This window comes from Ornithodoros turicata, chromosome 9, assembly GCF_037126465.1.
Source record: "Ornithodoros turicata isolate Travis chromosome 9, ASM3712646v1, whole genome shotgun sequence".
Lineage (NCBI taxonomy): Eukaryota > Metazoa > Arthropoda > Arachnida > Ixodida > Argasidae > Ornithodoros > Ornithodoros turicata.
This window is the reverse complement of record NC_088209.1, coordinates 18,066,943-18,493,962: the sequence shown is the minus strand read 5'-3', so window position 1 is coordinate 18,493,962 and position 427,020 is coordinate 18,066,943. Positions and strand designations below refer to the sequence as shown.

At 46.3% G+C, this 427,020-nt stretch overlaps 10 protein-coding genes, 1 long non-coding RNA gene and 1 pseudogene across 22 annotated transcripts; 8 read left to right on the top strand and 4 right to left on the bottom strand.

Moving 5' to 3' along the window:
• Positions 1 to 226: 226 nt before the first annotated feature.
• Positions 227 to 187,999, top strand: LOC135368270 (inactive dipeptidyl peptidase 10-like). Of its 5 annotated transcripts, none has more exons than XM_064601439.1 (16): positions 227 to 530; positions 163,667 to 163,781; positions 171,556 to 171,654; positions 172,474 to 172,568; positions 172,888 to 172,962; positions 173,032 to 173,084; positions 173,357 to 173,435; positions 173,854 to 174,254; positions 175,991 to 176,252; positions 176,309 to 176,388; positions 177,093 to 177,319; positions 177,386 to 177,484; positions 181,350 to 181,620; positions 182,280 to 182,590; positions 182,985 to 183,058; positions 183,111 to 187,999. In XM_064601439.1, the coding sequence occupies exons 1-16, from the start codon at positions 414 to 416 to the stop codon at positions 183,252 to 183,254; spliced, it is 2,502 nt and encodes an 833-aa protein (XP_064457509.1). In that variant the 5' UTR covers positions 227 to 413; the 3' UTR covers positions 183,255 to 187,999. The 5 variants fall into 5 exon arrangements, with proteins under 5 accessions (XP_064457509.1, XP_064457512.1, XP_064457514.1 ...); XM_064601442.1 differs by lacking the exon at positions 227 to 530 and adding an exon at positions 69,759 to 70,007; XM_064601444.1 differs by lacking the exon at positions 227 to 530 and adding an exon at positions 88,780 to 88,940.
• LOC135368271 (uncharacterized) lies at positions 100,863 to 106,810 on the bottom strand. The gene is made up of 2 exons (XR_010414733.1): positions 106,640 to 106,810; positions 100,863 to 101,674 (listed from the first exon to the last, which is right to left on the bottom strand). It is a non-coding gene; the product is annotated as an uncharacterized LOC135368271 (long non-coding RNA).
• A 7,490-nt stretch (positions 188,000 to 195,489) lies between the features above and the next one.
• LOC135368268 (pre-mRNA-processing factor 19-like) lies at positions 195,490 to 198,812 on the bottom strand. Its single transcript, XM_064601437.1, has 5 exons — positions 198,677 to 198,812; positions 197,985 to 198,230; positions 197,677 to 197,920; positions 196,990 to 197,303; positions 195,490 to 196,255 (listed from the first exon to the last, which is right to left on the bottom strand). The coding sequence occupies exons 2-5, from the start codon at positions 198,219 to 198,221 to the stop codon at positions 195,548 to 195,550; spliced, it is 1,503 nt and encodes a 500-aa protein (XP_064457507.1). The 5' UTR covers positions 198,222 to 198,230; positions 198,677 to 198,812; the 3' UTR covers positions 195,490 to 195,547.
• Positions 198,813 to 198,923: 111 nt separating this feature from the next.
• On the top strand, positions 198,924 to 203,282 carry LOC135368269 (uncharacterized). The gene is made up of 2 exons (XM_064601438.1): positions 198,924 to 200,056; positions 201,887 to 203,282. The coding sequence occupies exons 1-2, from the start codon at positions 199,242 to 199,244 to the stop codon at positions 201,990 to 201,992; spliced, it is 921 nt and encodes a 306-aa protein (XP_064457508.1). The 5' UTR covers positions 198,924 to 199,241; the 3' UTR covers positions 201,993 to 203,282.
• Positions 203,283 to 204,291: 1,009 nt separating this feature from the next.
• LOC135368267 (uncharacterized) lies at positions 204,292 to 230,570 on the top strand. The gene is made up of 18 exons (XM_064601436.1): positions 204,292 to 205,395; positions 205,558 to 205,631; positions 206,422 to 206,478; positions 206,536 to 206,614; positions 207,724 to 207,809; positions 209,348 to 209,440; positions 210,801 to 210,891; positions 210,955 to 211,095; positions 211,156 to 211,199; positions 211,299 to 211,396; positions 212,095 to 212,157; positions 212,252 to 212,346; positions 213,751 to 213,904; positions 219,491 to 219,724; positions 221,414 to 221,545; positions 222,135 to 222,228; positions 222,293 to 222,366; positions 225,082 to 230,570. The coding sequence occupies exons 1-18, from the start codon at positions 204,558 to 204,560 to the stop codon at positions 225,227 to 225,229; spliced, it is 2,595 nt and encodes an 864-aa protein (XP_064457506.1). The 5' UTR covers positions 204,292 to 204,557; the 3' UTR covers positions 225,230 to 230,570.
• A 4,922-nt stretch (positions 230,571 to 235,492) lies between these two features.
• LOC135368266 (uncharacterized) lies at positions 235,493 to 282,387 on the bottom strand. The gene is made up of 3 exons (XM_064601435.1): positions 281,989 to 282,387; positions 240,773 to 240,980; positions 235,493 to 237,534 (listed from the first exon to the last, which is right to left on the bottom strand). Exons 1-3 carry the CDS (start codon positions 282,194 to 282,196, stop codon positions 237,447 to 237,449), a joined length of 504 nt encoding a protein of 167 aa, XP_064457505.1. The 5' UTR covers positions 282,197 to 282,387; the 3' UTR covers positions 235,493 to 237,446.
• A 62,435-nt stretch (positions 282,388 to 344,822) lies between these two features.
• Positions 344,823 to 356,680, top strand: LOC135368265 (solute carrier family 22 member 6-B-like). Its single transcript, XM_064601434.1, has 9 exons — positions 344,823 to 345,257; positions 347,555 to 347,658; positions 347,762 to 347,916; positions 349,820 to 349,988; positions 353,153 to 353,386; positions 353,482 to 353,696; positions 354,058 to 354,239; positions 355,628 to 355,770; positions 356,448 to 356,680. Exons 1-9 carry the CDS (start codon positions 344,898 to 344,900, stop codon positions 356,521 to 356,523), a joined length of 1,638 nt encoding a protein of 545 aa, XP_064457504.1. The 5' UTR covers positions 344,823 to 344,897; the 3' UTR covers positions 356,524 to 356,680.
• A 4,394-nt stretch (positions 356,681 to 361,074) lies between these two features.
• Positions 361,075 to 365,955, bottom strand: LOC135369423 (NADH dehydrogenase [ubiquinone] iron-sulfur protein 3, mitochondrial-like; annotated as a pseudogene).
• An 814-nt stretch (positions 365,956 to 366,769) lies between these two features.
• LOC135368262 (solute carrier family 22 member 13-like) lies at positions 366,770 to 378,871 on the top strand. Of its 4 annotated transcripts, none has more exons than XM_064601426.1 (11): positions 366,770 to 366,842; positions 373,105 to 373,468; positions 375,192 to 375,295; positions 375,396 to 375,550; positions 376,273 to 376,441; positions 376,545 to 376,692; positions 376,782 to 376,867; positions 376,962 to 377,185; positions 378,010 to 378,191; positions 378,275 to 378,417; positions 378,720 to 378,871. In XM_064601426.1, exons 2-11 carry the CDS (start codon positions 373,130 to 373,132, stop codon positions 378,787 to 378,789), a joined length of 1,620 nt encoding a protein of 539 aa, XP_064457496.1. In that variant the 5' UTR covers positions 366,770 to 366,842; positions 373,105 to 373,129; the 3' UTR covers positions 378,790 to 378,871. The 4 variants fall into 4 exon arrangements, with proteins under 4 accessions (XP_064457496.1, XP_064457498.1, XP_064457495.1 ...); XM_064601428.1 differs by lacking the exon at positions 366,770 to 366,842 and adding an exon at positions 366,942 to 366,963; XM_064601425.1 differs by lacking the exon at positions 366,770 to 366,842 and adding an exon at positions 372,301 to 372,465.
• Positions 378,872 to 380,007: 1,136 nt separating this feature from the next.
• Positions 380,008 to 393,235, top strand: LOC135368264 (solute carrier family 22 member 13-like). Of its 4 annotated transcripts, none has more exons than XM_064601433.1 (12): positions 380,008 to 380,163; positions 380,499 to 380,709; positions 382,449 to 382,589; positions 383,996 to 384,099; positions 384,211 to 384,365; positions 387,264 to 387,432; positions 387,503 to 387,638; positions 387,776 to 387,870; positions 391,327 to 391,544; positions 392,015 to 392,196; positions 392,271 to 392,395; positions 393,072 to 393,235. In XM_064601433.1, the coding sequence occupies exons 2-12, from the start codon at positions 380,503 to 380,505 to the stop codon at positions 393,139 to 393,141; spliced, it is 1,602 nt and encodes a 533-aa protein (XP_064457503.1). In that variant the 5' UTR covers positions 380,008 to 380,163; positions 380,499 to 380,502; the 3' UTR covers positions 393,142 to 393,235. The 4 variants fall into 4 exon arrangements, with proteins under 4 accessions (XP_064457503.1, XP_064457501.1, XP_064457499.1 ...); XM_064601431.1 differs by having other exon boundaries at positions 380,013 to 380,163; positions 380,515 to 380,709; positions 392,271 to 392,407; XM_064601429.1 differs by having other exon boundaries at positions 380,015 to 380,163; positions 392,271 to 392,407.
• A 6,870-nt stretch (positions 393,236 to 400,105) lies between these two features.
• On the top strand, positions 400,106 to 411,900 carry LOC135368261 (xaa-Arg dipeptidase-like). The gene is made up of 7 exons (XM_064601424.1): positions 400,106 to 400,683; positions 400,772 to 401,041; positions 401,949 to 402,094; positions 403,561 to 403,710; positions 403,775 to 403,916; positions 409,293 to 409,535; positions 411,540 to 411,900. The coding sequence occupies exons 2-7, from the start codon at positions 400,798 to 400,800 to the stop codon at positions 411,881 to 411,883; spliced, it is 1,269 nt and encodes a 422-aa protein (XP_064457494.1). The 5' UTR covers positions 400,106 to 400,683; positions 400,772 to 400,797; the 3' UTR covers positions 411,884 to 411,900.
• A 4,192-nt stretch (positions 411,901 to 416,092) lies between these two features.
• LOC135368260 (serine/threonine-protein kinase Nek6-like) lies at positions 416,093 to 425,914 on the top strand. 2 transcript variants are annotated; one of them, XM_064601423.1, is made up of 8 exons: positions 416,093 to 417,404; positions 420,493 to 420,555; positions 420,679 to 420,789; positions 420,866 to 420,974; positions 421,370 to 421,477; positions 423,194 to 423,288; positions 425,383 to 425,496; positions 425,560 to 425,914. In XM_064601423.1, exons 2-8 carry the CDS (start codon positions 420,502 to 420,504, stop codon positions 425,677 to 425,679), a joined length of 711 nt encoding a protein of 236 aa, XP_064457493.1. In that variant the 5' UTR covers positions 416,093 to 417,404; positions 420,493 to 420,501; the 3' UTR covers positions 425,680 to 425,914. The 2 variants fall into 2 exon arrangements, with proteins under 2 accessions (XP_064457493.1, XP_064457492.1); XM_064601422.1 differs by lacking the exon at positions 416,093 to 417,404 and adding an exon at positions 417,412 to 420,425.
• Positions 425,915 to 427,020: the final 1,106 nt, after the last annotated feature.

The following is a 427,020-nucleotide window of genomic DNA, read 5'->3' as shown; positions in this document are numbered from 1 at the left end:
GCCGCTACAGCGTTGCGTCCCGGGGCCCACCGGCCGGTCGCCCGCCGGACGCCTGTCCATCCGTCCGTCTGTCCCGCCCGCCCCGGGTTCGGCGGGCGAGGAGGGCGGGCGTTTCTCTGCGGGGAGAAAAAAGACGCGCGTGCGCGATTGAACGCAGGATCTGGCAAGCGCGCAGCACTCGGCTCGCGAGCCTGTGGGCTACATCCAGTGCCTCCCCGGCCGCTTCAAAGTACATCTCGTTCTCTTTCCCGCCTCTTCCTGAAATCAAACCCCCCGCACCCCCTTCCCCTGGACAACCCCCACCACCGGATTATTGCCCAGCGCTGGAGTTGGTTTACGTCGGTGTGCAGTGTTGCTAACATGCCGTCCGTTTTGATTGACACCATAAGTGCTTGAACGCATGGCCCCGAGTCATGAATTACTCGGGTGGGACAAACGTGTCCGCAAAGTCGACGCAGGGCCTCGAGAGGAAGGGGACAGGAAGCAGAAAGTCATCGCCGCAGGAACAACCGACCGAACAACTCGACTCGGTGAGTAGTTGAAATGAAATACTGTCAAAGCGGATAGGCGATGCTGAAGAAAAGAATAGGCTCCCACACTGAGCAGAAATTACGGGCCTATAAGCTGCGTTAGTCAAAACGAGAATGTGAAAAAAAAAACAAAAAAAAAACGTTCTGCTGTCTGTATAGCTCTGTCTTCCAGCATTTATCAACCAGCAATGAAATGCACGCAATTTGCGGACATTCTGCAAAATATATATAAATATTTTGCCACGTTTCGAGTGCAAATATCGTGTTCTAGATAGCACATACACCTTTGCGGTGTAAGCTTCGTATTATACAGAAGTAACACATGCTTCCAAATGGTGTATTCTATGAAACGCACATTCAATCGAGAAAGGGGGTGTGTTCCATACAAAACACTCTGAAGTGGATGTTCTACAAACACTCTTTTTTAACGCTCTTATAACACTTTTCAGTTGAGCCTGTAGAATAAACGCGGGCGATTATTTAATTTAAATTAATCTTCGATGTAAATTAGGTATGCATCCTCCTTCATTACGCAGGCTCGACCGAAAGCGACTGAAATACACTGTGTGTAGTGCCCGTATATTCCATTTCATCAAGAGAGAGATATGCCACGCGATCACGACCTTTTGTTGCGTGCTCGAAGATCCACCGTAAACGTGCACGATATTATAAAACAGTGCAAGTAGCACAAGGTACTAAGTGCTAGTGATTATCAAGCTCCATCCAGCTTCGTCTGCAAGAGGTCGCATGACATGCTGTCGTGGACGTGATCGTTTATACGCACACATTCCGGCACTGGCTATACATGCTTGGGGCTCTTGGCGATGAAACGTCCCCGTCGAACCGGTAGTAAGTGTACGGCGTCCTGAATGAATGAAGAACGCTTGCCCGGCGGCACGCAGCGAAACCCACGTGGTCGGGATGCTCGCTCGATGCGGCAGCCGAGTACGTCGCCTCTGACGCTTTTTTGGCGCCTTGCAGACCCAAACGGCTGTACTACTGCGGCGAGAAATTAACTGTTGTGTGCCCGGGAGAAACGGTCGCTCAATCGTGCCTTACGTCTACGGCCCCGCTAGGATCGTTAAAGGGGGAAGCTTTGGACTTTGAGGAATAACGCTATTCATGGGTGAAGTCGTGTGTCGTATAGAAGATGAGCACACTTCGGGGATGTTTCCGAAATCTAAAATGACATTATGATGAGCGCATTTCACGCTGTATTATTATAGTTAGATTATTATTTTGCGTTTTCTACTGCATCTACATTCTAAAGATAGAACTTCACCAGATGCATTCTAGAAGCAGAACTTCACCGCATATCACGCCCTGCACCAACCGTTGCCACTAGTGATACACTCTTAGAAATGAACTTCACCGCATAGCAAGCTCCTAGCCAACCATCATCTCGAATGACATCGTTATCTGCCCTGATTTGTTAAAAACTGGAGGCGTGCACCTTGTTTTGTGACACTTATGCTGTTCATAATTGTCACAAAAAAAGGCGTACACCTCCCGTTTATCATTCCAGATCATTCGAGTACGGTATCATTCGAGATTATAGGGTTGGCTAGGAGCGTGCTATGCGGTGAAGTTCGTTTTTAAGAGTGTAGGGGTCATCTGATTCGAAGAGAGATGGGGCGTACGCGTTTTTGTGGCACTTATCATATATCCAAATTGACACAAAAACGCGTACGCCCCCCTCTCTCTCTTTGGATGAGAAGGGATAGACCTATCATTCGCCCCCTCCTATCTTTCTCACGCATACAGGACTTGACTCCCCTCTTCGTATACGCATCGCATACACGAAGACAAAAAACACTGACGACGATAGTACCATCAGGTGTGATCACACCTCATGAAGGACGGACTCCGTCCGAAAGCTTGTACCTTAATAAATCTATGATCGTCTTCAGTGTTCTTTGTATTTGTGTTCTTCAACTACACTCTTAAAAATGAACTTCACCGCATAGCACGCCCCTAGCCAACCATCATCCCGAATGACAACGTTCTCGCCCCCGATTTGTTGAAAACGACGCGAGGAGGAGCCTATTTTTGCCATTATGTACGACAGAAAATAGGCTCCGCCTCTCGTTTCACAGCAAATAACGATATCATCAAATCAGGGCAGATAACGATATCATTCGAGATGATGGCTGGCTATGAGCGTGCTATACGGTGAAGCTCATTTCTAAGAGTGTACGGTCTTGACTGTCCTTCTACGTCTTTGTGCTTCAAACATACACTCTAAGAACTGAATAATAAATAATAATAAGAAGAAGAAGAACAGAACTTCACCCCATAGCACGCTCTGCGCCAACCATTGCCACGAATGATAGGGTTGTCGCTTCTGATTCGAAGAGAGAGAGAGAGAGTGGGGACGTACGCCTTTTTGTGTCAATTTGGATACACGATGATCGACACAAAAAGGCGTACGCCTGCCTCTCTCCTCGAATCATTATAAGCGATAACCCTATCATGCGGGGCAATGGATGGCGCAGAACGTGCTATGCGGTGAAGTTCTGTTTTTAGAGTGTATATCCGTTCAGCCAGTTCTGTATAGAATGCGCAGATTCAATGAGGAGATTTTCCAGAAAACGGAGGGCCCGACGTTTTGCCGACACCGTAATGGTTCTAAGATTGTTTCATGAATAACATAACAAGTGATTCGTATCTCCTCCAATATCATTGGGGGTATAGCGTTTACGCCTTGACATGAATTACTGAAGTGACATACGCCAAAATGCCCAGTTTTGTACGGGTTCGTCTTCAGAAATGGAAACGAGACTTCGTTAAAAATCGTTGTAACGTCCTTCGGCAGGGAGAGGCAAAAAACAATAGGAAACCAATTCGAAAAGCAAGATGTACAAACTTTTTTATGATGTGCTGGGAGGGGGAGGAGGTAACGTTGGGTAGACGAGCGGTCTGCCTGCATAGACTGGAGACACGTTGCTACACTGTTAAAATAGAACTTCACCACATAGCACGCTCATAGCCAACCACCATTCCGAATGATATCATTCTGTGCCACGATTCGTTCAAAACAGGGGGAGGAGCCTATCTGGGACACGCATAATGTATCCCAGATAGGCGCCTCCTTCCATTTTCAGCAAATAAGGACACAGAACGATGTCATTCGGAATGATGGTTGGCGAAGGAGCGTGCTATGTGGTGAAGTTCTGTTTTAACAGTTTAGGGAGAGAGGGCAGTGCACTCTTAGAAATGATGGTGGTGGGCAAAGTCACGACTGACGCCCCGGGGGAATGTGCGTCCTGGGCCGACTTCTAAGGGAACTGTGCCGACATATGTCTGAAAGCGTCTGAGGAAAACCCAGGAAAAACCCCAGACAGCACAGCCGGCACCGGGGTTCGAACCCGGGTACCTCCCAGTCTCGACGTGACATGAACTTCGCCGCATAGCACACTCCTAACCAATCATCATGTCGAATGATATCGTTATCTGCACTGATTTGTCTAAAACGGGAGGTGTGCGCCTTTTTTTCGTGTGACAATTATGAACAGCGTAAGTGTCACAAAAAAGGCGTACGCCTTCCGTTTTCAACAAATCAGGGCAGATAACGATTTCATTCGAGATGGTGGTTGGCTAAGAGCGTGCTATGCGGTGAAGTTCATTTTTAAGAGCGTGGGATGAAGGAGAGGAGGAAGAAAGGAAGGTTTGTTACTTGTTTGCTGGTGCATGGTCTTATATAGGTCCTTGAAGGGTACGGCCTTGAACAAGTCCAGCCGATAAGCTAATCTAGAATTGCTGAAAGTTTTACGGCACAAGTATTAAACCCTATACGGATAAGTCTCAAATGAGATTGGGGCACAGGGGTGCCCTCCAATGTATCGCTCCATAGACGAAAGCGCCCTGGGCGAACGCAGTGCATTCTGGATAGGCCTATTCACACGTCACAGCAAACGTCAACGCCTACGTGACCTTAAAGATGGCCGCGCCCGCGATCGGGGGCCAAACCGTTTGTCAACAACGCGTTTGCCGTTTCTGTGAGCTGTTTTGGACGCCTTTCGACAATGGTAATTATTTTTATTGAATAATCTCGCAGTAAATCGCGCATTTTTGTTCATGAGGCCTCATACTGTTGACCACTTCCAAAGATGTGATGACGAGCCCGCGCTAAGACGCACTGAGCCGATGCGACGTACTTAAACTAAGCAGAAATGCACTATGGCATGTCGCGAAGAAGGACCAAGAAGCACCGTATAGTGTATGCTGGCAAAACACGTTCATCTTTTGGCTTTACATGCCCAAGAATTCGGGACAAAACGTAAAGCAGACTTCACCTGTTCATTTTGCCATAGAGCCCATGTAAACACATTCCGCTGACAGCGCTCTGCATTCGTTCGCTAGTGGCACGTTGTCTGCTGGCACGGCGAGGCTTCTAATGAGACTTCTTTGGGTGAATATTGGGATGTTCGAGGTACCATTGAGGTTCCAAATTTTCAACGTGTGAAGAAGGCTTCATTTGCTGCACTGAAGCACTGGGGAGAAGCCCACCAGTATCATATGTGCCATGCGTTCTAAACGCCTGGTTCCTGAAATGTTTGAGACCCTACGAGCAATCGGAATGTTGCGTTGTGTACGTGAAATAGACTATAAAATGGAAAATTTTGGAAAACTAAAGTGTACTCAAGTAACTGGCTATTTTCTCGTGGGTCTCGTAAAATGAGCGAAACGCGCCTACAACGTGCGAACTAATCCCTACAATTTATTTCATTCATTTTATTTAGTTTCTTTCCCATTGAGCATGCAATAGGGGTGGGGAGGGGGCGGAAACAGAGGCAGTTTTGCAAGCCCGCCGGGCCCGGCTGACATTACACTGAGGCAGCATGTACCAAAACAATTGTCACGGGTACAATGTTGAACACATAGGTATGTAGGATATGAACAATGGAAAAGCTAAGTGAATTATGACACATCATATTACCACACAACAACAAGAACAAATGGCACCACGAGGTCACATTAGAAACATTGACAAAACTGAAACGTGGCACAGCAGCAAATATAAAAAACGAGAGAGAAAAAGAGAGAGAAAAAACAAAAGAAGCCTACTAGAAAAGCCTTACAGTTCCACAAACTCCTTCAACCACCTTTACCATTCGGCAGTTATCTGCAGTTAGCGTGTAGAAGCAAGTAATTTTGCACTACAATACATCCATAGGTAATGCGAATGTTGACGCGGTTGTGCCCATCGCTTGGAAGAAAATCTCTGAATGCGCGGCGGTACAGGGAACAGATACGCTAGTAGACGCTATCAAGCTATACCATACACCAACATGCGTTGATGTTGAATTATGAAAAAGGTACACTTATTCCGATACTCGGATCATAATGTATTGCGGAATGAAACCTCGGACATTACGCTTCTTCACGCGCAAAATCCTCTTCAATGAACAGAGGATAATTTCGCTGTCCTTAACTCACGTTACCACTGTAGAAATGTGTCAGTCGTCGAAGAAGCTAGAGTCACTAAATAAGCTTCGCTTCAGAGTATCCACGCTGAGGTCGAAGGGAGAACAGGAGCGGCATCTTGTTTCCGCACCACCCCTGTACCATCCCCACACTCTTAAAAATGAACTTCACCGCATAGCACGCTCCTAGCCAACCATTATCTCGAATGATATCGTTATCTGCCCTGATTTGTTGAAAACACGGGGCGTACGCCTTTTCTGTGACAATTACGAACAGCATAAGTGTCACAGAAATGGCGTACGCCCCCTGTTTTCAACAAATCAGGGCAGATAACGATATCATTCGAGATAATGGTTGGCTATGAGCGTGCTATGAGGTGAAGTTCATTTTTAAGAGTGCAGTTGAAAATCAAAGATGGCAAACATAATGCTCACTGTGGGATAGAGAAGCGTGCAATGATTGTTGTGCGATAATAATAATAATAATAATAATAATAATAATAATAATAATAATAATAATAATAATAATAATAATAATAATAATTTATTTATCACTGAGTGAAGGGCGGGCGAGGAAAAATCCTTGTATTGTCCACCAGAGCGTCCCGAGGATGTCACGGTGAGCTCGAGGCCGTCAACCTTGATGAGCTGCTTTCAAGAGAAAGGAACATTTTACCCGCGCACGGTAGATGGCTTCGTGCGCGTGCGTGTGGCTACCGAGCTGCGGAAACAAGATGGCGCATGCTCACTCTTGGAACTCAGTGTCGATACTCTGAAGCGAAGCTTATTTAGTGACTCTAGAAGAAGCTACACTCTTAAAAATGAACTTCACCACATAGCACGCTCCTAGCCAACCATCACCCCGAATGACAACGTTCTCGCCTTAGATTTGTTGAAAACGGGAGGAGGAGCCTATTTTGTGCCGTGCATAATGGCACAAAATAGGCTCCTCCTCCCGTTTTCAGCAAATCAGGGGTGAGAACGTTGTCATTCGGGATGATGGTTGGCTAGGAGCGTGCTATGTGGTGAAGTTCATTTCTAAGAGTGTAGACAGCGGCGACATCTGAACCGCGCACCTCTCCTTTGCCGGTCAAGTGCAAGTGCCATTGTTAAGATCCCAGAGTATCACAGCCCAGTGCCGCGTTTTTCGGCAGCTTACTCATGGCTTTTCTCCTCGTTCAGCAACTCTAAACAAGCCAGAAAATTAGAAATAGTTGCTTCTCAGAACGGATGATATTGGGGTTACAAGCAGCACTTGCGGCGCTCGCAGCACTTTCAAACGAGTGTCAGCGCACATTCTTCTAAAAAAAATTAGGTAACATTTGCCAGACATCGGAATCCCTGGTACAATATGCTGATCACAAGAAAGTAATGCACTGGATCTCTGCCTACTATGCTAAGTGGAACAGTGGTAACCCAAGTTAAAAACAGCGAAAATTATCCTCTGCTCATTGACGACGATTTTGTGTTTGAATGAACATAATGTCCGAGGTTTCGTTGCCAAATACATAACATTTAGTGTCTCACTTTTTGGAGTTAAACCGTTAAACCCGATTCCGCCCGATTATTCGCCCTCGAATGAGTTTCGGATTAATTCGGGTTAAATCCGATTTCTCACGGGATTCTAATCCCGGATGGCTTTGCATCACGTATCAGGTAACACGACTTAGTAGTAACACGCGATTTAGTAGTAACACAGGATTTAGTAGTAACACAGAATTGTATGAATAGCACCCGACCTCACCTCGAATTTCCTATGGGACACTATTACCCGATTTTCCTCCCCCCCCCCTCTTCGAACTCGGGAAAGGCACATAAGCCGAAAAAGACACTAATTATATTCCAGTGTTACAAATGTCCTAATTAAGCAGCAAGGATTCGCGAGCGAAGCTATCTGCGACCCTATAAATCCCCATTCACAGCCACGACAATATTCAATCTATACGTATAGATGTATTGCGCTGCAAATTTGCTTGATTCTTCATGCTAATTAAAGGGGTTTGTTCGTATGTTGTAGGTGCCCTTGGCGCATTTTACGAGACTGCGCCTCCAGCAAGACAATTGGCAGTTACTTGAGTACACTTTAATTTTGCAAGCTTCTCCACGTTATAGACTATTTCACAAGCGCTACACAAATTTTCGATTGCTCGTAGGGGTCTCAAACTTTTCACGAACGATGCGTTTGGAATACATGGCACGTATGATGCTGGCGAGCTTCACCCCAATGCTTCAATGCAGCAAATGAAGCCTTCTTTAAGTGTTGAAAATTTGGAACCTAAATGAAACCTCGGAGATCCCAATATTCACCCAAAGAAATTGCATTAAAAGCTTCGTAACACAGGCAGAGTTCCTTTCGCGTACGAATGCAGAGCGCTGTCATGCGGAATGTGTTGCACGCTCTTTTATGATCCTAATACATGTCCTCAGTGGGAACATGACCAGGTGAAGCCTGCTTTACGTCTTGTCCCGAATTTCTTGGGCATGATGATGTCGGCAAGCGCTTAAACGACATGTCACATGACCTCAAAATGACGTTTTCTATGACGTGTGACCAGGGCAAGATGGCGATTTTGCGAAAAGCACTCGCTTCAGGGTAGTTACAAAAATGGGGGATATATGTCACTCCTGTGATTGGGGGGAGGGGGAGGGGGCTATCGTTTAGCTTGCATTTGCATTAGCTGTTTGAAACTTGGAAGCGAAGTTCAAACATGGCCCTCTAACATTAGCCGGTCTGTTGCACCATCCGTTAAGTCCAAGGATACGGTTTCGTTTCAGTAGCACCTTGTATAGTCCAATCAGCATGTACAGGTTGCGACAAAAGTTTACGGAAGACGCGAGTGGCGTACTTTTTCTTTTTTCTTCGGTGCGACGCCCTAGCGGCCGGCGGAAGCGGGTGAGTTCACTGCTTCGTAGGGGTGGGAGCGTGCGCAGTTAGCGACGCACAGTACTATAGTTCCGGTGTCGCTTGGGTGTGTCTGGGAAGTGGACGCTGCCTATATAAGCTGCCGCTGTATGTCGCTGAGAGCGCACCCTTCCAGCGAAACAGTGAACTTACCCGCTTCCGCCAGCCGCTAAACACTAAACTTTTTTACACCTTTTCCAGTGTAAAAATGGTGTTTGATAACTCACACCTATTTGGGTGTAAAGTCTGTAGAGTGTAAGCACTTACGCTCCCTAGAACGATGTACCTGGTTCGTCCCATTAATGACCGCCGGGAACGTACCTCCGGGCCTGATGACCTTCTCACGGATAGGTGTAAAAAGCAGGCAGAAGGGCGTAAACAGCAGGATACACCCACTTTACACTCAAATGGGTGTTAGACAGTTAAGTGCGGGGTGTAAACTGTGCAATACACCCTTTTAACACCTAAAGAGGTGTGAAATTTTTTAGTGTGTAGGGTGTCGCACCGAAGAAAAACTACGCCGCTCGCATGTTCCGTAAACTTTTGTCCCAACCTGTACTGCAATTGCTGAACAGGAAAACGTGGACTTCTCGTCACGTGCAGGCGACGTCTTGCATTGAAAATGGCAAACAGAAGAGGCACGTCCACCACCTCAAAGTGAAGAGAAACACGTACAGTCGGACCTCGTTTTATGAACCCTCGATATACGAATTCCCTCAACTTACGAACGGCTCCACAGGGAACCAAACTTTTTCGGTGTATTTTGACCTCGTTTTACGAACCCTCGATATCCTAACTATGAACGGATTATTAGGGAACGGACCCAAAGTAGCCAAGCCATTCTGACCTCGATATACGAACGGAGTTATGGACGTACAGGACAGGCCAATGGACCGGAGGATAATGAAAGTTCCTCAGTACATGCTGCCAAGGTCAAACATACAATGTCCCAACGTCACTACGTTCAACAAACATGATTCACCATATTTCCTGAAAGAATAATTCGGGCGTTTACAGCAGAACGGTTGTGAGTTTGGACCAGGTCTCCAAGATGGAAGCATCTTGCTGTTCCAAGAGAAGGATTTCAGTCCTGACAGCCGGTGACAAGCGTAATATTTGCCGTTGGAAACAGTCTCATCCGCGCGCGATACGGTATACTTTGAGGACCGGGTGGATGAGTCAAGTGTCAGACTTCTGTCATCTCCTCTAAACAGGATAGACCCTGCAGAAAGTATGGTGCAAAGTACAATTACGCAGTATTTTCAAAAATAAAACGCATTCAAATCAATTTCCCGTTGTTCTGTGAGCTATTTGTGCACTGCACACCTCGGACCTCGATTTACGAATACCTCGATTTACGAACGATTTTCTGAGAAACGAAGGGTGTTCGTAAAGCGAGGTTTGACTGTATAACAACCACGGAACACTGATAGAGAGTGAGCAATAAACAATTGCAGTGATTTGTTACCTTTCTACTTACGTCTCGCTCTACACGATGTCTTAAGCACTGTCGGCGATTGCTTAGTTGATATAGTTGCAATCCCGCGTGCAGGCAGGCATGTTTCGGACGAGGGGCGTTGATACAGCGTTACGATTGTTGCCAGACGATATTGCTATACGACCGAGTGATGCAGGCTCGTGGAAGCAGCCTGGCCTGGATCAACACGAAAGAAGCGAGTCTGGTTAGTTTATGGCCTAAATTAGACCAAAATTATGTTCGTGCATTTACCCAGGCGGTGCAGGCATCAGACTTTACGCTTTATTCCGGTGGTGGCGCTGAAGCAGTGAGGAGAGGGCGAAAAAGGGGATGCTGGTCTATGTTACCAGTGCTTGATGATTGATCTACAGCATTAAAAGATAATTTCGTAAGATTATGTAATTACGTTGTATAAATTGAAAAATGTGACACTTAGTAACAATAGTAAAGAGTAACAAATAGATTGATTGATTATGAAGAAGAACAAAATGTAACAAAAATAGTAACAATAATTAAATAGTAACAAAAAAATTGTAAACCCTTGTCATGAAGCTTCATGCATGGCAGTTCTGCAGTTTCTTCCTCATTTGTGTTTTCTAGAAGCCGCGAGACTGTCACTAATCTATATGCGTAATGCCTATAACCCAATGAAATTATACTGCACTCTAAAAACTGAACTTCACCTCATAGCACGCTCTGCGCCAACCATTGCCACAAATGATAGGTTTATCGCTTCTGATTCAAAGACAGAGGGGGGCGTACGCCTTTTTGTGCCAATTTGGATACATGGTAATTGACACAAAAAGGCGTACGCCTCCCTCTCTTCTCGAATCAGAAGTGATAAGCCTATCATTCTCGACAATGGTTGGCGCAGAGCGTGCTATGAGGTGAAGTTCAGTTTTTAGAGTGTGCTGCATGAAAGGTCATACTCACCGTCATAGTACGACATAAGAATTTCCTCATCAAAATAGCTTAAGTCGGTGCACATTCTTGGCTTCGTCGTATATCATAGGCGAAAAACCCGCACAATATCACTGCCATGTCAGCAGAAACCTACAACAACGTGGAATGCTAAATGATCCGAAAACCGTTATGGTACCGAGGGGTTCCTCGGGCACCTTTTACATCCGCCGAGGAATATTGGGAACCCCCGTACAGGCACCTTATCGTATAGCCTGCGCAGCCCACGTCATTTGTCATTCCCAGTTTAGGAGCCATCATCCTGTACTTTATTACTTATTACACATCTATAAACACATAATGAAGAAAAGCGTGCATAATTCAGGTGGGGCCAGTCAACACCCCTGGATGAATGAAGGTCTTTTGCTCGGAGCCATTACTTCGTTTCACGCGAAAGATTCATAAAGGGCCGTCGATTCTGAGAAACGGTATAATGGTGGCTGAACACGACCGTATATAACGACGAATTATTTAAAGAAACAAAAAAAAAAGCGTCCGCAAAAGTTCGCTTGCGTAAAATCGGACGTATGGGTTCATTACGGGCGATTTATTTATTTATTTATTTATTTTATTGGTAGCCCGTGCACACCGACAGTTGATGTCTACACAGTGACGCACGTCAAAAGAACGAACGCGCGTTACAAAATGTGCGAGATTCTCTGCACGAGAGGCGCCGATATTTCGAATAGACAGTTCTCCTTCAGAAGAACAGAAGAGGAACAGTCTCTGTTCGAAATATCGGCGATCTGAGACCCTTTCCATCCCTGAGACCTTCCTGTCCATGCATAGGTAAGGTTAGTTTTATAGGACACATCAAAAGGAAACGGAAAAGGCGGAAGGGAATATGTGAAAGAAGTACTCAGCAAACACGACCACATCGCGATAGCTAAAAAAATGATTATATGTACATCGCATACGAGCATCAGGACGAAAGGATGAATCTCAAAATAGGGGTGGAAGATTAAAGGAATTCTGTTGTGCCTGGGTGCCAGTAGCAGATGACAGGACAACAACAACAACAGCAACAACAAATAAGTGATGATGATGCAGTGGGATGTCTCGCCGCGGAGGCGGCACCCAGACCCAGCACAGCAGCTACATATACATGATGATGGTGATAAGGTGTTTCAACAGAAAAAACCCACCTATACAAAGCCAATTTTCTATAAAGGAACGTGACATCATGGAGGTTTCGTCGCCTACTTAAAGATGCCACATCCAACTTTACTAGGAATAATATTTACAGTGCCACATCTTATCAAAAAAGAAAAGAAAAGAACAGCCGTAGATTACTCTAACTAGACACCTTAGTGTATCTTAGCGGATGATCACACTGTGTCTGATATAAAAGCTGTGAGTTCTTGATGATGATGATGATGATGATGTGGTAGGAGAAAAAAATGGAGATGTGAGCCCGCTCATCGTGGCACAAGCTACTCCAGATCGAGTAGAGAAAAAAAAAAGAAAAAGACGTCTAAAAAGACGAGAGCTCTGCTATGCTCTTAACGAAGGTGATGAGTGAGCGCTGTGCACCCTGACGATGAATCGCGGGCAATTCGCCCAGCACTTTCGCGACGTCAAAGAGTCGGCTATCAATACGGTCGAGGGATCTCTCAAGTTCAAGTGGGCAGTGTGAAACCGCGCACGTTCGAGAAGAATATGTTCCGCATCCTCACGCACACCTCACATTGAACACAACGATGAAGGTTGAGCGCCTATATCTTGAACCGAAACACGTTGGTTAGTGGCACAATCAGTCGAAGTCTCTGAAGCAAAGTTTCGAGGGTCCGGGACATCCGCGGAGGGATTCGGTAAGACAGGTTCGGGTCAATTCAGCGCAGCAGTGACGTCGGCTCTGCGGAACTCAACCACTGGCTCCGAACTGAACCACGCTGGAGGACGCACAATATGCGTTTTGCATCCTCAGAAGTGAAATATATCTTATCTGTGAGTTCTTGTTATGAATCTCGAGGAAGAGAGTCGTGAGACGACGTCGTTATTCAAAGCTTTCATGATCTAATACACGAATTAAGGCGGACTCACGCGATCTAGTTATGCTCGCTTCCGGCGAGGGATGGCGGCACCGTCGGAAAATTGTTTTCTTTGTTTCGCTTTCCTCCCGCGATCTGAGGAAGTGACGTAATCGGCGCCAGCGTGCAGAACATGCTATAACAAACTACAAAACCATTATTTTCATACGCAGGGATTTGGAAAACTGCAGTACGTTTGTCAAATATCTTGTAATAAAGGGTGTAGGGAATGACACCATTTTGGCTCAGATATTGCGGCCGTGCGTGCAGAGAGAAGCGATTTTGTGGGCAAGCTTGCGCTTGTCCCATCCTATATACAGTTGGCAATACGACTCCCATGTATTGAAAATTTGGCAAACTTTAATTCGACAAAAATCAGTGGGTCGCTTCAGGCCTTCAAAAAATGTGTCATTCCCTAGATAAACTCGAGAGGAACACCCCTGTACCTGTTTGGCGTAGAAATTCAGCAAGGTTTACGAGAACCCTGTGAACGAAATTTCCACATAGAGTTTCTTAAGAAGTGAGTCCGCGTCAAGCCGTGCGTGTATAGAAAGGAAGAAACATATTTGTATCCTACTTCGGCATGAACATCCTCATGCCACTGCTTACAATAGGAATCTGCCTCAGTCTTTGACCAGTTAGTTCATTGATTAGTGTACATAATTATTACAGGGATTACGTTATGTCCTAGAAAAAATGCTGTTTCTTTCTTTTTCTTTTTTTTAGGGGGGGGGGCACGGGGCACATATTCGCAGCCACGAAATTTCGCAACTTCTGAGTGCCCAATATTAATTCTTGGCGTGATTGGCATACCTCTGAATAATTGGAGGTAACGTATTGGACAAAAGCGGCATTGCTCGTACTTGCGCTGCAAAGCAATTCAAATGGTTACCAGTAACCTGTCCAACTAACTTTGAAGATAGCAGAGCAGATATAGGGTGAGTCAAGTCCAAGATGGCTGTAGAACAGGTACAGAACGAAATGGTGAACTCACACAAGTACTTGTTTGAGTTCACCATTTCTTCCTGTACCTGATGAAGCGTGGTTCACCACGCGGCAGCTTGTACACACTAAGTACGTATTAGACTTGTTAACCTTCAGTGTCATTGTTTTGAGCATAGTTTTCGAAAGAAATGTCAAATTGTGAATGGTGCCCTTAAAGGGGCAGTGATACGCAAAAGTTTATCATCCAGGAATGAATGGCGCCGTTACTTTGACATGAACACAAAAGGAACTGGATCCTCTAAAAAATATGCCAGCTTTCCAGTTTTCGCGAAAGTTGCGATAATTCAAAAATCGCGCAGACTCGTGGAATTTACAGTTACAGGATCTGCCCTCTATGGGGCACTTTGTGTAATACACATGAGTTTCGGACAGCAACGCTCTCTTTTGGAGTACATTCACCGTTACAAAAAGGTACGCAAACGAAAAGTACTTCGGTTTAGGCGTGTTAGTACATGACCTCCTAAAAGAGAGAAGTGTGTGTGTGTGGGGGGGGGGGGTAATGGCAGCATCGGCTCGTCGTTGTCGGCCACACAGAAGTGGGCGTCGTCACGACTATAGCAAAAAAAAAAAAAAGACCGATGGAGGATGAAGGTTGTTGATGCGTAGAGGGTGCATGAGTTCGTTGGGGAGAGCAAAGTGTTAGAAGGGTCGTTGAGCAAGACCCGCCTCCTGCAAAAAGAGAACTTCACCACATAGCACGCAGCTAGCCTACCACCATTCCGAATGATATCGCACTTCCCCCGGTATGGTTGGAAACGGAAGGGGTACTTCTTTTGTGGCACTTATGCAGTTATGTTAATTGTCACAGAAAGGTGTACGCCCCGCGGTTTCGACTAATCAGGAGTGACAACGGTGTCATACTGTGCAGGGGTTGACCTTCAGCGTGCGTTTTCCGTGTACGGAGGCAGAGCAGCGCAATACACTCTAAAAACTGAACTTCGCCGCCAACCCATTCTGTGCCAACCATTGCCACGAATGATCGCGATGAATGCGTTATCGCTTCTGATTCGAAGAGAGCGGGTGGCGTACGCTTTTCTCTTTTTTCCAAAATAGACTCAAAAAGGCGTACGCCCCCCCCTCCCCCCTCTCTATTCCAATCAGATGCGATAAAGCTATCATACACTCTTAAAAATGAACTTCACCGCATAGCATGCTCCTAGCCAACCATCAACTCGAATGATATCGCTATGTGCCCTGATTTGTTCAAAACGGTAGGCGTACGCCTTTTTTGTGACACTTATGCTGTTCATAATTGTCACAAAAATGGCGTACGCCCCCCGTTTTCAGCAAATCAGGGCAGATAACGATATCATTCGAGATGATGGTTGGCTAGGAGCGTGCTATGCGGTGAAGTTCATTTTTAAGAGTGTACGTGGCAACGATTGGCACTGAGCGCGCTATGCGGCGAAGATCAGTTCTTAGATTGTAAAGCAACATGGACCGGAGGAAGGACAGGAAAAAAAAAAAAAAATGGCAAAGGCAACGCGTTCTTGCTCCCTGGTGCGATGTTCCGTGTCCAAGGGTGTCAAAATTCCGCTACTGCGTAACGTTATCGTGGCGAAGCAACATCAATACCACGCAGTTAAGAAAAAGACCATAGCCACGGTTCCTACATATATTGAAGGGAAATAAGAAATGGAACTTTCTGTCGACACACAATCCCTACGTTCCACAAAACGACGATGTTCCTACGCCTAAGTGGCCAAACACAAGACTCTCGCAACCGTCAACGTTTCCATTATGTCGGTAACAATATCTAACGGCGCAAAGTTTTCGATGACTCCCAAGAACTCTTTGATGCGGACCTGTATCGAGTTAAAGCGAGAGAGGTACACCAGCGGATCTTTCTCCCTGGACGGCATCCAAGGCCCTTCAGTATTTGCCCTAACACGTAACATGATCTGTCAAAGATAAAGCAACGATTCTTTCTGCTGGCTCGACATGCTCCACCCATGTCGAGAGTGCAGCGTTGTTCGGGGAGAAGACAGCCGCTCAGTGACGGGCAGGCACTGCATTATGTATGCGGGCCTTTATTCTCGCTTGCGCCTAAATTTGCTCGCTCGTATTCTTGGCCAAGGGAAGCACGTTCCCGTATGCTATTTCGAATTGGACGACAACGCCTTCTGCAAGGACGACATTATTTATATACGCCGGGAGATTGTTCTCAATTTGTGCGCAGGCACAAAGGCGGAAGAAATTGAGTGAAGCGCGCGCGCGCGGACAGTTACAGTTTTTTTTTCTTTTTTTGGCAATTGAAGTCGTCGATCGGAGTTGAAGTGAGGGTCAAGGCGATTTAACCGGATTTTACGCATTGAATTTCTGTTTCCTTTTTGATTTTTAAGGTATTAAAATGAGATGAAAAATGAAATGAAATGAATATGAAGCGTACACGCGATACTATAATGCGGGGCTTCGGTAAAAAAAAAAAAGTCCTGGAATAATTTGAATTGAATTGAATCCTTTATTTGCGCATCGTTAGAATGCTTACAGAGTTGTAGTCGTTACAATGGTTCGGTCACGCGTTATGTGCGCGCTGGAAGCGATGCGGTGCTATATTGCTGCATTAATGTGTGCATGAGTACGTTTATATCAGAGAATATTCTGGTTTGTGGATTTTAAAAAATCGTTCTGAAATCCGCGCGGGTAATATGCGGATAAAATCGCACGCCTCTGCGGAGCGCGTGGATATCCACATTTAATTATGTGCATATAATTACGTGCACGTAGTGAATCCAACATGGTGTCAAAGTGTGCCATCCCTTGCATTGCTATGTCTTCAAAGTGACCCTAGCCTCCAGAAACGTCTGTACGAAATACGTACCACAATGTTCGACTTTCTTAGACAGTCATTTTTGGCCAAACTTCTCTCTCGAAAAGTGCATAGATATGAAATAAACGAGTGTTCTAGGTTTTGCATTGCCTCCACAGCAGGGAAAGTTCCATCGACAAGGACACCACGGTGACGTATTTTTGTACGCCAATCAGAGGACTGCGCGCAGCCAACGTGCTTCGCAGACGATTATTTCCGAGTTCGTCTCCAGCCAGCACGCTCCTAGCCAACCATCATCTCGAATGATATCGTTATCTGTCCTGATTTGTTGAAAACGGGAGGCGTACGCCTTTTTTGTGACACTTATGCTGTTCATAATTGCCACAAAAAAGGCGTACGCCTATAGCATAAGTGTCAGAACAGCATAAGTGTCACAAAAAAAAGGCGTACGCCTCCCGTTTTCAACAAATCGGGACAGATAACGATATCATTCGAGATGACGGTTGGCTAGGAGCATGCTATGCGGTGAAGTTCATTTTTAAGAGTGTATAAGACTTTCGGTACCATGGTCACTGATCAACGAAGACTAAAATGTATAGTTTTGTATAATGTAAATTTTAAAATGTAAAATGTAAATTTTGTCAATGTGTGATGTAAATCTAAAATGTATAGTACCACTATAGTTTCGGAATCGCTCGGGTCGAAGGCGACCGTCCCTTTAAAGTCGTGGATGACGTAACGTTCTTGAGAAGGTTTGTACTCTGAAAAGTAAAAGCTTTCCAAACATAACAGTTTCGCCTCGTAGACTTCTTTCCTATACAAACGCAATGACCACGGATAGGTATATAGTAGTACTCAATGTCCGCGTAGATGCCGATGCACTACCCCTATTTCAACTAGTGCGGATGCGGTCGCGGATATTACATCCGCGGATGCCATGCGGTATACAGTCAATCTATTCCACGACCACCTCTCGCCATAAGCTTCGTTGGGGTTATAGAAGATGTAGTCGCCGACCCGCGAGGAAAACTCTTATGGAATCGAGACAGCATATGTGGCATCTGCCGTTCGATCCGGTCCAGCCAAAGTAAAAAGAAAGTATCTTCGTTGTCCCTTCGTTTCGTTCTCCTGGAATAACTTATTTTCGTTCGATCAGGCGCATTTGAAGAAACAAACAAAACGCAGCAAGAATTGATTTACGCTCGACGCAGAACAATATGGGTCAACAATATGCGTTAAATTACGTAAATGAGACGGGGGCGAAGTGGAATAATTCGGTATTTTGCGCTCAGATGCCAATACATGTGGGTATTTGCAGTTCTCACTCTCCGGTCATGAGTATGGTTCCGCATTTTCGGTTTTAATCGATAAACACCGAAAAACATACGTCGCGGGTAAATTTTGTCTCATTCGGTTTTAATCGAAAAACACCGAATACAGAGGGACATCATTACAGATATGATGACAGACATAAATATCTGCACATGCCCAGCAAGTTCTTGATACGGATCAGAAAACCATACAGGAATACGATGGTTGTGAAAAATGTCCGTTTGGGTTGGTTTGGTTTTAAGGAAAAAATAAAATGGAGATTTTGGCCTCACTAATGTGAGGCTCGCAACACTCCACATCACTTGCACTGGTCAGTTACTTTGGTGGAAAACTCCTTGAATGATGATGCCAATGAAGGTGAGCAGGAAGATGGTGATGATGATGCTGCTGATGATGGCTAGTGGTGGGGGTGGTGGTGATTGCGGCAGAAAGAAAGCACACACACTGAGATGTCCGTTTACTTTTTCGTTAGCCGTAAAACACCACCACAGCGAACAACGTCATGTTGTATTATTTTTAGTCCGTCCAACTCCAACGTCATGTTGAATGAGCGTCATGCGGAAATTATATTGTGATTTCTATTCGCCGATAACTGTCGGGTAAACCTTGTACACACCATGGAAAAAAAAAAACATCGAAAAATGCCGATTTCGTGAAAATCAATAAATACCGAAAAACATACGCCGTATCCACCGAAAAAATACATACCAAAAACGCGGAACCCTGCACTCTAAAAACAGAGCTTCACCGCATAGCACGCTGTGCGCCAACCATTGCCACGAATGATACACTCTTAAAAATGAGCTTCACCGCATAGCACGCTCCTAGCCAACCATAATCTCGAATGGTATCGTCATCTGCCCTGATTTGTTGAAAACAGGGGGCGTACGCCTTTTTTGTGACAATTATGAACAGCATAAGTGTCACAAAAAAGGCGTACGCCTCCCGATTTCAACAAATCAGGGCAGATAACGATATCATTCGAGATGATGGTTGGCTAGCAGCGTGCTATGCGGTGAAGTTCATTTTTAAGATTGTAGGGTTATCGCTTTTGATTCGAGGAGAGATGGAGGCGTACGCCTTTTTGTGGCAATTACCATGTATCCAAATTGCCACAAAAAGCGTACGCCCCTCTCTTTCCTCTAATGAAAAGCGATTACCCTAACATTCGTAGCAATGGTGGCGCACAGCGTGCTATGCGGTGAAGCTCTGTTTTTAGAGTGTGGTCCTGGTAGATACTTGTACACTGAAAAAAGAAAAAAGAAACGTAATTTTAAACAAGCGTGACTGCTAGCTGTGTTGCCGGCATATATGCCGTAAGGTAGTTATTGCGGAAATATTCGTTCGGCGTGCACACTGCACAGCTCCCATAAGCGAATTGGAAATGGGAATGAAAGAAAAAACATGGAAATAAGCGAAAAGAGATCCACTTACATTAAAGGTATATTAAACTGCGAAGGCCCAGTCCGTAACTGTGCTACATGCACACATATATTTGTGCATCATATAGAGTACGGCACATACATATATGCCGGCAACACAGTTCGCAGTCGCTTGTACAGTAAAATTACGCAAATTTTTCTTACAGTGCACAAATACTGGAATACAGGTGCGGATACTACCGGGAAATTGCGCGGTGCACTTAATCCTTCCAATGAAGTACTCCTATAAATAAGAGGAATTAATGCTTTGAAGCGAGTAGGCTAATCTAAACTAATGTACTGTAGAAGTGTACAGTGATGGGAACGTTTCTGGCTCCTTATAGAGGGGGAGCTCTAATAATTCAACGGTTCAATACATCTTTTTTTTATTTTTCAGGTGTTAAATGGTCTATACATAATAATATCATTATAATGGTAGTATAGCATTGTTCCAAGAGTGAAAATACTTCTGTTCAGAATAAATTTAATATACCTAGTACATTGATATGCCTCAAATATATAACTCTAATGAGCGCCAGATCTAATATGGCGTAACTATAACAGGAACACATAATTGTTCATAAAGATAACCCCGAGACTATAGGAACACGAAAAAGGTTTGTCCCTTATTGTCCTTCTTCGTGTTCCTACACTCTTAAAAACGAACTTCACCACATAGCACGCAACTAGCCAACCATCACCTCGAATGATACCGTTATCTGCCCTGATTTGTTGGAAACGGGAGGCGTACGCCTTTTCTGTGACACTTATGATGTTCATAATTGTCACAGAAAAGGCGTACGCCTCCCGTTTTCAACAAATCAGGGCAGATAACGATATCATTTGAGGTGATGGTTGGGTAGGAGCGTGCTATGCGGTGAAGTTCATTGAGTGTAGTCTCGGTGTTATCATCATACGTAAATATCACGAGCCCGCTTGCTTCTAAAACCATCCTTTCTCGTACTTGCATTGTGTACATTGCGCGTTGTCGACATCGGTTTGGCTCATCATCCCTTCATAGTTATAGCTTTGTTCAAATAGACTGCGCTTTTAAAACAGAACTTCACCGGCTAACGCGCTGAAGGCCACCCATTGCATATAATGATACCGTAATATATAAAGAAAATGTATTACATTAACCTGATGATATGTACAGTGTAAGCAGCGAATGCTCCTGAATACCGTAATTACTCCTGATCTGTGGAAAGCGCAACCAAATTAATTAACCAATTAACCAATCGAAGACGAAAACGATGTTTGTTTGTTTGTAAGGTGGAAAAAAGAGGAGAAATTGATCTCGTCTCCCGACGCGTTGTGCCACTCCCAACATAAATTCTCACCCCCCCCCCCCCCCCAAAAAAAAGAAAAATACTTATCAGGTGCTCTATACTCGCAAGTTCGCTATTCACTATTCAGATGTTCGCTATTCAGAAGCCCACTATTCACATGTTCACTAGAAGTCCACTATTTGCAGTTATCCACTATTCACAGTGATCCCAAGATCATGCACAGAGAATCCTAGAAGGTTGTATCCCTCCCACAGCTCTGAACAAATTTAGAAAGTGCCGCCAAGGCAGCATCCCTCGTGTTCGGTGCCCAAAGTCCCAACAACCTACACTATATCGAAGACCCTGCTGCCTGGTCGATCAAGTGTAGCTTGCAGTGTAGCTCTTTGTGATGTATGCTTAGTGCAGTGCGTTATAATATGCTCACTATCGTCCACCGTTGCACAAACCGAACAATTCGATGGCTCTTCCAACTTTATGAAGAAAACGACGGCCATAAGGTACATTCAACCGATACCGCGATGTTAAAGCGTCTGTACACAGCGCGGTAACGTAGACGGAACACAGAACCGATCTATGTGATCTAGTAGCGACGAACCACTCTGCAATTGTACCCATCGCCGTCTGCACAATACCAGCCGCAATGACCTTAATGAAGATGTAACATTCTGACCTCGAGTATATCACCGGATGTATTGTTGAAGATAGGTAGTAGTAGTAGGTTGTCCCTAGTAGTATGTGCTATAGTGCTATCCGTTCTGCAGACGAAAGCGATGTTTATTGCTATGAACCCGGTGAAGGTCTGTTATCAGCCACTGTAATCTGCGGACTGCAGTCGTGAGCATGGCTCTTGCAATGCATTGTCCCCCCGGAATCAGTATCGGGCGGACTCGGAAACCCGAATTCAAATTACAAGTTACGTTGCATCACGCTCACTATTCAGTAGTAATCTCAAATTATTTGAGTGGAACAATAAATTATCCTAAGCACATTTAATGTTACAGCGTGCAGTGCTTATGAACCTAATTCGCTTAGAATGCATGCTTGACATGCACCTCGACCTCGACATGCACCTTGAATGCATGCTTGATATGCACATGACATGTGCACCTCTATCCGCGGGATAAGAGAACAAGAAGAAATAACCTGATAACACCCGAATGTATCGATAGCACCCGGTTTGTCCCAGAATGGAGTAGAGTGCAACTTCATCTTGAAGGGTGTAAATTTCACTCTCATAAGGAATGGTCTTAAGCTACTTGCTTCCCGAAGGAGCTGCGAAGAAGTATTTCTTTCGGGAGTTCTGAAGTGCCCTTGATTTCCTCCACCGTTCAATACGCGTACCTAATAGCAATGCACCTGCAGAATATGTAACCACAATTTGAGTACCCTCCATGTATGGCACCATATCTGGAACGTACCGGATAACAATGTACCTTATCAGCTTACCTTTCACCATGGGTTAATTAACCCTTACCCTCTGAACCGTCTACGGGTTGTACCTTACACGGAGCGAGCGTCGCAAAGACCGTACCTCATACCGCAAAAGAATAAAAGAAAAATTAAATAAAATAAAGAAATAGAAAATACGATACAGGGCGCACTTTCGCAACAATGTGCCTCTTACAGAAGGAAGATACCGTCCTAAGATAAAGAATGCTTCTTTAAAATATACCGAGTTTAGAGTGCCAGAGTGCTTGCTCCTCTCCTGTAACCTTCCCCGGTCTTCCGAAAGGAGCAAGAAGGGGTCTCTATCCTATTACAAAGGCAAACACGGCACCCAATAACCGTCTCGCTTATTTATTTCTTCGCTACTTTAATTAAGCGACCCTGATTTTCTGCAGGATGACTCGGCAAACAAGATCAACTGTACCGCCGCCATGCTTAGCGGCGTCTTTGCCGCGTCACTCGACGAGGGGCCTCCAATAAAAAGCGGCATTTGCCCTGTAATGTATTTACGCAGACTCATCATTCTTCGAAGGCAATCGAAACCGCCATAAATTATGCATGCATGACGGCCATAAGGTGAAAACCTTTCAACCGCGAGAAACGGTTTGATTGAAAAATACGCAACACATTCGACGAAACTCGAAACCGCAGGTTGGTTACCGTATAGAGGTTGGGAGTGGGAGCGTTCTTGCACATTTTTTTATGACGACGATGATGATGATGATGATGATGATGATTGATTATGTATTGATTTTTAAATGGGATTTGTGTGGTCTCGTGAGCAATAATGAGTCTGGCTGTTATTGCTAGATGCGCGTTCGATGAATATCACCGGCATATCCTTTCGAACCTCTTGGTCCCGTTGAAGACGTCGGATGAGACTCCGATATATTGATTTTAATATTTATCGTTAATGAGTTAACGGTTTTAAGGAGTTACATGATGGAGGTTGAGCAAATGACGAAAGGCTATACATGAGAAGAAATAGAATATGACTACAAATACGGCGGTACAAATGCTACGTACAAGTTACTAGCACACGCCCCAACATAAAGGCAGAAATCTAGCTACAATTATAAGTCTGTATAAGAGAGATACAAACATAGGTCTCGCGCGCGAAAAAGACTCGAAAGGAGAGACTTTGTATACAAAAAGTTGAAAGAACGAATTGTCGCAGAAGTGTAAAGTTGACTTCCTTACGCGCAGAAATGCGATCAGGCAAAGCCAGCTTTCCCGGGCGCGCTCCTGAAATCTCTTTACGAGAAGAGCAAAATCGCACCGCGTAGGCATGCTGTCATTGCAGCATGGCTTCGCGAGATATGCTCTCGTCATACTTTCGTGTGCACGTATTTATTTCAGCAATATTTGAAATATCGGGGAGCGAGCTGAAGCAAAAAGAGAGGTTTCCTGACACGGTGACAGGAAAGTGGTGTCGGTAGGTATGTGTTCACGGCAATAGTTCTGTGTTGAGTGCCTTCCTGATCCACTTTGTGGTATAGGTGTGGTATACAGGGTGTCATCTGATGTCAATACACTTTCTTACAGGGTGTCTCAGTTAAATCCCCGGGCTAAATAATTCGCGAACCGGTGCACCAATCGAAAAACTTTCTGTTTTACAAGTATCTGTCCGATACCGCCTGCAACCTGCGCACCGTGTAAATAAGTGGGAGACGGTCCTTATTTAAATAAAAATTCAAATGAGTTTCGTGAAAAAAACGTAACTTCTAAAGCAGAGCGCCGCCGGCATCAAAATGGGTACTGCCCCTTTTGGGACCTTCATGGACACTTTCTACAGAAAAATCTGCCACCAAAGCGGGTCATTTTTTGCAGTAAGTGATTGGTTTCGGTTTACACGTTTTTGTCGCGGCTGGTAGCGGTGAAGCGCAAAAGGACGCTCTTCCACTCCCATGTCCACCAATGAATTACGTCCTTACACCAATGAACAGAGTTTATCCACTGACGTCATCCCTACAGAGGGCGCCAGCTTCGTAAAAGCGAAATCGGCACCATGACGTAGGTCCCTGGAAGCTGGGTTTCGCTTTCCTTTCGGCGCCATATGGCTATTTAGAGGTTTGTCACTGTTGAAAACATGAAAATTACTTGTATATGAACAGATAATATCGCACAGTGTAAATATTTTGAAACACCAAATGTACGGCGATTGCGATGTGCGTGAAGCGGGACGGTCAAAACCTACGGAGGGACCTACATTATGGCGGCAAATCTGCTAGCGACAGTGGCGCCCTGCTGCGGATGACGTCATGTGAATAAACCCTCCAATGAATTACGTCCTTTTGCACTTCGCCGCGACCAGCCGCGACAAAATTATGTAAACTAAACCAATTAATTACTGCAACAAATGACCCGCTTCGGTGGCAAATCCCTCTTTAAAAGGTGCCCACTGAAGGTCCCGAAAGGGGTTATACCCATTTTAATGCCGACGCCGCCCTGCCTTAGAAGTTACGCTTTTTTTCACGAAACTCATTTGAATTTTTGTTTAAATAATGAGCGGCTCGCACTCAATCACACGGTGCGCAGGTTGTAGGCGGTATCGGACAGATACTTGTAAAAAGGAAAGTCCTTCGATCGGTGCACCGGTTCGCGAATTATTTAGCCGGGGGATTTAACTGAGACACCCGGAAGATTAACCCTTCAAATCCGCGTATTACGCTGTGGAGGGAGGCAAAGGGGAGCCGGCCCTTCATATACTGGAGAAGAGCGCCTTGGTAACGCGGTCTGCCTCTGGGTGGGCCGTGTCTTTGAATGCGCGGCCCATAAAACGGTCGTCGGGGCAGCATCCTTTGCGGTGTTGTTTCCGGGAAGATTTTTTCCCTAAAACTACGTTGGATGCCATGGTGCCAAGTCAGTCTTGTCTTGCTGGCAGTAATACCATGATACGGAGATAGACTAGTGCAGCGTTTTCATCTTTGTAATTTCCGGGTTGTCTGATGCTGAACAACGATCCCGTAGATTTTTCGTACACGCCCTGAAGGATGAATCGCTGCCTGAAGTACATCCCATACAGCACCGCGACACGCCAGTAGTTGAGGTACTGGACGTCAACAACGAGAATTCGTTACTTGAATTCACGTTGGGGTGCTACATAATAGTAAAGCAGAGCCGTGTATGCCAAAGGGAGTCTGGCCATTAATGGCACATGCCTATACCTGGAGCTCCACCCACTTTTTGAGCTCTCTGGCCAATCACGAGCCAAAATACAGTTCGCTATTAACCCCAGGCTATCCAAGCTATACATTACCTGTATTAACTGGGTGCCGACATTTTCGGGAAACTGGATTGGATTAGATTGAATAGGATATTCCCTGACGACCTAGCAACATAATGGATTTTGCGTCCACTTTTAACGGCGCCGTCTGGATGGTGAGGGGCACGCCGGGAAGACGCAGAATAGCAGAAGGCAGAAGTAGCAGAAGCAGAAGTGCTTGCTAGCAGAACTGATTGGCCGGCAGAACCGCTAGTTGGAACAGACTGCCGGTATTATACGTATTTTAACTATGAAACATAACAAGACTGAACTAAGAACGGGCAAAGGTGTGTATATGAATAAAAGTATGTCATAAAATGAAAATTTTTGGCCATTTGTAGCGTTTTTCTCGCTATTTGCCTGTGATCGCTGTCGTTACTAGGCCTAACAAGGACGACGAAACATATTATTTTCAGGTAAACATCGACGCTGGAGCGTAATTTAAAGGTGATTTGCAAGATAATTGCAACAGAATGTACACTTACGGAATAAAATTGACGTAATTTGTGAAAAAAAATTGTCATGAAATCCTCGCTTCGCCGTTCCAAGCTACGCCGCCATTTTCGGGAAAATTTTGGTGTCATGGCGGTTCGCATAGAAAACAGCAGCCAATGAAAAACGCTCAATTTGATTGACAGGTCGAGCCCCTTTTTTAGGCTCCTCCTAATGGCCAGACTCCCTTTGGCATACACGGCACTGTAGTAAAGTCCCTGAGGGCGCCACCTAACGACTTTTTTTTGTTCAATCGAGTAGCAATCCGACCACGCGTTTGACAGGCCTACACTATAAAAAAGTGAGCTTCTCCGCATAGCACACTGTGCGCCAATCATTGCCGCGAACGATGGGGTTATCGCTTTTGATTCGAGGAGAGAGGGAGGCGTACGCCTTTTTACGACAATTACCATATACCCAAATTGACACAAAAAGGCGTACGCCCCCTTTTCTCCACGAATCCGATGCGATAACCCTATCATTCGTGGCAATGGTTGACGCACAGCGTGCTATGCGGTGAAGCTCTGTTTTTGGAGTGTATGGGCCCGGTTTCACCAACGTCGATCAGGGTTGTGGAAAGGGATCACCCATTCCATTCCAATTCCATTCCTTTCAGTTCCTCAGAATGATAAGGTATGGCCAATTCCCACTCCTGGATTGGCTTGGCAACCCCATTCTATTCCTTTAATTCCATCAAAAAAATAAAAAATAAAAAGGGACCGGTAACCGTGCTGGGTAGCCCAGCAGTGCTATAGAGGAGATTATCAATTACATTGCCCACCACGGAAAAAGCAAAAAGACAAGGTTATTTCGCCCTTGACCGTGTGGCACCCAGACCAGTCCATTCCAATTCCATTAAATAATATGGTACAATATTGGATAATATGGAAATGACGCTCTTTGTTTTTGTGCATTGAGATTTCGCTTTTGATGTTCTCATTTATTCTGTTTCCATTCCGTTGCAAAGTGTCGAGTTTTGTGTAATTTCCCTTTCTTTTCTTAATAACGCGTCCTGGAGTAGCCAGTCCCGAGTGGCTCGAGACTAACATCTCCATTTCTTTTCTTTTAAAAATCAAATCAATATGGAAATAATATAGAACTCAATTCCAATTCGAATTATCCATAAAGCGATAATTCGAATAAGGCGGTTTCGTTATAACGAGGATTTGCTGCATCTGAGTGAGCGGAAACGCGTGTCAGAACCCCATCACTACCACTAGGTTATGCACCCTCCTAAAATAATAATACTGATGATAATAATAATAATAATAATAATAATAATAATAATAATAATAATAATAATAATAATAATAATAAAAACTGCTCAGGTACCTGATCTCCGATGTCATCAAAAAAGAAAAAGGAAGGGAAAAACGTCCATTACCAGTCTCTTTTTTACATACATCCGAAGAGACCATTATAACAATCTCTCGATTGTTTCCCCCCTCCGGTGCCATATTAGCTTTCGCCTTCATAGTTCGCTGTGATGAATTACGTGGCTTCTTGTACGTTTAGCAGCGGCTAGTTTTAGTGGGCACTTGAAACATTTTGAGAATTTGTGAGTGTGAATCCTGAAGGGGGAGGGAAGAAAGTGCACGGAGATACGTTTACGGTCCCATAAAACGGGCTAATGATCCGCAAGGGCACTTAATGAGGTCAAAAGTGTTCTGTTGCCGTAATAAATCGCCCTCAGCGACCCAGTCTAGCGAAGCGGAGATGAAATTACTTCTTTCCCATTTAGACCGACTCCGTTGAGTGACCTTTCCTCCGTTTTGCTTTTTTCCCCCTATTTTTTTAGTATTAAAATTTGTAAAAGGAGAAAATTAGGGAATAAGAAAGGTGAACGCGCGCGCACTTTGTCTAATTTCTATTCGAATGACGCGTCTCGTCGATATAAACATATACGCCGTGCACATATATCAAGAAATGAGAAGTAACAAGTGAAAGGGGGGGAAGGAATACGCTTATTATATTGAAAAATGGGGGGAAAGGCTAGCCTGTGCTAAGCGATTTGCTATATCCAGGAAAGAAAGGAAAAATAGAAAAAGAAATACAAACAAAAAGGAAAACAAACACACAAACAAGGTAATAGGATGCGAACAGAACTATGAATTAGAAGTACACTCTTAAAAATGAACTTCACCGTATAGCACGCTCCTAGCCAACCATCATCTCGAATGATATCGTTATCAGCCCTGATTTGTTGAAAACGGGAGGCGTACGCCTTTTCTGTGACAATTATGAACAGCATAACTGTCACAAAACAGGCGTACACCTCCCATTTTCAACAAATCGGGGCATACAACGATATCATTGGAGATTATGGTTGGCAAGGAGCGTGCAATGCGGTGAAGTTCATTTCTAAGGGTGTTGGGTGAAACATAGCCGTGCCAGAAAAGAGCGTACGCCTCCCGAGAATCGTCATTCGCACTCTTAAAAATGAACTTCACCGCATAGCACGCTCCTAGCCAACCATAATCTCGAATTATATCGTTATCTGCCCCGATTTATTGAAAATAGGGGGCGTACGCCTTTTCTGTGACACTTATGCTGTTCATAATTGCCACAGAAAAGGCGTACGCCTCCTGTTTTCAACAAATCGAGGCAGATAACGATATCATTCGAGATGATGGTAGGCTAGGAGCGTGCTATGCGGTGAAGTTCATTTTTAAGAGTGTAGTTAAGTTCTGTTTTAAGAGTGCTGGTATTGAATATAAAATATTCGGGCGTTCACAGGATGTCTTTTGGAATGACAGTTCCAATAACTGGACTGACAATCATTCTTCTGCGATGATCAAACGCTGTTTTTAAACTAAAACTCTTGAAGTCTAGCTCGCGTTAGAGAAGCTCCTGGTAAAGGATCCGCTGGCTGACTGGTCTGGGCGGCGCAACTTTATAGCCTCCACGTTTCTTCGTCTCTTACTTGACATTACCTGGAACCGACGACATCTACTAGTTGCGCGCCGCACAATGCCTTGTATCTAGGAACGAAACAAGTCCGTAATGAATGACAGATCAAAGGTAGAATACAGTGCGTGCCAGTTTAATAATTCCAAACTACACTCTTAAAAATGAACTTCACCGCATAGCACGCTCCTAGCCAACCACTATCTCGAATGATATCGTTATCTGCCCTGATTTGTTGAAAACGGGAGGCGTACGCCTTTGCTGTGACAATTATGAACAGCATAAGTGTCACAAAAAAGGCGTACGCCTCCCGTTTTCAACAAATTAGGGCAGATAACGATATCATTCGAGATAATTGTTGGCTAGGAGCGTGCTATGCGGTGAAGTTCATTTTTAAGAGTGTAGACTATTAATTTCAAAGACGGCGCGGAGCCAATTTTTTGCAAGAGCGATCATGCGACACCATAAAAATGGCGTCCATATTTTTGCGCTTCTTCTTTTTCTTTTTTTGCTGTTATACGCCTCGCACTTGTCTTCTGACCTTCGTTGAGTGGCCATACAATGTGTGACGAGTGCGAAGATGTCGAGGTATCTTCCAACAGTGGCGTAGCCATAAGGGGGGCTCAACCTCCCCCCCCCCCACACACACACGAAACCGAACCTTTGGTAGTGCATTTGAGAGAGCGAAAGCGGGTTGAAATCCTCCTTCGTTTTGTAGAGTTCTCACCCCCAACCCCCCGCACCCCCCCCCCTCGAAAAAAAACAAGAAAAAAAAAACAATCTGGCTGCGCTACTGTCTTCGATATTGCCAGAACCAGTGGCAAAAGACACCGCTTTGATCCTGCTCAATAACTCAAAGAGTTAGCTCACCACTCAACGGGCTCTACACTGCTAAAGCAACGAAACGGACAACAACAACAACTTTATTTTGATATGATGAATGAGGATTATGATGAATGATGGTGATGATGAATGATTATGAGATGGGATGATGAATACTAAACAAAAGAAAAATATGTATGAAGTTTTCGTTCTTTACTTGCCGCCAGATCCTCTGCGAGTCGCTGCAAAACAATAAATTTAATAATAATAATAATAATAAATATTTAAATGGTAATTATTAAGCAAATAAAAACGAATTTATTACTTAAGAATTTATGAAAGTAAAATATAAAAGTACGTAATTGTTGTCCCTGTTTGGCGTCAACGCCGTATTCCAAATTAGGGATAAAGTAGCTATGGTCAATCGCACATCTACTGTTCGAGGAGATCGGAGGCTCTGTGCATCCCAACTCCGAAACTAACCGCCATCGTTTCCTAAATGACATTCTGAATTGTAAGTTGTTCTTAATAAACAGAGAGAGCTGATGAAGTGAAACATTTTATCAACGGAGGTGAGTTTTGTGAACAAGTCCACAGGCGGCTTATTTGAGCAGGCTTCGGTTGATCAGTATCTGTTACACGTTGAGTTTGAGGCCGTGGTACGGGCCGCAATTAAGAGTTTATTTTTCAACATTCCGTTGTACCCTCTCTGGGAGTTTTTCGCAATAAATAGATGAATAAGTGTCTACCCCGTTGGAACCAGAACACCGTTGGTCTTGATTCCAATAACCCCCGCCGAAATAGTCGACCTCTATATAGGAACACCAGATCGCTCTTTGCAGCTGTAAAAAAAAAAGAAAAAGAAATAAAAGAAAAAAGTAATAATAATAAAAGTGGAAGAAGAAAAAGTAGCTCCCGAAAGCAGGAAAGCAATTCGGCATCTCACCGTTAGAGCTGCAGCACGTGTCCGAAGCACGAAGTGCACGTGAGGTTATTTTGCTTTTGTAGCGAAATAAACCCTGTTTCATAGCGTTTTCTTTTCCTTTTATATAAGCCGAACTGTATAGCAAGATCGAACGAGTGTGTGAAGAGTAGCAAGCAAAGTATTGGCTGACCTCTCTTAACACACACACACACACACACACACACACACACACACACACACACACACACACGCAAAAGACCCTTCCCCAGCGATGATCGGGCAAATCCTCTGAGGAGACAACTAACAAGCCACTCCTTTTACCTTTGACAGATCTTTTGCACTTTAGTGTCCCTTTAAACTCCGCACTCGGTGCAATAACGCTTTCCCAAACGCGTCTGCAACCCCAATAGCTGACACCGAGCAGTCCAAGTTACATAAAAATCACTTTTAACCGACGACAAAAATCTCAAAACGGCTTGTCCGGTTTCCACTAGTATACGAGTTGAATTTATATGCGGTAGTCACCCGCGTGACCTTTTTCTTCCCGGCTCCCGAGAGGCGTGTTCATGGGCCATCAAGCGTTCTGTATGAGTAGCTCTACTCTACTGACTATCACTGTAAGACGGCCAGTGTATTGCACCCAACTGCATTTTCGTATGTTGCCTTCCCCGCGCACCCTTTACTGAGCGGGAAAGCCGATATGTCAGAGTGACCTCGGAGGAAGGGAGGAAATGATAGCTTGTGACTGGTGGTCCCTGTTCTGGTGCAAGTGAGGATACACGATTGCTCACCGCAGATGATAAATGGAGACCGTGCTGGCGACCCCGTGGCTCCCCACGTATGGGGGACGCCATAATCTTGGGTTGCGTTGCTGCCAAATAGGGTTGGAACGATGTCAATATTTGCGCCGATATTACCGATAAAATCAATGTTCTCGATGTTTGAAAAATGTTTTTTTGTTTTAAAACCTGCGTCTACTAACCGTTGCACACTCTTAAAAATGAACTTCACCACATTGCACGCTCCTAGCCAACCATCATCCCGAGTGACATCGTTTCCTCTCTTGATTTGTCAAAAACGGGAGGCGTACGCCTTTTTGTGACACTTATGCAGAAATGTTAATTGTCACAAAAAGGCGTACGCCTCCCGTTTTCAGCAAATCATGTGAGAGAACGATGTCGCTCGGGATGATGGTTGGCTTGGAGCATGCTATGTGGTGAAGTTCATTTTTAAGAGTGTAGTGCTGTAGTAAATAAGATCATCATCACTATCAGTTATCGTCTTTTCCAACGGCGAGATAAATATCGCTAAAATATCGAGATATATTTCTCGAACACTCAAAACAGAACTTCACCGCATTGCACGGTATGAGCCAACCATTGCCATGATTTTCACGAATAATTGTGGATATCTTTTTGATTCGAAAGTTGGGGGTTGTACGCCATTTCTGTATCGATTATGAATTTGTGATACACTCTCAGAACAGAACTTCACCGCACAGAACATTGTGCGCCGAGCACTGCCACGAATGAGGGTTTGATCGCTTTTGATTTGAAGAGAGAGAGAGAGAGGGGCGTACGTCTGTTTGTAGTAATTATCATATATCCAAATTGCTACAAAAAGGCGTACGCCCCCCTCGCACTTCGAATCAGAAGCGGTATCCCTATCATTCGTCACAACGGTTGGCGGACAACGTGCTGTGCGGTGAAGTTCTGTTCTGGGAGTGTATATCGAAGCTGACACAAAAAGGTGCCTCAAAACCTCAGTTGAGAGTCTGCAATAGTCCTGTCTACTTCTACCTATGTCCTTGTCTTCTTGCTGCTCTTCGCCATCATGAACCTATATCCACTATCCCGGATTGTTCCTGTTGTGCTGAAAGATATACTACCGCGCAGTCCTGACATGGCTTGGTTTAACGTTCCCATGCGCACATTTCGACCACAGCTACTCTTTTCAATAAAAACCTACCTGTAGTCCCATGCCAAAGCATCGATAATGCCACACACTTCCATCTACTTTTTTTTCTTTACACCTACACCGTGGAATGTCATGTACCTGCGTCTTGATACGACGGGAAAGAGGGCGAGTCAAGCTGTATGAGCTTCCTTCATTGGATCCTGATTGTTTCTCTACCCGCGGGGATCACGGTGTCGTTTGTCTCCTTCCTTTCACTCGCCTAGTATTGATCGCCTCTCGGCCCCCAAAATGCCACTCCTTTCTTGACGCCGCCTGCGTTGTCGTCGGCGTCATGATACGCGTGGCACCAAGGCGCCCGTATTATTCTATTTCATGCACCGCGAAGCAAATATGACGACACCTTCTTACAGCAGAATTGCACCGCATTGCACGCTCCAACGATCATCCCGACTGGGACATCACGGGAGGCGTACGCTTTTGTGTGACACTTGTGCATTTGCGTTATACTCTTAGAAATGAACTTCACCGCATAGCACGCTCCTAGCCAACCATCATCTCGAATGATATCGTTATCTGACTTGATTTGTTGAAAACAGGAGGCGTACGCCTTTTTTGTGACAATTATGAACAGCATAAGTGTCACAAAAAAGGCGTACGCCCCCCGTTTTCAACAAATCAGGGCAGATAACGATATCATTCGAGATGATGGTTGGCTAGGAGCGTGTTATGCGGTGAAGTTCATTTTTAAGAGTGTACTTGTCAGAAAAAGGGGTACGTTCCGGTGCCAAAACGCCGTCCGGAAAGGGGGTAATGGGGGTAATGGCAGGAGCGGCTAGCCGTTGTCGGCCACACAGAGGTGGGCGTCGTCAGGACTATAGCAAAAACAGAAAAAATAAGACGGATGGAGGATGAAGGGTGGAGATGCGTAGAGGGTGCGTGAGTTCATCGAGGAGTGCAAAGTGTTAGAAGGGTCGTTGAGCAAGACCCGCCTACTTACAGAAGGAGGCAACGACAGAAACGACATCCGGTTTATCAGCAGACACGCGCGGCGCCAACCACCGTGCCGACTGACACAGTTATCGCTTCTGATTTGAGGAGAGATAGAGAAAGCCGTATACACCTTTTTGTGGCAATTCAAACTGCCACAAAAGTCGTACGCTTCCCGTTTTAAACTAATCATGCAGAAAAGGGAAAGATAGAATTCTACATGGCGGCTGGTTCGCAGCGTCCTTGGTCCGGGAGGAACGGAAGTCTTCGTGGCACCGGACGTTGTGATGGGCGTTTGGACATGTTTACTCGAGAATGTCATGTGTGTCACGGGTGACAAGTCACATGACAATCAGGTAATCATTCTGCGCTGTTGTTGCCCTTCAGAGTGCTATGCTGTGAAATTCTGTTTTAAGAAGAGAGGACAACAGAAAGGAGTGGGAGGGTAGCATGCGTCCTGGGCAAACTTCTTGGGGAACTGCGCCATATCGGAAAGTCTACAGAGAAAGCCGGACAGCAAATTTCGGCAGGAAATTTCGCACAGCACAGGCGGTAGAAAGATTCGAACCTAAATTGCTAAATGTCGAAAAAAAATTGTGATGGTGGCAGAAATGACAAAAAAAAAAAGCTCTGAATCATGGGACATTATGCCAAAAGCGTTTTTATGCCGTAGCTTTATAGGGTCAGCAGCGCCTGTGTTGTGTGCCGCCTTCCTTGTCCCGTGTATTGGTGCGCGCGCTGTGATGTTTATATGGTCGTCACGTGACCATATCACATGACCAAGTCACGTTGCCCTGTGACATAGCCCTATGATGAGGCCACGGGCAGCCTTGCACTGAGGCTGATCCTATACTTGTAGCTCTCGCTTTAACAAAACGTTGAAGAAACTTTGAGACACGATCCTCTTCCTATACCCTGGACAACCAAGACGTGTTTCCAGGGCGTCGTTATGTCAGGATGGGTACATTGATCGGTAATCAGTCCCAGTTACCCATTATTAACCTCGACGTGTTCTAGATTTTGCACGACAGAGGTGTGAACATGTTAGAAGTATAGATCGAGTACGAAAGCACGAGAACCGGGAGTACTGGAAAAGTGCTTGTTCCCGGTCCTTCTTCGCCATCGCTCCCCGAGAAGCTTTGCGCAACGCCTGGTTCCTCGCGCCATTATTATCCCCCCCTCCCCTGAAAAAAAAAAGATATAAGTAATCGTTAGCGTCCGCATCGGGAGGGAAAGATACTCAAGCATGATGAAAAAAAAAAAGAAGAAGAAGTAGAAGAGGGCGATAATGTGCGAAGGGAAGGGGGTGCGTGTATGGCAGTGCGTGCTGCCGCATCATATTCGTTAACCGTAAGCTGCATGCGAGGCGGTTTTGTTGTTGAACTTCGCTGCTCGCGCAGGGTGTTGAGCAGGCACGTAAATTATCGCACGTTTGAATATCCATACGTAACGATATATCAAACGGAACCACCTAACAAAATGTCCCTTAAAAGATCGACAATCGACCTATATCGATATTCGCGTGAAAACCATCGATGTTATGTTAAGCAATGTCATAGATTTGGTCGCATTCATATGTACAGCTGCCTTTTGCATTCTATTTGTAAGCGCGTACGGGCAAATGGGAACGCGGTAGCATTCCCGCGCTTGTAACCTCAAACTTCACGACTCGTTATTTTATTCCCCACATTCCCACCAGCAATGGGGTAGAGTATCGCCTGTGGTGATGAACCTCCCCACTCTCCAAAGTCAAAAATAAAGTTGTTGTTGTTGCGCTTGTACGTACACTATGAACTCATAGAATATTGTAAATTTTACCCCAATCCAAATTATCGTACTCAGTCAGCCCAACGTCTCCAGCAGCGTCTCCAGCAGCGTCTCCAGCGGTGTACCGCGACCGGTATAGGAGCATGCTGCTCCTCGAGAAGGTGCCGCTGGTGGAAGTCCGACGAGTGCCATCGCGAAGCGTGTGGCGATGTGACGCGGAGTGTGCGACTATGGCGAAGTAAGCAGCGATGTGGGCGAACCATGGTCGGGCGTTGCGATGTAGTGTGTTGTGTTAGTCGCGGTGAATCGGCGTCGTCGACTAGCGATTCTTCGGCAGAACGACGCACCAGTGGTGCAGCACTTCAGTGATGGTTTCGAATGCGGTCTTCGGGAAATTTGTGCTGGTACTGAGCCGAATTACGCCGAATATGGTCTTCTTCATTCGGGTCACCAAATGTAGACGAGGTGGCCTCTACATGAGCCCTGACCGCCGCCGACGAAATGACCCAGCAGGCAGATGTTCGTGGCCTCACGCTAGGACGGTGCCGGTAGAACTGGCTGCATGGGAGGCGCGCGCCAGCAGAGGCACGTCTTGATCGTCGTCCTCGGGCCGCCACAAACTGGTTCTCCGGGTGAAATTTCGCGCCAAGCGTACTAGGGCGGCGTTTCTCGCACTGAGATACGCGCAATGCGGTTCCAGCTTCACATTAGTTCGGGCAGGCGCGTGACGTATAGACTAGCGATCGCGCCGCTGATCCGTCCCGAGTACCCGTTCCAGGCGGTCAACATGGACGTGGTGGAGCCATTCGAAACACCTTCAGTTAGGGGCCATAGGTATGCTCTTTGCGTCACCGATTTACACACGAGATTACCTGAGGTACTGTGTCTCACTGCACTTACTGCGAAGGAGGCCTGCGATGCTTATTAGAAATCTTGTCGCGCACGGGGGTAGCTGAAAATTTGTGTTGTGATCAGGCAACCAACTTTAAGTCGCAGTTAAGACGGGAATTCCCCAGTCGCATTGGCTGTTCGCCGAGGTACGCGACAGCCGCACATCACGCGAGCAGTGGCACGATTTACCTCAAACGCTTTCAGACATATGTCGGCACAGTTCCCCTAGAAGTCGGCCCAGGACGCACATTTCCTCAGGGCGTCAGTCTTGACGTTGCCCACATACGTGAGGCCGACAACGGCAAGCCCTTTCAACATCACCACCACCACCACCAGTTGCACGGTAGAACGATGAAATAGGATATTGCTATTCCACGTGGTGCAAAAGGAGCCACAAAACTGGGATAAGTTTGTGCCGTTTCTACTGGGAGTATATCTAGAGGTGCCCCCATGACACAACTGGCGTATCCCCATTGCAACTCTTGCACAGCAACTCCAGAGAGAGAAAGGGAAAGAGAGGCAAAAGGAAAAATACGGTACACTGCCAGGACTACACCCGGACGGAGAGTGCATATATGTTATACAAGAACAATATCGCCTTCATGAATGGCGAAAGCGAATTAAACGAAATTATTTTGGATACTGTGGTGAAAGTCACTCTTGAGCGATATGACACCCCTTTCATGAGCATTTTTGCCGCCAATTCAAGCGAAAAGCGCGGTTACTCTTCAGTGCTTTTGCTCTTTTCCTGACACCATTTGAAGCAAAAAAAGAAAAGAAAGACAGAGCGTACAGAACCCCCAGCTATACCGTCATTACACGTTCATACTCCCTTCCTCTTTTCTGTCCTTCTCTCTTACCTTCTAGTTCACTTTTTTGCTCTCCGAGAAGTCTTATCTTGGACGTTCCAACCAAAAAGCGGTGTTTAGATATCGTCGCGACCGCAGGGGGGTATTGAGACGGAGGAGCGAAGCAATATACAGTTACACACACGACCAACGAATCAAGGTAGCCAACGAGAAAGAGGTGTGCGAAAAAAAGAAAAGAACACTGAAGGCGATAGAATGCTTTATTGCTTTCGGATGTGCGCACCCGTCGAAAGAAGAAAAAAACACTGGAGAAGACCCGCTGTCTGAGGCCCTTATAACAAAACAGCAATGGCCTTTTTCTTCTTTCTTTCTTCCTTCTTTTTCACGAGGAAAGTTAAAAGCAAACGGAAAATGAACGTTTGAGACTCAGCGATAAGAATGCACATCGAGCTTCACCTGCGCTGATGTCCACGAAGAATGCGAATCGTAAAGGAAAATATCGCAGCTATATAGGATGTTTGTAAGTGTGTGTGTGGGTGTGTGTTTGACTTGACTTGTTGTTGTTTGTTCGGACCGGTCGATGCGGTGTGTGCAACTGTGTTTATGCCGCGCTGTATTGATTGCGTTGCCTGTCGTCGAGGTTGATCGCGTAAGCGAGATGTGTCGCCGCCGGAGTGTTTTCGTTTGTTTGTTTGTTTGTGTGGTTGGTTGGTTGGTTGGTTGTGTTCAGTGTCGGCTTTTGGTACCGTGCATCGATTTATTATTAGGGAGGGAGAGGCTAAAGTGTTTTCTGAGCTTTGTGGAAGATTGTTGTTGAGGTAGAAAAAAGAACAAAAGGAAACGTTTGCGCTTGCCCAGTTTTTCGCCCTCGACAAATTCTCAGAGGCGAGTCAAATATTTTTCTGTGAGGGAGGGGAATGCAGTCTACACTTTTAAAATACAACTTCATTGCATAACACCCTCTGGCCAATCGTTATCCCGACTGACATTGTCCTCCTCCCTGATTTGTTGAAAAGGGAGGTGTACGCCCATTCGTGACACCTATGCAGTCACCTCAATTTTCCATAAAAAGACGTACTCTCCGCGCTTTCCACAAATAAGGGTCGATGACGGTATCATTATATGCAGTGAATGGCCTTTAGCGTCTCATGTGGTGAACTTCTGCAGGACAGGTCGTCATCCCTCCGAGGGCCGCCATGCCCGTGCGACTTGCCACCCAGACTTTTACAGCTTCACGACCCTCAAAGGAGGGTGTCCGCACAATGGGAGAGCTTCTAATTGCTCGAGGGTCCTGCGCGTGCTCTAATCACCCTTTGTAAAACCCGGCTTTCTGTTTACCACAAATAGAAGGCCAAAAGTGAGTTCTGGGTAAGATGTCAGTTTGTGGGAAAAAACGCCTTGAGACTCGGACAGTCACAAGCCACACGGTCCGAGTCACGGGCGTCCATAGCAACCAGTCAGAATTGAGAAAGACATTTCAGTCTACCGTCTATCTTTTTTTTAACAATGGCTGCTCAAATTCAAAAGCACCACTATAGCAGAACCAGCAGAATGGCCGAGCTGGTTAGGGTGTCCCGCTGGTTGGCGGTATAGCCAAGGTCGTGCTGAGATGGTGGGTTCGAATCCGACTACCGGCTGCGGTGTCTGAGGCTCTGCCTGGATTTCCGAAGACTCTCCAGACGAATGTCAGCACAGTTCCACATCAAGTCGGCTCTGGACGAACACTAACCTCCTTGTCCCTCACTCCTTCCTGCTGTCCTCTTTAACTTAGACTCTTAACTCTCTTAGACTGTTCTTAGACTGTTCGGCCTTAACTGCTGTGGAATACATACGGAGACCAGTTGAAATTCTTCCGTATTCCGCTAGCGATGCGTGGACTTTCTGGCGCAGTAATCTTCACTGTGCTCTTTGCCTGTCTGCGCAGAGCTTTAGGTAGTATTTGAGGTCCGGTTTTGGGTCTGTGGGCTTGAAGTTATGTGCCTGGATGGTTGCTTCGAGCCATGTCAGTGTAGCACTATCAATGTCACCATCAGTCCTGCTTGTAAGGACCCTCAATGCGTCCCAGTCAACGACATTCGTGCTTTTATTGCTGGTCATGCCGTAGCATTGGACGGTAACGGTAGGATGGACAACGGTATGATATAAGTGCATGGAAGAACATTAACATATCGGCAAAATAATATGATATTTCTAGAAGAAAAACACGCATCAGTGAAAGGAATCGGCGAAAGCTTGCTGAATTCTGAATGCATGGTTAATACGGAACGGCAAAAATAGTCTCAGCTGTAATTTTTCTCTTCCTTTTGACCCTCCAAAAAGAATGCGTCGAAACGTCCGCACCGAAATGTCCTGCATCGAAATGTCCTCCGTTTTGTGTTCTTGTCGTATGCCAGGGGCGCGTGTGGTGACATAGTCCACCTGAGGTTGTGAGATACTTTCCCATTGACTGGACATCGCTCTTTCCTGGATGAGAGGTGCGGCTCTGACGAACCTATTATCTTCCCGTGCTGGTTCTGTGACGTCGTGTAGTTCTGTGACGGGTACCCGGGAAGTGCCTTCTGGGTATCCTCTTCCGGTCTAAACCCAACTTCCGGCTGTCCACTTCCTGTCTATACTTTACTTCCGGTATCCACTTCCGATCCGCCTCGACTTCCGGTTGTCCACCTCCGGTCTGTACTTGACTTCCGGTTCGACACTTTCAATTACTATATGTAGGTCCATTTAATTAACCTTGAATTGGCCTCAATTACTTTCAATTACCCTTTTATTACCGAAGGTAACCACATGTTACCTGAGGCAAGCTTGAATTTCACTGAATTCCCTTTAATTACGCTATTTACTCTTAATTTCCCTTTAGTATACGTTAATTAGCCTTAATTACATTTAATCTGTCTTTTAATTACACACCTTGCATTCATTACCTTTAAACTCAACTCACTTGCTTTAAGTGCCTTTAGGTACTCTTCCTTGATACCCTTAATTACCTTCAACTACTTCAATTCCAAATCGTTTGCCTCTATTTACATTTACCCTCTTATATTCCGTTTACACTTTACCTCTGCCTCGGTGAGGCTTCACCATTTCATATGCAGACACACCATACACACACACACACACACACACACATACATATAGCTTTTTCCATCTTGACACTCCTAATGCTAACGCGTGGGATAAACGGTTGGGGAAAGTTTAGGATGAGCACGCAATCTTCTGCGACTCATATCTCATAGGGTCAACAATACAAAATTATACGAAAGAAATAGAGCAACATCCATCTAAGATAACTGCGGAAGGTCGGAAAAGAATACATAGTTTCTGGTTAGGAGGCAAAAGGAAATTTGCAAAGAAATTTGTTCTTGTATTGTTGGCTCTGTGAGATGAGGCACAGAATCATTCTTATGGCAAGCGGCTCCAGTGAGGGACAAATTTTATCTGTGAGGGAAAAAACAGCAGAAGGGACTGCAAGCTTTGCGGTCAGATATAAACGTCGAGGCACTCAATCTTCGCGTGTAAGGTACCGGCATACCCGTGGTCTTTTGAAGAACTAGTGGGAATACATGTTGGGAAAGCAATAAAAATACAGCAGACATTTCACATGTTAGTAGCCGTTGAAATCACATATAAAATTTGGGTAAACGGGTGCAGAGTGGTGCATGGGGGTGACTGCTGGGGTAAAGAACGAATGAGAAATATAATCAGCTACTATACGTGCGAACTTGCCTTGGGAGGGAGCGAGGCTAAAGTTTGGAGCAAAAAATTTCGCAAAACAGTGGCAGTGTAAAGGGTTTAGGGTAGTGAAGAGTGCTATTAAATTAAATTTGCCAGATTAGTAAAATGAATTTAGAATATACTAAAGCCGCAAATGAGGGAGGGGATCTATCGGAAATTTGGGGGTGCGTTAAATGTAAGGCACACAAGTGTTGGAGTACACAACAACAACAACAACAATAATTGATGCTGACAGTGAGATGAGGTATTTCACACAATCGGCCGATAATCGTGCCTTCCGGTGTTGCTCCTCTTGTCTATTAAGTCCCCTTTCTTTCTTTCTTCTTCTTCTTCTTTCTTCGTTACCTTTATTTTTGTTTTTTCTTTAATTTTTTATTTTTTGTGTGACCTACCAGCCCCAATACCCGAAGGCATAAGGCTGCTGGCTCACGCGTGTATCCCTCGGAACGTATGCGGTCCAGTCTTACATGTGGTACACGTGGCGACCTTCGTACGTCTTCAGTGGAAGCGTCACTTGAGGGTTTCATAGTGAATGGAATTCGGGAAGAAATCGGGTTTCACCCGAATTGGTCGGATGCCAGTTCTGTGGGCGGAGGGGAGGGGGGGGGGGATAACCGGGCGAAATCGGGTTTAACCCCAAAAAGTCACCTCCTATGCGAGCGGTATAACGGTCCAACCTCCAGACCAACTCAGAAGTCAGAAAATCATACGTATCACTTAGTTTCTTCATAGAGCATCTACTCTAAGTTTCCTCTGAACATCGGCTATAAGTTTTTCACGTCGGTGCTAACCCGTCGAATACGTGACGTCTCGGCTACCATAGTTCACGAGGCACAAGGGTGTTCGGTTCCTGTTCGGGGCGTGTTCCCCATTCCGTCTTGCCTGCTCGACTTGCTCGGCTTTTCGAGCGGGGTCTTTGACCAGAGGAAGGCGTTCAATCGTGTGCTCCATTAATTCCTCTTTGCTGTCTTGTAGGTATGGGCTACCTGTCATACAGAATATCGACGCACTAACATCAGCAGATTGGTCTTTAGTCGATGGGTACTCCATTCAGAGCGGCACGCAGTGTTCATCAGGGATGTCACATGTCCCTCTTGCTCTTTGCATTCGCACTCGATTTGTTTTTCCTCCATGTCGTCGTTCATTCTGACATCTGGGGCCTCCCACTCATTTGAAGTGGATCATTTCTGCGTACGCGGCGGACGACGTGACCTTGCCGTTGCGTGACACGATGTCTCTTCGGTGGGGTGTGCGTGAATTTCGACGGGTATTCGACTCTGTCGTGCACGTTGCAGATCATGAGCTTGGGCTCGTTTCAATAGTAATAATAATAATAATAGCTCCAGGCTTTACGTCGGGAGACAACTGTGATTATGAGCGACGCCACAGTGGCCGAGTCCGTGGAATAATTTTGCCCACCTGAGGGTTCTTTAACGTGCGCCGAAATCGTGACACACGGCACACCACATTTGACGTCCTCCGCGGAAGACAGTCTGAAGAAGTCTGAGCAACTTGTACCCTTCCACCATCCTCGACCGGATTTGAACCCGCGATCTTGGGATCAGAAGGCGGGCACGCTACCGACTGAACCACCGAGGGCGGTGTGGGTCCGTTCCTGTTGGTGTTCCCTTTGCGGTCTATACTTCCGCACACATCTTGGGCATTGTCTTCGACAGGCACGGCATCCTGAGCGCCGCGAAGCAACTGTGGCTATGAGCAGGGTACAGCAGGAAGCAGTGGTGGACAGGGGGGTTAGTATGCGTCCTGGGCCGACTTCAGTGGGAACTGTGCCGACATTCGCCTGGAAAGTCTTCAGAATACCCAGGGTATACTTCAGGAATACTAGAATACTAGAATATTCAGGCAGTACAGCTGGTGGTAGGATTCTTCTTGCTTTTTTTCTGGCGTGGCAAGCAACCTGTTGTTAATCGTCCAACACGTTTCCCCTTCCTGTCTCTATGGAAGGTTGGAGCGTTCCAGATTTGTCTGTCGTGTGTCGACGTCGATGCTAAGGGTGTTGCGGGATACTGAGTGCTCCACACACTCCCTGGGAATCTACTTCGCGTCCACGCACTCATGCTTCCTTCTCGACTTCCTTCTGCTCACCGCTGGTGTGCGAGCTGAGCGTTCCATCCTCCTCTCATCGCCTTTGTTCGTGAGGCTCAGTCCCTATTGCGTGACCCTGACTTCTTGGAGGTGCCCCGCAGTCCGCGTCTCCGAGGGCGTTGCACCGGCAGAGCAGGGGGCACTTACTCGGTTGCGGCTCCCTTTTGGCAGTCGCATATTTAGTGTCCTTCCGCGACAGACGCGCAATTTAATGTGGGTGGCCTGGTGTACGAGTTCGTGTACACCTGCCGCCGAGGACGAAGCAGCTCGCGCTTGGATCGATTTTACGTGCCGCAAGAAATCACAAGCTATGTACTGAGGTGCGATGTATTTGAAGTTTCCCAAAATGGTAGGTATGTGTCAGATCGCCGAGCCGTCGTGATGACGTTACGTGTACCTCAAAGAGCACAGCGAATGCAGCGTCCTTGGAGGTTGTCTCAGTCTGCACCAGCTCCGGTGGCGCAGCGGTAACGCGTGCGCTTTGAGACTGGGAGGTCCGCGGTTCGAATCCGCGGGCCGGCTGTGCCGTCTGGGGTTTTTCCTGGGTTTCCCTCAGATGTGTAATAGGCGTATGTCGGCACAGTTCCCCTGAAGTGGGCCCATGGACGCAGCTATCCTCCCCCCGAGCGGATTCCGCTCGGTCTTCCACTTCACCCTTCCCTCTCCTCCTCTCCACCACCTTTCCCTTCCCGAGAAACATGCCGCCTAATCAGGCAGGCAGACCTCTCGGGTTCCTCCAAACGACACTCCTCCTCCTCCTCCTCCTCCTCGTCTCAGTCTGCCTTATGTGATGAAGATACCATAACGACAGTAGTAAACGAATTCTTGTCGGAAAGACTACTCGGAACAGAGGCGACATTCGACGGTTGGTCCAAGATCAAGAAAGATATCTGTGTCTTCTTCTTCGCTATGGGTCGATCGAAAGCTCGCAGGCGTACCAACCAACTAACTGTTCTGACAAAGAAGACGCGCATAGCTCGACGTTCCAGTGTTCTGTGCTCGAAAGCAGAGACATACCTTGACTCCCTAGAGGCAGAGCGAATGGCTCTCTTGAAGATTTGCACTATGGCGGTGCGACTACAATTTTTCCGGTCTCGGTCTTTTGCGGGGCCAGAGCCGTCCTGACGCTACCTACGTTCCTGACGATTTAACGACCCGGAAACAACTGCAGCTGCGGAATACATTGCTCAGTCAAGAACAGATCGCCAGGCATTTCAGCAGTTCTTTTTTTTTTCGACAGTTCTCCTCTGAGATTCCCGTCCAAGTACATGCAGTCCATGCGCACAATCTCAGACGAGTAATACTTCCTTTCGATATCCGCTCTGACAAAAGAGGAAATCGACAACGCAGTGAAGAAGCTGAAAATGGGATTTTCACGGGGTCCATGGGTTACAACAATGGGTTACAATGATGGGTTACAAAATGACTTTTACAAAATGCATTGACCTATACGCTCCGTAATTACTGTACCAATATCTTCAGTGGCTACTAAACACCACCACATGGAACCCGGAATTCATGGTCAGTTACGTTGTCATGATACGCAAAGAGAACAGCAATCCCAGTGACCCATCAACGTGGCGCCCGATTTCCTTGCTTATTAGTGACTATAAGATCGGCATGTCTGTTCTGACAGCAAGGCTAAGCAGTGTGATTGATAGCATTGTGCATCGAGCCCAGGCTTCGGTTTTTAAAGTCAAAGTGTACACAGCACTCTCCGGCATTCGGGACATGATGCAATACACCGAATTTCGTCGGTCAAGTAGAGCACTTTTGCCCCTGGAGCAGTCGAAGGCGTTTGACAGGGTAGCGCAGCCTTATCTGTTTTGCCTTCGTTGCGCGTATTCGCGGCGAGACCCCCACTAGGAACGCCACTGTGCCGCCTCTTGGTGGGGCTCTCCGTTTCGGTTTCGTTTTTGTTACTTACAGTAAAAACTGTCATATTGGAATGAAAATGCGATTTACTTGGAACACATATGTCGTTTTCGTCATGAATCACCAGGAAATATCAATGCTGGACAGCCTCTTACACGTGCAATGCCTTGATACGCAATGCAATGTGGCAATACTGCCCGGGAATATCCCCACGACACGGTTCGTTCAGTGAACACCAGGGGGCGACTCCCAAACTTCTCGGCGCGAATACAGTTCCGGCTGAGTTTTCCCGGTGGATCAAAACGGCATACAGCCACCGAGCCAGTACCACTGTTTTACTACAATACCATTTTAGCATATTCCATATAGAGCGCGGTGTTAGACAAGGCTGTCCACTATCACCACTGCTATCTGTTGTCATCTTGGACACGTTTCTTCGCAGTATCGTCTCATGTATCAGAGTGAATGGTTACCGCTCCCCGGTTCACGTGGAACGTGATTGCCTATGCTGACGACATCACACGTTTCTTACGCGGTCCGGACTGGTTCATGCACATGTTGGACCTCTTTGATCTTTGATCAGTACGCTTTGTATTCTGGCGCGAGCTTGCACAAACAGCTGTTGCTATGAAGTTGTTGCCTCAATCGACTGAATATCGCCGTGTGCACGCATATCGCATGTTAGGCGTTCTCTTTACAGGTACGCGATTATTGCGGTCAAACTGGACACGAGCCACCTTCTAAATGCCGAAAGAGATAGCAGCAGACAGCAGACTTTGAGGCACAGGTAAAAATATTGAGGAAAATTAACGTTCCGGCCACCACAATATTTTTAATCCTGTATTTTCAGCAGCACGCTTATATGATTTAGGCACAGTGTAACATATTGTACCGAAAGAACGTGTAACTACTCTCGTTAACAGCACGTGAAAACTGCGCAGTCTGACAACCTGTCCGTGACCATATGATTGTTGTCATACGGAGTACAAGAAACAGAGCAACGTTAATACGCAGCACGCATTTGTGACCCTTCATATTCTAATGGCGCGAAACAACAAGTCCGCCTCAACATTCGTCATACCATCCGAAGGCGTAGTGCACGCGGAAGACGCCTTTCACATCCAACCTCCTCCACAGCTGCGGAACTCTATGCCATCCTTTTCTTTCTACAACACGTCGCCGATTTTACACCGCAGGATTGGGCAGTCGTCACCAGGTCGCACCGGTACGACCTGGTGCGGCTTTCCATCCTCGATAAACTGCACTGGTGCGCACTGAACGTCCTCGATTAAAGGAGTGCACCCGTTCAGTGCAGCACTGAGTTGCCCCGAACCCACACCGAGAAAATCGGCCGAGCGCCAGAGTGCAATCCCAAGAAGCATCGCGATTGCCGGAAGCACGGAGGAAGGCAGAAGCGGCAAGTAGCCAGATGCAGCCGGGCAAGTAGCAGAAGACAGTCATCGTCAGCATGGCATTCGATCGGTGCCGCTCGCCAGGTGCCTCTCGCTACGAGTCGCGCAGCCTACGAGCCACAACGAGCACAGATCTCTAGGTAGCGCATGCTAGTATCCATCAGATCCACCAGTGCAGTGCAGTTTCATGTTCGATAATGCCTCCGCCCAGGAAAACCGCCAGTGTAGAGCGCCACGCACCACTGTGGTTGCGGGGCAATTCCGGAGCAAGTTTATTGAGGATGCTATGAGTTAAATAATATACCGCATGGGTTCTGCGAACTAATATTGTTTTATTCGAGTGCAGCACCACAGTGTAGCCGGCATGTTGTATGAACTTCGCTTCAAGTACGCCGGCAGGGACCTGGCAGGGCAAATGCGTTTTCAGTCCACACACTGGATGCATTCGACATTATTCGAAGGTAAATAGCAGCCCTCTAAGTTTCCGTTCAGTCTTACTGTTGAGTCCTACGAGAACAAAGTCCATTCACTTCCAAAGCTAAGGCCAGCGGCAGACGCTTTTTATCGTCGTCTGTGGTAGCTGCCACCTGCTCAGCCGCCCGTAGAGTTTGTGGTTATCTTATCTGTTTGTGAAAGATGTGCGCTGTCCGGAAACTTCTCCCGGGTACCGAGTACTGCCTATCAGAAAACGTACGCTGCCGATGTTGTGCATGCACGCTGATGATAATGACGATTGGAGTTTTAACGGCGAACGGACAGCCAAGATCATAGTGACAGGTCACATGGACTGGGCTCGGTAAGCTAATGTCGCTGCGGTGACTTCCGGCATCTAGCACATTATGGCTGCGTTCCAATACCCCGGTCAGTCGACTGCCTAGCGGTCTAACAGGAAGTGCCGCCATGTTAACTCTCGTTCCAAATCTCGCCAAGTCCGCTATTCAGTGGGCTACCGCCTAGTGCGCATCGATGCAGTCTAGTTATACGCCTGACCATCTCACAGCCGGGATGGAGACGCGCGTTGACGGTACCAGCGTGCCCGCTGTTTCTTCTGGCTTTAACTGTAAAGTTGCACATAGTGGTATGTTTTTAAAACTGCGTAGAGAGTTGCAACACATGTTTAGTTGTGAAGGTGACAGTTTATGCACGATGTCCTACAAACTTAGCGCATTAGAGTCCTGCTGCGCTTGCGCCGTACGCATTTCTTGCGTGAGGAACGAGATGGCGCCACAGGCGCCTCGGCTATGCAAGCCTGTTCCAATAGTGACAAGCAATCTCAGCAAGGGGTCTACTCAGCTGCCTAGTCATGCGGCTTCGCGGGCGCGAGGTATTGGAACGCAGCCTATGAATGAAGAAAGGAGGAAGTCACTGAAAAAGTTAGCCAGCTGTAGGACTCGAACCCATATCTTCTGGATTGCCGGTCAAGGGCTCTACCAATGGGTGGTTTTCAAGTTGAGAGGTGGCGCTAAGCATGCTGGGTTTTCGAACGTCCGGTCCGAAATTTCGCTCAATTGGAGCAAAGCAAAACTTTATAAACTCTGGCTAAAACGACAACCGAGCTGGGTTCGCATGGGAATGCCTTCCCCCTAAAGAAGGTACTTTAACAAATACTTCGCACGTACTTTTCTTATGAGAAAGACAAGATTTCGTGACACATCGTCCATATTTCGGTTTCGTTTGGCGCGCGCTTTGAAATCGCGATCTTTTGCTGTGCGAAATGTTCTGTTACAAAGCATTCAATTTGACGCTTCAGATAACAAAGATAACAACCAACATTTCAGATATGACACAACAAAATGTACACGCAGTATTTTACCCAGCAATCTTCTCCACTATGAGCATAGTACGCATGAAGTCGTTTCGTTTTATAGTTTGAAACGAAGCTGTCACATCAGTGATATTCTTTTCATATTATGGGTTGATAATGTTATCACAGCCGCACAATACAACACGATAAGTACACAACGCGGCATTTGGTGACAAGTGACTACACCGCTTACTTCAGTTTTCGTTTACGCTGATAATATTTTTCTAAAGGCGCAGGATCCAAGGGTACGAGATACGTTTTAGAGACTTTTAGTAGATCGGACGCTATCGCCTTTGCGTACGTAAGGGATAGCGTTGATCGTTCTGCGCATGTCCATAACAGAAAGAGCTTCGCGCAGTGCGCAGAACCACAAACGCTATATGTTACGTACGCTGTCGCCTTTGCGCACGATATACTAGAACTCTCTTTTATGTCTCCCCGGAATTAGTGCAGTTTAGCGCTGACCATCCGCTTATTTTTACGTTGAAAACACGCTGACGCCATACGCCATACTACTCCAACCGAAGTCCGGACCGGAAGCGTAAATACACGTGTCATCGCAACTTCCCTTACGTCATTTTGACAGGAAGTTGCAAACCGCCCCATGGAGCTAAGCTAACACGCCTCTATCCAATGACTTCCAAGGTTGCGTCATCTGAAAGGACAAGCCACATCCATCCACTCACTCACTCATTCCCCTTTCACTCTTGCATGTTTTCTCACTCACACACACATTCATACGACGGGGCGACGCAACCGGCATCTGTTGAACACGATGGAAATTGGTGTTCTGAGGCTGGAACACAGAAGAAAGGACAAACACACAAAGCCTCAAGTGCCTAAGAAAAACCCAGAAGATGTGGGTTCGAATCCTGCAGCTGGCTATCCTTTTCAGTGACTTCCTTCTTTCTACATTCATCGTTCTTAGACACTTGAGGTCTTGTGTGTTTGTCTGTTTGTCTTTTCTTCGGTGTTCCAGCCTCAGAACATCAATTTCCATCGTGTAGCACATTATGCTTCCATTGTCCGTAATAGCTGATTCACAAATAATCAGACTTACCCCACCGACGTCGCCCTAAAAGCACTCCTGTCTTTTCTGGTATAGAGCCCCAGGCCTCCTTTTGTGGACCTTTCCAGCAGCCCCTCAGCTTTTCCCTTTCCCCTTGTGCACTGAGAACAGTCTCATTGGATCGCTCTCAAAGCTTTTTTCTTTTTTGTTCGTTACAGATTTTTATTTAAAAAAATGATATCAGCAGGGATGCTGTTTTTGCAGTTGAGTTATACGGCCAGGCAGACGTCCTCCCGCAGATAATACGTAGCTTCTAGATGACTGATTGTCTAAGATTCACGAATTAACTCTTTAATGACGGGACTTCGTCGATGAAAGCCATTGCACCTTCTAAAAAACCTGAAGTAAGGCCGTGCGTTAAAATATCTACCGACGAACATTACCATGCAAATGAGGCGAAAACGAAGCTGTTCGCCTGAGAAGACGTGTGTGCCCTTGCCCCCGCAGCCTTATCTGGACCGCAAAGCGGTTGATCTCGCTATCAGATCAGCATCTGTTCCAATCCTCTCCATCGCTCCAAAGCACGTGGCCCTCTGACGTGAATTGAACCCTCTTTCCCCCGTGCATCTGGTTTGCGCGCTTTCGCCTCATTTGCATGGCAATGGATATTTCAACGTACGCGTTCGCTTGAGGGTTTTTAGAAAGTGGAAAGACTTTCATCGAGTATCGCCTATCTGACTGTGAAGGCCCGCTTTTGTCCTAACTACCCTAATTAATAATAATTGGGTGTTTACGCCGCGAGACACCTGAGACTACCCTAATTAAACGGTTAATTAGCGAATTTTAGGCAATTAGGCAATTAGTATTTACCTTCTGTCACATACTATACCTTGATGTGTAACTCAATTGCATAAACGGCATCACTGCCGATCATACTGTTTTTTTTTTATAAAAAAAACTTTAACGAATATAAAATAAAACCTACTGTATAGCACCGTAATAAATGCACGTGAGGTACACGTTAATTCATCTTTTTTCACTATGCCGTTGTGGCCCGTCTACGAATGCCCACTTATTGCTACCTCCTGAGTCGACGGACGCGTTGTCACGTACTTTCTCCAACATTTCGAGACGTGCTGTTCTAGCGTATACCGCTCATTACGCATTGACGCATACTTTCAAATGCGGAGTTGAACTTGGACTATATATGGCAGACCTTACGATAGAGCAAAATACTCGGTGAGAAAACCTCAGTTTCCTTTTGATCTAAACGGTGTGCCTATTGCTATCAAGTGGAACTACCTATGGAGAGAAGCAAGTCACTGAAAACGCTAGCCAGCTGTAGGACTCGAACTCACGTCTTCTGGATTACCGGTCCAGGGATCTACCAATTGAGCTAAGCTAACACACCTCCCCCAACGACTTCAGTTCTTATAGGCACTCGGGGCTTGTGTGTTGTGTTGTCCTTTCTTCCGTGTTCCAGCCTCAGAACATCAATTTCCATCGTTTGTTAGGTTTTGTGCACTGTCGGTGTGATCTTCGGATTGTTTCCGCTGTGGCGACTATCCTTCCTATTGTGCTGTCGTTGGTGTTGCGCACACTTTATCGCTCTGTATATAATTGTGGACCCGCGACTACGTTTTGGTGGGTGAGTATGTTACGACACGGGGGTTTCTGTTTTTTTCTCTCTCTCTCTCTCTCTTTTTGTCTTTTGATTTGCAGAATTTGTCGGGTGCCGAATTCAATTTATCCATATTTATTATTTACTTATCAAGTGATCGCTTGCAGCTAGAAAACATGTGCCGTCAGGCAGTCATGGCGTAGTTCGACGGGGAAATCACACTTTCTCACGGTCTCAGAGCCGGCGGCCGTCAAGTTAACGAGGGAGTAATGACAAACGCCGTTACAAGTTCTTGAAACGATACACGGGTGCCATCAATGCCGAAGGTCACCCGTACGCAGGCGGTGCTCCGCGGTGTCGCGTTTCATCCATTGTTTGCTCACCGCGTATTGTTTCCGACACAAGGGAAGGCCAGCATGGGTGACTGTGAGCGCAAGGGGAACAGACACGTCGGTTGAGAAGTTATAAATACGTTTAGCATTCTTTCAGTGCTGGCACGCGGTTTGCTTTGTGTGATCACTACTGGGAAGTCGCGGAGGTAGCTTTAGGACCTCTCAGCCCTCTGCGCTTCTGGCGTATTCTAATGATAGCACACCTGACTGACAATCAACCGTGGGTTCGATTCCCCCACCCCACCCTCCGGCACTCGCTGTCTCCTCCTCAGCTGCCGTCCTTGAGCCTTGGGCCATTTCGGCATCGAGACACTTCGCGAGGTGGTTGAGTTTTTTGGGGGTCACTTCGTGGGAATGAATCTTTTAGCTCCGCCTCACAGCTTTACAATGTCTCAGAAATGGCGCACTGGAGACTTATTAACGTAAAGTGCGCTGTTTAGGAGACTTTGGTGCTGTTGGAAGGGTGTCAGTGCACATCAGAAACCCTCCTCGGCTTGAAGTGTTCTTACGCAGCGAGCTCAACTTGACACTCGTGGTGAAAATTTCAAGTCGGCGCTCGGGCTACCTTAAACCCGACTTAGATGACGCTCCAGTACGGCAGCTTCGGGAAGCCACATGGCAGTCAGAATATTTGCCCTGTCTTGGCTTTACATGAGCTGACGCATCATCAGTTTGTTTACAGGGCCTGTGCACAAGTGGCGGTGCCAGACGACAGGTGTAGCATATCTTTATGGGTCCTCACGCTAATATCCCAAGAATTAAGTAACTCTTGTTCTGCATCGCACTTGAGGGCAAGGGAAAAGCACGTTTATGCGGCGTACCGACCGAAATGACCATCCGAATCTGCCGTTTTTCCACGACATTTCCACACGCTATGTTTGCCTCCAATCTTTTTTTTCTAGAAACGTCAATGGCGCACCGAGGGGAACGGATGTTTTCACCGTACAACTCCTATCTTTCATGTGGGCTGCACCATTGCTGAGGCCATTCGTGAGAACCTTAAAAATATGAGTAAGTAATTAAGAAGTTCATATTAGTCAAAATGTATCAGATCAAGGCCCCAAGAAGTCGGCATTTATTGTAGGTGAGAGAAAAAAAAACGTATTTCCCTAATTTATAAAAATCTGTCTATAATTAGGGCCTTTTAGTGATGTTTACGAATATATATATCTTCGCATGGGAATTGCAAACTCATTTTCTCTTGCGTCTGACCCTTCAAGCGACCTATAGATGTAAACATTGACTGCTGAATTCAATTGCGCGTCGGCGACCAAGAGGCTGTCAATCTGGCGCCACGCCCACTATGATCGAACATGTCTGCACGCACATCAACCGTTATCGTCACCCGGGAAAAGACAAACAAAGCAGTCTCGACGTTATCGCTGCATTGTGCTAACGCCTTTGTAATGGCATTAGCACAATGAGTGTAATCTAGTGTAACCCCTTCGGAGTGCTGCAGGCGTGCACTCCAAATTATTTTGAAGGTAACATAAAAGCAGTAGAGAGTCAGAAAATTCAAAATTGCCACCAATGTCGGGTTCTTATGTCACAGTTTTCGTCCCACTTGCACAAATAGTCTTTTTTTAATAGAAAATTTTAATAGGAAATTACGGGCAACACTCTGTCGAAATGTTCCCGAACTGAACTACACTTGCGATATGGGGTAGTTGGTAGCGGTGCATCATAAAAGCAGCACAAGAGACGAAAACAGGGGAGAAGTTCACAGGACAACTGCGCATCGCTCGTTACCCCGACTACAACCCACAGTTAAAGGTACCGTAAAGCAGAAGGCAAATTGTTAACGTTGGCAGCGGCTTAGTTACTTTACTATTTACTTATTATATATATATATATATATATTACATAGGTCAAAGAGGTAAATATATCAGACGGCTACGAAGTTGAATAAAAGTAAAATAATAAGACGTGGACGACAGATTACAGCAAAGTTAACAAAAAACTTATTTATTTAATGGGTAATTTGACACACATATTATAAAAGAACGGTCGACGTTTCTACAGTGGCACTGTCTTCGTCAGGACAAAATTTTGTCCTGACGTCCTGAATTTTTGTCCCGACAAAGACAGTGCCACTGTCGAAACGTCGACCGTTCTTTTATAATATGTGTGTTAAATTATCCACTAAATAAGTTAGTTTTTTGTTAACTTTCCTGTAATCTGTCGTCCACGTCTTATTATTTTACTTTTATACATTATATATATATATTTATATATCTATATATATATACATACTCATGGAACGATGCGACAGCACCAGAGGACACGTGTTTCGCCGTGTTTGCGGCTCCTCAGCTCTGGGTAGCTGCGATAGCTTTTTTTTCCTCATATATATATATATATATATATATATATATATATTCATTCATTCATTGCTTTCACTGGTGATGAAAGCCCAGTGCAATATGTACAGATAATATGTGTAATAAAAGTAATTCTGCGATAAAAATTGATGCGCCACCTGCATTACTAAATTTTCTGAAAGTAACTATAATTTGTAACTGTAACTAGTAAGTGTAACTTAACTAGTTACTATTTTCGCGATGTAACTGTAGCTATAACTTAACTACTTAACTTTTTGGCTCGGGTATTGGTAACTATAACTAGTTACTTTTCAAAGTAACTTTTCCCAAGACTGCTCTATACGCCCGTCCGTGTAATTCATCTCAGCGTGTGTACGCCCAGAACAACGTCATGCGCAGGGTTTGAAGTTAAAGCGGCACTCTAAACGAAGTGAAGTCAGTGAAAGACATTAACACCAATTTACCCCATAACTTTTATCCCCTCCCCCCTATATCTCCCGGGCGTAATTTTTGAAGAGTTCAGTTACACTCCTGGACGACAGCGTAACATTTACGCCTTCGAAAAAAGCAGTGAACGTTATACGCTACATAAGAGTGATCTCAGTGACAAAGGTTGTACACTGGCAAAAGGGGTGGGTGTACACTTTTTCTTCTTCTTCTTCTTCTTAAAGTATGTACTGTTGGGGACACGGTTGTTTAAAATCTCCAGCCCGTGGCAGAGCGATCCCCTGTCGGCGATGTCGCGCACGAAGGAACTACACCAATACCCTCCCCGAGGGGAGGCTGCGCTGAAGTGCTCTCCGTAGCAGACGACGCTGAGAATGCGATGGTACTCGCTACCGACAGGCGGCGCTGCGTGGCCTTACCTCGGAGACTGTAATGGTATAGTTCCTTCGTGCGCGACATCGCCGATAGGGGACTGCTCGGCCACGGGCTGGAGATTTTAGACAACCATGTCCCCAACAGTACAAGCGCATTGTGAAAAGATAAGCTTTCGCTCCTTCCGTGTCACGCACATAGTTATCTTCGGAAAATTATCTTGGAAAATGAGTTCACGTTACTGAAAAAAAAAAGTGTTCAAGTTAGAAAATTAAAATTAAATTACTGACCATTGAAAGTACTTGGAAGATACCGAGATACTTACAAAAATATTTAAGACAACTTAAATACTCTACTCAAGTTACCGTACAAGTCTGGAATGCAGCGCAGTAACAAAAAAATAACGTAGTTAAATATGGTTGAATAGCAGTCATCAGTATAATATCAACGATCATCAATTATCAGCATCAGTTATTATCACTAAAAGCATTAAGCAATATAATTAGAGAAAGGCATAAACTCTGAGGGTTCAAATAGAGAAGACACCCGGAAAATTGTCTCGTGTAGTTCGACATAGTCCACTCACGCTGGTTTATGTACGAGCGTCGTTGTAAAACCACTGGTTATTAACCCTACGTCTGCTTATCTGGTTATGGTCAACAACACAAAAATCTGGTTATGGTCTGGATGTAAGATAGAGTTTGTGTAAAAGAGGCTACCTCCATAGGTAGTTATCTTGCTTGATGACAATACACACTGATCCGAGCAGGTGGAAAATTCGATAGACGCGGATGATGGTTGTGAAAATTGGATCGAAATGCAGGAGAATACTGCGGGGAAAGAAGAAAATCAGCAGGAACTTCAGGAGGACAGTGCAGTCCTTCAGCATCAGAAGAAGCAGGATGTTGAGGATGATGAAAGCCAGGTTACGGAGGAGTCTGAGGATGTGGAATGATGTAGTATAGGGTGGACATAAAGAACGTTGATGTGGTCGAAAATCGCTCTAGTGATGACACAGGGATTATGTCAGATGCATCAACAACGGCTACGCTGTGTGCGTAGCCTGGGTCAAAAAACGAGTTGCCGGATAGTGGAGAGAGCGTTATACCTCTGTCAGACGGGCACACATACGACCTTTACGGCAACGGCATTAAGAAAAGGCCGTATCTGAAATATGGTCTTAAACCCTGGAGGCTGCCAGACGGTATCCGTGAAGGCGTTTTGCCGGTGATGTCCACACCAATAAACACATCTGCGAACGTTGAATGAAATGTAGTGAAATCACATTTGTTCTCTCTGTGAGTTCTTTGAAACAACGTTTAGTTCGCACATAGCCAATTTGACAAACGGCAAACGATATTTGTTTTGAAGCAATTTCGATGCTTTGTTGTGCGCGCACAATTTTGGATGCAGACGACACGGAGTGCAGTGGTTCGAGGGTATCCCTACAAACTGACGAGATACAATGAGAAGCCAAGTGCAAATATTCACAAGGAAAACTCAAGGCGTTGAGCACTAAAAAAGTTCGCTGAACATTACGTCTCAAAAGAGCATTTTATTTGTAATTGAAGGAAATCTGCGCCATCTTGTTCATGGCGTTTCGTAACGACACTTGGACAGTTTCGCGAGGACGCCGTGAACTGTCTAGCGGGAGCTCCGTTGCCCTTACACCTCAGTTTTGTCGCAAAGGCCGTATGAATGACCGTCTGGCAAGAATTTAATGACCGTATACACTTAAGACCGTAATCGTTATGGCCGTAAGTGCTCCCGTCTGACAGGGGTATTAGCTACTCTGGTATCCGAAGGGCGTGTGAGTGACAGTAGTGACAGGAATGGTAGAGACATGACTCTGAAACGGAGGAGGATATCGAAGATAAGGAATAGGGCGGGTAAATGCGCCTAAGGTGCGTGTCGACATGAGATTGCTGTTCTCGGGTGTGTTACGTTTTTCATGAAACCTTCCCCGACTCCGTCAATGAGTTTCAAATTAATAACGTTTAATGTAAGGGTATTTAAAAGTAGAGTCAAACAAAACGAAGTCATAGACTTAGCCAGGTTTTTAGGCGTGAATTATATATTAATTCAAGAATCGCACTGGCACAAACAGCCGGAGGCAAAAGAATTTGACAAGAGTTTTAACACACTGTCCTATTGGAGCTACGGAAGCCATAACTCAAGAGGGGTTGGCATTATCTTCTTGAAACCAAAAGGAGGTAAAAGTTATCAAGTTTGAGAAAGACCTGCACGGGAGAATAGTAACCGTAGACGTAGATAATGATGGAACGTTGTTTAGACTTATAAATATATATGGGCCCAATAAAGCAAATGAGTCGGGGGAGTTTTATAGAGACGAGCTTCCTTACTATTTCATTGGAGCTTACAATTTCATAGGGGGAGGTGACTTCAACTGTGCAATTAATGCAAAAGATACATCGTCGGGTGTACATAAAAACGTTTCCGGAGCTGCAGAGTTGCGGCAGGCCATACAAGGTTTTAGGTTGGCAGACGTTTGGGCATTGGCTAGAGGAGCAGGAAATGGGTTCACACGACTAAACAAATCGGGGGGAAGTAGACTAGATAGAGTTTATGTGTCAAGTCACTTGTTCTGTAATGTGGAAAATATTGAAACGATTGAGACCATTGACATCTCTGATCATAAGGCAGTCTTAGTTGAGTTAAGAAAAGGGGGTTTTCAAGTCTTCCGACACCCCTGGCGCATGAACACCAAATTACTGCAGTGTCCAGAAATTCATGCGGACATACGCACCTTAATTGAGAGAGCGGTGCGGGAGAGTGACGGTAAATTTGCTTGGTGGTTGAAACTCAAAGATGACGTCAGGAACTGTCTGAGAGCCTGGGGCCAGAAAAACGCCCATGAGAAGCGTGCGTTGACATGCAAACTTCAGGCACATCTGCGCCAACTTCAGCAAACCGGCACTGGGTTTCTTACCGGTGTGACATATTCTTCTGCCAACGATCACCTGGCACCCCTGAGGGAAGAGCGGTGGGAGGCAGTAAGGTACTTGGCTGCGAAACATAAAGTTGAGAAGGAAGCCTGGTGCTCCCGAAGCCTCCTCTCCAAACATCTTTCTTCGGCGCCGCCACCAATGGAGGGGGAGGGGGGGGATATGTTTAATGCAAAGTAAAAAAAAAGAAGGGAAAGGTTAGCCACGATGTGGGCTTGCTATTCCCTAAAGGCTCTAATGAAAAACGGCAGCAGAATCACTGGTCAGAAACAAATAGCCGAAATGGCCAGAGAGTTCTTCTCAGACTTGTACGGGAGAGATCCCACAGAGTCGGACCGTTTCAGTTCCGATTCCACCTGCAACACAACAGAGGTGTTGAACTGAACTGTAAGGAGGTTGTTCAGGCTGTTCGTAGCCTGAAGAACGGAAAAGCACCAGGGCCCGATGGGCTGCCCGCTGAGTTTTACAAGCAGTATTGGAACCTTCTCGGCCCCTCTCTGGTTAAGGCGTTTAACGGCTCTCTAAAACAGGGATCATTACCAGATGAGTTCATGGAGGGAACCGTTATTTTGTTGTGGAAGGACCCCCAGCGCATGGAGCATTTGGGAGCCTGGAGGCCGATAACACTTTTAAACGTAGATTACGAAATTCTAGCAAAGGTTCTAGTAAAGAGGCTCCAAAAGAACATGGAAAACTGGATATCGCCATTTCAGGGAGCAGCAGTCGGTGGTCGAAAAATACAGGATAAACTTTGGGAAATCAGGGATGTAATACAATGGTTAGCTGAGAGGGACGTACGGAGTATTTTGCTGGTCTTTGATCAAGAGAAGGCTTTTGATAGGCTGAAACATGCGTTTTTGAGGGAAACGCTAGAACAAGTCCAAGCAGAAAATGAAATAGTAAACACTTGGAGAAAACTTTTGGAGCGATGTATAGAGGATGCAAGAGCAGATTGCTCATCAACGGTTGCCTAGGGAGGGAATTTATGATAAGAAGAGGTGTAAGGCAGGGTTGCCCTCTTTCTCCTCTTTTGTACGAATTGGCATTTGATCGCCTCTTGAGAGAGCTCTATCTATGGTTAATCAATCAAGGGAGTGGGAATACCTGGCTCAGCACACACAAAGACAATAGTCGCCTACGCAGTCGACTTGTCCATGATTGTTCAGAGCGAAAAGGACGTGGAGAACACATTGCGGTTTTAGAAGAATATGGGGCAAGAAGTGGAGCGAAAATTAACAAAGAGAAATCGAAAATGTTGTACATCGGGGCCAGTACCCAAGCAAAGATCTAGGGCTTAGGATTGTTGATGAAGAAAAAAATTTAGGAATCCTATTTGACAAGCATGGAGCGTCTTGCAATAATTGGTCCTGCCTGAAGGCAGCAGTTGAAAAGGTTATGAAAGATCACGACGAGCCTTCAATGTCACTGATGGCTAGAGCACAAGTCATTAAATCTATCGTGGTGCCAAAGTACGCTTACTTGTGCTCTGTCATTCACCCATCTCGGGATGTATGCCGAGGAATAGAGAGACGTTGCTTTAGCTTCATTTGGAGTGGGAAGACTCAGTGGGTGGCATAAGAAGTGTCCGGAAGCATATTGCTCCAGTGTGTGTGTTACTCAAGCGCTATGTTGCAGAAAATCCGGACCTAGGAATCATTGAGCTCCGGTCAGCTGACGGCTCAATTCTGTCTGATCCCGGTGACATTCAGGAAGCAATGCGTGAGCATTGCGCGGTCTTTTATGAGGAGTCACCTTACGACGAGACTGTTGTCAGCCGAGAGTGCCCACTTCCGGCGAAAAATATGGACCATGTTGACTCAGGGCCGCTCACGCAAAACGAGGTTTATGCAGCTGTCTCCTCAATGACGCACGGAAAGTGCCCTGGCATTGATGGCATCCCAGTTGAGTTATACAAGTGCTTCTGGAATGTAATTGGTTCTTGCTTGGCTCGGGTTTTTAACATCTGCTTAACCCAAGGGTCGCTATGCCCCAGCATGCAGAATGGTGCTGTTGTCCTTCTGTGCAAAGACACGTCTCGAAAACTAAGCCCACATGCTTATCGTCAGATTACTTTGCTGACTAGCGGGTACAAGATCCTAGCTAAAACAATTCTGTTGCGAGTTTCGTCTCTGTTGGAGAAGGTGTTATGTCCTTGCCAAGCATATTCTGCTCCCGGCAGGTTTTAAGACCTTCACAGAATCGCACTTCGCGATGCCATCCACTGGATTAAGAGTGGCCATGCCCCCGCTGTGCCTGCATCCTTCGATCAATCCAAGGCATTTCATCGTGTGCGACACGCATATACCTGTTCTCTCGACTTAAGGCATACGGGTTCGCCATTACGTGAGTCAGCTATGTGAAAACGCTCTATAGGGGCGCAAGAAGTGTTGTCTCTGTCGCTGGCGGCTTGTTGCTGCCCTTTGTGGTGTGGCTTGTGGTGTCCGCTGGATGTTCTCTGTCTCCCGCCTTGTACGCCATCGCCATGAACCCTATGCTTGAGAGATTGGGAACGCTTCCTTGGCACTGCCCAATGAATGCCCTCCACCTGTTTTCGCATTCGCGGATGACGTCTCTGTGATCCTTTCACGCGAGTGTTCCCAAGGACCTGTTCTGAAGTCGTTTGAAGATTACGGAGCTGTTTCAGGGGCCAGACTGAACAGATCAAAAAGTGCAGCACTGTTTTTGAACCTCCGGCCTTCCTGCGAGGCTCCTTTCGGTGTTCCAGTGGGACCGGAGATCAAAATTCTTGGTGTGACTTTCGATTGCACTGGGATATCTAGTAGTATCTATATCTATCTGTATCAATAGTCTCTATCTATCTGGTAACTATATATCTAGTAAATTGGGCCCGTGTGTTTAATCGTAGTAGAGCTGTCCTCCGGCAGCTAGGTTCGTTGATTCGCCCATCACTTTTCGGGCTCACCTGCTAGTGGCCTGATACTACGGTCGCTTGTGGTTCCTAGGAGTCGTAGCCACGCCGCCACTATTGATCCCTACTGCCATCACTAGACACGCGTTCCGTTTTCTCTGGGGCGGTTCGGTGTAGTGGGTCGCAAGATCCCGCTTGCACCGTATACTTGACCGGGGCGGCTTAGCCGTGCCGGTGGTGCTCGACAAGTGCCTTGCACTTCAGTCGCGCGTTTATTTCGAGGCACTGCACACTCCCGATCACTCAGCGCGCGCATTAGTGCAGCACTCTGTCGGATGTGCCCCCCCCCCCGCCCCATCACGTTCATTCAGAGTCTCGCCACCAGGTTCATGGTTCACTGAAAGTCCCGCATTTCGGCATAGGTCCGAAGTCCTGCCTCATCAATACGCTGACTGCGTTGATGTTGTGAGGCGTTTGCGACTCCAGCTTCCTGACGCTGACATCCAGTTATGGGATGTCAGCGATTTTTATACGGCAATCAGGGAGTTGCAGTCCGATCCTGTAGTCCCTTCGGTGCCGACGAAGCTGTGGGAAACCTAAGTGATATAATCCCAAGACGGTAGCGGAGAAGGCTGTTTATTGTGTGGCCGTCAGAGCCAGACTGAATAGTCTCATGGCGGCCAAAACCGTGGAAGGATTTTTAAAGCTCGCGCCTTGCGATGTGCTGCTGGTGGCGCATCAACTTCATCTTCTGCTGTGTGTCGCTACAGGGCCCCCCCGCTGGAAACGACGAAGAGCGGTCGGCCCAGGTGACGCGCTTGGTGGAGCTGGTGGAAGGAGCATAGACAGGCGATGGGCCGGGGAGCGACGAGGCGATTAGGTTAAGATTCTCCAAAAAAGCTGGTTTCAGCCTATCGACGCTGACCGTATCCTGCCTGGCGTTGATGGCTATACGGAAGGTCTTGTCCGATCTCTGAAGTACAGGATAAGGGCCGGAGTAGGGGGGGGGGAAGAGATTTCTTGATGGCGTCGGAACGGAGGAAAACGTGGGTGGCGGTGGATAACTCCTGCGGAATGTAGGGCTGAGCTGAAGAGTTTGCACGCGTGGGGACTGGGCGGAGGTTGTCGAAGGCATGCCGCAAGCGATCGAGCAGCGCGGAAGGCTGGAGTTCTCGTTCTTGTGGGGTGAGGAAGTCAGCGGGAAGACGCAAGGGGCAGCCGTAGACGAGCTGGGCGGAGCTGCAGCTGAGGTCCGGTTTGTAGGTGGCACGGATGCCCAGAAGCACGAGTGGCAAAACGGCTGTCCAGTGAGAGCGGTGGTCATGGGCCACCAAGGCGGCTTTCAGATGACGGTGGAGCCTTTCGACCAGGCCATTCGAAGCAGGATGGTATGATGTTGTTCTGATGCGAGATGTGCCAAGCAGGTTCGTGAAAGCCGTGAATAGCCTGCTTTCGAACTGCGGGCCCCTGTCAGTAGATATACGAGACGGCACTCCAAAACGGGAAATCCAGGTGGAAAGGAAAGTGGAGGCAATGGTCTCAGCTGTGGTGTCCCTGATAGGTGTTGCCTCAGGCTATCGGGTATACCGATCAACGACGGTTAGCAGGTACCGGAACCCGTCGGATGGAGGCAGGGGGCCGACAATGTCCATATGAAGAGAGTCGAAACGGGCGTCTGGCAGGGCAAACTTGCTGAGCGGGATGATGGTATGCCGCTGTATTTTGCATCGCTGGCATGCGAGGCAGGCTCGGACCCATAAACGGATGTCTGCGTTCATTGAAGGCCAGACATAACGTTCCGCTATGAGCTTCTGAGACGCTCTGGCGCCAGGATGAGAGAGGGCGTGAAGGGCGGCAAAAACTGCGCGGCGGAGCTCTGATGGGACGAACGGTCTAGAACGGCCGGTAGAAGTGTCGCAGCAGAGGCTTAAACCCGTGCCTGGCAGAGGAAAATCTTCGAAGTGGGGAGAGGTTGAATGGTTGGTGCGGAGTAGAGGAAGTTCTTCGTCTGCATTCTGCGCGACAGCTAGAGCTTCGGGAGAAATGGATGTTGACGGAGCAGACAGGGGAGCGATGCGGCTGAGGGCATCTGCGGGGCAGTTCTTGCAACCGGGCACGTATTGTATATCTGTGCAGAAGTCTGATAGGAAAGATAGATGCCGAATCTCGCGGGGAGAATAACGGCTACTGGCCGACCGGAAAGCGTAGATGAGCGGTTTGTGATCCGTCATGATAGTGAAGTTGCGGCCTTCCAGGAAGTGTCGAAAGTGCCGGACTGCAAGATAGGCGGCTAACAGCTCCCGTCCGAAGGTGCTGTATTTCTGCTCAGCGGGCTTGAGAGCCTTGCTGAAGAAAGAGATTGGGTGCCAGACACCGTTGAGCTCCTGTTGCAGAGCTGCTCCAACCGCTTCGACAGACGCGTCTACCATAAGGGTAGTTGGAGCGCCATGTTTGGGATGGAAAAGGAGTGTCTGCGCAGAAAGGGCGGTCTTGATTTGGGAAAATGCAGCCTGCGCCTCTGCGTTCCAAGGAAGAGGGTTGGTGCGGGTCTCCCGCTGGCTTAGGAGCGATTCCAGGGGACGGTGGATGGTGGCACAATGCGGAATGAATCGCCGGTAGAAATTCACCAGGCCGAGAAACCTGCGCAGCTGCCGGATGGATTGGGGCTGGGGATAACTGTTAATGGCGGCAACCTTGTTGGCTAGAGGGGCGATTCCGGTGCGAGAGATCAGGTGGCCGAGGAATTCAGTTGACTCAACGCCAAACTCGCACTTCTGAATGTTTACGACAATGCCATGGGCGTCCAGGCGAGTGAAGAGTTGACGGAGATGGTCTGCGTGCTCCTCGGGGGTCGAGCTTGCGACAAGAATGTCGTCAATGTAAGCAAAGACGAAAGGAAGGCCTCTTGTGACTTAATCGATAAATCGCTGAAACGTCTGCGCCGCGTTGCGTAATCCGAAAGGCATCCTTTGGAATTCAAAAAGGCCGAATGGGGTGGTAATCGCTGTCTTTTTGACGTCTTCGGGTGCGACGGGAATTTGATGATAGGCCTTCATTAAGTCGATTTTGCTGAACAGGGTAGCGCCGTGTAGGTTGACCGTAAAATCCTGCAACCGTGGTAGAGGGTAGCGGTCGGGAACGGTGGCGATGTTAAGTGCCCGATAATCGCCGCATGGGCGCCAATCTCCGGTTTTCTTTGGCACCATGTGCAATGGAGATGACCAATCACTCGAAGAGGGCCGTGCGACACCGATGGCGAGCATGTGCTCAAACTCGGTGCGGGCGATTTGGAGTTTTTCGGGCGCTATAGCCGTCGTGGTCGTGCGAATACGGGTGGTCCAGTAGTGCAGATATGATGGACCACATCATGAGCGACAGGCCTTGACCAATTCGGCGGCTGAGTGAGGGAAGGGAACTCCCTCAGGATGGAGGCACAAGGCGATGTCATGGCAGGAAAGGTAGAAGTGGAGGTCACGACGGGAGACGACGGGGCGCTCTTGACAAAGAGGGAAAGGTTTGTTGTCAAGTCGAGAAGTCTCTTGTGTAGAACGTTGACCGTGGACCGAAGTGTTGCAAGAAATCTGCACCCAGAATCGCTTGACCGACGCCGGCAACTAAGAACAACCAAGAGAAGCTTCGGCGCAGTCCGAGATTGAGGCGGGGGATCTGCTGGCGGAAGACTGGAATGGTGGTGCTGTTGACAGCGGTGAGATGAAACAGGGCCGGGCGGCGCCTATCAGATGGGGAAGCGGGCAGCACACTGACCTCGGCACCGGTATCGACCAAGAAACGCATCTTGGTCACACGGTCAGTAACGTAGAACAGGCGACTGATGGGAGACGCCGGGAGACTGCTGGTCGCCGTCAGTGCTCCCCTGCCGGGTTTCCCGACCAGCCGCAAGGCAGAGTGCACTTCTCCGCACGAGCTCCGAAACGATGGTGGTACCAACACCAAGGAACTGAGGAATCTTCGGAGCGCGGAGAAGACGAGCGGCGGCGGGTGCGAGAGGTCCGTCCCCGGAAGCGGCGGCGGTGCGGGGAATCTTGACGGCGGGTTGTACGATCAGCAGAAAGAGCGTCGATGCACTCGCGGAGGTGGGAAATGTCGGCTGACAAGGAATCAAGGCGCGCGTGCACGGGGTCGTGGCGAGAACGGTCAGCATCGCAGCGGGGTTCCGAAGAGTCGGATGAGGGCTGGGAGAGTGACGCGACGCCTGGACCGATCACGTTCGGGTCACCAGTGTGGGAAACCTAAGTGATATAATCCCAAGACGGTAGCGGAGAAGGCTGTTTATTGTGTGGCCGTCAGAGCCATACTGAATAGTCTTATGGCGGCCAAAACCGTGGAAGGATTTTTAAAGCTCGCGCCTTGCGATGTGCTGCTGGTGGCGCATCAACTTCATCTTCTGCTGTGTGTCGCTACAAAGCTTTCGTGGCGTCAAATCACTGCGGCATGACTAGACGCCCGCCGCGCCGGTCTCCAGTGGAAGATTGCCCACAACGTTCTTTCTTTCCGCGAGCGATTACACCGGTTTCACATCTTTGGCTGTGACGGTACGTTGCCCGTCTTGCTGGACGTGTGAAACCGGAGAGCACTGTTTCAGGCGTTGTCACGTTCCTCTTTTGCTGTGGCGCAGATTAACGCAAATATTTCAGCTGTCGACTGTCGTCTGGGCCACCGTATTGTTCCTAGGGCCGTTGCCTCTTCCGCGCACTCAGCGTAAACAATTTGCTTAAGTAATTACGGAGATAAACTTTGAAATTCGGATCCCTCGTTGCCGGCTGGCTTTCAGTGGCCCAGACTTCGGAGACGCAGCTATATTTCAGGACTTTGTTTGAGTAGACTTATTCAGGACCCAATTTAGTAACTCTAGCATGCACCAGAGAGGAGGAGCGTTCGGCGGTGTGGTTTTGGGGTGAAAAGTGCGAAAAAGTGGTATCTGCCGCAGAATGTTGAAGTACGTAGTACGTAGACGCCTGTTTATCACTTGGACAGGTGTACGAGTGGTGCAAAGAGTTCCGAAATGGAGGGTCAAGCTTGACTGACGCACCCGGCTACTGCACCTGTGCACACTGACGGATCAGTGTCTCAAGGCGGATCTACTGCAGCCTTTTATATGCCACATGAAAACCTTGAAGTGGCGCACAAGCTCCCCTACGAAACGTCATCTATAGAGTCCGAGCTCTTCGCCATACTGACCGCGTTGAACCACATAGCGGCATCACCGCCTGGCGCTTGGGTTGTGTTCACGGACAGTAAGGTGGCGCTAGAAGTTCTAGCAAATTATTGTTCCAGAACAATCGGCAGCCTAGACACCATGATAGTCGCAATATACAACCGACTTCTATCCTTTGGTCATAGCCTGTGTTTCCAATGGGTACCCAGTCACACCGGCCTGCACGGAAACACCCGCGCAGACGCCTTAGTACGTCGGGCACATGGGGACGGCACCTCCAATAACTGTCTCCTACCACTTTCAGCCTCATCGTGTCGGTTACAGACACAGCGACTCCGTCATAACGGCACTCGGCAGTTTCAAGAGGGCGCTGTCCGACTGAACGACCATCTCCGGTCTATCGACCCGTCGATGGATTTCGTTGCCACACACCACTGCTCGCGTCAAGAAACGTTCATTCTACACCAACTACGCCTTAATGCCGCCAGGACACCTCTACTTCTCTGTAAAATGGGTCTTCTCCAGTCGCCCAAATGCCCCACTTGCGCTGTTGAAGCTGATGTGCCACACCTTATCCTCGACTGTCACAGATTCGACACCCCTCGAGCCACGCTGAGACGACGCCTACTCGAGCTGCGGTGCACGGACTTTTCTCTGGCCACTCTGCTCGGCCCAGTACGAGATCACACACAGCGGTCTGTGACCAAAGCAGTTCTGACTTTCTTGAGAGATTCAGGTCTGATGAACAGCCTGTGAACTCAGTCGTGCAATCTCATTCTTCTGTGCCCCACTCTCACCCTCAACGCATTAACCTCGTGCTTTCTTTTTAAAATCATCTTCTGTGATTCATCTCATCATTCTTTCACCGTTTGTTAGTTATCTTCTTTTGTCATCTTTGTCTTTGATCTACGTCATCCTTCTTTCATCATCTGTTAGTTTTTCGTTATTTCCTAATTCTTTTTCTTTTTCTTTATTTCTTATTTCTTAATTTTCTCTATTTATTTATTTCTTATCCCTTCCTATTTCTTTATTTCTTATCTTTTCTTTTTATTTATTTATTATTATTCCTTATTTCTGGAATAGCAAGTCGACGTCCCGTTTGGCTGACCTTTTTCCGTTTTTTTTTCCTTTTCATCTAATAAATATATCTCCCCCCCCCCCGCCACAGCACTCTTAAAAATGAACTTCACTTATGCTGTTCATAATTGTCACAAAAAAAAGGCGTACGCCCCCGTTTTGAACAAATCAGGGGGCTTAATCGCTTCATCGTCGTTAGGGTCGTTACAAGCTAACGAGTTTAAGTTTAGATTAAGTTAGGTTAGGTGTAGAAAGAAAAAAAAAAACGACGGAACGAGCGATTGATGCCAGGTCTTTGCGACGGACAGAAGACAAAAAGGCTTCCACAAAATTAATGCAGCTCTAGTCGCGGCCTTGTTGGCCACGCGCCACACAACGCTCAAGGCAGGGGAGCGTAAATTCGAGCGCGTTAACAATGTGCTGCAGTCGTGCTGGTTGCATGGCAAGGTTAAACGGTTCCCGGGGAATATTTTAGTTGCTTGCAAGTGGCAATCGACGCACGTTACAGGGTGTTAAATCCTGGCGTCAAGAAAATGACGTGGACGCTTCCACAAAGAGCGAATATGCAGTCCTATTGGCACTCCTCTGTGACCAATAAGGACCCTGATATTTCTTTACGTGATATTAAAAAGAAAAACGAAAGCGGGCTGGTGCATGTGCGTTACCAGGATTTTTTCCGGAGGGGAGACAATGTGCTTCCATGCAGTGTGGGAGGGGAGGGGGTTAGAACGTTCAATCCCCTCACCTGTTTACCTGGAGGTGTGGGGTGCAGACTGTGTGGGGTGCAGACTGTGGGGTGCTCGGGTGTCCACATTACCATGATATCTGAGAAAAATCATGACGACCTATATGAACAAGAATGCACAATCATGCGCATCTGAGATTTTGAACATTTGGGATTTTAAACGGTGGATTCTTAACGGTGGAATATCGGGGCATCCTCTTGAGGGGATTGTGGTTCAGGAGACAAAATACAATGACGTTCCAATGAAACGAAAGCTTTAGGAAAAATGCCGCCTTTGAGTCAAAGCATTCGTCGAAGGGCACATTAGACTCACATTAAGGCAGATACGAGGCTATAATGCCTGATCTGAGTGCAGAAATAGTGGAACTTATCAGCCCCTTGTCGTTTTATAGCTTCACACGATCGCATGACAGGCATTTCACTCTTGCTTTTCTCCCTATTATTTTTTTCTCCAACATCCAACATCACTCTTGCTATACATTCTCTTTTTATTTTATTTAGTCGGTTCGAATCTCAATTTCTCTCCTTCCTACATATACTTCAATCCCGAGCAGTCAGCTTTTAGCGCTGTAAGTAGACGGATCGGCAATTTCTAGAAGTACCATCTCTGTATTTTTCTTGAAGCATCCATCCATCAAGAATCTTAAAAGGAATATGAAAGCACCCTTACGATCATGTTCTCCACCGTTAAAACGTGAAGGCTTGAAAGCCACTTGGCATTTCAAGCGGTCTGTAACATTATTTTGACGTTCATATTGGCCTACAATTTTTTCTAGTTTTTTATCGTCCTCCACCTTGTTATGAAGTTATTTTGAGTTCTGCTTCGATTTTTAAGCGCTACATGCACCACCACCAGCGGCATGACCGAGCGGGTTAATGTGTCCCGCTCGTTGGTGTAGTTGCCAAGGTCGTTTGGAACACTGGGAGGTGGTGGGTTCGAAACGTGCCACGTCCCCCTGCCCCCCACTCCTTCCTGCTGTCCTCTCTCCATCTGCCCACATCTGTACACCGCTCACGGCCTCAGTTGCTTCGCGGCGCTAACACGGAACGTCGCGAAACGTTGCAAACACAAAACCCCACATGAACAAGGAAAAGTAAGCTTAGTATAATAAGGACACGTAGAAGAAGTAGGAGCATGAAGACATGAGCAGGACTGACTGGTACTTGTATGTAAACTGCTAAGCTAAGCTTGTATATGCCATTGACGCATTAAAATCAGTTCGAAATAATAATAAAAAAAGAGCTAAGCTAACACGCCTCTCCCGTGACTCCCAACCATAGATTGAGAAGTTACCCATCAAAAAGAACTCGTCACGAGTTAAGTTACCGCGTGAAAAATGTAACAAGTTAGTAACGAAGTTCTTCAGCCTGAAATGTAACTTGCAGTTACGGAGTTACTTTATAAAAAGAACGGGTTACTTCGGACACAAAATAGCACTACACAGGTGTAGCGCGCATGAGCAGTTGAGTTCGACCTTGAGTTCCCTGCAGAGGGGTGTAGCACGCTTAGATCGTTTTCGTTTATATCCAACACTTCGTACGCTTTGCATGTTACTCCCTGTGGGCTCAAAATGGTTCAGCTTCATTTCAGTGGCAGCGGTTCTCACTCCCTGAATAGAATACTGTCATTGACCGAATATCACGTTCTGCGTGGCATAAAATACTGCGTGACATAAAAATTAAAAGATGCCATGAAAGAACCGGAGAGAAAGCACGAAATGAGTAGACCATGAGTGAAAAGCGAATTAAAACTCAAAAGTAACTTGTAACTTAGCTTAAGTTACTTTGGCAAAGTTACCTGAAAAAGCAACGGGTTCCTGTGAAAGTTACCACGGCACAAAAGTACCGAGTTAAGTTACAAGTTACAAAAAAAAAAGGAACCTAGTTACAGTAACGAGTTACCTCGAACTCTGCTCCCAAGAGCGCGTCATTTGAAGGGACAAACACATACACTCACTCATTCACTCTAATATGTTTTCTCACTCGCGCACACATTCACACGACGGGGCGACGCAAGCGGCATCTGTTGAACATGACGGGAATTGATGTTCTCAGGCTGGAACACATAGAAAGGACAAATACATAGTACAAAGCCTCAAGTTCCTAAGAATTACGTTAACTGTCACAAAAAGACGTACGCGCAAGGCGCTTTCTCCAAGTCAGGACCGATAACGGCATCATTCTGTGCAGCGGTTGGCCTTCAACGTGTTGTGTGGTGGAGCTGTGTTTTTTTATGAGCGCACTGCGGAGACCGGGAGGCCCCTTGGAGGCGCCCCTGCCGAAAATAAGACAGCATAGGGTCGCGACCTGCTCCGCGCACATGGGATGCCTCACCGCCAAGCTGTCTCTCAATGGCCAAGTGACCCTGGCTGCAAAGTCGTCGTGCACTGCAACCACGTGGTGCTGCGTGCAACCCTGCGACCGATCGATCGATTGGCGCATGCGCCCTTGCCCGGGGGAAGATGGCCGACCAAGTGTGATGGCGCGGGCTCCGGCTGCCAAGCCTGCAAGCTCCTGCTACTATGGGCCCGACGGTCTCCCAGCTTTCCCGCAACGATGTGCCCTTGCATCACCGGTCGGCTATTTCCGCCTGTGATTCATCGTCGATCTGTATGTTGCTCCCGTGTTAAATTTGAAACGAAACTGTCTCCCGCAAGTGTGTGAAGACTTCTAAGAGCTCATGGCGGAGCCTTATCCAATTTACGACGAAGAGGTAATATTTTTCTTTATTTGCTTTCATAATGCGATGCCCGACAATGCTCTCGACTTTTTCTTCGAGCTTATAATAAAACGGCAGCAAGCTGTATGTGTATCTTAAACCGTACTAGAAGTCTCAAACGCCCGTGACGTAAATCAGTCCGACGTCGTGCGCATGCCGTCTGGAAATATTCGTCGCAAATTGTTCGTAAACAGAGATGTTATATTTTTCATGCTACGTTTGCGACGAGTGGCTATCTGTGCATTATTTCTTTCATAAAATTTACCGGTCGCGTGCTAGCATCGCTCATCAAATACTGTATGCTTTCTCAGAAACCGTGTCGGCACATGCCGAACGTCGGCACAGTAAAGACGTTCAACAAAAACGTCGAAGCAGAAGATGATGACATATAGACACTGTGTTAGCTTTTCTGCCTCCAAAGCTCGAGTTACTTTAATACAGAAACCGTTCACCAGCCCGTCTGCATCTACGCAATAATGAAAATTGCAAGATATCGTTTCGGATGCACACTTTCCTTGCTTTATTTCTGGTCTACTGTTGTCAAACCTAGCGGCACTGGGCCACGAACACGTACCTACATTAGGTCGTGGCCTTCCTGCGCTTCCCTCAGTTGTTCCTCTAATCCAATTTCGCCGCTCGCCGGCAAATTCAATGCACGTGTATCGCTATCCGGCACGGAATATGGCTGCAATATGAGCGTTGAGTTGGAATCCTGAAAGAAGCCCGTAAACGCAGACAATCTGTGCATGTTCAGTTGTACGACAAATGCTAATAGCGATGGAACAATTCAGAATATCACGTTGTGCGAGTTCGCTGTTCGTGTCATTGATAAAAGAGATACACTATGCGTTGCGTTTGTACTTTTGGTTTAATTGCTGCGCTTCGTTTCCATGAGTGGAAGCGGCAGTATACGAGGTAGGAAAAAGAAGACAATGCCCGCATTAATGGACCTTGGCAATGGCCAAGTAGGCAGAACAGCGCTATACTGCGGTGATTAATATGTGAGGTGCATTAGCGTTATCGCATTCGGCGAGGTGAATAACAAGAACGCACAGCGTCAAGCGCTGCCTCGGAAGTGGCCCATTAGCATTTGCGGCACGGTTTCTTTGTCCCACATTTTCCTCCGTTTTGTCGCATTTACTTTTGTATTTATATTCATTGTTTTTGCGTGTATGTGTTTTCTTTTCTTTTTTTTTTCCTTTTCCATTTCTCACGTCCGACTGCTGTTTTGACAAATGGCACCAGTGGCTATTGACGTTTTCCTATACCTTTTATTGTACCCTTCCGAGTGTGAAAATGCTTCGGCAGGTCATTAATCAAAGCGCATGTTCTCTATATCGAACGCATTCCGTTTTGAGAATGGCCGCCAGGTGGCGCGATTTGGACGTAACTGTTGTGTGCACCTTGCGGGTTTCGAACCCGTTCATTAGGATGCAGATGACGGCAGATGAGTGGTCTTGGTGAATGATGTACACCCATATGTATACGTGTTCGTGAACGGCACACGCATCACGACTGAATTAGGCCGCTTCGATGGAAACAAAACTGTTCAAAGCGTCTTTCGAAGCCTTATTAGTGTTATGAAATCCTGTAAGAAACAAAAATGGTAACAAGCGGGCTAAATGGTTAGGGAATGTTTAGGAAGATGAGTGCACACTCTTCTGTGGTTCATCTCATAGAGTCAACAGTACAAAAAGAAACAAAAAGAAAATAACCTATATAAAGAAAATTTATTACATTAACCTGATGATATGATATAGCCTGATAAAATAGCCTACTTGTCCGAAGGATGCGGTCCAAGTGTTTATCTTCTGGGTGCTTTTACCCCGACTTGTTTTAATTAGCTTTTTTCTCGCGGGAAGCTTAATTTCCGGAATAGAACTCGAAATTTTGATGAGTAAAGTGTTTTGAATTACTTTCGGAATTACTTGGAACGCTATCTGGGAAGGCCCAATGTTTAAAGCTTGGGTCAGTTCCACACCATTTTTTTTTCGGTGTGATTACCCAAAGACTCTATTCAGGTCGGTACATCCTTCGGTACAGATTTTTTACATTTGAATGTGGAAGGAGAAAAACCCTTTCGCCATGGGAAAAGGAGTACGAATTGTGGGTGTCGACCAGCACTTCAGAGTCGTTAGAGTGCTTGAAAGATCTTCCTTGTGTGCTCGAGGTGTTCATGAAGTGCAATGTTGAGCTGCCCAGCAGTGCACCAGTGGAGCATCTGTTTTCGGATGGTGGTCTTGCTATGACAAGGAGACGTGGCAGCCTTACAGACAAGAACCTTGAGAATACCTTACTCTTGAAAGCCAATGGACGTTACAAGCTGCACTCATGATCTGCACTTTGTTCACATACCTGTAGAAAGAAAGCCTTTTGACTGTGACGTTCCGTGTTACTTTAACGTGGCAAGAGGCTTGTCCTTGTGTAAGACTTCTCTAACTTGTTTTTCTACCACAACCACAACTATACCACCATCTTTCCGAACATGCGCAATAAATGTGTACATCACATCTTGCAGTTTGCACGTCGTTTGCCCGTTGCAGTCAACTTTGTGGATGTAATTCAGTGTAATGCCATTACTTTTTCAGTAATTGTAATCGTAATTGAATTATAATAGAAAAATTGTAATTATAACTATAATTTAATTACTTTTGTGAACATGTAATTGTAATTCAATTACTTTTGGGAACATGTAATTGTAATTCAATTAGTTTGGAAAAGTGATTTTTACAGGTCTGATTCAGCGGCAACGGCTAGTGCGACACTGAAAGGGGAGCCGAAGGGGTGGGCCAAGGGTCCATCTTCGTGATGCCGCGATGCGAGAGTGGTCGGCACTGCGTCCTGGGCCGACTTCTAAGGGAACTGTGCCGACATATGTCTGAAAGCGTCTGAGGAACTGTTAAAACGGAACTTCACCACATAGCACGCTCCTAGACGACCACTATTCCGAATGATACCCACTCTGTGTCCAGATTTGTTCAAAACAGGGGGAGGCGCCTATATGTGGGACATGCATAATGTGTTCCAGATAGGCGCCTCCTCCCATTTTCAACAAATCAGGACACAAAATGATAGTATTCGGAACGGTGGTTGGCCAGGAGCGTTCTATGCCGTGAAGTTCTGTTGTAATAGTCAGGGAACGTGTCTTTGAATAGTTTGGGGTATTTCCTGCACGGTGCTGCATATTTCTAAAAAGAAAAAGATAAACGAGAAGAAAAAAAAAAAACACGTTGCCTTTACGTTGCAAAATTTCCAGTTCAATTCTGAAAATTAAACTTCCCGTGCAGAAAAGCTAATTAAAACGGACGCAAGTTGTGGCAAGAGTTCCCAGAAGATAAATACATCGTCCACCGCACCTTTTTCGGACAAGCGTATCTTTCTACAAGAATTAATAACACGTCAGGCGAATCACACTGCATTGCGAGCACCTAGTGTCAAAAACCTGATTGATTGACTGATTGGAAAAAGACAAAAGTGAACGAAATCTGAAGCAAGCATGTGATGATTTTTTGTTGCTACTAAAATCCAAGCATATGCCACCTACGTTGAGATACACACAAAAACTAAAATCTTGCAGCGTGAAGAGAGGGGAGGGGGGTATCGTTTATCGAAAGAAAGAGAAAGGAGGGTGCAGAAAATTGGCGTTCCTGAATTTTCGCAATAAGACAAGAGAAGCAAAAACTGATTTTCATACACGCTATTTCTCTTTGCGGTTTGTTTCCTCTGTTCAGCCTTTCCTTTAAAAGAGCACGAAGTGCAAAAATTTTCTCCTCATGTAATGAAAGATCCCGTTACCTTGGCAGTATGGTGTAAATGGAACGGTATTCATCCGTAGCGTGATTCGTGAATATTTATGAGCGTGATAAACCGCAATTAAGGCATTCCCTCTCCCTCTCTTTCTCAATAAGGCCGACAATGTGGAGCGGCCTCTCATTGGTCTCTTCATACGACGTGTCCAATCACAACGCGAGGTCGTTTGAAGGGACCAATCCGAGATCTCTCCGCACTGTTGCACTACACTCTTAAAAATGAACTTCACCGCATAGCACGCTCCTAGCCAACCATCATCTTGAATGATATCGTTATCTGCCCTGATTTGTTGAAAACAGGAGGCGTACGCCATTTTTGTGACAATTATGCTGATCATAATTGTCACAGAAAAGGCGTACGCCCCCCGTTTTCGACAAATCAGGGCAGATAACGATATCACTCGACATTATGGTTTACTAGGAGCGTGCTACGAGGTGAAGTTCTTTTTTAAGAGTGTACTTGAGAAGGAGACAGAAAACTTCCATTGCTGTTTCTTTCGCTCATAAATCGCGAACGACGCACGCGATAAACCTCGTTCCTTTTATGTTGACCTCAAAGTAACAGCATCTTCCGTTCCGCGAATACAATTTTTCGCACCTTATCGCCTCTTTAATTTCGACAACCTACGCTGGAACACAACAACAACCGCTGGAAGCAGTACATGTATCTAGCTTTTCCCGTCTTATAATGTCATTCTGTTCATGCAGTAAATGTAGAGTCGTCGAAACTATATCCGTATTAAACCGCATGTGGGACCGACTACTTCTACCCCGTACAATAGCGAATAATTCCGCAGACGAATGAGCGGGCGAAAGTGCCTTTTTCTCCGCTTTGTACCCCGTTTTCCTTTCTCCCTCTGGTTTTAATTTAAAGCCCGGGCTGGATAAATTATAGTGTGCGGCCACTGCGCTATTGTTCCAGCACTGGTGAATTGCACCGAACATTCGTGTACAATTCTATGATACGTGAACATGCGTACGGTGTGCTAGCGAGATGTCCTCGAGGTAGTTAAGTTCCATTACGTGTCGCTAGGTCCAGTTCAAGTTCAATATTTAGATATTTAGAGATACACTCTTAAAAATGAACTTCACCGCATAGCACTCTCCTAGCCAACCATAATCTCGAATGATATCGTTATCTGTCCTGATTTGTTGAAAACGGGAGGCGTACGCCTTTTTTGTGACACTTATGCTGTTCATAATTGTCACAAAATAGGCGTACGCCTCCCGTTTTCAACAAATCAGGGCAGATAACGATATCATTCGAGATGATGGTTGGCTAGGAGCGTGCTATGCGGTGCAGTTCATTATTAAGAGTGTAGTTCATTTAATACGAACTTAGTCAACCGTTACACTCAACGTTCATATAACAAATCAATTAACATTCAATATAGTTATTTGAAGATCGATGCAATCAATATTCAGTGTTTTTCGTTCAATATCAACGGAATCAGTCAATCAGTATTCAACATAGCTGATTCTTTTTTTCTTTTTCTTTTTCATTCATTTCATTTCATTTTGTTTTCATTCACTTTTTCTCTATCACATGACATAATGTTATCTATGACATAACATAGTTGATTCAATATCAGCAACTATATCAATACAATCAATCAGTCAGTTAATATTCTTTTTTTTTTCTCGGAGTAGCGGAGAACTTGTCAGGTGACAAGTTCAACCTCTCCGTATTATTTTTAGTCAGTTCAACTCCAACTCCAATATAGTTCGCGCAGTTGATGATGTTGATGTTGGCAAAAAGATAAAACGGCGAGATCGAATTCATCACATGACAAATACGGCTACTCCATAAACAGACACCCCATCCCCCCCCCTCCAAAAAACAAAAAGAAGATTGGCACTGTGAACGACGGTGTCATTACGGGACGGTAGTGCCTCTGCCCATACACCGCTTTATTTTCTTTCAGTCTGCCCCCCGTGTGTGCGCGCAGGTTTTCGTTTGAGCCGCTGCCGCACAAGCGATGCAGGACCCATCGTTAAAGAACACGGAAGTTTGCGTTTGCGTTAGTCACAGCAACCACGTTTACTCCACATAAAGTCACCTTGTACGGGTAATTTCTCTGTTCATGTGACTTAATCTGCTGCTATATAGGCATAGTCTGCAACATCCCATCCGACATGCCTCTATCGCTCGCTAGCAACAAGAGCCAAACACTCTCAAACATAGACATTTTCTAGTTAATATCGACCTCAATACATCACCCAAACTGAACTTGGGACGTAACTAGCAACATCGTCCGGCGCACCTTCATCGTCGCTACCATAGTTCCAGGAAATTCCAAGTCAAATCGAACCCGTCCGACAGTGTCCGTCTGTCTGTGGTGCTCCTGTAAAGCGTGCTTTTACTGCGCTGGTGCTATGTACGCAGGGGAAGTAACCGAGCAGTATGTCTCTCCCAGACTCTCTTAGTGAGCAGACATTATAGGTCCCTGCTCCGCTGTGATGGAGTGTAATGATATTGAAGCAGGCTAGTGGGAGTTGCTTAGACCCACACTTCGGGAAGACGCTAATGCAGTGCAATTCAAAATGACGAAGCTAAAAGGATCAGGATGACAGAGACTACACTCTTAAAAATGAACTTCACCACATAGCACGCTCCTAGCCAACCACCATCCCGAATGACAACGTTCTCGCCCCTGATTTGTTGAAAACCGGAGGAGGAGCCTATTTTGTGCCGTGCATAATGGGCACAAAATAGGCTCCCCCTCTCGTTTTCAACTAATCTAGGGCGAGAACGTCGTCATTCGGGGTGATGGTTGGCTATGAGCGTGCTATGTGGCGAAGTTCATTTTTAAGAGTGTACGTAAATGGAGCGGCCAAGGTCCCGAGTCTGTGTACATCGCTTCACCCATTCGCTGCGTCGCCAGTTCAAACGTCACCGAAGCGCAGGAGACCGTACCGAGATGGTCCACTGACGGAAAAATCCATGATACCGAACGCCAACACTCTAAGAACACCTTATTCGCCTCTTACCTGAAATGTCAGACTGCACTCCACCTCAAATGAACTCCACCTCATAGCGCGCTCCCAGCCAACCATCATCTCGAGTGACACCGTTGTCTGCCCTGATTTGTTCAGAATGGGAGGCGTACGCCTTTTTTGTGTCACTTATGCTGTTCATAATTGTCACAAAAAGGCGTACGCCTCCCGTTTTTCAACAAGTCAGGGCAGATAACGCTACCATTCCACATGATGGTTGGATAGGAGCGTGCTATGCGGTGTGAAGTTAATTTTTAAGAGTGTGGGCCAGGTCGTACTGCGTGTCACTAAATGCGCTAAAAGAACAGAGAGGACGCCATGCACAAATAGCGGTAATTCTGAGCTCTATCTGTGTGTGTGTGTGTGTGTGTGTGTGTGTGTGTGTGTGTGTGTGTGTGTGTGTGTGTGTCATCTTTTGTGTTCTTTTAGCGCTGCTAGTGGCGTTCACCCCCTAATACTCTTAATTCGTGGAAAACGCGGGGCGTGCGCCCCTTCGTCACAATTAACATAATTACAATAGTGTCAAAAAAAGGCGTGCGCCTTCGGATTTCAACACGGAGCCATTCGGAATGATGGTTCGCTACACTCTTAAAAATGAACTTCACCACATACAGGGTGTCCCAGAAAACGTGTCATTGAATTATAATAAAAAAAACTACGCCACCTAGAATCATGCGGTCAACAGCATTTGTTCTTATTAAGTTTTTGCCACCTCCTAATGTGAATGTCATGTACTCAAAGTTTAATTATGTAAATATTTGCGAACTGAACTCGGAAATTTGCCAAGTAAAGGTCACTTTTTTACCCCACCAATATGAAGAGCGTGCCGAATTCACTCAAATTCATGGTAATTGACAGTGATATTCACGAGCTATCCCATCGGAAAAAATAGCCGAATATCATGCTTTTCGGGGCACCGGGCCATAACGCGCGATGACTTTTTGAGCGCAATCGCTCTCAGTGCGACGAAAGGAGGTTCCGAAGCCAGCCCACAGAGTGATAGTAGAAAAAGCAACCGTTCCTAAAATTTGGAGAGGGAAAGCATTATCCCAGCGAAAGTCGGACGTGATAAGCTGTGCCTGTTTTATCTCTTTCTGCGATGTCGGGGAGGGGTGGGTTTCCAACCTCCTATCGTCGGACTGACAAAGATTGCGCTGAAAAATTCATCGTGCGCTATTCTGTGCGACCTCCGTAGAGCATGATGTTCGGCTATTTTTTCCGATGGGATAGCTCCTGAATATCCCTGTCAATTATCATTCATTGGACTAAATTAGACACGCTCTTCACATTGGTGTGGTAAAAAAGTGACCTTTACTAGGCAAATTTCCGACTTCAGTTCACAAAAATTTACATAATTAAACTTACGTTAGCACGATCCTAAACAACCATCATTCCGCCATTCCGCGCCATATTTGTTGCATTATGCGGTTCATAATCGTCACGAAAACGGCGTATGCCCCCCCCCCTCCCCCCGCTTTCATCAAATGGAGAGAGCGTTGCCATTCGGGGTGGCGGTTGTCTAGGAGCGTGCGACGAGGTGAAGGTGTGTTTGTAGAGTGTAGTCCTGAGCGTGTTGTGCGATGAAGTCCTGCGCTAACAGTGCAGTTACGTTACTTGTCACAAAAAGGCATGACATCCGTGCCACACGGGCAAAAAAAAAAAAAGCACATTAGCGTGTAATGTCAGACGGGTCCCGAATGTCATTGCTTGCGATAGTCGTGCTACACGTCAGATTGGAATGACATTAAACGCGATGATGTCGAAGCAGGTTTTTGCGGTACTTGAAGAGCGTAAACCTGTTCAAAGAGATTGTGCATCCCACAAAATGAACATCCCACAAAATGAGAAAATGTGCCTTCGTTCATAATCGATGGTCTGTTCTATGTCGAGAAACTGTTGTCACCTTGCATGTCAGGTGGCAGTACACGCCAATCGCAAATATGCAAAAAAAAAAAAAAAAATTGTCGTGTAATTTATGAAATAATTGTGCGGTGCCCAGTACAGAGTGGCTTCTTTGGAAACTTTAAATTGTTCGTGTGCTCAGACAATGGGAGCGAGGGTACGCATTTTGTGGCCAAATGAGTTGTGGCGACCTCATTACGCAGAAACTGTCATTCAGGCAAATGCCAACCATAGCGCCTTCTGCTCAGTCGTTGGCCATGAGCGGGTTATGCGGTGAAGTTCTGTTTTAAAAGTGACCTTCGTCATCCGAGCAGAGAAAAGTTATCACGAGTATTTAAAAAATGAATAAACTAATTTAATTCTCCAAACACGGATAAGGTTGGTTTAACGTTTACAACTGGAGCAAACTGCAACTTAAGCACTGTGAGCGTCTGATATAATCTTCCAACGTAATTGTTTAGCTCCGATACACACTCTTTATAATTGAGTTGAGTTGATATTATTGAGTTCCGTCATATACGTCATATCTTCTCTTGGGGCGCTTTGTATGTGTGTGGATCGGATTGGCTAAAAAACTGAAACGGAGATTGTGGCCCCACAGTTCCTACTCCAGCTGCGCATATGTGCATATTTGTTTCGGACGTCACTTGCTGATTATTTCCGTCGTAATGTGTTTGAACTAAGACTGGGGTGGGCTTCCTAACAGGGCTGATGAAAAAGGCCACGATTTTTATTTAAAAATGAGGAGGTGAGACGAGATCAGAGGATGTTGCCCTCATCGAATTCGCACCAGCTTGCTTGCCTTCTTTTTCTTTGTTCCTGGAGGAGCGGATGTTTGCAAGTACGGAGCCACGCCAGCAACAGAAAGTCCTCGGTTTTTTTTTTCTTTAATTATTGAACGCCGCAGGAATAAAATAGCGATAGGAACATCAATAGACGACCCTCTATTTACAATCATGCGACGTCAGCAGATGACCGGTTCGAGGTTTTATTTTGCTATGGTGGGCATGAAGCGGGAAAAATGCGTCGGCTGATAGGCTGATAAAGCTGACAGTGCCCACACTCTTAAAAATGAACTTCACAGCATAGCACGCTCCTAACCAACCATAATGTCAAATGATATCGTTATCTGCCCTGATTTGTTGAAAACTGGAGGCGTACGGCTTTTCTGTGACAATTATGAACAGCATAAGTGCAAAAAAAAAAAAAGGCGTACGCCTCCCGTTTCCATCAAATCAGGGCAGATAACGATATCATTCGAGATGATGGTTGGCTAAGAGCGTGCTATACGGTGAAGTTCATTTTTAAGAGTGTAGCTTGGACCCATAATCGTATGACGTCCGCATCGTATGACATGTATTGCGTACGTCCCTTCCCAAGCAGCACAACATCTTGGCTGAAATTGGACCAATATTGTCAAAGCCGGTCCAATATTGGTCCAGTATTACCAATATTGGCCCAATATTGGACCATTATTCTCAAAGCCGGCCCAACATTGGTCCAGTATTACCAATATTGGCCCAATATTGGACCAAGATTGGACCAAGATGTTGTGCTGCTTGGGTTATGAGTTGTGAACTGGCTTATTGTTATCATTTAGGATAGAAGCGTTCCACGTTGTTTGTTTCCACATCTGCGTGCTAAAGGCCCCTGGACAGATTTCGTCTTCCAGAGGTACGGAAAATTTCGTTGGCTGAAGTGTGGGAACGGAGAATCAATGATGAAACCAAAATAACAAGAAAATGAGCAGTCTGGACCAGCCCGCTTCCCAAGCAGCACAATGTACTGGAAGTCGGGTGGAATAGGGGTGGACGGATAGGTGGAAGGCCTTGAACAGGGTCGTGAAACTAATGAAAATTGATAAGACACATACCGTCCACCCGTATTGCACTCGACTTTCAGTACATTGTGCTGCTTGGGTTTGTGAGGCGCTCTCCATGGTTATCGCTATCTCTAAATGAGACAGCAGCACTTTTCGCCTGCAAAGAAAATATTTAGGTCACCTGATCGAGGGGTAAAGAGTATTTTCTCGCCCCCTTATACAACCATCCCTTCTAACTATGGTCGTGGCGTGTACCGGTTGTATCGTTCGTGTGTTGTTGTGTTCAGTCGTAAGGTCATGGGGTAGAAAATGTAAGGTGGTTGAAAAATAACTTGCATACGAATTCGCGAAGATGGATAAGCTTCTTTGGGAAAGAAAACAAATACATTGTGTTCTGATAATGAGAGCATGTCATTCAATTGCAGCGTACTTTTCGACTTTAGCGAGCTTTTAGTACATCGAAAGTTATCGAATCCTAGCTTACCAATGTGATGCCACCTGTCGGAAGAAACGATTCAATTGGCTTATCGTACTCTCGGGACCGTTATCGTGGATTCCTTCCTACCTCCTGAATCTCGTTTTTGTCTCTCATCTTTATTGTAGATTTCTAATAATAACCCAACACCGGTGCTGATTTCCATGAACCCACGTTATGAACACCACAGGCTAACAGTTTCTAACAGCGATTCTCGTTGTGCAATAATAGCACGATTGCTGTAGTGTGTTCTTGGTTCAATGTAATGACTGTAAAGTAAACTCTTAAAAATGAACTTCACCGCATAGCACGCTCCTAGCCAACCATCATCTCGAATGATATCGTTGTCTGCCCTGATTTGTTGAAAACGGAGGCGTACGGCTTTTCTGTGAGAATTATGAACAGCATGAGTGTCACAAAAATGGCGTACGCCTCCCGTTTTCAACAAATCAGGGCAGATAGCGATATCATTCGAGACGATGGTTTGCTAGGAGCGTGCTATGCGGTGTAGTCCATTTTTAGGAATGTGTACGTGTGGGAGTGGAAGCATGACTGATACATAGGAATGACCCAATGTGCGACAGCTGCCTGTGCTGTTATCAAAAGACATCGATCACGAGTGGCAACGATGAAGTTGAGGAATGCAGACGGGAACATGCATACTGGTTCATATAGCGATACATCAATCTTACATAGTAGTTATATATAGCCCTGGTCAACCTCCCTACGTGATCCACGGCCATTTTTGTTGTGTGCGGAAGAAGAAGACGAAGAAAGTGGTGCAGAGCAAGAGGAATGCCCATATTTCCTCTGTCGTGCGTGCGTTGCCGAAGAAACACATGCATGTGGCAGATGGCACTGCACCACCCTTTCTGAGCGCAACAGATAAATGTAAAAATGGCTAGGATTAGATAAATGTGTTCATTTTTACCCGTCTGCGCTTTGTAGCTCATTTTGCGACATTCACGCAGCCTGCAGATACATCCTAGAGAGAGAGAAAAAAATACCGGTTCAACTGGTTGGTTACCGGCAGCCGCAAATATTAAAACTGCGAATCCCGGAACAGGAACCGCTTCCAGAGTTCTGACACTGAACCGTAACCGTAATCGAACCGATATTCGTTCCGGTTTCAGTTCCTGCTGCGTGGGGCTGGATTGTTTTCACAGACGGATTGTTTTCACAAAGACTGTTTACGTGTCGCATTGCAGCTCCAGATTACCTCAATTGAATGATGGCAGCTGGAGGCCTGTGTTGTGCAACGTTCCATTACCCCTGCGTCTTCTGCGGGCACCTATTGGGCGTTTTCGTCGTCTGGGGTGACGCAACCAAAGTGGCGAAGAGAAAAATGAAATCCGAATAGAAATCGAGACGGCCGCAAAACTCGTCTTTTCCGTGCAGAACGTTCCCGTGAGCAAAGTTGACACTGTGCTCTCTAGCCGTGCATGTACAGCAAAGTTGCGCAATTGGATCATCCATTCCATTCCATTCCATTCCAATTCCATTCCGAGGAATGAAAAGGTATGGCCAATTCTCACTGCTGGAATGGCTTGGCAACTCCATTCCAATCCTTTCATTCCATCAATTGGTGGAGCATTGGTTGGAGCTGGTTGGCAGCATTTCTTTGAGCCTGGGCCACATGTGCACATGATATGACCCAGGGAAATGTTACCCACAACCAGCCTGCATCAGCTTCCTTACATTTTGTTTCTTTGTTGGTTGCCAACTCCGAGAGGACGACCTCGAAAAAGGATCAGATTATATCTGCGACGAAATCGTCTCTCGATCGTCAGATCTATAGGCGATATCTCTTGATCAGTGGGGGAAGCACATAGCTAATCAATTGTTTATGCGCCCCCTGGAGACGCGCAGTGGAACGTGGAACTTTCCTGGCGCGTGCGGTTCGCCGTCTCGTGGCGTTGTCCCGAACTTGCGGCCGCGCAGGTGCGATCGTCGCCGTGAGGTGGCGCCAGCATCTTAGTCTCTTCTCTTGGTGAGCTCGGGCTCAGGCAGGCAGCAGGCGCGCCCAGTGTCGCGACGAACTGTGGTGCGGAGTAGGCTGGCCTCTCCCGTTGAGATTACCCTCGCTACGTCCATGTAATTTTTGACAATTATTGGGCAACTGTTGCAAATATCTAGCAGGTCTCAGCGTCGTTGGTGTCCAGAACAGCGGCACGGGAGGGATTCCATTCATTTATTAGGGTACCTTACATTAAATATGAAAATTAAGTCGACGATAGAAATAATTCGAATCGTCAGTGCGCGACGGAGTTCAGAAAGACAACCTATTCCTGTAGTGGTACTGGCCACGAATGCACGACTTTGTGAAACAATTTATCCCTTTTAGGGTCGATTCACACGATGCAACTTTGCTTCAACTCGGTTGTAGCTACAGTTGCAGGCAACCGAAGTTGCACCAAATAGGTCCCTTTCATACGACGAGCATCTCGGAACGTCGTAGTGGTCACCGAGCTCGCCAGATGGCGCGATAAAGCATCATTATCATCATTTTCGTCCGATCGTACTGCGACTTCCATAATTTCTACTGGTCAGTGATAATTTGATCGTCCCGCGCCGCAATAACTGACACATGGAAGTCGTCCTGATTGGACGCGCTTGCAAGGAGGATCCGTGCGATTGGCAGGTTGGACCTAGAGTTGCAGAAGAAATCGCTCGTGGAGCGATCGGTTGTGCAACTCCTGCAACTCGGGTTGCGCCACCGGAGCTTCCCCGTTCATACAGTGCAGCCTGGTGGCGCAACTGAAGTTGCATCGTGTGAATCGACTGCATCAGTTAGCGGAGAAAAAAGGAGAGAGAAAAAAACTCTTTCCCGGGGACGTTCACTGCTTGTCGCACCAAAGATTCCGTCGTCCGTTACGACATTTAGCAGCTAGTGCTTTTACGCAATGTTTTCCAAAATATTATGTATATATGTATGTCGCTGTTCCGCAACGATCCCATCTGAGCACGTTCGCGGAAAGCGCCACGAGTTACGTAAAAATGGAGATGAGAAAAGGGAACCCGTGCAAGAGAAAATGCTCTGGGGGCTGTACACTCTATCAATCAGATAACTTTGTCATCTGCGATATGTTTGCCCACTATGTTCTGGACTCTTTGAGAGTCACCTCCGAAGAACGACAGTTGTGATTGGTTGGTTCCTTGGTGGCGCCACTGTATTGACAACGTCGTTTCTTCAAGATCATCGATTTCAGCGTTTCGATCGATCGAAGCTTTCGGAGATCGAAGATAATTCAGTATTTCAAGAGCGGAAAAATAAACAAGTAGATGGGGCGAACTTCAAGCTCCACACGAGGAACTGAACCTGCCCTATAGAGGAAAATTACGAGTGCAGAAGACAACCATCTGCTTTTGCAGTCTGTCGGCGGCGACATATTGGTCCGAACGCAATCCGGCTGGTGACTTGAATGCGCAGTACTTTTGAAAAGGCTTTCGGGGCGTCATAGAGTACGTCTCTCTTCGGGGGGCGGGGGGGGGGGGGGTTATTTGACGAAAAGGAAAAAAAAAAACGGGGGAATGGTCAGCCAAACGGGACGTCGGCTTGCTATTTGGGAAATAAATAAATAAATAAATAAAATGAGAAATAAATAAATAGAAAAGTAAGAAATGAGAAGGAATAAGTAATAAATAAATAAAGAAAATTAAGAAATAAGAGGGAATAAGAAATGAATAAAGAAAGAAAATTAAGAAATAAGAAGGAATAATAAATAAAGAAAGAAAGAAAGTTAAGAAAGAAAAGAAAAGGAATTAGGGAATAAAGGATAAACTAACAAAGGATGAAAGAAGGATGAGGTAGACTAAAGACAAAGATGACAAAAACAAAAGATGACTAACAAACGGTGAAAGAATGATGAGATGTATCACAAAGGATTACTTTAAAAAGGAAAGCATGGAGGTTAATGCGATGAGGGTGAGAGTGCGGCACAGAAGAATGAGATTGCACGACGGTTTCACTGCGTAGGCTATAGAAGCAGGAAGCGGCGTAGCGCATAATATTCACTCCTAAATGGATACGTAAACATAAAAATGCACAAGAGAAGAAGTGCTGAGTGCTGTCCACACTCGTGAGCTCCGAAGTCATGGATGAACTGCATCAACACGCCGAAATCTCTTACGTTTAGAGGGAATATATGTTTTTATGAAAAAATAAATAAAAAAAGAAACGAGGAAAAGTTTCGCCCGCGCTACGGCAGCTTGCTATTCCCAGCTTTACCAACAAACGCGTTTTGGAGTAGCCAGTTCTGACTGGGTCGGGACTAACCTCTCCATATTTTTTCTTTCTTTTCCAATCCAATCCAATCCAGAGAAAAACAGAACTGGTCACAGTTCACCCAGAAGGCCACAGACCCGCAGGAACCGAAGAAGTGCCTTAGTCAGCCCATGCACTGTGCTGTGTGGGGCCTAGCAGCGTATAGCTATGGAAAAGCGTGAGATCCGGAGGCGAGCGCTGCGCGATCGCAGGACATACACGACGGTGTTCGCGGTAACGGGTGCAGTGGAGCAGCAGATGTGGAATGGTCTCTTTCAAAATGACAGTTAGGGCAGATGGTTGATGGTAGATGGTCCACCTTGAAGAGGAGTAGTGTAGTCCGCGCCGCGTTCAGTCGAAGCCAACGCAAGTCTCAAGGTGCTAAAAATGTGAAAGATTGAAATATGGCAGCCGTCGAAACAGCCAGGCGACGAATGACATGATGTCCCAGAAAACGTGTCATTGAATTATAATAAAAAAAAACTACAACTAGAGTCATGCGGTTTGTTCTTAATGGGTGTTTGCCACCTCCTGATGCGAATGTCGTGTAACGCAAGTTTAATTATGTAAATTTTTGCGAACTTAAGTCGGAAATTTCCCAAGTAAAGGTCACTTTTTTACCCCCCCCCCCCAATGTGAAGGAAGAGCGTGCCTAATTTACTCAAATTAGTGATAATTGACAGGGATATTCAGGAGCTATCCCATCTAAAAAAAATTGCCGAAACATCATGCTCTACGGAGCTCCGCAGGACAGCGCACGATCAATTTTTCGGCGCAATCTTTGTCAGTCCGACAAAAGGAGGTTGGAAACCCAGCCCACCCCGGCATTGCAAGCATGGCTTATCGCGTCCGACTTTCACTGGGACAAATTTTAGGAACTGCTACTTTTTCTACTATCACTCTGTGGGCTGGCTTTGGAACCTCCTTTCGTCGGACAGTGAGCGATTGCGCTCAAAAAGTCATCGCGCGTTATGGTCCGGTGCTCCGAAAAGCATGATATTCGGCTATTTTATCGACGGGATAGCTTATGAATATCACTGTCACTTATCATGAATTTGAGTGTATTCGGCACGCTCTTCGTATTGGTGGGGTAAAAAGTGACCTTCACTTAGCAAATTTCTGAGTTCAGTTCTCAAATATTTACATAATTAAACTTACGATACATGTCATTCACATCAGCAGAATCCTCATAAGAACAAATGCCGTTAACCGCATGTTTCTAGGTGGCGTAGTTTTTTTTAAATAATAATTCAATGACACGTTTTCTGTGACACCCTGTAGAACATCACATGATTGAAGAACTTCACTTGAACACCTCTTGATTGTAATGATATTGCCTAAATTTTCGTCATGGCGTGGCCTCCCATACCAAATTGTTTTTGGACGACAACCGGATGACAATGATGACACGCTTTTTCTTTTTTTTCTTCTTCACTACGTAATGGAAGATACAGAACGATTTGCAAAGATATCAACTTCCGATAAACACTTGTAACCGTCGCTTTATCTCAATCACGGATAAAAATTAACGCACGCCGGTTTTCCCGACCACTAGACAAACGTCGTCAAAGGTCGGTCTAAAGGAGCTATGAACTGTACCAAGCGAGCCCGCCGACTGTGTCGGCTCCAAACGGCGATTTCAACCTGTTGTCTGTGGCACCTTTTGTATAGATGAATTTGATAGATGCGTATCTCCAGCACATAGCACGCTCTTAGCCAATCATCTTCCCGAATGACAACGTTCTCGCCCGTGATTTGTTGATAACGAGAGGCGGAGACTATTATATATCTATTATGCACGACTACAAAATGGGCTGCGCCTCCCGTTTTCAACAAATCGGAGACGAGAAGGTTGTCATTCGGGATTATGGTTTACTAGGAGCGTACCCATGTAGTGAAGTTCATCTTGAAGAGGGTAAAGCAGAACGTTATGTGTACCTCCGCGTTGGCGTCTGATTGGGTGCTACAATTCTTCAGATGACGTAACGATGGATAGAGGTATCTGGACGGCGGTGCGTCGACTCGCCCGAATACGAAAGAGAGTGCGTTTTTGTATTAACGCTGCACAAGTTATGAAGGAGAAGAATTGAACAATAAATTGTAAATAGAATTGCGAAGCCTAGAAGAACACTATTACATCTATTAAACCCGTAACTAAATACATGCAGATAGGAGTTCTTTCCTCCTCTAAGAAGGGCTGACATAAGAAAGGGACTTCGTTGCAAGAGCAATTTAGCACGACTTTCTTTTCATTGTTGGTCCCCGCAGAGGCTATGGCACACGCGCTGTTCTCAGCCCACGTCATATTCTATCGAAGTGCCCCCTTAAAACAAAACCTCATCACACAGCGCGGTGAACGCCAACAATTACACAGAATGGTACTGGTATCACTCCTGATCTGTGGGAAGCGCGTAGTGTACGCCTTTTAGTGACAATCAACATAGCACATAGCTGCGTAAGTGTCAAAAAAGGCGTACGCCACCCGCTTCTAACCAACCAGAGTGGCAGAACAATGTCACTCGGGATGGTGGTTGGATAAGAGCGCGCTATGCGATGAAATTCTGTTTTTAGAGCGTAATGCCTGATAAAAAGCGCCACGGAAAACTCCCCTCTTTGTTTTGTCGCAGAGTAACGTTCACACTTAGAAGTGAACTTCACCGCATAGCACGCTCCTAGCCTACCATACTCTCGAATGATATCGTTACCTGCCCTGATTTGTTGAAAACGGGAAGCGTACGCCTTTTTTTGTGAGACTCATGCTGCTCATAATTGTCATTTACGCATCAACTCATCGGCTGGAAAGTGCACGATCCAATTGTAAGCATATGCTCAATGTGCAGCCACAGAGCTTCGGCTGTTTTTCCTTTGTATATATATATGTATATTCAAACTCAAACTCGTTCTTGCGTAAAACAAGGAAAAAGAGATACGATTCAACACCAGCAGCAGCACCGACATCCTCATCATCATCACATCATTGCCTTTTTTTTATGGGGGGGGGGGGGGGGGACCTCGCTCGAAAAACCGTCCCGAAAACGCGATGATGCGAAAACTGCGCTTTTCTTTTGAACCAAGTGGATGCCGTCACATTTCTGCAGGAATTGCAGCATCCCCTCCCCCCCCCCCTCCACGCACAAAGGCTTGTCTTTAAGCCCGAAATCCCAGTCAGATGCTAGTGTTACACCCCACGGAATTCCAACACCACCGTGGCAAGAAACTGCATGCTCAAATTCCCGCGTTGCCGAGCTTAGATTTGACAGCTTCCTTTGTTGTAGAGTATTCATTCGGGCAGCTCCCAAGCTGCTAAAACTCCACAGAAAAAAAATTGGACGACGGTATTTAGATACCGAGTTACTTGATGCCGCGAAGTGAGCATGTACACCATCCCACGCAGACACGTAGAGCAGTGACGCGCGATTGCCGGCGCGGAACCGCCTCTCTTGAAGCATCGCATCGCGCGCCAACATCTGTTTCCCCGTCATGTGACCTCAACGAAGCGGTTCTCGGCAACTTTACCCGTCAAGCAGCCGGTCTCGCCGCTGCCACGTAGCAGGGGGATTACCTGCTGCATACGGAAACCTTCGATCTGGAGAAGGCCGCAGAACTTGAGGGGCAGCGCAAGCCGCTCCTTGAGGAGGAGTTGCAGCTTGAAGACATGGTAGGAACACTTTTCATAACTAACAACCGTGCCGTTCAGTGTACATTCCGAGATTCGTCAGCTTAATTTTCGCCGAGTGCTACGACAGCAGAAAACAAAAGAGCACGTTTGTGGAACCAATGCGACTCCGAGGGGCGTCGGTGTCGTAAACAATCGTGGTTTCTGTATGGCAACAGCGGCACACGTGGTCGCCATGTGTGTTTACGTTGAAGCTGGGGGCAGACGTTGGCAGCGACAACACACTTTCTTTCTTGTGCGGTACTATAGCTGTTCGGTGCCAGGCGCAGTGTGTGAATAAGATGGCAATCCTCGTATTTGGCGAGCGTCGAATGAACATGAATGAACGACCGAGGAAGGAGGGCAATGCCACCGACGTCCGAGCGATATCGGATAATTCATTGCCGTTTGACAGTGACGTGCTGAGCTGGCGCCTTATTTCAATTCAAATTGACACAGTTGATTCAACGTGTGTTTGTATATTCAGTGAGTTATTGAGTAGAGGCAGTTTCGCACGCTGCTAAAGCATCGCAAGCAATAGTAGCTGACCGCCATATTCAGGAAAGTTGCGGGTCGTTTTCGTTCTCACGAAACAGGAGGTCCAGGTTGGGCAGCTGTATAAGGACCAAAACTGAAGTCAAAACATCGGAGTTGTTCGGCGGGTTATGTACTGTTGGGGACATGGTTAGCTAAAATCGTACTTCGCCGTCTCATAAGTATATTACCTCGGTAGCGCGTGGAAGTGTTGTGCCAATAATGTATTTGAAGGTGGACCATGTACTGCACGTGTTTATTACTCAAAAGAAATAGTCTTGCAACACCTGGATATTTGAGATGAGATAAACCACGAAGCGCTGATTTTAGACAACCGTATCCCCTACAGTACATTGGCGCGTTACGTTTATATGATTTCGAACTTGGTTTATTAAACTACCTACGAGGTAGAAAAACCGTATTCCTTTTAATAGCCATATTCTAACAACAACAAAAATAGCCATTTTGCGGAATAGATGGAAAAACGGAAAAAGAAAGGAAAGAAAGGAGGCGGGGCCTTATGTGAAGGTAAGGGGCTGCTAATGCTGGGGAGTAACGATGTGAGATAACTTATTTCAATCTGCCGAGTAATTACAGTGTAATTGCAATCTAGGCGCTAAAGCTGTAATGGCTTCTTTTTTGTTTGTTTTTCTTTCCTCCGTAGAGCGCAGATGTAGTTCTACGAAGTTTTTGGATTGTAGCTATCTGTCTTGCTTCATTATCTAACTCTAAGTAACACCTGGTTCTCGAATAATGGTTTGGTCCGCACAGCTTGGTGCAATAACTTGGTCTAGAGCAAAACGCAGACTATTGTAGTGTCTACGACGGGAGGTGTTCTGGACTACTCAAATGTACGCGACGTCGGTTCTATCTACCATGCTATAGGGTGCTGAAAAAATGCATACAGTGCGGTAAGATGCGTACGTCGTACGTAATCGACGTAATGAGTAGTATAGGCAACTACACCTATACCGACTAAACTACTTTTATTGTGTCTGGACGGTAATTATATGTAATTGGTGTTGTCACAAACATTCGTCACGTATTTTTTATTGCCCCCAGCGTACTAACGATTCGAGCAATAATATATTATGAAAATCCACCATCGCTCACTGGCAACAAGTGTATAGGCATTCTTAAACGTAGACATTTTATAGCTAATGGCGACATAAATGTATGACTAAAAACTGAACTTGGGACATTGTTCGGCGCAGCTTGATCGTCGTTGCGCCATTCAATTTCAAATCAAATCAACCAAAATCAAACGAATCGATAATATTATAATCGCCCTGTTTCAAGGCTGTATGATACAGCAACGAGCCCGAAATTCTGTTTGCCTTCTCCATTTCTCCATTTGCTTTCTTCACTTTTTCTGTAGATAATTCTTTTCGTTAGATAATAGTACACTTAAAAAAAAATAAGGTGTACTTTAACTCCTTTCCTTGCCACATATATAACACCCATTTGAAGAGTACAATTACGCTCAAAAGGGTGTCTCCTCACTCCCTCAAGGAAGTAGCATAAAACACCTTCTCCCTGCCGGGGAGTAATATTACTCTCCAGTAGGGAGAAAGGTGTTATGCTACTCCCTTGAGGGAGTGAGGAGACTCCCTTTTTGAGAGTAATTGTACTCTCCAAAAGGATGTGATATATGTGGCAAAAAAAGGAGTTAAAGTACACCCTTTTTTAAGAGTGTAGCGGCGATTGCAGATATGTTTTTTTTTTTTTTTTTGAATGGGCGAATATATCGACGTGGCATTTCGGAACCATCGCAGTAAATGTCTTGATTTACCGCAAGGTATTGTATCCGGACAACGGAATACGTGAAAAGAAATAGGAACAAAAAAAGAAAGAAGTTTCATTGTCCCGTGGTATCGGCTTATGCGTGGGCAGAACATTCGGCAGAAAATTCCACCACAATCAAAGCTTTTCCCTCACGATGCGCTCGGAAATTAGACAAGCGAAACGGCGAGCACAGTGTGCCTGAATGTCTCAAAGCGGAAACCAGGGAGCTAAGTTGGAATGGAATGATCTTCTATTCACTTCTGAATGCCTCACAATCTCGGAGGAAGTCGTACGGACCGGAAGATCGACTTGGTTGAAAGATTTTGTAGCTTCAGTTACGTATATATCCTGCATTGTGTTCGCGCTTGTTCTACGCTGTTTTTTTTTGTTTTTTTTTTGTTTGCTTTCCTATTCAGGCTTGGATCTCGTACAGGATGGAGTTTTATTTAGGCTTAGTAGGGCAGCGCACAGTTGACAGGCACGGATAGCAATGAGATATGCGTAAAGAATAATTATGCAGTCGCATAGGAACACTAAATGCGTATCAAGATTCTTGAACTTGACCCCTGAACCCGCTGTCGTTCAGGTCCCTGTAGCTATACATCTCAGATATAGAACTGCTGATTCTTGAGTTGAGTTGAGTTGATAAGAAAAGAAAAAAATTGAGAAATAGACATTCATTACGAGAGCCGGCTACTTCAGATGACTTAGGAAATTACAAATGGCTATCTATACAATAAAACCAATGAGTAACAAAGACTCTCAGTCAGTCACTCACACGCACTGTCCAGTGTCCACACACGCTGTCCACACAGACAGTTAGTCACACGTGTCCACCAACTTGGAGTCTGCGCAAAATTGCGCAAACGCTTGCATGGCGTGAAACTGATGGTCGGGTGTCCAAGGGCCCAGAACTTTAACGACATCAAATGGTCTGCCATCCAGCCGAGCTAAGGAAGCTTGTAGAGACTGTCTGTGCTGCTGATACCGTGGACAGGATAATAAGATACGTAATAAGATATGATTCTACTTTTCTTTCCTCTGTATACTGCTGCAGGTGAGACCTGTGCCTCCTTCGCCAGTTTATTTGACCATGAAACATACAGGTTAAACTAATCAAATACGTTAATGATCTTAGCCCTCCTTTTGAAGTACATTTATAATTAATCTTTCGCTAATACGGGAGATTCCCCTTCGGCAACGAAAATAGGTTAGACTGTTATATGGTAAGAAAGGGTGGTCAAATACATGTACAGGGTGCTGCAGATATGCATCTTGTACACTCTTAAAAATGAACTTCACCACATAGCACGCTCCTAGCCAACCATCATCCCGAATGACAACTTTCTAGCCCTAGATTTGTTGAAAACGGGAGGAGGAGCCTATTTTGTGGCCATTATGCACGGCACAGAATAGGCTCCGCCTCCCGTTTTCAACAAATCAGGGGCGAGAACGTTGTCATTCGGGATTATGGTTGGCTAGGATCGTGCTATATGGTGAAGTTCATTTCTAAGAGTGTATAGATGAAGTACATAAGTAAGGAGGTAAAGTAGTCCCACCTTTACGAACGTAACACTTATGCGATGCAGAAACCGCAATGAAGCCCTACATGGATGCTCATTTCTGTTCATTCTAATTCTGTTTCTGTACCGTTAGCGCCCCTGGTGGTGCCCGCACGAAGCTCTCCTGGGATGCCATGTTTGCATCGGCGTAGCTTACACGAGTCGCTTGAATGGCTATATTTTTTCTTACGCACAGCTTTAGTTGCCACTACTTTTGTGTGTGCCTGTGTTGGCTTTGATCCCATCAACGCGTCGTCGTGCGCAACCGGAAGTTCGAACGGTAAGCAGGGTTACGGTTACGTGCTTAAATGTAGGATACTTTACCTGCGCGCACCCTGTACACGCAAATTACCGTGCTTCCAAGCGCCGTGCTCCAAGGGCCTTGAAAGAACTGTCCATCAGTGGTGGACACAAGATGCCAAAGAAAAAAATTAGGCTGCGTGACGACCGCGATTGCCTGCAATCATGCTGTGCGAGCGACGTACAGGAACAATATATAGTTTAGAGAAGAAATAAGGTACAAAATGATTAAATATTGCTTATATTGCTAAATATTCTACTCCAAATATCGATTCAAATGCAATAGAAATGAAATGATGAAGCGGAAGAGTAATCGACGTACAGTATAGTCCCCCTCCCAGGGTTTCTATTTATTTTTATTTTTATTTTTTGCGGAATAGCAAGCCGACATCTCGTTTGGCTGACCTTTCTTCCCTTCTTTTTCTTTCTTCTTTCTAATAAATATATCCCCCCCCCCCCTCAGGGCATCATATGCGAAAGGACGTATTTTTCATAATTCCCGCAGGTTCTCACAACAGGTTGCGCTTATAAGTATTCCCAAGTCCTTAAAGGCCTCTGTCTAAGTCGTCTGTTTCCAGCAACCCTGTATGATTTTTTGTTAGATTCTTACTGCTTAGAGAGAGTATAGTTCGAATACATGGAAAATTGTAGAAAATTTTCATGTGATTTCCCTTCACGTGAAAAAATCCTTCCCAAATAGCTCCTGTCCGCACTACGCCAACAAATTTTTTTCACAAAACATTCCATTATTAATACAGATCTGCTGTTTGGTTTTCAAAAATCAGCGTCCCGAGAAGTGTCTCTTTTGTTATCAGAAAAAGTTCAGTATTTGCAATAAAGAAAGTTGAAAGTATATTTTGTATACTTTGAGAATTTACATCGATTTCGTTAAAGCTTTCATTTCTAGGGCTGCTACCCTAGCACTAGACTCACTCGGACGTAGGGTTCATGAACGGGATCCGTCAAAATTCACCTAAAAGAATGGAAATGTTCATTTTACAGTTCCCTTATACTTTCCGTACTGCATTAGTGTCTGTTACTTTTGGGCACAGCGCCTCAGGGTAGCATTAGTAGCATATTGGCTGTACAGAAGGAGGCCGTCTGAATTACAGCTACTGGCTTTGTTGCACAAGCTGCGTTTTAGAACCTAATAACCGATTCTTATATCTGTTTTCTACTAAAAACATAGTAGCGGCTTAGCAAAGCAATAAAGTGGCATTATCGTCGTTTCCATTAGAAAAACACATCGCACGGCGCATATACAACGGGAAGGGGGGGGGGGGGGGGAAGGATCTCTGAAAAAAAAAAAGATTATCTATCGTTATCTTATAGTCGTCGTAGCATGCTCAATGCCTATACTGATCACGTTGTGGATATAAATCGTATCGCTCCTTCTTCATTAGGAGCTTTACTCGTATTTGTCTAAGTGCGCTTACAAATTTCGTTCTGTTAATGATAAATTGATGACGATGGTACACTCTTAATAATGAAATTCCTCACTTAGTACACTCTTAAAAATGAACTTCACCGCATAGCACGCAACTGGCCAATCATCACCTCGAATGATATCGTTATCTGCCCTGATTTGTGGGAAACGAGAGGCGTACTCCTTTTCTGTGACACTTATGCTGTTCATAATTGTCACAGAAAAGGCGTATACGCCTCCCGTTTTCAGCAAATCAGGGCGGATAACGATATCATTCGAGATGATGGTTGGCTAGTTGCGTGCTGTGCGGTGAAGTTCATTTTTAAGAGTGTACACTCCTAAAAATGAACTTCACTGCATAGCACCCACCTAGCAAACCACCATCTATCAGCTATTGAATCGGTTCAAAGCCGAGCAGTCCGTTTTATTTTTATTGATTATTCTCCGCCCAGCAGAGCCTCCATTATGAGACGTAAAGCCGCGAGCTCCCTGTCCTGTCTCATTGTCGTACGATCTCATCCTTCACTCTTTTTCATAAAATATACCACAACACTGACTTACGTGCAGATTTATTGTCTACTGCCGATTATAGTTTGCCACGTCTCAACCATCCTTCCAAAGTAATGCGTCCATTGCGTAAACACGATTACTTTCATGAATCATTTTTACCGCGTGTAATTCGACGCTGGAGTGACCTTCCCCGTTACATAGCGGCAGTTGAAGATCCTCACTCGTTTAAGCAAGGAATAACTGATCTTCTGGGCACCTCCACCATATAGCGAATTCAAACCTCCCTTTTTTATTTATTCCACCAACCAACCAGCCAACCAACCAACCAACCAACCTGATCGTTTACCTGCCTCTTTTCTTTTTTTTTTTCGTGATAAATATATCCCCCCCCCCCCGATCGTTACGTACCACTTGTACGGTATACATGAAGAATTCATTTTATCGGTCAAGGAGTTGATTGCGTTCTGTCTGTCATGTTATATTTTTCGGTTGCTACTCATCCTCACACAAGTTATTATATTTTGACAACATATAGTTCACTTTATCGTTAAGGCATTGATTGTGCTTACTATGATTATTCATCTACTTTGCTAGTGTTCTGATAACCGTCTTGATAATATGTAGCTCTGTCATAATCCCCATCATGTAACTTGTCATTGTCCAGCAACTTATTATTCTTAAGTCTTCTTATCAAATTCTTATATAATGTATCATGTTCCGCTAACTGCTTTGATAACTTGTAGCATTGTTATTATCTCCAACTATTGGAACTCACCACTCCGTCATGTAATGCCCCTGTTCGGCTTCCGACGTACTCTAAACAAATAAATAAATATCTTGAATCACTCGAGAGCGTAGACGGCCTTGGACCTTTTCACAATGAAGCATCACAATGGGTTCTCTGAGCGCCCAGATATTTCCCATCCTGTTAACCTATGATCTTTTCGAAGCCAAGAAACTGGAGAAATTGGCTTGAAAAGGGAGTTGTAGACAGACAGTTGGAGGACGATTATTATATATAGACATATAAGTCGAGGGAAGTACAAAAGTCAAACGGCCACGAAGTTTTACAGTTGTGGAAGGAAAAAGACGCGGACAACAGATTTTAGGGAAGTTAGAAACACTAGATCATTTAATGGGCAGAAATTAAAAGTTGAATGAAAAACGGGGTCGACGTTTCGACAGTGGCACTGTCTTCGTCAGGACAAAAAGGGTCCTGACGAAGACAGTGCCGAAGACGTTTTTGTCCTGACGAAGACAGTGCCACTGTCGAAACGTCGACCCCGTTTCTCATTCAACTTTTAATTTCTGCCCATTAAATGAACTAGTGTTTCTAACTTCCCTAAAATCTGTTGTCCGCGTCTTTTTCCTTCCACAACTATATATATATATATATATTCCATAGAAGCCATATACATAGAAGCCATCTTAATCTGTAAGTTTGAGTTTCAAACACATCTAGCGTCATTTTTCTTATTTTTTAATGTCTTTTTTTCTCTCTTTATATATATATATATATATATATATATATATATATAGATATATATATAGATATATAAGTCCCAAACGTCGCCACACCAGCATTGGACATTTGGGACGTTTGGGACTTATAAACATATGTTCAACGTGCAGCCAAAGAGCGTATGCTATTCTTCTTCATTATATATATATATATATTGCACAAGCTAATTGAATGGCTATCTGTGAGATCGTCTGCCCCTGCTTAGTCGTCCATCATTGCAGAACACAAACACAGAGGAAAAATGGAGTCCTTTGCGCACAGTATAAGGTTCCATTAAGGACCAGCGGATGTAAAGTACGCACACTTCCTATTTTAATACCACTATATTGAGCAACGCCATCGGCGTGGCCGAGTGGGCTAGGGCGTCCGCTCGCTGGTGGTAATTAACCAAGGTCGTGCTGTAGACACTGGAGGTGGTACGTGGGTTCGAATCCTACCGCCGGCTGTGTGTCTGAGGTTTTCCCTGGGTTTTCCGAAGACTTTCCAGGCGAATGTCGGCCCAGTTCCCACTAAAGTCTGCCCAGGACGCATACTAATCCCCCTGTCCCCCACTTCTTCCTGCTGTCCTCTCTCCATCGGTCCACATCTGTACGCCGCTCATAGACACAGTTGCTTCGCGGCGCTAACACGCAATAATATATAACAGAGAGAGAGAGAGAGCAACGATTCGGTGGGACCTTGAGGCAGCATGGGGCACAAGTTATTTTCCTTATCTTTCGACCGATTTCCCATACTCAGGCATGGGGCGACGACATACCCCATGCGGGGAACTGAGAACACCTTTCATTTATTCACACCACGCACAAATTACGATCTCTTCACACTTGCTTGGTTTGGCTCTGATATTTGAAGCGGGTTCCCATTGAAAACAAGGCATAGTTCTAGTCTCTAATCAACCTGCCCCAACCGCACTCTCCGGGTCTCTTAATTAGCTGGACTCTCGCTCCCCCCCCCCCACTTCTTTCTCAAAATTGCTTTATCCCTGGCCCAAATCCAGCCCACCAACACTTTGCCCTCAGAGCTAGTTTCACCTTTTTTGGACACCATAGGACCCTGATCCTTATTGTGAAGGGGCTCATTATTCCATTCCCCACATCACCACCAGCAATGAGGTAGGTTTTGCCCCTGGCGATGAAACTCCCCATTCATCACCTCTCAACAAAGTTGTTGTTGTCATTCTAGTCTCTACTCATTTAAAAGAAATCTAAAACACTTTCCAACACAATGCACCTTTCCTAGTATGCATGTGCGCATGCGCAGCCACCTGCAGGTGGCCGCCATGTTAGATGGCGTGAAATAATATGCTTCGAGGCTATGGGACCATTTGAGGCCGAGATCTGACGATGATTTGTGCTCATAATTCAGTAATGCGCGCTTTCACTCTTTCTGCCTGTCTTCTGTTTGAAGTTTGCCAAACGGTCGCCACGATTCTTGGCATGAAAACACGACATTCGACATTCCGCCGCTAGGAGCGATGCGAGCGTGAAAATTGTCCATTGTTATAGGCGTATAAGTATCGCTGTGGTCTGTTCCTCGCTTTCTGTTTGTTTGTTTGTTCTATATTTATCATTTCTGTTCTTCTTCTTTTTTTTTTCGTTTTCAAAGTTTCAAACTTGATATGGATGTATTATTTGTTAAGGCTGTTTTACAGGTACGACCTAACATCCCCGCTCTGTATTTTGCCTTCATAGCTGTATGAAATACATCCCTTGAAATAAAAATAAAAACAAAATAAAATTGGCATACGACCACGGAAGGTGTTGCCGTTTACAGCGGCAGCTGTTAATAACTTTCGTCAGGCATTGCTTCTAAATGTCGCAACACTTTCACGTGACGGTCTACAAAGTCGTTTGTAAAATGTTTGTGATATGGTAGCAGAGAAAGGTTATTAATTGCTGTAAGGGGACTCCGAGACAAGGAAGAGACATACACAGGACAACAACGTCTCTTCGAGGCATGTCTTTCCCGTGTCTCGGCGTTCTGGCTGTGGCCTCAACCTCCCACCAAGCGCTTGCTGAAGTAAACATTATTACTATTACCATCACCTCTACTTCACCGCATTATGCGATCGTCCCAGACAACCATCATCCCGAACCACATCGTTGTCTCTCGTGATTTGTTGGAAACAAAAGACGTACGCCTCTTTCGTGGCAGTGACAGGTGTATTATATGTGAGGTTTCGCGCTTTTGGTTTTAGCCGAAAAGAACCGAAAACATACGCGGACATTTTTATCGTTCGATTTACTGAAAAACACCGAATACAAATGTCCGAGGAAAGCTTAAGGGGATTAATCGCTGCAATAAGCTTAAATGAGCACCGCTTTCACGATTTAGGTACCACCTCTTCGCTGTGGAGCAATAAAGTGTTTCCTTTGCGATGTCTCACAGGAGCAAGCTTTGTATTGACTTCTTGTTTTAAGGCTGTGCTGAGACGCACAGTTTTGAAATTACGGTGCGGTTTACATTCGCCAATAACTGCAGCGTAAACCATGTACACGCCAGAAAAATCATCAAAAAACGCCGATTTCATGGAAATAAATAAACACCGAAAAACATACGCCGAATCCTCCCTAAAATAAAAACCGAAAGTGCGTAAAACAGAAAAAAAAAAGACAAACGTAACCGGTTCATTTAGTCCCGGCACTCGCTGTGCCAAAGCGGCTCCTTAAGTTTCATGCCCTAACCGACTGCAGCAATACGCGCAGAGAACTGCAGCGCAAAACAGGATATCCGATTACCGGCAACTAATGACTGTTTCAAACACGAAGTGCCGATAGGATCACCATCTGGCGAATACAAGACTGAAGCGTATACCCTGGCTAAGGTTATATATATGCTCGTATCGCAGCAGCTGCGGCACCCACGGGGGCTTCAGAATACAGTTCTCGACTCTTAAATTTTTAAATGGGTTGGGACACGTTGATAGATGTAGTTCATTACATCATGGACGCACTGTATTGGATGCAAGAATACTGAGGGAAAAAAAAAGTATTTTTCTACGTGTCGTACTTAGCGAGATACAAGCCCTCGAACACACTCCCAAGCAAAGCGCAGACGTCACAGATCTCAGAGTTGCTTCCATTCTCATTGGCAGCGCTAAGCACGTGACTTCTCATGCGCTGCCTCGCTTATGGTGGGCTAGAAATACGGGTGCACAATCAGCAAGTTTTTCAGGTACCCAAAAATGAAGGATGCTCCAGGGACGCCGAAGTCCGCGACAGGGCCGCGCTGTGGCGGATTTTCCTAAGTCAAGTGATGTTCCACTACCCAAGCAGCACAATGTACCGAAAGTCGAGTGCAATAGGGGTGGACGGTATGTGTCTTATCAATGTTCCATAGCTTCAGGAGTCTGTTCAAGGCCTTCCACCTACCCGTCCACCCTTATTGCACTCGACTTTCAGTGCATTGTGCTGCTTGGGTACAGTTTGCCCAAGAGCGCCGGTGTGCGAATGTCAGTGCTTGGGAGGCGATACGGACAAACAAGGACACGAGTCATTCGTTATCAGTTGTTTTGTTGAACTTGGGAATCAAAGTATGTACACGCCCACGCGCTTTACTGATAAGGTGACGAACGAACATCCACAGCATAGCATGTGTTATCACATCGAGACGTTCAGGTGTGTGCCATTAGGCACACCCGTCTGCCGTTGTCACGTGACGACTTCGACGTACTGTCCCCTAATTGACAACCATAAATGCAAGCAGAAGGAACAGTTGCCGCTGAAGAAAGCTTCGACATCAAAAAAGTTTTATTGCTTACACGGAGACACAGGCGGAGACTTAGTTTTCCTTTGTAGTTCGTGGCGAATCCGCATGGTTCGCTGCGAGCGACGACTCGATCTATCCTTCATTTCAGGGACCCCCCCCCCCCCCCCTCCCTTCCCCATGCATTGGATAGGCCGATTGGCACAGCCGTATTTCTAGCCCACCATACCTCGCTGGCGGCGGTGAGGTCTGTGATGTCAGAACCGCATGAGTTTCGGTATTCGCGATGCCCATTTTTCTCAGCTTCTGTTATCTTCTTCGCTGTGGAACTCTCAATGCAGGTTCACGTCGATGCAGAGAACCGTCTTTTACGTTTATCTGAGATAACCTGGGATAACCTTAACAACGTAACCACTATTAAAGCTGTAATTACTTTACCTACTGTTTGTCTCCGGAGTGAACAGAATGGATGATCACTTTATGATTACAGACTTTATGGAATTCCGCCCCCTAAATCCCACTTGGGGTAGAACCCAACCAGTCTTTTGCCCAACCGCTGCACCGGAAGACACGGACAGAAGTGAAAAGCACAACTCTTTAATCAATCAACAGGGCAGCGTACACGGGGAAACATTCCTATGAACTTACATGGACTGTCTCCAAGTGAACCGGGCGGGAGCAATCCTTCGAGAACCGCGCTCCACTCAGCCAAAAGAGGCCTCCTGCCTATTCGGTCTCGAGTTAAATAATCTTCGCCGGGAGAGACAGCCAGTTTGCCCTCTCCCGGCGAGATAACGGCGCCGCCGTGTGGCCGCGTTATCCCACACCTTCCCCCACTAAGCGAAGGAGTCAAGTCACAAATCAAATGTCCGGTAGGTCCGGGAGATCAAGGAGATGATCTTGTGTGCGAGGAAGCTGCTGGGAAGGGGCCAAAAGTTCCGGCTGTAGACGACGAATAACAGCTAGAGCTGCCTGGAGGTCATGCAGGTTCACCGGATTAGACGGGGCTGGTGCTCCTTGGGTGCGGCCGAGGTGGAGGGACCCACGGCGATGGGTCTCGGTGTGAATTTGGGGCACCTGGCAGATGGGGCACAGTCTCAGCACTTCCTCCGGGCTGTAGAGTGCTGGTGGTTCGGAGGGGAACCGTTCCTCAAGGGTGAACCCCCTGAAGGGTTCTGGGATCGCAGATGGGGGGTCTCCCCGCAAGGGTCGAGCTTGGTCCCGCCAGCGTCGTCGGGAGACGTAGCTGATGCTGGCTTCTCCTAGGTCATCTAGCGTGGTCCAAGTGGCAACATGGTGGAGCGGCCGGGAGGCGGAGTGGACCAGAGCCGGTTGGGTGGGCCGACTGGACAGTGGAGGGTACCGACGGGGGGTTCGGGACCTCGGGCGGGGCCTGCGACCAAAAAAAAAGGGAAAACGTCACCTCGGTTGTTTACGTGGGCGAAGGTTATAGCGGGTAATCCCGGGAACCCCGCCCTGGGCAGTAGTCTCTTGGGGGGATGGTTGACCGGCCCTAGGGGGACTTGAGGGAGAGCGGGCTTGCGATGATAGATCGTGGTCCTCCTCCCACCTGCTGCTGTCCGAGATGCGCTGGCTGAAGGTCTTGAGGTCTTGCACGTGGACGGGGCCCGTTTCTTCGTTGTCGCTGCAACGCTCGAGCCTGTAAGTGACCGGAGTTAGCTGTGCGCTTACCCGATAAGGACCGTCCCATCGATCAGCGAGAGAGGCAGCAAAGCCTTTCGCTGCATCGCTAAGGGGATGTGTTCGCCTTAGTACCAGATCTCCAACGCGGTAAATGACCTGGCGCCGACCTTTATTGTACTGGAGAGACTGCTCCAGTCTTGCGACCTCAAGACTCTCTCGTGCCAAACGAATGGCAGTCGAAATCCTATCGCGAAGATCATTAGCATACTTCGCGTACGAACGACTAGGCTGTGCGTGCCGTGTTCGCAACGTGTTTTCGAGGGGGAACACAATTTCCCGTCCGAAATTCAAATAAGCCGGGGTAAATCCTGTCGACCTATTTTCCGTAGTACGAATGGCAAAGCCAAGCTCCGTAAGACGGGCGTCCCAATCTTTATGCCTTTCGGTAAAAGATACCAACATCATCTTGATGTTGCGATTAACCCGCTCGGTTATGTTCGCCTGAGGGTGATAAGGGGACGTCTTTACGTGACGTATGCTCAACGCAGAGCAACTATCGACAAACACCTTACTTGTAAAGTACGAGGCGTTATCCGTGATGAGCTGGTCCGGGAATCCAAACCGGGAAAAAACGTCCAGCAGTCTGTCCCAGATCCGAGCGGACACCAACTTCCGCAGCGGGTAAAGCTCAACCCACTTCGTGAAGTGATCTGTAACAACTAACAGATACTGGTTACCACGGGGACTTCTGGGATAAGGACCCATTACGTCACATGCGACTATCTGCCAAGGTTTCTGGCTAACAATCGGTTGCAGCAAGCCGGGAGGCTGCCCTCCACGCGGCTTAGACTTCTGACATATCGGACAGCTGCGTGTATACCGCAAAACATCCTGTCTCATGCCTGGCCAAGTCGCGATACGACACAACTTAGAATAAGTCTTGCTGCCGCTACCGTGACCCGACAATGCAGAATCATGGAAGTATTTGAGGAATGACTTACGTAGCTTCCTTGGAACTACGATCCGAAAGGGGCTATCACCAACCTCCTCGTCGTCCGCCTGGGGAATGTACCGGACCAGGAGACCATCCTCGCTCAGCTGGTAGGAGTCGTACCTCTCCTCAGCGTCTTCCGTGCCTTCCAGGTTTGCTGTTTCCAGCCACCTCGACACACGCTGACAAAGGCCGTCGGTCCTCTGCGCTTCCAGGATGTCGTTCCTGGTTACAATCTGTCCCCACGAGAGCTCCTCCTCCGTGACGGTCTGGTTAACCGCGGCCACAAGCTCCTGCGGAATAACGACGTCCTCAAGGGGCAACGGTGCTCGAGATAGCGCGTCTGCCACCTTATTTGAGGTTCCCTTCCGGTATTCCACCGAAAAGTCATATCGCTGCAACGTTAAACTCCAACGTGCGAGCCGTCCGGCTGGGTTTTTCAACCGCTTTAACCAGGACAGTGCCTGATGGTCAGTTTGGATAGTGAATTTCGCACCATCCAAATACATGTCGAACTTATGTAGTGCGACCATGATTGCTAGGCACTCCTTCTCCGTTACGCTATAATTGCGTTCGGGAGGCGTCAGCGTACGGCTTGCAAATGCCACGGGCTGGAGTTCACCGTGATGCTCTTGTAACAAGACTGCACCAAGGCCGTAATCGCTCGCATCTGTTTGAAGTACAAATGGGCGATTGAGGTCCGGGAGATACAAGCGGGTAGTTTCCGCAATCGCTTTAGCGAGAGAGGTAAACGCCTGTTCCTGCGCTTGTCCCCACGACCATCGTGCTCCCTTCCGCAAAACCCAAGTTAGCGGTTGCGTTAGGTCTGCGCATCGCGGTATAAACTGTCTATAAAAGCCAATCATACCAAGGAAGCGCTGCAAGCTTTTCACATCCGTCGGGCGGGGATACTCAAGGATAGCTTTTAGCTTGTCCTCGTTCGGCCTGACCGTGCCGGACTTCACCTTGAACCCGAGGAGATCGATGCTGTTGGAAGCCAACTGCATCTTCCGGGGATTGACAGTCAATCCTGCAGCCTGCATGCGTTCTAACACCACTTTCAAATGAGAAAGGTGTTCCTGGAATGTACGTGAAAAAATTACTACGTCATCCATGTACGCCATAGCGAAATTGTATTTCGCATCGCCAAGCACCTCGTCCATCACTCGCTGAAAACTAGCGGGGGAATTAGACAGTCCAAAGGGCAGTCGGACAAATTCAAATAATCCCCTGTGACAGGTAAATGCTGTTTTCTCAACATCACCCGGTGCTATCGGAATCTGCAGGAATCCTCTACTGCAGTCCAAAGTTGTAAACACGTGGGCGGATCCCAACGAATACATGATCGAGTCTATCGAGGGAAAAGGGTACGAATCTCTTACCGTCACCTCGTTCAGTCGGCGGTAATCCACGCACAACCTTGCGGTTCCATCCTTTTTCGGCGCAAGAACCACCGGAAAAGCCCAAGGGCTGTGAGAAGGTCTCACAGCACCGGTCTCGATCATTTCATCCAGCGCAGCATCGAGGAGCTTGCGCTTATGCACACTCAAAGGCCGAGGATTACATCGCCAGGGCCTTGCGTCGCCGGTTTCTATCCGGTGCTCCAATGCATGGGTTAGACCTGGTCTCTCTGTGAACATACAGGAGAATGGCCGCAATGCTTTAGCGAGCATGCGTCGCTGGTCTGGGCTTCCTGGAAATCGTTTCAGGACGTCCTCCAAAACAGCGGGTACGACCGTCGCTGTTAGGTGTTCTGCTCCGGAAAATAGCTCAACGGACGTAGATTGTCCAGCTCCGGGATCCTGGGTCTCCTCACCAGTCCGGTTCTGCTCCGTTTCCGGCGTAGTCCACTCCATGAAGGGGTAGAAGGTAGTACCGCTTGCATGCTGGTAGCCTCCGCGACGTAAGTCCAGGACGAGTCCCATCCGGATAATGAAGTCGCGTCCCAGGATCATCAGTCCCGCCAATCCAGGCAGGTAGATGAAGCGTTGTCTGACACGTTGTCCGTCGACGGTCAAAGTGAGACGTACTGCTCCTCCGGCTGGTACCACTGCATCTGATGCGAGCCGTAGGCAGGTCCTGGTCGTCCGTACGGAAATGTTCCGCTCCCGGCACCAATCGTGGATGGTGTCACCTATCAGGGATACAGCCGCTCCAGTGTCCACCAAAGCCGCAACGTCCTTACTCAGAACGCGCGCCACGATAAACGGTCCGATGTTGCATATGTCATCCTGCGCTCGACATGCGAGCGGGACCGAGGCCACTACGTTATCAGACAAGATAGCATGGTTAGAATTCGCTTGCTTCTTATCGACATTTTCAGCAGCCGACGACAGAACTGAGTCATTCCCAATTACCGCCGCCGGCGTCCCGGGTTTCCCTGCGGGGGTTGTCTGGGGGTGGTAGTGGTCTGCTGCGGGCAATTACGACGAAAATGACCGCGTTCACCGCAACCGTAACAACGGGGTTGTGTTCCTGCGTTATTACTTGCTCTAGAGTCGCGCCTGTCCTGCCGTGGTGCATGACGTGCATCACCGACTTCGCGCTCGCGCGGCTCTGCTCGTGCAGACCTCGCTCGGTTCCTTTGCTCATATGCAAAGGGATCCAAAGAACGGTAAACTGGCCCGGCGGACGAACCGCCGTGTGTTCCAACAGTCCCACGGGGGTTTAGTTCCGCGTCTAACGACTGTCTCGGCCCGTTCCATGCGCAGCTAGGCTCCAGCGTTTGTTCCGGCCTAGGCGGTGGGCGGTACTGCAATTCCGCCAACAAATCTGCTTGGATGACACGAGCTTCTTTAGCGAGGTCATCGAGCGAAGAAAAGCTTCGCCCCCGCAAATAAGGCTTAAAACGAGGGTGACATTGGCGAATAGCGCGGGCCACCTTCTCGCTTTCCGTCGCGAGCGGTTCAGCTCTGCGGTACAGCTCTTGGATTGCCCGGGTATATTCCAACAGGCTCTCCTCCGCGTGCTGCGTTCGAGTCATGAGTTCCTCGCGCATACGCATTGCATAATCCGGGGGCAAAAATTCCTCCCGAAACAGCCGCTGAAATTCGGTCATAGACGGAAATGCGGGTTGAGACCGGCGCCACACAGCAGCTGAGCTTACCAATGCAGCGGGTAGTATCCGGCGCAGGACGGCCTCGTCGGTTGCTCCAACGGCTGTCTGGTAAGCCTCCAGGTCCGCGAGAAAATCTTCGACGGACTTGGCGTCGCTGTAGCCCGAAAATGTCGGTATCGTCAAGTTCAGGCGTAGCGGGGGTTCCGAGGACGGCTGGGCGGCGGACGTGCTACTGGGGAGCTGCTGCGACAATAAAGCGCAGAGAGCTGTCATCTGCCGAAGCAGGTCCTCCGCTACTGGCGGGTCGTCCTCGTAAACGGGCTCGAGAGGGGGCCTCTTGGGCGGCATGGCCAGCAAATGCACGCTCCCGAACTACGAACAAAACAGCAAAAGCGACAGCGAGCGAAGGGCACGGGCGACAAATGCTACAAACTACACTGCAAAATACACTAGCTGTCAGTGCCTCCCGGGCGTGCGGCGAGACTGGTCGGGCCCCACGTTGGGCGCCACTTATGGAATTCCGCCCCCTAAATCCCACTTGGGGTAGAACCCAACCAGTCTTTTGCCCAACCGCTGCACCGGAAGACACGGACAGAAGTGAAAAGCACAACTCTTTAATCAATCAACAGGGCAGCGTACACGGGGAAACATTCCTATGAACTTACATGGACTGTCTCCAAGTGAACCGGGCGGGAGCAATCCTTCGAGAACCGCGCTCCACTCAGCCAAAAGAGGCCTCCTGCCTATTCGGTCTCGAGTTAAATAATCTTCGCCGGGAGAGACAGCCAGTTTGCCCTCTCCCGGCGAGATAACGGCGCCGCCGTGTGGCCGCGTTATCCCACAACTTTAACTGGAGAAGAGAAACATGGGCCAGTTCCGTCCAAACTGGCAGGAGCATCTCAATCGCATCCTTTTTATACCTTCCAATGTTGCCAGCAGCTCTTCCACCTTCTCTCGGCACAACAACTCGGGCCGAGCGATGATCATTTGCGTGACACCCATTATCAGTCCCAGCCAGTGCGAAACGGAATGCTCTTCATTGATTGATTAACTGAATGACCGAAAAATAAAATTAAAAAATATGGAGATGCGCTTCATCTTGAAATTTTGCACCCCCCCCCCTTATTTAGAAGAGGAACCTGCGAGGTCTCTCCGCGAGCAATAGAGGAGAGAGGGGGACTAGGGGGCTGCGGAGATAGCTTCTTTTAGGCGCGTCACATGCTTCATTGGGGCAAGCGGGAAGATTGAGGCCTCGCATGCCACATATACGATGTCTTCGCTCGGAGTGTCGGAGCACTTAGGAACGCACTGTCCTTCTTGAAAGAATACGCGCGTTATAATGTGCGGGTAATTTAATTATTCCTTATATCGTAGCGTCCCAGCCCCATTAACTGAGGCGACCCTACACAATGTTGCTTGACAGTGAGCAGTGCAAGGGGCTCTTGCATGTAGTCTTTATGAAGAAGGGACTGCAAATTGATAGGATAATTATTATGCACCAGGACGTTTGTACAGCGTTAGTTATGTCGGAACCACGCGCTAAGAGACGTTTTGCACACTCCAAAGACGGGGGGGGGATGCAGAAATAGCTTGCAGTTGTTGGCCGCGCACGAGTGGGCATCGTCACGACTATAGTAAAAAAAAAAAAAAAGAAGAAGATGAAGAAAGCTGAAGGGTTCAAAGTGACGTATAGGCAGGATGAACTATACTCGTGAGACTGAAGTGCACTGTGGATGAGAAGTGGTGGTGGTGGTGACAAAAACGGGCTTGCCGTTGTTGGCCTCACAGAGGTGGGCAACGTCACGACTGGCGCCCTGGGGGAATGTGCGTCCTGGGCCGACTTCTAAGGGAAATGTGCCGACATATGTCTGGCGTGGCCGACTCAAGCAGTTCCATCAGCACCACCACCACTGACCCGGGTTCGGGTCCGAGTGCTGGCTGTGCTGTCTGGGTGTTTTCCTTGGCTCTTCCTGAAACACATCGGACCAAAATGTCGACACAGGTCCCTGTGAAGTCGGCCCAGGACGCACGACCGCCCCTCCGATAGTCGTCCCGCTGCCCGCCTAAGCGGAAGCCGACTATATGGCAAGCAGTTCCTTCACCACCAGCACCACCACCGCCGCCGCCGCTTTTACAGAGCGGAAAGTGACTGAAAAGAGGCTCTCGTCAGTCTAATACCGTAGTCAGACGGCAAACCGAAGGCCGTTAGTGGAACGGCCGTTACTTGACCTGTAGTCCAACCATAATTTCGAATAACGCCTTTCTCTACTCTGAGTTGCTGAAAACAGGAGGCGTACGCTTTCTTTTCTTTTTTTTTTTTTTTTTGTGGCAATGATGAACTGCATAATTGTCACACAAAAAAGGTGTACGCCTCTCATTTTCAACAAACCAAGGCAGAGAACGATATCATTCGAAACGATGGTTGTATTACAGGTGAGGTAACGGCCGTTCCGCTAACGGCCTTAGTTTGCCGTGTGACTAGGTATAAGAGTAGTTCCAAATTCCCCCTTCATTGTTAAACACTGGAGTCATTAAATCGGACCATTAAGCAAAAGATGTAATACAATTGCGCAGCTGCGTTGCATCGCTCTTAGTGTTATTACTCATTAGTGAGCAACAGTCCAAAGTGAGCGATGAAAGAGAGGAAATCGTGCGATAAGAAAAGAGGACCCAGCCTCGCAAACCGTTCTATAAAAGTAGGCGGCGTCTGCAGCTCGCATGTCAGCTGTGTTGCTCCTCGTCGCAGGGTTTTCGTGCGGATATTGCGGTGATCGAACGATCGGCTTCGAGTGTCCTACTGAAGGGTTTTATTCTCGGTCGTTGTTTTTGAAATGGCTAACCACGACTACACGGTGAGTGACGTAAACTAACAAATATTCAATCCCGGCCGGACGAAGGTTAATCTTACACTGTTAAAGGAGCTATGAACTGTATACCAAGAGAGCCCGCCGAGTGTGTAGGCTCCAAACAGCGATTTCTACGTGTTGTCTGTGACACTTTTTGTATAGGTGAATTTGATAGGTGCGTATCTTCAGCACATAGCACGCTCCTAGCCAACCATCTTCCCGAATGACAACGTTCACGCCCATGATTTGTTGACAACGAGAGGCGGAGCCTATTATGTATCTGTTATGTACGGCTACAAAATGGGCTATACCTCCCGTTTTCAACAAATCGGAGACGAGAAGGTTGTCATTCGGGATGATGGTTGGCTAGGAGCGTGCCATGTAGTGAAGCTCATCTTGAAGAGGCCCTATCATCACCACCACCACCACCATCATCTTGAAGAGGGTAAACCAGAACGTTATGTGTACCTCCGCGTTGGCGTCTGATTGGGTGCTAAAATTCTTTAGATGACGTAACGATGGATATAGGTATCTGGACGGCGGTGCGTCTACTCGCCCGAATTCGAAAGAGAGTGCGTTTTTGTATTAACGCTGCACAAGTTATGAAGGAGAAGAATTGAACAATAAATTGTAAATAGAATTACGAAGCGTAGAAGAACAATATTACATCTATTAAACCCGTAACTAAATACATGCAGATAGGAGTTCTTATACTTCCTTTAAAACAGAAGTTCACCACATAGCACGCTCCTAGCCAACCATCATTCCGAATGATATCGTTCTGTGTCCTTATTTGCTGAAAATGGGAGGAGGCGCCTATCTGAGACACATTATGCTTGTCCCAGATGGGCTCCTCCCCCTGATTTGAACGCATCATGACACAGAACGATATCATTCGGAATGCCGGTTGGCTAGGAGCGTGCTATGTGGTGAACTTCTGTTTTAACAGTGTAACAGATGGGACAGTGCAACTGGAAAAACAGGGACAACAAGACAAGTACAAGTGTTACCCAGGCAGCACACCATCATTGGACCAATATCGATCCAACATAGGCGGCCAACATCGGTTATATATTGGTTCAACATTCGCAACACGGTGCGATATCGAGCCAATGAAAAGTATTGGGTTGCAAGCCTGTGGTGAGCCAACAAAAAAAATGGGAGGGACGATTTTCAGCGTCAGCTATACGCGTGAATCAATGCACAATGGTTCTCGTAATACAATGGTTTAAATGTTTTATCATCATATACGGTGTCTATTGGCCAATCCGGCCAATACGGTAGTGCCTTCGTAATATCACCCCTCGCACCATACACTCTCAAAATGGACCTTCGCCATATAGCACGCTCTGCGCCAACGTTTACCACGAATGATATGGTTATCACTGCTCATTCGAAAAGAGAGGGGGGCGTACGCCTTTATGTGTTAATTATCATATATCCAGACGGTGGTGGTGGAAGCGAAAGGGCTCGCCGTATCATCATATATCCAGAAAAAAAGTGTACGCCCCCTCTCTCTACACTCTTAAAAATGAACTTCACCGCATAGCACGCTCTTAGCCAACCATCATCTCGAATGATATCGTTATCTGCCCTGATTTGTTGAAAACGAGAGGCGTACACCTTTTTTTTTGTGACAATTATGAACTGCATAAGTGTCACAAAAAGGCGTACGCCTCCATTTCCGGTATCATGTTTTGACCGCGTTCCCGGTTCAACATACTCTTTCTCTAATTTTTCCACGTATTTTTCCAACTGCATCCAATTGTTGTCTTAATCCCCGTCAATACTAAACCTGACTCCGAGAATACTGGTATCTTCCGCAATGCTCAGACCCAGATTTTTCCGCGGTTTCTCTCCACCTAAATATACTAATTTTGATTTGTCTTTATTTATTTTCGCCCCACTGATTGACCCATATCATCCCATTACTTCTAGAGCTTTCAAAACTTCCCTTTCGCCTTGAACAACCATAGTGAGATCATCTGCATAAGACACTCTCGTTTCGCTTTGTACAGCCCCAGGTAATCCAACCCCTTCCACTGCCTCACATTTGTTCAGCTCTCGTAATTACCTATCAGAGGCTAACGCATACAGCAGGCGAGAGAGTTATCAATCCTCTCAGTTATCTCAAGAATATACGCATACTAATACCCTTGTCATACCCTACACTCTTAAAAATGAACTTCACCGCATAGCACGCTCCTAGCCAACCATTATCTTGAATGATATCGTTATCTGCCCTGATTTGTTGAAAACACGGGGCGTACGCCTTTTCTGTGACAATTATGAACAGCAAAAGTGTCACAAAAATGGCGTACGCCCCCCGTTTTCAACAACATGGTGGTTACTTCACATGTTGTCCAACCATCATTTTGAATGACATCGTTCTCTGTCCTGATTTGTCGAAAATGGGAGGCGTACACATTTTTTGTGTCTTCTTTTTTTTTCTTAGTCTTTCTTTTTTCTTTCTTTCTTTTTCTTCAGTCACCTTTTTTGTGACAGTTATGCAGTCTTCAATTGCCACAAAAAAGGCATACGCCTCCTGTTTTCAACAAATCAGGGGAGATAATGATGCCATTCGAAATTATGGTTGGACAACAGGTGAAGTAACCGCCTCAGATTTGCCGTCTGACTAAGGTATCAGACGGCAAACCTAAGGCCGTTAGCGGAACGGCCGTTACTTGACCTGTAGTCCAACTATCATTTCGAATGACACCCTTCTCTGCCCCGATTTGTTGAAAACGGGAGGCGTACCCCTTTTTTGTGGCAATGATGAACTGCTATAATTGTCACAAAAAGGTGTACGCCTCCCATCTTCAACAAATTAGGGCACAAGACGATGTCATCCAAAATGACGGTTGGACTACAGAGGAAGTAACGGCCGTTCCGCCAACGGCCTCAGTTTGCCGTTTGACTCGGGTATAACACTCTCTGGTCATGGCTTGAAAATGGAAGTTGCTGCGTGACTGATACGGGATTGAAACGTCATCGTCATCAGCTATTGTTATTGTTGCTTGTACTGAAGGGAAGAAGGATGGAAGTGCGGGGTAGTTGGTACATAGTCTCACAAAAAAATAAATAAATAAATAATAATAATAAAGCAACTAAAAGCCGAGGGCAAAAGGACTATACACCACAACTGCTAACTTACAAGTGAAGATTTATTATGTGACAAGACATATAGACGCCTGTACATTGGGCAGACGGGGATGTGCCTGAATACAAGGCTGAGGGAACACGTGGCATGCGTGTACGCAGGCACCCCATCTGGACACCTATCTATCTACTGTCGCGGGTGTGGATGTCAACCCAAACTTGATAAAACAACAATCAAAGCATCATATGAGTCAGAAGCATCCAGAATAATTTGGAAGGCCTTCCTGATTAGTGAAAATGAGTCATGCGTAAGCGCTCCTACGTGCAGGCTGACGGAGGGCGAGATTAGATAAATTTGAAACCCTAGGACGAACTGGTTACCACAACGTTCTTCTTTTTGCCACTATACATTCCTCTGGCGTGATAGCACCTTTGTTCCTTGTGTTCCATACTTAAACATGTCTTGTCACATAATAAATTTTCAATTGTAACTTAGCAGTTGTGGTGTATACTCCTTTCGTCTTCGTCTTTTGGCTGCTGATTTTTTTTTTTTTTTTAAGCTAAGCAGTATACCGGCTTAATATTGGCTGGATATCGGCATAACTGGCCCCAATGTTCAGCCAATATTGGGCCCTGAAAATGATGTACTGCTTTCGAGCTAACATGGACTGCGTTCGCACTTCAGACCGGAATGTGACCGGTTGACTTGAAAATTGAACGAACGCACGAAACGGATACCCAAGGAATATAATCGGATGACTGTGGAAACCCTGCACATGGCGTCAGCTTTCCGAGACATCCTGACTGACCGCCTCTAGAACAACGGACCATCCACAACATAGCAGCAGGAGGGAGCCCGCTCTGTTATAGGTCGGGGAGCCGTTCGTTATTTGAGTTGGTTTTTCTCTACAGCTGTTCAAAGCAGACGTTGTTTTGGGTTGCTCAGTCGACGCGCGGTCGTCAGGGCAACCTCAATTGTTCGCTCTTCTGCTTTGACGGTATGTGTTAGCGGGAAAAGCTCATCATGGACTACGCTATTGAGCAGGTAGGCACGTACTCCTTTCTAGAAGACGTCGCGATACATAAACTGCCAAAGGGTATAAACACAGGGTTAAAAATGCCCATCACTTCATTGTTGCGCGTATGGCAGTAATGGGCTTCAAAAATGCGCACTCTGGTGCTTCTAGCCCCTCGCTTAAAGTTCCGAATTCTCATTACGTTTCTGACATCGCAGTGTTGCGAGTTGCCGTCACAACGAACGATTTTCGAATGTATAACGCTTTCAACTTAATTGCATTTATTTTTTCTTTAGCCATGTCTAATGGACATCGCCTGTTAACTCACTGTGGCCAAAGCAGCATACCATCTCGGCCTTATTACTTGAATTTCGCAATACCAGTTCAATATTGGGCAAGTATTGAACGAATATGGCCAATATCCAGCGGATATTGGACATAGATGTTGTGCAGCTTGGGGAAGTTGCAAAAATGCTCTCTAAATCGCTAAAGCTGTGAGACCACAATAATCGCAACCGACTCTAATAAAATGCCCCTTAATTGGTACAGCTTTGAGGGAGTCGTGTTGTAGTACGTGCGTGTAAAGAATGTGGTTCAAGTGTAATTATGACATCTCAGCGTCGTTAAAATGAACGGAGTACTCTGTATGTAACAGCCTCAATGATGCGAAGTCGACCCATCTTCACTGAAAGATTGCTTGCTCACATCGGTTTTACGGTGCTTCCTCCCTCTCACAATCACTAAAGAAGACAGGCTCCGATGTTTACCTGAAAAACTGTAGGGCTGTTGCAGCGAAGTTTGCACAGCACCATTTTGGGCCCAAGTGGCCACGAATGGAACCGTAGGTAGTTTCATCAGCGTGTTCTGTATGGTGTTTCAACCGGTATGGCGCCAAGGAAAGCCACAAAGCCTGACCAGCTCCCGTGGCTCAGTGGTTAGCGTGCTAGCCATGTCACGTCGAGACTGGGAGGTACCCGGGTTCGAATCCCGGTGCCGGCTGTGCTGTCTGGGGTTTTTCCTGGGTTTTCCTCAGACGCTTTCAGACATATGTCGGCACAGTTCCCCTAGAAGTCGGCCCAGGACGCACATTTCCCCAGGGCGTCAGTCGTGGCGTTGCCCACACACGTGAGGCCGACAACGGCAAGCCCTTTCACCGTCACCACCACCACCACCACAAAGCCTGTAGGAAAAAAGCGATACGTGCATCTTGCCAAGCGCGAACAACTGGAGGCCATGTATTTGAAAGTGCCGCCGCCGTGTTCTAAACTATACCGCGCGTTGCATATTTTGGGCCGCTGACGTTGCTGCTCGATCACGCCACCTGGCCAGCAGAAACGGGTCTGTAAGTGCATGGATTATATCATACTCTCTGTTCTTTTACCGTTTAAATGTCATCTGCCACGTAGAACCTGCCTGTAACGGTGAGTTTGTTCACTAGCAGTAACTTGGCACAAAAGGTTACGGAACGCGCGAGCGGCGTATTTTCTCCTGGACGCGGCACCCTAGCGGCGAGCGCAAGCGGGCTCGTTCACTACTTACAGACTTCGATGGCAATTGATGTTCTGAGGCTTGCGACTTGTTCCATCCTCCAGGTAGCAATAAAATAATAATATTAATTAATTTAAGAACAAATTTAATGCTCGCACCAGACACTAAGCTGAGATTGAGGTGGAGGATAAAATTTAAGATTAGCGAGGTTGAAGGCTAACTACGACAACGGTACACTAGTGAGTTTTGGTGCATCGGAAGATATTTACGAAAACGATACGATAAAGAAAGTTATCAAATCCAAGCTAATGCGATATGTCACCCCCTCCAAATCAAGGAGGCGATTGGCTATCATGCTTTCGGAATCGTTATCGTGAACACATTCCAACCTACTAAAATTCACAACTGTCAAATCCAGGGGCAGCAGTGTGACGTTCGTCACTTCGTCGTTCGTCACTTCGTCGTTCGTCACTTCGCCGTTCGTCACTTCGCCATTCGTCGAACGCATGACGCGGTTGGTGACTGGCTTATGGTGTTTTCGGAACCGCTATCGTGGACACGCTCCGGACTGCACCCTATCATCGACTACACCCTATCATCGGCGCTGTTGAGCGGAGCGAAATGGGGTATGCCTCAATACTAGTCACCCTATATGGGGCGAAATGCAAACGGGTATCGCGATGGCCATGGGTCTGTTCGAGATGGCTGTGAATTTGACAATGGAGCACAAAGGGCATGTGTTTCTTTATTCCTTATTTTTCATATGGTGCACTCCTGGATACAACGAACCCTTTTTCTGTTCGATTATGGCGGTTTGTTGTATCGAGTTGCCACTGTATCTCAAAACGCGATCGATGGTGTTGACAGCTTCCTGTCTGCTACCGACCGGATATCTGCGTGTGTATACTGGCATCCGTGCTGCTACATGGCAGGAAGGCCAGCTGCCGCGGAATTGTTTCAGAGTGAATGTCAACTTTGTAGGACTCCGTGTTCCCGGTTCATCTGCACAAGGTTTGATCATTGTGATTGAAATCCAATGACAGGGGAGCTCACCAAGTCGTGAACTGAACGACTTTTAAACGGGGCTAGTGGGAATCTGCAGCAAAGTAATTGATTAAACTTATTCCATTGATTGATGACATGCGGCGAAATGCATTCCGAGAAAAAAAAAAGAGAGGTATTTTAGTCCTTTTAGTCCTTTTGATGCATCGCCACAAATATTAGTCCGTTTCGGGACGAAATGCTCTGTAGTTATGAACGAATGAATGAGTGAATGTACGAGTTTATTGTGCCCAAGAACGGCCGCAAGAAGCCTTGGTGTGAACCTTAGGGTCTGGTCGTTGGGCTAGCGGGTAAATTTCGGGGTCTTGGGGATAAAATGAGAAGTATAGTCGCAGAGTATAGTCGCAGTCTATAGGGAACTAGAAGTTGGAGTTACTCCCTTTTTTTTTATCGGAGTGTGCTTGATGCTTGCTTCACCTCTATGACGGGTTGCCTGCCTGGTGTCTCATCATCATCATCATCATCATCATGATAATTCTGTGAGTGAAGTTAAAGTTGGCAGAACCACTCAACGCGTATAGGTCCAGACTCTAAAACTAGAAATTCGTCCCACATCGCGCGCCTATACCCAACTGGTCACTGTCGTAGCCGTGGGGGGTGGGGGGTTGCGGGAGTTCAACCCCCTCCCCCCGAAATTGTACCTTTAGTAGTGCACTTGGGAGAGGGACACGAGGATGAAATCCTTCTTTCCCATCTAAAGAACCCGTAGACCCCCTCTCGAAATATTTTTCTGACTACGCCACTGTAAATGGTGACGCTCTCTGTTCAAAACACACTCTTAAAAATGAACTTCACCGCATAGCACGCTCCTAGCCAACCATAATCTCGAATGATATCGTTATCTGCCCTGATTTGTTGAAAACGGGAGGCGTACGCCTTTTTTGTGACACTTATGCTGTTCATAATTGTCACAAAAAAGGCGTACGCCTACCGTTTTCAACAAATCAGGGCAGATAATGATATCATTCGAGATTATGGTTGGCTAGGAGCGTGCTATGCGGCGAAGTTCATTTTTAAGAGTGCAGGCGGCAAGAAGGTCGCCAAGATGCCACACTCCTAAAAATGAACTTCACCGCATAGCACGCTCCTAGCCAACCATCATCTCGAATGATATCGTTATCTGCCCTGATTTGTTGAAAACGAGAGGCGTACGCCTTTTTGTGACACTTATGCTGTTCATAATTGTCACAAAAAAAGGCGTACTCCCCCCGTTTTCAGCAAATCAGGGCAGATAACGACATCATTCGAGACGATGGTTGGCTAGGAACGTGCTATGCGGTGAAGTTCATTTTTAAGAGTGCACTTTGACAGCTTGCTGGCTATCTGTTAACACCAATGTACCTCCCATTTGCACATTACGGCGTTTGCACACATAAACGGTCCGTGCTCGTGCAATGAGCGGCATCGCTCTGGCATCGATCTCCAGACGATGCCAGCAACGCGCCCATTTGCGTTTGCATCACTGTTACATACTTTTCCATTTTTTATTTTTTATTTTTTGCTTGTATTTCAGATAACTATCAGCATTTATATGTTGACCCTGATGCTGAGGGTTCGGATGTGTATTAAGTAAAGAATTTGCCTTCAAAAGAATAACGTAGCAGAGAGTCAGAAGCAAAACCGAACACACTATTGACTATTTGGAACACTATTTTCTGCGCACGCAACATAAATTATTAACCAAACTCGAGACAAGCTTGTTTGTACGGTTCGTAGTTATACCGCGGGTACCTGAAGCTATTTCCCTCATTCTCTTTTCGCCACTTGTGCCCTACAAAAAGGAACACCTGGGTTTACGTGTTAGTGCAAGAGCGTAGTGGGAATAGCGGAGACCGAAACTGTATACAGGGTGTATTCGTTCCTTCCACTCGGTAACGATCTTGGCTTGAAAGCGTTCAGAGGGACCAACATTCAGACATGAGCACGCTACAACGACTGAAGGTACGAGAAACTGTTCTGCTTTGTTGCCAGCAACACAGCTATACATTATCTACCTATACATGTTTTTTTTTTGTTTTTTTTTTGTAGGGAGGTCTGTGTGAAATGATTATGTGAGCTCCCCCGCCGATTCAGATCACTGTCACGAGCCAACGCTAATGTGCCCTGGGGCTTATTCAGACCCTGGGTTTGGGGAGGGGGCGGTTTCTTTGTTGCAGAGCGTTGTGGGGGAGGGGAGAGAGGGAAATCCCACGTATAAACTGACGTATTAAGGGGCGATCACCCGTCCCCCCCCCCCCCCCAACTTCTGAATGCGCCGCGGAATGTGCTGGGTACTTTGTGACCACAAAAGTCGTCAGTACGTCATAATCATGTCGGTCAGCCCATTCCTCCGCAGAAGAATGTGCAAACCCTATAGCGCCACCTAGCGGCCTACGGTTTTGGGGGCTTGCTCACCACTTATCGCGACGTAAATTTGACGCTGTTGCAGCGAATAGGAACAGGCGTAGGGTGGGACTTAAACTTGTCGTTTTTAGATTCGACACGACTCTATAAGCTCCACGACGGTAACACATCAATGAATAATAATAATTTTAGCATAAAACGACAGATTTCACTCACCTTCCTGGTCGATTTTTTTTTTGTGGTAAGCGCAGCCTAACGTCCGACAGCAAAGCTCCTCTTCTGGTTGGTTGATTGGATGTCGGCTTCTCATTGCCGAGCGCTCTACCTGGCGATATATTGATCGTGGAGCAGCCATGCCTCCTAGTCCGACTTCACAGGGTACGCTGCCAACATTTACCTTATAACGTCCGAAGAAATCCTGTGGACTCGAACCCGGATCACCTCCCAGTGTCATGTCGACAGAATCTAGCTGTTTCGCGCAAGCTCCGTCAGGTGCGGGTGACGCTTGTATAGAGCAGAGCCATTTATAGGGAGAGTTTGGCCATTCTCTGATCGTTTGCCGCCTCATGGGTGGAGCCTATTTTGACGTCAGAGTCGTTGCGCCGCCCAAAATGCCTGAATCCAAGCAGAATCCGCTTATCAGCCATCTGGTGCGCGCCATTTTGATGCTGTCCTCCAGCCGGTCGACAGCTTTGTTGTCGCACTGAATGTAAGCTACAGGAATCCAACCGGCTTATGACCCACAGCCACATCATCAATATGGCGTCGGCCAAACTCTCCCTACACTCTTAAAAATGAACTTCACCGCATAGCACGCTCCTAGCCAACCATTATCTCGAATGATATCGTTATCTGCCCTGATTTGTTGAAAACACGGGGCGTACGCATTTTCTGTGACAATTATGAACAGCATAAGTGTCACAGAAATGGCGTACGCCCCCCGTTTTCAACAAATCAGGGCAGATAACGATATCATTCGAGATAATGGTTGGCTAAGAGCGTGCTATGCGGTAAAGTTCATTTTTAAGAGTGTATGAACGGCTCTGGTATAGAGCATCAGCGGCAGAGCGCGGTTCCCACGGCACAACTCAGGTCTTACGCCGGTTGTATACGGGCAAGTTGCTCACAAAGTAAATCAAGAAGGCCAGATCCCGGGCCTAAGAACTCCGCAGGATATGCTTTACACTAAACTACGCGATATAGGGCAAGGTATATAGTTGGCCTGCTCCCTCGAGCCTGCGCTATCAAAGTGCGCTTCGCCGTTTATGGTCTTCCAAGTCGTAGACGCGGATGCGGCCATAAAATTTCTGGACTGAGGTAAAGTTGCGGGATGGTGTTTAAACGACTCTTGGATTAAATTATGAGCCTCTTTTTATTCGACGTTTTCGTGTAGCCCTTTTTTTTGTGTGTGCCCGAGGGAAAAAAGAATTTGGTCGGTGAATAGAGTGTATAGAATGGTGTGCGGGTATGGAAGTTTTCCTTTCTGTTTTGTTGTTGTTGTTGTTGTAACGTCTTTCACGGGGGCATGCTCTATATAGCGTGCGTGTTCCTGTAGCTATTACGTGAGGCTTTGTTATTTATCATTTTTTCTTCTTCTTCTTCTTCTCCTTCTTTTTGAGCCTTATCGGCGGCCTTTGTGCGAGGTGGAATGTACGAAATGCTGCAAAACTGCTCCGCGAAAAGGCATGTAATTTGTACCCTTCCCCTTAGTCTCGTCCCTTCTCCTTCTCATTTCTTTCTGAAGAATGCTTAATACAAGACTACGTCGGATAAAAAAAGCAGCATGAATAGTATGGGCCGTTCTCTCTGTTCCTCACTTCCCCTTAAATCTCTGCCACGGGGGGAGAGAGAGGGAGAGAGAGAAGAGAAAAGGAATGCGTACCCTTTCGATTAAAACATTGAGCCGGAATGATATGTGCAGTGCTCTATACGTGTGTTCTTGTGGAAGAGGTAAGCACGACTGCACTCTGGGGAAAAGAGGAATAAAGGGGAGGAGGGAGTTTTTGTGTGTCCGCTTCATTCACATTTACTCCCACTTTTGGTCCTATCACTTGCAAACATGGGTGGGGTAATACATTACTGGAAATGCATTATATTTTTGGGTAATGAGTAACGGTAATACGTTACAATTTGGGAACATATCGGTAATGCATTACATATTTTGACCGAATAACGCGTCATGGCATTACTTGGACTGCATGTTCTGGCACTGTCTAACTCTAAAGCGAACAGTTCAAAATTGAACCGCGCCGAGACACGAAAAATGCCTGTTCTTTTTTATCCTATCTTTCACAATTACCAGTAGAGGAACCAAGTGTTAGGTATTTTCCGTCAGGCCAAGACACGCCTAGGTCGTTTCGTTCCCCATTTTTCTCTTCTAACGCTTTTCTGACCTTAGCTGTCCGTGCGCCATTAAAAATCCCATCATCATCATCATCATTTAACGCTTTTCGGTCAAAGGAGGATGAACGCAAAAAGAAAAAATAGCCACTACACCTGTAACAAGTGACAAGTGATTGGCGGTTTTTGCCTCGTACCGAGCCCCAACTATCTCTGTGACATCTTTTGTGACAATTATGCAGGACCTAATTGCAACAGAAAAGGCGTACGCCTCCTGTTTTCAACATTTTGAAACATTGAAACATTGAAAACAGGGGAGAGAACGATGTAATTCGAGATGATGGTTGGTTAGGAGGTGAAGTTGTGTGACTGCACTTTTAAAAATGATCTTCACCGCATAGCGCGCTCCTAACCAACCATCATCTCGAATGATGTCGTTATCTGCCCTGATTTTTTGAAAACTGGAGGCATACGCCTTTTTTGTGTCACTTATGCTGTCCATAATTGTCACAAAAAAGGCGTACGCCTCTCGTTTTTAACGCAGATAACGATATCATTCGAGATGATGCTTGGCTATAGGAGCGTGCTATGCGGTCAAGTTCATTTCTAAGAGTGTAGGGAGTGTATTGTAGACAAGGTAACTGCACTTTTCATTCCGTGAGGACAAATCATTGCACTGCAGTGCCCCTTTAAAGAATATAACTATTCTGCGTACACGGGGATAAAGCCTTCTTTAAAAAAAAGATAAAGACAGATACATCTGACCTGCAAATACACACCGTAAGCCTCATTCCATTTTCGTTTACTGTAAAAGCAGAAATTTTCGCGAGGACTTAATTTTCGCGACTTCCGCGATCGAACTTTTTTCGCGAAATTAAGGTTCCGCGAAATATAGGTAATGGGAATGAAAAAGTATGGGCACTGGAATTCGCGACGATATGAGCTCCACAAAGACAAATCGACTTACGACCTTTATTCTCACACTTTGTTCTGTCAAACATTTCTATAATGAAAACGTCACCTCAACATCAGTACATATCCGCATAATGTATCACTCGGCTTTGCAAATACCTGTTTTCACAAAACTAGCACGTATGTCATTGTTACGGGATTTGAGTTCACGGTAAGCCTCTATAAGTCAGCCAGCATGTAGAGGCCATCTAATTCTCGTTGTTTACTCTCGGCAGTGCCATAACCCCCCGATCTCCCCGAACCCGCGATTTCCGCTTCCACACGAATTCGCGAAATTAAAGTCCCGCGAAATATTCCCGAAACACGCTTCCACACGAATTCGCGAATTATTAAGACCGCGAAATTCACCACTTTTACTCATTCATTCAATTTCATTCATTTTCAGTTTTTTCGAACAGCAAGCCGGCTTTTTGCCTGGCTAACCTTCCCCCCCCCCTCTCTCTCTCTCTCTCTCTCTCTCTCTTTTTCTTAAAAAAACATATACCCCCCTCGTTCAAAGCGTCATTTCGAGGGTCATTCATGTATCCATGTCCTGCAGTTACTTATACCCTCGTTATATAGAAAATGCCGTCGAACACTCCGTTAACCTCCCCCTCCCCCTAAACACGGCCGTACCGCCAAAGCTCTTGAGAGGACGAAGAATGCCAAGAGAAATCGTAAGCGTGTGGTGGCTCGAGCCTTTGTGCAACGTAAAATTCAATGCACCCCTCGCAGAAAGAAAAACGAAGCTTTCTCACCGTGGAGGTACTTTACACGAAAACGCGTAGAGTAAAAAGGCACGCGTATAAGTGTACAGGTGCTGATGGAAGCCCGTAATAAGAATAGCCGTGCAGTGGATTGGGGCATGCAGCTGTGACCCGGATTTTGCTGGAATGAGCGCGCGCTCCTCTGCGCGAGAACCGCCCCGTAATTTCGTTAGAGTATTTGCGAGGGCGCATACGTACCCTGGTGATCAGTCTTGCATTCCTGCGAGTCCAAGCGTCTGTTGAAAGCAGGGCGATCGTCAACGAAAGTTCCGGTTCATCGATTCGTAGGCTCTATGTCACCTGTAGTTACTTTTTTATGCTTTCTTTTACGTACACGCTGTATGCAGGGCTGGTGCAGCGCGGGGCCTGTTCCACACAAGCAGTATTTTGAATTTTGAATGTGAATTTATTTTTCTTTTCTGCTCCTGTACATGTACATAGGTTCTTAGCTGGATTGCGAGGACTAGCCTGTAGGTGCAATCCTTAGCCAGCGTGAATGTACAAAGCATGTTAAGTTTATACACACATTGCAATCAATATTCAAAAGCACGTTCAAAGGCATAACGCAGCAGAGCACTGTGCAATACATTATAGTACACAACACAGAAACACAAAATGAAAACTTTATACACACTATTCAGTAAATATTCAAGAACACAACGCATCAGAGTGTAATACATTATACAACACATTCAGTTACTTTCAATCGGAGTACCATGTTAGCTAATATTGAGACAAGAAAGAAGAGAAAGAATCTATCCTGTAAGTAGTGCACTTACATGTTTTGAAGAAAATATTTTTGCAGGATGTGTTTCGTCGAGTTATGATTGAAATGTAATGAAAAGATAAGAAATGATAAGATTTTCGCAGTGGTAGACTTAAGCAATGCGGGAAATGGCAGCAGGAGAGAAGGGTGCGAAATACTATAGGGTATAGCTTGCAGGGTTGGCGGATTTTTCTTAAAAGTGGGACTTTTTCTCATCAGATGACGGAATGGCACATAACACATTCTTCTCTCATTTCTGTTTTAGTCGAACATCCCGCGTGCGATTAAGTGCATACTTGATATTAAAAAAAAAAGTAATCCCTGGTTGAGGGCTTCGTGCACTCTTAAAAATGAACTTCACCGCATAGCACGCTCCTAGCCAACCATCATCTTTACTGATATCGCTATTTGCCCCGACTTGTTGGAAACGGGGGGCGTACGCCTTTTTTGTGACACTTATGCTGTTCATAATTGTCACAGAAAAGGCGTACACCTCCCGTTTTCAACAAATGGGGGAAGATAACGATATCATTAAAGATGATGTTTGGCTAGGACCGTGCTATGCGGTGAAGTTCATTTTTAAGAGTGTGGGCTATGCAAGCAGGGGGCCTAAGGCGGTCGCCTTACTCGCCTTACCCTATCGCCGGCCTTGGCTGTATGCTCCGGTAGGGTTCTTTGTTTTCGGGTTAAACCCGATTTTTCACGATAGCGCCCCCCGAACAAGTTTTCGAGAATTCGGGTAAAACCCGATATCTACCCGAAATCGTTGCAGTCCTTCAACTTGTCGTTCCCTGTAAACCGGCGGAAAAGTGTATCATAATATCAGCAAAGAGAGCCATTTGTGACAACCTATTTGTAATCCTTTCATAATCCACTCCTGCAGGAGTCAAAGACGAGCTTTTGTGGAGCTCGGGCAAGTGTTTGAATACCGTGGTCATTCACTGCCTCAGTTCCGAGCTGAAATATAAAGATTCTTGTTTCCCGTCCCAGTGTCACAGCAGTGGCTCGTTTCACATGCCTTTCGTTTCACCGGAAGATTCCCCGGTGACATATCAAACAGAGATCGCCGCGCCCGATTTCTCCCTGAATTCTCGTGTGTAAATTGCACCCGATTTTTCCCTCCCGAATTTGAAAAATCATAAAACCCGAAAACCAAAGATGTAGGCGCTACTACTGGTAACACGATAATTATTAACGCGAAGGTTTTGTACAATCGACGAAAACAGAAAAGGGAGCAATTGTACGCCCTTTGGGGACTAGACGGGTTTCCGGTACCATAAGACCTAAGAGGCCATATGTTCACCTTCCGCGAAGTGAAATCTTTAGGTGCTATATACATATACAGATCAGAAGCTTAGGAGGGCGGTTGACCACGAAAATGAAATAAATAGGAAGAATCAGAATGGCAACAAAGAGATTACAGGAAAACACAAAGGAGAGTTTATTAACACTTAGGGGCGGGGGGTCGACGTTTCGGCAGTCAGCGCTGCCTTAGACGGGACAGTGTAGATAAACTCCCCTTTGTGTTTTTCTGTAGGCTCTTCCTGATTTCTCAAGATCAACGTTACAGGACGATGCAAAATGCGACTATTAACAAATGAGAGGCAATGAATTGTGAATGATCATGGATCATGGATCTTGAGCTTACTTCGCAACGGGGAGTGCTGAAGAAAAAGTGGAAAGCATGTGACAGCAAGGAAGTATGTGATTAACTGTGTTCCGTCCGTGCGATCATAACGGAGAAAGGGCGCATATCAGTCAGATAAGCGGGGTGTGGGACTGACGAAGTCTGTCTGACGCTGTTAGTTTTTCTTCAGCACTCCCCTTTGCGAAGTAAGCAACACGTAATTCATCGGTGGATAACGGAGTGGAAGAGCGTCCTTTTGCGCTTCACCGTGACCAGCCGCGACAAAAATATGTAAACCAAAACCACTTAATTACAGCAACTAAATTATTTAGACCGGGGATTTAACTGAGACACCCTGTATATATACCATGGTATAGTACTAAGTACTGTATCAGCAGCTGTATGTTGGCGCAAGTCAGAAGCCGCCATATATAGGTATATACATATATGCGCAATACATATTTAGAGCTTCCGTTGTACGCTTGTTTAGTACCACATTATTGTGTGTGTGCACTGTACGCGAGTGATGATGCGCGTATGCACATAGCTCATCCTATGCACTTTATGTATTTAGGCATTGTGTACATGTGTACGTAGTATACCCCGTGCAATACCGTCCGTCGTACCATCTACCAGACATTATGTATTAGATACATACGTAATATATAATAGATATGTATCTGATAATTAATCTCATATCTACGATTGTAGCTAGCTGCCAATTTGTGATGTTTATATTTGCAAGTAAAAAGTTGTTGCTCTGGAGAACGAGAACCTTTCTTCCAGAATTATAGGCTGATGGTATAAAGCTTCCTTGAATTAATTGTTTGAATTCCTGAATTAATTAATTGAGCCAAATTTCCTGAATTAATTGCTCAAATAAATTCATTGAATTAATTAATTTACATGTGTCTGGATTAATTATTCGAATTAAATTCCCTGGATTAATTAATTCATGTGTTACTGAATTAATTAATTGAACTAATGAATTTCGTTCTTTGAATTAATTAATTACTTGTGATCAGACCGTCAGGTCTGCGTGACGTAGCTTCACCATAGCGACCAGCCGCGTGGTCTCATTTCCGACTCAAAAATTTCCGCTACGGGCACGATTCGATGCTACTTGCGGTGGCACTCTCCACGTCACAGAGTGACGTACTCAACCTCACTCGCCCACATTAGTGCTCTCTAAACGAGGGGAAGGGATTTCTAGAAAGTGTGGGCAGATAAAAGAGTTTGGTATAATGTTGTTTTAAAATAAGAATCACAACATTCACTTCCAGATCGTCACATCTCTTCTTCTTCTCCTTCTTTCACCTTACCTCAGACGTAATCAATAAACCAATCATCTTCATCTCAGACCTGCAGACTGTGAAACGCACGAAACCGAGAGAAAGAAGTCAAATACTTCCTGTGCTTTTAGAAAATCGATGTTTCTTTCCAAAATCATAAGCACTTTTACTACAAATATCTAAGGTAATCTCTCACATGTCCATCCTCCCCATTTTTTTTTCTTCCATCCGTCATCATCACATCTCCATATTTTTTTATTTTTCAATCAATCAATCCATATTAAGTTACTGTAATGCAACGACCTTCTTAGCCGCAGATAACGTGGTACGATGGCCATATTTACATATCATTAATATGAAACGCAGTATCCCAATACGAAAATGGAACGCGTACCCTTTTATCGACATTGCGGTCTTTATATTGACAAACGCATCCCTGATAAAAGCCATGGAGGATGTCCGTTATGAAATATTAACGGCGCAAACGATGTTCTTGCTTTGCCAACATCCGCGCTGTCGTATCGAACGAAGCCTTCTGCATCGTAGCGTTCGACCCGTTTTATTCTGCGCTTGTCCAATATACTATTCAGTCAACATTCACTCATTGATGATAAATTCCGGGACGTCCATTTGTAGCTTCTGGTCAAATGTCGAACAAAAAGGCACTGACGCAGGCTCATGATGTACGCGAAAGTGGTATACAGTATACATGTGTAAATATAGGCAGCCTTGCAGTTTATCCTATGTGAATCGTGGAAGCAAGTTCGAGAAAGAAATAGCCTTGGAAGTTCCTTTTAAGTAGATATACGTGTCGCACAGCTTTTCCAATCAAATAATAAGCTTCTTCCTCCTGTTCCATTTAAGGTTTTTGGCCGGCATCAGCCAGCTCTTACATGTTGCATGTTTGCAAAAGCGCCCCGAAAAGTCAGACTTGGGCGGAGCAGGTTGACATTGGAGGCTCAGGCCATGTGCTGTCGTGACGTAAGAACCACAGTGCGACGTAAGAGCGGCGCAGCGAGCCGCTGTGCACTCCGATACTAAAAAATAGTCGTAATTTTAGTCCTTTCGAGGACTAGTGCATCCGCCACTACCGTTACTTCCTTCCAGGACTAACCCTATAGCAGTTTATGGGAAGTTTAGGGACTGTTTGCAATGCTGGGGAGTAACTGTCAGGGGACTAAAACGGAGAGCATTTGTATTCTGGGGAACAAGAATCTGTAATCACTCAAATAAAACAGCTCGTTAGGCCTGTTTGTCTGGCATATTAAAGAGGGTAAACTCTTTTACAGCGACAGCTGTTAAGGGATCAATTTCATGCCAAACCATCCCATCATCCCATCCCATCCCATATATGTACCCATATATGGGTATATATATATGGGATCATCCCATATATGTCGCATCGTCGAAACACGGAAGCGAAGAAACGAAGAAGAAGAAACGCATCGTGACGGTGTCCATGTACATTTTCCCTTTCCTTTTTGTTTGTTTGCTTGTTTTCCTTTTTTGTTTTTGTTCTTCTTTCTCTTCTTCGCTTTCTTTTCTTTCTTTCTTTCCTGGGAATAGCAAGCCGCCGTAGCGAAAGCTAACCTGTTCCTCCTTTTTTTAAAATACGAAACATATATCCCCCCCCCCCCCCAACGTGCCCCTTTCCAAGCTACATGCATTCCTGCTGAAACTTTCGTCAGTGAACGAACCTCCAGACACTACTGTGACCATAAGGCACATCTTACGATCCTTCAACACCCTCCTGCCGACCAACATCCTGAAGCATATCAACCACAACACCCTGATGTTGACCAAGAAGATCTTGCTGCGGACAGCATTCAACCAGCGAACCAACGATACGCGTAGCGACAGACGAGCTCAAGTAAACATCTCTGTCACTGTCGTTGATTTGATGTAACTTGCATCATCATATCTGCCAGTTTTTAACGTGCAATTACTCCCAACTCACCTTTTTTTTTTTTGCTTTTTTTTTCTTCGAGTGCTTTAGGACGCCCCGCCTTACCGGGCATGCCTCCTCCTTCCTGCTGTCCTCTCTCTGTCTGTCGACGTATGTAAGATGCTCAGAGCTACAGTCGCTTCGCGGTGCTAATACGGAATAATAATAAAGAAGTCTATAGACAGCGGCTACGCCAAAATATTCCTGCTGAGCTTTGTCTGATCATTATGCAGCGGAATTTACAAAGGAGCCTTGATCGCAGCGCAGCACCTTGGAGACGCGGCCCGACCTGCCACTGTGACGTAAGCGCAGCGTAGCGAACCAGGCTATCGGCACTCCCACTCTCTGTCATCGACGTGTTGCCTTACAGGATAAACCTCGTCCTTTGTACGTGTCTTTTGTCCTTTGTACGCTCCAATATTATATGTTTGCAAATACGTCTTTCGTTAAAAGCACTGAACAGTGGAATGAGCTGTCTGAAGCAGAAGTGTTCATCAAATGTAGATACCTTTTTTTTTATCTCTCTAACCATCTGCTGTACTTCTCCGCGCAATGCGGGAGTAAATCAGGAGTAAAGAATATAGTGAGAATAAAGTGTATATAAAAGTTAGTGCACGGGAACGGCACTCGAATGCTGTCAAGAAAGGATTGGTAATAAATCGAGACGTTTGTAATACCGAGCAAATTCCTCACTGTTCCGAATTCGGCTCGAGGTCTGTTGCGCTTTCAGAGTCAGTCTCTGAATATAGGTGCGAACGGTGACACGTATTGTAGTGTTCGCAACCCTACTTGAATACGTGAAGTGACGACAGGATCCAAGTTGCCGATCGAACTGGAGCACCGTACGAAAGTCTCCCGCTTTGCGACAGCGAACACGGAACTCGACTTAGAGAAGAACAGTTCGTTAATCAAAGAAAAAACGGGCGAATGACTGCCGGGGACCGAACCGACAGTCGTCGCTGAATGTTGTACTAGTGACATTACTGTCGAAATTTATTACGAAATTTATATCTGAGGATGAAGGCGATACAAAGTCGGAACTGGGAGGAAGCATTAATGCGAGAAACAGGCCTATATGCATGCGCATATGAGACATACTGAATGGTCGCTTCTCCTGTATACACTGTAGCTGTGCAGTGAGAGCACGCTTTACAGGAGACGCCACGGATGGGCAGACATGCATGTTTTCTCTTTATTTTCAGAATATTTTTTTTCAGCCCGCCCTAACTTACACTTATTTTAAAAGAGGTACGAACTCCATACTGCATATATTCAATTACGGATTTAATAGATGTAATATTGTTCCTCTACGCTTCGTAATTCTATTTACGATTTATTGTTCAATTCTTCACCTTCATAAAGTGTGCAGCGTTAATACAAAAACGGACTTTTTTTTCGGATACGGGCGAGTAGACGCACTGCCATTCATATACCTCTATCCGCTGTTGACCTCTATCTGAAGAATTTAGTACCCAATCAGACGACAACGCGGAGGTACACATAACGTTCTGCTTTGCACTCTTAAAAATGAACTTCACCGCGTGGCTCGAATTGGCTCCTAGCCAACCATCATCCCGAATGACAACGTTCTCGTCCCTGATTTGTTACAAACGGGGGGCGGAGCCTATTTTGTAGCCCTAATGCGGTACATAATGGCTCCGCGTAATTGGCTCCGCCTCCCGTTATCAACAAATCAGGAGCGAGAACGTTGTCATTGGGGATGATGGTTGGCTACACGGTTAACCGTGGGGCGCATTTCACGCTGTGTTATTATAGTTAGATTATTATTTTGCGTTTTCTACTGCATCTACATTCTAAAGATAGAAAGATAGAACTTCACCAGATGCATTCTAGAAGCAACTTCACCGCATAGCACGTCCTGCACCAACCATTGCCACGAGTGATACACTCTTAGAAATGAACTTCACCACATAGCACGCTCCCAGCCAACCATCGTTCCGAATAATATCATTATGTGTCCTGATTTGTTTAAAACAGGGGGGAGGCGCCTATCTGGAACAAGATAATCTGTCCCAGATAATCGCCTCCTACCATTTTCAACAATTCAATACACAGAATGATATCATTCCGAACGATGGTTGGCTATGAGCGTGCTGTATGGTGAAGTTCTGTTTTAACGGTGTAGCAGCGTGCTATATGTAGTGAATATACGGACCAATCAGATTCATCTATTCAAAAGCTGCCACAGCCAGCAAGTTAAAATCACCGTTTGGAGCCGAAACAGACGCCGGGCTAGCTTGGTAGAGTTCATAGCCCTTTAAACACTTGCTCAGGTTTATATATCGAAGCACGCGTCGGCCTTTTTAGATGTAAAAAGCTAAAGGGATCCGATGATGCTGAAAAGGAAAAACAAAGCAATATGTTACGTCACTGCACATGAAATCTGCACGTTATCCACGAAGGTTATGCGTGTTCATCATGTTCGGCAAACATTAACTGAATACTCTGAGAGGAAAGAAACATCACTTTAGTCCTTTTGCATACTAAATGCACGAGTCTAAATGGATGTCACAAAATGAGGACTGCATTACACGCAGTCGTACGTACATAATATCTATGAGCAATACTTTCGAATGTGCTTTGACTTTGATCTGATACGTCAAGTTAGAAAAAAAGATTGCGACATTCATAGGGACGCACTTTGTCAAGAAATAACCATAAACTATATCTGTAGGCAGAAAGTTGCTCAATCATATAGCGGCCATCAAGTTCCCGCAGGTAACGGATGTACTTACGTTAGACCTTTTGCATTCAGGAGATCGTCTACGAAGCTTATAACATCTTCGACTGGCAGCCTCCGATCGCGGATCCGGAGCGCGCGCTTTATCTTCGATTGATTTGATTTGATTTGATTTGATTTTAAGAAAAAATAGACTGAAGATTTTGGTTTCACTAGTGTGGGAGGCCCGCAACTCAAAACCACTTGCACCAGTTACATTGGTGGAAAACTCCTGGAATGATGATGCCAATGAAGAGGATGATGATGGCGATGACGATGATTAGTGGTGGTGGTGATTCCGACGGAAAACAATTGCAAACACACTAAGTTGTAACGAAACACACGCAACATGCAAACAGTCGAACAGCAGAACCTACAACACACACTCATAGGCTCAAAACTTGTTGAACAAGAGATAAACTGATGTTTTGAGGCTGGAACAACATAGAAGGGACAGATACAAACAAAGCCTCAAATTACCTAAGAAATCAACGATGAAAGATGAAAGTCACTGAAAAGGTTAGCCAGCTGTAGGGATCGAACCCACATCTTCTGGATTACCGGTCCAGGGCTCTACCAATTGAGCTAAGCTAACACGCCTCTCCTGCGACTTTCGGGGTGCGTCATCTGAAGGGACGACAAACCAGCCACTCACTCTCACTCACCCTCCTTTCACTCTTACATTTTGTGCTCACTCATACACACATTCATACGACGGAAATGACGCACCCCGAAAGTCGCTGGAGAGGACCGGTAATCCAGAAGATGTGGGTTCGATCCCTACAGCTGGCTAACCTTTTCATCTTTCATCTTTCAAAACTTGTTGTCTGCGTCAATGTCCCGGAAAAAATTTCACTGCGGTGGAGAACGCCCGGTGTCTGACACTGCGAAGCCAGAGCCCAAAAACTTTCGTAACACTTTCGTAACGGCCGTCCACTGCTGCCAGCTCCGACTGTAGACGACTGGCGACGAGCTTCAGTGTATACCGTACGCAGAACATCAAAATCTGCTCGACATCCTCCACAACATGGAGCAGTTTGGGGAGGCTGCTTTTTCGATCATATGTAAAAAGCGACGACTACAGGGGACATTCAGACGGAACCGGTGGATTAGGGCCTCCATGTACCAAGGAAGCGAGGCTGGGACCACGAACGAAAAGTCCGGGTCTACACTGATCAGTGGCGGCCTTCCAGAATCACTGCGCCACAGGTCTCTGCTTAGTCACTTCGTTAAAGTTTACAATGTTAATGTCAATGTAATGTCAATGACTGATGCGCCCGGGAAGCTGCTGTATCCGCCGCGTCATTCCCAGGTATGCAGGAATGGCTAGGGATCCACTGAAGGATGACGTCATGTCCCTGTGCTACACACGCGTTGTAAGTCTTAATGGCGTCGTCCACGACTGAAGCAAGACCTGCTTATCCGCCCCGCGCTTGTAATGCTCGCAATCCGGTCTGTGAATCACTGTAGACAATCCATGATTTAGGGTCTCCACGTGCCTCTATAAATTGCATCGCCAAGATCATCTCATGGAGCTCTGCGTCCGTGGAAGACGTGCGATGAGACAATCGTGTGCGACCCCCAATGCAGAGCTTAGGGACGACACATGCACACGTGGTACCTGACTCATTTGTAGACGCATCCGCGAAAATGCACACTCTGTCCCTCTGACTGTGCATTAGCTGAAGAGTTTGCTGACGCACAACACTTGAGGGCACGAACCTTCTCGCCGCGAGGCGCGAACACCCGAGGCTGTTGCAAAGTCCAGAAAGGCCTGTAGTGCACGGGTAAAGGCTTATGCCGTGGACGTAAGCGCGGCACTGCTGGTCAAGTCGGAGAGCTCGACCAAGAGCAACATGAAAAAAAAACTACAAACCGTAGTTACTTCCATATGTTTAAAAAAACTAAATGTATATTTTTAAAAATTCGGTGTTAAAAAAATAATCTGCCACCGACGACCGGTACACCTCTATTTAGCACGATGCACGAAGATACAGCCCTTCTCTTCCTTCTTCTCGTCTTCCTTCTCCTCCTGCTTCCTCCTTCCCCTTCTTCTTCTCGTCTTCCTTCTTCTTTGAGCGCAGGTGTCACGGCAACCACCGCTCCCATCCAGCATCCTGAGCAGCGCGGGCAGCCAGATCGCCCGGCAATTACACACTGCCAACCTAACATACCTGAGCAGGGAGCGCGAGCCTTTTTCCCCTAATTATGTTAGTGTGTATATACCTTCCGTGTAGCGTTACGTTATTTCATCGGCCGTCAGCTGCAGGAAGGCAGCAAACCGGGAAATGCAACTTCTAGTCGGCCAGAAACGCCCGGCCGACCGTTTCGGGCTGCCTCGTATAATTAATAATTTCTCCTCCCGAGCGCCGACGTTGTTTGCGCAGACAGCGCGCGGACAATCTGGAAATATCGATCCACAAGACTCAGTTGGTTAAGAGAAAGCACACACTCGCACTTCGTTGCGCGCTCACTGTTGTATCGGGAACTGAAACGGATCACGTTCCTGCTCGTGTATTGCAAGCGGACAGCGGCAACGGCTTCTTTATTATTTTTTTTTATTTTTTTTTTTTTTTTTTGCGGCTGCTTGGCGTGACAACGAGCACTTGTGGGTTGCACATTGTTATAGGCACCTGCATATTAAAAAAGGAGAGAGAGAGGAGGAAAGAAGGAATAGTGTGGCGGTTCCATTTTTGTTCTTTTCTCTCTTCAACGAATATGCTTTCAGTATACATCATGTTTTACCAGCTATACTTTGTACCGACAGATCGATGTCTTGCATCCCTCCCCAAGTGGCACAACATCTTGGACCAATATTGTCAATGTCGGCCCAATATTGGACCAAGATTGGCAATATCGCCCAATATTGGCAATGTCGACTCAATATTGGACCAAGATTGGTAATGCCGCCCAATATTGGCAATGTGCGCCCAATATTGGACCAATACTGGACCAATATTGGCAATGTCGCCCAATATTGGCAATGTGCGCCCAATATCGGACCAAGATTAGCAATGTCGCCCAATATTGGCAATGTGCGCCCAATATTGGACCAAGATTGGACCAATACTGGACGAATATTGGCAATGTCGGCCCAACATTGGACTAAGATTGGCCATGTCGCCCAATATTGGCAATTTCGGCTCAATATTGGACCAAGATTGGCCAATATTGGCAATGTGCGCCTAATGTTGGACCAATATACTGGACGAATATTGGCAATGTCGGCCCAACATTGGACCAAGATTGGCAATGTGCGCCCAATATTGGACTAAGATTGGACCAATAGTGGACCAGTATTGCCAATATCGGACCAAGATGTTGTGCTGCTTGGGTCTAAATATCTGCGAGGACTCATGTTTATACGCTATGCAAGTAAAGGTCAGCTGTCTCAGCAGCTAACCAGTTTCTCTCTCCCCCCTGTTTTCCGTGGAGCGGCATCATCGGGAGGCTCTCTCCCAAGTAAGGGAGGAACATTTCAACGTTGATCGGAGCTCCGTGGTTCCTTCCGTGAATCCGTGCCGCAGCATACGAATGCCCCCTTGTTGCTTTCCTTGTGATTGGACAGCCACATCGTCACGTGATTCCTCCAAACTTTATCCCTCTCCCCCTGCGCAGAGATAAGCTGCCATAGCGTATTACTAGCAGTGTCTTGGATTATTTATGGAGTTCTTAACGAGCACCGGTATGCTCCACCGGTGTCGAATCTTTTTCCACGTTTATGATAATCTGTTCTTTACTGACGCTCTGTGCTCCTTTCTTTCTCGATTTCGTCCTCCGCTCTTTTTCTGCTGCGCGGCCACCTGCCACGGGGTAGCCAGACCCGAATTTGTCGGTTGTCACATCGCCATATTTTTATATATCAATTAATCAATCAATCAATCACTCATTCCTAAAATAGCTCTTCCATTCTCTCAGACGTAATGGTATTGGGTCCCACACTCGAGCTGTGAAATGACCCATATCATGCTGAGCATGGTAAAGGGCGCCGTTAATGGCATGATTATCATGATTATCATCTTGTGGTTGCTCTTGTTTGCCTTTGAGGTTTTTATGCCACACTGTCACGCTACAGTCGCGTTCAGGACACGAACGGCACGTTTGAGCCCCATCTTAGGAGTGTTCCTATTGGCTGCAACGCTAATTGTCGACGTCATTCGACGTCACGAAAAGTAGTGCGGCGACACCGAAACTATAGGCGGCAGTTGCAGTTAGTCATTAAAAAGCTACGCTTCAGAGTATCGACACTGAGTTCCAAGAGTGAGCACGCGCCATCTTGTTTCCGCGCCACGCTATACCCACGCGCAGGTTCACTTCAGGTGCACTTTAGCGCACGATGCCATCTATTGTGCGCGGGTGAAATGTTCCTTTCTCTTGCAAGCAGCTCATCAAGGTTGACGGCCTTAAGCTCACCTTGACATCCTCCGTACGCTCTGGTGGGCAATACATGGATTATCGCATAACAATCATACACGCTTCTCCATCCCACTGGGAGCATTACGTTAGCCGTCTTTGATCCTCAACTGTGGGTGGTACCGGTGCGGTGCGGAAACAAGATGGCGCTCCTGCTCTCTCTTGGACCTCAGTGTCGATACTCTGAAGCGAAGCTTATTTAGTGACTCTAGTCGCAGTGTAACTTCTTCGACGGGTTAACTCACCTAGAGTTGACAGTCTACATCTTGAATACGGGTATAGTTCGTGAGCTACGGCGTGCTACAGCCTTCCTGTATACGATCGACTCTATTTCAACATAATCAAGCATGTCAGGTAATAGTCATAATAATTATCCGTAGCCGTACTGTCGCGAGGCAACAGTGATCGTGACAAAAAAAAAAAGAGCGTCTCGGCTTGAGATGTCATCGTTCCACTGTGCGAGGCCAGAGAGTAAAACTTACCGACTTCGTGAGTGTGTTGGATTACTTTGAAAAAAAAAAAAAATGGTGGGGTGATTGTACCTCCTTGTCACAATCCCAAGAGATTATCCCAATTTTAACGCTGTGCAAAGTAACCCCAACGTTCTGTTCAGAATATTTTATTTAACATAATCAGGGATCAGTACATTATGTTCCAGGAAAAGAGATCTATTCGTAGTGTACACGCTCTGCAGTTAAAGCCATACCAATGTAGAATAGACGCGTTTAAATTATCTTTTTTCCCCAGGACGGTAGAGGAATGAATTAGCCTACCGGAGGAGGTTGTCACGGCGAAGACTGTAGTTGAGTTTCTGTCGTTGCTGTCAGGGCAGTTGGCATAGATGTACAATTCTGTCATTGTTCGGTTTTGTTGTCTTTTCCCATTCCTACTTAGGCTTCCAGGAGGAAGCCAGTAGTATTTCAAATGAATAAATAAATAAAAATAATTATCTAAGTAGACAAGTAACTGCTCAGGTTACACTCACGGTGGCTGATCTCACTACCAAATTTATAGTCAAACATGCTTTCTACGGGATTCCTGAGTAAGGAAACCGTGAGTGCGCGACAAAGATACGGCAACCACTCGTTGTAAGAAAACCAAAGGGACCAGGGAAAAAAATCGATATCAGCGGCAATTCGATGAAAGCGGGAGTGTAGAAATAAAATAAAATAAATAAAAACAGTGACACTATAGTCTACAGCGCGGGACCTTGAAACGATATGAAAACAAGCAAACAAACCTCCTTGGTGGACACCCTGACAGACTATTAATTTATATGGGGAGGAAAAACACGAGGGCAAGTGGAGACGTAAGCTGGCCGCTGCTCGTACATTAAGCGGAAGCCGGCTATAGCAGGACGCTTCGTATAATCGGGTTCACATACGTCTGCCTTTCGATCAGTACAGCTTGAGATGTGGAACAAAGCGCTAATTCGAAAAAGGCGATTTCGTTATAGTGGAGGTTTTGCTGTATTGCGATAGGTATTGTTCGCTCAAAGCTACACTCTTAAAAATGAACTTCACCTCATAGCAGGCTTCTAGCTGAACATCAGCTCGCATGGAGGAAGGAGGTTCCGGAGGAATCGTGCCGGCGCGGCCAAGCCTGTGCTTAAAATGCAGGGTGAAGGGAATCAATAACAATTAGCTGCGCATAAATGTTTCTCGTGCGCTGGCTTCCATTATGGTAAGAGTAACAAGTAACCGTTCTAGTTCATTCTTTCTTATTTGTCCTGTTTGTATGATGTAGATCTACCGGACCGTACACGCAACGTGATGCGCGAAATATATTGCGGATTGGCGGTTACTGCAGGCATCTCGCATTTCTATGCAATAAACGGACCGGAAGGGACTTCCATCTTCTGTATATAGCGCATCATCTCATCTGTGTATCACATCATCATCACTATCGCCTGTATACAGTCAAACTCCTTTACAACGAAACTCAGGGGACAGCAAAAAAAAAAAAAAAAGTCGCAGTAAAGGTATTTTCGTTAAAAAGGATGCCCATTATTGGACCTATGGGGCTCCAGCGGGACCGCAAAAAAAATTTGCTGTAGTGGTATTTTCGTTAAAAAGGTGTTCGCTATAAAGGAGTTTGACTGTATAACGAACACATAGTTGCAGACAACATTTCTAGGAATGCCCGTGGGCCAGCGTATCCCGTTTCTGAACATGACATGCTAACTGCATACTGTCTTGGGCAGCGGCCAGGCTTGATAGAAGAGGACGTTTCCACTGTACGCCAATCTCTCTGGTTTTTCACATGCAATATGCCACTCCTGCATGGGCCAAAGCGTTGGCCCGCAGTATTCACCACCAGGTTGCGCTCAAGAGACAGTGCACATCCCTGCTGTGGCGTCGTTCTCGCACGATACACGCACGGACGCGATAAAACTTCGTTTAAACTATATATATACGAGTAGTATACGACGTTCCGTAACGGTCAGCGATGCGAACCTTCGTCACCTCCCCGTTGGAGAATACCCAAAGGGATCGCTGTAAAACCCAGATAAGACGTGGAGCGGTCTGTAGCATGGGGATTTTGAAACTTCGAACGAGTTGTAATGTGTAGAAGGAACAGGTACTCAGAGGTACATCTACTGAGCAAAGGAATAAACGGCTCCGGTTTCTCTGTCTTTTTATGTATGTTTACCGAGCAATGCGTCTTCTACGAGGCGGTGCGCTCTTGAGAAAAATACGGGGTAAATTACGATGCATCATTGGGCATTGTGCCATGCTTTATAGGTGCATCGCCGGCGGTAAACTGTTGGTCACGTGGTCACCGTCACGTGGTCCTACAAATATATGGACGTACACGGAATTTGGCCCTAAAAGAGGCTATCGCTTTATTAACAGCTCCTAGCCCCTACACTGCAATTACTCCCTATTTGAGCCCCCCTGACACTGAAATTTACTTCCCACACTCTCAGAAAAAAGGGTGGAGCAGTTACACCCTTTAGGGAGTAATAGTTGTCGCATATGTTGTACCTAACAGGTTGCAAAGTTAAGAGATAACCCTATCATTCTTGGCAATGGTTGACACACAGCGTGCTGTGCAGTGAAGTTCTGTTTTTAGAGTGTAGGGTTTTAGGGTGTAGGGTTTTTAGAGTGTAGAGTGTAGCTGATTCGGTGAGCGAGGGGGCGTACGCCTTTTTGTAGCAATTTGGGTATATGATAATTGAATTTTGCCATCCTGTTACGCCCTTTATCGGATTCTATGTTCACCAAGGTGGTAACTATAGAAGTTACCACCTTTCCACACCCTTTTTTCTTAGAGTGCAGCACTTCTCGCCCGTCTCGGCAGGCAGACCGCCCTCTCTTTCTTATTTTTTTTCTTTCTTTCGATAAACGATACCTCCCCCCCCCCTCCCCCTCTCCCAAGCACTACAGCCCCTAGGTATCACATATGACCATATGACTGCAACGTGTTTTGTAATAATGTCCTCTCTAAGATAGAACAACGCAATGTAATTCAGCAGTTTTCGACTCGGAGGGAAGAATAGATACACGAAAGAAAAAATAGTAAGAAATAGTTAATTCTTGCTTCTTGGGAGACTGGGCCCTGTGCATGCGAAAACACTTGCTTGTGCTTGTGGCTTAACACTAACATCTCCATGTTCTCTCTCTCTTTTTTTTTTTTTGTCTAATGTAATCTAATCTTCTAAATTTTGGTGGCCATTGTTGCCGGGGCACTAAATTGCTAAGTTAAAGTTGTGCGTGTGAGAGTGGATTGTATGGTGATGCAGATAATCGAGTCCATTTGCGTATCATATTAACCCCACACTCTAAGAAAAAAGGATGCGAAAAGGTGGTAACTTCTATAGTGACCACCTAAATCAACATGGCGTCCGATAAACGGTGTAAAGGGGTTGTAACCTTGCCTGTTACCGCCTCCTTGCAGGTGCTGTACAAAATGTGTGTTAAGAGCTGTTATTTCAGCCACAGAAGCAATGCACTTTCAGGGAGCGCTGCATTTCCCAGCATTGACGGGGCAATGGAATTTGAGCACATTGTGTACAACGAAGATGACGGCAACTAAAATTTGTTTTGGGGTTTGCGCTAATCTGTTGTGCCGACAGCAACCAGGTAGCAGGTAGAACCTTGCAATCTTTTAGGCACAACATATCCGACAACTATTACCTCCTAAAATGTGTAACCGCTTCACCTTTTTTTTTTTCAAGAGTGCATGGCCCATTGGCCCGATCAACATACCGCTGACAGCAAAGACAATGCCGAATGCTGAAATATGCTGGATACGAGGTATCTGGACAATACCAGATTTGAGTACAACAGGAAACACTCTATTCGCAAAGGATACGACAAACTAAGTTATCAAATCGGAGCCCAGCCTAGTAATTCCGTTAATAAGAGTCTCTTTTACTCTTGGTCTTGTAGTTTGCTCTGGAAGTAACAGTCTTGGGTATAACTAAGTTAAAGTAACTCGTAACCTGTTAAAGTAACTTCAAACTGTAACTAGTTACCGCTTTTGTTTAAAGTAACTGCAAAATGCAACTGTAACTAAGTTAACTCAGTAACTCAACTAACTCACCTAGTAACTAACTAAAGTAACTCAGGTATGGCAGTATTTACCACTCCTCAGTTCCCCGTCGTCGTTTTGCCGAGGCTTCAAGTGTACGCTGCCGTTTTTTTTTTCTTGCTTTTTTTTCTTGCTTTTTTTTCTTACAACCAGAAATTTAACAAATTTTGTCACCTCATACGCATCCAGAATGGCCTTAAACTAACTCACGCCGTGCTGTTAGGGTCCGTGGGAAATCCTCCGCCTATAACACGGTATAAGTATGTTATAGGCAAGTACAAATGCAAACGCAAGTTTTCGGTGGTTAAATTTGCTAGATTTTTTTTAGAAGGTAACTTTAAAGTACTTTACTTTAATGGGGTAAACTGTAGCTGTAACTAGATACATTTCAAACAGAGTAATTGTAACTTTAACTCAGTTACTATTTTTGCTCGCTAACTGTATCTGTACTAGTTCAGTTACTTTTTGCACTAACTTAACCATGATAAAAGAGTAATAAGAACAATATGGGGAGTGCGTAAAGGAGTAAATGTGGTAATTACAGCTTATAGCCCATTTCATTACTCCACACTTTAGCCCCCCAAGCCCGTAATATATGACCCCCGGCGCTGCAAATGATCTGCGTGTGTAACGAACAAGAGATTCGGAACAAGAAACGTCTGTTCCGGGGCATTTGTGCCTTGTACTCCACACGAAAAAATAAATAAATAAAAACTCCGGGGATAACTAGGGTACGTGTAGCAGGAGCTACGTGGGTAGTTAGTAAAAGAGTAAACGGAGCTGTAATAACAGCTCCTAGCCGTCTACAATTACTCCTCATGTTACTCCCCTGATCCTGAAATTTCCCGGCACGGAAAACAGTGTCGCGAACTCCGCATGAACTTCCATGCACGTCTCCCTTTCCCTCTCCCGTCTCCCCCTTTCCTTTCCCCCGTTTTCCTTTATGCTTTCTCTTGCTTGGCCCACTCTACCTCTTTCCTGTTTGTTTGTTTGTTTATTCCCTTTTTTCTGGCTCTATTTTTCCAATCACAAACGCGTTTTGGAGTAGCCAGTCCTGACTGGGCCGGGACTAACATCTCCATATTTTCCTTTCATTTCCAATCCAATGCAGTCCAACTTCCATGCATTTACTCCCTAAAGGGACTAACGTTTATGACAATGCACCTAAACACTGAAAGGGCTAACTTTACTCTCTCTCTCTCTCTTTCCCCCCTCTGACTGTATACCGCGCGACTGTTGAATGGAAAATCTCCGCAGGCCGTTCGAACATAAATGACGGCAGTATGATCCCCATCCCTCCCTGACTAAAACGATGGCGACGCTCACCGGCCAGGTAAGCAGCGGACCCGGCGCGTGGTTGCAAGAGGAGAGGGGGGGGAGGGGCGACCCGTGGCGCACGCGCGGCGGGCGCCGTCGGCCGCGGAGCGCGTCGGAAGGGAGCCGCCGTCGGACATGTTGTCGGCCCGCTCCCGGCGTCGGAGCAACCCGCGCCAGGGGCCATGACATCGTCCAGCGAACCAGCTAGTGCGGCCAAGAAGAAACCGAGCACCTCGCCAGCCCCGCCGCCACCCGTGCCCAACCCACAGGACCCGAACGCGGTGAGCTTTCAAATATAAACGTCACAAACCAACCGCGCGCGCGTGCTTTCGCTGAGGAATATCTCGCGCTCATCGCCTTCTGCCTCTCATGTCTGTTCATCTGCCTCTCGTGTGAGTTCATCTGCGGCAAGCGGCGGCGGATTCACCCACATCTCGTTACGAACTGTGTCGAGCGTCTCGCTGTTTATAGCGTTGTTAAACATTGCGGAATGGCGCTTTTCTTCTCGTTGGAATATTGGACGCGCTGGGAGCATAGTGCTCTTCACTGTTTCGTGCCACAGGTGGAAGGTACGGCCGCGGAACGTTGGTTTTTCTTTCAGAGATTGTAGGCAGATATTGTACAGCCGCGTCTTCCACGCGCGCGAGCCCATGTTTCTGGCACATTCGCATAACCACCTCCTTTTAGTAAAGCGACGAATTACTGTTCCTCTACAAGTGTCACTCTGTTGCATGTTACGAAACAAAAACCGTTTTCGTGATCACCACGTCGTACGCCCGTCGTTGCGTTTACATCTATTTCCCGTTATTCGTTCCAAGGCACTGTTCTGTTCATCTTGTTATGAACAGTCGGATTATCTAGTGTTGACACTATATACGCTGCTTACTCACACTGGGAAGATGAGTTTCTCTTTTTCTTGCTTTATGACACGGGCTTGGTAATCTGTCGGAATCGACGTTGTCTCGTCCGTTCTTTTATTGCTCGGCTGTCATTCAACGACAACATCCGTAAGCCCTTTCCTCGAGCTATTGATTGCAACTCCACACATGGAAAAGGCAATGCCGACACTCTCTGTCATACCTTTCTTTGTTTTCTCTCGTTTTTCTACTGTGTTGACGGAAATTGCTATGTGGTCGAGTTGTTTTTTATGTCACATGTCACACTACCTATAGGGATTTAAAGAGATTTGTGAGACGGACTCTCGACAACATGCCAATATTCACGTGCAGTTGAGTGAAGTTACATCGCCCGAATTTTTGATCAAATGAGCAGGTTTCGCGTTCTTGTTTTATGTTCGGAACATGCTTCGTATTCCCGGAGGGGGTATGTGGAAAGGGGAAAATATCGAGGGAGGTTGGTCGACCAGCTATAGATGAGGATGAGGTAGCTATACTCCGCGTGTGCTATATGGCAACCAAAAATCATAGAGTAGAATTTGTCGATGTTTCATTGAAAGGAATAAGTACACGCGTTTGGACATGTTATTGCTAACATCCCTCCTCTCCCTCGAAATAACGGTAATCACACTTTTCTTCGATTACGCCAGGAAGGTCGCGCGAGGCAGTATCGCTTGCAGCGTCGCTCCATTTTTTTCTGAATCACTCTTTTATAAGCCAAGTAACGGCATTGGGTTCCCTGCTGTACAAACTTGTATACACGAGACGGCACGATTTGTGTTTGTTGGTCTTCACCTCTGTTGTTAAGACTGCACGTGACCTGTCGAATGTGTATCCATGCGTTGCCTTTTGAGAAGCTACTAGCAGAGGTTACGTACGCGCACAGTTCCCTGTTGCCGCCCGTATCGGCATATCGTAACAATATCGCGACAATATCGTAACCTTGCTCATGCGCAACACAAACAGGACATTAAAGTAAGGGAATGTATGCAAAATTATCCGTTTTGTATTATGTTTTTTTTTTTATTATTTCTGAGTCAGTCGATCAATACGTTTTAATAAGACGGAATGTAGAAGATATTCCAGATATTATATCATATTCCGTACGATCAATCGATCACCGTTCAGCTAGTGATGGGGATGTGATACAGAAAAAATTGGGATGTGAGTCACGACTAACTCGAACTCGCTACCCCAGGACGCTTACACACAGAAAATACAAACAGGTGAAGTAGTAATAGTGATGGAGTTCAACATGTTCAGCCTATGAACCTTAAATCCATAGCCAGAGTTAAAAAACGAAGTCGAAAATTATTGAATGTGAGTTTGAAGTCAAAATTATTATTTTACATTCGCTCGCTTGTTTTAATCCTCCAAAGCAACAGGGCATAACGAATGGCAGTCAACAGAGACCAGCTCGCTATGTCTATAGCAGACGAATTTTTCGTATAGCGAATGATAACGCACGTAACGTCTGACGTCACATATATTGGGAGTGGCTTGTGGCTGAAAGCGCGTGAACCTTTCCTTCGCGGCCAATGAAAATGAAATTGCGCTGTAATACCACCTTGTTCAACGCAAATAATTTAGGTATAGGCCGCTTGACAAAATCTGAATGTTTTTCAACCAACCGAAATATGCTTTCCATTCTCCTTTAACCTCCCTGTGAGATTTTCATTTGTATTCTATGCCACGAAATGAAACCACGTTACTATATGATTTTCTGTGCAGTTATCTACTTTGTATTACATGCATTTGTATTACTACATAATGTGTTCTATTGTTAAATGTTCAGTTGTACTAGAAGGTCCTGGCTCTTTAGATAACGCGGTAGATGCTCTCTCTAACATGCCTATTGGCAGTTGCTTAATGTTAATTGCTTAAATGTTATTATTATTATCATTATCATTATTACTATTATTAAACACGTAGTCAGATAATCCAGAGCGATTCTACAGTTTGTCCCGAGGGCTGCTTCATCCACAACCATCCAGGTACTCCCATAGTAACCGTGTGACCTTTTTATGCAGTGACTTGAAACAAAAATTCCTGTCATCGCTAGCATGCTCCCCTTTTTCCGCGTCGCTTCCGTATGATTATTGCTGTCCAGGGAACGCGTTAATATGCCAACCCACAGAGGAGCAACTCTAAGGAAAGACACTCACGCATTCGTATAGTTCGCGGTAATCCAGGTTATTAACACGCTCCGCGTCGTCGTCCTGAATGAGGAGGCAGGGGCCATCAGGCTTTTTGGGATGAGTTCCGCCTTTAATTTCCGGCTATTTCCACCGTTCGCCGAATGAGACACGAAGAAATTGTTCGTTAGAAGGGATTGGGGGAGAGGGCAGATTATACACGGCGGCCCTGGATCGGGAACGGGCTTCGTACGGAATTAAATGTTTCTGCATCCCTGAGCGGCTAAGGAACATGTTCTGGTACGATTACGCATAATCCGAAGGGTTCCTATATTTAAGTCGCTCTTGTAGAAGTTTATCGTGCGGTCTGGAAAAGTTCCTGGATATCTTTCGTGCCCCCGATTGGATATTGGAGTTTTGCGAGGTCGGGTATATGTAGTTCAGACTTGTGCGTAACGCGTTACTACACTGTTAAAACAGAACTTCACCACATAGCACGCTCATAGCCAACCGTCATTCCGAATGATGTCATCTTGTGTATTGATTTGTTGAAAATGAGAGGAGGCGCCTATCTGGGACAGATTATCTTGTCCCTGATAGGCCCCTCCCCCCTGTTTTGAACAAATCAGGACACAGAATGATATTATTCGGAATGATGGTTGGCTATGAGTGTGCTATGTGGTGAAGTTCTGTTTTAACAGTGTAGTAATTGCGTTACTTGTAATCAATTACCTTTTTGAGTAATTTTTCGAGTAATCAGTTACTTTACTGTCAAAGTAATTTTTCGAGTAATCAATTACTTTTCTGAGTAATCGATTACTAAATAATTGGTTACTTTTCCGGCAGAGATTAGCTTATCTTTCAGATGTTCTGCCCCAAGTCAAGCCCCTGGTGCCATCAGCCTTTGTTGGGCTGTTCTACTATAGCAAGCAGAGGTCATTGTAATAACGCTCTGGAATTTCAGAGTCTCTCTCCCTAATCTAATTCCTACACCAGTGTGATGGTACCTGAAGCCTTGGAGGTTTAGTGAGTTATGGGGAAGTTCCACGCAATGCTCTTCCACAATCGGGTCAACGTCTCCTGGTCCTACGTGTTTTTGTTTGTCTTGTTATTTCAGCTGATCCACTGTTGAACTTTTTTTTTTCTGAGGCACACAAAGACGTTTATAATTTGCGTGAATGCACAGTAACGACTGAAGTAACGCGTTACTTTTCTACTCGTTACTCAATTACACTTGAAATCGAGTAATTGGTAATGGTAATCAATTACTTTTTCCACAGAAGTAACGGTAACGGTAATCAATTACATTTTTCGAGTAACGGGCACAAGTCTGATATAGTTACGGAGCAACGTCGTTGAATATGAAATACGTATCTTTCTACCATTCTACTTTTGTGTCATCACGTTAAGTCCCAGTTATGATTATAACTGAACGAGATTATGATTTTTTGAATTTAATTGGATTGGATATTGGATTGGATTATCTTTTAAATGACCCCGTACCGCAGCTTGCGTGCGAGAATGCACTAATACGCTCGCGCTGTGTGAATAACATCACGTCCTCGGAAACTCTGTAAAGGTACTGTAAAACAGGAGGCATGCAATTTTATACTGCTGGCTCATTTGATAATCGGGGTGCTCAGTATACAAACACCGAAAATTTCGTTCAAATGCACCGCGTTAGTTTTTTTTAGAAGATTCAAATTTAATATTACGGGCAACCTTGTGTCTAAGACTGGGCACGAACTCCGCAGTTCCCGCCATGTAGGGCGGCGAACATAAACATGACAATAACAATGGGAGCGTACAGCGACATCTGTTGACCGCTACCAGCACCACGCCGGCTCGCAGGACGTGGTGCATTTTTGTGAGGTGACTCGCATGGTGATTCTGCTGACAGTTCTGTAACTCATTTCCACGATGTATACCAATGTGCTTGCATTTTGAGAGAATATATGTCAGGAACTATCTCGTTTGAACGAACGTTTCAAAGAAGGTTCACGACGTCGGCTACTTAGCCCACGACATTAACTGGTAGAGGGTGGTGGTGGTGGTGGTGATGGCGATAGGGCTTGCCGTTGTCGGCCTCACGTAGGTGGGCAACGTCACGACTGACGCCCTGGGGGAATATGCGTCCTGGGCCGACTTCTAAGGGAACTGTGCCGACATATGTCTGAAAGAGTCTGAGGAAAACCCAGGAAAAACCCCAGACAGCACAGCCGGTACCGGGATTCGAACCTGGTAGAGGGTCGGAGACATGTAACACTGTTGCTCGACGAATGGTGGCTTTTTTCCCACTATAGGCGTCGCCCCGCGTCTTCTCACAGCAATTTCACTCGTGATTAAAAAATATTTCGCGTTTTGTGTCGCGCATAAAATTTGCCATGTGGGTTTCTTTCGGAATAAGCTTTCAAACGCCGCTGCCAATGTTAGCAGCTTCCCTGCTGCTTTAGAGTACCTTTAATGAAGACCCCGAAGGTGTGACACTGGTTTTCTTCTTCTTCTTCTTCGTCTTCTTTTACTTCTTCTTTTTCTTCGTCTTCTTTTACTTCTTCTTTTTCTTCTTCTTTAACGAGGGCCTGTAGTTGCAATCAGGTGGAACGGTTTCCTGCCGGTTCTATTCAACTGAGCACGAAGTTCACGAAGCTCACCATACACGAAAGATTCCGCCTCTCCGTTTCCTATAGAGCTTGCGTTCTATAAGAGGATGCCCGCCCCGGTGCCGCAATCGGGGCATCACAATATTCGATTCTGTACTTGAATTGTGGAGGGTTGCGAATGTGAACGGCGAAGTAAAAAAAACTAAAAATAAGAACGATGTCAAGTCCAGGAAGGAATAGCCAAGAAGAATAAATGGAACGATTAGAAGCATCAATATATAATTTAACTTGACAAGCTTTCCGACGGACTCCGTCCGAAAGGATTGCAAATCGGGAGACATTGCACCTATGTCATTAATTGAATTCTAATTATTATTCAATTACGGATTTCCATAATAGTTAATTAGATTAATAGCTGCCAAGGTCAAATCCACGCCGAAAAACTCGCCGACCTCTCCGCCTTTCTTTTTGTGTTTTCTTTTAATACCTTGTGTTTTGCATTCATTGACAAAAAAAAAAAAAGGCGTGCACCTTCTCTTTTCAACTTGCGCGAATGTTGAGGAAATTCCTAAACGGCGTCCTGAGTGGCTTCGGTAGAGTTTCAGCGACGCGTTACAGTCCTCAAGGCTGCTCGCGCGTAGAGCACTGCCAAAGCTATTGAGGACGGCAACGCGCTTAACGTTCTAGTGAGCGGGTCCAGAGACAGAACGAGAAAATTCTGAACAGCAGTTGGCTCCCGGCGCCGTTAGGGACGAAGTAGTAAATGGTACTGCATGACGACTGCGACATCCAGCCTCAAAATATCGCTCTCAACTCTCTCCTATTCACCATGACGCAACAACAGCTATAGGTGCTGACGGTGAGATGGGGTGTGACGCGTGTATTCTGATTCTAATTCGTTTTCATATTAATTGCATTTGGTAAAGTGCCCACGAGGTATAAATTATGCGCACACTGTCGATCTAATTCAAAGCAAGAACGTAAACATCCCACTATGTGAAAGTTTGATACGGGTGTCACGGAGTGACCTTGTCCCGTATGTTGTCTGTGCGCCACTCTCCATCAAGCATTCACAAGACTGCTTTGGCAACGTCACCAAATGCCAATCGATGAAACAAGCCCTGTCTGACAAATCAGTGTTGGAGCAAGTGTCGTATACCTGCGCATATTACATTCAGGTAAATCGTCGCCATCGCCCCCGAGAGGTACGCCTTCCTTTGTTTTCCTAACGAGGAAGGATGTTTTGTCACGAAACGTGTAGGTGACACCGACATAGAAGCTCTCAGACGACTCGACGTGCCATGAAACAGGCAAAGCTACCTTTTGTTACACAGATAACGTCACTGATTGATGATGATTGCCGTACATTGTCCTGTTGACAACGGACTGGCGCAGTATTGACGACGTATTGACAGTACTGCGCTCTTCGTTGTTCTGATTAATGGACCAGTGCAGTGCACGGCGCCTTGTCCCATTCCGAATGTCTGTCTATAATGCCAGGTCGCTCGGTATTAAACCTTCGTTCTCATTATTCTCTGCCCCGTTCTAACTATTATTTATTTATTGGTGACGAGGACACGGCTCGGTCGCTGATAACACTGCACTCAGCTGTGTCGCTGCGGGATTGTGCACATTTCATACACTTAGGGGGAAAGAGAGAGAGAGAGAGAGAGAGTAAACTGGGGAGTAATTACGGCTTCTGGTCAAAAGATTGCAATTATACTCCCAGATTTGAGTTTCTTGACCTTTATTATATATATTATTTTATATTTATACTTTATACTATACTACTACTTTAGTTTTATAACATAACACGCTCCTAGCCAACCATCATTCGGAATAATATCATTCTGTGTCTTGATTTGTTCAAAACAGGGGGGAGGGGCCTATCAGGGACAAGATAATCTGTCCCAGATAGGCGCCTCCTCTCATTTTCAACAAATCAATACACAAAATGACATCATTCGGAATGATGGTTCGCTATGAGCGTGCTATATGGTGAAGTTCTGTTTTAACAGTGTAGCAATCGCAGTGATTCAACACACGTCTTGTTGTCTGACGTTACAGGAGCCCTCAGGTTGATTACGTTTGCGCCCATTCTTTATACGCAATGTCTTCCACTGACACGAGGACCATGATGCAATATATTAGCCATCCAAACGCGCGCTGTGTAAGCCACCTGAAAAGCCGCAATGGACAACGCTCTCTCCACGCCCGTTATAATTCGTCGAAAGTACCTGCCGCGTCCTCGTAAATACTTGAATACTTGGCTAGTATTTCTGAGCAACGAGCCGCCTCTTTAAGGCAAGCCGCTTATATATCGACGGACGACGAAGGAAAAGTGCGTACTTTCCTTTGAAACCAGCCGTGCGAAGAAACTAAGCCGCAGCATCATTAAGGACCCGCGGCCAACATTACGCGACGACGCGCGGGTGATGCTCCAGCGTTGAGCTAGACGAAGATGTTACGCTACACGATCATGCGGGCCGATATTACTCCCAGGGAAGCAATAACGAATGTTGCGGAAAAACTCCTTTGAATATAGATATTGGAGTTCTCGAGGAAGCGCAGACTTCTCCTGCATGAGTTTGTCTCATAAGCAATTATGCGAAGCTGCCCTAATATATTTAGCCGCCTCATGTAGCCGCATCTGCTGATTATTTCATATGCCCGCGCACGCGGTGACTTTGAGGCGTTTGTGGCATTTGCAAAAATGCCTGATGTGTCTGAACATATGGCACAATCTTTTTTTTAATTTACACAGGACTAGGCTAAAGGGTGTAAAGGCATGAAAAGGGGAAAAAAGAGCAAAATACAAATTAACATTGAACCAGTCTGATGACATAAGCTAACCAGTAGGGGAATGATGGTTGCACTAATAAGAGTAAAAATATTTTGTGAATAGCGAAAAAAAATACTGAGTTTTCTTTTTTCTTTTTGTTGGGGGAGGCAGAACACGTCGGGACTTGAGTTCAATTTCTCTTCTTCTTCTTTTCTTACAAACGAACACACAAAAATAAAAGAAAAAGCATGTCCTTCTTGTCAGATTATTGCTAGGTGTAGTAGCATAGAATGGTATTAGTAAATAATCGAAGGAAGCGAGCGATCATACGGGCAGTACGAAAAATTAAGAAAAACAAACAGATCTTGTACAATCAATCAAATGTGTTTGACTCATTATTTACAGTAAGCAATTTAAAAGCAAGGTCCGCACGTGACCGAATCACCTGACGTGGAAAATGAAAAAAAAAAAAAAAAGAAACAACAGCGTCGTGCACGTCAAAATAGAGCTCTTAGGACAGTGCTCAGCTACTTTTAGCTTACCTATTCCGAGCTACCGGCAACGTCACCTCGGAGAAACACCCTTGAGCAGACTCCTCTGTCTGTTTCCTCTTTTTCATGGATTTTTATGCCAACTCCGTTTGTGCCATTTGCTTTGCGAGAAAAGAAGATACTGTGCGTAGCGCTTTATCCCATCTCAAGTCCTCAATGTTGAAAACTTGGCACTTTTAATGCCCCCTTTGTCCTCGTTTCACAAAGTGGGCTCAACAAGGGAACTATGAAAGATGAAAGTCACTGAAAAGGTTAGCCAGCTGTAGGGATCGAACCCTCATCGTCTGGATTGCCGGTCCAGGGGCTAGATTTTGAACTTTTCGCTATCCCGTAACGCTTGCTAAACGCTCGTGCTCCCGGTTGACGGCCAATGCACGTGACGGAATGAGCGCGCAAATTTTGAGAATTAGCTATAACGATCTCTATGTGCACATCAAGATTGAGCCCCTGGGCTCTACCAATTGAGCTAAGCCAACACGCCTCTCCAGCGACTTAGGGGGTGCGTCATCTGAACGGACGACAAACCAGCCACTCACTCTCATTCACCCTCCTTTCACTCTCACATTTTTTGCTCACTCATACACACATTCATACGACGGAAATCGACGCAAGCGGCACCTGTTGAACAAGAGAGAAACTGATGTTCTGAGCCTAAGAAATTGCCTTTCATCGTTGATTTCTTAGGCAATCTGAGGCTTTGTTTATGTCTGTCCCTTCTATGTTGTTCCAGCCTCAGAACATCAGTTTCTCTCTTGTTCAAAAGGGAACTATGTTATGTTACGTATCCATGTTTCGCCTCGCACCTGCCTTGAAACCGAAATGTTAGCGAGTCTTGTCGGCTTACCCGCATGGCTGACAAAAAATCACGCAGGAGGCTGTTGGTTCGACGTGCACGAAATATTGTTGGACATAATGATTTTAGACATTGGGTAAGGTGGTCTCTGTTTGACATAGTTGAACTATTTTGTTAATAGCAGCCAGAATAGTCGCCTAAATTGTACCATAATTCGTTAACTGAATCCCCAAACCTTTGACAAATGATCCACAAATTACTGCGATGCTAAACCACATATCTATTTCGTACGAGCCAAAAATGACAGGCTACATATTTTCATCAACTTACCCCACCCTATGGGTAAGTTGAGGGCATCAAAAAATTAATACTGGGTTTAAATTGTGTCTTTTGTTTTTGGCCAGCCGAAACGGCCAGCCACGAGTAGCGCACATGGAAACACAGGGCAATGACACAGCATCATAACGGTGAGGTCATGTTTTATTAGCCGAGGAGCAGAAATGAGCAAATTGGAAGTCAATGCTCGCGAAAGTTACTGATGGGACAAAAAAAGGCCCCTCTTACCTCGACCACATCTGCAAAACAGCGTCTCACGTCTTTCTAAAAAGCCACGTTGTCACGACTGTGTCGCTACCGTCGGCCCCGGACTACTGCTAATCAGTATCGTCATCGTCGCGCAAGGGCAAACGTTCGCAGATTCTGGAGCTCTCTGTGACTTCAATTTGGGGGAAGGAATGCATCAACGTGCAGAACGTCAACACTTTACTTCAAAGCCCAGAACAACGACTGTGCTCCCCCCTTGGTGTCACAGACGAGAGAAAAATATTGCCAAGAAAATGCCACGCGAAAAACCCAAACTGTCCTCAATTCGCCCCCGTCTTCAAGCACTTTACCCTATTCTTCTACACTAATAAAAATGAACTTCACCGCATAGCACGCAAGTAGCCAACCACAATCTCGAATAATATCGTTATTTTCCCTGATTTGTTGAAAACGGGAGGCGTACGCCTTTTTTGTGACAATTATGAAGTGCATGCGCTGAACTGATTTTTAAAAAATATTTGCATTTGTCTGCTTTTCATTTCGTAAATGGTAAAACCATAGTAACCTGGTTCTTGTAGCTGATGTTGTTGTTGTTGTAGCTGGCGAACTGAAACCACACTTAGAACGAAAAAAAAAAAAACAAGACGAAAAGAAATGAATGACAACAGTAGCCCACACCCTTAAAAATGAACTTCACCGCATAGCACCCTTCTAGCCAACCATCATCTCGAATGATATCGTTACCTGGCCTGATTTGTTGGAAGCGGGAGGCGTACGCCTTTTTTGTGACACTTATGCTGTTCATAATTGTCACAAAAAAGGCGTACGCCTTCCAGATAACGATATCATTCGAGATGATGGTTGGCTAGGAGCGTGCTATGCGGTGAAGTTTTTAAGAGTGCAGTTACTATACTTTCAGCAAGCTACACTCTTAAGAATGAACTTCACCGCATAGCACGCTCCTAGCCAACCATCATCTCGAATGATATCGTTATCTGACCTGATTTACTGAAAACGGGAGGCGTACGCCTTTTGTGGGACACTTATGCTGTTCATAATTGTCACAAAAAAAGGCGTACGCCTCCCGTTTTCAGTAAATCAGGGCAGATAACGATATCATTCGAGATGATGGTTGTCTAGGGGCGTGCTATGCGGTGAAGTTCATTTCTAAGAGTGTAGCTGTTATCCATAACTTATTCTTTGTACACATGACTGTCTACCAGAGTACCATTTGCTTTCCAAACGTTGGGGAGACTGTGGCCTTGGGGCAATTCGTCCACAGTTGAGCTCTACATTCGTGCATCCTTTGTCTTTCTCCTACTGAATCGGCGCGCAAAGAAGCTCGGCTCGAGGTAAATATGACGCGCTCGCAGGGAACGTTTGTTGATTCAACCATTTCCGGGAAAGAGGCGGGTACGTTTGTGTGCGACGGTCCTGTTGACTTGGACATTCCCATTGGCCTTTATGTACTCCATACACCAGAGGAAGATCCTACTGGCAACAGGGGAGGTAACCGGGCATCCGCGAGAGCGACTTTATCGGACGAGATGTCGGCCGAGGAAAGTGCGCATGCGCAAAGAAGTTATCGCGGAAGAAATGCCCAGAAACGATGGAAAGTGTGTAAGAAAAACGCGCACGAGGGCGCTCAATGCGATGCTGCTAGCAAACAGCATTAGCAGACGACACTTAGCAGACGAGCGGGCAGAATTTTCCTGAGACGCAGGGCATAGGCGGGAGAACATGTGACGCCAGTGACGTAAGTTTAAGGGTCGCAAAGTTTCAGGGTCCTCAAACCTGAAGAAGTGCAGCCTACTGCACGAAAGTCTCGTTTTTCGCAAATTCAACTGTTTACTGCTCTCAACCGTTTTCTCTTTACTTGTGAATCGCTATCGCCGGAAACTTGCACATTGTTTTTTCACGTTCTACGATATTATTTTTTTCGCCAACATCAAACATCATCAACATCAGAATCACTCACCATTAAAGATGTCCCAAACTGAATCCTCTAACTTCTTCTTTTTTTCTTCTTCTTCTTCTTTTTGCAGATACAGGGTGTGTATTTCATTCGTTTGCAGGATTTTTATTTAAAAAAAAACTAGCAGGGCAAAATAGATGCCGTTTTAGCAGTTGAGTTCTACAGCCAGGCTGATATACTCTCGAAGAAAGTATGTAACTACAAGATGACTAATTACCTAAAATTTTACCCCCAAACTTTGATGTACAAATGAACCGAAACCGAAACGACTGTGACCTGGAACGCAGGGGGTACACTCTTAAAAATGAACTTCACCGCATAGCACGCTCCTAGCCAACCATCCTCTCGAATGATATCGTTATCTGCCCTGATTTGTTGAAAACGGAAGACGTACGCCTTTTTTGTGACACTTATGCTGTTCATAATTGTCACAGAAAAGGCGTACGCCTCCCGTTTTCAACAAATCAGGGCAGATAACGATATCATTTGAGATGATTGTTGGTTAGGAGCGTGCTATGCGGTGAAGTTCATTTTTAAGAGTGTACAGCCCTCATTTCACATCAGAGGGCCATGTGATTTGAAGCGATGGAGATGATTGGAGTAGGTGCCGACCTGCGGGCCAGATAAACCGCTTTCCCGCCCAGACGATTAGCCTCTGTCGGTGAAGGTGATGCGCTTCTCAGACGCGCTTTTTCACTTTCGGCTTCATTTGCATACCAAACTTCGCTATTTTGCTCTGCTAGTTTTTTTTTTTTTTTAAGAAAAATTCTGTAACGAATAAAAATAAACACCCTGTATATCTTACATTTTGGTTATCTTTTTCGGTGCATATCTACACGTCTAGTTCAAATCAAATTACATGAACTCGTCACGAGCCGGGGATTTCTGACATTTCGAACAGAACGCTGTTGTCCTGCTGGACACCATCTTCATCACGGACAAAGCATTTAAAGGGCTACGTCCGCTTCTTAAACTTAGAAGCGACTACAAAGGGGCTTTGTACTCCTATATCCTGAATTCAACGGGTCCTGAATGTGTCGCTGGCAACCATTGAGCAATTTGCAAATGCCTCCATGCAGCTTACAATGATACTGGAAGAGACAAATGCTCGCCGTGGGCGGACAAAGATGGCCCCCGCATCCAGGACGCCTTATGCGAATGAATTCGCCCTGCCAGATATATCAGCCGTCTGCATTGTTTGTTTTCTTTTATGGTCAACGTCTGGCATTCACTGCTTTAATACAAGGAAAGAAGGAAATGAATGAATATAAATGGCGCGTGTATTCGCGCAGTGGACAGCAAACGTTGCGACACGCTTGTTTGCGACATGAGATGTTGCCCGACGTCAGAGTGCTAAAACATGGACTGTATAAGAGATGTCCTCGGCATTGAATATCGTCGCGAAATGACATAGGGTGAACCCCATTTCTTCCCGATGTAGTGTTTCGTAAACCATGATTCCGCGAAGCTCGCCACCATGCGTCTTATCAACTTGCGCAACGTTCCGAGGATATATGGACTACCGCGAAGAGTTAACGTCATAGATACCGGCTTTACTCGCGTATTTAGCGCACTTTAACCCGACAACGTAGAGCCACGCGGGAGACGGCTTAATTACGCAAGGAAATGCGCGTGCCTTATACGCAAGTAAGTTATAAGCCGATGTGCACGTGCATAGAAGGATATTATTAGCTGACCTCTCTCAACACTGAAAAAGAAGAAGAAGAATAGAATATCCAGCGAATCTCTAAGGAAATCAGGACGAGAGACGCCGATATTTTGAACGAAGATTGTTCTTCTTCTGGGAGACGGGCGCTCCGGCTTCTTCTATGCCTAGAAGAAGAACAGTCTCTGTTCGAGATATCGGCGACTGCGGTCATGAGGCACTTCCGTCGACACATGTACCTTATAAATAGGGTTTCTCGTTTTCGGCGAATATTTTATTTTTCTGAAATGCGGCCGGAGAAATCGCCAATTTTCCGAACACCAAGAGCAGGCGGTTTTCGGCGGAAAATTTTCTGATGATGTTATTCACGGCATAAAAAGGCGAATATCGTGAAGCACATGGAATGAAGTTCAGATTTATTCATTGCAGCTGACCATCTACAACTTGAACTTGTTGTCGTAAATTGTCATGTACATATTTGGAGCTTCTGAGCTAATTCTTGGCTGCGACCTCTGGATTAGTGCAGCTTCGGGAATGTTATCCTCTATAGGGCAGGTTGTTTCGTGGGATTCTATTGTGATTGTGATTTATTTGACCTGCTGTCTGACAACAGCTGGATTACAGCCTACAACAAGTCAGTACACCTACACAAAGCAGACACGCAAATTATCAATTGTGTACTACGCCCCCGTTGGCCCACTTTTCGCATTATCGGGTTCTCCGTGGCGGGTTTGAACATCACAGTGACTAAAACCGGGCAATTCCGGACACTTTTCCGGAATATGCATCTGGTGGTTTCGCGGCGGTTATCGGCGATTTTTTTTCTCCCCGAACACGCGGAATAGTTTCGGTGCGTTTCGGTAAATACCGAAAACGAGGAACACTGCTTATAAACGAAAATATAGATCGAACTTTTGAAAAAGTGCACTGCAGTGGAGAAATGGAAAGAGTGGACCCCCATCTTACATACTGCTCATTGGTAGAACAAACTACAAATCTCGCAACCATGAGTGGCAGACGACGCCATCTTGTTCTATATTCTTGTGTTTGCGCTGCATAGCCTTTTGCTGATCACTTTGCCCTATTCTTAATTTCATTGTCGAAGTGACTGCTCTGAGGCTAGGACACATAAAGAGACAAAAGAAAAAGCGCACTTGACTGGCAATCAAGAGGTGCACGGTTCGACTCCTGTCGAGAAAATCGGGAGGGGGCGGGTCGGTCTATATTCCGTTACGGCATATCTACTCGTCGCACGGCACGGCACGGCAAAGCAACTCCGGGAAATGTAGCCAACGTACTCGTACACCCAACTGACTTATACAGAACTTTCATACCTGGCTTGCATACCTATATAAGCATAACCCCACCCCGTTCGGCTTAATACGCGAACTCGATAAATACCATGAACGAGTGCAAATTTACGAGTGCCAGTCGGAAAAGAGGAGCAAAAGGCGCAGCGCCTTTTCAATATGCAAATCTATCTCCATAACCTGCCCAATACCATATCAAGGGAGCGTGTGATTTCAAACAGCATGGTGGCACCGCAGTCATCGGAAAAACGCACGCTTGCAGAACGCACGTTTACGACGCTGATAGGAAAAAGCCGTTTCTCGTTGGATCGATGTGAATTTCATCAAAAATTGAAGACTACGTCTGGCTGCCGTTCAAGGACCGGCCAGGTGCATTTGACTACGCGTTTTCACAGCGCAGGTAGAGGAACACGGTGCACGTACGAGAGCGGAGCGTTCAATAAGTTTTAAGCCTCACCGTATTGCGCTGGTAATCCTTCCATCCATGTCAGTAATACAGGATACAGGAAGAATAGAAGTTTGACGCAACTTTTGTCATTCTGGCAAACGTTTTTAGATACGGTAGCCTTACACGGGGTGTTCGCACGAGTGACATATACCAGACTATTGCAGCGGAAAATGTGCGAAACGTCATAGCTTTCTGCTGCCACGTGACCGCCAGCGCTCGACGCCATGCGTTTTCGTGCTCTTCTAACTATATCGGGAATGTCCTTGCGGCTCAGCCGTAAGACATTTCATAGCAGACGACAGGGCCGACGGTGTCGTCTGCTATCCAGCGCTCAACGTCATGCGTTTTCGTGCTCTTCTAACTATACGTATATGGGAAATATCCTTGCGGCTCTGCCGTGAGACATTTCGTAGCAGACGACAGGGCCGACGGTGTCGTCTGCTATCCAGCGCTCAATTCATGCGTTTTCGTGCTCTTCTAACCAGAGCCGTATATTAAAAGGGAGTCTGGCCATTGGGAGGAGTCACAAAAAGAGGCTCGACCTGTCAATCACAGTTTCGCTCCTCTGATTGGGCTGCTTTTTACCAAGGGAGTCGCCATGACACCTTACTGCCACCCAAAATGGCGACGAAAACAAACAGTGGTAAAGCGGAGATTTCACGACAAAAAATTTTCACGGACTACTCTGATTTTCTGCTGCAAATGTACATTTTCATATACGTTTCTTGGAAATCAGTTTCAACGTACGCTCATCCATCGATATCTAACCGAAAATAATACGTTTCGTCGCCGGTGTTAGGCCTAGTGAACACTGCGATCGCGGCGATCACAACGAAATCATAACAAAAACGGCGCTGTGCTGTACAATCTTATTTTTAACAGCTGGATTTCATGGATATAAACATTCTTGCCTCTTATATTCCAACTATTCATGTAGATTTGTTTAAAAATCATACCGACAACAGAATGTGTCCCAGCAGGTGGTTCTGCCGGCAGCGGTACAACCACCGTGGGTACAACGACGGAAGCAGACGACAATTCCCGACGTGCCTTACGCTCCCTAGGTGGCGCTTATCAAATTTGCACCAGCAATCCACTAGTTTTGCAGATTGCGAGAGGTATCCATTTCAATCCCATCCAATCCACTTGCCGCCCAAAATGGCGCTGCCCATGTTGGATAGGGGGGCAAATAGTAAGGATAGGCTGATTGATAGCGCCCCATATTTCAAGACTTCATTGGTCGCAAAGCTGAAAAAGTGGGTGGAGCTTCAGGTATAGGCATGACCCATTAATGGCCAGACTCCCTTTTAATATACGGCTCTGCTTCTAACTATATGGGGAATACCCTTGCGGCTCAGCCGTGAGACATTTCGTAGCAGACGACAGGGCCGACGGTGTCGTCTGCTATTGACGAATAAACAACAACTTCATTTTAGTAATGATGAGTAATAATAATAATAATAATAATTTGCTAACAGATGTGTTGAGAGCAATCGCGTTCGTTGAAACTTGATTGAAAAATATAGGTTCGTGTTCCTTTAACTTTTACTTCTGCGTGAGACTTACAAACTTATTAATCTCGTACACCGTATGGCAGCACGCAAAGAATCGGAGAAGGAGGCTAGCTTAATTAATAATTAGGGGCTTAATTATGTGAGGTAACTGAAAACCTTCGTGATAAATTGCTTTACGCATGGAGAAATGTGCGTGGATGCTCTGTACATAGCATATGTTTCGTCTGTGAAGCGCTGAAATTTACAAAGCGGCGGAATTATTCTATACCACGATTTTTGTCATTAATAATGCGATCGCTACCCGTGTGCGTTCTGGGGCAACGAGGATTCCTGCGCTCACGAGTAGGTTACTCTAAAATAAGTAACTAAGTTACAGTTACAGCTATCCTGTGAAAATTGTAATTACACTACAACTTACAACGGACACTGTTTACGTTCTCTCAGTACTTTTTCTTTCTGTTCTTCCTTCCTCTTATTTCTATACCAGTTCTGCATACATCATAGGATCCCGCCAGAGTGTGTGATTCTTCAGCTTTAGTTTTGTGTTCTTCATTTGTCTTTTCCTTTTCTTTCCTTCTTTTTGTTTTATTTTGCGTTCTTCTGCCGTGCACGACCGTACGTGCCGTGCACGACCCGTGCCGAGCTTTCGGCACGGGTCTTCTATCCTGACCGATAGGGGTCGCAATGGTTTGCCCGCATACCCTCCAAGACAACACATCGCCTCTTGCGTGCTTCCAAACCCGAGGCGCTGCACGCTACGCCTTCCCAAGAGTGACGTGGATGTTCCGAATATCTCAAAGCTAAAGCATACGTACAGCACGAAGACCATTGCCGAGGCAGAAGAGAATATTTTGCTCGACCTTCGTGTCGCGCACAGCGCGGTATATCAAGATAACTTGGAAAATGAGAAGTTATTGAAAAATTATTTAAGTTAGACTATTACATACCAACCTTTGTAAGTATACGTATTTGCGATGTACCAAGTTGCTCGAAAGAGTATCTATATAAAGTACTTAACTTAAATGCTCCGCTCAAGTTTTACTATCCAAGTCTCTTTGAAAAGCGCCCATGTCTTTTTCAAGTGTCCTTTGTATGGCGCTGGCGCGGCGGGACGGCTTTCATCATATCGGGAACGTGTAACATAATAGGGCATTGTTACACTTGTTCCACAATGGCGTATAACGGACGTTAACGTAAAAGTAACTTTTGATCGAGAATGTAACAAGAGGAGAATGTATATATCTCAAGATGCACGTTTTCATTTCGTGCGTGACATTCGTGGATCTCGAAACGGAGATGAAGGCGACCACGTTCTTTGAACCTATAAAGAAAAAGAAAAGGAAAGAAAAAAAAAAGACGAGCTGAATTTACCTTTACTTTCGAACCTACAGCCTTATGAAGAAGAAGCACACCATTGGGATCCTTTTGTGTGCCTTTTGCTATCGAAATATACGGCATGCCGTCGTTTTTCGGGCAGTAAGGGAAATTATTATGGCAAGGAGGCGTGGCCCTCTCCAGATGGGGCCACTAGATATCAGGGCCCGCATGCCATAGGACGAAAAAGAAACCGGCTGTTTGTTCGGCTTTGCTGCATTGCACTAATGATGGCAACCAGAAACCCACCCCAGTATACTGGCTGGTGACTGCGGTGCAGTTCATCTTTCTTTTCCCTTGTTTCCCTTGGCCTTCATTGGTTTTTTTGCTTCTTCTTCTTCTTATTCATCTGTGCATGAGGGCTAACGCGGGGGAAGAACAATCAAAGAACAATACGTCGACAGCAATGCACTTCCTGTTGTTCTCTTTGCTTCTCCTCATATCTTCTCATTTTTTGCTCTTCGTACTCTGCACGTTTTTGTCCTGCCTTATCTCATGCGAATACAGGTTGATGGTGACGACAGCGCATTATGATTCTTTATCGAGCGCTTATCGACTACTCTCGCTCCGTTCCGTAGATGAAAGGCAGCCTCATGGAAGCGTGCATGCTTTATAGGCCTAATTATGGGGAAGGTCTCCCATAAATGAGGGTTTTCGTAGTTCTAGTTGGATACGTTTGGTGGTGCTGGCGGTGGAACGCTGGGAATGGGTGGACGCTGCTTTATCCATTATTCACCACATGTGATGTTAACTTATTTCCTTTTCTTTCTGTTTCTTTTCTCTTTTCTTTCTCTTTTTTTTTTTTTTGCTGAATGAATACGGTTGCGAGGGAAGGTGATGACGTCACTACACGCTAAAAAAAAACTGCAAAAAAATGCACCGTTCATTTCTGAGAGGCATATATGGAGCCTTCCATAACTCGACAAATGCACTCGTGGCGGCCATCACTGATATCATCCACTGTCACATCATGGAGAATGATGTGACGTTTAAGTGAACGGCTGTGATACGATGTGATGCTCAATTTCAATCGCGTCATGCGTGATTTGATGTTAAGTGATGGGATGAAAGATTTCGTTAATTTCTTAGGCAAATTGAGGCTTTGTATGTATTTGTCCCTTCTATGTTGTTCCAGCCTCAGAACATCCAGTTCTTTCATGTTTAAGTGATGGGCCGCGATAATATGCGATGCTGAAGTTGATTTGAGTGCTGGTCTATGATGTGATGTGACGCTGAAGTCAGGGGCGTAGCCATATGGGGGGTGGGGGGGTTCGACACCCGAAATTGTACCTTTGGTAGTGCATTTCGGACAGGGAAACAAGGGAAAATCGTCCTCCCTCATATAAAGTCCCCATAGAACCCCCCTCCCCCGAAATATTTTCCGGGCTATACTATCTTTGCTGAAGTTGAATTCAACGATGAGCTTTGAAGTTGAACGCTTGTGATGTTCATGTCAAATGATGGATTGCGATGTTGATGGGATATGACGGCCTGTGAGTAAGACCCACTGTGATGCGACGTCGAATGCAGGAAGTGCGGACCTGTGGAGTTCTCTGAGTTCCTGCTGATAAGCGATGGCTGTCTTTGTAGTTGACGTTGTCATTTTTTTTTTTTTTTGTACAGCGACAGGCGGGTAGTCAGCATCTGTAAGCAATGGGGTAGCGTATCGCCCCTGGCGATGTAACTCCCTACTCATCATCATCATTTAAATAAAGTTGTTTGTTGTCAGCATACGTCCATGTACATTAAGGAGATTCCACATAAGTTTCCACGTATTTACAGGTAATAAGCAAAGCAAAGCAAGGTTAGTTGTCATAAATAATATCCTACTCTATTGTTAGGCCTCATTTGTCCCTATATTAGCGGGTTTTCTTCAAGCGTCAGCTCAGTTGAACTTTCTCTTTTAGAACATACTGGAGGAATCGATGACTTTTTTTCTTCTACACGTAAGGATTAAGCGGTGTGAGTAAGTAAAGTGTAGAAGTAAGGGCCCTCGATAAAGCAGCTGGAGATAACCACCGCTTCTACGAGTGTCTCCGGCTATACCAGACAGACAGGATTAAGTGCGTGAAGGCGAACCTGTCACTGAAACGAGGGGGGTGACAGACGGTCCGTTCCTGCAAAAATGCGCTTCGTCAAACACGTGATCATTGTAACGGCATCTCGCAACTGTTTCCTTCATCCCCATTCCCCCGTTTCCCCATTCATCATCATCAGTGTATTTATTGTTGTTCATCAGCCCTGTCACCCGTGCTGAGACTAGCGACATACACGTGAACGAACACAGAACACGCAATCGATTATGTGCTACGGGCGCGCTAAATAATAGGGAGTCTTAGTATATCGTACGCTGTCGCCTTTGCGTACGTAAGGGATAGCGTGGTGGTTCTGCGGAATGCGCAAAGCCCTCTTTATGTTCTGCACGTGCGCAGTACCACCAACGCTATCCCTTACGTACGCAAAGGCGGTAGCGTACGATATACTAAAACTCACTATTATATGTAGATACGTATGTCACATCTCCTCTTCAACTCCCAGCGGTACACGGCTCAGTCACTTTCGTCGCAGACGACAGAGCCGATGGCATCGTCTGCAGTGTGCACAGTACGCCACTGTCGACATTCCATCGGAACTTCCGCCGCGTGAGCAGCTTTTGCTTTTTTCTTCCATTAGAAGTTTTCGTGGGGATGTCGTTAATACGCGGTATCGGTAATCCACTTCCTGAGAGGCACAGAACTCATGAATAGCCCCTGAATAATTGACGAATCATTACCGAGCGAGTTGCTTCCTTTCTTTCTTTCTTTTTCTCTTTTGCAATGGAATAGTAAGCCGAAATTGCGTTTGACTGACTTTTACCACGTACTTTTCCAATAAACATATACCTCCACCACCCCCAATTTGTCTAACTCATTTTTTTCTGCAAGGCGCGTAAAAAAATCCAGGTAGATTCTCCGCGACTACGTTCATTACACAATGCATTGTAAAAGTGCATTTCTCCACATGGAACTGTTTTTTTTTTTTCGCGTTTTGCGAGTGTTCCTCAGAATTCACGAATCACATGGGCAGTTTTAAACGATGATTGATCCCAATGACCATGATACATGCGCGTGGCGCCACCAAGCGCGTTTCGCGTCAACCTGCCAGGAAGCATTGGATCGAATGCTCTTTCAGAAGTTCACACGTTGTACGCTTGATGACGCTACACGCGAATGTTCAATGACCATTGGTTCCAATCATCATTGAAGACTGTCCATGTGACAGGGGTTACTGAACTTCCGCGAATATGTCCGTCGATATAGCACGTAACACCCTCGAGGGTAACTACTACAACAACACCGAACATCCTCTGGATGTACGAATCCTTTAGGACATTATTCGTACATCCTGAGGATATCCAGGATCCGTTAGGACATTATTGGTACATCCTGAGGATTCGGTGTTGTTGGGGGTACCGACGATGAGCACTGTTTTCCATCAATAGTGCGCTTGCATGCTGCAGCACCATGTTGGAAATCCTTTCCGTAGAACAGAAGTAACGACAGGCAAGGGATGCTAAATCGTCAAAATACAGCTTTACTCAGAACTGTACTGACAAACACTCCCGTTATGAGCGTACAAGTTGATTCAGAGTCACAAATGGCGTTGTCAGGCTACTGTGCAAGAACTCGTGGTCCGCCCGTTTAATCGAACGCCACTCCGTCGAACTCTTGTTACATCCACCAACGGCATGACCGAGTGCGTTTAGGCGTCCCGTCCGTTGGTGGTTGCCAAGGTCGTGCTGGAGACTGGGAGGTTGTGGGTTCGAATCCTACCACCGGCTGTGTTGTCTGAGGTTTTCCCTGGGTTTCCCGAAGACATTCCAGACGAATGTCGGCACAGTTCCCCCTGAAGTCGGCCCAGGACGCAAACCAACTCCCCCGCTCCTCCCTGCTGTCCAGTATTATTATATGTATTACATCCAGTTATTCCCCTAGATTCACGCGCACGTGCTGTCAGCAAAGATGATTTAGTTGACCTTTTCCCGGGAAGAAATAGAGACACCTAATATAGCTATGCGAAAGGTGAAGACTGCTTGCGACATACATGTCTGAGATCCACAGCTCGCGGTTTTTTCCGGAAGCTGCAAGATTGCTTCTTCGGCCTCGTACGGCATACTGGCACAGCTCCTTCGGGGGCGGCCGGGCCAATACGGGCTGCCGTATACCTTTGAAGGAGGGCTACAGACGAGTGTGTCGCAAGCAGTACATCCCGTGAGACAACCGGAAGAGTGCCGTACAAATTACAAACGAGACTACAAGCCCCACACCGCAAAATACTTCTGTGCGTCGTCGCTCGTCACTTGAGGCATTAACTATCTCTAATAAGTTATCTAAATGTACGTATACATGCATGTCGTTCGTTGTCGGCTCGGATCGAAGAAGAAAACGCGATCTTGTTTGACTTCTATTATTAGTTTTATCTCAAAGATCGGATTCGGATGCACCTTATCATTCGTAGTGTAGAATTTCAATGCTATAGACGTGCGTTTATTTTAACATGAACTTATTTTGGTTGCAGGAGCTGGTCTCCTCTGCGCCGGACAGCCGGAACTGGCGGGGCATAGGCATCGCGCTGCTAGTCATCGCTGGCGTATGCGCACTTATCGTCACTGCTGTCATTCTGCTCTCACCAGGTACGTCCATGCATGTGCAGAGGAAACACGAAGCGCACGAAGAGCGTGCACGTGTACAGGGATCGCCGAGATAAACTTCGGGGTTTGTAACGTGGAGATAACACAGATAGAAACAGTGTCGGGAAGCTAAAGTAGATGGTTAGAGGACGCATTATATGCTTCAAAATGTTGAAGCAAACATTTTATGTCGATACTGCCACTTTGTCCCTTTCTCTGCGGATAAATCGTGAAAATTAAAAAAATAAAAACGTAGCTGCCTAACATTTCCAATCGGCTATACCTTGTTTCAGCTCCTTCCGTCAGATGGCGACACGGTCGAAGGCGGTGTTGCAGACGTCTTTCCACCCTTCCCACAGTAGTCCTCTGCATTCAGTTCCACTTATTCACTTGGTTTCGATATCGTCTGCAACGCCACGTTCGACCGTTTCGCCATCTGACGGAAGGAGCTGTAACACAGGTATAGCCGATTGGAAATGTTAGACAGCGGCGGTTTTTCAAATTTTCACGATTTATCCGCGGAGAAAGGGACCAAGTGGCAGTATCGACATAAACTTTCGGGGGATAATGCGTCCTCTAACATCTACGTTAGGTTCCCGACACTGTTTCTCTTTGTTTTACCTTCGTTACAAACCCCGAAGCTTATTCTGGGCGAACCCTGTACTTTAATATGAATGTACACGAGGCTCATTCACGAAGCACGCTGCCGAAAGGCGGTCGCCAGCGATATGGTATGTGGCCGATCCGGTTGAAGCGGCCAATCGTAGTGGCAGCCAAGGTCGTGCAGATGACTGGGAGGTGGTGATAGCGACAGTTGCTTCGCGGCGCTAACATTGGAATCTTTAAAAAAATGCGGTCACAGCGGCATGGATGTGTTGGAGTTCAGTTGTCAGCTATGCAGTCACAGATGCCAATTTGAGACAGGAAGTCACACGGGCAGTCTTGAATTATCATTGAAACCAATGGTAATTGAAAATGCGCTTGGCGCCACCAAGTGGGTAACCTGTCAACCTGTCAAGCAGCATTGGATGCAACGCTATTTGAGACGTTGACAAGTTACCCGCCTGGTGGCGCTAAGCGCATGTTCAGTTGCGATTGGTTTCAATGATAATTGAAGACTGCCTGTGTGACAGGGGTATTAAGTTCGAAATCTGAGTTAAGGTCCAGTGGCATATGAATTGTGTCATGAAATAACTAATTTGACACCAGTATTACATGTGCTGTCTGTTCTGCGTCTACGTTCTACGTAAGCATCTATGTCAGGCAGAACGTTATGTCGAGTATACATAGACTTCTATGAAAAAATAAAAGCTGCACTTTCGATTATTTTGTGGGAAGGTTTTGTAATGTGTGCCCACTTTCAACGCGCACGGCTTGAAGTAACAACTCAAACGTAACTTGATTGCATCTGACGAGAAACTCTGACTGAATTACATTTCAGTTTCAGTAACTTTCCCTGCAACTTCGATACTTTCAACGACATGTAACTTGTAACCTAATTACAATTATTATTTATTTATTTTGTAGTAAATTACTCAGCTCTGGTCGGTGGTGCACCAGAAAGTGACAGCGACCCCAATGACTTGGAAACGTTCCAAACCGCAAGTTGAGCAAGGGTTGTTCGAACTGAAGCTGCTCAACATCGATCTATCCAGAGTGCTGGGAAACTTTTCGGTTCACTGAAATGGCTTTTTGATTTCACTTTGGAGCGTTGTCACTGATGTGACATATGAGACGGGATACCGGATGTGCGCGAAATGATGGGGTGATTTCTGAAATTTGCAACACGCCTTCGTGAACGCTGATGATGATGATGATGATGATGGCTGGAGTTTTTTATGGCGCACGAGCAACTATAGATATAGAGCGCCAATACTGTGGTGATAAGTGTGACTGGGTCATTCGTGAATGATCGTAGCTTTGTTCAGACTAACGAGCACCCGGGTCTTAAAAAAAAAAACGGTGCGTCACGGGGGAATGAAAGCTGCAGAATGTTGTGCGAAGTCGCGTGTTCCAACCGCCGGCATTTTTTCATGGCGACTGGTTGATTAATTAGGCGCAATTAATTGGCTAACATTTCAATTTTCGTCTTAGGGACGATGTGTAAATTAGAAACTTGTGGAGCGTGTCGAGAAACAGTCATAGCGATTGTTTCCTACAGCGTGCGCCTTCCGTTTAGTTTTTTTTTCCCGGCCCCGTGAAACCTGAAAATGTACCAGGTGACACGTAATGACACGAGGCGACCGCACCAACGCTCGATTTCAGAGCTCTCAAGCGTACGGAAGAACTACTGTATTCTTTATCCGGCGACAAGCGACGTCAAGGTGAGCTCTGACCTGAAAGTCGCTTCTCGGCAGATAACGGATGTAGTTCTTTTTCTGTACGCTTGAGAGCTCTGAAATCGAGACGCGCGCGCTGATGCGCTCGCTTCGCGTCACGTGGTACACTTTCGCGTTTCGCGGAGGCAGCAAAAAAAAAAAAAAAAAAACGACACCCTCTACAACTTTCTAATTCACATCCCGGCCTTAAGACGAATAATTAAAAAGTTACCTAATTAATTTCGCCTAATGAATTAATAGGCCACCATGAAAACATACAGGTGGTTGAAGCGCGCGACTTCGTACAATAATCTGCAGTTTTCACTCTCCTGTGACGCATCGTGTATTTTCTAGATCCCGGTGCACGTTAGCCTGGACACCCTGTATATCATGCTTACAGAACATCCACAACAAGATGGGGAGAATATATCCAGGCGACTCTTTACCCTTACACTTTACTACATGTATGACGATGGGATGAGGGAGTTTATTGACAGAAAGATATAAGAAAAAGGAAAGAAAACCATGGAAAAATATGGGGAAAAACCTTTCCGGAATCAATAGTGCCCCGCGATCCCAGTGTCCCACTGGGCGGTACCGGGCGTGCGATCTGCCGCTTACCCAGTTCTCTGCGGCACAATGACGCTAAAAACAACATGTGGAGCCCTCTACGAGCACGTAATTTGTTTTAATGCGTTAGAATTAGTAGCGTCAAAACGGAAAAAGCAGTATGGATATATGCGTGTGTGTGTGTATGAGATGGTGAAGCCTCGCCGAGGCAGAAGTATAATGGACATGTAAAGGGGAGATAAGAGTTTAAATGTAAATGAAAGTAAATGATATGAAATTCAGTGAAGGAGTTGAAGGTAATGATGAGTAAGACGTAAGAGTAATTAAATAAAGGCAATTAAAGCAAGAAAGTCGAGTTTAAAAGTGATGAATATAAGACATATGTAATTAAGAGAAAAACGAAATGAAGGGACAGATTACCGAAGGTAACCGCAGGTTACACGAGGTAATTAACGTCAATTAAAGGGGAGCTGAAAGTAATCAAAGCCGGTAAACGTAAGTAAGGGAATTAAATTAAACTCAAGATTACCTCAGGTAATCTGCAGTTACCTTCGGTAGTTAAAGGAGAACTGAAAGTAATTGGTGCTAATTAAAGGTTAATTAAATGGACTTACATATAGTAATTGAGTGTCGAACCGGAAGTCAAATATAGACGGGAAGTGGACAACCGGACGTCGGCCTTAGATCGGAAAATGCGCTTAATGCTGACGCATTTCTCTCGCATTTACTGCAACATCGCCGCCGAATATTTTAAGTATGGTATAATATTGTTATTTATCGCGCATCGCCTGGTACGGAACGGGTAATGCTAGAAACGCAAAGACCTCCCACACCGGCGACGAGCTTCACGCGACATAGCACGTTCCTACCTTCCTAGCCAACCATCATCCCGAGTGACAGCGTTCTCCGCTTGATTTGATGAAAGTGGGTGGGGGGGGGGGCGTACGCCATTTTTGTGGCAATTAGGAACTGCATAATGCCACAAAAAATTACATGCCGCCTACTGATCTTGGTGCCAGTAGAGTCACTAAATAGGGGTACAGAGTATCGCATTCCTTTTACGCGCCGGAGCCGCCGTTCAGTGTCCGCGGTTGGGCCCGATCGTGTCACGTGGTTTCTCCTTCCAAGAACGCGCCGTCCATGTTGAGTCCCCTCCGTCCATAAACCGGTTTCGTCGGTTGCGAGCTGGCTCGACTGCGCGCTGTTCTCCGGCGGAGAACGGGGAGATCGGCGTCCCGTTGCTAGGCGACACAGCCACGCCGGACCCAAGATGGCGGTCTCGCTCACCGGCGTGGCTCAGTGTCGCTACTCTGTTACCTATTTAGTGACTCTAGGTACCAGTAGGCGGACACCCTACCGACTCAGCCACCGAGGCCGTCTGCTCTATTGTACAACTCTCTGCTCCAGAAGCATCACACCGCGCTTCTTGTAGCACCCCCTCGTTCATGCATGGAAGTCACTTGGAAGTCTGGCAGTCGGTCTTATAATGCAGATTTTTAAAGTTTGTTTACGTGCGGGTAACCCTTTTTGAAGTAAGGAAGAGCTGGTACTCCCTCATAAACATACTCACTGCTACCGTCAGTACTCCTCTGACAGGGAGCATATTCCAAACCTAAATTAGTGCGTCTGTTACCGACTAGAGAAAGATGACGCTTTGCCTAATTACCTGAATGCCCTAATTTGAAGCTGTTTAACATATGTGAATTTATTCTGCACTGCATGCAGCGTGTGTCCTCCTGCTTTTTTGCTTCCTTTTCTTTTTTTTTTTGCTTGTTTTTCTTTTTATCTATTTTTTATACCAACGATTCGAGCTCAGCTTTCCTCTCCCACCCCACCTCCTGTGTCGAGGAACTTCCGACGCCACAGCTGATCGCTGCACATCAGTATAACTCATACTGAAGTGAAGAGCTCGCGATGCTAATTGCCTGCTAATGACGTGCATGACCACGAGAGGCATACGCATCAGTTAATGTTATCGGCCACGGAGACTTGTAGAGACTAGCGCTCATTTGCTCGGGCACGTTTGACGCTATAAAAACATAAATGTCCCGCAGTTTGCATCAACCAACGGAAAGATCGATGCACACACACGCACAGACACACACAAAAAAAGTTCTGCTTTTATGATGATTGGAGTGTTTCATCACCGCTGACGATGTCTATCCCGCTGCACGTGGTAATTTGATGAGGATATAATGAAGAACAAATATTACAAAAAATAGAAAGAACTCAACTGCTTTTTTTTCTATGAGGATGCGGTGGAAGAAGTTAGCGCCTTGTTTTACATTTACTTTCCTCTGCTTTTTTTTTACATCAGTATCCAATGTAATCAAGGTATCTTCCTTGTAACGTGTATAATACGTCTTTGCTATGGACTAATTTCTTAATTAAGCCGGAGAGACTTAAAACTTCACTTCACCCCGCTTTATTCTTGAGAAAAATCTTTTTATTATACGGCTCTTCGTGTTTGACTTCTTTTTTTTTTCCTGCATGTTGTACACTGTTGCAAAAGAGAGGAAAGAAGTGCGAACTCAGTGACGTCATTAAATTTAATCGAGTTGGAACGAATGATGTCATGGATCTGTTCGTATCTCGGCACCGGCTGTCTGCTGTCGGGGCGCAGTTCCCCAATTTTCCTCAAACGCTCTGAGGCAAACATCGGCACTGTTCCCCATGAGCTCGCCCAGGAACGCCACCATCCTTCCTGAGCAGGTTTTTCCTGATCCGAAGGCTTTCCTCTTGATTTCCGGCAAATTTTCCAGGCGGATGTCGCACGGTTCCCCAGAAGTTGTCCCAGGACGCACACTGGCCCTCCGTCTCCCACTCCTTCCTGCTGTCCTCTCTCCACCCCTGCATCTTTGTTTGTGCTCACATCCACAGTTGCTTCGCCGTATCAATACGGAACAAAAAGAATACACACAAACATAAAAAAGAAAACGTGCTGCCACATCGCCCTGCAATAAAACGGCGCAACCTGCCGACCAACCAACCTACGAACGCAACAATAGGTGTATATGTGACTGTAATCTTTTATGGCCATTATATAGCGCGCCGAGTCGAATCCGGTGAATAGGCTTCGGACGATGTCATGTGGAATGATTGCCGTGAGATCGGGGTCTATGTGAGACAGGAAATCTGTGTACCGGAGGGCTTGCTTCCAGCAGCTTTTCTTGGACCGTCTGATTGTCGATTTGTGGAGGAATGTCTTGGCGTCCGATCTTGTGAATTCCAATCCCAATTCCAACTCCGTATATTGTGGTCTCAAGACTGTGCGACATCTGCAAAGTGCCCCAGGACACGTTACACGATATACTTATACAGTGCCCAGAACAAGAAGACGCAAGGGAAAGACTGTCCCAGGCACTTCAAACACTGGACAAAAGACCATTCTCTTATTGCAAAGTAATGGGAAGATGGCTCACAAACGAGCAAGACATGAAGGCACTCAAGGCGCTGTATGTCTACCTAATAGAAAGCGGTATACACAACCGCTACTAGCAGCCACATATCATAAACCTCAAAACCACCTAAATGATATGGAGCTGCAGGCGTCCTTAGGGCAGCCACCCTGCTCCAAGTCCTTTTCTTAGCAGTGAAATGCTACTACTACTACTACTACTTTTATGGTCATCCTTCGAGGAAGACGACAAGCCTCCATATGAAACAGAAGAAGAAAGGAGTTAGGAGCCCCACTCTCATTGGCGTCAGTATTGTCTCTCGGAGCATCACACACTGCGCTCTGTCATAGGGCTGTGGTAGCGGGTCTTGCATCCTACATCGTGCTCTCCAACCGCTTCTAGGCACTTCCTTCCTACACTCCTACACTTTCACGTACACACACATTCATACAGTCATCCTTTTGGCCCTGTATAGTCGCCATACGCATATTCCTACATACGTGCATATCCAGTTCCTGCTTTAGTCATCACATGTCATATATGTCATAAGATACTTGGATCAGACTTGGCCTTAGTCCCCATCATTACTGCACAGACATAAACAAACATCTCACGCCCCTTTTGTCCTGGCCAATCTCCCTTAGTGGCTCACGGCCATTATCTCATTGGTAGAAGAAGAAGAAGAAGAAACACTAGGCACTTCTAGGCTTCTAGGCACCTTCTTCCTATACTCTCATACACTTTCACGTACGCACATTCCTACATACCTACTTGTCCATGCATAGTCATCATATGTCATACAATGTCATTAGCACATGCGTCTAACGTAGCTGGCCGTACATCCCATCACTACCACACAGACATAGTTCCGCCCTTTTGTCCTAGCCAATCTCACGGCCATCTTTTCATTGGAAGAAGAAGAAGAAGAAACAAAAAGAAGAAACAGCCGATGGTTTTACGCCACAGTGCAGTAATCGCGTGAGGTTTGAGCACGCGAAGCCACTCAGTCTGCCTTCTCCCCCTATCTCGATGTTTCTGATATTCAAAGACAGCCGGAGCTCCTTCCTGGTGTTTCTGCGAGTTGACTGCTGGAAGGCTACACAACGTTTCCCAATTATACACGGACATCGTGGCAGTTTCACCGTGCTCTTTCGGCTATCTGAACTGCTTGCACTATTATAATGTTCGTGATCCTGGACTTGAAAATGCGCACCCTGTCAACGTGCCTGCAGTACTGGAATGCAATGAGCAAGCCTTGAAAAGGACGAGCTGTTCTGAGCAGCTACTTTGTTCTGCCCCATATCAGTCTTTTTCTTTCCTATACTCGTATCACACTGAGCAGCCCTCTGTTTACCTGAGCTATTTTGTGAATAACGTGTATAAGTTGTTTCGTCGATCTGGAAGCGCTTACGATGAAACGTGCTATAGTGTCAACCATTAATTTTGAAAAGCAAGTGTCTCACCCGTTTATTCCTTCACTTCTGCGCGTAGGAGACAAGGGTCCCCGTGTGAAGCAGCCCAGAATCTCGCTGGGAGATGTTCTACTTGGCTTCTTCCACCCGAGAAGGTTCAACGGTTCGTGGGTTACAGGTAAGTGCCCTCATATAGTGCGTACGGTATACCGATCGTTGCTGCAGGAAATGCTCGCCGGAATGCTGACGCGGTACCATTTGCAGTTAAGGAGCGTGTCCTATTTCTCGGATTTCTCGCTGATGTGGCTCATATTTTAGGAAATTCTCCACGCGGGCTGAATCAGAAAGAAAGGAACATGAGAGTTTGAGGGACGTCAGAAAAAGCGGCGTTATCGAAAGCGCACGATGACGCATTTTCATCGGCCGTTGCTGCAGCAGAGGTGCTTCCCAGCGGTGCTTAGGGGAGATAAAAGGAAATAATGCCTGGGCTACGCCACTCCTATCACAAAGTTTGTCGGGAACTAGGTGTGCTGACTCAGAATGCAACGAACCTATCCACCACCACAACACTCTTCCCTAACTGGATTGTCCACCCCACTCTTAACCCAAACACTTTCTCCCTCCATTTTTATGAAGCGCCGCTAGCTAGGGCGCCTTTGCTCCAGTTACGGTTGGTGAAACTTAACGGGGTGAAACACAAAACGGACGTACGGCCCTTTTGTGACTGTTAACATCGATGCAAAGTGTCACAAAACGGCGTACGTCTCCCCCTGCTCAAAACAGAGCGTATTATTAATCGCGACCTGTCTTTCCTTTTGATCAGAGATCCGTACTTCACGACACAGATGCCAGTATAATTCATAATTTGTTATGAGAGCGGGGCATACGCCCCTTTTTCGACCGTTAACACGAATGCAAAGTGTCGCAAAATGTCGTATACGTCACCCCCAGCTCAAGGCAGAGCGTATTGTTAACTGCAAATGTTCTCTCCTTCCAGACACAGAATTCATCTACAGGGACACTGATGGAACCCTTATGCTTTACAATGCGGAGACGAAAGAGAAGAAGACGCTTCTATTTAATACTACATTTGTAAGTTTGCTCGACATCTCTGTTGCTTTAAGTTAGGCCTGTGCAACTTCTCCGTCACAGGCAGTCACTGTTAGATAGCAACCCGACTTTACATGACGTTTTCACAGCTTCCGGTTCGGTGCCAAAACGACATCAGATTTCACAGCAAACACGCTCTGCGCCAACCACTGTGCCGATTGATATAGTAGTTATCGCCTTTGATTTGATAAGAAAAAATGTCACTCGTACGAATACACAGACACGGCTCGGTTCCACTGTTCCAAATTGGAGTACAATGTGATGGTATCCTCACTGGCGATCTCTGGACGTGATGTTTCAGAGGAAGTTTGATGCCAAGGTGTACCAGATGTCGCCCGATAGGAACTTCCTGTTGCTGACGCATGATATCAAGCCCGTAAGTATTTCTTTACTTTTCACAAAACTAAAACTCCAACATCCCTTGTCACTTTAACTTTTTTTACAGGTTTACAGGCACACGTTCCTTGCCAAATACGAGATCTATGACTTTACTAGCAAGTGAGTAAAGTTTTTCAACGCATAGTCTCGTTATATGTTTCCGTTGAGTATGATAAGACGTTGTAATTTATAAAATTCGTCGTGTTGAACGTTAATGAAATATTTACCTTAGGATATGGTGACAAAAAGTAGAGGGGAAATCCTCAGGTTGCCTCTATTCTCCTATACCAGTAGAGCAGTCAGAATGCCGACGTCTCCAACTTGAGGCTTTTCCCTCTTCTTAGTTCCTAATTAAACGTAAAGTGATTTGCATTCTATGCTTCTCTTCCTAGGGATTTGTTTCCATTGAGGCATAGTCCTAATCATGAAGAATTGCAATACGCAGCGTGGGGGAAAACTGGAAGCCAGTTAGTGAGTACTCACGAGCTAGCCTATCCCAAAGTCGCTTAAACACTTGCTTCTGCAGAGTTGTTCGGAACTCGTTGGAAGTAATAACAAGTTATTTCCAGAAACCATGTAACCATCGACTTTGTAACTTTAGAAAAAAAAATTAACTAGTAACGGATTTCGTTACAAAACTTGCTGTCCTCGTTACTCCAAGTCACCCATTCCCTTTTCTTTTTTTTCGTTCGATTTCAATATGGACGACAATGTAAAGTATGTCGACATTCCAGGTGTTTGTAACGTGTCCTGGATTGGAGTCCGCGTGTTTCTCAGTCCGCCACTCGTGCCATGTAGAACCTTCTTGGAAAACCGCTCTGTTCTTTTTCCTGGGAGATGACGCTCATATTGCTCCTTTAAATGTGTCCTATATTATTTCCACTTGCAGGTGTATGTGTTTGAGAATGACGTCTACTTCATATCAAGCGTGTTGGGTGGGGCACCCGTGCGCGTGACGCAGACTGGTGTGCCAGACGTAGTATTCAACGGAATACCGGACTGGCTGTACGAGGAAGAAGTGCTGAGTTCTCCCTCCGCCATGTGGTGGTCTCCAAAGGGTCAGCAGCTGTGCCTAGCGCGGTTCAACGACACCGGCGTGCGTACCATCAGCGTGCCGGTGTATTCAACCGACGACCTCTATCCGGGCGTAAGGGACTTACGATATCCAAAGTCTGGCACAGCCAACCCCACTGTGGACCTGTTTGTCGCGTCGCTGGGAGACCTCGGAACGACTGGCGTCAAACTGAAAAGCGTCAGACCTCCCAGGGAGCTCCTCGATAGGACGAAAGAGTAGGTTACCGTTCACGTGCATTGTCCCCTGTCATATAGAGCTGCATACTAATGCGTAGAGTTGGGATGGTAAAACGAGCTGGACCTGCTTGCTCCAAACGAATGTTGAGGAGCCTCCTCAGCGGTGTCCTCGGTAGCATCGGTAGTGGTTGGAGAGGTCATCAACGCTGTTCATGCGTAGCATTTCCAAAGCTACTGAGACGCGGATGAACTTCCTCAAGATTCGTGCAAGCGGGCCTTGGTATCTGATTGTTCATGTCCTGAAAGTGGGCATTTGATAGCAAGAACAGTTGAGACATTGCACTTCCCCTATCTTTTACTTCCGGGACAAGACTTCGAATCTTAGAACAATGCGGCATTTTAGATTGTTGATAGTGTTTCAATTGATGTTGGACGTAGGTAGCCACTGTCTCTATTTCTTTGCGACTGATTGACTTTGGGATTGACAGATACGTTGACAATGCTTCGTGCTTATACAAGCCTGCAATCCCCTGTCTAGTGTTTTTCTTAAAGGGGCATTAAGGTGCAAAAATTTTGCGCTCGCGGAATGAAGGACGCCGTTACCTTGAGAGCAATACAAAAGGAAGGGATTTGTCCGTTCCGTTGTTCGTAATTCATGCGCGAACGGCGCCGTTAATTTCCCTCCTCCTCTCCTCCTCAACAAGTGCGGCAATGCGCAGAAGTCTCTGCGTAACTGATTAAACTAAACCCACTAAATCTAGAGTCACTAAATAAACTATATCGTACGCCTAAGCTCCTAACGCACTAAACGATAGTGCGTAGTCAGTCTCCCGCACGAAATGAGGGGTGAGGGTATGATGGGTGACGACAGTTGGTGTACGTACTTCCCCATACGCTCCACGACGGTGGTGCACATGTGCTGGTTTTCTGGTTTCATTTCGGTGTCGAAGACGAGCTTGTATTTCTTATACGAGGACATCGTCAGTAATATGCAAGATGTCGCAATTTCTTCCCAAAGAACAGCGTTCTCCCGGCACGTGTAATAATGTTAGGTCACTCGTAGTCTATGGACCTGAAGAAGTGCAACATAAAGAAATATTGCTAAGGAACAGGGGCAAAGAGAAGGCTATGGCTAAACTACTAACTGTGGATTTATGGAAGGGCTATGTATGAAGCCTTATGAAGATTTATGGAAAACAAAACACAAGGAACCCCCTTTTGTGTTGTCCGTTCACCAAATATCCAAATTTGTCACTTTGATGAAGAAATGCTGATGAAACACTCTACGGGTGTGACGTAAGATTAGGCTTCCTTTGTTCGTTTGGGAATCATTCCGGACATCTATAGATATTTATTTTACCGCTCTTTTGTCACGTGTCTTTGTCAGTAATCACCAACCAGCTGTCCAAATATTGGAACTTCGAAGGAATGATAGGACCCGTGAGGGTCGCGATTGATCTAATTCGTAAAAACCAGTACATGTTCTATGTGCAGTGGATATGAGGCTACGTGTGTAAGTGTGCCTACTTTTTTATGCACACCCATCGATGTGTACGTGTCAGCGAATGCATGTTACAATCGGGACGAATGCACGAATGTAGAGATTCCTCAGCACCGCCCTCAGTACCTCTAGGAGTGCCCTACACATGAGTAGCGCTGAGGAGCGCAGCGCGTGCTCGAAGCACTACTGAGGACACCTCTGAGGAATCTTCTGAACGTTCGTACAAGCAGGCCCAGGCCCTATTGGCATTGAAGAGGTGCCCACTGCAATGCAGGTATTACGTGACGTTTGTGGCATTTCTGGACGAGCAATCGCTAGTGGTGAACTTCCTGACACGGGCACAGAACTGGACGCAGGTGTCGGTGTGCCGGGAGGGCGCCTCGACTTGGGACTGCGCGGGGCAGGCCGTCGAGACGGCCTCGGGCGGCTGGATCGACCTAAAGGAGCCGCCGCTTGTCGCTGCCGGCGGCTTCTTTCTCAAACTCCCCGTACAAGACCAACGCCGTGGAAACTTCAAACACCTTGCTGCTTTCCAAGTAAGCTGCCGGCTTGTGCATTTTGGGATGTATTGTTAAAGATACTTTTACCGCAGGAGAAACGCAAAAAGTTTTTGACTCACGGGCCGTACGACATTATCAGCATCTTGGCCTACAGTCCGGAATCCAAGCGCGTGTAAGTGATATTACTGTTCTGTGCATCTGGTGCAGAAATGCATTCTGCGGACAAGGGCGCGAACTCAGACAAAGCAGGTGTCCGTCCGTCCGTGACGTGATGTCGGAGCAGGGTGGCACCATGTGATGCCCTCTCTCCTTCCCCTTTGGGTCCTTGGGAGCATAGTAGGTATGGCGCAAGCGCAAAAGAGAACAGGATTTCCAGTGGCAGGAACTCCTACCAAATGGACGAGTACCTCCGCCATCAGAACCGCTCTGTGAAAAGTTACGAGCGTGAAAAAAATAGACTTTGGCTTTGGCTTGGCTACGTCTTCCGCTATCGAATGGCGCATACAGCAAGTAGAATGCATACTACTCACGCGGATTTGGCCTGGGCGGCCAAAAGACCTCTGCAATATGCGTAATTTTCTGTATCTCTTTGCGAAAGTGCTGAACGTTCGATTGCATTCATACTTATGTCTGCCCTATCCAGATCTCGACCATAACCACACCGACGGCATCTTGAAAATAGCTGTATATCCTGGCAACTGTAAACGTTCGTCGTGACGGATACAGACATACTTAAATGATTTCTGTTATCCGATTTTGACAACCGAAGAAGTTCACTTTTAGTATGAGACTATTGCGCTCTATCCTCAGAAAAGTTCAAAAATTAGAGCATACACATGAAAAGCAAGGGAATCGAGAGTTGCACTGTTTGTACAGGTTCTTCACGAGCACGCGAGAAGGAAAGCCCGGAGAATCTCACCTCTACAGCGTGCCGTTCAACGACGAAGAAACTCAGCCAATATGTCACACGTGCGACTTGGGCGACCAGTGCCTCTACAACAATGCCGTCTTCTCGTCTGAGAGCAGTCGCTTCTATATACTCGAGTGCCTTGGACCCGGAGTGCCTTGGGTTGCCGTCCGCAAGACGAGCGATCATAGTCAAGGTAGGATAAGCCGTCTTCCATGGGATAAGCCGTACTACAAGTTGTTAACGGTGCCTTGTGTTCTAGTGGAGATGCTGGACGCTAACGATGAACTTAAGGAGCGTGTGGAACAGAGAGCCATGCCGCAAGTCCGCAACTTCTACGCTCCTCTGGCAGACGGATACAGTAAGTCTACCTTACGATTAGGAAGAGGACAGCGTACGACTAGTTGGTGATGCTGAACTATTAAAGCGTCACTAAAATAAAAAAAAAAGGTTCGCTTCAAAACAACAACAACTTTATTTTCGGCCTTGGAGAGTGGGGAGTTTCATCGCAACAGGCGATACTCTACCCCAGTGCTTGGTGGAATGGGGGGAATAAAATAACGTGCCCCTTTACAATAACGATCGAAGTCCGATGGTGTCCAGAAATGTCAGAAGACCTTTGAGCGCAGAGCGTTGCTGGGCTGGATTGGGCCAGGGACCAAGCAATTTCGGTAGGGAGAAAGGGCGAGAGTCCAGCTGACGAAGAGACTCGGAGAGTGTGGTTCGGGAAGGTTCGTAGTGAGGGCAATGAAGAAGAATGGGTTCGCTTCAAGTTACGTTACATGCTATGCTAATTTCGTACTTGTTATCATAATTCAAAGCTTTGATTCCATTACGGAGCTACAATCGAAATTATACCGGACTCTTTCTTGCTTCGGCGCTAAGCAGTGAACGTCGTTTCAGATCGCGCATCGGTGTTTTTTTTTTTTTTTTTCCGTGCTGCGAATGCACGCGCGTGCCACGTCATGGAGCAGTCCCGGTGAAAAACATAGCGCGCGTTGCGAAGCGGACTGGCGTCTCTGTCCGAAGGACGTGAAGATAAATGTTGTCAGTGGAACCTTCGCGAGAACTGTTGTGGGCTACAATTCAGTGAATGGGCATTGAAAAAATGCAGCAGTGCGCATCATGCCGCGTATATTCGGAACACTATACGGTCGGACGCGTTCTAATTCCACATGTCCACGATACGTGTGCGCGCACTTCCTGCTGTATGATTGGATGCCGCCAGTCTTTGCCTCCTGGGGGTAGCTTTCGTTGCCGCAAAAGACGACTGTTTTCATTGCGTTTTCTTCTAAGAGGTAGTGCTGTGTGAACTAATTTTGCTTGCATCATACTAATTGAAACAAGGACTTTCATTTGAGAACAAGTTGTTTTGGCATTTTGGTGCCCCCTTTAAAGGGACGGTCGCATTCGGAAAATCATCTCTGAAACCGATACCACTGTATGTTCGGCATCGGTCGAGAATCTACTTGGCTATTATTTTTTCGCCTGAAAAGCGCTTAGATATTACATGAACGAATTTTAACCATCAGCGCCGCTTCCGCAGCTGCAGAGGCTCCGGCGGCGTGACGTCAGTCACTAACCGGAGGAGTGAGAGGGCGGCGCTCGGAGGAGAAAGGTGCCGTCCAGAAGCCTCTTAACTCTGTGAGACGCCCGCACGGCCGCGGCATTCCTTTTTCTCAAAGTCGCGCCCTCATTGGCTCTTAGGGAGTGACGTTTTCTCGTTTTTCCAGAGAGGGGATTCCGGCATACTCTCAACATCCGGCGTCTGCTCTTGTCATGTATTTAATCAAATAACGGTCAATCTACGCCACTCTTTCGTTTGGGATTTTCGTTACCGTTACTTACTTACACTATAGTTTCGAAATCGACTGGAACGGATGCGATCGTTCGTTTAAGGTATACTTCAATGGTCCTCGGCAGCCAGTAAAGATGATGGGATGAGATGACGTCAAACACACCAGAGGGAGATGAGAGAGGTCGCCGTGACAGTTCCCGAAGTAGCGTGTTCATATCACAAATGCTTTATTTTGATCTTAGAATGAGTAATTTTATTGAAATAATGATTTAATTGTGTACAGGGTGTCGGCGCAAAATATAGACAAGTTTCATAAAACATGGAAATGCCCTTTTACTTTTTCAAATAGCAATAAATGACGATTATTCTAGGTCAAGCGAGCCGCACTAATAAGTGAGGTCATGGCCGCACTAGTAAGCTCCTCCTGCGTTTTCCTAATTAATTTTCGCTAATGAACTTTGTAATTAAGACAGAAACATAAACACACTTCGTGTTTGACACACGAAGAAACAGACCGAACTTCGAAAGACAGAACTTCGGGCGCTGTGGCAAAGTCTGTTCTTCATAGTACGTCGATGCCGTTGCTGTTTTCAGAAAGATTGTCCAGGCATAATAACGCGAGGGAATTCCCAAGCAGCACAATGTACTGAAAGTGCGTGTGCACAGGGGTGGCCGTGTAGATCGAGATTGTTTGTCTTCATGGGCAGTTCTGCGAAATGAAGCGTCACGCTGATAGACACCTGTCAGCCATCCCCATGTACTGGAACTTACAGTACATTAGCGAGCTTTAGTACATCGGAGGATCTCTAAGAAAACGATACGATAAACGAAGTTACCCAAGCAGCACAATGTACTGAAAGTCGAGTGCAATAGGGGTGGACAGTATGTGTCTTATCAATGTTCCTTAGTTTCACGAGCCTGTTCAAGGCCTTCCACCTACCCGTCCACCCCCATTGCACTCGACTTTCAGTACATTGTGCTGCTTGGGTATCAATCCAAGCTTAGCAGTGTGATGTCACCCGCTTCAAAGAAACAGGGCAATTGGCGTATCGTGTTTTCGGAATCATTAGTGAGTTGTAGTATAACGTACTCTATCGCCTTTGCGTACGAGGAGATAGCGTGGTGTTTCTGCGCAATGCTGAAAGCTCTCTTTATGCTATGCGCGTGCGCAGTGCCACCACCGCTATCCCTTACGTACGCAAAGGCGATAGCGTATAGTATACTAAAACTTACTGGTATCGTGAAAATCTCCCGATCTACTAAAACCCACTATTAGTGAGTTTTAGTATATCGTACGCTATCGCCTCTGCGTGCGTAAGGGATAGCGTAGGTGGTTCTGCGCACGCGCAGAACATAAGGAGCGCTTTGCACATTGCGCAGAACCATCACGCTATCCCTTACGCACGCAAAGGCGACGGCGTACGATATACTAAAATTCGCTATTGTGCTGCTTGGTTTCCTCTCCGCAAAAAAAATGATAGATTTGGAGGTCATTTTTGTCGATCCACCAGAAATGCGCATTCTCCCTTGCCCTTAAATGCGAGAGAGAAAAAGGAAACGGCTTTTGTTTTTCTTACTACTTGCTAGGAAAAATAACAAAGACAGCTGATGCTCTTAACCGTCTTTGTTATTTTGATTCTGCATCGCCGGAAACTTGCACATTGTTTTTCTTCACGTTCTACTTGCTAGGACGAAAAAAAAAAAAAACGTAAACAAGCACGAAAAAAACTCCCCTCTTTCATTTAAGTCGGGAGTTGATCGCCTGGAAGTTCACGGATGGCTTTGGTACGTGCTATTTGTCTTCGTAAATAACAAGACAGCTAAAGTGCCTGTTATAAGTGAAACGATGCGCCGACGACGCGCCGACGACGCGCCGCTTTGAAAAACGCATGTGTGAATCCAGCTAAAAGACGCAGTGCGACGCCCTGTACAGCTTAGCCGAATCGCGTCTCTCCTGCACCCGTTGCACTCGTTGCTCGTGCGCGCAAAGGTTATTTTCGTCAGTTTCAACTACTCTTCTTTGCAGCTTCCAACCGAAGTAAGCGCGATCATATATTAAATGACCGTTAAATAGCATGTGTAGTATTTGTGGAGAAATATTCCTTCTGCACAAAAAAAAAAAGTTTCTGCGCGTATAGCATCTTTTGCGCTACCATCGTTCGCACACTGAGAACTGAGTTTTTGCAATTTTCGGGATGTGGCAGTACTGCTACTACTACGTGCTCGTCTACATCTGTTTTTCTCCGTTCTGCTTGCATTAGCATTTTTGCTTACAACCTATACACAGACAAACGCCCTTGTTTGAATAGAAATGCCTGCCAGCATGTATCGTACATAAATGAACATTCATCCAATCCAATCCACAATCCAACGCTTTCAGAGTGTACATTAAGAGCAACACAATAGGCGTTCGTGTTTATAATTTCAGATGCCACTGTCCGTCTTCTGCTGCCTCCTGGACTTCGGGACGAAGAGGTGCTCAAGTACCCGTTCCTGGTGCATGTGTACGGTGGGCCCGACACCCAGCAGGTTACGGAACAGTTCCGTGTTACCTGGGGCCATTCGTTGGCCAGCCGCAAGGGCGTCGTCTTCGCCATGATCGACGGCCGAGGATCCAGCCGACAGGGCGACCGACGACTTCACCAAGTCTACAAACGCCTGGGAACCGTCGAGGTCCAGGACCAGCTTCGGGTTGCCAAGTAAGCAGATCCTCAACTCGACTATCCAGTCGAGAAGCTCTTGGGGCACAACTTCGCGCATCATTAATGGACCTCGACCCGAAACCTCCCGAGTGCGAAGGAGGTCCGGCGCGCTTACTGCGGGTAACTGGGGTACCTCTAGTACCTCGAGGTATCGCCGGAGCTTCCTTGAGCAACCGTCGAGTCAAGTTTCCTTTCTGTTATCGAAGCCGATAAGTCGTTCCTGAAGATCGTCGTCTGCGGATTGCGCGGTGACTGACAGCTTCACGACGGCTCATAACAAGATCGAAAAAAAAAAAAAACTGGTATGCTCATTTACTGCGCCATGTCTGTTTTTCAACCGTAACACAACTAATTTTTTCTCCGTGGTATGAAATAGTCTGGGAACGAGATAGTCAGGAGTGAAGGTCGAATGTTCGATAAGCTCTTCTCTGGAAGCATCGCCCGTGCATCCTTAGAGTCCAGGGGAGACTCCAGTGGAGGGGCGATACTTCCCTCTATTCAACAGGAGTTTAGGCAGGGTGTCTAGTCGAGGATCGTTTAAGGGTACGGTCGTTAACCCTACTCGTCAGCTTAACAAGTTAGCCCCTGCTTGCACTTTCGTTTTGACCACATGTCGCTATAATAACAGCACTGCAACAGTATGTTCTTTAACGCAGATACCTAAAAGCAGAGCTGCCTTTCATCAGCAAGGAACACACGGCCATATGGGGGTGGTCCTATGGCGGCTATGTAGCCGCCATGGCATTGGCCGGTGGAGATGCCGAACCTAGCAGCGACGACGGTGTCTTCCAGTGCGGCATCTCTGTCGCCCCAGTCACCAACTGGATGTACTACGACTCTGCCTACACGGAACGCTTCATGGGTTTGCCCTCAGACAACGTGGCAGCGTACGACCGAAGCAATCTCCTTCTGGCAGTTGAGAAACTGCGTGACAAGCGCTTCTACCTCCTGCACGGCACCGCTGATGGTATGTTCTGACGAAGACATCCTACAGTTAGTCAAAGTAGTGTAATATGAGCGTTTCTGGTCTACCTAGGCCTAGACATCCCCAAGCTTCCAGTGAGGTTATCCATGGAGAAGCGAACAAAGCAACTGATGAAATCGCACATTTCATAGCGTTGATGTGCGGATGGAATTATTAGTTACAATTATCAGTTATCCATCCCTGTAATCTCTTCTTCTCTTCTGCGCGTCTAACTTCGATGGCCCAATACTGAATCGATGCCTGCAAGAAGATACCTCGTACATCTTTTCAACTTTTCCACGGAATTCCTGTCTCATGCCATGTCTCTGCTTCTTCTTTTGTATAGTACGAAGTGACGTATAGAGAAAAGACTTAACGAACTATTTCCTCTTTCCAGACAATGTCCACTTCCAGCATTCCATGTTGCTAGTCAAAGAGCTGACCCGCAGAAATATCATGCATAGAACCCAGGTATGTTGCCAGCAATCTGTTCGCATCTTTCTTATAGTCTTCATCAATGCAGGTCTACCCCGATGAAAACCACTCCTTGGGCCGCGTACTGCAACACCTCTACCACTCCATGGAAGACTTTCTCGACGAGTGCTTCGAGGGCTCCGACCACAACGTCGAAGAGATAGGGTTGATGCAAGTGAAGGCATCGCGGTAACCTCACATGCCGTTCGCTTAGGACAACCAGTGTTGGTGCTGAAAGACATGCGGCTCCTTATCAACGTTTCATCCTTCTCATTTATTCTCCACACCATGGCGAGTGCGTGTACAATAGGCTTCGCGCGATCGTACTGCTGCTAGAGTAAGCCGCTGGCACCAAAGCACCAGATGAGGGCAGGTAGCATGCAGAACCGTTTTTCGGACGTTCGGGCGTTTGTATAGACGTGTTCTTTCCTCGAACCGATATTAGAGAGTCTTGTTAAAGGGGCAGTCCAGAACCGTCGGCTGATTCCGAGATTAGAGCTGCCGCATTTAGAGTTACACCACACTGAGGGCACAGTAGAATACCGTAGCATTGGAGATAGACCAGAGAACCGAACGGCATGTCGTCACGTTGACGGCGCTAACGGCACGCCAATTTTGTGGACATCACAAAGACTGTATATCGGCTATCACAATGACGGCTGCGATCAGGGTGGTTGAGGATGCGTTTGACGTACCATGAAACGTAATCAATCAATCAGTTTCGTTTCGACATCGCTTCCAGGCTTGGCAGAACAAAAAAAAAAAAAAAAAAGAAACTGCTGACATTGACATCAGATAAGAGAAACTGTTGACCACAAAATTAAATCGTAAATGATTGGCTGCAAATTTAGTCGATCATATTCCTTACGCTTAATCTAAACACCATGAGAAAGCGCGTGACAGCGTTTCATTAGGTTTGGCTTTGACTTTGGTTGCGGACTGTCGCTTTAGGGATTCTTCCTGCCCAAACCACTGTTAGGATCTGCACGCCGTTCATGTCGCCCGGACGCCTCTGCTTGCATGACAACTGGTGTAAGCACGAGCTGCTGAAAGTGTATGCTTGGACGTAAATATTCGTAATTTTTTGTTTTTTGTTTTTTTTTATTCGGGTCTGGATACCTGGAACTCGTTCTCATCAAATGGGGTTTCCAATACTCATAAAATGGCATTGCGTCCGGACCTGTACGTTCTTTTTCTGGATAATCGTGGTGCGGAGTTCCGATAGTTTCCGCTATAGCAATTGGGCAAGTTTTGCGAGCGTGTACTCGCTATCTTAGTTGCCTGGTAGTCGTGACGATCGTCAACGCAGAAAGAAGTCTTGTAGCGTGAATGGTGTAGGCATTAGCTCTGAATCGTGTGCCAGAGGAGCGCTTGTATTTTGCGTCAGTCGTGTCTCATTTTTGCACCTTTGGCTTTTATCAGCAATAATCCAACAAAAGTTGTTGGCTACGTTGCTGGCTGCTGTTGGCTACGGATTGGATATATATATACTGCAAAGACGCCGTGGAATGGAGACTCTTCCAGACTCGATGCACCTGCTTCAGCTCAGATTTGAAAACTCCCTACTGTTCCAGTGTTGAATTCTGTCGATTCATTAACAGTGATGTGTCATAAGTAGCTTTCATAAGGCTGCCATTTGGACAGTATTCTAATGCAGACAGTTCTAGTCTGCTTCTTGCACCGTACACATTATTCACTTATTCTCCTTTACTTTCCAATTTTTCTGCCCTGCCAAAAAGAAAAAGAGAATGTACATAGCAGGGCCAGGTCGTTCTCAAGATGCTCACAATCACCATTCAAGGTCTCCTGAACTTCCAGCATGCCCACAGCATTGTACATAACTCATTCGTGTATTCTATGAAGACATATAATATCCTAGATTTAGGAAGTACGATATCTCCTAATCACTCTATCGTTGAGCCTCGATCTACAGAGGCTAGTGCTGGTCACACTGTGTGTGTCGGAAGCACAGAACTATAGGGACTCAGGGTTCCCCCAGCATTTCAATAGACGCTTATCCAGTAATTAGACTTTCATCCCAAGCGTTCTGACGTCAGATCCAGATTACCGAAAATCGTTATCCCCGAGCCTTATCACGCGAACCAGCGATCCAGATCCACAAAACAGATCTGTGTCCACTGACACCCAAGAGTGCGTTGCTGCAGGCGACGTTCGGTTCACCTTCAATCCCTTCTGTTCGAAAATTCGCACCGTGGTGGCTTTGGCTGTCGTCGATTCACTGTCATGTTGTCAATGCCTCATTTACTCTTATAATTAACGCACCATGTCCCTCTGGGTCTACGGAAGGCGTTGGGGGCATCTGCGATTAAGGCGTGATCTGGATCAAGTACAACGGCTCGCTTGAGGTATTCGCTTAGAATGGGCGAGGCGTGAACCCATATCTTCCTCATTTCATCACAGGGGTTTACACCCCGCGCCTGTATATAATGTAGCAGACTTTTGAAAGAATCTATGCAGTAGTTTGTACAGTTCCTCTGCACCAGAGCGTTGCATGCAGAAGGCTCATCAGTCCTAGACTACTCTGATCCCCCTTAGCGTGGCTGGCGAGGTACAAAAACCTGTTCTCCATCTTTGTGCTGGGAACGGCTTCCATGGGAAGGTCGCCATAGTGGTGCTTCCAACTGTGATCCAACGCCACCCGAAGGTTATTAATCGCCTATTTTGGGAAGGCGTAGATATAGTGTTAGAGCTCTGTTTATTTCTTTTCTTAACTTCATTAGAACTTCTGCATATATACATAGATATATATATCGAAGCGTAGGTCAGCCGTTTTAAATGGTTTCTTCTTAACTTATTTTCTCGGTGTCAGATAATCACTGACAGGGGGAAGAGACAGTGTCGCGTGCTATACATACCACGTAAAATATTGTATTGCACTTTCCATCTTTCTGGATACGATACAAGAGAAAGTATGCGCTTCGTTGAAGAAGACGAACGCCATGCAGGTAAAAAAACGTGCAGGCATTGGAGTTAACCATACCAGTTTTATGGCAGCCGGTTGGCTGTGCCAATAACTATGCCACTTAATTGCACTTTGCCTACATTTCACTACGTCTCGCCGTCATTTTGGTAAAGATTTAATTATAACGTCAATCAAAATCGCGTTTGGCGGACGCTTTCACGTACGTATCCAGTTCTACCTATAGTGTTACTTTTTAGAGCGATATATTGCGATCGACATCAGATGGGTCCTGTAAAGTTGAAATCTTCTGTCAAGCTCAAGTTCTGTGTCTCACGATGTTACTGCAACAATCTAGAAGTGAGAGGTGCCATTACATCAGTGCCAACAGGGGCGATATCGCGTTTTTGTGGTTACTTTTTTTTCTTTCTTTTTTCTTTTTTGCTTGCTCAGTCGCCAACGCTCGGTTCCGACGACGTCGCATTTTTGGTTGGATAGTATTTGCGTAGCACATTAGTTAAGTATAGTGATAGACCTGCCCCCGCGGTATCAATATTTGACTTGATAGCATCATTGCGACGCCATCTGGCAGCGGGAACTATCTTTGAACTGAACACTTATTCCAACTCCCGTATGATTACAATTTTAGGAGTATGAAATTTAGTGGCTAGTACGGGAATAAATGGTCTTTCAGATCCCGTAGTAAGGCAAAGCGTGATGTCCACAATAACCGTATGGCATCAATCACTGTCTAAATACACCTGAGACAGGGTCATTTCCATTCATTGTACAAAGTTTCATGAGGCTGCATGAAGCAGCATGTCATGAATAACAGAACAAAGATTTGTACTACGTGTGAAAATCGGAACAGACGGATTCACATAGGCGTCTCAGGTGCGCCACGTAAATCGGACGTACTCACGCGAAGGTACGGATGATTTTGTATAATCAAACTCAATTCACTAAGATCGGTGAAGTCTCAGAGATTTGTGTGAATCATATTTGATTATCCTTTCAACAGAGCCAGGAATCCTGTTGAGGCAGCGCCGCATTTATAAACGCATGTGTGAACCCAGCTTAATGACCTCTTGTCAACGGTGTTTTATGGTCATATGGATTTTTCGTATTTCATTACTGCTGCAGGTTTTGTGTGAATATTTGTTATACATGACGAAAAGTGATCAGGTTTTCAAGCATCATTTTTTTTTTTTTTCGTAAATGCTTTGATTTGATTTAAATATTGACTTTTGAGTACACTCTGAGGAAGACAAAGTGTCTAATTTGTGCTCTCAAAAACAGAAAAACACGTATCTACCTTTATTTAACACTGTCGTTTGTGTTGCAACAGAGAAATTCATGCAGCGCTATATTTCTAATAAAAGAGATTTAAAATGCGCGGTAGAAATGTGGTTTCTTGCTGCTCGACGGATTTCCACGGTTCCGTACGAGCTACAATGATTATCCATAAACAAATAACAGCAATCAATTCCCTTTAAAAAAAATTAAATGAAATTATGAATGAAATGATAGCTACCGCAAATTTGTTCCGCGCTGTGTATTAGAGGTATACGGTTCCGACCCATTCAGTGCTAATGATTTGCCCACGATGTCTTCACGTACCTATACGCAATAATTGCCGCATGCTCAGGGTTGTAATGTAAAGCCTATACTTTAGAAAATATCATCCGTCTTCGTTACTTCTGACGTTTAGTTTAGCGCTGAAGGGATTGACATTTGCTCTTATTTGAACTACCGGTCATATCATGTAGTCCTCTATAATCAACAGTAGGGGTGGCTTTCTGATGTAAGCCTTGCAGCCATTACTACACACTCTCATGGTTCGAGATCGAGTGTCCCGCGGGTTTCTTCGATATGACACCTGCCGTTTGAAAATTAATGCCCTCATCGCATGGTTCATCTTACATCAGACAAGTTTGTAGGAGACTTTCTTCCAAATGAATTTTGTCCTATTAGCAATACGAATAATAAAATTACCTGCTTACAAACTCGTTATTTCATGTCTCGGTGTCATCACTTTCTTTCTTGCATGTATATGCAGGTTGCTTCACAAAACGGGATTTAAAAAATCTTATTAAAACTCGGAACATTATGAGGTCGATGCAATTTCGATTCTGAAAACGGCAATGGCATATCAGGGGAACAAGATCTACCAGTGTTACATTTGAACCGAGCCTCTATCTCTAATAATTGAAAAGTTAATTACTGCAAATTAATTAATACGACGACCAAGGAATGTTCTGATTTCAGGGGATTCGGTGACAAGAGCAAGCTTTAAATATGGGAGGGGGTTATGTACACGGGAAAGAGTTCAACGCATGCGCTTTTGTTACGAATAACACAGGTTGAGGACTATGTGAAAGGGGAATGACCTGGACTGTGCAGCAGGATCTTGACACGTGAGCCTGGAAAGAGGCAAAAGAGCGTATGGACTAGGAATGTAGGTTAAGGCTTCGGTCCCACTCATAAGCTGAAAACTGCATTTTCAGTCAAAGGCTACGCGGCTTCTACGCAACTGCTTGTTCTTTAAGCTAGCTTCCTATAGAGCTCGTTTTTTGGTGCAACGGTTAGCTTCTGTGTAATAAATCGAGAAGTACGATCATATCTCCCTTTTTTGTGTGTGTTTTTCAGTCACAGGTTAAGCGAGAATGAGAAGGGATAGCGCTGTCAATCGTTTTTCAAAGTGTTGTTGTATGGTGTGCAAAAGGACCTATAGAACGCTTTTACTGGTATATAGCATAATGAATTGATTGCCATCTGTCAAAGTCATGAAAAAAACGTGAGTTTTACACTTGCCACAAAAAGCTGTACTGTACCCATTTTCGGCTGAAAATATGAACCGGAGGAGAGTAATTATCAGCAGAAACAATGTTCAAAATTTTATCGCAAACGGAATTTTAAAAAAAAATAATTATCGTGGTTCACAAAAACGCAAAAAATGTGGTGTCCGCCATCTCCCGTATGCGTTTGAACCTAGTCGAGGATGAGCGTTGCAGGAGCTCCCTGGGTTAATCTGATACTGGAATTTATGAATTCAGATGAGATTCGCGCTGTTCCCTGCACCGCTGGGATGGAAAACCTCACTGTATAGGATGAAAATCGATATGTTGGCGATACAGTGACCTGGTTTACTGAAGTGACGTGATACTGGCAAATTATTATTATTACTTTTTTTTGTTTGTTTGACGACGTCAGATTTGTGGTTATAGGCCTATTGCACGACGTTTGGGGGCGCTCCAACTCATACCCTTCAGCATCGAGGTAAACTAGCACTGAAACGAGGACAGACAGGGAGAGAAGACAAACTTTGTTCCAGTCCTTTGCCTTTGTCCTCTCCCTGTCTGTCCTCGTTTGCAACGCTAATTTACCTTGATGCATTCATACCAACTTGCACGGTTCACCATCGTTATGCATATCCTTCAGCGCCACAAATGGCCGAAAGCCCGCAACTCGGTCGCGTGCCATTACCCGCGCCAACCGATCAGTCTCACTGCAGCCTGCACTGCCTGAACCAGTTCCGGTGGTGCTGCACTCACCCGTTCGTTTCGCCAGTGCAGCCGAGCGCCCCCTGCAACGTCTCGTTCGTTTCAAACCAGTGCACGCCAAGTGCAGCCCTAGTGTAAGGAAACTCTGCACTCCCGCAGGGGTCAGTTCAACGGCAGTGCAGAGTAATGGCGGCAATGGCAGCAGACGACACAAGGCAAATAATAGTTACTGTAAATTCTCGAACGTATCCCGAGAGAGCCGGAAGAGACGTTTGAATTCGAGGTCGAAATAACGATTCACTACAGTTTCGGTGTACATTGGTACACGGTTCCTGTCAGTTCGCAGAAGATTCAACGCTGTCACGGTTTCCAGGTCGTCGAATTATTCGTCCTCGCTGTTAGAATCGACATGTTCCATGGCTGTTTGCACAATTGTTGAACAGTTCATTGTGTTCGAAATTAAAAAGCAGCAATGCACATGTGCTTGAAATGTCACACGCGTTCTTACAATCCGTAGCGGTGGAGAGCAGAAGGCCTGCACTAGCGCTGCACTTCGGTATTCGTTTCGCGGCGGCACTAGTGTTGCACCGTTGAACTGGAGATGGCATAGTGCTGCGCTAGTTCAGAACTGGCCCTGCACCGCCCGGAACTGGTTCAGGGAGTGCAGGCCTAATCAAACGTACCTCATGTTGCGTCTGTGCTGCGGGTTTCTGGAAACAAAAACCTTCAGGCAAATTCTTTAGGCACTCGAACATACATGAAAAGAGACGGGCTAATTAAGCACGTCTATACGGATTAGTAGAAGAAATTGACGGCAACATGACGCTAATCCAGGGGAAATGCATCTCGCAAGTGAAAGACAGCGTCAGCTACCACGTGTCTTTGAACGTAAGTATAATTTCCTCGTATCATTTACATAAAAGCGGGCGTGATCGGTTAAAAAAAAAACCCTTTAGTAAGTCGTAAATCCGTATTCCGTTAGAGTGTGGCGCGCCTCTCTACATACTCCACGTGCATTCACGCGCACGTGCAAACGCCTCCGTGACTTTCGACTCAGTCCACAGCATGGGTGTTCCCAGGATTTTTTCCAAGGGGGGCAAAGCGTGCGCCCTTTCTTTTCCTGGAAATGGGCGCTGTGGACTGTGCGGGTGTTGAGAGGTTCATATTATTACATCAGAAAATAATCATGACGACCTATGTCTAAAGAGACACAATTTTCACAAGTGACCTTGGAGATCCGGGGGGTGACACACCCTGTTGCCACTCTCTCGGTACGCCCCTGGCCCATAGCGTCAAGCGTCACAGTGCAAGGTAATGGCGAATTCGGGTTGTTATTTCATGGCAACACGGCATAGCGCTCGGAAATTGCTAGGTCGGCGCCCGAGCTGCATCACGTGACCGTTCCCACCCGAACATGAGTGCCAGGAACCTAGCGGTTTTAGTCACTTGGACAATCGTTAAGGGCACCGCGGTCGCCCGTCTTCGGGTTCCGTCGTCTGCTAAACCACGTGAATTTCGACGTGCGGGCCAATCAGAGCACGCGCCACCGTTGCAGTGGGGATGTGACGACACCGGATATCGTTGGGCAACCCGCTGCTCGATCGTTTCAAGACCGGGCGAAAAAGGTGCTAACTGGCAAATTTGTGGCGCTCGGAAAGCGCTACGCGAACATGCGAGATCGCTTCGCTTTGACCAAGCGAACATGACTGCTCGGGATCTGGCAAAAAAAAGAGAAGAAAAAGAAAAACGTTTCCATGAAATGACCACCCGAATTCGCCACAAATCTAGCAACTTCCTGCGACAGCTTAGAGATAAGTGGCAGCGTGAGTGAATGAATCAAAGAACAACGTAGCATTCGCAAGCGGCGCTGAATGGCTGGGAGTGACTTTCCTATTGTCGAATGGGCGACATCATCTGCCAACACGGAAAACGACACTTTGCGAGGAATTGCCGATTAGGCCGGCCACATTAAAGAGTATTGGACTCAGGATGCTTCCTTGGGGGATGCCTTGATGAACAGGATGACTGAGGCTTTGGCCTTGTAATGTACGGACAGCGACAGTTCGGTTCGTAACGATGTCTTGGAGCCAGATCAAGACTCGACCGGATGCCCCAAAAAAGCGCAAGCAAGGCGTGCAGCACACAAATATGCGAGACGGTATCATATGCACGCTTGATGTCCAGGAAAATCGATACGACGAGCCGCCGATGAGCACGAGTATGTTGGACTGTTAGACTATAGGTCGAGAACTGGATCCATGGAGCTTCGGTGGCGACGAAATCCAGCCATTTCGTGAGGGAACACACCTTGCTTTTCGAGCCACCAGTCGAGGCGACGCAAAACCATTCTCTCCATCAGTTTTCCCATACAGCTTGTCAGGCCCAAAGGGCGAAAGGAGGATAGGGCATTTGGGGGCTTGCCTGGTTTCAAGATGGGAACAACCAATGCAGCCTTCCAGGTAGATGGTAGAGATCCCTGTTGCCAAGACGTATTATACACATGAAGGAGACCTTGGAGTGACCGCCCCTCAAGGTCTCGCTGTGCGGCATAGGTGATTTTATTGGGCCCCAGGGAGGAGCCGGCGTTTACAAGCTTCAGAGCTGTCTTTAGCTCGGTGTGCAGTCACGGTCCATAACCTCCGGTGGACTGGGCCAGTCGTGGTGGATTTCAGCCACGTTAGCTGCCAAAGCCGGCAACGTGAGTCGCGGTTGCCTGATGTCCTCATTGTGATGAACGCGGGTGTGCAGTTTTATTTCTCTGTGTTCGGAGGTCTACTCTTGGTTTAATCATCTATTACAAGACCAGTTACGGTCTGCAGTACAAGCACGGAGGACTAGAAACATCATTCGGGGCAGCGACGTTTGTGTGACGACGTGGCCACGTTTGTACGTTCGTTGCTGAAGTGGTAAAGAATGCCATTAATCAAGCTTGTGCAAATGGAGAAAATCAAACGAACCTGCAGCTGTGGCATAGCGCCACCCCGCAAACGAACGATTCAAGATGACTCTCTCACGCATAGTGGCACGAAACAACCGATCAGGTACTTACGAATGAAACGTTGTTCCCGGGGCAGAGCTGCTTTCCGTTCAACGACAGCCGCAGCCGTGGTAAGAACACGTTAATACAAGGTTGTTTCAGCAATGGTGCTCACATGTTAAGAGTAAATGACTTTGGAGTGGCAGGTCCATTTACATCATCTCGACGATATACAGTCAAACCTCGCTTTACGAACACCCTTCGTTTCTCAGAAAATCGTTCGTAAATCGAGGTATTCGTAAATCGAGGTCCGAGGAGTGCAGTGCACAAATACCTCACAAAAACACGGGAAACTGATTTGAATGGGTTTTATTTGCGTAATTGCGCTTTGCACCATACTTTCTGCAGGGTCTATCCTGTTTAACGGATTAAGCGAAGAGATGACAGAAGTCTGACACTTGACTCATCCACCCGGTCCTCAAAGTACCGTATCGCGCGCGGATGAGACTGTTTCCAACGGCAAATATCACGCTTGTCACCGGCTGTCAGGACTGAACGCCTTCTCTTGGAACGGCAAGATGTTTCCATGTCGGAGACCTGGTCCAAACTCATAACCATTCCGCTGTAAACGCCCGAATTATTCTTTCAGGAAATGGTGAATCATGTTTGTGGAACGTAGCGACGTTGGGAGATTGTATGTTTGACCTTGGCAGCATGTACTCAGGAACTTTCATTATCCTCCGGTCCATTGGTCTGTCCTCTGTACGTTCATAACATCCGTTCGTATATCGAGGTCAGAATGGCTTGGCTACTTTGGGTCCGTTCCCTAATAATCCGTTCATAGTTCGGATATCGAGGGTTCGTAAAACGAGGTCAAAATACACGGAAAAAGTTTGGTTCCCTGTGGAGCCGTTCGTAAGTTGAGGGAATTCGTATATCGAGGGTTCATATAACGAGGTCCGACTGTAGATAGTCGCAAGAGACTGTTTGACGAAGTGGCGATGGGATTATCGAGGCCACCGCAGTTTCATCGAGATTTCACAAAAAATTCACTAACTACTAACTCGTACTAAAACACGGGTGTCCCAGCAGTACTTATCACTGACCGTGGATCGCATGATCGCGCAGGTCCAGGGGCGGATCCAGACCCTTGGTTTGGGGGAGGGGGGGGGTTTCTTTGTCGGAGCGCGTAGTGGGGGAGAACTTCAGAGTGGGAGGGAACTTCAATGTATAAACTGACGTTATGGGGGGGGGGCGATCGCCCAATGATCGCCCGGCCGGCTTCCTGATAAGCATCTCAAACAGACTCGAACAACATTCTGAATACCAACAGAAACAAAGAAACCGGAAACAAAATGTATAACCAGTGGTTTTATAGCGACCCTCGTACATAAACCAGCGTGACAGGGGTATGTGGAGTTATAGACAATTTTCAGGACGCTGTCTGTCTGCAACCCCAGAGTTTCTGACCTTCCGTAATTTATATTTCTTGATGCTTTTGGTGATAATTGATTACCGTTGATATTATATTGATCGCTCACCGCTGCTGTTGAACCCTATTTAAAGGGACCATGAAAGGATATTTGACAAGCCTACGATCATTTTCAGCTTTTTCCTCTGTACTAAAGCATTCACCCTGTGAAATATGAAGTTAAAAATCGATTAAAAGAAATGGCTGTACTCTTTGGCGCTCTGCCAAACGCGTATCAAATGCGATAGTATTACTAGCATTGCAGCAGATGAAGGATGACGACTCCATTTTGGATACGAAAAGAGTATACTTTCGGGAGTTTTAACATTGCGCAACAAAACAGTGCGCTGTTTTTACGTCGGGAAACTTGCCAGGTGCGCTTGTTTTCGCCATCTTGGACCAACACGAGAAACTTCTCTGCGCGTCGCGTAACGGTATCAACCCCCTGGCGCTCGAGTCTTCGAAACTCCGTCGTGTATATAGATGATTGTCTGCGTTGCGCTTGGTGTGATAGAACATCAACTCTCCGTCGACATTAGTGATGTACAGGCCCTCGAGGCTAGTCACTCGCGACATGGCAGCATAAACGAGGTGTTGTGGTTGTGACCTGCTATAGGGGTACACTACATTGTTGCATAGGTCGCACCCTTGCAATTTATTTATTTATTTATGGTCATGGCGTTGGCCTAGACGAGAGGGAAGCGAGCGGGTTTGCAGGCAGCACCCGTTTTTTGGACATGATGGTGGTGACAGTTCTCAGGTTGACGGGAACCCTGTCTGGCCTGAGACAAGGGTTGATGGCACGTAGCGAGGCGGCCTTGATTTTAGCGACCCGTTACTTCACCAATAAACCGGACCCATAGACGGATGATGCTACCTACTCCATCGTTCTCGATGAATATGGACTCCCCATCGAACCGTTAACGATGCACGGACGATGAACAACGATGTACAAAATGTACCGTCAACGATGAACAAAATAAAGAAAGAAATGGTGTTCCTTCAAAAATTTTTTTGCGAAGGACCTATTGAACGTATTTTTGTTCTGGAAACGGCTACGATATTAGGCCAGCGAGAGGAACAGATGTTCTCATTGGAACAACTTCGTAGCTTTTATAATTAAAAAGCTAATTAACGATTTTTAGGTAATTAGTGATTCGACGGTTGAGCAACATATGGCCAAGAACGTCCGCCAGCCCAGAGATGACCGAAGTGAAAACAGCATGTCTCTAGCCCTTAGTTTTTTTTAATGAAAGATCTGTCTCGACAAAAAATATATGTAAACACCCTGTATACCCTGAGCAATGAACCGGTTTCGAAACCGGTGTTGGAACCAGCATGTGTGCCCAGAACTGAACCATTATATCTGGGCCAGAACCGGTTCGGAAAAAAATTTGGTTTGATGCTGTGCTAGAGAAATATCACCTCTGGCATTTCCAGCGCAGCATCAAACCAACATTTTTTCCGAACCGGCTCATTGTGTCAGGCTGCTACCCAGAGTCTGCAAAGTAGATTTGAGCCTATGAAAGCTAACAAAGCACAAGCTGAGGCCATATGAAAAGGGAGTAGAAGTTTATTGACAACCAAAACATGCCCCGCTAAAAAAAAAAAACATCTACAGTCCGTATATCTTAAGGGTGCGGTCCATACTGACGGAAGCAATACCGCGGGCCCGATGCGTGAACCGGACTCCCGTAGCCAGGGCCGTATGGTCGGCGAACACCCTGAGGGTGTCCCACTGCTTGCACAGGTAAACCCGCACGTCAGTTCCCGCAACTGCCAGATAGGTGCCGCTCTGGTCAAAGCTGAGATCGTGGACCTGATAGCCCTCGTCCAGAGTAATCGTACGGAAGTTCTTGAGCTTCCGCAGATCCCAGAGACGGACGCAGGCGTCTGCCGCAGCCGTAGCCAGGTAGTAACCGTTTTCGGAGAACGCCAGTGCGGCCACCGGACCGGAATGCCCGGGAAAGTTGGCGACGTTGGTGCGCTCTTTCAGATCCCAGATCTTGACCAGAGCGTCTGCCGTACCCGTACCCAAGATGAGACCGTCGGGATGGAACTGTGCCGCCGTCAGGGGACAGGTGTCGGCCACGCGTGCCAGCACGCGGCCGGTGCGCAGGTCGGAGAACGCCCAGTGTTGGTCGGCCGATGTGGAGAGCAGGTACTCCCCTGTGGCGTGCAGGCTAAGCCCTGTCACCGGGCCCTCGTGGGCGCGGATGACTTGGACGGTCTGGGCGGTGGGCACGTGCCACACGCGGACCGTCGTGTCTGGTGATGCTGTGACTGCTGTGTCTTCGTCCGGGTGGAACACTACGGAGGTTACCTGCGTTAAAAAAAATATATATATATATATATTGGAGCGTGTTCATGATATCTACAGCCTGATGTTTTTGGGAAATTTTTTTTTTCCAAGTCTGGGAAAGGGGGGGGAATCAACATGTGCACTCAAATCGTGCACGTTTGGGTGGAAAAAACTTCCAGTATGCTAAATTTGGGGAAGAAATCGTGCTCCATTACTCAGACTAACTGTACTTGTTTGGTACAAGCAGTGATATAATTGCGTCAGTTGCCAAACAAGCTAGTGTGCATTGCTACAGACGTTTCAGTGGTGGCAATTCGGGTTTCAACCTAAAGAGGAAACCTTCAATTCAGGGTGCGAATTCTGAGAAGAATTGGGTTAAACCGTAAAACTTCGGGCTCGAATCGTATCTCACTGGAACGGTTGCAAGGGAGGACTGTAACGTCCATGCACCACGTGAAGTACCATTAGGGTGAAGAATGCACACCTTTTTTCCACTTGGTGCGTTCCATTTAACGATATTCGCTATTTAACGCAAAAACAAAAAAGAAAAGCGCCAGCATTTACGAATTTGTTATAGAGAGTCAAAACTGTATTTAGCCTTCCCCCAAGCCTGTACGAATGCGTGCGCTTCACTTTGTTGAGCTTGATCCTCTCCACGTATGTTATATTTTCTGTAATGCAGGCCCCAACCATAGCAGCTAAGAGGTTTGTGCCATCTTCAAGCGTGAGTGCAACATTTGACGACACAAACTTACCTTCTTCGTATGACCCTTAAGGACTGCCACCACTTGCTCAGAGTCCTTGTTGAACACTGTCGCGTTCCTGTCATTTCCTCCGGTCAGGACTCTGTCCGACGGGCTCAGGTCAAGAGCCAATATGCCGGGGAGGCCGGCACTGTGCAGTCCGGGATGGGAAGCCAGTGCCCGATAACCTCGCAGCTCCTCGGGCTGAGCCAGGTCTTCCGGCACGGCCTTGCCTCTTTTCTTCCGCTGCGCCGTGAGCAGGGCGGCACGTTCCTGTAGCTTCCGCACGACGTCGGCGGACATGCCTTCTTCCGCTCCAGCTGCTCCTGATGTGTCAAAATACTCTTAATGTAATATTCCAATCCTAATTGGAATGTACGGATTGAAACCCCCCATGAAACCCCACTTTAAGAATGGCAAGAGCTGCACCTCACAAAACACGGCGTGGAACACGCTCTGGCATCCTGTCCGCCTAGCTGTTTTGTTTAACTGCCGTTTTTCATATCTTTGTCTATCATTCCATCTATCACACACTTCACAAATCGGGAATATGTCCACCGTTAAGCGCACACAGTCATTCCTCGTTAACATGAACACTTTCGTCCCCGACCAAAATCGTCCATAAAGTGTATAATCTTAATTAAAAATTACAAAAATTATAAAAATTTAAAAAATGATGATGATGCATGGTGAACTAACCAGCTGGTACAGCTGCCTCCTCGTTGCCTACGGCCTGTGTTGCTATGGCCTGCGCAGCAGCCTGTGCTGCTTGGGGCTTCAGCGTGGCCAAGGCCTCTCTGGCGGCCGTCACTTCCTTTGTAAGACGTGCAATAACTCTGCACGCTGCATCGTGCTGATACAAAGTGTGGGAAAGCTCCTGGCGAGCAGTCTGGAGTTGCTGTCGCAAGGAGAAGCTGTGCAGCATTACCGCGTCCCATTCGTCCTGTTGCGAGAAAACGTGTAACGCGTGCGGCAGACACTCGTACGATGTAAAGACAGATATGTACCTGCAGAGCTTTCAGAAGCGCCGGAACGCTGGTCGCCGATGGTGGTCTGGGTTTAGCGACAGGAGGTGCCTTGAGCTCCACGAGCATCTCTTCCGTAAGTGTCTCCCCATTGATTGGATCACGACCATGCTCTCGAATGTATTTACTGATGAGCCGTCTCTCGAACACGCTGCCAGATACCGGAGACACCACAGGTTGCTCCGGTGTCTCGTTGCTCAGTGCACAGCACAGAGACATTGCTGTCTCCTGAAACAAATGTCAACTATATTGCATGCTCCGCATAGCTGCACGTTTTTTTGCGCACGCTTACTTTTCATACATAAGATGCTCCTACTGTACGCCCATATAGTGAGTCTATGTGTTCAGGATTTTACCGCTTCCACGACATGAAGCACGATTTTAGAAGCATGTACGCGCGATCTCTGTTTGGTAAGGAAGTGCACATGCAAAATGCCTCTGTCTCATAGACACAATGCAGAATGTGAGTTCTAGAGCTGCATATCTTATTTTCTCGCTCACAAAACGCGTTTCTTAGTATCACAGAAGCACATGCTTTTTTCTCTTAGCACCGGCACAACTTTTTAGGCCTAGAGCCATAATGTGTTGCTCTTCCGTGTACCGGCACGAAGGGCCAATACTTGTTACTCACAAAGCCAGTTGTCACGGACTGTATTCAAGGCAAGGTTACTCACCTAAAGAAGTCAATCACGGACGAAGCTAGTTGTAAAAAACAGAAGCAATACTATTTCTTTTTGTATACAACTGCCGAAACACTTCGCAGCAGTACGGATTGGATTGGATCCGAATCCGATGCCATAGGCCATAGTTGGTTGAGTTGGGAACGCGTGAGCTTTAACGCACGTCAAAATTGAATGTGACTGTTAATAGCCACCTGCGACCGCCTATTGTTTCGCCGATTTCGCCAAAAGATAATTATTTCTTGATGAACACGTGAGGCACAAGGGTGTATATCGTGCGTATGTAGCGAAAAAAGAAATATATTGACACGCTTTCAGAGATTTATAGCTTTATAACTCTGGTAAAAAGCGTTCAAAGGTCGAATATTAGAGCTGCTAAATCCCAAATCACGGCGCAGTCATATAGATGGAGACAGCACGGGTCACGGACACGGATTTCAAAAGCAGTCCGTGATTGTGGGGCTTATGCCTGGAGAATTTGTAGATGGGGCGGATTCAAATATTCCCAAGTATTATTTGCATCGTTCGCACAGCTTTGTGAACGACGTCTCAACGTGAAATGTGGAACCTGGCTCCCTTGACTTGTCTCGTTACGTCTGTGCTGGAGACAGCGGCATCGTTGCTGAATGCATTCTTTCGCTTCAACTACTTAATTGGCTCTGGCATCACAACGTGTGCAACAACTTTGTGTGGCTATGCTTCCGATGCCATCAGTGGCATCTACTTGGGCATCACATACGCCTTTGGCGACCTTTTTCATTTTCTGCGCGAACTTTGCACCTTGATATTTTCCTTCTCTGACGGCGTCCAGGCTATTGCGTGTGCTGTAGTGAACTCCGTGTTCCTTGCATGCTCGGGCACGCAGAGTGCTCTTGTATTTCTATGGACTATAGCATGCAACGTGATCGATGCAATCGCAGATGGCGCAGTTGCCGCAATTCTTCTGGCCCGACATCTAGTGAACCTTCTTCTAGACTCTGCCTTGCTCTTGCTCGAATTACCTCCTCGCCTTTTGAGACAAGTATGCCAGTGGACGTATCATGGGATATGCGTATCTTATCAGACGTTGGCTTCATCTGCAAAAGCTGTATCGGGACTCACAGCTGCCACTACCTTGCAGATTCTGCGTGATCTTTGGAGGTTTCTGTTTCACCAACCTGTAGACGTCTACACGGGCCTCATCTTTGTCGCGATATCGGCATTTCTTTTTAAGCTGTGGAGGCGCTGTGGACGCAGCTGGATGCAAAAAGTGAGAGGGCGAAGACGAGACAGTCAGGCTATGAAACGGCATAAGCCTTCATCGCAAGCAGAGCCTCACGATTTGTGTGTCGTGTGCCAGGACTCCCCGAGGGGCGTACTACTGTTACCGTGCCGGTAAGGAGCGCACTAAGCAACAGCCGCGTCCACACACCATGCGTGTGCATATCCTTGCTGCTGTGTACCGTTGCTCCGATTTCTGGGGAACGGAGGCCTACGTGTTAGTCGTCCCAGTCTGTGTCTGTAACTTCACCCAAGTATCTTCCACTGCCCCGTACCTTCGTATCGCCAAGGCAACGTCTCGTACGAATACTGGGTGTTCCACATAAATCCTCCAGCGGAATAACCCATAAACAGGTGGCGCTATCAAGTCGCTTTCTTTATGGTTAACATACTCGAGACATCGGCCATGAACTGAGCAGTGAGCGGCACATTTGCATATGCTCATTAATTAATTAAAAATCGTGGCTTTTAAATTTTGCTACAGACGCTTTCGGAACCTCTTATCTTACGTACCGAGGACCTTCAGCGAAAGATATTCCAGGAAAAACCCGCTTCGACACTTAGTTAATAATAATAATAATTGGGTGTTTACGTCGCGAGACAACTGAGATCATGAGCGACGCCACAGTGGTAGGTCTGTGGATTGCTTTTGCTCACCTGAGGGTTCTTTAGCGTGCAATGAAAGCTCGTCACACGGCACCCCGTATTTAACGTCCCTCGCGGAAGACGGCGTGTCTAAGCAACTTGTACCCTGCCACCAAGTTGCTGGCGTCCTCGGCTTTGACACTTAGTGATTTTATCGAGAAATTAATTGGTTTCGGTTTACGTATTTCTTGTGCGGGGTAGCGTAATAATGCACTCTTTTGCTCAACTGTCCGACACTAGATTACGTGTTAGTTCACACACGGCGGGTCCCAATACGTAAAATAGATGTTCCGAAATGCATTTGAAGTAAAATTTAAGAGTGAAGATTTTTATTCAATTAATGGGCATATGCAAATGAGCTGCTCACTGCTCAGGTTGTGGCCGTTGTCTCAAGATTCTTTACCAGAGAAAATGTTCTTCGATAACACCACCGGTTTGCGAATTATTCAGTCGGGGGATCTCATGTGTAACAGCCGGTATACCGATAGAAGGGCAAGGGCGCAGGCTAGCTGGTGCTAGCTGGACCTTGGTATTAAGGTGGTATTTTCTAATGCATTCAAATTAAGCAGACTTTGTCTGTTCAGCTACCTATTGGTTTTAGCAGTAATCATAGAGGTCCCTTTGTACCCTGTGTTCAGTCCGTTGTTCGCTGTATTCCCTCGGAATGTGGTCTTTGTTACATGGGTCAGACGGGGCATTGTCTGAACCACGACATTCTAGATTATAACGACCATGTCACAATCGGCAAATCCTATGAGGAGCCCGTCCGCACGATCCGCACGATACATTATGATTGGACAATGGGAATTTGAATTGTGAATGCGCAGAAGCGGATGTACGACTACCGTAGCAGACGACAGCAGCAGCTCCTATGAAAACGCGTAGAATGATTATGATAATCAACTTTAGAAAGAAGCAGAGAATTTGTGTTGTGTCCATCCTCCCCTGTCCGTGTCTCTTCGGAACCCCCGTTGCTCAACGAATATATCTTTTATGAACACGCGCGCTCATAGCAGCCATGTGAGGTGTGTATTCAGTCCACATCCTCTAAAATAAAAAAAATATAAAAAACGCTGAAATAAAAGCTCTGTGAAAACCTCCGTCCTATTCTGCCCGTCACCTGTCCTCTGTTCCCGTCGTTACTCCAGCCCAGGTCATGTGTAGGGATGCTGGTGTCGATTTATCGGCGATTCTACGGAAGTTGGAGACTAGTGAACAGGGTATTTTAGTGGAGCAGAATAATCAGTTTTCGCCTCATCTGATAATTTTATCACTCCCTTTTTCTCTTCTTTTTTTCAGGCACTTCTCGTTGTGTGAGGAATGTGCTTCTCATCTCCTCGAATTTGGACACAGCTGTCCCATCTGCAGGCATCCCATCTACGAAGCGCTCACCGTCTACACGTGATAAGCGGAAACTTCCACGCGCACCTGAATGTATTAATGCGTGTTGCGCATGTAATGCCACTTTTTCCAAAGCGTGTATCAGATTCTGCTCGTAATATTTCTCATTCTGAAAATGTTTTGTCGATGTCTCGATTAATAGTATTTTTCATCATAACACGGGGTGCTCACAGTTATGCGGTTTATATGTACTGAGGATGTAAAAATTTTGCACATTTCACCCTACGAACTCCATGCATGCGTGAGTGAAAGCCGCCGTTTTTATAACTTTTACGAGCACCAAATATTCAACCCGAATTGATCACATGTTGTTAAACACCGTCTTGACTGCTGAAGTGACTGTTAAGGAATGTACAATTTGCCCGAAACAACTTTATTGTAGCTCAGGGTATGCTATCATCCTGTTGTTATACAACAGTGCTGCTACTGTAATATTATGGTAATTATAGATGGGTGGTATTTGGTGGGTATCCCATCCCGGCCCCATGATGAGAAAATTCTGAGTGTGTGCAACAAGTAATACTAAAATAGACAGTTAAAAATAAAACGACCCCTTGCCCATGCCAAGACTCCCCTCATCGTAAAGCTGCTGCCTGCGTTCATGTCATCTTATCTTACCGATAACAGTTGATATCAGTGCCCAGATCCTGTGGTAACTGTAGCTGATTTATTTTATGTTGTCTATATACAAGGGGATCACATATCAACTTGAAGTCTAACATATACACTCATGTCACAACAATTAAAAGAAAACAGACGATTGACGTTTCGGAATATATGCAAGTTCCTTCATCGGGAAAAAACTCGATGACAACTAACCAAAGCTAAGCTGTTACGCTCTGCTGGTTCATAAATAGCTTTGGTTGGTTGTTGTCTTGTTTTTTCTGATGATGGAACCTGCATAAGTTCTAAAATATCAATTGACTGTTTTTTAATTGTTCAGACACCAGTCTACATTTTAGACTTTGAGTTGTAAGAGAGCATTTCACCGTCAGACAAGTTGCTTTAGTTTACCAGCTGCAAGATGGCATTGCAAAACCTGTTTTCTTTTTACAGATAATCTGTGGACTGTTTGTGTGAATTATAGTGCATACTTATATTGTATGTATCTTATGTACATTTTTCTGTTTCACCTGAATTCATTACATGCTGCTCATGAAATTTACTTCAGTATTACTCTTTGTGTGACGTGCGTGGAATGGAGTGTGTATGTGAATATTGAGCCCCGAACCAGTTGCGTGCAGTGCACATGCAGAGCGAAATGTCTATCGGAATAAAATTTTGTGATACATTATGCTGTGACATTGGTTGGAAGAAAACTATCTTGCAAGAATTGTGTACGGATGGGTCCAACTATGTGGAAGTTCTCTGCCAGCTGCTACAGACGGATGAAAGGACATAGTCGCTGAAAAATTCAGATAGCTGTGGGACTGGAAGCCCATTCTCTCTTTTTTTAGGAACATTCAGTTGTCTCGCGACGTAAACACCCAATTATTATATATTTTTTAGGAACAGCCAGAGAACTTCCTGCCTGGCTCATTCTCCTTTTACCCTACCCCTCATCCACTTCATTCCCACATGCACACTCTGATTTCGTTCTTCCAGCTAGGCACGGAAAAGTAAAAGTTTCTAAAGACAAGTCCCCCATTTATTTATTCATTTATGTACTTTTTCTTCGGTAATTTATCTTGAATTTGGCTGCGCGTTTGAACTATTGCAAAACGTGCGATATGACTCCCGCACATCATCATTCAAATAAAGTTGTTTTTACTACAAACGTACGCAACTTCTCGCGTTCGATACAACGAGAGTGAACGCCTCGGCGGTTTTGGGTTAGAATGTAGTGCTTCACTCGAACATTTGATTGCAAAAAATGAGCCTTCCGAATGCAGTGCGACTTCACAGAAATGCTCCCCGCCGTTCATGGTGCTTTCTGGAGCAGACGACATTATTCAGGGTAACGGCAACACGGTGTGGTGTGTCACCATAAATTTCGGCACTGCAAACTGATAAACAGTTTTTCTCTTTCTTTCCTTTTTTTTTTTTTTTCCTTTCAATAGTGCGATTTTCGATCGTTTCTATATACAAGCATACAAAAGTACGAACACAAACAACGAGAAACGACAAAGCGCAGGCGACTGTGACATCCGTTCAGAAGCTAACAGAGTTTTGAGAACCTCGGCATAATATTTGTCTTTGAAAATTTTCGCTAATTATTGGTAAAAGTCACAAACAAATCGCGCCAAAACCACTGATAACGATTGGATTGGATTGTGGCACCGTTGTCGTCTGCTATGTAGCCGCTAGGTTTTGGTGGACGTTTCGTTCTGTGTGGCTACTGTGTACACCTCGTGACAAGCATGTTCCATTTGATGTTTTTCAATCAGCTCGAGAAGACGAGCGTTCTGCGCACATCACCGCAGGAAGTGAATTCAATGTGAGTCTGAGAATTATATGTTGAAGCCGATCGTGAGCTTCCAGTGGACTGTGCCTTCGCATCCCCTACAACACAGTGTTGCATTGACCAAGACCATACGATTGTCTTTTTTTTCCTGCTTCGTGTTACCTAATGGGAATACAAATGCAGAAGGACAGCAGTCAGATTTTACGCCATGCAAAGCAAACGAGCGTCAAGATTACAGCTGCATCCGAAAGAATTCAGGCGAAGAAAACGCTCGCATCGGATTGGAAGACAAAACATACGGCGAAGGGTGATCCAGTGGGGTGTTCGAGGTCTCAAAGATCTCCGAAAGTCTCGAAAAATGTTTCAAGCAAGTGCAGCAGTACTGAAGCTCGAGGAGCTTCTGCTGCTGCAATCTATAACGTCGTCGATGACATCATATCAAAATCCACCCCGCCACCCAATGTCAAACCCACGGTACCTAAGGAGTGCTCACCTCAAAGAACGGCTGCATCTTCAAAGCGTGGAAATTTGGAAAGGTTTTCTGAGGGCAAACGACCCCTTGACTTCAGTACTCAAAATGTTTTGAAAAGGAAGAGAATTACCAGTCCTGCTCACGTACCTGCTGTTGGTGCTGAGCACCGTACTTCACCAGATACTACAGCGAGAGTGAAGAGCCCAAAAAGGGGCACAAAACTATCCACACCAAGGCATCAAAAGGCGGCACTGGGAAAGAGAAGACAATCATGTTCAGCACGAACCGACAAAAAATTGGCCGCAGATGCGACAAGTCGTGCAGACAAGAAGCGTGCAGTGATTGCTAAAAGTGCGACTGCAGCTGTGCAGAGGAACCCTGCACCGACCAACATTGCACACGTTGTACCTCAGATGCCTGTTGCGGTTGTTGAGAACGTTACCACCCCAAAACGTTTGGCTGAAGTTGTGGAGGCTGTAAACGAAGCCCGTAAGGATCAATCTCAACGGCACATGTGTGAGCCCTCAACGCGTGAGTTTAGTTCTTTTTCTGTTTTGTTTTTTTACTCCGCAATTATGCATTGATCTTGAGCATTGTTTTCAATTATGTGGAATAAAAAAAATAATAATGTGCCAAGCTGCTTCTTTTGCTAATGGCCCCCTGCCTTCCAATTTTTTTTTTTTTTTCATGTAGAGAACACTGAAGTCAAACGTGAGCCAGTTGCAACGAATGAGCAGCCATGGAACGAAGATGCAGAAATGGAAGATGTGAGTATGAGTAGTAACTCGGGGCAAAGGGATCGAACCTGGGCCATTCTGAGCCTGTTCTTGCTTTACTGTATTCTTTACTCTGATCTTTCTCATGTAGGGTGAAACATACGGTAAAGCCTGCTTTCACCCCACTTTACCCGTGGGTAAAACAAAAAAAAAGCCCTGAAAACGTACTTGCTAAAGTGCAAGTTCAGCTACCAATATGGGTACCGGAGAGCATTGCACACTCAACACAGCTGCTCGACACACGAAGCACTTTCTTTTAAAGTTTTCCACCCGATCTTGCCCGATGTTGCAGCTCCCCAAAACAAACCCGATTTCTTGCTCTCCTTTTTTTTTTCAAAAAAAAAAAAGCATTCAGGGAGCCCTAAAGTGCAAAAATTTATCCCCTGGGAGTTAAAGATATGGCCACATCTGTTTCAGTAGATTTCTGAACTATGGTGTCTGAGGTATTGTGCCTGGGTTTTCTGGGCAGGCCTTCCAGATGAATGCCGGCACAGTTTCCCGATGAAGTTGGCCCAGGACACACACTCACACCCCCTCTGTCTCCCACTCATTCCTGCTGTCCTCCCGCCATCTGCCCACATCCGGACAGCCCTCGTAGCGACATTTGTTTTCGAGGCGCTAACGTGGAATTAAATGTATTAAAAAATAATTTTTTTCACTGTTGTGCCCCCTTTAAACTCAAAAACACAACAGTGTGCGCTTTACTCGATGTTTGCTGTCTAAAACAAAGCATATCGGCTCAACATAGGGACCAAACGTTTTCTTTTGTTTGTTTTTCCAGTTGTCAGAAGCCATCACACAGTCTGTCAATGGGCAACAGCCACTTGCCGACTATAACGTAAGTCCGAGTTGCGTTTAATTTTTTTTTTATGTGACATACTTTTTCTTCTTTCAGGGAATCTACCTTATCACAGATACGAATGTATTTCTACAACATTTAAATCTGATAAAGGGGATCATCAATGCCGATACAGGTACGTATTGCTAGGGTATTAACCTTTTTACGATGCTGTGAAAACTGGCAAAATTTTCCCTTATCTAATTGATATTTACCATCTGCGACACGACCTTTCTCTAATAACAATCTGTCATACGCCATATCATACAAATTATGTCAGTCATTCAACCAGTCTATGCGACACATCGATCTGTCACATCTGGTGTGTGAGTAAATATATAGGTATTAATGGTGCGGTATAAAATATGGTATGTGTGATGATGTGAGCTGTATAAATGGCTAGGATGCGACACATCCAATGACACTCTCAGGTAAATCTCAGGTAAATCTCAGGAAAATCTCTCAGGTAGGGCAGTTTAGATCTTCTGGTGCAGTATTTTTTTAAGGCTAGCTTTTATTGACTGACGCCAGAGGAAGAGAACGGACTGCAAATAGGAGACTTGTCATGGTGGAGCTGCCATGTTGGACATTTGATCACGATTCATCCATTTGGATTGAATACATCCGATTTCTATTTGATCTGCTCTCAGTTTCAATGCATGATACTGCATGCAGTGCTAAAACTTACAACAGCACAACACATTATACTTTTTAGGGTTGTACCCGATTATGTACACCCGATATTTTTTCCCCCAATTCAAATTAGCAACGAAAACTGCTGCGTCAGGGGGATCTGAAAACATCACAACTAATATGGAACTTTGGAGACTGTGTTGTAAATGCATAAATATGTTCATACAAACTGTCTTAGATGCATGGAGTAAATATTGATACTCTGTGTCTACTGGTGTGTCATGTGTATTATGCTCGGTAAATGGGAGATCTACACCTGATACAATCGTCATGTGTATTGTGCTGGATAAATGGGAGATCTGCACCTGATACGATCTGGTTGAACCAGAATTGGGTAGAATGTAGAATCAGGTTCAGTTCAACCTAATCACACCCGAATTACTGAAGCAAAATGTATCAAGCAATATATGCAAATATAGCAAATGTATGATTCTCTATGGCAAAACCAGCAACTGTGCTGCTCTTATAGCTTTTTATTTAAAATCTGTGACAGATAAAAAAAAAAAGCTATAAGAAACCTGTATCAAAACAAAATCCTTGCTTTCCTAATAGGCAGCGACACCTACATAGTCTGCGTTCCGTGGATTGTCATCCAAGAACTGGACCGCATCCGCAACAATAAGAAGGAAAGTAATAAGGTAAGACATAGGAAGGGTCACTGACAATACTTCTTTTTTATACGTTGAAGATTAACATACGTAGCAGTAGTGTAATCAGGAGGGAGGGGGCCAGAGCTCATGGCGTTTGCTTCTGTAGAGGTGCAGAAAACCCTAGAAAGTTATCATGAGGGAATGTGCAAATCATCAGTTTTGAAAACTGCTCATGTTCTCATTGAAGGAGTCTGGTAGACATTTGCTACACTTGCTCTCCCTCTTTGGAATACGGACCCATACCAACACACCAGTCTTTCAACTCTTAGGCCCAGACAATGCTGTACGACCCTTTAATCAGTTTCACTGTCGTAATTTTTTGCGGATCTGGCATGGGGCGCATAAAGTTAGCAAATTCTGGGTGCGGGAGTTACTAGTCAATAGCTTGGCTTGCCTCGCAATAAACCTACCACATTTTAGAAATGTACCAATGCACATTAGAGCACCGAGCCTGACCCGGCCAGGCAGTAATGCCTTCTTTTTGTGGGCCTGGGCTGCACTCTGGCCCAGGCCGGGCCCTTACCCTGAGCAGCACAATATCTTGGCAAAATATTGGCCCAAGATTGGCAATACCGGCCCAATATTTGTCCAAAATGCATCTTGGACCAATATTGGGCCGGTATTGCTGATATTGGGCCAAAATGCTGTGCTTCTTGGGACACTGCTTGGCCTGGGACGGGTGGGTGCATATGTACTCTCTTCCCGCAGACGGCAGTGCGGGTACAAACGGGATTACCCACTACTTGCAACGAGATTAGATTTCTACCCGCAAATAAAAACGAGAATTTGTTTGTGTTCCGCATAATGTTTGGTGTCGAATGTGTCAGCCATTTAAGTGAAAGGTCAAATCACCGTGTGATTTGTGAGTTTACCTGTTCGGGTATTTTTCTCGACAAAACCCGGGGGAAATGCCAAAACTACTGAACGGGTTAGGGTCGCGAAAGGTCAGTTTGAGAAACACACTGCGGACGCATTGCGGGTACACCGGCATCTTGCCCTCAACTGACAGCGACATAGAATCTCTATCTGCAAATCACAAAATGGTTACCGAGGCTATACATGCCTCTACAAAATGCTTACTGGGTAGTAAGTTGTACGGCTAGTTGTGAAAATAAAGTTTAGATTTGCAGCATTCATTTTGAAGTGTGAGTTGTTGATTGAAATTTTTGTGTGCCCTTTAAATTTTTTTTTTACTGGCGTAAGTGAGGGGCCCACAAACATAAAGGGCTTTGTAGTTTGATTTGTTTAATATATACATTTATGATATAACTCATAGAGCTGCTAACAAAATATGATAATAATTTGAGGTCTCAAAACGAGTCAACTATGGGACCTCTTTCTGTACAAACTAATCAAAACCTTGCATCCCCAAAATAAGTAGGCAAATAAATAAATAAAAAGTATCTAGAAATTTCATTCTTTCTCTCAAGCACAATAACTTCATGAAGGGGATAAGAAAAAAAGAAAGCTGCTGGTTTGCAGTAGCAAATTTTCAGAATCCGTGTGTGTTCGCTTGTTTTGTGCAGGAGCTGGCGGCGACGGCATTCCAGGCAATTTTGTACATAAACCGTTTGTTGGAAACGAAAAATCCTAAGCTCAGGGGACAGACCATTGCTGAGGTTTGTATTTCAGACTACAACTTCATACAGTGTACAGACTTTTTGGTTTAAGATCCATATTGATCCAACCCCCAAGGGTGGGACATGCGTGGCTTTGTAGGGCCTGTGAGTCAGCAGACCAGGCTTCCTTTTCTTTCTTATCTGTACCATGTGCGATTATTTTGTTTGTTTTTTGCTTTTGCTGTACTAGCACAACGTAACACGGACAGGAGGAGGAGAAACGGGGCAAGGTGCTAGACTTGCAAAAGGCCCCGAAATCCTAGCTTCTTCATAAATGGATGGGGATAAATGGATAAATGGGATGCAAAAATCGGGTTTTGTGTCAGGGGCCGTAAAAAGCGTCAAAATCTGGCAATATCGTGTGGAAAATAAAGGGAATTCTTCTCCCGTTTTACACGAACAGCATAGTGTCCTCTAGTGCCAGTGTTGCTGGCTTAATTTGCACATTGCCAAGTTAGTTCTCGTTGTTTTTTTTGGTGTGTGTGTGTGTGTGGGGGGGGGGGGGGGGTATTTACTTGAAGTGTTGCAAATCATGTGGTAAAAACAGCTTTTACATCACGTTTTACGGCGTTTATATCAGGTTTTACCCTGCAACACAGGGCCCTACGCATACATTAGCAGAAGGTAATTGCCTGCCCAGTTATCTTGCATAATCCCTTGTCCATTCTGTGTCATACGAGGGCTGGAAGGGGAGGTGCGAGATAAGACATTAACGATAAATATGACGAAAGTGTGTCCTTTTTGTAGAAGGGTGTTTGACATATATACCTAATGTACTTGACATCTCAGCCTAGCTTGTGGCAAGAGGTATAGGGGAGGGGGGGAATGACGGCAGACTATCGGAGCATGTCCGGCTGCAACTATGGTGGAATCTTTCAGGAGACCAAGACCCGGGAGACTGGAAATTATGGGAGGCATACGGGATAGACAGAGTAGGGTGCAAATGCCTAAAAATGTCATAGCCAATGTTACCAGACAAGGCGAGGGAATATCTTGAGCTATTTGGGACACCAGAAATGTGAATTAAAGCTTGTTGCAAGTAGTGCGCTTTGTGTTGTTTGTGTTTTCATACTCTTGAAGCAGTGATGTGCCAACAGGCTTAGAAGACAGTTTTGGTTGTGCCCCATTGTATGACACAGGATGGTAGCCAGAACAATATTTTTTATTTTTATTTTTTTTGAAGGGGGAGGTTTATGAGGACTTTGCAGGGGGGGGAGGATTGATACCCTCTCCCAAATGTACTACCAAAGGTAGGACTTGGGGGGGGGGGGGGAAGGGTGTGAAACCCCCGTGGCTATGCGTCTCTTACGACACGTTGCTCTGCTGATTCGTTAGCTTTGTACGCCTGCATGTTTTGCAGGCAAGAATTAAAGACTCTATGATGCCCAGAGATGGTCATGTCACCAATGACGACCACTTGCTCTGTTGCTGTTTATCGCTTCATCGGCAAGGTAATCTTTTCTTTTTTTGACGTGAGACGGCAAGAAAAACTACATGTTGCGGAAATTTTCTAGGCTCTCGAGTCATCTTGATGACAAACGACACAAACCTGAGGAACAAGGCCATCATAAACGGAATTGAGTCCTACGGGGCACGTATAGTCGAGAAGAACTTGAAGGGGATTTTGGCTAAGGCACCCGTAGATATAGAAGCAGGTAAAATTTTCTCAGCTGAAAATAGCAGTGAAAGGCTCTAATGTTTTGCCTGCTCTTCAGAAAATTGGCCAGCATTGGAGGAAACACTCAGCATCATCAAGCAGGTGTGTGAACCCTGCGGTATTGTGTGCCGTAAATTGAGCATACATTGTGTCTGTCTGTGAAATTGTTGTGGTGTAATTGTTGTTCCTGTTGTGGTACAGGGCGAACAGGCCGTATGGGAGAAAGTAACGCAGATTCTGCAGTATTGCCTGTCCGTTGCGCTCCGTGCGGAGCTGAAGAGTGCGCTCGGTGACAACAGGTGCGTATTTATACTAGAAAGTACACAATGATTAAAAAGTGTGAAGTGAATTTAAGAACATATTTTAAGACCTTAGCCGCAGTTGCTTCGCGGCACTGACACGGAACTAAAAAAAAAATTAGGAGCTGCATAGAACATGCTCGGTTTGGTATCGATGAGCTAGCATTACGTAAGTGGAGTGTCTTGAAAGTAGCCACACTGTGCTGTATTTTTTAAAATAAATTTTGGAAAGCATTTTCCTGGTAGAACACATTCCCAAATGCACGGTGTTTCTACTTTTGCTTTTTTTTGTGACAAACAGTATTCTCTTGCATTGCTTTTATTTTGAGAAACTGTCTAGTGACACGATTTCAAGCCAGGAATGTTCCGGAGGAAGGTATAGTCTTCGTTTCTCTGTACCTGCTCAAGACACTTGATATCTCTAAACACAGTGTTTTCCACACAATTGACGTGTTATCAAGCTTTGGAAGAAGATAAGATGTGTAGATAAGTGCTCAAACTTTGCCATACCAGCACTGGACAGCTGCTTCGGCCTTTTTGGGCCTCTTCAGCAGTGGGAAGGGGGGCGGCGTCAGAAGGTCATGTGGGCTAATATTGGGCGTAATCAGGTATAACCCTAAAAAGTCATGCCCTGCCTATAAGGCATGCAGAAAAAATCAGCCACTCGCATCTTAAAACATGCTGTGTTTGCTACACAGGCTGGAGCAAGTTGCAATCAGGCCCCCTTGGACTGCTCTCAGTGCTCTAGAGTGTGCATTAAAGTAAGTGCCATATATATACCAGCACGTGTTGCATGTTAATAACAGTCGACGCAGCCTTTCTTAATTTCTAAATATTTGATACAAATGTTTGCAGGCATTGGCAGGACTGCCACCTTCTTCCCAGCTCTGCATTTACCAGCACAATTGCACCTCATGTGAAAACGCTTGCCAAGATGCTGAAAGAGCAGGGTAAATATAAAGGATACTGCCACGTCGTCAAGAGTGTCCTAGAGGGGTGTCAAAAGGTGTTCACGTACTAATATGTACACGAGTTTTTCCGGGAGAGGCGTTCCTATAAGGAGAGGCTGCGCAGCCGCTAGCCTCTAGTTTTGGTCCACCCATGTGACCATAGGCGTAGATTGTTGCTTTACGCCACACGCTCGGGGGGGAAAAGTGAATTATAGATAGGGAGTGACCTTTTCGGGTTAAACCCGATTCCGCCCGGTTATTCCCCCCCGAACTGACCTCCGACCAATTCGGGTTAAACCCGATATCTCCCCGAATTCCAGTCACTATGAAATCCTCAAGTGATTTTTCCACCGAAGACGAACAAAGGTCGCCACGTGTAACGCCATGTAAGAATGGGTCACTTACGTTCCCAGCAGTACACCCATGTGTGTCAACACTGTCTATGCCTTCGGGGATTAGCGCTGGAAGGTCACGATCCCGCAAAAACAAAAACAACAAAAAAGAGAGAGAGAGATTAGGAAAGGTCTTAATAGACAAGAGGAGAAACAAAAACACCCGATAGCACCCAGAGGCACAATTATCGCCCGATTTCTCCCCGAATTACAGATTTAAAAATAGCGCCCGATTTTTACCCCCCGAATCTGAGAAAGGCATTTAACCCGAAAAAGTCACTCTATGGCGCTCTATGGCCTTTGTGCCATTAAAACCATACTCTCTCTGTCTCTCCCCTAATTATAGACGGCTCGCGGGAGTCCACGAGAAGTGGACCACCCAAGTCCACGAGCTCCCACCCAAGCCCACCCGAGTCCTCGGGTGGGCTTGGGTGGTCGCTAACGGTGGTGAAGAGTTTACGGTTTCTGTAAACCTATAGGTATTTTCACCTCGTGGTGCATGTCCTACTTGAGCCCAGACTTGACTTGAGACCTTCAGATTGCTCTTATTTTAGGGGGTGCGCATTACCCCCAAGAAAATATGATACGTTAGTAGGGCCCTGTGTTTTACGGTTAAACATGATAAAACCTGTTCTCATCCCCCCTTTTTTTTCATCATTATCACTTGGGGCGAAACCTGAAAACCCCCGAAAACTAACTTGTCAAAGTGCCTGTTGAGCCAGCGATACGGGCACTGCATGTTCAAGACAGCCGTTCCACACCTTGTGTTCATAAAAAAATGTGAAAAGCGCATTTTGTTATTGTCAACTCGAAAATCTACGCTTGCACCAGATATCACCCGATTTTACCCTGCTTTATGGCTCGTGAAATAAAACCCGATTTCACCCCCCACCCCGATTTTCAAAAAGCATCAAAACCCGCAAACACATGGCCCCCATACGTTCAGGATAATACCATGAACACTAAGGACTACAAAATTCAGTAAGGTGCTCATAGATCTCCTTCATCTCAGGGAACCTTTTTCGTCAGCCCAAGGCAGGGAAATTGCAAGAACTCTTTGACCACTCCGTCAAAATCTGCTCCCATCTGCAGTTGCACTACTTCCTTTTGGCTGAGGAAGTTGCTACACTGAGAAACCTGAAAGATGGATGGATGCAGCATATAAAGTGAGTTTTCCTGTCTCTATGTCAGTATTGAAAGGTGTAAAGATGGTATATCTATAGAGCCTGAAGTTTTCGGGAAATATTTTTTTCTAAATGGGCGGGGGGTAAAAATCGGGTAAATAAACTTGTGCACTAAATTCGTGTGAATTCGGCTGAAAAAACTTCCAGTAGGCTAAATTTGGGGAGAAATCGGGCTCAGTTACTCAAAGTAACTGTAGTGCTTTGGTACAAACGGTGATGTAACTGCATTTCCTGCCAAACAAGTAAGGTAGTGCATCCCTACAGACATCCAAGTGAGGGCAATTTGCCAGGCAAAAATCGGGTTTCACCCTAAAGAGGCAACCTTCAATTCGGGGTGCAAATTCGGGGAAGAGCCCTAAGATTTCAGGCTCTATATATCTAACATACGAGGCAATGGAAAAAAAAATGTGAAAACTGAAAGCGAAGACAGCCGTACCATAAGACAATGAAAAAATGGCTAGGAAGCAAGCGAGCTGGTGAAGATGATGCATAATGTAAAAAACCCTTTTGAGACTTCGTGTTTGTGTCTGTCCCTTCGTGTTCCCTAGTCTCAGGGTTTTTTACATTATGTACCATAAGGGCCATAAGCTACAATGCCAGGCAGCATTAGAGCACTGCACAGGCCTAATTTTCATGCCCACGCCTGGCTGCTACGGCCTGCACCTGGCCCAGGCTCGACATCATCTATAGATTTCAAGCCCAAGCCTGGGTGCAGCTTGTACCCGACTGTTTCAACGCTCAGGCCCGGTCCCAGCCCGCCTCTGCTCTATGTGTTCTCGAGACCGGGAGTTGTATTTAGATTTACTAAAGCGAGGAAAAGGACGCAGCTAGTTGGTGGAGAGTGAGGAGGTATACTCAAACGGTGCGGCTGTGTTTCTCTGCCGGCAAGCCGCTCTGTGCTTGGTGCTTGCTTGCTTGGGAAGGCAGCGCGCAGCGGCACGTGGGCGATATGTGTGTACCTTGCGGTTCAAGAGAGACCCATCTCTGCTCTATTGTGCATGCACCGGTAATAGTTCCCCTTTCTCGAACTCTCACGCGAACGAAATATGTCAGAACACCTGACTGACCTAACTGACCCTCGTGCCGGACTCTCACAGGAAGGGAATATGTCCCAACACGTAACCTAACTGACCCTTGTGCCGGATCTCAGCGCGCCCACCACACCAATCGTCCCCAAACGTGTGTGAGTGCACGTGTGAAATCCAGACCCATTACACGAAATAAGCATGATCACATATAAAAAAAAGTGACAGTTCTCAGATGAGAATACCATGATATCCCATAACTAGGGTTCCGAGTTTTCGGAGTTTTCATTTTGGAAAATTCTGAGGCTGTTTATCGGAGCTTTCAACTTTTCCGAAATTCTGAGTTTCTTGGAGAAATACAAAAGTCTGAAAAATGAACGCGCGAATTTTGAAGTAGCCATCGCAGAGAGGAAAGAATTGCAAGAGTGACTGAGACCACACGATGTAGCGCACGGATGTTTTACCACCCAGAGCTATTGAAGTATACAAACGAGCGTATTTTCACAAATTGTGAATGGTGCCCAGGCCCAAAATGAGTAGCAGCTGTGACAAACACAGAACTGTTCCGTGCCAAACTAGCCCAGTGCCCAGGGTGAAGTAGAGTCACGAGGGTCGAGGATGCATAGACCAGATGGGACAAGGTGGTGGTGGTGCTGGTGAAAGGGACAAGTGTGTGTACTACCCTCCTTTTGGGCCATTCATGCGTCCAGCGACCCTGATGGAGACTACAGTCGAAAAGTAGGTGTGGAAGGGGGATGAAGGGGAGAAGGAAACAGGAATAATCACAAGGCCGCCACGTGGGCTTTGAAAACTCGGAGCTTAATGGATGGATCCGATTTTTTGCAAAAAAAACATCGGAGAGAGCTTATCGGAGTTTGTCGGATAAATCATCAGTGACTGGTGGCTGTACGTTGATAATGGCGAAAGGTGTGATTGTGGAATTGTTTGTTTTCTTCTTGCACAACAGGGAAGGGTATTTGGACAGAGCCAACAGTTCCGCAAACGTAGATATCAGCAAGCGCGCTTCGCCCAGCGACTGATTTTTGGCTGTCAAATTTCTGTCGAAATCCTGCGAAAAACATTGTGACCTTGATTGGAATGGTGTGCTATGGCCATAGGCTTCCGAAATGCTGCCTTTGCTTGGCAATTTTTCGAGTTTAATTATGCAAGTTAGCTTAATTAATGCGTGACACAAATGCAAACAGCCTCAATCTGTGGCAAAAGTCTGCATGAGTGTATTCCATGTAGTGTTATAATTTTTTAAATACGGATACGGAAAAAAGGCGAAATACGGATGAAAGATGGGGTGGCGAGACCCTCAGAGCAAAAGTTCAGAGGGGGTGACACCCCCTCCCCCCTGCCTTCCACCTTCCGACACCCCTGATCTGCTGTACTGGTTTATGTACAGCCTGCGTGCGTAAAATGGGATGGGTAAATTCCTTAAAGCTGCTTGCCCTCACTTGACAAAGTGTACAGCGCACACTGTCACTGACTCAACACTGGTTAAGAAAAGGTGGTTGGTGGGTATTTTCCAACGGTTCATGAACCAGTTGAAGAGATAAATATTTTGGGAAGAGTTCTGCAGGAAGTCTACATATGGTGGGGAGGAAGATTTCGCACCCGTTTTCACTTTCCAAAATGCATGTACCATAGGAACGACTTCTTGTGGTTTGAACCATTGGCTATGCCAAAGATTTTCGTACCCCCTCTTTTCATCTACCAATACATATACCCGTAACGGTATACAACCCCCACACCTTATCCCCCCTCACCTCACCCCACCCCACCTCACCTCGCCCCACCCCACCTCACCTCGCCCCACCCCACCCCACCCCCTGTTTTCTTAAACCCCCCCTTGCGTTGCCGGCGCTTGCGCCCCTTCAAGTTGACCGCTATCGCTTGTCCGCCTCCGTGAAGAGAAAGGGAGAGTGGGGAGAGGGCGTGGAAGAGGGGCGTAGCACGTGATTGCTTGGCAATGGCAATGTGCTTCGTGCTTCTGTCTTCTGTCGTCCATGTGCTAACGTTACAGCCTTTTTCTCCTATTTGACTGCTAACGCGCATGATGTCGTGTTCCGATAAGCTCAGGTTACTGTCATTAGTTTTAACCAAGCGCAATCCACAGACCGAGAGGTAAGTCATATCGTGCTTCGGCTGAGTTTAAAAGAAGAGAACGACAACCACAACACTGCGTGCGCGCGGGAACGCGTTTCGTCGCATTCGTGCTCGTTCCATGCATAACTGACATGGCCCGGTGCAACTGTGCCTCTTAGTAAGTAAGTAAAGCAACTCCTCGGAGAATTTCACTACAAATCTTTCGCTTTCGGTGTGTCGTCTGCGTTGCTTGCTTGCGTGTGCGAAGAAGTGGAATCACTTTCGAAACTGCCCACGGGCGTAGTCGAAAAAATGGAGTTGTGGCGGTGGATGACAGCCGTGCTGTTTTTCGTGCGCGATGATATGCAACTAATACTGAATATTACTGAGAAAGGGATGCGAAAGATGTCAGAAGTGCAGGAAGATCGACACAGACGCGTGCCACAAATGCGTTGAAAGCAGAAGTGCACAAAGCTAGATTGTGCGAGCTGCAGAACAGTGGATGCAATGTAAGCTCTGCACTTCTCTCGTAACTTACCGTATAGTGTGTTGTCCGTTGTTGCTACGTTCTGTGTCCCGTTCAGTTGCGCTTGTTTCGTGATGTCGTACACGAACGACCCCAATTGTGTACCTTTGTGCTTACACATTTCCGCTTGCTGCTGTGCTGTGTGTGTCCCACTCTCAGGTATACGACACCTAAAGAAAGATGACAGGCGCATTGGCCGACTGACATCTTGAACTTTACTTTACGATTTTACGGTCAACGAATGTGTCACCACATTTGGAAAGAGTTCAGAAATACTATGCAGCGATTTCTTTTCCCTTTGAGCTCATACACATCATTGCATTTCATAATCTGGAAATTTGACAGCGTGGACGTGGTACGTAAACCCGTTACTATCATGCTTGCTTGCTTTGCTTGCGTACTGCATGCTTGTTTTCTGTTTGTACTATTAGCTGTCTTCGATTGAGCTGCACTTTTTGACAGCGATTCAAATTCCGCATTCGATTCAGTCTTTGCACTGCAGTCTACCATTCGATTAGAGAAAGTGCTGTTGGAGTGACAGCAGCCAACAAACAGAACATAGTACACATGAGCAAACAAAAAGTCTCATGCCATCTTCCATGTGAGGCATGTTACAATGTCGTAAAGTCTTCTGAAGTATCTTCAGATATGTTTCGCTGGTACTGTATAATTAGTCTGAAGAAAACTGAGGTTTCTACCTTGCTCTGCAGTTATTTCCCAAAGAAACTCATTGCATCAAATACGACAGGCTCACGCGGCAGTACACGTGCCATTCAGTGATGCAAGTTCTGAGCAATTTAGCTCAGTTGAACAAGAAATGAATCGCCAAATGACATTTTTTAGAGGTGCACACTTTGCATCTCCAGTTGTCGGCTTCATTATGTGTTTGCGCTCATTACCTCCTTGCTACAGGCCGGTATGTCGAATTACTGTTTACAGTTCGGGTTAATGACCAGTAGGAATTTCTGGTTGCGTTACGATCCCCTCAAAATTTTTGTTCCAAGCGGTTTTTGGTTCAATTCCGGTTTACGTCCCTGATTGTAACCGCTGGATTGATTGTTGCACATATTACATCTAGTTAGTCAAGGGACCTCATCGCATAGCGCCTCTTGTATTCCAGTGTTTCAAATTTATTTATTTTACCCCAAAGGCCATTGCAGACATCACATGGCGGTGGAAAAAAAAAAAAAAAAAGTTGCATTGCAGTACAGTTGCAGTGGAACAAATACAGAGAACATTTTGCAGTGAGGAGAAGTAGAAAAGAGGAAATAATACAAAAAGAGTTAACATACCATTGAGCAACGTGAACATACTCAATACACTCAAGTAATCTCAAAAACAAAATCCCTTTAACGGGTGTATGATGTCCAGAAATGACTGGTGGTCGTGGGTGTAGCGGCTATGTGTTCTGGGACGTCATTGCAAATGACTATGGCGGAACAAAAGAATGACTTCGAGCCAAATCTTCATGCACTTCAGACAATATGGCCCTACGAAAAGTTACATGTCTCAGTCATCAAAAAAAGCCCGTCAGCGGCGTGAATCATACCGTGCACTTGTCAAGGGGCCTCATTTGACTAACCAGACACACGCACTCCATTTCTCATCTCACACACACACACAAGGACAAGGTAGTGGTATCTGGTGAACACGATAATTTAAAGTAACTGTCATGAGTCTGCATTCATCCACTTGTGTGCTGCAGCTTCAGAATACAGTGAACCCTCGTTATTATGACCATGGTCGTTACCGAAAATTTTGGTCATAATGCGGAATTGTCATATTAACGGGGGGATTTGCGGAGGTTTCACTGCATTGTTCCCCAGGAGTATGGTCGTAAAGCGCGCGTGTCAGATTATCGGGGGTCATATTAACGAGGGTTCACTGTAGTTACTTTCCGTCAATTGATTGATTGCACACCTGTAGGGCGACACCAGCTGCAGCAGCAACACTGGCCGTCACAGCTGACGCTCGGGACCATAACCAGGACAAGCTGCCTACTTGCGTCCCGCAGAGACCAGTGAGATTCGTGGGTGCCAATCTGCAAAGGCCTGTACCCGCAGTCACAACGCAGCCGTCACCCATGCAGCAGTCAGACGAGCAGGCACGGCAGTGCATCCAGCTCTTGCAGGATTCTTGGAGTCTTGTAAACGACTTTTGGTATGATAAATATTAACATTATTGGGGGGGGGGGGGTATCAATGCAGTGGCTGCTAGTTTGAAGTAATGATGCACTGCACCCATGTGACACGAACTGGCTTCACAAAATCTGTTCATCTGGGAGATTAGGATTCAGCAGAGCAATACAAGCAGAACCCCACTTGCTCTACATGAATTTAAAAAAAAAGGAAAACAAGAAAGAGCATGCAGGAAAATCTTATCGGAGCATGTGGAATTTGTTTTGAATGTGTTTATATATGTGATGCATTTTTGTAAATTTTGCAATGTTGATAAAATTGCAAAAAAAAAAAATTGTGCTTGAATAGAACAACATTGATTCTGGGATAGCCGAATGTCTGCCTACCGGGAAACCTGCGACTTGTCAGGGAAAGTGGAAAAAAAAACAGCTTAAGTCAGGGGGGCGGGGGAAATCACTAACAAGTGCCACGACGATACGCAGTGACAAGCATGAAATTTGCATACCAAAATTCGGGGATGGATATTTTAGCGCACGTGCGTGTTTCAGGATATTTTACAGGGAATGGTGTTCAGCGAGGATAGTCTTATCAATCTGCCATCTCACTTTTGCCCGAACTCCCCTAATTAAAAAGTTACTTAACGAATTTTAGGTAATTAGTCCGTAGTCCCAAACTTTATTCGAGAGGATGTCCACCTGGTCGTAGAACTCAACTGCAAAAACATCTATGCTGCTCTCATAGGGTTTTAATAAAAATTCTGGTCAGTTTTTCATGACGCACCCTGTATATATATATATATAGAGAGAGACTCATGGAACGATGCGACAGCACCAGAGGACACGTGTTCCGCCGTGTTTGCGGCTCGTCAGCCCTGGGTAGCTGCGCATCGTTCGGGATTGGCAAACCAGGGGTCGCTCAGCGAGCAATATACACCTGGGAGGATGACTGAGCACCCCTCAATGCCACAGTGCAAGCCAGTGAATTATAGAGAGAGGAAAAAAGCCATCAAAAAATAAGAAAAATGACGCTAGATGTGTTTGAAATTCAAACTTACAGATTACGATGGCTTCTATGGCTGCACGTAGAAAAACAGATACTCATGGAACGATGCGACAGCACCAGTGGACACGTGTTCCGCCGTGTTTGCGGCTCGTCAGCCCTGGCTAGCTGCGCATCGTTCGGGATTGGCAAACCAGGAGTCGCTCAGCAAGCAATATACACCTGGGAGGATGACTGAGCACTCCTCAATGCCACAGTGCAAGCCAGTGAATTGTAATGAGGGGGGAAAAGCCATTATAGAAACAAATAAATGACAGTAGACGTGTTTGAAATTCTAAAGTACAGGTTAGAATGACTTCTATGGCTGCACATTTTCGCATTTTTGTATATTTACACTTTTTGTAACACATTTAATGTAAATTCTTTATTTGCACACATTTACACTTTATGCTATTTTTTACTGCTATTAAATAAACTACAGATTCATTGCAGAACTAGTACTGCCCAGCTATTATTATTACACCTATATTACTACTCATTATTACACAGCTGTTACTACACATTTGTACTAGCACATTTGCACTTTTTTTGTGTGTGCCACTGCTGTGCAAGTGCTGATCATTAAGAGCAACACTTGCATGTTGAAGCTTGAGGGTTGAAGCCCTCTAACTATAGTGGAACGTCTTTCACACATAGAAAATGCCTCTTGCAGTGGGACAGTATCGAAGCAAGCTTGCAGGTGCTACGAGTACCCATACCAGGAGAGCCCACGCTATGTGTCCAACGTGGCCAGTCTACAGACGGTGTACAAGCACTTGTACCAGACACGGGAACACATGGAGAGGTGAATATCATTGGGCGTGTTAAGTAGGCGCCCCGAAGCTAGACTACACCCACTTAACATGACCCAAGCGCCACTCGCACACCCGCGAATGAGAGACTGAGTTGTTTTTTGTGTTCCCATGGAAACGGACCCTAAGCACCCGGGCACTTGAGATTTTCTGTGACTTCCCTTTGAGTGCCGGCAGGATGACCTTCAAAGTGTGGGCACGGAAGCAAAATACGGATTCTTACCATGTTTCCTGGTGCTCCCATTTTGGGAAACTAATATTTTTATGACTGTTCTGTTCTCGTGCTTTTTTATTCGTGGCAGTGTTCATGTGTTTGTGGCAGCAAATGTTGTGACAGCGACTCTAGTGTTGCCCAAGTATCAACGCGCCGTAGAGGGATTTTTTAAAATTATGCTAATCACTACAAATTTGGAGGAAAACCTTCTCCATTGCTAGCACCATACGTGTATTATAAGGCCGCATTATGTCATCAGTAGTTAGGGAATGTCACCAGTAGTTAGCCAACAATGAGAGGAATTGCTAGATCACTTTGCTGTGTTTCAGCACATGTGCGCTTTGTCTTGAGTTACTTTCTCTCATTAGGTTACTCAGAAGGAACTCCATAGACCTCATGGCTGATGTAGCATCATTGTTCCTGGAAGCGTTGCAAGCACTTGTTAACGTCCTGCTGGAAAAGGTATGTGTTAGCCAGACCACCTCATAGCCATTGACATTGCATTTGTTTCACTTATCATTTGCAGCTGGGTCGGGAGAAAATCCCTTTTCGCGTGACCTCCAGTCAAATGGCCCAGTTCTTTCAAGATTCTAGCAGAAGGTAAGGTGGACGTTCCACGCTGCTCTCCAGGGTTCCATTCCTTCGAGACACTGCTTGGTAGTGGTGGCCAGTGGTGGTGGTGCATCATTGTAATCAAAATGAAGCTGCTGTTTAAATGTTTTAAATATGTGTACTGTTTTAGTGGGAGCAGGCATCCCAGCATGGATAGGTACGTGTTCAGACATAATGTCAGTACCACCGTAAAATTACTTTTGACAGATGTCGTTACTGTCGATGCTTGCGACTTGTTTCATGTGGACTTCATTCACTGCCACATGATTTATGGTTGTCACCACCTTGCTAGTTACAGTGGAGACCACTTTACAGTGCGGGACCGCTTATAATAATGCAGCTTTTTCCGACCCCCAATATTCTTCCCGTGGAACACAGGAGGAATACCGCTTATAATTAGGGCCTGACTTTTCGGGTTTTATTTATTTTGGCCAAATTCGGGGGGTAAATATCGGGTGATATTTTTCATTTGAAAAATCTGGTGTATTCGGGTTAAATCCAGTTACGGCATATGCTGTCAGGAATTCGGGTGACTTCTTTTTTTTTAAATGAAATTTGTCTTAACATGGAACTAATGTTTAGCAATGTTATCAAACTTAATGCATGCTTATGGGTGTGCCACGCGACCCGGATGTTTTCGGGTAGATTCGGGTTAAACCCGAATTTTACAGATTTCGTTCGGGGGGGGGGGGGGGGGTAAATATCGTGCGGATACGGGTTTAACCCTAAAAAGTCAGGCGCTAATTATGATGGTCCATCCCGACACGGGATACCAGTTATTCGCTGCGAGATCGACCTATAGGGGGCGACACTGTCACCATTCTAGTGTGGATAACACGTGGGCCGATGTTCGGGTTTGATGGTTTTTTTCCGTAATTCTTGTGTATATTTACAGGAAGATCACTTGTGCTGCGATGGTACGATACTATTCGGTTCTGCGTACGGCACTGAACGCGGAATAAACGTGTAAGAGCAGACGACGAGTCCACACTGTGATAGTTCTCCGTTCTCCGCAGCGCGCTGACACCGTTCGATCTCGGAGCAAATAGTGCGGTCACTGCCATCCTCCTCGAAGTACATGAAGGGCAGAGCACATTCGTCAGCGAATTCTGATGCTATTCACCATGAGCATATATAAACTACCCCGGATTGTTCCTAGCATAAATCGCCCATCATGGAGAACGCTTCCGTTATCTGTTCTCCTCGTGACTAGGCAGGCGGGCTGGCCACCCGGGAAAGCTCCCGACTTTACGTCACCCTGCCATCTGAGACACGATCAACGCGCAAGACTTGTGGAACGACCTTGTAGAGAACGACAGTGTTTCTTCAGCGGACTCTTTTGATGGGCACCGATGTCTGCGTCTGCAAGCGAAAAGCAACCAATTAAGCAATGGTGCAAGCAGTCTGGTACCGTGAGGCGTGCGTGCTAGAAAAGTACTCTGATGATCGGGACTTTGCGGCAGTTGAGGTGTCCTGCAATGAGGCGATAGTGCGTGCACAAACTCGGGGACTTCTGTACCCAGAATGGAGTGAGCAGAGAGGCATTCAGTTGCCGTGCCGTTGCTGAGGACGTAAAAGTGCCAAGACACTGTCAAAAGTGCCAGACAAAAATGCGGCGTTTTTCCAGGCTCCCTGAGAATGTTTAAATAAATCGTTTTCTGTACAAGAAGCCTCCACATCGTTCAGTCCAGTTCATATCATGGTACATATAACAGAAAGGTGGGTGCTCTTGGGCATGCATTGGTTTAACAGTGTGATACTTTGATACGATTTTCGGCAGTCCGGCAACATAAGTTATAAGCGGTCTCCACTGTAGAGGCATTATTATTAGGGCCTCACGTTTTAGGGTTAAACTTGGCAGAACCCGTTTTTGCTCACTCGATTTGCATCAGCCTCACTGAAGGCGAAACCATGAAAACTTGGTAAAGTGGCGCATGTCCTGTTTTCATCTAAAGTGTGAGGTGCCCTTTTTTCTGATTCCCCCCCACCCCAAAAATCTGCTTGTCCACCCCGGTTTTGAAAAAGCGTGAAACCTGAAAACAATAAGGCTCTGATTATCGGTGGTCAGAATAGGGTATGTATTAAGGGAGAAACACATGTACGACAAAATGCGCGACCCGTCGTGCGACGAGTCGCACAGTTTCGTGTCACGAGTTGTCGCGCGCTGCATCAGCAGACACATGGGCGGCGACATCCTTACGACATGTCGCTCTGAACCGCCGTGTTGCTGGTGGTGCTAGAACAGGTGCGGCCAGAGATACACTCGCTTACACTTTATTTAACATAACGAAATGTGCTCACAGTAAACGAAAACAATTCATTCCTTATTTCACGTGTCTTTCGAGGCGCAACACGACGAAATCAGCCACTGTTTGCATTCAGAACACACACTGTCCGCCATTTTTTCTCGGATCCATCGCATCTACCAGAGAGGCAGCATCATTGGCTGCTTCGCTCATGACGTCACTACATCCGCACGACAACCCGCCGACGGGAGCAGAGATATCTGAGCAGTCTTGTCGCGCTGCGACTTGTCGCAGAGCGCTGCTGCGACGACCTATTTCTCCAGAATCAGTCCCAGGATGCTTTGCGCTGCGACGGGTCGCACGACGGGTCACACATTTCGTCGTACATGTGTCTCAGCCTTTAGAACCTTACTAATTTATAGTTAGCCTACAGTTACATTTAATTGTCCGTCCGCAGGGACTTGCTCGAGAACGGCTTCAAGCAGATCGTCACTTTCCAAGACGCCTTGGGCTACTGCTTGTTGGCCACGACGGAGCACGACACCTCGCGGAAGACGTCCTCTGCATCTTCTTCGTCGAGTTCGAGTCCGCCCCTGTGGAACTAAAAAAAATTAATGCAGCTTTGTACAGACAACAAAGGACCTGTGATACACACTCGGGACTGGATGTGCGTGACCATCCTCACCACGCATTTATTCTGGCCCAGTGAGATATTTTTCTGCTCCATGTCATGTCATAAACGTAACGAGTGCCTTATTGCAGTGGATCTGCTTGACATCGAAGGTACAATATTTATTTAACAATAAACATAATTATTATAACAATAAGCATAATTAAGTTTATCTTGCCCAAGAGTGTAACAGCATAGAAGTGCGTGTGTGGGGGGGGAATGAAAACCCGTTACTCTCTCGAGTGGGTCATGGTGCTCTCTCCCTTCTGCTGTGTCTAAAAACTCTTCCTCTAGATACGGTTGCCTAGGATACAGTTATCTTGACACCAGTACAGAAAGAACAAGGTTCATCAGCTGCGTCGTTTGTGAATGATGCGCGAAAGAAACAAGCGCTTCCTGGAGATGCCTCGGATTGGTCTTCCTCAAATTATCTCCAGCAACGATTGGGCAAATCATTTGACCATTGATAGCCTGCTCTACATTGTCAAGCTTCTGAAGGAGGAAAGGAAGGTGAAAGCGTAAATTGCAGTTTCTTTCGCTTATAAATCGCGAACAACGGAACAGGTGAATCGAGTGTTGATGTCGAGGTAACAGCATCCTTCATTCCTTGATAAGTTCTTGCACTTATGTTGCCCAATAACTTTCACAACTTAAGGCCTTACAGCAAAAAGGAATGGCCGTAGCTAGGTGAAGGCCGTATTCTGTTGAACGCTGCCATTCAGTGGGGCCATTTTTTGCAGTTGCTGCCAGATTTCTTTCTCGTATATTTGCTGTAAGTGCTACAGCTTCCATATTTGTCGACAAACCCTTTTCTTCCAAAATTATCATCTCCAAATATTGCGGAACAAAGATAAACTTATCCAGAATGAATAACAGCACGCATGGACAATTGGACTGCTGTTGAGAGTATCCCATTCCTTTCTGCTTTCGACGACTGGTTTTGGAGCTTCTGTTCCTTTTTTGTGTGTGCTTCTACCTGGAGGCTTTATCGCTGCCATTTGGAATGTCTTGTCCTCCGTTTTTGTTTATGGCCTTTGCACTTTAAGACCTTAAGCGTGCCTGTCTGATTACGGTGTAAGCTGGATGCAGGTTAACTACGACTAGTTTTGCGCGTGCATACTCCAGCGCTACTCCACCCACCGTTGCCTTACGCACGCAAAGACGTAATAGTGTATAATGCACTATATAACTCACTAAATAGGGTAATACTGAAGTGTTGTGCTATGTAACGACGTTGCTTACAGGCAAATGTCACAGATATGCAGTGTTTATGTTGACTGAGCGCTAGTCTATCCTTGTTTATTTGGAACATTCTGGCACGTTTATAGTTTATTTGTTGTTTGTAGCTGCAGTGCTGTTTGTAGGTGCAGCGCCCATGACCTTGGCTGTTGTAAAGTGCCAATTATATGTGTTTTATTTTAAATACAGTAGATTTAATAGAGAATAGTTTTGCAAAGTGCACAGCACAGGTATAGCATGGCCATTTCCATTTTCCAGTTCATTGGTATCTGGATCCTATCGAAGGTCAGAATTATTTTTCTTGTGTGCTTGAGGACGGGTAGCTATAGTGGATGGGTGAACCCTGTGCTGGAGCCAAATGATAGCTCACACCTGTTTCTGAATTGCATCGATGCAGTTTATAGTATGCTTGCCCGGGCTACAACACCGTTTGTACAGTGTGGCTAGCCCATGCGGGTATATTGTCACATTCCCTGTGTATGTTACGCATAGTCATATTTCACTGGTCACATGCATTGAACTGAACAGAACCTAGTGTTTCCTTTCATGGTAAAGTTCTGTTGTTGGGTGGTATGTAGAGGTAAATTTGTTGTTTGTTTGCTGTATTGAACACAGGTGTTTTGTACTTGTTTATCAATTTATAGGGAGCCTACTTCTCCATTATATTGGGGGAGGGAGAATGCCATGCATACGCTTAGTTACATCTCCAGCTTAGTTGAACAATATGGAAAGATATTGGTAATTTTTTGTGGTATTCGATGTCAATTCCTCCTATCGTGCACTCTAAAAACAGGACATTCACTGCTTTTCACGCCCTGCACCAAAGAATACAGTTGTCTCTTCAGATTTTAGGAGAGAATGGGTGATACACCCTTTTGTGGCGAATAGCATATGTCCAAATTACCTCAAAAAGTCGTACGCTTCCCATTCTCAATAAGTCTAGAAAGATAACGTCATATTGAACGGCTGTTAATTCTGAGCGTGTCATGCAGCGAAGTTATGAATGGTGTAACGTTCGTGCAAAAATCGTTCATAAATCAGTCTGCTATGGGGAAAGAGGACATGTCTTGTCCCAGACGGCACTGTCGATAAAGTGAGGGATTCGTAAATTGAGAGGTCTGTAAATTGATGGTTGACTATGCCTCTAGTGTCAACTTCAGGCCTACATATGGGCTGTTTCATGTACTGGCCGGAGGGGTGTGGGACATTTGGCAGTTACCTTCTGGAAACTTTTGCCACCATTGAGGAAGGCTTTGGACAATTTTTAATTACGGGAAATTTATTTTTCAATTGAAGTTTGAAAATTGCCAAGCACTTTTTTTTTTTTCGGAGATATGAAGTCCTCCATGTATAACTGCAGACTCAATAAAAACTATGCACAATATCGCAACAAATAGTCGCAAAAAAAATTGGTAAAAAACAAATTTGTGGAGAACAACTGAACTGAACTGAAAGTTGAACTGAAAAAAATCAATTTTCCTCAATTAAAAATTGTCCAATGGTGGCATAAGTTTTCAGAAGCTAATTGCCTAAAGTCCTAGAATCCTCCGGCGAGTACTTTGCCAGTGAGAATTTTTTATCACCTTAGGTGAAACACCCTATATATATTCATGTCCTACTCATGAATCCAAGGTTCAGTAGGTGAATGGATTCTTGGAATGACAGTGATGTATCCAGACCCCCCAACATCCCCCAACCTATTTGCTAACACCTTCATTTTCTGTCCTATGCACTGACCACAGGAAAGCCTTTATATTTTGTCCTTAAAGTTATGTTGTATGTTGGCAATGCTGTTGCAACCTGGACGTAAGGGCAATAATGACACCCCCACAACACACAACAAACTTTTTTGTGGCACACAATGTGTGTGTGTCGAGAGAGAGAGTGAAAAATTGGAAACTGTCTGAAGATTGTTACTCCACATCTCTGGCATGTTTAGTCATATATCGGGGGCAAAAATTTGGTTTTATTTCAGGAGGTGTGAAACTCGACGAAATTGGGTGATATCATTAAAGGTCTGCCATCTTGCATGATACCAGCCAATTTCATCCGAGTTTCTTACAAAATTTTGTGTAGACACATTTCATATGAACATTAGATGCTGAGCGATGTAGTTAGCGTTCTCCAGTGCTTATGGGTGACTGAAACTGCGCCTTAAAATAATGTTTGTTTCTTTGGCATTGCCCGAGGTGCTGATTAAAAATTGGTCCAGCCCCAAATCACAAGGCTTAGGTGTAAATTGCGGGTTATAAAAGTGTTAATGGCTCATGAAGGGTATGAGTTTTTACAGCGTACAAGGAGCATACCGAGAAGACTGATTTTGTATTTTTACAGTTAGTTTCTTAATCTCAAAAAACATTGGTGTAGTAAAATTAACTTTTTCTTTGTTCTTGTTGGACTTTGCACTGGTGAAATTGCAATGGATTACAAGTGACCATTAGAAAAACATTTTGCAAGCAGTTTTGATGTACAGGTGTTTTTCCTGATGAAAAAATGGAATCCAAAAATTTATATGGCATCCTTCCAACCTCAATATAAGCACTTTTATTTCTATTGTGCCGCCACACATTGTGAATAATGCTGTTTTGTAAACTTGCACACGTACTGTCGTCACTTCAATCTCCCGTTTCAGTGACTTAGGCTCAGATAAGCACCCCGACTGGGGGTTCCCGAGAGAAGCAATACTGTGTACTCTCGTTAATTCACTCTAGGGATGGCGGGGAGGGGGGGGGGGCACGAATATGTGTGAATTATCATAAATTCATCAAGTATGTGTTACAAGACTAAATTTTAGGTCGTAATATGTGCAGAGCACATTTTAAAAACCTACCAAGACAGACGCCGAACAACAGAAACAGCTTTATTACAACCTGAGACACTGAAGAAAAACACTTTTAATTGAAAACACATTTCACTGTCAGCTCGCCTGCAACCTTTACCCTTCTAGGCAAGCCTGCTTATAGATAGGGACATACACATAAGACGTTGGCAGACCGCCTGTTACACAGAGTTTTATTGATTGACAGTCTGTAAATAGAGGGGAATCTAGAAGGTATCTAGAAGTTATCTAGAGGTATCTAGCCAGTACATGAGTCCTCAGAGCAAAATTTTCAATGCCAGCCCCAAAATATTGAGCCTATATTCCTTGAGCGTGAGGAGACGACTGTACGAAGGGGCGAACTCGCAGACGACACTCATTTTTCATTTTGCTGGTTTCAGTCCGTCCCTTCGTGTCCCGTGTCGTCACTTGCCTCTTACTGCTTAGCTGGAAATATTGAGTCACGTGAAAGCACCCTTTGAATTAGGTAGGTTTACAATAGATTGGAAACATAGTGGGCCAATCTAAAATTTGAAATCTGAACGCAATATCAGAGTCTGAACGAATGAGAGTCTACTGTGTTGTACTTGTTGAGGGGACCGAAGTGGGAGGGGCTGGGTACCCGTACAGTATTGCGTGCTGTAAACAGGAGAGTGCATGTGTGACGACTACAGTGCTCTTGCCGATTTAACTAGTCCATGATTTTTTCTTCTTCTTCATTTGCTGTTTTTAGTGCTACACGGTTCTGAAAATTGCTTGTCTCTTTCGCGGAAAGGTAGGCTCCCTGCAGGTGCCCCAGGGTGCGCGTCTGTATTGAATTTGTTTTCCAACAAATGTCTTTGTAACAGTGTATTTCTATTGTGCTGTTTTTCCTCCTTTAAACACCCAGAATTCAAAGTGTACTGTGTCCAATGTGTTTGGCAAAAAGTTTTGTCAAAATGGATGGAGGCACGTGCCACCATTGCGTCCCCTGTACTAAAAAGGTTGGCCGTTGTGGCCACATCCAGAAGCCAGAGTGCCGAACTGAATCGTTTTTTTCGTTTCGGTTCGAATAAAACTGTTCACTTTCGGGCTAAAAAAAAATAACTGCTCGGATCCTGTTCAGAGCGGGGTTACAAGGCCTCACCACGTGACTTAGAGAGAATCAACGAACCCGTCTTCCGCTCTGGCACATCGGTGTGATGTGAGGTTCGAGAACAAATAACTACGATGTAGAGACCTTCCTGCGTACTCCAGAAACCCACCAGCCTGGAGCATTGTGACTTGCAAATATTTTCTGCCAGGACCTGTCACGTTGACAGCTTTGTGCCCCTTGTCTCCAGCAACGTCGTAAAATGCAATCAATCCAATCCAAAATCAGTCAATCAATCAGTTTGGCGAACCGCACAAAAAAACAACACAGGCGCGCTCGTTCACCCTCGCCTCGCCTCCCCCTCCCCTGGGAGTGTAATGAGAAGGAGGGCAGTGACGTCATACCGTCTGCGCGGTGAGTCGAGGTCAGCGCCTCTCTTTTGTGTGCATGGAAGATTTTATGGTCTCACCAGAGTTTCCCTGTGTGCAGTGCTTCTTCAGAGCCCTGAATAGCTGTCTGGGACCAATCTGAATCTATCTGAACCAATCCGCAGGCGCGGACGGTGCAGCGTCAGAGGCCGCTTTTTGAGGCGTACGTTAAATTCAATTTAAGAGACTATGTGGGGTGAATTACTTATCATGGTGCATTTTACTGGCCTACTGAACAGTTTTACAGAAAGAAAGAAAAACTACTTTAAAGGAGCCCAGAAGGCGCTTCAGCCACGACATTTTTTTTCAAACCAAGCAGTTAACTTGACTGCTCGAACGCACCATGCGAAGTGATTCACTCGACAGATGCATACATATCGCGGAATTCAATTTTGAAAATCGCGACCGCGCGCAGCGGTGGCAATGCCCGCAACTAGCCGCCGGAATCGTTTTGACGTCATCGCGGTGCAACCCGCTAACGGGTTTGCTCTGTTTGGAGAGGCGTCGTCTGCTACACAAAGAGAGAACTGGGAGTAGAAAAAAAAAAGTGCGAAAACCGCCGGCCCCGATTGGAGCGCGGTGTAACCCTGATGACATCACAATCCTCCTCCTCGTTTCGGCCTGCAGAGCGAGTCGAGCGGGAATGCGCGCGTCGATGTTCGGGGCGTTTTATTCCAAGAAAAATACTGCGTACAGAGATTTTTTCTTTTTCTTGTTTTTTCTTCTTTTTTTTTGTCACGTCAAGTTACATCCTATCGTAATTCGCCAGAAACAGAAAATCTTTAGGATGGCTTTCTGGGGTCCTTTAAATGTTGTTTCATGTCATATGACCGGCTGACAAACAAAGGTATCGTCGTGGATTCATTCCGGTGAATGAATCCATAGCCGTTCTCTGCGTTGAAGCACTTGACTCTCCCGAGCACCCTCTTGGCGAGCAGACGTTTTGCATTGACCAATTTGCTCTTGCCTTGTCTTTCCTGTATAGTCCACGGTGACTGGAGGTTCGCGTGATTTGTTCCCCCATGGCATTGCTGGTCACGAGCCGGTAGAGATGTCCTCTAGGTAACCGGTTGCTACTACCCGCCCGCGAGTAAATGTACAGCGCTCCCTGTAAGAAAGTCACAACATTTCCAAGTTGCAGCATCTTGTTGACGGAAAGTAAACCGTTTCTTAGAGACGGGACATACAGGACATTTGTAATTCGGACCTTTCTGCATACGTTCCGTCACCAGTAGAGGAACCCCTCGCTTGCCCCCCTTCGCAAGATATGCACTGGCCATTGGCCACGACGACCTCCTCTCGAAGGAACTTTCGGCGAAAAAAAAGAAGTCCGGTCGTCGCACATGTGACTCATAGCGCCTGAGTCAATATACCACGCGATCTTTGCAGAAGTATCCTCTAGTAGGAAAGCAACATCAGAAGACGACGAGTCATCGGGCCCAGCAACTCTCGCTCTTCGCCTAGTGGACTGTTTAGGGCACGACCCTTTCCCGTTTCTCCGTGCGGGATAGTCTCTTTTGACATGACCCAGCTTCTTGCTATAATAGCACTCCCTACCAGCACCTGGAGCCTTCTGCGCCTCGATTCGCAGCGCCGTCTCAGGATCAGATGTTCTTACCAAGGTATATCCTACTTTCTTGTGTGCTCGTCTGCGAGCTTGCCTTTAACGTTTCGAGTGTTAGATCTTCATCCGGACGAGAATCAAGAGCTGTCACGAGTGCCTCGTGGGTTGTCAGGCAGACCACTAAGGAGCAAAGCAGCTGTTGTAGGAAAATTTAATACGACGTGGAACGGTCAGTACATGGACAGCGCCTCAAAACAATATTTACAATTTATGAGCTATGAGGGGAGCAGCTACCTGGAAATATGTTGTCTGCTGTCCAATCGTTCTAAGCCGTTCCACCAGTTCTAAGATGCGCCGGACCTAACTATGTATGTCCTCTTCTGTACCGAGACGTGACTGATACAACTTCCTCAGTAGGTAGGAGTGTTGGTATGCGTCCTGGGCCGACTTTATGGGGAACTGTGCAGCCATTCGTCTGAAAAGTCTGCCGGAAAACCCGGGGAAAACCTTAGCACAGCCTTTGCGGGGATTGAAGCCCACGTCACCTCACGGTCTCTGCGTGCAAAGCGATCATCCTAACCACTATGCCAAGAGAGCTTGTGGCAACCAATGGTGCAGCTTGAAGCACAGTTAACTTGAACGCGCCTCCAGCCTGCGGAGCGTGAAGTGAGCCACCCTAGCGGCGCTTAGGAGAAATAAAGGGAAAGAGTGGTCCGACTGTCCGGATTGTCCGTCCCACTTCTGCTGCGGGGGTGTCCGCCTTGCCACGAGCTGTCGACCCGGCATTACCCTCAGCTGTGGTTGTCATCGCGACGCTTGTTTGGGTTTAAAGCGATTAAAGGTGTATGCTGGCCGATATCGCACGGATGCGATGCCGTTAATGTAATGATACAAGCGAAGGTGGTCGCGTTCATTCAGTGCATCCTCATTTGTTTTATCGCAGTGCTGAACTCGGCGAACGCGACCACCTTCGCGTGCATCATTGAGGGTACATCGTACGCTATCGCCTTTGCGTATGTAAGGTATAGCGTTGATGAACGAGAGCGTAGAAAGAGAGCTTCGCGCAGTACCACCAACGCTATTCCTTACGTACGCAAAGGCGATAGCGTACGATGTACTAAGACTCTCTATTGATATAACTGCATCGCGTACGTGCTATATCAGCCAGCATACACCTTTGCATAACCTAAACAATCGTCGCGATGACAACTACAGCTGAGGGTAATGCCGAGTCAACACAAGAGCTCGTGGCAAGGCCGGCAAGGCGGACAGCCTCCCCTCCCCCGCACCCCCCTTACCCCCGCACCACAAGTGGGACAGTCGAAACACCTCTTTCCCTTCCCTTTATTTCTCCTTAGCGCCACTAAGTGGCCCTCATCATCCCGCTCCGCAGGTCGGAGGAGCGTTCAAGTTAACTCTGCTCCGAGCTGTACATCGCACGCCGACAGTGACAGAAAGATGGCAGTAATGCGTGAATTTTTACACGGCATCAAGAGAAAATGCGTTCCCTAACTCTCCACAGAGAGGGATAGTACTTGAAGATGGGCGGAGGCGCTCCGCAGACGCAGAACCGGATTAAACCGGATTAACGCGGACAAAGAACGTGCTGCGCAACGTGCTATCAACGTCTAGATGATTCGGAACGACACGATGGAGCATTTCATACAGTTCCGCCTTTTATGCCATATATCAAGGTGTTATGACAATGGTAGAATATCCTACGCTGACAACGAGGTACTCCTCGAAAGCCTCGTAGAAGGAAACCGACGGCAACGCGGTGATCATTCCTCCTTGTCATCATTATCGTCACCATCTTCGCGCAAGTCGTGACGTTATCGACTTACATTATGTCGATAATGGCAAGCGGTGCGGCACTTCCACCGGTACCGTCCTGCGAAATCTACGGAAGAATCGAGGGAGTGGGGGGCAAGGCAGCGAGTATAGATCTGTTCAGACTTCGTGGGCTCGGCGGGACGACGATCCAGAAGGCGACCGTCACAGAATGTAGACACAGTCTGTCTCCAGTCGCAAAGTCCCAAGCAGCGATGTGGTAAGTTAGTAAGTTACACTTGGATGGCATTGAAAGTATAAGAGGGTTACTGAAATTGAACTGTAGTTGAGTTACTCTTGGGTTGTATCAAGTTGTGCTCGTTTCAAGTGGCCAGACATTACATCGTCTCCCACAGAACAACTGAAACTTAGGTTTCCACGCAAAATGTTAATTTACGTACCAGATGACACAAATGTTTATGTGAACGTATGAAAGCGTTGCACATATACCACCGTAAATTAATTTTGTGATACTAAAACTTTAAAAAATGTTCATCATTCGCTGATGAGTGTCCACTCGAACAGTTAGAACAGTGTTTGATGGTGTATGTCTCAAATGGATGCTAACGCTTCTAGACCCGAGCTATAAGAAAAATGGAAAAGTTGAACACAGTAGGAAACCCTCAGCCTTAGGGGACGAAACAATATTGCGGACGGAAATTTACAACAAAGCTCGTCTTGACCCACAGCAGCAACCAACTCTCTATGGTAAATATAAGCCTGAGCGCTGCGCCCAGTGCTCAGGCTTATACTATAACGGCATACTACTATATACTCTATATACTACATACCAGGGTGCGGAATGGGATCACCCATTCCATTCCATTCCGAGGAATGGAGATTCGTGGTAATTCCATTCCTTTCAATTCCTCGGAATGAAAAGGTATGATCAATTCCCACTCCTGGAATGGCTTGGCAACCCAATTCCATTCCATTAATTCCCTCAAGAAAAGAAAAGGACCGGTAACCGTACTGGCAAGTCGAGCCGTGCAAGGGGCGCGAGGGCAGAAACCAGCACGTTGAAACCAAAACTGGCCACCGGGGCACCCAGACCATTCCATTCCATTCCAATTCCATTCCGGGCTCTGATAAACCTGGAATGATTCCGGAATCATTCCAACTCCGGAGTGGCAAATCCGCAACCCTGCGTACATACTACATACTATATATGCCGTATTATCAAAGTACCTCTCCACGTTCCAGATTTGACTCGAAAACTGGGCGTGAAATAATAGACAGACTTTCTTTACATTTTTTAATCAACAAACAACAATACAATCATTCACGCAAGCAAACTTCACATATGACTTGATCGCCGTTCGGGTGATCACATATGATCTCTCTCACATCAAAAGTTTCATTAGCGCAATAGCCATCACCGAGAGAACCCCAAAGGAAGAATTAAATAAGCTCGTCCTCCTTGCCAGCTTTGTCCCCTGTCTCGAATGGGATCCATGTATACCTTTGATCTTAAAGCTCCCGGTAAAGTTGGCCACTTTTACCGGTGCCTGGGATCAAAAATATGATTCGTTAAAGCGTAATGAGACGCGGAAGGAATAAGATGTTATCTGTACTTTCGGCTGTGCACCATTGTGGAATGTATAATACAGTAAACTGTGAGCGAAACAGTTTTGTTCGCATTACCGTTTCGAGTTTTACGCAGACTCAGCCGAGATGCATGCCCCATTTTGACCTGGATTATTCGAATTTTACTCGTAGCCGACTCCGCTTGCTACGGAAGCCCGTGGGGTAAAACCAGCTCACGTCGTCGTTTTTTTTTTTTTTCTTTTTCAAGGGTATTGCCATGTTTCCGTTCATTTGTGAGGCTACTATCACTGTCTTTGTGGAACATCCGCTTATATCGAATTTTTGCTCGGTCCCGTTCACTTCGTTATAACGAGGCTTTGCTGTAGATTGTCCAGATTCACCGCACTGGAAGTTGTTTCGGGTCGAAGCGATAGACGGTTAAAGATAAAACTGCGGACAATTGTTTACCGTGAGACATAAGCGAGCGTTAGTAGACGGCTGATAACGCCGCCGGAAACTTACCGCCGGAAACAATAGTAAGTTTTCGTATATCGTAAGCTGTCGCCCGCTTCTGCGCAATACGCAAAGCGCTCTTGTTGTTTCTCTTGTGCGCTGAACCGCCAACGCTATCCATTGCGTACGCAAAGGCGATTGCGTATGATATATCCTAAAACTCGCTAATGATAGAGAGCGTGACTCAGCTTCTTATCTGCTGATAGGGTGCGATAGACGCGGTAGCCTGCCGGGCTACCGGTAGCTACAGTACTATGAACTAGAATGGCTGCGCGTACTGAATAACTTAATGGGCTTGTCACACTTTGTAGCAGGATGAATGTGTTAACGAGGTTACATGCATTGACGTGGAGCCTGCATCCCAAGTTTCACAGCTAAGGGAGTAATAGACGCAAAGAAAATCGCTATAGCGGGCACCGAAACTCGTCGAAGCTCTGACGTCATTGCTGGCGGATGCGCCAATCAGGCAGCGCGGGAGACGTGACGTACTTTCGAGAACCAATGGGAATGGCCGAGGCTCTCGGTGCTCTGACGTCAGAGCACGACGCGGAAGTTTGTTCAAGGGTTTCTATCTCGGCCATCTACGACGCGTAGACGAATAATGGACCTTTTTCACAATGGCCAATGCGCATGCGTGTGACCTTGAGACGCCGGGGAGGATTACCTCCGTCTTCACTAGATGGCGCAGTGTGGGGACGACAGAAGTGGGGACCAGTGGGGGGAGACCGCGCGAATGGCGCCAGCTTGTTGGCCCCACTCCGAGCCGGTTTTGGTCCTTCGTGCTACCCACGTGTATTTGTTTTGACGCGCGCCGAGCATGGTTCGTTGGAGAACCGCTAGGATACCACGCGCATGTGAAAAATGTCCATTCTTCGTTCCTCAATAACGGAATAAAAGAAATATAACGTTTTTAGGCACTAGTGGCACTTTTCTAAGCGGCATGGATTCGAACAGTCGTGGAATGGTTATCGGTTTGAATTGGTCGATAAAAAAAAAGTGATTTCTATTATCTAATTTCCTTTTCCTCCTCACGTAGTTATTTCCTTTATCTATAAGCCGCAGGTCTCAGTGTATTGATACATAGCCTATCTATTGCTTCGACTGTCAATGAGCTTTCCGACTGATATGTGTTCATTTGGTGGATGGTGAAGGCGTGCCTCTTCATTTCTTCTTCGCTGCGTAGCCAGCCGCGGGTACGGATGCGATGAGACCCGTGTAGTACCTGGAGTAGGAGTTCACCACCGTAGCCCTAATGAAAGAAACGAGAATAAAATAAGGTACATCTCTGAGGCATTGTGCCAAACGCGTTTACATGCTTTATAAACCTTGTTCATATGACATCACTCGCAGGGCAGAGCAAAAGTTGGCATATCGGATTTGCCATAATGTGTGTCCTGATTCCTGAGGTCGAAGCTAGTGTTCCCTTTAGAGGAAGCGACGGCGGTGAACAAACCCTGTAGGGTCGTTGTTGGCGTTAAGGTTTGGTCACGTGGTCCTGTAAAGCTACGGACACACCTAAGCGGTGGTTGGCTGTGTATGGCTTTAACTATGCTTGGTATGTTCATAAAAGTTGAAAGTCATTTTCTGTCGTGTGCGAATGGGACTACTCTATTAGACTGCTCTAGTGGCTACTTTCTACTTAAGACTACTCTCCAAGCTTCAAAGGGTCATATCACGAACGTGTCGGGGTCCACTGGCGTATCCGGGGGGGTCTAGGTGTTCAAACCCCCCGTATTGGTACCCTTGGTAGTGCATTTGGGAGAAGGAAACGCGGGGAATCCTCCTCTCCCATGTAAAGACCCCATAGAACCCCTCCCGAAATATTTCTCTGGCTAACACGCTGTCGGAGTCCAAATTCGCAAAAAATCGCGAAATTCCAACTTTCATTCGGCGAATTCGAGGAAGCTCGCTGAGGTTCGACTGCATTGTGCATGTGCGTCTTCCAATATACACCGCGATTCGAAAGCGCATGTTTTATTATTGGAGAAGCAGTCGCCTAGTGGTGTTATATGTCTGTAACATGACGTATAAAGCAAGGTGTGCATAGTGGAGCTTTTGCTAGCCATATGAAAACCACGGGAAGTACCAGTTATGGACACCACCTATATGTATAGTCGACCTTTCGTGGTGCGGCATCTGTGCAAACGAACTCATTTCGAACTCACTTTTGCCAATTGTGAAACAGTACATGAAATAGTGAAATCAATCACAGCGTCTGCCCCCCCCTCCCCCCTTTGTTATCTTTCAGGCCAGGCGGAATTCAAAAGTTTGGCGAACCCCGCGAACCACAGGCTCGCGAAAAGTTTGACATCAGTATATAGAGGAAGCCAAAAGCTTCGTAAGTTATGACATAACTCATGCAAAAAATAATAACAATAGCGCTTTCTAAGTGAGGATTCAAGGTCGGAGCACGGGCCATTCAGGGCATGCGCACGGCATGTATTGGGCGCCGCTAAGTGGTGGCGCCATCACTTCTCATAATCTCCGTGCGCGACCTTTACTCATATCTCTAACCCATCAAAATAGCTTTCAGCGAGTCTATTGTCAGAGCAACTTGGGAGAATAACTTCCTGTGCACGACTTCTTTTTGAGGTATGGCGAACATTAACGATGTACAAGTGAAAGATAACATTGCCATGGCGCTAAAAGAGATCATTCAACACCGATAAAGAACACCGCAATTGGAAGGTCGCGGCGTGGCTTCCCTCGGCAGCACAGCTGAGCTGTCGCGACAAAAGGTGTGTTCGTATACTAAGCCCGCTAGAATTAATGCGTTGTTTTGCCTTGAGAACTGCCCTGTACAGCCGCTACCAGACTTAATCGGAACGCGCGCATGCCAGCGAAGTGGAGCGTTAGCCTCATGGTTGTGAGACCGCAGGTCCCGTGCACATGCACAATCGAGGGTTTAATTCAATTCAATTTTAATAAATTAATTCAAGGGTTTAATTGGGATGACTACTGTTCTGCCAGATACCGCACTACACGCTGATGTGTGTCGTTGTCCCTTAACTCCGTTGACACATACGAGGTGAGCCACAAGGACGAAAGTATCTGAGGGTGGCTTGCTGAAAACTCGAAAGGCGATGTTTCGAGCACGTGTTCACGTTGCAAAGCTCAGCTGTAAAGTTTTTGAAATACCGCGCTGCAACTCCTCCACGAACGACGTCCGCGGTAATACGAATAATTGCATTGTTCTACTGCTCGAAGCATACTTAAACGCTACGACCATCTGCCTCTGGGCATTAGAGAGGGTAAGCTTCGACAACAAACAACTTCATTGTGAGATGATGAATGAGGAGTTTCATCGCCAGGGGCGATACTCTACCCCATTACTGGCGGTGATGCGGGGAATGAAATAATGAGCCCCTTCACAATAAAGATCGAAGTCCTGTGGTACCCAGAAAGGTGAAGAGAGCTTTGAGGGCAGAGCTTTGGTGGGCTGGATGTGGCCAGGGACCAAGCAATTTTGTGAGAGACAGGTGGCGAAAGTCCAGCTGGTTAAGGGATCCGGAGAGTACGGTTCGGGAAAGTTGGTAGGGTGGGCAATGGAGAAGAATGTGCTCTATAGAAGGGTAAGCTTGGGAAATGTACTGTGTTTAAGGGAGCTAAGCGATGCAGTTGGAGCATATCTATTGATAATCAACTATGTTCCCAACGTCAAGTACCCACACCCGCTCTCTGGCGTATTACTTTTATGTTCAGGCCGGCTTTTTTGGTGACAGTCCAATACTATGGCGCAAGGTGCGTCACGTGGTCACGCTAGTTTCTTCACGAGCCCCTACCTGCAGTGACGGTCGCTCCGTGATCGAACAGTGTCGGCGCTCTGCGGAGAAACGATGAACTATCATTGTGTGGACCACGACCTACTAGATTATAACGACCATGTCACAATCAGCAAACCCTATGAGGAGCCTGTCCGCACGATCCGCCAGGGGCGCTACTGACGCGCCCTGGCGGACTGGCGCACGATTGGACGATGGAAATTTGAATTCTGAACTGCAGAAGCGTATGTACGACAACCGTAGCAGACGACAGCGATAGCTCCTATGAAAACGCGTAGAATGATGATGATAATCAACCTCAGAATGAAACATCTGTGGAACGTCCACCGCTTGTACAGAAATACTAAGGTAAGCTGAAGTACAAAGTATTGTAGAAGTTGAGGAAGCAATAACTGGGACGATCAGAAGCGCCACCGCTACCTTCCAAAAATGCGGCGCATAGAAGGGGTGCGCCTGACATGGTCGTTATAATCTAGTAGGTCGTGGTGTGGACGCGTCGTCTGCGTTTACCCGTTTATTCAGCGTTTACTGCGCTGTAGGTGGAGCATTGGGGAACCGAATAGTATCGTACAGGTGACCTTCCGGTGAATATCTACTAGAATTACGGAAAAGAACCATAAACTCCGAACATCGGCCCACGTGTTATCCACACTAGAAAGGTGACAGTGTCGCCCCCTATAGATCGATCTCGCAGCGAATACTTACATAAATACAACGTTTCCTTCGGGGACGTTGTCTGGAGGCAACCAGAGGAGGGACACGTGACTCTTGGGTTGGTTGTCGTTGTGCGTTACGGCGCTGCACTTGACCGGATGGGTGCCCTTCACTCTGAGGAAGGTTCCGATGCGCCGACTCGTCGCGGGGTCAATCGCGGCGATGAAGAAGCCCTTGAACGCTGCACCGCCCAACTCCACTGAAAAAAAGAAAATAAAATAGAAGTCACATACAAGTCACAGTCTTCCGATGACAGAATTAGGTTCGCAACATGTTTTGGAAAGTCGATGAATGGAGCAAGGAAATGGCGTGTAGGATTACTTAATCCACCAAGCGAGTACTGTAAACGTATTTTGATTCGCGAAAGGTTGTTCCCGCGGACACAGCTTGACATTGATCCCGCAGAAGGAAACAGACCTGGAATCGCGAAATTAAGTACTTCCGAATTAAATACAGTCAATCCTCGCTTTATGAACACCCTTCGTTTCTCGAAAAATCGTTCATCGAGGGATTCGTAAATCGAGGTGCAAGGTGCGCGGAAGAGAAATGGGCTGAAACAGGACAGAAAATGCACTAGATTATGCACTAGAAATGCACTCTGTAATTGCAATCTGCATCGTACATCCTATCTGTATTTAGTCTGGGACTTGACTCGTCCGCCTGGTTCTTGAAGTACCGTATCGCACTGTGGCTGTGATTCCACGCTAAGCGAGCCGTCACAGCTCCGAACAGTCCTGCTGGTTATCTTCACTGCCATTATGATCACTCCTCTCGGCACCATCATTTGATAATTGCACTAAAGCACCATCACCAAGCGGCTCATATGTGTGTTCACCGTCAGCACCGTCGGTTCTGGCAATTCTTGTGGCTATGGGACACTGCACAGGTGCTTGACCTTCATTCTTTGTTCATCTTTATTGACGTGACCCCAGTACTTCCCCGTTCATAAATCAACGTCAAAACACATGTGTTTTTGCGGTTCGTTCCCTGAAAATCCGTTCACAGTTCGGATATCGAGGGTTCATAAACCGAGGGAGAAACACATAGAAAAAGTTTGGTTCCTTGTGACGCCACTCATAAACCGAGGGAATTCGTAAATCGAGGGTTCATAAAACAAGGGTTGACTGTACTCCCAAATGCGATTCGCGGAAATTAATACATCGCGAATAAAAATACGTTTACAGTATATCGTGAGACAGAATCAGCGCGATCATCATCACGATCGTCACCATCACCATCACCATCATCATGAGGGTACGAGCATTCTAGTGGTCCTTGGATGACGAAGTGTATAACGTATAAACGTATAAATATATTCCTGGGCGCCAATACATTCACCACGCGGAATACAAAGCGAATATTGGTTAGAATATGTTAACTAAAAACACGACCCAAGAGATGTAACTCCTGCGACCACACCGCTCCTGAGCGACGGAGACACTAGATGCCGTGACCTGTCGGACCCTGTCGGTCTCGCTTGGAGTGGAAAAGTGACTCGGGTGTGTTGGGCAACCGCTCGCTGTTTTTATTTTTATTTTTTGCCCGAGTTTTTGTGGCCACGTGGAATATGATATGGCAATAAGAGCAGTATATGTTCCAGATAAATGCCATTTGTGCGAGACATTCTGCAATATTTTCGACTCAATATTTTCGGGAACATTTTCATTGCCCCTTTAAGAACGGTGCACACTTCTGCGTTGCAGACGGTATCGTGGCGAGACGGTGGATATCGTGTGGTGTCCCGAGAAGACCGGTTCGAGGTTATATTTTGCTCTGGTTGGCAAGAAGCGGGAAAAAACGCGTCGGCTGATAGGCTGATAAAGCTGATAGTGCCCACCAGCATGCCTTGCGCGGTGGCGTTACGTAATCAATGACGTAGGGCTGCAGGTCGTCTATACAGCTGACTACTGCGCCAAGTCGTCTATACAGCTGACTACTGCGCCAAGTCGTCTGCAACACCGCGTTCGACAGCGTTCGTTGGCATGTGATGGAAGGAGCTGAAACACAGGTATAGCCGATTGGAAACACAGGTATAGACTGTTTACTTTCCACGATTTATCCGCACAGGAACGGGCCAAGTGGCAGTATCGATATAAAAATTTTCGTGCAGAATACGTCCTCTAAAATCTGCTTTAGCTTCCCGACACTGTTTTTATCTGTTTTATCTTCGGAGACGCGTCTTTCCTTCACCCTCAATGTGAGATGGTGAAGGAGCCTCATGTGTCAAAGATGCCGCCATAGTGCCGCCTCACGCGTCGAGGATGAGCTTTCCCAAGCAGCACAATGTACTGAAAGTCGGGTGCAACAGGGGTGGACAGTATGTGTCTTATCAGTGTTCTTTAGTTTCACGAATTTGTTCAAGGCCTTCCACCTACCCGTCCACCCCTATTGCACTCGACTTTCAGTACGTTTTGCTGCTTGGGTTAACTTACGGAAACAAAACAAAAACACATGTATCGGGCAACGTTATCGGAACTGCCCCTATCTTGGGTTGCTGTTCTCTTAATCTTTTTCCAGGACGCAAGAGGCGACAGTGTGCTCTTTCCCCCTCTCACATTGGGGGTGAAGGAAAGACGGGTCTCCGAAGATGCGAAATGAACAAAATAAATGGTGTTCCTTCACGAATTTTTTGCGGACGATCTACCGAACTGATTTTTCTTCTGAAAACGGAACAGATGTTCTCATTGGGACAACTTCGTAGCTTTTATAATTAAAAAGTTAATTAACGATTTTTAGGTAATTAGTGATTTGACAGTTGAGGAACATATGGCCAAGAAAGTCCGCCGGCCCAGAGATGATAGAAGTGAAAACAGCATTTTTTTTTTTTTTTTGCGCCTGCCTCAGCCCATCGCGGACGTCTTTAGATTTGTGGGCGGAATTGAACTGTAGGCCAAAGTCAATTTCGTCAGATTTGTAGGCCAATGTCGTCAGATCAAGCAGGCAGGCCCCGTCGACCTCCTTTTTCATTATTTTTATATTTAGTAGCTTATTATATATGATGATAAAGAGTGGTAAAACGAATCAGTTCTGTCGAATAGCTTTTGTGAAAAAAAAAAAAGAAAAAGAACATCGAGCAAATCCGGCCTTGAATTCGAGTGTTAACTTTTGCCGTTTTTGCACGCGCATATCTCCTAGGTTTTAAAAGACATTCTTTCAAAAAAAAATTTGTGCTGTAGTATGCATCCAGGCCAGCAGGCCAAGCACAAATTTTGGCGCGCAGGTCCAACGCTCTGTGATATAAGAAATGGCGAACATGCTATCTCGCGCAGTTTTGTTCCAACTTCGACGCGTGATTTCTCTGGATGTAAATGTCCCTGATTGCTACATTTGGCATCCATTTACTAAGATTTTAATGCTCTTTGATTTGAAGTATCTGTCATGCCTGTACCTCTCACAAGTACCTGTTGAAACTGGCAAACGTAACGGCAAAAGGAAAAACAAACATTTTGCGCGTCCGTTTCTGAACAAGACTCCTTTTTATTTGAAGTAGATTTTGCCACGACACGGCCCGATGCTAGACCTTTCTCTACTGTAAAAAAATTCTGCCTCAGGAGCAGAATTTTTTCACAGAGGAGGACTGCACCCCCATGCAGGACTGTAGCCTACGTACATGGATGCGTGACTTGAGCGGAGGTGTTTTCATTCTGCTGTGGGGTCAAGCTTTATAATCTATGTTCAGCTCGTATTTAATATGTTATCACCTATACCGAGTAAATCTGCAGCAAATATGAGCACCGCGCATTGTCTTCAGGTAACGTTTTCAATGCAGTGCACCCAGGCAATCCTTTAGAGTAATGAAGTCAACAGAGAAGTAAATTATGCTCCTTGCCGTACTATAGAACCTGTACCTGTACCTGTTTGTTTGTCCTATTTTTCGTAGCTGACCTTTTTCTTTCTTTTTGTTTACCAACAAACGCGTTTTGGAGTAGCCAGTTCTGACTGGGTCGGGACTAACCTCTCCATATTTTTCTTTCTTTTCCAATCCAATCCAATCCAATCCAGAACCTGTACAATTACAGTTAACCTCAGTTTACTTAAACGTCCAGATTGTCCAAAAAGTTCAATGTCTTTTAGTTTTGACTTCGATTTGATTTGTTTTGAACCTTACTGGCGCAAGGATAACAGAGATCATGCTGCGCCAAACAATCAATGTTCTTTGCGTGCCGATACTGCGTTGTCACCGCAAGGTCGTGGCCTGTGTTTCAATCCTAGGTTGTATAATTTCGGTTCCTTGCACGCAGTCCTTATTACACTTGCAGGTACTTTAACGTATGGGTCTCGAGTGAAGCGGCCTCCGATATTTCGAACAGTTCTTCTACTGAGCAATTCTTTCATTCAACGTCTCTTTATGCACGTTTTGTTGTTGTACTGGGCCAAGAACGGTCTCTGGCCTGAGGCTCGACGCGGAACTTTTGCTTCGATGCACTTTCACTGGACCGCTCCATTTTCAACTTTCTCACATTACACGATGCAGTTTATCACTAAGTCGTCACAAGATACCGTAGATGTATGTGAACCCCGACACGAACAATGAGATATCTTTAGGTGATCCCGCAACTGTAACCGAACAGGGTTTTATCTCCAGACGAAGAGAGAGATAGAAAAGAAAAAGATTTTATCACGTTATCGGAAACGTCAACGCGCGTTCAGTTCATTGAGAGATCTAGTACAGCGAGATAGAAAAATTCCCACACGCAAATACAAAAGAATGTCAGTTTGTCGCTTGTCTTTAGAGAGTATCTGTCGTCCGCTGTTTTGCATACAGTGCGTCTTTCACGTAGGAAGCGTGGTTGTGGGTTACAGGAAGGTTGCTGTCGCGTCTGAATGCAGGGTGGAACACATTGCAGCGTTGCTCGGAATGAAGCAACCCAACGAAGGCCTTCCTGCGGATGAAAAATAAGAAATAAGATGGAAAGAGAAAAGTGGACATAATAAGATGGAAGGAATTTGCCATTTGGTGTTGGAAGCATGCGTCCCACTTAGTTTCAGAATCTGGGATATCCTGAAACAAACGGGTTGTAGCGGAGTAGTTGGTTGAAGTACATACTTGAGTGAAAATGCTGAAAAAAAAAAGAGCTACCAATCAATTGCAATTGGTTGGTTGCTCATTTTCTGTATATATTTGTCTCCTCCCATTAAACATCTGCTACTCGTCAGCCTACAGGTATCCTGTTGTATATATTTTAACTCACCTGTCCGCGTCTCTTGCTGCATTTTCACTCAAGTATATCCTGAAACCTCGGGAATTCCCGGGTGTTTCTCACGTCCCGAAATCCCGGGATTACTGGACTTGCGGTGAATATCGCAAATCCAGGCAAATATTGCATTAGTCAATTGAGTGCAGATATTGGCGTATAGTCGCGACACAGAACTGCGTAATAATTAAGAGTTATTTAATTTCTCAGCACGCATTTTAAAATGAGAATTCTTTGTCCTTAGCTGCCACTGAGCGGACGCGTCATTTTCCATTCCTGTCGGGGTGCGGGTGACACATATGGGCCGGAGCTCCCTCTGTATAGCTTTAATCGTTTGAGCGGTAACCGCGGCGTCGAACTGCCTTTATAGGGGCGCGAGGAAGAATAACGGCGCAAAGAATGAAAAAAAAAAAGAAAAGAACAAGTGTTTTCGAAAAACTCTCTTTGTCTCGTATTCTTGACATTACCAAATAAATCGGTAGGCGCTGCGTGGCAACTGCGAATAAAAATATGTCTTTTATTTGAGGAGAACATAAAACAGGCCTTATCAGTTTTCAAATAAAACGTGTCGCATATTAAAAACGAATGATTCGATTAACACGTGGTGACAGAACGTCGGAGAGACAGACACAAAACGCACGCAAGGATCATTCGAGTTACTACACAAAGTCTGTGTATGCGTGCTCTTTCGGTTTTACATCAAACCCGAAATCCCGTCCCGGGATGAGTCGGGAATAATCCCGAAACCGCCCGGACTGTAAAAGGGGCCCGGGATTCCCAATTCCAGCTACTTGCCATGTACTTACACGAGCGATTTTAGCGGAAGACGAAGCGAAAAGCTGCGCACGGGCAACACCGCGTAGATACAGAAAGCCTGCTTACTCGTCGACGTGACGTAACAGCTAAGAGTCAGCCAATCGGGATCGTGTTTTCAGCGGTCGTAGCCATAGAGACAAACAGCTGTCGTCTGCGAGTAGTGGTTGAAAGTCCAGCGTACTAACCAGGAAAACTTTAAAATAATGAGCAAAACTGGCCAATATCTTGCTCAATGCTGATTTTCTGGAAAGCGTGTTTGCATTTTTTTTCTCCTGGTTCAAGTCTCCAGGTTCTAAGTTAGTTGCAATCATTTGTGCGTTCTGGAATTTGCAGAACGGCGAATCGCAGTAGCAGACGAATTCTGACTTTATATGTCCCTGCAGCGGAGGAGGGAGAGGAAGCTATAAGCAGGCGGCCTTCTGTATCTAGCTGGCGTTGGCACGGGGCGAAGGCTTTAGCAGACGACACCATCGGCCCTGTCGTCTGCTACGGAATATCTTGTGGGTGAGCCGTAGGATATTCCCCACTGTTACTAACGCACGGAAAGACGTGAAGTTGAACTCTAGCACTCACCGTGGCAGCAGAGAGCTATGATGTTTTGTGCATTTTCCGCTGGAGATTTTAGTTTTTTGCCTCTCGTCTATTTCTGTTTTTATATTTGAACATATATTTTGTGTCGTGTCTTTTTTTTGTAGTGTATTGTACATATTGCATTACCATGCAATGTGACTTATGATGTGTGCGTCAATACTATGGCCCCTGTGGCCGTTCCTGGGCGCCAGTAAAACATTTTGTTATTTTATTAGTATTATTACTGAGGAATGTCGCACGAATATGCTCATGTGCGAATACACGGCCAGTATTGGAAATGGTCCAATTAAAGTGGCAGTTCAGACCCCATACCGAAGCTCTTAATCAAAGTAAACGTTGTCACGTGGTTTCTTATGATGTTCCAGGTCACTATGTAATGAATTATAATTGAATTTTATAACCTGGGCTTCCGCTGCCGTGACGCGGCTTCCGTTTCTTATTTTGTGCAAAGCAAGGAGCTACCGGTTCAAGACAAAACTTGCTGATTATGTTTTCTTTCCTCTTTTTTTTTTCTCAATATCTCAAAACATTCATCAATCACTTTTATATCTGACGGCCACCCTTGAGAATTCGTCAACGTGCCATATCATCGTCATCATGTATTTCTCTCTCTCTCGTCAACGTGTGCGAAATGGATGAACCGGATGTTAACATGCCATTCTTTTTTCGCGTTTATCTAAAAAAGCTATGACGGTTTGCTGGATGAAATTTCGCATGTTTCAGTTATCGTGTATTCACAGAGGAGGAGGAGGAGTGTCGTTGGGAGGAACCCGAGAGGTCTGCCTGCCTGATTAGGCGTCATGTTTCTCAGGAAGGGAAAGGTGGTGGAGAGGAAAGGGTGAAGTGGAAGACCGAGCGGAATCCGCTCGGGGGGAGGATAGCTGCGTCCATGGGCCGACTTCAGGGGAACTGTGCCGGCATACGCCTATTACACATCTGAGGGAAACCCAGGAAAAACCCCAGACGGCACAGCCGGCCCGCGGATTCGAACCGCGGACCTCCCAGTCTCCAAGCGCACGCGTTAGCGCTGCGCCACCGGAGCTGGTCACGTGTATTCACAGGAGGAGGAGGAGTGTCGTTGGGAGGAACCCGAGAGGTCTGCCTGCCTGATTAGGCGGCATGTTTCTCGGGAAGGGAAAGGTGGTGGAGAGGAGGAGAGGAAAGGCTGAAGTGGAAAACCGAGCGGAATCCGCTCGGGGGGAGGATAGCTGCGTCCATGGGCCGACTTCAGGGGAACTGTGCCGGCATACGCCTATTACACATCTGAGGGAAACCCAGGAAAAACCCCAGACGGCACAGCCGGCCCGCGGATTCGAGCCGCGGACCTCCCAGTCTCCAAGCGCTGCGCCACCGGAGCAGCTGCCACGGAGCTGTTACTGCTGCGCCACCGGAGCTGGTCCCCCAAGCGCACAGGAGGAGGAGGAGGAGGAGTGTCGTTGGGAGGAACCGAGAGGTCTGCCTGCCTGATTAGGCGGCATGTTTCTCGGGAAGGGAAAGGTGGTGGAGAGGAGGAGAGGAAAGGGTGAAGTGGAAAGACCGAGCGGAATCCGCTCGGGGGGAGGATAGCTGCGTCCATGGGCCGACTTCAGGGGAACTGTGCCGGCATACGCCTATTACACATCTGAGGGAAACCCAGGAAAAACCCCAGACGGCACAGCCGGCCCGCGGATTCGAGCCGCGGACCTCCCAGTCTCCAAGCGCACGCGTTACTGCTGCGCCACCGGAGCTGGTCCCCCAAGCGCACAGGAGGAGGAGGAGGAGGAGTGTCGTTGGGAGGAACCGAGAGGTCTGCCTGCCTGATTAGGCGGCATGTTTCTCGGGAAGGGAAAGGTGGTGGAGAGGAGGAGAGGAAAGGGTGAAGTGGAAGACCGAGCGGAATCCGCTCGGGGGGAGGATAGCTGCGTCCATGGGCCGACTTCAGGGGAACTGTGCCGGCATACGCCTATTACACATCTGAGGGAAACCCAGGAAAAACCCCAGACGGCACAGCCGGCCCGCGGATTCGAACCGCGGACCTCCCAGTCTCCAAGCGCACGCGTTAGCGCTGCGCCACCGGAGCTGGTCACGTGTATTCACAGGAGGAGGAGGAGTGTCGTTGGGAGGAACCCGAGAGGTCTGCCTGCCTGATTAGGCGGCATGTTTCTCGGGAAGGGAAAGGTGGTGGAGAGGAGGAGAGGAAAGGCTGAAGTGGAAAACCGAGCGGAATCCGCTCGGGGGGAGGATAGCTGCGTCCATGGGCCGACTTCAGGGGAACTGTGCCGGCATACGCCTATTACACATCTGAGGGAAACCCAGGAAAAACCCCAGACGGCACAGCCGGCCCGCGGATTCGAGCCGCGGACCTCCCAGTCTCCAAGCGCTGCGCCACCGGAGCAGCTGCCACGGAGCTGTTACTGCTGCGCCACCGGAGCTGGTCCCCCAAGCGCACAGGAGGAGGAGGAGGAGGAGTGTCGTTGGGAGGAACCGAGAGGTCTGCCTGCCTGATTAGGCGGCATGTTTCTCGGGAAGGGAAAGGTGGTGGAGAGGAGGAGAGGAAAGGGTGAAGTGGAAGACCGAGCGGAATCCGCTCGGGGGGAGGATAGCTGCGTCCATGGGCCGACTTCAGGGGAACTGTGCCGGCATACGCCTATTACACATCTGAGGGAAACCCAGGAAAAACCCCAGACGGCACAGCCGGCCCGCGGATTCGAGCCGCGGACCTCCCAGTCTCCAAGCGCACGCGTTACTGCTGCGCCACCGGAGCTGGTCCCCCAAGCGCACAGGAGGAGGAGGAGGAGGAGTGTCGTTGGGAGGAACCGAGAGGTCTGCCTGCCTGATTAGGCGGCATGTTTCTCGGGAAGGGAAAGGTGGTGGAGAGGAGGAGAGGAAAGGGTGAAGTGGAAGACCGAGCGGAATCCGCTCGGGGGGAGGATAGCTGCGTCCATGGGCCGACTTCAGGGGAACTGTGCCGGCATACGCCTATTACACATCTGAGGGAAACCCAGGAAAAACCCCAGACGGCACAGCCGGCCCGCGGATTCGAACCGCGGACCTCCCAGTCTCCAAGCGCACGCGTTAGCGCTGCGCCACCGGAGCTGGTCACGTGTATTCACAGGAGGAGGAGGAGTGTCGTTGGGAGGAACCCGAGAGGTCTGCCTGCCTGATTAGGCGGCATGTTTCTCGGGAAGGGAAAGGTGGTGGAGAGGAGGAGAGGAAAGGCTGAAGTGGAAAACCGAGCGGAATCCGCTCGGGGGGAGGATAGCTGCGTCCATGGGCCGACTTCAGGGGAACTGTGCCGGCATACGCCTATTACACATCTGAGGGAAACCCAGGAAAAACCCCAGACGGCACAGCCGGCCCGCGGATTCGAGCCGCGGACCTCCCAGTCTCCAAGCGCTGCGCCACCGGAGCAGCTGCCACGGAGCTGTTACTGCTGCGCCACCGGAGCTGGTCCCCCAAGCGCACAGGAGGAGGAGGAGGAGGAGTGTCGTTGGGAGGAACCGAGAGGTCTGCCTGCCTGATTAGGCGGCATGTTTCTCGGGAAGGGAAAGGTGGTGGAGAGGAGGAGAGGAAAGGGTGAAGTGGAAGACCGAGCGGAATCCGCTCGGGGGGAGGATAGCTGCGTCCATGGGCCGACTTCAGGGGAACTGTGCCGGCATACGCCTATTACACATCTGAGGGAAACCCAGGAAAAACCCCAGACGGCACAGCCGGCCCGCGGATTCGAGCCGCGGACCTCCCAGTCTCCAAGCGCACGCGTTACTGCTGCGCCACCGGAGCTGGTCCCCCAAGCGCACAGGAGGAGGAGGAGGAGGAGTGTCGTTGGGAGGAACCGAGAGGTCTGCCTGCCTGATTAGGCGGCATGTTTCTCGGGAAGGGAAAGGTGGTGGAGAGGAGGAGAGGAAAGGGTGAAGTGGAAGACCGAGCGGAATCCGCTCGGGGGGAGGATAGCTGCGTCCATGGGCCGACTTCAGGGGAACTGTGCCGGCATACGCCTATTACACATCTGAGGGAAACCCAGGAAAAACCCCAGACGGCACAGCCGGCCCGCGGATTCGAGCCGCGGACCTCCCAGTCTCCAAGCGCTGCGCCACCGCTGCGCCACCGCTGCGCCACCGGAGCTGGTCCAAGCGCACACGAGCGATATTCTTCAGAATACTCCCGCGGAAGATGCGAAAAACGTCATAGCTTTCTGATGTCACGTGAGCGCGAGCGCGCAACGTCGTGTCTTCACGTATACTACTAACCCCTGGGGAATATCCTGAGACACAGCCACAAGGTATTCCGTAGCAGAAGACAGAAAAAGACGCTGACGGTGTCGTCTGCGAAGTGTCGTCTGCTAAGTATGCAGTACGCCACTCCCTATATTCCGGCACCGTGTGAATGCTCAACGTAACACGGCCCGCAACTTCGGCCCAGTGAGCAGTTTTTCTTTTTGTTTTTTCTTCTACTAGAATGTTCCGTGAGGATGTCGCTCGTATAAAAACAAGGTTACACATAACTTCCAGTCGAACGCAACTCTAACCTACCAGCTGAGGCTCTTTAAAGGGACACTAAAACGCGGAATGTCTCCTGGCAGAATTTTTTTATTCCGTGTTAGCGCCGCGAAGCAACTGTGGCTATGAGAGGCGTAGAGATGTGAACAGATGAAGAGAGGACAGCAGGAAGGAGTGGGGGACAGGGGGTTAGTATGCGCCCTGGGCGGACTTCAGGAGGAACTGTGCCAACATTCGTCTGGAAAGTCTCGTCGCAGAATGAAAGAAGCCTTTACCCCGACACCAACACGAAAGCAGCGAGACTCATCCGTTGCGTCGTTCGTGATTTATGAGCGAAAGAAACCGCAATGCAGCGTTTCCTCTCCCTCTCCATCTCAAGAACGCCGACAACGCGGCGGATTGGTCCCTTCAAACGATCTCCCACCGTGATTGGACAAATCATTTGAGGACACCAATGAGAGCCCACTCCGCATTGTCGGCTTTCTTGAGTTGAAGAAAGAGAGAGAAAGCGAAAATTGCGACAACAACAGCGGTGATCAGTGTAATATCAACGCTAGTTAATCATAAGTATCAGTTATTAGCACTAACAGCATTGAGCAGTATACATTAGAAAAAGGCAGAAATCCAGAAATTACAAACAGACGAGGTTCAAATAGCGAAGGCACCCTGAAAATTGTCTCGTGTAGCTCCACATACTTCTGTCACCCTGTTTTATATACGAGCGTAGCTATAAAACCACCGGTCAATAACTTTTAAACAGCCGATCATGAGTGGAACCATCAACATAGGTGGCTCTCCTGCTTTATGACAATACACACACACAAGCGATTCAGAAGTGGTGGCGCTTTATTTCTGAAGCGTGATGTGGGCAAGCTTACGGTTGTCCCATCTCCTGCTTGATGACAATACACACGATCGATCGAGACAAAGGGGAGCAAGTCCTTCACTTACTAGAGAAGAGCCCATTGATAATGCGGTCAGCCCCTGGGTGGGCCGTGTCTTGGATTGCACGGCGCAGTACCGTCGTCGTCGTCGTCGCTCGATCGTCAGGGCAGTGCCCTCTGCAGTACTGTTTCGGGGAAGGTTTTTTTCTTAAGATCCCTTTTCTTTTTCTTCAACCTTTGCGGTGCTGTTCCCAGGATCTTCCTAAAAATTTTCGTGACCATTACTTCACCCTGTACGGGTTGGTGGTACCTCCTGATGCGGGACACCAGGCTTTCTTTTTTTTAATTTTTTTGTTTTGCCAGAGCCCAAAGACTTCGTTCTAAGCACTGCCATGTTTACTCAGGATAGTGTACGGCCGCTGTTAAGGTTTTGCGAACTGGTAGGTCTCCCGGCTCCGATGGTCTCCCTGCTAAATTGTATAAGTGTTTCTGGGGGGTACTTCGACGCCCCCTGACCGAGCTATTTAACGGTTGCTTGGCTGCTGGGCTCCTCTGCCCTTTCATGGGGCAGAGTATAGTGTCTATGCTTTGCAAAGATCCTACACGGAGATGCGACCCCAATGCCTACCGACCGGTGTCTCTTCTAAACACAGACTACAAGATGATTTCCACTACGATTCTAAAGAGAGTTTCTCCGGCCCTGCGCTCTGTCATCCCTTCTTTACAGACCTGCGTCCTCCCTGGGCAGTCTCTTGTGCTTCACACTCAGGCGTTGCCAAACGCAATTTATTCGGCTCGTAGTCGCCGCCAATCGGCGACCCCGGTTTCTTTCGACCAGAACAAAGCTTTCGATAGAGTGAATCAAGAGTACATGTACCGGGTGTTGGGAGCTGTCGGTTTTGATCGTGCGGTGCTGTCTTGGATCAGAGCGCTCTATACCGAGGGCTCTGCCTACATTGGAGTCAATGGGGTGTAGTGTCTGACACCTTTTCCATCAAATCAAGGGAGCGACAGGGTTGTCCCTTGTCTCCTGCTTTGTATGTCATGGTCTTTAGTCCGCACCTGGAAGTAGAGCCCTGCACCATCCGCGGATGGAAGCGGATATCCGCGGATATCCGCAAGATACTTGCGGATTCGGATGAAAATTTAGCACTTTCTGCGGTGTGCGGATCGGATGCGGATGGCGCAAGGTCGGATGCGGTTCGGATGCGGATACGAAGGCAGCGGATCGGTAGCGGATCGGATGCGGATATACCGCGTGCTGTCATTTTTCCACCAGCAATTTATTTGTATTGCTCGCCGACAGCCGACAGCGAGCGCATGCTCGGGTTCACCTTTGACCATGCACGGCGGCAAGACGGGAGAGGAGGCATTCTGGCGTCTCGAACCGCGCGAGTACCGACGAGGTAGCGTTCCACGCGTACCAGAAGTCTCTCCATATCGCGTTTGTTGAAAGGTTTACCTTTGCTTGTCGTCATGGCTGAGTCCTTCCGTGACAGCGTGGAGGCATCCGAAATTATACCAACATCCTTCCGGCGGTCTTTACGCGTCTTTCGAAACGTGCGGATTTTGCGGATCGGATGCGGATGGTGCTTTTTGCTCAGCGGATCGGATGCGGATGTAAACTGTTGTGTATGGTGCGGGTGCGGATCGGATGCGGATAACGTGTGCGCGGATGCGGGTCGGATGCGGATGCCAAAAATCTCATCCGCGCAGGGCTCTACCTGGAAGCTCTCGCAAGCTCGCTTCGGACTCGTGTGCTACAACTACCGGGCTCAGTGGCCCTTCCGTTGTTTGCATGTGCAGATGACCTATCCTTCGTCCTTAGCAGTGAGGACGCGATAGGTCAAGTGCTGTCCATTCTGGATGCCTACGGTAGAATCTCGAACGCGCGGATAACCAGGGATAAAAGTGCCATACTGTTTATCAGTGTTGTTCCCTCCTGTCCGTCTCCATTTGGTATCCGTGTTAAAACTGAAATGCGCATACTGGGTTACTATTTCAATAGTCGGGGAATCGCAGCATCATCTTAGATGCGGATTCACCAGCGCAGCATTCCTATTCTTCGTGACCTGAAGGGTCTGGTTCTTCCAGTTACTTGTAAGGCCCGTCTAGCGTCGTCGTGGTTACTTACGTTGAAACGGAAGCCGCAACGTTGACGTAACCCCTTAACTTTCCACGTGTAAATAAATAACTTCCCCCTTTTCGCTTACTTCCTACACCTTCGACCACCACCACTTGCGGTTTGCAGTGGGCGACAGCGATCAAATACTTAGGTCCGTAGCGCGTGCTGTGATTACTTTTGTGCTTCATCAGTGCCTCGAGCACACCATGTGGACATCAGGCTTTAATATCGCAATTACAATGTGCTCCTTAAAGTCAATAATTAAAACGTTGATGGAAATATCTCTGGTAATTGGTCCCCTAATTGAGAAAAAAATACGGTTTTGTAGTAGCAGCCTCGTCGAGTAATCCAATGACAAGAGTAAAAGCGCCCTATGATAATGTGTTGCAGATAAGAAGAAACACCGTGTATATGTATATATGGAGATTTCAAACCTACGCAGGCCGTAACAGTAGCGTATGCACATATTTTGATTCTATTTGGTTTGCATGTCGTATTCTGTGAACGGGAGGTTTTATCAGTTTCGATATGATCATACTTTTGAGATCCTGCCAATTGCTAAACAAATTCTACACCCACCGAGATCACCGAGTAATGTAAACATACGCCCGTGTCAACACAAACGCCCAGTCAGAGCAACGTCAGTAACGCGAAGGCCACAGCCTTGAAGATCAAAGGACAAAATTCCGTTTCGAGACGACTGATACACCTTTGTTGCCGATACTCAAGATAAGAGGGAGTGTCACGTGACTTCGCGACATTTTTCCATATTAATTCAGGAGAGAGTGGGAAGTGGTGCGCCGTTGTTTGTGGACTCGGGACATCTGTATCGGTGGCGTATATACGGGGTGTTTCACGAAAATCCCCCGGCTGAATAATTCGTGAACAGGTGGCGCCATCGAAGAAATTTCTTTTTGGTAAAGATCCTTGGGATATCGGCTATGAACTGAGTAATGAGCGGCTCATTTGCATGCGCTCACTAATTAAGTAAACATCCTAACTTTTAAATTTTACTTCGCACGCTTACGGAACCTCTGTCTTACGTATCGGGACTTTCAGCGAAAAATATTGCAAGAAGAAAACCGCTTCGACACTTAGTGATTTTTTCGATCAATTAATGGGTTTCGGTTTACATATTTCTTGCGCGGAGCAGTGCACCAATGCGCTCTTTGGATCAGCTATCCGGCTGTCAATTTCGTGTTCATCCACCTGGTTCACGCACGGGGGCGACGGAAGATTAGGAACAGCCGCAAGAGATGCTTTAGTATTCCTTATCAAAGCGACTGGTAAAAAAAGCTGGCGGGTCTGTGGTTACGTAAGTGAGACAGCGTGCTCTTCTCATGGATGACCACGAATGCGCCGCGAGCACTGTGAACTAGTGCGGTACACTCTTAAAAATTAACTACACCACATAGCACGCTCCTAGCCGACCATCATCGTGAATGACAACGTACTCGCCCAATTTGTTGAAAACGGGAGGCGGAGCCTGTAGACAAGGAGAAGGAACACCAAAGCGTCTCCTGCGGTCTTGCCCCAAGCAGCACAATGTACTGAAAGTCGAGTACAATAGGGGTGGACGGTATGTGTCTTATCGATGTTCCTTAGCTTCACGAGTCTGTTCAAGGCCTTCCACCTACCCATCCACCCCTATTGCACCCGACTTTCAGTACATTTTGCTGCTTGGGGCGACTGTTCCTTATCTTCCGTCACCCCCGTGGGTCAACCAGGCGGATGAACACGAAATTGACAGCCGGATAGCTGATCCAAAGAGCGCATCGGTGCACTGTTCCGCGCAAGAAATATGTAACTGAATTGTGCGCTTTTGTCAATGCTGACTGAATCCAATGTCGTGCTGTTCAATCGTTTGTTGTACGAGAACTGGAGAGTCCAGTTCACTAGGTCCAGAGTCCTCGGGTACAATTTCATGAGGTACAACCTCCCTCCTCTAATGTTGTCGCCGTCTGTGCCAAGTTCACTCGTTTAATTTCGTTTCTTCCCATCATATAAGTGTTCAAGTGGCCCCAGGGCAAACTCCTCCAGTTACCACACCCAAGATACGCCTCTGCCCTCAATGTCGTTTCTTCGGAAATACAGGAAGATGAAGAGAGGGATCGTTTCAATACATTCTCATTGCATCCGTGCCTCCAACGAAAACGCAAGGCATAGAGAGTAAGGACATGATATTTACAGTTGCAGTCGCTGGAGTTACAGTTGATTGATTGATTTGTAAAAGAAAAAAAAATGGAGATGTTAGTCCCGAGCCACTCGGGACTGGCTACTCCAGGACGCGTTATTCAGAAGTTACAGGTACTTTGGTGGAAACGCGGAAAATCTTCCACACGTTCAGGTAACATGAAACCTTTGCCTTCACCACGTATGTCTCTTATTAAACATCTGACCAGGTGGTCTATATCGCCGTACTGAAGAGGCCTGGGCTGTGAGCAAAACATAGAAAGAACACGACACGAATCACTCCGGAACTCACACGAACACACTCATATAGAGTGGTTCGTGTGAGGTGTTCGGGTGTACTCCATGATAGGCAAGCATGAGCGATGCATGGGCAAAGGCACGTAAACAAAACACAACACTTGTATTGCCAACTGTCGGGTGGGACAAGCTAATTAAGCTTGCCCGCAACGTGTATTGGCATCGAGGCGGAAGACCAGTCACAAGGACTGGCTCCCATATAACTATCTCAACAAGCTAGGACTAAAACTAGAACTAGTGCAATGCCAACTCCTGCTTGTGAAATCACATCACGTTAAGGATTGCTGTTCGTGCTTGTCGTCGACATGCAATGGACTAAGAAGACTGCGGAGAGTTGCGTACGGGATAACGGCACGAAGGAAAGCAATGCTTAGTTGTGGATAACGTACCTTCCATGCGTTTCTTCGAAGAGCACAGACGAAGTTAGCCAGTGTCTTCCGAACTCCACAGCACCAATAGCTGCTCTCTCCCTGTGTAAAACTCTGCGAATACCCGCTCGAACGAGGCTTAGAACGTGTGACTGCCCCCGAGCGCGACTGCTATATACCGCTATGCAGTAGAGTCAGAGTACACAATTGGTAGTTTATCTCTACACTCTTAAAAAAAGGGGCGTACAGTAACTCCTTTTTCGGGGGGTACACCCTTGCCACATATATCACTCCCATTGGAGTGTACAGTTACTCCCCAGTAGGGAGTTAAAGTGTCTCCTCACTCCCTTATATGTGGCAAGGAAAAGGAGTTAAATTACACCCTTTTTTAAAGAGTGTATACGGCTAAAAAAATGAACTGCCGTCTGGCTTGCCGTCTGTGTGTATTGTCATCAAGCAGGCGAACTACCTATATGGAGGTAGTCCCCTTTCCACTGACGCTAACTGCACGTTACAATCCCACAAGCTAGATAACAACTTTTTTTCTGAAAAGGTTTTATTCACAGTGATTACTTATAGGTGTCACAGATGAAAACCAATCGCCGCCTATTTACACGAGGGTGGCATGCCTGTGCCCATCGCTCAGTCATGTCTAACATGGAGTTTATCCACCAGCTATAGTCTGCATATACGCCATTCTCTTGAGCGGGCGTGTTCGTGTCGTGTCCTTTCTGTGGTTTCCCAATAGCTTCTTCAGAATGGTGTTCATCCACCATGCATCTGAATAGAATATTTATTTCACCAGTCTACGAAATGTTCAAAATATCACAAAGCCTGACTGCCGAAAAATCTCAGACCAGTGTGCCACACGGCCGCCATCCCCCAGAAACAAAACGATGTCATTTACCTTCTCCAGTTCCAGTATACAAAAAATGCAAGGTACGTACTATAAGTGCATTAACTTGTGGTTGCCTAACTAAGAGAAGTACACTATGTATAGATGAGCCCCGTTAGCCTTACACTTCCGTTGTGAAGACCACCATGCATCTATATGCCATTTTGCCATATTGACCGGTAGTCTAATGCTTCTTCATGCGTATAAGGTGTCACCCGCTGCATGCCTTCAAAAGTGCCTCAATCTCTGCGATTCGGGTCTTCTCGAGACCGCGTGAAATCGGCACAGGAAGTCACGCGCGTCGGCTCTCTCGACCAACAGTTGGTATGCAGAGCAAATTGGCCCAACGGCTGCGCGAAGTTGTCAAGTCGGCCTCGCGCTTTCACCCACTTTTCGTTCGTGCTGATCCGCTGTCGCAGTAATAAAGGCGTGTCCGCACTTATTAGATCAAGGCAACACAGGCCAGCTGAAACATACTCTCGTGTTACTGGCCTGACACGAAAAAGAAACGTATCACCTAACAAAGGTTGGGGGAAAAAAAAAGTACGAAGGTGAAGAAATCAAACCGAGCGGAGCATATAGCGTGAAAGTAAAATACGTGGTCTACTTTTTCTGCATGGCTATCGGGCAGAGGTGGCTAGTGTAGTGTAGTGTAGTGCAGTGTTATCGGCTAGTTATTAAAAGATTTCCATGTTTACATGTACGAATTTTAATTATACTTACTGCTTTTCACAGGTATAGGCAAAATATTTCACTTCGCATAAACGTAAGTGCTACACTCTCAGAAATGAACTTCACCGCATAGCACGATGCTAGCCAACCACAATCTCGAATGATATCGTTATCTGCCCTGATTTGTTGAAAACGAGAGGCGTACACCTTTTTTGTGACACTTATGCGGTTGATAATTCTCACAGAAAAAAGGCGTACGCCTCCCGTTTTCAACAAATCAGGTCAGATAACGATATCATTCGACATTATGGTTGGCTATAGCATCGTGCTATGCGGTGAAGTTCATTTCTAAGAGTGTAGCACTTACGTTTTTGCGAAGTGAAATATTTTGCCTATACCTGTGAAAAGCAGTAAGTATTATTAAAATTCGTACGAGATTATGGTTGGCTAGGAGCGTGCTATGCGGTGAAGTTCATTTTTAAGAGTGTGGTATACACCTCTGACAGGAAACACATTCCAAACCTGTCTCTATTATGCCTCAAGTGAAAGCTGTCTATATTTGATCCGTAGTCATCGCCTGCCCTGCGTGTACATGTGCCGCTCACATTCTGCATGTATACGAATCCTTCGGACTTCAGTACCTCCCCCGTGGCGAGCAGAGCCGGTCGCGAGGGACCTCCGGTGCCCCCCTGTAGCTATAACACACACTCCACGTCAGATTTGTGTCGGCCGAGTTTCGTAATCTACAGTAATGAGGTTATTTGTTTCACTAGTCTGAATAATGAAGTAGTAAAGAGTAGCGTGAAAGTATCCGGATTGCGCACGTGGAGGGTTCGGAAGGCACTGGCTCGGAACGAAAGACGGGCAGTTGAGCGGAACCTCGTCTTCCGTGCCCTCTCTTTATTGCTTCGGATGTATTCTACGCTCTGAAAACAGAACTTCACCGCATAGCACGCTGTGCGCCAACCATTGCCAAGCATGATAGAGTTATCGATTCTGATTCGGAGAGGGAGGTGGGCGTACGCCTTTTTTGTGACCAATTTGGATATATGATAATTGGCACAAAAAGGCGTACGCCCACCTCTCTCTTCGAATCAGAATCGATAACCATACACTCTTAGAAATGAACTTCACAGCATAGCACGCTCCTAGCAAACCATCATCTCGAGTGATATCTGCCCTGATTTGTTGAAAACAAGAGGCGTACGCCTTTTTTGTGACAATTATGAGCAGCATAAGTGTCACAAAAAAGGCGTACGCCCCCCCATTTTCAACAAATCAGGGCAGATAACGATATCACTCGAGATGATGGTTTGCTAGGAGCGTGCTTTGCGGTGAAGTTCATTTTTAAGAGTGTATCATTCTTGGCAATGGTTGGCGCACAGCGTGCTATGCGGTGAAGTTCTGTTTTCAGAGTGTAGGTTCTTTTGAAGGTTGATCCCATCAAAAACTCTGATGCGAGAAGTGGGTCCTGACCTATGTTAATTCACCCACGTGGTTTCACCGTGCCCTCCCGTGTGGCTCGCTATTTTGCGTCGCTGATGCATATACTCGTATATAGGCTCCGTCCCCAGGTTGCGTTCACCCCCCATTTCAAGCATCTGCTCGGCCGCTCCGACTCCATGCTCTGCATGCTCTCGCTGTGCCGTTTTGGCGGACATCAAGCATGTGTTACTCGACTGTCACAAGTGGCACTGGGGCAGCGCCCAGCCTGCTGGCCGGCATCAGCCCCATCTCATCATCGTATCTCTATTTGTGTGTGTGTGTGTGTGTGTGTGTGTGTACTCGACTGTCATCTTTACGGCTCCCAAAGAGCAGCTCTGCAGTCTCGCCTACAACCGATCTCTGCCGCACCATTCACATGGCATGGCAACCATCCTCGACCCTTGGCCTAACATAGTCCAACATCGTCATGCTCTGCAGTATTTCCTATAGTCTTTCTCCGTGTAACCGGTCTCCTCTCTATCCTATGATGTGCCTGCGTATATACCCGTGTGTTGTGTGGTCTTTGTGTGTTGTGTTTTTACCTAGGGTTTTCTTGATGTTCTCGTCGACCCCAATGTTGAATCACTGACTCAGCTGACTGTCTACAACTCACTTGAGCCTAGTTCATCGTCTCATCATCATGTCACATCTCATTCCGTCCATCGTGCCTTGGGGCAGTGGGCCGCACCTCATGTGGCGAATTTCTCCATTCATCATCATTAATATATGCTATTGTGTGAAAGCTATGAGGTCCGGTATCTATCCGGTAGCTATGAGGTTATCTCGAAGAGGGGGGGGGGGCAGAGATTTTGCCATGGCTTCTGAGCACTTTCAGCAAGTTTCATTCGCGAGAAATTGAATTTTCCCAATTGAACACCGAAATTTGCAAAGTCAACCTGCCGTTCTTTGTTTGTCGGGAACAGCAGGCAGGCCGCCCTCTCTTTCTTGTTGTTTCTTTCTTTCGGTAAACGATACCCCCCATGCCGGATTTACCCCATTGTGATGATGATGGCAGGATGAAAAAGAAGGAGATGTGAGCCCGCTCTCCGCGGGACAAACTGCTCCAGGTCGAGTAGGGAAACAAAGGAAATTAGAAACACCTAAAAAGACGAGAGCTCTGCTATGCTCTTAACGAAGGTGATGATGTGAGCGCTGTGCACCCTGACGACGAATCGCAGGCCATTCGCCCAACACTTTCACGACGTCAAAGGTTCCGCTATCTACACGGTCCAGGAACCTCCGAAGTTGCAAAACGGGCAGTGTGAAACCGCGCACATTGCAAAACACATTCACTACTACAATGGTAATAGGCGAAAAAAATTGCGAAAACCGTCGCAAGTAAATTATTATTATTATTATTATTATTATTATTATTATTATTATTATTATTATTATTATTATTATTATTATTATTATTATTATTATTATTATTTTCGTCCCATTGGGTGCCAGTGTTGTACATCATGTATGAGGAACGTGTATATGAGACGCGCTGAACCCTATACTTCCGCATCCATAGGAAGGAAGCTTTCATTAGAGGAACGAAGATTTTCAAATGTGTAAAAGCCCTCTGGCTGAAGTTTTTTCGTGGTTATTTCAAAAGCGTTTGACCTATTCCGTAGCACCGAACGCTTCCTTCCGGAATGAAAGTAAAAGAAAGCACGTTCGACCTTCGTTGGCCCTAAGGGTGTATTCCATATCATAACCGCCTTTTTCTTCCTGTTCAATCACCTCTCAAGATAAATTGTCATGACATGAATGACACGATGCATCCTACACAAAATGGAGAGCCGTACGTGTGGTCGCGCACAGAACGAACCCTTGCGATCTTGAAGAAAGAGGTCGACTACAATGATTGTGCACCACTGCTACAAGCTTTGAAACATGGTAGTCCCACATTACAAGTGTGAGCGCATGTTGTAAAACATTTTTTTTTTAAATTCCGTGTTAGCGCCGCGAAGCAACTGTGGCTATGAGCAGCTTACAGACGTGGAGAGAGGACAGCAGGAAGGAATGAGAGACAGGGGGGTTAGTGTGCGTCCTGGGCCGACTTCAGGGGGAACTGTGCCAACATTCGTGTGGAAAGTCTTCGGAAAACCCAGGGAAAACCTCAGACAGCACAGCCGGTGACAGGATTCGAACCCGTGTCACCTCCCAGTCTCGTCGTAGAAAGCGATCATCCTAACCACTATGCCACGAGAGCTGGTGTGTTGTAAAACAACAACAACAACGTCGATAACGTCGATAATTAGCACAGTAATTTTTATGAAGCTGCAAAAATAATTGAATTTGTATATGCGGGTGGGGGGGGGGGGGGCAGCAGTCGATACGCACTATATTTTGCTCCGTGGCTCTACCGGGTTGTCGCACTCATTGAGAAGGAAGGGAAGAGGGAAAGCGTAAATTGCGGTTTCTTTCGCTTTATAACTCACGAACGACGCAACTGGTGGGTCCCTTTCCTTTTATTTATTTTTACTGTGTGTTAAGGTAACGGCATCATTCACTGCGCGAGGAGAAATATTTTCGCACTTGAATGCCCCCTCAAACGCAAGCAAGGCTATTTTATGCACTTTTCCGTGAACATACATTTCTGACTTCAAGCTACCAGGGACGGGTATCCGTGCTCTTCTGACGTATTTAAATATATACGAAATACTTTGCTTAAATATGTATTTAAATACTTGGCATAAATAATTTGTAACTGCAGTATTTAAATCCAAAATATAAATACAATATCTAACTATACCCCAGCAATGGGGTAGTTAAATGGGGTCCTAGAGTGGAAAATCTCCTCATTTCATCGTCAGAATATAATTGTTGTTGTTGTTGTTAACTACCCCAGATACTTTCATAAAGACATACGTTGAATAAGGAAATAATTAAGATAAATATAGACTGCATAGCTGCTTATAGAGCATTCATTCCCCCAACATGGTGATTTTATTGATTAAATTATTTGATTAGATGATCGTATCGTATTTGATCAAACGATGTTGATTCAAAGAAATGAGCCTCACAGGAGCTGAAGGACAAGATGCACAGCCAGAAAGTTCTGTAACATCTAAACGTTGGTCCTAGGGTCTTTGTGAAATTTCAGGGCGAATGACTCATATTTGGTACTGAGTGCGCTATTGGTAGAGTGCTGATGCCGTTCGATTATTGACATAAGTGCAGTATCCATGTACGCCCGAAAGAAACTTTTAAAGCTGTACTAATCCTTCAAACCTGGTGAATAACATCTAGCCACTAAGCAAGGCATCAGTCACGACAGTACATGCAGCTGTGAAATGTGGAAACATGCGCATTTTTTTACATGTATTATGTAAGTATGTAAGCAAATAAACACTGAGCAGCAGAATTTAAATGCAACGATATAGTATCCAGTTTTCCAAACTGTATTTAAATACAAGATTTAAATACATGTATTTATATTTTAAGTTGTATTTTAAACACAACGTATTTAAATGCTGCCCATCCCTGCAAGCTACAATCATCGTATGCAGGTACGTCTGGACGTGGGTGGGACGTGTCATCACTCTTGCATTGTTCCTTTCCTGCTGCGCGTCTTCGCCGACTTCATTCGCCTCGGAAAATGAGATCACAAAGCTCACGAGCTCTCGCTGTTTTAAACCCGTTGGAGAAACAATACCGTTCTCATGATCTGGGCTTGGTGTAGTGCCATTGAATGCTTAGTCGTATCGGGGGAACAATGTAAGCCAGATGTTTGGCCGTGGGAGGCGGTCGTGCTCACGGGGGTTCGTGTATCCTATCGTATATTGTGTTGCAAAATTACCGTATTTCGTAAGTGACCTACATGAATAAGCGTCCAATATCGCGTGTTTTGAGAGCGAAATGAAAAATGGGCAACGTACAGAACTACGCTTTTGCTGTGGGAAAGAATCTTATGGCAAGGATTCACGGCCAAGTGTTTGCGGCTAGCGTCCTGGAGGTTGAGGATGATTAGAGTACTGAGAAACGCAATATACTGTTGCCGGCCGTGTCTTCCTTTCTGTGTGGAGGCGGTCGTAAACAAGCGGTGACCCCTTTTCCATTTTATGCAAACGAGGCAACGTACTCCCACGCATACGATAATACATCGATCGAAGAAAAGCCTATATGCTCGGAAGCCTAGCTTACTAAACGCAGATTCTCAACGTCTGCAGATCTAATCTCCTTCTAATCTGCCCATGTGACCATAACGACGTTTCTACGCTAACGGAGCGCAAACGCTGCCTCGATAAAAGAGGGTCTTAGCATATACCGTTGATAACGTGGCCTGCGTCGAACCGTATCAACCGGAACCAAACAGTGGATAAGATTCTGAGTCACGCAACACTGCGATTGGTTCCGGCACCATATCCTTATCAACAGTATACTAAAAGTCACTAAAATCACTTCACACTTCTCGGGGCACAGAATATATGGAGGCGTCATCTGGGCAATTTATTGCAATCAACGTTCGCTTGTCCTTAATAGAACTCTCCCTGTTTGTAAATAAATGACGTCATAGTGTTCGACAGCGGCACCAATTTGACAGTGTTGAAATACGCTCGGCGCTTAGGGCGAACAAGGTCACGCCCGAAAGCCACGGTCTTGAGGGGATTACGATGGTCCCTGAAAAGGACGCGACCTTCGATCCTACTTTTCTTTCAATAGGAGGCAGCGCAAAAGTGCTCATTTGTGGAATCCAGCCCTTCCCTTCCGACGTGCTTATGGACTACACGATCCCGTGGAGGAATGAGTTACTCGGTACCGATCACAGCATTCCCACGGCTGAGACCCGGCTGTTCGTGTGGCGCCATCTACATTCGAAAAAATCGTGAATCGGAGGTGCCGCATCACCGCGAGGTGAGGGTGAAGACGTCCTCAACCTCACCTGCGCTCGTGCGGATGCGATCACATCTGGCCGGCAGTCTAGGTCAGGCAGAAAGATGTCGTTCCAACATTACCTCTCCACCCCCCCCCCCCCCGTCAGGTTCCTTGCTATCCGCCTTCCTGGAATACGAAACTATTCTATTGTTTGTATAGATGACATTCTGGCAAGGTTATATATATGACCCAAGAGTATAATATCGCTATTCACGCTGCAGACTATAGCCGTAACGAACCAGGAAACACTTTCCTTGCAATGCCAATTCAGTGGACTGTGCAGGGTCGCCTCGTTCCCGTTTTATAAGCGGCTTTTGTGAAGGACTCACAATTGGTGTCTATCTACGTGGTGCTAATGTCGTCACATTGTCTCGTTCGTCCACGTGGGGGAGGCCCCCTAATTGGTCTCATTATCGTCAGAAGTTGGTACTGGATTATGTGTTCATATCATACCTGGGTAAATTACTTCTAAGATGTAATTAAATTACGTTACTCATTACTCCAGCTAGAATTTAATTGAATTACGTTACTCATTACTACAGTCGAAATGTAATGAAATTACATGGCAATTACTACGAAAAAGTAATGACATTACCAAGTCATTACTGCGAGCTTATAATCACACTCTTCTATTAGTCTCTTCTACATATCAGAGTGCCACGTATGACGTATCGTTCCCCAATGTAGGGACGAAGATGACACAATGTATCCCGGCTACAGGAAGACTGTCAGGAGGATGGGGTCCGCAAACAAGGATTCTCCAATGCCACAAACCGTTAACCTGAACACTCGATACTTTTGTAAAAAGTAATGAATAATGTCATGAAAATTATTGCCCAAATGTAATTAAATTACACTATAGATTACGTAATGTCAAAAGTAGTGCATTACATTACAAATTACCCCAAAAAGAGTAATTAATTGCTGTAATTTCATTACAGTAATGACATTATTACCAGGTATGGTTCATATTCTCTACTGCGTGTATAAGAAATGCCGCTTGCTCTGTTTCATGTGTGGGAGGTGTTTACATCCCCGTTTCTGCAACCGCGTACGACAGGGGGATTATTGAACACTCTAAAAACAGAACTTCACCGCAAAGCACGCTGTGAGCCAACCAGTGCCACGAATGATAGGGTTGTCGCTTCTGATTCGAAGACAGAGGTGGGCGTACGCCTTTTTGTGACAATTTGGACATATCAAAATTGCAACAAAAAGGCGTACGCCCCCGTCTCCCTTCGAATAAGAAGCGACAACCCTATCATTCTTGGCAATGGTTGGCGCACAGTGGTGCTATGCGGTGAAGTTCTGTTTTTAGAGTGAAGAACGAATGGGAAGGGTCGAACGAGCAGGTGTATACTGTACAAAGGGGGCAGAACACTTCCTTCAGTCTGAAGAAGGTCAGTGCCGTCCACTTCGTTTCAGGGGGATTACGTCACGACCGTGTTATGTGATATGTGTTACATATGCGTTATATGACCACATATACAGTGTGTTTCACTTAAATCCCCGGGTTAAATATTTCGCGAACGGCTGCACCAATCGAAGAACTTTCTCTTTTACAAAAATCTGTCCGATACCACGCCCTTAAAAATGAACTTCACCGCATAGCACGCTCCTAGCCAACCATCATCCCGAGTGATATCGTTATCTGCCCTGATTTGCTAAACACGGGAGGCGTACGCCTTTTTCTGACACTAATTCTATTCATAATTGTCACTAAAAAGGCGTACGCCTCCCGTTTTCGACAAATCAGTCCAGATAACGATATCATTCGAGATGTTGGTTGGCTATGAGCGTGCTATGCGGTGAAGTTCATTTCTAAGACTGCACCTACAAATTCCGCACCATCTGAATGAGTAGAAGGCGCTCATTATTGAAATAAAAATTCCCTTCGCCTTCCACACTTATCCACCAATGCGTTACGTGTTCTTGGGTTTTCTTTGCAGCGGGGAGTGCTGAGCATCAGACAGGCTTCGCCAGTTCCCCCCGCCCCCCGGTTACCTGACTAAGATGTGCCCTTTCTTCGCACGGACGAAACGCAGTTAATCACATAGCCTGGTCGTAGTACCTTGACATCCCATGCTTTCCACTTTTTCTTCAGCACTCCCCGTTGCGAAGTCAGCTCAAGAACACGTAATTCATCGGTGGATAAGGGAGTGAAAGAGCGTCCCTTTGCGCTTCACCGCGACCAGCGGCGACAAGAATATGTAAATCGAAACCAACTAATTACTTCAAGAAATGACCCGCTTCGGTGGCAAGTTTTTCTCTAGAACGTGTCCACTGAAGGTCCCAAAAGGGGTAGTACCCATTTTAATGCCGACGGCGCCCTGCTTTAGAAGTTATGTTCTTCACGACACTCATTTGAATTCTTATTTCAATAATGCGCGCCTCTCACTGATTCACGCGTGGTGCAGCTTGTAGGTGGTATTGGACAGGCAGTTGTAAAAAAGAAAGTACTTCGATTGATTCACCCGTTCGTGAATTAGCCAGGGGATATAACCGAAACACCCTGTATTATACGTGCACTACACCTTACACCTACACTCAAAAAACAGAACTTCAAGGGTACTTCAGGACTTCGCTGCCTCAGGACAGGAGCCAGACGGCGCAAAACCATTCTGTCCATCAATCTGACCATATTGCCCTTCTTGAAACTGACATTTTTCTCAACGCTTCTGCGCATGCTCTGTGACCCTGACGGCGCCAGAGGAGGTACCCTACATATTCAATAGATGGCGCCGACTGTGTTCTGGCTCGCGCCAAGAGTGTTTCGCTGGACAGCCGCTAGGATACGACGCGAGTCCGAAAAATGTCTATTATAGGGCAAGACGACAGAAAGAGCTGTTGGAGGTCTGCCCAGGCTAAGTACGGGAGCAAGCGTTGCCTCGTTCCAGCTAGGCACTAGACATTCCTATTTAAAGCGGTATATTATCAACATGAAGAAGAGGAGGTTGTAGCGACCTTTCGTCTAGGTTTCGGAGTGCACCGTATAGGTGATTTTATCAGACCCAGGGACCAAGAGCACGTTCACGAGTATCTGGACTGTCTTTAGCTCGACTAAGACGAATTCAGATCCATAACGCCGACATAATGGGACTTCGTGTTGTGTCTGTCCTTTCGTGTTCCCTAGTCTCGGGGTTTTACATTATGATTATGCATCATCCTCACCAGCTCGCTTGCTTCCTAGCCATGTTTCCATCGTTATATTGGGACAGTCTTGGTGAGATTCAACCATATAGAGCTCTGGACAGAACGTTCAGTTGAGTTGGGCAACCCTACCATATTTATTTTTTCTATTCTTCAATCCAAACCAAAGCAGTATCTAGAATGCCATAATACTTTCCGAGTGCTTCGCTCGCGTGTGAGGAGGAATGAGGGGAATCTCAGCACGACAAACCTTCCTGATCATTTATTTTTTTTTCCAAATGACCCTCTTTCATCGATGCACAACGCCGAGCGTGATTAATAAGACCAATCTGATTACATACGCGACACTAATGATATAGGAATAATTTATCATGAGCAAAGCGCAGCATTGACATACATCTGTAGCTCTTCAACAGCAACTCACTCTCGCAGAGCATGAAGTCGGTCACCAGACGGAATAAACACGCAGTCGTGCAATGAACACGGCTACGTAATCAATATGGCGGTACGTCACTCAGTTTTCTCGTGGCTGACTGCAGTCAAAGAAGACATACCAGGTCCGGTTGCTCCTGACATGGGTTTGCGGTCGCATGGAACAATTTGAATTTCAGATTGGGTCTCCGTTTGGGTGTAACCGGGCGCGAATGGCTTGCTTGTGTCTAAAGGACATTTAATTCGCGTACATGGTCACAGAGGCGTCAGTATACATTTCACAGAGAAAGGTGATTTGGAACAGCGGCGCCTCTGCATGGGTTACGGCTTTGTATAGTCAAGGCTATATAATTATTCCGCCTGACACACATCTGCAAGGCGTGCAGGGAATGCCCGGTATAGCGCATAGCAATGACGTTGGTTCTTACTTGGCAATGGCTTGGCAACGATCTGTGGCCGATATTGTCTGTGGCGGTATACATAGTACTGAAGTCTTGAAGTGGGGTATTTGTCAACATGTGCAGTACATCGTGTTTGGTGTGAACTCCGAGCGTAAGGGATTCTCCCCGGGAGTCTCATCTTGGAGGGGGTGTTATGGGTGGTCCGTAAGGGGTGTGTGACACCCATTTTTTTTTTTTTTTACTATCTGTCAGTTTATTTCTTTCTCAAGATCTTTGGTGAGTTTCAGGGAGTGTGAGAGATGTAGGGAAAATGCATGCAGAGTAGCACGCCGAAGTGACGAATTTGCAAAGGGAGGGTCGTTGCGAAGCGCTCTATGTGTTGAGAATGGAAACTTCATTCGAAATACCGTCGACTTCTCACGTGCTTTTACGGGGGCGGGCATGCGCAGAGGTACTAAAAGTGGTTCGGTGAAAGTGATTACTCCTGTTGATATTCCGAGCACAGATACCCTTAGCAACCTCACCAGTACCCTTCCAAGAACAATCCCTAGGAGCATACAGTAATCAAGTTTACGACGAACTTGGGATAATCATTATTTTGTTGTCGGACTTGATATTTTAAAAAAGTAGGGAATTTTTGAACATGTCTTTTTGGTGGGACGTGGTCACGCTTCACGCATTGTCCCATCCCAAGCAGAACAACCTTTTGACCCAATATTGGCTGAATATTGGCAATATAGGGTCGAGATGGCGTGCGACCCCAAGGACCCTCCAGTTTGCAATACCCAAGCAGAACAATACCATGGTATCGCGAATAGACCTCTCCCTGTATGTAAACAAATGACGTCATAGTGTTCGACAGCGCCACCAATTTGGTAGAGTTGAACTACGCTCGAAGCTAGAAGCGAACAAGGTTGCGCCCCAAAGCCACGTTCTTGAGGGGATTACGATGGTCCCTGAGAGGGACGCGACCTTCGGTCCTACTTTTCTTTCAATAGGAGGCAGTGAACGAGTGTCCATTCGTGGAACCTAGCCCTTCCCTTCCGATTTGTTTCGGTTTCAGTCTGTCTACCAACGTCATGATGACGTCGGGTAGAGGTCTCTTATAGCTGTCGTGTTAGGCTTAGCCAAAGAACGGGACTTCAGGGGGGGGGGGGCGCAGAAAAGCAAATTATTTCGCCGTGACCTACTACAGTTCGTTTCATGCGTCGCGCTAGTTTTGCAGACGACGTGAAAGTTAGCCTCCGTAAACAAGAGAGAGCGCGAATCGGACAAGGAAACAAGGAAAGGCCTTGCGGAGGAAGATGAGCCAGGCGTATACGTATATGACTCCGCCGGATGAAATCTGTCTTCCCGGTCACGGAGAACGGTATTTTCTCCCTCGATCACCGAAAACGGGTCATTTTTTAACGAGGAGATCATCCTATAATAGCATCCATCCCAAGCAGCACAATGTACTGAAAGTCGAATGCAATAGGGGTGGACGGATAGGTGAAAAGCCTCGAACAGTCTCGTGAGGCTACAGAACATTGATAAGGCACATACCTTCCACCCCTATTGCACTCGACTTTCAGTACATTGTGCTGCTTGTGCACAAACAGTGCTCTTAGGAACACGTACGAGTACGATGACATGGAATGCTTCGATGATAGAAGGAATACGTCCGAGGGCCACGTGCTGTGTGGGGCGATGAAGCTGATTACAGTCGACGCCTTATCTGTTGGAGAGATACATTGGTATGATACTCGTAAATCACTACGCGACCCCGGTAATCCACCGACGCCAATGAGGGTTGTCCTTCCGGCGGCTAAGGTGTGCACGGTTTCGGTAGCGGCCGAATTCCAGGGCAAATGCTTGCGATGGATATCTCGAGCTATACGTGCTCGTGTTAGAATGTTTAGAGAGATTTTTAAAGAGATTTATTAGTTGATTCCGCGTTAGGCGTCGCGAAGCAACTGCTGCTATGAGCGGCGTATACCGACGTGGACAAGTGGAGAGAGGACAGCAGGAAGGACGGGGAGCGAGAGAGGTATTAGTATGCGTCCTGGGTCGACTTCACAGGGGAACTGTGCCGACATTCTGCATGGAAGGACTTCGGTCCTCACACCACAATTTTACCACAATTTCACCAGAAACACGCCAGAAAACCCGAATCATCGTCATCACCAATTTCACCACATTACTGCCAGCAATGGGATAGAGTAGACCATAATCATAAAATCAAGTTGTTGTTTTTTCTTCGTCTGGAAGGTGTGCTGAAAATGCCAGGGAAAACCTCAAACAGCACAGCTGCTGGTGGGATTCGAACACACCACCTATACCAGTCTTCAGCACGACCTTGGCTAACCACCACGGTCACGCGGCTGGTTTTGAAGAGATGAGCTGGCGTTAAAGAATGATTGCAATCATAGCATAATCATTTCATAGCCATGGCTATGAAATCTGCGATATAACATTACTTACCATCCACTACCATTTAATGAAAACGCTTAGTAATATATAGTTTTGATAATCAGTCGACCGGTAATTACGTACACTGCTAAGAAAAATGTCAGCATGGCGGGATAGCCCATTTATAAAAACGATTGATTGATTGATTAAAAAAAGGACATCTATGCAGTTCTCATACTTTAAAAAATGTATGGAATAAAAACAAGCACGTTGTACAATCACACATCGTGATTGAAGTATAATGTGGTCTGCAATTCTTTGACACGCGCGTAAAATACATGCGAATGTAAGAGAACGCTCCCATTTTTCTTCCATCTAAAAATTTTTCTTATTTTTTACACAATAAATCAATCAATCAACCAATCAATCACAATTTTTACGCTTTGAAGAGCAAGTCTAAGAATTAAAGCAGTTACATAATTCCATATAGTGGAGGCAACTGCACCGGTGAAAGCATCAAAGACCAACATTTTCGATGAAATCTTGGCCAGCTTGCCGCACCCAAGCTACGATTCCCCATATCACCGAGGACTGCGATCGGTACACGTGTGAACGCCGGGTGTTTCGACGCAAACTTCAGCTCTTTGACCACAGGCCATTTAGCTTGTCCAAAGTACTTGGCCTATGGAGCTCCCCTGCGCATCACTGCCGGGCTCTTCGCTCCCTTTTTACTTTCGTGCAAGCTACTGGCCTCATCGAAGAGCTCTAAACAGAACTCCGACCTGTCTTCGCTTCGCTCTCATCATTAATTCATCCTCTCACATTAACCTCTTTAAAGTGGCGTATCCCTGTTGCTATACCACGGGGAAACAACCCATGTCGTCATCACTTTTTGTTTGTCAGTTCATTTCCATTCAATTTAAATCAGTTTTCATTGCAGCTGTGACACGGCTTTGTTCTTCAAGCGTATGCGTTTTCCTCCGCGTTTTCTATGAGTGAGTGCTAATGCAGATGGAGTTGGTGTTATCTACGCGCGGAGAATATTTTGTATTCAACCAGCGTACGTCCAGCTTCCGTTCAAACGCCTTCATTTCATGATGCAATTGTCAGATAAAAAAAAAAGAGAAAGTCGTTGATTATTATCTGTGGTCAGATTAGGTGTCGTTAGTACATTTCACTGGAAACAATTAAACGCGTCTAATTGAAATATTTAGGGCCGCGCGATGCGAATAACGACGTGACCGGACTTCATGGTTGACCGGTTTGAAAGACACGCTCCCTCGGCGTCGAAAATTCGAATAGTGAATTTCACATTCGTTCCGGATTGGATTGGATTTAATATGAAAGATTAGGAATTGGAATCGAATACTTTCATTTCTTGTATTGCACGCTCATTTCTTATGCTGTATCGCCCTTCTATATATTTTAGCCTTAGCGTGGGTTGAACTTGTATGTTGCAAATAATAAATAAATAAAATATACATTATTTGTTTAGGTATTCGAAGAATACGAATATCGCGCATCCTCGTAAATATGCGATATTGAGAAATCAGAGACGGAAAGATCCAGCAGCTAAAATATATACCCGTTTTATTGTTATTATTTTTTCTTCATATGTATGAGTTTTCGCAAATGCGAAAGGCAGAACGTTTTGCTTTCCGTGTTTTATTTGTGTTTTACTCTCTCTGATATCGGCACCGATGATGCACGAGAACATTAGCTGGCACTTTGTCGAGTATCTTTTACCGGTTCCCCCACAGGGGGCACAGTTCCTCTAGAAGTCGGCCCAGGACGCACATTTCCCCAGGGCGTCAGTCGTGACGTTGCCCACATACGTGAGGCCGACAACGGCAAGCCCTTGCAACATCACCACCACCACCACCACCACCGGTTCCCCCACCCTGCGCTTTTGCTGGACGAGAAACCCCACCTTCCGAATTATGCCAGAATGATTAAAATTTTTATAATATAATTTTCGTACGAGAAATAAAAACATAGTGAAAATATATAATATATGTAATATAAATCTACATTACAGAATTCTATATATTTTTTAACTATCACAAATACTTGGTACCTTACTATCGGGCCAGCTTTTGAGCCCAAGTTTGTCCGATGCATTTCTGTTCACAGTCCTGTTACCTTGTTCAATTCAGTTCCAGTTGCTTCGCGGCGCTAACGGGGGAACTAACAGATTCTTCGGTGATGCATCGCAAGGAATAACTCGTGTGCCTGCGAGTATTTTCTAGATCCCTACTTTGAGGTACTGTATATATAGAACGTCAAAGCAGTAGTTGTTCTTCGTTGAAAGATACTGGACAAAAGTACTTAAAGTACAGTACAAAGTACACGAGTTGAAATGTATTTAAAGTAAAGCCCAAGTATGCTCAATAATGAAATCAATGTAGTACTTCGGCTTCAAGAACCCCTCAGCACTGCATAGATCCGTCACTTTGCACAAATCATCATGCTTTGGCGCATAGGCGGAGAGTTTTCAATCTGCCGGAGGGGGTCGAGGCACAACGCCCCCCCCCCCCCCATACAGAGAGGTCGAGCATGGTATGAAGAATTTCGTGCTGTGACGTTATGAGACGAAGTTTTACAGGATTTTCATCATCATTTGCATGGAACACGCGATCGATTCTTAGGATATCCCTCGAAACTTTCATCTTGAGTGTCAGCTGGGAAGTTACCCGGGGTGGGCCTGACCCCACCTAGGAAATTTCCGGTGGGGGGGGGGGGGCTCAGGCCCCAAAGCCCCCCCGCATTCGGCGCCTATGCTTTGGCGCACCGTAGCGTTACTTGCTTGCGCGCCATACAAAAAAAAAAAAAGAAAAAAATCAAATTACCACCACCGTCATCATCATCATCATCATATATGTGTCTTTTATAGAGGCGTGTCATTTATGTCACCTTCACAGAAACAATTAGGGCTATATAGGAAGAAGAAAAACAAATATGAGGGGCGGACAAGAACCGCTCCCACCCACGGTATAGCGGCACGAAAAACGAAATTTGTGCGCTTTATAGCCTCCAGTACCTGAATCGCCCTAAAGTTGATCCAGTTCCTGAGGTCATCACGTTTCCTCGCGCTCCTGCCCGATAGCGTAATCCGGAAAGTGAGATGTTTGATGGCGGGCACACGTATCCCGCCGCGGTCAGGTTGATGTATAGCCGGTAGCTCTTTCCCATAATCCAATATTGATCTTCGGCCGACACGCGCAAGATACTACAAAAAAAAAAAGAAAAAGAAAACAGGCAGGCCGCAGCTGGTCTTGTTAGATTCCATTATCTTCCGGTAGTCTTTCTAGACGGGCCAGGACGCATAGTAACCCTCTCATAGCAACAGTCGCTCCGCGGCGCTAAAACCGAATAAAAAAAATTCAATTATAAGGAAAAAAAATAGATAGTACATGTACTACTTGGAAACAAAGATAATTGGAGTAGAACAGTATAGATGCCTCAGAAAGCACGGGCTGTGTTGCTTTTAAATATTTGTTTTAAACAATTCGGCTGGCCGATCCCAGGCCCAAGCAGGTACATCCGTGCAGGTACGCAAGCATGAGGTACAATGTTTGATAGTTATAAAATCTAGCAAAATTTAATTTGAAATTAACTTAATTTTCGAGGCAAAGCAAAATCATATACACTATGAGACAAATTGATGTTCTGAGGCTGGAACACATATAGAGGGACAAATGCATACAAAGCCTTTTTATTTGTTCGTTATATAAGTCGCAATTTAAATTGTCCGTCCGTTTCACGGCATTCATCATTTTCTGCGGAACAGAACATTGTTGGGTAAACTGATCTTAAATTGCAACGATAAGTTGTTCATCCATAACGGAACCCCGGGATTCACCGACACAGATTCTTTTAGATTTGTGTCGTTTTCGTTTATGTGTACCCTCAATCTCAGGGTTCCTCAGGGTACCCTTAATCTCAGGGTTCGTCGCCATGCACCAGCTCGCGCCTGTTTCCTCACCATTCTGTCTTTCGGTAAGTTGTCGTCGTTCTCCTGATAAGTTATTATAAAGTTAATAGAAATGGTCGAAAATAAAGTGTTTAAATAGGGTCCCTAAATTACTTTTCGCAAGATGTACCGACTAAGGTACTACCAATGCTAGCAAAACCGTATAAAATATCTTGAGTTCGGTACTTAAGATACGCGCAAGTCTTTTTTTATTTATTTATTCCGTATCAGCGCCGCGAAGCAACTGTGGCTATGAGGACAGCACGAAGGAGTGGGGGACAGAGGGGTTAGTACGCGTCCTGGGCCGACTTCAGAAGGAAGTGTGCTGACATTCATCTGGAACGTATTCGGGAAAACCCGAGGAAAACCTCAGACAGCACAGCCGGTGGTAGGATTCGAACCTGCCGCCTCCCAGAACCCAGCCAACCTTGGTTACCAGTGGTAAGTTACCAGTCGTTACCAGTGGTTAAGGCCTTAACCCGCTCTGTCATGCCGCTGGTGCGCACAAGGCTATAGGGCCGCGTGCGCGAACGTTGACTAGATTCCTCAGTGGTGTCCTCAGTAGATTCCGTAATGCTAGCTTCTGGCACGTGCTACAGACCTCAACGACAGCGTTGCAGAGTTGTCACTCCGGAGTTGGAATGATTCCGGAATCATTCCAGATTTATCAAAGCCTGGAATGGAATTGGAATGGAGTGGCGGCAACTGTCGTAGGGACGGAATGGGAAACGGAATTAGGCATTTTTTTGGCGGGAATGGAATTGGGATGGAATGGTCTGGGTGGCCCGGTGGTAGTTATGGTTTCAACCCGGTGGTTTCAACCCGGTGGTTTCTGCCCTGAAATAACCTTGTCTTCGTGCTTTTTCTGTGCTGGGTAATGTCAGTCTCCTCTAGCATTGCTAGGCTACCCAGCACGGTTACCGGTCCCCCCCTTTTTTTATTGATGGAATTAAATGAATGGAATAGGGATGTCAAGCCATTCCAGAAGTGGGAACTGACCATACCTTTTCATTCCGAGGAACTGAAAGGAATGGAATTATCACAAATGTCGCAAATGGTTGACCCCATTCTGGAACCCTGCTCAACCATGCTCTTCCGTAGAGCAGAGGGGTGGGGTGGGGGATATGTTTATTGAGAAAAAAAGGCAAGGAAAGGTTAGTCAGGCAAAGACCGACTTGCTATTCCTTTCATAAAAAGGAACGGAAAAAAAAAGGAAAGAGAACGAAAAGATATAAAGAACACGAAAAAGGAAAGAAACCAAAAAGAAAGAAAACGAAAAAAAAAATGAAAGAAAACGAGCAGAGCAGAGGCAAAGCTTCTGAGGACGGCACTAAGGAATTTCCTCAGCATGCGTGCAAGGGAGCCCGGATCAGAGGTGGGGAGTAATGCATTACAAAGTAATGCATTACTGGTAATGCATTACTTTAGAGTAATGAGTAATGGTAATGAATTACATTTTGCAAGCAAGTAATGAGTAATGGTAATGCATTACATTTCGACTGAGTAATGCAGGGAGGCATTACTCATTACTTTTGTCGAATGTTCATTGCGCCACGCGAAGATTTGGAACATCCATGTTTTCTTCAACACGCCTTTAACAATGAGCACATGGCAACATGGAAAGAGAAAGGCGCGGCCTGGGGAATTCTGCAAGGGTTCAACAGTCGGCGGTGTGCGTCACAAGTGTCTACATAATGATATCACAGATTTTCTCCTGCGTGCATTTGAAGTAAAGGATAATCAGTGAAATAGAAACATACCCTCCATGAAGGTAACACGTAATTATTGCTGTAGTGATTCACTATTTTGGTATGGTACTGTGTTAGTTTCTCTTGTGCTGTCAGAGGTAGTTTTTCTGCCAGTTTTTCTGTAGGCCAGGCTTCATCCGCCGGCTCCATAATGCTAGAAAAGGCATCTGCAATAAATCTTATCTATAGTTCTTGTCTATCAGACTCGCTTCTGCGGGGATTTAGTGGCATCAATTTGGGGATACTCGGGTGGCTATTGCCTCTAGCAAAAAAAAAGAAAAAGAAAAAGAAAAAAAGCAAGGGAAAAACTTATGCATAGCATCTTTGAGGCTTATGCCCTAAAATGTAAATGTAATGCAGAGTAATGCCATTACTTCGTTAAAGTAATGACATTACTAATGCATTACTAATATCCAAAAAGTAATGAGTAATGTAATGCATTAGTTTTTTATGCAAGTAATGAGTAATGGTAATGCATTACAAAATAAAAGTAATTTCCCCACCTCTGGCCCGGATCCTCGGTAGGCCTATGAAGCACGTGGCGTTATACATACGCACCTTTTACTCTCTGTGCATTTTCCTGTTTACCTACGAGCGGGGCCACCTCTTTTCGCGTTGACAGGTAGTGTGTGACAGCCTGTTACTATACGTCGATACCTCGCGCACCCCTTGTGATTAGTCTTTTCTTAGCATGAGGAAGCCAAGTTGGGAACGGTACGTAGCAATATAAGGCCGCAGAAGATTATCATATGTCAGCAACCGTCTTCCCCTGAAAACCGTTGGGGGACGTTGAAAAGAGGCAAAAGTAATGCGAAACCTGCACCAGAGTTGTCGAAAGCTTCCGCCACGTGACCTGTCACGTCAATCACGAAAGATGATGTTGATGTTGTAAAAAGAAAAAAAAAGATAATAGGGAGAGATAATCCGAAAGAAGCTAAATCCAGTAGCTCTATGTTTCCCGGAAATCGTTAAAGTGGACTGAGTTTTATCGTCGCTGAAGTGGGTATATAGGTACTTATTTGTGCAACACAGAGGACAGCAATTTTTTCTTTAATGCCGATCTTAACGACCTATTCATTTCTACGTGAGCAGAATCATTTATTTTCTATTACGGTCGCAACGCAGGCTTTTAACGCTCTTGGCCTACTGTTTTCTTACTCTTCGTTTCCGGTACTTGATTTGAATTGCCCCATCAAACTGTTTTTACTACTTTCTTCCCTGTTTTATAATTTTGCAGTCCTTCTGCAACAGGTATTGTGAACGTTATACAGGATTAGGGGCGTCGTCCTTTCCGCGTCCTTCCTTCTTCATATCCTTTGTTAATTGTGTCGTGGGACATTACAAGTTACAAGCATCGGGTCCTATTCGTTTATGAGGCATTTATTCCCTTTCATTCTTCGTTGTTGGTTCCGTAGTGCGAAGCGCGATTGTTATGGCTATTAAATGGATATTCCGTATTTCCTTATTTTGTTTACTTAACATATGTTCAGTGCCTATGGCGCGAAAGCAGGCTGGCCCTAAGCTGAACGACTTGCTGACTGAACCGAGCGACACCAGCAATAACAAAAAAGAAAAAGAAAACAACAACAACAACAACAAAAAGCATACGGATAGAATTACTAACGAGAAACTAATAAAATAAGCTAAAAAACTAAGTATCATATTTAATAATAACAATAATAATAGTTCGTTCGTGCTAAAGAGCATCATCACCATAATCTCGCTATTTAGAACGAAATAATGAGTTATTGACCGAATTACTGATCACTTGCATGAACTATTGAGTATCAATTTAATCGACATCAGGGCTAGATTTTTGTCACTATCAGACATGCGCTTGACTTTTTCTCCCGTAGAAATGGAGTTCGCGGTCTCGCACGAAAAATACGACTTCGCGTAAAAAAGAGGCAGGCGCTGTCTCCTTCCGGCGTTCTGCTTTCGAAAAAACCTGTCTCTTGCAACGCGTGCGGTCAGACAGTGATGTAATCACCGTTCGTCCGTCCCGCACATGCTTATGCCCACGGCCAGGAAAAGGGCGTGGAATGCAACAGGACCTTGCCGGCACTCCACTTTCCTACTTGGAGAAAGGCCATAACGGACACGTCCGATCTGGGTTATTATTTTGTCCCCCCCCCCCCGTTTTTGATTGAACAGCTATAAAGTATTGACGGAAGGACATAATCTGCGCACTCCCTTCGGCGTGTTATTGTGCAAATCGTTCCTCAGTAGGCGAAAGTAATAATTGGGAACGATGTCTCTGGAAACGTGACGAGGTGTATCGGATTATGGTGTGACGGTTCGCGTGCATGAATGCACCGTTGCGGATAAGATTAGCCCCCTTGAGGAATGGTTGGCTTGTGTGTGTATGGCGAAAACATTGCCAAGATTGTATACATACGTACAACTGGGGCGAAGTGTCCGTCAACTGAAGCTGTGAGTTAAACCTAAGCTGGCGTTGGTCCAGCTTTATCCGTACATATCGATATGTTGACGGAAGGGGCTTTTTGAGTTAATGGACGACGTGGCCATGCGCCAGTATAATTAAAGACTTTTTTATTCTGTGTTAGCGCCACGAAGCAACTCTGGCTATGAGCGGCATACAGGCGTGCACGGATGGCGAAAGGACAGCAGAGAGGAGTGGGAGTTTGGGGGTTAATATGCGTCCTGGGCCGACTTCAAAGGGAACTGTGCCAACATTCATCTGGAAAGTTTTCGGAAAACCCAGGGAAAACCTGAGACAGCACAGCCGGTGGTAGGATTCGAACCAACCTCCTTTCAGTCTTCAGCACGACCTTGGCTACCACCAATGAGATAATTTGCAGAAGCGAGTTTTAGGGTGCTTGGCAACAGTGGGTTGGAAGGTGGCCGGGGGATTTGAAATGCAAGTGCTGTAGTGCGCGTAGCGGCATCTCCCCCGTACATGTCTCGGGGGGGGGGGGATATGTTTATTAAGAAAAAGAAAGGAAAGGTCAGCCAGACGAAGGTCGGCTTGCTATACTGCAGAGCGGCAAGCTTGCATTCTTCTCCCGCAGCGCCTCTACCGGACTTACAACACAGAAGAAGAGAAACAGAAATAGGGAACCAAGAAAACCAAAACGTTTAAATGAATTAAATAGATTGAAAAAGTTAATTAGTCGTTTTTTGTAAACATATTGTATCGTTAGTATAGTAAAAATATTGATATACAGAAAATCGTAAAACAAATCTGTTTTATTTTTGTTAATGTCTTCGGTCGTTTTGCAGACGACACGCTCACGCGGGTTCTCGAATGCTGCGAGAGCGACGCAGCCAGCTTTTGAGGCCCAACGCTTTTTCCGAGACATAGCGTTCTCATCCAAAACCGAAAGCAACGCGGTTTGGGTTCCGGGCATTCGCTGTCAGGCGAATCATCATCATTATAATAAATGTGCTGTTGTTGTTGTTGGGCTGATGACGCTGTTTCTTTGGGGCCTCAAAGCACTTCACTGCTCTATTCTAAATCTCCACAAAATATCGAGAGCCAATGCATAGGGCTCGACTGCAAATATTATATAGAAAAAAAATAAATAAATAAAGGCGCAGAAAATGAGCCAAAACACCATCTCGCGCACGCACATCCATACTTATCTCCCCGGCCTACGCCGATGCGTATACCAAGTAGGACGGGATAGAAGCTTTAAAAAAGAACACGAAAAAATGCTGGGGGCGGATATGTGAATGCATTTTAAAAACAAATTTTAAAACGCACGCATTGAACGAAAATCAACGTGTAGTCTAACGAGCCTTGGACTCCTGTCCAACACACACGCCCGCACCAGAGGGGACATTCTCAGCAACCCCTCCCCCAGCTGCCCCACAAATATCTTACAACCCTCCTTAAAAAAACAAAGAAAAAACAGAAAAGAAAAAATCCTGTAAAAGAAGCAAAAAACGCCTAGAACGTACAGAATTCCTACGACCTCCTGAGCTCCCGACGCCCGACGTCCCGTTTGGCTGACATTTCCTTCTTTTATTTTTTTCTTTGTCTAAATAACCCCCCCAGAGAAAAAAATCTAGCTCCAACCACTGCCCTCCAGGTCAAACTCCATAATGTGAAAAACCTGAGCCTGCGTACAACTAGGGGGACAGGACAAACAGACTACTCAATCTATGGCATGCGTCTATGCCATAGTCTCAGTCACACCAGGACCTAAGCTGTTCGACAACCCTTCCGTTGCAATCCACCGCGTACACCCACGAAAAGACATAACGTTCAACGTCATCCTCACCTTGAATTCCATCGACGTTCTGGTACGAATAATGGCTCGAAGATGCTACAAACGTGTAGGGCGACTCGTGCGCGGGCCTGGGTGCAGTGTACACGTGCCTGGGCAACATGGAGTCACAGGACTCCGCGGGTCCCCCCTGAGGGAAAGCCCGGGGTCTGTGGGCTGCAAACTGCAGCACGACGAACGATGACACCAGGAGCTTCCACATCCCGCACGACGTAATCCTATGTGGTGTGTGTGTGTGCGTGTGTGCCTCTCCAAAGAGCCACTCCGGTACAGTGAGTGATCTGCAGGGCGAAGAAAGCGCGACCACCGTCAACGAGAGGCGAGAGGAGGACGAACGAGGTTCCGGAGAGGGATCAACTACAGGAGGTGACCGCCACCGGATTCGGCGTCGTTCCGCGGGGCGCCTTCGTGAAAACACTTTCCACTGACATCGTCCGCGCGTGAGCTCTTCGTCGAAAGCAGAAATGGACCTCTGGGGCGGATAGGGTCAATACGCGTCTGCGCTTGTCCGGACGGATGCTTTGCTGTGCTTGCAGCCGTATAGATGTGTTGCGGTATAGAACTGCATGAATGCTTCGCTTGAGAGCGTACACTCATCGTGCTAGAAAGGAACCAAAAGCAAAAGCGAGAAGAGATGGAACATCTATTTATTGCGTGGGTTATACAGTCAAACTCCTTTACAACGAAACTCAGGGGACAGCAAAAAAAAATTTGCAGTAAAGGTATTTTCGTTAAAAACGATGTCCATCATTGGACCTATAGGGCTCCAGTGGGACCGCAAAAAAAAAAAAAAAAAAATGCTGTAGTGGTATTTTCGTTAAAAAGGTGTTCGCTATAAAGGAGTTTGACTGTACAAGCTTTCGCCCAGAACCTGGACTTGGGGATCCTTTATTGATTAATGGGTACCTTCCGCGGCAGGGATCGATACAGCGGATGATGCTGCGTGCCGAGCCCATCAATATGGTCACACGCCAAGCAATATCCGACAGTTAGACTAAAAGCTATATGCTTAACGAATTATCGAAGCACTCGGACCACAAGTGTGCAAACGCCTACTGACTACCTGGAGCAGCACGAACTTCGCTGCTAAACAAGGTTGACCCGGAGTACCTCCCCACCGTCCCACAGACAACCACATCTCGCACCAAGGGCTGACCCTAATTTAAATTCGAAAAATGTTCTTCCCTCTAACTGCAGTGAGTGCCTCGTCGAAGAAGACACTGAGCATATTCCTCTCATGTGTCCCCCTGAGTATGCCAACAGTCGCAGCGCCCTGGAAGCGAAATTTGTTCTTCTGGACGCTCGACGTTTGGGCATCGGTAGAATTCTGGGTCTGTTTACTAGGGCCCCATAAAAATTTACGCGAGAGTGCCGCAAACACTGGTGAAGTTTCTCAAAGAATCCCGATTGATAGACGGTCGCATTTGTGACCTCCCTTCTACAAAGTCACTGATCACGACACAAGTCGAGTAGTCTCTCGCGACCGCGAATGACGCGTTCCCATTGTCTGTCTACATCATCATTATCGACAATTCACGAGTCGGCAAGGAACATTACTACGTTCCTTAATGGAACAGAACTTCACCCATTCACGGGAAAAAAAGCGTGCGATAAGATCAGCTGCCAATAAGACCCCATAACGGAAACAGTCACCACTGTGAGTGCGGGTAAGAAGGTAGGTAGGTAGCCACACGAACTCTCCAAGGGTCTCTTTCTTTTTTTTTTTGAGGGGGAAGGACTAGACCTTTCCGGACATTGCTTTTGCAGTTTTTGCTTAAAGAGGCAACAAAGCTCGAAAATGTCTCCTCACGGACTGAAGGATCCCGTTACCTTGACAACAAAACAAAATGAACAGGATGCATCGGTTGCGTTGTTCATGATTTATAGGCGAGAGAAATCGCAATTTACACTTTCCCTCTCTCTCTCCTTCTCAAGAAACGCGACACTGCGGAGAGGCCTCGGATTGGTCTCCTCAAACGATCTCCCGCGATGATTGGACAAGTCATTTGCGGAGACCAATGAGAGCGTGCCTCGCATTGTCAGCCTTCTTAGGAAGCAGAGAAAGGGAGAGCAGCGGGAAAGCGTAAATTGCAGGTTCTTTCGCTCATAAATCGCAGACTACAAAACGCATGACTCCATCGGCGTACCGAGAGGGGGGCGGGGCCCTCCCTGGAGCTTCAAGGTCACCGGTGAAATTGGGCACCCTCTTTGGTCATAGCTCATCATGATTTATCTCAGATGTCATAATAACATGAACCTCTGAACACCCACCCGCACAGTCCACAGTGTCCGTCTCCAGGAAAAGAGGTGTGTCTGGTGTGTGTGTGTGTGGGGGGGGGGGGCACGCTCTGCCCCTCAAGTTTTGCGGGAACCTCGCCCCCCTCCCCCTCTGGAAAAAGCCATTGGAATGCCCATGATTCCCGTCTCCTTTGTGCAACGCTGTACGCTGTCAATCCCTGGGCGGCTCTGCGGGGCGCGCTCCGTCCACTTTGTTCCTCTCGCTCCGGAGCCTCGACTAAACGGGTTTTTAAGCGAAGAGAGCGTTGCGTGCGCACGCGATGTGTTCACGTTGCGTGTGAACAGCGCCTCTAGGCCTCTGCGTGTCACTGATTGTTCTTTTCCGGAACAGCCGTCTTCCGATCCGGCTGTCTGAAATATTAATTATGGTGCAGGTGGGTACAACCAGAGAGGAGGACGGTGAGCGCGAGAAACACTCCGACTTGCGGGTAGGAGCGCGAGAGCTCCACACTCCGCAAGGACGAAAGGCTTAGAAACAAGGAGCGCGCTCCAAGCACTCCGGAGCTGCAACTTAACGCGCCCCCTGTCTTGAGCGTGCTCTATCAACACCTCCTAGATCTACAGACAGGGGAAGTAACATTCGCCTCCAATCGACCCTTGCGCGCACTCTGCGTAGTATATCATTCACAGGACAACTCCCTCGCCAGGAACGCCTCGCCGGTATGTCATGGCTCCTGAGTGCGCACGATGCTGGAAGGGCTGTCTAGCGGAAAGGTCGCTCTCCACAAACAACAACAACTTTATTGTGAGATGATGAATGGGGAGTTTCATCGCTAGGGGCGATACCCTACCCCATGATTGCTGGTGGTGATGCGGGGAATGAAATAATTAGCCCATTCACAATAAGGATCGAAGTCCTATGGTATCCAGAAAGGTGAAGAGAGTCTTGAGGGCAGAGCGTTGGTGGGCTGGATGTGACCAGGGACCAAGCAGTTTTGTGAGAGAGAGGGGCCGAGAGTCGTTAAGGGATCGGGCAAGTACGGTTCGGGAAGGTTGGTAGTGTGGGCAATAGAGAAGAATGTGCTCTAGATCTTCTACAGCACCGCACTGATAGCATTGGGGAGAGTCAACTTGTCTCAAGCGGTAACGCCACTGCGCTGTAAAAGGCGCATCGAGGCGCATTCGATGAACTAATGCGGCACTTTGCACTTTGACGAGAGGTATGTCGATGCTTTTAAAGGTACTGTAAAGGAGCAGGCAATATGTTAATATTGGCGGCGGCATTTGAAAGCTTATTCGGAATCACGACTGAAATCGCGATGAAATGACGCGGGGCGACGCCTGGCGGGAAACAATCGCCCATTCGTCGGGAACAGTGTTACATCGCGAGTGACACAAACCCGCGATTGTTGTAACTACCCTCAAGCGGGTGCTTTTCACGATACCGCCATCTTGTCGTGGTCACACGTCATACGCAACGGCATTTTGAGGTCATGTGACTTTGTTTACATGTCGTCTTAGCGCTTGCCGACATATTCGCGTTAGCATAAAGTCAAGAGATGAATGTATTTTGCCAGCGTAAGCTATACGGTGCTTCTTCCGCGACATGGTGTTCCATTTCTCCTTAGTTTAAGTACGTCACACCGGCTCAGCGTGGCTTAACGCGAGGTCGTCACCACATCTTTGGAAGTGGTCAACAGCATGAGCCCTCATGTACAAAGCTGCGCGTTTTACTGCGAGATTATAGGATAAAAATGATTACCGGGATCGAAAGACGGTCGAAACGGCGCACAGAAAGAACAAATGCGTTGTTTACAAGCAGTTTGACTGCCGATCACGGACGCGGCCATCTTTAAGGTCACGTGTGCGGTGACGTTTGCTGTGACGTGTGACCATGACCGGTCCAGAATGCATTGGGTTCGCCCAGCAACCCAGCACGCTTTCGTCTATGAAGCAATACATTGGATGCCATCCCTGTGGTTGCATGTCCCCAACCCTCTATCGGCTAGATCAAGGACTAAGTAGCCGGCTTCATGAACTTTCTTTGAAAAGTTTGCAAAAATGATACAGTTCCTGACATATATTTTTTCAAAATGCAAGAACAAATCGTACATCGTGGAAATGAGTAACAGAACCTTCAGCAGAATCACAATGAGAACAATGAGAGTCACCTACATAAAAATGCACCACGTCCGGCGAGCCGGCGTGGTGATGATAGCTGTCCACAGATGTCGCTGTACGCTTCCATTGTTATTGGCACATTTACGTTCGCCGCCCTACATGGCGGGAACTGCGGAGTTCGTGTCGGGCCTTAGACACAGGGTTGCCCGTAATACTAAATCTGAATTTTCTATTAAAAAAGCTACGAGGTGGATTTGAACGAAATTTGTGGCGCTTGTATGCTGAGCACCCTGGCTGTCAAATGAGCTAGCAGTATAAAATTGTATGCCTGCTGCTTTAGTGTACCTAAGGTACTCGGAAACCAGCAACAAAATACCTCAAATTTTTATACGTGTGTTACTTTCGAGCTAATATAGAGGGAAGGGGAATAACGTTTTGATGAACGGCAAGAAGGGCCGGGTGCATAGAGTAAAAAAACGTTGAGAACCACTGTCCTAGATACTATAGGAGGTGTTGGTTCAATCATAAACAGAGCAGTACTTCCGTTTCGGAGAATAAATAATGAGAGCATCCAGCGTAGATTACAAAAAAACATATTGTTTCTCTTTTACGATGCCTTCTTCGCCGAACGAAACGCACAAATCGCTATAACCGGTTTTTCTCGCAAACACCACGAGTTTCGCTCATTTCTGCTGTTACCCCCAGGAGGCCCTCGTAGCATACACTTCTACCGGAAAAACCGATTAGAATCGGATAATAAATAATGGATAAAAATAATAAACAAACTGTTCTTCGAGGAGGAAGTCGCTTCTTTTTCCAGTGCAACGAGTCCTCACCCTTCTACTCTTTCTTTTTTTTTCCCCATAGACTAGTCCGGGTTCGAGAAAATAAAAACAAAGTATACTTCTCTATTTTCACCTACACGTGGAAAGGCACGCTGCTTTCTAACTGTAGCGTAGGTGCTTGTTCGCTGGCTTGTTCCGACGTAGTAGGCCGCGACGCGGAAGCCCCCCCCGATGACCCTTCCCTGCATATATATGCTTGCGTCTTCTTTTACCACGCCGCGCGCGCTACCTCAATTCGCTTGCAGATCAATGCAAAGTGCGACTCCTAAGGATATATTCTTATATTCTAATAAGGGTTTTTCTCCCCACAAAGGGCGTGTATGCAAACGAAGTGCAGCCAGCTTTGCCGGTTTCACCCGGAACTGCCTTGTTTCCCCGGTGACCGCGTTCTGAACGTGACTGCCCTCCCGCGTCTGACGCGCGTCGCGGTATGTTGTGCGTGCGTATGTCTGCACATTTTGTAGGTTGCCCGTGTTTTGGGTTTGACGCGGTGAGGCGCAGTGCAGGTTGGGTATACGTCGATGTCTCTTTGGGGAGCCAGCGTCAGTTCGCGCCAGAGACAGGTCAAGTGCGGCACTTTCTCCCGTTCAGCGTCATTCCGTGAATTATTAATTAATTAATTAATTAAGGTTCGAAGCGCATACCTCTTCACAGGTGTGCAGGCGTGGCAAAAAAAAAAAAACACCGTTATACAGGGTGTTTCAGTTAAATCCCCGGGCTAAATAATTCGCGAACCGGTGCACCAATCGAATAACTTTCTTTTTTACAAGTATCTGTCCAATACCGCCTACAAGATGCGCACCGCGTGAATGAGCGGGAGGCGCTCATTATTTAAATAAAAATGCAAATGAGTTTCGTAAAAAAGCGTAACTTCTAAAGCAGGGCGCTGTCGGTATTAAAATGGGTACTACCCCTTTTGGGACCTTCAGTGGACACCTTTCAGAGAAAAATCTGCCACCGAAGCGGGTCATTTGTTGCAGTAATTAATTGGTTTCGGTTTACGTATTTTTGTCGCGGCCGGTCGCGGCGAAGCGCAAAAAGACGCTCTTTCACTCCCTTATCCATCAATGAATTACACCAATGAATTACACCAATGAATTACGTCCTTTTGGTGCACCGGTTCGCGAATTATTTAGCCCGGGGATTTAACTGAAACACCCTGTATATGCGGAAGATTGTCGTGCACGATCGGCAAATAGCGAAAGAGAAAGCGAGTTATTGCACGGTAAAGTTCTTCTTAAATAAATCAATGAATAATAAATAAATAAACAAACAACAACAAAAACGAACAAACCATCAATGTCCTTCCGCTGATGATTTTCTGTTGCGTTCGGCTAAGATGAGCAGTGGCCGATAACCGTAAAATGATGCCGTATAAGGTAAAGCTATGTTTACCTGAAAACGATTGGAATCTGGTACAGATTATTTTTCTTCAACAAAGTCATCATTTGTATTGCCGTATCTTCGCCTCAGGGTAGTGCTGGAACCAGTCCTCCTCAGGTAACCGAGGATGCGGCTGTAGAGTATGTACCACTGCGCCAATCTACAACGTTGCAAAGCTCACTGGCCCAGACAGTGTGCGCGCTCCGATTGGTCGACAACGTTTTGAAATCGCATTTTGTAGCGCGCATGTGTGTGCAGCGTCCCGGCGGCCGTTTCAGCAGTTTTAGCATAGTTTCGAAATAGCTCGCATCGGTCGGCACGGCGTCCGTCCTCTTGTGTTCCGTGTTATGTCAATCGGTAGAACAGTTTGTGATTCTACGCATGTTGTGCTGTTCCTGGACACGACTATTATCCCACGTACAGTCTATCAACTACGGAACTGGAATGCTTCATTGGCTGGTGCGGTTGGAGCGTGAAGAACGCGTTCGTGCGCCGTCGGACTTTGAGGCCTGACAACAAAGACAGGATTACGATTACGTGCCACACAAGCGCCTTTTCCGCTCTGCAAACAACGAAAGAAGATGCTCATCATAAAATCGGCCGGCAAGGCGTCCTCTTGTGTTCCGTGTTTCGATGATGTCAAATCGGCAGAACAGTTTCTAGAAGTGTTCGCTGGTTTATTCATGCGTCGATGTGATTCAACGTGTGTTGTGCTGCTCCTGGACACGACTATTATCCCACGAACAGTCTATCAACTCCGGAACTGGAATGCTTCGTGAGTTGGAGCGGTTGGAGAGTGAAGAACAAGCGCGGGCCCCGTCGGATTTCGAGAGCTGTGTTCGTTTTGCTTCAAGTTCGAACTTAGTTACAGTGCATCAGCAACGCAGTGGACTTTGTATTCACAGTGCATCCATGTATCAGATCTTTGAATCAGTGCTTTGTGTCAAATAAATATCTCTTCTAGCCAAAAGAAGCTTCAGTTATTTTGAATATCGGGTAACGGCGGTAGGCGTGAAATCCGGTAGAAGTCGATGGTAGCCAGAACCGGTCGAAAGGTCAGCCAAAGTTAAGGCTCCTGATTGGCCGACTGGCATTGCATAATTTCTACAACGTTGCACTCTCATTGGTCGTGTGCCCAGTGTTGTGTGAATTATCTCAAACTATGGGCTCTATGGGGAGCTGTTGGAGCCTGGCTGGAACTCTGTAAAAGGGGGTGAGGGGGGCGTTCCTATCTGTTGGCGGCTTTCGGAATTTCTTGTCCTTATTTTCGCAGGTGTTAAAGGAACTGTAAAGTGAACTTCAACCCAGAGTAGTCTTACGATTTTATGAAAGCCTACACTCTTAAAAATGAGTTTCACCGCATAGCACGCTCCTAGCCAACCATTATCTCAAATGATATCGTTATCTGCCCTGATTTGTTGAAAACGGGAGGCGTACGCCTTTTTTGTGACACTTATGCTGTTCATAATTGTCACAAAAAAGGCGTACGCCTCCCGTTTTCAACAAATCAGGGCAGATAACGATATCATTTGAGATAATGGTTGGCTAGGAGCGTGCTATGCGGTGAAACTCATTTTTAAGAGTGTAGGAAAAGTACATCTCAGTTACGAAATATTTCGAATCCCTCTTTTCTTCGAGTAATGGAATTTCAAAGATTGCATTCGAGCGCAAAGCTCAGTACTCCCTCGGCAACAACACTGGGTTGGCTCGTGTCGGCTATGGCTAGACTCGCCTTTCTCATCTGCGTCCCTGTCTGCAGCGAAATCGTAATGGCCGAAATGTTTTGATTCCAATTCCATTCGATTTTTCTATACCTGAATGCCCTCAAGCTTGGGATAGTCCAACAGAACACTACAGCAGATACCTAGCACCGCTGTCAGGTGAAGTTCTGTTCAATTTCGCCAGGAAATGAACTTTTTTGCATACACAAACCTCGACAAACGCAATATACGCCGTACGATATGGTTGGAAGGAGAGCAGACAGAGGGCTTTGACCGCGCTGACAGTATTTTAGGCTACTGTTTCTTCGATATTTGGAAGAATTGTCCCAGTAATTCTTGTTATTCTAAAAGTTGTGTTTATTGATAATTAGTAGCCGGTCATAAGATCATCGTGTATTACTTAGGTATCACGTGACGAGAGTACTCCCATCATGACTTTTTTAGCTGTTTCGGAGCGCAACCTACCGTTCGATTTAAGTTTTCTAATTTATGTTGTGTAATATGTAATAATTAACGCGCTTTGAGTGCTTAGGCTGTGTGTGCGGTATCATAGAGGCAAACTCTACCAGGTCGCACACAGGAACAGGGGGGTCAAATTTCACTTTACAGTTCCTTTAATGGGTGGCGTCGTAAGCTCCTTTGGACGAGGAGGGTACTAGAAGATGCGTGGGGGATGCTGGGAAAAATCCCTACATCGAGATGACTGGACTGTGGGAATACAAGAATCATTTCGCAGCGCGATGCTATTTCAAGCAAAATACCTATCACTCTCGATCGCGGACTGTGAAAGCCTATATGGGCCAAGATGTTCTGGTACTCGGGATACCAACAGCTTCAAGGGAACCGTCATACACACTCTTAAAAATGAACTTCACCGCAAAGCACGCTCCTAGCCAACCATAATCTCTAATGATACCGTTATCTGCCGTGATTTGCTGAAAACGGGAGGCGTACGCCTTTTTTGTGACAATTATGAACAGCATAAGTGTCACAGAAAAGGCGTACGCCTCCCGTTTTCAACAAATCAATGCAGATAACGATATCATTCGAGATTATGGTTGGCTAGGCCTAGGAGCGTGCTATGCGGTGAAGTTCATTTTTAAGACTGCAGGTCTCGAGGGATTTCCTTGCTGTGCAAGCCCACACAACGGAAGCCGAATAACCTGTAAACTTCCACTTGAGTGTAACGTCTTAACCACTGTATCGCATCCTCAGCTGCGAAACATCCGGAAACTCTTTTTACTCCCCTGAACTTAATACGCCCCCTCTCCCCACCTTTACTGCAGATGCGCGCACGCCCCAGCCGTGATCGTGTTCTCGTAATCGCCTATCTAATCTGCACGGGGGGTGTTCCCTCCTCTTATCAGATCGCGTTACGATACTTCGGCGTGCGGGAATGTGGAGGTATTTTCTGTAACACCTAAGAACCGCGTTAATTAGGTATTCTGTTCAGCGCTTTGAACCGCTGTTAAGGAAGTAAGGCATGACTGACATTTTCTTATTTAATTCTTGGGTGTGGGGGGGGGGGGGAGAGGGGAGGGGGACTTTATAGCCAGGTAATGGGGGAATTGCGGAGTGAGTTGTGGTTGAATTTGCAGGTGAAATGCTCAGCTTATACTGGGCCCTGAAGGCATTCAGCTGGTTAGCTTAGTAGGGCCTCCTACCCGTCCTGCAGATCCGTCAGTGATGTCATAGGACCACATGACAATGCTAAGACAACGTGATCGACAGACTGTGTCCGCGGTACGCGGAAACTGTGGTACCGCAACAGTAACAATGGAGAAAAACAAAAACACGATTTCGTGAAACGTTAAAACGCACCCGCTAACGCGTAACGTGAAAGACTTTCAATAAATATTTAATAACATTTCAAAAAGAGTTTCCCCCCCCCCCAAAAAAAAGAACGTACTGTCACCCGTGACCATATAAATTCGCACAATGACCCAGTTCTTTCTATGCCAACGGCATCAAAGAGTTGCCACAGCGATGGCACCGGTGTATAGATGCGCACGGAGAGTACTTTCAAAAGCTGACGTTAGTTTCGTGCATCCATTGATATAAAAGTCTCAGTCAACCTTGAACGGCCCTTGTAATAATGATGAAGTGGCCATCGTGTGGCTGCGGAATAAAGAGCAAAAAGATGATGAAATTAAGAAAAGCAAAGCATCGAAGGGTCACTGGAAGACACAGCGTAAACTAAACTAAACTATACACCAAACTAAAGTGTCTGGAGGAAACTTGAGTCAAAAATGATGGTGCGTGACGTATACATGTGCTCGTAACCACAGATGTCTCACGGTGCTAACATATAAAATATATATTTCCTTCAGCATTCTTCTTTGCTTTCATCCTTCTTCAGCACCCTTCAGCTTATTATGGTACACCTTATAACGTAGTAACATTTCGCGCAGGACGGCATCTTAAGAGTCACTGTAGCTTTCTTGAACTTCTCTATAAGCTTACGCAAGAACACGAAGACCGGATTATTTCCTCCCACGAGTCCCTGCGTCGCATGGATGAAAACGTCAACTTGATTTGCAGTGACGCATAGCAGGGATCCCCTGCAAGGCGACCCTGAACATTCATTTTGTGTGTGTGTTGTATTTCCGCAGAAGCGTCTCACTCCTACATACATGTATCCGGCGCTCCTACTGCTCCGCTTTAATTCACAGAAACTATGAAGTGACCCGAATAAGGTGGTGAAAAAAAAAGAATGTTCACGCGCTGCTGAGTGTAATGTATGGCGGTCAGGAAATATTGCTGAAAAGAAAGATAGAAAAAGAAGGAAGGATGTCGTGGTCGGCTGAGAGGGGCAGGAGATGTTTTCTGTTGCGAAGACACCTGGTCGTTAGTTATGACTTATGAGGTCGTCTTGTCGAGGAGTTGTGTAAGATATTTTTGTCTATTTTGTAAGTAAGCGGCTGCTTGAGAAGGTGCACATAAAAAGGGGATCTTGATGTCGTGACTGTGTGAGGTCTGTAGGACTTTGAATGAGTCAGAGGTTTATGGAATAATTTGTCGCATATCCCATCCACGTAGGTGCTCTGTAGGTTTTCTGCTTCGAATAACCTTCTTTTTTTTTTAAATTTTGTGTTAGCGCCGCGAAGCAACCATGGCTATGAACATAAAAATGCCTCAAACTAGAATTCTAATCCCATTAAGCTCTGAAGAATATATATATACATATCTAAAATGAATGCATCCGTGCATTTGCATGGTTTATGTTCAGCCATCTACACGAATTTTTGTCAGCAATATAGTTGGCCGACAAGGGCGGTTAAGATTTCTGTTTCATGCTCTGTTCAAGGTTCATAGGGACTTAACAGACAACAGGTAACACTGGGATATAGTACAACAAGGTGCGCTCCCGTCGTGAACCATTTGAGAAGCAAGACCGGAGGGCGAGAATGAAAGAATAGGAAAAGGAAATCATTAAACGTAGACTACGTTAATCTTGGACGCGAGCGACAAGGATCTTGCATTGTGTATCGTTTAAACGCGTATTCATTGTGCATCTTATTGCTATGGTGCTCCCGTATATTGCACTGTCTTTGCTCACTTTGTTTATTTTGCTTGCTTGCTTACTTTACTTACATCTCATGTTTCTCGTGTAATGCGGCAGTGTACTGCCCTCAAGCGGTGAATTACCCCAGGTTATAGTCATGATTTATTTGTTGTTGCTGTTGTTGGCTTGCTTACCTACGTATTGCACTGCTTTTGCTCCCATTTGCCTCTTGACTTGGACTTGACTCGGCGGGGGTGGGTGGGGATGGGGGGTGGGGGGTGGGGGTTTGGCAGAAAAAAGAAAAAGAAGAAAAGAAAGGGGAAAGGTCAGCCATGCAGCTCGCCGGCTTGCTATTCCCTAAACAAAAAAAAGAAAAAATGATAAAGAAATATATAAACAAGAAAGAAAAAGAAATAACACATAGGGGTTGGCACTGTATAGCGGCCAATGAGTTATGATGTTTACGTTCTGTTCGTTTGCTATTGAATACCATTTAATGTGCTGCCGAACTAACATTGTGGAGTTTGCGATGACTTGAAAGATTAGATCATATTAGATTAATTTATTTGTCTGATTACTTTGGCCACCTTACTTGAACTGGGCACAGTCTGGGTAACCGCTGGCTTTGGACAATGCCCAGATCTTCAATCCACGTACTGAGGGATATGTTGTTACGCGTTAAACGGCTAAAATGTAATGACATCACATTATTCGTTACCCCTCCACAAAATATTATACATAAGCGGTATAACGCATTACTCCCCATATCTGATATGAGGCACTGGAAAAGCTATAAAGGACACTGACCCTTTCCAGCGTCAGAAGAGGAACACGACATGTATTAGAACGTCGTCATATTCGCTCTAGAGCTATATATTGAACGAAGGTGCACATCACTGCCTCTTCCTCCTTTCTTTATCACTCATCTTTATCACCTTTATCGCTCCACCTCGACGAGGAAATAGGTAACTTTTTCACCAGCACAGTGTCCTTCCTGCCACACATTCGGTAAAAGTTTCCAATTTTCGGTCAGGCAAGCAATAACAATTTGACGACTATAGCAAAAAAAAAAAAAAAAAAGGGGGGGGGGGAAGAGAGTTGATGAACAAATGAACTTCACCGCATCGCACGCTCCTAGCCAACCATAATCTCGAATGATGTGATTATCTGCCCCGATTTTTTGAAAACGGGAGGCGTACGCCTTTTAGTGACTATTATGAACAGCATAAGTGTCACAACACACACACACACACACAAATAGAGATACGATGATGAGATGGGGCTGATGCCGGCCAGCAGGCTGGGCGCTGCCCCAGTGCCACTTGTACGTGATGAGAGATGATGATGATTATGATAAGGGGTCCGGTAATCAAAGCAGGGTGGAGAGGCCTGTTGATGACAAGAAGTCCCAGAGGTGACGCAGACCTTGGCGTGTATGAGCTGGACTGGACCATGGGCCCAGCACCTTGCCTATGGTAAAGGGGCGATGATCGATCGCATGCAGTTCGTGCTGCAATATCGCACGCTCCCGCTGGTAGTCCGGGCAGTCCATAAGTAGGTGGTGCAGGTCTGCACGCACACTGCATGCTGCACAAAGGTCTGAGGGCGCACGGCCAAGACCGGTTTTCCGGTTTCCGGACATCCGGTTTTCAACAAATAAGGGCAGATAACGATATCATTCGAGATGATGGTCAAGAGTAGGGTCACCAACAGGGTGTCGAACCGAAACGTTTTTCGTTCCGGTTTTCGTTCCGGTTACATCATAAACGATCCGGTACCGGTTCTGCTCCGGAGCAAAAAAATAACGGTTCATACCGGTTTTTAACCGGTTCCGCTTCTGCTGGGAATATTTATCCCCACAAAAAAAATCAATGTTACAAAATGTAAACCCGTTTATTCCGCATACATGGTATTAATAGACAGCTGTGAAATTGGTAGCTCCTGGTTCCTTTAGGTTACTGTCTGTTCAAATAGGCTTTCTCCTTTCTTGAAGCACATGCTACAAACGGATTTGTTTGTCGTGATGTCATACGTAAAGTAATTTCTTGCTGGGTTGGAGTGATCGCGTCCCATCCGAATGTCTGTTGCTACTGTCTAGCCAGCAAGCACCACCGCACGAGTACGACGCAAATCGAGGAACACCTTCACTCACAAACGCGCTCGACGGCTCCGTTTTATTTTCTTCGTGTCCTGTCCACAAAAGAATTGCCACTTCGCACGGGCTTGCCCTCGCGTATACGTAAATGTGTTCAACTTAGCTGCTCTCAAACAAGGGACGCGTTGCGCGACATTACCGATTAAGTTATGCAGCCCCCTTGGGTCGCTGTTTAGTTGAGGAGAGTTTGCGGAGATCAAATTAGAACGAACAGTATGGCACATTGCTAGACAGTCACATGTACCTCTAAGTCTCTGTGCGTGCTCGAACGATAAACCATTACAAAGGGAGCCTAAGGGTCATAGTATACCGACATATATTCCACCGTAACCGTAACCCTCGTATGGTACCCATGACATGACTTCAGAGCACACGACGTGTGTTTCATTCGCCTATCCGTAGTCCAAACCGGCGAAGTTTTTTTTTTGACCGAAAACCGTTAAATATATTTTTCGGTTTCCCTCCTGAGCGAAAAAAACGTATACGGTTTCGATTCCGTTCCGGTTCGCACCAAAATAGCGGTTTTTTTCGGTTTTCGGTTCCGGTTTTCGGTTCGCTCCGACACCCTGGTCACCAATATGGAGGAGACAAGACAACCTTCATGGTGCGAAAGCTGACGAGAACTGATTTAATGACATCTGATCTGGTGGAAGGCTCTGCAGCTCGCGCCAGGTGAAGATGATCGTGGTGGCGATGGCGCTACAGTAGATTAGGTTATATTAGACATATAAATAAAAATAAAAAACACGGAAGGATATATCATAGAGATTAGATTCGAGTAAGATTACTGCAACGTCACGAAATAAACGGTTTTCCTGGCACTAACACTTTTATTCGAAGTGGTTGAAGAATTGATCTGTCTGATTTAAAGTATTCTGAGTAACTTGGCAGGATAGTGTTCGTGGTCTCACAAAGGGTTCTAAACCAGGAAAGGTGCACTCACATCTGGGAGAAACCAACAACTATTCCTTAAATCGGTTCCGAATTGTTTGTAACACTATAGCGCTGTCTTCCCTAAAACAATTTGTCCGAACAGCCATCGTCCTTTGGAATACGAAATTAATGCCTTATAGGGTCAGAAAACCAGAAAGAAAGAAGAAAACCAGAAAAACAGAAGGAAAAAAAAAATGGAGAGGTGAGTCACGACTAGGTCGGACTGGCTACTTCAGTACACCTACGTAGAGCAAAAATAAAAAATAAAAATAAAAAAGATTAAAAAAAACGAAAAGGGGAATGGAAAAAGTGGAACGGTGAAAGAAAACGAAAAGCCTCAGTCTTAAGCACACTGTGTAAGTCACAACATAGTGTCACGGTTATCGATCACAATCGACGCAAAGGCCGCGTTATAGTTCTAATGTATAGAGTCACAAGTTACAAGACACCAGAGTTGAAAAAAATTCGGATATCTTTAAAAAGATCCTCTCCAGTGGGCTTTTTTTTGGATAAAACCCGGATATTTTTGGAGAACATAGACAAGCCTTGAAATGGTCACACAGAGTAAAAACAAATCTGTTTCGCTGTTCTTCTTGATTTCGGGTGACCTCTCATAGTTTCGATTTATGAAACTGCCTGTCCTAGTAACATTGAATGAGTTTCCATTTTTTTTTCGCGAAAGTTAGAGTCGTAGCTGTCGTATACTTCAGTTACAACGCGTCCGAAAAGCAGAAGAAAGCCTCTCCCTCAATGGGCAGAAGTAGAAGAAAACTGGAAAAAAAGTTAAATCTGAAAAGTTCAAAAAGTCAAGTTACAAGGTTAAAAAAAACTTAAAAGTCAATGTTGAGCAACAACTGGGCTTTTGTAACCAGCCAACACTACACTAAAATAAGGCGAAAGTTTTCCATGTGCCGTTGAATTAAGATTGTCGTCGCACACATCGCATCTGGACAAAATCTCTAAAAAAATCCGGATTAAATTGTGTGGATAAAATCCCCCCCCCAAAAAAATCCGCCGGATAAAATCCATGCGGATTAAATCCAAACAACCCTGCAAGACACTGATCAACTTCGTTGACTCAAGAAACTGCAGCAGAGCGTGCAATGCGACCGCTTGGCGATGTGCTGGCCAAGGACCTACAATTTTCGCAGTCGTCGACAGGGCGGGCATCCAGACGAGCCAAGTTCACTTCTAGGGCACTATACGACTATCGGCGTACTTCGAACAATCGAGGAGAATGTGCAGATCTCTTTACTGCGATGCTTTCGCCTGACCTACCACGGAGATACGCTATGTAGGGTATCTATAGGCGTCGATGCGTGGTAATGTACCGGTTTGGTTGGGTGGACAGTGAAGTCGATGGGCAGGTGCGTGCAGTGAAAGTTCAGCTGCCTTTACTATACGACAATTCCGTCCGAGCCACGTTAAAAGAGAGAGTCGCTTCTCTACAATGATCAGCATAGCAAAGAACGTTCGCAGACGATGCGCTGGACGACATTAAACTGATTGATCATGTGCTTGTTTCGAGTTAAGGAAGCCATCCATCACTGTATACATGGAGTGCTTTTAATGGATCTCTGTCTCGATATAACCGCAAGCGTGCCCCCGACCGGTGTGACGCACTTCCGTACGTTCTCGTCTCTTTGTTTTCTGATTAATTATGTAGTATTTCTTTGCCCTATTTTCTAGCGCGTGTCTCGTTCAGCGTATAGCGGAAACATTGCTTAACGTAGCGAGAACGAAATGATAAAACAGTGGGTCAGTTATTTGGAAGGCGATGTCGTATGCAATGAGTCGGATTATGAAGCAACGACAAGACTCTCCAAGCCTCTGCTATCGCTCGTAGCTCAGAAGATATATCTTAGGTTGCTTGTGATATTTCGGGGGAACATTTTTGTATAGCTCTCTTCGTCGGTGAGGTTCCCGAAACTTTGGGGCATGGAATTTACTTTGCAACCTTTAATCTCATTTATAAATTAATTTTGTGAACTACATAGTCAATAAAATTAAGATAATGACACTAATAATTTAATTTAATTAAAATCTACACCAGTGCGTTAATGAAATTAAGTGACACCCACGTAAACAATAATACGTAATTACTACCTTTAAAAGGATAACATTAACAATATATCACGCAACCCGGTCCTGCTGACAAATCCTGATGAGCCTATAGGATGCATTAGGAATAGGATTATTTCATTAATTGTTCTAATTAACAGTGCAGGTTACAAAGCGAGACTGTTAGCCTCTAGATACAGCCCCTACATACCTACATACAGCCCCTAGATATGTTACTTCGGGTTTGCCGCAAAAATAAGATGGATAGAACGAATCTTGAAGAAAGTCGGCTGCTCTCGTTCTCGTAATAGGAAGAGGAAATAAAATAAATGAAAGGAAATTGAAAAAGAAGAGGTGGCCGACAACCTCCCCCCACACAAAAAAATATCACGTTCTCACTCAAGGTAGGTTCTTGGCGTCTCTAAAAAGCCGCGCAAACGCCTGCCGGACTTGGGGAGTGTTTGAGGATCCAGACGTGAAACCCAAGGCCTCGGACACGTCAAAACGTCTGCTGTCCAGTAAGACAAATGATGGCTGGACAAGCTATCAAAGCTAGTGATAACGTCGGCAATTTAATTTTTGTGCTAATGAACGGTGTGTTTCATCGCTACAGGGCGACCCTCTCCTGCACTGTGTCGAACCACACTGTTGACATCTTAGTTTGACATTGATGTAAGCATGAGTTACGGCAGCTTTCCGGACGTTGTAAGCGTTGGTGACCCAGATAGAGGTGATTGAGGACGGTTTGGAGAAATAATAGAGGATAATCAGGAAGTTTTCTCTCGAATCAGAGACTTGGATGTTTAGCAGAACAAAAAGAGGAAGTTGCCGATAATAATGATAATAATGACGCTGCGCAACCGCTCGTTTTAAAAACTCTACTATAAATAATTGACTGCGAATTTAATCCAAATAGCTTGCACAGTGACTTTCCGGAATAATCAGAAAGCCCGTGACAGCGTTTTTCTTGACCTTTGGCTCGGGCCAGGGCTGTCGGTTTAACCGCGCGCGGACACTCGGTTCCGATTTTCACGGTTGACTTATAGCCCTCTTTCCAGTAAGTTTGGGTAGACAACCCAAAAAGCCGTGCACAGGGAGACGCCGCCGCGTGCATCACGGGTTAGTAAGCGTCCAGGGCCGACTTCACAGAAAACTATTCCGGTATTCGTCTGAAAAAGTCGGCAGAAACGGCAACAAGTACCGCAGGCAGGTCAGACAGGATCGCAGACGACAACAAAGGTGACCAGGAAAGTTGCCTCCCAGTAACGTACTGCAGATTGCGGTCGCGAACTCATGCTCTTTCCTATTTTTTTTATAACTGGACGATTGCAGTGTAAGCAGGATGCGGCACAGACTTCCTTAAAATACCCACGAAGAATGCTTCTCCGCAGCCATTCGCGTAAGGGCGTGAGAACGAGTTGTGGGAAGGGAACAGGAAAGTGGTTGTGACCCGTAAGGCGTTCCTGGGTCGTGACACGCTCTGTCACGACGTCTAAATTTCTCTGCGTGCGACCACCGTGGCGTTAAAAGATGTGTGTTTAGTGTACTGTGCGCCCCTCGCCTCAAGGCACGTGCCCAGGAAATCCACTAGCCGGCTGTTCGCACGTAAACACGATACATATACGTCCACGCAGGCTTGAAGAGGCACTGAAGTGAAACAAAAAAAGAAAAAAAAAAAGAAAGAAAGACAATTCCCGTCGCACAATGAGAGACACCGTTGCCTTGACACAGTAGCGCAGCCAGGGAGGAGGGCGTTGAGGTTAAACTGCCCCGAGCTCGTACAGTTCGCATCAGGATTAACTTGAACGCCATTCCGGCCTGCGGACCCTGGTGGTGCTTAGTAGAACTAACGGCGGAGGGTGTTTTGGTCATCTATTTACATAGTTACAGGGGCGACCCTCGTTATGAAGCCGTTGTTTTCTGCAAGCCGCTGGGCTGGAGCGCTGTTCGAGTTGACTTTGGCGCGTGCTGTACCTTTGGTCGTGTATTTGGGAAAGGGAAAGCGGGTGTGAAATCTTCCTCCTCTGTATGTAGGGTTCCCGTGTAAAGTTTTAGCGGCAATATACAAAAGGCACAGCATTCATCTGCTGGGTTGCTCGTGGCGCGAAGGACGACATTTGTTTGCGCTTTCCTTCTTCTCTCGTCCTCCTCCTCCTTTCTTCTCCCCTCCTCCTCAAAGGTGGCATAATAGACGAGTTCAGAAAATCCCAGAGTGCTTAGCGCCGCGTTGAACTGTGGGAGTTTACTAATCCGAGAGAAATGTGTGGGCCTCCAAACTCTTCCGATTTCTCCCCTGCCGGTCTATTGTCCACGACGTGTCAAGGTCAGCGAAAGCGAAATGTGAAGGATTTTTCTTAGTTCCCCAGCTCAGCAAGCGCCCACGATGCAATGCGTGTGCAAAGAGCACTGGGATTTTTTCTGAACTCGTCTATTGCGGGGCGGCCTCCGATTGGTCTCCGCAAACGATTTTCCGCGATGACTGGACAGCGCGCGGGGTGACAACACAGGGGTATCCGCATACGCCGTGTCGCGCCTCTTGGGAAGGAGGTAAGCGGGAAAGCGTAAATTGCGGTTTCTCTCGCGATTCAGTCAAGAACCGCGTAGAGAAATTTTTGCGCATTGAGTGCCAGTTTAATATAGTGAAGGAGACGAGACATGTAAAAACAGTTCAATTTCAAGAGATAAACTGATGTTCTGAGGCTGGAACAACATAGAAGGGACAGATACAAACAAAGCCTCAATTTGCCTAAGAAATCAACGATGAAAGATGATCGTTCAATTTCGCACGACCCAAATTCTCCGCGTATCGGCCGCAGGTCACACATTCGTGTCCAGTACCTTTCGAGAATTCTGGATTCTACAATTTGTGGCTTGATTGATTTGCTTCGTGAGGAGCCCGATATTGTACGTACCGCATCTGATAAAAAGCGGGTCTGTGCGCACGTTTGTGCTTCCAAGCGTTGTAGATCTTGACTGTAGCAACCTGCGCAACCACCTGTGACGATATATAGAGTGTCGCCATCGTAGCATAATTTTTCGAGTGTCACGTCACGATCAAAATTTGTCGCGTACACTTCAAATCATTGAGATAAAAAATAAAAATTAAAAATAGGCGATGGCGAACGTTGAAGTCCTGCAACGCCCAGAAGAAGAACAGTCTCTGTCCGAAATATCAGTACGTGGCTCTCGTCTTGAGACACTTCCCTTCATACGGCAGCAATCATCCTGATTGTCTTGTTTTCTAAGTAGAAACCAGGACATTCAGGATTCCTATGGAAGTTATAGTGCTATATAACTTCATGCACCGACAAAAAAGACCGGTATGCAGGCACGTATAGGACTTGTACCTCTCATTCCATAACTGCTTGTTTGTATAATTGATTGTTGTATTCACTGTTAGCTTGTTGTTGTATTCATTGTTACCTTGTTTGCATTGTACATTCCATTGTGCTCATTGTGCTCATGTCAATAAATTTTCTTAACAACTGCCGAGATTGGGAGGTGAACCGGGACCGAATTCAGGAACAGCTCCCCTGTGAAGGTAGCCCAGTATATACATGACCCTGCCCTAGCAGCATAGCGCGACCACACAGGAAATAAGACTAGTGACGCTATCACGACCGCCTGTAACCACTAACTGAAACATACAAGTGTCACAGAAGTGCATACCCCTCCAATTTTCATCAATTCAAAGGGAGGGTCGGTACCTTGATCGCGTAATGATGGCAAAATTTGATAAAAATTGTGATTCAATTTAGATATTTTATGAAATTTTGATGAAACTTGAAATGATTGAAATTATTTGAATGAGTTGAAATGATTTGAAATTACTGAAATTTGAAATGATGAAAGATCATTTTTGTTGAAATTTAGAAATGATTGATTTGATGAAAACTTGATGAAAGTTGATGAATTATTGATGAAGAAGCTAGGTCGGTACTTCGATCGTGGAATGATAGTGCATGCGCCAGGAGGGTGTTATGGCAGTGAAGACCTTGTTATGAGTGGAATGGAATGTACCGCTAGTTAACAGCACTCTGGCCGTCCACCTCTTCTGGCATGTACACAGCCGAGGCAGGAAGTATCCTGCTCTGTCATTCACACGTACCATAAAATGCCCATTGTCTTAACAGCTATATAGGCGCAGGAGCGGCGGTATTCTTCGGTGGTCCTTTCGGACGTCATTAGCGCTCCCAGCGGGAGAACATTCTCGACCTTCACCGGAGGTTTCAAAATGAAGAGCTCAACCTTCATCCACTCAACTGAACTTGTAGACAAAGGCTTTGCTAGATAATTACCTCCTTATTAATGATGTAATTCCAGAGGTGGAATAGTGAAAGGACTAACAGCAAGCTGTGGGAATATCTCGATTGAGTCTACTGGTGATTGTTGCATCGCGTTTCCGATTCAGTCTATAGGTGATTGTTGTGTTGGGTTTCCTGCAACAGAGCGTTGCCATAGTATTCCTACGGTATTACTAGAAAACATGCGACAGGAAGCCAAGTGAAGAACAAGGAAACCTCATTTTGAAACGACAAAAGAATACAGAATAAAGCATCGGAAGATATGCTAATGTTGTCGAAAAAAATAAAGGTAATAAAAATTAGATGAAAATAAAAAAAAATGCATCGTAAGAAACTTGAATGACTCATGTGAGTTGGTACAGAGCCTGGACTTCATCAGCATCTAATTAGTAGTTTATCTAGAGCCACAAGCTCGGAGGGGGGGGGGGGTGCAAAAAGGGGGTGCAGTTACATTGTAACAGTACACGCTTAAAAATGAACTTCACCGCATAGCATGCTCCTAGCCAACCATCATCTCGCATGATATCGTTATCTGCCCTGATTTGTTGAAAACGGAGGGCGTACGCCTTTTTTGGGACAATTATGAGCAGCATAAATGTCACAAAAAAGGCATACGGCCCCCATTTTCAACAAACAGGGCAGATAAGGATATCACTCGAGATGATGATTGGCCAGGAGCATGCTATGCGGCGAAGTTCATTTTTAAGAGTGTACACTCTAAAAACAGAGCTTCACCGCATAGCACGCTGTCCGTCAACCATTGCCACGAATGATAGAGTTATTGCTTCTGATTCGCGGAGAGAGGGGTGCGTACACCTTTTTGTGGCAATTTTTCATATATCCAAATTGCCAAGAAAAGGCGTACGCCCCTCTCTCTTCGAATCAGAAGCGATAGCCCTTGCACTCTTGGCAATGGTTGGCACACAGCGTGCTATGCGGTGAAGTTCTGTTATAGAGTGTAGTACACAGGATAACTTTTTTTTTTGGGGGGGGGGGGGAGGGAGGGCTGGCAAACATATGGGGGATGTTGGGGGGAAGGGTGCCTGGATAGACCACTGCGACTAATCAACTTCATCTCCGCATCACATTCGTTGTTACCTGCCGCCGTTCAAGCTTGTGGGAAGCTATTCCCATTTTTAATCTCTCACAAGATCATTATATTCATAAATTTTTTAGGTGCTTCATTCTCTGTAGCTCAGTCCTTCCAGGAATATATGCCTCTCTCCACCGCTTCCGGTTTGTTGCCAAAACGACATCCGGTTTCGCAGTAAACACGCTCTGCGCCGACCACAATGCCGACTGATATAGTTATCGCTTCTGATTTGAGGAGAGAGAGGGCGGTATACGCCTTTTTATGGCAATTCAAATTGCCACAAGGAGGCGTACGCCTCCCATTTTCAACAAATCAGGAAAGTGAAAACTATCATTCTTCATGATGGCTGGTTCCGAGCGTCCTTAGTCGTGGAAGCACCGGAAGTTCTTGTGACGTGTGCCTGTTTACGTTTACCCGAGAATGTTATGTATATGATGCAGGTAAAACGGGGCTTCGTGTCCCCTACATTCTGGCTTGTACGGCGACAAAAGCTAGGACACCATGCTAAGATCGCCAGTTCTGTGAGAACCTGTCCTGGACCAGAAGTGACGGTGCATTCCCTGCACATCCCGTCCTTCGGGGTCACACTGTCCTTGCGAACTTGACTCAATCCTGAAGTACACCACCAGGCACCGCCTTTCCTATATAGAGTCACTAAATAAGCCTGTCATCGGCCACGCCCCTTGCATTTCCTGACATCTTTGAAGGTTGCATTTTTGCAGTCAGCGATCGATTAGCCGTTTCACTGCTTTCGGCGTCTACTGGGGGAATACCGAGCCGAGCCTTATCTCCTTCTCATGCTATCCTTGGGCGGAAGACGACATGAGGCGGGGGATTTCCTTCCGCCCAGTCTGATTTGTATTCACAGTCCTTGCCCGTGATATAATGCCGTCAGACGTATAATCGCCCCGTATAATCGCAAGCTCGTGAACTGTCGCTTCCTCGTCGCCACACGTTTGGAATCCGGGGGATTGGGGTGGGAAAGCGGATGCGGTCACGTTCATGTGTACCAATTATCGTTCCTCGCATTTCGTCCGCTCTTGGGAAGCTGTTACTTGCGTTTTTACAAACTCAGAACAGAACTTCACCGCATAGCACGTTGTCCGCCAACGATCGCCACGAATGATTACCGCTTGCCTTTCGAAGAGCGGGGGCGGCGTACGCCTTTTTGTAGAAATTTGGATATATGGTAATTGCTACAAAAATACGTACGCCCCCTATATATACTATATAATATATAATATACATTCGGTGCTGTGCTACTTACACAAACAAGGAAAAAGCGTTGTACATATTCAGAGCTTTCGCTGCATATTTAGAAAATTTTTAGACAGAGAAATATCTTTCCATGGAGAAGTACCGCAAGTTACTGCATATACTGCGCTAGTCCATAGTTGCATGCACATTTCAGGAATTTTTAGTGCATACTTGTCCGCACTCTCGTGATCATAGTTCATCTACACTCTAAGAAAAAAAAGGAGTAAAATGGGGAGTAATTGCAGCTTCTACTCCCTTAGACTGCGACTACTCCCCATTTTAGTCCCATAACCCGACATTTAGTCCCGACATTTACTCCCCAGGACTGCAAATTGTCACTGAACTTACGGAATTCTACGGAAATATGTGTCTTTGGCCAATTTGATGGCATAAGGCTGTACACTCTAAATCTTTTCACACCTTTAAAGGTGTAATAGCGTGCATGGCGCACGTCTTTTTAGGTGTAATTTTGGTAACATCATAATGGAGCACGATTTCGCACAAATTTTCTTTACTCGAGTGTTGTCTGTCCTCCAAAAATTCAGTCTTGCAACATCTCAACATTGTTCAACAGTATTGTAGACACTTGCGCGTGCTCGATTATCGATAGCGATGCATATATGCATTAGCTCGTACCTACGATATCCAAGACATAATGAAAGCAAGATTTGCACTGACACTTGATCTTTAGTAATGCTTTCCGAATTTTGTAAAATATCGTCCTGGAGATGCAATGTTACGCAACCAGATTGAATGTGCATAGCGCACACCTTTAAAGGTGTGAAAAAGTTTACAGTGTATAACTCTGCAAACGTAGCAATTTTCCAGTCACACAGAGTAAGAAACAGTTACCGCTTCTTTCTTCGCAAATTGTGCCCTATATATATGTCGCAAGATTTTACATCACTGGATATATCACGTTTGACTGTTTGATTCAAAGTATTTTCATGCATGCACACAAATTATATACCTGGGACTCTTACAACAGCGCGTGAAATGCAGTCTCCACTCTGTGACATTCATTTACTCCCGTACATTTGCTCCCGAAAGGAACTATTTTTTGTGGCAATGCATTTAGTCCCCAAAAGGAGTAAAATTACTCCTTTTTTTTTCTTAGAGTGTAGTCCTAGTGATATGTGCGGCAACACGCGGACGTCGACACACCCCAATGTCGAGACCAGCAATGATTGTCCGTATATCATTCTTCTTTTCTGCAGCCTGAGGTCACTGCTTTTTACTCAGCCCCCGCAGTAACACCGGGCCTTAACCGACGAATGGTAATTACCCTAACTTTCTTATGGGAAAGCCAGTCCACGCGCCCGCGTTACGGGAAGGCATATTGGCATCATATTCCGGTCGAGCTCTCTCCACATACCCCCCTTGACCTGTCTCCGCGTTGACCGCTTTTCCATCTTGCCCCTCTTATTAATTGCCGTACTTTGACATAAGTGCTTTCAACCCGATTAAGACAAGAGTGATTGCTGGCGAGCGATATTATACCATTTGGCTATCTGCGCGCTGATTGCGTTATTGCTGAATCATGCGGCACGCTAGTAATGTAAATGTTACACGCAATGTTACAGATGCAGCGGTTAGAGCAACAGTAATGCGTGAAATAATTTACTCAAGGCTGACAAGGAGTGTGTTACACTTGTGACGCAATTGAGGATGGTGAAGTGAATGTGGAGGACGAAAGTCTATATGGGGGTTGGGGGGGGGGGATCTTCCCCTAAATGACCCTAATGCTCCAACTGCGGCTTCATGAGGAGCATTAGAGACTCAGACTCAGGGTTCTAGAACCCTGAGCATACAACGCTGTCGCGGCCTTCAAATATGTTGACGGAATTCCTGACGACCGCAGATTTTCTCCAGACGTTTTACTATTACCTTGTGTTCACACAAGCGACATCTTCAAATAATGTTGTAGTGAAAGAAAAGGAAGAAGAAAATCTGCTCACAGGACTGCAGTTCTGCCACCTTTTTGTGTTTGGCATTTGCGGTCGCGGGAGTCGCAATGCTCAGATGGCAGACGACACCGTCGGCCCTGTCGTCTGCATGCTATGGAATACGTATCTTATTGTACACACCACCTATTAATAGAAAGTCTGTTTACTCGTCGACGTGACGTAGCAAATAAGAGTTAGGCAATGAGGACTATGTTTTCAACGGCCGTAGCCAACGGCTTTCAGCGGTCGTAGCCATGGACACGAGCCACCATCAGCCGCATGGGCGGCCACTGTCGTCTGCGAGTAGTGAACGCACCCGCGAACTAAATGGGAAAACAAAATCGGAGGTACTGCTTAAAAATAAAACATTTAAGAATAAACCGCTTCAACAACGCACGGTTAAAAATAAACCGGGAAGAATAAACCGGTTAAAATATCCGTCTGGCTATCACCGGTTAAGAATCCACCATCAAAAATAAACAGTTTCGAAATCTTCCCATCATCCAGCACGGAGGCGGATCGATTGTATTCTGCGTCGGATTAGATCAGGTTATGTTATGTTAGGTTAGTTTAGTTTAGTTTCGGTTAGTTTGGGTTGGTTAGTTCAAATCCCCTGGTTGCAATTTACCATGCTTTGGGTGCTGTGGGCATAAGACGGAGATCCGGTTTCACCTTTTTAAAGATATATTTTTAAGTGTAGGTTTTTAACGGTTTATTATTAACGGTGGATAGTTACGCAGTTCATTTTTATCATGGGTATATTTAAGCGTATATTCTGGACGGTTTACTGGCGTGTTTATGAATACAATTATGCTGTATTTTCCATTGACTCTCGGTGCCTTTCCCTTCATCACGTCCACTTTCTGTTCTCCATGTCAGACACCCGAGGATCTCTATTGTTCTATTAAGTACTTAGCTCATTTTTCTTCAGTATCATATCACAGATTTCATGTCTCACACGCAATGTGGGGTGCCAGTGCACCACAGCTTTGAAACACCCTACGTCACCGTTACCGTTGATTTGTTGTTGTGTCAGGTCATCAAATGTACAATTAATATGGCGTCAACGCGCATTATTCATCGTAATGCATGGTCATGTAGCAAATAGGGATCAACACGTGACACACTCCTCCTTACTGATTCTGCGAATAAGATTAGCTCACTTGAAACTGCCTCAGGGAGTAGGAGCGTTTGTGTAACGCAATCAAACATGGAACCTTAGTAAGAGTCGGTGCGGACCTTGACCAATCACTGCAGGATGAATGAAGAACGAAAATAAGGCCAGTTCTGATTCTGCTCTCTCGCATGGTCAATCGACACCATTGCGTGCCGACAGGGTTGACGTATTGTCCTTCTATTATGGAGAGAATAACCGTTCTCATGTTGCCCATTGGCACTTCATGCACTCCCTCAGGTGGTTATTAGTAAAAGTACTGACTATGCGAGGTATCTAACCTATAACTCCCTTGTTTTTTGGATTACTATCAGCAAGGACGGTTTCTGCTCTTGTTTCTTCTGGTAACAAGGAACCTTGGCAAATAGTCTAATCTATTTTGTGCAGTCGATTGCGCGTGTACAGATTTCGTTAGTATACATACTACTAGAACTTCAACAGGATACACTTTGCCGTACACTCTAGAAGAAAAGGGCGTGAAAAGGTGGTAACTTCTATAGTTACCACTTAGGTCAACATAACGTCTGATAAAGGGTGGCAAATGCAATTATCGTATATACAAATTGCTACAAAAAGGCGTACGCCCCCCTCGGTCACCGAATCAGAAACGGTAACCCTATCATTCGTAGGTATCAGGTAGAACTTTGCAACCTTTTAGGCACAACATAAGCGACAACTATTACCTCCTAAACGGTGTAACTGCTCCACCCTTCTTTCTAAGAGTGTATGGGTCACGTCCTGTATAGAAAGGACTGTCACATTCTGGAGTAAATGACGTCGAGGTGACGTCACTAAGACACACACACACACACACACACACATAAATGGGATGATGATGTGATGGGTCATTCTCCGCCGTTAAAGGTACTGTAAAGCAGTAGACAAGCATGATATGCCGGTGATGTGACTAGAGACTTTGTTGCTTCTAAATATCATATGCGGAACCATACGACCGACAACCCGCTATAAATATTTTTAATTTGCCATGAAAGATGCGGCGTAGTGGAGCGGTGTGACGCCTGGTGTCAAACAACCCCCTGTACAGCGCGCAACACTGAAAATTGGTATTACACACTATTACATCGGAACTTCGTTATTTTAGTAACCATATTATTAGTTTTTCTGTTTACCTATGCATTCTGAAACCCCTGTTAACACTGTTTTTTGCGAAGTAACCCAGCGCTGGCCGCTGTTCGATGGAGGCTCTCTCTACTTCTCTGCTGCGCCTGCGCGCTCCTTCTGTTCTCGGCCTGTTTCGAACGAACAAACTCTCTCTGTGAACCTCTGTGAACAAACAAGTCCCGACGCTGTCTGGCTTCTTGAACGTCGGACACATTTTTTTCAACGGCTCAGTATTTCATTTCAGTTCGCTTATCCGTTTATCCTCAGATGTGGATCGTTGTGTGGATTGCAGGGGCGGATTTTATGGTGGATTGTTATGTCGGGCCCAGTGTTATACGCATGCAATGTGGTTGCCGCCGTATGTGTCAGGAGTACGGATTCATTTCGAATACCTAGTACAGTGTTGCCCGTAATCTTTAATTGTATTTTTCTAATTAATTGTACCGTCGATTGGAATGAAACTTGCGCAGTTTTTGTCCTGGTGGCTTGGACTATCGAATAGCCACACTAAATGACATTTGATCGGTGCTGCTTTACAGTACCTTTAAGGGGGTACACTGCCCTATTGCGCTTGTGGAAGGGATGAGAAAGTGATGATGATTGGAAAGGTGCCCTATTAGAGTTCGTCCATTAGAGTTCGTCACTAAGAACTTTCAAATGTGCATGGCATTTCTCGAGCATTGTGATTTCTGCTACACACGAGTAGATCTTACACTCTCAAAAATGAACTTCACCACATAGCACTCTCCTAGCCAACCATCATCCCGAATGACAACGTTCTCGCCCCTGATTTGTTGAAAACGGGAGGAGGAGCCTATTTTGTGCCGTGCATAATGGCACAAAATAGGCTCCTCCTCCCGTTTTCAGCAAGTCAGGGGCGAGAACGTTGTCATTCGGGGTGATGGTTGGCTAGGAGAGTGCTATGTGGTGAAGTTCATTTTTAAGAGTGTAGCTGCAACATATTTCGAAGAGAGAGATGGAGATAGATAAGAGATAAGAAATAAAAATGCTTCGAAAGCCTTTCCACAGTCTTAATGTATCCGAAGCCACCACAACCTTCATGTTGCAAGTTTGAAGTTCTCCGCTGAGGGAGAAAGTTCAGATACATATAAATAAAGTAACGACTGAATTTACCCTGTTTAATTCAATTCAATTCAATTAACGATGTTTCCCATTCACTAGTGGGGTGATGTCTATGGTAAAACTCCACGGAGCAGCTTAACGTACCCACCGCACTGGTAACAAGTCTGTAAGTAACAAGTTCACGAAACGTCCAAAGAGCGAAACGTCCACGAAGCCTGTCTGCTTCTGTGTCCTTGTTCTCCAGAGCTACCTTCATCATGTTGAACGTCCACCAACTTTTGCCAATTCGTCACTTTGAGACAAAGTCAGCAATGACCTTCAGTAAATATTAATGAGCTCTGATGTGAAGTCGCGACCTTCCGCAAAATGAAAGCATGCTCAAGTGCTCAGCTCTTATTACTAGAATATAGCCCAGCTACACGGTGAAAGGTGGAAGCATATGTGGTGGAGGTGAAGTGTATATGGTAACCGCAAATTAGAATATGGGTAGGACTTATTTATAAAGGAATGCCCCGGACAAAGTCGACTCTCATCTCACAAGTGTTTGGCAGCAAAACGTTCGAATCTCCCAACAATGGGCGGCGGATGCCGCCACCTTGATTTTTGCCGTTGTGCTGCTATGAAACTTCTATTCTGTAAGCCATGTGCGGGGAGAGGTCGCTATTATAACGCCATTATATTGCGCTAGTATAACGCCAGAACCGTTTACGGCTCTGTACAACGGCTCCGTATAGCGCTTGCGTATTAGGTCCTTCCCCCCTTTTTTTTTCACGCACCCTATTATAGAACTCCCCATTATCGCTATAAGTTCGCCTTTTCTTTTCTTTTTGGTCTCCAAACACTTTTCCTTAATTTTTTGGACTTCGTTGGACTTCGGTCCTCACTGTGGGTCGACGCATTATACTTCGCCTCATACGGCCAGTCATGAGGTAGATTATCGCCCCTGGCGATGAAACTGCCCCATCAACGTCATCAAAATAAAGCTGACGTTGACTTTGCGTCCGTAAGTTCGCAGACGCCGCGCACTTCCGACCTGTGAGGAAACTAAATGCACCGCGCCGTAGCACGCCGCGATCGAATCTCTCAATTTTGATAAAAAAACCGGCGTGAGCAGCTCGTTAAGATCACTGAGACTGTGATGAACGATTTATTTTACTTTGAAGGTTACTGGTCACTCTTATCGTCGTGCCCTCCGCGTCTTAATTACCGTTGTACAAAATACCGCGCGGGTCTCATAATAGAGTAATAAAGCTAATCACAGCATCTGGTGGACGGTGGGAGCGGCTAGACAACTCTAGAAATGGTATAGAAGGTGGAGTAATTACGAGGCAGGAATATAGGTGTAATCCACTTCTACACGCTCAGTAGACAACGGACGTCTATGTAGGAAATCGTAGACTCCGTGAATGTAGGAAGTTGCGAGGATATTAATGAATGCTACACAATGCGATCGAAGAGGGCGGTATTCAGATCGAAGGAATCTAATGATGCAGATGGTTCGACGATAAGAAAACTGCCCCGATGTTGAGTCAGTCGTACGCCATTGTCGTTTTTTTTTCTTTTCTTTTTTTTACCTGAGCTCTTCACGGAAATGTACTTGCTTCGTTTGCGATGCATGAGGGCAATACTGCATAGAATCATGGAGAGGAAATGCAGCATTAACAACGAGCTTAACATCTCCATTTTTTCTTTTAACAATCAATCAATCAATTAACCACGAGCGAGCATGCCGAGTGATTCCCCGTCACAGTTACAGATGTTTAAAAACACCTCGTCTCCAATAATAATGCTTGTATCAAGTCATATGACACAGAGGGTAAGTCCTCTCAATACGCAGTCGAAATATATTGAGCAACGTCACTTTTGGTTCAATTGGTTCTTGGTTAAATAATTGCTTCCAATTCCGCGAATCGAATATGTGACATGTTTCGTCTTTATGTCGTTTATTGAAGATTATATTAGCTTGGGTTTCGTGTTTTCAGCATTTATTCTTAGGGAGATTCGGCGGGTGTTTTTCGGCATTTATATATATATATATATATATATTCTTTTTTTATTATATTATATTCTTATATATTTATTCTATATATATATTCTTATATTCTTTTTTATATATATTTTCTCTACGTGCAGCCATAGAAGCCATCTTAACTCTAAGTTTGAATTTCAAACACGTCTAGCATCATTTACCTATTTTTTTAATGGCTTTTCCCCCCTCTTTATATATATATATATCTGTATAAATCTCAAGAAGGTCATGTTGAGCGCTAGAAACGGAATATCTAAGCTCCAAGCTCATGGTTGATTTTCGTCTATAGGCGGAGAAGCCGTTTAAAATTATTCTGCCTCCGCTGTCCTTGGCATTATTCCTTTTTCCTTTCCGTCTCGCAGCACGTCTAACGCCAATCGTGGAAACTACCGGCCTAGTGGTATCCCCCCCCCCCTCCCTTTCCTCGACCGTGGACTTTGTACAATCAGCCGTTAACTGACTTTGCGCAAATTAATCACTGCTGGTCGCAACAAACCATTCGGGAGCATGAAGGCCAAAGAAACGGCAATGTAAGCCACTCCCTTCGTGTATATCCAGTTAGTGCACTGGAAGAGCAAGAGAATGCACAGCTGGCTCTACGTAATCGAAAGAAATCCGCGGACAAGCGCGCGTGACCCAGATGCAGCGAGGTGTGGCCGACACAGAAAAGATCCTCGTCGAGTGTGAAAGCAAATATCCGCAGATGTAGGCAGCATTGTCCGTCTCACGTGCCTCTTGTGAGCCGTCGAGCGACACTCAACGGAACCGCTTCGTGAAAAAAAGTTTCGATGTCTTTTGATGGTGAAACGAACCGCCAATCTCGCTAAAGTGGAGCTGCAATCAGGGAGCGAAACCGAAACGAATATCGGTTCGGTTACGGCTACGGTTCAGTGTCAGAACTCTGTAAAGCGGTTTCGGTTACCGTTACGGGATTCGCCGTTTTAATAGTGAGTTTTAGTATACCGTATACACTGTCGCCCTTTGCGTACGTAAAAGATAGCGTGGTGGTTCTGCGCAATGCGCAAAGCTCTCGTTATGTTCTGCGCGTGCGCAGAACCACCAACGCTATCCCTTACGTACGCAAACGCGATAGCTTACGGTATACTAAAACTCACTAATATCTGCGGTTATCGGTAACTAAACAGTTGAACCGGTATATCCTTTTCCGGTTTTTTTTTTTTTTCCTACGATGTATCTACATGCTGCGTGGATGTCACAAAGTGAGCTTCAAAGTGCAAACGGGTAAAAATGAACATACCGTAGTTTCTGGTGTATAACGCGCACCACTAAGAACAAGCCGAATTTGAAAAATGTTCGATATATATATGACGCGCACCGCAATGGTGCTACAAGCTTCTGCACTGCCACCAGTATACACAATAAACCAAAGCGGTGTATCATATATTCAAATACTATATTTGAAATACCTTTAGTTAAATCCGTTAAACTCCGATGCAACAGCGTCGCTGTCATAGTATACTTCAGTCTCCTCTCTGCTTTCCGTTTCGCGTCCCTTCTCAATCAAGCCATTCTTCTCAAATGAATTCAAGATTATTGACTCCTGAATAGCATCCTTAAGCGGCATCATTAACCTTTTATGAACTCCAGTGCCATTTCGTCGGTTTTGTCAACTGACCCTGTGAGATATGGGAGAAAGCCCCAGCACACTCTGCAAGAGGCTAGAATTTGTACGTCACCGACCTGAAAAGGAACTCTGCAGGAAAATATTTCCGAGTATAACGTGCACCGTTAGATAACGCGCAGAACCTCTTCAGAACACTATTTTACTGTATAACGCGCGCGTTATACACCGGTAAATACAGTATTTATCTGTTGCCCTCCGGAAGGGCGGTGCAGTGCTATCTGCCAGGTCGAGGAAGGAGTGAACTCTTTCTTCGACGCACTTTGGCAATTTGCGACATTACTCGCAAAATAATTTGTTGCGGTCTTAATTATCTCGGGCACGTTCATTCCGCTCGTGGTGTAACAAGCTACAAGGCAAGAAAAATGTCGTGCGTTCAAGCAAACAGATGTGAAAACAAACAACCTGCAACGCTTGATTGGTTCCACTGTGTTCTTCACTGTGTTCTTCAGTCCACTGAAGTTGACTGCAGCAACCGGCAGGCCTTCATAGGGTGCCCGACTACCTTGACCAGCAAGGGATGACAGTCAGCATGCTCGTCAAAGATAGGCACAATTAGGTAAAGTCCTTCATGAGAAAGACTCATCCATCTGTGAATAATCGCTTTGACGTGTGGCACGTTGCAAGAGGTACTAACAGACGCTGGACTTCACTTGAATTCCTAGAGTGTAACGCTGTATCACTATCATGACATCCTGCCAACAACATATTGTATTGGCAACAAATTGGAATTTTGTTTTTGAATTTTCGGAAAAATCTTCCCGGGTACAGCACCGCAGCAAAGGATGCTACCCCGACGACCGCGTTGTTGGAACAAGAAATAAGGAAAATTTAATGACAGTGAACGGGTGATACATATTTACTTTTGACCGCTGACATTCTACCCCCTGCCATGATGAGCAGAGCTGATCCAGTGCTCGCTTTCCGCATGCCTGCACATATCTCTCGTCAAGATGCCGCATTAGTTCATGGAATGCGCCTCGACGTGGCCTTCACAGCACAGTGGCGTTACCGCTTGAGACAAGTTGCCTCTCCCCACTGCAGCCACTGCGGTGCTGTTGAAGATCTGGAGCACATTCTTCTCCATTGCCCCACAGGCCCACACTACCAACCTTCCCGAACCGTACTGTCCGCATCACTCAATGAGCTAGACTCCCCCCCCCCCCACCCCCTCTCTCACATAATTGCTTGGTCCCTGGCCACATCCAGCACACCAACGCTCTGCCCTCAAGGCTCTCTTCGCCTTTCTGATATTTACAGAATGCAGTGAGACCACTAACAATATGCTATGGGACTAGTTACAAGATATCAATAGGACGGGGTGAATGGGGGTGACAATGGAGAGAAAGGGGGAAAATGCAGAGGTTGTAGTCACGCATGACACAGTATTGTTGCGAGAGGCACAGCGTCAGGATGGTAATGATTTAATGCATGAGAATGGTTGCGCGTGACATGCACTTCATCTTCATCTACCGGCCGTTACATTACTTCCCCTCCTTGAAGTGGTGACCCCCGGGCACCACAGCTCGCGAGTCGACGTGGACGAACGGCAGTTGTTGAACGGTGAAAAATGCGGTTGAGGTGACGCTGATGGTGACGCTGTGCCGCTCGCTGGAAGGTCGGTGGTCCGAGGGCGGGAGCTGAGCCATCACTGGGTGCTGCTGTCACGGGCGTCGGTTCTCAACGGGGCTGGGGGCTTCTGGTCAGGTCAGGTCGTCTTGGGTCTCATAGTTCTGTCGGCAGGTCGGGGCTGGGGTGTCGATGGCCATGGCAGCAGCAGGTCGGTCGGGGCGAGCCAGCACCTCCACCAAATGTTGCGAGAGGCACAGCGTCAGGATGGTAATGATTTAATGTATGAGAATGGTTGCGCGTGACATGCACCTCATCTTCATCTACCGGCCGTTACAGTATTATTATGGTGGGACTAGAATGACTGGGTGTGTTTATCGGCGATTGCGTGGGGGGGGGGGGGGGTGAAGAATGCGGCAACAAGACTACAAGGAAGCATGAGCGCAGGCCTGATCGTCACGTGCTTCGCTTCACAGCGGGGCCCGCGCGCGCCCCATGCATCGAATGAGACGATAAACACACCCATTCATTCTAGTCCCACCATAGTATTATGTAGAGAGATCCATTTGTCAAAGCGAATCACACACTTCAGGGAATATGTACAGATGTGACTAATGATATACCATGTGATGTATGTACACACACACAACTGAAGAAAACACATCGCGCACATCGCAAGCGTCGTCGACATGCACGTTCGTCATTCCGTCATCGGGAGAGCCTCGTGCGATCCATCTGTCTCACAGGACGTCCTCAACTGCGGCAGTGCTGTACGCCATCGAGGCAGCTCTCCTGCACATAGCGTCAAAAGAAACCCCGACTTCACGGGTTATTTTCTCTGATTCAAAATCTGGCCTCAAAGCAATGCAAGGTTCGACGACATCCTCACTTGCGCCGGTCGTCTACAGTGTTATCGCAGCATACAACTCTGCCGAAACAAAGGGTCACAACATCATCATCCAGTGGGTCCCAGGGCACTGCGGTATCACTGGAAATGAGAAGGCGGACGAGGCTGCTCGAATTGCTCACCATGAAAGAACTACTCACAAAATCTACTTCACGCAATCCGATGCGAAGTACTTGCTGGCCTCCTTTCGTGATCGCCTCCCTAAAACCACGTGGACAGGCGACGTCATGAATCACTCGTTCCTCACGCGAATCGACCCCAACTGCACCTACAGCCTCCCATCGAAGATGCCAAGACCGTTAGAGTCCGTCATCCATCGCCTGCGACGCAACGTCCCGTTCGGAGCAGCATTCCTTCATAAGATAGGTGTCGTTGGATCGCCGAACTGTTCAACTTGCGGAACTGTGGAGAACACGGAGCACGTGCTGGTCACCTGCCGACGCTTCGACTCTAGCCGGCGAATACTGAAGAACGCCCTCGCGAAACTTGACAACCGAGTACTGGGGAGCTGGCCAAGGCAGCACCAGGAACCTGCGCTGTGTGCACTCACGACCTACCTCAAGGACATACGTGCTGATATAATCTTTTAATTCATTCAGTGCTTCCACACGTCAAGCGTCCTGGAACAGCTGGTCGCACCTGTGCGACCTACGTTTCCATTTTTTTCTTTCTATTTCTGGAGTTGGAGTTGGACGGACTAAAAATATACGGAGCTTTCTATTTCTACTCTATTCTATTCTGGAGAAAGCACACGTATACACACGCAAGTACAAAGGGACACACACAAACTGGAGGGCATATGTACAGATGTCACTGATAAAAACAACGCGGTGTATATACATAAACAAACATGGGCTAATACACCTTACACCTAGTAGAAGGTGAGGTGTATTGTCATCAAGCAGGAGAACATCATGCAGGGGTGAGTGATGTGACGGCCCGTGGACGACGATGAAGACGTGCCTCTGCTGGCGCGCGGCACTGCGCCTGGCAGCCAGTTCTACCGACACCGTCCTAGCGTGAGGCCACGTCCATCTGCCCGCTAGGACATTCCATCATCGCCGGTCAGGACTCATGTAGAGGGACACCACCTCCTCTACATCATCAAGCGAGCGAACTACCTATGGAGGTAGTCCCCCTTTGCACTGACACTAACTGCACGTTACAATCCCACACGCTAGATAACAACACTCTCTAGGAGAGTTTGCTTTTCGTACTGCCCATACCATGCGAACAATCCAAACACGGGAGAGTCGCTGCGGAGGACGGTACAGTTCTACCAAGCTGGCTAGAACATGACTTGTCACTCACCCTGAAGGTAAAGGAAAAGTCGAGTAGTAGGAAGACTCGAGTAGTCGAGTCGAGTAGTCGAGTAGTAGTAGTAGTCGAGTAGTTGTCAGCCAATGGCGAGAACACTCCAGAAGGCCGTACGGTGCTTCTTCACGGACCATGTGGCTATACGGAGACCTTCCCTGAGAGCCTGAAATATTGTTGCGTTTCCGAAGTCTGGGCCACCGAAAGCCAGCCGGCAACGACGGGCAAAGTTAAGGGCAGGGATCAGGATCAGGTATGTGTTGTCATCAAGAGCAGGAGATTCATATGAACCACGTATTTCCTTATGGAGTAAAAATAAACCGTATTGCCAACTGCTGGATGGGACAAGCGAAAGCTTGCCCATAGACGGGCAGGGAAGGGTAGACGGGAAGGGTAGACGAGAAGCTCTCTACGTTGTAGGGACTTATCAAAGCCTTTGAGGCCGCAGCGCAGTGCAGCGCAAGAACTTGATAACCGCGCTATCAAGATTCCGGAGGTCGTCGCGGCCCAGGTTGCTCGAACATTCCGGTTTACACACGTGCACTCGCGAGAGGGCGTGGAGGCGGAGGACCAGAGGATAAAAAGGCCCACACGGGTGTGTTTTGAGGAATCCCCTCGGGAGCCACGGCCGGAACGGTTCCGGTGAGGTTTGCTGTGCGACGTTGAGGAGGAGCTGGTCGCGGGCACAATGGTGAGGTCACCAATAAACTTTCTTTGCTGCTTAATAGTTCTTGTGTAGTTCTTCCGGAGGGCGACTGACTCGGGGAAGCCCCGAGAGTGGGACTGTCGGCCGGCAAAGGCCGGGACGGTGTTTTCCCACAACGTTTACGGCAGCATATACAGATGGCGCATATCGCATTAACAAATCCGCCTCAGCATTCGTCATACCACCCGAAGGCGTAGTGCAAGGACGACGCCTTTCACATCCTACCTCCTCAACAGCTGCGCAACTCTATGTCATCCTTTTCTTCCTACAACACATCGCTGATTTTACCCCGCGGGAATGGGCAGTCTTCACAGATTCCAAACCTGCACTTCAAGCTATTGCAATTTCCGGTATACGAGGCCCATCCGCACCCCTAGTCACAGATGTGTTACTGGCTTACCACACTGTCTACGCAGCAGGCCACAGGCTAGTTCTCCAGTGGGTTCCAGCCCACTGTTGTGTCGTGGGGAACGAGCAGGCCGACAGCGCCACAGAAGCAGCACTCTTGTATCGGACACGGACCAGTATTGCTCTGCTGAGTGGAGACCGCCGTTCCATTCTGCGACGCCTCGTGACACCCCTGGCTTCCCGCCAATGGACAACCGACATTCTCCCCTCATCTATGTTGAGCAGAGTTGATCCAACGCTCGCTTTCCGCATGCTACGAAGCACCTCTCGTCAAGATGCTGCATTAATCCACCGAATGCGCCTCGATGTGGTCTTTGCAGCTCAGTGGCGTTACCGCTTGAGACAAGTTGACTCTCCCAACTGCTGCCACTGTGGTGCTCTTGAGGATCTGGAGCACATTCTTCTTCATTGCCCGCACTACCAACTTTCCCGGACCGCACTTTCCGCGTCTCTTAGTCAGCTGGACTCTCGCCCCTTTTCCCTATCGAAATTGCTTGGTCCCTGGCCCAATCCAGCCCAGCAACGATCTGCTCTCAAAGCTCTTTTGACATTTCTGGACACCATCGGACTTCGATCGTTATTGTGAAGGGGCTCCTTATTTTATTCCCCACATCCCCACCATCAATGGGGTAGAGTATCGCCTCTGGCGATGAACCTTCCCACTCTTCCTCTCAAAATAAAGTTGTCGTTGTTTGCCCATATCACAGCTAAGGAATAAGGAAAACTTATTTACAGTGCACGAGTGATATTTACAGGATGCAGTTAGGCTACTAACAATATGCCATTGGGACTACTTACAAGATATCGATAAGAGGGGGTGAATGGGGGTGACAATGGAGAAAGAGGGGCAAAATGCAGAGGTTGCAGTGACACATGACACAGCGTTATGTACAGAGATCCAGTGGTCAAAGCAAATCACGCACTCGATGTGATGTATGCGCGCACACACACACGCAACTGGAGAACACACACAATTACATGACAAAAAACACACATACACAAAGTGGAGGGCATATGTACAGATGTCACTGATAAAAACAAGGCGGTGTATGTACAAAAACAAAATCGTCTATGCGGAGAATTAGTGAGAAGCTCATGTATGAAAAATACTAATGGGACAGCAAGGTATTTCAGTACCACCTACGCACGCAAAAAAGATTAGGGCGACGTAAGTGAGCCATGCGACGTTACCGATGTGGGAAAACCACCAGGCCCCTCCGCACACAGAAAACAGCTTCCGCGTACCAAGTCTGAAGAAAAGCTCCAGAGGACATGTGATGCAGCACAAAACTAAGGAAAGATCTTAGCAGAGGTCGCAGAGACGCGACCGCTGCTAAGAACGGCAAAAACCTCCCGCGCCGAAGCAGAGCACAAGTGCGAACTTTCCAAAACGTCTCAAAGCCCAAGAAGGTAGCCCATGCGGCAAAGGCGATGCGTAGGCGAGCGAGGAGACACGCGGAGTGCTCCCCACTGCATGGGACACTCCAGGCAGAAGCAGCGCGGTACCCAGACCTAAAAGACACGCGACAATCGTAGAAGACGTGTTGGACACTCTCGGGTCGATCGCAGAAACAACAGGTGGAGCTCTGCACCATACCGAAGCGACGTAACCTATCGATGAATATTGTCATCAAGCAGGACAGGAGGACAGAAGCTAACTTCACGTTGCAATCCTACAAGCACGAGAGGAGGGTGTGTAGTGTCATCAAGCAAGCGGACTACCTATGGAGGTAGTCCCCTTTGCACTGACACTAACTGCACGTTACAGGAGAGGAGGGATGTATTGTCATCAAGCAGCACTATGCTGAAAGCCAGAATAACAACGCAGGAGAGGAGGCATCTAAGAAAAGATCTTCCCGGAACAGCACTGCGAGCTGTACTGCCCCGGCGACCTTGTTATCGGCCGCGCGTTCAAAGACATGGCCCACCCGGGGGTGAACCGCGTTATCAAGGGGCCCCTCTCCGGCATATGGGGGACCGGCTCCCGCTGGCCTCCCTCCACCGCTTACGCGGATTTGAAGGGAGACCAGAGCTTAGTCGTGGTAGTTATATGTATTGGCATCATGGTGGAAGACCAGCCATATCTCTTGGCTGGCTACCTTTAACGCAACAAACGCACTAGTCTACAACCATCGCAACGCCAACACCCGAAGACGAGCTCACGGCGGGTCTGGGATTCATGTACGTGCTAAATGTCACCTCGCAACAAACCAAAACTCACGGAGAGTTGCACCTGAGACAGCAGCACGAAGGATATTAGAAGCGGATGACATACCTACCATTGCTTTCTTCGAAGAGGGTCGCTGATGTTTGCCACCGTCTTCCAAACTGGACGGCCCCAAGGACTGCTCGCTCCCTGTAAAGAACTCTACGGATGCCCGCTCTGACCCTGTTCAGTACCTCAACGGCGGTGCGAGCATGGCCACCGTGCACAGCTATGTAGCGTGCTATCCAGACCTGGTAGTTTATTTCTACCGCATGGAGGATAAACTGGCGTCTATCGCCAACCGGAACAGGGAGCGAGCTGAGTAACTGGACCGTGCCCACCGTGGTGTGTGTGTATTGGCATCGAGGCGGAAGGCCAGTCACAAGGACTGGCTCCCGCGGGACCGTGGTAGTGTGTATTGTAATCAAGCATTGTTGTATTGTTGACTGATTAGATGAGTCACAAGATTAGTGAGCCCATATGTATTGACATCATGGCCAATACATACAGGGTGTGTGCAGAAAAAAGTGACCCGCATTTTTACACGTAACTCGTTGTCTACTTGCCCCAGGAACTTCCGGTTGCGTACGATGGCGTATTTATGCGTGCGAAAGCTACAAAAAAATCCTGGAAGCCATGCTCAGCGTAAAAAAATAAACAGAGCGCGAAAACATCGGCTTCCATGCATTAGAACTTTAGTGCATTTCGGTCTCAGGAGAGTTATGTGCAGGCACCGCTAGGGGTACTCCCGACGAGCATTCATGTGGGACATCGTTTCGATTTATGCACCGATAGCTCCCCTAGCGGTACTTGAACACAACTCTCCTACGTCCACCATGTTGCCCTATTTTGATGCACGGAGGCCGACGTTTTCGTTGCTCCGTTTATTTTTTAAGCTGGGTATGGCTTCCACAATTTTTCTACAGATTTCGCACGCATAAATACGCCATCGTGCGCCACCGGATGTTCGTTAGTTAGGTAGACAACAAGCTATGTGCCTAAATACGGGTCATGTTTTTCTGCACACACCCTACTTGGCATCTTGGTAGTAACGTGTGTATTGTATTGTTGACTGATTAGATGAGTCACAAAATTAGTGAGCCCTTTGGAGCCGTATTGCCAACTATCGGATGGGACAAGCGAAAGCTTGCCTACATATATATATATGCATTGGCATCATCGTGGAAGACCAGCCATATTGGCGGGCCTACATATATGTATTGCCATCATCGTGGAAGACCAGCCATATTGGCTGGCTCCCTTTAACGCAACAAACGCACTAGTCTACAACATACATTGTATTGTTGACTGATTAGATGAGTCATAAAATTAGTGAGCCCATCTTCCTTATCTTTTAGCCTACTACTCCCTATATCCTTAATTTACTGATTTGCTTTATTTTCCTAAACCAAGTCAACAACTGAGGCCAGTTCTAAAACTCTGCCCCACTAGTCTACAACATACATAACATCGAAAAAAAAAAGTGTATTGGCATCAAATGGAAGGCCTGCCACAGGGGCAGGCTTCCTGCAGCATCTCGAATAGACTCGAACAACATTCTGAATACCAACTCTCGCCCAGCGACTAAGGCTGGTCAGAGATTGCTATACGTGTCCGTTTCGCCATGCAACAGTCCATGACACTGGAAAGCTGCAAGTGGGAGAACAACACGAGGATGTGGACACCTCATAGGTTAACATGGAACTTGCCATTGTCCACCCTGAAGAGGATGTCAGAGGTCATCCAGCGACGGTGAAACTCAACTACTCCAAGCACCGCACGCTCCCTGCAAAGAACTTTGCGAATACCGGCGTTAACTAGCCGAATCACCTCCTGCACACTGCGGCTCTCCTGTGCGTGCACTCGTCGACAGCGTGAAATCCACACTTGGTAGTTGATTTCGACCACCAAGAGCACAAAATGCCGCCTATCCCGCTGCGAGACAGGGAGGGGGTACAGACCACGAACTGTGCTCCACTCAACATCCGTCAGGCTATAGAGGCCTGCAACACGATGCCACAGGGCACCCGGCAACAAACATAAACTGAAAGCATGTTCTGCTGACTCCCTGTACTCGCAGAAGGGACAGCCGGGTGACGTTACACCAAAACGGGAAAAACGCTCACGCAGCGGCAAGACGTCATGCGCTAAGCGCCACTGAAGACTGGCCCGACGGGCGTCCAGCCAGCCAGCAGTGGTCGTACGCCACGCTATGTGGCGCTGAATAGGCGTCGAGTTCGTGGGTGGCCGATTAAGCGCAAGAAGTGCCATGTAAAGGCGCCGCACGGGCCATGATGTTATGTCATCATCAGGGAAAGAAGCTCGCGTGATGGACCGCTCAGGGACAGCGCAGGCCTGGAAAGGAGGAATGACTGCACCAAGAACTGGAGAGATGCGTTGCAAAATCGCTTTTGATAAAATTTTGTAGTCAGTATTAAGCAGTGAAACAGGGCGATAGGCATTTGGGTCTTGTTTTTTGGAAGCATCCTTGCACAACAAGGTGACAATGCTCTCACGCATGGACGGACAGAGGAGACGTCGTGCCAAGCACTGATTCAACAGAACAGAACTGTCAAGAGATTTAGTCGTACATTTCTGTACATGTTCACAGCAGCATCGACGATTCATCTCTGCCCCTATATGCCCATAAGCGGTACCAAAGCGATGGTGTCTTACGCATCCTGCGCCCAAAACGCCTTGTTTGCTCAGCAAGGAGAAATGACAATGTTTGAGACCTTGGGACAACTTCGGCAATCATTCTGGCGGTTACCATAGTTGAGGGAGAGACCCAATGAAGGCTACTGAGGGATGTTCGCTTGTTTTCTGTGGTGAGTGGTTCTTTTACGGTATCTTCGACAGCCGTCCCGATACTCCGAGCTGGAGCGGGTCAGACCGCATCTTACTCCGGCTCAGAGACGGAGGAATCCTGCAGAAGCCGAACGCGGCAGGTTCGAGCTGAGGAGCGGAGAGGGAATGTTAACTCACGTGACTCCCGGTGTTTCCCTCGTAGTCAAAACGACGACGACCCAAAATGCAGAACATGGCAGGCATGGCGGAACAGAAACACTACTCAGCGGGCGCAGTCACGTGACCGCAACCCAACCAGGTTTTGCTCCGACGGCATTGATGAGAGCACTCTCATGCTGTCGGATTTGAAAGAAAGAACTCCAAATGAACCACTCGAATGCGTGGGAGTGCCCTGTTTCAACTATAGCCAAAGATAAAACGTCGCTCGAGTGCGCTCGAGAGCGATCGGAAGCAACCAGTCAAGAAGGACTGCACACTTCCTGCTTCTCCCGAGTCACCATCGTCTTAACCCCACCATCCCTCTCTAACCCCTACTTCTCAGGTGTCTTATAAATGGGGATGCCGGTTCGAAAGGTTGAGCGTCACAAAAATAGGGAAGATTCTAAAACGTTATAAAATATAAAACGCGCACAGTATAGCCGAGCTAGTCGATCTGCGTATATACACGGTCGTAGGGCACGAGTTCCACTGTCTGCCATGAGGGCTAGCACAGCTCAACACGGTGAATGAGCGACTGGTATAACCGCGACTGTCCTTCATGCACATCCGGTCGGTTACGCCACGAGGGAAGCTATACGGGATACGATAGCGGCCCAGAGCATCAGAACAAGCATCAGCTTGTTTACATCTTTCCCGGTCGAGTGACAGCTATCGACGGCTTGTGCGTGGTGAACGACAAGAACGACTTCCGGTTCCATCATGGACGTCCCGGCAGCAACGCGCCGCATATGAACTACATCGGAAGTACTCGGAACTACTCTACCAGTGTCTCAAGCAACACCGGTACGATAGAATCAGCTCGCGAGCTCATCTCTTCTGCACGTCCCCGGACGCTGCGTTGAGCATGCTCAACTGCAGCCAGACTTGTACGTATCTTGTACGTATGTTAAGTACCTCAAATACTTTTCCGAGGAACGTGGTATCTTGCAAATACCTTAAAAGGTCGTGCAGTATTTAGTAATCTAAGTTAAAGAATTTTTTCGAACTACTTCTACTCATTTTCCAAGTTACTTTGAAGGTGCCTCTCAGCATGTAACACGGCGGTCGAGCGAACAATTTTCTTTTGTATCCGCAATGCGCTTTGTGATTTACGTATGCTTTAGGTATGTACGTATGTGTTTATGTACGTACGAGGCTGGTTCCATAAGTTTTCGGCCCGAGGTAGAAAATGCGCGCGAATTTGAAAATGCGATTAAGGACGCGTCGCGCCATCTGCTGGAGGGCCGGAGCACCACCCTCAACCCTCTCCATGCTCTTGTCGGTTGGAGAGCGGCATTTCAAACAGCCAGGGTGCACTCTTCAGTTAAAATGGGAAAAATCGAGTACCGCGCTGTGATAAAATTCTTGCCAAAAGAGGGACTTTCGCCTACAGAAATTAAAGCGCGACTCGACAACCTGTACAGGGAAGCCTCTCCGTCGTACACAACGGTAAAAGACTGGGCTAAGCAGTTTCGACTGGGGCGAGAGTCCATTGAAGATGATCCACGCGATGGTCGTCCAATGGAAGTGGTGACACAAGAAAATTTGTCTCTTGTCGAGGAGGAAGTGCTGAGCGACAGGTGTCTGAAGGTGAAGGGAAGAAAGGCTGGGGCTTTCCAAAACAGCCGTTTCTCGCATCATCGGCGAGGGCCTTCACATAAAAAAGGTCAGTGCGAGATGGGTGCCACGACTTCTCTCGTCAGTTCAAAAGCAACAGCGCGTCGTCTGTGCCAAAGAGTTTTTGGAGCTCTGTCAAGAGAACGAAGAAGAAATATTGAAGTCAGTTGTCACAGGGGATGAGACTATGGTGCTCTACTATGATCCCCTTTCGAAAAAGGAGTCGATGGAATGGCGCAAACCAGGAGAAGCACCCCCAAGAAAAGCCAAGGTCACACAATTCGCAAAGAAGATCATGGCAACAATATTTTGGGATTGTCACGGGATCCTCCTCATCGACTTTAAAGAGAGGAACACCACAGTGAATGCGACTTATTATGCTTCACTCGTGCTTCGACTGCGAGACGCCATCAAGGAAAAGAGGCGCGGCAGGTTGAGTCGAGGTGTCCGGTTGCTCCAGGACAATGCCCCTGTCCACACGGCTTGTGTTGCTAAGGCTGCACTGAAGGAGTGCGGCTTCGAAGAAATCCACCACCCACCCTACAGTCCAGACTTGGCACCGAGTGACTACTTCCTGTTGTCAAACTTGAAGAGGGATCTCAGAGGATGGAGATTTCAAAGTGACGTGCAAGAGGCAGTTTTCCAGCATTTTGCGGACAAAACTTCGGGCTATTTTTTCAAGGATATAAGCAGGGTGTCGAACCGCAAAAAATACGGGTTCGGTTCGGGTTCGGTTCACGTTGTTTTGATTTCGTTCCGGTTCGGTTCCGGTTCGACCACGCCAAGAATCGAACCGGTTCGCAAACCGGTTCGCAGCCCCGAACCGGTTCGCGAACCGGTTCAACGCTTCCGTTTTATATGTTCCATAAAACAGCTTTTATCAGGAAATGCGTGGCGAATAGCTTACTGCTGCTGTCTGCATTGACGTCTCTAGCGGTGAGGTAGCCCTTTAGCGAGAGAAATGAGGAATGGATGAACACTTATTGCAAATAGAGTCCACGCTGTTGAAGCGGTGTAGTCCTGCTACTTTCTGTTCCCAAAATCTCTTTTTTCACACGCACAGTGCCAGCAAGATACACTTAAAGGAAGCCTAATAAGATGGACAGCGTAACATAGACGACAGTACTAGCCGGCACACTGCCTTCGCAACGTGAATCGATCTGAAACCGTACTGAAGCATGTCGAAAATAAGCCTGCCAGCATTACTCTGTCCGAGCTTACAGCAGTGTACTAGTTAATCCACAACACAAAGGCAATATGTCACGACACAACTGCACTACCAATAAGCAGAACCACATTTACTTTTCAAGCCACGACCAATCAAACAGGCACCGTTCTGCGTACGCTCCTTCTCCACTTCTCATGTTTCTGACTTGTTTAATTTGTACTGCTCACGTGTAACGGGAAATCTTGGGCGCTTATTTGATCGCATATTCGGCTTGTAGAGCTACATAACTGGCCTACTCCATTCTGTTTCATTCGTCGCGTGGCACCTCGTCTCTGAAGAGTAGATGCCGCACCGCGTGCGTGGGGCGCTAGCCGTGGCGCTCACAAGGACAACTGCGCTTCAACATGTTAAAAAGACGCTGAAAGTATACTTCACTACGACGCTGAAAGTATACGACGAAATACGTCGTCGTCTCACTGCTAGGTGAAAATTTCTGAAATCCATGATATAGGCGCGTGATGATGATACCAATGTGTCTTCGTTCGGGGATAGAGAGGAACTCTTATGCTGACTTCTTTTATGTCCGAACCGTTTTGTTGCGAACCGGTTGCCGCTATTATTTTTTATGGTTCTGCTCCGGTTCGGGTTCAACAGTGTCATGAAAATTTCGGTTCGGGTTCGGTTCCGGCAAAAATAACGGTTCGGGTACGGTTTTCGGTTCGGGTTCGGGTTCGGTTCGACACCCTGGATATAAGAATGCTGGTTGAAAGGTGTCAAAAGTGCATCGAAGTTAAGGGTGACTATGTCGAAAAGTGATACACTCTTTCGTCTCTATGACTATTAAAAGTTGGTCGGGCCGTAAACTTATGGAACCACCCTCGTATGTCGCCACTCAGTCCGCCGTAACTTCAGGCTACATCGTCTGTGGGCGGCCGAGACACGCTTATAAGAGATCCAGTCGACCTGTCCTCAGAGCCCTCCTCTGTTCCCGTCTACGTGCCGCGCGGAGACTGAGATAATGAAGATCAAGTGCAGGTCTACGGGCCGGGTATGAAATTGCATTTGAGCCAGGGAGGTCTGAATACCATCAAGCAAGTTATCTGTGGTGGCTGCAGTCAGTCCCTGCCTAAATTTTGCCCAGTTTGTGACAGTTTTCGTTCTCCTGGCTCCGCTACTCCGATATGGCGGGGAAAGGAGAATAGGAAAATGGTCTGAGCCCCATGTGTCCGCTTCGGCTGCATGTCTCAGATAGGCTCCTCCCATTGTTTTGAACAAATCATGACACAAAATGATATCATTTGGAATGGTGGTTGGCTTGGAGCTTGCGATGTGGTGAAGTTCTATTTTAACAGTGTACTCCCATCCCCTCCCCCCCTCCTTTGGTGGGCAGCTAACCCAGAGCACTCTAACTGCACCTTCCCCGAAACATCATTCTGGAGGCGAGACATTGTACACGTCCATTTGTTTAGTTTGCTGCAAATTATTCTTCGTGACAAGTCAACAAATGCCTCCGCTCCCTTGAGCGACCCCGTCGGTTCGCAGTGATTCATCGTGTTGTACATGACATTCACGGGTAAACATAAAGAAGCCTTTCGATGTCACGAAGACTTCCGGTCCTTCCGCGACTAAGGATGCTCGGAACCAGCCGCTATATCTGTCGCGTTCCTCATTTGTTGAAAACGAGAGGCATACGCTTTTTTTGTGGCAGTTTGAACTGCCATAAAAGGTGGTGGTGATGGTGAAAGGGCTTGCCGTTGTCGGCCTCACGTATGTGGGCAACGTCACGACTGACGCCCTGGGGAAATGTGCGTCCTGGGCCGACTTCTAGGGGAACTGTGCCGACATATGTCTGAAAGCGTCTGAGGAAAACCCAGGAAAAACCCCAGACAGCACAGCAACTGCCATAAAAAGGCGTATACGGCCCTCTCTCTCCTCAAATCAGAAGCGATAACTGTATCAATCGGTATAGTGGTTGGCGCAGACCGTGCTTGCTGCGAAACCGGATGCCGTTTTTGCAACAAACCGGAAGCGGTGCAGAAGGGCATGTATACCCTAGTCAGACGGCAAACCCGAGGCCGTTAGCGGAACGGCCGTTACTTCACCTGCAGTCCAACCATCAGGTCTCCCTTCAAACTCCGCGCGGTGGAGGAAGGCAAAGAGGAGCCGGTCCTCCATATTTTGGAGAAGGGCCCCTTGATAACGCGGTCCGCCCCCGGGTGGCCCGTATCTTTGAATGCGCGGTCCATAAAACGGTCGTCGGGGCAGTATCGCTTGCGGTGCTGTTCCCTGGCAGATTTTCCCTAACACCATCATTTCGAATGACATCATTATCTGCATCATTATAAATGGGAGGCGCACACCTTTTTTTGTGTGTGACAATTATGCAGTTCATAATTGCCACAGGAAAGGCGTACGCCTCCTGTGTTCAACAAATCAGGGCAGAGAACGATGTCATTCGAAATTATGGTTGGACTGCGGGTGAAGTAACATCCGTTCCACTAACGGGCTTAGGTTTGGCGTCTGGCTAGGGTATTACTCTTGCAATCAAATCGAAAGCCCGCCAGGCTTCCCACATGAAGTAGTGGGACGAGCTGGGTAGATTGTTGAACATCCCTCCACGGAAGGGGCAACGCAGACACCAAAGACGCATCACTCGAGACAGCGCAGGCCTCTTTCAAACAAAAGACGCCATTGTTGTGTGGGCAACCACACGAACGCGACTCCTGATTGCCGTATGTAATTGCAGATTGATTCAGGTGTTGTCGAATGGTAATTTCTGGCAAACTGCGTCACATTATTGTCATTGTCCCGGACTCTCTGTTAATTTGTTTTGCCCACACCGGCCTTGTGACGTCACCCGCGGAAACTGCGGTCTCGCAAGAGGGCGCTGAACCTGGCCGCCGTTCAGCTGGGACATGATCTCCTAAAAGGATTAGTTTACTGCCGTGGCCTGCCATTCGTCGGACACAGCGTCAACGGTTTCATCCAGACAAATTTACCTAAAATAATATTTCCACATCAATCTCTCACTCCTTCCTGCTGTCCAGCGGCCCGGCCTTGGCAACCAAGGGCGCCCTATCGTGTGAGCAAGTGACGGATTAGTCACTTGCTCACGCCTTCAAGGCAACAGCCTCGCCCATAAATCATTTGACACTCACACAACAAGCATTAACTCACCACATGAGACCGCTTTCTGATTTATCTTTCGATTACATTCGCCTCACCACCCATGATCACGCGGAGAGCTCGCTCGGCGCCAGCTAACGCGTATAATAACTGTGTACATGCGCATTACGCATCAATGGGTGAACGACAATACTGATATTTTATATCATCATGCAAATACATAGTATTTGGCGGAGTCCAGTGTTACAATAATAATAGGTACGTTGGTTCTGAGACATTGCATAATACTGAGGCTTCTGTGTATTATGCGGGTAAAGCTACTAATATATTGATACCAATCCGGCGGGCTGCCTTTTCTTCTCAAGGAAGTAACGGCAGAAATACCGCGTGCGTACACAATTTGTGTGCTACACTCTTAAAAATGAACTTCACCGCATAGCACGCTCCTAGCCAACCATTATCTCGAATGATATCGTTATCTGCCCTGATTTGTTGAAAACAGGGGGCGTACGCCTTTTCTGTGACAATTATGAACAGCATAAGTGTCACAGAAATGGCGTACGCCCCCGTTTTCAACAAATCAGGGCAGATAACGATATCATTCGAGATAATGGTTGGCTAGGAGCGTGCTATGCGGTGAAGTTCATTTTTAAGAGTGTACCTAAGACAGTCAGTCCTTTCATAACAAACATATATGCCCCTCCCCCTCCCCACACACAAGCATTTTCCGATCACACGTTTCGTTTTAGGCGAATAAGTAGATGCCTTGTTTGTGACGAAATGTTTGTGGGACACGGTCTTGGAGGAAGTGAGCGACCACTCGATAAGATGCACCACCGGTGACACTCGGTAGGTTGGACTGTAAGCATTATATATCCTAGAGCACTGCAATACGTGCAGCTCTGCGTATTATGATACAAACACATTCTCCCCCTGGGTCGTAAAAGCCTGAACGGACCATTTCTTCCCCCTGTGCTGTTGGCCCACAATTCGCATGTACCTTTAACGCGTCATCCCTAACCCTTTAAATATACCATGCCAATGCAGAGGACGGTGCCCAGAAGCAGGACAGTCTCTGTCCGAAATGTCGGCGGCTCTCGTCCCGAGTCACTTTCCTCCACATAGAGAATAGTCGTTAATAACCAATAGCAAATACTCAAAAGTACGTATCACAGACGGAGTAACATAATATCAAATATTACTGTTACTGCCCACCCCTGATATGCGACGTGCATTTCGATCGTATCATATCCAGTTGTCGAATCGATCCACCCATGTGATGGTGGTGATGATGGTGAGAGGGTTCTCCCATGTCAACGGGTTCAATTCGCTAGGAGAGCGTATCGTATTTATAATAATAATAATGATAATGTTTTATTGGTGAACAAGAACGGTTGTGACGACCCTAATGTTGGCGCACACAAATACAATATAATGCACTACAAATAGACACAATATATATACAAACACAATAATACAATATGCACTAACAACAAGACACGATTTATACGCGGTCACACACACACACACACACGCAAAGAGATTGTACATGAAGAAAGGAAAAAAATATACATGACTTGAATTGAAAACGAGATCCGCTAGACAGAGGTAGATCGAGATGGTGGATGCGCATTCAGATTGTGCATCTAAACAGATGATACCGGGGGAGATCTATTTATTTACACAGGAAAGCTCAGCCAGAAAGGACGGCTTGCTATCCCTTAATAAATGATTCGTTAGAGCGTGGTCCTGCGCTAGTTAAAAGTATACGGCGATGTGGGGTCCGATGTCTTCCGCCGTCCCACACACTATGTCACAGGCTGCTGAGGAGACCGGTATCACGTAGGTATTGGAGAAGCGCGACTATAGCAAAAAAACGGGTGGACGATGAAGGGTGGAGATGCGTAGAGGGTGACTGAGTCCGTCGGGGAGTGCAAAGTGCTAGAGGGGTCGATGGGCTAGACCCGCCTCCTGCAGAAAGAGAACAAGGTTTCTTGCTTTAGCGGATCGTTCGGCATAAAAACTACAGGTGTATGATGTCCGCTACATGCCAGAGCTGGAGTGGGGGAGGTGGGCTTCACGCGCAGAATGCTATGTTCAGCATTCTAGCAGGACGTGCTCGATTGTTTTCAGGTTGTTGGCAGTATCCACAGACGGCGTCACCCCTAGAGCCGATCTTGAATAGTTGCGAGTCTTTGAACGCAGATACAGTGCGTAGCCTATGGAGCATGGTCTGTACGCCTCGAGCGAGGTTTTTCATGGGAAGAAGGGAGCGATGATGGTGCATGATGGCCCGTATCCGAGGGTGGCGCAGCTCAACAAGCTGCTGAACGGCCATTTACCTTTGGGTGTCGTGCGGAGTTGGTAAACAAGGGCTGGAGCTCAGGTGTGCCGAGGACGCTAGCCACAAAAATGGCGTACGCTCCCCGTTTTCAGCAAATCAGGGGAAAGAATGATGTTATTCGGGATGATGGTTGGCTAGGAGCGTGCTATGCGGTGAAGTTCATTTTTAAGAGCGTGGGAAGCGGCTTTCTGGTGCAGGTCAATGGCGTCGTCTGCTACTCCTGGTCGGTTTGACAAAATGGTGATATTATGGAATTTCCAGCCACGCTCCGTCTTTGGATATGTAGGTTAGTCTACACTGACAGAAGCAGCAGAGCTTTCAGCCGTAGAGCAGATTCCATTCTGAAGTACGCTTGAAAATGGGGCAAAGACGCTACGTTGGAGTCGATTCAACGTTTAGAGCGACGGTAGCGAATCAATCGGAAACGGCAGTATTTACGGAAGTGTGCCTCTAACTTTCGAATATGACACGGCGTGGCGCTTTCTCCGGTGTCGACTCGGTGCGCATCCATGTAAACTGTGGCGTATCGTCTTCTCTACGGTTTCCACTCTATTCAGCGTGGGTCGTATTCATGTAAACGCGGCTGCAGATACAGAAACATTTGAAACTCAAAGATGCCATTCTTAAACCTGTGCGGTGAACTACATTTCGTAGTGCCAGGTTCACCACATGCTCCTTCGACGTCACGATCCCACAGATGTTTTCCCAATCATACTCCGCTTCCAGCAAAACACCGAAAACTATGTTATCTGAACGCACTATATCATATAAAATACGATACAGTGTATTACCATGCCATGTGTGTGTCGCACCCGGACAACGACTTCCAGCACCGTGTGTCGGAGATTTCCGACGCACGTCAAGAGAACTCCAGGTGGCCGAAATTATCCGCAGTCTTACCCTATGGCACGGGCAGCGTGTATGTAGTCACACAGTTGTTGGTGGATACGTGTAAATCTATGCCCAATTACTGTTACATCAGCCTCTTCATTCACGCTAAACCAAGCAGGGTTACATTGATGCCATAAAAGGCACACAATGAGCGTCCCTAAGATACTAACCAATCTATACATTAAAGCAATATCTTTTTTCCCCTTCAGAGAGAACTTGTTACCTCTTTACAAATTCCAACCAAGCAGCGTATGAGAGAGAGAGAGAGAAAAAAGTCAAATATAGGAAGTGGAATCCTCGTTTTTCCACGAATATAAATACATACCTGCATTGCAAAACGAAAGCAAAGATATTGGGACACCATACGAAGGCGCTAGTCATTTCGGGTATACATATAGTATACTCACACGTACATGGATGTAACGGATGTGATGCGTAACGGTATAAGCTGTTAAACCACGCTGACGTTCTGTGATTAGGGTGTGGTCCGTCCTTCCCTCTCGAGACCTTCGCCCGCAACCAGTGCGCGGAGTTTATAGTTAAGCGATCAAGGAAAGGCGAGCCAAAATTCTACACTTCCTCTTAATAGTAAGTCGATGCCACTTTGCCTTATATTAAACATGTCTGTCGCCATAACGGCTCGCCAGAGAGAGCCTCTGGCTTCCGGTAGATTAAATTTATTAGGGACGCGTTCGAATTCTTATGCGCCTCCTTTATGCGCCACTATACAGCGCCACGGTTGTCGTCATCCTATGCGTCACAGGTGCGCCTTCACCGATTAGGCGGACGCGTTTTCTTATTCAACTGTGGCAACCCCGAGTTACTCTAAGCGGGCGAAAAGTAACCAGAGTAGGGAAGGATAGCGAAAATGAGGTCGTAACTCTGCTGGGAAAAATAGCCTGGGTTCACCCTGGTAACAAGTCTTCTCGACTCTGCTCACAGCGTAAGCTAGGGTTCTGACGTCACACAAATGCCCGTATATGGCTTTGTCGTCTGCTACACACTACAGTTGGCCCTCTTTTGCTTGGTCATGACCCAGTTTTGAAAGCTTTTCGTCTTGAGTTAGTTTAGGAAAATTTTCCATTATTATCTCTGTGGCCTACCAGAAGATTACTACTAGAGTCACTGAATAAGCTTCGCTAGTGATTCTAATTACTACCAAGGTAGAAGACTGAATCAGAAACGTAGAGCACTTTCAAAGCGTGCACAGCGTACCGCGTCTGCATTAAATAAGGCGTTTTTTTTATTATTCAACTGGAATAGCAAGTATTTTGCAATATTGTATGCTAGGTTATACAGCACGTGGTTCTCATTCATAGGGTATCGTTATTTTTGAGGGCCAACAACAACAATAGGTGATGACGATGAGATGGGGGTGCTTCACCGCGGTGATGCGCTCCCTACCCCATTGCACGTGGAACATTAAATATCCCATTACATTATATTGAACATTATATGTCGGTGACACACGGCAAGAGCAAACTCCTTTTGGTGTTTCGTTTGAAAAATATACCCAAAGATGTCGCGCTAGATATTTCCATTAGATCCAGCCTACACGTACGACATAGTAACAGTAAAAAACAACAACAACTTTATTTTCGGCCTTGGAGAGTGGGGAGTTTCATCGCAACAGGCGATACTCTACCCCAGTGCTTGGTGGAATGGGGGGAATAAAATAACGTGCCCCTTTACAATAACGATCGAAGTCCGATGGTGTCCAGAAATGTCAGAAGACCTTTGAGCGCAGAGCGTTGCTGGGCTGGATTGGGCCAGGGACCAAGCAATTTCGGTAGGGAGAAAGGGCGAGAGTCCAGCTGACGAAGATACTCGGAGAGTGTGGTTCGGGAAGGTTCGTAGTGAGGGCAATGAAGAAGAATGTGCTCCAGATCCTCAAGAGCACCACAGTGGCAGCAGGTGGGAGAATCAATTTGTCTCAAGCGGTAACGCCACTGAGCTGTAAAGGCCACATCGAGGCGCATGCGGTGGATTAATGCAGCATCCTGACGAGATGTGTTTCGTGGCATGCGGAAAGCGAGCGTGGGATCAACTCTGTTCAACATAGAGGGGGGAAGAATGTCGGTTGTCCGCTGGCGGGAAGCCAGGGGTGTCACTAGACGTCGCAGAATTGAACGGCGGTCTCCTCTAAGCAGAACAATACGGGTCCGGTTCCGAGACGAGAGTGCTGCTTCTGCGGCGCTGTCGGCCTGCTAACAGTATAACAGTAAACATAATAACAGAAACAGTAATAACAGTAAACATAACAATACGACCAATGAATTCAAGATACGTACTGAAACTGCAATATCTGCAGTTCTGCACGCGGACTTCGAGTACTTGAAAAATGAAAACACGGTCTAGCCTTCGTTCGAGAGTATTGTCGTCGTAACTCGTATCGCCCTTCGTTCGAGGCTACCCAATACGCCTTTACAGATGAAAAGGTGATCGCCGATCTTAGCTTCCCAAAAGGATCGCTTCGCAAAAAGGAAATCTTCCTATGCCGTGTGTCGCGTCACGCAGCGCCTTCCGTACGCTTCCTACATTTCACAATGGCAACCTGCAAATCCGTTAGGCTCAGCAAGGCCGCGGTTCTCCTGCTGTAGAAGTGCGTCAGGTTGTGTTATTCAAACACATATAAAAAAGGTTCTAGACCACACAATTTTATTCTTATATTTTTAGTTTTCAGATGTGACTATCAGTTCAGATATGACGATATCTGTAACTCGCATATGTGGTATTTACCTTTCAAACGCTTTCAATAATTTTTAAAACCCAGTGGCCGCGAAACGAAGCACACCCTCGAGGAATCCCCGAGCAATGCAGGTTTGACCACCATGTACACGGACTTTTACTGAGGACCGCTTGCTGCACAGCAAGTAACCGACAAACGGCACACACAGACCAAACGACAACATTTAAGTGCTAATAGCACCTGATTTCATCTCGAATTCCAGAGAAAACAGAAACATTTTGTTGTCCCCATTCCTCTTCCCGAATACACATTGCAATTTGGCGCAAATCGAAACTTCAACGTTCGCCATCTTGCAGCGCAGAGTGACTCGTGACTCCAGCCGTTCGAAAATTCCCGCGGAAGGGTGGCCACTCCAGGGTCACGTGATGATACGTCCTACCGAACTCGCACGCTTAGCGCCACCTAGACACCGCGAGCGAAAACTTTGTGAGAAGCGTGTGCTACAGCAAGTTCAAAACTTGACATACACCCCCGTTTGCGTGTTCTTGCAAGAGAGCGTCAAAAGCGGATGCGACATCAGGCCACTGCCTCCAACACTTCCAGTCTGGCGAATGCTGCTCCCAATGGTCACCTGCGAATAAAAGTACTCCAAGGCAGTACGCAGTACTTTCTTCAGAAAGCGACCTCTGCTGGTGGTGGGAGGAGGGGGAGGGGTATATGTTTATGTACAGGGTGGGTGCAGATAAAGCAGCCCCACATTTTCGCTCATAGCGCGTTCCCTGCATACAGTACGAACTTCAGGCGGCGCACGACGGTGCATTTATGCGATGAAAATCGAGAAAAAAAATCGTGGTAACCAAACTTTGCGCAATAAAATGGTTAGCAACGCGAACTTCGCTCCGTGTATTTCCAATGGGACATGGCAGTGTAGCACAGTTGCAGCGCTCTACCGCTGGGGGTGCCACCCACGCAGAAACAAAACGAGATCTGGTACGCCTAGCGGTGGCTAGATGCAACTGTGCCGTGACCGCCATATTGACTTCTGCATAGGAAAATCGGGATGCACGGAGAGCAACGTTTTCATGGATAACTTTTTTGTTACGTGAAATTTATTTACTACGATGTTTTGTTCGTTTTCATGTTCATTCTACTGCCCGCAAAGGCGGATATTGTGTGATGAGCTTGCCCGTATCAGCAAGAGGCCGCTCACCTTAGCTGCACTCATTGGCCCCTATGAAGATCCTGGGCTCCATCGTTGGGTTCTTCACTTGTTCACGGACTTCCTGTCGTCCACTGGATTGCTCAAGACGGTTTAGTTCTTTCTTGTGTTTTCATCCTTCCTTCATCATCTTCACATAATGTTGCACGTGCAGTGGGGTAGGGTACCGCACCATCGCGGTGAAACACCCCATCTCATCGTCATTTACTTTTGTTGTTGTTGTTCCCAGTCCACAAGACGATTGGAGGGCTCCAGCCGCGAAACCACGTCGAACAAAGGTACGCAGCACCGGCCATAACATGGAGTAAATCCCTGCGGGTAGCCCGTCAGGTCCCGGGTTTGTACCACGCTTTGCTCTGCGCCCAGCAGCATCGACGTCTTCGTGGTGAATGAAGTCTTCAAATGTACTGCTCTCAGCCGACGGGAGGGCTTTTAAGGGAAAAGCACCCAGAGAAACATCGGCAGTCCATGCAGGGTTTGAGTACAATCCACCGAAGAACTCAACGAACCCCGTTGTTACCTCTGAAGGATCTTCCGTGATACTGCCATCCTGTGGTTGGAAACTGTGAACAGTTGCCAGAGCTTTGCCTGGTGCCGACGTGTCATGGAAGTAACGTAGGACTTCAGGGCCGGCCACGTACCGATCTAGACCTCCAGCGTTCTTGGCGGGCTGTAGCAGATGAACACCGCAAAAGAGTGAGTCGGCGGTGAATGAGTGATTCAAGGTACTCTGATATCAATGGCGTTGTTGGGTGGCCCCTGCGAACGAAGCGTATCTTCGCAGAAAGTGAGTTCAACTCCCAGGTCTGCAGGACACCTCTCACCCAATGCTTGAAACCTTCCCGTTCTTGGGCTGTTGGGTCGCGACCAGACAGATATTCTCTGATGCGGACAGTAACGTCGGCGACAGTGACAGGATCGTTGAGAAGGGGCGGGGCAAGTCGCCACTTCCCCACACCGCGACCACGTACACGCGAAGTGTCGAGCACTAGGAGTTCATGCTGGTGGTCACTGACATATGTCGCCGAAGACGTAGAAGTCACGACATTGCATTCCTTGACAGACGTCGATCGATGCGGACCGGGGCACGTATAGAACCTGTCTGAGCGACTGGCAGAGGGCGACTGGCAGAGGGTCCCCTTGACCATGTTGCAGCGAAAACTTCATCATGAAGCAATGGCCACGCATCAACCAGGTCGAAGACGGACAACAGCCCCCGCAGGCCTCTATCGTTCCAAGTAGGCCTACCCTGTCCTGAACCGCTGACATCACGATTTGAGTCGGTCACACAATTGAACTCACCGGCTATCAAGACAGGACGGCAGGACTCACAACAGGACGCACACAATGCTCCATCCCACGGAAAAAAAATAATAATAACGGTTCGTGAGAGATGCGGATGCAGGGGCATAGACGTTCACCAGCCGATGCTTAGCACGGCCTATGAAAAAGTCGACACAAATAACCCTGCCATCACTATCATATACGAGACGAAACTATGCTTTGGGAGATGGCGACTGAAAATAACTATCCCCACGCCAGCATCTCTGCCCACACAAAAACGAATAAAACAAGGCAACCGATATTTCAATGCGGCTTTCATTTCATTTTCATTTATTCATTTTCATTTCATTTCATTTTATTTAAATGCGGCTACCTCTAACTTGTTTTGTAAATACTTCTTGGAGCGAAAGTATGTCGCACTTTAGCCTGTACCCGAAACTGACTATACTTCGGCTTGCTTATTGAGGTTTTTAAAACCCTGGAAGTGTCAGTATACGCACTTCCATACTAGAACTGCAGGGCACCGGATGAGGCCGTTGACGAAGCCTACAGGTGCGTATTGCCATCGTGGTGTGTGTATTGGCATCGAGGCGGAAGACCAGTCACAAGGACTGGCTCCCATATAACTATCTCAACAAGCTAGGACTAAAACTAGAACTAGTGCAATGCCAACTCCTGCTTGTGAAATCACGTCACGTTAAGGATTGCTGTTCGTGCTTGTCGTCGTCATGCAACAGACCAAGACTGCGGAGAGTTGCGTACGGGATAACGGCACGAAGGAAAGTAATGCTTACTAGTGAACAACGTACCTTCCATGCGTTTCTTCGAATAGCACAGACGAAGTTAGCCAGCGGCTTCCGAACTCCATAGCACCAAGGACTGCTCTCTCCCTCTGCAAAAAACTGCGAACACCCGCTCGAACGAGGCTTAGAACGTGTGACGGCCCCCGAGCGCGACCGTCGTGTACTGCTACGCAGCGCGCAATCCACACTTGGTAGTTTGTTTATCTCTGCGGCTAAGAGAATGAACTGCCGTCTATCCAGGTTACAACATCGTCGTTACAACATTTACTCGTACAATTCTGTACATGTTCAAAGCAACACCTGTTATTCATCTCTGCCCCTAGATGCACATAAGCGGCACCAAAGTGATGGTGTCTTAAGCACACTGCCTCTAAACACTTTGTTTACTCAACATGGAGAAATGACAATATCTGGGACTTGGGGGCAAGTTCGCCAGTCATCCTGGTGGCTACCGTGGTATACAGGGAGAGACCCAATTGAAGACCACTGAGGGACGTTCGCTTGTTTTCTGTGGTGGGTTCAGTTCTCTTAGATTACACAAATCCTGGAGCAAGAAGGACTGTATACATTCACTCCCTCTCTCGTCCCTCCCTTTCACGTGTCTTATCAATCGGGATGCCGGTTTGAAAAGTTCACGAAAATAGGGAAGATTTTAAAACGTTATTTAAGCGGCTATAGAATATAAATCGCGCACAGTATACAGTCGAGCTAGTCGAGCCGCGTATAGACGTATACGCATGGCGCGCCAGTTCAAGCGTCTGCAATGCGGGTTACCACAGCTTGACACGGTGACTGAACGACTGATATCACCGCGACGGCTCTTCATGCACACCCGTATAGGTTACGCTACGAGGGAAGCGGCAGGATCCCCACATCCCTGCTGGAAATAGTAGACACGATCTCATCGATTTCTCTCCGCCATTTTAATGAGATTCAATGAGAAATGAGACTGCGAATTCGTTCAACCTGTATAAGAGCCGACTATTTCTCGTTGACTGAATTGGAAGTTAAGCAGGGAAGCTGCCTTCGCGAAACCGGGCTCTGCCGTGTTGTGTGGCGAAGACCACATCAACGGAGTAAGGAACCAATTCAACGAATTGGTTTAATGGGCGTCAGTGAAAAACGCTGATTTCCAATTAATTTAATGAGATCCGACATGTTGTGTACCTGCACCACTGAAAGGAATGAGGAATTGGCCTAATGTGTATCAATGAGAAACTCCTTTCCAATTCATTTCCAAGTCACTGATGGCTTCTTTGTATTAGTGGTACACGCAAATGAGGTCACGTTTTTAGTCGCTTTCGTGTCTTCATTCGCGTTCCCAGTCCACCGCGGAAAGAAAGAAGGCTTCACCCCAAGAGTTGCATCGTCTGAAAGTCAATGTCATCCGGTGCGGAATATGGTTTGTTGAAAGATGAAAGTCACTGAAAAGGTTAGCCAGCTGTAGGGATCGAACCCACATCTTCTGGATTGCCGGTCCAGGGCTCTACCAATTGAGCTAAGCTAACACGCCTCTCCAGCGACTTTCGGGGTGCGTCATCTGAAGGGACGACAAACCAGCCACTCACTCTCACTCACCCTCCTTTCACTCTTACATTTTTGCTCACTCATACACACATTCATACGACGGAAATCGACGCAAGCGGCACCTGTTGAACAATGAATGGTTTGTTGTTTGCGACTTAGTTTGCGCTTGCTTTGTATGGAGAAACCACGTGCACTCCGAGAGAAACTCGTGCCCTTCAGGCTACAGAAGATGGAAAAGCCCGGTAGTCACCTTTAGAAAGGGCTACGGAAAAGATAGGGCTACCGATAGACTGGGGCAGAACAAGGCCATATAAACAATAGGTAATAATAATAAAAAGTAAAATAATAAGTATAATTATATGTAAGGAATTACAAAAAAAATCGTACAATATAGGAAGCCACATTTAAACGTGGCTTTCTTGTGACTTATTGATTTCTTGTTATAGTAGGACACACGAAAGCAGATGCCCGTCTTGCGACCCTTCAAGGCCTTCATCAAATTCCTGCAAACTACCGGCCTGATCGGCTCTCTCTAAAACCCTGTCAGCGTCGTCAGCATCATCCTCATCTCATTTTTCCCCAGTAGCAATGAGGTAGCATTCTGCTCAATGAGCGGAAGTCATCCCCATATCATCGTCATCATGTATTTCTCTCTCTCTCTCTCTTTCTACCAAGTTGGCGGCGCTGCTGTACCATCTGACGTCATTTGTTTGCAAACAGGGAGAGGTCTAATCAGCAGGAAATTTGTGTTTTGCTATATGCGTCAAACTACTACATTTTTAAAATGGTATTTGCTGTAAAGAGCCCCTACTTTGCGTGGCTGTAATGCTTTTGTGCTATAAAGGGGTTGGCTCGCTATACCGTGCAACTAGCATTTAACATTTAATGTGTCAGGGGGTGCGTTGACAGAGTTGAAAGTTGGAATGAAGTGCACCAATAGAGTTACATCAGTTATGCTCTTGCTGCCAGTATTTTGTGAGCCTCTCATTCTTCTCAAGAATGTCCATTATGTTTGCAGTGTTAGAATGTCAGTCCACATCTCTGTTTCAGGCAGTCGGGGAACGTGATATGTATTTAATTACGTAAATTTTTGAGAGCTTAACCCGGAAATTTGCCTAGCAAAGGTCACTTTTTTACCCCACCAATGTGAAGAGCGTGTCTAATTTAGGCAGATTAATGATAATTGACAGGGATACTCAGAAGCTATCCAATCGGAAAAAATAGCCGAACATCATGCTCTACGGAGGTCGCACAGAATAGCGCATGATGAATTTTTCAGCGCAATCTTTGTCAGTCCGACGAAAGGAGGTTGGAAACCCAGCCCTCCCCGACATCGCAGAAAGAGATAAAACATGCACGGCTTATCACGTCCGACTTTCGCGGGGATAATGCTTTCCCTCTTCCAATTTTAGGAACTGTTACTTTTTCTACTATCATTCTGTGGGCTGGCTTCGGAACCTCCTTTCGTCGCACTGAGAGCGATTGCGCTCAAAAAATCATCGCGCGCTATGGTCCGGTGCTCCGAAAAGCATGATATTCGGCTATGTTTTTCGATGGGATAGCTCGTGAATATCATTGTGAATTATCATGAATTTGAGTGAATTCGGCACGCTGTTCATATTGGTGGGGTAAAAAAGTGACCTTTACTTGGCAAATTTTTGAGTTCAGTTCGCAAATATTTACATAATTAAACTTGAAGTACAGGGTGTTACCCTATAAAAGTCTACCCGTGCAGGCACGCCGTACTCGCTGATTACTCAATGCAGGTGGCAGATTGTGCGGTCTTCAGATAAAGCTCATAAGGACAATTAGTCTTGGTAAATTTCGAAGTGATTGAGCACAGCAACACGAAGTTATAACGCAAAACGTGCAATTCCCGTAGTCGAAACAATAAAGATGGCAGCGTTGCGAAGAGCAGTTGATATGCTGCTCACCAGACGGCGATGTGTCGCATACCCGCCAGCTGGATGGAACTGCAGTTTTCATTTCACTTTCATGTAACTGTTCATGTAACTAATTTTGCTCCCGAAATGAGCAACGTGATGAACGAAAATGCCGACGTAATTAGCAGACGACATCCAGAAGGGATGTCGTCTGCTTACTGAAAACAGTCAAACAACATAACGCGGGGACGGCTCTGACTGCTGACTGTATGGATGGATTGCCAGAGCGACACGTCGCCGTCTGGGGAACTGTGTCACAACTGCGATTCACAACACCGCCATCTTGGCTATTTTGACTACGGGAACCTCACGTTTTGCGCTATAACTTTGCGTTGCGGTGCTCAATCACTTCGATATTTACTACGATGAAATGTCCTTATGAGTTTTATACGTAGGCGACACATCGTACCGCCTGCATTGAGTAATTGGCGAGCACGACATGCTGGCGTGGGTAGACTTTTATAGGGTAACACCCTGTACATGACATTCACATTAGGAGGTGGCAAAAACCCAATAAGAACAAATGCTGTTGACCGCATGGTTCTAGGTGGCATAGCTTTTTTTTTTTTTTAATAATTCAATGACACGTTTTCTGGGACACCCTGTATACATACACGTAGCCTTACAACCGAGTATAACTCTACCCTCAAAATTGTCGATAGGTCCAGGTACTTCAAATGAAAGCCTTCGCAGGGCTAGCAGAAAGTGTAACGGTTTTACTAGATCGGGTTAGATTGAGGAGGAAAGGAAAATGTGTAACTGCCTCCACAGTGCTGAAGAGTCGCAACTTCAGAAGCTGTACTCTAGGAAAAAGAACATGGTGACGACAACAAACAAAAAAGAAAAAATTCGAGAAGAACAGCTAGAACAGTAATACTCGCGAAATTACTTAAGCAAGCCTTTTTCGGGCCTACACTCTAAATCTTTTCACACCTTTAAAGGTGTAATAACGTGCATGGCGCTCGCCTTTTTAGGTGTAATTTTGGTAACATCATAATGGAGCACGGTTTCGCCCAAATTTTCTTTACTCGAGTGTTGTCTGTCCTCCAAAAATTCAGTCTTGCCACAAATCAACATTGTTCAACAGTATTGTAGACACTTGCGCGTGCTCGATTATCGATAGCGATGCATATATGCATTAGCTCGTACCTACGATATCCAAGACATAATGAAAGCAAGATTTGCACTGACACTTGATCTTTAGTAATGCTTTCCAAATTTTGTAAAATATCATCCTGGAGATGCAATATTACGCAACCAGGTTAAATGTTCATAGCGCACACCTTTAAAGGTGTGAAAAAGTTTACAGTGTAGAGTTGGGCAACATGTCCACATTTTTCTTTTTCTTTACCAAACAACCAACCAAGCCTTTTTTCTTCTGTGTCTTGTGTATCATTCAACCTCGACGCACCTCAGACGGCGCGCAAATTCATCCCGCACTGTATGCTCCGTTTCCCGTAATCTTGGACATGATAACGTAAGCAGGAAGGCGACAATGAGGTCTCTTACGAGGAGACGGCGTCTCGCTTCGCGTCAGTGAGCACCGTCCGAAGCTCCTTCAGAAATGTTAGACGTCTCTGATGTCGTGGGCGACCTGGGATGGTACCACGCCGCCGTAGGTGCGCTCACTGTGCTCAGGGCCTTCCCGACATCGTGGACTCTGCTCGTCGTGCCGTTCATAGTGCCCGACGTTGAACACTGGTGCTCGAAGCCGCAGGTCTCACCGTTCATGAACTGGACCGAAAGCGAATGGAAGCAGGCAGCGATACCCCTGCTGAACGGATCTCTCGGACTTGAATATGACGCCTGTAACGCGTACGCTGTCTTGGATGAAACGTCTGGACTCCTGGATGAGAATACGATAGAGCCCTGCCAGTCCTGGGCCTTCAACGAGAGTACACCGGGTTCTTCAGCCGTTCCTGAGGTGAAGAATGTTCTCACTGACGCGTGTGTACAGCTCGCATCAGAGTCAATTTGAACGCCATTCCGGCCTGCGGACTCTGGTGGTGCCTAGCAGAAATAACGGTTGAGGGCGTTCTTGTGATCTACTTAGAGTTAGAAGGGGTGACCCTCGTTACGAAGGCGTTGTTTTCTTCTAGACGCTGGCAGGGTGGCTCTCGTCCCTCTTCGCAGGCTGGAGCGGCGTTCAAGTTAACTTTGACGCGAGCCGTGCCTGTGGTTGTTTATTTTTATTTTGTTATATATATGTATAATATATATATATATATATATGCTGAAAGGAATGGGTTCTGGAGACCGCGCAATGAAATAGGTACTAGAAAAAAACGAGAGGCAGACAGTATATATACATACATATATATATATGCATATATAAGTATACGTATACCTTCGTTGTCTGCCTGTCGTTTTCTTCTAGTACCTGTATATATTGTCGCTCTCATTTTTCTAGTCGTGTGTAAAGCAATGGGGATCGTACAAATTCTATTGAGGGATATTCGAAAAAAACTTCGTTGCATGTTATTGTGTTAGAAGAAGTAACCAAAAAACATTCATTACAAAGTGCTGCGGCAACGTGTGTTAGACTAAGAAATATACGTAGGACAGAGTCATATTATTGTTACCCCCCCAAACTAAATCTTCTACCGTCGCTCGCTCCAGTGAAAAACGGCAACAAATGACGATGCCCTGGGGTGTTTGACTGCTGGAGTAAAAGAAAAATTCGCATAAACGCGTGCGAAGTTGAATCGCGCCTGTTTTTAATAATATATTTTATGATTTGCGATATATTTTAATAATTAACTACGCATAATTAATTGTTGTTAATAATGAAGACTGTTGCGGATGTTTTGTAATTCATGTCGATCGCTTCGATGATACTGTGGAAAGAGTTGGTACGGCGAAGATAATATTTCCGTGCCAACCTTGTACGTGAACAATGCAAACGGACCGTGAAATTCAAAGCTCATAAAGTGGCCAGAACCGCTGTTCAGTCAGTTTGTGACTCGTCAAAATGCGATGAATATCGTGCGTGGCTTTCTTCCGTGGCATCGAAATTAGTTGTCTGGAAGAAGCTAATGTGAGTGTATGCATTTTGCAGCCTAAACGGGGGAGCACACCATGACATCATTATTCATAATTGAACCTGATTTAAATGTAGTAGTATACTTTGGTATATAGTAGTTGTGCTGTAGTTTGCTAATCGACGCCGCGTTCGCATGCAGGAAAGTAAAAAAGAAAACGCGTGCGCCTGAATCTCTATATTCACCGGTACCACAAGTATTATGATATTACCTTGCGTACATTCTCGTAATTCATACTGCCACACGTTCCCAGCTTTTCGTGGTATTGGAATGCGGTGTAAGCTATTGACACAGGTAGTTGAAGATATATAGATAGAGTGCCTGATAAACCCACAGCGGCGATAATTGTTCCAAGAACTCCCCTCAAGTACCACTTTTGACCATCGTCAAGCATCACTCCTGCTTTTTGCCAAAACCCCGGCATTCATGTGTACACACCGACCTGGTAGGGATACAAATAGCCCTAACAACAACCAACAATAAATGAAGGAAAAGTGATGATGAGATGGGATGTTTCCCCGTGGTAGCCACAGGACCCTACCCCACTTCACAAAGGTTAATATGAATTAATGGTGAACGCGAAGCGACGACAGGCCCTAAATAGCCCTAAATTGAATCGCTCATATCGGAAAAGTGCCTGAATTGATACGTGTTGAAATGATGACCGTGTTAGAACTATTCCATCCACATGAAAAGGTAGTCAGAGATGCACGTGAGTCTTTATGCGTTGGTGCAGACACAAAGTTTTGAATCTTTGGATGTTTGTGGGTTTTGCTGTTGAACTTTTTCTGCGTTTTGTGACGACACTATGGTCAGCTCGCCATAACAAGTTTTCGTCGGAATCATCATCATCATCATCGTTCCAAGAGTTTTTCGCCAATGTAACTGGTGCAAGGGATGTAGAGTTGCTGACTTCACACTCGTGAAGCCGATTTCTCCGTTTTGTTTTGCCTAATAATCAAATCTAATCAAATCTTATGCGTTTATGACACTCTATAATATATTCTGTTGGAGAGCCTCATGACGGGAGCCACCGATATTTCGAACACAGACTGAAGAGGGAGAGAGAGGGAGAAGAACGGTCTCTGTTCGAAATATCGGTGACTCACGTCCTGAGGCTCTTACCTTGACATTTCTGTACTGGAAATTACTAACCTTCTCTAGTACGTATATTCTATAGTGGGAGCTAGTATGCAGCAATGACTGGCAGCGGTCAGCTATGCAAAGCGTCGTCTTCGTGGGTTCCCTGGTTGGAGCCCTCCTCATTGGACTGCTCTCTGACAGGTACGTATAAGGTTCGCTTTATCAAAAATCCCCGAAGCGCTAGTCTTGCGCACAGACGAACACCTACCCTTGTGCCACACATAAAGACCTGGTATTCTCACAGATTCGGACGACGCTTCATGTTCTTCGCGTCGACAATGGCGGTGATCGTATTTGGTTCAGCTGCTGCCGGATCTCCTTCCGTCACAGTATTCAACGCTCTCCGCTTCTTTTCGTCCATGTGCATTGCGGGAATACAGACCACGTCGGCGGCTCTCTGTATGTATCGTTTGGCATTCGTATATAAGTTGCGCAGGACCACTTCAGTCATTCTTGCTGCAGTCCTATGAATATATCCTCTGTACTACGAAAACAGCTCGGTGCCCTGGAATTAGTTGATAAACTGAAGTATCGTATACCACTGCCCCGCGTTATTAGAAACAGTAGAAGCGAATAAAGAATCATGTTAACTTCATTGACGTACGTAGACAAGAAAAGCAATGTCAGCCTTCTTGTTTACAATGCCGCTTTATGACGCTCTGGGCTATACCATGCCTGGCCAGTCAGTGGTACCCTTCGACCGAAACCACCTACATATTGCCGGACCTCTACAGCCGGCCAACGGGTACCACATACAGCTTACCCTGTACAGACAGTGTTTCAAATGTTGATCTAAGGTCATACCCATTCCCAGAAGTCACCGCCGAGACAGTGATACAGGCGCGCATAGTGGCATGGATTGCGCACTTTCCATGTAAACGAAGATAATAGCGAGTTTTAGTATATCGTACACTGTCGCCTTTGCGTACGTAATGGATAGCGCGGCGGTTCTGCTCAATGCGCAAAGCTCTGTTTATGTCTTGCGTGTGCGTAGAACCACCAACGCTATTCCTTTCTTGTACGCACAGGCGATAGCCTACGATATATACTAAAGCTCACTAACATCTCACCGTTGGCGGTCAATACGAAGGCACACTTTGCTGACTCTGCAAGCCCTTGGAAATGTACAGCATCACGACTACCGCCTACCATACGATTCTTAACGTTTCTGCCGAGCGCCTTCACAGCCTGCTCGAAGGCATCGCTTAGTGCAAGCGAACACAACGTCCCCTGTGCCTTCCCTTCATGGGCGGATCCAGGGTTTTTCTGATCGGGGGTCCAGCATTGGACAGCATGCTACATCACTTCATAGGGCCAACTGAGACACTATATAACGCCAGCGTAGTCTACACTGTAAATGGTTTACGGGTGCTCATCACTGGCCCCGTCATACCGATCCTCTGACACACCGGCGTGCCTTCGTGAGTCCCGAAACCGCCATTGTCGGGCGCAGTTTTAAACGTCTCGACCATACGACGTCTTCGATAGTATTCTTCCCCTGGGGACAAGGGATAACATGAAGCTTCCATGAGCCTTTGGAACAGCGGCACTGGATCGCATGAAGTGCACTCGGTTAAGTTTCTCCACGCAGACACGCCTGCATCACGACCTGTACAGTACATTGAGTTTCCACTGTGCAACACACTTCTTCAATGGTAACCTCCGCTGGACGACCATATCCGTGTGTCACCTTTCAATGACTGAATAAAATGCTTCGACAATACTGCCCACATATTATGAGTGTCGCTTACGAACTCCATACGAATAGGCTTCCCATACCTATTCTTCATGCCTTCAGCCACTGAGAGTAGTGTTCTGAAATTCTTGAATCTTGAAGCAATCCTGTACACCAGCGCTGTGTTCTGTATATTCTGGCTTCGATCACTGCACGGTGCTTGATGATGTTACTTACCTCCGACTGCTTTATGATTCGTAATTGCGACCTGAATAGCTGTTAACAACATTACAGTACAGTCATTGTAATGCACGATCCCATTGTACGTACAGTGCTGGACAAAATTTACCGAACAACCTCTGACATATTTCTTCTTCAAAGTAACACACTATCAGTGAATGGGACCGTAGGGTGTTACAAATATGTGCCTATAGGTGATCCAGTCACCTGTGTGTAAGTGTGCTCGGTACCATTCGCTGCTAGCGTATCACTCTGAGGAAGGAATGAGCTGGAACGTGTTCCATAAACTTTTGTCCTGCACTGTACTACACGCGAACGGGGGATACCCTGAGCACAGAAACATGCCGGCCATGAAACCCCGCTTAAATTCGTTCTCAATGGATGCAGTTACTGAGGTGGTTCACGCACGTCATCGCATGCTGTTGAACGTGGGTTTCTCGCTCGGCTTCACGCTACCGACGCTTCTCTTGCCTGGCCTTGCGTATCTCCTCGCCAGCTGGAAGTACCTGCAATTATCAGCTGGGCTCAGTGCCATCTTTCTGCTGCCCTTCATGCTGTAAGTTCACATTTTCACACCATGAACATTCGGCTCTTAGGAAGCTTCGAAATCCGACACTCAAGATGTGCATTGGCATAGGGGCGTTCCCGGAACGCCTGACAGGATCTGTATCCGCAGAGAGAGTCTAATAGCGAATTCGGGTGGTCATTTCGTGGCAACACGGCCTAGCGCTCAGAAACTGCTAAGTCGGTGCCCGCACTGGACCACGTGACCGTTGCCACCCCCGACCATGAGTGCCAGGAATGTAGCGGTTTTCATAGCCAGTGACAACATAAGTCATACACTTGACCCCGCCCCCACACAAGAATCGCTCCGCGCGCGCGAATGTAGTGCGGCGCGGCCAAGTGGGAACGGGGAGAGAGAAAGCCGGCACTACATCGCGAAGCGGGGCCGTCGTGCAAAGGCTGGTAGCCAATCGCAGGAGCCTTCCACAGATGAGTGGGCGGTCCCAATTGTAGGACTTAAGTTGTCATTCACTATAGTCGCTTGGCTCACGCTTAGGAAATCGCGGTCTCTCGTCTTCCGGTTCCGTCGTCTGCTAACGCATGTGAACTTCGACGTGCGGTCCAATGAGGGCCCTCGCCAACCCCGCGGTGCGGACGTGACGACACCGGATATAGCCTGGCAATCGCTTCGAGACCGTGCGGAAAAAGTGCTAGCTGGCAAATTCCTGGCGCTCGGAAAGCGCCACGAGAACAAACGACATCGTTACCTTCGGCCAAGCCAACAGAGTTGCCCCGAATCTGGCAAAAAAAATAAAAAATCTGCCAGGTAGTGACCACGCGAATTCGCCATAAGAGAGTGTGACACTGCTCGCTTTTATACCCCTGGCACGCGGGCACGTTTGAACGCCTTTCCATTTGGAGTTCCTTTACAGCTACAAATGACACCCTCGCGAAAGGAGTTTGTTGCGGTGACACACGGCGACAGCAAACTCCTTTTGGTGTTTCGTTCGAAACATATACCAGTAAGATAGTTTGTAAGACAGTTACTGCTGACGATGGCCCAATAAGGCCGTAACAGCTGTTGCCTTCATATCCGCGTTCGTCCGTGTTCGCCGGGGAGGATGACGAAGCAGTAAGTGCGTGCTCTTCGTTTTGAGGGCGAGGGCAGTACTATTTTTAAAGCGTGATGTGGGCAAGCATTGCGTTTGTCCCATCATACAGTTTGCAATACAAGCAGTACCAGTAAACATAACAATACGACCAATGAATTCGAAAGCACGTACCACAACTGCAGTATCTGCATGCAGATTTCGAGTACTTGACAATGAAAACAAGGTCTAGCCTTCGTTCGAGAGTACTGTCGTCGTATCGCCTTCGTTCGAGGCTACTGCATACGCGTTTACAGATGAAAAGGAGATAGCCGATCTCAGCTTCCCGAAAAGTCCGCTTCGTAAAAGGATATTCTCCTTTGCCTTTGGGTAGCATTCCGCTCAATGAGCGGAAGTCATCCCCATATCATCGTCATCATGTATTTCTCTCTCTCTCTCTCTCCTTTGCCGTGTGTCACGTCACGCAACAATTAGATTGTACAGAGGATTCTCACACCTCTGAGACATCTGGAAGCGTACATGGCTTCAACTATATGATCCCATGACGGTCGAGCGAGAATGCGCCTGCACTGTAATGGTAAAGCTAACGTGTGAATAATAAGACTAGCTGACGCGTCGACTAGTCCTATATATTGACGGGTGTGCTCTACGGCAGTGAACCAGAAATTAAGGCGGACTCATGCGGTCTGGTTAAAGTTCACTTCTGGAGAGAGCTGGTTGCACCGTCACATTTTGTTTTTCGGCGCCAGCGTGCAGAACATGCTAGCAAACGACAAAGTCATGATTTTCATTCGCAGGGATCCGGAAAACTGCAGTAAGCTTGTCGAATTTTTTTATTGCAATCAATTCCCCGACTGTTACTGTAGGGAATGACGTCATTTTGGCCCAAACATCCGGGTGGGCTTGCCGAGAGAAGCGATTTTGTTGCATCTCCCACAGACTCCCATGTATTGAAAATTTGACAAACTTGAATTAGCCAAAAAATCATCGCATGACGTCAGGTCATCAACAATATCTCATTCCCTAGATAAACTCGAGGGGGAACACACGTGCTCGTGTAGAAATTTAGCGGGGTTTATGAGAACCTGAGTTCAAGGTAACTCGTTACTGTAACTAAGTTCCTTTTTTTGGTAACTTGTAACGTAACTCGGTACTTTTGCGCCGTGGTAACTTTCAGAGGAACTCGTTCCTTTTTTTGGTAACTTTGCCAAAGTAACTTAAGTTAAGTTCCAAGTTACTTTTAACTCGCTTTTCACTCACGTCCACACATTTTCTACCTTTCTCTCCGGTTCCTTCATGGCATATTTTGCCATAAAACGTGATATTCAATGAGTGACAGTATTTTATTCAGGAACTAAGAACTGCTGCCATTGAAATAAAGCTGAACCATTGTGCGCCCACGGGGGGGTAAGATGCAAAGCGTTCGAATAGACCTCTACTAGAGAAACGTCATCATGACATATTGGTAGACAGACTGAAACCGAAACAAAGTGGAAGGACGGCTTGGTTCCACGAACGGACACTTGTTCGCTGTCTCCCACTGAAAGAAGGGTCTCGTCCATTCAAGGGATCATGTCGTAATCCCCTCAAGACTGTGGCTTTCTGGCGCGACCTTGTTCACCTCTAGCTTCGAGGGTAGTTCAATTCTACCAAATTTTGGGGCTGTCGAACACTATGACGTCATTTATTTACAAACCGGGAGAGGGCTATTGTTGGGCATAAAGGAAAACGATCTAAGCGTGTTGCACTCCTCCGCAGGCAACTCAAGGTCTAACTCAACTGCTCGCGCGCTGCCCCTGCGTAATGCTATTTTGTGTCCGAAGTAACTTGGAAGTAACTCGTTCTTTTTGTTAAGTAACTCAGTAACTGAGAGTTAGATTTCATGCTGAAGAACTTCGTTATTAACTTACATTACATTACGTTACATTTAGCACGTGGTAACTTAACGTGTAACGAGTTCTTTTTGACGGGTAACTTCTCAATCTATGATGAGAACCCTGCGAACGAAAATTCCCCATAGACTTTCTTAACAACTGACTCGGTCTTAAGCCTCAAATTTGATTGGTCATCATCATTGCATGCATATCTTGTCGTTGTTCTCCCGCAGTATAGTCCAGGAGTCGCCGCGCTGGTTGATATCGAGGCACAAGGAGAACGAAGCCCGTCGTGCAATCGAAAAGATCCTCAAAGTGAACGGACGAGCTATTCCAGACATGAAGCCCGTCCTGAAGGAGCTGATAGAGAAAGCAAAGTATGACGCGCGGTTGACATCTGCCGGGCCCACGGAGATCCTGCGGCATTCAAGACTGCGCGCGAACATGGCGTGTCTCTTCGTCATATGGTTAGCTCCAACCTTTCTTGACGTGTAGCCTAATATAGTGATGGTCAATTTATCTACTTACACCCAACACTTTACCTTGAAAACCGCAAACGCAGGTTCTGCGACAACTTCTTCATGTACGCCACTGCACTGTCGTCCGTGGACATTGGAGGGAGCCCGTTCATCAACTTTGCTCTGTCCGCGGCCGCAGAAATACCAGCTGGCCTTCTGAGCTTCCCTGTGGTTCGCTACCTCATGCGGCGACGCTCCCAAAGCGTCTTCCTACTCTTGGCAGGCGTTGCAGCCATCGCGACGTCTCTCTTGCCCCTTGGTCTGTGGTATATTTCATTGTGGAGCTTCTTTGAGAAAAACGGAACCCATCTTTAATTAATCATTGACAAAATCCTACAGGGTTAATCTAGCAATCGTTACGCATTTCGACCGCATCGTAAAAAATAGAAGACGGGTTCATACCGCGTCCACAGCGATCAGAACTTGTAATCTTATCTAATTAATCTCATGTAATCTCAATTAATTGCTACTGCTCCTGACATTTTTTTTTTCAAGCCAAGTCATTACATGCGCCCTTAAGCTTTTTCTTTCACCGATACGCTTCACTTGCCTTTAATAGTATAATTCGAAAGTACAGTGCCGCCTCGGAGAATTATATACTTGCGTTGTTTTCAGCACAGATGACTTCTGGCTCCGCCTATCCCTCAACATGACCTGTCGTTTCATCCTCGTCATCTCGGCGGCCGTCAAGTGGGTCTATACCATGGAAATATTTCCAACAGCGGCCAGGGGCTTCGGCTTCTCTTGCTGCTTCACTATGGGACGAATCGGCGGAATCGTTGCGCCATTCATGCGAGATCTGGTACTCAAAGATGCTGATGCCGGAACCACGACCTATTAGATTATAAGGGCATTGTCATAGGTACCCCTTCCCAGCGCCGCATTTAGAAGCTAGCGGTGGCGCTACTCATCGGCCCAGCTATTACTTACTCAATTTCTGCATTACTTTGTACTTTAGCTTGCCTTAGTACTTTTATACAAGTGGTGGATACCCCACGAGAGATGCTTCTTCCTAAAGTTGCTTATCGTAATCATTCTACGCGTTTTCATAGGAGCCGTTGCTGTCGTCTGCTACGGTAGTCGTGCGTCTGCTGCTGCGCGTTCAAAATTCAAATTGCAATTGTCCAGATCTCGCGGGCCGTTGAGTAGCGCCCCTAGCGGATCGTGCCTCATAGGGGTTGCCGATTATGAAATGGTCGTTATAACCTAGTAGGTCGTTGTCAGAACTAAAGAGATGGACATGGCTATACGGCAAATCCTATATTGGAACTCACAGAGGAGTACATCTTTTATGAAAGTTCATACTTCGCTTTCCTTACTCGACGCCACCATTTCACGACGTACCAGCGGCCTCTGATCCGAAGACTCGGAGAGGCAAATTTGAAAGCGAAAGGACTGATGTTCTGAGGCTGGAACAGCATAGAAGTAACAAATACATACAAGGCCTCAAATTGCCTAAGAAATTATCGATGAAAGATGAAAGTCACGGAAAAGGTTAGCCAGATGTAGGACTCGAACCCACATCTTCTGGATTGCCGGTTGCTCTTCATCGTTAATTCAGCGCTTCATCGTTAATTTCTTAGGCAATTTGAGGCATTGTATGTATTTGTCCCTTCTATGTTGTTCCAGCCTCAGAACATCAGTTCTTTCGTGTTCAACAGTTGCCGCCTGCGTCAATCCCGTCGTATGAATGTGTGTATGAGTGAGCAAAAATGTAAGAGTGAAAGGAGGATGAGTGAGACAGAGTGGCTGGTTTGTCCCTTCAGATGACGCACCCTGGAAGTCGCTGAGAAGGCGTGTTAGCTTAGCTCAATTGGTAGAGCCCCGGACCGGCAATCCAGAAGATCTGGGTTCGAGTCCTACAGCTGGCTAAACGTTTCAGTGACTTTCATCTTTCATAGGAAAATTTGATTGAACTGAGTTGTGAGGCCGACAGGATAAATTGCATTCATTATCCGACTGATTATTCTACTCCCAGACTGAATCCCCCCCCCCTTTTCAAAGATGAACGATATATACCCTAGCTATAATGCCACGTTTAGTTAAAGCAAAGCCTACTCGCCTTTACTAAAATGCAAAAGTAACACTGCGTCCAAGAGCAATTTAGCTGCTTCCGAGAGTAAGGCCTGCTTTTCATTGCCTCTTTTTTTGGTATTGACGTTCGACTCTTGACACTGCCGTCATTTACAGGGCAAGCATGTCCACTTCACGGCCCCATCCATAGCTATGGGAGCAGCCGGAGTGATTGGAGCAATGTGTGCCTGCTTTCTTCCGGAGACTCAAGGTGTCGCCCTTCCGGATACTTTTGAAGAAGCTGACGCCCTAGGCAGAAAGTACGTGTTTTCACTGACGGGTTTTCATTTCTATTGAAGCTTTATGGACACTTTAAGTCCCGCCACCTTCGCCGGATACTGTGTATTCACAGGAACGACATTCTCTCGAATATCCCAGTGGAAGATTCGCAAAACCTCATATATTCCATACCAGACGACAGGGTGATTGGTGTCGCCTGCTATACGCGCAGTACGTCCTTTCCGATATTCCGGCGCCACGCGAATGCGGGAGGGGCGACCGCCTCCTCCCCCCCCCACCCCATACGGCTGTGTTCCCTATGTAAAAACCCTATCTCCTGGATGATGGTGTGCGGCAAAGCACGAAATTTGCTTTTCGCAAGAATGCTTCACCTTCACTTGTATAACACATGAGCGTAAAACGTAGACAGTGCACGGCGTGGGGTGGTCAGTTGCATACCTCTTCGGCTTTGTGCAGTTTTTGATTTATTACATGCGGTACAGCAGGTGAGGCTCAGTTGAACACTATACAGCCCTATACGTATCGACGCAGCCATACAGCTGCGACCGATGTGAGGTAAAAGCACCCTGCCAGACCTACCTTTAACGTGGGGGTTATGGACTACATAAGCACGCGTAATAATTGCTGGAAGATGCATCCGTGTGGCTTACTTCGTGCTCGCATTTCAAGGGCTCCATTTTTTCCCCGTCTTTTTCAGTCGAAGCGCAAGATACAACATCGAGCTCAACGACAACGATGCGAAAATTGAAAACTTGAAAACAGATGCTGTGTAAGCGAAATGTTGTGCTCCCTATATGACTGCTTATATGAGCCGAGCCCTGACCTCCTGCGTTGATAACGACCTTAAACTTGTTGCATTTCAGCCACTCTTCTTGTTGTGACTTGTCTTTTAAATATGTGCCTTGTAATGGAATAAATCGTAAGCCGACAGTTCTGCCGTTTACGCGTTCCGTATCCCGTATCTCTGTGTTTCCCGCTGCCTGGTTATTGTGATGGACAATACTACGTTGTATTGCTCTCTCTTCATTTTTTCCCTCTCTATATGTAGCAATCTACGGTAATACTGAGACGAGAAGTGTCTGACAACGGACCATACTGGTCTGGACTAGGATTTACTCGTCACCCCAAGAACGCTTTCACCCTAGTGCTAAAGCTATTATGCGAGGTTCGGCTTGCTTAACAAAAGCGCAATTTATGCATTTATAAAGCTGCATTTGCGTGTGCAACTCAACTGCTACAATAAATGTCCGCGAAAGGTGACGATTTGAATGCTTGTTCAGTGCGTGACGTTGAACAATTACCTTCGAAGTAAGCTCCTGGACATTTCAATCCGGATCCATTGTGTTGTCAAAAAAAGAAAAAAAAAGAAAGAAAATTGAGTTGGACAACGTTTCTAATGTATTCATGGCGACGAGGCTATGTCAAAACTGCACCTGTGAAGAGGGAGAGCTTCGGAACAAGGAAGAAGCGGGTGTTCAGCGCGGAGTTGCTATAGGTGAGCTCTCTCTGTATTATATCGCGACGATTCGACAAATCGGTTACAAGGACCAATAATAATAGCAGCTTTTTAAAAGGCCTGGTGATCGAGAGAAAGAGTGTCTACTTATTCACTTCAAAGTGAGCAGTGAGTGCATGGCGAGTGTATTTGCTGTGAGATCGACCTATAGGGGGCGACACCGTCACCTTTCTAGTGTGGATAACACGCCGGCCGATGTTCGGAGTTGATGGTTATCTTTTCCGTAATTCTTGCGTATATTCACCGGAAGATCACTTGTGCCGCGATAGCACCATACTGTTCAGGTCCCCAATGCTCCACCTACTGCACTGGACCCGCAATAAATGTAAAAAAAAACGCAGACTACGCGATGAAGCCATCCACACTACGGTAGTTCATCGCTTCTCCGCAGCGCGCCGACACTGTCCGATCTCGGAGCGAATACCTTTGTGCAGAGCGAACTTCTATGGCATACAACCCCTACATTATGTGTCCCCTTCAGTTTGTAATCAATATATTAGAATTACACCGGATGTTCTAATAATGACAGAAAAATACCTAGTCAAGCCTCCTCGGCTTTATTGCTTCCCATTCCTGCTGAAAGGAAAAATAAAAATTGACTTGACAATGAGTATTTAAGTTAGTAACTTAAGTTCAAAAGTCAGAATTTAGTAGTCCAACTAAAGTACCTTTTCAGTAACTTCTACGCATTTTCCGAGTTACTTTGAAGCAGTATCTTGAAAAAATAACTGAGTTAGTAGCTGTTACTGTAAAAGTAACTGTAATTCGAGTTACAGTTAGTACACCAGTAGCTAAGGATGTACACCGAAGTAAATTCTTAATATTAAAACACTAAAAACGGACGCTTAAAGGTACACCCATGAAAATCCACCTTCTGAAATAAATCGCAGAAAAATCCACGCCCTCAAAATGAGCACTGCCACCGTATGTTAAGATAAGGGGCAGCACAATGCTGTCTTCAACTTCAATGCAATTCACAATTCGAACGACTTTATGAATATTTCTACCATTATGAGTGATGTATCTTCTAATAAGAGCTGAAAAAAATGAAACATCCAGCAAACATATCAGCCAAACATAGCTGAACATAGCTAAACTTAGCAAAACATTGATAAATATTGCTATATCAGCATAACATAGCTAGACATATATGACTAACCGTATCAGCTAAGCATAATTAAACATATCGGCTATAGGATGTTCGCTCTAACGTGTCCAGAAATTAAAGCGAGCGATAAAAGAAAAGCAAGTGGTACTTTTCTGCTACTTGAGTAAGAAACACCTACTGCTTCACTAGTAGCTAGCACCTGTTTCTTAGTCAAGTATCCGAAAAGTGCCGCTCGTTTCTCTTTTATCGCTCGCTTTAAATAAAATTTTAAACCCGGGAAAAAACGAAACCACAAGGCATAGCGACCTCGAACCACTTCAGTTGTGTCTTTTTCGGCATGTACTACAACTTCCTCATTGAGATCCGAGAACTAAAACCGATAATTAAAAAGTTAGATATTAATTACCGCTAATTAATTGACAAGGGGCGATGAAAAAAATATTTCTGGATAGACCACACAACTGCCAAGCTCGTACAGTTGGTTCCGTTTGTGTAGAGCACTCCGTTTTTTTCTTTAGCCCCTGGCCCTCTTTCGGTGCACTCTTAACTCCGTACCCTTTAGTAAAGGGTAAAAAATCGCAATATTTTACCCTCTATTTCAGAAGCTACCAGGTACCCTCTGAGCGACCCCTTTTATAAAAGTTACAAGGAAACCCACTAATTAGAGGTTACGGCCTTCAATCCAGCACCTGCCCGTAAAGGGTACGCCAACGCGCGGCTTTTTATACAGGATGTTCGTTTTTATTCGCAACATAGTAGCGCTCATTTGGCAGGTGGGTTATGTGAATTTTTGCTAATTAATCGGTCCGTAGTTACAGACACATGCGTCAGGAAATGTCGGAGATGTTTGTAACTACGGATGGGTTAATTTGCGAAAATTAACGTAACCCACCTGTCAAATGAGCGCTGGTGTGATGCGAATAAAAACAAACACCCCGTGCGTGGGATGTGGACAGACATTTACAGAACACACCAAAGTACCAAAATGAACCCGCAGAAAAGGAGATCTTGAACATATGTATATTACAAAAACAGAAGTCTGTCGAGAGGTGACACATTGTGCACAAGTGCGATTCTGATGTGAGGAGAAACCATGGTCGCTTTACCATGTATGTGGAAAAAAGAACTATCTTCTAAGTGAGAAGCAATGCATAAAAGTGCGAGGAAGCTAGCGAGTCAAAACAACTGACCTATGTTTGCTAAGCTGAACACACCCAACGAAATGGAGAATTGCAGCAGAAAAAAATTTATTCCACATTCGTGTTGCAGAGGCGAGCGCAAATGGCAATACAGTATTACATAAAACGCACACAACCTTGAGGAATATGAGTGTACAGTAACGCAGGAGACACTACATTACTGCGTTATCAGCGTTGGAGGCGCTCTGGGACGAGTTTGTGAGGTACTGCATTGCGCTGGTGACGGTATATGTGAACCTGCATGTGGGATCCTGGGAACAAAAGTTTGGGCAATGAGAGTAACTATTACGGAACCATTCAAATCGGTACAAAGCACAAGGTACAAAGCAGCATAAATGCAGGAAGGCGTTCACTCCGCGATTGAGTCTTAGAATATCGTAAGAATACAACGAGTAGGAAGCTGCGAATTATATATCTTGATGCATATATCCGCAGCTCGCAAAATGCACGCCGGTGTATTGACTTGGCGACCAAGTAAGAGCAGAAAAGTAGCAAGCGTAAATGGCGTTCATATGCAGGACCGCAAAACGCTTGCCATAATCACAACAAACATGCGCTAAGAGCTCTTGCTATCAAAATAACGCACGTACCTAGCACAAAACGTACACTTACCCAGTGTATGAAGTGTGTGAATTAGGGCTGCGGTGGTGACGTTCGTTTTCGGTTATATATTCTTTGCAATCTTCGCACTCACTACACTTTCCCCTGAGAACACCGAAAATATCCTTGTTTGCTAGAGACATCTAGCTTTTCCGTTGTTCCTGACGATACTATGATAAACGCAAGGAAAACCACTGATTAAAACAGATTACACTTGTTAACGGACGGACGACGAGCGTTAAGCGTTTCAAGGCAACCGCTCTCAGTGTGGATAGACATAGACCAGGCTCGGCTACGCAGCGAAATCGGAAATCTTGGTGGTTGCGGCATTGACAATGGTTTTCCACCCTTTAAAAAGAAACATACTATCAGTATTTCAGACTGCGAGCTTATAATCTGTGTTCATACAGCATTGATAACATGTAGTCGACGTATAGATGACGCTGAAACAGATAAAAAATAACAGCGTAGATTCTCAACTGTCGTCTCGAATGGGAGGCTGAAACGCGGCATTATGCTGAAAAATAGAAGGAAAACAAACGATAAGAACATCAACGATAAGAAACTAACAAAGAAATTATCGTTGGAGATTTCGCTTAGAAGTTACAGTGCCGGAGTAGAGGGTACATTTATAAGTTACAACAAGCTGTTTTTGTTTTTTCCGAGATGTAACTTCTATTCGTGTTGTAAAGACATGACCTTGGTCGCTTTTAACCTCTAAATATACGTTACAGTGGTGTAACCTATAAGAAATCTCGAAATCTACGTCTATATAGAAGTTACATGTTTCTAAAAGTTACAATAAAAGGTACGGGTTTAAGAGTGTGGGACACCCTGTATAACAATAATGGGTTAACGTACTAACTTTGAGTTTTTTTAAGAACACTAAAAGTGGGTCTAGTGGGGCTTCAAAGTGGGTTTTAATGTCCTAGAATGCAAGTTTGGGAATGTTTACCATGGCGTTTGCCACGTCCAACTGGCGGAACTCCTATGCCAATTCTAGACGCTCGACGACCACACGTTTCACTTCGTCGCCGTACCTTACTTCGACGTAACCGCTGAGGGGAAAGTCTTTGCGGAATGGGTGTCCTTCGAATCAGTAATCTGTGAGAATCCTTCGGAGGTCTGGATGATTAGCAAAGAAGGCCCCAAACATGTCCCATATCTCATGCTCGTACCAGTTGGCGCCTTTGAAAACTTCCGTGGCTGAGTCGAGCGTTGTTACCTCGTCCGTGTAGATCTTGACTCGAATCCTTGAGTTGAAGTGGATGAAAAGCAGGCTGTAAACGACTTCGAACCTGTTCTTTCGAGATGGCACATCCACTCCTGCGACGTCAATGATGTTTGTGAACTGTGCGTTGTGATGGTCCTTTGGGAAATACAACATGGGTAAAACGCCTTGAGGTGCAATCATGACTTCCAGTTCGTTCCCTTGCGTGATTTGGACCTTATCTGCACATACTTCAGCATACTTTCTGCAACATATCGGCCAAAGTCTTGCAAATGTTGTCATTGCAGTTCCAAGGGCTTTCGTATCGTAGGGTGCGTCTCCTATACGCATTTAAAGGTTGGTTCGTTTGGTTTCTATACGTTAATGAGTGATGATATTGCTCCAGGACGTTGCAAAGCAGTTCGAAACCTCGCAGGGTTCTTGAGGTTACCCAAGATCAATGCCATTGTTCGTCGGAGATGTTTAAATCCAACTCAAGCCGATACGAGTTCAGTGCGACAGCGGTGACATTTGTTTGTAATTCATCCCCGTGCCCCGTGCATCTCATTCCCGTGACTTGTATTGACAAAGCTCGCGAGGCATGCTACGGTGTGCCGAATAGCAGCTTTTTACTGCGACTACCGTCGCAGGGACCTTTCTTGATATTTCTCGCCTTCACTTCACCGCACACTGTGGCAGGCATCGCAGTCCAGATTATATGGTACGGATTTACTGAGCATTTACTTTTGGAATGTCATGTCTTCCCGCTGTGGGTAGCGCATTGATGTCCCACTGCGGCGTTCAAGTGTGTGACGCTATTTTGAGCGACAAATCACTCCTTCAACATGAGCAGCACCGTCCGAACGTCGGCGTATTTCAAAGTGGTGGTAACGCATGTGGCGTCAGAGCATAAGTGGGTAAAATTATACGTACAGAAGCACTGTGATAATGTCGCAGAGATCGAGGAGCACATCGATCAAAACAATGAATCTTTAAGCAGTCGTGAATGTCGTCGTTTCAATGTAAGCAGTCGTGATACCTGCATCAGGACCAGCAACCTCGCGTGGCTCCGCGCTTTTCCCGCTTCTCGGATAACGAATGTTACAGGGCGGCGGTGTCAGCATGGCCGAAGAGCGATGAAGCCGAAGCGATGCGATGAGGCCGAAGGCTGAAGAGAGCTTCGTAGAGGTTACGTTTATCGACTACGGAAATCCAGAAATTGTATCTGTAGCAGATATTCGAAGAGGAGATGAAGAGGAGGTCTTGACACCACTGCTTGTGTACCCCTTGGATAGCATCGATGTCAACCTGATTCCTTCAGAACGGACGCCTCGCAACTAATCGAGCATATAAAGGGCCTGTTACGAAGAAGTAACACTCAATGTCCTGCATTATGGACAATTCCCAAATGACTGTGTGAGACCCATAGTGTCCATAGCACTGCTCCAAGGAGGTTAATTGGTTGAGATTTTGACCGCCGAAACTACCACACCACCACCACCTGCCTTCAAGTATTTGGCCCTCCCTCTCGACAGCACGTATGAAGTGTATGTCTCGCATGTGGATGACTTGGAAAATGCGTACCTACAACTCTCCGCAAAGGATCCCACTGATTTCACGGATAGGGTACATAGCTACGGTGCTTCGCTGGCACTACTCTGTTCCATACATGAAGGCATGGCCTACCTTAGCTGATTCTCGGAAGATGGAAACTTGTACCGGTCCTTAGGGTCCTCGGTATCAGGAGCATGTAGAGTTCTCTTCGTTGATTACGGAGGGTGAGAGGGAAAGCTTTGCGGAATCCCTTGTCTATTCCCCCTGATCTGCTGGAAGAACCAGTGTATACGCATTTCATTGCAGAGTGAGCAACTTAACTATTGATGCAGACACCTTTCACAACGTCACAACAGACTCTCCGTTCACATGATGCAAGTTTGTCAGCAGGTGCAGTTCCTACGAAGTACACGGTTGAGCTGTCCGACAAAAAGAGACCTGCGGAGTATGGTGAAAAGTGCACTCTAAGAGCAGCCAAAATCTATACAAAAGCTGCGTCTTGAACCAGATACCAAGTTTGTAATGTACATATCCTTCATTGAGTCTCCTGAAGTCATGTACGGACAGCTGAAAGAGACCGCGGGAGACATAAAGAATACCTCTGCTCAACTTGCCGCAGAGTGCCAAATAAAGTCAAACGAGTTTGTCGATGTGCGGCCTGGTGCAGTGGTTGCATGTGTCTACGAGGGAACGTGGTGCCGCGCCGAGGTCATTAAAGCTTTTCCCAGAAGGTTACCGCCTGGATCGCATGTTATGGTACAGTCCTCCTTGCAAGGTCAGACCTCCGTCCGCTGGATCAGAAGTACCCTCTGCAACCTGCATATGCGGTGAAACTTACGCTCGAGGGCTATATAGATGTGACCAGGCAAACTTGGACGCCGCCACCTCAGTATTGCAGGACCCGATATTAGATGTTGAGGAACGAGTGCACATTGTGGACCTCCAGTACCAGTCACCAGAAAATTGCCACCCTCGGCAAACAGCATGAAAAGTCTCCCCACCTACGCTCTCAACAATGGAGCCCCTGACGGACACCATGCACATTTTTTGGCCCACTCCTAAAACCCTCTGTGGAAGACCTGGACGCGTTGGAAGTTCGTGCCAGTAGCCGGCAAACACGTCTCTTGCAAGTTCTCAGAAGACGGATGCTTCTACCGAGAGAAGGTCACGAGTGTAGCATCCGACGGCTCCTACGGAGTGTTTTACTTTGACTATGGCAACCACAAAGTACTTGTGGCTGGCGGAGTACATCTGCCCTCTGGCTGCAGTATTTACGCAGGTTCCACAGTTTGGCATACGCTGCCGCATTGAGGGGGTTCATCCGGAGATGCAGTCTCTCACTTTTATTTATTTATTTACCTCAAGGTAGTAACTCTACAGAGGGGAGTAATATATTGTATAATATATGTAATATAATATATATATACAGAGGAAGGCAAACATTCAACCCAGAAAGATCTCGGTAACTGATCCATGCAAAGAACAACTAAATAATGATGTGAGATGTTACCTGTGCAAAGAAATAGTTATGCCATACACCAAATCGTGGTCGAATAATACATCGTCAAAATGTTTAGTGCAAACAATACTACAAATTGAGGAGATAAGGTGATTCCAATTTAATGATGTGCGAGGAATAAACGAATTTGCGAAAATGTTTGTCAAGGCTGAGGCCACGAAAACCTTAGTGTAATCTATTCTTGCTGAGAAAAAGTACTGCGGAGGGAGATATGAATTGCTGCCTCATTATCGTCACGCTGGCTGTCCGATGGTAGTTAACTGAGACTGAAATGACCCGCATGGCTTTGTACCTGTTAATAGCGTTAATGAGTGTTGAGTGACTATGGGATACCACACGACAGACGCGTACTCAAGGTGAGGCCTAACCACGACCAACTGTATTAGCAACGCGACCGTAGCAGACTCCGTGCTTTTGCTGTTTCTCCTCGGCGCAGCTTGGCTACTGTGGCGCTGATAGCGTGCCATACTTTTCTGTTTTTCTGTTCTTGCGCCAGTGTTGCTACATCAACAGATTTGTAAGGAGATCTACAGATTTTCGGCAACATCTACACTCTACAGATTATTTCCGAAAGTTACATATTTTTCGACTCTATGATGAAAAAAGGCTGGGCATGGGCTAAATAAAATATACGTAACATACATAACGTAACTACATAACATACACAACAATCGTTGTGTTTGTTCCTGTATGTTTCCATGCTCAGGCTTGTTTCAACGTGGATTCCATGCATCAGCTAGCCTGCGTTTAGACCATTTCGTCAGGTTTGGGAACAATCATTACAAAAGTTGTGACGAGAAGTCCGATTCACGATGATCTGGGGATCGACTATCTAGGGTGAACAAAAAAAAAATGGAACTGCTGCTGAATGGACAATGGAACTGCTTGCCGTAGTCGGCCACGCTTATGCGGGCAACGTCACGACTATCGAAGGGTGGGAGGACGGTGCGTCCTGGGCCGACTTCACATGGTACTGTGCCGACATCTACGATAAACCCAGGAAAAACACCCAGCGACAGCCGGCGCCCGGATTCGAACCCGGGAGAGCCAAGCCATTCTGCGCAGCTGCCCAGCAGTAACTTTTGCCATCGCACCGTGGTTTCGACGCAAAAAGCGATATAGAAAATATGAAACTTAGAAATGCGATATAAGGATCAATAAAAAAATAATATATATATATATATATATATATAGTTCTTGGCTAGGAGTGCACGATCAAATTATAAACATATATGCTCAACGTGCAGCTACAGATCTTCGGCTATGTTCACTTTTTATAGACATAGATAGATATAGATATATATAGATATGGAAATATAGCTATATAAAAATGTGAAATATAGAAATGTGATGAAACGCAACCACGTTTTCTTCGTTTCTTTTTTTCTTTTTATCGGCGCCTCCAGAGTCAGCCGAAAGCCTGATTGGCCTAAAAAGTTCCTGGTCTCACCCCCTTCGACGATAATGTCCGAAGGACTCTCCAGCACGTCGGGCGTCATAGCTGATAAAAAAATGCAGTAGGCTAGACGCTGAGCTAGTGAGAATGCTGTTGTTTTTGAACAAAAGTCTGCATTAATTTAAAGCTTTCAGCTGTGTTTTCTTGTTTGTTTGTTACATTGCTCTGGACTGAAAGAGCTCAGGCAGGAAATTTTACGTTACAAGTTTAAAAGTAACATGGTTTTGCTTTTGATTGTTTCTTAGTTTTATGGAAAGAACTTATAGACTCCAGTAGTTTATGTACTTCCTGTAGTCGATGAAAAACGTGTTAAATAAATTACATTTAAGAAGAACTATATGGGTATGCTTTCTCCTGAAATTGAACAGTTATTTAATTTGTTTCCCATTAAACAAAGATATCAAAATCAATCGAAGATATCAAAGATGCAAAAAAAAAAAAAAAACACGTTTCAGTAGAGGGGCTATTCGCCTGCCTTTTAAACCCCCTTTTTTAAGAAAGGATTCGAAAGATTCGAAATTCGTTTGATTCGTGGATTCACAGCACCTTCCTTGGAATCGGATTCGCGTTCGGAAAATCCTGGATCCGTCCCATCTCTAAACAAAAGCGTCATATACCCATTTATAGAGCTGCATTTGCGTGTTTATCTCAACTGATACGATAAATGCCCGCGAAAGGGAACGATTTGAATGCTTGTTCAGTGCGTGACGTTGAACAATGACCTTCGAAGTAAACTCTTGGCCAGTTCAATCCGGATCCATTCCATTGTGTCGTGAAAAAAAAAATTGCTTGACAGCTTCAGTGATAGTGATGAGTTGCCAAAGCTTTCTAATGCATTCATGGCGACGAGGCTATGTCAAAACTGCACCTGTGAAAGGGGTGAGCTTCGGAAGGAGGAAGAAGCGGATGTTCAGCGCAGAGTTGCTACAGGTGAGCTCTCTCTGTATTGTATCGCGATGAGTAAACAAATCGGTTATAAGGACCAATAATAATAGTTTTACAAGGCCAGGCGCCCTATAGAGAAAGGACTGTCTACTTATTCATTTCGAAGGTGAGTGCATACCTTTCTGCAGGGCGAACTTCTATGGCATACAATCAGTACAATATGTGTCCGTTTCAGTTTGTAATCAATATGTTAGAATTACACCGGATGTTCTAGTAATTATGAAAAAGTAGCTAAGTAGTGTTATTCTAAGCATGAACTAATCACTCAGCCCTCATTGCGTACCTTGTTTTTTTCTTTCTGATTTTGCATATTTTTCGCTATTGCTGTACAGTGTACATTAGGAGAGGAGTCTTAATCAAGCCTCCTCGGCTTATATTGAATGCTGCGTATATTGAATATTCTTGTTCGCCTTCTTTTCTTTTTCTTTTTTTCTTTCTTTCTTTGGCATCCTTTTTTTCTGGTTTCATTGTTTTTAGTGATTAAGTGTGCACTGTTACCCTGGCCTTTACCGGATGTTCACGGGCACCTCAAAAATAAATAAATTGAAAATTTCCGAGTTACTTTGAATCACTCTTGGGAAAAGTTACAACAGAGTTACTAACTGTAACTCGATTTATAAATAGTACGCGACTAAAAGTGGCCAAGTTACAAGTTCAGCTACTCTCCACAAATAGTAACTATAATTAAGCTACATGACAAGCAACTGAGTTACTTTACAGTTACTTTCCAAAGTAGGAAAAACGATTACAAAAACATTTATGCTGCCCCGCTTTATTCCAAATGATGTATACGCCGAAATAAATTATAAACAAAATAAAGCATTAAAAGACCGTCTACGCTTAAAAATACGCCCGTGAAAATCCACCTTCTGAAATAAATCTCTGGAAAATCCACGCCCTCGAAATAAACACTGCCAAAATAAATCATAGTTCGGCATATAAGGAGGGATAGTGCCGTATATTGTTAATTTCAGGGGCAACACAATGCTGTTTTCAGTGCAACGCACAATTGGTATGCCCTTATGAATCTTTTTACCATTATTAATTATTTGTTTCTGAATAAGAGCTGAAAAAATTGAAACATCCAGCTGGTGGTGGTTGTGCTAATGAAAGAGCTCGCCGTGAAACATCCAGCTGAAACGTGTAGAAGTCGTGCGTGCGAAAACGCCAACAGGGAACGTAGACTAATTTGATAATAAACTAACCAACATATGTTGTTCGGAACGCGCTTGTCCTGCTAAGCCTAACGGACGCTAAAATATGGCTTTCACTCGCTGAAACGACCTTCACAGACCTAAACATAGCGAAACATATCAGGTAAAAATATTAGCTTGACATGTCCGCCAAACATAACATATCAGCTACACATAGCTGCACCTATAGCTAGACAAAGTGAACGTAGGTAATATAGCTAATCCTAACAGCTATAAGCACAGCTGTGCATAGCTAAGCATACCAGCTATCTGTCAGCTAAGTGTAGCTAAACATCGCTACTCATCAGCTAAATATGTCAGCTAAACGTATCACTTAAACTTACCTCGAAGCACAGCCAAACATATCTGCTAAACATAGCGAAATATAGCTAAATGTACATATCAGTTAAACATGGCTAAATATAGATAAGCATATCAGCTAAATATAGCTAGACATATCTAAACAGATCAGCCAAACATAAGCGAAACATTAGCTAAATATATCAGCTAAGCATAACTGAACATTGCCAGGTATACCAAGACATATCAGCTAAAATATCAGCTAAACATGCTAGCTAATACATAAGCTAAATATATCAGGGAAATGCGTCAGCTAGCATGCCAGCTAAACATATCACCAAACGTACCTCGACACAGTGAAACAGTCAAATATTTCAGCTAAACATGGCAAAAACATCAACTAAACAAAGCTTAAGAGTAACATCAGCGAAGCATGGGTAAACATACAAGTTAAACATAGCGAAACATATCAGCTAAACTGTTACGTAGCTAACTATAGCTAAAGATGGCAGCTAAACATAGCTGTACATGGCTAAATATATCAACTAAATATAGCTAAACATAGGTAAACTTATCAGCTAAACATAGATGAATATATAGCTAAACATATCAGCTAAATATAGCTAAACGTGTCAGCTAGACATATGAGGTAAACATAAGATAAATATAGTTAAACATGTCGGCCAAACATAGCTAGACATACATCTGTTACCTAGCTAACCACAGCAAAACACATCATCTAAACTGTTACATAGCTAAATATAGAGCTAAACATGTCAGCTAAACGTGTTATCTAAAAATATCAGCTAAACACAACTAAACGCAGCAAAACATACCAGTTATAAGCATAACAGCTAAACATAGCCAATTCTGGGCGTTTGAGGCTTACGTGGTGCATGTGTATAGCCTGCCTCGACTGTTCGTGACTATGACCTGGGGTGTTTCAAGACTGGAGAGCTGTCTACTGGAGAGTCTATAGATGGTGGTGTGATGGTGAAAGGGCTTGCCGTTGTCGGCCTCACGTATGTGGGCAACGTCACGACTGACGCCCTGGGGAAATGTGCGTCCTGGGCCGACTTTTAGGGGAACTGTGCCGACATATGTCTGAAAGCGTCTGAGGAAAACCCAGGAAAAACCCCAGACAGCACAGCCGGCACCGGGATTCGAACCCGGGTATCTCCCAGTCTCGACGTGACATGGCCAGCACGCTAACCACTGAGCCACGGGAGAGTCTATGGGAGAGTCTATAGAAGCTGTCTATACGCAGTTGCGTGAGCCACGAATAACAGGCAGCAACGGGTGAAGAAAGAAAATGCAAAAACTTTCCGAAATTATTGCGAAAAATGTATGCTTCTGAAAGTATAACTACAGTCATTGCAGCTCCCGAGAAAAGATAACTAGTTGCAACTGACAGTTGGGGGTAGTGGGAAGATTTATTCGACGCAATAAACTCCGCAACGCACACGCATACACCCCCCATGCCACACACACACACACGTGAGTACACACATGAACACGTATATACTGATGGACAACGATAGCATGCACACAGGAATGACGATGATAAAATCTATCTATATATTCACAGTGAGGAGATCAGTCAGTTATGGTGGCGCTCTGATTAGGGAAACGTGGCCGCCCTGCACACAAACTGAAGGGTGGTGCTGCCATCGACGCCGGAATCGTAGGGAAATTTAATACGACGTGGAACGGTCAGTGCATGGACAGCGCCTCAAAACAACATTTCCCCGGTATCCTTCTTCCCCGAGCGCGAACAGCTGTCGCTGCAGGACACCCGTTACAATGTCCGCGTAGTACGTACTAGCAGGAAAATGGGGACGTTGCGCCTACGTTTCGCGATCGCCTTACAGCGGGCGGACCACAGCGTCTGGGCCCCACAGGCGGTGATGAGTACGCTGATTGGATGGACTGACCGTCTACGGTCGAGGGGCACTGGGCACATTACATTCGTGTGACGCCGAACAAGCTGCCAGAAAATCCTCGCAATGCGGCACTGAAACAACACCTGCGTGTTGGTCTCCACACAGTCGCAGTACGAACACGGGTCAGTCGTGGTCACTTTCCATGAGTGAAGGCGGTCTCGCGTTGGGCGAATGCCCCACGCGAAGCTTCACAGGATGTCATGGAGAGGCGCGGGAAGCCAAGAACAAATGATCCTTGTCCACGCGATGGATGTTGCTTGCCGCGAACGGGTATAGACCATTCGTCATTCGTACGTACTGCGCTCCACAAGACTGACTGTGACATCTGAGTGGGCGTAACTTAACTATAGGCACTACAGGAGGAGCGAGCCGCATCAATCGCTGGCAGTAGGTGTGGACAGCTGCATGGTAGCGAAGCGGCGATCGCCCTGCTGGATCGGACGGACAGTATGACGGTAGTGAGACATGTTGAAGTAATGGGCCCATGCAGTACTTAAGGCAGTGCCGGATTTAGGGGAGGGCAGACGGGGCACTTGCCCCGGGGCCCCCACCAGTAGAGGTCTTGTCCAAGGGAAATCTATTTTGCATGCCTGAAACGCATCCCTGAAACGGAAACTTGAAAAAATCTGTCCTCCGTCCACGCATATCGACCCCGAATAACACATTGGATAGACATAGAATACACGAGGGAGTCCCCACAGCACAGTGCCCCGAGGCCCCCACCACTGTAAATCCGGCACTGACTTCAGGAGTACAGCACTGTGCACTCTTAACAGTAACACGGACCTCCGTACAATCGGTGGCCCCAGTAGAAAGTGTGCAAGGGTTTCCGAAAATGCGAGTTGCAAACATGAAGGTCAGATTTTGACTTACATGTTTACTGCTCGCATTGTGGCGAATCCTTGCGCACTTTCTACTGGGGCCACCGATTGTACGGAGGTCGTGTTACTGTTAAGAGTGCACAGTGCTGTACACGACTCGGCGAGGGTGCGCCAGAAAGAACTCGCAGAACAGTTACTTTCTTAGGAAGAGTATTTAGATACGATTACTAGTTACTTTTCCAGTAGCTAGTTACTTCTAACTAAATCACTGACCAAGACTGCTTTGGAGATACTACTCTATGCGTGACACGGAGGTCGACCGAAGTAGACCGTACGCTATCTCCTTTGCGTACGTAAAGAATAGCGTTGGTGGCGCACTGCGGGAAGCTCTCTTTCTGTTCCGGGCGTGCGCAGAACCATCAACGTATCCCTTATGCGTATACGATAGCCTTGTTGAGCCGTCGCCACCAGCCCTGTCGTTGCTATACGGTATATCTTGTGGGTGAGCCGGAGGATGTTCCCCATGCATGGTTAGAAGGACAGGGAAAGACACGCATCTTCCACTGGTGTATTCTGGGGAAAGTCGCTCGTGAACACACACACCCAACCACAGCAACAGCAAATAATTGGATGAATACTCATGATGACATGGCACGCTTCCTCGATCGCGGTGGTTGCAGGATCGGCACCGAAACGCCGAGATGAGGTCACAGCGGCTTTGCAGCCGTATATTTGCACGTCTCTGAAGTGGGCTTTGAAAGCCTTTCCCTACTTCAAAGATGTCAGTATACGGCTTGCATAATCATGCCACATTTTCACTTGCCGACGAAATGTGCAACAACAACAATATATTATGACGTTGAGATGGGGTGTCTCACCGCGGTGGTGAGGTGCCCTACCCCATTGCACGTGGAACATTATATGAAGATGATGAAGGAAGAATGAAAATACGAGAAAGAATTAAAGCGTCTGGAGCAATCCAGTGGACTACAGGAATTCCATGAACAGGTGAAGAACCCGACGATGGAGCATGGAAATGGAAATGTAGAAGTGCAAAGCCAGTGCGACTTTCATCTCGGCGTTTCGGTGGTCGCTTTCACCGTCGATGAGCTCAGCGCTATCTTTCTTATCTCTGTGGATGGAATGTACCGGCCCTCCACGCGTCGGCTCGGTTATTTACTCTAGATATGGTTGACTGTCCCTATAGCGCGTTTGGACAGGAAGCCCCGGCTAGAGAGATCGTCAACTGTGTCAGAGTTTATTTCGTAATGTTAACGTGTTTCGTCTCTGCATGAATCCAAAGGATTTCCATTCTCCCAGTGTGTTCTATGAAGCATTTGTCTGTCAAAAGGTACGACTGCGTGTTTATGACATACATTACTTGGCTTGAGCTTAATACTTACTGAGTCCAGCCAGTTCCATCTCGTGAAGGAAGTGTTCAGCATGTAAGACAGAGACAGTCATCTTTGCCTGTTTGGAACCTGCATTGCTTCGTCTTCGGTCACGGCAGAAAATTGGGGTTGATGTATGTAAGCAAACTGGAGCTAACGATATACACGGATGAAGTGGCTTACCGTGTGTCGGAGATTTCCGGCGCACGTCAAAAGAACCTCAGGTGGCCGAAATTATCCTCAGTCCTACCCTGCGGAACGTGCAGCATGACGCCACACAAATAGGCTGACCCACCTTACGTGTTCCCAATTTGAATTTAGAGCTAACTGTTATCCGCGACACGTGGTTCATGGGGTTCTTTTTCTTTTCTTTTTTTTGTTAGCCTCTGTTATGTTCTCTACTTCCATCATGTGTACATATTGTCAAGTAAACCTGTTGTTAGGGGAGCGTCTCTGTGTCTTCTTGTCTACCTTCGTCCGTCTGTATCGCAGCTCCAGTTTCTTTTCATAATTCACTTTCGGTTGATTATACATCAACGAAAAAATTCCGATATTTTTTGGACTGCAGTGCGAGCTCCCCCCTCCCTCCGCTATTTCAGCTTAGAAAAACTTCAATGAAGAGCAATGGACGTGACCTGCGTGATCGGCCACTTCGGACGATACCAAGCCGTTCTCCTTCTCCTGGTCTTCGTGGTGACCTTCCCCGTGACGTTCATATTCTTCACCACACCCTTCTTCGACGTCCAAGTGGACCGATGGTGCATGCAGCACCGCTTCCAGAACTCGGCGTGGAGTTTTGGCGTGTTGGAGGATGATGCGAGCAACGTGTCGAATGTCGAAGTATTCAAGTGCTTCAGCGGCATGCTCAAGTTGCAAGAAAGCAACGAAAGTGTTGATACAGCGCCTGAGGCAGAGATTCCGTCGTGCGGTGGATATGAAAACTGGGAACCGCTCGTCAGCCAGGTATTTCAGTTATAATATCAGTAATGTTCCGCAATACGACGGCTACACTCTACACAGAGAATATCACCTTTCCAATATATGCAGTGTTGCACCCTTTACCGAAATATGGTATCACGATATACCGATACTCGTAAGTAGTAACTTCAGTAAAAAGTAGCTAAATACTGACGATTCCTTTTTAAAGTAACTGAATCTGTACAACAACAAAAAAAGAAAAGAAAGAAGAAGAAGGAAAAAAAAGACGCGATACTTTACCCGACAGGGGCCGGAAGGTGGGGCAAGATGAGACAGAATTTTGCAGTTGAATATAAAATTTTTAGTTTGTGCGTTTAAAAAAGAAAAGAAAAAAAACTAGCCATAGGCACATTCTCAAAGGTCTAGAGCTTCTGATCTGTAAATGCAGAACGGAAGTAGCCGGTCTAAAATAAGCGCAGAACAAGAAATTCAAAAATGCAGGTTGTCTCATCTTGCCCCAACCCTCGGGGCAAGACGAGACACGCCGTGGTAATGAACTATACAAATTGGTTTTTGTCATCCAAGCAGACGAAGTATATAGCCCGTAGGCCCCTACACAACCCCCTTGAGCCCACCGCCCACATTATGTGCAATAAAACCACACAGAACCCGGTGCCATTTTGCTCCACCGTTCTTTGCGCACATGGCACCGCCAGTCTGATGTGTCGGTGGTCCTTCGCTTTTGCGTGTGCTTCTGATTTGCTGGAAATCTCGTAGGAAACAGGAAAATTTGCTGGAATATCCTATAGGCAATATGCTAAAAATAAATCTCTGAGGAACAAGCATAAAGCCACCTAATAGTTGACAAATCAATTGGATTAAATTTAAATTACATTAAATTGTCGTGTCTTGCCCCGTGCATATCATGGGATGCCATTATTACTTTTTTTCTTTTATTCAGCACCGGACAACCAAGAGTGCCCATAGTTTATCTAGATGAATGAATAAAGAAATAAGAGTTGGACTTATGCTGACAGAATAAGCCTACGAAACGCTGCTGCACAGATGACAAGCAAAAGGACTACAGAAAGTTGCGCCTTTTTTGCGGGTCTTTACATTCTAGCCAGAAGTAACAGACTTTTTTTTCTTCAACGCAAACACCAATCCGGACAATTCTCACGTGCAATAAAGGGGACATGCAGAGCCTATAGAGGGAACACGGGCTATACTTCTTCCTCTATGTTGCTATACTCTCTACTCAAACTCTACGTCGCATGAACACAGAACACAGGCTATACTGTGTAATTTTGGTTGTTATGCGATGCCAAAGCCTACTTTGCCAATAGACGGAACACGTTCTGCTGCTTCAGTTATAGATGTGTTCCACGTAAGAACGAACAGAAACCTAGTCCGTCATATATGTACGCCGTTGGAGGTAATGGAACGCAATATCGCCAGGAGAAATACTGCAGCGCCACCATGCACCATCAGTAAGAGAGCGCACTTAATGCTGCAAGAGTCACACGGCAAATATTAACAGCCAATATAGAAGCAGCGTGAGTATAATGGATTACATTATCTGGCGCAGGAGGGAGGGTGACCTCTCTGCGTCCAGCCATCGCCTACCTGCGGCGCAGTAAAATTTTGAAAGCTGACGGACTAGATTAATTTTCCTTCTTAAGTTGAACACGACTATAGGTTGTTTTATCGAACTCTATTTTGCCTTCAAACTTTCTCACCTAGCACTTCTTTTTGTTTGCTTTCCAAGCCCGCCGCGATCTGTGAAGACCTTTGGGTGCAATCTGCTCTGCAAGTAGCACTCCTGCTGGCAGTTTCTTCTGGTTACCTCGTCTTTGGTGTATGTTCAGATATGTGCGTATATTTTTTGTTGCCAACTTCGTAAACTAGATATGTGTAGTAAGAGTTTTGTCAGCGTAATCGTAACATTTATTGGGCACCCTGGATTTCTTAGGTTCGGCCGCAAGCGCTGTCTGTTGGTTGCCCTGTTACTCTGCTCTGTCTCCTCCTTAACGGCCGCCGTAGCACCGGCGTCCTGGCTCTTCCACACCACGAGGTTCCTAGCGTGTATGGCAGCGGCTGGACTTTCCCTTGGAACTATTGTTCTCTGTAAGGACGTCTTTCGCCTCTTATGCGCATCCAGTGACGTCTATGGTCACCATACTGCAGTGTTGTACCCGTTACCGAAATATATTTCGGTAACGGGTACGGTTCGGTAACCGTTACTCGCTACTTGAGTAAAAAACCGTGGCATTTTGATACCGATAGGCCTCGTTATTGAAAAAGTAACAGGTTACCTTCCCCAATACTTTTGCTGGAAATACGATGATGAACGCAAGTCTGCATGATGTTGCATGGAATCTGCAACACCGCAATAGACGATTTTAAAAAGATGCACGCGGCGCAAAGCAGCATGGGAACTTTGAAGGATACTGCTCCGTCGTCTGCTTCGGTTATGGTTTATCGATCGATCGATCGATCGATTGATTGATTGATTGATTGATTGATCGATCGATCAGGTTTTGTTTCACAATGCCGTTCATTGTGAAACAAAACCCTTTTCTTCTTGTCAGTTATTTTCAGCCGTTTGCAGACGAACGACACATTCGCGTGGATTCTCGCCGGCGGCGAGAGCGACGCGCGCCAATATTATGGGGACCCCGCGCTGTTTTCGAGAAATGGCGCGTGCACTCGAAAGCCAAAGCGCGGTTTACGTTCTTGGCATCAGCACTTGCGACGACGCTATTTGTTTGGGGAGCCAAAGCGCGTTGGTTCGAGAACTCTCTTCGTTATATGGTTATGTATATAAGTTACGCTCGTCCTAATTACAGGTTCAGAGACTGTTGGACGAAAGCAGAGGTGTCTGCTTATGTTCGCCCTCGGAGCAGGGTTTGCGATAGCGAACATTTCCTTCCAAACGCTGACACGTTACACTTCCAACTGGTGGTATCTGCAGCTGTCCAGCGGCATCATCGTTTTGGCTGCATTGCCACTTGTATGGTGAGTCAAACTTATCTCGCTAAATTTCCTAAACATAGGAATAGAAACACGTCATGTGAATTGAATGAAAATATGACGATGTCATTTGTTCATAAATCATGAGGTTCGCTAAGGAATCGCCACGCTGGCTGGTAGCCACGGGTCGTCTTTCAAGAGCAGAAGAAACACTCTTGCATATCTTGAAAGTAAACCGCGGACCTCAACTGTACATGGAGATCATCATGCTAGAACTCGTCGATAAAGTGAGCGTGGTAAGATGAAGAATATAGACAAAACCTTCGCACGCATGCGTAGTTCCGTCGACAGTTTTTTTTTTTACTTGATCTTGTCCCGCTTACAGGATTTCTCGAAGCCACGTCAGCAGCGACGGGACCGACTGGTCTTCAGGAGCCGGCATTTACACCTGTTCATTCTCTTCATAAGCGCGTATGTCCACACAAATAAACGATTGACACTTATTTTGCGGCGCGCAGTCTATACGCTCATTTTTGATAGCCTCTCTACAACACCTCTTTTACAGAGCTGCCGTTCTGGTTCTTCGGCAAAGTAACCCAGTGGCAGCGTCCAGATTGCAGAAACGTGTGACAGCCCAACTGTGGGGGATCGACGTGTCGCTACTAATTCAGGTCCCCGTCTCGATGCTCTTCTACTGGATGGCTGTGCGCTTCAAACGGCGTTACACACTGTCGTCCCTATTCACGTTCCTAAGCCTGGTCTATATTTGCAGCCTGTGCCTTCCGCAAGGTAAAACACTAAGGCTCATTTCACACTACCGTTTTTCTCGTCCGTATGCTTCAAAAATAGAACCAAACACAAAAGTTAACAACGAAGTAGTACTCAGCCGTCTCCGTTCATGTAAGGTCAATATCTATAGGCAGAGGCCCAGTGGGTTGGCCTGACAGACCGAGTTCCCGCTTCCTCTTAGCAACCCCTAGTCCTTGTTTGTTTACCGCCCGTACTAGAACCATCACCTTCTATCGTCATCGTCTGGACAAGAAGTTCGCTCTGCTCTCTCTCTCCTGCAAGGGAGTATTCGCTGCCCTATACGCCTATTTCCCTATTACGCCTATTTCTTAATAAACATTTCCCCTCACCCGTATACGCCCTTGGGGTCGTGAAGCGCCGTGCGCCAGAGCGCATCAGTTGGAATTCCCAAGTATTCTCTCTCAAACATGGAGAAGTACGGTCGACGCACCACCTGGACAACTGCCAGTGACGGAATGAAGGCTCCCCCCACCCTGTGCATGAGAAGCCATTGGGCTTGCAAACCACCACCAGGGCTAACTCGTAGTACTCGAGGAAGCGTGGGAAGGATTTGATTCGTCTGAGGGGCGTTTCGAGTCGAGGTGGAAAATGGGTCTCCAGGTGCAACTTAAGTGGAGGGTAGCATCGAGGGCCTTTTAAGAGTACGGCCGTTACTCATGTAAAAGGACTACCGTGCAGACATTGAGCTTAGTGGTACCACGCTTTCAAGCTAACTTCCTTGCTAGCTTCCTTACTAGTATTTGTACCTCTGTTACACCGTTACCGACATCTGAGAGCCATCATTATCATCGCTTTATTTCCAGGTTCGAATCCCATCAGCACTGCTTTGCCTTTATTGGTGAAAGTTCTGACCTCGTATCACACGGTGTTCCTGTGGATAGCAGCCATCGAACTATTTCCAACGACTTCGCGAGGACTCGGTGTAGGCAGTTGCTGGGCATGTGCGCATTTGGTACTTGTGTGTGCGCCGGCTATTGGCATGACGGTATGCCCTTCTTCTCCCTATACCGTGAACCTATAACGTTTATTTGGTTGTCGTATTCTGCATGAAACCTTGTATTTAAACAGAGCGTCTCCGAACCTGATCCAACGTTGGCCTGTGTCCTGCTGACGGCGACAGCCCTAGTGTGCGCGGCGCTTGCCCTTCTCCTTCCGGTTACATATTCGCGTGTCCTTCCGGACACATACCAGGAGCTACACCAGTCACAGAAGTAAGACGTGTTATGGTTATCCACGCTTCTGATGAAAGGTGCAGGTGGAAGACCGCAATCACGTGTGGAACTCAAGTCTGTTCAAAGTATAGACTATATCACCATTATGTTCTATATTTCTTCAGAAATCTCCAATGAAAAGATATGGTTTGTCTGCGTATCAGACAAGCGCTGTATAGCAATTTAACCAGGAACCGGTCCAGGACGTCCCCTGGACGGAAGGGTGTTGATACGCACGCGGTATTTGTCTCAGCATGATTGATCATAGTGTTTCCTTCAATTGTGCTCTTCTTCTCCATCAGGAACGCCTCCTTGCTGCCAGACGACGAAGCGAAAAAATCTGTAACAGGGAAATTGCTTTACGCATCATGAAACCTCCCTTCAAGAAGGCATATTCGAGGACAGATCGTCCACTTTCTTCTGGTCGCAATAAAAACCAGTCTTTATACGACGATGTGTGGACAGTGTGTGTGAGTGACTGACTGAGTGTCTTTGTCACTCATTGGTTTTATTGTAGATAGCCATTTGTGTTTATCTAAGTGATCTGGAGTAGCGGGCTCTTGTAATGAGTGCCTATTTCTCCATATTTTTCTTTCCTTATCAACTCAACGATCGCGTATACTTCTCAGCCTGTTCATCGCGCATTTTAAGCAGTCACACCTCTTTAATTACAATCCTGCAATTGTTAGGCTTTATCTTCCAGATGTTGCGCGTTAGTGAGGCCTTTAAACGTTCAGCCTGTGCATTTTACGTTATTTTGTTTTCCCGCTTAATGTGTGTTGTGGTCTTGCGTGGGTAGCGGAGCATCAGGGAGACGACACGCACACAGTAAAGCAGGTGACAACCAAAAACGTTTATTGCAAAGTGCGCAGCCTTTTATCAACTCAACACACGGGGCGGTGCCCTCTGTTGGGTGCCCTCAGATACAGTTATCAAGGTCGGTCTTCCGTTATCACATTCCGTTATCACATTCCTTCCCCCTTACTTTTGAGGCATCAAACATAACTAGTAATTACATGAGCATGTACTGACATACATTTTTCATTTTCTGAAGTCTGGTGCTTGGTAGCGGTCGGGAAGTCTTGAAACGCGGGAACTTGTGCGGATGACTGGTGTCTCGTGTTGCGGCGTTGTAGCTGATGTGGAGGGGAATCCAAGTTGATCGTTCCCAGCGTCTTGCGTTGCGTTCTCTATAAAATTGATTACGCGTGTAACTGAAGTGCACAATCACTGGGACTCACCAAATTTTAAATCAAGTTCTTTTTATTTTTCCTTAAAAAGTTGCTCACTACTGTTTCGCCAAACTGCAAAGCAGCTATACTTTCGAGAAGTAATTTTTTGTGACCTTGGCTCTGATACGACAAAAATAATTTCGTGCCATACCTCTAAACAAACTTCAGCACGTTTCTTCTTTCTTTTTTCTTTTTTGCACATGGAAAAGAAGCCGGCCAGAGGCAAGTGCCCTTCGAGTATGTTTACGTGGAGCGACATTCTGCAGATTACACCCCCGTGTTGGAGCTGCTTATCATATCGTAAGACGAGGTGCCAGACCCAAAATATGGGCAGGTATCGCCCTTCCTTATCGAGCAAAATAGCTACAAGAACCTGGTTATCGTAACGGCATCACCGGCATGCGCATGTCCATACGGAATAATGTGCACTACATTCGCGGGAACTTCATTCTGATAGCTGCACCAGCCAAGGCAGCAGCCTACACTTCAGTTCCAGCGCTGTAACTTACAAGAGGCAAGTAGCGAACGTTTTAATGCTCTGCACTGCAAAAATGCATGATGTTTTTACTGCTTTGAAACCACTGCTGTGCGTTACCAGCATATCGCTCCGACAGCATTCCTTCGTCCATTGCTAAAACCACTCGCATATCTACATGATAGCTTTTCCGCGCTCGTACTCTGCGTATAGCACTCCAGATTAAGAAGCGACAAAGATATACGTTGCTCCGTCACGTGCATTTACCGCTCTAGACATGTACACATCCGACGTCTCAAAACCAATTCAGTTCGATTTTTTTGAAACGCCGGAGAGCAACTTCCGAAAAATGATCGCTATGTCTGCTTGGCTAGAAAAATGATTTTCCAGATGGACCTGCCGAACATGGACGGTCTAGGCGCGTACCAGCAAGTACTAGTGTTGCTGTGTGTGATTGGCACGGTGCCCCAGACGTGGATGATGGGCCTCCTCGAAGACTCCCTCGTTGACATCGAGCATTGGTGCACGCGTCCAGACAGCTTCAGCCTTCTCAACGGCAATGTAACAAACACCGCATTGCAACAGGTGATAACTAATGGCTTTTTGGTTCCTGGTGTTTTGTACTGCACCGGTCTTCCTTCTGACGGCAGATTAACGTAGCTTGTCTTTTGATGAAAGCGCGCTGAAGGGACGCTCTGAAGCCTTCGGTTTATTTTGACGTTGGAGTTACGTTCGACTAAGTTGTTCGTGTCGATGCTGTGTACCGGAAATGTCATTGTGGACGGTGTCGTCGCTTGGCAGATAAACAAAGATGAATGGAGCGTTCACAGCCGGTGTCAGCTTTACGGTGTCGTAATCATGAGCTGCCGCGTCTCGGCAGACGTCACCAGGATATATGCCCGAGATAAGGGAGATAGTATACTGTTTAGGGACACGATAAAATGCAATCCGTTGGTTTTGTCTGGAATTCCTAGCTTGATTACTCGTGTTGGTTCAGCGATAGGCCGAATAGCTATACACCGTTTTCCCGTGGACGTCGCCACATTTGAACCGCAGCGCTGTCTAGCTGGGGAAGCACGTTGGAGGCTGTTTACCGCACATGCCAGAGAGAAGGAAAACACACGGGACGTATGCTTCCTCCGTGGTATCGCTTTCCTCCTTACTGGAATGTGCTGGGTGCGAAAGCGCTGGGCGCGAGGCTGGCTGGCTGGAAAACGGTGTATAGCTGACCCAAAAGCATAGGCTGGAAGTTGAAGATGCTCCTGTTGGAAGTTGAAGATGGGCTCCTCCGACGTTTCTGCGCCAAAAACTATCAAAAAGAAGTGTCCGACTGTCATGTGTCACTTTTGCAGCCCTTGAACATAGACCAAAAAGTAAACCCAACGTTTCCGCGTTTCCGTTTATAAGACAGTCAGAAAATTTCTATATCGCAGTCGTAGACCGCAATCTTAAGAGGCACGTGGGATAGAGCTGCTGACCGTGTGAATAAAATTCAAGGAAGCCATGGTTGGGTACCCTGCCGCTCTCCAACGGAAGAACTGAGTCACCTTGCTGTAAGCTTATCCTGACAAGCAGGGATCTCTCTGCACGTGTTCAACCACGCTGTATAGATATTGATATATAAGAACGCATGATCGTCGGAATACCTCTGCAGCACTGTACTGAAGTTTCAGTGCATAGGAGTGCCAGGGTAGGAGTAGGACTATACATCCACTTCACCGTGAGCACAACGGGACTTCGAAGTTTGAAGGACACGGCCGCGTATTCGGAGTATCTTGTGCGGTTTAGGCTTTATGCTGCCAATGTGAAACCATGTCCACTGTTCTCTGGTGCTCCGACTTCTGTTCTCCGTTCCACTGTGCCCTAGTTCTCTGTAGTTTTGTTTCTTGCGCATAAAAACAGCGATGCTAAGTGGAGAGCGTCATCGCTAGGGGCGACACTCTACCACACTGCTCGCAGTGATGTGGTGGAATGGTATAATGAGCCGCCTGAGTGACAGTAGAAGTCCTACGCTGTCTAAAAACTTTAAAAATGCGTTCAAGGCAAAGCGTTTGTAGGCTGGATTTGGTCATGAAGCAAGCAAGACTCAAACATTTGTTTGTTTGAACCCCAATAATCACGATAGTGAAAATGAAAAATTGTGTGCAGCTTTCTACTTTCTTTGTCCTTTTATGACGTGAGCTCGCTTCTTTGCATTCTTCGGGATGCACAAAATGGTCCGTGCTGTTTTTAATCTGATTTAATCCAGATACGCATCTATAAATCACTATACGTGCTGATATGTTTTACTTTTTATGCGTACTTGCGTACCTTCATTTGTGCAGTACAATTCAACTGCTCACGACCCCTGCCTCGGATACCCGGTTTACCAGAACGCTAGCCCCGTGGAAAATGTGTCTAACCTTATGGCCTGCGAGTACTGGGACTACATAGATGACCAAACGAGGACCTCTTTGGTACAACAGGTGCGTTCATACTTTCGTACAGGTACGATTGCTCGCTATACTTATCAAATGAGGCCTTGATGGTGTTAGTTATTTCATATCAAAGTGAACACATATCACGGAATCGAGTCGTCCAGTGAAAAAGGTTCTATTAAGGTCCTCGTTCCACGATCTTCACGCATGCTGCTCGTAATTGGAGCTCTCTTGCGACACTGGTTGCGCGGGTTTCTAAGTTTATCTTGATGGTGACAGTGGTGGTGGTGCTGGCGACAATAGTAGCAAAAGCAAGATGTAGGTCTGGCTTTACGTACACAATTGGCTATAGTAATTATGAATGAACATCACTTAACTAGAATTTTAATACCAGGTCTTCTCTAGTATCTTGACAAAGTTACGTCTTTTGAGTCTGTTTGCTCCAATATTCGGTAGCCCTCCTTAACAGTGTACGTCTATCATGGCATGTTCCGTCGCCTCGCAGACCATAAAGATGGTGGAACAGAAGGAATGAAGCAAGCAGATTCATATGATGATAATATGGGGATGTCAAATGCGGTGCCCCGCCCTCGTAGATGTAAGGGATTAGACGAGTGTGTCGAGAACAAGGTTGGAACGAGTGAAGTACCTCGCAGGACGACTGTCGCGACCCCGGGTAGCTGTGCGGTACACAATTATACAGCTAAATGCGAGATCAGGGAAAAACTGGGCAGAGAAAGTCGTAGGGAAACACCATAAGCACAGAAACGAAGCAGGGACGACGAGCGTAAAGGATTTGCAGCAACTTGTGTTCGGTCGAGAACTCCATAAACAGTCAATGACCTGACAGGTTATGACCAGGGCCCGGATCTGTAGGCATTTGCCTATAAATGCCTATACACGCCTAACTGCGACATTTTAGGGGTTGCCTGCCCTCTTATCGACTCTATTGAGGCCTTTTTAACATTTTTAAGCGCCATAACAACACGTTTTTTTTTAAGTGTGCCTTTTAGCCTCGTGCTGTCCCTTTTTTTCTCGTTTGCTGTCCTTTAGTACATTCGTTTGCTGGAAGGGATTCATGCATATTTGATCAAAAGATTTGGATCTTTCAGGATCTTCGAGGGCGGAGAGAACTAAAAGTATTATTCAATATAGTGTGGTTCCAGGACGCCTCAGCGTCCATGTACCAGACGTCAAAGCTTGTATGGTATACCGTAGCCTTTAAACGAGCAAGTTTTTCTTGATGGTGTATTCTCAAACACCAACAAAGCCAAAGAGCGTACCAGATTAACGTGCATTTTATTGCCTATTTTTGTATCTTTGAGGAACTAAATGCCTGCCTATTTCCATCGTTTTTAGTGCCTAAATTTCCGGGCCCTAGTTATGACAAAGGACTAGAAACGTACTACAGAAGTGCGTGTTCCGGAACTATATAGTTTGTTATGCCTTCACAGTTCGATCTGGTCTGCCATAATAAGTGGTTGCGCGACGTCCTCAAATATGCCAACGAAGCCTGCTGTGTGCTTGGCTTGCTTGTGTTTGGTCACATCGCAGATACGTGAGTATGTCTCATTGATTTATTGCGTCACGTGACGTGATGTTCGCGTAATCAGCGCAGTTGTCTCCTCTGAACTGTCTTCTTATAGTTTTTTTTTTTTTTTTCTGACAGCCGTGGACGACGCCCTGTGCTATTTTCTTCCTGTCTGTTGTTCTTCTCGTTTTGTACCTTGGCTTCCTTGGCGCCCAGTTTCACATTGTACGCAATAACAACGTCCATCGCTGCGCTCGGCACTGGAGGATTCCGCGTGGCGGCTATTGTTTTACGTAAGTCTATGGGTGTAATAACACGGAATCTAGATATAAAGAATGTATTGCATTAACCTGATATGTACAGTGTAAGCAGTGAATAACACTGGTATATACAGAGAAACCAGATAATATGCGTGTAAGGATTTTCTTTCTGTGGCACGGTTGAAGCAACACCATATGCATGATGACGATGATGGTTACATAAATGTTTTACCACAGGGGTTGTGGTACCCTACTCCATTTGGCCATTACATGGGAGTGTAATGAGGGGGGGGGGGGCAACCAAATGGATGGTGGGCACGCACGCATGAAAGATGAGACATAAGCCACCGAGTGGCTATACAGGGTGTTTCACGAAAATCCTCCGACTGAATGATTCGAAAACTGCTAACTTTATCGTTAGCATTCTTGATGCGCCGGTCAGGAACTGACTACTCTGTTTCGCACTCTCGCTCAAACTGGTGTTCATCCGCTTGCATTGGTGGCGCGGGGACCGCAAGATAAGGAACAGCCGCGAGCGAGGGTTTGCTATGGCTTCTCCTTCTCTACCGAACTCCGTAAACAGGATCGCAGCCGTGTCATTGGGTGGGCCAGACAGTGCGCCTTTATCGCCAGAATGACAAGCACTCGCCAATCGCGATAAATCTATTTCGCGCTGGACGAAAGTGGGCTGCTGTTAACTGTGGGGAGCATTGCCCTTGGATAAGACCTTGTGCGCAGTTCTTGGCGGAAAAGCATGAAAACATGTGGATTAGCCTGGATATTCGCTGCGAGATCGACTTATAGGGGGCGACACTGTCACCATTCTTGTGTGGATAACACGTGGGCCGATGTTCGGAGTTGATGGTTCTTTTCCGCAATTCTTGTGTATATTCGCCGGAAGATCACATGTGCCGCGATGGTACGATACTGTTCTGTTACCCAATGCTCCACCTACTGCACTGTCGCGGAATAAGCGTGTAAAAGCAGACGACGCGTCCACACTGCGGTAGTTCTCCGTTCTCCGCAGCGCGCCGACACCGTTCGATCTCGGAGCGAATAGTGTGACTTACTACCCCCTTCCTCTTTCCGCGCGGAACCGAACAGCTCCCAAGGAGGAAGTTCTGGGTAAACTACTGAACAAATACATGACCATCCTACCGAAATGGGGAAGATATATGCGACGTGAACGTTAGAGGCACTTTGCTTTGTCTCGCTGTACCTAGAGTCACTGAATAAGCTTCGCTTCGGAGTATCGCCACTGAGGTCCAAGGGAGAGCAGGAGCGCCATCTTGTTTGCGCACCACACCGGACCATCCCCAGTTGAGGAACAGACTGCTAACGTAATGCTCGCTGTGGGATAGAGAAGCGTGTATGATTGCTGTGCGACAATCCATGTATTGTCCACCAGAGTGTCCCGAAAATGTCAAGATGAGCTCAAGGTCGTAAACTGCTGTTTGTAAACGAGAAGAACATTTCACCCGCACACGATAGATGGCATCGTGCGCTAAAGTGCGCGTGCGCGTGGGTAGCGTGGCGCGGAAACAATATGGCGCATGCTCGCTTTTGGAACTCAGTGTCGATACTCTGAAGCGTAGCTTACTTAGTGACTCTAGCTGTAACGAAGCTGTGGAGAAAGGTCAGAACCGTTAAAAGCTACGCATTCATGACAGTGTAAAAATGTTTCACTCATTCTTTGTTTGAGGCGTACGCGCGGCACTACGAACGGTATGTGCGTTTGGGGACGAGATAGTGTATGTGCAATAGACTGCATGCAACACTCAGCGCCCTCTTGTAGCGCGCACGGAGACTTCTAGATTTTCGCCATGTTTGAGGCGCCGCCGCGGCCCGAGCGATACACACGACTCTCGTGCATCAATTGTACCGCGTGTCATGCCTCACACATGTGCTGAGGTGCTGTTGCACTGTTATTCACGTGGTGAGAGGAGGCGTTTAAAAGGGAATGCGAACCAGATGAGAGTGCTTCAAATACCTGTATTCCTTGTTGCACTGAAAGCATTGGCGGGACACGGTCATCGCGCTGCTGTGTCATCCCTCCTCGGGAGATATTTGGACAATTTAGTACAACACACTTGAGAACTACGTATATTAGTGTACTGTGTGCAGCAGAAACATTTCGTACGAAACGGCAACTATCGATGGTGAATTATCATAAAACTATCGGCCGTTTCTCGTATCGATGCATACTGCTGATAGTTTTCTCATGACTTCTACGCGTTTAGGTGGTTTCCTCTCAGACTTCTGCTTCTTGTGTGTGAAGGCTAATGGCACCGCAAAGTCATAGAGAATCTATCTTCCACTCGGCACGTTTGGGACGATGTTAGCCTCTTTGAAGTGCCGTGAACACACCCTTGCTCTTTCTGAACTCACTCGTCTTTTCTCTTGTTGGCTAGCCTAGCAGCCATTCCTGTATCAGGAAAACTGTGGAAGGTAGCCGTGAATAGATATATTATATGAGTTAGCCCAAGTATGAAGTGTCCTCACGCTATACACACACACACAAATAGAGATACGATGATGAGATGGGGCTGATGCCGGCCAGCAGGCCGCTATACGATTCAAACAATGCTTATGTATATTATATATAGGTATATATTATATTTATGCTTATTATATAAAAAAAATAGGAGGGAAAGCTTAGCCCGCGCAGAAATCGGGTTATTGGCAAAAACATATGCAACGGGCTTGAGTTCGCCAAACCAACAATGTTGTCAAATCAAGCTCGCCGAATCTTTCCCAGCATGCAAGTACGTATTATCTGAAAAAGGAGGGAGAGAAAGGGGAAAAACTGTCTTAGCTAACAGGGCGGCTGCATGAACACGCAACACATGAACGCACGGCATACTATCTCTTGCAGATATACAGTGCATTTCGTAACTCGTACTAAGATTCACGGTACAACGTTCGATGTAGTTCTGGAATGGGTGGCACCTGAATGGAGATGCTCGTTCGCATTGACCTACCCCTTGGGAATAGCCGTCGGTGTCTTTACTTGGACTGCGTTACAGTTCCTCACCCAGTCCTGGATGTACCTCCAGCTTGCCATAGGGTTATGCATGTGCATCGTTTTCCCCTTCTATGTGTGAGTAGCGCTGTTCTTAATGACACGTAACAAACAATGCAGCAAGCGTCTAGCTGCTTCCGTGTTTCAGAGTGATCCAGGAGTCGTATGGATGGCTGGTAGCCCGGGATCGTCGTAAGCGGGCCCTCAAAAGTCTCATGATAGTCTTGAAAATCAACCGTGTCGTCGGAGAGCGAGGATTCTTTCAAGACGACGAAAGTGCAACGGTACGACTATGACGATTTGATGTGGTAGTACTTTAGCGCCTTTGGCTGTTTTTTTTTTTCTTTCTCTTTCCTTTTTCCCTGTTGTCTTTCTCCTTTTTCCTTCTTTTTTCTTTCGCTAAGCGATCAGGTCCCCGCAGGAAGAAAATAAAACTGGATCAAGATACCGCAAGACCTGTCAGATCTGCAGGAGTACAACGCTCTTCCGAAAGCTTGTAGTCTGCCTACCCATATCGTAAGTACCTATGGTTGTAGATACAATAAGGAATGCAAGCAAGCTGGTGTAAGCCAGTTATTGGTAATATTTTACCGAGTCTGGAGTGAGAGGAACAAAGGCAGACACAAACGGATTGTCCTTACCCGGTGTCACAATGATGTGGGCTGTGCAGCACGATGAGAACATAGTCTCAGATCTGACAATGGGCATAGGAAATTCATAGTCTTTGATCATGCAAATACCTGACTGAACTGGACCTAATGTAGCGTAACTCAACAAAATTATTCGTCGCAGCATGATCCTTGTTATCCTTGCGCCAGTAAGGTGAAATCAAATCAAATCACGAACGGATCGGCCGAAATTCAAACAAGAAAATGGAATTTAATACAGATACCGTGGCAGTTACTTCTAACCAACCTCCCTTTTCCGTGGCCTGGATCCGATAAGTGCTCGACTGGTGGCCAACAATGGGATCAGCATTAGACTCGTATAGGGGTGTCCGCGGGAATCAACTCTGAGAAAGAAAGTAAAGAAAACGAAAAATCTTTTGTTGACAGTGGCTACGGGTTGCTTTTTCTCCATACATACGAATACTATGGAATGCACAACGTTGAGGATGTACATCTGCACATATAATTTTGCATGAGAGCTAGGTACCCGTGCTATGGTTTTGCATTTTCGCTATACCGTCGTTTGCTGGGAGGTGGTGGGTTCGAACCCTACCACCGGACTTTCCGAACACATGTCGGCACAGACATCCTGAAGTGGGCCCAGGACGCATACTAACCCCGCTGTCACCCACTCCTGCTGTCTTCCTGCCATCTGTCCTCATCTGTCCTCATCTGTACGCCGCCCATGGCCATAGTTGCTTCGAAATTAACAAAAAATATATATATTCCATTCTATGTCTGTTGGGTAGACTAGCGGTCTGCCTGCCTAGCTGGCGTGGCAGCTGGGGACGGGATGGCGAAAGAATTGATAGAAAGCAAGAGAGCCGGGGGCTTAATCGCTTGCACTGCTCGCGAGCTAACGAGGAGCGGGGATCTCGTTAACAGGGACACGTGACCCGCTCTTTTCGTTAACGGGGCAAAGGCGTAATCGCTCGCTCGTGTAACGACCAACTGTGTCGTCTGGCTAAGGAGTGTGTTCACGTGCTTTCAGGCTTCATCGCCTACATGGCTCATAATCTAACGAACGTGTATGACTCTCTCTTTACGTTTATGTGACAGGGGCTTAATCTCTCGGTCCAGTGACGATCGAATGAAATTGTTTGCCTTACGAGTGAGTCTACCAACTCGTAAGGTGTTCTTCGTTTGGAGAGTTGCAGAAACGAACATGTATTCTCCTCCACGACTGTTCAGAAAATGACATCCTTTCTCTTTCATCGTATTTACACCAGTGGTTACATGAGGGCTCTGGGATGTTCTCGAAGTGGCACATCGAAACGAGAAAAATGAAGTGACAAGCCATGCGAGCTATCCAAACAAAATTAGACAGCCCCAATTGTCGAGAACATTGCAGCCTCGTTGGCAGCTGTAGTTCGTTCAGGCGGTGACATCACAACACGTATAAGGGCTCGTAACGAGCAGGACAGCCTCAACGAGGAAGCTAAACGAGGAGCAGAGATTGTGACCACAGCAAAGCGCCGATAAGGTCCTTAGTTTTGTCTTTTCTAACGACTCGCTGACATTGAAGCTGCCAAAGAAAGATGGCGGAAGGATTCTTCGCTCGGGCGATAACACAAGCGGCTAACCGAGCCCTATGGACTCGATGGCGCCATGATACCTTTCAATTGGACGGGATAGATTTTGCAAGGTTCTTCCGTCCGCCAAAAAAAACTCTATCCGCACTGTTTGTGATGACTTGCGACCGTACTTCACCCGGTCTTGATAGCTACGGGTGTTGTGATGAACGAATTATTCTCTTTTAGAGTAGATTGCGGACGTGGTGTTGATGTTGTAAATGAATGTGAACAGCAAAGCATTCTGTTTCCATCAGAGGTAGATTCACTCGAATAGTTCCATAACATTACCTTGCTTCGCGGCGCTAGCACGGAATTTAAAAAAGTTCAACGTTCTATTCCAGCTCGCTAAGAAAACGTTTTATTGCACTGCAAATTTATTTTAAGTCTGCTGTCTATGGAGCTTGACAGTAAGGCTGCACGTTGTACCTCCATGGTTGAAGGAAAAATATACATAGAGGTAGTCAAATAAGTGTTTACGCTGAGGAGAAAGGGCAACCTCCTCCTCTTTCTTCTAATATTACTGATACCACTACGTCTTCCCTTTCTGGTCTCGGACTCCCATGTGCCCTAGAGCTCAGCACACACTACTTCTCCTGTCGTACTTAATAGCATTCTCATCCGGCACGATCCGTTACTTTTACGCTCTGCAAGTAACTGATCGTTCTGCGCATATCTCCTCTCCCAGTTACTCCTCTCCCAGTTACTCCTCTCCCAGTTACCCCTCTCCCCAGTTACCCCTCTCCCCAGTTACCCCTCTCCCCAGTTACCCCTCTCCCCAGTTACCCCTCTCCCCAGTTACCCCTCTCCCCAGTTACCCCTCTCCCCAGTTACCCCTCTCCCCAGTTACCCCTCTCCCCAGTTACCCCTCTCCCCAGTTACCCCTCTCCCCAGTTACCCCTCTCCCCAGTTACCCCTCTCCCCAGTTGCTACGAACTCCCCCCCACTCGGAAAGCCCCATTGGCTACGGCGGCGCCCTCCCTCTTCCCTCTTACTACCTCCTCTCATGCGTAGAGACGCACTTGCACAGCGTTACTACTTTTGCACGTACTCCTTTTGTTCATTATTTTTACATGACTATCGAGCTATATAAATGGGACGGGAAGAAGATGAACGAGCATGGGAACGAACATTGGAACGGAACGGAACGAGCATGTATGTGAGCACGAGAATGCGAGCTATCTGAACAAATAAAACAGTCCTATTGGTCTGAGAAAATGCAGCCTCGCTGGCAGACTGCTTTTTGCTCAGGGCGGTGACGTCACAACACGTGAGCGCTCGTAACGCGCACACAATAGCCACAAAGAAGCTTCACGAGGAGCACAGATTGTGACCGCAGCAAAACATCGATAAAGTTGCTCGCTTCGTTAGCCTCAACGACTCTTTCAGCTGCCTCGTGTCTGTAAGCTGCAGCAGAACCGTTTGTTTCCAAACATAAACGGCTCTGAGCTGAACGTGCGAAACGATTAAGCCCCCTGGTGAGTAAAATTCACAATAGTGGAACCCCGAGACTATAGGGGCTGAGTCCTTGTCTCTGTGTGATTTCGTGGTCCCTATAGTTTCGCGGTTTCATTGTTATAAAGAGAAGGGAAATAAGAATGCACCGTTGCCATGGTCATCAGGCGGAGCCTGTCACAGAGTTCATATCTCCCCAGACTCGAGGAAACATTCCCAACAACTAACATACGGTTGATTCTGTTTAGAACATGTCATTTTTATATATTCTATCACAGGGCCGTTCTCGCAAGCAGCGAGGTTTTCACAATGAACTTCCTGTGGAATACAGTGGGCGTGCCCGACTTCTGGAAACTTCCACTGCTTCACTGCGTTCAGTTGGCTTCCATAATCCCGTCCATCATCGCTCTACGGCTGTGTTCTCGCCGCTGGACAATGGTCGCACTGCTGTTCGTTGCGGGTGTAGTGCATTTGGCCGTACCCTTACTTCCACATCGTGAGTTCCCACCTATGATCTCCCGTTCATGCCCTGCTGGCCTCGGCAGCATTTCCTACGGGTCTCATGGAGCGTTATAGTAGATGAGGCAACGTAGGACAAGCACAACAGCTGCCAGTCGTCCAGGCTGTTGCAGAATAACTTTCTGCTCTTCGTTATAAGGGCGAGAGCAGTACTATTTTTGAAGCGTGATGTGGGCAAGCATTGCGCTTGTCCCATCCAACAGTTTGCGATACAAAGTATGCAACTGCGCCCTGTTTATATGTCGGTTTGTCAGAAAAAAAAAAGAGAAACTGAACTCGTGTCCCGAAGTGTTCTTTCACTCCTAACATGGGTGCGAGTCAGCACGGTGCCATTCGCTACTAGCGTGTCACTCTGAGTAAGGAATGCGCCGAAGCCTGAACCCCAAAACTTTTGTCCAGCACTGTACTACTGATCATAACGAGGGCCTTGATCACCTTGTTGAACAGCAGGTCCTGTTGAACTGGAGACTTTGCTGGAAGGAGCCACACTCGTCGTAGTTCGATGTGCATCAACTGTCGCTATCGTTGTCGTGGTGGAAAGCATGGTTACCGCTGTTCGATGTTCTGCCCTGGGGCTGTGGTTGGCGCTGTGGAATGCTTCTTTCGCGTGCTGTCAACACCTTCTCCATGTAAGGCTTAAGCTTATTTTCCGCTATTTTGAATTACGCGACGGTAGCGCATTCGTGTTTCCTTTTATTTCTAGTTGGCGCCCACGAATATGGCGTCCCTTGTCGTGGGATCTGCTTGTATCGTAGCTGCCCTCCTGAGCATTTTTCTGCAAGAAACGAAGGGGTGTCGCTTGCCAGATACAACAGAAGAGAAATTGAAGCAAGTTAATAGGTACCTACAGTCTAACCTCGTTAATATGACACTCGTTAATATGAGATCCCCGCTTTATGGCAATTTTTCTCAGGCACCGTTCCCTCCCAATGGACTCCTTTCGTTTATATGGCAATGACGGGTATTTAAGGCGAACACGTATATTTTACCCTCGTTACAATGACCTTTGGTCACTGAACCGGCAATCCTCCTGACCTATAACTGCCAAAACGCGCATGGTGTCCTTGTCTGACGTGCTTGAAAGAGCAGTGTCCTTGGTCATATGACCATAGCGACATGCTCCAGTGAAACGGCGTTCATCGACCATGTCTGAAAATGGCAAACGAAAGAGCTGACTGCCGGAATGAAGTGGATATGCGTCAGATTGAGAATTACACTAAGCAAATGTCTTTGTCAGATTTTTTTTTAAATAAAGTGTTATTAATTCCTTTAAAATGCCAGTTAGCAGCTTACGTAATTTTCTACCCGTTCGAAGCTTACCTAAATGGCATGGTAGGACTCGCTCGTAACACGTGGTATTCGTTAATATGACAATTCGCTTTATGACAGAAATCCGTGGGAACGGCTGTCGTCATATTAACGAGTGTGGACTGTATACGCCTATGGGCGCAACAGACCAGTCAGGTGCTTCCATCTTCTTCCAATCCATCTTCACTTGTTTCAGGTCATCGGAAGACATTCCGCTGTCGGAAAAGGATGATGAGCACTCCCCGTACATGAATATCGACGAATGAACTGTGACACACGTCATTGCTAATTTATTTTCCGTTATTTATCCGTTACATAAAAAAATATACGCGTTTTTGCAATAAACGACGCTGAAAGCGATCTTTGTTTCTTCTTTTTCTTTTCTTTTTTTTTATGTAGTATTTTCCAGCAGGACACACGACATCACATATAGCACTCTGCAGGCACCTTTTACCGCATGCGATTGGTGGTTGCATATTTCCAGGTGCACTTAGACAGTGGCTAGTTCGGTAGTAGGCAGTAGGTCGTGGTTCGGACCACATCCAACATGCAACACATGTTGATGGTATCGTTTCCATAAGCTTGAGGTGGTAGGGGCAGCAACACAAAGCACAAGTAGCTAGGGCTAGACTCAAAAAGACCAGAGTTTAGCCTTGTCTACTTCTGTTTTGTGCTCCTGCGCCTGCCACCACCTTATCGTTACACCAGCTCGCTTTACATGTATTACATGTTCAGTATTTGTTTCAGTTATCGGCGAAGGTGGGAGGCGTTAGGAACCGGCAAGTAGCAAATTTATCACCTCTGGTTCGCGTGAATCGGCTCGCGGAATATTGGGGCTATATATTGTCGACCACTTGAAGGGTCTCTGTCCTTCAGGAACATCGACGAATCAGGAACATCGAATTATGTAATTTAATTACCAGCTCCAGTGGCATAGTGGTTAAGGTGATCGCTTTCCACCCAAGAGACTGGGAGGTGACACGGGTTCGAATCCTCTCACCGGCTGTGCTGTCTGAGGTTTTCCCTGGGTTTTCCGAAGACTTTCCAGACGAATGTCGGCACAGTTCCCCCTGAAGTCGGCCCAGGACGCACACTAACCCCCCTGTCCCCCGCTCCTTCCTGCTGTTCTCTCTCCATCTGTCCACGTCTGTACGCCGCTCATAGCCACAGTTGCTTCGTGGCGCTAACACGAAATTAAAAAAAAAATGTAATTTAATCACCACCCATCCCACCAGTTCTTCAAGGACAAGGCCAGACTGTATGTGGAGTAACAGTCCCATCCCATAAATTATACAGGGTGTCCCAGAAAACGTGTCATTGAATTATAATAAAGAAACTACGCCACCTAGAATCATGCGGTCAACAGCATTTGTTCTTATTAGGTTTTTTGCCGCCACCTAACGTGAATGTCATGTACTCCAAGTTTAATTATGTAAATATTTGAGAACTGAACTCGGAAATTTGCCAAGTAAAGGTCACTTTTTTACCCCACCAATATGAAGAGCGTGCCGAATTCACTCAAATTCATGATAATTAACAGTGATATTCACGAGCTATCCCATCGGAAAAAATAGCCGAATATCATGCTTTTCGGGGCACTGGACCATAACGCGCGATGACTTTTTGAGCGCAATCGCTCTCAGTGCGACGAAAGGAGGTTCCGAAGCCAGCCCACAGAGTGATAGTAGAAAAAGTAACAGTTCCTAAAATTGGGAGAGGGAAAGCATTATCCCAGCGAAGGTCGGACGTGATAAGCCGTGCCTGTTTTATCTCTTTCTGCGATGTCGGGGAGGGCTGGGTTTCCAACCTCCTTTCGTCGGACTGACAAAGATTGCGCTGAAAAATTCATCGTGCGCTATTCTGTGCGACCTCCGTAGAGCATGATGTACGGCTATTTTTTCCGATGGAATAGCTCCTGAATATCCCTGTCAATTAACATTAATTTGACTAAATTAGACACGCTCTTCAAATTGGTGGGATAAAAAAGTGACCTTTACTAGGCAAATTTCCGACTTAAGCTCGCAAAAATTTACATAATTAAACATACGTTACACGACATTCACATGAGGAGGTGGCAAAAACCCAGTAAGAACAAATGCCATTGACCGCATGACTCTAGGTGGTGTAGTTTTTTTATTATAATTCAATGACACGTTTTCTGGGACACCCTGTATGTATGCATGTGTGCGATGCGTCGTTGAGCAAAAGGGTGCAGGAAAGCTGCCTGCTAGGAAGGCTGCTTGTACCCGATTTGACCCCCCCCCCCCCGAATTTGAAAAATCATAAAACCCGAAAATGAAGAATCCTAAGTATGCAGTACAATTTACCATACTGTAGTACTACCGGCCTGATCGACTCCCTCTAAGACCCCGTCAGCGTCGTTATCACCATCCTCATCACCATCCTCATCACCATCCTCATCACCATCCTCATCACCATCCTCATCACCATCCTCATCACCATCCTCATCACCATCCTCATCACCATCCTGATTTTCCCTAATAGCAATGGGATAGCATTCTGCTCAATAAGCGGAAGACATCCCCATATCATCGTCATCATCTCTCTCTCTCTCTCTCTCTGTGTGTGTGCGTGTGTGTGTAGACGCAGTTGAAATGTACTCGTGAAGTACATTGCGACGTTTGGATAACCACGCGTGTGGTGACAAAATCGGACAAAGTGAATGATTTCATTGGCTAAATGACACTGCAATATTCCTTGCAAGTGGTAGTTATGAAGGCCATCTAATCGGTGCGAACTGTAACAGATGGCATGGCAAGCAGGCAAGCGGCTGTGCTAATGGAAAGTATTGTTTCCAGATTTATTCATCCGTGGAAATTTTTCTACAAAACAGGACAACAATCAATTTCCATGTTCAAAAATGCATGCCTTCTGGATACGAAACTTATTGAACAGCTTCCGTGTTTTATATTTGCATGTCCAGTCGAGTACTTGATAGGAAAGTATCTGAAGAACAGTACTGAAAGTGCAGTATAAGGTACACAATTGAAAACCTACTTGAAGTAAACCACAAGTACTCAAAATTGCACTTAAAGTAGTACTTGATACTTCAAGTACTCCCTACATTTAAATCCACAGATCCACTATGATCCATTATTTTTTTATCCATTATTCCCCTATGGCTCCGCTAGTGGTCATCACCGTCGCACGACATAAAACGGCAAATTATCGATGCCTCAAAGCACAATAATCACCTTCGAAGTGGATCACGTAGCTAAGCTTGGATCTGATAGCTCGCTTTATCTTATCATTTTCCTGTTGTGCTCCCAATCTGTGAACTAGTTTCGGAACGCCCTGGCCCAAGGAGCTATACGAAAACAATCCGATAAGGAACGCTGTCAAATGCAAGGTCAGTCGCTTCAAAGAGAGAACGGATTGGTCTGCCGTGGCAACCGCCATCGTGAGTGGGCCCGGTCTACTACAACTCCCCAAGCAGCACAATGTACTGGAAGTCGAGTGCAATAGGGGTGGACGGTATGTGTCTTGTCAACGTTCTGTAGATTCATGAGTCTGTTCAAGGCCGTTCACCTACCCGTCCACCCTTATTGCACTCGACTTTCAGTACAGTGTGCTGCTTGGGTCCAGAGTGGCTTATATTTTCGGAGCGCATAATTTACCCCTTGTTCTTGGTATGGCGGTTCTCGGTTCATGTTTCGCTTGGTGGGAGAACTAACGCGATACCCACTGTTCTTCCCTTGCATCGTGGTAAAGATGACCCTCTGTTCCCGAACATGTGACGTTACGAGAAGACTGGTGCGAGGTTATATTTTACTGTGCGGGGCAAGAAGCGGGAAGAACGCGCCGTCTGATAGGTGCCCAGCAGCATGCCTTGCGCGGCGGCTCAACTTCATGGATGACGTAGGGGTTCAGGTCGTCTATAAGCTGTTCTTCGATAATGTTATGGAAATCACCCCTTGGCACCCGTCGTTCTATGACTCTGTGTTTTCGCATTGCTATTCTCAATAAAACTAAATGTATCAATACCAATTTTAAAGATTAATATCAACATTTTCTTTTCCTTTTTATTTATTTATTATATATATATATATATATATATATATATATGTATTTTTTTTTTTTTTTTTGTACACAGCATCCTCATCTGTATGAACAGTACATTCTCGGTGATTTGTAACCGTCGCTCACCGATTTCGCGTGCCGCGACGTGGAAACTAAAACAGCTGCGAGAACCAGGCCGAATGTCAGAGCTCCCCCGAGCAACTTCTGCTGCTCGAAATCAGTGAGAGGGGTATGTGTGGCGGCTACACCCTGACAGGCACACGAGAAGCGGATTTGCGCCACCACCATATGTGCAACTGGTGGTCTCTCCAGGGCCGAGACTTCTTCAAGCTCGGCCGTACCCATCAGCGCGTGATTATGGACTGCCCAGCCACATCGGATGCAAGACGCGGGCTGCAGCAAGCTGTGCAGCCCACCGGTACGTCTGAACTCCAACTCGAGGAGATTGTCTATCCTCGTGGCAACTTCCATCGTCGTCTAAAGAGCTCTTCCGAACTTTTCCAAGGTCGTCCACCCACAAGGACGGTCACAAGGATTGCCGTGGAAGGAGACAATGTCGTGAATGCCTGCTCTTCGTTTTTAGGGCGAGGTCAGTACTGTTTTTGAGACGTGATGTGGGCAAGTTTGCACTTCTCCCATCCCGCAGTTGGCCATACAACGGCTATAGGAACACGTGCTGCTTACCAGCAAATAATTTAACGGTCCTCGCCTTCCCCGCCATTTTGCCTTTCCCAGGAGCAACGTACTGCCAGCTTAGGCATGCAGATCGCTACCCAACGTTACCCCCCGACGGGCGGCGTACCAGCTGCTGCACTTGCTGCAACGGACACCTAGGTGTCCTGATTGGGTTCCTTTCATGGTGGCTGCATATTCTGGATGCCTTAATCGGCCGATGCCTTAATGTAAGGTTGAGAGAACATGCAGCCAAAATCAAAAGGACCCAATCAGGGCACGTAGCTGTGCATTGCAGCAAGTGGAGCTGCACTCCAATGTTTACAATACAGTGATAAAAGGGCGTTCTGTGGATCAGCGCACGAGAGAGATTGTGGAAGCATATATCAAAAAAGAAAAAAGGGGTCACTCTGCATAAGCCACGCATCCGTGGCATGATATGATAAGGAGGTATTGTTCCTGGAAAGGTGGGATAAAGGGGATGAATGATCGACCGTTCACTGCAAAGTGGCGACTAAAAGATGATAACGAAGGTATTTAAAAAGCCTGTCTGTCATGTCAATAAATCTTTTTGTTGAAAGGCTAGCACAGTATTTATCCTCTTTCCGATTGTAGGGCTGTAGTTCTAGTTCAACATCTTCGACAGAAAGGTCCGAAAACATACCTGGGTAAATTACTTCTAAAATGTAATTAAGTTACAGAATTTAATTAAGTTACATTACTCATTACTGCAACTGCAATGTAATGAATTTACTTTAGTTAGTACTACTTACTACTATCCAAATGTTATATTTCGTTCGCCCGCACTTATTTATATTCAACTGCTGATTTTTTTTTTGGCGTTTAGTCCTCACACTAGAACATTTTGCAGACGGAAAAGCCAACTGTATCGACAGAAAGTGTGTGACTTATTCATTGATACTCATAATATAAAATATTGTAAATTTACAATCCATGATGTCAGCGTATAGCGAACCGTTTGATGATAACATGTCTGATTCCATTTCTTATTTGTCCTTCATTTGAAACGGTCACAATCAGGCAGGAGGACAATACCAAGTTGTACAATGTTGTACCATAGCGACATTTCCTGCTTAGTATCCATAGGGTTCGAGTGGCTTTCGCTCACATATGGCTACATCCCATTTCATCGCAATCTGCAACACCGGGATATCCTGCACCTAAATGTCCCACGCCGAGACGTCATGCACCGAAATATCTTACACCGAGATGTCCTAGACACCATTTAACTGACGTTTACTGCGTTGTTATTGTTTTGTTTGTTTCTTTCTCATCTAACAAATATATTCCCCGAGCCCCTGTGTTATAATTACATCCAGTGACAACCTGAACGCAGCCAAATGGTGCAGGTCTTTGGTAGGGATGACCATTCCGTGTTTGTTTGATTTTTTATTTTGTTTTTGTCGTTTGCCAGTGATAAGTATGTCTAGCTCGAACTGACAGTAAACCCCTGTAGACAGTAGAGATCCCTGTTCATTTGAAGTAAGAATGAGAAGGCAGGCTGCGCTAGTATTTGCGGGGGGAGGGGGGGGGGGTGTTTGTGTGCAAAAAGCAGTGACTGCATTCCGCGGAATGATACTTAGTTCACTTGTGACCAGCAACGTGGCGTTACTGTACGAAGGCAAAACGGCGCGGTTCCCACAGCCGTACACACCTTTAAGTTTTTCGATATTATGAACAACCGGAGGCATGGACAGACATGACACTGGCACCAAAATATTTAAGAAAGAATCCCGCGAAAATGCTACTGATTACATTTCACATATGTGCTACAATAAACGAGTTACGGTTTGACAGGTTTACGAGTTTGACATCTTGGAGAGAATAAACCGGGTTATTTTAGCTCTGACAGTCAATTCTCCTTACCCCATTTGAACTCAATCGGTTTGAACCGGTTTCAAACCGTCATTTCCTCACTCCTGAGCTGGCTCCCGGAACCGAATCTAAACCGAAACCGAACCGAAACTAAAAAAAAAAAAAAAGTTTCGGTTCGACACCCTCACCACTGCAGGGATGGCTGAAAGAGAGAGGGGAAGCATGATGGGGGATACAAGAAAGTGTGAGATGTACGCTTCGGCTTCTGATGTCGGTAGGCTCGCAAAACTATCCCCCCCTCCCGCCACAAAAAAACAAAAAACAAAAATAAAAGAAACATGTGAGCTTCCCTCTCTGAACCGCAGCCGTAATCGCAGGGATATTTGGCGAAATTACCTCCGCGTGCATATCAATACTGTCCGGAATAGACGACCGGCTGTATACAAACAAAACACCTCACAGTCTCACAGACGATAAATAAGCGAAGTGTCATTATCTGCCGTTGACAAAAGAAAGCCACGTGCGCTGACGGCCACCGATCACATGCGCTGTCTTTGCGGTTGTTTCCGATGATGGATTTCGTCGCGCGAAGGAGATAAGAAGGAAGGTAAGCTTCATGGTACGAGGCAGATCCAACCCTGACCTCACCTCACGAAACACGAAATCCACGAAGCTACACGACGGCAACGTGCACTCGTTTTGCTAACGATCCACTCTTTCCCAGTCACATGACACGTTGATGTGACGTGGAACGCCGGGTGGTCTATTCTGCGACGGCTACGGCGCCAAACGGAATTTTTTCTTTCCCACGGCTTGAAGCTGCACCGATTTGCAACTCAGAGGCGTATCTCATTTCAAGAGTCGTGAGCGCATGGCCTTTATTGCGTTTCCTTATCTTTGGTCCGCTATCTGCCGGCGGGTTAGCTCTCCGAAACAGTCAGTGCACTTTTTACTTGGCAGAGTCAGGTTGTTCGCAGACTAGGAAGTACGCAAGCACGCAGGACAAAGTCGACCGTTACGGGCACGTGTTGGGACGTATCTACAACCTCCTGACAAGACTCCGGACTTCCAACTCCGCGCGGTGGCGCGAACACTGCAGCGTACGTACGGAATTCTCGCGACCCGAGGAGAAAGTCTCGGACTTCCCCCGTGCGTCAAGGAAATAACACTTCCAGAAAACAAACTTGCCCTTGGGTGGGACGGGTACGAGACGAGAAGGCAGCACTTTGAGCGCGGCAACAGCTCGAAGAAAAGGACAGGTAAGGCGAGCGACCACAGCGGCAATGTGATCTCTGCGGCGTCTGTGACAAAAGAACGTCGGCGTTTACGACGCTCCACGCTTTGTAGCGAAGCAGACGAGCTGTTGAGCTGCCATGCCCGACGTAGAAGTCATGACCAGCTCCAAATGCAAGGAGATGGTTGAAAACACCGTGGACCTCCACGCTGAAGAGTTGCACCAGTTGAGTCAGTTCTTGTGGAACAACCCGGAGGTTGCTTTTCAAGAGGTCAAAGCGCACAATTATATCACCAAGTTTTTGGAGTCTGAAGGGTTTCGTGTGACGATAAACTATGGCTTGGCAACGGCGTTCAGAGCGGAGTACAAGGTTGGAGATGGAGGTAAGAAAAAGCTTTTCATCTATTCTATTGGGTGCCGTCTGGCACCAGTGCTGAGTTGGACGTGGTGTCTTTTACAGTCTAAGAAAAAAAGGAATAGAATGGGGAGTAATTGCAGCTTCTAGTCCCATAGACTGCAATTACTCTCCATTTTTAGTCCCCTAACCCCGAAATTTACTCTCCAGGACTGCATATAGTCACTGAACTTCGCCGATGGTCTTCCGAATGCCACAGTCTACGTAAATATGTGCTCTTGGTTAGTCTGATGGCATAAGGCTGTATAACTAAGTCAACTTAACAATTTCCCACCCACACGAAGCAAGAAACAGTTAGCGCTTCATTCTTCGCAAATTGTGCCCTATGTATGTCGCAAGATTTTATATCACTCGATATATCACGGTTGACGATTTGATTCAAAGTATTTTTATGCATGCACACGAATTATGTAACTGTAATTCTTAGAAGACAGCGTGGAATGCAGTCTCCACTCTATGACATTCATTTGCTCCCGAAAGGGACTAATTTTTGTGGCACAATAGGAACAATCCGGGGTAGTTGGTATAGGTTCATGATGACGAATAGCAGCGAGAAGACAAGGGCAGTCTGCCCTTCTACCCTGTCCTTGTCTTCTTGCTGCTATTCGTCATCATAATTTTTGTGGCAATGTATTTAGTCCCAAAAGGAGTAAAATTACTCTTTTTTTTTCTTAGAGTGTACGGCACCCATCATGAAACAGCAACGGGGACATGGACGGACAAATGAACAGGAGTGCTGCTTTCTTCTGTTCAGTTCAGTTGAAAAGCAGTACGCCTGTTCATTTGTCTGTCCGCGTCCTCCTTGCTGCTTCAAGATGAGTGCCACGTTACCAACTACACCACTTCACCAGTTTACTGAATTGTACGTCTTTTAGGACCTGTGATCGTTCTCATGTGCGAGTACGATGCTCTGCCGAAAGTGGGTCACGCCTGTGGACACAATCTTATCGCTGAGACAGCTGTCGGAGCGGGCCTCGCGGTGAAGCGAGTGCTTCAAGAAGACCCTGCTTTGGCTGGAACGGTTCGATGTCTTCTCATTTGTCTGTGTGTGTGTGTGTCTTGTGAAAGCAACAGTACGGATTAGATTCCCCGTCTTTGGAATCTTATCGAATTTACAGCATTCCAATCAACGCGTCGTGCATTGCATTCTCCCAAAAGATTGTCTCTCGGTGGCAGATACGTGGCGAGGCGAGCGCCAACCTGGGGCAGGATAAACGTAAAGAGCCCCCCCCCCCCCCCTCGCCCCATAAAGGTGTAAGAAACTGAACAAGAAAAGCTCGCCTCACATGCGAACTTAAAAATTATCTTGGCTCAAGCTCTATTGTCCAACAACGCTCCCGGGACATGCGCCCTGAGTGACGAAGGCGCCCGGGGCGGCTGCCCCTCTCGCTCCCCCCCCCCTCCCGTCGGAACGGCTCTGCTCTGTTGGGGGGACCCCGCGGTAGCGCCCAATACGGCCAATATTGATTACTAGCTTTGAAAGAACTAGCGGACGTCATAGTGAGCACAGACTGCCATTTGTCTGGCAACATTGCTCCTCGAAGGTCGTTGTTACTGTGCCTTCACCTCGGCTGCAGGCAGTCTTCCAACGTGGGTCGGAGAGCGGAGACCCGGAAGGCGCACCTGCTCTCTGTCGCTAGGAGACAGTATCACGTGCCAACTCCACCTAGACACAGAGGGCCTGCTTAATGCATCCTCTCACCCTGGTCGTGGTGGTGATGATGAAAGGGCTTGCCGTTGTCGGCCTCACGTTGTCCACTCACTCTTTCGCACGTAGACACACAAATTCCGCCAATCGCAACAGTCAACCAAGATGCCAGCCAATCGCCGCAGACGATTTTGTAAACTGGGCTTTCTCTGGCTACCAGTGGCTTCCCGGCTTATGGTGATTCGTTTCCACAGCTACGACCGCTGAAAGCAACGTCGTGATTGGCGGGCTCCTAATTGTTACGTCACTTCGCTCAATCGATTATTTTTAAGATTGCCATTTTTAAGGATTCACAACTTTTTTTAGAGATATTGGTTGCATATCACCTACATAGTCTTATACACGTTTTTTACCACATCAGGTCATGGTTTGTGTCGCATTTTTTAAAGTACATTGTTCGAGTCGTTTGATTTTTAAATAGTCATAATTTTCACCACAGTTTTCGCACACTATAGCCTTAGTTGCTTGTGCACCATAAAACCTGAATTATCATCATCATCAGCTCAATCACTCAGGATTTGTCTCTAGGCGGCGTTGCCAAATAGCGAGAATCCGAAACAATGTAGTTTTGCGGCATTCTTCCGAAAATACGCTGAATAGCAAACTGTTCACTGGCCGCATTTATGTTTTGCGAACCTTCATATAATTTTAATTTATAACACAAAGTGATATAAATAGCGTTTTTTGTTCTTCTTCTTTTTTTTTTTCCATCGTTGCACTTAGACAACTATGTTAGCTGTATGTATGTGAGCTGATCTGGAATTCCACTCACACCGCAGATCGTTGTACTGGGGACTCCAGCGGAAGAAGGCGGACGCGGCAAAGAACTGCTCATTCGTACGGGGGCTTTTCGAGACGTCGACTTGGCGCTTATGGCTCATCCAGAGGACCGCAGTGCACTCCGCGTGAAGCTGTCTGCAGCGAGCACGGTAAACGATACCCCGAAATACCACCTCTGTGAACGCTTCTGATGCAATGTCCTTATGTGCATAGGTATCAGTGAAGTTTCGAGGCAAGCCGGCTCACGCCGCACAGTCACCGTGGTGCGGCGTCAATGCACTAGACGCTGCTGTGAGCGCGTACGTCAATATATCTCTACTACGTCAGCAGCTGAAGCCGACCTGGAGAGTACATGGTAAGTGGGTGCCACTTGCTGAACAGCTGGCTGCACACTGTTGTGGAGACCAATGTCGTCACAGTTCCTCGCGGGTGCGGTCCAGGACCAGACGCGGGGGGGGGGGCGGACCCCCCCCCCCTTCGAGAAAATCCTAGACCCGCCCCAGTCCATGACGTACACTAACGCCCCCTGTCCGCCCATTCGTTCCTGCTGTCCTCTCTCCATCTGTACGCTTCTGCACGCCGCTCATAGCCACAGTTGCTTCGTGGCGCTAATATCGAATAGGAATAAGAGAATTCACATTGCCGTGATCGCTCTAATAAATGCAGTGTCTCTTTCGGCTTGTTTTCGAAGGTTCGTTTTATTGAAGCACGCGTCAACAGCGTCGTTTTGGGCGTTGAATTAGGGCGTTTTAGAATAGCGGGCTCAGGAGCTTTGCGTGCGCGAGAAATAGCGTTATCGCCACTGCGCATGCCCAGAACGTAAACTGAGCTTCTGCGTTTTGCGCTAGTTCCTATTTATTGGAAATTGCGGGGCCACGCAAAGCTGACTGCGGCTCCGCGTTGCTCTCGCGGCCGACGAGAAACTGCGTGAGCATCTTGAACATGGCAGGAGTACGCCGTCGTCTGCTAAACGTTCCCAAGGACTTCACTACAAAACTGTGGGTTGTCTTGCGATAGCATATATATTTTTTTAGGAAGAACAAAGTATGCCTGGAGAAAGTGATTCCTTTGTGTTGTTTATTTTCCACTTCTAGCCGTAACAGCGATAGGCGCAAGCCAGCAGCTTTACGTTATGGAAACGCTATTTGTTCTATTCTAAAAGCGCTATGCGGACAAACCCGCTTGCGTAAGGTATAGCGTTTCCGTCTTGCGTTTGCGTTTCCAGCAAACGCAATTGTAAAGCTGCCTACCGTCACTGCCGCGTTAATGATGGCCTGGCTAAGTACAAGGAGTGCGCTTTATTGATCTTTGGTAACTGCATGCTAAGCTCCAGGAAAGATAAATAACGATTATCTTCCGGACGTGCTTTTCTGTTGACACATTGTACCTACCCTCCGACGGTTAACACGCCGTAAAGATATGGAACCTCGTGCTCGATCATACACTATAAATTCCTTTGTGCAGCATAATTACCTGACCCTGGAGCTTAGGGGACGGATGAGTTCCTACTTGTATTATTTGTGTGCCTGTGTGTGTTCTCCAGGTACCGCACCTGTCGACGTCCAGATATGTCTGCTCCTGTGAAGCGCATACATTTTTGTCTTAACCTCTACGGTGTATACCACTCATATCCCCACAATAGACCTCTCCCTGTTTGTGAACAAATGACGTCATAGTGTTCGACATCGCCACCAGTTTGGTAGGGTTCGGCTACGCTCGAGGCTAGAGGCAAACAAGGTCGCGCCCGAAAGCCACGATCTTGAGGGGATCACGATGGTCCCTGAAAGGGACGCGACCTTCGGTCCTACTTTTCTTTCAATAGACCTCTTCCTGTTTGTAAATAAATGACGTCATAGTGTTCGACAGCGCCACCAGTTTGGTAGAGTTGAACTACGCTCGAAGCTAGGGGGCGAACAAGGTCGCGCCCGAAAGCCATGGTCTTGAGGCGATTACGATGGTCCCTGAAAGGGATGCGACCTTCGGTCCTACTTTCTTCTCAATAGGAGGCATCGAACAAGTGCCCATTCGTGGAACCCAGCCCTCACCTTCCGATTTGTTTCGGTTTCAGTCTGTCTACCAACGCCATGATGACGTGTCTCGGGTAGAGGTCCATTGAGCTTTCAATACATTGCGTTAGGCGACGTCGTAGTGGTTCTTATCCAGCTCCACGTTAAGCCCCCGAATTTAGGAAGACGTCATTCCTCTTATAGATGAGTTCGTGTTATTGTCTCGAGGTTTTTGTGCTCTGCGTACACTGGTGAATATGTGTATGCACATGGCGTATGTGTATAAAAATATACTCTGCCAAGAATAATATGTAAAGCAAACAAAAGCAGCTTTAAGTAAATTAGCAACGCAGTATACAGGGGAAGCCTAGAATACGTCCTCATAAACTTTTCTCTACGACCATCCTCGTCGTCATCCAAGATAAGACGGCCTGGGATGACGGGAAATCTCTCCACAAGTTCTTATCAGTATCGTCCTTTATCACAATAGGGTATTCACATCTTCATTACCACCATCATAGAGAAGTTCTTGTCATTTAGATGACAAGAATAGCCCTACCTAATAATCTTGTTTGGGTGCGACGTTAGTAGTGTGGGTTCACACCATTGAAGAGAGAAATCCTCGTGACGGGACTGGCGTCATGGGGACCGTTTGTATGGCGGAGTCTAACGGTGAGACGTTTACGCGGTCCGCGAATGGACCCCGGGGATCCGTCCGCTGTAGGAATCTAGTGACCCTATATGAATCTTACCCAGAAGAAAACTGTCGAAAACATGGAGCATGACCATCTTCGTCAGAGCAGTAGGAAGGGAGTTGCCTCAGGACAGAAGCCGCCGATATTTCGAACAGAGACTGTTCTTCTTCTGGGCACCGTCCTCATCATTGGCATGGCATTTAAAGGGTTAGGTGTGACGTGTTTAAAGGTTCATGCGAATTGTGGGTCGACAGCCCGGAGGGAAGAAAGGGTCCGTCGGGCTTCTACGGCCGGAGTGAATGGCCGCTTTGTTAGAGTGGGGAATGGGATTATGTGAACATAGTGATCACCTCTACCGGTTCGCTGGATTTCCACCCACCTACGTTCGTCAGAACAGTGTCATTTAGCAATATGCGAAGCTGTGCCTCATCCAGTGGACGAACGGCGAGCCGGTCTACCACAGACACTTCGGTCTGCTTGCGGTCTACCACACTTCGTCCTCTACGCGACCTATGCCGGAAGCGACTACAGCAAGCGAAGCTGCTATACCCCTTCTCAACCTAAGAACCACAGAAAAATGTAGTCCGTCAACCCAAGCAGAGCCACTCCGTCGAAGAAATTGTACTGCGTCGCCACCAGGTGCAGCCTATAGAACTCCTATAGTTTCGGAGTCCTCACACTAACTTGTCGTGCGCGCAAGTGATGCGACTTATGCAGCTCCACAGAGCTCTTGCAAAATCTGTGTCAAAATACGAGTTACTGCGCACAGAGCATTCCGTGCTTTTCCAGTGGTTGGGCGGCACAGGCGTGTTCCGATTGGTTGTCGGAACTTGAAAACGGCACTTCGCGCTTCCTCGCCTGTGTGCTGCGTACCGTCTTCGCGGTTTCATTTGAGATTTGAACGGTGGACGTCGGGTTGGCGGTTGTCTTTCGTTGGGAGACAAGTGCGTTCGCCGTCTTATCCGTGTATTGGTGCCTTTGATCGTGTTGTACTGTTTTCCGACACAAGCATTAGTCTACAGCCAACCGGATTTCAAACTGAAGTGTTGTCTTGCATACTGGATCGATGAACACGTTCGATCGCCATCAGATTAGCACAGCGGTGACAAGAAAATATAGGATTCATGAAGCAGCGTCATTTTATGTTTGACGTATAGCAGGCGAGGACATGCTCATCAAGAGATTGTGCGCAAGTATATGACAGTTGTTTGTTGTTGGGCAAGGGGGTTCGGGCTTGCTCCGGGCAGCGTTACCACAGCAGAGCCGCCATCCTTTAGCATGGAAGGCGTTGCCTTTCGTTGGTTGCTTCCAGGGAGGATCGAACTTCGCCAGAATGTGAATTCCTCGAACCTTTTGCAGCCGCTGGGCGGCGCGTGCGTTCTCTGGTAGGCTGGCTCGCAAAGATACACGCTTTCGCAATGCTTTGAATGCAACCCAAATGCTCTGAATATGACCATACAGAGTGAGTTTGAACAACAAACATGCACTTCGTGTGTCTGGCAATGAATTAGTGTTTTACATCGACAGCTGTTAAGGGCAGACCCCACCTGAGACACCTATGAACATAGAAGTAAAATGCAAGCGATTAATATCATGGTCGGCCAGCGAAAATTCGCGCGTCACGTGATCCCGCGCAGAGCGTATTTCAGTCCTTCTCAACGAAAATTCCCAGTACGCTGAAGTGCCATTTCTCGCTCGCTTCTTACAGTAGGTTGATTAAACGTGTTACGGATATTGGAAATATACCTGGCTCTGGCCTCGTCGACCGCCATTGACGTGCTGCACTCATTGTCAATGGCACGACGTGTTATGTTATATATAATTGTTGGCCATCAAGCGGTCCGCAAGCGGGATATTGATATCAAACGATAGAAAATTTATCCCTCTATCATGTTTTAAAATTCCACGGGCCTATCTCAATTTGCACGGGATCTATCGTTCGAAATCTGGACGCGGGTGTCATTTTACAGCGTCACTTAGAAAGGCACGACCGGGCTGACTGACAGACAACGAATGATGATGAACCGTTTCAACCATTGCATTAAAAGTACCATTAAACATTGATTCACACACTGGTGACGTCGCGCCACAATGGCGTAACCGTCCATTCAACGTTTTGTACTAGGCTATAACATTATTTTAACGCGCCGTGTCGTTGGCTTTGGGTCATGATGGACGCCAAGATAGAGAGATTGCCAAGATATTGTGAGAAATAATTCCCGTTGTACAGATATTTTCTCAGTCCTACTCATCTTGCATATAATCTTTTAATATTGCTTTCTCTGGAGCTCTGTGCACCGCAGAATACAAAGTAACAGTTACTGCAGTCTTTGTGAATTTTCGCTAGCTTTTTCTGTGGCGAAACACAATCGAGCCATCCAGTGCACCCCCATCCGAGCACCCCAGTGGGATTCAACCTAACTATTGGAAGAGCACGTTTCGGGCTATTCCACGAGTGGTGTAGGGGTGTCCGTTGTTACACAAAAATTTCGAAGGCTGCCGTTGGTTTTTGAAGATGCTATCATGGAATGTGTGATGCACCTCTGTCTATCCTCGTTTATTTCATTTCGTTTCAAGTTCACGCAGTATCACCAAAGTTCCGTTCAGGTGCACGAGATCGTTCGTAGCTATACCAACGCACCACGCCTCGGATGTCGCCGATATTAACGATGTGGCTTAGCGCGCATCTCGCATAAGCAACACAAAGCAATCGCGATCTCGATAACAGCATCTTCAGAAAGCAACGCCAGCCTTCGAAGCGTCTGAGTAATGACGGACACCCCTACACCGCTAGTGGAACAGCCTGAAACGCGCTCTCCCAATAGTTCAGCTGAGACCCACTGGGGTGTCTCTGCTCCTGCTCCACCGGTCGAAGCCACGTTCAAGTTAAGGTTGCGGGGAGCTGTACGTGCTTGGCAACGCTACAGCGCACCATCTAGTTGCGGGTGACTGGAAGTTCCAGTCCGTTGCGTGCCGGGGGGCATTGCCTTCACGAGGAATCCGTTGTGGATGGACTGTGGTTCTTTCCAGGTGTGTTCATCAAGGCAGGAAGCACAGTGAACGTAATTCCGGAAGAGAGCGAGTTGACGTACAGCATCAGAACACAAACGAGCGGCGAATTGGACGTGTTACGACAAAAGGTGGAGGCGTGCTTCAGGTCGGCAGCAGAAGCCACGGGATGCACAGTCCACTTGGAGGGAGGAATAGACTCGAAGCACGTGGTTCACAACGAGGTCGCCATCCTTGCTTTCCAGAAGCACGCTGAATCGTATGGTGAGCGCTCTTCTACGTAACATAAGTGTGTTATCGTGGTTGCTTTCTTGTACAGACGAAATTGACATTTTGTAGCCGAAATTGGAAAGTACGCCGTGTATTGTGCGCATACAAATGCCTCACTGTCCTTTTTGCAACATTTCAGTGTAAAATCTCTCTCACACTCACACATGATGGATGACGGTGTGGAACTTATTTAATTGAGGTGTGGAATTGTTGTACGTCATCGAGACTGACTTCTGCCCATATGTCTGCAAATTCGCTCGTGATGGGCAAATGATGAGTTAGTATTAAGCCCATCATAATTTGATGCTCAGTAAATTTCGGAAAGAGTGTCGAACTATATGCCTCTGCGTGGCCCAGCTTCAGGTGGGCTTTCATGATTTTTCTCGAATTCAATATCTTCCGCTTTTTTTATAATCAAACTCAACTCCCCGAAGATGACGATGCCGTTTTCTAGAAAATTCTACGTGGCCACCGAGGTCTGCACGTTTTTCTTCTCCATTTGTGATTCAGCTGCGAAGAAGAATAGGGGGAGCTACTAGAAATCACATAGCAGACACCTCACTACGTTGAGCAAAAATACATTCGTTATCTTACTCGTTTGTCATCATGTTATTCGTATATATATATATATATATATATATGAATGTATAACTGAGTACAGATGGACGCGAAAACAAATAGACTACAAGTAATGAAGAGACTTGGGAGGCCGTATAAGGGTTAAAAACACTTGCTACTTTTATTACATTAATAATTAGGGGGACGCTAGGAACTCTAAATCTATTCCTAGCGCCCCCCTAATTATTAATGTAATAAAAGTAGCAAGTGTTTTTAACCCTTATACGGCCTCCCAAGTCTCTTCATTACTTGTAGTCTATATATATATATATATATATATATATATATAGGTACTAACAAAATATGAGGCAGACAACGAAGATGTAGGAAGTAGAAAAAGGGGGAGTTATTTATTTACTAGTGGAAAGTTAAGGGGGAAGTCAACGTTGCGACGGAAGGTCCGCCTTCGTCAGGACAAAGTCGTCCAAGTCGACAAGGACGTCCTGACGAAGGCGGAGCTTCCGCCGCAACGTTGACTTCCCCCTTAACTTTCCACTAGTAAATAAATAACTCCCCCTTTTCCTACTTTCTACATCTTCGTTGTCTGCCTCATATTTTGTAAGTACCTATTTAATTTCGCGGTCGCCCGAACCCCTTTCTTCCAGTATATATATATATATAACACTTACATGAAAACGAGCCCGGCAAAATATATCCGTGTAGGAAAGAAACGCTGTTCTACCTTTTTCATTTTCACGTTCTGCTCCTTTTCTTTTTCTTCTTAAACTGCCACTCAGGACTCGGAAAACAGCGTTTATTTTATTTAGTGCATAAAAAGAAGGTGCCTCAGGGATTCTATACGCGAAATTTCAATCCTGTTTCCGACGCTGTGCATTTCTGTCAATTTTTGAAGATCTGCCGAGCTTCCACAAGTTTCGATGACGCAGGGAGCGGGTGACGTAATCATAAGCCCACAAATTGCAGTGATGTCATGTTCTCCAGAGGCCACCGTTTCCTAGCAACGACGCCGGCGTCCGGGAGGGTCACGTGGTGGTGAAGTCTCGTGGCGCTGATCCAAAGAGGGGGAATGGGAGAGGTGACTTCTCCCTCCTTGTGTTTTCTCGAAGGTCGGAGCGGTAGGATGATATGTCACGTGAGGCTCCGCTAACGGTGTGCAAAAAGTGAGCCCCCGGAAGACGGGAAGGGCAACAACGTTGCCAGATGAGAGCCGGGCGCTCCGGCGGTGCCTAACATGAAGTCACAGTTCTCAAAAATAAAAATTAATTTACTCTAGCTTTCGCGTTATGTAGAGCCAAAATGTTTTGCAGGAATGTAAAGTGAGACGAGAAGATTTCTGTAACATAACTTTGGTAGGATTCTGAAATGACAAGATGTAGTGCGTAGTGGTACTTCAAAAATTGCTGATTCTTTCACCTTTAGGCTTCGAGTTCATCGATGGAAAATCGCCAGTCGAAGTGACTTCTGGCGCAGCTACTGATGCTGGGAATGTATCCCAGATAGTCCCATGCATCCATCCAGTATATCGGATTGAGACACTGAACAAGAACCACACGGAAGAATTTCAGAGGGCAGCGGGAACAACACATTCGCACCTGGTTGCGCTTCGCATATCCAAGGCCCTTGCACTGACAGCCCTGGACTTCCTTAGGGACCCAGACCTCTTAGTGCGTGCAAAGCAGGAATTCCAGAACACATTCCCAAAAGGAAGCAAGGATGAGGCTGTGGCCAATGGAATCTCTGTTGGATCGCTAGTGGAATCATAAATGCATTCGCTACATTAGCAATCGTATTTACCAACTTAAATTCCATAACTAGAAGTCGAGCAATTACCTTGCTCGTTAATTCACCAAAATGAAGCATCACAAGACTGACATAATTTTAAAAAAATTTGGAAATGAAAATGCTTCGAAAATCAATTGTTTTCTGAGTTATACTATGAATTTAGTACACCATATGCAAATTGAGATATATGCATAATGTATATTGTCATCAAGTAAGGAACCTGTCTATGAAGGCAGGCCCTTGCACAGGCAGGCTACTTCCAGCTTTTGTGTGCCAGGACAAGGAGCGTGAATGAATGAATGAGTTTATTGTACCCAAGAACGGTCGCAAGAGCCTTGGTGTTGGCGCACTATCAAATTACAGTAATGTACATATATACAGCAACAAAAGTTAATCATATAAAGGAAATGGCAGGAAGGCAATAATCCAAGGCACTAGGATGTTAAAAGAACATGTAGTATATATACAGATGAAAAACACATGGGGGACATAATAAAATCACAGGGAAGAGGCTCCAAAAGCGCAATATTTCAGGCAATATTTGAAAGAGTACAATGAAGAGAAAACAAGGTAACTATACGCAACAAAAATGAAGACAGCACGAACAAATAAGTCGGGTGAGCATGACCGAGACAAGAAGTATGTAATGCTGCTTTTATAAAGACAGTATATGAGGAAAAAATATCACATGAGGACGAAAAAGAGTTCACCAAAATTTGACAAAGTGCCAGTGAGTCATAAGGGCAGGTTTTACGTACAGGGATGGTAGATTGCGAAGGGTATTACAAGAAGAGCGAAAATTTATGTCGCTTAGCAAGAGTAGCGCACTGAAGAACTAGGAACTGAAGACTGGCGCAGTGACTCGGCGCCAAGACATCTTCGTTGGCCGAAGGGACTGAGGCACCGGACTGTAACTCCCTGATAGCTGTATAAAATTCGCTGACAGCCCCTAGCTGGATGTCAGCGTCCGGAAGCTGTAGTCGCAAACGCCGTACGACATCAACACAGGCACTGTATTGATGAGGCAGGACTTCGGACCTAGGCCGAAACCTAGGGCACTCAACGAACCACCTGGTAGCACATCCCAGAGAGTACTGCACTAATGCGTACGCTGGGTGTTCGGGAGTGTGCAATGCCTCGAAATAAACGCGCGACTGAAGTGCGAGGCACTTGTCGAGCACCACCGGCAAGGCTATGTCGCCCTGGTCACGTGTACGGTGCCAAGCGGGATCTCGCGACGTACTCACCCGAACCGCCCCAGAGAAATCGGAACGCCCTAGTGACGACAGTACGGAATAGTGGTGGCGGCGTGGCAACGACTTCTAGGAACCACAAGCAACTGCACCAGGCCACTAGCAGGTGATCGCGAAAACAATAACAGGACTTGCGTGCTCGACTGGAGTAGCATCCCTTGCATCAAGAGCGTCGCCACTGACTACCACAGCTGCACCACTAACAGGGCTGATAATCGCGCTAACAGCAGTGATACAGCGGTGTCACCGGCATCCGCACCCTCACCATGCACTAACTGCATCTCCACTAACATCCACTAACTAATAGCGAAAGGCTCTTCCGCCACACTGACGGTATCGTGAGCAATTAACTCTCGCTGGACATACCAACTCAGCCGTGACACCCTCGTCCACGAGCGCCTGCACGGGGAGCACCACAACCCGAACAGTTGGTAGCACGCCGCCATCAGAAAAACGGGACGCCGATGTCGTAGAGGAACATTCGGATACAGCATGATCCCCACCACAGCGCTTACGCGAAGCATCGCGCCTCTCATGCCCAAAATCACCACAGCGAGCACACACCGGCACCGCGCAGTCTTTTTTGAAGTGGCCCTCTGCGCCACACCGCATGCAAACCCGTTTGATACCGTAATAGTCGGCGGTGGTCAAACGCTTACCGCGTACACTTATGAAGTTCGGAACAGGGGTCCACATTTCCATAAGAGCGCGCCGGTTACCCGTTTCGATACCCTCTAGCTCAGTGGTTCTCAACGTTTCCAGCTCCCCGGACCCCTTTTGGCACTCGTCAAGACGTCATCCCCCCCCCTCCCCCCTACACGCGCTGATGTGAACTACGCAGGAACAGATGTCCGACCACGCGAGTACAATTAGACGGTTTACCGGGTTGTCGAAATACGGTGTCCACTTACGGAAAGTACTTTATTCAAGGGTGGCTAGGACCACAATGTGCGCTCCCGCTCGTTGCAAGGCTCCGAAGAGAGTGCAACCGTAGATTTGAGGCGCCGTGCAAGCCCGCGACTTCTGGTGCGGCGTGCGGTGTTCCTACTAAAACGCGAAGGTGGACCAGGTCTAGGCGGGCCTAATTCCTCCCCTGGAGGAATGAAATTCCTCCCCGGTTGAGAACCACTGCTCTAGCTCCTTCTGAGGGAACGTCTCACGAGCTAGTACTGCGGTGACAGGACCGTACTCAGTAAGAACGGCCTCCATCGCCACATCAGGGATGCCACCAGGCACCGAGATGACTCAAACTGTGACCAAGTTGGACTAGAGCGAGACCAACTCAATCACGTTGCCCTTCACCGTAAGCGAGCCCAGGGACTCCAGCTTCTCAGCACCAGACCTGGACCTCACAATCAGGTCGCATATGATCCGCCACCGATGTGGTGCATGCTTTTAACGACTTTCCCTGCCGTAGGCAGTGTCACAGAAAACGCTAAAGGCCGACTGGCCAAAGAACTACGTGGCGAAAAACGCCGAAAAGCGGTACGCTATATTCTCCTCACATAGTGAGGCAACCACACAAATACATCAGCACACAGAAAAGCAATAAGCTACAAAAAAAAAAAAAACACTCACCCATAACATTATGGTGGGCTAGTAATATGGGACGAAGCTACAACCTGATGAGCGTAGTACGCTTAAAAGTTAACATCCGCGGCAAAGCGGCGCCCGTAAGGCCGCGAATGCCCACAAGCGGAGAATATGCGCGAAAACGCGAACGCGGCGCGATAGACTCTTGCCGCTGTGCGGGAAAAGCCACCTCCGCCTTCCGCATTTTGGCGATCGCGCTGTGTACGATTTTTAGCGGCATCCGCACATGCTCGGCCAATCAGGAAATAAACGGAAGTTGCATGCGTTCATGTTTTCTTACGGCCTCCCGCACGGAGAGCACCGACGGTGTCGTTAACTGGAAGGTATGTCGTGATGCTCACGGTTTTCAGCAGGCGAATTTATGATGGAAATAAAATGCCACTGCTACCTACATTATAGAGCGTTGCGTTAAAATGACCTTTGGTGTCGACACTGGCAGTGGCGTATCTAGAGCAACCTGCGCCCATGGCAACGTTGTTAACACGATGTCCTTGGGGATGCGTTTTCGTGTGGTCCGCACTAGGTTTCACACTACAACATCTCTAATAGCGGGTGCTTTAGATCATTTACGAATGTGCCAGGTTGAGTGCCCGACCTGACACATTCACACCCGACCACATAATGGCGTCCCTGTTCACCTGGCGCCCATGGCACCTGTCCACACCTGCCACACCCTACACTCTTAAAAATGAACTTCACCGCATAGCACGCAACTAGCCAACCATCATCTCGAATGATATCGTTATCTGCTCTGATTTGCTGAAAACGGGAGCCGTACGCCTTTTTGTGACAATTATGAACAGCATAAGTGTCACAGAAAAGGCGTACGCCTCCCGTTTCCAATAAATCAGGGCAGATAACGATATCATTCTAGGTGATGGTTGGCTAGTTGCGTGCTATGCGGTGAAGTTCATTTTTAAGAGTGTAGATACGCCACTGGGCACTGGAATAATATTTGAGAGCGCAGGTAAGTAAAGTGTGAGATGTTGACTGTCATAGTGCCAGAAAGTTAAAAGCTAAACATTGTTCGCAAGAAAAGAATGCGCTATCGCCGCAGCGAGTGAACCCAAAGCCTGCGTTTCTTGCATCTGCGATGCTGATTTCGCAAAAGCTTTGATGTAAGAAACGAAACGTTCACTACGGTAAGTAGCTCGACTTCGCTGTCGTTCGCCATCTTGTCAAGCTTTCGCTGTGGCGAGTAGCGCGGACGGAGGCAGTATAGCTGGGGCGGCATGCATAGGCGTCCGCTTGAGGCGGGCGGTTGCGCACATCTCTACCGCATGTGGGTACGCGGCCTAAGAGCGAGAGTGTATTGGCATCAAATTAGCCCGTAATAGCGATAGATCAAGAAAAGATCTTCCCGGAACAGCACCGCAAGCGGTACTGCCCCGACGACCTTCTTATCGGCCGCACGTTCAAAGACACGGCCCACCCAGGGGCGGAGCGCGTTATCAAGAGGCCCTTCTCCAAATATGAAGGACCGGCTCCCTTTCGCCTCCCTCCACCGCGAAAGATCCTGGCCCAAAGGCGAAAGATTAATACGCGGATTTGAAGGGAGACCACAGCAAGGGAGACCAAGTGAAAGATCAGGAAAAGATCTTCCCGGAACAGCACCGCAAGCGGCACTGCCCCGACGACCTTGTTATCGGCCGCGCGTTCAAAGACACGGCCCACCCAGGGGCGGACCGCGTTATCAAGGGGCCCTTCTCCAAATATGAAGGACCGGCTCCCTTTCGCCTCCCTCCACCGCGAAAGATCCTGGCCCAAAGGCGAAAGATTAATACGCCGATTTGAAGGGAGACCAGAGGAATGCATCGGAAACTGTAGGATGGGACAAGCGTTAGCTTGCCCACATCACGCCAGACCAGAGCAATTGAGACCAAGTGAAAGCAATTTTAACAGCCAGGACAACTGGCAAGGACAATTTCATTTTGTACAACCCACTCCTGAGGTACAAGGAAGCGTAATATTCTTGTGCCGGTGAGGGTAATACGTTGAAGCAACTTACAATGAATCTGCAATAACATAAGTTGCCTAACGTACCCGATCGATATTATTTCCTATCAAATATTGTGTTTCTTACTTGATCTGCCCCTTCCAATGTCATTATCTACTCAACCGCCCATAAAACGGACACCTTTGGTGCGTTTCTTGAAGTGTATTGCACGAAGAAGCCACCAAGCACGCGGCGCAAAGCAGCATGGGAACTTCGAGCGACACTGCTCCGTCGCATGCTTCGGTTATGATTTACCCCGGCTGACGCTGCTGCTGCTGCACACACCGGGAATGTTGTTGTTCTTCTACCTCCGCCATCTGGCTGTCTCGTAATGCTGTAAGACGCTTAAAGTTCCCATGAGCCCTTCCGTGCCTCCGTACTGCTTTTATTCGCTATGACAATACACACTGCTTTTATTCGCTGGAGCACCATTCAAACGCTCCTTCAACCCCCGTTCCAATCCGGGATAGACCGGGAAGTGTGGATTGCGCGCTGCATAGCAGTACACGGCGGTCGCACTCGGGGGCCGTCACACGTTCTAAGCCTCGTTCGAGCGGGTGTTCGCAGAGTTTTCCAGAGGGAGAGAGCAGTCCTTAGTGCTATGGAGTTCGGAAGACGCTGGCTAACTTCGTCTGTGCTATTCGAAGAAACGCATGGAAGGTACGTTGTTCACTACTAAGCGTTACTTTCCTTCGTGCCGTTATCCCGTACGCAACTCTCCGCAGTCTTGGTCTGTTGCATGGCGACGACAAGCACGAACAGCAATCCTTAACGTGACGTGATTTCACAAGCAGGCGTTGGCATTGCACTAGTTCTAGTTTTAGTCCTAGCTTGTAGAGATAGTTATATGGGAGCCAGTCCTTGTGACTGGTCTTCCGCCTCGATGCCAATACACACACTGGATGCTTTTATTTTTACGTCTCGCCAGGGCTGTCGGGTTTCATCACCCGCTGTATGACACGTCCTGCTGGGGGGATCTCACGGACCATGTTGGTGTTCTGTTATCTTTATCTGGCCTGCTAAATTTTCGCTCTGGCTCCAGTTTTTGGCGCCTGAACGCGTCTTTGCTCAACGACCCCGAAATTAAAAACGACGTAAAAAAATGGCTTGCGGATGTTTGTTCCGCGCCCGATTTCGGGGGGCCTAGTCACAGGGAGGCTCTAAAGCTGGATGCAGCACACCGTTTTCGGCGTTGGGGCAGACAGCGCGCGCAGGTGTTAGCTGTGCTTCGCCACCCTGACTCACGCAGTCCTGAATCTGCGTCCGATATCGAGGACGTGCGGAGGCGCCTAGCCTCTTTGCGAATGCAGTCCTGGCGCAAATTTGTTGCGCAACGCAATGTGGTGCGCTGGTGCCGGGAGGCATATTGCTCCCGAATGTTACTCAAGCGCTATGTGGCAGAAAATCCGGACTTCGGAATTACTGAGGTCAACTGACGGCTCAATTCTGACTGATCCCGGTGACATTCAGGAAGCAATGCGTGAGCATTGCGCGGCCCTTTATCAGGAGTCACCTCACGACGAGCCTGTTGTCAGCCGAGAGTGCCCACTGCCGGCGAAACAAATGGAGCATGCTGACTCAGAGCCACTCACGCAAAATGAAGTTTTTACGTCTATCCCCTCAATGACGAGCGGAAAGTGCCCTGCCATTGATGGCCTCCCAGTTGAGTTTTACAAGCGCTTCTGGAGTGTGATTGGTTCTTGCATGACTCGGGTTTTTAACATCTGCTTCAGGGGTTGCTATGCCCCAGCATGCAGAATGGTGTTGTTGTTGTTCTGTGCAAAGACAAGTCTCGAGAACTGGACCCAGATGCTTATCGTCCGATTACTTTACTGACGAGCGATTATAAGATCTTAGCTAAAACTCTTCTATTGCGCGTTTCACCTCTGTTGGAGAAGATGTTACATATCCTTGCCAAGCATGTTCCGTCCCCGGCAGGTCCTCAGACCTTCATAGAATCGCTCTTCGTGATGCCATCCACTGGATTAACAGTGGTCATGCACCCGCTGTGCTGACGTCATTCGATCAGTCCAAGGCATTTTATCGTGTGCAACACGCATACCTGTTTTCTCGGCTGAAGGCGTATGGGTTCGCCGTTGCTTGGGTCAGGTATGTGGCAACGTTGTGTAGGGGCGCTAGAAGCGTTGTCTCTGTCGCTGGCGGGCTGTCGTCCCCCCCTTTGACGTAACTTGTAGGGTCCGTCAGGGGGGAAGAAAAAAAAAGTCTAACCGTAACAAATTTATCACGAACAATAGATCTACTTCAATCACATTTTGACTAGAACAAGCAGTGAAAGCCCGTTATCTGTGCACAGTAACATGGTGCACACGTTGTACCCTCAGAGGGAATTTTTACAGAGGGCATAGTTGTCATGCGCAAAAAAGACCCCGGCAAGCGGATGAGGGGCAACGGCCCCCTTGCCTTCCTTCGCGGTGCCCATGGGGATCAACGTAATACTATCACGAATGAATGAAAACAACAACAATAATAATGACAGCATAAGAGTCACAAAGCTCAAGCGTTTTCTACACGTCTCCTTTTACCAATGTATTGCATTCGTTCAGCAACGGTGAGGAGATTTTCATGTACCAACATACTCACTTATCGAAGGGCTTATCTCCATCCTCCTCTTTTGCGTTTGTCAGGCACTCCTCGCAGAAGAAATCAGAGCCTGCCTTTCGCTTCCTTCGCTTCTTGTCACCGTCTTGCAAAACTTAGGTGCTGCAGAGTAACGCCACACCGCGCTCGTTTGAGATCTTATCAACAGAGAACAACGACACGCGCTTCAAAAACGGAGATCCCAGACTCTGATGCCATGGCAGTTGAATACTCGCGGGGCCAAGACCGGCAGAATAAGTGCGCGAAACCATTTGAGCTTCGCGCTCCGCAGCGGAACTGATCGGAACACGGAACGCGCGCGGGATATCGGCGCGCCGGCGTGGCGTCAGCGCGCGAAGAAATGACGGCGCGCGGCCTCGCGCCGCTGATGCCGCCGTCGCCGGTGGGCTCTACGCCGCTGCCGGTCAAAGTGGCATCGGCGTACAGGTCTAAGACAATAAGAAATGCATGAGATGAGAATTTGCTTTTCTTCTTTCTCTGTTTTTCTACAAAGAGATAGCATTTGAAAGAAATAAGGGTGAGACTTCGGGCGAATGGCTATCATTTTGCAAAGTTTGAAGCGCCACGGACGGACTCGATCGAAATGTGTAACCTTTGCTAAATTCACCCCGTATATTATTTGACATTCTTTAGCAAAGCAAAGACTGCATGTGCAAAAGCATATATACGCATTCAGGATCACATAATCGCGATGCACTCCCATATCATGCCGTTGCAACCTGCTGAACCGAAACTGAAACTTTACACAGCGTAGGATTGGCATGTAGTGGCTTCAAAGTTGTCTATGAAAGTGCCAGGCTAGTCAAATCTAGTCAAATCCTGCAACAGAACGGAAATCTCTTTGCTGCGCGGTAGCAACAAATTTGAACTATTTCAACAATTCAAAAACAACTTAACCACAGCTTGGACATGGAAATGCCAAGGCTGACGCCTCCTGACTCCGAGTACGGAAGCTTGAGCAAGTTCGAGATCGACAAGGAAATTGGAAGAGGCCAGTTTAGCATTGTTTATAAGGCGCACTGCAAGATGAGTGATGAGAAAGTTGCATTAAAAAAGATACGTGTAAGAAATGCTGATATTTACAACGTAGCAGAAGGAGAGCAATGTAACATCCCTTCTGTTTGTCTAGATTTGCGAAATGGTTGATGCCAAAGCAAGACTTGATTGCATGAAAGAGATTGCTCTTCTTCAAGTAAGCCCTCTCTTTTCTTGTTTTATTTTTTCTTTCTTTTTCTTGGGGCTGCAAGGGAGCCTATTTAGGGCACCTCATGCAAGCGTGGAAGATTCACGTTTCATTTTATTTTTGTCTGTTCAGCAACTGGACCACCCGAACGTAATCAAATACCTCGCTTCGTTTATTGAAGACAACGAACTGATAATTGTCTTGGAGCTCGCTGATGCAGGTGACCTCTCACAAATGATTAAGGTACCCATATCTGACATCAGATGTTAATCCCTGCATGAACAAATTTCACTTTTAAAAAGCTGCATAAAAATTTCAGTACTTCCGAGACCGGAACTCTTTGATCTTGGAGTCTGCTATTTGGAAGTATTTTGTGCAGGTGTGTAGTGCCGTGGAACACATGCACTCCAAGAGGATTATGCACAGAGGTACATCACTTGTGTCTCGATATTATTCCTTACCCAAATTATGTTGCACGTTTGTCAAGATCACTTAAAATGTTGCCGCACTTATGCAAAAATAATGTGCCTGCGCTGTTGAGGATGAACAGGACAGCTAAAAAAAAAAGACATGTCAGCAGAGCGGCCTTCATCAGATGAATGGCGCTGTCAGTAAGGTCAATAAAGACCCCAGATCTGGGCGACCCATTTAAGCCAAGACTCGTAAGATTTAAGCCACTCTGAGTCTGCGCATTCACAATGGTACGCTTATCCCATCATGCAAGCCTCATGTTATCTCTTTCGCGATAAAAAAAATATTTTTCCAAGTTACTGTGGCACCTGAAAGCACTTGCACACATATCTCAAAACTCCCACTTTTCCAGATATAAAGCCAGCGAATGTCTTTGTCACGGCTCAGGGTGTCGTCAAATTGGGCGACTTGGGCTTGGGACGGTTTTTCAGCTTCAAGACAAGCGCAGCAAATACGATGTGTAAGTACGCCAGTAGTGTCAGCTGGTTTACTTTATTTTCGCTTCTTCGTGAAAGGCTCTGGTCGTGTCTGCACACGTCGTTTTGATGACAGAGCGAGCCCAAGTTAAGGGGGAATCAAGACAATAGAGAACGAATTCTGCGCAAGACAATAGAGAACGTTTGTTCGTTTGCACAGCGCTCAGAAACGGCGTAAAATGTCGTCAAAACAGAAGTACTGGCGTGTTCTCCTTGCTTTGCCCTTGTCAATGACACATTTTGCAGAACTCCGGGTCTATCCGTTGATTTGTACCGAGCCCGAATTCGCAAATATTTTAGTGTGCGACACTCTATCGAGATGGCAGCACATGTTCGAGACGCACCGAACTTTAATCCATTAAATGTCAACGGCTCAACCTTGTCCTCTAAAAGATACGTCATTGGCTAGAGAAAAGCTAAGAGAACACGCCAGTACCAATCTTGTGATGATAGTTAACAGGATTCACGTGTCTTGTGTGAGCGAAAATCACCCATCGATTTCAGAAGAAGTGATTCCCTCTTAAGGCTTTCCCCCAAGTAAACCCGTTTACCTTTACGTAGGCGGGTAGAAATCCATCGAACCCGGCAGAGGAGTATGAAGGGGATTGCCTCGGGATGAGAGCCACCAATATTTTCGTCCCGAGGGAATTCCTTTCATACGTTTAACTTTATCCATGCTTTACAAATGGTCGAGGTTTATATTGAACCAGGTGACTCAGAGGTAATATGTTATTCTAGCTGTGACTCCAGTGCACCCAACATGGGAAAACGATTGCTAGAAACGTGTGTGTGAACTCACTTTTATTCAAGGCTCTTTTTTTTTTTTGTACTTTTGTCTTTGTTTTATTCTGTGCAAGATGTCCAACAAAAGCTAAGTAGGAACCCAAATGCAGGAGTACTTTGCCACAAACCGGGCAATCCAGCCAATGCAATTCTCGGGAGGAATTTGGCATTTTTCTGTATTACGCTCGATACCTGATACCTGATTTCTTAGCTTAGTAAAATTCTTTTTTTTTGTTCTTGTTCTTATAACTGCTTGTTCACCGTAAATCCAATGCATTCCATTGCGCAAAATAACTTCCTGGCATTCTTTTCTGTGCGCATTTTGTGATAAATCTTCATATGAACACGTCAATCTGAGCCCGTTGGTATTGAGTCCTTGCACTAAAAGCAGCTCCTTGCATGTGTATGTTGTCTTCTGTGTGTTTGTTGTGTTAGCACTGTGCAAATGCTAAAAGAACACACACAGAAGACCACAGACAGTAGAACCTCTTTACATCAAATTTTGCTGGATCACAAAAAAAAAAAACATCACTACATTGATGAACATCACTATATCAGCGTCTTTACCATATCAGTAGTTCACGGCTGGGACTGCAGTACATTGGGACCGCAGGTTTACTTCACTACATCTATACTTTCTCTATATCCAGGTTCAATATATAGGTGCGCTACGACAATGATAATTTTGTTACAAAGAGTATGAATAAACAGGATATTTATAAGGTCATAGGGGCCGAATGGCAGAGATAATTTTTTTGTTTGCAGCAGAATGTAGCCTATGGAATTTAGGAGAACACAAAGGCAATTAGGTCAGTCAGTGATGCTGCTTTTCATTTATTTATTTATTTGCCCATAAATGCCTTTATGGTGCAAAAACAAGCAACGATTGCAAGGCTTCCGGTACCTTTCTTTTGTAGTGGGTACACCGTACTACATGTCCCCCGAGCGGATACGTGAGCAGCCGTATGATTTCAAGTCCGACGTCTGGTCCCTAGGGTGCTTGCTGTATGAGGCAAGTGCAGATTTGTTGTTTCTCTCACTTTCCGCGTCCGCACGGAGTTTCATTGATCCGTGACGCTTTGAAATCAAAGCGTTGGCACGACTAACGATCTCGAGGTCGGAGGCAGGGTGCAAGCAATCTGGTGCAATCTTGGCAGAGGAAACATGACTTACACTCTGAGGTCAACGACGAGGCAGGACGGACAAGGTGCGTGTTCCTTCGTCCGTCCTACCTCATTTTCGCCCTCGTACTCAAGGTCATGTTGCCGCCACCATGAACAGCAATGCTAGACCATGAAATGGGGAAAGCCCCTGTACAGTGAATGAGACAGGGTATGTAATCCCATATCACAGCTAAAAAAAAGACTTTATTTATTTATTTATTTATTTATTTATTTATTTGTTTGTTTGTTTGTTTGTTTGTTTGTTTGTTTGTTTGTTTGTTTGTTTGTTTGTTTGTTTGTTTGTTTGTTTGTTTGTTTGTTTGTTTGTTTGTTTGTTTGTTTGTTTGTTTGTTTGTTTGTTTGTTTGTTTGTTTGTTTGTTTGTTTGTTTGTTTGTTTGTTTGTTTGTTTGTTTGTTTGTTTGTTTGTTTGTTTGTTTGTTTGTTTGTTTGTTTGTTTGTTTGTTTGTTTGTTTGTTTGTTTGTTTGTTTGTTTGTTTGTTTGTTTGTTTGTTTGTTTGTTTGTTTGTTTGTTTGTTTGTTTGTTTGTTTGTTTGTTTGTTTGTTTGTTTGTTTGTTTGTTTGTTTGTTTGTTTGTTTGTTTGTTTGTTTGTTTGTTTGTTTGTTTGTTTGTTTGTTTGTTTGTTTGTTTGTTTGTTTGTTTGTTTGTTTGTTTGTTTGTTTGTTTGTTTGTTTGTTTGTTTGTTTGTTTGTTTGTTTGTTTGTTTGTTTGTTTGTTTGTTTGTTTGTTTGTTTGTTTGTTTGTTTGTTTGTTTGTTTGTTTGTTTGTTTGTTTGTTTGTTTGTTTGTTTGTTTGTTTGTTTGTTTGTTTGTTTGTTTGTTTGTTTGTTTGTTTGTTTGTTTGTTTGTTTGTTTGTTTGTTTGTTTGTTTGTTTGTTTGTTTTCAATACACAAGGGCACGAAAGAGGGGAGGGGCTTGAATACATAAATGGAGCAAACATACGAAAAGTTACAAAAAGGCGCACTGGGCTCTCAAAGAATGAAGAATGAACATGCAGCAGGGTCACAGACAGTAAGCATGTAAATGTACATGGTGGAAAATGATTAAATGTTGTAAAAGAACCGCAGTCTGATGCCCAGAAAAAATAAATAATAGTAGCAACAATTAACGTATAATATCTAACATACGATAAGACATAGCACATATGCATACAACAGAGACACTTTCTGTACGTGAACCAATCCATTTAAAGGAGCAGTGAGGTAATATTTAAAAATTTTGGGCTCGGGCATGTTCTGCAAAGAACGAGATGAACTCCTGCGGAAGAATGGTGGCGGAGAGCTCTTGCGGAAGAACGGTTGACCTACAGTGCGCATGTGTTCTACTGCATACTCTCCAAAATTATTAGCGGATCCAGATTGAAGCAAGGAGAAGAGGGCAGTTTGTGGGCTCGCAACATAGACCAGTGTACCTCAAGCGGATGCAAGGAGCCGAGAGGTAAAGAAACAAAGAAGAAAAGCACTCAAAAATCGTGAATGCTGTCCACGTCTGCACTCTCGGACTGTTTTTGGTTAAAATATTTTTTAAAATACCTAATAAAATAAAACATAAATACATAAAATATGTATAAAAATATCTAGTATTAAATAAATAATATCTTGCATGGTGACTCCTTATGGGCAGCTTGACGAATGAGACAGCATTTTAGGAGTGATTTATTCATCCATTTAGTCATTTACAGTATTCCGTTGAATATAAAGTCCAACCACATCACTATTTTCGATAACATTGTCGGGGTCCAGAAGGAATAAAATGACCCTATAGTTCCGAAATCGGCAGGAGGGGATGTGACCATCCCTCTAACCTCAACTTATTCAAGGTTTTGATCATGGGAAATAGTTGCGAGGCCGGGGAAGGAGAGACAGTTTGACCATTCGTAGCAGGAGAGAGATAGAAAGTAATGTGGTGTATTTCTGCTTTCAGATGGCAGCACTGCAGTCGCCCTTTGCAAGCGACAAGACAAGCTTCTTCTCCCTGTTTGAAAAGATCATGAAGAGCAACTACCCTCCTATTCCCAGTGACGTATACGGGGACGACGTAGGTTCACGGTAACGTTGTGTGCACAATTCCTGTGATAATACGTACTGCTGTTCCTTACAGCTGCGATCCTTGGTGTCAGAGTGCACAAAACCGAATCCTGCCAAGCGGCCAAGTGTCAAGTACGTGCACAGGATTGCTAAGGAGAAGACCAATGGATTCTTCCCTCTTGATGCCAAATGAACGAAAACTTTTATTGGAAAACGAATCTCCCTAGGGCTGCAACCAAAGAATATTTTTCTACCCGTTTTATTATTATATTTGTTTTTTTTACCTGGCACTTTTTGCAGCGTTCCGTTGTCATTTACTATTTACATCTTAGTCGAACCTCACGATTGACACAGTTTTGTGTCTGAACTTGTGCAATATTTTGATGTCCATATACTATTTGTAATAAATGTTACATTTTTATTCTAGATTTTATGCCTCATCTCTTCTGTATAAATTCAAATTGGGAACTTGTGCAAACATGTAGTGCTACTGATTTAAAGCTGGTCAGGGCCCAAACTTGAGCTGGAAAAAAAATTTAAATAAATAAAAAATGTTATCACGTGGTTTCTTACCATGCTCACGGTCACAGTGCAAAATATTTCGATTACATGCGGAACCAATTATTTATAACTAGGGTTTCTGGCTTTCGGTGCTCCTGGTATCTGAAACCCCCTCCCGAAATGCAGCAAAAATGAACTCCAAACCAAATTACGGTGGTACAAGATTGAATTGGTTTGTAACGCAATAAAATAATGGGATAGCTTCTCCTTGTCGCTTACCTTCGCCCTTTCTTGTAACACCTCGGAAGATATAAAATGTTATAAAGATATATAACAGCGGAAGCCGCGCTTTCTCTGCTAGGATGCCCTCGCCAGTGTTCCTCAACCGATCACGTCACCATGTCACTCAACCAGGGTTCCGCGAACTTTGTCGCGCACTTTTGTCGTGAGGTTTCATGAACAGAGTACTGTTCAAACTGAACTGAACAGAGTACTGTGTACCGCAAGTGAAACTCGACTGCCTACCGAGGCCCGCTGTTGGACAGCCTTGGCATTACACCGTGCTCGACGTCTGATTATCGGTTTTTGGAACTGATGTCGAGATCGCAGGACCACGTTGCCGTGGCTGGCGCTTGCTCACAGAGTAGAGCCAGCGGTTGTTGTCTTCATTGGTCAATTTCCCCGCACCACACTTTCGTTTTTCTCTCGTGTTTCAAAAGCGTTACGAGGACAAGGAAAGCCGGAGACACTTCGGAGCTACTCCTCTGCCTCTATGGGCAGCAGTATTTACAAGCATATCAGTGGCAACACACGCTGCATTATCTGCGGGGAAGTACCGCGAAACAGTTGAATAAATCTGGCAGATCTCAAGGGGTGTCTCATGACGAGACAATACGGAATAAATCAATTGTAATCGTGCAATTAAATAATCGGTTTAAATAGAATGAATAACTTGCTATTTGTACGACATCAAGTTTGCCCAACCCACTTCTGCACAGTTGCACCAGTGTAGAAGGTTACTTGAGGTTGCGCT

Excerpts from the sequence above, each read along its gene's own strand:
- LOC135368270 (XM_064601439.1), top strand. The coding sequence starts at position 414 with ATGAATTACTCGGGTGGGACAAACGTGTCCGCAAAGTCGACGCAGGGC. Across the intron at positions 172,963-173,031 it reads TGACGCATGATATCAAGCCC|GTTTACAGGCACACGTTCCT; the intron begins GTAAGTATTTCT and ends CTTTTTTTACAG. Across the intron at positions 183,059-183,110 it reads ATATCATGCATAGAACCCAG|GTCTACCCCGATGAAAACCA; the intron begins GTATGTTGCCAG and ends TCATCAATGCAG.
- LOC135368268 (XM_064601437.1), bottom strand. The coding sequence starts at position 198,221 with ATGTCTCTGTGCTGTGCACTGAGCAACGAGACACCGGAGCAACCTGTG. Across the intron at positions 197,921-197,984 it reads CGCTTCTGAAAGCTCTGCAG|GACGAATGGGACGCGGTAAT; the intron begins GTACATATCTGT and ends TTCTCGCAACAG. Across the intron at positions 197,304-197,676 it reads GGAGGCAGCTGTACCAGCTG|GAGCAGCTGGAGCGGAAGAA; the intron begins GTTAGTTCACCA and ends TTGACACATCAG.
- LOC135368269 (XM_064601438.1), top strand. The coding sequence starts at position 199,242 with ATGTGGAACCTGGCTCCCTTGACTTGTCTCGTTACGTCTGTGCTGGAG. Across the intron at positions 200,057-201,886 it reads GTACTACTGTTACCGTGCCG|GCACTTCTCGTTGTGTGAGG; the intron begins GTAAGGAGCGCA and ends TCTTTTTTTCAG.
- LOC135368267 (XM_064601436.1), top strand. The coding sequence starts at position 204,558 with ATGGGAATACAAATGCAGAAGGACAGCAGTCAGATTTTACGCCATGCA. Across the intron at positions 211,200-211,298 it reads CACTCAGCATCATCAAGCAG|GGCGAACAGGCCGTATGGGA; the intron begins GTGTGTGAACCC and ends GTTGTGGTACAG. Across the intron at positions 213,905-219,490 it reads GGATGGATGCAGCATATAAA|GGCGACACCAGCTGCAGCAG; the intron begins GTGAGTTTTCCT and ends GCACACCTGTAG.
- LOC135368266 (XM_064601435.1), bottom strand. The coding sequence starts at position 282,196 with ATGTGGAAGCTCCTGGTGTCATCGTTCGTCGTGCTGCAGTTTGCAGCC. Across the intron at positions 240,981-281,988 it reads GAACGTCGATGGAATTCAAG|TGGAGTTGGGCGGTGCAGCG; the intron begins GTGAGGATGACG and ends TCTTTTTTTCAG. Across the intron at positions 237,535-240,772 it reads GAAGGAAACGTTGTATTTAT|GGCTACGGTGGTGAACTCCT; the intron begins GTAAGTATTCGC and ends TTCTTTCATTAG.
- LOC135368265 (XM_064601434.1), top strand. The coding sequence starts at position 344,898 with ATGTTAGACGTCTCTGATGTCGTGGGCGACCTGGGATGGTACCACGCC. Across the intron at positions 347,659-347,761 it reads ATTGGACTGCTCTCTGACAG|ATTCGGACGACGCTTCATGT; the intron begins GTACGTATAAGG and ends GTATTCTCACAG. Across the intron at positions 353,697-354,057 it reads GACGTCTCTCTTGCCCCTTG|ATGACTTCTGGCTCCGCCTA; the intron begins GTCTGTGGTATA and ends TTTTCAGCACAG.
- LOC135368262 (XM_064601426.1), top strand. The coding sequence starts at position 373,130 with ATGGACGTGACCTGCGTGATCGGCCACTTCGGACGATACCAAGCCGTT. Across the intron at positions 373,469-375,191 it reads GGGAACCGCTCGTCAGCCAG|CCCGCCGCGATCTGTGAAGA; the intron begins GTATTTCAGTTA and ends TTGCTTTCCAAG. Across the intron at positions 376,868-376,961 it reads TTCATTCTCTTCATAAGCGC|AGCTGCCGTTCTGGTTCTTC; the intron begins GTATGTCCACAC and ends CCTCTTTTACAG.
- LOC135368264 (XM_064601429.1), top strand. The coding sequence starts at position 380,503 with ATGATTTTCCAGATGGACCTGCCGAACATGGACGGTCTAGGCGCGTAC. Across the intron at positions 387,639-387,775 it reads AAGACGACGAAAGTGCAACG|GAAGAAAATAAAACTGGATC; the intron begins GTACGACTATGA and ends AGGTCCCCGCAG. Across the intron at positions 387,871-391,326 it reads GTAGTCTGCCTACCCATATC|GGCCGTTCTCGCAAGCAGCG; the intron begins GTAAGTACCTAT and ends ATTCTATCACAG.
- LOC135368261 (XM_064601424.1), top strand. The coding sequence starts at position 400,798 with ATGCCCGACGTAGAAGTCATGACCAGCTCCAAATGCAAGGAGATGGTT. Across the intron at positions 401,042-401,948 it reads GTACAAGGTTGGAGATGGAG|GACCTGTGATCGTTCTCATG; the intron begins GTAAGAAAAAGC and ends TACGTCTTTTAG. Across the intron at positions 402,095-403,560 it reads ACCCTGCTTTGGCTGGAACG|ATCGTTGTACTGGGGACTCC; the intron begins GTTCGATGTCTT and ends CTCACACCGCAG.
- LOC135368260 (XM_064601422.1), top strand. The coding sequence starts at position 420,273 with ATGGAAATGCCAAGGCTGACGCCTCCTGACTCCGAGTACGGAAGCTTG. Across the intron at positions 420,426-420,492 it reads TTGCATTAAAAAAGATACGT|ATTTGCGAAATGGTTGATGC; the intron begins GTAAGAAATGCT and ends CTGTTTGTCTAG. Across the intron at positions 425,497-425,559 it reads GTGACGTATACGGGGACGAC|CTGCGATCCTTGGTGTCAGA; the intron begins GTAGGTTCACGG and ends TGTTCCTTACAG.